At 35.3% G+C, this 413918-nt stretch overlaps 4 protein-coding genes across 5 annotated transcripts; 2 read left to right on the forward strand and 2 right to left on the reverse strand.

Moving 5' to 3' along the window:
- Positions 1–41299: 41299 nt before the first annotated feature.
- On the reverse strand, positions 41300–69898 carry LOC145690615 (uncharacterized). 2 transcript variants are annotated; one of them, XM_081765677.1, is made up of 3 exons: positions 69420–69898; positions 51426–51910; positions 41300–42893 (listed from the first exon to the last, which is right to left on the reverse strand). In XM_081765677.1, exons 2-3 carry the CDS (start codon positions 51842–51844, stop codon positions 41555–41557), a joined length of 1758 nt encoding a protein of 585 aa, XP_081621803.1. In that variant the 5' UTR covers positions 51845–51910; positions 69420–69898; the 3' UTR covers positions 41300–41554. The 2 variants fall into 2 exon arrangements, with proteins under 2 accessions (XP_081621803.1, XP_081621802.1); XM_081765676.1 differs by having other exon boundaries at positions 69405–69897.
- A 250-nt stretch (positions 69899–70148) lies between these two features.
- Positions 70149–70676, forward strand: LOC145689443 (protein GVQW3-like). Its single transcript, XM_081763599.1, has one exon. It carries the CDS (start codon positions 70149–70151, stop codon positions 70674–70676), a length of 528 nt encoding a protein of 175 aa, XP_081619725.1.
- Positions 70677–80049: 9373 nt separating this feature from the next.
- Positions 80050–116985, forward strand: LOC145690616 (uncharacterized). Its single transcript, XM_081765678.1, has 3 exons — positions 80050–80135; positions 94660–94840; positions 112552–116985. Exons 2-3 carry the CDS (start codon positions 94688–94690, stop codon positions 113152–113154), a joined length of 756 nt encoding a protein of 251 aa, XP_081621804.1. The 5' UTR covers positions 80050–80135; positions 94660–94687; the 3' UTR covers positions 113155–116985.
- A 25218-nt stretch (positions 116986–142203) lies between these two features.
- LOC145690617 (uncharacterized) lies at positions 142204–396629 on the reverse strand. Its single transcript, XM_081765680.1, has 10 exons — positions 396511–396629; positions 335953–336129; positions 329978–330127; positions 293357–293490; positions 289454–289586; positions 270973–271098; positions 253516–253611; positions 188836–188982; positions 182809–182937; positions 142204–142453 (listed from the first exon to the last, which is right to left on the reverse strand). Exons 2-10 carry the CDS (start codon positions 336119–336121, stop codon positions 142326–142328), a joined length of 1212 nt encoding a protein of 403 aa, XP_081621806.1. The 5' UTR covers positions 336122–336129; positions 396511–396629; the 3' UTR covers positions 142204–142325.
- Between the last annotated feature and the right edge of the window lie 17289 nt (positions 396630–413918).

Raw genomic sequence — 413918 nt, forward strand, 5'->3', positions numbered from 1 at the left:
GCCATAACCATGAAACGTAAAACTAGAAGTGTCATGTCATCCATAAGTCTATTGCTACCCGTATACTGCCGAAACAGTATAGAATTGCAAAAAATACCGAGACCCGTATCCCATTATTTTAAAAGAAAAATTTGAGCTAAATGGATTCAACTAATTTCATCGCCAGAGAGAGAGGCAGGGTGCAACACAAATATTTTAAATAGCAAAGAAGGTTGAAGAGGTTTCAATAGCAATGAAGGAATATGTCATTTGAAAGGACTTAACGATAAAAGTAATGAGGTGCAAATTTCGGGCCACTTGATGGAGAGCTAGGGACAATAGCATATCCAAGTTTGGGTGCAAAAGACCGCTTCCATCATTATAGTTTCGAAGCGTAAGAAATCATGTGCTTATATGCCATGTGAAACTATTCAATTAGCTTTGGAGAACATTTTGAGCAAAATCAAAATGACCGCAATACGATGCTTAAGGGGGCAGAGAGCCAACAGAATTCCTGCTGATCTGGAGAAATCTATTTCCTTGACTTTCATGACAGGTGTCTGATGACGTTGACATACAAATAAGGTAAGGAATAAACAACGGTGAATATTTATAAATGAGAACATTTATTCTGTAGAGACAAATAGTAATCAGTTACTCATACTTACATTCCACTTACCTCCCATAAAAATCTGAGCACCGTCCCATACTTTGATCATTAATATCTACCCACAAACGTCTGACAATTAATTATTCTGAAGATATGATACTTCGTATACATTCATGTAATAATGACAAGGCTGTTTGAAAATATTCCTATCCAGTTTCAATAAAGATCTGTTACTTATCCAATGTTGCAATTATTAGATTACCTACCAACATCTGACAATGAACTATATTACAGACTTTCTATAAATCTGTATAAAATAAGTTTCAATGTTACTTGTTGTATATCGCAATTATTACACTACCAGTCGTCTGACAATGAAATATCCTCAATGTATGAGACGCATACATTCATTAATAAAATGACAAAGAACCCTTTACTAAAATACCCATATCCAGTTTCAATAATATATGTTACTTATCGAAAACTGCGATTATTATATTACCTAAGAACTTCTGACACTGAAACATACACTACATACGAGGCATCTTATACATTCATTAATAAAGTGACAAGGTTACACTAAAATATCCACATTTTATTTCAATTAAGATCTGTGACTTGTGCAATATTGCTTATTTCCTTTTTAATGTCATCAATTTGAGTTGTAATCTCCCTTTGCTTTACGTCTGTTTCTACTATCATACGCCTTTTCTCATTCTCTAATTTCGTTTTTGGAGAAACTACTACTTCTCTCTTTTCAGCAATGTTTAATTTTTCTGTTTAGATATTGACCGTACCTGTGATGAAAACCGCATTTCCGCATTTTTGCACTGATTCTCATTGCTTGAACACCACCAGCTTTCATGATAGCATCGTATACTTGACGTCGTCTCCTGAAGTATGTTTTCGATTAGATTGCTTTTGTTTTCGGAGAAGTTGCTTTCAACGCTGGCATTATCGTGGGAAAGTATTAAAGCAAAGCTTAGGTTACTTCCCACAGATCCTTGAACATGGCATTACCACACAAAAAACTGTTATAAAAAGAGTCAATTCTAGTTCTCCCCACCACAAATGTATCACAGCTTTTAAAAATTTCCCTGAGAACTGTCTTGCTTTGGCTACAAAGCAGAGAATATTGTTTCTTTGCATTCTCTGCAACAGTATCACTAATCTGATTTGATGGGTATAAGATCTGAAGTAAGTCAGAAAATTGCTTTTCACCTACCAATTATACGTTTAGAATGATGGATGGGTTCAGACAGACTTTTCACTAGTTTGTACCTAACGGGTGATCTTCCTTTCAACTTATTGACCATTGCAACAATTAAATGTCTATACTGTAGCTGGAATTCTAACTTCTCACGTTCACATACATTTAGTTTATTCAATTCTCTTTGTGCAACAAAACCAATATCCACTTAACTAGCAGCAACAAATTGTCAGAAATACTCAGATCAATGGATAACAACTTGCCTGAGGTTGAAAACTGTGTTGATTATAAAATCACACATTCAGTTTGTTTTTTCACATAATTTAATGATGGTATATACCTTTTATTAAATGACATGAAATTTTAATTTCTTAGTGTTATTTAAGTATATTTTACATATAATATTTTGCGCTTTAGTTGCTTTTTTATCATTAGTTGGAAGAGGTAGCAAAAGATTATATTTTAAGACTAAAGTGGTATAAGTTTTTTTGAACATATGGCTGCTTGGAGAGTTGGGAGGCAGAGCGTATAAATATGGTCTCTTCTTGACCACTGACTTCTACACAACTCCCAGAGATCCTTACCCCTCTGCGCCTCCTATAGTGAAGGGACACAGGAATAAAGTTTTTTACCTCTCATCCGGACTTACAGAATGAGTAGCCGGCTCTGAGACATGCCCTATTATTCTTTTAAATCTTACAAAATTAAGACATTTTTATATAGATTTTTTTTTTTTTTTTTTTTTTTTTGTGTGTGTGTAGATTCCTACTATAAGCGAGTCTAACTTTTATTTTGAACTAGTATTATTAAATTTTTGTGCTAAACTTTTATTCAGCAGCTCTCTTGAGTGATAGAGACTGTTTATTTTAATGTAATAATGATAACTCTTCTTTTGCGATAAGTGAGCCTGAAAGGGAGTTTGATAGAGAGAAACTTTTTTTTTTTATTATTATAGCTGATGGCGGTCGTAATAAGCTTTTATTTTTATTTATTTATTTATTTATTTATTTATTGAACCGCTTTCGAAATGAGGAGGCGCTGTTCTGTTTTGGTTTTAATACCCAGTCGCCTGAATGATGTCAACTGTAAAGATTTTTTAAAAATCTTTTGGTTGTCTCTTGAATGAGGGTATATTCGGTTTAATTTTCTTTTTACCCAGCTATCTGAGTGATGCATAGCTGCGGATATTTTATTATTTAAGAAGTTTTAGGTAGGAACAGCTAAATTAGAGCTGGAAGAGACATTTCATTATTTAACCTGTAGACGATAGATTAAGTTCTCTTCTAGGTGCAATTTCTAAAAAGGTCGTCTAGTCGAGTAAGCTGGCGACAAAGATAGAATACTAAGTTTTGCTTCGGTCGGGGATCGAATGAGTCCTCTTCCGGAATATTGACCGCTCGGCTGAATAAACTGACGGTCTAACAGAAAGTAGGTTAAGGAGTATAATTTAATATGTTCCAAGAATATTAATTTTGTGTATAAATTGTATAAAAGGAGTAAATTACTTAAGAGGACTAATTAAAGAATTAATACCAAGTACAAATATTTTTTACGTTAATTTTCACAAATACAAAAATGCTTCCCGACTACTAAATAGTCTCTATATTTTTCTGTTCCTTATGTAGCTCCGTAGGGGAGGCCGTTAGGTTTTTAGTTCTCTCCCCGGATGAGACTGAGAAGGAGCGAAGCAAGATTGGATATTTTCACTTGAAAGTATATATGTTATATATTATCAACTATAAATATTATAGAGATTAAATTGTATGTGTTTTTAAATTTAAGCGACACGAAACGTAACCAACAAATCAGGTTTAACAATGCGATGAAGCAAGTTTTTCAGAAGCTGTTCTAGTCACCATACAAAAATGTCACCATTGGTTTTGACGCTGAAAATGGCACAGGAAACTTTGATATTCTTCACACAATGTTTCAGGAAAGCAAATTTACTTTTGAAAGCCTATCTTTTGCTGCTTCTGTGAGACATCTGGCTGGTTTGCTGTTCAGGGATGCATGTCTTTCCAGGAAAAGAACAACGTTATCCCAAAGAGTTAGTCCCCTTCCCAAACAAGGGGAATTCTCCAACTACCTTACAGCACAGAACTTTAGAGATGTTCCGCTACCTGTGTGAGCAAATGCTGCGCGCCGAGCAGGAGAGTCGACAAACAAGAAATACAAATGTAGTAACACTGTGTACATATCCCATTTGACTGCATTTAACCCAGTTCTCAGGAAATCATGTATAACATGAAGCCCACATGTACCTATGTCGAGAAGCTCTCTGTCACTAGTTGTGTTTAGTGAATGGAAGTGCTCCCGTAGTTTCTGAAAAAAACTTCAAATTAACATTGGGCTCATCCATAGACACCTGTAAAACATTTTCTAGCTGCAAAGCACTGATTCCCCCCAGGAAACCTTCTAGATTTTTTTCTGCAGTACATTGCCCAAATAACTACAAACAACCTGATTTTTTTTTACTGCCCAAAGCCTAACAAGCAAATCCATTTGTGCCCGCTGAACTACCTTGTTGAGAGCTTCATCGAAGCAAATGACATACGTATTACAAACTTCGAACCAATCGAGCAACTGGATCTTAAAAATCGATGCCAAACCAAATGGCATAATAACAGTGCATTTTTTAAGAAATCGCTACTGGGTATCCAGACACAAAAGGGCTCTTGACACAGATAGCAAAATTCAAACACATAGTGGCTTTTAAAGTGCATCTTTGTATAATGTACACTCTTGAAATAATGATATACAAAATGACGTATTTGTCAGATTTCTGCTAACCGTTTCGTTTCCGATTCAACACATCGCCATCAATACAGGAGCGCACACTTTCGTTTTTACATTTTGGCTAAGACCCGCCTTCAGTCCGGTACTTAAAGATAAAACCGTGCTATCATAATTGGATATTTTCCTTTATTTATTTAATTATTTATTTATTTTTATATCTATACTTTTAAATTGGATATAGAAGGACAATGACAGAAATGCGACTGACACAGATTGAGAGGATACAAAACACACATTACAAGACACAAACTATTCAACAAGGAAATAACAATATGTGAACTTGACTAAACATTTCCCTAACGAAATCATTTTATATGTATACTTATGTATTCAATACTAAATATTACTACCAATACTTTATTTTTTTAAGAAACAATGTAATCAAAAATGTATTTTTATGCTTTAAATCTTATCAATGCTTTAAATCAAAGCATGTAAGCCTTTTTGTTAATGGTTCCATTTCTACTATTAGTTTTACACTTTAAATCTCAATCTATTTCACATTGTTTGGTTTCTCTCCTGTTTTGAAGCGTGTTATTCCATTTATAATTGGTAAATTTCTCGTATTATTTTCACACTTCAGTTGCATTGCTTGGTTTCTTACATGTTTAGAACATAATTGAGTAAGTTTCTCATCTGCTTATCATAGGTTTGACGGAGGTGTTAATATCATTAGCAGCAGTCTTATCATCTGTATTACTGCTACGGCAATTGATACATGGTCTACTATCACTGAATAAAGGTCACTGACTGATTACCAAAGAAAAAGGAAAAATTTCTGGCAATCTTTAAGAAAACTCGCGCTGAAGGAAAAACGGAAAAAAATACCAGTGACTATATTGTGAGTATTAGAGATTCTAATATCTGAGTATAAGGAAAAAGGGGGATGGGCACAAAGGTAACCAGCAACAGATTGAGAAAAATATTTTGGTAAGGGCTTCTCTTAGGAATACCTCGTGTTTAGAAATCACAAAATTTTAGAGGGAGGGGGGCTGGAAGGTTATGAGTAACACTTGATTCGTTTTCTATAGAAATCCTAAAATTTAGGAGGAGCTCAGCCCCCTTCCCAGCCAGTGTAAATCCGCCACTGAAGGTAACTGTGCAACAAAGAGGGTCAAAAATTGTTAAAAATAGCGCTTTGTATTTAATGGACAATCCCTTACTTTCTTACAAGTTTGTGCCATCTATTAATTGTCAGAAAATTTGCGTGAACAAATCTTACTTACCAATATTGCCCATAACAGACACGAAAATGATTGCTTGCCAGGAAATGTTAGGCTAGGATAAAACAGGTTATGTTAAAGGGAACAATCTTTGAGAAGATTGGAATTGGGCGATAATGAGAATTGGGAATCTCTGGAAAGCAAACCAAATAATTCTAGTAATTTTATTGTTCAAGCACTCTTCCAGTAGTTTAAAGATTTATGAAGTGCACTGGGTATCCAAATTGTTGGGTCTGGCTATACATTTGGATACAAAAAGGTAGCTTAAAAAATGCCCTGCATAATAAGGAATTTTATAACTTGACAGTGACATACTGCCTGCAATATTATTGTGTGGGAACATTAATTTAAACAATGATGAAATACTTGAACAGGAATTGTATGCCAAGCTCTTTGACACAACATGAAGACACCACAGTATCTCTGCTCGTGTCACATTTTCTTTATATCTTCCTCGTTCCTGGGACACTTGGATATAGCGATAATTCTGTGGTCTTCGCGACAGACTGATTGGTTGCAATATCAGCAGGCTGTGTAGCCACGTCAGTCAAACCATAAACAGCAAAGCTACTGTGGTGAAAATGACGCTACTTGTGCATCTGAGGGAAAAAATGGACAAAAACGAATTTCGTGTGTTGATAAAACATTGCTATTTAATTGGAAAAATACCGCGCAAACTCAGCAATGGATTGAAAAATGTTATCCAGACTCTGCTTCGTCGAAAACAACCATTTGCCGGTGGTATGCTAATTTTAAGCGCGGTCGCACGAATACAAATGATGCGGAACGCTCGGGTAGGCCAAATGAAGTAGTGACTCCGTAAAATGTGAAACAAGTTTCGAAAATCGTGATGGATGACCGCAAAGTGAAAGTTCGTGAGATTGCTAAGATGGTAAACATATCAACTGGAAGTGTGCGCGCGATTTTACACGAAAAGTTGGGCGTGAAAAAAGTCTTTTCCAAATGGGCGCCGCGTTTGCTCACAATGGAACAAAAGCAATAACGAGTCGACGATTCAAAGAGCTATTTGTCACTGTTTACTCGCAATGAACAGAATTTCTTGCGTCGGTATGTGACAATGGACGAAACATGGATCCACCATTTCACTCCGGAGTCGAAGCGGCAGTCAGCTGAGTGGCGTGCAGCCGGTGAAAGCCGTCCGAAGCGTCCAAAAACGCAACAGTCAGCTGGCAAAGTCATGGTGTCAGTTTTTTGGGATGCGCAAGGTATAATTTACATCGACTATCTTGAAAAGCGAAAATTATCAATAGCGACTATGACCAAATTAAACGAGTTGGGCTTCAATCTGCTTCCCCATCCACTACACTCTCCAGGTCTAGCTCCCAGCGACTTCTGGCTGTTTGCTGATCTCAAAAGGATGCTCCAGGAAAAAAGATTTGGCTCGAATGAGGGAGTCATCGCTGCAACTAAAGCTTATTAAGACGACAAGGACAAATCATTTTACAAGCATGGTATCGAAAAGTTAGAAAAAACGTTGTAATGATTGTATATCTCTTGAAGCTGATTATGTCAATGAATAAAAATGAATTTTGCGAAACAAATATTGTTTTGTTAGTTAGTCCCGAAACTTATTGAACAATATGTTACTAGCTGCAGCGCCACCAGGCTGTACAACTTTTGGTACCAAAAATGTCTTGATACCTGTGCTGCTAAATTTCTGGAGTGTCCTGCTCCCTTGGAATGAGATTTATGGCACGTCTTCCCATACTATTGACATTAATTGTTTTCTTACTTTGCACTAGCTTTCTGTCACGTTTCTCTTCAGAGAGACATGGAGAAGATTCAGGATGTGGGGTTTCGTCCAATCAGCGAAAATTGAAAAATGTTTTTTGTCACTCATGATGAATACTTATGCCACTAACAACATAACCTGAAACAAAAAGAAAGCATTGCATGTAGAAGATAAACAGCAATAAAAACAAACTTGCATGAAGAAGAAAAAAACAGCAGTTAAAACCAAAATATGTATTAATAGTTGGGTAAGCTGAAATTATAATAGTTGGTGTACAATTAATGTTAATATATATATATATATATTATAAAATTTCCCTGACTTTCCCTTTTCTAGTCGTTTTCATTGAGCTTCCCTGACTTGTACCATTTTCTTTGAGTTTTCTTTGATCTACACCATTTTCTTTGAGTTTTCCCTGACTTCCTTGACCAGTAGATACCCTGTAAATGCTAGTAAAAAAAATAAATCTTTCAGTTTTACGTCCCACGGTTATGCCGTGTAGGCTAAAGGAGACGGTGATGATGACAAATGAATGAAATAGTAGAATGAAGAAAGTGGGGGGAAACTGGAGATCCGCGAGAAAGCCCACGTACATGGTGTTTATCCACCATAAAGTCCACTTGGCGCGAGCTGGGATTCAATGGTAGTAGAGATCATGTGAGACCTCACTCAGGAGGTCTGCTTATACTAAGCAATATACAATAACATCGAGGACGCAATGTTACTTGTGTATATGGAACAGGATCAAATATCGAAAAAAAGTTCTTCTAACGATGCTGAAACACTGATGAGAAACCTGTACGTTGTTGCTTCAATCCTCTACCCCGTCTCAAGAACAAGAATGTGCTAAGAGGGAAATACCACAAATGTATAGTTGTGGAGACCAGTTCATTGCATATTGCGAAAGGAATCAGTCGACACTCGAAACGACATTACACTCTGTCGAACACACACACACAAAAGATGTACTCTTAGAGTATGTACTTTTACCTTATGACAACGGATAGTTGAAGTGAATACAATCAATCCTGGCAATAGAATAGGCGATTATAAAATTCTTGTCGCACGTTCTTTAAAGTGAACGCTGAAACGTTCTTTAAAGTATCCGCTGAAATAGCGCTTTTATTCGTTATCCGATATCTTCGAGATATAGTTGGTCGTATGCTCATGATATTAAAGGAAAATACCATTAGAAGATAATTGAGATCACGAAAGCCATTCAATGGAATCATGACGACGTATCCAGCTATTGGATATGTTCGCTTAGATAGTCACGCACTGTCCTGTGATAGCATGCACGCCATCCATCATGTTGGAAAATAATATCAGGATCGAATTGGGCATTCCGTTCTCATCTATTGCGTTTTCTACCAGACCAGTGAACAAGAGATCTACTGTGCCCATTAGAAATTGCAGATAACGATCACTGGTCAGATGTCCATTGGTAAACAATGGGCGAAGTATGTGGTTTGCTAAAGTATCTGCCCATACGTTTAGTTTTTTGCAGTAATTTTGTTTTCCCTTTCCTAAGAACATAGAGATTAAAATCTCTGGAAAAGGAGACATTGTCATGTTTGGCTATTCTCTTTAGCAATTTGGCTAAACTCCATACGCTCATCGTAATCATCTTTTCATAACTGTTGCTTGATGTGCATTTTGTATAGGTAAAAGTTGCGTGTTTTTAAAATTTTACTAATAGAACTCCGTGAAACACAACGGTCGTGATAAATTGTCAAAGGTCTGCAGTAATGCGTCCAATAATTTCAAGCATTGTATGTTTGGTCTGCCTCAGTGTGGTCAATCGGTAACTCGGCAGGTTTCACGAAATTTAGTTATAAGTTGGAACACATACTGCTGGTCCACAAGCTTGTTCAGGTTACATTCATTAAATCGTCTAGCGATCACACAATATGCTACATTTGCCCACATTCTCCGAAAAGGAAACTATTGTGAAGCTTTCTTTATCACAGCTTGTGTCCGTCGTTACTAACGGTGCCACAACAGTTGCGAACAGAAATACAGTCAAATAAAACTACGCTAAGGGACTAATGACTCAATACAAACACCACTCGTTCAAATGCTTCGGTTGAATGATGACGCGACCCTTACAGATAGCTGCATGCTACAACAATGATTCCACATGGCGTACGACCAAACTACTCTGTGTGTAATGAGCCAACTTTCGCAGTTATAGGACCTTTACCATATTCCCACATTATTGAGGCGGAATAAAGGATGAGACTAACTACGTACAACAAGCAAAGCTAAACACCCAAAACATTGCTATATCACCATTTCGTCAACTCGTCAGTTGCTTCTATTCTCGGTCAACAGAGATGTTCTTTTCGACGTTTGATCCTCTGCCATTTCGAATACAGGTAATGTAGTGTATAATGGTATCCTAATCCTTAAGAGGATCTAGCCGGATTTTTATAACATTTGCATAAGACTCAGAGAGATGACATTGAGTTTTATTATGTGATTCAGGTTCAATTCCCGTGTGAAATGATACCACCATTAACATTACTTTTTTTCTACCTAGAAAGAGTTATATTACAATACGATATATTCCATTTCCGACGTTGATTCCAGGTTCAGTTCATTTATTCGCTTTTCTAATAGATCTTTCAGCTTCCTACTATAAAAGTACCGCTTTCGAATCTAGGAATGATACCGTCTCCTTGGTTATTTTATACGGAACTGAAAACAACGAAATAACATACCTTCAACACAAGAAAATGATACCTGATGTGCTATAGATACAGTTGACGTAAATCTCTTGAGCACCCGTCAAACCACACATGTAGGTAATTGTGCGAAATACTTACATGTGCAACATGACATATTACTTCTTGCTGACACACACACACATTATATATATATATATATATATATATATATATATATATATATATATATATAGTAGTGGCCAGAATGGGTGATTACCCACAAATAAGTGCCATGTTTATGAATACACATGAACATTCTCATTTAAATACGGATGTACATTGATATAAATGATACATTTCAGTTTAAAATCACATACAAAGGGTAAATTTCAGTGATAGAAACACAGTGAAGTATACACGCTTGAGAGCGAGTTCAATATTTGGTGTGCAAATCTTTGTTTTTTTAACAGCTTGGATACGAGAAGCATGGAGACACAATTTTTCTAGTATTCTGGTGTAATTTATGTAACCTAGACGTGTTTTATATCTTCTCTTAGTTGAGGAACTGAACTGGGGTTACGTTCAGCCACTTTTCGCTTTAAATTGCCTAACAGTTCTCGATGGGATTCAGGTCAGGAGAATTTCCGGACTACCAATTTCCAAGTCCAAGAATTTTAAACCCGCTGGTTTCAAACCATTTTTTAACAGCTTTTGTCTGGTGGCATGGAGTTCCATCATGTTGGAAGTTGGTGCATCGGTTGATCTCCATAAACATTGGTAAGTTCTCTTTAAGTACATCGAGATAGATAGATCCATTCATTGATGTCTCTTCAGGCCTAAACCACAATCCACATCTTCCTTTAGCAAAAATGGCATCCGAGACCACGATTTTTGCAGTATTCTTTACGGTGGGAATGATTTAGCGTTGAGAGTCCCTTATATTGGGAGACCGTCGCATGTCTACAAAAGGCATAAAATTGCAATAGTTGGATGTCGTCCGAACACATCTCTTTTCCATTGTTCAGCAGTCCCCTCTGATACATTTTACAAAATGTGAATTGGTCATAATGTTCTTGGTTGACAAGTTTGACTTTTCGACAGGCTTATAGGACTTGAAATTGGCACATAATAACCTGCAGATTGTCCTTTGGCTAGGTAGGTTCCCTTCTCTTGGTAAACCAGCCTGGATTGCTTGGCTGATTGTCTGAGTGACTTTTTGCTGCCAAATTATAGCGTCATCGATACGCTTAATTGTGCACTTTTGACGTCCTTTTGGCTTCTTTATAGCCATAATTTCCAGTAGTTTTAAGATTACTTATTGATGTGGCAAGTGTCTTTTATGCCAATCGCAGTCTAGAAGCGATTTGGCTAGTACTGTAGCCTTCTTCACTCAGAATCTTTATTTGTGCGTGCATTTCCAGTGAAATTATTTTCTCAGATGTAGTCACTATTGTTACCCTTCAACGAGAGTAGAAAGAGAACTAGCACGTTCGGTACGAACAATAAAATCTCTACATACTTATGAGTAGAGACATGATTTTGTGGTAAATAAAAATTCGTAATTTCGTTATAAAAATAAGCGTAAAGCGGGATAAAATCGGTGAATAAAAATTCAAGGTAAGAACACTATTTTCCTTGGCAACTACAATTAGTTACCTTTTATTCAACCCTAATTTCAACTCATCAATCATCATGACATGAGCTCATGCATGACTATATTAATTGAGTTTTAAAAAAATAACACTAAGCAGCGTTATTGAATAAAATTATCATTTAAAGAAAAAAAACGCACACAGAGAACATTAATAGAAAAAAATAACTTTAGTGTTCACATTTTACTTATGCAAATAACACGGAAGCATTGTTCCAATGTTTTCTGGTGTTAAATTTGTTCTTTTGTCGGTAACACTAAACAACAACTTCTTTTTGTGATTTTCACTTTCATTATGCTTCACACACGAATCGCGTGGCTTCCAGGCTAGTCTAATATTACAAAATTTACACATAAATATTTTTTGACGTACATCAATAACGTAACCCTTAATCTTTAAATGCTTGTGCTCTATCGAAACGTGATTTTCGGTATTGTACCAATTGCTTTGCCGTTCAGAAGTACACTAGATAAATCTGGGACCACACTCTTTGTGTCCAAGAAAACACAAACTCAGTTAGGGCTGGCCCCAGAGAGCCGGCAATCCCATATTTCATTGTGGTAGACAAATGACGAACAAGTAACGTTTACTCACGGTCAAGTATGCAGAAGGGAGAAATAATGGTAATGAGTAAATCGTAAAAGCGTCAAAAAATTGTCACTTTCGCGTAAATTTCGCGGAATATCAAGACTTGTTGCAAATTTCGCTAATTCGACAGAATTTCGCGTTTAATCGCGAGTGTTATATGGCCTAACAAATAGTGAAACAATATATATATATATATATACTGCCGGTTAAAAGTTTCCTGACAGGTGCTTCAACTTACATTTTAATGAACTAATCAATATATATTCGATAGGGAAAACTACCAATTCGAAATATTTTGTTTGTGTAAGTTTCTATAATGTCTTATGAGCATAATAGACGTCTTTCCTTTTTGTAACATGTATACATATAGTAAAAATGAGAAAGATTATTGATCTATTGTTAGGTTGGCGATTATCTTAATTAAAAATAACGTGATCAAGATCATGAAATAAGTTTGCCTGATCGAGGTACGGTTAAACGTTAGCAGTTAATTCCTTTTTATAGTTACCTCTGGAATATAATTCCATAGTATACAGGCTTTATCAGACATAAATAATGTCAAAAGTCTACATTATTAGTGAACAATATTATTATAAGATACAGTACAGTGACATTTTGAACAGTGTTGTGTGGATATTTTGCCTCTTCTGAGTGTTTGTTGCCATTATTGTTAGAAACCATGGACAGAAGTAAGATCTTAAGTGAAGAGGCACGCGTTGGAGTTATTACGAGTCATAATGTGGCTTTTCTATTCGTCAAATACCTTTCAAACTGAAATAGACTTCTTCTATTTTTGGTGATTCCATCAAGCGTTTTCAGCGAAGACGAAAGAACATGGACAAAAATTGAACTGGAAGGTCTCACATTACGTCACGTACGAAATACCGTATTATTGTAGCGTTTAGCGAAAGAAATTTGAAACTTACTGCACCTGAACTCCAATAAGAATTTAATCGTATCACCATACAAATATTTCAGTTATTACTGTGAATCGACTTTGAGAGTAGTGGCACTCTGAGGAAGAGTTGCTGTGCAGAAACCATTGCTGGTTCAGTGGAAATTGTGATTGGAGTTCCGGTGGAAATTGGAATCCTACGTCACTCAAAAGCCCTCATTCTGGTTCTGGCCGTAAAGCATAGTTGTTAGCTTCAAAAATTGCAAAAGCCATGACTCTAAATTTGTTGCATGAACTTATTAAAAGCACTAGGCTCACTGCGGAACGAACAATTCTTTTCTGTATTGGGAATGGGGAACGGATACATGGGAAAGAGCGCACAGACATAAATATTATATGTATGTTATTTTGCAAAGAGCGACATCTGGTGACTCGCTTGCTGTGCAAAATTACTGAATGTAACAATGGCGGGTTATGAAGGGTATCTGTTATCTCATAAGCTATCTGGTATTATTCTACATTGCTTTGTGTAAGAAGAGTTTTTGAATGAGGTATTACACTATCCTTATCTCCACTTACAGTACTCCTTTGACCCCTTAAGGAGAGTTTTGGGGCCAGTTAGACTTCGCTTGAAATGTTTCAAAACTAAGTGAGGACATGTTTCATAAAATACAGTTGCAGCTGTTCCGAAACTTTAGGGATGCCAACGGCTTTTTGTGCGCGCTAGCTGATCTCCCACTGTATAAGCTCCGATCGATCCGAAATTTGTACCAGAAGTCTTTCCTTTAGTTCTTATAAATCGTATTCTTTGTCTCCCGTTTCCAATATAAAATATTTAAGTTGCCCCATCCACTCCTCTGGCTAGCCTTCTAGCGTAACTCCCTTAGTTTCAACTCGTTTGATATATTCTACAATGCCGCCAAATTAACAGTGTTGCCAACTAAAAGTTGTAATTTTTCAAATGACACTATATCAGAGGATTAGGTGCAGGTGCGGATCGTCAGTTCTGTTACCTCAGATATTATCAATAAATTATCATAAATTCCTCAAAGGAATATAAATGTGGATGAAAACTGACAACTCACACTTAGCTATTATAATGAAAGGTTATGCTTTAATGCATAAATGAAATTCAACAAATTCATTTCAAATTGATAAAATAGCGACTAGATTGGGTAGAAGGTAAAAGATGGAGAGAAGGGATTTAACTAAAAGGGATTGGAATGAACACTTGCCTTAATTATTCTTAGTTCTTAATGACATCGTAGTCGTGATGAATGAGTAAAATTTTCGAATTACTGTTCCACTTGCTCCTGGCTGGCAATTGAAGAAACCAAATGAGTTGACAACTGGATTCTTGATCCCATCAAATCTGCCAGGGACGATGAATGGATTGCGGAAGTGGTTTGATGCTAATTGTTTGATGTTGGCCTAGATTTCCCTCATGGACTGTTTCTGCTGCAATGAACTCTTAGCCCTTCAAAGTCCGGGATGACCTGGAGACAGCTTTTGCCTCCAATGGAAACTGGACTATTTTCTTGCTTCCGTCGCACACTTCGCTTCCAACCTATGACCACTCACTTGAGGAGTGTCTCCAATAGTTTTGTTAAGAAAATCCAATGACGTTGGAGATTATTCAACCAGAAGGCTCTTGCAATCTAAAGGAATGTGGTGTGATGGCAAAGGAGCACTAGTGTTTCGTTTATTGGCTAGTTTATTGACAATGATGAGGTGAATATAATGATTCTGCAAATATTTGTCTGAAAGTGTACATCTGCAGTCAAATGTTTTATGAAGCTCAATTAATGAATTAAATGACATTTGAAATGATTTGATTTAACAACCATGGTATCGAATTCCAAGTGGAAGGAACATTCGCTCTTATGGATCATCAATTCGATACCGGGTTCTCTCTATAACTTTTGGTTCGGTCAAGTATCAGGGACGTACAAAATCGTCTAAACGAAAAGCTGCTTCCAAGGATTCTTGTAACTAGAGGCATAAGATGAAGGTTTCGTTAAGGCGAAGATCTTGGTCGCTATGATGGGCCAAAATCAATAAATATTGCAGTTCACTATAATAACATTTTTGTTAACTGTGCTACTTGCATTATGCATGCTGTTTCTTAATATCACACATCTTGTTATTACTTCGTGGTAATTATTTTATAAAACAAAATAAATATTTCCACAAAACATTAAAAATCCACTCTACTAATGAGAATGTACCTCCTGTTCGTTCGTTAATCTTCGGTGAAAGTACACACACCTGTTTTCCTTCAATTCTCCTTGATGTTGTTGTGAAAAGGCTTCTGAGGGAAGGAAAAGAACAAAATTTCTGTCTGTGTGATGGAAAAATGGTGTTTAATAACACAACCACTAACATTCATCACTAAGAAATGTTCTTTTGTTTCCTGAAAGTGGGATACAATTTAAAATATACTAAAATTTGCCTTAATCACTTTTTTTTTTTTTTTTTTTAAGATGGATTAAACTGAATTCCCCAAAGAATGTAACATGGCGTCAAGAGTAGTAAGAGAGGGGAGTCCAGCTCAAAAAGCATACTAGACGGTAAAAATAACTGCTAAAAGTAGCTATTGCGTTGCTGACAGATCTTATTTGGAACAACTTTTCTTTAATATAGCAGCCAGTACTGTCCTCTGGTATGCTTGTGGTTATTTTGATTTGATTTTGGGTTTCAGCGTCCCTCTCAGCAGCAAAGCTATATGAGACGTGGACCTACAGCTTAACGTGGGATCCGAACCACATTAGCTGCCACTGGGAATGGAACCCGGGTTTTCCACGTCAAAGGCGCGTACGAGGGAGCCCGTGGTTACTTTTAAGAACAAAATTTTTTATCGTGGTTCAGTGGTGGAGCGCTTAAATAATCATGGTAAGTCCCTCTCGTCATAGATTTGTCTCGGTTGCGGAATGAGAATTGTTTTTGCTCAGAAAAGTTCTGGTCTACGTTATCAAAATTTCTGGCCAGATAGTGTAAGTACACTGTGAGGTCGCAACGAGTTAGATATACGAGTACTACAGTCTACACACACAGCAATCTTCACTAAGTTCGTAAATGTACGTTCATACCAATACTGAATATAAATCCACTGCTAAATTCACTAAAATCTCTTCAATATAAAGTGTTCATATGACGAAACCGTTATCGTGAAGGGGCACGCCGCGCTACGCGAAGGACATTAATGGAACGTACATACACGTTCACATGATGCTTTTCACTTGAAGGCTTTTAGACTATGCTCATAGTTTTTAACTCAACATATATGTTTATTCATTTGGAATAATGAAGTAAAATCATTTCCTATCGCACACCCAGTGGAAGACTGTTACAAGTCAAAAATACATATTTGAAGGAACATGACTTCCAAAGTTTGTTATTCTATCAAAATTGCTCCCTAGAATAGTGGTATTTCTGCCATTTAGGGGTAATTTGTTTAGTTACGTTTCTGCGAAAATACCACCAGGTAGAGCTCGCTTCTCTCTATATATTTTTTGAGCGATGATAACTCAAAATTTCCATTTTTTTTTTTTTTTTTGAGTTGTAACATTCTTCCACCGGATGTGCGATATGTTGATTACATATACAACAGTTGCTCTTTTCAAGTTACATAAAATAAAATTCAGGATAAAGTGTCATAATATATTTCTACATTAACCTTTTCTTTGTAAATTTGACTCAATGAATATAAATCATTGACATGATTAGTTATTTGTATATTCGCTTATTTACTTATATGCAAATTTTCTTACTTTATTATCTGTTTATTCATCTATCTAGTGCCTTATATCATTATTATACTATCAAACACGAAATTCAAAATAACACTATAAAAATTGTAACATTTTGAAAGTATGGAAAGTACACATTTTGAAAGTGTGTGAAAGTTCCACTTGGACACATTGAAATATCAGAAATCTCTTAGTACTAACAATACAAAAAATTCAGAACAAAAATGTTCACATAATTTTACTCTTCCAGTTTGTTTCAATACATATTCAATATACTTCAATGATACTTGTAATACTTAATTAACAGAGTAAATAAAATTCTCAAATCGATAAATTGACATATTTCTAGACACATACATGTCGTAAAGAATATTTATTTCTCGCAGTGCGAAAAGTGACTAGGCATTAACGTAAGATACCAACTTCATTAAGCAATCTTATGTATCATTTACGTTAAGTTAGAAGTCTCCCATCCCAGAATATATTACATCAGTATTTCTACCCAGCAGATCTCTAGATGATGGGTTGTAAAAAAGAATATGGAATCAGGGATACCCAGGAAAAAAAAAAAAAAAAAAAGGGGAGATTTTGTCACCCGAACTTAGCAACCGTCTTAGCTGTTTTTCAACGACGACATTAAGACAAACTCTTGACAAGTCTGAAGATAACACATATAATACAATATTAATTTTCGTTTTATTTATTTATTTATTTATTTATTTATTTGTTTGTAGTCTGGTGGCTTTCTAACAAGGATTGTCTTGGTGAGCAGACAAAGTTGTTCAGCCCGCCACATAAGAGTAGTCTAAGATATCTAGTGTAGAATTTCCTTTCTTACAAATGATAACGATAGATTAATCATCTTGATCAGTGTACCGAATCAAATTACTTTCCCATAAGCACCTGACATATCGGCCATATTTGATTACTTCATTAAAAATTCTTTCAATTCTATTAATATTGATCAAGGAAATACAAGTATCTGAAAGATTGACTGTGATGCTCGACTTCTTTAATACAACTCTTGTGTTTTTTGTTTTATTCATTGATCTTTAACATTTCATAACACTCCTCATTGCAATGTTTAATTTCTAAATCTAACCAATATTTCTAGTTTCTTTGGTAGGCTTCCAGATTTTTAATCTATCAACTGAATACAAATCAACATGTTTACCGGTGAGTTGATCTAACAATTCAAAAACTTCTTTTGGGATTTTCTTAAAACAAAATAGAAGATCTTTGTACAAGTTAAAAAATTGTGCCTTTTTAAAAATCTACTGCAAAACTTACATTTCTTTTAATAATACTAAGTCTTTCATTTTGTACATTCACCTTCTTTCTCTTAGTTATGTTCAACATTTCTTTAAATAATAGTTTCTTTCATTTTGAAATTTGTCATGACTAATATATTTTGCCATAAAGTATATTAATTCTATGAAAAAAGCTGATACCGCAAAAGATATACAACAGAGTTCTCTTCTACATGTAACAAGTAGCGCTTTCGAAAGAAACAAATTCCTTCATCATCCTGTTCAAGACTCAAAAAGGATGTAAAACCATGAAGGGTAAAAATGGTTAAAAGGTTAAGATATGTAGAAAACAAATCTTCTGTCAAACATTAAAACACATGGGAATAGACACTCATTGTCATTGTACACTGCTGTTCACTGCTTTCTTTTCTTGGTTTCAAAATGGCGAATGTAGTGAAAAGATTACTCCAAATAATATTTATTTCTCTATCTAAAGTAAGATGGGTCTCTATAGATGTAATATGATTCTTTGACTTTTCGTTCCGTTGCCGTTTTTGCGTTTTTAATTAGACATGATTCTGCGGTGTGATTGTTAAAACCTCTAAGATGCGTTGCTAGACCAGACAACTGTTGCGGGTTCCGAGACTTCGAAGTATGAACATGTTCAGTTATTCCAGTGCAAATATTCCTTAGAGGGTCAGTAAAAAATGCCTTAAAATTAGTTACGTATGGGACATTCCATGTCAAATCAACAAGTCATCAGACTTGACCATCTCAGATTTGTGTAAAAATTGGTGTACAGCTTTATTACAGTGGGAGATGAAAAAATCCCGAATATTACCTCTCCCCCTGAAAGTGTCTCCATACAGGGTGTTCAAAAATGTCAAAAAATTGCATTTGTTCAGTTACAGTGATTATTAAAAATTGTTATAAAATGGTTAATATGTGCACTAGAGACGTGAAACAAATACCATTGGAAAGCTTAAAGATTGCTCTATAAGTTGTACTATATTGAAAAAACTGCAAAATAAAAAATAACACTTCAAAAATTCAAATTAAGATTTGAATTTTGAATTTGGCATAGAAATGTCCCTCTCAATTTGTTCAAAATTGTTCAGATTGTTGTCTCACATGTGTACTGAAACACCACAAAGTTGCATTTTGGGCACTCAATGGGATCCGATTCAAAATTCAACATAAACCAAGCATTGCACGATATTGACCATGTGAATATCTGGGTTTAGATCGATAACCATTTGTGTGCAGCTATTTACCTGCAGCATCAAAGGAATTTATATTCAATTTCATTTGTTTCTTGATGTATTCATTTGAATTTACACAATTATCCACCTTTTGAGTTATTTAGAGAGGTATTACGTTTCCGAACAGTACTCAATACAAGTCATTATTCTTGTTAGTCAGTATGGATATTTCTAAATTTATATTGGCTACATTGATACATGTTATTTTCATTCCTTTGTTTCAGGATTGTTGTCACAGATATGTGGAAGTGGATAATTGAAATATGAAAAAGAATTTATTGACTAATTGTTTGTGCTGAAAGTGTGTGAAGTGATTGTGAGCAGTGTCACTGTGTTTCATAACACATTTGATACAAATATTGTGAAAGGGAGGAAAATATATCCCTCCCTTTCATAATACGTTCTGTAATAGCAATCCTGAAACAAAGGAATGAAAATAACATGTAGCAATGTAGCTAATATAAATTTAGAAACATCCATACTGACTAACAAGAATAATGACCTGTATTAAGTACTGTTTGGAAACGTAATACCTCTCTAAATAACTCAAAAGGTGGATAATTGTGTAAATTCAAATGAATACATCAAGAAATAAATGAAATTGAATATAAATTCCTTTGATGCTGCAGGTAAATAACTCTAGGCAAATGGTTATCGATCTAAACCCAGATATTCACTTGGTCAATATCGTGCAATGCTTGGTTTATGTTGAATTTTGAATCGGGTCCCATTGAGTCCCAAAATGCTACTTTGTGATGTTTTAGTACGCATATGAGACTACAATCTGGACAAGTTTGGAAAAAATCAGAGGGACATTTCTATGCCAAATTCAAAATTCAAATCTTAATTTGAATTTTTGAAGTGTTATTTTTTATTTTACAGGTTTTTAAAATATAGTACAACTTGTAGAGCAATCTTTAGGCTTTCCAATGGTGTTTGTTCCGCGTCTCTAGTGCACATATTAACCATTTTATGACAATTTTTAATAATCACTGTAACTAAAAAAAAAATTTTTTTTTTTTTGTTTTTTGCATTTTTGAACACCCTGTATGGGGACACTTTCAGAAGGAGAGAGGTAATATTTGGTATTTTTTCATCTCCCACTGTAATAAAACTGTGCACCAATTTTTACAAAAATCTAAGATCGTCAGGTCAGATTTGGCCATTTCATTGGTTGATTTCACATGGAATGTCCCGTATATTTTTTGCGGTGAGTATAAGCTTTTTTGCTTTTTTCATTGAATATCATCACCGCTTGCAATATTGTGATATGTTTATTCTCTTCGTTTTCATTTTTTACAATGATTCCAAAATATTTAAACATAGGTTCACTTGCTTTTATATATAAATGCAAACTTGCAGGACTCACACCTAAAATGCTAGGAATAGAATAGTTTAATAAAATAATAATTGGAAGACGGACGTATGGTCGTCACTACACAATAGTTTGAATAAACGATTCGTCTCTCTGTGTATACGTTCAACTACCGATGAAGAGGAATGGTATGGAGTTACATAGTGTATTTGAATACCATATTCAACGATCTTACCTTTGAACAACTACCATTATCTGCAAGAAATGCTTGATTCTAGACATCTTTAAACACTCCTTACTAGTTGCATTCCTCATAGGATACAAGGCATATCTACTAAAGACATCCATGATTGAAAAAAAAAGTACATAAAATCCTAAAATATCAATTGATACAAGAACGAGGGGCGTGTGCGGAAATGGTTTCTATTGATTTAGTTGGAAGAGAAGTTTCTACAGAATCAATAATAAAATTACTAATACATTTTATGATTTCCAGCAACCAGCGAATTTCGTTTAAAAACCCAAATATATTTTCTATGCCTAAATGAACTCGTTAACAATGCTTATGTTCTACTACTAAAGATGGAGAAGTATAAATTTATCATTATTGGAAAATGGAAACCTTTTAAGAAAATATTACATTATTTAATTTATAAAACCTTTTCAGCGTTTCTGTTTTTTACTTTACTATAAAAATTATTAGGATCTAAGAACTTCAGGATAGAGCGGGTTAAGTTCTTGGAGAAGGGTGGTAACGCAGCTCTGGACAAGGCATCACTGGTCTTGTTATTTAAACCTCAGATGTGTATAATTTCCAGATCGAAACTCTTACCTCCAAGTCCCACCTTGCCAAACATGAATTTCGTTGTCTGACTTCATGTAAATATAAAGGTTAGTCGCAAGTATTGCAATATTTTTACAAGCCAAGCACCAGGCAAGTCTGTACGCCGTGATTGACAGTAAGTGTAAGGTCAAGCTGGCCCAAAAGGTAGTGTGGCAAGCAGACTGTTTAACGTAGAGATCGCCACTTCATCAGTTTTTAGTGATACTGACGATGAGTGCTCAACATCTGATACAAGAAATATTACTGTATGAGTTGGAACTTGGGCAGAACGTTGCGGAATCAACCTGAAACACTTGTCATGCGAAATGGGAAGCTGCAACTCGTTGGCTCCAGAAATTTTTTGCGTACTGTAAAAATGTCGAAAATATGCTAAGGTCTGGACGCCTCAGGATAATAGATGCTGAGATCATACGATACGCCATTGGAGAAAATCCACCCATCAGCACACGACGATTGACAATCTCGGTATATCTCACCCAGTCCACTGTAGTGCATCACCTTCACCTCAGGAAAACCATCAGAAGCTACCGCACTGCCACATGAGTTGACGCCAGCTTATGCCCAAAGGAGAGTGGATGTGTGCCAATAACTGCTGCAAAATTTGCGTGATATGCGTTTCCTAAAACAGATAGCCGCATGCGACGAGAAGTTGGTGCTTTCCCTAAATCCGAATATGTAAATACAATGGTTGAGCAACCGCTAATTTCCAGAACATGGCCGTTTCGAGTCCTATGTGTGGTGAAACTACAAGGAGTCATTCACTTCCGAGTTCGTTTCTAACGGTCGTATCATGTATGTTGACTTTTCCGAACGGTTGAAACCGATGTATCCGGCACTACGCGAAAAATATTCTGCATTGGTGGACCGAAAGTGCACCCTGCTTTACAGGATAACGAAAACACACTAACCAAACATTGAGGAACTTTATGACATTGAACTGCTGCCAGATCCGGCATATGGTCCTGACCTTCCCTCTTCGGATTAGTATCAGTTTCGGTCCATGGCGAACTAATTGAAATCAGGGTGCTTCAGCAACCAGCAGGAACTGGAAACAGCAATGACTCACTTCTCTGTCTTTAAGAATAATACGTTGTATTGACGTTGGGAATCGAGAAACTGGCAGGAGGGTGGCTGCAGACAGTCCAAAATGAGGAACTATACTTGAAATATTAATCTGCTTTCACAGGTATGTTGTGTATCAGAATATTGTAAAGTTTATGACTGCCTCTTGTAAATTAAAGAGTTGTGATCGGTGTACACTTTCACATGTTTATCATAAAGTAAATGTTCCCATTTATCGATTACTATCACTATTTGAAATTCAGTCACTGCGTAAGACTGTAAGAACGTTGAGCACTGTTTAATGTCCTACTATAAAAATGATGTTTCTTTTACCATATTCCCTTAAAATTGAAAGCAGCTACCACCATGGAAGTATCCGTTATTAAGTAAAAATCGTAATCAGACCTGGGATGTTTTAGCAAAACATCTTGAACTAAACTGTCTTTTAATGATACGATATTCTTTTTACAGTCCAGTGTCCAGATCCACTTTTCCCTTTAACAGTTTGAACAAATGACTAGTCAATTCGGCAAATTTATGTACAAATTTCGAGCACCATTGCGTAAAGACCTGTAAAGACTGAAGTTCATTTCAATCGTTTAGTTGTAGTTGGACTTTGCCAGCTACGAATAGTTTCTACATATGAAATTTTTTTACAGATACCCTCTGACTATTTTGTTAACATTTGGTCTAAGATATTAAGGCGATCTCAAAAGGAAGACTGGGTAGACTTATATCATCTACATAACATACTAATTTGTCACACAAACTATATTTTAAGATTTTGTAAGGCTGCCATGAAACTGCTTGACCCGTTAATGTAACTAAAAGGTATAATAGTGTAGTGATTTATTTTACCACTCCAAGAGAATGCTGTGAAGTTTCTAGACTATTCAGACTGACCGATTTGATATGAGGCTATACGATCTGTGTTGCTTACAAATTTTGAACCTTGAAATTTCAAAAGAAGGTCGCTAATTTTATTTAACTTAAGTTGTTTGAAATTCATATACTTATTGCGACCCGATAAGTTCACTACGACACTCATTTCAAGCGTATCCTTGCTTGGTACACTGAAATGGGATAACTATGGATTAAAACAGTTTTCGATCATGCCACATTTATACTATTCCATTAATAAATCAGGTAACCTTTGTTTTTGTTCACCAGCCTCAAACCTGGCGATTCAAAAACATTTTCTCTAAATTCTTTTATAGTGGCAACATTGTGTGCTTTCCCATTTGCTACTTCTATGCTCATACAACTATTTTCCTGTTTATTACCATGAGATTAATTTCTTTGTCTGTTTCCGAGACTTGTGTGTCATAGTTGTCTAATATATTTTTCCTGTTAACTTGAATCATACTCAAATCTACATGTAGGAAACTAAATTTTCAGCCCGTTTTCTTAATTCAGCATAAATACTTTATCTTTCAACGCATTGATCCACTCACTTTCTAGTTGTTTTCTTGTTTCAACTTATTTATTATGGGGCGTAACAGAGTGAACATCTAACAGCTGGTGATATCCTACTCACCATTATCATTGCTACTCCTACTACCGCAATTTTCAACTGTCTCACAAGAAATATTTTCATTACATACTTTCCCATCAGCGCGTGGAACTCTTCATGACTAAGGGGCTAGCGTACACACCTTTCGCGTGGAAGATCCGAGTTCGATTCCCGGCAGGAGCTCATGTGGTTCGGATTTCACGTTAAGCTGTAGGCCCACGTCTCATATAGCCTCGCTGCTGAAAGAGACGCTAAACTGAAAATCAAATCAAATTTTCCATCAGCGCGTGACAAGATTTTTGCAGGCTTTACTTGATCATTAATTAAGTCATTATCTGCCTGAAGTAATTTTACAACTTCATTGCTAAAGTTTACTACACTGTAACAAATAGCTATTGTCACATTCGACAAAGATTTTTTTTTTTTAAAAAAAGAAAAAAAAACGACCAAACAGATGTTTAAGTTGGAAACTACCAACATTCGGACCTCAGATTCTAATTGTTGTACCTCGACAACTATATTTACTTCGCCTTAAACTTGGTTTTTATATTTTTCCGAGTAATCAATCAAGAAAATATGAGGAACAAGCCTTAACTGGGGATGCGATATAATGGATGAAATTCTTTCCCATAGCTCGAAGCTAATGAAAGACCCAGACGCAACGGAATCACATAATGCCTCAACGTTTTCCTTTACAATAATTTTCATTACGTTTGCTTACCTTATAGCATTAGTGTTATTACTAGTTACCTTTTCTTGCTCTGACTCTTCGGTTGAAACATCAACGCCCACTTACATTGGCATTTCTGTTTAATGGCATTGAAGAGGAAACATTTAAGTACAAATCTGTTGGGTATACAGGCGTCCACTGCTTTGCACTGGTTGACCGGATGTCAAGCGAAAATGTTTATTTCTTATTGTTGAAGATAAAATAGAAATGAACGTGCTGAAGTTCATTTCGAGAGTCTGGCCTTCAATTTCAGCAAAATTGGTTTTACCTGCTTCGCTTTATATTGCTTACTTTGTAGTTTAAGTGCCTAATATTTGCTATTTTTGCATTTTCTTGAATACACGGACTTTGAAGACTTTAATCGTCTCATTGGAATAAATACGTAGATCTCCTGTTCAATATAGGTTTCCTGCGCTTTCCAGAAATTTACTATATATATATATATATATGTATATGTATGTCCAGGAGTACCATGACCTATTGCTTTGCGTAAAAGCTACCCGGTTCTAGTTTGCAATATCCGTCTCAGGAGTTAGAGAAGATATCGGAAAATTTTAATTATCTTCCAGAAGTTATTGATTGAATTTGATATAAGTTGGCCTGTGTAGACATTAGACTTTAAATATACGATTTAGTGAAAATCATTCATGTATGGTATTTACTTTCTACAGGTGACGCTAGTTGTCAGTAAGGTGCAACATGGAGAAGATGGAAGTTCGTAGTGTGATTAAGTTTCTGCATTTGAAGAGTTACAGCACTCGGCAAATTCATAATGAAATGAAGCTTATGTATGATGGTGATTTCCTATCCTGTGTCACTGTTGGAGGTGAAAGAAGAATTTCCAAACAGGACTCATGTCTCTGACAGATGCCCCAAGACCTGGATATCCATCAGTCACGAACGTCACCGCCATAGTGAGGAAAATCGATGAGCTGATTCTGGAAATCCGACGAATAAGCATCCATAATATCATGCAGCAATGTGAGCAATATGTATTTAAAACATCGTGAAGAATTGCACATGTCTAAGGTGTGAACACCACGTTGGGTTCCGCGTTTGCTGACTCCTCTTCAATCACATGTAGAGTCACTAGTTAAATCTTTTGGAGCAAGATGGGGAGGACTTTTTTGCTCGTCTGATAACTATGGACAAATGTTGAATTTATCTATCTATATGGTCCTGAGACAAAAGAGACGACCAACAGTTGGAAGCACTCTTCACCTCTCTCCAAAAAGGCAAAGGTGCACAAGGTAAGGTCTTGCTCTCAGTTTTTTTGGAGTATCGTGGGGTCATCCTTCAGACAATCTCCACAAGGATGTACTATCACTGGCACATACTACTACTCACTTCTAAGGGAGTTCGAGATGCCGTGAAGTAGAAATTTCGCAGTATGCTCACCAAATTGATCCGTTTGCTTGTCGACAATGCACCCGCTCTTGTGTTTCAAGCAGCATCACTGAAAGCTGCTAAATGCCTTTGAAATGAAGAGTGCATGCACAGAATTTCAAGATTGAGTGTAATCTGAGTAGGGGAGCGCCCGCAGACCCATTCCACCGACAGGGTACGGTAGTGGGGGGGGGTTAGCTAACCGACCGCATGAGCCTCAGTTGCCTCCGAGACTCGGGAGTAGATCGCTAGTGGGGTGAGCGCGTGTAGGACTCCCGTCGAAACCTTAGTGAGTGGCAAATGCAGCGGCATTTGGAGCAGCGTTATGCTGTAAAGTTCTGTGCGAAACTGGACAAAACAGCTACAGAGAATTTTTATATGATTCAAGAGGCCTACAAAGAAGACGCCATGTCATATGCAATGGTTTTCCTGTGGCACAAGAGGCTCAAAGAGGGCCACGAGGTCCTTGAAGATGATTCCCGCTCTGGGAGACCTGCAAGAAGCCGAACTGAGGAAAATCTGGTGAAAGTGTGTGAACTCGTCTCAGTGTTAGATTAATTGCTGATGAACTGGGATTGGGTCCGACTACGGTGTTCAAGTTAGTGATAACATTTGAAGATGAGAAAAGTGTGTGCCACACTTGTTCCCAGAGTTCTGACAGATGAACAGAAGGCAAGGCGCTTGGCTGTTTGCGAAGAAATGCTGAACGGTTGCAAGACGATCCTCACTTTTTGGATAAAGTGGTTACTGGCAGTGAAACCTGGGTCTACGAGTACGATGTAGAAACGAAATAACAAAGTGCGGGGTGGCACAACCCCTCATCTCCAAAGCTCAAGAAAGCTCGCTTGAGCAAGTCACGCGTGAAAAGCATCCTCATTGTCTTCTTCGATGCCAAAGAACTGATCCACAAAGAGTTTATTCCTGCCGGACAGAGTGTCACAGGTTCGTTTTACGCTGGAGTGCTCCACAGCTTGACGGCTTGATTCAACCGAGTCCGCCCAGACATCAAAACCGATTGGGCTTTTCACTACGATAATGCACCCTCCACACGTCGCTCGCCGCTGCCGACGTTTTGGTGCAGTTCAACGTGGCAACACTGTCGCATCCACCCTAAAGCCCCGACATTGCTCCCAGCCACTTTTTTTTTTCTCCCAAATCAAGAAAGACCTGAAAGGGAAGTGATTCGACACAACTCCAGAGGTCCAGGCGGCTTTGACGAGGTCCCTTTACAGCTTTGCGCGCGATTTCTTCCAGGGAGCCTATAAACAATGGAAAACGCGCCGACAGTGGTGTGTTGATGCCCAAGAGTCATATTTCGAAGACTTTTAGTTCCCTGTATAAAAATGTGTAATACATTTGTTATTCTGAAACCATTCTTGAAACTTCGTGAACGCACCCTGTATTGCCGCACTTGCCCTATTCTCCTCTGGCACCGAAATAATCCTTCCTGTTTCCAATGACGGAAGAATCAAATTCGGAGTCGCCATTTTGAGAAATGACGTGTTAACGGAGGTGGAACACTGATTTTTCATGCAATCTTCTGAGTTTTACAACGGCAGCTCTCGACACATCAAAAACTATGGGAGAAATGTGTCAACTTTGCACGGAGACTTTGTAGAGGAGTCTTAAGAAAGACCGTAAAACTCAACACTCTGTTAGTCTTTATTAGTTCATAGTGATAATTAAAACTTTCCGATACCTCTTTGTACAACTACTGTTGCAATTTTTGTGTTGCGTTGCAATTCGCAAATTTTGGAATGGAAATAATTTAATTGCAAGAAATGTGAATAAATTATTATGGCTAATAAAGACTTGGACAAAATAAAGAGAACTGAATAAGAATCAAAGGGAAAAATGTACTCGTCGAGTCGTTCTTACTTGCTTTAAATATGCCCTGATTGCATCCTTTAAAATAAAAAGTTCATATTCGATTTGAAAAGTATATTGTAGATCTAAAGAAGAAAAAGAACTTATTCATTTTTAATGCTGTTAATGATTCCATATAATGAATTATGAAAATGTATTAAAATATATTTAATAATTTTCTACTAATTCGAGAATAACCAGTAATTCCTTTCTTCGAGCTGTTGTGTGTAAAGTGATGTAATATTTTAGACTACTGTTCGAAGTGATAAAAATGCTGGAAATAATTTCTTTATGAATTACACGCGGAAAGATTTTCATGTGTGTTTATTTGTAATAAAACGTTCCCTACAAATAAGGATCGGGCATGTTTCTAGATTATATGAACACTAAACATTTCCTAATTTCATTGGATATTACTTAGAACTAGATTTTAGTATGTATTTTACTCTTTATTTTGTAATTATAAGTGCCTATTTTCCATGTTTTAGTATCTGAATATCCGGTCTTTAGTTATAAATAACATTTACGAACAGAAATAACACTAGAAATTATTGATTCATTCCGCTTACGGTATTTAAAAAAAATAAAAAAAGCCTTTTGCTTAAATCCTTCATTTCTTCAACTTCCTTAATTTGTTTTGGTTACTTCCAAAGAACTTTTGTCTTTTTTTTTCAGGTGTTCAAGCATTACAGCATTTTTTTTTTTTCGTTTATTTTCCTCCTTCCAGACGACTTTCCTTAGCTTTAGCTCGTACGTTTTTCCTCTGGAAAGCCTTTTTCAAGGTGACATTTGCATTTCTTGCTGCATCAATTGGGCGGTGTTATGCAACAACCATTCAATCCACAACGAGTCAGTTTTGGGGAAATCGCAGTTACAGGTTTCTCGAACTCATAAGATATTACCGAATATGGGTTGACTTTTCTCTTCATAGATGGCAGACCGATTGCAAATGCGTTACCAGGATTTTTTAGTATGTTTCTTACATATGTTCGAACCCTCCAGCAGGTTAGCTCATTTTTTAAATTTTGTGGGTTGACTGGTTGTTGCATAACACCGCCCAATTTGTTGTTTCGAAATAAGTTACCGCCTTCTCTTCAATACAGCTTTTACGCCTTATAAATTACATCAACTTCAATAATTAGAAACGATGGCTCTGTAGACTATATAATTTTTGCCTGTGATCAATTTGCTGCAGACAGAACTATATATATATGTTCTATAAATTCCACAGAGCTCTGGGTTACAGACCTTTTTCAGTCACACAAATGTTAGCTACGAATTCCTTGAATATCATACAATTACTAATTGAATTTTTACAGCTACATGATACTCCCATTTAATAAAATAATTTTTTTAAAAAAAATACCAACATCACTACCAAAAAAAGAGAAAAACTAAAAGGAATTTGATGAAGTACTTAGCGAAAGCGCTCATGGACATCGATACACTGAATGTAACTGTGATCCATACACATACAATCATTACCAAAACGAGCACAAAAAAAAAAAAAAAAAAAAAAAAAAGTCAGATGAAGTGCGTAGTGAAAGAGCTCATGGACATCAATACACCGAATGTAACTGTGATCCATACACATACAATCATTAGCTATCATTATCAAACCTAGCACAAAACAAAACAAAGAAAAAAGAAAGAGAAAAAATAGACGGAATCAGATGAAGTACTTCGCGAAAGAGCTCATGGATATCGATACACCGAATTTACCTGTGATACGTATACATACAGTCATGACTTACTAACGCTAGTGATGTGAGGTGGAAAATTTTCCGCTCTATTTTTCCGGAATATTTTCCGTTCTAAAAAAATATCAGTAATCAAGTAACAATTCCTCAGCAATTATAAAATTGGTTGAATTCATGTACGGAGATGTAAAAAAGTGAAAGATCGTTTAAAGAATCTGAAAATTTTCGTGGCTCAGACAATTTTCAGTATAGTATGTAGGAACAAGTTAAACAATTTTTCATGAATCGAATTATTTTCTGTCTTATATGGAAAAATTGAAGAACTTTTTATGAGTCGGAAAATTTTCATCATTTTGAAGCAAAAAATAAAACAACTGTGAATGGGAAAGTTTTATTGCTCTGTAGAAACAAGTGAAATGAATTTTCATAGATCGGAAAATTTTCATCACGATGTAGAAACAAGTGGAAAAAACTTTTAATAACCCGGACAATTTTGGATACTATGTACAGTGATGTTAGGTAGAAAATTTTCCACTATATGTAACTGCACAATCAGCTACAAAATTGAATTTCTGTAGAGGAAAGTTAGTCAGCAACAAATCATAATTTTCCAATTAGCTTTCGGGAACCGGAAAATTTTCTCATATTTCAAGTTGGGAAGTAAACTTTTACACAGTCTCTCTCTCTCTCTTCATCTGCGAGCTCCTTCGTTGCTAAGCGGTTAGCATACGCGCCTTTGGCATGGAAGACCTGGCTTCGATTCCCAGCGGGAGCTCATGTAGTTTGGATTTCACGTTAATCAGTTGATCCCGTCTTATATAGTCTCGCTGCTAAAAGGGACGTTAAACTCAAAATCAACTCAATTCAACTCCTCTCTCTCTTTCTGTCTGTATGTGTATGCAAAGTGCAGAGAACATACATCAAGTCCATAGAGTACCAATATCCCATTCTATTATTTAAAATTTCAATTTATTAAAAGTCATGAATGTTTTCCGATTCATAAAAACATACTCCACTTATTCCTACATCGTTGTTTAGCCGTAGAATTTATTGGTAATAAATATTGTCTTAAAAAGTTTCATGAAGTGAAAATCTAACTATTCTTCATTTCAAGAATGTTTCACTATGTAAATTTTTACTTCCCAACTTGAAATATTAGAAAATTTTCTGGTTCCCGAAAGCTAATTGGAAAATTTTAATTTGTTTCTGTCTAATTTTCCTCTACAGGAATTGTGTATCTCAATGTGCAGTTAAATATAGTGGAAAATTTTCCACCTAACATCACTATACATAATATCCAAAACTCTCCGGATTATGAAAAGTGTTTTCACTTGTTTCTACATCGTGATGAAAATTTTCCGATCCATGAGAATTCCTTATATTTGTTTCTACAGAGCAATAAAACTTTCCGATTCAAAAAGTTCTTCAATTCATCAATTCGTATATATTGGCCCTCATAGCGATCTGCGTTTTAGTTTGTGATAGGCGGTATAACAGTTACAATTATTTGTATTATTGGCGTTGCGATTCTCGAATTTTACGAAGGCCGTTGCAGAAAAAGGCTGATGAGCTCAAAGAACTTAAAAGCTTCTGGTGTTACAACTTTTTGCGTAATATTTTTTATCATAGCCAATAAAGTGTTGTAAAGAAATGGAATGAGGAGGCTCAGTCTGAAATTCAGGAAAGAAGGGTTCTACTTCTGAAGCAAGATTAAAAAGTGTAAATTTAAGAATATTTTATCTTCTTCCAACATGCTTGACATGACTTGAAAACTCAAAGGGCTGGAAACTTCGTTAACCTTCTCAATTCACTGAATATATACCAGAAGATACTCATAAGTGTCAATGACTCGCTAAGCAACCCTATTATTTTCAGGCTAACGCAGAGAACAATACTTTATCCGAAAATTTTCTGAGCTACTATAGTGAGTGTTTTTGGTACAGCGTAATGGAACATCCTTAAGTAAGTTATACTGAGCTGGTAGAAATTCGGCGATTTTCCAGCTTGTTCTTTCAATTGCAGCTTTAAATGGCCCATGCTTAGTAATGTAACTCATGGTTCATGTGGCGACATCTTGATATCTGACCTGACGCTATGCAGACATTTAGGGCTAGAGTTTTACAAATGCGTGATGTTAACTTCCGTATTTAAAAACACGTTAGTGTAGTAAACAATTATTGATATCAAAAAAGGGTTGTCCACGACTTTCCCAAGCTTTGTCCAAACACATTAGGAGAAATCAAGGGGAGAGAGATTCATCTTGATTTCTCCAAATGTGATTACGATGCAATATGCACAATCTGTTATGGGGAGAAAATTGACAGTATGGCTATTGGTCGCCATTTCGCGATTCCAATCACTTCAAACATTTTTTCAGTATGTTTCGACAGAACGAATTTTAGAACAGTTTCGCACAATTTTACAAAACTAAAACTTGTTACAATTCAGGAATGATACCCCTGTCGCAGAAAGAAAAAAAAAGTTTCATATGAAAATTTCTGTAAGTGTAGTATTAAGAAGGAAAGAGAAATAGCACTTTCAAAAAACAGTGACTTCAAATTCAAACTTCTAAGTTGAACCATAATTAATACTTTCTTCGCGATTATAATAAGTAATAATCAAATTAATTATAATGTACAAAATATACTTTACATTAAACATTAGTTTCATAAATACAATGTGCAATAGTATCCTTTTCAAGTAATTAACCTGTATGAATCCCAATTTCCAAATTGTTCTCTAGTATGGACACATCTGGCATCTGGACGAACAAGTAATGACTCTGGTTCGCTGCTGAACTTGTTCTTCCAGAATAATTCTGCCGAACTATCCGAATTGAAAGTTACGTGTTAACATGGCTACAAAATTGCCAAGAAAACCCAATAGGTTTGCTGGTACCTAATATTAAAACTGCAACCAAGAGTTGAGAACAATCGACAATAGTTACGAAAGACTGTGCAACACTGGACTACAACAACTTTGGTATATACTCGTATCAACAGAAACTATATACATGTAATCAAAACAGACTGTCAATAGGGAAAAGTTTATTATGAGCAGCTTGTGTCACATACTCAAAATACTGAAACAAAGGCAACAAATGTTAACAACGTTTAGGGACAAGTTTTGCGGATAGATGACACTACAGTCTTCGTATCTCTAATGTATTGTTTACCTCTCACGAAAATTTACAATTTCTCTTACAAATTTCAATCTACATACTTCAAATTTTTAGAGAAGGAACTTCATAACCAATGGAAGGCAACAATCCGTGCCGATTTTATTTAGAATTTTCTTCATTGTTGAAATGGCTTGATTGTTGAAATGGATATCCAAATCTTTAACAATGGAATTGTTTCAACACCGAAGAAAATTCTAAATAAAAAATCGGCACGGATTGTTGCCTTCCATTGGTTATGAAGTTCCTTCTCTAAAAATTTGAAGTATGTAGATTGAAATTTGTAAGAGAAATTGTAAATTTTCGTGAGAGGTAAAAAATACTTGAGAAAGATACCAAGACTATAGTGTCATCTATCGTCAAAACTTGTCCGTTTACACCAACCTTAAAGTAAAATTATTATTTGTAAATAGAAAATAATATTGTTATTAGTTTCGAAACTAAAAGGTTGTTTAATATACTGTGTTATTGTAAAGATTGAGAGGGCCTTAAAACACTACATTTTATCATTGTTACGCATAAAATATTAAGTGATATTTAATAGAAAATGGAAACTGTCCAAGTTTCTCTCAATTATGAATGCTCGATGTGGTCATAGACACGTCTAGAAATAGTGTAGTTCGACCTACTCATGCCGTAGCATGTCCGCGTTGACGATAATCATTGCAGCGGTAATACTATTTCTGAGTTCATACAAAGGTAAAGACATGCAATTAATGTTTATAACACACCTTCAAAGGAAGAAAAATCACAAACCATAAGGTCGAATAACCTTTGGGGTTACATGGACGTTATCATCATTACTACATCGTCCAATTTCTCATTCAGGAAGCGAAGTATTTTAGCATGTCCTTGATTGCTATTATCATAAAAATCCTCTGTTGCTGTCTGGAATGCCCCGTGTATTGTAACACTGAACCAACATTTTCAACGTTCTAGAACACAAAACGACTTATACTGCAAAGTCGCTAACCTGCAAACTAAGCTCGCCTGTCATTCGGTCTCGACAAACAATATAAAAATTTGAGAGATGGACTTTCGTTACGTTGTTACAACAAACAAATGCTATCTAAAGCTTTGGAAGTAAAGCATTTTAAAACCTGATAAACCTTTATTTCTTTAGATGATGTATTTAATTATGAAGCCAAATATTACCTTTTCTTCGGGTTAAATTCCAAAGTTGGGCGTCCGTTTCCAGCAAAATTTTTAAAATTTACAGGAAAGATATGGATAATTTGATCGTTTGTGTGCTTGATAATGTATAAGAGTCTCGATAAATCTGTTTATTTGTTATATATAAGTGGTTGTAAACATGGAACTATACGGCGAGCGGAGGGAACTACTTGGCGCAAGGTAACCGAACAGCTGCATTGTGGGAAAGAAACGAGGATTTATGTTATAAACATGGCGAATGTACAAGGGCAATGAACTAACATTTTTAACATTTGTGAAGCAATACGTTGATAACGAGCAAAATCTTTTAAAAGTTTGTGAAGAGCACGGATTAATGAACCTAGTAACAAATTGGAGAAAGTGTGGAAAGGAGATAACAGCCAAAAAAACGTGGCGAAAGCGGACGCCCAACTTCGGAATAAATGCCTTTTCTTCTCCCATACTTGGAAAATGAGGACGAAAAAAAGTACGAGTCAACTCTTATCTCCCGTTAATTTCAATGTTTTCCGTTTGACACGATGACTGAACTGCACCACATTTTATAACACCACCAGACCACAGTTCGAATATTTACTTATTTAAAGATCTCTCGTAATATAACTCATATAAATCACAGCTGCTACTTACTACGATGAGTATTCAATGATTACACATTATTTGCGATCATTTAAATGCATTTTATTTCAAAATAATTCTTAATTGCTTCACAGCAATTCAATACATTTCTATATTATATGGTGGCTTGCTGCATTATATTTTGTTACTTAATTATAAACAAATACCTGGTAACGAAAACTGTATAGCAACCGGGCTACTATCCTAACGACGAATAAATAACATTTATCTAGCGACAGAAACGTAAAACATTTACAAATCTAGATTATTCATGACATTTTTATAACATTTCTTCTTTTTCTTTTAATTTGTAGCTAGTGCCAGAAAAAAAATAGCATTTTTGCCCTGAATATTAAATAAGATAAAAGACGTAAATACATGTTATCGTTGTAGTTTATGTAAATCACATATTTTTCTTGGGAAAATAAATCGTAAGTCATTTATGCAACAATAGATAATACACAAAGTTCATTCTCATTTGACCACAGAAAAAAAGATCTAAAATAACTTATGATTTACTGTTCTCATGCTAACAACTGTTAACGGGAAAGTTTCCTTACAAACATTTATAAGCAATTATCATTAGTATACTGTCATAGTGCATTTCAAATTCAAATTTCTAAATTGAATCATAGCAAATACTCTCTTCGCAAGAAGTAATAATTAAATTAATTATAATTTATAAAATATACTTTACATTGAACATTAGCTTCATAAATATAACGAACATATATAAATTTTACACATATTATGAAAACATTTCATAATGTCCTTAGAAGTGTTTACGGAATGTAAAATTTTATCATATTCCGATACTATTTAGGATTCCATTTCCACGATATTTCAGTCCACTCTGTAACTGATCATGTGCAACGTAAGGATAAACTATCACCTCTGTTCCATTATATAGACTATTCCTTACCCTGAAAATTTAAAGAGAGGCCCGGGTACGAGGGGGTCCTTAGCTTTGCCCCCTTCCGATATTTATAATGTTTGTTTTTATTTTAAAGCTACATGTGTCTATATGTTTGTGACGAAATATTAAAACATTGGTACTAAGGAAAGTTTTATATATATATATATATATATATATATATATATATATATATATATATATATATATATATATATATAGGTGAGTGAGTGAGATGGCAGGGCAGCCCAACAAGTTCAACGATGTTGAGAGTCGAGCGCTGATGAAGTTTCTCTTCCTCCAGGGGAAATCTGCAAAGACGATCCATGGTGAGATGCAACAAACATTGGGGGTCCATGCACCTTGTTATGCCACAGTGAAGAACTGGGTTGTGAAATTTAAGACAGGCCATTTTGGCACTGAAGATGACCCCCGCCCTGGGAGACCATCCATAGTGATTGTGCCAGAAATCATTGAACAGGTTCATGAAATGATTCTCACAGACAGACGAATTTCTGCTAAAAGTATAGCAGAGGACCTAGGTATATCCCGTGAACGCGTTGGTGTCATTATTCGCGATCATTTGCACATGAACAAACTTTCTGTCAAATGGGTGCCGAAATGTTTGCAAGCCGATCAAAAGCGTGCAAGAGTGCTTGCTTCCAAAGAGGTTTTGAGCCGTTTTGAGCAGGAAGGGACTAATTTTGTAGAACGTTTGGTCACGGAGGATGAAACATGGATCTATTTATATGATCCAGAGACAAAGAAACAATCAAAAGAGTGGTGTCACAGTGGTTCACCGAGGCCAAAAAAGTTTCGTGTGCAAAAATCAAGTTCAAAGGTTCTTGTCAGTGTTTTTTGGGATAAGGATGGGGTAATCTTTGTTGATTATCTAGAACAAGGTAACACCATAACCTGAGCTTACTATGCATCATTACTGGAAAGGCTTCACTCAGAGCTGAAGTAAAAACGCCGTGGAAAGTTGTCCCGAAAGGTTGTCTACCTTCAAGACAACGCATCTCCTCACAAGAGCAATGTTGCGATGCAAAAATTGGCTAGCTTAGGGTTTCAAAACTTGCACCACCCACCATATTCACATGACCTGGCCCCATCAGACTACCACCTATTCCCAAATTTAAAGAAACACTTGAGGGGGCAAAAATTTGCCACCAGTTCTGAAGCAATTACAGCAGTAAACTCATGGTTTGACACCCAACCAAGAGTTTTATTTAGAGGGCCTAAATAAATTGCAGGCCCGAAGCAAAAAATGCATCGAATTGAAGGGAGAGTATGTTGAATAAATCCATCAAAAAAATTTAATTTTGTCTTATTTTTCTTAGTAAAGCTAAGAACTTATCAGCATCCCCTCGTATTGCTGAAAGCACACCTGGTGGACTTGTACGTACAAATCCACTCACTTCCTTGAACTTTAAACACTTTTTAATGCGAGCTCATAAAAAGAAAAGTTTCAATATAATTTACTCTACTCTATCCTGAAAAACACCGTAGTTCTAGTAGCGGTTATTATCTTCTGTATAATAACCCTTCTACAACACTCGTACCACTTGTATACTTTCTACTGCGTCAAAGAATTACTATAATCTTGCTAACATTGTTCCATTTGCAGGATTTTGTTTCAAATTAAGTACCACTGTACGTTATTTACACTAACTGATACGACTTTTTGCTTTCAGTTTCAGAAACACACCTTCCCAAACAAAAGATACACTGGGACCACGGTATTTTTCAGTTTGTAGCGTAAGTGATACGAAACTTTTATATATATATATATATATATATATATATATATATATATATATATATATATATATATATATATATATAAACTCTCAGTGAAAGGAAATTAAAGTTCAAGGAAGTAATTAGATTTTGTACCTGCAAGTGTAGAATTTCTTGTTAAGTGTGGTTTTTACTTTTAATTTATTTATTCTTTTCTTTAAGACAAGGCACCGTCTATACAGTGTTTCGAAACACCAACGTTTGGGAGATGATTCCTGACATCAAGATAAGACAAAAATATAAACCAATCTGGGTGCGCAAATGCTTCCTTTCGGAGTTATAGGCTGCAGAAAATATGAAGAAATGAACTTTTAAAATGTCCACAGCTCCGAAAGTATGGGACCTACCGTAGTCAGATCAAGACTTCACTTAGGAACTAGTATGTGTCCTATCCAAATATCCAAGTTACAGAATCCTGCGGTACTTCTGCAACAATTTTTATATAGGTAATTAGTGAGTGTTCAGATTAGATGCCCATAGCCAAACTTCCTCTATAAAATTTGATACGTGAATACGTTAGGATTCTCAAATATTTATTTTTGGATAGAGCACATATTAGTTCCTAAGTAAAGTCTTGACCCGACTACGGTACAGGCACCCCCCCCCCCCTTCGAGACCAGAAATAAAAAAAAATAACGAAGGATGAAACGAAAAGAAACAAGAAATAGGAAGAATCACCGTTAAAAATAAAAGAAGCTAAAAAAAAAAAATTTTCATCATCGCTTCTCAGCAATATCAAACATGTTATTTCGGAAACAGTTTTCCACTGATCCTTTAACTTGTCATTTGGAACAGACAGTAGTTGACGGAATAATGAAAACAAACAAAAAGTTATGTAGAAAGCAAGTTCTGTTAACATGTAATTCAACAAAGAAAGAAACGCAGATATTGTTAAATATTTTACAAAACATTATTGAATATGTATAGTTTTTCTATAATAGTTGAGGTCATAATGAAAGGAAAATTGTTATATTTGGATGAACAGAAGGAACGTAGATATTGTAAAACTTTTTTAATTATTTTTTTTTTTGACGCGGTGGCTCAGTGGTAGAGAGTTCACCTCCGGTGCTTGGGTTCCCTGGTTCGATACTACCTCGCGCCGTGTGGACTTTGTGGTGGACAAACACCGTGCTGGTGGGTTTTCTCGGAGTTCTTCCGTTTCCTCCCACTTTCTTCATTCCACCTTTTCACTCATCTCTCATCATCACCGTCTCCTTTAGCCTAACCGGCATAAACGTGGGACGTAAAACTTAAAGATTTCATTTCATTTTCACTTCAAATCTTTTTTTTTCTTAAATATTTTTCTATTCGAGATTTCTTCATAGTTTGTTACTAAAATACTTACTAACATGTCCTAATTTTAAAGTCTTAACAAACTAATATATGTTGCTAGTAAAATAGTTTAAATTGATCAAGCCCCTGGTGTGATAACAATATTTCATGTAAACTCCCCCTTCATTACGAAATCCTGACTAAACGAACCAATATATGTTACCAGTAAAATAGTTTAAATAATCGAACTCTGGTGTGATAACCACAGTACTTCATGTCTCGGACCCCCCTATTACGAAACGCTACGTGCCTGTATGGTAGGTCCCATTGTTTTTGAAGCTATGGAGCTTTAAAGTTCATTTCTTCATGTTCTCGACAGCCTATAATTCCGAAAAGAAGTATTTGTGCACCCAGGTTGGTCTATACTTTTTGTCTTATCTTGGTATCAGGAATAGCCTCCCAAACGTTTTGAAACATCCTGTATAATGGAATAGGAGTGATAGTTTATCCTTACATTACACGTAGGTCGCAGAGTACAGTATCGTTGAAATGGAATCCTAAATTAAATCGGAGTACAATGTGCAAAAGTAAGATTTTGTATTTAAAATATGCACCCTGGAGCTTGTATCACTTACTTTATTTACGGAATAATTATGTTTAAGTGTGTACATTTAGTTTTTCTTGTATAAAACCAATTCATGTGGTCTTAGAGCATGAATTTAATCCAAGAACTCATTATATTGAAGAATTAAAAAGCTTTGTACTAAGTCCAAAGTCCAATCATGTAAGCACTGAAATGTCTACTTCTTATATATCACTCAAAAGAAATGCTTATTTATTGCTTATTAGATTCATATATTTTCAATCGTTACCTTTACAATAAGTTTATTTTCATTCACTGTCTAATGTTTCCTGGAGCAATGATGTAGAATGTTTTTGAATTCTTTGCGGTTTGACAAAATACAATAAAAGTCTTAAGTATTCGTAGACCGACTGCAAGCCATGAATAAATGCCTGTAGCTTCGACTTTGTTGGAGATAGAGCACTGGAACAAACGGCTCCATTAAGTTCTTTATTATATACAAAACAAACGTTCCATGAATACGAAAACATGGATAAATAATGGCAAAAATGGTTTTGATGTGTCAAAAGTATTCGTACAGTTACGAAACGTCTAGAAAGAAAATTATTGTGCACAATTTAATACTTAGTCGGGTACCCTTTGGCTTTAATTACAGCTAGAAGGCACTTCGGCATCGAGTGCACCAAATGTCGAATACCTTCGACTGTTACAGAAGTCCATTCCTCTTCAAGTGCATTTTGCAAAGAACGTTTACTTTTAATGCTACGCTTGCGGAGTTTCTTTTCGAGTACCACAAATGCTGAATCGGATTGAGGTCAGGTGATTAAGGAGGAGTGTCCAGTTGCTTTGGTACATTGTATAGTAACCAGAGCTTTGTATTTTGTGCTGTATGTTTGGGATCATTGTCCTGTTGAAATATATAGTGGTCTTTCAGGCCCATTTGATCAGCACTGAGGACGTTGATTTTTCTTCAGGATGTCAATGTGTATATACTGGTCCATAATACCGTCGTCAGCTTCCCCACTCCCGAAGCTCTCATGCAGCCAGCCCCACACTAGCATTTCCTCACCTCTGTGCTTGATGGTTGGCCGCAGTTTTTTCGAGTCCATCTCTGTGTTTGGTTTCCGCCATACCATTTGTCTACCGTCGAAACCAAACACATTAAATTTGATCTCGTCTGAAAATATCACTTTTTCCCAGAAAGCCACACTTTTGTCACGCAGTTTTTGCAAACCGGAGTCGCTTCTTCATATTCACCTCGGAAACTAAAAATTTCTTTCGAGCAACATACCCATTATAACTTTGTTTGTTGAACGCACGACGCTCAATGCTTTCCGGAACTAGTATACCTGATTTGGCTGCGTTTGCCACCATCTGCGGTGCATTGATTCTTGAGTTGTTCTTAATTTCGTTCAGCATTATACGTTCACATCATTCAAAGATCTTCCGTGGATGTCCACTTCGCGGCATGTTTTTGACTGTGTTTGTTTCGCAGTATCGATCTATGATTAAATGCACGTTCGAACGTGGTCTTCCGATATCTGATATCTCCCGTAAGGATCTGCAGTCGTTAAAACACTTTAGTTATATTCTTTCTGCTTCTGCTGCTTCCGTCCCTTTTCGACCCATTGCATCTTCGTCTTGAATCACTCTTTGAACTTGAATGATGTTTCGCTGGCCTGTGGTTGTGTTTAGCTTTGTAAACTGCCAGAGGGCGTTCTATGTTAACAACAGCTCGAACAGCTGGACGTTTGGTCTTTAATTTCAATGTACGAATACTTCTAACATCAAAACCATTTTTTTCTTTTGCAATTATTTGTCTGTTTTCATATTCACGGAACGTTTGTTTTGTAAATAATAAAGAACTTAATGGAGAATGTAGTGCTGTTTATTTCAATGCTCTATCTCCAACAAAGTCGGGGCTACAGGTATTTAATCATAGCTTGCAGTCGTATACGAATACTTCTTTCACTGTACACAATTTTTTTCATCAACCACTGATTCAGGGTGACACTTATTTTCGACAATGTCTGGAATTTCAGTAGAAATTTTATCACTCATATTATATTCACCTTTTTCCTTGGTCTCCTTCCACAAGTCTTCACCTTCTTCTTTACAGTCCGAAATCTCTTCACTATCAGATTCTTGCACCTCGTGAAGTAAGTCTCTGTCATAAACATTCTGAAAATTGTCTTCCACTATGGTGTGGTGTGAATGTTCCGGCTGATAATTTACTCCGTGTACACTTTTCAAATGTTTATTGAGATGAGCCTTTCGAGTAAAAGATTTTACGCAGACGTTACATTCATACGGTTTTTCTCCCGTGTGTACTCTAGCATGTGTAGTAAGTTTCCATTTATCTGCGAAACATTTACTACAAGTAAGACACATAAATGGTTTCTCTCCCGTATGGATTTTAGAATGTTTTGTTAGTCCACATTTATCTGAGAAACTTTTACCACAGGTTGTGCATAAGAAAGGTATCTCATTAGTTTTCGTATTGGTACAGGTATTGGTTTTGGCTACATTATATTCCCGATTATGTAGTCGGTAGTGTCTCGTCAAATGAGCCTTTTGGTTAAAAGTCTTGTTACAAATAGAGCAAACATATGGCCTTGCTCCTGTATGAATACGAGAATGTATTCTCAGTTTCGATTTCTCAGAGAAACACTTATTACAGACGGGGCACTCGTGAAGCTTCTCTCCTGTATGAACTCTAGAATGTCTTGTTAAGGCTGAATGTTCGCAAAAGCCTTTCCCACACACAGAACATAAGTATGGCTTTTCGCCAGTATGAATCCTGCTATGGCTCTTAAGAGAGCTCCGCAACGAAAATCTTTTCTTACAAACGTAACATTCGTATGGCTTTTCTCCTGAATGTATTCGCGTGTGTCGAGTAAGTTTTGACTTTTCGTAGAACCCCTTGCTACAATATGCACATACATACGGTTTCTCACCTTTATGAATTCTTAGATGAACGGTCAAATAACTACTAGTGGAGAAAGATTTCTTACAAATTGGGCAACAGTAAATCTTATTATTCATATGATTATCCAAATGTTTATTTAATTCGAGATACGTTGAAAATTCATCTCTACAGACGGCGCATCTGAAACATCCATCTTCTCCATCGTTTGCAGCCAAAAGCAACTTCCGTACTAAGTCCGTGGTAGAAAGCCATTCCTCCGCATTTTCTTCAGATGATGACTCAAGCTTAGAAGTGTCGTGAACACTCGGACTTTCATCTGAAGCTACTGTCTTACTTTCTTTTGTTGTCTTTGACTTAGATAACAAGTCTACATCAGGCCTGGAACGAAATTTCATAAATAATTTTAAGTCTGAAAATAATATTTATGTCACAAAATAAATTCAACATCTAGATACAAGTCAAAGAAACAACACCTTTAAGAATACATCGCATCTGAAATTATCAGTTACAAGTACACTGAAGTTATATCCGTGCAAAAAAAAACATATTTCCAGAAACGGAAATAAGAGAAAGTATAGGCCAGTCATAAATATAATATAAAGGGCAATTCAAGATGAAATGTACAAAAGCAAATGTTACCTATACTGAATTTATTGCAGAAATATTGACGTAACATGAAGTTAAACTTAGAAATTCATCAGTAACTGCTGTTCACAGACATTTACATACGAAATTTGGTAAAGTAGCGCGCCAACGCAAACATTTTAAGGTAGGTGAAACAGTTGATGAAAGCATATAGGCTGCTTGTGCAAGGAAAAAGGTATTTGATCCATTGATCAGTAATGGAGTTGATTATTGTTTAAACGTCTTCCGCGCCACAAAAAAATGACACACAACGAGCATCTGTGTTTGTGTGTGTTAAAAAAAGAAAACCGAGAAGAGAATACTTTACACATTGAATCCGTATTTCCATAATAAATTTATTTTAGCTGTCTCAGGCAATTTCTCTTTTTTGTACCATTCATTTTAAATTAAAGTTATCAAAACCAAGGAAATACTTTAACTAAATGCAACTTACCATATCAGTATACCTTTGAATTACTTCAAGTTTGTATTACGGCTCATATAAATAGCGGAATTGTGGCGTAACTAATTTCCAAATAGTGGACCATTCCTTGTGAAATCCAGCACTCAGTTCCGTCAGGGAGGATATCTGTGGCGGATTCACTGCTCTAAAACTTATCACAGACGGTCAATATTCAGACCGAGGGATCTGAACAGATCTGACTGTAAATATTGGTGCATTGTCTTCTGTGTCGTTCTGCGTAACAACACCTATACAATAGAATGCAATTGGTCACTGGAAATGTTCACATAATTCTTGTACTACTTCATCCTTTCGGAGCAATGATAGAAACAACGGAACACCATGAAATCCACATCAGCACAGAGTCTCCGACACGTTTGATGGTGCGTAGTAAGTAGTCCTGAGCATACGCCTCTTTGGGTGTCCACCATATATAAATGACTATAATATTTTTCACGCTATTCCGTTGGCGACCGTAATCAGAGGTTTCGAAATCTCAACCTGACAACAGAGATTAGGTTGTTCACCTTTCGCCAGAGTGCGATCATAGTCACAGGAAGTTCCAGATGCTGATTGAGTTTTGCAGTCAGTTATGCTGCATTAGCTGTACAATTCTTTGTCATAATCCTTTTCCATATTCGGCGATCCCTGTCACCTAGGCTAGATTTCCCATCCACTATTTCTTTTCTCTGATTATGTCATGCCAAGAGTTTTGTGTTTTGTATAACTCATCAATTTGGACAATGTTACTCTCGGTACACCTCACGTATTGGCAATCTAATTAAAATTACACCAACTAATCACTTACAACCTACAATCTACCGTCTTTGAAAATTGGATGTCTCCTATCTTGCACCACCAACGTCAAGTGATGGCCCCAGTATGGGCCGTTGCACATCAGTTTCCATTGCGACAGACTTCGCTGCATCTGTACCAGAAGTATGCTGTTGCACTCCTGCTTGTAATTTTTTTTTTTTTTTTTTTTTTTTTTCTGGTGCAGTTCCATATGACAAGTGTCGTCGCCATATATCATCAGTGTAAACCGGGGATTGGATAAGTTCTTGGTAATAAGAAGCATTGATTTTAACTTTTCCTTTTTATTATTTACTTGTATCTTACAAATATTGAGATTCCTCCTGTCATATAACCTTCGGAGAAACTTCCTTTGCATAGATGCACACGACTTGTTCACAAATTCTGTAGGTGATGGCCTGAACTTTTTTTCAGTCACAGGTAGATCCGTGTTCCGTGCATCGTCACAACAAATTTCCAGCGGTCAAAACCTGCTCGATGGCGTTCTCTACAGATTTCTGTCCTTTCTCTTTCGCTCCTTGATATGCCATGATATTACGCACGTACGCTGGTTTTGAGGAAAGTTTACAGCCTTCAGGTGTCATGAATTGCACGATTCATTGTTTATTGAGACACACAGTAAATGTCTTGCCACGTGCGGTATTGGATTCTCATAGGTTGCCATATCTTGTCTTTTCTGTAACAGAAATCTTCACGTAACGTCATCCATCTTGACTCTGGAACTATTACTTAAATAATTAATACTTTCCTGACCAAAGTTTATACTTATTTATTAAAATTAAAATAATTTATTAAAATTGTTAAGACTTCAAAATCATCGACAGAATTCGCGAAGACAAAAGATTTTGAGCTGAACAATAACACGAATTTCCTGCTTTCAATCGACATTAATTTCATCGTGGATATGGTTTTGGTCTGTTAATACTGAGATATTATGTAGTTCTGTAATAACGAAACGGTCCAAATTTTTAAGAAGTACTGAAAATGTTAACACTTAACAGTTCGAACTACGTGTGTTAATTTTAAGGTGTGAAATGTTTCCTTGGAAAAATTTGTCTTGGTGAAATATTTTCACTTCTCACTAACTTGTTCCATGGTGTGCACTACTCATTTAGAATAATCTAGTTCTGTCTGTTCACTTACGCACAGAAATTGTTTTAGTTATTTAAATTATACACAGAATTATCACGCTATAACTACAGGTGCTTGTTTAGTGCGGAACACTTGCCAGAAGATGGTGACGTGTGATTTATACAATTTAAATAAAACCCTATTTAAATATATACAAAATTAAGAATAAATTATTTTTGTTCTTTAGTAAGCTTTTTATTTAATTCTTGATTATGCAATTCCATTGGTGATCCAATTTCCGCTGTCTGCATTAAGTTTAAATTTCTTGTGCGAATGAGAAACGATTCAAATTTATTGTTTTTATTGTTGTTAGAGCACGAATGTAGTACGTCAATTCTATTGATGTTGTGTCTTGATTCTTGCAAGTCCTGACATGGGGGAGGGGGTTCCTCTCCTTTTTATTCCTGGTCTTTCCTTTTACCCTCGTCGAGATATTCCTTTTTATTATTATATAAATACTTACTGCATGTACAAGAAGCTGTATAAATTTCAGGTACTGATACTTTATATATATAATAATTTTTATATTCCGAAAGTGAATTTTCAAAATCTGTTCCAAATTTCATCGAAAATTTGATTTCAAAAGAGTAGCCAATTTTTCTAATTTTTTTTAAAAACTCCAAGCTAAAATCCATTTCTTGTCCATTTCGTTTTATTGACTGTGTTGACGTAATATTCTCACGCCGAATTTCCCCATTTTTTGAGTGTGTTGTAGTCTAGTCCGTTCTTCTTTCTTAAGAGTATATAGTTTTAGAATGTGATTCCGAAGATCTTTTTCTAGGTGTGGTGTATCTGAATGCTCTTAAAAAGAATATCTTCCAAATATGAGTCTTGATGAGATGTGAATGTGTTGAGTTTTTATGGACAAACTTTCCGAGGCATCTTCTTTCCTGTATACAGACGAGTAAATGTTATTTTTATGTTGTATATGGATGTCTTTAAAATTAAATCCGTTGATGCTCTGTTTTTCTCTAGCGAATTTTATGTTTCTGCGAATAACACTGAATTTAAAGACTAAAGCTTCTTCTTTCTAAATAATTAAAGTCATCAAAATATTTTTTGGTAAAATCTTTGTTTCATAACGATCCATAATTACATTGGCCAAGAGGGAGATAATGGGTTTCATATTGTTAGTCCTCCCTGTTTCTATACATTATCAAATTGAAAGTAACTATTGTTCATACAAGTGGGTTTCATTACCACTTTACCTGGTAGTCTCATATATATATATAATATATATATATATGAGCCTTATATATATAAAGGTTAATCTTTTGGAGTTAAATTTTCGGTGAAATCTGGAATAAGTTTTGAAAATTCACTTTCCGAATATAAAAATTATTATAGAAATAAATTATCATTACCTGGAATTAATTCAAGTTCTTGTACATATGAATAACAAAAAGAAATATTTCGAGGGTAAAAGAACATATCAGAAATGAAAAAGGAGAGGAATCGTCCGTGTCCGGACTTACAAAGCACTTGCAAGAATGAGGATACATCATTAGTACAATTGACGTAATCTTGAGGCCATGGATAAACGACGACCCCTTTTTTCCTGGGAGAGGAAAGGCCCTTCTCTACTCCCTGTGATTCAGAACCGCAAAGTTCACTGTAGTTCGCGAAAGAGTTAGTTCTGCTGAAATTTTAAACAGAATGACTTTTTTTTCTTCCCTCTTTGAAGGTTTCCATTCCAGATCGTCATATGAGAACAAGTACAGTACAAAATAATTATTCAGTTCGATAAAGTGACATTTATATTTATTCTCCATACAAGATCTATACGGAAAAATGGGCTAATGAAGAATCTCATTTTTGCTAAAAGATTCTCTTTTCTTCAGAATGACTTTTTTTTTTTTTTTTTTTTTTTTTTTTTGAGGGATATTACCTCTAAAAGGATAAGTATTTATTCTCAACTCCTGAAGAGATTTACTTTTGGTGCTTTCGTTTGAAATTTAAGGGAGGCAGTACTGTTATTTTCTTTTTTCTCCTGACTTTTTTCACGCCTTCTGAAGCAAATTCTCATATTCGATATTCTCTGAACAAGTAATCGGAAATTTCAATATTAATATAAAGCCCCTGTTTTCCCCTTTATCAATGAAATTTTCAAAAATGTTGAAACATGTTTTCGGTTAGTTTTAATGAAGGTTTATAAGCCTAAGTTCATCTTTCTAACTTCAAGGATTCGTGAGATACTCCATTCTTGGCAAAAACTATTTCAATCCTCTTTCAGTCCCCTATAGGGCATATGTTATATATACACATACTAATTCCTTGCTTTCATAACAAAGGAATTCTGTACCTTATCTTTCTTCTTAAAGTAATGTGGATAAGCTTCTATTAAAAGAGATAAAGAGAAAAAACTCATTAATGATTGGTGTTTTGAGTTTTGACATTTTCGTACTATTTGAATTATTGTAAGCACTGGATCATATAACATTCTTCTTAGTCTATTTTTGTCATCACACAATTCATATGTACAGTATGTTTCTATTATGATTTTCTCAACAGCTTTCTCTCGGATAAAAATCATTGATGTCCACACATCTTCAAGAAAAAATGTCATAACTTTGTCCCCTCAGCACTTGCAAGAAAGATTTTAATAGTTACTTGTGATTGTGCCTGTGGAAGGGGTTGTTTCTTACAAAGCGTATGAGTGAGGGACACTTATTGGTGGCCCTAACTTTATTACACTCGTGCTCCAACAACATTGAAAGGAATGAATTTGAATCGTTCCTCATTCGCACAAGAAATCCTACACTTAATGAAGACGGAGGAAATCTGGATCACCGATGGAACTGCATAATTAAGAACCAAATAAAAGCCTTATTAAGAATATAATTTATTTTTCATTTTGAACATACGTAAATAGTATTTTATTTAAACCGTAAAAAGTCACACATCACTATCTTCTGGCAACAGCATTCTGCACTCAACAAGCACCTGTAGTTACACCGTGACAATCCTTATAGGAAAGACATACATAGTTTAATAAGTAAAACAAATTTTGTACCTAGGTGAAGAGACAGATCTGGTTTATTCCAAGGGAATAGTATACACCGTGAAACAAGTTACTGAAGAGGGAAAATATCTGAAGAAAGACAAATCTCTCGAAGAATACATTTTACACCTTAAAAACAAATCGACATAGCTACAAACGGACCTGTTGCTCAAACAAAAACTGAACATCTTAAAAATATAAATGAATGCTTATTCCCAACTGTCTAAATATAAATTATCTAATAACCTGAATAATGTTTCTTCCAGTATGTATTTAAGTTTTTCTCTCCGATATTTCACATGCACTGTTCGTGCAGTTTTCATTGTGGCCACAGGGCTATTATCGTGATCTTATGTACAGTCTTTACTTTATTCTTGTATTTCACCAGTCATAACAAAAAGTATTACACAGTGTATTTATCCATAGTGGTAGTTTTATGTACCTGTCCCAATAGGCATACTAACACAATTGTCAATCTATGTTTGTAAATTGTTTTTCATTTAAAAAAAAACTATTACTGAAACTTGTTTTTTATCTTTTTAGGAATCCTTGTTTCTTAAAAAAGTGGCAACAACAATCTACTCAACCAAGGATTGTTTCAATTTACTGTACGTACCATGTGGCCACGTCAACTGAATTGAAATGAAATGAAATCTTTAAGCATTACGTTCCACGGTTATGCCGGTTAGGCTAAAAGGAGACGGTGATAATGAGAAATGAATGAAATGGTGGAATGAACAACGTGGGAGGAAACGGAAGAACCCCGAGGAAACCCACGCACACGGTGTTTGTCCACCAGAAAGTTCACTTGGCACGAGCTGGGATCGGACCAGGGATCCCATGCACAAGAGGTGAACGCTCTACAACTGAGCCACCGCAAGCCCTTGATCAATTTCTTAATCATATACTTTTTTTTTTTTAACGTTATTGTGTATCTAGCTTGAAAAACAGCAATAAAACCATTTCTAATCATTACGCTTATTTAATTGACGATAAGATCCCAGTCTCCATCCAGATTATCTTTCTCCGAAATTACGGCGAAATTGTTGCCGTGCAAAACTCACAGAATCAGCATTCTTGAAGCAGTTTTCCAACACAAACACTTGATGATCATCACTCCACTTCATATTCACAACTAGCTTGTGCTAATCACCGTCAGATAACTTGAGTGTCGTCTGCGAATATAGCGCGCATGATGGCCAATTCAACATGTTTCATATCATACTGCCGGATCCTGTAGATTCAATAGGGACGAAAGAGGATTATCATGAAGTGCGCAATATCTTGACCTCTATTTTCATTACTATAAGGTATTTGATCTATGCCACACACATGGCTTATAAAAGTATAGCATAGACAAAATAAGCAAATATAATAGCAATATTAGAATCTGCTTTCATCATGCTACGCTATATTGAAATAAACTATTGAAGGTAATATAATTATTTAGCCAAGAGAAATCAGAAAGATATCAGTAGAATAGTTTAAACTCCGCATAGTTTTGCGTCTCACTAAGCCCACTACATCCATCAACAGCACAAATTGTGGCTCTTCATAAAGCAAACAAAAACAATGACTTACAACTTACTCAACTGTTTATTTATTTATTTAACGAACTTCAAAACACAACCTGCGAGACCAATTTACGCTAGAATCATTAACTATCAGCAAATATGGGAAAGAAAGTCGGCCGGAGCCTATTTAGAGATATCTTTGCAGCATTAACTTGGAACTGAAGAAAAGTCTCCTAGAACCTCAGTCACGATGGTCAGCTACGATTTCGGAGCGGGACGTCTCCGATTGAGAAGCAAGAATGCTAATCACTAACGACGACTAGAAAAATTACTAAGCTATGACCATCTCAACGTACATGGGTAACACTGAATTAGACGCTCTAACTAATGCTCAAATGAAATAATTGGTAAGAAATCAGTGTTCACTTAACAGCTTTTGAATTACTCCATGTTATATCTCTATATTTTTAACAGTTATTTACTGCGGGTTTTATCCTTCTCTTTTTAGTATTTTCACCTCTCTGGATACCTGCTTGGATTCTGAGCTGCTACATATTCATTATGCAACATTTTGGAATGGCTTTCCAGATAGGAAACTATGACACATAACCATACAATCTCGACGTCATCCAATAGTCATTGCTTTCTTGGCTTTCTTCCAAGCTCCAACAATGAGGCATTTGTTTGTTACAACTATCATGCAAATATCTTTATTTTATTTTTTTATGCCCACTTCCGTTTCTTTGTCCCAACCATTTATATGTTATGGGAGGTAAAATTGAGCTTTGTTATTGATTGGTGTAAATAGCTAATATCTATGTGCATATTATGATATTATTTGATGTTTAAAAAGCTTTCGAACGAAAGTTATGCCTTTCTCTGAAACTATTTTGCTCTTCTCAAAAGTTACGCTTTCTATTTCGAGTACTATTGTCACCATACTCACTATCAGTTTCTCGAAACTACCCTGCGTAATAGTATCCCTCGACACACATATTTCAACTGTCTCAGTATCCATTTACTACTAGTCACTGTCCAGCACCATCATCAGCATTTCCCCCAATTACTACTCAGTACAGTCACTGTACAAGAATGAAGTGATGGAACAATTGCTTCTGGTTCTGATTGTAGAGTAAAATTTTTCATTCTTTTCATTTATTTTTCTAACTAAACAATATTCACCGTTAGAGTGATCCTAATGTAAACAAAGTGCAATTGTATTCCTCCGCCATCCCTGCAAATATACGAACCGACCACATAGGTTTGTTTTGATTCTATCACTCTAATAGTAAACACGGTTTAGGGAGTTTATATATAGCCTACTTTCAAGCCAGTTTACAATAACCGGTGGTCTTCTATCTTACCTCAGTTGATTCCTATTCTGAGACTTCTTTCCATTGGAGCTTTTACATGGACCACCACTTTCGGCATTTTCATTTAGCATGGATGAATCTTCCGACGACTCTGCATCGGTATTCCAATTTTCCTCGCCTTCCAGACAAAAATCTTCCAATAAGTCTTCTTTTTTAATATAGATAGCTTCTGTTTGTGGAGCAGCCACGTTAGAATCACAAGAATCTAAAGACTGAGAGGGTACTTTCGATAAGCTTTCGTGTTCCTGTTGCGACAATGTTTTAGAAAGAATTGTTTCTTCTTTTGCTCCTTTGTCAGAAATTGAAGACATATGTTCATTAATCGTTTCCTCGGCCCGGTCAAAATCTTCATCAAAAAACTCATCCTTTATTTTGGTATTGATAGCGATGAATTCCAATTGATTTTCCATTATAGGTGCCTTTTGCTCTTACGTCATCATTCGAAAATATATTGGTCACAGCAACACACAGACAGCCTAAAAGAGACAGAAAATTAACACATAAACTGTGCCAAAGTTATCAATACTGGCTGAAATAACGTGCAAAACAAAACTACAATATAACATATTAACTAAAATATGCGTGTATGTTTTCACTATAATATTAGATTGATTCATTTATATTGAGCTCGTAAGCGCAACTGTACTGCGCATGCGCAGCCCATCGCCTGAGACTGCCATGAGGCAAGTAACAGTATCTTGTTAGTTACGTAGTAGAGCAGTGTGGCCAAGCGTAGTCTGATGCCGCCAAAATTAAACAGATTCTGGGGAGGGTTCATCGTGGTTCTTTCCAATACTAAGTTCACAGCGTCGCGCATCGTAGAAACGTATAGGTCCTGCCACTGTGAATCGTACTATATTGAAATATGCGGCACAGAGTCTTAAACACACCACATCGACGCGAGCAGCTAGAAACAGGCTTCCCATGAATTCGACCTCGTCGCAATTCCGTGTGGTTCGGCGTATGGGGACCTCCGAAAACCCCATACATAGTGTGTGATGGCCAGCAAATGTGGCACACCGCATGCGACAACCAAGCGCGTCATTCACTAGGATTTACGCCTCAAGGTCGTTCGCAACAACAGGGTTACTCCTCGAAACCGTGTCATGTTCCGTTGAGTGAAAAAGGACCTGCAGAAGGATGTATGAACGTGATCTCGCGAGTGATCGGTGGAAGTTTGTTGTTACCCTTGATGATTCATCTTAAGATTTACCTCACAAACTGTGGTAAATTTCGTGCCATTACATACAAACATGTTGATGCCACGGGCTGAACCCACAATTCATGATTGTCGCCAGTTTTTAAGTACAGAGGCAAACAGTCTCTGAAAGACGGAGTGAAACGTCAAATCAATGCTGCGTACTACCAGACTATGTCCTGATTGAAATGCATCATCATGAAATCCCAGCACTGTACAGACAAGACGTGAATCAGGCTGAACTGCACCAAGACAAGGCATCCAGCCACACAGCAGAAACATCGCTGGAATTCTATCACAGTATGGAACAGGAAACTGGAATTATGGCAGTAACTTTTTCTGACATTCCTGTCAAGAGTCCAGATATCAGTCCAATGGACTATTGTACTTTTGGACTCCTCCAGCGGCACCTGTCCCTCGTCGCGTTCGCACAGTCTTTGGCTGTGGAAAGCCTGTAGAGAGAAGTGGAATGTAATATCCGTAATCCAGTGCAATGCAGAGTCCTGCAATTGAAACTCCGATACCGGGCAATAATCAGTAGAAGTGGCCTGCAGATCGAACATAACCGATGGTATTTGGTTGGGTTATTTTGAGTTTAGCGTCCCTTTCAGCAAGAGGCTATATGAGACGGGACCTACTGATTAACGTGGAATTCGAACCACATGAGCTCCCGCTGGGCATCGAACCAGGGTCTCCCACGCCAAAGGCGCGTACGCCGATGGTATTTGGCTCAATATAAATAAATCAACCTTTGTATTAACTAAATTAGCCTTGTGAATGATCTCTGGGAAAGGATTTGTGTCTATTTTTACAAAATCTTCGCAATTAATTTTGTCCAAGTTTGTTTGAATATTCTTTCTGATTCACAATGATGAATGGGTGGAATAACTGTGAAGAAGACATAATATAACCATTATTTCTCACTCGAATCAATTTTAAAAGAAGCTGACAAACAAAAGTGAGGTAAATATTAGGATTAAAACAGACAAAACTATGGAAGGTACGTAAAATTATTATTGTTTCTTTATTATATGTAATTTCTTTCTTACACATATAATTTGCGTATATAACATGAAAACTTTAACGTACACAGAACGGTAATTCAAACTACGAATATGAAACACATACTGAGGTTACGAAATTACAGGGAGAAATAATTATATGGAAGCCATTACTGAAAGAGAATATCGTTCTAAATTCTTCGAAGGAAGGATTTTAAGAGCAACCGAAAGAAATATTTTCCAACAAGATGTATGTGAACACGTGTTCATCAAATTACAACTGCTATAGAGATTCAATTGAATTTAATTAAATAGCTTTCATTTACACTAGCATCAGTGGTTGGTGTCGTTCCGCTCTAGGGAGTAGCACTGCTGTACAATTGCAAATGCACATAGCAACTAACAATAATGCACATAGGTAGTTCCAGAACAATTCCTTAAAAAAAAAAAAAAAAAAAAAAAAATCCGACAGTGGAATAATTCATTGAAAGGTAGAATCAAAAGACGGATTGAGTAGTTGGATTTGGTTAATGGATAGAAACAGACAAAATCAATATTTCAGATCAAGAAGAGCAAATCATCCATTGCACGTTTGGAAAATTCAAGATTGCTAATAAAACTCTAGCTGATGAAAGCAGTATATATATTTTAAGAGTATATATCTGTGTTACAGTTTCGGCTATGTAACATAGCCTTCTTTAGACACATTATGAGAGAAATATCCAATTTTGACAGCTTATATAATTGGATATTGGACAAAATTGGATATTTCTCTCATAATGTGTCAGAAGAAGCCTATGTTACATAGCCGAAATTGTATCACAGATATATATACTATTAATATACAGCGTGACCACAGAAACAGTACCTGATTTTAAAGTGCCATATAGTTAACATTTAATTGAATATTTACATGAAAATTTGTAGAGAGCTCAGTAAACTCAAAGTATTTTCCCATCTATCTTTTCAGAATCCTAGTTCTGACCAGGGTAGCTAGAGGGCAGTAACATCGAAAATGGCGTTCACCCCACAGCAACGAAGCTGGTGCGTTTTACAATTTGCAAAAACAAACAGTTTTGTGAGAGTGCAGCGTGATTTCAAACGACAATTTAATACTGATCCAATCCATTGTGAAGTGGCATAGAACGTTTATTGAGACGGGGTGCGTTTGTGATCAAAGAAAAGGACATTTAGGGCGACGTCCAGTCTCCGAGGAAACTGTGGAGCGCGTAAGAGCAGCCTTCGTACACAGCCACAGAAGTCTACACGTAAAGCTAGCAGAGAGTTACAGATGCCACAAACAACAGTAAGCAAGATCTTACGTAAGCGTTTGCGGTGTTACCCGTACCGACTGCAGTGGTTCAGAAGTTATACCCACAAGACAACGTAAAGCGCCGTGAGTTCTGTGAGACTATGACAAATTTCATGGAGGACGACGAAAACTTTCTGACGAAGATCATTTTCAGCAATGAGGCGACATTTCACTTAAGTGGAAAGGTGAATAGACACAATGTAAGGATATGGGGAACCCGGAATCCTCATGCAACTGTAAATGTGGAACGTGACTTACCGAAAATCAATGTTTTTTGTGCAGTATCAGAGCGTCAGGTGCACGGTCCGTTCTTCTTTCAGAAACAAACAATTACAGGTGAAAGTTACTTAGCATTGCTACGTAACTGGTTGATTCCGCAACTTAGTAATGCAGAGATAGACGACTTCGTTCTACAACAAGATGGAGCGCCGCCACACTGGCATCGTGCTATACGCAGGTTTCTAAACGAGAACCTCCCAAACCGATGGATAGGGCGCTCTGGAGTCAATGATCAAGTTCTTTGCAAGTGGCCTCCAAGATCACCTGACCTCACTGTTTGTGACTTCTTTCTGTGGGGATTTGTGAAGACAAAGTGTATGCACCTCCACCACCCGCAACTCTGAACGATCTCCAAGAACGCATCAGTGATGCTGTCAACTCCATCACACCGGATATGCTTCACAACGTGTGGTTGGAGCTAGATTACCGCCTCGATATTTCTCGCGTTACAGGTGGCGCGTACATCGAGTGTTTGTGATTTCAATTATTGCTACAAAAACTTTTTGAGTTTATGTATCACTGTTCAAAATTTTAGCAAAATATTCCTTCGCATATTAAATTTACACTAATTTGAAACCTGGGACTGTTTCTGTGTTCACCCTGTATATACTGCTTTCGTCAGTTGGAGTTTTATTAGCAATCAAGAGGAGATTGTACGACGAAAGAAGCACATAATGAAAGGAATAAAATGAACCTACGTACTTTGCATCCATTTTATTTATATATCAAGTTGCAATAATTTCGACATTTTTACTAAGTTTCTGGTGTCTATCTAAGCGTACGTCTCCTACAAGTCAAATATCAATTAGACCACCCACATTTTAGTTATTGGGTTCTTTCATATATGGAATCGAAACACTTACTTTCCCCAAAATCCCATCAATTTGAATACATCAGTTCGTAGCAAGAATTATTTCTAGAAGCCCTTTGACCTTTCTTATTTTATATGGTTGAATGATCAGCTTAAGTACCAGTAATTAATCCAGTGATAGTGTAGTGCTTGAATAATTTTTGTAGTGTGAAGTAGGATTCGATTCTATATGTGTAAGAACCCAGTACCTGAAATGGAGGTGATCAACTTGATATTTGACTTCTAGGAGACGTGTGAATAGATAAACTGCAACTTGACGTAAAAATAAGAATACGCATGGTATGTTGATGTTATTTTTTTTATTACTATTAAGTGCGTATTACACAAAATGAAAACCTTTATTTTTTAAACATATAATGAACTACTGTGTATGTCTAGAAGCAATCAAACCTTTTTTCCTTTATTTTCAAGCGACGAAAGAAGAGAAAAAATAGTATGGTGATCGTGAAAAAGTCGAATTTGAGATTTCAACAGATTTACACGTTTCATGGCCCATAGATACCGAAAAAGTGATTTTTCGACACCCATTCGTCCTGATGTACATTCGCCTAGAGGCCATACTGTTCGACGTATCTCAACACAGTTTTAACCTTAAGGTTTTTACGTTATTCTAGAGAGGAATTTTTAAAAATGTTTTTCCTACCCGTAAATATAATGGTTATTTACCGAAGGGTGAAAATAAATGAAAAATGTGATTATCTCAAAAGCGAACCTAACGATAGATAAGTTTTTTAACAACAAACCCATAGTGTGGTGTAAGTCACTTCTCTGGGAAAATCGAGAAGGGGTAGTTCGTTCTTGAGGGGTGAGATTTTTCGGACGATTTTCTTAAGAGCGACTCAGACTAGTTTGCTTATATTTTGTTCATATTTCACAAAATATAATAATAATAATAATAATAATATTCCACGAAATTTACTCAAAAGTGACAATTTTTCAACGCAATGTGATGAAAATTCTCATTTTTGAGAAAACAAACCACCACGAATTTTTGAAATTTTACATGCGAGCTCCAAACGGTATCTACGGGTGAAGTGAATAGTGTGGAAAGAGTGTTGCGCATATGTTAAATGAGAATTCAGAAATCGCTGGAAAGTATCTCCAACTAATGTACACTCCTGTCCAAAATTATTGTCGCATATCTATAAATATGTTGTAGGAATATAATTTGATAACGAATTTGCCCCGTATTTCTTACATTTTTAGTATGTGTATAATCGGCAAAAACATGTATGTAACACATTTCATGTCAAAAGAACGGTAAATAAGAACAATAAAACTTTCTTGTCCATTTAGCAACATTTTGTTTCACTCATACTAATTTTCGTATTTATAATTCTTTCCCTATGAAATTTACCACAGATATTCATTTCCCGATTACACACATAGTATCAGTATTAAAAGTATCCTACAAAATCATTATCCTACAAGAAGACAGTTATAGATATGCGACAATCATTTTGGACATGAGTGTACATATCAGTTTCGAATGTTGATGTGGAGGGGGGCTCTCTCTTCTTACAATGACATACTTACCGACAAAAGAACAAATTTAACACTAGAAAACATTGAAACAATGCTTAAGTGTTATTTGCATAAGTAAACTGTGAACACTAAAGTTATTTTTTTCTATTAATGTTCTCTCTGTGTGTGTTTTTTTTTTTTTTTTTTTTTTTTTTTTTTTTTGTCTTTAAATGATACTTTCATTCAGTGAGGATGCTTAGTGTTATTTTTCAAAAACTCAAATATTGTTTGACATAGTCATGCATAAGCTCATATCATGGTGATTGATGAGTGGAAATTAAGGTGAAATGAAAGGTAACTAATTGTAATTGCCAAGGAAAATACTGTTCTTACATTGAATTTTTATTTACGATTTTATCCCGCTGCACGCGTATTTTTTATAACGAAATTGCGAATTTTTATTTACCACAAAATTGTGTCTCTAATAATCTGACAATGTAGCGTAACTTATTTGCTTTGAAAGAATCTACAAGGAGTAGTTTTTTTCACTAATAACTGTAGCACATCATGATTTAGTTTAAGGAATTCGAGCGAGAAAGTTTAGTGCAATGGCCCATATCTTTTATTGTTTCTGTGTCCTTTGCATGTAATTAACAAGTTCGAAATATTACAATCTATCTTTGTACACTTCTATTTATTTTCTCCCTCCTCTACCAAAATATACTTTGCAATAGTTGATAAAAGTACTTTGACTAGTTTGGCTGAGAGAACTATACGAGTATACGAACTCAGAATTAATTAATTAATCGGAACAAGAAGAAAACACGAATTCATGTTTGGAAGAATCAAATTAGAATATCAGAGATGTCAGAATCATACAACTTACCAGACTAAAGGATTCGATGCGGAGAAACGAAATCTACTTTGATAGGGATTGAAAGGCTTCAAAACAGCCTATCACTACATTACAAGCTAGCATTGCATCTACTCTACGTCAAGGCAGGATGAAGTTGAAAGGCTCACGGAGAAGGCCGTTCGTAGGGAGCAGGTCAGCAATCACATATATGCACATTGAAGACTTTTTTATTTTATTTTCTAGATTTGTTCATTTTCCACAGTTGAAAGTGGATGGAAAATAATGTCATCTTTCGTTCCAAAATTGTAAGGATAGGTAACTTGGCAAGAGTCAGTACCATTTGATTATGAAGTTTGGAAGATGTTACGATCAAGGTGAATTCTATGATTTCGACTAGATTATATTATTGTTTGTGATCAATGAAGGGTGTAACTTACAAGGAGAAGGCACACTTTGGCAAGTGAACTTCGGAGCTATTTTTTGCGAGGTGGTAGTGCACATTTAAAGAGTTAATATTACAAACTGGGAGAGCACAATGGACAAAAATGACGGAGAAAAACCGTCTTAAAGTTTTCTACTCGACGCATATATCATACGACGCGCAAACTTATCAAGTGACGGCGTGGCAGAGTGAGAAGAATCAGCGACTCAAGTGCAAAGGGTCCCGGGTTCGATTCACGTTCGAGTCATCGGTTTTTTTTTTTTTTGCTTCAACCAATAAAGTAGGCATTTGTAGCTATAAGTAAAATATTAATTCACCAAATGTTTATAATGAATAAAACAATAGAAATTTTCAATCACTTGTACATTCTTTTGATGTTCCATGTTAACTAGGAACAAAATATTATTGTTAATGCAGTCGTTGTGTAAAAAATGTTCTTGAAGCTTCATGTTTACATCTGCTGACAGTGTGAGAATTACAAGGGGAATGAGGGGGAAATCTGCTTTGGTTATAGCAACATCCAGTATTAGCAAAGGGGATTTTCCCCCTCAACTCCTTTGTAAATCGCACACTGTCAACAGATGTAGACACGAATCGTCAAGAACATTTATTACACGACGGCCCGATGTATTTTTATGAATATGTATTTTCATATGTATTTTTTATTGTTACATGTATTGTTGTATGTATTTTTTATGAATGCCCCCCCCAAATTTACAGAGAAATCGGCGCCGTTGACTGTCGTAACCATAATACAACTCGTGATATCAGTATATTTACGGAATAGATGCTAGTTAACATGGAACATTGAAAGAATTTACAAGTGATTTTAAAATTTCTATTGTTTTATTCATTATAAACATATGGTGAATTAATATTTTATTTATAGTTACAAATGGTTACTTTATTAGTTGAAGCAAAAAACAAGGACTGACTCGAACGGGAATCGAACTCAGGACTCTTTGCATATGAGTTGCACACTTTACTCACTCTGCCACGCCATCACTTGATAAATTTGCGCGTCGAACAGTATATGTGGCGAGTAAAAATCTTTTGAAGACGGTTTTCTTCCATATTTTTGCCCATTGCGCTCTCCCAGTTTGGAATATTAACTCTCTAAATGTGCTCTACCTCCTCGCAAAAAATGGCCCCGAAGTTCACTTACCAAGTCTGCCTTCTCCTTGTTAGTGAAATAGCAGGAAATGCTTTACCAAAGGAAAAGTAATTTTATAACTATCATTTTACAGCCATAGTGTAAAGCTATGCAGCGCTAGGTGTATGATATCTTGATATCTATATGCACCAACTGCATTACTCTTAAAGTAGATAATGATTTTTTACGTTAAAAATCCTACAATTCTACCATTTTCTTTTCGATGATACCTAGTAAAAACTGCACGGTAAGGTAAGGTATAAATAATTTATTTCATTTCTACTTTATTCCTCAAATTGCAAGCAATTCTTGTGTTCTTATCACGTTACTTTGATTAAGCTGTGTATTCTAAGTAGGAGTAGAATGTTCAAAGTTTCCAGTTATCCGGAAATTTTTGACACTTCCGGTTAACATATAAGGATAAAAGTCAAAATTAACATTTTTATCTTGGGACATTTTATTGATACCGAAAGCCTGCTTCTCGATGTCTCTTTTTTTGAGATGCTAAATTGAATTAAAAAATACCTTGCCGCGTTTATTAGCTTTTGTTTCATGTCAATCAACGTTGAAATCGGAAACGATTAATTTTTACCATTTTCGGTTTGCATATGGGGTTAACAAAAGAGGTGGAACCCGTCCTTGGAATGCTGAATCAATTCCAAAAATCGCTTCTTGATATCTTACTGTTGTTGCTCTCATACCTGTCGACACACGGACGAAAACTTCCGATACTTACGCATACATAGTTTGGAAGTCCATAGTGTACGCAGCCATAGTGTAAAGCTATGCAGCGCTAGGTGTAAGATATCTATATGCACCAACTGCATTACTCTTAAAGTAGATAATGATTTTTCACGTTAAAAACTGTACAATTCTACAGTTTTCTTTTCGATGATACCTAGTAAAAACTGCACGGTAAAAACCGTGCTCAAGCCAAATGCTATGTTCACTTCAGACCGTACAACCATTTTCCTATGATGACGAGACAGAGAGTTCTAGAAACATTGAGAAAAATCGACCTTTTCTTTGAGTTTAACGTCCGACGATTATACTCTGAGGCTAAGGAAGTCAGTGATAATGACAGGATAGTAGTGGTGAAATGAAAAAAAAAAAAAAATGGAGGAAACGGAAGAACCCCGAAAAAAAACACACACACAGCATTTGTTCCCCACAAAATCGATTTGGCAAATATATTATAGACATTGCCTCCATTCCTTCATCATGAGCTGAATTTAAGACAACACTAGGATATATATATATATATGACAGCTTATTTTTTGAAAAGGAGTTTATATATCGGGTTGCGTCTTCTTTATATGAAAGGATTCCGAAATACTCACTTTTGGCATAAAAACTAAGAAACCTTTTCTCTTCCTTTGGGATACACATTTAAATGAAAGTAACATGATAAAAATTCGGCGCGAGGACAGTGTTAGTTACGCTCAAAAATTAATCTCAAATGGTTTAGCCGTTTCTTCATTATCATGTTACACAGGCCCGGACTGGCCAGGCTGGCTACATGGCAATCGCCAACAGCCCCCAGTGCTGAAAGATGAAAAAAAAAAAAAGCCGAATGCTGAACATACAAATTGAAGTGGTATAAAAAACATCAATTTTAAGTTCTTGAAACCATTTGCTGGATTTTAGATACTTAAAATTTTCTTGTAGAGGAGGTGATATTGACACCGTTATTAACGTAAATCAATTGAAAGGGAACATGAAGTAGAAACTCCATAGATTAGTTCTAAAGAGGTTGATAGATATTATTCTGTTTATTGGTAGGCAAGGATTAGCATACAGGGGTGATAAAAATGAAGGAGCTTATTCCCTTGTTTCTGAGAACCACCATGGAAATTTCCTACAGTTAGTATTATTAGTGTCAGAATATGACGCCATTTGAAAATCCCTCGTTGATAAATTCACTACGGAAAGTAAACAGAAAGTGTTGTCTTCTTCGAATAAACATGAAATACGCTGCAAATCAGGAAGACGTCGGGTTGAAAGAGGATCTCTTCTAACTTTTTTGTCCAAAAAATTTATTAATAAAATGGTGAAAATTGTAGCATCACAGGGGAGAAACCTTATTTTGAGAGATCTTAATGAGAATGTTTGGTTTAGTTTTATGGTAGACAGTACTTAAGACATTTTAGTAATACAACAGTTAGCTATTTGTGTTAGATACGTTTTTCAAGAGAAAACCTATGAAAAACTCCTGGAATTGTCTGCCATACAGGATTCGAGTGAAGAATGCATTTACAATGAAGTCGTAAGTAAACTGGAAAAACACGGAATTTCTACATCAAATCTTATTGTTTGCTCTTTCGACGGTTCAGGAAATATGAAAGGATGCTACAAGGTTCTTCAGGCCCATTTCAAAGCTAACAATGCTAATATAATTTACACTTATTGTATGAGCCATGTTTTAAATTTAGTAGTGGCTGACTCAACTATCAATTGTCCTGAAGCAGAAAATTTGTTTGGCCTTGTAGAAGAATCTGCAACTTAATGAACCACTTATACAAGATATCTGTTTCGGAAAAAGGGACAAAGAGGCGTCAAGCAAGGTCAGAAAAATTGTATAGATTACAGAAGATAGGTGCTACACGATGGTGGAGCAAACATAAGGCCCTTCAAGCCATTGTTGATTTTGATTTACAAAAAGATAAATTTCAGTCATGTAAGTTTGCAAACTTCTTTTCAGTTTTATTAGAACTGATAAATGGAAATTTTGATTGCAAAACTAATTTGGCAATGAAAAATTTGAAAATTTGTTTGTAGTATTTGTTTTGTTGGATCTTTTTTCTGTGACGTCATCTGTGTCAGTGTTACTGCACAGCGAAACACTAGATTATTCAAAAGCATGGCATTTGGTAAATAACTTGTTGAGTCATGTAAACCAAAAAAGAATAGATGACAACTTTGAAAAATTTATAAAGAAATTGGATTTTTTTTTTTTAACGAGGACGCCAAAATGGAAACAGAAACCTCTCTTCGAGAAAAAATAATCCCACAAAGGAAAAAACTGAGTAGTGAACTCTTTGAAGATGATAGTAGGCGGATTTCTCCGATTCTAAAATTGAAAACAATATATTTCAATATTTTAGATTCGATTGTAAACAGCATTTCTGACAGATTTATCCGAAACAAGGATATTTTGATTGACTGGTTTTGGTTAGACCCCAAAAAAATATGACGAGATTCTAACCAACGAAGAAATCCTTGAAAATGTGTTTCAGAAAGTCTGCGCACTTACGAAATGCAGTAGATCGAAACTTATACAAGAAGTGAAGCAGTTTGCTGTATATTACTCCACATTTCTACAAACTGAAAGCCCCTCAAAGGCAAAGGAAGATGATGAAAACAGTGAAGATGTTAACGCCGAACAATGTGATGAACTTCTATACGAATACCACAGCCAAGAGAAGAAGTGATCAAAATGTTTATCGTGTGCATTCAAAATTGTTTACGAGCTTTCTTCCCAGTCAGGTCTCTTTCCAAATTTGTATTCAACATTAAAATGTATAATGACTCTACCCAGTACGCAAGCAACTTGCGAGAAGATTTTTCCAAACTAAAAATTGTGAACAATCGCTTAATGTCCTCTATGACCAACGAGATGCTTCCTCCTCTAATACTTATTGCAGTTGAAAGAGACTTGTTTTCAAATATTAACAAAGATCTAGTGACTGATGAAATAGCCAAATCAAGCGACGAACTGAAATTGAAGTTATTAAAATAAGTAGTGTAACGTGAAAACCATTAATCTTCTATTATTGTATTGATTCTTGATCAGTTTTGTGTTCCTAGAAAATATTTCTTACCTTTTCGGAACTTGCAGTTATGGAAATATAGCCTGTGCTATGTAACTATTATCCATTAATAGGCTGAATAGAATAATATCACATTTGTATTTTACGTATGTATGATTTCTTTGGTGTGTAAGAAAACTATATTTTAAATGTAACATTTTAAACTTTGGTTGTGAGTCTGGTTTTAGTGGTAATACGGAAATGGATCATTACAGAAAGTTACTAGCACATTTACATTTTCCTAACAGTGATTTACAATTTAAATGTAAAATAATGTTACAAACAGTTTGGGGGCCCAAGCAGCTATCAGCGTCAGGGGTCCTCGACGTAGCCAGTCCGGCCCTGATATTACTTACAATACAGATGTTACTTGACTTCATATTTATCTTATAGATATAGATATGAATTAGTTTTGGTTTTCTTTAAATTGAAATTTTATTCGAACTCCCTTTCTCGATGACATCTGACTGCTTAATGAAGTAACAGAACAAATACTTTGAAATGGAATACGAAATTACAAGCTGTCTGTCATCACTAGACGAATTAGTGAAATTATTCATCTTACGGAACGAAACCCACAACTGAACAGGTGAGTTAGCCTACAATATCTTACATATTTTCATTGTTGAAGTGCGCAAAAAACAACTTCTACTATTTGATGAGACATGATTGGTACATATGTATGAATTTTCATAAGAAAACTCGTAAAAAGTATCAAACTTTGATTAAACGTTTTTCATCTTTCAGAATAACGCTTATTTCTTGGAAGTGAAATAAGGAAAACGGCATTAACTATTGTACATGATCGTAAGTATACAGGCAGACCACAATAACTCGATAATTGAGACGATGTAATCATTGGAAATTATTACTTTATCTGAAGATTCAATATTGCATTCCATTCATTAGCAACGGTTTATTTAGAATAAATAATTTCTAGCTACTCTCTTCATTTAACTATACAACGACTCTTAATAGTAATTTTTAATTTCAGTTTCATTTTCAATCGGCTATCACTTCAAAAGACATAATTCCGAGTTATTTGCAAATATTAGAGAAACTAGAATGAAGGGGATAATACTAGGAAACATTTTTGGGCCAAACTATTGATTAAAGAATTGACAGAAATAAGTATCTTTCTTTAATAATAATAATAATAATAATAATAATAATAATAATAATAATAATAATAATAATAATAATAATTAAAGCTTTATCGCAGACTACGAGACTTGAACTGATGATCATCGAAAACATGAAACAACGAGAGCTTGCACGCTGACGAAAGAACAATACAGTTAGTTCATAGACACACATGCTATGTGTGGACGTGCGTTGTCCTGTTGAAAGGTACTACCAGGATTCTGTCTTATGGCAACACACGAGAACTCAGGATGTCTGTGTCGTTACCAGAGATGACCTGAAGTCATACGCGATGCCTCCCCACATCATGATGGAAGGAGTAACATTGGTATGTCCTCTCTCTCTTTGGAGGAGCCGTTCTTGCAAACGATGGTACGAACTGAAATTCATGGTTGAAAATGCTACGCTACTGGTCTGCTATCCATGCTTTTCGGGTATGGCACCACACCAAACGGAGCTGCATCTGTTGCGGCGTTAATGGCATCTACGAATGGGATGGCGATTCAGTAATCCGGCTGTTAGTAATCTCTAACCAATGGTGAGGGATGACACGGAGTGTTGTAGTGAGTCAATTAGTTGTACCTGGATACAGGGCGCAATTGTGAAAGGGTTACAATGTGCTTGTGGCACAATGCGCCGACCCTCCCTTGGCGTGGTCAAACTTAGTCGAACTTGAAAGATGCGTGTGGTTTCCCCAAGTCAATCCAATATCAGGCCACTGTAACTTTATAATGCCCCACATGTCTGGGTACTGCACGATTCGACCAGTTGATCATATGCAGATCCACAATGAAGCCCGTTTCAAAATTTCCAAGTGTTGGTAACGTTGCTACTCACGCGTACGAGGCATTGTCCGTGCTCTCTCAGTGTTCAATAACCGCCTGACGCTGCGCACACTACTTATATACCCCTTCATGCCTGATAACACCGTGTCATGGTGACAACACTAATGCACAATTCTATTGACCATTCTAGTCATCGCAAATCACTATAACTCTAAATCATCTGTACCCGCCGAAATGCACTGTAGGAAATTAAGTTGGCCTCAGACCATTCCTTACAGGTGCTTATTTTCATTTTTTGTGAGCCAGTGTATTATTACGAGTATTAATGGAGAATTCAGAATTCAATGCTGTATCTCAAATCGCAGAGGAAAGACAGAAATAGGGTTGCCACTTGTCCCGGAATCGAGATTTGCGTCTCGAAAATATTTCTCGGGACGCTTACATGTCCCGGATTTCAGCGAAGAAGACAGGAAGATAATATTATAGTTTGCTTTTTTCACAGGATTAGGTATAAAATTATTCTCTTCAACTTCTGACGTAAGCAGACATGCGAGTTGTTAGTTTGTTAAAAATAACAAAAATAAAGTAAACATTCAACGAAAGAAGTTCTTTGAAGAGAACAAACGCCGCCCGAACATATTGCCAATGAATTAACCGTTCTTAACAAACGGATACAAGACAAACACACAAAACGTGTGAAAGAAAACATCATGCCTTGCATGAGCTAAACAGACAAAAACCAAAAAAACATTAACTAGGGGGAAAGGGGTAAGTCATGTGCTTACGTTTGCTTAACTAGAGACGAGATGGTCTACTAAAATGACTAAAAATGTGATTACGTAATATTTTAGCAACTCTATCTAATGGAAGAAAGTAAATGAGTATATATAACACTTTTCATCTTAAGCATTTCAAAGGTTCTCGTAATTTTAGTAGTGTCCTATATTTTCATTTTTGAAATATGGCAACTCTTGACAGAAAGCATGTAAAACCAACGAGCTTGACGGAGAACGGGAGAAAGTATAAAAGATTCACGAAGGAAGGCACCAGATAAACACAATTCTGAACCACTGGTTTGGAGTTGTTACATTAGACCTGCTACCCTTAAATATTCATGTCTGGAACTCAGCATAAAACTCAGACCTCTCTTCCGCCTCTTACGTGGTTATTTATCTGATTCTAAGAAAAACTAAATGTAGTATTGAATTACTGAAGTATGCATCGATCGTTTCAAGTGAAACAACATTGAAATGTATCTGTTTTATAAAGTACTACAGCATTATGTTGCACTTCTCTCCAGTATTCGAAAAAAAAAGTTATTAGCGGTATAACAATAACCACACAGATAAGTCCGTTTCCAAAGTCAAATTACTGCTTTTTTTTTTTTTTTTTTTTTTTTTTAAGTTACTAATTCCAAGTTTTAACAATATTTAACTACCATATGAACTGAATTGTATCCCATTCATATTGCCAAAATGAAATATATCACATACTGATTTAACATGCCTATTAAAAGCTAATTTCGGAAATCACTTTACGGTATGTAAACTGAGTATGGAGTGTTTACAGTAGATGAGAACCTTCATTCTATATCGGGCTTATCTAGATCTCCACAGCCAACACAATTCCAAGTTTGAGTTGAGATCTTTCGAAAGTAAATCAGTGACACAATCTGTAAAGTATAGACGATTCTCAAACTTGTGACGTCATATCGCAAAATCAGTATGTGACATCGCAAAGTAAAACGTGATCTTAATAGTATATCATTGGGGCATTTTATAATTAAATACATTGCAATCATATTGCCTCTACGGAAGAAATTACAAATTAATTTCAAAACTCATTACTGAACATCATTTCTTTTCTGGTTCTAAATTGTACAATAATTTGTGAAAAAATTAAGTAGTGTATACGCAGAGCTTGGAGTGTTTATATTAGATCTAGTGCCTTTAAATATTCATGTTAGAAATCGGCATAGAACGAGGACCTCTCAAAATTCCATCTGTTACATGACTGTATATCTCATTTAAAAAATCAGTGTAGTACCGAGTTTCTGAAATTGATTGAGTTTTACGTCCCTTTCAGCAGCGAGGCTATATCAGACGTGGACCTACTGATTAACGTGGAATCCGAACCACATGAGCTCCCGTCGGGAATCGAACCCGGGTCTCCCGTGCCAAAGGCGCGTACGCTAACCGCTTAGCCACGGAGGAGCTCCGAGTTTCTGAAATATTCGAAGAGAAAAACAGCATTGAAATTTATTTTTTTAAATAAATTATTTACAGTATTTTGCTGCACTTCCCTCAACTATTAAAAAAATTGAGTTACCGGTATACTAATGGCTCAAAATACACGGATTAGGATTAGATTTTTGGCCTTTCGGCATCGTTACGTAAAAGGGATGACGTCCCTAGAAAATTACACTACCCGAGGGATTGGGAAAAGAAGGAAGCGACCTACGATTATTGTTAGGTACTATCCTGCCATTTGCGTAGTGTGAATGAGAAAAACCTCTCAGGATGGCTGGTTTGAAAGAGCATTTACACCTTTATCGACTGGAAATCAATCCAGGACTACCCACAAGTATTGAATCACATACGTCAAACCATTATAAGTACTCTACGCACTATTTTTGCTCATACTCTCCGTCGTTAATGCGGCTACCTTAACTCATTTAAATAACATTCTTGCTTTTACTGACCACCTAGCACAAATTGATTTGTGTTTCTAGCAGAGTCGCACTTACGACGTTAAGTCTGAACCCGTATTTATACCAGTCAGCAAAAGTCACCTTTAGTTAAATCTGAACCATGAATGCATCTCGAGAAGGTTCTAGAATGCTGGCTCGTACACATATGTAAAGGTAGGTTAGTACTTCTCTTTATCAAAGCTCAATACTAATTCACACAGTAATACCGAGCGAACGATAGCAAGTACAGGCGGATTAGTAGCTAGGTTGCTTATTTTCTTTATTATAACTCAATAGATGTGGGCAAGTGCTCTAAAACCTCTGCATGAAACGCCTACCCTAAGAAACTTTCTAAACACTACGAGTGAATTTCGTAATGAAATAATTGCATAAAATAGGATAGCATTAACCATCTCTAATGCATATCAGCTTGCATGCATATTATCAATCTATACGCAATTATTTGACAATGAGCTAGAGTGGGAATAGTCCAGAGTGACTTAAAGCAGTTAGAGCAAGAAAAGTGACACAAAATATTTTCTTAATTTGACGAACTATTCTTAATCTACACCAAAATCATTGCTTGCTCTGCGATTTATTTATTGAAAACGTTCTTATGACCGTATACTGTAAACTTATGGTATTTGGGTAAAATTTACATTACACGCTCCAGCTGTGCATCGATGAGTAAGACCGCTTTAAAAGGGTATAGTAAAGCAGGGTAGAGTAGAGAAGAGTAAAATAGGAATAAGTAGGGCAGGGGTAGGAACGGATTAGCTTAAATTTAAGGAAGTTTAACCCCTTTTCATAAAATTAAAAAAGTGTAATTCCTCGTTTCTGAGTGAGTACACCAGCTGGAGCGAGCATTGTAAAGTTAACCCCGGTATTTTTCAACATTGTTAACTTCTGAAACACAGTACTTTACTTTTCATGCAAGCATTGCAATGCATACAACTTAATTTACTCACAATACAAATAATTACTTTTCTACGAGGTATATGAAATAACACTTTTCATTTAGCTTATTTCATACTGAAAAGATACAATGATAAATTGAATTCTGCAAACTGTCAGCGTTCTTCTTTCTTTCTTTCTCCTTCATTAAGTTTCAATGGATGCCCCCGTCTTCATAGGTTATGATAATCTCAAATGGTTGTTTCCACAAATTTCCAATATTCTTCAAGACAGGTGAAGGAGTATTTCGGGTAACACACTTTGTCATCATGAGAATTCCTTCCTCTGTATAGAATTATCTTCTTCAACATGATTGAATATAACAAGGTTTTTTTAAAAAATAAATTTATATTCCTTCCATGCAGTTTTACTATACGGATCTACAAATCGTAAAATGTACAGAAAAATTTGGAAAAGTTTGTAATTTGTAAGTTTGTAAGTCGAGAACAAAAAATAACAATCCCCTGCGTGGCTTCTAACCCGCTTCTCCTACTACAAGGGGATGGTGGGAAGTCTTTAGCTTTGCCCCCTTCCGATATTTATAGTTTGTTTTTTAAAGCTACACATGTGTCTATATGTTTGTGACGAAATATTAAAACATTGGTACTAAAGAAAGTTTTTTTTTTTTTTTTTTTTTTTTTTTTTTAAGGTGAGAGTGAGATGGCAGGGCAGCCCAACAAGTTCAACAACGTTGAGAGTCGAACGGTGATGAAGTTCCTCTTACTCCAGGGAAAATTGCAAAGACGATCCATGGTGAGATGCAACAAACATTGGGGGTCCATGCACCTTGTTATGCCACAGTGAAGAACTGGGTTGTGAAATTTAAGACAGGCCATTTTGGCACTGAAGATGACCCCCGCCCTGGGAGACCATCCATAGTGATTGTGCCAGAAATCATTGAACAGGTTCATGAAATAATTCTCACAGACAGACGAATTTCTGCTAAAAGTATAGCAGAGGACCTAGGTATATCCCGTAAACGCGTTGGTGTCATTGTTCGCGATCATTTGCACATGAACAAACTTTCTGCCAAATGGGTGCCGAAATGTTTGCAAGCCGATCAAAAGCGTGCAAGAGAGGTTTTGAGCTGTTTTGAGCAGGAAGGGACTAATTTTGTGGAACGTTTGGTCACGGAAGATGAAACATGGATCTATTTATATGATTCAGAGACGAAGGAACAATCAAAAGAGTGGCGTCACAGTGGTTCACCGAAGCCAAAAATTTTCGTGTGCAAAAATCAAGTTCAAAGGTTCTTGCCAGTGTTTTTTGGGATAAGGATGGGGTAATATTTGTTGATTATCTAGAACAAGGTAACACCATAACCGGAGCTTACTATGCATCATTACTGGAAAGACTTCACTCAGAGCTGAAGCAAAAACGCCGTGGAAAGTTGTCCCGAAAAGTTGTCTACCTTCGAGACAACGCATCTCCTCACAAGAGCAATGTTGCGATTTAAAAATTGGCTAGCTTAGGGTTTGAAAACTTGCACCACCCACCATATTGACCTGACCTGGTCCCATCAGAGTACCATCTATTCCCAAATTTAAAGAAACACTTGAAGGGGCAAAAATTTGCCACCATTTCTGAAGCAATTACAACGGTAAACTCATGGTTTGACACCCAACCAAAAGAGTTTTATTTAGAGGGCCTAAATAAATTGCAGGCCCGAAGCAAAAAAATGCGTCGAATTGAAGGGAGAGTATGTTGAATAAATCCATCAAATAAATTTAATTTTGTCTTATTTTTCTTACTAAAGCTAAGAACTTATCAGCACCCCCTCGTACTACTACCAGGGGCGGATCCAGGACGTACCTCTGGGGAGGGGGCGGTGGGTTGTAATACTGCCACTTAGAACTACTTTTAAATTACTCCAAACTCTGGAATGGGTTTTATTTATACATAAAATAAGAGTTACCTCTTCTGGGGGGGGGCAAGCGCCCCGATCACCACCTGGAACCGCCCCTGACTACTACTACTAGGGATGCACGCGAGACGCGAGAAGTCTGAAAATTTTATGCGAGACGCGAGACGAGACTAAACCATGCGAGACGAGACGCGAGACGAGACTCAGTTAAGTCTCGCACGAGAAGTCTCGCGAGATTTCTCGCAGTCTCGCAACATTTATGAATTACATGTAATTATATATTTAGTGATTTTACATTTATTGAATTTTCTAAGTTGAGCGTTAATGCCTCCAGGAACAAAAAAGTGATTGGGGCAATAGACATTTTATGAGATTTATTATTATTCAAGGTTGATTTTCAGAATTAAAACCTTCTTTAGTTTCTAAACAACATTAAAAAAGAAAAGCTTTGTAAATTGGAAATTTATTACAACACCGATTTAGGACTTTATTTAGCGACACAAACACATACACGCGGGCGCGCACGAATACATGAACTTGTTTTTTGGTCTGAAAAGCGAATAAGACTCCCTATTGCTGCAAAATGTGATATTTCTGTTGTTTCTATCTTTTTCACATTACTACTAGCGATTAATGTTGGGGGATGGCGGGGAAATCCCCTCTCGTCAACGTTTATACCGGGTCCGGCTCGCAGAAATAACATGATATTTTTACATGGAATAAGTATTTTCTTTCTATATATTTATCAAAAACATCCCCCTCTAGTTCGGAAGTTTAATTCAAACACTGGTTTGGTAGGATGGCCCTATAGGTTTAATGCGAGATGGTAGGAATGGCCCTATATCTGTCAGTAATTTTATTTTCTAGATATGGCAACACTATATAAGTTGAAAGCGAAAGTTGATAAAATGCGATAATGCAACATTGCTACAAGCGCGAACGAACCAAAAGAATTGGGTCTTATTGTGTTGTGAGGAGTTCTTTTGTTGTCTACAAGCGCTTTTGGTGGTATAAAAACATTTTTATAATGGAAAATCACCTTTCAAGGAAACGACCAAAACGTGTAAATGTTGATAGTGGCGACGATATTTTAGAAGAGCCAAATATTGCTGGAGACCTCTAAGCTGGAAAACAATGTTGGATCCAGCAACAATTTATGCTGGTTTTGTTGTAAATTATGCTATTAACCCTTTGAGGATCCCATGGTACAATCTGTACCATACGGGGTGTTTCATGGTACATTGCGTTATAACTCTCCTATTTAAGCTTTTTCGTCCGGTTCTTTTTTTTTTTTCTAGTCCAGAGGCATTGTAGAAGACCTTACGTATGGTTTCACACCTTCCTGCGTCGAGACATAGGAGGTGATGACGTCATAATTCTAAAATATATAAATTCTTTTAATATTGCGGGGCCGGTCTATGTTCATTATTTTTGGCGGGCTTATTTTTACACGTAGAATATTGAAATTTTGCACAAACATTCAGTCCACCGAGTAGTATTTACCAGATTTTTTCAGCTTTCTGCGTTAAAACAGGGGGGAATCCAGAGGGGCAAAAAGTTGAAAAAAGGGATATTTTTACCAAAAATTCCCTTTCTTAGCGATTTTCCAGCCTTAGATACATGATGGAGACAAGCAAATAGTACCGCCTGAAGGCAGTTCTATTCTGAAGAGAATGATGTGCGACACATGACCCTAGGGTAATTAGGGAACTGTCAGGGAGTTTTTATGAAAATGTACTTCTGTATAGGGGAATTTTGGACATTTTCGGTATTATTTTTTGCGGGCTTATTTTTGCACCTAGAAGATTGAAATTGTGTACAAACATTTAGTCCACCGAGGAGTATTTACGAGATTTTTTTCGTACTTCTGTGTTAAAAAAATGGGAGTACAAAGGGGCTAAACGTTGAAAAAGGGAAATTTTTATCAAAAAATCCCTTTCACGAGATTTTCTCGCCTTACATACACGATGGAGACAAGTGAATGGTACCGCCTGAAAGGCAGTTCTATTCTGAAGAGAATGATGTGTAAACCATGATCCTAGGGTAATTAGGGATGTCTCAGGGAATGTTTAAAAATTTCCCTCCGTATACGGGAATATGTTACATTGTCGGTATATATTTTTTTTTGGCGGGCTTACTTTTGCACCTGGAAAATTGGAATTGTGCATAAACATTCAGTCCAATTAGTAGTATTTATCAGATTTTTTCAGATCTCTGCGTTAAAACAGGGGACCCAGAGGGGCTAAAAGTTGAAAAAAGGATATTTAGACCCAAAAATCAGTCCAATTAGTAGTATTTATCAGATTTTTTCAGATCTCTGCGTTAAAACAGGGGACCCAGAGGGGCTAAAAGTTGAAAAAAGGATATTTAGACCCAAAAATCCTTTTTTTCGGGATTTTCCCGCCTTAGATACATGATGTAGACATGTGTCATACCGCCTGAAAGGCAGTTCTAAGCTGAATGGAATGATGGGCGAAACATGACCCTAGGGTAATTAGGGATGTCTCAGGAATTTTTTTACCTGAGATCATGGTGTTTTACGGTAATTTGGGGCATGGTGGGAATTCCTGATAAAATTTCTTCCGCCCTTACTATTCAAGATAGAAACTTGAAATTTGGCACACACATTTAGTATACCAAGTACTATTTATCAGATTTTTTATATGGGTACGTTCACACAGGGCCGCTCCAGAGGGGCCCAAAGTGCGAGAAAAAATTCCCTCCGTAATTTTCCCTTTGACATTATTTTTCCCGCTACTGGTATATGGTATGAGCATGCAAGTGGTACCATTTGAAAGCCAGCTTCATTCTGAAGAGAATGAGGTATAAACCATGATCCTAGGATAAATAGTGACGATGCAGTAGCTGCTTAAGTCTAAAACATAGCAAAAAAAGCCGGGTACCGGAAAGGGTTGATTTGTCGAAAATTAATGGTCCAGGAATCAAATTCCAGCACAACTTTTCTTTTAATTTGGAGGGGACATAAGTTCGGATACCATGTTGAACTTTAGGTTCCATCTCCTTAGGATGTTATGAACATTCATCCCATGGAAAGGAATGGCAAACCACCAAGGATTCAGCTTGCCAAGGGACTTTTAGATCAAATACCTGCCTTCGGACAGAATATCACATCATCATTCATTAACAGCCATAGAATAACACATTGCAAAATTTTGACCAGAATATATGCGAGACCATGCGAGAAAGTCTCGCGCGAGACGAGAGTCAAAATTTTATGCGAGACGCGAGACGAGACCAACATTTGAGGCTGCGAGACGAGACGAGACTTTTCCATTTCTCGTCTCGTCTCGTCTCGCGTGCATCCCGAACTACTACTACTATAGATTCGTACATTAAAACTGCACATGGATTCCTTTTTATGTTATTATCTATTTTTTAAAATTCAATTATTTCATTTTTAAATAAACTTATGCAATTAAGTAAAATGAATCATATAACGAATTGCCTTCTAATTGTATGATACCATGATATAGGCTAATTTTTAAGCAAAGGGTCCCATTCCAAGAATTTGATTTAATTTTTGAAGAAATAGGAAACTATTTGATTGTAAGAAGCTACATTTAAATAAAATGTGGTCAAGGGTACCTATACTCTTATCACACTAACAATGGTAAGTATCCTTTTTCTTGATTTGTAATAATTCTCTGGAGTGAAGTTCCAAAAAGTATTCTATAATATGTAATTATTTCTTTTCTTGGCAAATTATCACAGATGCCGAGAAGAACCCTAAAATAGGGGAAGCGGGAAAGGTCAACGAAGGGGAAATGTTTTTGAGGTGTGGTTTATGCTTACTCCGGGTAGTTATCTGTGTGCTGTTCCGTGGTGTAATTTGAAATCCCCGTACAAATGTAGGGCGAGCCCATACCTACGTCACATTCCTTCTGCTAGGGTTCTTCTCGTCATCTCTGAGCTGTACAGTCTCCGGGTTTATGGGAATGATTTCCAGCTGTTTCCCAATAAAAGTGTCCTGGCTTTCTTTGTTATTTTGTTGCCAGCGTGATATTGCAATTAAAGCGTGTAGACCTATAATATAGAAATAGCTTTAGTAAGGAATTTTAATGTAACTTTGTTTTTCGTCTTTACATGCACTCTTTGCAACGGTATCAATACGTTCCACGTATCTAGGTCTGTGCGAGAGTGCATAAAATAGAAAAGTATGGAGATTTTTCTTTAAGCCTTTGAAATAAATGTTTTATACTTAAAAGGGTCCATGTTACCTTTGCATTCCAATGAATATTCTTCAATGCTTGTAACACACGGTGAGAATCTGTACAAATACAAGAAACAAATTATGTTGTTGATATCAAGGATGTTATAAAATAGAGGATCTGCCGATATGTATCTTTATCCTATTAAATTAATGAAACCAAAAAACAACCGAGCATCGGCAAGTTTGATTGGCTACTCTCATTTTCGCCATCGTCTGATTGGCTACTTTTCTTTCCGCCATGATTGTTGGCTCAAAATATTGCAATCTTATTGAGCGGAGTGGGCAGAGTAGGGGTGGCGAAACTGTGACGTTTGGCTTCAAGATTTTGTTGTAAGGGCAGATCCTATATTTTATAAGATCCTTGGTTGATATATATAAAGGTAAACAAGAAAGTCCTGTTTCTTTTTCACATACCACCTCCGAACATCGATATATCACCTAAGACGTACCTGGAAGATAAAATAACAACCCCCATCATCATCGACGACCTTCTGCCAACGTTCTGGAGGGCGATAGATTCCATCGCGGTAGAACTTGATGGGCTGTGAAGCAGGCACGTAGCCAGGATTTCGTGAAAGGGGGAAGGTCCGTGACATGAAATACTGTGGTCATCACACCAGGGGCTCGATCATTCTAAACTATTTTACTGGAACATATAATGGTTCGTTATACAGGATTTCGTAACGGAAGGGGGGGGGGCGTGACATGAAATTCTGAAGGCCAATTAGCTCGATGAATCTAAACTACTTTACTAGCAAAATATATTGGTTTATTAGGACAATAAAATGAGGATATGTTGGTAAGCATTTTAATAACAAACTATGAAGAAATCTCGAGTAAAATAACGACAATAAAAAAAATTGAAGAAGATTTTGTTTACAATATTTACGTCCTTCCTCTGCTTATTCAAATATAACAATTTTCCTTTCATTATGACCTCAAATATTATAAAGAAGTACATATTCACTATTATAAAAAATACATACTCAATAATGTCTTGTAAAATATTTTACAACATTTGCGTTTCTTTGTCTGTTGAATCTAATACTAACAGAACTTTCTTTCCACATAAATTTTTGTTTTTATTATTTCGTCAACTACTGTCGGTTCCAAATGACAGTTTAAAGGATGAGTAGAAAATAGTTTTTGAAATAACATGTTTTAGCAGAAATTTTGAGAATTCCGTAACTTATGTAGAAATTCCCTGACTCTTCCAGGATATCTCGCTCACCTCGTCACCATGTATTACAAGTGATACAAATCTCCTCATAAGAAAGAGTAACCAAAAGCTGCCTGTAGTTTTTAATTTTTAATGCTGATCCTTCTTTTTCTCAATTCATTTTGTTTCATCCTTCCTTATTTTTTTCATTTCTGGTCTCGAAGGGGGTCTGCAACCCCCTTGGCTACCTGCCTGTGTGAAGCGAAGAAGGTATCAAGTGCATTTTGCACCTCTACTAGGAATTTGAACTGGCGTCCTCGAAGGTGATTGTCCAAGGAATGGAACAGTGATAAGCGGACGGTGCAATATCGGGGATTATGGTGGATGCAATGGTGTTTCCCATCCAAGGTGTAAAATAGTGTCCCGGCCCATCCTAGCCACGTGGAGCTTAGCGTTGTCCTGCAACAAGAGAATCCCTTTGCAATTCAGAAGTTCTGACTCCAGAGTTTTGAGGTTTTTTTTTGGACACTGTTCAACTGCTAACAGTATACAGTTGCATTGATGCTCTGACCAGCTGCTAGCAGTTCCGGATGCATAATGCTCCGCACAGTCTACCAAACACACAGGAGGACCTTCTTCTGGTGCAGTGCTGGTTTCGTCTATTTTGGAACTGGTTCATGGGATACTAACCGATGATGTCGACACACCAGCTGTGGAGCTTCGTACAGGATCTACTTCTCATCACATGTCAACATCCTGTCCAGAAATGGCTCCTTCCTTAGACGAGACAACAAAGAAATACGGTGTCTGCTCTCCTTGTCTTTTGGCCCAGAGTCAAATCAAATGGGACACATTAACCCAACTTATAGTGCTTTCCAAGTTGATAGAGGTGCTACCAAATGGTTTCTCCAGTCACACTGAATTGTAATCCCAGTTCCTCACGTATCTGGCGAATATTCGCTTCAATTCCTGCCTGAAGATCTTTATTTTGTATATGTGTTGATTTTCGGGCACGTCGTGCGTTTTCGAGTGTTTCGTCACAGTCATTAAACTTGTTAACCTACTGCTGCACTGTTCGCGTAGTCACGACACCCTCACCAAAGGCTTGGCATATCTTACTTCTCCCTGCAGCTTCGTTTAACCCCAGTTTGAACTAGTACAGGATACTCGCCCTTATAACGCTCTGTGGAGGTCCCATGTACATCCTGTGTTTACGCAAGTTCACGGTGTAATTGAACTGCCACAATCAGGTAATATGTAGAATATACCCACACCAACAACTTATCTTCGCCTTTTCTCAATTCGCATTCAACTCACGGTGTGAGGGGTCAATGGAACACAGACCTCTACAGAAAGCGATAGAACTTTCTTTGTTACCTTACATAATAAAGCCCGGCGGATAGCAAAAGCTTCTGCTTCAAAAATTGATAATGATAAAATTAGTTTATAAGTATATATCAAAGTTATGTTTTGTGAAGCAATGAATATTGGAGCTCCCACTGAAGAATCTGGGTATTTAGATGTATTTTCAGAGTTGCTAATTGCCATCCATAGCAATAGCAAAATCAGTATTTCTTCTTTTTCTTAACGCCACAAAAGCGACCCCAGAACAGGCAACACCCTCTTATCATGATAAGATGGTGTTGGAACAGGTCACATTAAGCCATAGTTTCAGGCTACATTAAGATACGGGAAAGATAGCCACGATTACAAAATAAAGCGCATTTTACACGGTCACAGAAAACTTCAACATGAGACTTGTTCGTTCAAGACTATTTAATGAAAGTGACATAAAATCTGACGTCACTTTTGTCTTGAATTCGTCCTATAGATTTTATTTCTACCCTTTTCTGAACAATCCAATTTAAGCCTGTTTAATAGCTAATCTTCGCCCTAATTGCAGGAAAAGACAAGACAACTATGTTCAAGGACAGAACGGTACTTGTTAAATTTATATTTTTATGGATCTTTTCCATGTTTATATGATGTTCGAAGTGGGCATTATCAAAATAAATAAAGATGAACATCCGCACTTGAAGAGGTTATGTGTGCTCTTGCCGATAGTATACATGAATTACGTATTTGTTATTTTTGTATAACCATAGTTATTATTAAAATTCTGAAGATGTGATAGATGTCAATATTAACTTGAGAATTTATTATACAGGAATATAGGCTAGGTTTGCAGAGAAAGTCAGACTCAGATATGGGCACTAATCCCAGTAGGTAGAACAAAATAATATAGTCATTGGAATCATGTTCTTTGCTTATTTTCCTCTCTTTTCGCATTCTCTTCTTTAAAGTAAGATTTTCGATACCATTGCATAAATAACATAATTAGGAATTCATTTGATGCAATAATAAAATTTTTGAAAACGGTTCGGGTAATTTTTCGTGGGTGCTATTCTATTATACGTACTTTTAATGAAAAATAATATGAAATATCGGAGTGGAAGGGACGATTTTTTTCTGAGCAGAAGAGACGTAACAAGGGGAACCTGACCAGGTTCAAGTCTCCCTCCCCCTACGGAGAACTACCTGAAATAGAGACATCAGCTAACGTCACACAATTAACTTTGCCACTCAACTTACGGTCTCAGTTTATATCTACACTCCTTTTCTCCATTAAAGAGAGTTAATCAAGCGGAAAATTAACAAAACTTATTATTCAATTATTTATCCAAATTAATTGATAAATGAACTAATTCAATTTTTATGTGTAAAAATTCATGCTCATATTAAACTCCAATTTCATGCTTTCTAATGTTCTATTTCTCGTTGACTTCACAAGAGATCAATATCAGGTATTCTTTTACTTGCACGTCAAATATCGATCTGTTCTCAGCGAACAATTGTGAAAAAAATGGAGACATCAAATAATTTCACATAACTCTTAACTTATGCTGCTTAACTTATGATCCTCAGTTCATATTTACATTTTTCTTTTAAAATATTTCTGCATATAGACTGGAAGTCTTAACAACTGAAATAAATTCAGTTTTTCTGTTTTACGGAATTATCCATCTTTCGTTTTTAAAAGATATTTTTGTTTTCCGTTTCTTGGAAATGTTTCGTTTTCAGTTGTTCGAAATATTTTTCGTTTTAGAAAAATTCATTTTTGGAAAAAGTGTTTATCAGAAAATGTTCATCCCTACTCCGTACCTGTCTTCTCAAAAATTCTGTGTATAGCAACGCAACGTAAAAGAAAGAAAAAAAAAATCAAAAATTCAATTTAACTCTTATGCTGAATATCAAGAATTTGCGTTGTGTTGATGCAAAGGTATGTGTCCTCAATCATTTACACTTGGAGAACTCACAATCCAACCGAAACTTGTAGGGATCCCTTAATTTACTCGGAACACCGAAATTTCTTTGCACCAAATTGTTACATTAGTGAAGTTTGTCTTATTTGGCTATCTTGTTTTCCGGCTTGTTTTGTTTTTGTTTCTATGGCGGTACGTTGGTGTCAGAAGTTCTAGTTTGTGTTTAGGGTAGTGTTATTATTTTCTTTTTCAATTAATATTGCTGAAACAAAGTAGAAGATTGCAGTTTAGTATAACTGACATAACAAACAACTAAATGTATTGCTTATTGTTAATATTGTAATAAATAAATCGAAAATGTGCAAGGTTTAATACAAATTAGCAGTATAATTATTATTATTATTATTATTATTATTATTATTATTATTATTATTATTATTATTATTATTAAATTTTATTCTGATAAATTTAGTGCTCGAGTAGGCATGTTCATTTTACACAAATGTGACCCGATTTATTTACGTATAATATATCAATGTCGTGTATATTCTAGTTCTGAATTGGTAGCGGAAAACCCTTGTCTAAATTACTCTTACTAGCTGTTGTGAACATCAATAAGGCGGTACTTATGAATAATAGTCTGTTATAAAAATTGTAATTTTACGGCTAAAATGAGTGAGTTCATGTGAAAGAGGATTCATATTAAATTCCATTTTCGGAGGAAGTTTTCACAGTGTTGGTAACCAGTATTTTATGTACAAGTGTAGTATTTGAAGTGTGAAACAATTATAGGGGAAGGTTCTATAACACAGGTCCTCCCATATAGGTTAATAGCGAGGTTGGTTCTTTTCTGTAGCAAAGTTTAATATTTAATTCACATAGTATTGCCGAGCGAGCGCCAGCGAGTTAAGGCGGGTTAGAACCCCGCAGGGCACGTTGTTTTCTGCCTTTATTACAGCCAAGTGTAAACGAATGACTAATGAAATTAAATTATGATAAAGTTTTTGTTCTGTCCCACTGGAAATCGAATGCGGGACCACCTACATCAAAGGCGCACGCATTAGCCACCAGACCAGTGAACAGCATATTCCTTGTTAAGTTAAAGTTGATACTCAGTACAGAAAATTACTAGGAAGTTAAAGTTGTTATTTTAGACTCATTTTACGAGGGATTTATAGTATCAATAATGCAATTTGCAATGCATAGTAGTCATCTATTCACAGTTACCACAAATTAAATATTTAGCTTCGAACACTGGCAAATATTTTTCTTTATGTAAAGATGTTGATAACTTAGGCTGGGTCCATGACTTTAATTTCTTAGGATTTTAACATTTTACGACCCTGAAATCGCTAGGTTTTAATTCACGATGCTGAGTTACCGTTAACTTTATTCCTGTTATTTTATAGGTAGAGTTTTCGATTAAGTGGTGTTTCCTTCTGTAAATGATAATCTAGTGCATACTACGGTGTTATTTTCTTGGCATGTATCAAAATGATTACGTACAAATAAATAATATGTCTGCAAACTCATGGGGCCAAAAAGCGATTATTCAAGCGAAAAATACGCACCAGTCTGCGCTAAGTAATCACCAGAAGCAAAATTTGTATCTATTCCAGTTCAGGAAGAGTGAATCTGATGAGCTTGTGCGAGAGTGCGTCCATAGGTTGTAGGTGCGATGCCACGGAGGGTATACACATAACCGAAGATTTTTCTTGGAAACTCATATTAAAACTTTCCTAGCTATTATTATTTTAGGTAGAGTTCGTTAGTTGATATCCCGCTAAAATACATAATATTTCATTTCATTTTTTAGTTTAGCGTCCCTTTCAGCAGCGAGGCTATATAAGATATGAACATACATCTTAACATGGAATCCAAACCACATGATCTCCCGCCGCGAATCGAACTCAGGTCTGCAACGTCAAAATCGCGTACGCTACCTGCTTAGCCACGAGGGAGCTGAAATAGAATTTCATCATTCTTGTTCCACTAGCACCGACTGAAATGTCTTCAAATCATTCTTCATAAGAATCGAAAGCCCCACTCAACCACAGTAACGATAACTTGGGTCATAGATGGGATGAGATCATTTCGAATTTTAAAAAAGAAAAACTAATACTTCATTTTATTTTCGAATTGTACATATATAGGGAATGGGCAAAAATGTGGAAACATTTGCTATAAAAGAGGTAGCTATTTCAAATATGATTTCCGTCTGAATGGTAAATGTCGCTATGGTCACCTGCACATCCTGTAAGGTATACAGCCTGGCCAATCGAACAGATGGGGCGATTACAGTTCAGCGATCGGACCTGCAGGGTACCGTTAATCATGTCTGAGCTGACAAGAGTTTCAAAGAGGGTAAGTTGTGGGTGCGCTTATGGCGGGAACTTCCGTGGCAAAAGTAGCGAAAATGTTTGATGTATCAAGAGGCACAGTCTCGAAGATCATTACTGCCTACGAGTGTTCCGGGAAAACTGCATCAGCGAAGCACCAGCGTGGACCCAAGTGTGTCTTGCGTGACAGAGACAGACACACATTGAGTAGGATTATAACCAAGTAGTAGATAATCACGGCGCAAAAAATACAGCTGAGCTGAATGCAGTGCTTACAAATCGTATTAGCGTCAAAACAGTCAGAATAGAACTCCACAAGCAGGGTATTCATGGCAGATCTGCAATTCCCAAACCACTCATGACTATTGACCACGCTGTATACGGAGACAGTGGTACAACACCCATAAAAGCTGGACAGTGGAGGACTGTCATCTGGTCGGATGGTCTTCCTTTACGTTGTTTCCAACTGCTGGCCGAGTTTACTTGTGGAGAACGTCAGCACAAGCGAACGATACAGACTGTCTGTTACCAAGAGTGAAGCACTCGGTAGTTCACGGATGACTTGAGCAGCCATATCCTGGTATTTTGCCGGACCCATCATCACCCTGCATGGATATGTCCTGCCAAGAACTACGTAACCATTTTGAGTGAACAGCTGCATCCCATGGTGCAAACTTTATTCCTAGATGGTAATGCCGTCTTTCAAAATGACAGAGACCTTGTTCATACAGCTAACGTCGTCCACAGGGTTTGAAAAAACCCGGGTATTTTTGAAAAAACCCAACCCACCTGGGCCCATGTGGGTTTTTTCGGGTATTTTCGGGTTTTATTGGTTTTTTTCGGGTTTAATTGGGTTTTTTCGAAATATTTCAATCTCTTTGGGGTAAAAATGTTAAAATATGATTTACATTTCATGTGTGTCATTGTCAGAACTTGCAACAACTTTCTATTCACTGTTGTTTTGAAAAAATTGCCGCCATTTTGAAATTTTATATTGGATTTCCGAAAAAATCTATACAGCAAATTTAGAATGTCTTGTGCTTCTACCCTCAAAATATCAACTTTAAAAGTCCGAAAATTGCACATTGTAGCATGGATACCCACTATTTTAAAAAATGGCCGCCATCTTGAAACTTTAGGCCGCCAAAATATGTACAGCTAATTTAGTCTCTCGTGCTTCTACTTTGAAAATTTTAACTTGAAAGACCTAAAGTTGCGCTTTGTAGCGTGGATATCAGCAGCGGCGGAAATTTGTCTTTAACATTGGGGGGACGGGTAAGACGGTATATATACATGGTGGTAGGTAACTCCACCGACAAACTTTGGGAGGTGATTCCTTATATGAAACGAAAGATAAAAGTTCTGATAAACATAGGTCGAGAAACGTCTCCTTTCAAAGTTATGAACCGCCGAAAATTCGAAAAATCATGTTTCGAAAGCTCTGCCTTAGAAACTATAGGACCTATCCCAAGCGGTTTAAGGAATTACACAGGAACTAGTATGCGATCTATCTAAATATCCATGTTCTAACATCCTCCGTTATCGGCGAAACGAACGCGCCATTAGTACTTAAAGGATTATCCCTATACCTCAACTTCCTTTTTACAGTTCGTTTTGCCGATAACGGACCACGGTGGAACATGGATATTTAGATAGAGCGCATACTAGTTCCTTTGTAATTCCTTAAACTGCTTGGGATCGGTCGTGTAGTTTCTAAGACAGAGCGTTTCGAAACGTGAATTTTCGAATTTTTTGCGACTCATAACTCTGAAAGGAGACGTTTTTCATCCCATGTTTATTACAACTTTTTTCTTTCATTTCATTTAAGGAATCGCCTCCCAAAGTTTGTCGGTGGAGTTACCTACCACCCTACCCATGTCGGTCCCGGCGTCCTCCACAGGGGACAAAAATCAGACTGGCAAAATTGAAAACTGTTTACAAGGGATGATCCAAATATGATCATTTCCTGTAAACAGTTTTCAATGTTGCCAGTCTGACTTTAAAGTTGTAAAACAATAATAATATCGTCTATTTTGTCCCCTTTGTGGGACTCCGGGACAACATGGGTAGGGGATCAGAGTTGTCTTCAACACTGGGAGACGGTCAGATTTGAGGCTTATTCTGGGAGGTATCAATTTCATCTCGCTTTCCTTTGTGACAGTTGGACATAAATCATCACATTTCTTCCTAAAAGACACATTTCCAATCGGATTATTGAGGGGGACAGTTCCAAGATTGTAGGGGGTATGTTCCCATCATCCCCCCGGGATTTTCGCCAGTGGATATCAGCTATTTTTAAAAAAAGCGCGCCATTTTATAATTTTACGTTAGTATGCTGCCAAAATCTAAACAGAAAATTTAGTGTGTCTCTGGTTTGTATCCTGAAAATTTAAAAGACCGAAAGTTGAACACTGTGTGGTAAAGGCAGACAAACTAACAAATGTAGATCGAGTCATCCTAGGATCTTCAGTGACGTTCGCCAAATATGAATACCAAATAGCTATATTAACTTAAAACAAAGACATAATTCATCAAAATGTCTTAAATATTCTATTTTTCTGTCTATTTTGTTTATTTTTCAACATAAAATAAATGGTCTTATTGTTGAAGTTCACTTTCGATCCTTTGCGTTCAATTGCGGGAATTTCCCGAACACCTCTTTCACGACGGGTTTTCCCTGAAAATGCAGCTTGCTTCACTGTACATCGAAACTTCCATTAATACTGAAGTTTGAATGCAGCACTTGAAATAGTAAACATTACGTAGTCTTCGGAGCTCCGAGCATTAAGCTTCTTAATTTTGACAAGAATTTTTACGTTATTGCTAGTGTTGATTCTACAGAATGCTTATCTGAAGGCTAGCAACAAATGACTGAACTTAACTGTTGTTGGAAAACCAAATTTTACTGAATACTTTTGTTACCATCAAAGGTAAGAAATAATATTAATAGTTTTACTAATGTATTTACATATTTACTGTTAGTACCGGCACCTAGGACCTTAAACCCGTCAACGTATGAGGGATAACGTCCCTCGGCGGCGCCGAATCAGGAAACACACTATTCACGGAAAGTATTTTCTAAAATATACAATTGCTTACTTTACTTCAAATAGGCTATAAGCATAATCCGCACATTAATTTGTTCTACAATTATCTCAAGCTAAGGTGAGGTTTTTTATTTATTTATTTATTTATTCATTCATTCATTCATTCATTCAGTGCATTTAGAGCTTTATAAATTTCTTGTGTTGAATATTGTTGTCTATCTTAACATGAAAGCGTATAATTCGCCCAAAGAAAGTTTAAAATCTGATAAAAGTAACTTTCAATGTGATCACCTTAGTTATACCAATAATACACTAACAAAAAAGTCAAAAACCCAGGTGGGTTTTAAGATGGGTTTTTTTCAGGTGGGTCCAACCCGAAAAAACCCGGTGGGTTTTTTCGGGCTGGGCCCACTTGGGCGAACCCTGGTCGTCCAGGACTGGTTTGACGAGCACGAAGATGAAGTATCACATCTACCATGGCCTCCACAATCGCCAGACCTCAATATCATTGAGCCATTGTGGTCAGTTAAAGACCAAAGTTCGAGCTCGCTACCCATCACCGTCGTGTTCACAACAACTTGCAGCTGCTTTGGTGGAAGAAAGGTACAACATTCCTTTGACAATCGTATGCGACCTCTATTTCTAAATTCTATGTCGACTGCAGGCCGTTCTGTGTGCAAAGGTAGTCTTACTCGCTATTAGTAAAGTTAATGTGCAATTTTTCAGGTGTTTCCTTATTTTTGTCCATTCCCTAGGATATTCAACTCAGTACCAAAAAATTTAAGAGACGATTCCTTATATGAAACGAAGGAAAAAGGTTCTAATAAACGTGGGTAGAAAACGCCTTTTTTCAGAGTTATAAACCTCAATATGTGCGAAACATGGCATTTTGGAACACCCTGGTATCCGTGCAATGAATACTCAATACTTAAAAGTGTATCCTCGTACTTCAACTTAGTTTATACAATTCGGTGCACTGGTATTCGGAAACATAGATATTTAGGTAGAGCCCTTGTGCCTATGTAATTCCTTGATCCGCCTCCGAAAAGTCTTATAATTTTGAAACTAGGGTGTTTCAAGACATCATGTTTCACATTATTGGCGATTTATCACTGAATGGAGGCGTTTTCTGACCTGTTTTTTAGAACTTTTTTCTTTCGTTTGATATAAGAAACCAGAGAGAGGAAAAAAGATCTTACGATTTTTAAGGGGGGGGGGAGACATGTAGATTAAGGATTTACATATAACAGACACTGTTTCACATTGTAACGTAAAATAATTTTGATTTGGAACTGAGACAGTTACATTAGAAACAATTGCAACACATAAAACACGAAAATTACAATTTCTTGTGGAAGATCATTTGGCTCGTATTTCACGTAAGCCGTAGGTCCTCGTTCATGTAACATCAGTGCTGAAAAGAGAAGCTAAAGTCAAATCCAACCAACCAGGTATATTACTCAAATCTATTTTGTCTTGTAACTGAATTTTAGTGACGATTGCATTTCTTAACAACCCCACATCATTCTTTGTACGTTCAAAAATATTTATAGGACATGTCGAAATTCACGATCACTGGAAGTTAAGCTTTTATTAGTTCACAGTAGCCTCTGTTCCTGACATCAGTATATCACGATCGATCGAGTCGATGTTCACAGACGAAGGCTAAGATGATGAAAGCAGGTTATTCATAATCATAAGGTTGGTATAGATCAGTGGCGTGCCGTGACTTTTCTCACAGGGGACTAGGTTCAAAGAGAATGTGTGCTGTAGAGTGGAGGTCCTGAGTAGTATTGTTGACACCAAATAACACAATTTATTTGTTTCTGTAAACGCTTGTTCTACGAAGCCTCTTTCTTTCAAGAAATGGATAATTTCAGTCACAGTTCTATTTGAAAAATCTAAGAGTCTGTAAACCTATATTAATTCACTCTGCAAATTGTTAAAATTAAAAAAAAAAAAACTCCCGTGAATTGATTTAAGGTTCAAAAACAAGCAATCAGGAAATCGAGATTTCATGCACTGAAAATTCTTTAAATCTAACAGCTCAAGAAATTGTAACTCACTGAGATCTTGAAATCACAATATCAATAATGTCATTGAAGAGAAGCATATATTTAATTTCTGTATCTGTTGAATCATCTACTTTACGTCTTTTATTAGAAGGTTCCCGTTGTCATCCAATTCTACTTTTCTATAAGTCTTCAAAATCGTTTCTTGCATTTCTAAGTTGAGATACCATCTTTTGTAATTTTTGGATGCAATATTTCACATCCAAGGTTTTACTTTAAAGAATGTTGAATAGTATATCCGTGCGCGAAAAAAAAATGACTGAAAACTTTTAGTAGAAATGCAAAATCGAAATCCTTCAATGATAACTCTCACATTTTTCTTTTTTCTTTTTTGTAGTCATGAAAGCTTCGGTGTCGCAATTATCTGAATCTTCTACAATGTTCTCAGCACACCGTAAGAGTTCTATTTGATTTTCATTTACTGCATTCACAATTTTGGAATTGTAATTCCATCTTATAGAGGCAACCGTTGGAAATCGCTTAGTTACTTCTGATTCAGCAAGCGCGTTACATGAATATGAAAAGAAATTTGGAATGCCACTTATTCTAAAAGATATTTTACATTCCTTGATGTGATTAACAGACTGTGGAACAACGAGATTGAGTCTGTGATGATAGCAGTGTATGGTGAGTGCACTCAAACACCTTTTCACAAAAGATTGTAAACCGTTCAAATGTCCAGAAAATGTGGCAGCTCCATCCATAGCCTAGTGCTACAAGGTTTTGCTTACAATTAAAATGAGAGAGAATTTGGAAAGCATGCTCACTTAGAGCAGTCGCAGTGCAATCACTAGTAACATCTGCAAAACAAATACATCTTTCATGAATTGCCGTCTTTCACATACCGATTGAATGTTGAGAGATCTTTGCAATGTCCCTAGTTTAGTCCAACATTATTGCTGTAAGAAGTGCATTGTTTATTTCTGACTTAATTTTATCCAGAATTACTTACCAACACATTTAATAATATCATTCTGAATTCTGTTTGATGTTCCTTTAAACACTCCCATGCTGTGAAGATGACAAGTCAACATGGGCGCCCGAACGAGAGGGCAGGGTGGGTCCCGGACTTTCCTCTGGCTCACGAAAATGTATACGTAATATAGCAAACCACGTATATTAAATACCAGACGCAACATAGCAACCATGGAGATGGGCCCCTCCCTAGAAAATTTTCTTCAGGCGCCCCTGCAAGTCCATTTAGTGTCGTACTTGAAAGTAACTGAATTACTTCAATATAATTTCCCTAATTGACAGAATCTTCCTGTTTGTAATGACTTCTAAATGATAGCTCTTGTTTAGCCATAAAACAAGAGGAACAAATCAATCTGTTCATTAGTTCTCGGTTTGAATCAACTTCTGCATTGCTTGCTCAATTGAAAATCAATTCTGGTTTTCCGAAAGTTTTCAATTTAGTTATTGTATACAGGTGTGAATAACATTTTTCTTGGCGCAACTTGGGTTTGTGAAAATTGTTCATGTTACAAAAGCCATCATTATTCCACACGTTCTTTTCTATGTGGAACAGAGTAAAAGGCCAGCAATACAGTTTGTTTCTTGTCTTACATGCAGTTAACTATTTTGAAGAAGCAAAATAATCCGTTTTGATATTATGTATATAACCTTTCATTTTTGTCTGAATGGAAATGCTTAAAGTTGTTCTACCACTGGTTATTATTTGTTGCTTTTCTTGAAAATTAAGGAATCCAAATTATACCATGAATAATTGGTCCAGAATACAACACTGAAACGGCCGATTCCCACCCCTACTGTCTCCTGTACCAATTGAAGTAATATCACTGCTTGCGCCATCGTTTTGCTGCAAGGGACTCGGTTTCTCAAACGAGTCCCCTTCCATACTTTATTCTTTGAGTCATTTTCAAAATATATTAATAATCTAAAAAGTTCACACTTCACTAGATCTCTTAAAGTGTCAAGATTAATACTGTAAATTTAATAGCGTTAAAACTATTAACTGTAAAAAGCAAACGAGCATTAAATTCGCTTACGACAGAACGCCCGTGCTTAGAGCTTAGACAACATAATATGAGGACTAGGTGGCTGGATCCTGTTCCCTTCCCCGAGAAAAGCCGATTAAAACCCGAGCGTTTCCGATCTCAACTTCGCTGTCACAACCAGCATACGGGCGCTGACTATAGTTGTGTCAGAACAATTGAAATAGTGTTATTTTACGAAAATAGAGAAATACAAACAATGTTTTCGTTTTCTTTGGTATATATTTATCACAAAATACTTTAATTAAAATGCCAGGGGACTAGCCTAGTCCCCTAGTCCCCTTGACGGCACGCCGCTGGTATAGATAGGAGGTAAAAATGCAACTTGTCTCTCTAAGTGCTAAGTTACATCGTTGTTGTGTTGTTAACAGTTTGTGAGAAATTAGTTCCTATAATTAGAAAAAAATCGCGCTGACAAAATCATATAAAAACATTTTTAAAATGTCTGGACTATGAATTCTTTTGTTTATTTGTGAAACGGAAGGAATTGTTTTACGGAGAAAATGAAAACATATAACGTAAAATGTACCAGAAAAACGTAAAGCTCACGGGAAGAACGTGGCAACCCTATTTGAGCTGTAGGTTCCATCTTTCACAGTCCCGTTGTTGCATAAAGACGATAAGGCCAAACAAACTTATTTCTATCCATATATAATCTATATAAATAAAGCGAATCTATTTACCCGCCCCTCTCCCCCCCCAAAAAATAAAACAACATGATTTTCCCCTATCCTATTTAATGCGGAAAAGTCATGAAATTTTGTTTCTCCAAAGTAGTAAACACTCTGATTTAGAGATAAGTAATTGCTAAATATTGGGATACGCTAGTTAGGTTTCCTTGGTCGAGTTCCTAAACACTGGAAAGTTATTGAAAATAAATATGGCCAAGAACATTTCTACAATCAACAAAACTTCCAAAATCAAGATCAGTAGATACCCCGATGGCAGAACTTTTCTTTGTCTTTGTGCGATGAGCTTTTGTAAGTCAAAAGTTTTCTGCAGGGATTCTGCAAAAATTTTCTGCAGAAGAAACACTTGTGATTCTTAAAAATACGCTTTACGCGACGTAAAAAACAGTTCAAACTCTATTTATGCAAGTAGTTCGTTCATTTAAGACATCTACACATAACAGGCATATTTTTATACTTTTCTGTTGGCTATTTTTTTACTCCTCTGGCAATTTTTCTGCACAGGCGAGGCAAATTTTCTGATCGCAGATCGCGGCATGTTCTGTTATGGGAATAGAAACTTTAGAATAACAAGCGGTATTTTAAATCAAGGCTAATGTGAGGTGAGCTTTTCTACGCAAACTAATTTGACAAGTGTCATTCCATGTCCCCATTTCAACCGTTTCCATATCTAATGGAATTTTGGAAATAGTTTTGTAGGAACGTGGATGATTATGTGTGAAATGTCAGTTAAGTATAGACTGACCAGACGTTCCTGGTTTACCGGGAGTCCCGATTTTTCACTAACTGCATCGAGAACATTTCTCGGTACTTCTGTGTCCCGGTCTTTAAAAATGGTCACTTCACTCGAGAAATATTTTGACGCGCGAACGAAATTTGACTTCAGTTTGGATCTGCTGGATAGCAACACAAGCGGTGATGAAAGTTATGTGTGTTAAGAATCAGTGATAGCGAGCTGAAAAAAAAAAGAAAAAGAAAAAAAAACCTTCGATTGAACGTGCGACAGAAGCACATTTCATTTCATATTTCTGCAAGTTTTTGTTTTGGAGGAAAAATTATAGTATGGCCCGCAAGGTATAATGAATATAATCACAGAACTCTGCAAATGAAAGTTTCATGAAATGTATTAACCTTAAAATCAATGTATTTAATAAGTGAAATCTCCATAAGGAAATTATTAAAGTATAGTGAAATGATATAAAAGACTTTAACTCAGATAGCAGATAAAATTTTCTTTCTTTTTGTAAAAGCGTCTTCGTCCTTGTACAAGGATGTAGAGTAAAAATTTTTATATTTTTGTTAATGTCAGAAATTAAAATTTAATTAAAAGAAAATACATTTTTAAAATGTTTCTCTGCTTCTACGAACTTGATTTTTCTTTATACTCAAACAATGCACGGATTTGCTGTTAGATGTCACTGCGCATCCACTATTACGTAATGACAAACAAATGTCCGAATCGCATCATACTTCCTGTTAGATGTTGTTTTGAAAGAGGAGGTATAGTCACAAATAAATGGACAAAACAAACCGAAAACTCTTTTCTATATTTTCTTGCACTCAGTAGGAAATTCACTTTTGCTATTATCAAATTTCTTTAGATGCAAGAAGAATCAATTGCCGGAAAAATGTAATTAGACCTACGACAAGAGTATGGGTAATTTTCATAATGTTTTTATAAGCTCTGCGAACAATCTCTCCAAGTATGCGAAAAATATTAAGGAAAGAAAAGAAGTCAAACAAAACTGCTAAAGTAAACGAGGAAAACTAAAACGCCCAGACACAGAAAATAGTTGCGGGATCCGATCAAGATGATTGTCCGATCAAGAAATCGTGGTTAGCACCACTGCTGTAAGACCCTCCGAGCAGTGTCTCAGACAACAGTAGAACCACAGCAAAGCTATTCAAAAAATCCCGCGAGGGAACGTGTTTGTAATAATCTGCTAGAGAGACTGGCCTCTCGTTTCAAATATGTGTATATAGTGTTTATCTCGAGTCTTCGACTTCGATTCGATATGTAAGACAAATAACGATCAGAAGCATATGGGGCCCCATTCCGTACCAAGTTTGCATAATTTTGCGGATCACAACGCAATGCAAAAGCTGGGACAAGCAATTGTAAAGGTGCTACACCTATTGCAAACTAATTCCCATTTTTGTGTTACGTTGACTCAAACCTGTACGAAATGAGACTCGTGTTTATTAGGACATCCCCCCCCCCCACATTTGCAGAAGTGAAGGAGAGAAAATGCTAGAGTGGTTGGAGGATATGAAGTTAATAGAATTCCCTGTGTCAGTGGTCTTTTAAAAATTAATGTGTTATGAAGGAACGAAAACCAACGCTTGTATTGAAGATACGAAAGACTGTGAGAAAGTTCTGCATGTATTGGTATGATAAATAATTTGGAGTTGTTGCCATAAAAAGAGCAGCGTATGAGAAAACATTAAATTGATTCTGTTTTTAAAGGAGAATTAAGTGATATACAAAATAACTTGATTAAATGCATGTCATGTGTTTTGAACAATATAATTAAAGACAAAATTTATGGTAAATGTTTCCCTCAATACAAGTAGCCGAAACAGCATATCGTCGGCGGCAATTCAAAACCTGCTATGTGCATTTTGCAGGAGAAGCGAAAAACAGTATCCTGGTTAGCTTTTTGGCTTTATAAAAGTGATGTTATAAGTAATATTTGATGCTGCACGTAACTTGATACCTTTTCAAGTAACTTGAGAAGGTACCAGTTACGTGCAGCATCAAATATTACTTATAACATCACTTTTATAAAGCCAAAAAGCTAACCAGGATACTGTTTTTCGCTTCTCCTGCAAAATGCACATAGCAGGTTTTGAATTGCCGCCGACGATATGTTTCTTGTGAAGCGCAGATAAGTGTGATAGCGCAATATTGTCTGAATGGTCAAGCATAAGAAAGATTCCTAAGGTTCTTCGATGTGTCACGTGACAAGTGCATAAGGTATGTTAGAAATCATTGTTGTGATGGAACTTAATGCAGACAAAAGCTTGTGTATCAAACGTACGATGCTGCGCCTTAATGGCTGCTTCAAAAGGAGGTGTGCAATATTATGCGAATGTCCGTATGCATTATTTATATATTGTTACGTCCATGGGTCGAAATTGGTAATTACGCACAAACGGTGCAAAAACATAAAACATATATTAGCGACTTTACTGCGATCCATTCGTTTTTTAAAGGTCAACAAAGAACACTGAGCTATTGAGAGAACATGGTTTCATCTTCTTCGCCCGTTCGCGCACAAATGAATAAATTAAATTTCATTACGGCAAATTGAAATCAACTATGAGTCACATACGGAATATTATAATGAAAATTGAGATCTGGAACAATAAGTTCTGCCGGTGGTCTACAATTACTTAAATTCATATGAATTTGTCTTCTTGGATTTCTGTAATAAAATATTTGTGTCTACCGAAAATCTGTTTCATATTTTGCAAAAGGAAATGTACTTCTGGTGTCACGCTGTGCCACAAAGGAGTCATGCAAATATTGTCTGCGTTTAGAAGAAACTGCATGAATTGTTAAGTTATTAGTTCGTTGCAGTTTGACCATAAGGAAAAGCAAAGCTTAAAAGTACTCCTACGGAATTTTGGATATATGTGCAGTTTAGACGGAAATGATATTTCATTGATCTGTTCTCTTCGGAATTTGTAGAACTACCTGAATGTGAACAGTTTTAGGATTACAAAAGTAATTTTCTTAGGAGGAAGCTAAAGAATCTTCTTAAACTGCATCCCATTTTTGATGGTAATCAGCTGTTGAATGAACTGATAGTCATATACTACGATGAAAATAATTATCTTAGACGTATTAATTTACTTCAGTTTAGCCTATCACATCAAACTGCCCGCAAAAAATGTACACAAAATGTCTTAGCTTGTTACATGTGCGATCAAGTATTCCAGTTACTACACATCATGTGAGACAAGTATGGTTACCCTGAGGAGAATTAGAACATCCCAAAGGAATACAATGAATAACGACAGACGTAGTGCTAGCTTCAATCGCTATAGAAATGAACTCTTAAGGATATAATATTCGCGAGTACAGCTTTCACGTATTTGATAAGAAGAAAACTGACAATTGGAATTAATTAGATGATATAAATAATCTAGATGATATTATTATTATAACATTAGACCTACCATGTTGAAACTGACCCTTCGCCACTGTTCTGCAGAAACACAACTCTATAGATCTTGATCCTGCCTGCGATCCGTAACAAGATCATACTAGAGGATCCCTAATTACTAGAGAAGAAGGGCATAACTGTGGGACATTAAACTAGAAATTTCGCTTCATTTCTTTAGTCGATGACTGTACTATATGTCATAGCGTATATTAAGATTATGGTGTCGGTACAGCTTGTTCCAATAAACCATGTTTCCAGAAATGCATTGTCAGTTCAAAAAATAAATAAAAAATAATAATAAAGGACTTTGTTGCTTGTTTTAATTATTCAGTTAGGTAGATTTGAATTACTTCTGTTATTTCTTAGGCACTTTGGCTGACTTGTCACTTTAATTGAAATACATGCTTTTACTTATTAGAAAAGATACCTTCAAAGCACCCCCAAAAATGGTAGGAGATAAGTCGGAGAAACTGGAGGATGAATCTGCAAATGACTCAGAACAAGATCAGACGTCGAAAGCATCGGAACAGAATTCATCATGTAGTGAATCGGAACAGCCATCAGCAAGTGTTTCAGAAGATAAAGGAATTAAAATAAGGGTAAGAAGACATATTCATTACTCTTTTTCTTTTTAGATTAAACAGTTGCTCATTACTTGGCTTTAAATGGAAATTGAAGGAAGAGACCAACTTTCAGAAATGAAGAGCAAATATGATCATATGCAATATGATTCCTGGAGTTACAATTTATCTATAGATTTTTCACGAGGAAATTTGTTGTAAATCATAGTGCACTTTTTTTTTTAGCATCTTTTTTGACGTCATTTCAGATGGTTAGGTAATGAGCTAATGGTCTCTAGAAATAACCGAAGCGTAGCCATTTCCTGCTTTTTTCTCTTTAGAGGGAATGGTCAAGAAAACTTCGCTTACATTTACCAAAATGTATTTTAATAAGTAATTGTATACCTATGTGCAAAATATTCTGAGCACATACTGTAAGTCTGTAACTCCATTTTTTCCTCCATATAGTAGTGATGCATCGTCTAGAACCACTTTCGCCAGTTCAAATGAAGTACATTATTTCATTAATTCGATAATTCTTTATCCAATCCCAGGTCAAGTGAGTTTGTAGTTGACAATACTTGTTTGTGGACTTTCTTGAGATTCCTCCATTCCCTCCCACATTCTCGCCAGTTCTTTCATAATCATTCATTTTCATTAATCGTCCTCATCTTTTAGCGTAAAGAGCATAATTATGGTACGTTAAGTAAAAAATAAAAAAAAATATATAAAAAAAACTATCCTGTTCTTGTATAAACATTTTTATATTGTGTTTAAATTGCAGTTTCCTTCCTACAAAATACAAAAGAACCTTGTTGATTTCTGAAAGTTTATTATTGAAATAAGTACTTCATAAATCATCTCTAATTTTCTATTATTAGGAATTATTTTAGATATCAGTAGCATTATTTTCTTTCTGTACCCCAGAAACATTAGGATTTCTAACTATCACGCTCAATTAAAAATAAATATTTGTATTGTGGGTTAGCAATGAATAGTTTAAAAGTAAATAATGTTCTATTTTATCCAGTTTGCAAGCAGTGTTCGAAATATTACATATTATTATGTAGTTTGTGATGTATTATTATGTATTATTATTAATATATACAACTAAGCGAATTGTACACTTGCACCAGTACATAGCTTCAAAAAAGTAATGTTCATAGTTAGGATAGTGAATATAGGCCTATATAGTTCCCGCTGACAATTGAACTAAAGTTGGTTCATTTATTTAGTCAGTTTTGATTTTCTTTACAGTGGTAAAGTCTTCCTTCCTTGGTCGAATTTCAAAAGGCTTAAGATTGTAAAAATTTTGCTCCAAGCTATTGTCATCCTAAAGATGGTCCTAATTCACAATGATAATTTTAAAATTTTTGATACTTAAATATGTAATTTTTATATAATTATTAATTTTGCACTTTCGGTGTTCTAGGAGTTGAATCTCGAAAAATGCTTAAACATGGGTTGCTTATTTTGAGTTAGGAATTTATACGCTGGATCTTTAACTTCATCACATTACTTCTTTAACTTTACCAACTCCAATTTAAACCTATTTCACTTCATCTTTTGGGAAATTAATTTCTCTCATAGCCTTGGGAGCTTAATTTCGAAAACCAAAGACCCTGTTCTTCTTTAACACTGCAGTGGTCGCGCGTTCTACTATTGTAGAACAAGTGTTTTATTTGTACAACCCTGATCAATTGGCAACACATTCGAGCATGAGCGGTTATGTACCTTTCTGCGCCAACCTTCTGTACATTCTTGCCTATTTTCAGCGCTTGTTCTTGCACCTGCTCCGATTTGTTAACATGATTCATTAGTGTTCTACTATTGTAGATCGCGCGACTATTGGCGTACTAGTTTGTTTCGTATTAGTAATTTATTTCGTTTTACATGTTCACGTTATTTTTGCGGAATACGTGCATGTATATATTTTAAAGGTCAGAGTATGACAGAGAACAGGCGCGTCTTTCGTTGGAAGAGGTAGGAAGTGACTGTGAAAGTGTATTTGGAATTGAAGACAGATAAGCTCGAGGAATATTTTGTTGAAGAAACAGTTAAGTGCAGTGATAGCGAAGATGTACGAGACAAAATACCGGAAGAAGAAGAAGAAAAAAAAACATTGTCATGGGTCCTCATACACAACCTTCTCTCGAGACACGTGCGTTTTGTATTGTAGAGATAAAAATGTAGAACATTCTCACTGGTACGTAGATCCCATAATGCCAAGAAACTCACGAACTCCCAACTTTTCTTAGGCTTGGTCCACAAGGCATAATTTTTATTCCTAATTGGTGATGAATTGATCATGAACGTAGCTGGTGTTAATGCTCTAAATATATTTAGATAAATAAGAACGATGAGAAATGTCAGACGCAATAATTTCCTACAGGCTCTAGCTTTTGAGTTGCCAAAACTAGCAATAAGCCAACGTTTAGCCATGGAATCCTTGCCAAAAGAGCTTCGAGGCAGAGGAAGATTTCTGCTGAGCTTCAACGAAGCTGTTTCATTACCACAAGTCAGAGCTTCCGTGGTAGGAAAATGTTTCCATTGTGGTTGTCATCCCAAGTCAACAAGAAAAAACTTATAGAAAATTATGGGTGTGTCCAGACCACGAGGAAAGCGTATGTGACTGTTGTTTGGAGTAAACAATCATTCAGAAGAAGTACATCAATATACCTGTATGATCTATTATAGAAGAAAGTTATGCTGTTATTTCAACACTTACACCTAAACACTTATTTCATCTTCTGTTCAACATTGTTATATTTTAAATAAGATGTACCAAATGTTTATTTTTGTCAGTATTATTTATTAATCAAAAATAATAATTTTAAAATAATTTAAAAATATTTTAATACATATATAATACTACAGGGTGCGGCACGTAAAACCGGCCCGTCGTAATATTCTGGTATATTGTGTTTTTGGCAATACTTAAATAATCTACCTTCCTACCAAGAGATGGCGTGTCGAGGTCGGGTCGACTTACGTGACCTGCAGCAGTCACGTGCAGCCACAGCCAGTGAAACTTGTCGAAACCAGTTGAGAAAAAGGCCTCGTTGTGTTAAGCCGGGTGAGTGTCAGTGTGTGATAATGCCGTATTCGATACCCGAGCGTGTTGTCATTGTTGAAGGGTTCATTCTCACTGGATCTTTTGTGAAAACAAAGAATTTGTTTCGGGAGAAATTTCCAGGACGTTCTGTGCCAGCAAAAAGCACCATTCAGGAATTGATTGAAAAATGGCGGCGTACAGGATCGGTTCAAAATGCTCCCAGGAACAGACGACCATCTATCTGCACACCTGAATTAAAGATGCAGGTGGAGGAGATAATGACAAGAAGTCCTCGAAAGTCAACCAGGAGATTGAGTCAACAGGTTCATGCGAGTGAGAGAAGTACATTTCATTTTATGTGTTCACTTTACGGGCCGGTTTTACGTGCCGCACCCTGTATAACTAACATACCCAAGACAAAATATTACTAAAAATCATAACAGCACAGAAAAATACTGGTGTTCTACAATAGTAGAACGCGCGGCCATTCACGTAAGTGTGGAGGGTGCGACCAACGCAGTGTTAAAGTCAGAATTTCGAAAAACGAATTTCTTATCCCTTTTTGTGTCATAGAAGAAAATATGTCTTTGTGTTTGAACAAACCACTTTCCGCTTGTTGTTGATGAATGACTGATTCAGTGAGGGTTTTCTTCAAGCCCTCAAGGCATATTTAAGTAACTGGTAACAAAGAAACAAGTAAGTACTTGATACTTTAAAATCCTAAAGATTTACTTTTTAGTTTTTTAAGTGTATTGCATACATTTGAAATTTAGCGTAATGGCTGTAACCTATGTTGATACTAGGCATCAAATGCCGATTTCCCCAAAGCAGACAGATAACGCTCGAACATGGCGGTCGTTGTTTCGAGAGCACGAATGAGAGACCGAAATTCAATGGAGAATTTCGACCATTTCTGACAATGTAAAACCACGCTCAGGAATTCTATAATTCTATTATGTGCAGAAATATGTAAGTAGAATGGCGTTCGACTCGTTAGCAAGGGAAGCGTATCTCGTAATTACCAAGCTCCCAATTATTTTTTTTTTTAATATTATACAGTCAATATAATTAGTTTGCCCGATTACAAAGCAGAACAAATCTTGCTTAACAACACTCAGAGACGTGGAAGTAGTATCAGTGAAAACGAAAGTTTTTTTTTTTATTTAACTTTTTAATATCTGGTAAAAGCTTGGTTACCGTTTCGCCGTTAGGACAATAGGAGAGAAAATGGCTGCCAGTAAAGACAAGGCGTTTCTTGAGTTGGGTTTTCACGTCTGCCAATTTGTCATCACTGTGCATGGTGTTAGGAGGAATTTGGTGAAGATGCAGTCAGTGAGCCCAATATCCAGAATTGGCATTTTGACAATATTAATAAAACAAAACTGACCAAAGCAACAAATATATATTAATTGTGTAGAAGTTTCACAAGTATTATTAATATATATTTGGTCCTTTAGTAATTTTTCTTGTATTAAGACTGTGGAATATTTCCAAAGCTATAATGAACATTGCATTTTGAATTTAAAGCAGGTGGATGCAACTGTCAATAAAATCCAACCAGTGAGGCAACTGTAGAGCGTGTGCGAGAGAGTTTCGTACGAAGTTCATAAAAATCCGCCACAAGAACGAGCAGAGAATTAGACATCCTGCAGTCAACTGTATGGAAGATTTTATGCAAACTTTGCAGTTCCATCCTTACCCTTAGAAATTGCTGCAAGCCCTAAAATCGGACGGGAAAGTCAGAAGGCAGTCTTTCTGCAAGGACATGTAAATCGAAATGGAAACTGATATTTTTATGTAATCATTGGTGTTTGTTGATGAAGCCACCTGTATGACAAAGATACAAACATAATGTCAAAATCTGGGGTAGAAAATTGTAGATGTCATATGGATCATATACGCGAAGTGAACGTTTTTTGTGCTATCAGCCATAAAAAGGTGTATGGTCCTTTCTTCTTCGACAAGCTCACAATTTCGTGGATTCGTACCTCCAGATGTTACGGACGTAACTTTTTCCGCTGGGACAGGATATTCCGGTTTCATTTATTAACATAATAGAACTATCCTGTTAGTGTGGGAAATTTACACTTTGATCTAGAAATTTTTCTTTACCAAGCTGGAAATGGTGTCATTCGATTCATTGTAAAGTACTTAATAATATAGTAAAAACCCCCGAAATCTATCTTAAGGAAACTTCTACATGGTGGTTCAAAAGTTATTCATATTAGAAAAATCACGTTGAACGAAGAAAGAATATCAAAATCTTAAATCGTCATAGTCACCAACATGGTACCCACATGGTCACCAACATGGTACCCATTGACTGTGAACTGATTATGATGCCATGGATGTTCCTCTTGTAGCTGCATCATTGTTTGTAAGTACAGTCGACAGCATTTAGCATAATTATTATTACCAGTGGCAGAGAAAAGATTTAACATTCGCGATATCGCATAAAGATGGAGGTTCCAGTCACTAGTTCGTTCAGCTCTGATAAACACTTTCATGATTTGAACATAGTCAAGATATTGGAGCCAGGGCTTAGCTGTTCTTGATGCAACTGACCAAAGCGACATAAGAGCATTCAATACTTCATTTACTTTTTATAAGAGGGACTTTGGTATGCATCCTCAATGTTGACTTCTTGGATTCGATCAAGGCACACAGTGAAGAAAGATCGTTCACATCTTCACCTGTTAGGCACAGTAAGTGGTCCAATGTGGATGTGGATGGCGAGACAGAATTGGAGAGAGCCGTGAGCTGGAAGACTGACAAGGATGCTCTTGGTGATATTGGTACAGACATGGATTCGGGAAATAATGTCTCTCTTGGAGTTGGTTCGCGTTGAAATATTTCTGTCAGGTTGCTTTGAGAATTGTGAGCTACCTGTTGAGTCACTGTATCTTGTGTCTTGATATCAGGAATCTGAGGATGTCTTACAAATCAGTATGTTCATCAGGGCGCTTTCTGTCAGAAAATGTGCTCTCAACGCTCGGAAGAAAGATTTCCCACTCAGCATATGGACCAGTGCGTTTTCTGCATAATTGACCTGAAAAGGTTTTTGTAAACCCGCACCATCCATTCCCATAAAGTTCATTAGTGTATGAAATCCACCAAGCCGACATACAATATTCATGTTATTTTCCTTTATAATTTCGAATGCTTTCAGCCATAAAGGCTGGTCGAAAGTAATGCATGGTGTGTCAATTTTGAACATACGTGCTTGCTTTTCTACATAAACAAGTGTTGAGTATATGCAGGTCTCATCAGAAGGTGCCAAATCAATTATTGGCAGAAGATGAATGTCAGCTTTTTTGGTTGCATAAAGATCTTGCATGTATCCAGACAACTAGGCCTTTGGTGTGAAGGACTACGAACTACTCCGCTGATATACCATATGATGTCAAGACTTATTGATGTAGATAGTGTTTCAACCAAATTAAGAGTAACGAGTGGAACTAACTTAAGGGACTGCAGTGAAGACACTTCACGGCCTGAATACTGTTCTATTGGAGTTCCCAAGGTTTTGCGTAATTCTTGAACTGGAAAGCGCCCTGAGAATCTTTTTACTGTTGTCTCAAGCTTGCTGAAGCAAGTGGCAGACGGAATTGAGGCTGCAATTATACCCATCCAATGAAAGGTGTTTTCCCATCAAGTGTTTGGATATTGTGGTCTATGTTATCCGCTGACCACTGCACAAAATTTGAAGGAAAGAACTCATTTACAGTGCTCTCCTCACTAATAGATGCCAACACACACTGCTTGTATTTCACATCTTCAGAATAAGGAACGGGGAATCCCAACTTATTCAATTCATTGATAAGCCATTTTGACCCCAAAACATGGTCCATCTCCACACCCAAGCCAAACATTATTAGCGATATTACAGAACGTGGTCTGCTTGCGTACACTATGGCTTGGCCAATCGACTCTTCTTTTACTTTTGATGATGTGAAGCACTTCAGAAAAGTATGCAATGCTTGGGGTACGTACTGAGTTCCTTTTTCCGTTTTTCTAATATCTTCATTAGTTGGGTACATGGATAGAAGGCGGTTGGTACCTCTTCGCTGAGTCGAGTTTTCCCCTATCTAATAACATTGGAACTTTTTTCGTGTTTTTCTCAGCAAGCAATGAACAAATCCTTACAAAAATTTGCATGGAGTCAGGTCGATAATAAAGGATTCATTGTATGAACTTATAATTTTACTAAAAGCCTCCAATTAAGTTATTCATTCCCCCCTTTTTTTCATGTGAAGATTTGCAACAACGCATCAACGCATTGACGACACTGCGTTCTCTCTTCTAGCAGGTTGCGGCGAATATCTCAGGGTTACTAAGTTTAAACTTTGTCCACAGCTGTTAGGGACCCCTTTCAACAATGACATATTTATGGCATTTTAGTGAGGAGGCGTTGGAGTACATTTTCTTTGCTGAAAGCAGAAAAAAGTAAAAACAGCGAGAACAAATCCATTCTTCTTTTACGTTAGCTTTTCCCCCCGTCAAATATAGACAGTTGTAAGCAATTAGAAGCGAACTGTCTCAATTGAATAAAGATACTTTTAATGTATACGAAAGTGAATGTCACTTTATTATTATTATTACTTTTTTTCGAAACATGAATAGACATACCTTTCTTGACTCCAAGTAATAGCATGCTAATAACCTTGTAACTTGCCCATTCTATCTATATATGAGGTATTTATTAGTACATTTCTAATCTGGTAAAAGAAAAACTACTTTTATAGTAACGTATCTTGCTAAGAGAACTATTTGTATTTTATTTGTCTATTATATTTCAATTTAAAATAAATTGTAAGTTTTGTAACAAAAAATAGTGCTCAATATAGTACAAAATAAAACCTATTACCAGTCAACTTTAGATTTAGATCAAACATAATAACGAACAACACCAATATCTATTGTGTACGTTTATTTTTATGTATTTTTATATTTATATAAAAGGTGTACAGTGAGAATTTAGGAAATCAATTGATCTGACTGAAGATTTGTTTAAATCTATTTTATAGGATCTTTTATATTTGTTTAACTTAATAATTTATTTCGAGACTATCGAGAAGAGATCGAGTCTGAGACAACAATTCTCGGATCTGTTTAAGTATATTCTTGTTAACTGCAGATTTTTTTTTTTAAAAAAAGATCTCTTTTTAATCTATATTTGTATTCTTTCTTTACTCACTCATGAAGTATACCCAGAACTTTTGTCAATTTTTCAAAGTTGATTCTTAGATAAGTTTCGAGAGTTGTCAGCAAAATTTCGTTAGCATCTTTTTTGGGCTGCTTTTTGAAATGGAATGCGTACGTTTAGAGAATTTGTGGTTTGATCTTACAATGCACATAGTATAATATATATATATATATATATATATATATATATATATATATATATATATATATATATATATATATATATATATAAGGTTTATATGCTGTAATGCTGAAATCTCACTTTAATTTGCCATAGTATATTTTTCTTTCTTTTTTGGGTGAAAATAACATTTGAAACCAAAAAAAAAAAACTATGACATACTCATTGTATAAATAAATGTGAAATGTTAGTGTTTTGTTTGATTTATTTATATTAATTGAAGTCAATACTTCGAGTGTAACTTTGGCCACCTATCAACAAAGTTAAAAAGTGAGCAGTATAATTTATAAGCAAGTTACTTATTTGATTTGAAACAATTTTGGAGGGGAGGGATAGAAATTTTACTAATATATATATATATATATATATATTTTAAATTTAACTTTTCCTGTATTTATGTTTAGCGTGGCCTTGTGAATTTTGTTTACCTTTTTTTTTTTTTCAACGTAGAAGCATGCCTAGTAATTTTGGAGTATGCTCTTAGATATTTAAATTGTGAACAGTGCTTTGCTGATATTTAGCACTTTGATTATACTGCTTGTTTATTTAGTTTTCTAATAACTTCATTTACATAAAGTTGTGACTTGATGTAAAAGTATTCCATCACATATTTTATATTTATACGGTAATGTTTTAGTTTTAATATGTATGACGTTGACAAAGTGGTGTACTTCAACAAAACAAAGCTCTATATTTTAAAACGAAGCGTGAAAAAATAATGCATAAAATTAAAATTATTCTGTTAATAATATGTGTTGTACCTATAGATGAAATTTAGCGTTCACCATCTGGAAAATAAATATTTCATATTTAGAGTGCGTAAGTTACATAGTTATTGTTAGCAGGTAACACTAATAAGTCCGAATTCCCTGTCAAGAAATAAGTCCCTATTCATATTTCGAAAAGTAATAATAAGAAAATGACGTTTGTGTCTACATTAACAGTACATACTTCATTATGTATAGATGTTTTCTTGTGTAGTAAAAGAATCCCTGATACTACACTTTACTTTCTCCTACAAATGTGCTCTGTTAGAAGGGTAATATGTGGTCAGTTCTTCAATTTTCCAATTAGCTCACGATACTGAATTAATACCGAAAACTCTGTCATCACTAGGAATAGAATTCGACAGTATTCACGCTAAGAACATATTTGTGTAACAAAAAAGTTTATTTCTAAATTTCCTTCGTATGTGGTAAAAATGAAATGATTATTAATTAGCATAAACATTCTATACTACTATTCACAGTTTCAAATATATACAAATAAAATACATACATACATACATATATAATTATTCCAAAATTCTATCTCTACTGGTTTACCTGTTTCTGTAAGGTTACAAAAGTCAAAGAACGCTGTGTTTTCAATGTGAAAACCCCACTGATGTCCACAGCGCGGCCAGTCTCAGGTCAGGGAAACAAACTGGCAAGGAGGAACCGATGAGGTGACAACACATTTTAATTAAGTTATTAGTGTCAAAGATGCAGTGATATTCCCTGCTCATTACAATCTTTTGTGCCACAGTTTCCTATTATTATTATTATTATTATTATTATTATTATTATTATTATTATTATTATTATTATTATTATTATTATTATTATTATTATTATTTCACACAGGAAATTTGAAAATAAAATGAAATCTGTAAGTTTTACGTCCCACAGTTACGCCGGCTAGGCTAAAGGAGACGGTGATGATAAGTAATGAATGAAATGGTGGAATAAAGAAAGTGGGAGGAAACGGGAGAACCCCGAGAAAATTCACGCAGACTTTGTTTGTCCACCACAAAGTTCACTTGGCGCGATCTGGGACCCCATGCACCAGAAGTGAACGCTCGACCACTGAGCCACCGGGGCCACTGATTCCTTTATTATCGACCTGACTGCATGCAAATTTTTGTAAGGATTTGTTCATTGCTTGCTGAGAAAAACATGAAAAAAGTTCCAATGTTATTAGATAGGGGAAAACTCGACTCAGCGAAGAGGTACCAACCGCCTTAATGATCTTTGCTGCCGTGATTATTATACGTGTGGTATTGTCTTCATGACTACCTTGTTTTCTCGTATGCCACATTTCCTTTATGATAAATGTTGCCATATCTCGCAAGCATACTATGTCTGGCTTTCCCTGACTGGAACTGACTAGAATATGTTCTTAATAATGCTCTAATAGCTTTTCTTTCAGTCTTTTAGTGGGATAAACGTTTGTATCTCCCACTATTTCACACATCTTTATATGTGAAGATCACTTATAGTCATATAATGCCATTCAGTATCACTTTCCATCCAATCACACAGATTTTCAAGGTATAATCATTTCTGCATCTTTCTGACGACCTGGAAGTTTGTTTTCCTGTTTAGGGTTAGTACATGTTGACGGTGGCACTTTACGGGTCCCTGTTTGAGTTTGTGGTTGTAGCTTCCCAAGGAATCTTTCATAACAACTTTGTGATACACAGTATCAGGGGCTATGAAATATACACATTGATTCACTCTTCCTGCAACTTCGGTTCCCCATTTGTCTCCCCTTTCTGTACGAACTTCAAGTATGTTATCACGAAAATGTATGGTTTGAGCTTTGCGAAATTTTACACTATTTGGATGCTGAAGATCAACACAAGATTCACAACAAAAGAAGCAGTCAGTTTCCCAGTTGAATGGTTCACATTCTGAGCGCAACCGCTTTTAAATTGGCGACTTAGTTTCTTTAGAATAGCTTCCAGGAATACGCATTCGTCGGGAGTTAGTACATTCTCTTCTACAAGATTCATGAACTTTAACATGCAGTTCTGACTGTAACTTCCATTCCAATTCATGCAGGAGCTTGACGTCATTTCGTTCTTGTGCAAATGATTTAATAGTTCTAAGTCCTTTTTTCTCTGACAGTGACGAGACAATCCTTGATGTTATCACTGAATCTCGCAGATTATGCACATATCCTTGCTTCGATTAGAATTGTCTGAGTTGAATGTATCCATGCTGGGGAGTCTCGCACTTCATTATATAGTGGTTTTATATGAAACAAATAAGAATGGTTGCATTAGCATCAACATAGTAGCATAAAGCGCACCAGACATATCATCAACATAATAGTACGTAGTAGATTTTTTTGTATTACAAATAAAAATTCTAAAATGAAAATTTAAGCAGAATAACGTTAAAAATAAGACTATTGTACTGTCATTAGCTTATGAAGAAATACGGAATGTGCCCATTTTTTCAATTTCAGTTATTTTCGTACCACCGTATACGATCTTCACCAAGATGGATTTGGTTACTATACGTTTCAATATGTTATTCAGCATAATAGAAATGCTAAAATCATATCATCTGTAGCGTTTAACAATTTATCTCTAGATTGTTTATTCCATTTTGTCAGCGCGAGTGTAAGTAATATTTTTTCGATTTCACAAAATTTTCAATCACCCTGTATATCTTTTGCCAAGATGGATTTTGGTGAAATTTTAATAAGTTATTTAGCTAAATAATGTAAATCGAATGGCGTTATTTCCAGCATTTTAGGATTTGTTTCTGGGTTTTGGGAGTATTGTTTTTTACTCAGCGACTATGTAGTCACATTTGATAATATCAATAACTTTTGAACCACCATGTAGAAGTTTCCCCAAGGTGGATTTCGGTAGGGTTTTACTATATTATTTAGTATTATAAAATGAATCGAATGACCTTATTTCCAGCTTTCTATGGTGTGTCTACAGGCTACTTTGGTTAGAACTTATAGTTTAAGATCATTGGTGGAAACCGGGTTCGATTCCCGGCGGGAGCTCAGATGGTTTGGATTCCATGTTAATCAGTAGGTCCACGTGTTATATAGCCTCGCTGGTGAAAGGGAAGTTAAACTCAAAATCAACTCAACTCATTGGTGGAAAATTGTTCTTGCTGTAGTGTGATTTGCTGATCACTTTTAAATCTCTATTTAAAATTTTTAGTTCGAAAAATTTTTCTATCACTTAAATTTTATTTTCAATTTTTGGTTTAAAAATTTTTCAGCCTTAGGATTGTAGATACGACTCATAATTTAAAGTTATTGGTTAAGAAAGTTAGAATTTGAAACGTGATGTGTAATTATCAAAACCGATTGACATCCAAGAATAACCATTCCACACTTTTGAACTTGAGGAACTTACCATAATCTAAGGTTATTAATGGAAGGCTGTCCTTGGAATGATTTGCAGATGTTTGCCAAATGTTTGCAATGATTGCCTTTTAATAATTGCAAAAATTTAAACAAAGGTGATCAAACCAAAAAATAAAATAAAATAAAATAAAATAAAAATAAATAAATAAATAAATAAATAAATAAATAAAAAACAAAACTAATCAAAATCAATTTTAAAACTTCTAGGAACTTTTGAAGTGATCAGCCAATCAATTGTACCAGGGATAGCTTTTTACTAACAGTATTGACTGTAATTTGTTCGAAAGTTCAAGTGTCAAATTGTTAATATCAATCTGTTTTAATAATTAACCTTAAGGTGTCAAGTTCCAAATGTTTAGACAGACTGAATCTTAACTACAGTTCTGAGATTCAAAAAAATTTCAAGCAGTGATCAATAAAACTTTAAACTTCTTAAAATGTTTTTAATAAAATAAATTAAAATTTGAAAGTGATCACTCAAGCAGATTGCACTAAGGATAGTTTTCCACTAATGACCTTTGAACTTTTAGTTGTGACTCAAGTTGAAACTGAAATTGTTATTGATGGATATCAATAAGATTTAATAATTACTTACTAGGTTTCAAGTCCTATGTTTTTCCACCAGTGATTTCAGACAGTCATAACTATAACTCTAAGGTTCAAAAATTTTCAAACTAAAAGTTTTAAGCAAAAATTTTGAAACTTAAAAAAAAAAAAAAAAAAGAAAAAAAAAGAAAGAAAGAAAGAAAAAAAGAACATTGATCAGCCAACCAGATTGCACCAAGAATAGATGTTCGCAAATGACCTTAGGCTGTAAGTTGTTAATTAAGTTGAGGGTGTGAAATTATTATTGTTGTATATCAATTGATTTTAATAATAACCCATCAGGTTCAAGTCCTAAATTTTCACACCATTGATCTTAGACTATGAGACGTACCTCCAATTCTGGGGTTCAGAGTGTGCAATTGTTGATGTATATCAATAGATTACAATAATTACATATCAGGTCTCACGTTGAAAATTTGAGTTTGAGGCAGGGATCAACTAATTAGATTGCGTTAAAGGTAACTCTTCACTAATGATCTGTAAACTCTTAAGTTTTAAAGTGTAAAAAAAAATTATTTACAGTATAGCAATCGGTTTTAATAATTGCTTATCACGTTTTAAATCGTAAATCTCCATTTCAAGTTCAAAATTTGAAGATAATCAGAGGAAGTGATCAACCAAACAAATTGCACCAAATATGAATTTCCACGAATGACCTTAGACTACAATCCTTAATGTTTAAGTATGACAGAGGCAGGGATCAACCAATCAGATTATATCAGTGACCTTAAACTATGAGTTGTTCCTTAGTTTAAAAGAAGATCAGGTCAAACTTGACAAATTTAAATTTAGACCATTTTTGTGCCATAAAAGGACACAAGTAGACCATCCAAATTTACAAAAAGTATCTACCGGAATCCTAAAAATCAATTTTTATTTTTTGATATTTTTTAAAATTTAAGGGTGGCCCAAATGTACTTCCCCTAAAATTTAAGAAGAATGTTTCAAAGTACTCATGTCCAATGAAAGACAATGGGACCCTGTATTCAATCTATATTAGTAAACATCCAAGATTCCCTCTTCATGCTCAATTCAATTTTTTCCCCAGATATAAAGTATTTCTTTTGACCATATATTTTTAACAATTTTGTATCCATAGAAGGGGACAAGGAGCAACAACCAAATTTACAAAAGTATATATTCAAGTTGTAGAGGGCATTTACCAGTATAGTTTTAAAACAATTTCCAAATTTAAAAGATGGGCCAATGTTCCCCTCCTAAATGTTGAGAGGAGAGCATTTATTAATGTACCTGCCCTATAAAACAATTAACCCCAGTACTATCTATATAAGCATATAATACAACAAAGTCTTATCAAAGAGGATATAATAGGTCAGAAACCTTCAGATTTTGAATTTTTGACAATATTTTATCCGTAAATGATAAAATAAGAATCATTCGCAAAACTGTTAGTACGTGCGCAGGATTCGTGAATGTTTCAATATGATTCTAAATCTTGTTACCACCTGATTTTCGTGTCCTTGCAAATTTGTATTTTGAAGCGCTTATAACAAAATAACACTTTTTAGCATATTTCACATACGTAGTTTGCAAAACAGTACAGAACCTTTCGGCGGTACTTTGCAGCTACCTCGTATCTCAAAAACAAACACTACTTTAGGGAAGAAAGAAAAGTAAAAGTTTGAAAAAGTTGGAGATTAGTGGAAAGTCAGCGACTTTTCTAATGGAGAAGCCAATTACAATAACAAACTGACCTCTCCATCAAAAAAAGTCGCTGACTTTTAACTAATCTCCAACTTTTTCAAACGTTTTATTTCTTTTGTCACGTTGTTTTTTTGAGATACAAGGCAGCTGCAAAGTACTGTCAAATGTTGAAAATATACCACACCCAAATTCAGTCACAAATTTTCCATCTTCTCTTTCCTGGAAATATTACTTTCGTCATCTTGAAACTCTGAAATGCATACCAACAGAAGCTCTGTTTTACGCATGCCAGGGACTCACAATAACTTCCCATACCTAGCTATTTATTTCAAGTAAGCATCTTTGTTTATCTTTCTCACTTAAAATTCCAAGAACTGAAGACACACTAGCGTTTCCTCTTCACTTGGCACATTCTAATGGCAATAGACTGCAGTTGTTATCAGACACTGCAATCGCTTAGCCATTTAAGTGTGAGCCAAGTCTTTGGTACTGTCATTTATGCATGTGTCAAGAGCAGTGGAAGAGAAAATGAAAAATGGCGCAACAATTTGCTTCTAAACTTTGAAATTACACTCTTCCTGAAAATATGAAAAATGCAGTGTATGGGATTTATGGCATTTTGCCATTAGTTCCGCGCTTTAGTCATGATAAGAATCCAGCTTGAGATAGGTACTAACTATATTCTCAGTTCATTTTATATATGAGTCAGCGGTTCTCCCGTGATGCAATCAAAAACAACAAATAACATTAATTGTGGATACTTTATTTTTCATCTCTTCTTATCCCCTGGCCGATGGGATCTGAACTTGGAATTGAAACCATCGGGAGTGACTATTCATCTCAGCCACCTCGAAAACTATGGATTCGATACTAATATTAGTCTTTCAGTCTTTTTCGAATATGTTTATGTGTCATCTTTCCTCCCACTTCCCAGGAGTAACGTAATCCCATAATATTATAAGTTATATGTGTACCAAGTTATATGTGCAGCAAGTATACGAGTGCTCCTAGCATTCCACTATTATGCTGGAACACACACAGGTACACAGATACATCTATTTTTATATATACTGTACATATAGAAGATATAAAGAATTACGTACCTGTTTGTTATTTAACACAAAATTGTGCACTTCCTTCTTTCTAGAAATCAAAACATAAGCGAGTGACAATGGTGCAAAGTGTGTCCAACAAAACGCTGATGGAACCTCACGGATTCCCTTCGTGCGACAACGGAATTTCGTAGTTTGTGTGCAGTAGAACATGAATGCATAAACTGTATTTTAATTAGGAATACAAGATTTAATAAAACCCAACTTTGCCCAATAAAACCCAATTTTACCTAATAAAAACCATTGGACTGGGTTTTTTTATTTAAAAATTCTGGGTTTTCACAACCCTGTTTAGAATATTTTATGGTGTTTCTAAGATCGTATGTATACAATACACATAAAATAGAACGAATACAATATGACCACAATTAATATATTTCTCCAATTGCTCATTCGAAGTAACAACGGGTAAGACTGAATCATAGTCTACTGCATTGAGGGTAAAGTTAAAGCAGAACGTTATTTTTGTGCGTAAATTATCAAAATATCAAAATCTTTTTCTTGAAATGCTTGAAAAAAATCAAGCAGTACGAAATAATGACTTGTTTTTGCTCTTTTGCAAATCTAAAGTCATCTGTGATTTGTGATTTGTTGTAAGACTATTGATGTGCTATGGTATGATTTAAATACTGGTTCTAAAGCTTCTGCTCGTATGAAAATTCGCCAAGTTGATCGTGAAGCACGTACTTAAAAACCTTAGATATTGCAGTAAAAACAGTGATTGACCGAAAATTAGTCACTGACGTTGGAATAGAATTGCTGGCTTACGGAAGTGAAAGACATTTTCCAGACTCTGGTAAAGATCCCATAAGCGTTACAGTTAAAATATCTATATATTAAAATGCTAGGTTTGTATGTTTGTCTCCAATCCTTTCGACAATAAAATCTCGTAAACCATAAGTGCTAGAAAGTGCCGTTTTCACTGGTCGATTCCAAATTTTGTGTAGATTGTCCAGTTCTAATTGAATATTTAAAAAACATGGGCGTTATTTCTTTATTGCCTTTTTGAGGGGTACACTGGAAGTGTTGAAATTTTGAAAAAAAGCACCATATCCTATGAGTTATACATTCCAACACAACATAGTTTTATACAGGGGTTGTATATCTCTCAGGCCTTTGTTCCATGGCCAAATGATAATGAAAAACGAAGGACATCCATTTCTCTAGTCTAAAATGAATGTTTATCGTTTGTAGTGTTTTGCCCAATGAACACCATATATCACTGCCATTATAATTAATTGTGTATGTAATGTATTTGCTTATTACATACTGCATGAAAGAAGAAAGAAAACACTGATCATACATGAATTAGAAACTCCAACTGGAAGTAGGCTCAATCTTGCAAACGGTACGAGACATTGAAAACATAATGGAAAAAAATTCTTCCCTTTATGGTACTCCTTGCCGATTTTATCAAGACATCTTTCACTTGTGTTTGTAAAGGTACATGTACAGGTGTGAGGAATGACATGGAGATTCATGCTTATATGTAAATGATGCGCTGTGTATAGAGCGCAGGTTCAGCTAGTATAATTTAAAATGTGAAAAGTGGGTAGAGTTTTCTCAGTGAGTAATGAAACCCTGTCACAATACTGTTACATTTAGTTATATATTTACAGATCTTCAATATGTTTAAATAAGTTTTCTTTAAAAGTATATAACAGAATATTTTTCTTAGCCTTTAGTACTTATTGAGTAGTATTTAGTTTGTAATGGTAACTTCTGTTGTCAAAGATAATTCTCCATTTGTTATTTTTTATTACAGCTGAAAGTGAAAGCAAAAGAGAAGGCGATAGATTGCAGGTGTACCATATGTGGCAAAATATTTGCGAAGGCAACGTATTTGGCGCAGCATGAGCGGATTCACACTTCCGACAGGCCATACGAATGTATTACTTGCAATCGACGATTCAAACAATTGAGCCATCTTCAACAACATAGTCGAATCCATACAGGCGAGCGTCCGTACGAGTGTGTAAGTCCTCTATGTGGAAAGCGATTCACTCAATTAAGCCACCTCCAGCAACACATGAGATTACATTCCGGTGAGAGACCTTACGTCTGTTCGTATTTGTCCTGTGGGGAGTCGTTTGCTCAGCTCAGCCACCTGCAGTCACATGCTCGTTCTCATGACACCGATAAAGCGTATAAGTGCACGGATTGTCACATGGCTTACTCCACGAGAGAAGAACTTGCAGAACACAGTGTTAAACACGATAAAAAATACATTTGTGTATATTGTGGCAAGGGATACGCTAATGAAATATATCTTATTAAGCATTCAGCAGTCCACCTGGAGAAACATTCAAAGAAAAAGAAAAAGAAACTTGCCAAGAAAAAGAAAGAATCCGAGAAAGCGTCCAATTGAGTATGTTTGAAGAGTTTCCAATTGACTGAATTGTTATTCTTCTGTACAAGGAAGTAAATGTACGAAGGACATGTTTAAAAATGGCATGTAGGTCATGCATTGGAGATTAGAATCAACTCCAACATAGCTACAATTGAAATATGTTAAAATCCAACATATGAAATCCTCTTTTTACACGTAGCGCATTCCATAAACTTCTCATAATTGTGTACTGTTGTGTCTAAAGCGGTTTATCTTTCGATTTGGAAAGTTTTAAAGGAAAGGAATCTTCATTTTATGCAATTGACTAGAAACATGAGCATTGTCTAAATTGAGAATGGAACCGTTAGTTCGTGTGAGTTGTTTATCTTGATACTTGTGCAATGCGTTGGTAGAGAAATTCAAAATCACTAAATTTCAAATTTGAAGTCGCGTATACGTTTCTTTGTGTGATAAACGTAGACGCGATATGTTCCAGAAACCATTTTGAGTTTAGAGAGTACGATAGCATTAACATGTATCATACCTGTTAACTATACTATCTGATGATCCTTTGCAGGATATTTGCATTCATGGGAATTGAGAATATATTGCCAGGTGATATTGATGAGAATTTCCTGTTAGATTTGTGTGCTTACTTGCATAGTAAGAATTATTGGTCAAACAAAATTATGGAAAGCTTAAGGAATCATAAACGGAAAATAAATTCATCGTTACGTATTATAAAATTAAAGAAGTCGACTCCTTTCCTTAATGTATGTAACATGTTAGATAATGGTTTCTCTAAAGTAAGTTCAGATCCGATTTTTTAAAGTTACATTAAATGGTTTAAAATTTGAGAAAATTTGCTTCTTCAAATGCAGTATTTCGTCAGTCAATGAGTGAGAAATATACATCGTGAATATTTGTTCCACAGATTTTTTTGTTTACTTTCACCATGGTGCTATGTCATGTCACTTTTAGTTCTTGTATAATTGTTTCAATTTCAGAATCATCGTCTTTCTTCTATAAGCGAAAAGAACAATAGAAATATTAAGGGATAAAAAAAAGAGTAGAAAAGCAATGAAAACTAACTTCAAGCTCCATACAGTAAACTGTGTTGGTGCGCTGTTCTTCTTCAGTGAGCCCTTTTTATCTTTTCTGTATTGATAATTTCATTGCTTTTTCTCCTCGTCTGTGACCAAGGCCATCAAAGCTTGCAAAGATTAAACATGCAAGATTGATACAAGAATGAAAATTAAAACTGAAAGAGAGAGTTCAGACAAAGAATATATCCTGAGTGTGTATCTTATGTAAAACTAGACAACAGCCTTATCTTTGTAAGTTTTTAAGATTTGACCATTTACAGTGGAATAGCAGATCTTTTTGTTAGTGCAGCTTATGTATTTATGTAGATCAGCACAGATAAATGTCTTATAATTCAGCACAATTCCTGTGAAGGGAAGAGGAGGCACTACTGATATGTACATACATATATTTAACTTAACTAGTTTATTTTTGGGATGTAAGAGATGCTATTGAAATAAAGCACTGCATGCATAATATTATTTATAAATAGTTGATAAAATATTTAGTCACAATATGTACTGTCTTGTTCATATCATAAATACTTGAAAATACTTGAATCTTAGTTTGAAATAACAAGGAATTTTCAAAACTAAATGTATAAACTAGGGGGAAAAAAGGACAAAAGTGACAGACCGTCTTTTTTCTTACAAGGTAATTCACACAGCCTCATAGTTTGAAACATGCAATATAAGAAGCGACTTGAACTTTAATAAAAGAAAGGAATTACGAACCTTTAAACACAGAAGAGAGTTCTCTATGAAGTTATACATAATCTCGCCATTTAAAACTAGATTAACGTACATAAGCTAAATATAAAGAAATTCAATAAATTGAATAATCGGCTAATATTATGAATACATTATTACTTTAAAATTCGCAGATGACTTCATCCATGGTTCTATTTTTAATTTATTGAAATGGTTTTAGAAACAGATTAATACATTATTGCACACGTTTCTGGTCATTTCATTATGTCAGTGCTGCCTTCAATGCATTTTCACAGCATATTTTAAGCGGCACATTAAGTAGTTGTACAGCAAATAAACTACTCTTTGAATATCATCATGACTAATGGAAAAACACTTGAATTTCTGATAACATTTTATCTTGAATTGTGAATTTGCCAGCAAGCACTGTTCATTTGGAGATGATCAAAAACTTGAAATAGTCTATCTGTGAGAGAATAATACCTGTTTCTTCAACTTGAGAGTTGTATACTGCTTCTTATCTCCTTAAGAACCTGCAGAATTACAACTTGACATGTACAAAATAGTTGAACTTAGCCAGTTTTAACTAAATAACTAAATTCATTACAAAAGTATATTAATGTACGTTAAATTATTGGTTTATTGAGACTTTCCTGTGGTTCAGTTAGTCATTTTGCGTCTAATAAATTATACTTTATACTAGGTTACTACCAATTTTGTGGATGGTAACACTAGTGCATAAACTTTAGAAGTTTTCAAAATTCGTCTCCACATATGTTAAAATATGCATGTTAAATAAAATTGACACAATTGTCGTAAATAATGCATGTTAAGATTGTCAATGTTGACATATCAAAATCTCGACAGTAATGAAAAACAAAGAGACGAAATTTATAAAAACAAAGGCATCTAACTCTTTGACTAGTACATTGATACCCAGTTTATATAGTTCATTGCAAAGTAACTACTATTAATAATCTGATTTCACCTAAGAAGTTTAATGAATTAGTATAGATGATTTCTCTATATAAGTACATTATATTTTAATTTTTAAACACTTAGTTTAGTCAATTGAAATTAGTGCTATTTTTGTCCCAGTTATATAGATATTATCTAACAAAATAAATAGAAATATTTGAACATGAATTGCTTATACAGAGTACTGCAAATGTACATTGTCTTTATTAGATAGTAGAATAGAGAGGTAATTTTTATATATTTGTGAATGATAGATATATATGTGTATGTGATTATCTTAATATAGTAGTCTATTAGTGTAATAAGAGTCATTATTTGAAAGGGTGACATTAAAGATATATGAAGTCTTATCTACTAAAAAAAAGTACTGTTATTCGTGATTTTATCACAATTTACTTGAATAATGGAATAAATTATTATTGGGACCAGGGTGGCATAGTGGTCACTTCTGTAGCGCAGGGTCGTGAGTTTGATTTCTAATCGCATTACGTAGACTGTGTATTGGATAACCATTGTATACGTCAATATTCTCATTTCCTTCCAATGTATCAGTCGACCTGTTCATTGACACTTACCATTGTAACTATTATACAAAAAACTGATAGATGTTATGCTAAATTTTCGTTATTGATTCAGTTATCAATCAATAACGAAAGTAAGTGTATATGTGCTCCCCGATATCACAGTTTATATTGAGCAAACGTGATAATGCTTTGATATGTAAATATATGTTAAGAAAATTTAAGTAATAAAAGAATTTCTGTATGATTTCTCAAAAGCTTTGACTACTCAGTTTTCAAAATGTAATAGAACTCTTGCGAAATTATTTGTAAATTCAAACATAATAACTGATAAAAATAAGCGTTGAAAAGTGTATATATACGTTCATAAATTTTCATTACGTATAGGCAAAATGTGCAATTTTGTTTTCTATTATTAAAATGGCTAAAATGAACTGTACATATCTGTAGCTAAAGGAAATGAAAGAAACTGTCCGTACATCTGTTTGTGATGCGATTACCTGTATTATTATGTTCGCCTTTTACTATGTGTTTAAAATTATTTTGTATATTTTAATAGAAAATCCTGTATATATTAATATAGTGTTTTATTGCGAACTTATTATTAGCACTTAAAAATGGATTTTAATTAACGTCCCAGTGATCATCTTATTTTTCTTTGTAACTTTTAACACGATAAAATAAACCAAATTTTGTGTTCCTTCCCTGTATTCACGTAAAATTATATTCAATATCTTGTTATTCCATATCTTGGGATATGTTCTACCTAGAAACTATTAATTACTAACTTCAAATAACAACTTGACTAATCTTTGCGTTACCAAATACCGTTTCCCTTATTCGCAGTCGTAATCTATTTTACATAGATACACTTATCTAAACTTTCCAACTTAAAATAGAATTTGTTCATTTTTTGTGTTTCTTCTAGTAAGAACGAGTCGTATCTAATCTCGTACGTTCTTGTTAGAATTAATGTTGAGCACATTATCTGTACGTTGTGTAGCCAAAAATGATGTTTTATTCAGTTATACATATTTGTAAATGGCACTTTCTTTCCGAAATCATTTTATTTAGAAGTATGATCTTTAATTTTATAATTTTCATTATCTTCTGTGTACATATCTTTGAGATAAATTATTTTCATAATAAAAAAAAAAAATAAAAATAACTCGCGTATTTTACAGTACGCTCTTTTCACTGTTTTCTTCAGTTTGTTATAATTTACTTATTGTTTGCGTTTAAGTATATTTTATTGTCCAATTATATATAATGCTTTGTACCTTAATAAAATAATTGGGAAAACTGTAGGAAGAAAATGCCAGATACTATTATGCTCAATTTTCAATAATCTTAGAGACTTCTGTTTATTTGTTTTTATACGTATATTAATTGGTAAACTGAACGCAGATCAGAACTCTTTTCCCAGACAATTCACCAATCAAAATGACTGCACATAAAATGTACATGTAAACAGATTTATTAGATATGCACTCAATATTTTGTGTTCTTCCTTCTGTACCTTCCATTTAGATTTCGTCTGAACTCGAAGTCTCACACAAAATTTGAACATCTCGTATGGGCAATTTAGGGAAGCATTCCCACCCCTTTTTCTTCCATTCTAGGCCAAACATCGTAAAACGTTAAGCACATGTTAATTACTTTTAGATGAAGAGTCCAAACAGTAACTCTAACCTTAAAGAATTCTGAGATATGGATATCACGCAACCTCCCTTCCCTTTTTTCATCTTATCTCTTATTGTGAAACGCGTATTTATTATTTTAAGTAAAACATCCAAACTCCAAATTTCTCATGTCTAACCTTAAGGGGTTACGATTTATCGATATTTTCTTATAATAATTTGCAACTTCCACCCATTTTTCCTTCCTACTCAATTTTCTGCCCTCCTAGGTCAAATATCAAAGAAGCACGTATCTTATTATTTTAAATAGAAGGTCCAAATACCAAATTTTATTCCTCTAATCTTCAGAGATTCCGAGATATGGACTGTTACTATAATAAGTGTAATCCCACCTCTTTTTCATTGTCATCCTGTTTCTTCCTTCTAGTTCAAATATCAAAAAGCACTTAACGCATATTTTATTATTTTAAATAAGAAGTTCAGATAACAATTTCATGCTTCTAACCTTAGCAGATTTCGAGATATGAGCATTTTAATGTAATAATTTTCACTCTTTATTTCCCGCCCGCTCTTCACGAATTTTCAAAAATTCTTCCTTAGTGGTATCTTACGTCACAAACGCTAGGTACTGTCCAAATTTGAAGTCTATCTTGAGCGGTGTGTCCTGGACTTCGGTCAGTCAGTCACTCAGGACTTCCTTTGTATAAAGAGACTAATATAAAGGGTGTTCAAATGAATATGTTTGATGAACATATTATCACCACATGTGGATACATTGAAGTGATTTTTCAATACTAAGTACTACCAAGCGTTCATATTAATGTGCAGTATTAATCCATTGTCTATGTTTTGTATCTTTTCTGTAGTAAACAAAGATATTCACTGCTGTCTGAAAAAATCCCTCCAAATGGGACCTACATGCTGTTATCCAATCTATCAGTGCAGGAAGTTGTGTACCTTCAGAGGTGTTGTAGACGAGTGAAGATTACAGATTGTGAAATATCCGTCCCCAAAAGAACTGCGTGGAGTGAACAATAATGTTTTGTGAAGGAGCCCCGTCTACACAAAACATAAATGGGTGCAGCAAAGGCTAGCCGTGCAGCGGTGAATAATAATAATAATAATAATAATAAAAATCGCGTCAATAGATGGGTGATCATTTGCGATATGCGCGTTGGTACTTCATATGCGATTGTGAAGCAACTTAGTTATCACAAGGTGTGCGCTTAATAGGCTCCATGGATGCTTACTGAAGAACAAAAGTTGAAGTACATGCTATGCTTCATTGAGAACTTGTTATATTTGGAGGGAGTGACTTTCTCCGCTTGTATTTACTATAAATAAATCATAGTGTCATTGCTGTTCCTTTCAGCGCCGAGGCTATATAAGACAGTGTGCCTAAATACCTGGAAAACCTTGAAATACGAGGATTGAGAGGTAAGTTACGGCAACATTTCGACAATCGAAAGATGTATTGAAAATGTGTTTTTATATACAACTGAAAGAGTATCTATATTGATATTTTGTTGGTAGGAATGATGAAAGGAAACCCAAGCAACCCTGTGACATACACATGCATTAATGCACATGTTACGAAAACTCGTTTCATTATGATAAACCCTCAAAATAATACTTTATATTGTCCACAGCAAGCTACCATCGATGTGGAAGACGTCGAATACCATCGGGAACACCATTCTTTGCACCATGCCTGAAGCGATTGATCTGTTTTAATGTCCGGGCGGGTCGCATTTCGTCTACTCTCAGTGATTTCTTCACCTTGGGAATGAGATCAAAACCACACGGTGACAAATCGGGTGAATACGTTGGGTCTCAGCTTTTCCCATCCTCCATCACCGCAGTAGGTCCCGTACACAAGCTGCCTTATTACTATTATTATTATTATTATTATTATTATTATTATTATTATTATTTGCTTATTATGTAGTATGATTGCAATATGCGTTTACTTAACGGTAAGTCGCAATTGTCGCTGCAGGAAGCCTTTGTAATACACTGATGTGATTAGGGTGTCATGAGGAACGAAGTGAGAAGCAGGTACTCCCCTTGTGTCATATGCCACAATTACCATCAGTCGTATGTTCGAGGGATTCTGCCTACACGGTGATCCTGGATACCTCCACTCTGTGGACTGCGATTTTAACTCAGGTTCATATGCACTGGCCCAGAATTCATCCGTAGCGATGATCTTAGAAAGAAATTGGTTGCCTTCATTCTCATAACGCTGTAAGTGATCGGAACAAACTTCATATAGTGTCTACTTTTGAACCTCCATGAAGGCATGTGTAACTCATTTCCATGCAACTTTACGTAAGTTCAGATCTTGCATCAAAATTTCATGAATAGTTGCTTCTCAATCCATCTCCTCTAATTCACACGGCGTCCGTCGTTTCGCGTTCTCCAATGTTCGAACACGACGCGTGGCACATCGGTCCACAGACTCACAAGCCAACCTCACTGTTCCATGTCGATGGCTGCTTGTGGTCCTCGCTGAAAAGCTGCTATCCATCTTGCGACAGTTAGATATGGTAGAGCATTATTCCCTAACGCTTCTACCAATTCTTTGTGACACTCAGTCGCATTTCTCTGAGTGCGGATGCTGTTTCACTCTGGTGACTTCCATTTTATAACGCAACTGACACAACTCTTATCCCAGCGCCCCCTGCTCATCCAATATAACACATAGAACCATCTATTGACCAGAAGGTATAGTACTGGTGTTAGGCTTCCTTCGGCAGTCTGCATTTTCTGACAATATTTGTATGTAATTAAAAATTACTGGAAGGTATGACATATATGGAAGGTTTATTCTAATGAGACGAGTATTTGTAACATGCGTGTTACAGGGCTGCTGGGTTTTCTTTTATGATTCTTACCAACAAAATATTCATTATGGATGCTTTTTCAGCTATATATAATAGATTTTTAATACAGCCTTCGATTGTCAACATATTACTCCCCAACCCTTGTATCAAGGAATTTGAGAAATCAGGGAATTGTGCCAAGAGTCAGGGAGTTTCGATTGGGTAAGAATGAGATTTTAAAAACATTTACAAATGAAATTTTTAAGATGATTACAGAAGTGATTGAGCGCTATTTTTTCTTAGAAACTTATCTGTGCTTTCCACTAACGATGTATAACAAACTTATGTTCTGTAATTGTGTACATTATCTTTCGCTTTTCACTCCTGCAGTGAAATATTATATTGATGAATCATCCACAAAATGCTGTGGGATTCATTATCGCTGCACATATTTCCAATCCAATCTATTTACCTTTTCGTTCCCAGTAGTTTCGATTGTGTGTGAGTTTACTGACCTACAATAAGCTAAGGCCGCTCATCACTAAAGTTCGGATTTTTAGTATATTTGCATCATCTTCTTCTTCTTTTTTTTTTCTAGTGAGATATCAATTTCTGCTGTAATAGATAATCTGTGCAAGTAGTTTGGAACTAAAATACCAAGTTTTATAATGCATATATGGGAGATTAATGCATATTTCTACCGTCACTGCATATAAATGCGTAATGTATAGAATTATTGCATTTATCCTTTTTAATCACCAAAGTGATAAAGTGCACAAGAGCAGGACAGCAAGGGACAAAGATTTGGCTAGAGGGAGAGAAAATCGAAGACGTTCCTCTAAATCTAATATCCTCGAACGGAAGAAATGAAAAAGACGTAAGTTCAAGAATAGCACAGGCTAAGCAAAGCATTCGATAGGAAAAGAACGCAGCTAACATCAAGAAATGTGTCGTTCGACATTCGAAAACGATTTTTTAAGACACTGGTATGAAGCGTGGTGCTTACGGATCAGAGACGTGGACATTGAGAAAAGCTGAAGTATCCAAACTGAAAGTATTTGAAATGTGGTGGTCGGACCATGCTGCGCATTTCATGGACCGAAAGGAAAAGGAATGAAGACGTACTAAAGGAAGCTAATGAAGGACGACAGATCATGAAGATAATAGGAAAAAGCAGAAACAACATGTTTGACCATCTTATTCGGCACTCCGATTGGATCACCGTGCTGATAGAAAGAAAGACAGAAGGAAAACCAGGAAGAGGAAGACCAAGGATAGAATATATAGATGCAGTTACGAAGAAGAGGCCTTAGCAAAGTATAAAACAGCTCTCCCAAGAAAGAGAAAAGTTTTAAAATTTCCATGTTGACCACTACCTTTTGGTTGAGATGAGAAGTTCCTTTTTTAAAGCTTCGTTCACTAAATCCATTTTCTGGGAGGAAGAACTTCGAATTATAGGCATTTTGTCCAAAGCTAATACTTATAACTTGTATTGGCCATGATTAGAGTTGTAAATGGTGGTGGTTAAAAAAAAAAAGTATGAAATAAATACACGGGTTGCCGTGTTATTTCTAAAATAAGCTTTTTCAAGGAAATGTGAAATAATGTACATAAAAACAAACAAAGCAAAACGTTATTAGGTTTTTTTTCATGTAGATTTGCACAATAAAGAGAAAATAGAAATGAAGTTTGAATCTACGCCACCTATATTTTGTATAACCAATTAAATGGATAAGTAATCGTGTCACGTGTACAAGGAGTTTGGTTTATATGACGTGATTTTTCAAATTAATATTAAAACCAGAAGAGGTAGTTTGTTTTTAACCCATTTAATCCCTCTGTTCCCAAATGGGAACATTTGATATTTATGTTTACTTTTGTACGAAAATTGTACTTACGGTACTTTTTTTTGTATTCGTAGTAACGACTTTGTATCACTGCACGCAATCATTTTTAGTAGAGAGTTAAGGATGAAAATGAAATGTATTCTTGAGACGTTTAATAAATATTATGATTACCCCTTTTTCTCTATAATGATCAACGCAATAACCAAAAGCGGTTGATTTTTTTTACCATTTTCGGTTTGAATATCACCTTCATTAAGAAATCAATTTCTTACTTCTGACCCTCTATATTCCGGCCAAAATTGATGTAGACTTAAGTAGTTGTTCGAGGTTTTTATTATTCTTTTATTTTTATTTATTTATTTATTTATTTTTTGTCTCCCGGACGGAGACTGCCGCTGGATAATGATGCCCTAAAACAGTTGTTTCTGTAATAAATCCGCATCACACTTTTCGAAATTGGCCAAGGAACTCCATACTATGTCGGTATGTAATTTAAACTACTATAAAGAATATAGTTAGGACACAGTACATTTCTACTTGTCCAACTGTCCTTCAAATAGTGTTTTGCTAAGCGTTAATCAGAAATGACCAATCTAATTATTGTATTAAAAAAAAAGAATTATCAACTATTTTATCAGGCCGTGTTCCCATTTTATACTAAAACACAACACACTGAGCAAGGCTATGTGATAATATGTAACAAAACACACAATCACATTACAGTTTTGATACAATAACTGTATCTTCATCAGACTTCCACTCCTGGCTGTTTGGGAGTTGGTCACCTCTTATATGCTCTCCGGAGATCAACTTTTAATTAGGATTCGCTCCTTCATTAAAAGGTAACACTTGTGTGGTTTTCACTTTCACTTTTTAGCTGCACACGTGTCCAATTAAAATTCACTTTTTTCACTGGATACATTCTGCCTTTAATTATCCTTATTTTTTATTAGTTTGTTCTCGTTTTTTCTTCTTCCTTTTCATTTCTTCTTTAAGGAGAATCTTCTCCCACTCTTCATTTATCGAGAACCCTGCATTTCAATTCATGAAGGCAGGAGACAAGGTGATGAACATTAAATTGCTGAAGTGATACGATCACAGTTTCCAGATGTAAATAAATAGATTTCTAAAATGAAAAAGGATCTTACTGTGTGAAATTTGCTCCAAAATATGTTGCATAGAATACCACCGCGTTCGGTGTCAATATTAACGTGATGAGAAACATCAATAGAATCTACCTTGTACTACAGCAAACATTTGGATGATCCGGGAAAAAATTAGGTTGCCAATTTTTATAATAATGTTATTTAGCTTAGTTTCTCCGTCTGTTTACCTGTCGGTATGTCTGTTCAAAACTTGCAGTCACTTCATGATTCTAACGTCATTTACTGTTTCCTCCTGTCTGTTCAAATCTTGTAATTCTTTTTCGCCCATTGTTACTGGTAAATTTTCTCATAAATATTAATGGAAGCTCTCCAACTTTTCTTTTTGCAGTCCTAAGAATCACTCTTAAGAATGAAATTTTATTTCAATGGAGTTTTATCATTGGTTGGTTAGAGTCGAGCGTTTCTTCAGCACCGTGGTTTATGAGATGTGGATATAACGTTCAAAATGGAATTCGAACTTCCGCAATGCGTTTAAATTTCAACTCGCCCACCGGAAATCGAACACGGAACACAGTGCACCAAAATATGCGCGCGCTAGCAACTAGATCAGGGGCAGTCTAAAAAATTCGAGTCTAAAGTTTGAGCCTAACAGGCGAGAAATATTTCGCCTCCCTAATTTAGTGATACTACCCTTTTTTTTTGTTCAGTTAAAGGGCTTTTGTCTAAACCTGACATGAACAAAAGTTAGTCTGATTTCGATTTCGATGAAACTTCCTTTGTACTATATATGGTAGCTTTAATGCTTATACAGGGCTACTTGTAATAACTGTTTGCCCTGTTAATGTTAAACTCCGCAAAGCAAAAAGTAAATAAATAAATAAAACAAAAGTCTCGTACCACCGCTTATAAAGTGAAGGCGAGTGTAGATAGCCGTGATTGGTAATCATAGAGTCATGTTAGGCCGGGTGAGTGTAGATAGCCGTAATTAGTAATCATAGTGTTTTATCTCTTAAAAAATATAATAGTGTATTTCTTGTGATAATTATTATGTTGTGAAATGAAATGGATATTATCTGTTAACAGATTTATTGTGATTAACAATTAACAAAATTTACAATCTGCATTTCGAGCATGGGCAGATATATTCAAACAGAGTACATAATGATTTATGGGAGCCAAAAACATGTAAATGAAACCGGTACATATATATGTGAATTAAGATGAATTAATCATTACCTCGATAGTTAGGTCCTGTCAAAAGGAGACCTACCCACAATCTGTATCGCATTTGTCATCGTAACTTAAATCAGGTAGGAAAGGAAAATACAACTTACAAGCCTGGAGAGTGTGCTGCCATGATGAATCGAAGCCTCTTCAGACGTAACGTAGAATCTTAAGGTGTTCCAAAGGTAAGGAATGGAAGAGAGAATATTTTGTCAACTGAAGTGAGGCTTTTTATATCATTCTGGCAAGACACTTTCACTTTCACTTGTAAGTTGTTTACAGTGTTTGTTCAAGGTTGTTTTAATCTTTGTTTAAGCCAATGGAATATTGCTATTATAATTTTTTTTAAAATCATACTCAATTCTATTTTGTATTAAACAATACACAGCCCTTCTTACTTGAAGCTTGTTCTTAGTCATAGTCGTAAGGACATGACTCAAAAAAGAACAGCTTTACATTTTAATCATACTCATTTTTTTTTTTTTTTTTAAATTAAAACAAGCAAGAAGTTAAATTGAAATGGCTGTGAAAATACAAAACTAAAACTGTTGCTAATTTGCAATTTGCGTATAGGACTTACAAAGTTAAATGGTTGCAAAGTAAATTATAATATATATATATATATATATATATATATAAGCAATGGCAACCAATATTTGAGTATGTATGTAAAATACGTATAAGTAAAAGAAATATAAAATAATAACATAAATTGAATAATGAAATAATTGAGAAGCTAGCAGTACGTAATTTGTTAATGATACCAGTAAAATGTTGTTGTTTGTATTTTAAGGAAGAAGCTAAGAATGCGTTATTTAAATACTAAAATTGAATACTGTAATGCAATTATGAATGTCGAATTTGTAGTATATTAATTTTCTGGCTTCTAAAGCTATGAATGCTGTACAAACTTCCTAATGATGTGAAGAGAGTCTTATCCGTGTGGCTGATGCTCTCCGGATGGACGTCGATGAGCGATGGCGTGAAATGAAGCATCTGAGACGAAACCATTGGACAGGAGCGTGCTGATTCTCATGGTCGCGACTCCATAGAATCACGCTGACTGCGTATCAGGCAGGGGCGACGTAAAGTGAAGCATCCTTGGTGAGAGTCCAGCTCTTCGTGGGATGTCTGCACTGAACATCATGTCTGACGACGGAAACCCTGGCTGCGAACTGATGTCTTAAGATGTCAACACTGCCGCTGGTCATCTGTAAGTCTGTTATGGGCACTAGTAACCAAAACAGTGATGCTGGAGAGCGAGGATGAGGATGTAAACGAAAATGAATATTGTAAGTTTGCAGGATCCAACATGGTGACGGTATTAATCTGGAAGCCATCATCTGGATGTTGCGGCTGATGAGAAATGCTGGAGTGCTGAAGACTGGATGCTGGATGGAACAGCAGTTGATCCTTTATGTGCAGAGACAGGCTGGGCAACACCATGTATCGACTGGGTGTAGCATTCCCAAAGGCCAAAAACGGTAGAGGGGAATGGTCGAACCACCACGGCGAATATGTAGAATTGCTACGACAGCTGCTCTGGACGACAGATGGTGAAGCTGGAGCCAAATCCAAGCTGTACGACGGCTGCTCTTATAGAAAACCTCTGGGGTGGCACCTTTTTGTACTGCTGGGTGGGCGTCTCCAGGGATGTGAAACTTGTCAGGCTGCTGCAAACTGCATCCGGGATATCAGCTACTCTGAAAGACTGTAGCTTGGTGCTGGAAATGGGTGTCTGTTCTGGAAGTGAACAGATCCTGTTGAAAACATCTGCTTCATGACAGCAAAGTCAATCCTGGGATCGGATTGAAAGAACGTCTGGGATGGTCATTTGGGTCGGGCTGGCTGCATTAAAATCATCTTCGTTCTCGGCCTACGGCTGGATGGATAGCATGTGCTTGTAAGGGACATCTTCTTCTAAGAAAGCTTCTTCTTCTCTGGAAGGCATCTTCTTACTGGCTTCTTCTTCTTAATGGTAAATGATAAACTGGTACTTGACAGATGCTGGACTGGCTGGCATCTCCTGGAAGCTGGATGGCATCTTTGGAAACTGGATGGCATCTTCTTACTGGCTTCTTCTTAATGGTAAATGATGAACTGGTACTTGACAGATGCTGGACTGGCTGGCATCTCCTGGAAGCTGGATGGCATCTTCTTACTGGCTTCTTCTTCTTAATGGTGAATAATGGTTGTTGTCTCTCTCTCTCTGGCCAATGGTTGATGGCTTAGGACAGGGTGGGGTGATGGGTGATAAAACAAAATATTAGTCTTAGGTAACGGGTAAATTTAGGTTCAACATAAAATTAATTATGTTGGGTGGGAATGACTATTTAATTTCACACCAAATTGCTTGTTAAAAATTTTGAATTTTAAAATTTTTGAAATTATGCTTATTACTCATATTTGGAAACTAATTAAATGTTATTTCTAAAAGAAATGCTGAGATTAGTGTTATTGAGAAAGCACTAATATGAACTAACATATTTTACTATTTTAGAAAAATGTAACATCATTATCCTGAGTAATCGTGGGTGTAGAAGGAACCTGAGGTGAAGAGAAAGAATGCATAGGAAGAAAGTGTATGGTAGTTGGTGGGGTAATAGAAAAGGAATTTATACGTTGCAATTTTCTATAATTTATATATGTTATATATCTTTGAAATATATATATACCAATGATAATTAATATAAGAAAAGCAAGAGGAAGAATAGTCAATAAGGTGAAATCATGGTATGTTAGTGCAAGCCATCAATATTAAACTAAAAATATAAAATTAATTTCATAAGTGGGATTAAAAATTAATGGTGTGCGTGTTAATGATTAGCTACTATATTCATGCCTGAATGGCTTCTAAATAATAAGTATTTTATAAGAACACGCGTCTGTTATATCATAGCTAATAAATATGAAAGAGAAAAACCTGTCCTTAGTTGTGGCCATATGAGATTAATGATAAATGAGACTGACTTCATAATTTGCGAAACGATAGTTAAAAAAAAAAAAAAAAAAACGCTAGTTAAAGCAAATGTGAAGTTAAAATAAGATGTTCAAAATACTGAAAGTATGTTGATAATATAAACCAAGTTTGTAATTTTTCAAAGCAAATTTTAAAGTGATAAAGAGCAAATGAACTTGAAAGATTTTAAAATCTTACCTACGAAATAGAGACATGTTGAGCTCCTATGGATGTCAGTGAAAGACTTGATACAAAAGCTGGGTTATTGAAGATTTTATACAAAGTGAAAGGAAATGTTGTGCATTAGAGTTTCCTTGAATTTTGTTATTTAAAGAATAGAAATGAAGTAATTTGTAACAAATATGAAATGTTATTGAAAATAAATTTCCTTATTTTGAAGTTATTTGCAAGCCGGAAAGAAAGTTTGAATTTTGACACTTGTAAGAAAATATTTTGAAGTGAGAAATTAAATAACATGTTTTGTAAGAAGGAAATGTCCAAAATATGTTGTGAATAGAAAGATGTTTTTTGAAAGTGAAAGTTATAAAAATAGTCTTGTTTGCAAATGAAAATAGAGTATGAAAACTGAGAGTGACGTCAACATGCCGTTATGAAAGTATTGTAGACTTCCTTGTTTTGCAGCGAGGAGTTTACAAATATTTATCTGGTAACAATTTTGAAAGTGAAAGTACCGTAACCATGTTTACGGAAAGGGAATGAAAATATCAACAAATGACTATTATTGAAGGGCAAGAATTTAGAAAATAGATTGTTATGAAAACTGTGTTTAAATAATATGTTTACGGAAAGTGCTGTAATAGCGAAAGTGAAGGTCCTTATCTCTTAAAAAATATAATAGTGTATTTCTTGTGATAATTATTATGTTGTGAAATGAAATGGATATTATCTGTTAACAGATTTATTGTGATTAACAATTAACAAAATTTACAATCTGCATTTCGAGCATGGGCAGATATATTCAAACAGAGTACATAATGATTTATGGGAGCCAAAAAACATGTAAATGAAACAAGTACATGTGAATTATATGTGAATTATATATGTGAATTAAGATGAATTAATCATTACCTCGATAGTTAGGTCCTGTCAAAAGGAGACCTACCCACAATCTGTATAGCATTTGTCATCGTAACTTAAATCAGGTAGGAAAGGAAAAGACAACTTACAAGCCTGGAGAGTGTGCTGCCATGATGAATCGAAGCCTCTTCAAACGTAAAGTAGAATCTTAAGGTGTTCCAAAGATAAGGAATGGAAGAGAGAATATTTTGTCAACTGAAGTGAGGCTTTTTATATCATTCTGGCAAGACACTTTCACTTTCACTTGTAAGTTGTTTACAGTGTTTGTTCAAGGTTGTTTTAATCCTTGTTTAAGCCAATGGAATATTGCTATTATATATATATATATATATATATATATATATATATATATATATATATATATATATATATATATATATATATATATATATTTTAATCATACTCAATTCTATTTTGTATTAAACAATACAATAGAGTCATGTTAGGGCGAGCGAGAACCTTTATGGCGCGTGTCAGGTGAACGCCCGCCATCTTGCCATATCCACCATTTTGAGTCTCGTTCAAAAAGTTTAAATGGCGGACAGCAAGATGCCGTTCAGGTGCCGAGTGAGCAAGGACAAATAGGTGTTACTCGTTGTTCTTTGTTGGCTGCCTAGAACGTGTGATGTACCCACTTACTTAACTTTCATGACTTGTCTATCGTATACAGGTGCAGTCTGACAGTTTCAGAGGGAACATGGAAAATTTCTGCAAGTTAATCATACGTTAAACCACTGTTCTCGATGGCTGCTTTCAGGGTCTCGTCATCCAACGAATGTGGTCGTTCACTTTTAGAACCAATGCTTGGAGGTGCGTTCGTTCACAGCATTCTCTCCAAATCGCTCCAACTCTCGATCGCTTGGCAGACACGTGTGTCATTTCGTTTCCTCTCTGTGAGCCCATGATAAATGGGATGTCAAAAACAAAAAAAGAACGTTTTTGGTTACCTTGTATCAGTCCCATATTGCATGCAGCAAGAATTTTGCTTCGAATACTGAACAAGGTTGTATGGAAGAACACATTAAAAAGTTGAGAAGGAACAGTTCGGGTTCAGGAGAAGTAAGGGCACAAGGTATATTTTAGGGTATATATATATAAGGTGTTGCAAAATAAGTGTTACAACTCATGCGAGGTGACTGCTGCCACTGAGACAAAGAAAAAAAGTTCTCTTGAACTTTCGGCTATCGGACATAGTTTCGGATCTACAAGGTGCCGAAAGCGTGGGAAAATAACATTCGGACTCCAATAGTTCGGAAACTATCCAACGTAAAGAGGGCGGGTAAACATTCACTGAAGAAGTCATACCTGCTGCATTGAATTTTGCATGTTTCACAATCCCCCATGTACGCGCAAGGGATTCCCCAAAGGAACGTAGGGAGTCCCGGATAACCTGCCAAATGAAAATTGGTCTAAATGGATATGAATTGATAGGGTTTCTACCAGGTAACAATAATTCGTTTGTATTAAGTCGATATCTGGAACAAATACAAAATGGCGGACATCTTCATGCCCGTTGAGTGTGGTTGCATAACCGCCAGGTACGGATGCTGGCCAACAGTTACGTTCTGAGTATTAAGTGTAGCGAATTGGTTCTCCAATGCTCTAGAAAGACATCTGGAGTGTCAGTAGAGCACAACAGATGAAGCAGGGTGATTCACATGTGTGGAAACACATTACGAAAAATGCCCAGAAATGCACTCATACTAATTTAACGTGAGTTCAAAGCGTGGGAAATGTAAGGATTAACATCAAGAACATGAAAACCATTACCAATTCACCAATAATATTCCATCAAACCGTTGCAATGTGATGTGCACGGTTGCATACCAATAAGGATGCAACAACTGAGGAAAAGTTCAAATTGTGCAAGGGGACTCACAAAGAAACTGGGTAAACTAAATGAATGTAACTAGTGGGATAGCATGATCGATATTGAAATGTGGCCAATGTGTGTGTTGATATTAACAAGTAGCTAATGGACAAATGTCAACATGTTCCACTACTGCTGGAACACCGTCCCACGTACGAAAAATAGGAAAATAACTACTCGGGTCTTGAATCTGAGGCCGTGGGCTCCCAGTAGGATTGGAAACTGCGACCACGTGAGCGAAAGCGTGCGCTCTAGCCCTGAGGCTTCGAGGGAGCCTCACTTTCTCTGTATTCATTTCTTTGAGGAGTACCCACTTTGTTTGGCAAGCGCTCTTGTACAGCCTCCCGACATTCTTGTATTTCATTTTGTTACTCCTGCTGCACAGTTGTAAACAATCAGAGCTTTAAGACGTTTCTTAATATTTCTCATGTCGTTTTATTTTCCATATGTATGGTGTTCCAGTAGTAGTGTTACATGTGCCAAATTGGTTCATTTTTTTCTTTGTCTTGGCATGTGTACTGTGTGTAAGATACGAATTTCTGGAGGTATTTTCCTACATTTCAAGTACGTCGTATGTCCCAAAAGACGTGTGACATGATACAAATTTGTTGTTTTCACGCTCTATCTGAATTTCAACCATGGATTAAGAGATTTCTTTTCATATGTGTCGACTGTGGGACAATGTCTCAAACAAAGAGGGACATTGATACAATCGTGTTCTAGTTACGTTCTACCAAAAAGTGCACCAAATGTAATAGCAGAATGTACAACATTATTTCCCTAGTTTTCGCAGTTTTGACGGTGTCCCAGCAGTAATGGGGCATGTTGACATTTGTCCATTAGCTACATGTTGATATCAAAACACATATTGCCCACATTTCAATATCGATCATGCTATCCCACTAGTGACATTCATTTAGTTTACCCAGTTTCTTTTTGAGTCCCCTTGCACAATTTGAATTTGACCTCAGTTGTTGCATCGTTATTGGTATGAAACCGTGTACATCACATTGCAACGCTTTGAGGGAATATTATTGGTGAATTGGTAATGGCTTTCATGTTCTTGATGCTATTTCTTACATTTCCCACTCTTTGAACTCACGTTAAATTAGTATGAGTGCATTTCTGGGCATTTTTCGTAATGTGTTTCCACACATGTGAATCACCCTGCTTCATCTGTTGTGCTCTACTGACACTCCAGATGTCTTTCTAGAGAATTGGAGAACCAATTCGCTACACTTAATACTCAGAACGTAACTGTTGGCCAGCATCCGTACCTGGCGATTATGCAACCACACACAACGGGCATGAAAGTGTTCGCCATTTTGTATTTGTTCCAGATATCGACTTAATACAAACGAATTATTGTTACCTGGTAGAAACCCTATCAATTCATATCCATTTAGACCAATTTTCATTTGGCAGGTTATCCGGGACTCTCTACGTTCCTTTGGGGAATCCCTTGCGCGTGCATGGTAGGATTGTGAAACATGCAAAATTCAATGCAGCAGGTATGACTTCTTCAGTGAATTGTTTACTCGCCCTCTTTACGTTGGATAGTTTCCGAACTATTGGAGTCCGAATGTCATTTTCCCACGTTTTCGGCACCTTGTAGATCCGAAACTATGTCCGATAGCCGAAAGTTCAAGAGAACTTTTTTTCTTTGTCTCAGTGGGAGCAGTCACCTCTCAAGAGTTGTAACACTTATTTTGCAACACCCGATATATATATATATATATATATATATATATATATATATATATATATATATATATATATATATATATATATATATATTGTAAAACAAAATTTTGAGTTGATGAATCTTAGCCTCATACTATGTATATAATATATTGCATACAGTTCCCCTTTACAACCCATTTCCCATCGTACACACCCGGAACAAAGCCGATGTCCATGGATTAGTAAATGCCGATTCCTCACCAAAGAAGAAATTCAAGATAACTATAGGCACGAGTTTTTCGTATTGCGCGATAAAACGAAATGCGTCAGAATTAAGTAATTTCCAGTTTCTTGACGTTTTATGATATTCTGTGTGTATTTTCATTGATTTCCGTCGCGCGATAAAACGCGAAATTGGCAGTTTTGCGCGAAATTTCTAACAATACGCGATATAACCCGAAATTTTAAAAATACGTTTTCATTACTTTAAAAACGCTAGTTTTCCGCTGGCGGAACGGTAGAACGTAGCATGAACTGTGCATTTTAGGTGATTAGGACACGACTATAGGGAACATGTTGCCCGTTAGCTATCATCATCGAAGCTCTGGATAGGGAGTTCCGAAGTGATGATTGTTTGAAGTTTGTTGTAAATACACTTACGTATGTGTGGCTTCCAAGAAGCAATGCTAATTGTGATAGTTTTTTTCAAGTATGGACTGATGATAAGTGACGAATGTACAACAATGGAGGAGGAAAATGTGGAAACGTGTAACATGCTTGTATTTATTGCTTAAATGTAACTTTTGTCTATGTGTTTTCAGAAGACAGTAAAACTTTCCTACTCATAGTAAGTTTAGTTACTGATTTTCCTTAGTTTGATTTTAAAAAATATATAATTTTCTATATATGAAATTGACATTGTCAACTGAAATATTAAGTGTATTTTGTTTTTAGGTAATTAGTGGTTTATTTTTATAGTGATCTATGAATAAAAGAAACAATTGTAAAAACATGGGCGGCGATTAGGGGGGGAAAGAGGGGGCAGTTGCCCCCCACTTTTTTCAAGTGACGCCCTAATTTATATAATTTCATTTGGAAACGTAAACAGGGTGTCCACTCAATTTGGAGAAAAGATCTCTGACTCTTTCCTGACTTTCCATGACTGAAGTTCCAGATTTCCCTGACCCCTGAATAACTTAAAAATATAGAAAAAAGGAAGAAACTCCAGCCTCCACACTCCCCATAGTTGGCCTTGTTCTCTTCCGCTTCTGTTTCTTTCTTTTTTCAATTTTCTTTCCAAAGGAATATAAATTTACACACATATACATTAGGCCGATGTTGATTAGGTCTACATATTACACAAAATGTAAAGTTACAAATGAAAGTGTGCAGTATACAGAGTACTTAAAATATGAAAAAAAAAAAAAAATACACATCATATGCTTACACATTATAATACCAATTACACAGCATTATAATATTGCCTATAGTAATAAACAGTTCATACATGATTTAACTGATTATTAAAAAAAAAAAAAAACACACACACACACATACATACTTTTGCTGGTGCAATTGTTAAATGCAACCCGTTTAGAAATTTGTTTTCATCCTTTCTCGCATAGTTTTCTTCTCATTGATCTGAATATCCTCCTTGTTGTCTCCGCAGTTTAATTTTCTTCTCTTCCTGCAGCTCCTTTAGTTGTTGCTGAATGTTCCGTTTCTCTCGTCTCCAGCATTTATTTCTCTTTTCTTTTCCAGATACACCTGATATTGCCTCATTGAACTTCTCACTGAATTTATCATACCTCTTGTAATTATTAATCCTGATGATCCATATATTCTCATCACAGAGAATCATATATGATCCGTTGAACCACCAGAGATTCTTCTTGTAAGTTGTCACAATGAGAATTTTATTGATTGTGAAACCACTTTCAAAAAATGTGTTTCCGTGAAAGAAGATAAAACGCAATTTCATAACTGACCCTAAGTCAACGAAGTTCTTCCCATTTCCGAAGACTAAGTAAAAAACTCATCAAGTTCAATACCATCTCTATCATTGGCTATGAATTCATTCGAGTGTTCTTTAAATTCTTCAGTCTGAGCTTTCATTGTGAGCTGGAGATACTATTTCTTTGCGTTCTCAGCCACTTGTCCAGATATCCTCTTGGCATCATGCAATTCTTCTAGAACAGCGTCTACTCTTTTGAGCAAATATGCCAGGATGCAGTTAGATATGTGTTTTTCCCAGAAAATTAGTTTCAACGACTATATCAGAGAACACTGCCTCCCTCACTATTATCATTGAGAAAACTACATTTTGCATCCAGTAACAGTAAAGAAGTCAACCCTATTTCATAAATTCAGTAATTGAACAATGGACCTAAATAGATTTTTCCGACTTTCCCTGACCAATTTGTCATTTCCCTGGCTTCACCTGATACATTTTTACTTCCCTGACCTTTCCCTGAGTTTTACTTATTTTCCAGAATGTGGACACCCTGGTAAAGGTTTTGTATGTATTACTGTTTCATAGGGAAAAATGCTGCCATATGATATTTGCCGTTGCGTGAGTACGTATTCGATATTGTCTTCCCGTGGAGTTAAGAAAGCTACAAGAATTGCGTTTTAATTGCAATTCAAAGCAAGCATATTTCTTTAAATATCATAGCATATGCTTGCAGTACGTACTGTATTTCATTTTCTAAGAGTAAAAACATTCATTTAATGGAATGTGTGGAATTAAAAGTATAAGTTGTTCATTAATTCCCAGTTTCAATATAACTTCTGCAAAACAAGTGTCATTATTCATTAGTATGATTAATATTATCCCTTCTATTTATTTGTTTTGCAAATTTATTAAATAATCTGATCACACAATTTTCCAGACAGAATTTTAAGATATTCATGAGCAAGAACTCAAATCTTTTCTTACACTTTCGTTGTTTAAGAGTATAAAGGGCTAGGTACCTACCTGTATTGCTCTTACGAATTTACTTAATAAAATAGAAATATGATATACGGCATTTTAAGTGAAAAAAGATAGGATCCTATTAGTTATGCAACCTTTCATCAAACATTGTTAGAAACAACCAGGAAATCTAACATTGATATACAGTTGTTAAGATCATGTCTTGTCCCCCCACTTTTAACGTCCAACCGCCGCCACTGTGTAAAAATGTCAGGGAATCTTTTCCACAAGAGCTACAAAATGCGAAACTTCCATTTGGAAATGCGGCAAAACGCGAAATTTTCAAATTCTTAGTGCGAAAAACTCGTGCCCCTAATAGATAACTCCTCTCTTGTCCGTTGCATACCTTGTAGTGCTTTTAAATATCGTGCAACATTTATTTATGGTTTCTAGTTGTGTCGTCATTTTTCTTCAGATCAATGATTTAAATCCATTCACTAACACGTGCACTCTACTTTTCATTCCTAACCTATTGTTTTTAGTCATTCTTCTCTAGAAGCTGTTGTTGAATCTTCTTATATCTTGTACATTTTCTCATTATCTTGGAATATATATAAATTCCTACCCCCTCCCCGAAAAGGAAATTTTCTTATTTTATATATAAATAAAAACCCATCCCAGTTTGAAGCTCTTAAAAGTAGCTCTAACAAGTAAGTAGCAGTATTACAACCCACCGCTCCCCTAGAAGTCGTCCTGGATCCGCTCCTGGAAGGTTGGAAACTGATTTGAGACCCCGTTCTGTACTTATTTTGAGATGTTTGATTAAAATGAGTCCCTGCACCTCTCACTATACTTGATGCTTATTTAAAGTGTGTCCCCGCGGTGACTCAGTGGTAGAGCGTTCACCTCTGGTGCTTGGGGTCCAGGGTTCAAACCCTGCTCCCGCCACGTGAACTTTGTGGTGGACAAACACCGTGTGCGTGGGTTTTCTCGGGGTTCTCCCGTTTCCTCCCACTTTCTTCATTCCACCATTTCATTCATTTCTCATAATCACCGTCTCCTTTAGCCTAACCGGCATAAGCGTGGGATGTAAAACTTAAAGATTTCATTTCATTTAAAGTGTGTCCCTCGCCTCTCACTATTCGGGATACTTATTTATAGTGAGTCTCCTCGGCTCTCACTGTCAGAACTTCATATATCCTCAATTGTTATAATTATGAATTTACTGAGAACCAGGGGTGGACTGGCCATAGTAGAGTTGTGGAGGTTTCCACAGGGACCGGTCCATTACATTTTCAAGGGGCCGGTGCCGGTAGATCTAAAAGACTTTCAATCAGTACAGTATGACCAAATCAAAAGATGTAGACTATATCTGTAAAACATTTTTAAAATGTAGGCCTATTGAACAGGCAAAATAATTAATTTCTTAATTTCCAATTCAAAAATTGATTCCTTTCCTCAGGTAATAGGCCTCCACTTACGAAATACAACAATGTTCTTTATTTTGCATAACGCTCAGGCAAGGGCTGTAATGTAAAAATTAAAAAAAGAGCAAAAATCATGTGTCTATACCGATATTTTATCTTGAGTCAGTGGAAAGAAGGTAAACGTGGGATGCAAACGATGAAACCCTTAGAACATCACACTCCAAAAAATGTGTAGGTACTTTAATTGATGGTTCTGCAAACATGCAAAGCACTTATAATGGATTTACATCATGGTTAAGGAAGGAGTCTCCAGAACAAGCACATGTGCTGTTATGCACACATCCTGAGTCTTGAGATGACAGAAACTACCAGTGCCACTCTACAATGTGCTACTCTATTTAGGTTCTTAAATGATGTTGCAGTTTTTATTATTATTATTATTATTATTATTATTATTATTATTATTATTATTATTTATTATGAGATTCTTACTCATGAATCAATGTATGGTAAAACGCAAATGAAGGGGCTGACATCGAAAATGACTGAATCTCATTGGAGAGACAAGATGGTGGGCAAAGGATAGCGCTCTGAAGACAGTTTTCGGATCAAAGGGCAACAAGGAATTATCTCCTTTTGTTACTCTGTTTGTAACATTTGACACAATCGGAAATAATCTGATGCAACCAGAAAAGCAGCATCACATAAAGAGTTCCTACTCAAATTTGAAAATATTTTGACGGCTTTTTTTTTGGTACATTTTTGACCACACATAAACTCTTTCTAAATATTTACAAACAAATGGTTTGGATATAAGGGGACTCATTGTCAATAAGGACCCCGAATAGTGAGAGGCGACAAATTCACTTTCAACAAGCACCCTGAATACTGAGAGGCTAGGGGACAAGCTTCAACTAAGCGTCCCGAACAGTGAGAGGTGCAGGGACTCATTTTAATCTATTATCCCATTAAAATAAGTGCAGACAGGGGTCTCAAATCAGTTGGCAACCTCCTCAGAAACTCCTCAGAAACCTCTGCCAACTATGATTGTTCCTGGCTAACTGCAAAGCATTTCAAACCAGAAGACTTTTTGTAATTGTAATCACCATATTGGATCCACTTTTTTGAATTTTGTAAGTTTCACGTCAGATTCTGAATCAGCTGTCCTAACCCCCTGGCAGTATGGTTTCCTCTACATTAAATGATCGTTTTCTGTTTATGTTTGGAGACCACCCCTAACGTCCAAAGGGTGGTTTCTACTCTTAACCCTTTAAAATTTTTTAAGGTAATTTTTAGGCTTTCAGTCAAGCAGCTACAGTACCAACATTATTGACGATAGGATCATGGTTCGTACCTCGTTTTTTTTGTAATGAAGCAGAGTTTCCAACTGCATCAGTAAAATTTCCCTATTACGTACAAAATGCGAGAAATTTCCGCTTAAAGTGGGAAAAGGGATTTTTTTTGGGGGGAAAACCTCTTTTATCGCGAATTTCTCCGGTCAGGTATATGACACGCACATGCGAATGGTACCAAAAAAACTTTGCTTCATTGTGAAAATAATGAGGAGCTAAGAATGTATGGGGAAAAATAGTCTCAACGCTATAGCCGATTTACCAATTTTCCCTCGATAATATATTTTCAGTCAATTTCTATCCAATCCACTTCAGCATAAAGACTAATCATTGTAGGAACATGAATCGCACCTCGTCTTGTTTGGCATGAATCGACCTTTCGAACGGTATAACTTGCATATCCCTATCGTGCACCTGAGGAGAGAAGATTCCCCAAAAGGGATTTTTTGTAAAAATCCCTTTTTTCTAATTTTGGGTTCCTCTGTGCGCCCCGGGTGGTGACGCTCAGCGCCCAAAATATTTCGAAATATACTACATTGTGATTGTAATAACTGTACGAAATGCAAATCTCATATCTTGAAAACTAAGGGCGAGAAAAAATATTGACCCATGTCTCAACAATACGCATGTTCCCCTATAGCATGAAAAAAACGCCGAATTCTAGATAAAAATTTCCTGACACATCCCTAATTGTCGTACGAACACGAATTATACCTTGTTTTCTTTGGCATGAATCGGCCTTTCGAACGGTATAACTTGCATATCCGTATCGTGCACCTGAGGGGAGAAAATGCCCCCAAAGGGAATTTTTTGTAAAAGGAATTCGAAAGGCCAATTCATACCGAAGAGAACGAGGTACGATTCATGATTTTAGGATAAATAGTGATGATATTGTAGATACTTTACTAAACTAATTGACTAAAAATGTGTCAATAAAGCAAGAATTCAAACATTGGAAAATTTCCTGGCACAAAGAGTAGGTTTCCAAATAAGAGTAGGTTTCCAACAGTACCACTTCTAATATGTCTATATGTCCCTGAGGGGAGAAATTTAGAAAAAAGGGAAACTTTATCCTAAAAAATAAGTTTTTTCGATTTGGGCAGGATTTTCCCGGTTCTGGTACATAATAGGAAAATTTGAGTGCTGCATTTATAAACTCTGCTTTATAACGAAACCAACGAGGTACAAACTATGTTTCTAAGATTAATAGGGATGCGACACTAATTTTTTAAATAAAGCTCTAAAATTTACCCTTTTTTAAAAGCCGCCTTCGTTGTTTTTGACGTCACTGCCCCCAGGTATCACACACATGACTGCAAAATGCCCATAAAACATGTTCTTTGATGCTTCCATACTTGAATAAACGCAAAAAAAAAAAAAAAAAAAAAAACCGGTGTAAAATCTTTACTAGAGATTTATAAAGCAAATTCCGAAGGTCGACCCTATGGCCTGTATACAGGCCAAAAAATTTAGAAGGGTTAAACTCTCACCATTGCCGAAATAAATAAACAAAACGTGTCGATTATTTTTTGATGTTCTAAAAGTATGCAAAGTCATTGAAATCAGTGAGTTACACTTTAGTAAATATCCTTGTAAGATAAAATTATTTTGAAATGAATAAAAGGTACAGTCCGCAGCATAAAACCTGCAACATGAGCATGTAAGTTTATTGTGAAACTACAAAGTCTTGTGCTCCAATATAAATGTGCAGGGGAGGACGCCGAGGTTTCTCCTGACGTGATTCGTGCCACTTAGACGTTGTGTTGATTCCATGCGCTGTTAGGTGTAGTTTCACAATAAACTTACATTGTCATGTTGCAGGTTTTTTGCTGCGGACTGTACGTCATATTCTGCGGTGACCAGATACAGAAAATAATAATAATGATAAAAAGAAGGGTATAATTTGATTGTCCACCTATGTCGTTACGTCATTCACACCAGTGAAAAAGTTTCTATCCGTTCAAAAGAATAACTTTTTATTTATTTAAGCTTATGCTAATTTTTAATTTTTACGTTAGCTTTTAACATTTAACAGAAACTAGAATTGGGGCATCGATTGTCTCTTGAATTCAATTTCTTTTGATGACCGAATTTCTTGCAGAAGAGTTGATCTTTCCTTCAAAATACTGTTGAGGTTTATATAAGAAATTGCTAATATATTATGTAACTTACAGCAGGAAACAAACCATTTCTTTTAAAGGACATTTTCCTTCCCGTTTGCATTTTGGTCGGGACACGGGGCGATTTTCTGAAAAAGGAACAACCCATTAAAAACGGAACGTCTGGTCTTCTATAGAAAGGGATCGAAACACTGTCCAAGATTTCAGTTGCAGTACTGATGTAAAGACAAAAATCATTATATGCATCAATAGGAAGTTTTAATATCTGGAACAATAAATTAAGTAACTGTTTTGATGTTATACGAAGGGCAACCCAAAATATTAGAGAATTATTTTTTACCGGGCAAACCAATAGCAGTACGACATTCCGCTGCTAGATGTCTCGAGGCCATGTATTAGCTACTGCACCACAAGTTCCGTCTCTGTGGCGCATTCAGTTGTGAGTTGTAGTTGTGTATGCCCAGGACTGTTTCAGTGCTTCTGCGATTTTTCAAATGGCTGAGGTTAAGGAGTAACGGATTTGCATGAAGTTTTGTGTCAAGTTGAAGAAAACTGCAGCTGAAACCCACCCATACTGAAAGAGGCATTTGGTGAGAGTGCATTGAGTCAAACAAGAACATTTGAGTGGTTCAAGCGTTTCAAAGAAGGCCGTGAATTTGTGGAAGATAACAAGCATTCTTGTCGACCGTCAACATGCACAACACCGGAAGTGATCATGAAAGTGCGTGATGTGATTCACGAAGACAGAAGGCAGACAATTCGTAACAGATTAAGATGTGCACTGAACTGCAACAAAGAGTTCGAGAGTGTCCAAACTTCTTATCCAGAGTCATTACAGGTAATGAATCTTGAGTCTATTGTTATGATTTGGAAACGAAGCAGCAATCATCACAATGGAAGACGCCATCATCTCGAAGGCCGGAAAAAGCTCGACAGGTTCGCAGCATCAAGTCGATGTTAATAATTTTTTTACCCTCGACACTCGAGGAATTGTTCATAAGGGAGTTTGTTCCACCTGGTCAGAAGGTCAACGGGAAGTTTTACTACGAGCTTATGCAGAGACTGAGGAAAGATATTCGGCGCAAACGGCCAGAGCTGTGGCAAACGAAACACTAGTTGCTGCACAATGACAACGCGCCCGCGCCACCTCACTCGTTGTAAGGGAATTCCTGGCCAAAATAACATGGCAACGGTCCCTAGTCCCCTGACCTAGCCCCGTGCGATTTCTATCTGTTCCCGAAGATGAAACTCACGTTGAAAGGACGACGTTTTGATTTCATTGATGATTTGTTTGTTTTGAGTTTAACGTCCCATTCCAAGTGGAATCGGAACGGATGCTGAATACCCTTGACCCTGTGGACTTCCAGGAGTGTTTCCAAAAGTGGAAACAACGCTGGAATCGTCGCATACATGCCGGAGGGGACTACATTGAAGGTGATGGAGGACATTATAACGTAAGGGTAGTTTTCTGATTTTTACAATGATTTTCTCGGATATTTTGGGTAGCACCTCGTATAAACTGAATTTTAAGTTTTTATTTATTTCTAAAGAACACTTGTTGAAGCTTCGTCTTCTAAGTTGGTTAGCCCTTTTAATGATTTATTTTACGCGGAGTATATCTACGCCAACTTACTTAAAACAACAACATAACAAGAAAAATATAAAATTCAAATAGCTACATAATAATATAAAATAAAATGTGCGTGCATTTTAATAGTAATATACAACAAAATTCCTTTTATTTCAATTATTACATTTTTTGTAATAATGAACATTCATAATTGTGATCGATTCTTTAAATACACAATTTGTAGGTATGTCATAGTATTTGGTATTATCTTGCTGGCTTAAAGCTACCACATCGGACAAGGTAGTTGTCTGTATGAAAGGCAGAACCCACGATTTGCATTGTCTGGTGGAGTGTTTGTATTATTTTCATTTGCATTTGTAACAACTGTTAAAACAAATGGCTTCGAAGATGCTGTAATAGAACAGAAAAAACACGTGATATTATTTGAAGAATACTTAAAATAGTTATAATTCAAAATTGTAATTTATGTTTTACACTGTTTGCTTTCTTTCATATTAATGGGTACAAACATTCTGCAATTAAAATTTAACCGTAGTGTACTAACATATTTTAATACTCTATAGACACTAACACGGGTGAATTTTCACCCATTTCGATGCATATCTTTGAAAAAAAGCTAAAATTTTCAATATGTGACGAATCTGTAAGATAATATAGTTCTTACGACATATTTTTATCGTAGAAAGTAAATTTTGCATTAAATGTTTCATTGACAAAAGAAGATTTTTTCTTTTGATGCATTCCAATGTCATTCTTTTGAAAAAAAAGTTCCAAATAAAAACTTTAATCCAAAATTGCATACAATACTATTGAAAACATAATAAAGATACTATATAGAAGTTTTTAACTTAATAAGTGTGCAATAATATATAAAAATCACATGTGAGATGTGAGAGATCGTGAAAAGTAAATTTTGCATGTTTTCCTTGCAAAATGAGATTTTTTGATGTGGTCCAATGTCTTTTTTTATTTTTTAAAAACTTCTAAATAAATATTTAAATACAAAATTGCATACCATACCGCTATAGAAAAAATAATAAAGACACTATATAAATTTTTAAAAAGTTTTAATACTGTATCACGGGTGAATTTTCACCCATGTTGGTACTCTACAGTTAAAACTACAGGACCGTAATTAGTGAAGGACATACCAAACAACGTGTTCAATAGCTGAGGCGAAAGAACGTTGTAATAAATTAATAGGCAAAACGTACGGGATCATAATTTCTTGTTATAAACTTCAAAGTGTTACAAAAATTTCTCCATTCATATCTTACAACTAGGTGAATATGTTATTATTATTATTACTGTTGATGCTAAATGCAGTCAGACGGTAGACTGTCTGCTGCATATATACTGTTGTGTGAGTGGATCACAGCATATGATAAAATTACTCTTGATTGGAGTGCTTTATAATGTCTGATGTATACATTACTTAAAACAAGAAGCTAATAGAATAAAATTTGAACTTATTGTAAACTGCTAATCTTAGCCTGCTGAAAATTTTAACGCTGGAGGCTTTGTTAAGAGAGAGAAGTTCATCTCCGAGGAAAAATACTACGTTCATATTAATAAGTGGCAAGTGCTCTTTTTCATGTAGAAACAGAAAAAAAAAACATTCTAGCCACCATACTTACACACGTAGTCTAATAACGTGTACTTTTTTCCAACATCAACCCCGCATACGGTGGGTGGTATAGGGTTTATCTACATATGCATAAAGAATTAATTATAACTTATAATTATCAATACTCAATTATAAGTTAAATGAAACTCAATGGGCACAACCAAGCTTACCCATTCGTTTAGGAGGTTTAGGGGTACGAAAGTTTCAGATTTGAGTCTCCCTGCATTCTTGTCTTCTTCTTATGGGGTGTTGTCGCTCGTCTCCAAAGTTCTTAATATTCCAGTTGACGAAGTGAAGATTCCTCATCTGACAGAGGCATTAGAGATATAGAGAGGCATTTACAACACAATTCCGGTTGTAAAGGAGTCGCAAAGAAAATGGGATAAAATTGTAATCAACGAGATAGCTGAAAACGAGGTAGTTTTGCAAAATGATATTGATTCAGCTCGCCTCAAAGCACTACGTCAAAAAAAGAGTCCGGAGCATGGTTGCAAGCCACACCCTCAAAAAACATCGGAACATTTTTAGAAACAAATATTTTTCAAATATGTGTAGCTTTACGCCTAGGACTTGGTATTTGCCATGAATTCATATGTGCGTGTCAAAGTCGGATGGATGAGAAAGGCTTACACGCATTAAGTTGCATCAAAAGTGGAGGGAGAATTTCACGTCACAGTGAATTAAATCAAATAATAAAATGAACCCTCATCAGTATAGACTGTCCTAACATTTTGGAGCCACCAGGAATGTATCGGAATGATAATAAGCGGCCAGATGAAATTACTTTGACACCTTGGAAAAGGGGCCAATGTCTAGATGTAACATGTGTAGATACTTTTGCCCCATCTTACTTAACGTCAACTAGTGAAGAAGCGGGAAGTGCAGCAGAGACAGCGTGTATGCGGAAACATTCTAAATATTCAAAACTTAAGGAAGATCACATTTTCATTGCGTTTGCCAGGGAAACAATGGGTGTTTTTTTTTTTTTTTTAGCAAAGAAGCCAGAATGTTTTTAAAGGAATTAGGATCAAATTTAATTAACAAATCAGCAGATCCTAGAAGTGGTTATTTTGTGACACAAAGAATAAGCCTAGCCATACAAAGAGGCAATGCCATTAGCATATTAAACTCCTTCCCATCTTCACCCAAGCTGGATGAAATTTTTTATCTAAAATAAATATAAACATTTTTCGAATGTTAACAATTACTACTTGAAAGACAGATACAGTTCAAAATGATATTTTTGTTCATTAGTGTGCGATTGGGATTATGGCAAAATCTAAGTATAGAATACACTACAAGTAATAAAATGAGAACACATGAAAAATATATATATATAACTTTCATCATAGCACAACCTATTTTAGAACAATTTATTACATTAATCTGTATTAGTGAGATACAAAATTATCTTACAGTATAATTGTAAATTCATAATTATGCATATGTCATTTACAGTATTTGGTAATTGGAGTTGTGAGATAATGTTGGGATGGCAAACGATGAAAAGTTGAGACTTAACAGGATATTTTCTGAATCGATACCGTAATGTCCTCTTATTATGCAATCCAAAAACAAATACGATATACATGATAGTATCAACACCCCAATATGATAGTGTCTGAACTTAAAATAATTAAAGAAAGAAAGAAAAATGTATGTATTTCATGTGACAATCTAATAAACCGACATTTCATATGAAACTTTTTTTTTAACTGCAAAATTGCAAAACTGAAAGGAATAATGTATATTTGCTTTGCTAAGGTCTCAATATAAAATACAGTTTTCTTATATATAGAATACAGTTTTCCTCTATGAAAATCAGTATTAAAACCAGAAACACTAGTAAATTCAACCTCTTCTGGTTTCGATAGAGTTTGGCGTATTGTAATGATATATACACTCTTGACACGCTGTATCGAATGTAAAAGAACAAAAAAGTTTTTATGGTGAAAATGTTGAAACCGTCAATAGCTAACTTAAAGTACTTCTGGTTTGAAAGAAGGTTAAAGGAAAATATTGAACTTATACTTGAAAAACTAAATCGATTGAAAAAAAAAAAAGACCTCTCGATATCTTTTATAGTTTTTGCCATATGGAAAGTAGTACTGAAATCGGACGTATTAGTAAATTTCAACCATTTCCAGTTTTGGTAAAGTACTGCGGGTTGTGATGATACCTTGAGACCTTGAATCGATTACAAAAACTGTTTGACGCTATCTACTACCATTTTCTTCTATGGCTATAAATGTTAAAACCGCAAAATAGCTAACTTAAATACTTCTAGTTTGAATAGACGGTAGTGGAGGAGATAGAACCTATTCCTGGGAAGCTAAATCGATTGCGAGAAACCGCATCTGGATATCTCTTACCGTTTTTGGATTATGCAAATTGTTAACATGGAGATCCAATAGACCCTCTTATGTTATTCAGTTTTGCGAAGCGCTTAGAATGAACTAAAACCTATTTATTTAATATAAAAGGTACACAGAAAAATTCGTATTACGTTGAAGAATACTGTGTAGAAGAAATAAAATAATCGAAATTCTTTTAGTTGAGACGTTTCGCGCACATCGGAGTTGTAACATAAGAACACTAGAGATGTTATAATGGCAACATACATGTTCGGTAACAACATAATAGAGTCAATGACACTAAAACATAATACTTTTATGGCACGTGCACCGTTTACCATTTGTATCCAGAAAGAATGAACATAAATCAAGAAATTAACATTCCTCAAAACGACGTTGAATTTCCGTTGATTATATGGAAAATATTCAGAAACCTTACCCTTTTTCTCATGATTCATGGCTATTCAGACATTGCTCACACATTGTAGAAAATGCTTCAAACATATATTTTTTCCATAGAGATGACAGTGGATCGAACTTTGACATATTTGTTTCTAGAACATGTGATACATAATCTCTTAGCAGGTGGCTCTACTCTTGTTCCTGCTAATCAGTAATATGCTTGAGATCCAGGTTAGAAATTGTTCAAATTTCCATCAGTTTTTGCGTCTAAAACATCATCTACGAACTCCCTTAGAACTTCTTCATGCATATCTCGAACTTTACGATCCCAGCCAACAAGATGTACACACCACAATGTTTGGAATGAAGAACGACTAATTATTTTATTTGCATATGTGGTTCAATTTTATAACAAATACATTATCGTAGGGATTTGTGTGCACTACAACCACTAAATAACTGTGAAACAATAAGCGATCTGTAAAAACTAACAAAGGTGCATTTAATTATAAAAAACGGAAGAGAGGATAACTATCCAGGATCAGTGTTACGAACTTTTTTTAAATACAAAAATATCTAAAAATATAAAAACTTGGAATCTGCTGGACCCCACATTAATATTTAAAGATTAAGAAGAAAAATTGTCTGTTCTAAATGTATGTGTGTGCTTCCTAATTCTAGGTTAAATTACTATTTCACTCATATCCGCACCACCAATCTAAATAATAACACTCAAAATAAAGTAATTATTTCTCCAGATTCTAGCAATATAAGTACTCCAAATTCTGAAATATTGCCTTTAGAAATTATACCTGAATTTTATAATTCTTATCAGTATATTCTGATCCAGAAATGTTCATGGATACTATGGAAAACAATATACATAGTATTAGGTGAATTTATGGAAAATAGTGTAACTGGCATTTATTTAATCTGTTAAAAATTACAGCATGCCTAGAAGAAGGTAAATAATCGATCAATTCAAGTCATAATTGCTTATGAATTATTGTCAGCATTATACATTGCCTTCAATCCGAGATAAAAGAGTGTAGAGAATTTGGTAAAATTAAAAGAGAAAGTCAAAAGTAAAACTGATTAATTAACATTTTAAAATTATTGAAATTAGAGTTCATATTTATCGATTACAGATTTTATGGAAATGATGTTGTTTGACCTTGATATAACTGCAATTAATAGTGAATTTATGAAGTAAAACTCTTTTGTTAATAATTTAGATCATAATACTTAAATTTGCCTCATTATTCCAAAAACACGAAGGTAATGACAAACATGTAGTTGAGTTTATTTTGAGTTTAACGTCCCTTTCAGCAGCGAGGCTATATGAGATGGAACCTACTGATTAACGTGGATGGAATCCGAACCACATGAGCTCACGCCGGAAATCGAACCCAGGTCTCCCACGCCAAAGGCGCGTACACTAACCGTGACAAACATGTGATTAGTAATGTTATTTATTGGTAAGAGTAAAAAGAACAACAACTCATTAGTGCATCATGTATACACTAATGGTATACACTATAGGTAATATTGTAGAAATTATATTTGTAGAGTAAGAACAAAAGATGAAGTTTTCTTAATAGTATGAAGAAAATAGAAATCTTTAATATACTTTCGGAGTGTTATTGTGAATTGTGAATGTGTGTAATTTGAATTCTAAAGCTGACTTAAACCCTAGAGGATTAACCTTTTAGTGACGCGGGGGTTTAAATCGCCGCGTGACAGTATGGACGGAAAGGTATTTAAATTTTGTACCCTTACGTCACATTCCCAAAACATCATTGTAAAGATGAAGGAACTTCGACGTGAATATGTTAAATAAGTTAGAAATTATGCCATTTCAAACATTGCACTGCAAAAGTCATTACTAAGTAGGGTGCGAAAACATGGGGGGATGGGAAGCATCCCCCTATTTAATATTTTTGAAAAAAAATCTCTCCCACTAAAAACTTACTGGGTGAATTACGCGACACCATCGTCAGAAATTGGCAAATTAAGTGCAATCATTTATATATAATACACATACTTCACATGTAAGTTATGGGTGAACCAATAGTGAACGGTATCCGCAATCTTACATAGTGTAATACTTATGGATGTTCAAATACTCGAACACTCTAACTCTCGTCGAAACATTCCAGTGCGAAAATTCTTTTTTATTATTTCTGTCTCCCCTATGGCGACTATTATGATAAGAACTCTGATGTCGGAATCATATGAAGAAGGGAGGTCACTACCATGTAGTGAATTTGGCACTGAAGTGTTAAGTTCTCTTTACAATGAACATAACACTATAATTTAGAAATTGAGGAGTTTGATGTAATGTTGTTTGTTTGTTTGAGGAGTTTACTCCCTTTTTGCATCAAACTCATTTGTGGCTTTTGCCATGCTTGTTTAGCCTCCTGGTAACATTTCAATTCAATATCGGAATAAAATTCTGCATATTACATTGTTTTATGAGAAAAAAAAACTACTTAAATTTTCAACATCGTTTTTGCCCAACTGCATGTTTCAAACGTACGCCCTTATTGCATCAAACTCCTTAATTGTTATTATCGTCTGGCATGATCAAACAATTTAAGGCATTAGGTTGGTGATTATGTCGTGGGCTAGAATCCCACTTAGAGCATGGATTTTATATATTGTCCTTTTATCATTAATTTCATTGTTAGAGTCGGGGGCGAAGCAGATAGTAAGACGAAGTTACGAATGCTAAGGAAAGTTAGAACTGACAACACATTGTTTGCGTTTTTTAATCGACTCACTGATTAAAGCTAGCTATTAATTCATGAGAGTAATCGAGTTGTTCCTGGATTTCAGTAAATATAGCGGGCAGAAGACGTCCATCTTTGTGGCTAGATAAGTGGACACATATCACTGTCAATGGCTCTTATAACTTCGGAGTCGTCGTATACGCGGAGCGGTCACCACGTAACGGAGATCCCCACAAAGAGATGGGGAACCCAAAATGAAAAAATGGTACGAGAGACGAAAAAGGGCAACACAACGCATGGTGAGACCCACAAATAGTGATGTGCAAATAGGAGTCCCAACAGAGAGGCAATGTTGCTCTCTAGAATTTGTGTACCGGATGCAGTGCAAAATCATTCTGACAGAGAAAGATTAATTCGTCATATACCTAGAAACGAGGTTCACGAATTATACAAACTGCACATCCGTGAAGACATGATGCTGAATCCATCGACATAAATCTTCGCGTGCCACATAATAATTTGTCAGAAGATCTTTCATACTTCGATGTGGTATGGGTACGTTTTGCTTTTATGAAGGACACATGACAAACTTTACAAGACCGGCCTACAAGCATGAAGCTCAGAATAGAATGCCTTTAAACATCTCGTTGGAGCTTCCTGGACTGCAGGTGTTATTACACATGGTCGTTCTCGATTCAGAGAGGCGCCACCTCCAATGCTTCCATCTATTTAGGCAACGACACATAGCTTTGTTGTATTGCTTGTTAAGCTATTTAAATATGTGTCTCCGGAGGTACGTGTTTTCCGTGTGTGGTTGGCAGCATTGGCTACACGTTCGTTGTGCCTTGAGAGTTTCGAATTACTCCTGTGGCGTTTACTGGTGTTCAGCGTTGTCCCGGTAACATGATTGATCCTTCTTTCTGTATTAGAATGATTGCGGATTTGATGGGGGGTAACTCTTTGCACAGCTCTTACCAAACTTGTGTCACTTTTTCTCTCTTTTTTTGTACTTGTAGTCCAGGAACTTTAGTCAAAAAATGGGTGTTTCTTCGGAAAAATTAGAAGCCAAGGTTTTTCTTCACAAAAACGTTCATTAGGTCATTCTAAATGACATATCAAAAGTCCCCGACTTTCTGCTGTACGCTTCCCCTTTTTTCGGGGGGTGGAATTGGGGGAGGAAAACGCAATTTAAGATACAATCAAATTCAGCTTATTTACATGTTGACCTAAATATTCCGAATAAAAAACCAAAATTTACCGGGAACGCTTAGCACATTCGCTCGTAAATGTTTCACAGGAAATCTTAAAGAATATCTGGTCGGGTTTCGGAAATATGACGTCATCAAAATGGCCGACACCAGAATTTGTAGTGATTTGTGGGAATGGTTATAACTTTCCGCAGAATAGTGCTAAAACCGTCGTTTTTGTTTCAGATTGAAGATAATTAATTACCAAATGTACGGAATGAAACGTGCTGTCTGTATCGTTAATTTCTTTCGAGATACAATAACAATAAAACTAGTTTTTGAGTATCTGGTTTTAAGTGTAAATGCAAATAACTCAGTAATCATAAAATATTTCAAAATATGTCTTCAAACAATAGTTGTAGAGCATTATCAAGCCTTTCCAACGGTACCTGTACCTGCATTTTTTTGTAACTAAAACCAACTAAAAGAGAGAGGTCCAACTGCACAATTATGGGACCAATATTTAGACATTGTGTTAATCCTCAAAGAGTTTATTAGGGCAGAGAGGATGGGTGACTGGAAGGCATATTTGTCTGCAGTGAAGAGGACTATTCCGTATTTCCACGACGCAGGGCATTTTTTGTACACTAAAAGTGTCAACAACTTGTTTGACAAAGATATGGTAAAGTTGGAGAACTTCATGGATGGAGACATCTATAGAAAATTTACTGCAGACCTTATCACCGTTAAGCGATCAGAGAAATTTTTTAGTGGAATTCCAACAGATATGGCAATAGAACAGTCACTCACGAAGTCTTCAAAGATACGAAGAGGCTTTGTGCATGGAAGAAGTACAAAAGAGAATGTTTTAACTAAGTTTGTTGTTGGTTTGTTAAGTGGAGCAACATTTCTGAAGGACTAGAAAACTTTTGTGGGATTTCGTTTGCAAGTGAAGAACAGCATGTACATGCACGAGAATCTCGAATCAAACGGGACCAAGATGATGTTAGGAAAGTATCAGAGTGGTTCAGTGCCCACAACTCTTTCCCAAATCTACAAGTGATCATGTCTATAGCAACAGGGGTTACAGGTAATGTGGAGAAGGAACTGCTACGATGCACTGAACATTGGAGCAACCATGATGGAAAGAAAAGTTGGTGACAATTTTCATGACAAAGTATTCTCGTACTGATAGGGTTCTTTCTCTTTAAACAGTGAACAGTCACCTTACGGTACATGATGTTACTGTGCCTGTTGATCCACTGCTGCTGTTTCAACGATTCAGCGTAATCAAAAGATCAGATGATGACCTTCGAGCATGTTTAAATTTCGAACTGGCTCCTTACCCAATGGCTCTTTTTGATGCAACTGGAATGAGAAAAACGAAGAAATCATCCTTATTCAACATCTTCAACCCGACTAATGTTCATTCTGATCTCGGAAACGCAAACTACGTCGTTGATGGAGGGTTCCTTTTTCATCGAGTGGTGTGGCGTCAAAACGAATCTTTCATGGATATTTGTGGCATATGTGGAAAAATACTTTGGTAAAAACACTGTCATCGTATTCGATGGATATGGCAATCCTCAGAAAAATGTAAAAGGCATGGAGCAACTTCGACGGTGCTCGAAAGCAGCATCAACAACAATTAAATTTGATGGAAACATGGTTGCGACTACGAGCCAAGAAAACCTTCTCGCCAATGCAAACAACAAAAGTAGATTGATTGGTTTGCTCACTGATAAATTCATGGCTGCCAATATTGATGTCAAACAAGCAGAGAATGAAGTTGATGTCCTCATTCTAGAAGCCGCACTCACGATGTCAAAAATTAATTCTAATTCTACAGTTATTGTTGGTGAGGATATTGATTTGTTAGTAAACATGACAGCTCGAACTCCGCCGAATTTAGATTTTTTTTTTCTTGAAGCCTGGAAAAGGAAAGACAGAGCCGAAGATTTACTCATCAAGGAGTTTAGAAGGTGTATGCAAAAATCACATTTTATTTCTACATGCTTTTTCAGGCTGTGATGGAACATCTGCCATTTTTCAGAAGGGGAAATCAGCTTGTTTGAAATTATTACAAAAACGTCAAGATTTAAAACATGTAGAAATTTTTAACCGAAGTAATGTTTCCCATGCAGAAATAACTGAAAATGGCATACAGTTTTTTTTTTTGGGGGGGGGGTTATACGGTGCATCTGCAAATTACACTTCACTAAATGATTACCGTTATCATTATTTCACCAAATCAGTCAAGAGAAATGAGTCTGTCGATTTAAAAACCCTACCACCGACTTCAGCTGCAGCACAACATTTGTTTCGGGTTTATTACCACGTACAAACATGGCTCGGAAATCAACTAAATCCTGAGGAGTGGGGTTGGGTTATGAAAGACAATTTGTTAGTACCAATTCGATCAAGGCAGCCACCTGCTCCACCGTCCCTTTTAAAAATGATTTTCTGTTCATGTTTTAAAGAATGCGGCAATGTGTGTGGATGTCGAAAGCTGGGTCTGTTCTGCTCTCTTGCTTATGCAAATTGTCACGGACACTCCACTCCAACGGAAGGAATCTCTGAACGTGAAATATTTATGGACGCCGAAGAAATAGAGGTAACAAACCAGGAGGACCTGCTATAATTACAATTATTATTTATCAATCAGCAAAGGAACTCAAAAAGTAAACTATTTCAGGTAAGTTGAATAGTTTACATTTCTTATTCATTATTACTCTGAATTCTACATTTCTCATTCTACAAACGATAAGAATCTATCGCCGAACGTTGTAAATCCTCATTTTTGTATCTGTGTCTGGGGTGTGTGTGACTTACGGATGCTAATGCGATATTGAGTCTTATATCAAATTATTTTCAAAATTAAAAAAAAAAGTTTTCTTATATTGACTTTACAAGAGTCGGTCTATTAAATAGAAAAACACCTTCCTTACATTTCAATAATAATAATAATAATAATAATAATAATAATAATAATAATAATAATAATAATAATAATAATAATAATAATAATAATAATAATAATAATAATGCAGGTACAGGTACCGTTGAAAAGGCTTGATAATGCTCTACAACTATTGTTTGAAGATATATTTTGAAATATTTTATGATTACTGAGTTATTTGCATTTACACTTAAAACCAGGTACTCAAAAACTAGTTTTTTTGTTATTGTATCTCGAAAGAAATTAACGATACAGACAGCACGTTTCATTCCGTACATTTGGTTATTAATTATCTTCAAACGACGGTTTTACCACTGTTCTGCGGAAAGTTATAACCATTCCCACAAAACACTACAAATTCTGGTGTCGGCCATTTTGATGACGTCATATTTCCGAAACCCGACCAGATATTCTTTTGGATTTCCTGTGAAACATTTACGAGCGAATGTGCTAAGCGTTCCCGGTAAATTTTGTTTTTTTATTCGGAGTGTTTAGGTTAACATGCAAATAGTAGTAGGCCCCCCCGTATATCTAGTCGAGTCAGCAAAAATTTTCGTGACGTCATAGGTCAAAGGTCAATGACCTTGGCCCGGGATCAATGACCTAGGGGTACCTAGGACCACCCCCTCTAAATTTTAGCAGGGGTACCTTGGCCCACCCCCTAAATTTTGGCAGGGGTACCTAGGACCACCCCCCTTAAATTTTGGAAATTGCCAAATCTAAAAATTTGGTATGGTAGCCTAGGACCACAGTATGTACCTCTATCAGTATTGGGTGTCTATGTCGTTCCCTTTCATGGGTAAAAAATTGCCAAAAATTCAAATTTCGGAGGTTTTTGACCTAATTTATCCTCTTTGATGAGGTGTTTTCACCCTATATGGTTATATGGGCGTATACAGGGGTCCATTACCTTTCATAAGACATGTGTATATTAATGCACCCTTTGAAAAATTTGGGAGGGGTACCTTGGCCCACCCCTTAAATTTTGGAAATTGACCAATTTAAACATTGGGTATTATAGTACAGGACCCTAATATGTATCATGATAAATTTGGGTGGTCCACCTCGTCCCCTTTTAGGGGTACAAAATTGCCAAAAATATAAACGTAAGCAATACGTTATACCACGTGTTTGGTTTTCGGCCTAATTTATCTCCTTGGATGAGGTCCTATTACCTTATATAGTTATATGGGCGTATACAGGGGTCCATTCCCTTTCATAAGACATGGGTATATTAATGCACCCCTTGAAAAATTTGGGAGGGGTACCTTGGCCCACCCTTAAATTTTGGAAATTGCCCAATTTAAACATTGGGTATTATAGTACAGGACCCTAATATGTATCATGATAAATTTGGATGGTCCACCTCGTTCCCTTTTAGGGGTACAAAATTGCCAAATATAAACGTAAGCAATACGATGTACCACGTGTTTGGTTTTTGGTCGATTTTATCCCCTTTGATGAGGTGTTATTATCCTATATAGTTATATGGTCATGTATAGGGGTCCATTACCTTTCATAAGATATGGGTATATTTGTGCACCCCTTTAAAAATTTGGGAGGGGTACTTTGGCCCACCCCTTAAAATTTGGAAATTGCTCATTTTATATATTTGGTATTATAGTACTGGACCCTAACATGTATTGTAATAAATTTGGGTGGTCCACCTCGTTCCCTTCTAGGGTACAAAATTGCCAAAATATAAACGTAAGCAATACGTTGTACCACGTGTTTGTTCTTTTGGCCCATTTTATTTCTTTGGATGAGGTCCTATTACCTTATATGGTTATATGGTTATGTATAGGGGTCTATTTCCTATCATAAGACATAGGTACATTTGTGCACCCCCTTTAAAATTTGGGAGTTGTACCTTGGTCCACCCCTTAAATTTTAGAAATTGCCTATTTTACACATTTGGTATAATAGTATAGGACCCTAATATATATTACTATAATTTTTTTGATCCACCTCGTTCCCTTTCATGGGTACAAAATTGCCAAATTTTTAGTACAACCACATGTTTCGTTTTTGACCTAATTTATTCCCTTGGATGAGGTCCTATTACCTTATATGGTTATATCGTCATATATAGGGGTCAATTTCCTATCATAAGACATAGGTACATTTGTGCACCCCCGGGAGGGGTACCTTGGCCCACCCCTTTAATTTTGGAAATTGCTCAATTTAAACATTTGGTATTATAGTATAGGACCCTAACATGTATTATGATAAATTTGGTTGGTTCACCTCGTTCCCTTTCATGGGTAAAAAATTGCCAAAAATTCAAATTTCGGAGGTTTTTGACCTAATTTATCCCCTTTGATGAGGTGTTATTACCCTATATAGTTATATGGGCGTATACAGGGGTCCATTACCTTTCATAAGATATGGGTATATTTGTGCACTCATTTAAAAATTTGGGAGGGGTACTTTGGCCCACCCCTTAAATTTTGGAAATTGCCCAATTTAAACGTTGGGTATTATAGTACAAGACCCTAATATGTATTATGATAAATTTGGGTGGTCCACCTCGTTCCCTTTTAGAGGTACAAAATTGACAAAATATAAACGTAAGCATTACGTTGTACCACATGTTTGGTTTTTGACCTAATTTATTCCTTTGGATGAGGTCCTATTACCTTATATGGTAATGTATAGGTGTTCATTCCCTATCATAAGACATAGGTACATTGATGCACCCCGGGAGGGGATTCGGTATCATAGTACATGACTCAACATGTATCATGATAAATTTGGGTGGTCCACATCGTTCTCTTTTAGGGGTACAAAATTGCTAAAATATAAACATAAGCAATATGTTGTACCATGTGTTTGGTTTTTGGCCCAATTTCTCCCCTTTGATGAGGTTTTATTACCTTATATGGTTATATGGTCATGTATATAGGTTCATTTCCTATCATAAGATATGGGTACATTGATGCATCCTTTAAAAATTTGGAGGGGTATCTTGGCTCATCCACTCGGTTTTAGAAATTGTTTAATATAAGCATTTGGTATCATAGTACAGGTCTCCAATATGTACCACTATAAATTTGGATGGTCCACATCGTTCCCTTTTCATAGGTAAAGAACTACCAAAAATCAAATTTCGGAGGTTATTGACCCCTATTTAGCATGTTATATGGATATGTACAGAGGTTTATTACCTTTATATGTTTATGTTTCCTTTTAAATTTGGGAATTATCAAATAACAAAATTCGGTAAACGTTTTCTAGGACCCATTGGTATTCCTCTTATGGCCAAATATTCAAAATTTAAAGGTTATTGACCGGCTTTATTATTGAATAAGTACAGGATTTATTACTTTTTTCATAAGACACAGGTGTATTTGTGTACCAATCTTAAATTTTGGAAGGGGTACATTTCTTATTGTCATATCAATAATTGGTAATTGTTCTTAAAATTGGATAGTATCTCATTCATTGGGTAAATCATTATGATCACGTGATCGGTTATTGACCTATGATGGGATTAGGAGTCCAGGACATTGGTACATTGAAACTTTGTAGGATAATTTGATAATGCGTCATTGGTTTTGATTATTCCCGCCAAATATAAACGTAAGCAAGACGTTGTACCACGTGATTGTCCTTGATGAGGTAGTGTACAGGGATTCATTTCCTTTGTTGTGGTACTTCTTAAGTTTGAGTACACACACACTTCTAGAAAACAGTTGGTTCTACTCAGGTAAACAATTGACGGACATTATTGACCTTATTGAACATATAATGATATGATTAACTCTAAGACTTAGGTATATCAAGAGAAGTATTCTTTAAATTTGGGAATGGTGATAAACAGAATTTTAACATAAGGTGCGAAATTTGAAACAATACATTGAACTTTAGTCACAGCTCATAGTCTAAGATCATTGGTGGTGATTGATTTGAAATCTGATAGCTAACCTTATGGAATCTTATGACTCATAGACGAAAGGCAATACATGCTACAACAGTTTAAAATTTAATCATAAGGTGATGTAATCTGACACTAGCAAAGTTATTGTTAATGCAATTTGATTGGATGATCACTATCTTTCCTGCAATCTGATTGGTTGATCACTATCTTTCGTGCAATCTGATTGGTTGATGATTTTCAAATCTTTGCTGTATTCAGTTTTAAGTTTTGTTTAACATTTAAAAATCTTGGTTTCGTTCAACATTTTGCACTCACTGATAAATATGATCAAAACCGTTTATTTGTTAATCGAATAGTTAAAAACCGGATAAAGTTTGACGGTTAACCGTGAAACGTAAAATTTTTTTTAGTTTGAAATTTTTTTGCTTGAAACTTTTTGTTTGAAAATTTTTTCGTTTCCAATTTTTTTTGTTTCAGAATTTTGTTTGAGATTTTTTCGTTTGAAATTTTTTGTTTGAAAATTTTTTTGTTTGAAATTTTTTGTTTGAAAATTTTTGTTCGAAAATTTTGTTTAAAATTTTTTGTTTGAAATTTTTCGTTTCCAAATTTTTTTTGTTTAAAATTTTTTGTTCGAAATTTTTGTTTCAAAGTTTGGTTTTGACATTTTTAAAAGTTTGTGCACTCATTAGTAAAGAACCGAAACTGTTTAGAACAAAAACCTCTGGCAACATTGTGGTGCAATAGTACACGCCAGAACATGATAATGCAACGTCATCAGTTTTGCATCATATATAAGTATCGTTCGAGTTAGTATTCATGATAACGTCATCATGGCTACTTGTCTGCAGTTTCTAAACACACGTGATGTGATGAAATCATTTACCAAGATTACTGATTTACAACAGAATGTACCTTATAGAATCTTAGCTAGCCAAATTATCCCTACAAAGTTTGGATTAAGAATCGTAGTGAAGCTTGAAAATGATAAGAATATAATTTTACCAGCAAGATATTTTCCCATGGAAACATCAAAACAAGAAGAACTGCTGCGTTTCTTAAATACTGGATCTGTATCTTTATGTTACAAAGGATTCTTGGGTCGAAGTCATCAATTTGAATTTAGTACACAGCCAGATTCGTCAGCAATTGTGATGAAATCATGAATTCAAACGTTAGCACATCAGACATAGTTGTATGAATTTGGTTGGCCAACATGACGTCAGCAACTGTGATGAAATCATGAATTCAAACGTCAGCACAATCCTTTCCAATGACGTCAGCAATAACTATAAACCAGCAAATACAGTGTCAGCCCATGAAATCATTTGAGCAAGTGCTTTTCAGGAGGAAAGATGTGTACTTCTAACGATAAAGAGTTCATCTTCGCAAGCTATTATCCAATAAACAAAACATGTGATAATTGGTATCAGTGCTAGAACATTTGAACCTGTGATTCGATTGGGCAAAGCAGAACAATTTGGTGTACAACTGACCTGTGAAGAATGGCAAATATTATGTTCACGAATCGACCAAATGAACGATTATTTTCATGATAAGCTAAATGTGACCATAGTCAAATCATTAGGCTCAAATCATGAAGTGGTGCTACGTACAGTCCTCGAAGAGAAGATGGTGCTGTTACGTAAAAAGAGTACATTCCATGTCCCTCGCAATATGGTGTATCTAACGCAAACGGAATGGAACAAATTTATAAACGTATTTCAGTGTGCGAAACATGCTGTGGAAGTGTGCAACAAAACTAGTATATTCCTGAAAAAGTACTATTTTGAAAAATGTTTTATGCATATTGTACAACATGTATCTAGATATTGTGATGGTTGTCAACATCGTTCGTGGGTGCATACCTGTATTGATAAACAGTTTATTTGTGATCAAATGGACATTGAGTTTCCACCAATTGATATTGCATTAGACCTTAAAAGACTTCAATTGGAATTAAAATTATATGCTAAAGACAAACTAGTGCAAGAAGTTCAAAATACATTGTATCGACAATATCCAGAACCACTATCTGGTATGGATGTATGTGGAGTGTAATAAAATGATCCATTTCAATGAATTGTGTTTTTTCATTTCAAGTACAACCCCAGGTTCTGACGTGTACTATTGCACCACAATGTTGTCAAAGGTTTTTGTTCTAAACAGTTCCAGTTCTTTACTAATAAGTGCACAAACTTTTAAAAATGTCAAACCAAACTTTGAAACAAAAATTTAGAACAAAAATCTTTGAAACAAAATTTTGAAACGAAAAAAATTCAAACAAAAAATTTCAAACGAAAAAAAATTCAAACAAAATTTTGAAGCGAAAAAAAATTTCAAACAAAATTTTGAAACAAAAAATTTCAAACAAAAAATTTGGAAACGAAAAATTTCAAACAAAAAATTTTAAACAAAATTTTCGAACAAAAATTTTCAAACAAAAAATTTCAAACGAAAAATTTTCAAACAAAAATTTCAAACGAAAAAATCTCAAACAAAATTCTGAAACATAAAAATTTGGAAACGAAAAAATTTTCAAACAAAAAGTTTCAAGCAAAAAAATTTCAAACTAAAAAAAATTTTACGTTTCACGGTTAACCGTCAAACTTTATCCGGTTTTTAACTATTCGATTAACAAATAAACGGTTTTGATCATATTTATCAGTGAGTGCAAAATGTTGAACGAAACCAAGATTTTTAAATGTTAAACAAAACTTAAAACTGAATACAGCAAAGATTTGAAAATCATCAACCAATCAGATTGCACGAAAGATAGTGATCAACCAATCAGATTGCAGGAAAGATAGTGATCATCCAATCAAATTGCATTAACAATAACTTTGCTAGTGTCAGATTACATCACCTTATGATTAAATTTTAAACTGTTGTAGCATGTATTGCCTTTCGTCTATGAGTCATAAGATTCCATAAGGTTAGCTATCAGATTTCAAATCAATCACCACCAATGATCTTAGACTATGAGCTGTGACTAAAGTTCAATGTATTGTTTCAAATTTCGCACCTTATGTTAAAATTCTGTTTATCACCATTCCCAAATTTAAAGAATACTTCTCTTGATATACCTAAGTCTTAGAGTTAATCATATCATTATATGTTCAATAAGGTCAATAATGTCCGTCAATTGTTTACCTGAGTAGAACCAACTGTTTTCTAGAAGTGTGTGTGTACTCAAACTTAAGAAGTACCACAACAAAGGAAATGAATCCCTGTACACTACCTCATCAAGGACAATCACGTGGTACAACGTCTTGCTTACGTTTATATTTGGCGGGAATAATCAAAACCAATGACGCATTATCAAATTATCCTACAAAGTTTCAATGTACCAATGTCCTGGACTCCTAATCCCATCATAGGTCAATAACCGATCACGTGATCATAATGATTTACCCAATGAATGAGATACTATCCAATTTTAAGAACAATTACCAATTATTGATATGACAATAAGAAATGTACCCCTTCCAAAATTTAAGATTGGTACACAAATACACCTGTGTCTTATGAAAAAAGTAATAAATCCTGTACTTATTCAATAATAAAGCCGGTCAATAACCTTTAAATTTTGAATATTTGGCCATAAGAGGAATACCAATGGGTCCTAGAAAACGTTTACCGAATTTTGTTATTTGATAATTCCCAAATTTAAAAGGAAACATAAACATATAAAGGTAATAAACCTCTGTACATATCCATATAACATGCTAAATAGGGGTCAATAACCTCCGAAATTTGATTTTTGGTAGTTCTTTACCTATGAAAAGGGAACGATGTGGACCATCCAAATTTATAGTGGTACATATTGGAGACCTGTACTATGATACCAAATGCTTATATTAAACAATTTCTAAAACCGAGTGGATGAGCCAAGATACCCCTCCAAATTTTTAAAGGATGCATCAATGTACCCATATCTTATGATAGGAAATGAACCTATATACATGACCATATAACCATATAAGGTAATAAAACCTCATCAAAGGGGAGAAATTGGGCCAAAAACCAAACACATGGTACAACATATTGCTTATGTTTATATTTTAGCAATTTTGTACCCCTAAAAGAGAACGATGTGGACCACCCAAATTTATCATGATACATGTTGAGTCATGTACTATGATACCGAATCCCCTCCCGGGGTGCATCAATGTACCTATGTCTTATGATAGGGAATGAACACCTATACATTACCATATAAGGTAATAGGACCTCATCCAAAGGAATAAATTAGGTCAAAAACCAAACATGTGGTACAACGTAATGCTTACGTTTATATTTTGTCAATTTTGTACCCCTAAAAGGGAACGAGGTGGACCACCCAAATTTATCATAATACATATTAGGGTCTTGTACTATAATACCCAACGTTTAAATTGGGCAATTTCCAAAATTTAAGGGGTGGGGCAAAGTACCCCTCCCAAATTTTTAAATGAGTGCACAAATATACCCATATCTTATGAAAGGTAATGGACCCCTGTATACGCCCATATAACTATATAGGGTAATAACACCTCATCAAAGGGGATAAATTAGGTCAAAAACCTCCGAAATTTGAATTTTTGGCAATTTTTTACCCATGAAAGGGAACGAGGTGAACCAACCAAATTTATCATAATACATGTTAGGGTCCTATACTATAATACCAAATGTTTAAATTGAGCAATTTCCAAAATTAAAGGGGTGGGCCAAGGTACCCCTCCCGGGGGTGCACAAATGTACCTATGTCTTATGATAGGAAATTGACCCCTATATATGACGATATAACCATATAAGGTAATAGGACCTCATCCAAGGGAATAAATTAGGTCAAAAACGAAACATGTGGTTGTACTAAAAATTTGGCAATTTTGTACCCATGAAAGGGAACGAGGTGGACCAAAAAAATTATAGTAATATATATTAGGGTCCTATACTATTATACCAAATGTGTAAAATAGGCAATTTCTAAAATTTAAGGGGTGGACCAAGGTACAACTCCCAAATTTTAAAGGGGGTGCACAAATGTACCTATGTCTTATGATAGGAAATAGACCCCTATACATAACCATATAACCATATAAGGTAATAGGACCTCATCCAAAGAAATAAAATGGGCCAAAAGAACAAACACGTGGTACAACGTATTGCTTACGTTTATATTTTGGCAATTTTGTACCCTAGAAGGGAACGAGGTGGACCACCCAAATTTATTACAATACATGTTAGGGTCCAGTACTATAATACCAAATATATAAAATGAGCAATTTCCAAATTTTAAGGGGTGGGCCAAAGTACCCCTCCCAAATTTTTAAAGGGGTGCACAAATATACCCATATCTTATGAAAGGTAATGGACCCCTATACATGACCATATAACTATATAGGATAATAACACCTCATCAAAGGGGATAAAATCGACCAAAAACCAAACACGTGGTACATCGTATTGCTTACGTTTATATTTGGCAATTTTGTACCCCTAAAAGGGAACGAGGTGGACCATCCAAATTTATCATGATACATATTAGGGTCCTGTACTATAATACCCAATGTTTAAATTGGGCAATTTCCAAAATTTAAGGGTGGGCCAAGGTACCCCTCCCAAATTTTTCAAGGGGTGCATTAATATACCCATGTCTTATGAAAGGGAATGGACCCCTGTATACGCCCATATAACTATATAAGGTAATAGGACCTCATCCAAGGAGATAAATTAGGCCGAAAACCAAACACGTGGTATAACGTATTGCTTACGTTTATATTTTTGGCAATTTTGTACCCCTAAAAGGGGACGAGGTGGACCACCCAAATTTATCATGATACATATTAGGGTCCTGTACTATAATACCCAATGTTTAAATTGGTCAATTTCCAAAATTTAAGGGGTGGGCCAAGGTACCCCTCCCAAATTTTTCAAAGGGTGCATTAATATACACATGTCTTATGAAAGGTAATGGACCCCTGTATACGCCCATATAACCATATAGGGTGAAAACACCTCATCAAAGAGGATAAATTAGGTCAAAAACCTCCGAAATTTGAATTTTTGGCAATTTTTTACCCATGAAAGGGAACGACATAGACACCCAATACTGATAGAGGTACATACTGTGGTCCTAGGCTACCATACCAAATTTTTAGATTTGGCAATTTCCAAAATTTAAGGGGGGTGGTCCTATGTACCCCTGCCAAAATTTAGGGGGTGGGCCATGGTACCCCTGCCAAAATTTAGAGGGGGTGGTCCTAGGTACCCCTAGGTCATTGATCCCGGGCCAAGGTCATTGACCTTTGACCTATGACGTCACGAAAATTTTTGCTGACTCGACTAGATATACGGGGGGGCCTACTACTCAAATAAGCTGAATTTGATTGTATTTTAAATTGCGTTTTCTTCCCCCACTTCCACCCCCCGAAAAAAGGGGAAGGGTACAGCAGAAAGTCGGGGACTTTTGATATGTCATTTAGAATGACCTAATGAACGTTTTTGTGAGGAAAAACCTTGGCTTCTAATTTTTCCGAAGAAAAATGCTAAAATTCCTGGACTATTGGGGTTTACCACCTTCATATAGGAATCCTCGCTGCGCGGCGACCACTCGGCTTCTGTCTGTTTGTCACTTAATTAGCCAAGTATAATTTTATATGTAATCTTTTGACCCGACGTCAATATCTTTCCGCGTTTGCAAGATATTTGACATCATATCAATTGTTCGCCAAATTTTACACTCAATTTTCTCGAACACGTACCGATAAAACGTTTTGCTATTTTGATATAATAACCAAGTATCATGGAAGCTTTCTAACGAGCCAATTGGCTCTTCGGTACTCCATTGTCATCTCGGAAGGTTCTCATGTAAGATGAAATTCGAAGGAATCAAACGAAGAGAATACAAAGATGAATAAATTATATACGAACTTAGAAGCGATCTTAATAAAATGGTGACAAAAGAAAACAATTTCAAAATACTTGCTTAACTTAGGTCACATTTATAGGTAAATATTTGCCTTTCATAGTCAACATTCTAATATATCTCGTCTTTATTATTAAACATGTGAAAAGGATGACAGTAGAAAACATAGAAAACGTTTTATCCCTAAAAGTAGAATAATTATACTGAACTGTTCACATATTTATTTACAATAATGTTGGTCATTCATCTGTTTTTTTTAATCGGAAGACGACTTTCCTCTGAGTTTATTTTTTTTTACTTGTTTCTTCTTGTTAGTGCTGTGGAGTGTGGGGGTGTCAGTTCTCGTAAATCAGGTTAATACGTTAACTCTTTCGCTGCCACCTCGATTTCAGTACCCCAACCCAATGTGCCACCTACATTTTTGCAACATTTAGCCCTTTGCAAAAAAAAAAAAAGTTACATCTAGCGGAAACCAAGCGTACTGCAGAAAATGACCAGGCTAACACTGTGTGCCACCAGAGTATAAAAACTCTATACCTGCGTGGCACTTTACGGAGAATATCTACAATCAGAATTACCTCATGACGTCAAATGGCGTCAATGGCACACATTAATAGGTATGAATGACGCCATTTAGCGTCAAGTGGCAGCGAACGAGTTAAGAATCGGGGATTTACAGCTGACAAGCCCATTCCAAGATTTTGTAAGATAAACATTCGAAGCAAAGATGTTGAAATCGAGATCTCGGTTGCTTTGAGAAATAAGATTTAACACTTTTATAGAACGGACGTTGTGGTGTTAGGAATCTAAATAAAGGGCGAGAGTGAAAGGAATGTTATGAGGAAATGGATAAGATCTGCACAGTACCTGCCACAGTTGATTACCATCTTCCATGAATGATCCTCTCAGCGTTTTGACATCCATTCTCTGAACTATGGAGGCCTGACAGCTCCGAACAACTATTTGGCGCGGAGGCAACACAATCAAAATATACTTAGAGTGTGAAATATCTTTGAATACGAATACTTTCAAATAGCCAAATTATTGTTGCCATTAATAAAAGAGCACGTGACGTAAAACAAGCACGTAACTACCCTTTTAACTTGGGCAAAGTTTATGCGTTGAATATCGTGTATCACGGAGTGTCGTAGTTGTCGTCAAAATACCTCCCACTTGTCAGACGACGGGTACTGTGATTTTGTTCAACAAGATATGTCATTGAAATCCTGGTTCATTGAATCGACGGCGGAATGATAAATTGGTGTAGTTCGACGTAAAAAAATGTGATGTTAGGAAAGTGGGTAGAAAGAATCAATCTGTAACTTTATTCATTAAGAAATACAAGGAAAAGAAACGGTTAAGAAATTTTTATCTATCTGATAATGCGAATAAGCTGTGAGTCGTATTGGATAAAACGAAACTTTAAAATATAAGTTAATATCAATCAAGTTTAAAATAATACAATGTCTGTCACACTAAATTGATAATATTCATTTGTTTTAAATTAATTCAGTCCAATATATGGCATATCTAAAACATTATTATTATTAATATATCACAAATCATATCATTTATCGTGTCCAAGACGATATATTCAGAGTGCTTCTTATGTTTGTAGCTGTATCCATCAAAATTTCTGTCATTTCCTTGTTACTTCAAGCTCTCTTTTGAAATAAGGTTTTATCTTAACTATGTTCAATTGACGAATTTCCAGTAATAAGTATATTACAAATTTAGGTGTTTTCCAGAATGTTTAAATATTATGATATGAACCTTGCATATGATATAAGAAATTACGTTTCGCGCTCAAACAGGATATAATCATTTAATCACATTTTTAGATAACATTTTTTATAACTGAGATCAAACAAAAATTTACATTTAGGAACTTTCAATGTCACATGTTACCTATTTTAGGGAAGTTAAAATGTAATTATAATTATTGGATCACAATCATCATCACAATATTAGCATTGTTTAATATGGTGATAACCGAACTTAGAGAAACAAACTCTCTTCACTGCATCTATTTTCTGCGTTATTTGACTTATGTTTATCTTTGATTCCGCTGTTATCAAACGAAATTAAATTATATTTAAGTGAAGATTTCATGACATATGTAATAACTGAGATGGTTTCAAGGATTCATTTCTGGTGTATTTTAAATCAATTCTATCTTTATTTCGGGAAGCTATTCCTGATTATGAAACATGAGTAGAATGAGCTTAAATGATTTATAATCAATAAAGCATGAGAGAAACACGAAAATTGCCTGTTATTGAGTGAAATTATTTACACTTTATGTATTGAATGACAGAAAATAGTTTTCTTTCTCTCTCCGCGGTAGCGCTTCATATTCCATTATTAAGTTTCTCCCGCTGTCTGAAAGTTAAACAATACTGACAAGGAAATTCCTTATTAATGTTCTTTCCTATTATGAAGTTCATTGCAGAATCCCTCTCAGGCACGTAGCCAGGATTTCGTGAAAGGGGGAAGGTCCGTGACATGAAATACTGTGGTCATCACACCAGGGGCTCGATCATTCTAAACAATTTTACTGGAACATATATTGGTTCGTTTAGCCAGAATTTCATAATGGGGGGAGGGGGGCGTGACATGAAATTCTGAGGGCCCAGGAGCTCGATCAATCTAAACTATTTTACTATCAACATATATTGGTTTGTGAGGATATATTAGTAAGTATTTTAATAAACTATGAAGAAATCTCGAGTAAAAAAAAGTATTGAAAAAGATTATACAATATTTACATCCTTCCTCTGTTTATTCAAATATAACAATTTTCCTTTCACTATGACCTCAACTATTATAAAAAGTACATATTCACTATTATAACAAGTACATACTCAATAATGTCTTGTAAAATATTTTGGAATATCTGCGTTCCTTTTTCTGTTGAATCAAATGGTAACAGAACATTTTTCCACATATATTTTTGTTTTTACTATTCCGCAAACTACTGTCTGTTTCAAATGACAGGTTAAAGGGGCAGTAGAAAATTATTTTTTGAAATAACATATTTGATTCTGCAAGGTCGCGATGACGAAAAATTATGATAGAAAATGTCCAAGCTGTTACTCAACGGCACTATGCTTTCGGAAACCTGAAATCTGCCTGACTAGTAGCAGAAATTCTGAGAATTCCGCAACTTTTCTAGAAATTTCAAATTCCATGACTCTTCCAGGTTATCTCGCTCACCTCGCAACCATGTATTGCAAGTAATACAAATTTCCTCATAAGAAAGAGTAACCAAAAGCTTCCTGTAGTTCATTTTTAACGCTGATCCTTCTTTTTCTCATTTCATTTTGTTTCATACTTCCCTAATTTTTTTCATTTCTGGTCTCGAAGAGGGGGGCTCCGGACCCCCCGGACCCCCCCTTGGCTACGTGCCTGTCCCTCTGTAAACATTTTGCAGGTGCACTAGGAAACATACCTTGTTTCTTCCGACATGGCTCTCTATGGAATTGGCCAGAAGTCCATCTCCTGCACAAATGAATTGCACCTTTGGAAAAATTAGATAAGATTCTGTAATCAGGATGTTGTCATTTCAGTTGGTTTAAAAGGATCTCAAAGGAAGGAAAGGAAAAGAAACGGAGTGAGGAAGGTTTAAAGGGATCTGAAACTTTATATCCTCTATAGTGTAAGTGGAAATGTAATTTTGATTATGATGAACCATATATTTTGTAATATGTATTGTTTTTTATATTCATATGGGTTTATGCCAATTAATTTAAAATTCTTTAGTACAGAAGTTAAGTTAGAATACTTTATAAGTAATAAAGTGATAGAGGTTAAATGTGTTTTTATTTAATTTTATAAGCATTTAATATTTAGTTACAATTAGCAGTCATCTTCAGGCAAGCAGACGTTAAGAGAAAGGTAAAGTAAAACCAAACAAAATTTAGAAAATCCAAACCGAAATTATCTGTTCACAAAGAACTGACGTACGGCAAAATAAATAAATAAATAAATAAATAAATAAATAAATAAATAAATAAATAAATAAATAAAATAAATAAATAAATAAATAAATAATAAATAAATAAATAATAATAATAATAATAATAATAATAATAATAATAATAATAATAATAATAATAATAATTTTCAGTTGAGCTGCAAAAAATAAATATTACTAATAATAAAGACAAATTACTAAGTGAACATCAGATATAGAACAACACGTCACTAAGTTTCAAAAACAGATTTTCCAATGCAGAAAAAGAGGCGAAAATGAGAGATTAATAAGAGTTTTATTTCTTGCCATTCGTTGTGTAAATTGAATGATTAGATTATTAAAATTATTGTTATGTAGATTATTGTTCTACATACAAGATACAATGCTCATTGTGTCAATTTGACGTCAAGCCTGCTTCTTAACTTTAATTTGGTTCTTCGCTATTTAGCTAAACTAAATTAACAATGGTTAGCATCTTATCTGATGTTCATAAAATGCTTTTCTGTTCTCGTTAAGGGATGTCAGAAGTTCAAATCTCGTTTCAATACTCCTTTAACTAGAAAGAACTTCCTGTGGTCAGATATGGTTAATACTTGTAGCAGAATCAGAGAAGAAGCATGTAATGAAACTCCTCGTCACAATGCAATTTTGAATTACTTTGCCCTAATTTAAACATTATATAGATTTTTAATCCTTGTAATATTAAAGTAGATGAGTTTTCTCGGCGATGGTATTGTTTTATTTAAAGTAACTATACTACACTACTCATTTCATTCTATGTCCTATTATTTTTTTAAAAAATGTTAAAAGTTACGGGTTTTATTTCCTATTTTCAGTTGGGGTCCGCGGTGCTCAGTGGTAAAGCGCTCACCTTTGGTGCGTGAGGTACTTGGTTCTATCCCAGCTTGCGCCAAGTGAGCTTTGTGGTGGACAAACACAGTGTGCGTGTGTTTCCTCGTGCTTCTCCTGTTTCCTTCCACTTTCTTTATTCTATCATTTCATTCATTTCTCATCATCATCATTGTCTCCTTTAGCTTAGCCGGCATAACTATGGGTCGTAAAACTTAAAGGTTTCATTTCTATTTTCAATTGCTAGCAAATTAATATTTACAGTGATTTTACATAAATAGATTTATGGTACTGTTGATTTTGAAGGAGAAATACAGGATATTTGAAAAAGAACTCTAGTTTTAAGTATAAATTTAATTGGGAAATGAATGAAAACTTACATCAATGAGTACATATCATGAAAGAGAATTCCTTAAAGTTTTGTTTAATGTTGGTAGACTTCAACGTGGGATCCATTTGGCCCTGCACACGTCGAGACGATATTCCACTTCTCGCCACGTATTCACCAACATTTCAGGTGTAACTGTCCAACCACCTCGACGATTCTTTCTCGTAAATGATCGATGTCTCTGATCTTTTCACTGTACACAACATTTTATATGTGGTCCCAACAGAAAAAGTCCAGTGGGGTTAAGTCTGGGCTTCGTGCTGGCCAAGGTATTGGGCCAGCCCTGCCTATCCACCTTCCTGGAAAGCGAGTGTCAAAAGCCGCACGCACATGGTTACTGTAATGAGGTGAGGCGCCATGTTGTTGGGAAAACACATGCCCCTTTTCCGCCTCAATATAATCCATTTGGAGAAAGATGTACTCTGTCAGCATGTCATAGTAAACGTCCCTGTTTATTGTTTTTTTTCTACCAAAATGAAAGGACCAATCACACGATCTTCCATCAAACCTCACCGGACATTAAGTTTGGCAGAATCACGTTGATGCTGAATAACTTCATGTGGATGCTCTGCCCCCCCCCCCAAAGTCTGCAGTTATGACGATTAACTGATCCACTGACATGAAATATAGCCTCATCAGAAAAGACAATCTTTTTTTAAAAAAATACATAATCATCAATTCTGTGTAGAAAGTCAGCAGCAAACTCATACCTTTCGATTTTATCAGTAGGTTTAATTTTATGTAACAGTTGCAATTTGTAGGCGCACAACTGAAGTCTTTTACGCACGACATCATACACAGTACCTTTAGGCACTCCTAATTGTAGACTATGTCTGGCCAATGACTTCTTCGGGCTCCGAACACAAGAAACACGGGATCTGTTCAACAACAGTTTCAGTTCTCGGTCTACCTGATGATTTTGTTTTTAAACCACTACCGGTTTCCTTGAAAGACTTTAGCCAATGACGGATAGTTTTTGCTGTAGATGGTTCACTACCATACTGACGTCTAAAATTACGTTGTACTATTATAACTGACTTAGTTTTCACAAGCCAAATAGCACACTGCGCTTTCTGTTGCGGATACATTGTTGCTGAGTTGCTCTGTACTGCACGCCTGCCTAGACTGACCTGAGGAAACAGGATAAAAACAGCATTGGTGCCGTCACAAAGTCAATCAGACCTGTCAACTGCAGGGGAGTCAAACATGGAGAGTTGATGAATCAAACACTACAAACTAGAATAGTCTGTCATTTTGTACAGATTCTAGGACGTAAAATTAGGGAGTTCTTTTTCAAACACACTGTATTGATATTTGGTGACAAATCTTTTTAACATTAATCATTTTTATTTAGTTTTGCAATACATTTAAGTGTCTTTGATTTTGTCGAGAAAAATGTATATTTACCATTTTGTTAGATTTACATTATTGCTTATTATTAATGTCAACAAAATGCTTTGTTTCAAGTTTTAGAATAAATATGAGTATTACTATAATCTAGACCTCTTAGATTGAAAGATCATCATTCTCTTGTAGAAGGATTATATGTGCTTCAGACACGACAAGAACTAGTCGAATAAAAGATCACAAGGCTTGAAGTTGTTAAGACAGAGGCCAAAGTAAGTAGATATAATTCTAATTTTGTACACTTCTTTAAGGACGTATCATCACTTAAAATATGATATTCATGTCAAAATACAATATGTGTACCTGTATGAAAGAATGAGGTTGAACATAAGTTGTTTTGGTATATGGAGGCTAGTTGTGGGGAAACAAAGCTTTTGCTATTTATCTACTTCAAATACAAATTTATACAATACATATTGTAATGGTAAATGGTAAATGAAGAAATATTACTCAGATATTGTCAGAATTCCTATTATTAGTGACGCAAATCATTGTTTGGATTTTGTTGCTAAGAATTAAATCATCAATTTATTTTTTCTCAATTTCCGTATGAACTTATTTCTCGTTATTCTGAATATTAACAACTACTCTGACGCATACTCTAATGAATAATAATAAACTTTTCGAAAACTCATATATCGACTACAAACCTGTTGCACAAGAATTACTGACAAGGAGACCAATTTATCTCCAAAGTCTGGAAATACTTTTATGATCATTGTGAAATTTCTCAACGAATTATTTCCCCATATTTTCCCCAAGCTAATGAGCTTGTAGAAGGAAGACACTAATAATTAAATCGGATCCAGTGCCTAAGATGTAGTGGAGACTACACTACGTGTAGTAAATCGTTGCAAAGTACCAGGACATTTTAAACAACTCTACGTATGTTACTACAGGAAAATATCACATCAAAGGTTTCTTGTCCCTTTAAAGGTGGATGACTGTTAGTGGTTAATACAGAAGAGGAGCAAAATGAAACAATCAGCACTGGGACACCAACGAATACAAAAGGAGGATCCCATCGCAGTACGAACTCATCCATTGTCCGCTGTGGTGAAACGACAAAACCATAAATTTATGCATTGCTATACCGGCCCATATACTATCATAAAATTAATGAGAAATTGTGCGCTAGTGTTGACACTGACCGGGTGATCCTGCGGAAACTCAAATCTTTTAAACTTTAAAGTAACAGCAGTAAACACAGTAATTGCTCACAAAACAAATGGTGTGAATTACTGTAGAGATGTGTAAAATGACAATCAAGTAAATGTATTTATATCCAACGCAGCTTGTTATTGTAACAGCCTGTTACAAACTGTTTAAAGTCATCTACTGAATACATCGTGAAGATCTGTTGTAAAATATATTGATGTTCTGTTATTAATGTATTTGTTGATTTCTCGTTCTATTTTCTAATTTCATGAATTATTTCTTTGTTAAGGCTTTTGGTATTATCATTAAAGCGTTAATTGTACTTTTAAATTATATTTCGTTATTACAATGTAACGAGTTAATTGTGTTGATAAATGAACTTACAAATGTTTAAAATAGTTATAGTTCTATTTATTCTTGTTGAAAAATATCTTGAAAAAATTAGATAAAAAGAATCCTGGGTAGATGGCGAACTGTTAAGTAACAGAGTTTTATACTTAGTTTTAATACAATTTTAAAACTTTTGAACAAATTCACTTTAAACTTTATGAGGCTTATGCAGAATCATTCTTGGCCTTGTATTAAAAGCTTAATTAATGCGTGATGCTAACTTCCGTATTTAGAAACATGTTCATGAGGTTAACAACGATTTATATATAAGAAGGCCTGCCACGACCTCTCCCCATGGTTACTCAAACACAATTGGAGAAATCAATATAGAGAAAATATGTCTTTCTTTCCCACATTTCTCGAATGTGTTTGGACAACTCTTCGAAGAAGTGGCTGCCCTACTTCGATATAAGTTAAACCAATTATGATAAGGAGGTGGAAATAGAGCTATTTTATATTGTCAATTTAGTAGATTTTGGAGGACATTCAAGCAAAGGATGGAGATTAACTTTTAACAGTTAAGTAAAGTGCTTAAATGCACAAAATCGTCTTCAGAGACTTTTGGAATTAAGGAATGAAATTCCTGATTTTTGTCACCAGTTTGTTTCATAAGACATCACATTCCATACCTAGAAGCAGACACTCGAAGTGTTGATTTTCTTTGATATTTGACATTTTTAACAAATAGTATATGAGATCTAACTGAGCTGGAGATAAAACTATATGGAAGAGGTCCGGTACTTCTTGAATTTATAGATTACATCAATAAATTCCGAAACAAATTGAAGCTTTCCCATTCCGCTTTAGGGAAAATAAATTAGCACACTTTCCAAGTTGCAGTCATATGATATTGTATTAACAATCCAAGGACAACGGGCATTGGAAAACAATTTACCAGCTTACAACTCGAAATCTATGACCTTCAGTATAAGCCATTCTCTGAGACATGGACAGAGAAAGGCACAGATTTCTTCAGTCTACCTTCTACAAACGTTTCCCTAACTTGTATAATTTTGGTAGGAAAGTAATGTCAAATTTGATAGTATTTATCTGCGTGAAACTACATTTCCACCATGAAGGTTCATAGGAGTCATTTTAGAAGCTGAATGAAAATTGTCTTATACTCCGGGATAGAGTGGCTTAATTCAATGCAATGGCACATGCCAAACAATCTATCCATGCCATCTGAAGGTACGTTTACCAATTTAAACTAGTTAATACTATTCTGTGGTTCGATGCCAAACCATTCCATCTAAGAACTCAATTTCACCAGAAGTGACACTTACTGTCTGCCCGAGTCATTTATGTTACATATTGCTGTGGCCCTTCGCATTACTTGTAAACATGGTTACGGCCCTCGGGTTCATTGAAATCGGACATTACTGGTGTAAACCAATACTATTTTCAATTATTAAATATTCTAAAGAATAAAAGATATAAGATTTACTGTACTGACTGGGCCAGAAGTAGCCTTACAGTCGTTTCACTATTGGTTTCACGTATTGGGTCTAATTTTTCCTAAGAATAATTCCAAACCAGTATTGTGTATCCTTTATCTTGTTTTAGAAGTGTTATTAATCTATTCTCTCATATGTTGATAATGATTTTTATTGCTGTTTTATTTTTTACAGGTAATTAATTATCAGCCATGGCAAAGAATTTAAATCAAGAGCGAGTAAAGTGGATACGAAGCAATATTGGAAGTGAAAATGCAGATCTGGTGTGTTCTCACGGCAGGGAACTTTTAACACTCCCCTACTTTAAGGCCAAGCAATTCATCACATATAGGGATGCGCACGAGTCGAGACATGTCTCGAATCTCGACTCGACTCGACTCGAATTCGAGTCGAGACACACTTTGTAAAATTCGAGACGAGTCGAGACACGAGTCGAGTCGAGACAGCTCATAAAAATCTCGACTCGACTCGAATGTCTCGAAAATTTTTCTAAAACTTTTAATATTATTATGAAGAAATTATTCACTCAGGAACAGCCTTGAAACTAATTCCAGCATTTATTACTTTAGAAAGGTACAGAACGTATAAATTTAATAGTTAATCTTCCGAGATCAAGATCTAATTTTCAGCTCAATTAGTTAATTAAAACTAGTAATTAATGTCGTGATATTTGATTGTACTTCAAATATAATAATAATAATAATAATAATAATAATAATAATAATAATAATAATAATAATAATAATAATAATAATTGATTATCTAGTTTGTATAAAACTATTATCCGTAGCCTATATCTAGTCAGTATAAGAACATTGCAATAAAGTGAACATCATAAATTGTCTGAATGAGCAATTGGCAGTCTATAGTAACTTAGCATAGTTATAACTATTGTGTTTTTATTTCCATTAACGATATGGGGCTACATAACTTCTGGACAGGGCCAGATTTAAGGGGTGCAAAGGTGCACGCTACCCCCTTTGTTGTAAATATACCTGTCTAAAATGAGAAGCTAGCAGTGAAAATACCGCGACATTGGTGTGTCGTGAATGGGCCACAGATGTACCGCGAGGATATCAAAACAAAATTATTAATTCTATAGCAATCAAATTGCAAAACGTAGGGGAAAATGTATATTTGTATTGCACATTACTATGAACCTCTACTATGAATCTACAATTTTAAGTTTCATGACGTGTTACTTTTCTGTACATTTCTAATGTTGAAAAAAGTATTTGTTATTGTTATGACCATTATTGCTTCTTTATCGTTACAGACTATTTCGTAACTTGAAAATTTAAAATATCATTCAATCCTTTCGATAAATTATTTACATTTGTGTTTTAAAAGTAAAATAGATTTATTTGTTCGTTCGTTATTTAATGATCTTCATTCTTAGTAAAAGGTTGGATACAGTTTTCGAAAGAGTAAGCGTATTTTTAATAACCTGAGTCCAAAATTTCATTGCAGTTGTTTTCTCCTTTTAAATTAGAATGAAAAATAAGCATAGTGATTTACCACGAGGAAAACCCAGTGATCGAGCTTTCTTCTCTGTGCGAAGGAGATCAGTAATCAAAGAAAAAATACAAGCGTGTTTTATATTTACAAATAATAATATCTATAAGTGTGCCGCGAGAATCCATGTTACACCCATAGTGTGCTGCAAGTTGAAAAAGGTTGGGAAACGCTGGTTTAGAGGAAAGAATAATTGGTACACTCTCTCCTCCCTGCTCTCTCTCTGCCTAGTATATTTTCTTTATTTTATTGTCTCCGAAACACCATTCCAGACAAATGCTTTTCGGTAGAAAAGTTAGAAACAAACCATCCCGCTCTTGGACAAAGTGGGCAACATGCGGTAGTCAGGTCAATGAACCTGCTTTGGAAATTTTCGTGCAATTTAGGTTACTGAGAGGGTGTAGTTTTTTCAACTAAGCCGACTTCTACTATGGCTCGTGCCATAAATAAGTCATCGTCTGATCATATGGGAAACATCGCTAGTTGTCCTTGCCTGACATCTGTTTCATATTCATATAGCAAATGTTTTTTTTAATAGACGGTGTTGTATCTATCCAGAGAAATATCATCCGCCCCTGTTCCCATTTGAAATGTAGCGGTTGACCCCCTTGAGCCTTATGATGGGAGCCCTGGGGGACTTGCTTCTTACAAAGTTCTCTTGGCCCTCGACATGAGTACATTCCTGTGCAATTGGATTTGCAACATCTCTTTTCGCTTCGCAGCAATTTGAGAGCACATTGTTCGATGCCATGTTAAGACAGCACATATTTGTGGCGTCCATTTTGAAAAACATGCTTCATATAGCAACTGTTTCCTATATATGTTGTTGCACATTCCATGATCAATCGAGAGAGGTAACACTCGGTCCCTGTTTCCTTTTGAAAATTTGAAGTTGGCTCCTGGGGCCCTATGTCGGGGATCCTGGGGGCACTTGCTTCTCACAGACTTTTATCACCCCCTGACATTGGTACATACCTGGACAACTGGATCCGTCACATTTTTGTTCGTTTCGCAAATCTTTCAGGTCACAAAGTTTGATGGGACACCCTGCATATTCCCACATACGACCCAACCATGACATAATGTTCACTGCTTCTATTATCGGTTGTTGGCTCAACCCAACCATTTCATGTTCCCTGACTTGACATTGCCTCAATCACTCTAACATTGATGCATTCCGAGTGATGCCTGTTGCCGGAATTTTCTTTTTCTGAAGCGAGTGGCCTAACTATATTAGACTTGTCTGGATGTCCATGGCCAGTCTTGCCAACTTTGGAACTCGTTTTTCTTTTCGACTCTAGGTACGTCGGTTTCCTGCATATTCGGTGCTTCTTGTTTTGTTCATTCTAATATGTACAGCCCCTGATCAAATGTGGCGCATTATGGCCAACTCCGTTTTTTTCCGTATTTTTCGTACTTCTGTTTTTTTCTATTTTCTTTTGTTAGATTGTACCACTGATTAGACACGCCATATCTTATGTTCTACATGTCAGGTTGACACTGAATATTACACTCACTTCATATAGTGCTCTTTGCAAAACATGTACTTTCCATTGCAGTTGGCAACACTGTTAACCCCACTGGTGGCCTTCATTTGTTCCCTATTGTGGCAAGTCTCTTTCTATACATCACTTGTCAGCATTGTATTTTGCCGTGCCCCCCTTTTTTGTGGAATTTGCACTTTTCCCCCTTGTCCAGCCTTGCTGTTCCCGAACTTCCACCCCTTATATTTCCTGAGCCTATTGCTATGGGCAGCTAATTTTTTGGGAATGCTCATCTCTGTTACAGCTCTTTCAATTGGCATAGGCCACACCTTTCACTGCAGCTATCATTTTCGGAAGGTTCCCTTGTGAGATCCGAACGAGACAATTGTGTTCGCATTGGATATGTTATAACTAGACGAATCCCGAAGTTATACGTGTCACCGGGCGGGATATCGTGAGTTACAACATATTCAACGAACTTAAAAAGTTCGTTACTGAATTCTCTATGTCTGTGTGTCTATCTGTCCGTCTGTCTGTTATTTGCATTTTTTTCAATTTTGTACACTGCATTAGATAGAGCATCAAAAACTATTAGACAAAATGATTAAATTTTTGGCGTCAATCTAACCGTTCGCAAGATAGTGGCCAAAAATGACCGATTTACAGAAATTTAAGCAGCCATATCTCGGGAACCGTAAGTCATAGAGAGATCATATTGGTGTTGATCAATATCTAAAAGGATGGTAAACATTTTGGTACCAAATAGTAACCGGTAGTCACTGTCCAACTGGCCAGTGGTTTGGCCAATGGCCAGTTGGCCAGTGACCACCAATTAATATCAGGACAAAAATGTTTAGCATTCTATTAGGGATTGATTACCACCAATATCATATCTCTATGGCTTACGTTCCCGTGATATTGGCCAAAAACATGACCAATTTCTAGATATTTAAAAAGACATAGCTAGGAAATTACCTGCTAGAATAGTTTGAACCGAGTCATTTGTTCGGAAACGATTGGGTAAGTGGAAAACTCGGTGAACATGTATCCCATCATTTTCAAGGCCACACTTTTTTGGGGTAAAAAGTTTGCCTCAGGGTTCCCCGCAGGGCCCCAGACGGAATCCAACTAAAAAGTTTCAAATGGCAAGGGGGGTTAAGTAGCACATCGTTTGAAATCTGTTGTAAAATGAAGGAAAATGGAGCAAGTCTCGACTCTCTACGACAACCCTGTGCAAAATGGCGGCGGGTCAAAATGAAAACAAAAACTTAATTGAAAAGTCCACGGCCACCCGTATAAATCGAAAATGGTGAGACAAATGTAAAAACAAGAAAGGACGTGTGGCATTACGAGATCGAGCTGAAGAGAATTTCACAGTAAATATCAAGCTCAAGCTCGAATTAGTGAGAAACTTGACTAGTGTGATCCTCATTGAGATTAGCGAACGCGAGCTCCATTGAGGATAGAGAGCATGAGCCCGAGTGAGTCACGGTTGCAAAATTACCAATTTTACTTCTTTCTTTCTTTCTGTCTTTCTTTCTTTTCTTTTCTTTTTTTTTCCTACTCCAATGCGTAAGGTTTATGAACAGCAGAAGTCCTTGCTAGAAAGACCTTAATTAGCATTGCTTGAATTATCCATAGACTAGGAACTGCTTAGATATCTAATGCAACTTACGTTGGCATTTTAACAATTCAGGTTGTAATTAAAACCTTGAATACTGAGCAGATGAGCACGCAGAATGTTTTGTTGGGGTGTATTTCTAATACGCAATTAATTCTTCGTAAACAAATACAACTCTATAGTATCTGAAGCGGCTTGAGTTGGATTGAATGAAAACGTGAACATGTATTCGAACTGCGCAATGTATTGTTAATTATCATGAACTGGAACAATTAGAAAAAAAATGGAAGCGCGACTGATGAGCACCAAACATCAAAATTTCACAAGGCATGGTCAAAGCTCACACCTCAAAGACCAGAAAAAAAGATTGCCCCATCAACTAACCGTTGTCTTGTCCAAGTCAGTTGCTTCTTTTCATTGTGAAATTTCCTGCAAGTTAATCAGAATGTTGAAAATTTCCTACATTTTAAATTTATTTAGTATGTACTGATCAGTCAGAACATTATGACTACCAACCTACTATCGATATAATTTCCGTCCAGGCGATATCTGTGTCACCTGCCGACGAATGGCTGCTAGTCAGTCACGCGTACGGTGCATGTAGTATCAGTGAGAGTGCTGGCCGTGTGTAAAATGGGGAAGGCGTGCGATCTGAGTTTGACCGAGGGCAGGTTGTAATGACCCGCATACTCGGCAGGAGAATTTCGGAAACTGCAGGACTTGTCGGATGTTCGAGGAGTGCTGTGGTGAGTGTCTTCAACAAGTCGCGAAACCAAGGGAAAACGACGTCCAAACGTCGAGGGGTTGGGCGCCCCCACCTCATTACAGATGTCGGCCGTCATAGGCTGGGCAGACTGGTAAAACAAAACAGGCAGCGAACTGTGGCAGAACTAACATCATACTTTATTACTGGGCAAAGTACAAGTGCGTTTGAACACACAGTGCACCGAACACCCCTAACGATGGTCCTCCGAAGCCCATGTCCCATCTATGTGCGAATGTTAACACCACGACATCGGCAACTGCGACTGAAATGAACACATGACCATCGTCATTAAACCTTGGCACAGTGGCAGAGCGTTGCATTGTCTGATGAATCCCGATACCTTCTTCATCATGACGATGGGAGGGTGCGAATTCGTCGTGTTTCAAGAGAACAGTTCTTTAACACCTGTACTGCGGGACGGAGACAAGCTGGTGGTGGCTTAATTATGCTCCGGAAAACATTCACGTGAGCATCTATGTGTCCAGTGAAGCTCGAGCAAGGCACCATGACGGCCAAGGCGTATCACACACTGCTTGCAGACGACGACCATGTTTCCCAACGGTAGTGGCATTTTTCGAAAAGATAATGCACCATATCACAAGGCCAGGATTGTGATGGAGTGGTTCGAGGAACACAGGAACAAGTTCCAAGTGATGTACTGGCCGCCCAACTCGCCTGATCTGAACCTAATCGAACACAAATGGGATGTGATTGAACATGACTTCAGAGCGCATCGCCCCTCTTCCCGGAATTTACGGGAATTAGATGACCTGTGTGCAAGGGCGCCGATCCTGGGGGGACGAGAGGGCCCGGGCACCCCCAAAGCTCATGTGAGCCCCCGCATTGTATTTATGAATATACAATATTTGGCATAATTTGAATACAATTTGTCTTAAAATCCTCATATATATGCCTTCTGCATCTGAATGCCCCTCACATTTACTGAAAAATCGGCGCCCTTGCCTATGTGTACCAATCAACTCTCTCCAGTGACCTTTCAAGGATCATTGCGTCCATGCCAAGACGCGTCGCCATTGTTATCCGTGCCAAAGTTGGACACACTGACAATAAGGTAGGTAGTCATAATATTCTGGCTGATGTGTGCGTATATTTTAACTCGTATATTTTGTCTCGACTCGAATTTCGAGACATCTCGACTCGAATTCGAGTCGAGTCGAGACAGAGACTGTCGAGTCGAGACACGAGTCGAGACAGAAACATATTTTCGAGTCGAGACAACATTTTCTCGAGACGAGTCGAGACAGGCTTAAATCTCGACTCGACTCGACTCGAATGCATCCCTAATCACATAAGAAATAAAATTTAAATAAGAAATAATTAATAATAAATAATTTAAGAAATAAAAAATTGATTATCACAAGATAATCAGATAAAAGTGGCCCTAAAATTTGTGAACATCCAAAGAAGTGTATACGGTGTGTTCGTATCGAATTATCCATCCCAATAACTTGCGAAGCCTAATGTGTACGCTTAAATAGAAGCCATGTAGCCCACGACTGGTGCAGGTGTTTTGGAAGACGGCCTCAATCACCGATTGCAGTGCTGCGAACTGATGTGAGACTAGATCTGTTTGGAGTCAGATTTTCTGGATAAGAACATCTGATCAAATGGTGCTTGCTTTAAATTGCCAGGTCACGTGAACAGGCAAAACTGCATGTACTGGGCTGATGACAATTCTCATGTTACCATCACTTCTCAACTGAACTAATCTTGCATCATAGTATATGATGCATTGTTCAGCAAAGGTGTTGTCCGACCAATTTCCTTTTATGCAACTGTAGTTGGGGCGAATTACCTTGGAATGCTTCATGACGTGGTAGTTCCGCAACTTAGCACCAAAGTTAACTTTACCTAACTGTTCTTGCTGCAAGATGAATGACCTCTGCATTATGCTTTGGAACTAAGGGACTACCTTAAGTAAACCTTTCGACAGCGTTGGTTCGGAAGAGGGGACATCATCTAAAGATCACCACGTTCACGTGACCTAATACCACTGGATTTCTATTTGGGGCGTAGTAAAGAACAAGGTTTACGAGGAATTCACAAAGGATGAAGAGTTAATTTTGCAAGCTTTATTAAAACTATTGCAGATTGATTTCGTGTCGTGTTGTAGTGTTACGGAAAAGGTCGAAGTGTGTTGCAATGTTGAAGAAGGTGAATTGAAGTACTTACAAGATTAAGTTGTGTTACAAAAAAGTAAGTGGAGTATTAAATGAACTTAGATAAACAGTGTTGAGCAAATATGATGTAACAAATACATATAAATATAGTGTACAGTGCATATCTTGTAAGTACATGGCTACTTTTGGCCGAGAGATCTTGGTTGAGGTCTACGAACTAAATATAGTGTTTCAATATCTCTTGGAGAATCAAATCTCTTTTACATATTGCAAGACTTGATCATGAAATAGTATCAAATACAACTTTGAATAGTTGATTGTCTTTAAACAGCTGTGGAGAAGGTGCACTTTGTCAGAACATCTTCAAAAAGCTTTCATAAAGTCTGGCGTTCTTTTCCATGATAAATGTTTCATAGAGTTGCCCCATGGCTAAAATATTTTTCAGGGCCGCTGGCGTTACTCTGTAATCCAACTGTTGGAAGCGAGAAGTGTGATGGGAAACGGCCTATACTGTGAAGGACGATCTTTCACAATGGCCTATGGCCCCACCAACTACATCGAGTTCAAGGTCTGGTGTGGTTACAAACTGACATTAATAGATCTCACCTTCCATCCTTTATAACCGCAGTGTTGTATAAGGACACAAAACATAAACTCTGTTCTTTATACTGCAAAATAAATTACAAGATATGGGATATCGAAGGAGAATTCTATTTTAGGTACATAACTTTTTTATTTAGATTCTAATAGGTTAAAGAATTCATAATTCTAAAGAAAACTTTGACAGTTTTCCTCTATGAAACTATCCTTTATACATCATCTTTAATATTGTATATCTCCCTAGTTAGTAATATATCTTCACTGTACAATGAAAACATTTAAAAATAGTTTTGATGTGTAAAATTAAATAAAAAAAATATTTCTCTTAACGCTTATATAAAACTTGTTGCCCAGCTTGTTTGGACTCAAGACGTTAATTTACAAGTAAGGAGAAATTCAGAAAAATTAAGTAATACTGCTTTGTAGACTAATGGATAAAAAACAAGCTGTCGTTAAAGAAAATGCAAAATAGTAAAAAAGATAAGGGCGACGTTAAAACCTTAAAGAACCTCATTCAGAGGGAACTTCACATTAACAATTTAAATATTGTTTTGCATATATTCAATTGTTCGTCGTTAACTTTCCAAAAAGGGCTCTGTCCTTAAACTAAAACATTTTTAGTATGTCAGTGAACCTCTTGCTATTATTGCTAATGTAAAAATGTGTTAGGAATTTTGTAATAAATCTTATTAAGAAGTGGTCGGAAAGTAATGCAATATTAGACATTAAAAGGTACGTAGTATAGTATTATTGATATTATTCCTAGTTGTAATAGCAAAAAAACTCCAATTCATTGCAATGTAATACAATCGCGTTAAGATAATAACATGTTGCGCAGATTAATTGTCACAGTTTCAATATGATAGGTTTCAAATATTATATCTCGCTTACAAAACAAACTAGCTTACAAAACAAAAATGTTAACTTTGGATCATAAATACCTACTTGTTGTGGTTGGCAAAGCATTACCACAAAACCTATCAGTGTTCAATATTGTATCTCCTTGACTTGGATTAGGAATAACTATGAAATCACCAGTGCAAGCTTCACCATTCACTGCTGCTATTGGATTACCTAAAATGGAAAAAAGTTACAAGTCAGTTATACTTAAATAACGATTAAAAATGGTTTTCATGAAAATCTTTCTACTTGAATTAGCTTAAGATAAATTTAATATTATGACGTAAGGAACTCCTGGCTTTAACTTGATTTACAAGTTTACCTCATGAGACAGGTTCTCCAACATTCAATGTTTACTCGTTCAACATGGTAAAATGTTCACTAGGATACATTTTATTGAATTCTTGTTGGATTCATCCTAAAACATCCGATAACAATGGACGTAAAATCCCACAAATTTGGATGATATGAGCTTCACAGCAGCCCACCTGTCAGTGGACAAATTATATTTCCGAGACCCCTGTGAAGTTCGAAATCTACTAGTAAACGTGGATTAAATCTGCAAAGTCGGCACCAGAAAGATTAAATGCACGATTTAAAGAGAGAGGGCTGTAGATGACACTTTAGCTAGTGAGTACTCCCGAAGCTCGTGACTGTTGGAAGAACGCTGTAGCTTAAGGCCCATCTGTTACCTAAGTATGCGAATATTCCTCACGCCCTGGCCGATAGCCTCAACTCAACTACGTACCCGTTCTACCTTTCGCTGGATGGATGGCGAGTAAAAAGCATCTCAGAAAATCTCTGGAATTTACTGAACCGTGTCAGTTGTAGTATAGGAATAGTAGCCTCAAAGAAGGAATATCAAGTTCACCCTCCATTATCGTTGCATGGAAAAACCCTTGGGCATATCATAAGGATCACGAAATCAAGGGCGCACCGCAGCACGAACTTCACGAAGGCGACCGGCTGGCGTCTGACCCAGAGTGAGTGCGTGGTAAGCCGTGGCAGTAAGAAATAGACCAGCAACGAGAAACATTGCTGTCTCCGGGGCTATCTAACACTTCCCAAAGGCGTTCTAGATGAAGTACCAAAAACCCTTGGTAGTCTGATGTCTCATATATATCAACTCTACTCATCCAGTTCGCAATAACGCTGGTTTGAGGAAGAGTTTTGGATCCCACATGAAAGTGTTGTTCTATAAAAAGCTTTATCTTCTACTCCTTACCATCAGGCAAAAATGAGAGTACGAAGAGTTTCTTAAAGTTGAGCTCAAGGCCCTTCTTCGTAACATGTCTACTTTTGTGCCTAACAAGAACTGCATGTCCGGCAGTGCACTTCTGCACAAGTTCCTGAAACTCCTGGCGTACTCATCTTTAGGAATAGCCTTAAGTTGAGTCGTAACTTTACGGTGGATGTTCGAAATATCCGAAAGTCTCTGGCTCTTCAGGGCTGATTCCAATTTGGGGAACAAGAAAAAATCCGGGGGAGACAAGTCAGAGGAGCAGGGTGAGTGATTGAGTCACACAATTACCCTGTTGACCAGGAACTCCTGCATCAGAAAGGCAGTGTGTGGCAGAGCATTCTCGTAAAGCAGTCTTAGGGTAGAGACATACCGAAGATACCTCGCGATTGAGGTCGAGATTTAAGTCGCGGTCGCTACCTCGATGTCTAAGTCTAGATGGATGAAGGGCACAGATAGCGAGGAAGTCGCACCCTCGTGTAAGTTCTCAGTTTGAGGAGAAACATTACTGTGACGCGTGTGAAATTATTGCATAAAAATCACAGCGAAACCACATTTTGAATTGAAAGGACCAAACAGTTTATAAATAGGGATGAACGCGAGGCGACACATGAGAAATGCTAAAGTCTCGTCTCTTGTTTCGCAAAAATATTTGAGTCTCATCTCTTGTCCATCTCTATCAATAAATCAAAGACTTTTACATTTTTCAATTTTCTGTGAAAAAATGCCCTCTTTCAGCACTCAGGCGAGAAATCATTTCCCAGTATTATTTTAAAAGGCATGTCTTTAGGTATCGAGGTGGAGGAGGTATTAACTTTAGCAAATGAAGTTTTGTCACTGCAATGCAATTATTCGTCGTTTCCTCCTTATGTATACATGCCTGTCTTTACAGGTATTTCATTACCTTATGTCAGTAACGAATTTAGAAGAATCCTTTCTTTTTTATTAATCTCGGAATTGGGAAGGGGGGGGGGCGTGGAGTTTTTAAACATAGATATGGTTAACAGTAGCTTCCTTTTTCTTTAGAAATTCCACAATTTACGGATTTCAGCACGAAAGCCCCCTCCCTGTAACCGGCATTGCCTTATATAATAATAAGCTACAGTATAATTCTCAAATAAATATGAATAACTTACCTGACATTCCCATTTCAGTTGCTATTTTCTTCTATTCTCTATTTAAAAAGTGCTTATTATGATGTTTGTATTTCTAATTCTATTAACATGTCTTTCATAATCAAATTTAATAGTGCAGCAAAATCTCTCGAGCATAGATACACACAATCCTCTGCAGACGAAATTCTAAACAAATGAAGACTATTCCGTGCAGCGCTTCAGGGAGACCCAATGAGCATACGAGCCACAGCGATGCTTCCGCTGAACATCGATGTAAAAACAAACTCGATTGTTTAGCATCGCGACTACTAATTCACCTTCGCGGTCGACCTCTAGGTCGCGAGTAGCGTACATCTTCGGCATGTACTTACCCATTTGAATCCATGTGTTTGTGCCAGTATCGAGATAGTAACCGCTACTTAAACCTCGACCTCGATCGCGAGGTATCTTCGGTATGTTTCTACCCTTATTGCCTTGCTTAGCTTACTGGGAGTGTACCGCTGAATCCATTGCAGCAGACGTTCCACGTTTAAGTAGCGGCATTTAACGTGGTCCCCTCAGGGAGGAATTCTTTATAAATGAGGCTCTCAGAGTCGACAAACATCACGAGCATTGTCTGGAGGCGCGATGTCTCACTTAGCGCTTTCTTGCTTTTCGATGATCCTGGACCCCGCTACTCCATAGTTTGACGCTTACCTTCGGCATCATACTTCAGGCACTAGATCTTATAGAACGTGACGATGGTTTTCATGAAATTTGGATCTCTTATCAGTCATGTCAATGAGATCTCCACAGGTGTCAAGTTATTACGTAGTCAAAGTGTGAGACACGAGTCGGGTAAGAAGCTTTCGTTTGCCCAAATCGTGGGTCACTATGAGGTGGGCCGTCTCACGACCAATTCTCACTTCTTCCGTTATTATTCACATTGTCACACGACGCTTCTGGACCAAAAGAGACGTTCCTTCACTTTCTGTATGTTATCCGGAATGCGTGTAGTTGCTGGCCGACCAGTTCAGGGGTGTCTTCCACGGAATCGTGTAAACGACTCATAAACACACTTCAAGGTGATAGGACGTTCTTCGTAAACTGTTGTCAGCATTTCAGGAATCTCTTTCTCTGATTTTTCTTGTTTGAAGCAGGACAGCATATTCGTTCGCTGCTTCGTTTTGTTATTCGATTTTGGTTTCGACAGCGCCCACTACACCTTCACTCTACAGTGTGCTGTTTACACATGATAAACACACTCTCAACGTCGCTGCTCACGAACATATTGTGATCGGTCCGGCACAGGATGCGACGGGGCGAACTCTTACGACTATGAGCAGTATGAGGTCATTCACCAAACTAAGTTATACCTGTAATCCCGGAGTTCATTAGAAAAATGCGAACATAATATCTCGTCCCTAAATCGTATTATTTATCTTATGAACATATAGCTGCATTAGATCATTATTTTCCACGGCTACTCTAAACCACTATAATAGCACATGGAAGACGGTCCATCCTGAAACATTATAACATCAAGACACAGAACGAGGGTGCATTTTGAAGTGTGTTGAAGGGCTATGACCTTAATTGCATTGTTAAAATATTAGTTTACAAAAATAGCACATAATGATCCTCGAAGTTATTAAAATGGTATATAATATAATTATTTTTGCGCAGCGTAACCTATTATGTTAATAGTTTTACCTCTACGCAACACTAGCTAACTATTCCGATGAGGAATAGTGAGAAAGTAATGTAAGATCCCCATCTTCCCCACTACTGTCATATAAGGTATAAATACAATTAATTACTCTATCTAAAAGCTGTCTATAATAGGTTTTATTCGAAAATATACTTAACCCATGTGTAAACGTCGTCAACATCTAGTGACCTACTTGCCGGTAAATGTCGATCGTCGATATAGCAAAGCGTCAAAGGATTGCCAATAGTGTACCACTGGTGACACGATTTCGTCTAGTCGAAACAGATATCTAGAGTCGGGATGTTGAAGTTACCATCGCGTAGCAGCGAGGACTTCATTTTGGTCCTCGCTCTTTCGATTCGTCGCGGAGAATCGTGAAGGGACCAACACGAAGTATCTCCAGTCATGTATATGCGGTTATTATAAAATATTATTTTATCCTGACGAATTGTTCCTAAAGTGAGCTCCAGAGGTCAAGAGTAACTCCTGTCTCCATATCATGAAATGAAAAATCTTGATATGAGTGCGTATAATTGTATGAATTTAGATGACAATCATTAGAAACTGACGATCATTAGATAGTGACCGTGGGAGAACTATGAAATAAAGTAAATAAACACGCATCGTTTTGTTATAAAATTACATGGCAAACGCATTTTATCTGATCCCAAACGGTTTTCGTCAATATACACGGTTAAAGGAGCACTCTGATTGGCCAAATTGAAAAGACCTCAACGATTTATTCCTCTACAAGCAAGGTTTCCTATGCCTTTCCCGCTGATCTAGTGGCTAGCACGTCCGCCTTTGATGTACGGGATCCCGGGTTCGATTCCCGGTAGGAGAGCCTTTGCAATTTTACCTATGTGTGTACATACATATATATTTTATGTATGTGTTCATGTCCCTATGAAATTTAGTAAAGGTTAAAGAAGCCTTGTGTACGAGGAAACTCGGGTGCTCAGGAAACTGATCGGTTGATCTTTCCTTTTTAAAAAAAAAAATAAGTAGGAAGAGCACATGCCTGCCACGTTGGTGGTTCGCGAGCACCACGTAGTATTTTTTTTTTTTACTCTTTTTTAAGACTCATTTTAATTTAAACAAATCTATATATATAAAAGAGAACGTACAAAATCCTTTGTCCGCTCATCACGCTAATACGGCTGAACCAATTTCTTTCATTTTTGGGGGGTTATTAGGATTTGGACCCTAGATGGTTTTTATCATATCACTTTAATTTTCAATTACCAGTGTCTTGAGATAATTGACCATTCAGGTGTCCACAAATCCTTTGTTAGTTCATCATAGGTAAAAATAAACGTATTTATATGCAACCCGCATGACCGTGTCACTCGGCGGGTTAACAAAATGACAGGCGATATACAGCGGAAAATAGCTTGAATCTTCTGTTTAAAATTTTTTAATTGATTTGCTTATTTTTACAGACACTTTTACAATATGCCAGCACCGGGATGACCGCAGCGAAGCGGGGCGGGTTAACATAAATGACAGGCGATATAATGTTAAGATTTACTGCAATCTTCTATGGTTTTTATCATATCACTTGAAAGCGAAAAAGTAAAAATTATCTAAGTAACAAAGTTTATTGCGTTCCGGGGTGACCGCAGCGAAGCGGGGTGAACGCTGCTAGTCACAAATATAGGCGATTTAACATATATTGTGGGAGTAATTTTGTTTCTCATTGGCGTTTTGTTGCGTCTCTGCCGCTCGTGGTCCACCGCAGATCGTAGCTGCGAGACCGCCAATTTTTGGCGAGATGTTGCTAGTTGCACATCGGTGGTCCACTGACGCTTACGGCATGACTTAGTTCCTATATGCTAACCAGCAGTGTATGTTAGACACGTTTTAAAGAAATCAATGCTGACCAGCAAAAGGAGATTTATTTTAAAATTAATTTCAACAACAACTGCCTCAATTATATGAAACGTTCAAACACATAGAACAAGTAATGTTACGAATAAAATGCATTTACTATTCCTAAATGCTGTTGAGTAAATATAAATGCTTACCTAAAAGAGGTTCCAGTGCATCGGAGTCGCCTGAAAGTGTGAAAGACTCCTCACTGCATTGTGACCATTCAATGCTGCAGTGATCACTTTCCATACGAACACATATTCCATAGTTCAGATTAGCAAGTTCACGTGTACCAACAAGAACTGCAAGAACAAAAATGAGGAAATATACTTGTTTTCTCTCTCTTCTAATCTTTTTATTATTTTTTTTTTCAAATTTCGGGGCAGGATTATTCACTGATGTTAGTAGAGTTTCACATTTCTCTAATATATTACTATACCATTGATTAAAAAGTACATATTTCTAATCCTACTGAGAGGATCAACTGCTCCTTCCCTTTTTTGAATGACACCCCTCTTTGTATGGCAATTACTTATTACATCTGGGGCTGAGAGGTAAACTATGCAAAGTCGCTTTTTGGCCGAAATTGAGCTATCACATTTTTCTTTACTTACATTAGTACGAGGGACACTAGGAACGTTTTGAAATGTGGACAACTGGAACGCAGGAAGTGAACAATTTTTCCGTTAATAAACAATCGACGTACACTTTTTCGCTTCTCCTCTGAAATTAATATTTTATGACTTACACTACTTTACTTCTCAACCCCAGATATGGGCGCCTCGGGGGAAGACAATGGTAAGCGTCACTTCCGGTGAAAATGAGTTATTAGGTGAAATGTGTTCGGATCACATCACTGAACAGTATGTAGGTAATTTAATTCTGGAAGTGTACTTGCAGATGGCAAGGAAAGCTTGTTCGGTATGTGTCATGGCATTGGATTGCATGGGACTAGTGAACCTTCTTTTCCAGTTTGGCCGAACGTTAGAAAATGTAACTTACCATTGTCTTCCTAAAACCATTCATATACAGGGTTTGTCCAAAAAGTAATGATACTGAGTCTATAAACAGGAAGTTAGTTATTCTTCCAATTTTAACAACTCCTCAAAAATTCTTCAAAATAGTCAGTCCTCTTGGGCGTCGATGCACCGCTGCCAGCGTGATTTCTATGATTCATACGCTCTTCGGTTACAATGTTGTGTACCGTTGACTTGTATGTACATGTTAAATTTTTTCCGCTGTTAATCGCAGACTCAACCGACGGTGAGAGTCGAAGAGTTTTTTCACCTTTGACACGTTTTCATTCGAAGAACTCGTCGAAGGGCTTTCAGATCGATCTTTGTCCTGAATTGTCTCCCGCCTGTCTTTGAAGTCATTATGCCAGGGAAAAAACTGGGTTTTCGGCATGGCATTGTCTCCGTAGGCCTGCTCAATCAAGGCAAGAGTCTCTAAAGCAGTTTTGCCCAAGAGAACGCAGAATTTGATGGTGTGTCGCTGCTATATCGTCCGCTCCACTTTTCGTGTTTCATCTCGTGACCGGGAGACCCGGGTTCGATTCCCGGCGGGAGCTCATGTGGTTCGGATTCCACGTTAATCAGTAGGTCCACGTCTCATATAGCCTCGCTGCTGAACGGGACGTAAAACTCAAAATCAATCAATCAATCATCTCGTGACCAAAATAAAAAAAAACAAACTTTGCGCAACGATCAGTCCTCATTCTCTCACTGCTCAGAAACGACTGCCGCGCAGCAGAGATGGAGTGGGTCAGTGGGTCGTGGGTCATCAGATGTGACCCACTGCGAACCACCACCCACCATGACCCACTGTGACCCACCACCCATCATGACCCACTGCGAACCACCACCCACCATGACCCACTGCTACTCACCGACTCAGTATGATCTACCGACCCACTCTGCTCTGCATTGTAGACAGTATCTTCTGAAGACTGGTAAATTTTCTTCGTTTTACTATCAAGACCTTCGTCTTCCTTCCCTTTCCATTTGTTTCTGTCTACTTACCTGAGGTGAGTATATCTAACCAAGTGAAAAAAGAACTTCAGGCACATTTGGATATTGATAATTTTAATTGTAATAATAATAGCAATAGGACTTATACTACTATTTGGCTTTCGAGACCTGTGAGTTTTTAGAGGAGCTAACTACTGGAAAAAATACATTTTTAAATCACTGTAATATATAAATTATTATATAAAAAATGAGTATAACTATGTGTGCCTGATCATCACGGTCAAATTGCAAAGTCAAATGAAATTACTTTTGATATATAGTTAGGCCTTAATCCAAACTGTGATGTTATATGCTTTCATTATAATGCATAATATCCTAAGGAGGTAGTGAGGATCCGAATTTTTGCGAAAAGAAAATGAGTATCTCGCAAGCCGTTAAACTTACGGAGCTGAAATTCAGTGTATTAACTCTTTATTGAAAATAAACAGAATGTGTCCTAGCATTTTTAAAAACTCTCCTTTATGGGGGAAAGGGGGCACTTTCTATATATGGAAAATTGGTACTGAGTTGGTTTGTAAAAATGATCGAAAACGATCGATATTAGTTAAGAAAAAATCAGAAACAAAAGATACAGTGCTTGGCTTCATATATCCATTGCTTCCTACTATAACTGCTGAAGCTTTTGTTTATTATATGGAGCGCTTACAGCCCAGGGTAATCAACCCATAAAGTTGTGAGAAAAATAGACAAAATTTGTACTGTAAGCTTAATTACACGGAAATTTTAAGTTTGGATTGTACGCATAATTATATGGTAAATTTTACTCTCTTTTTTTTCCCCTTTACGTTGGTCTACTTACCGTGATTTGGGACTTTCAAATTTCATCTTTTTTTTTTTTTTTTTTTTTTTTTTTTTTACGGAAAACTATGGATAATTTATTAAGGAAATAGTTATACAATGATAATTTAATTGAAATTCATCGTAATTTGGCACATGGCAAACATCAGTGTGCTAATTGAAGGGGAAGGAGGGAAATTCCCATTCACCTCTGAACACTTTTCAGGAACCTCGTTCCCTTTCGCTTTCTAGACGGGGGAGGAAACTTGAAAAAATGAAATGAAAATAAATCTTTAAGTTTTACGTCCCACGGTTATGCCGGTTAGGCCAGTGAAAATTGTGGAATGAAGAAAGTGGGAGGAAACGGGAGAACCCCGAGAAAACCCACGAGCACGGTGTTGGGAGGGAACTTGGTAATGGCATCAAACCTTCATGTGTAATTACAAAAATTAAATTTATAAACAAATCAGAAATCATCAGTTTATCAGGCTTTAATTGATTATTTATTCACGAGATTCCCTATCGAAGGCGTGGTAGATGAAGTTTCTGTTCTCCATGAGTCGACATTGCCAACTGATATGACGATATGGAAAATATTTTGTATGGTGATAGAGAGATGATACTTCTTGTTGGGTATTTCAAAACTGACCGAGAAAAATCGTTATCAGACGTAAGTCTAACAAGCAGATTGTCGATGAAGAATTGCAGAAATCGGGTAGAAGTATTATCAATTTCCACGGCAAAGTGCGAACGGGGATTTCCCGTTATGAATTTACAGATGACTGATAATAGAAATAGACTAAGTGCTCAAACATTGTCTAACTTGTTGTTCATCAATGTTACTGGCCCACCCGTAGACAAGCTCAAAGTAGACGAACTAGTTATTTCTTGGCTCAAGGATGGACATCATTCCACTGCGTATGATTTAGTACGGAAAAGTTACCAACAGCAAATAAACCCGATTCCAGATTTTTTTAAGGTGGCAAATTACGAGCTATGGAAAATGTATATTTGTATTACTAATGGCTTATTTGTGTTATTCAACTTTGTACCTAATTTTTAATAAATGTCTCCTTTGCTTTAGGTAAACTACTTTAAATAAATATTCATAATAATTCCAATTATGTATATTTGTAACTTAAATTTAACGTGGTGTTTTAGTGATTACACAAATTACAATTATGAGCATACTTTATGGAGATGCTCTCACATAGGGTACCCGAGCACCTTTATAAACTATGAAAAACTGATTTTTCAAGTTTTTTGTGAGAAAAATACTGTGAACTGAGAAACCATAACCTTTTCCATATTGTACAGGGGTATTTTCCTGCGAATAGAAGTTCCTTTTGGAATGCGTTCAGAAATTAACACTTGCAAGAATACTCTCTTAGTACAAGTATATTTTAGGCACACACTAATTTCCCCTCACCTCGAACTGTTTCAATTTCCTCACTGACAAACACTTTACCATTTTATATCGTAAAGGTCAGATCTACTGTTATTGTAACAGAGTGGTGTTTGAGCGATTGACTAGAAATTCAAACTCCGATTAGTGACAATTTCACAGTCTTGCTTTATTACAAGTGTAAACTCTTTAGTCAGTACAGAAGAGGCCGTGGATCGTGTTCAGAGTTGGCGATGGATTTTGGTGAGTCAGAGTTGCTCATAGTGGATGAGAGTGGTTCATGGTGGGTGGTGGGTCACGGTGGGTGGTGAGTCACCGTGGGTCAGTGGGTGCTGAATCACAGTGGGTAGTGGGTCGTGGGTCAAGTTTTCATTGACCTACGCCAACTCTGCCGCGCAGCGCGATGCTTAGGTAAGACCCCCACCACCGATACCACCCACTGAGAGCGCTCTGGTAGCGAATGGAGCACTGCACGCTGGCCAGTCTCATTACTTTTTTGGACAAATCCTTATATATATATATATATATATATATATATATATATATATATATATGTGTGTGTGTGTGTGTGTGTGTGTGTGTGTGCAGGATAAACCATAAACCATTTATATTTATTTTGATATGTCCCAACGCCCTTGTAACGTTTAAAGTAATAGTACGAAACACTGTAATTCCGTGCCATACTAATATCGACAAAGGGACATCGTGTAACATATTCAATATCACCGGATTAACAGTGCTGCTAACCCAACATAGAGTTGTAATTTTTAAAATGGCACTATGTCAGGTTATTTCATATTTCAAATTTACATCTGGAACGAAAACTTAAAATTTTAAATTTATTAAGTAGTGTTGCAAGGTAAGCAGTGTTGCAATACAGTATCATAACCATCGAAAAGGAACAGACGGTCATCATATAATATATTTCGAACCAGCAGAAACAAAGTTACAAAGCATTCAAAATTAGACTTTTTTAAAAATAACTTTATTTCAAAAAAGTGTTTAGATAAGTATCACCTCCAATTACGTATATGCTTTACAATAGACATAAAGATCACAATGCTGTTTATAGCAATTTGATTTCTCAAACCATTCCGCAGATATGAAAATAACTGATTTCTCTATATTGGTTAAAATAGTGTATTTGTGGGAACTTTAAAACTCTTGTTGATTTATTTAGCTTCTACATTACAACAATCGATTTGGTAGGTATAATAAACAACTTCTCGCAATTATGATTTTAAGCAATGTTGCAATCTTTACCAGTTTTTACTATATCTACAGAACGGTAGGAAATATTAAGTTACTCTAAACGGTATTATGGTCTTCATATCCACTGAAAACCGTTTATGTAATTCGATTAGGGGCGCGTTGGCTCAGTGGTAGAGCGTTCACCGCTTGTACAAGAAGTTCCTGGTTCGGTCATAGCGCGCGCCAAGTGAAGTTTGTGGTAGACAAACACCGTGTGTGTGGGTTTCCTTGGGTTTCTACAGTTTCTTCCCACTTTCTTCATTCCACCATTTCATTAATTTCTCATCATCATCGTCTTCTTTAGCCTAGCCGGCATAATCATAGGACGTAAAAATCAGAGATTTCATTCAATTTTGTATTTGGATGAGGTGCTAATTTAAGTAGTTTTTAAATATAAATCTTTCGAAAAAAAATGATGTTTTTAAAATTCTATGTATTTTTATTCCTAATAATTTCAAATTCATGATGATTATGATCATAATATTTGTTGAGTATTTTGAATGTCCGCTGTCCCGTTTGCCTCACGCGTTATTATTGTTAATCATCATCATCATCATTCTGCCCTTATTCCTAGGTCACTTGCAGCAGCTGAGAAGTTTCCATGCTCCACGGTCCTCCGCTAACCTCTTCGTCTTCACGTATGATCTTTCTGTTTTTACATTATCCAATTATTGTAGTCTACTTCGCCCCTCCCTCTCTTTCCCGCCACCATACCCTCTAGGACGTCCCTCATGATACAATTTTTTCTTAGGCAATGTCTGAACCAGTTTCTCTTCCTCTTCTTAACAATATCTAAAAGTGTTCTTTTCTCCCCCACCATTTCTAACACCCTCTCGTTCGTTTTCCGCTCCACCCAACTAATTCTTTCCATTCTTCTCCACATCCACGTTTCAAAGGTTTCAAGTTGCTTTTCATCACTTTTACGTAATGTCCACGTTTCCGCCCCATACAGTACAACACTCCACACGAAACATTTTATGAGTCTTTTTATGAACTATTTCAATGCAGTTGTGGGAGAAAAACAGGAAGGCAGTATTGTAGGCAAATATGGTTTAGGCGAAAGAAATGAAAGGGGAGAGGAACTGGTGAATTTCTGTAGACAGAATTCACTAGTAATTGGGAACACTTGGTTCAATCAGCACAAGAGAAGAAGATATACATGGATATCACCAATAGATGGCGGAAGATATCAGATAGACTATGTTATGATTCAGGACAGGTATCGAAATAGCTTAAAGAACGCGAAGACCCTTCCGGGGCTGATATTTTCTCTGATCATAATCTTGTGCTGGCCGAAGTAGATATTCAACTGAAAACTGTAGCCAGAAGAAAAGTAGGTAATAAAGTGTTGAATACTGAAAAGTTGAAAAACGGGGAAATAAGAAATCTTTTCGCTAAAAAATTCGAAGAAAAATGTTCAAACGAGGAAAGGATAGGCGCAGGTAGTAACGCACGGTGGGAACATATTAAACGTTGCTTACAGCAGGCTGCAGAAGAAGCAGTAGGTTACCGCGAACACAAAACTGCTAAGAAACCATGGGTTACAGAGCAGATGTTGCAGAAAATGAGGGAGAGGAAGATACGGAAATAGGTTGATACAGAAGAGGGCAGAAAGATGTACAGAAAGTTAAATAATGAATTAAGAAGAGAAACAGACAGAGCGAGGGAAGAGTTTTACAAAAGAAAATGCGAGGACATAGAAGAATTAGAAAGAGTTGGGAAATATGAGGAAATGTACAAGGAGGTGAAATCTATGGAATTTCGGAGGAAACAAGGGAGTATTATGATGGCAGTAGAAAATAAGAATGGGAAAGTAGTCAGCGAGAGAAATGAGGTCATAGGAGGGTGGAAAGAATACGTTGAAGACTTATATGAGAGTAGGGATAGACCGTGTAGCCTAAATGTTGAAGTGGAAAATGAAGTAGGCGAGGATGATAAAGGATTTTGTATTCTTCGGGATGAGTTTGAAAAGGCTATATCCGAGATTAGGAATGGAAAGGCAACCGGAATAGCTAACATACCAATCGAATTCATTAAAAATATAGGAGAGAAGGGAAAGAAAGAATTGTGGCGACTATGCAATGAAATATATGAAACAGGAGAATGGCCAAGAGACTTTCTGAAAACGATCATGATACCGATGGGTAAGAAATCGAACCCAAGGAGACGTGAGGATATTAGTCTCATATCTCATGCAGCTAAAATTCTGCTTCGAATACTGAACAGAAGGTTATATGGAAGAACAAATAAAGATGTTGAGGAAGAGCAGTTCGGGTTCAGAAGAGGCAAGGGCACAAGAGATGCTATTGGATTATTAAGGGTGATCGGTGAAAAAATTATAGAAAAAAGGAAAGAGGTGTATGTTGTATTTATTGATCTAGAAAAGGCTTTTGACCGCGTGAATTGGGAATTGTTGTTGGGAGTTCTAACAAAGATAGGGTTGGAATGGAAAGATAGAAGACTCATAAGAAACTTATACATGAACCAACAAGTAAGTGTTAGGATAGGGGAGGAACTGACGGAAGAGAGTGCAATTGGAAGGGGAGTTCGACAAGAATGCTGCCTCTCGCCAACACTATTTAATGTCTATCTAGAAGAGATAGTAAAAAAGAGCCTACATGATGATAATGGCATTTCGGTAGGAGGTAGAATGATTAGATGCATAAGATTTGCAGACAATATGGCGTTTTTGGAAGGCGAAGACAGCCTCAGGGAAATCACGTGTACTGATGAAAGATTTGGTAATAGATTTCGACAGCTCCAAATCAATACATTCAGTGAGTGAACTACGAGTGCAATGGTGCCGGTAGTCTATTTTACTTTGATTAGTGTTGTTTTTATAAAGATGGAGAATGAAAATATTTTACAGTTCAAACATTTGAAAGAATACTTTTTCTTAAAAGCTTAGGATGATGGTGGACAGAATTTAATAGTAAAGTGTCTGAAGTGCCCCGGTGGGAAATATTTATCAACAACTAGAGTGCCAATAATTAACGATAAGGGGTTAATATGAATAAACTGTTGAGTTGAGTGTGAATTTAACGTCTCTTTCAGCAGCGAGGGTATGTAAGACGGAACCTACTGATTAACGTGGAATCCGAACCAAATGAGTTCCTGCCGGGAATTGCACGTGGGACTCTCACACCAAAGGCGCCTACGCTAACCGCTTAGCCACGAAAGAGCTCATGAATAAACTGTGAATGAGCTGTGACCCGAGCTGCTCGAGTCATTGAAAATTCTAAACCCGGGCGGAGCAGTTTTGAACATATTTGGCCAGCGCCCTATAACTTTTAACAGCTCAAAGATGTATGTTTCGAGTCGAGTTGAGTTTCAAAGAAAACTCGCTCAAACTCGCTTGTGCCCATCCCTACGCGTAACGCAGTATGGCTTTTTGTCAGTGTTCATTATATAAAAATGTTCATATAGCTGTCAAGTAAGAATTTGTTCTTGTATCTTCATAAAGCGATTCAGAACGTGTAATAATAATAATAATAATAATAATAATAATAATAATAATAATAATAATAATAATAATAATAATAATAATAATAGTGGTAATAATAGGAGTACGGAGAATATTGAAGTAATAAGAACTTTTTCCCTTTAGATACGAAAAGGGAGAGAAAGGAAAGAAAATTAGAACTGATGGACAATGTTCGAACATACAAAATAATAATAATAAAAGAAAGAAATCAATTTTTACAAATTTACATTGATTGTAGTACAATAAGACAACAATGAGTTTTATTAATTGTTTCTATAGTGATCCCGTAATATTTCTTTAAGTATGTGCAACCGTTCTGCTGACTGGTTTTGAATTGTATCTATGAGGTAAGTTAGATAATATACATTAAATTTATAATCGTACTACTATAGGGACTACTTATTAAAATAATAGTCAATCGATATATGCCGAATAGTCTGGTTTCTTTGATGGTGTGAATCAATTACATTAATATTTAACAGGAATTATAAAAGTTAGATTTGAAATTTAAGCATTATAATTTAATACTAGTTTATTTTTGTTTCATGTATATAATCTTATTATTAATTAGTGTAGAATTTCCGTGAAAAGTGTAAAATAATAATAATAATAATAATAATAATAATAATAATAATAAAATGGATTTATACAAAACTCCCACTCACACGATGTGTTCGAATTTTCCTAAGCTTCTTTTCATTGATCAAGCAGGACAACAACACAAAGAAAAATATCATTACAATTTTAAGTGTGATTCGACATTCTGCAATCTTTAATTTTTAAAGTCAACTAAAGAGTATGAACAGGATTTTATAGGCATCAAGACCGTTCTAAATGTTTCTATTAAGAAAAGCTATGAATAGGGTTGCAGCTGAAAACTAAATTGAGTTCCCTTCAATTATAGTCCATAAATAGCTATGGTCAGCAAGATAGGTTTCAGTTGTTTTGTGTGTGTGGTCAGCACATTGGCTTCAATCATCTTTATTTCTGAAACTATATATATATATATATATATATATATATATATATATATATATATATATATATATATATATATTCTTTAGAAATGAAATACTCATTCTAGGTTCTAAAGAAAACAGAGAGTATTGTAGCATAGTTCAAAATGTCACTATTGAAAATGTCGAAGATAATGTGACAAATATTATGAACAATTCTGTAATAAATTAACCAATGGTTTATACTAAAATAAATTGCAATGAAGTGCAATGTATTAGACGTTAGCAAGAATATTTTGTCTTTATATGCTGAAACAGAAGTTGTTTGAATATATAGGGGGACTTTACTTTAAAATATACATTTTGAATTCGATTCTCAACAGAATCCGAAATATGTTAAGAATTGTAAACCTTGTGGAACTCAATATAAGTTTGATGTCCTATGGCTGTAATATTGTCGTTACAAACTGAATAAAGTAGTGATAAATCCATGAAGTGGCTCACTGAGCCAGCTCCTGCTTCACAATCTGCTTATAAATGAATATAACTAATTACATTACTACTACACCGGACTTAGGTCAAAAGTTGTTTTTCTTTTCATATATTTCAGGAAGAACAAGTAACGTCAACGTTTCTTTAATTAGTAGTCGTTGATTTGAGTTTAGCGTCCCATTCAGCAGCAAGGCTATATGAGACATGGCCTTACGTCTTAACGTGGGATCCGAACTACATGAGCTCCTGCCGGAAATTGAACTCCATTTTTCGAAAAAAAAGTACCTGACCACAGTCAGTTTTTACCCGCTGAAGTTGGAACAAACCTTGTATTATTATACTTGGTATTTGGAAGCAGTGATGAATTTCGTGACCTGGAAGCAGTCAGGTCCGTTTCCCGGTATGACCTGAGCACAGCTGGAGACGATGAAATATCGTCATACACATGGAGTATTGTATGATACTATTAACACTTTTACACTTTGTGGTTTATATATCGACTGTGGCGTCGATCTTCGTAATTTGCTTTATAAATCTCTAGTAAAGCTTTTCACACCGTTTTTTTTTTATTCATTCAAACGAGGAAGCATCAAACAATATGTTTCATGGGCATTTTGCAGTCACGCGTGCGATGCCTGGGGGCAATGATATCACAAACATGGACCAAGGAAAAAAACAAAAGGGTACATTTTAGAGCTTTTTAAAGAAAAATCCTGACACATCACTATTAATCCTACGATCATGGTCCGTACCTTGTTGTTTGTAATGAAGGAATATTTCCAAATGTACCACTCAAATTTCACTATTATGTACCAGAAGCGGGGAAATCTCACCCAAAATGAAAAAGGGGATTTTTCAGAAATTTTTTCCTTTTTAGGGAATTATTCTCCTTCGATACATGATAGGGACATGTGAGTTGTACCGTTTAAAACCTAGCGTTATTACGAACATAACGAAGTACAAACCATGATTATAGAGTATATGGAGATTTCTAAAAAAAAATTCAGAATTTTTCTCCTATTACACATGTTTAATCAATGTGTTTAGTGAAGAGCTACAGTGTGATCTCTATTTGTCGAAGGATCATGGTTTGTATCTCATTTTGTTCGTAATGATGCAACGTTCCCAACGCTGCCACTACTGTTGCGCTGTCATGTATCAGAGGGGATAAATTCTCGGAAAAGATAATTTATGAAAATTTGAATTTCCCGCTACTTCTTATACACTTTAACCGGAAATTCCTCCCTTCAAATACATGATATGGACAAGCAAGTGGTACGGTTGGAAACGCTGCTTCATTGCGAACAAAATTAGATACAAACCACAATTCTAGAATAAATAGTCTTGGTGCTGGAGCTGATTTACTAAATTTCCCTTCCCATTTTTGGGTATTAATTAGAAATGTATTGTTACTCAATAAGCTCTAGCGTCTAGACTGTTCATTGAAGATCATGGTTTGTAGCTAATTTTGTTCGTAATGAAGCAATGTTTCAAGCTGTACCACTCGCGTAGCGCTAGCATGTACCCGGGGGAACGAATTCCCGAAAAAGGAATTTTTCCTGACAAAAATCTCTTTCTCCTAATTTGAGCGGGATTTGTCCACTTCTGGTACATAGTAGGGAAATGAAAATCTACAAAATGACACAAAAACACCAAAATTTGAAAGGGTTAATATATTTCAGCCTCTCCCTTCTGGTCTAGTAGCTGGTGCGTATTATGTGCATTAACATTTGTGTGATTACAAAAACTGACTACTGTCTTCGGGACAATCAGGGTGTTACTCATGTTAAATTTTTGGTAAAGGGTACGAACATTACTCCGGGCCACTATGAGAGAGGGTGTTATTACTCTGGTTCGATTCCCATTAGAAGATCTCTAAAACTTTAGTTCAGCATTTACTTCCATTACTCATCTGCCTCCTTTGGTCTAAAGGATTTAATCGTAGGACATAAAATTAATTTTTCATTAAGGCTTATTTCATTTTTAAATATAATTCGAAGGACACGATTTTGTCCTCTCTTCACACTAAATGTATAATTATCTTTCTTTATGTGTACGTCTGTCTATGTGTGTGTGTGTGTGTGTCTGTAAAAACAATGCACTGAAAGATAACTACAAGACCCCTAAGAGTATAAACGCGTGAGAATTACAGAAAAGATACCTTATATGACTTTCTTATAAGAAGTCATGAAAATTTAATCAAGCGAAATCGAGCCCGTGAAACTTGTCATGTAGAATATAAGAGGTGATGCTGAGCCCAAACACGGTTTTGTTAAATCTTTTCACGTTCTGTCTGTTCAAAACTACTGCATTGCCGTAGTATAACAAGAAGAATAAACGTTTAATTATATTTGAAATATTGAAAACTTGGTAGAATAAAACATGCCACACGGGAAATCAAACACGTAACTGTTCGAGCTAGAATAGTGTACATCATTAATCTATAAAATATTGCAGAGCTGACATTTCGATTACTTCCGGTCCATCGGGTCTGTCCGAATAGCTAGGTTTATTTGGATTATCGGATAGCAGATAACAAACCTAACTACGATCACACTTTTCTTCTTCACACATTTTTGGATAAAAAATCCTACATAATTACAACTCCTAAAGTTTAGTAATTAAGTTAGAGACCTTTTTTTTTTTGATTAAGTGGAGAACTCTGCACATAGGCTTATTATGATATATAATCATAAAAACTTATATCTAAAACTACAACTAAACTATATCTAAAACTACATCTACTTCTCTTCTAACTTATAATGGCCTCATGGTAGGGTATTTATTCCATGTTTTAAAACACATCGTTTATCATCTACACTACATAATGCTAACTTAATTACTTCTATAGTATATACATCATGCTTATAATTTCTAATTAAATTCATCTTATAATACTCCCTTCGGTTGAATAAACAGTCTTTATATCCGTTAAACATAAGTTCCTTATATATATTTTTCTTAATATCCTTCGATTTTTTTTTTTTTTTTTTTTTTTTTTTTACAAAAAATCTTTATTGAACTTGCCTTTGAAGTATTTGTCTGTTAGATCCATTTGAGGTGCTTTTATAGAGTACATCTTACTTCTTAAACCTACAAATTCTTCTATAATTGTGCCTTTAACGTCATCCTTCATCTTACCAAATATTTTCTTATTTATCTGTGGTATCTTGTATTTATTATCTTGAGGGTAATCACTTGTGTCGAAGTAATCAGTATAATTTTTCATTTCCTCGTATACATATTTTGTTTGAATATGGTAAATATAACTATCCGTGTCTGTCTAACATATTTCGATTTTGTCTTGATATTTTGGCTTCATCACATTATAATGGAGATCATACATCAACTATTTTGAAAGATCAAATATACTCATTCCAACATATATCGATTTATTGAAAGTTAATTTGATTTTATTCAATATTATTAAACATAAGTTCTCTGCATAAATAGTTCTATTTCTAAAAGTTGATTTAGCAATTAATTTTCCACTCTTGTTGGATCACATTTCTATTTTTATAAGCTTACATCTCTTTCTAATATTTTCCATCGTCTTTCCAAATACAATGTTATTCATCAGCTTATAGATTTTTCTCAAAATCATTTGTTGATTTTGTTCTCATATGTGTTTAAATCTATATAATTCTTTAACCAGTCTGATTGCCGAAACTCTATTACCCGATGTATTTTCTTCAGTTTTAATCCAAGTGATAGACATTAAGTTTCGATAGTTATTCACATAGTTTTCATTTCATAGAGAGTTGTTAATAGCTTTTATTGTTTTGAACAAGGTGATGAAATCATCGGATAATGTTGATATTTGTGACTTATCAACAACTCTTGTTCGGAAGTTATTGATTGCATTGTAAGTCCACTTACACACTGCATGCAGTAGATGTATAAATGAAGGAACTTTCCCCGGCGTACTAAAGCCGTCTAGGGTTGTTTCAATTTATTAAAAGGCAGACAAACATTGTACAGCTAGCTATCCGCCCTGTTACTTTGGTCCCCATCTTTTCGAAAATTATCGAACACATTATAAAAATACAGTTACGTGATCATTTGGAACAATTTAATATAATTAGTGATTCACAGTGTAATTAGTGGTTATAATTGGTAATTTGATTTAGGGCCGGAAAGTCTACCGTTGATGCTTATAGACTCATTAGTAAGCAAGGTTTTACGTTTCAGAGTCCAGAGGTTTTGCAAGGGTCATATTCTGTGATCTGAGCAAGGGTTTTGACTGTGTTGACCATAATTTATTATTAAATAAACTGGTATATTATGACGTAAGAAATGCTGGACTAAATTTATTCAGGACTTACCTTAAGGACCGTAGATAAGTGGTATGTGTGGGAAGGGAAAAGTCACAAGTTTCATAGGTTGTATAAGGTATACCGCAAGGCTCAGTACTTGAGCTTTTGCTTTTTACTATAATAGTTAACGATTTACCAAATTGTGGAACTAGTTACTCAATTTTATATGCAGATGACACAACATTTCTCAGTGTTAGTCATGACTTGGAAAAATTAGAAGAAATCACAGAAAGTACATTACCTCAAGCAGGATCATGGTTCAATACGAACGGTTTTTTTCCTTAATGAAGTTAAAACGAAACATTTAAACTTCAGTTCAAGAAATATGGCAAACGAGAACAATTTAGACAACGTAAAATTTTTGGACATTATAATTGATAAGAAATTATCATGGGACTCTCATATTCAATATACAGGAAAACTTTCTAGAGTAATATATTTCATTTAAAAATCTGAGAAATCAGGTACCACAGAATTATGTAACAACCATATATTTTGCGTTTTTTCAAAGTATTTTGTTATATGGTACATTGTTATGGGGAAATGGCAGATATGTGAATGACGTTCTGTTGTTACAAAAAAAGTTGTCAGAATAATGATGAATGCAGAGAAAAGATGCCATTGTAAACCATTATTCATAAGATTAAAAATAATGACAGCAATCAATTTCTATATATACACAATGGTGTTGGTGTACATAAAGGGCAAAACGTCAGAAATAGGCAAGACATACACTCATATAACACTAGAAATAACAGGCGTGTCAATGTACCATATTTGAAATTGACAAAATCACAAAATAGCTATGAAGCCATAAGTGTAAAGTTGTATAATAAATTGTTTATAGTACTGACACAACTAACTATGGGTAGTTTTAAAAATAAACTAGCGTTTGGCTAGCTGAGGGCTCCGCCCCCAGACCCTCGTGTTTACTCCGCCTAGGGTCTCGCATCTCTTACATATTAGCCTTTGTATCAACAGTGAATTTCGTGCATTTGCTCTTCATATTTCCTGTATTTATCCATCTGGGGGCTTCGCCTCACACCCCTGCCTTTACGCACATCTTAAGCCCAAAATTCTACGGAATTTCAAGTTTCTTTTTCTATTTGAACTATCTAAAAGATAAGATTTTGCATCCAAAGAAAACGCCTATTTAAATAACAAGTGGATTACTTCATCTCCCTTTAGACCCCTTAAAAATTAAAAATATTCACTTTTGGCAATTTTCCTGTAGATTAGTCCCGGAGGGGTACAATCATGCCAAATTTCATCATTCTAATCTGGCCGGAAGTGCCTAAACATTTTTGACTGTAGAAGACATCCCATATAAATAACATGAGAAATATTTTTCAGTTCCCCATAAAACCACTCTAAAGATGGAAATTTTTATTTTTACTGATTTTCTTAGGTAACAATAATGAAAACATACAAGCATACCGAATTTCGCGTTTGTATTCCAATTTCAGGTACCTAAAATATGAGATAATAAGTTCAAAAAAAGGCCCATTTAAATAATTTCTTCATTTTCCCTTTAGATTCCCTAAAAATTTAAAATATTCACTTTTGGCAATTTTTCTGTCGGTTAGTCCCGAAAAGCTACAATCATGCCAAACTCAATCATTGTAACCCCACAGGAATATTGTTACCAGACGTACTCTTTTAAGAGTACATGTACTCTTTTTCAAGGCATGTACTTTTGTGCTCTCTCTTTTTTCAGTGAAGTGCTCTTTTGTGTTCTTTTTACGTGGGCTAATAATTGATGTGAATTTCAACATGCTAACAAACAAATAGTCCTACTATATGTACAAATTATGTGTTCAGGGATTTTGTTATATTGCAGTTCATTATTAGATATAACTTTAAACTCAAGAAACGATTCGTAGTGACAAAAATAATAATTCTAGCATAGCATAAATGAACGTAAAATCACTCATATGATAAAATCACTGTTACGTCAAGCAGTGACCCATTCTTAAAAAAGTGCTTGATAAGAAAGATAATGCACCTGCAGTCACATTAGCAGCGTTAACAATCCTAGCATAGGTATGCGAAACCTAGCATAACTTGAACTGTCTTTGCATCTGGCATAGCGTAGTCCTGCATAATACTTTACCTTAGCTGGACCAAAATGTTATTTCTCTCCTTCTCTCCCTCTCTCTTTCTCTCTCTCTCTCTCTCTCTCACCCACACGGAGAGTAAGAAATGCAGTTTTTGTTGCGGAGGGTAAGAAATCAAAAGCGGCGTTCAGTAAGTACAAAAACAACTGCCGGGTTCTTGGCCTTCCTTAAGGACGCATATATCTGTGAATGAGCATATATCGTTCGATTTCATATCATCTACACCAGCGTTTCCCAACCGGTGTGCCGCGAGGAAATCGAAACAAAAATATTAGTTCTATAGCAACCAAATTGCAAGACAGGAAAAAATGTATATTTTTATATTTCACATTACTATGAATTTCTACCATGAAAAAAATTGCTGTAATTGTGATATATTATTCTACATCTATTACTGTGTAGCAGACAGTATTTCGGCTCGTACACATTTCCACGGTTATAGTGCGTCCAGTAAGAGAACGTCTCTGACAGCTTGCAGTGACATTGCCACTACTCGCGTGTCAAAGTTTTTTCGGTGCAACTGTAGTGGCAATTTAATTAATGGTATAAGACAGAGTGATCGTGGTTGGTAACAAGTAGGGGCTGCAATGTCCCACCGCATGTGGTAAGAAACGTCAGAGACTATCTCTTGTTGGCCGTGCTATAGCTGCTATGTTACGCTTCAATTGAGAGTCGTACTAACACCGAGAAATGGAAGCCTTTGTACGGTACGCGTCAAGTGAACGTTCGTAGAACACTCATTCGCACGTGAATGACAGAACAACACTTTGTTCAACAGCTGTGTTTTGACTTCGGCGCATCGCAAGTTGTGTGATTGCAGTAATATGCACCGGTTTTGGTTAAAACAGCAAAGTTAAAAGTACAAGACATTTATTTGTTTGTTCGTTCGTTATTTAGTGATCTTCGTTCATAGTGAAAGGTTGAATACAGTTTTCGAAAAAGGAAACGTATTTTTAAAAATCTGAGTCCTATATTTCATTGCAATTGTTTTCTATTTTAGAATTAGAATTTTAAAAAAGCACAATGAATTAGCATGGGCAGTAGCGAACTCAGGACGTCCCTGAGCATAGGGGAAAACCAGTGATCGAGCTATCATCTCTGTGAGATGATCAGTAATCACAGAAAAAAATTACCATGGTATTTTACATTTGCAAATACTACTACTACTACTACTACTACTACTACTACTACTACTACTACTAATAATAATAATAATAATAATAATATCTATGAGCGTGCAGCGAGAATTCAAGTTACACCCGTAATGTGCCGCAAATTGAAAAAAAGGTTGGGAAACGCTGATCTGCACAAATAACATCTTTAAGCTTCCTCGATTATTGAATCTGATTTCGGATTTTATAACCTTATTTCAATGTCAGAAACGTACATTATCGCTGAAGAGGAAATCTGAAATCATGTAAATACATATTTATTTAGTTAAAGCGGTATAAGCAACGAGTTAGAGTGCAAACAAATTCATTTTGGTAGACGGCGTGATTTTGAGCCGCATCGCGTCCTCAAAAAAAAAAAAAAAAAAAATCATTTATAATTTTGTTAGCGTAGTGATGTAATGATCTTTGATCTGCTGTTTGGGTGGCAACGCTGGACAGCAGTTGAACAATCGTTTTTAATTCGCCAATTAGTTCCTGACTGTGTGTTGACGACTTGGTGTTGTCTTGTGATAAACTAAACAGCAAGAGCATTATTATTTGAATTTTTTCGTGTCAATTGCTTTGAATCAAAGTGGTAGATAAAACGTCACGACGAAAGTGCAAATTTAATGACGATTTACAGAAGGAGTTTCCCGTGTTTAAAAAGACAAAAAGTGACTATGAAGTGTTTTGTGAAGTGTGTAATTCCGTCGTATCGATAGCGAATAAAGGTCGCGCAGACTTGAATCAACATTTATCTTCAGAAAAACACACAAAAATGTATACGTAGTGCTCATTCATCTAAAACAGTGCACAAATTCTTCTTAAAACAATACACTACAAAAGAAAATAAAGTATTGGCAGCAGAGGCTGCATTGACGTTTCACACTGTGGCTCATCACCAAAGCTACAAATCATGTGATTGTTCAACGAAATTATTTAAGCAGATTTTCAGTGACTCCTCAGTTGCTACCCACATTTCCTTAGCAAGAACGAAAGCAGAAGCTATAGTAAATAATGTTTTGGCTCCTCATTCCTTGAACATAATAGCAAATGAGTCCAACATTCAGAATATAAAATATATTGGTGTTTCAAGTGACACTTCTAATCACGGAGCAATCAAGATGTGTCCTATTTTGATTCAGTCCTTTGATGCGAGTACAGGTATGTCACATAAATTGTTAGATGTTACATCAATTCCAGATGAAAAGTCTGACACAGTTTCGAAAGTTGTGGTTAATGCATTAAAAAAACAAAAAAAAATCTGATAAATGCATAGCTTTCAGTGGGGACAATTGCAATAGCAATTTTGGTGGTCTAAATAGGAAGGGGGCTAATAATCTTTTTTATCATCTTCAAACTTCTCTTGATAAAACTATTTTAGGAATAGGTTGCCCTGCTCATATCTTAAATAAGTAACTGTGTACACCATGGTGTGGATGGTTGGGCAATTGACATTGAAAGCCTTGTGTCGAAGATATTTAACTATTTTTCAACTTATACCGTCCGAACTGAAGGATTAAAGGAATTTTCATCTTCTGTCGATATTGAATACAAACAACTTCTTTATCACTCCAAAACTAGATGGTTTTCCTTGTTCCCTGCTATCAAGAGAATACTCGAGATGTTCCCAGCTCTGAAATCATATTTCCTCTACCTAAAACAACCTCCTGTTGTCCTAAAACAGTTTTTTGAAAACCCTTTAAATGAATGTTATCTCTGGTTTCTTCATTCATTGATGTTTGTGTTTCATAATAAAATTCAGGCAATGGAAAATGAGAATAGCTCACTTGTGGAAATCATATCCATTCTCACTTCCGTGGAAAGGACAATAACAGAAAGAAAAGAAGCAGAATTCTTGCCACTAAAAGTTAAGGAAATGATTAAAAAGAGCCAGGAAAGTGAGCATCAGTGTTTAGTTTTAAGAAAGACATTATGTACAATACCAAATGTATCTTGGTTTCAAATGGAGTAAATAAATACAAATACAGTATATGACAGCTGTTTGTAGTATCTGAAGAAATGGACTGAAAATTTTGATCAGTTTCACATTTTTCAATGGATGGAGCTCCATAAAACCCCACAGTGGACAGATATCGAGAAAAGTGTAGAATTTATTATGAATAAAGGCATTAGTATCGAGAAGTCCCTTTTGTTTGATCAACTTTCGAATTTGAAATTTTTTTTTTTTTGGCGGAAAAGGAAAATGATAAAGAGTTTAATGAAGCGTTGTCTCATAAGAAGTGGATGAACTATTTCAGTGTTAATAAAGTATCGGTTTATTCTGAACTTTTGAAGATATGCCAGTTTATCTATGCAATACTTGCTCACAATGCCAACGTGGAAAGGATTTTCAGTTTAATGAAATCACAGTGGACACAAGAAAGAAATAGACTGTCAGTGGATTCAGTTAAAAACCTATTGTTGACTCAGTACAACTTCAAAGACTTTAGTTGCGTCCAATTCTATGAACTTTGCTTGAAGGACAGAGACCTACTTCAGAAAGTCAGAAATTCATCGAAGTACAACTAATTTGTAAGGTAAATCTTTCTTTTAAACATGTGGTTAAAATATTGTAGACAATCGTAGTTATTTTAATTAGGATTTCATTTCCTTCCTTTTAAATTGATATAGTAATTATCACAGTCAATTCAAAGTTACAATGTTTAAAATACGTTACAGTAAAGCCACGATTATCCGCGAGTGCTGCGAAAAGGTGTTTCGAAAGCAGGAAGCAAAGATAACTGACTGATTTGTTTTAAAAAGGCGTAACTGAAAACTTTTTTTTTTTTTTTTTTTTTTTTACAGAATAGTATTTCCTTTGTTTATTGTTCTTTATTTTAGTGATTTAGACGTAGAGCAAAAGTTTCTGTTGTAGTGTACAGTGTATTAAAAGTTTTATTATGTTTTTTTTTGTACAATAGAAAATAAATTTTATGCTGAAATATTTTTTTTTTCGTGTTTGCATCTTATTTTTAGTCTCTCTTTTCGGGTAATCTTTGCCACCCAATTCTGTGGATAATCGGGGCTTTACTGTATTGTAGTGGAAAGAATGATGAACATTTGTTGGTTATCAAACTCATTATTACAATTATTTTTACTAATAAATTATGGGAAACGTATAATATTTACCTATTATTATTATTATTATTATTATTATTATTATTATTATTATTATTATTATTATTATTATTATTACAGCGAAATTTCAGTTACACTTTATTAGGATTTTATATTGTTTTTTTCAAGAGTCATTGTAAAGCGTACTCTTTTTCACTTTCACGATCTGGTAACCCTATACAGGAAGTGCCCAATAATTTTTAGGTGTAAAAGGTATCCCATGTTAATAACATGGGAAAGACTTTTCAGTTTCCCATAAAACCATTCTAAATTTGAAAATTCTTATTTTTACTGATTTATTTAGGTAATACTAAGGAAAACGTACAAGCGTACCGAATTTCAAGTTTTTATTCTAATCCCAAGTACCTAAAACATTAGATTATAGGTCCATTTAAACAACATGGGGAAACTCCCCCCTTTAGTCCCCCTAAAAATTAAAAATATTCACTTTTGGCAATTTCCCTGTCGGTTAGTCCCGGAAAGTTATAATCATACCAAATTTCAACTTTCCACGTCAACCGGAAGTACCCCTTTAATTTATGTCAGTTCATGTAGTTGTAGTTAGGATAGGATTAAACTCTTGGTTAGTTGAAACACCATTTTACTCAATAGATGAGTTTTTTGAATGCGATAATACTTAATTTTTGTAAGGTGATAATATGTAAGTTATGTTATTGTGGTAAACATTAGTACTATAGCACTTATTGTAGACAATGAACAATCATTGTTGCAGTGCCTTTATTGTAGTAAGATATAATTTGACGTCTATGGCTATGTAACTGATTTGGCAATAAAATTTGTTATTATTATAATAGTAGTATAGTGTATACCGGTTCTAGCGCACCCCCTAACCAACGAATTATCCCAAATCTTTTTAAAAAAATCCAGTTCACGCACACTTTTTGACTATCGTTTTCCCTCCTGGTGTTAGTTTAAGTATACATTCCCTCTCCCAGTACTTTTGACAAATATTATTTAACACAGAAGGATAGTACAAAGCTAAAGGGAGATTGAGTACGTTTTTATAGTATTTAAAATCAAACAAAAATAAACTAACTATTTTGGATATTTTATATTTAATAAATCATGAAAAAGTGTGTAATTTGTGGAGAATTAAAACAATTCCAAGAGTTCACTAGAAATGGAAACAAGAGGTCAGATAACTGTAAAAGATATTAGAGAGTAGAGAATATGAATAAACAAATTGAACATGGTTTAAAATATTCTGGACCGTTGATAGATTATTAACTCTCATCAAAAGAACGAGTGGTTGAAATACATAATAAAATGTTAAAGCATGACCTTATAAAAATAATGTATCTTTTCTTTAAGGATATAGACACACGATTTATGATTTTAAGACCAGCTACATTATCAGAATGTAAGTTTGTAGATTCAACATATAGCTCCGTAGGTTTTACATTACCAGCACCACAAGTTATTTTATTTAAAGATATAATACGTGTTGGTTTCCCACCATATTTTACTAGAAGGAACTATACTACATCTTGTTATGACTTAATTAATGAAAGAAATATTAATAATAAATGTGTTGTATGTGGAATTCCTGCATATTATAATGAAACCTTTTGTTCCATATCCCATATAAAACTTCATGATTGGATACAAAGTAAAATGCCAGAATTTAAAGAAAATGGGTATAATATCACTAACTACAAATCACCACTAGATGACTAACGTAATTACTAAGCATTTTTAACATTAGTTGACTAGCACACTTTTGACTATATTTTTGAGACTAGACTTTTGGTATATGAAAATTGGCCAAAGAGTTGTGTGCGTATAGAACTTATAGCACTTAACTATAAAGAGCTTAAATCTAATTTAGCTCTTCTATTCGTTGCGTTTCTCTTTCTCGCCTACTCTTAGTACATTGATCATATAACTATTTTAACTTGGGAATCAAATCTTCTTTCTTTAATTCTATCTTATAATGACCCAAAGCTAGAGTATGTATAACATCATTCAATATATATCTCTTATCGTCATAAGCACTTAAAGCTAACTTGTTTTCTTCTGAGTATACATTGTGCTTTTTACTACGAATATGATTTTGTATTTTATATATCTCTTTCTTTTCTAAAACAGTTCTCATAATCTTCAAATGATATATCTTTTATAACTACACTTTTCTTTATACCCTTTGCTTTTCTAATCGGTTCATTCTGATCTACCCCTTTCTTTTTAATAGCATACATTTTTGATTTTAGACCTACAAACTTCTCTATTACAACACCTTTCAATTCATCTTTAAATTTTCCTAATACCTTTTTATTAACTAATTTCAATCCATATTCATTGTTTTCTTTATAATCAGAGGTATCTAAATATTCACACATATCTCTCATATCTTTGTAAAAGTCTTCTGTTTCTATATGTACTATAACAGAATCAGTATCAGTCATTAATAGACTTCGGATAGATATGCACTAAAAAACGGCAAAATATGCATGCAAATATGCGCTAAAAATCACGAAAATATATACTGAAAATATGCAAATATGCACTAAAAATTGTAAATATGCAACAATCGAAAGCTAAAGTTAAATGAGGAATTTTATTATCTTTAGAGAAAAATGTTGTATTTTACTTGAACCACATATTTAGTCTATAACTATGATGTATTCACGCTACAATGCACAACTACAGTATGTAGTTTTCGGTGTTTTCTGGCAACAACCAGTATTTATCGATTAAAACATTACTGAACATGGAAAATGTTCCTTCCGTGTCACGGGTCGTTAAGGGACAGTATTTCAAAGAAGCAATGTTACTTGACGATAGATCTTGAAATTCGTGTATCGTTGTTCCCAGGAACACTGTATTTACATTAGACAAGAATTTTATGCCAGGATTTTTCTTCGCGTTTATTGACTGTGCTTTTCGAAGAAATGTTTGTCCGATGGTCTTAGTGACGTCTGTTTCGTTATTGAATCAAACAGCTCAAATCCACTTCAAGGTCCTAATCATCGCTCTTCTAATCTCGTTCTGATCTTGGAAATTGAACTGAAATGAGTATTGATAAACGCAAGGTCGCTTTTAATGTTTTCAACTCCTCAAGTGTCCAAGGCTTCTTAAATAAATTTGGTTTCTTCGGGTTTGCACATCTCACAGTCAGTATGTGAAATCAAAATATGCATCTACTTATGTTATCTATAAATATAAATTTATAAATTTACAAATAAAAAAGAATGTGCCAAGTATCTGTCAATAAAGAATAAATATACTCAGAGAAGTAAATAAACATATCTGGCATAAGCATATAGTAAAACCTGCCTAGCGAAATTGAACAGGACTCGAAAAAATTTCCGTTAAGTGTTTTAAAGTTAACGAAGATAGATGTTTGAAAAAAAGAAAGAAATAATGTACATACATATAATGGGCATAGTGAGATAAAATATGTACATAGGCCTATTGTATTTAGTTACAGTATTTATTTATGCTACGAATTAATGCACATAAAACTTAAAGTGAAAAAAAAAGCTTACATACAGTTTCAAAGGCCAAGACAAAAAGTGGTTGCTATACTCTTTTCAGCGCTCCTCCCTCTACTTTAGTCTCTCTTTTGATCTATTGTGTATATTATGCTCCTTGTTCCATGTCTTTAAACCAGCTAGAGAACGAGTTATTAGTATTTGGAAATTACTATGTAATGTGCACTTCGCACGGTATCTAGGGCCTTATATGGTGGTGGACTAAAGATTAAATGTGTAGGGTAACAAGTAAACGAAGACCTTTACAGACAACGTAGTTCCTATACCTAACCTCTCACAGAATGTCTAAAATTTTTCTAAACGCTGCAATCCGGAACTTGAAATTTTTATATTTTAAAAGAGTATATTTTAACATCCGTTGTTCGCAACACGGTTCCGACTAATCAAGAGAATTTAGCACTTTTTTTTACCTTTAAATTCATGGTACAGTGAAATATTTCCGTTTAAAATAAATTTCTGTTTAATAAAGGGCCTGGTTGAAGGCACTTTCTGCTGTATTAAAAAGCCTGTATTCAAAAACCTTATGTTCTTGTTTAAAAGAAAATAAATCCAATTGAAATTACTTTTTGTGTCCAATTATGTGTAAATCTTAGAGTATTTTCTTCTAGAGTAACATTGTCCGTTTAAAAGAGTAAGAATTTACAATGTATAATACTGATACTTTAAATGGAATGAAGTGATTTGAGCGAGACATGAAGCATGAATGGGAAGAAGGTAAAGTTATCGAAAACATAACAGAAGACTTAGTACGAAAGTGACGTTTCGAGAGACCGAGGTGCGTATCAAAGGAACAAAGCTTAAACTTAAATACTCTCATAAACTCCTTAAAGGAAAACTTGGGAACCTATCCTGATGTTAGAAAGTAACTGCTGTGACAAAGTTTTAGATTTTGTAAAGCAAATATTTTAATTAATTTAGAGCTCATTTTCAAAAGGGTTGTTCATTTCTTCCCAAAATTTATTCTTCAACGGTTTCTTTGGGATGAACTCTGTCGAGTATGCAAGAAGAACAAAAAGTTCACCGATATCTGGGTTGTTTCATAGTCGTATAAACTCCTAATTAGACTTGAAACTGCTATGAAAATATAAGAAGGCCAAAAAATTGAGCTCGCCTGAAGATTGAGCTTTTGCTGTTGAACAAAAAAATAGAAAGGTCCTCTTCTGGAAACAAGCTTACTTTGAAAATATCACTTGTTTAGCATATACTTTGCAAAAAAACATTTTCTTCTTGAATTGTTAATGTCTCTCAACTTCAATCCATTTTTTCAGAAGATAACTTCTAGATTTTTCGGGCTCGTTTAGTTGTAGTGCGACATCTTTGTCCAAGTTTTATCCATTTTTGTCCACCCAAGAGGAAATTTTGTACCATTCAAATTAACAAAGGAGGGCCATTTCAAAATTTGGTCACTTCGATCACCTGTAGTTCGACATCTTCAAATTTGAATTTTAACTAGCTCAGAATTTTGTCCAATTCTTGTCCATTTTTCTCTACATAAGAAACACTTTTATGCCATTCAAATAAACGACGGAGGGCCATTTCAAAATTTGGCCACATCCATCATCTGTAGTGTAACATCTTTAAATTCGAATTTTAACAAGCTTAAAATTTTGTTCAATTTTTGTGCATTCATGTACCACCAACAAAATATTTTGTACCATTAAAATAAACAAGGGAGGGTCATTTCAAAAATCGGCCACTTCGATTACCTGCAGTGCGACATCTTCAAATTCAAATTTTAATTATCTCAGAATTTTGTAAAATTTCCGTACATGTTTATATTATCAAAAAATTTGTACCATTAAAATTAACAAAGGAGGGTCATTTCAAAATTTTGGCCACTTCGATCACCAGTAGTGTAATACCCTTAAATTCGAATTCTAATTAGCTTTGAATTTTCCCTATTTTTGTAGACTTTGTATCACCAAGATAGTTCAAATTCGAATTTGAAAATGTCTTACTACAGGTGATCCAAGTGGCCAAACTCTGTACCATTGAAATAAATCAATAACCGTCCCTGGTTTATTTCAAAGGTACAGAATTTATTCTTGGTGGTACAAAAATGTTCAAAAAATCGACACAATTCTGAGTGAATTAAAATTTGAATCTGAAGATGCCGCACTATAGGTGATCGAGGTGGCTTAACGTTTGAAATGGCCCTCTCTCGTTTATTTGAATGGTACAAATTTTTTTGTTGGATGGACAAAAATGAACAAAAAATTGGACAAGATTCAGAGCTAGTTAAAATTCAAGTTTGAAGATGTCATACTACAGGTGATCGATGTGGACAAATTTTGAAATGGCCCTCCTTTGTTTATTTAAATTGTACAAATTTCTTTATTGGGTGGACAAAAATGGACGAAATTCTGAGATAGTTGAAATCTTGAAATGTCCTTCCCTCGTTTATTTGAATGGTGCAAATTTTCTCCTGGGTGGACAAAAATGAACAAAAATAGAACAAAATTCTGAGCTAGTTAAAATTCAAATTTGAAGATGTCACACTACAACTAAATGGACCCAGATTTTTCTTTTGGTATTCTTATACTGCCACAGTACCACACAATTTCAAATCCACACACACACACACACAACAGTAGCAACTTTAACTTCCGAGATGGGTGACGTCGAAATTTTGTTGTAGGTGATCTGACACCGTTATTTATGTTTTCTTCCAAAAAGGTGACGGTCATGCATCATTGTCGAGCGGGACAGGACGTTTGGGCGCCACCATTTGGGCCCGGACGTTTCGGCGCCACCGTTTGGGCGCGAGGTACATAGTAAAAATCACAATTTGCGACATATAAAGTAAGCTAGGCACTGAAAACTAAGCGCGAATCAAGATATATATACATTTCCTACACTTCCATCTTTATCTCACCTCATTTATCTATCAATTTTCTATTTCAATCTTATTTATTCATCTAAATTAAATAGTTTAATGCGTTTGTGGCATTTATTGCTTAATCTCCTCATGGATTGATTTTTCGCTTGTTCACGATTCTTGTACTTCAACATGTTGATCTAATTTATGTATTATAGGGCCTATAAGAAAGCTAGGAAACGAAGGAATCAGACGAACTGTTAATAATTTTCTTAATGTTAATTAAAACATATTGACTTAACTTTTGTATTTTTTTTAAAAAAGTTAATAATTACATACTTATGAATATTAAATTTGTTTTGTTTCGTATTACGTTTGCCACTCTTTTCTTTCTTAAGTCCAATAAAGAACTACCAATAAAAGATTTCCGCGCACTCAAGTTGAGGGAAGTGGCCCCGCATAGCGTAGACGCTAACGCTCTCGCCTTCGGTGCGAGCGGTCCCGGGTTCGATTCCCGATGGGGGCACTCGCTCGAAAAAGTGTAACACGCTTTTTCTGGCCAGCTACCCCAATGAGGTTTTCATGGGTTTTCCTCATTCACACCAGGCAAATCCCGGGGTGGTACCTAATTTATAGGTCCCAGGCCGCTTTCTTCTTTCCCTTTCCCCAGATTGTGTGGTCCCTCAAACGTGACGGGCTAAATGGCCTTAGATCCCGAGAGAACAGAAATCTAAAAATCTTAAATTATAATCGAATTGAGAGAAAAATGTTAAAATAGGGCGTCTAAAACATTGAGTTTAGGGACTGCAGTATGTAAAAATCAAAACTTAACACACTTTTTTTTTCGTCTGCATGAATCTGCATTAAAGAAAGTGGCGAAAGAAAAAAAAAGAACGATTTCAAAGTGAAAAGTAATAGTTAAGTGTACATATATTGATTGTTTAGCCACTAAAAATGTGTTTGACATTCACACTTATTGCATAACTACAATAGTAGGCCTGCTTTTTTTAATGGAATATTCTCACTATGTATGTAATGCAATCAATCATATCTAGTCTGGTCTACTTACCTTTGGCTTGAAAAGTTATCAAATAAAAAGCACACTTAACTTTGGTAGAAACTTGAATTTACAAAATTTAATTGTTAATTAAGTTTTTAGAATTTTGAAATTCCAGTATTTCTAGTACGTAAAATAAAATCCAGTATAATTCAAGGACTTCCATTACAGTAGACACCTTGTAATATCTTGATTTGAACTTAGTATTCAGCGCCTAACATAATGACTTTTTAATTTAACTCTTCCATTTATTCTTTTTCTTATATTTTCCATAGTTTTACCAAAAACAGCATTATTAGCTAACTTATAAAAATCCTTCTCAAATTCATTTTTTGCTTGTGATCGTATATTAGTATTTAGATCTATATATTTCTTTAACCAGGCTGATTGTTTAAATGTTATTACCTTATGTATTATTTTAAGCTTCATTCCTTGTGACAAATAGAATTTAAGGTTTTGATAGTGTAGTATATAATGTTCTTTATCATATAAAGTTGTCAATAACTTTGGGAGCTTTTTATTATTAATGTAGTTTTCTGGAGTTAAGGGAAAATCTGAATGCTTATTATGGAGTTTCTTTGGATATTTTAAGTCGACTTCTAAAATATAACCATCTTCAGAATCATCTTTTGTTTGTAGTATTGTTTTTGCTAAGCGTTTCTCATATATCCATTATTAACATATATCCATTGAAAATCTCCATACGGCATGTGATGATTCATCGCTCAAACATACTCGTTATTTGCATCCATGTAAGTTATATAAGAGCTTTTTTCTTCTTGTCAAAGTTATCTAAGTATTTATTATTAGCAACTGCATATCGGTTTGAACATTGAGAGATTCTACCTCTTATACCTTTCTCTATAAATAGTAATTTGTCATAGTCAGTCAATAATTCTAATTTTTGTTTTGTCATCTTTAACATCGCATCCCAGAAAAACCCAGGACCAGTAAGATACCATGCTGGTCCTCACATGTTTTAAGAGCAAAGCTGGTCCTTGCCTACCATGCCTTGCCATACCTTGCCTACCATGCCTGTCCTTGCCAAGTAGCCATGGTCCATGCTGGTCTAATTTATATGTTTTAAGAGCTGTATCTCTGAAATTTTCAATAATATCTGTTAGTTGAAGAACATCTGTCTTATAAAAATGAGTATATTCATTTATTGTTTTTAAATCAAACTCTTCACAAACTCGTACATGATGCTTATGGCGTTCAGGACTCATTTTTCTCCTGTTAATCTGTTTGTAAATTTGTCTGGAGATAATGGAACAGGTTCTTCTAACTTTTCCTTAGAGAATGTAATGTAGTTTTCTTCAGTGTTAGCTATTACATTTATTTTTTCTTTCTCATTTCCACCTCCTAAACTTTTTATAAATAAATGCGCATCATACCTAGAGAGATTGTGGAAATATACAGGAATAAATCTTGGATTTGTATATTTTATATTGCAATAAGAATGAGCAGCACCTCTAAATTTACCTGTTAAATGATCATGATCATGCACTTTTGTTTTACATGACTCTCTACTATTTTTAAGCTTTTTATATTCTTTCTTACATTCTACTAGGACTTCTTTTATCTCTTTTCTCTGCTCTTTTATCTCTGTTATGCTATCATCCTCTTCATCCTCTATTTTAAAATGGTGTTCTTCTTCCAAGTGTATAGCTCCTTCTTTTATCTTTTTCTTTAAATACTCAATTTTAATCTTTAAGCTTTCTATTTTCTTCACTAATAAACGTGGCAGAGCTTCAAGATTTCCTTCACAAATATGGCATATTGTAGCTGATTCATATATCTCTTCTTCTTCCTCAGATAATGGTGCCATAGGTGTATAAGTATCATATATTTTTGCTATTTTGATTGCTTCTTCTGTTAACCTTTTTATAAGCTCATCTGCTACATTATCTCCTATGTATTCTACTGGTTCACTTTTGTAGGATTCCAAAGTGCTTTTTACATAGTAAGTAAAACTACTAGGTTCATGTCGTTGATAAGCATTTGAGTAGGATCTTTCAGGATCAGGCTGACATGAACTTATTCTTCTTAGTATTTATTCTAAGTCTGCTATTATTGTGAATGGTATTCTTAAAGAACGCTTATCATTTACAAATTCCAATATCTTATTCCATTCTCTAGGTAAAATGATTTTAGCAGCAGAATGTAAACCAGAGTATTTTTCATGTTGTTTTAATAATTCTTCTGATTTAAAATGCTTAGCTAAACATCCCTCACATAAAAATCTCGTATGTTCATTTTTGTTATTTGACTTCCAACAAGCTTCCATAAATCTTTAATCAAACAGTAATGTGTTTTATCTCTTTTCTTTAAATATAAAAGACGAAAATGATTCTGCCTTCTTTCTTTGGGTATTCTAAGTGGATAGATCTTTTCATTATCATCTATGGTAAAGACACTGATAGATATATTAGCTCTATTTTCAAATTTTGGTATATCAGTAATTTGTACAGGAAAGGAAATATCTTTAAAATATTTATCTAATTCTTGCTCATATTGTCTAGGAACTCTTTGTGGTTCTTTATTAACAGGATGTAATGCTCTTAGAACAGACCATAAGAAGCATTTTTGATCTTTGTTTTTAATATTAATGCATGCTTTTCTTCTTTTAATTGTTTCTGGAAGTTCTATATATGATGATCCATTCATTGCTACGTATTTGTTAATTCTTAGCTCAAGATAGTCGACAGAATGCAAAGTCCAACCTAAACCCTTTCCTTGAAACTCTTCCATCTCTGCTCTAATTTTTCTAGTTGCATTTTTATAATACTCATTTAGATCGGCGAATTGAAGTATAATTTCATTTGATGTTTTAAAATTATGTTCTCGAATCTGTTTATCTTTTTTTTGAAGCTGCATGTGAATGACATATTTACCTCAAGTGCATTAAAATATTTAAATCCATTTTTTATCATACTTTTAACCGGTTTGCTAATTGAACGTAGGAATTTGGAAGGATCTTTATATCCACCTGTGTTTTTTATTTTGAAAGTATGTAATCTATATTTAAATGAAGTTTTTTTAGTTCAACATTTATATTCACTCTTTTAGGTTTTACTTCTCCAAAAATCTCTTTTTTTTAAATGGGAACAGTTTAAAGCTTTCTTCCTACTTAATCTCTTAGATTTTGGTTTTTCAAAAATGTCTTCTTGAAAAGGAAATGTTTGGTTAAAGTTTAATCTGTTATGTTCATCTTTATGCTGTTTAATACGGTCTATCAGTTCTGCTTTTCTTAATCGGGAATAACCTTTTATTCCCTTTTCTTTACACAAGTTTTTTAATTCAATTAGTGTATGTTTAATTAAATTACTCATAATTACTTTATTGTTTTTTATTCTATAAAAATAATTTTAATCATTTTCGTTATCTAATACAACAGCTAATATTCATGTGACCTAGGAAATCTCGATGTTTATTAGCAGATTGTATTAGAACATGGCTTTCATGGTGATAACCCATCAAAGCTATTATTGAGCTAATGAAAACTAATTCATTTTCGGTTTAATAATATAAATTTCTTGGTATTTCTATATATTCTTGGTATTTCTTGGCATATTCCCTCATAATAGCCACTGATAACTCATGATGATATGATAAAGCATAAAAGTCAAATCTATCATCATAATCTTTTATAATATCATCTGAAAGGTATTGATACTCTGCTATTAGATCAAAGTTAATTTTATCATCATAATCTCTTATAAAATCACCTGAAAGATGTTGATTCTCTGCTATTAGATCAAAGTCAAATTTATCATCATAATCTCTTATAAAATCATCTGAAAGACATTGATGCTCTGCTATTAGATCAAAGTTAATTTTATCATCGTATCTTCTCATCCAATCTTCAGACAAATTACCTGTACAAATTGTATTCCACTGTTCTTCAGTTAACGTTTCTAGTATATTAGAAGGAAGATCCATAGCATTAGATTTTAATATAAAGCGCTCTAGTTCTTTATTGTTTTCTGTTGTTGATCTTTTAAATAAATGATCTAGCATGTCTAATGATTTACTAAAATTAATTTTGTCTTCGATATTTAAATAATTGCACACATTGTCGAATATAGGCTTAGCAGCAAGTATCGATGTCATCCCCTTGTATTATAGAAAATAGGAAAAAAATTAATCATTTTCGTTATCTAATACAACAGCTAATACTGAAAATTATGATGTTTATTAGCATATTCTATGTTCTATGCACACGTATTCTATGTTCTATGTATTATTATATTCCCTAACTTGTGTTGGTAATATCTCTATCCATTTATAATTTCCTTGTGTTGTAAACTTCTTCCACATGCTTTGTTTAAGTGTTCTATTGAATCTTTCAACAGAAGCTTTATCACCGCTATAGGTTGAGTAATGATTAATCTTATTTACCTCCATCAACTTCTTAAATTCCTTATTGTAAAACTCTTTGCCTTGATCTGTTTGTAAGTTATTAGGTTTTCTAATTTTTAATATTGGTTCAAACGCTTCTGTAACATTTTTACCACTCTTATCTTTAACGGGAACAGCAAAAACATATTTCGAAAAGACGTCAATAATCGTTATCAAATACTTACAGCCTTTATTTAACTTGGAGACACCTTTTAACACACCGCTATCCATTTCCACAAGATCAGCTTGCCACAAATCATCTATACCTTTAGTAATAACACTTAGCCTAGGATAGTTCTTTCTAGAAGGTTTGTGAATTTCTTCTATAATGTCTTCTCTAATACCTTTACCTTCTTCTAGTCAATCTTTCTTTTTAACGAATTGAGATTTAGTAACACCACATACAGAACAAATACCTTTCTTTAGATATCTTCCATTCTTTGTTTGTTCTATTCTAATGGTATTTTTCTTCGTATCTGTTAATTTCTTACACTTAACACTATACATCCTGTTTATTATATAGAAAATCATTTAAGTTCTCTTTCTACGTACATAATAACAGATAGTAATTGTCCTTCTTCGAAAGCTGAATTTTTATCTGCTAGAAACGTAATTATATTACCATTTTTAACGTCTAAAGGAAAAGTTTCAACTAAAGTATCGTTCAAAAATATATGTAGATAGTATTTATCCAAACTTAATTCCATATGCATTATTTTCCCATTATAGATAAACTTAAAACCATTCGATAGATTAAATATTCTAAAGATTGGATCTTTAACATTCTTAGTTCTCAATCGACATAAAAGATTTATAGTTTCTTTCTTCATAATGAACATATTTGCTTCTTTGTTTGATTTTTGGAAATCTTTTGTAACAAATTTACCTATATCATTCTTTCTAACGACATTCTCTAACCGCGATGTGTTTTGCAATGATTTTAATACATCCTCAAATTTGTTTCTATCACTTTCTAATTGACTATTTATTGACTCAAGCCGATGAAAAGTTACTACATCTTTTTGGTCAATAGCATCAGCTACATTAACAAGTCTTTTCTTTTTAAAATCAACCCATCTTATATTATTTGATGTAAAAACTTTATCTAGATCACTAATGACACCATTCTTCCTACTTTTAACATTACCAAAGATAACTAACTAACTAACTCTATGGCCTATGGAACCCGCAGGTTCAGTGCCGCGTTCACAAAAGCTCTCCACTGACTTCTATCCTTAGCTAATTGCATCGAGTTTCTACTTTGTATATCTATCTCTGCGAGATCCATCTTAATATTATCCTCCCATCTGCGCCTAGGTCTTCCTAATGGTCGTTTTCCTATGGGTCTTCCAGTCAAGACTTTGAAAGCGTTTCTACTTTCTTCCATTCTAGCTACATGACCTGCCCACCTAAGCCTCCTAGACTTGACGACCCTAACTATGTTGGGTAAACCGTATAAACTATGTAGTTCCTCGTTATGAAGTTTCCGCCATTCCCCATTCTCGTTCCTTTTGGGTCCGAATATTCTTCTCAGGATCCTGTTTGCAAATACTTTCAGTCTATGTTCTTCCCTCAGAGTAAGTGACCATGTTTCGCAACCATACAGAACAACAGACATGATTATCGTTTTATATATTTTAAGCTTCAAATTATTCGACAGAATTCGTGACGACAAGAGATTTTGAACCGAATAGTAACACGAATTCCCTGCTTTTAGTCGACATTTAATTTCTTCGTGAATATGATTTTCATCTGTTAATATTGATCCTAAATATTTGAAAGTACCCAATTTATCAAAAGTATTATTTAATATTTTAACGCCCCCACAATTTGCCGTATTACGGTCCCGACGCACTTCCATGTATTTAGTTTTCTCTGCATTTACTTCTAAACCCATGTCCCTGCAAGCATTTAATAAGATCTGTGCATTTATTTCTACTGTTCTCCTATCATCCCCTATTAAATTTACATCATCAGCATATGCCATCACCTGGTGAATACCGTTCAACTGTAGGCCCTGGTTGCTATCTTTGATTTTCCTTATAGAGTATTCCAGAACAAAGTTAAATAATAATGGCGACAACGCATCTCCTTGTTTCAGGCCATTTTGGACGTGAAAGCTCGTGGACAAAAATTTTCCTACCCGGACTTTACTTTGGGATTCACTTAAGCATATCTTAATTAATCCAATTAGCTTTCTCGGTATTCCAAGTTCTGTAAGAACGTTGTACAATCTTTCTCTCCTAACCGAGTCGTAAGCCTTTCTAAAATCAATAAATAGTTGATGTACCGGGATATTGTATTCCCACTTTTTTTCGAGTATTTGGCGAATGGTAAATATTTGGTCGATAGTTGATCGATTTCGTCTAAATCCGCACTGATAATCTCCAATAATTTCATCTGCGTATGGAATCAGTGTTGCTAATAGAATATTTGAAAGGAATTTATAGGATGTTGACATAAGAGAAATGCCTCGATAATTATTAGTCAGTTTTGTCGCCTTTCTTGTGAATTGGAACAATGATTGATTCTTTCCAATCTTGTGGCAATTCTTCCTTGTTCCAGATAAGGAGAATGAGTTTGTGTATCTTGTTCTACAATTTTTCGCCTCCAGCTAAAATTAACTCAGACGGAATTTCATCCACACCCGGAGATTTGTGTTTCTTTAATTTCTTTAGAGCGGCTTCTACTTCTATTCGATTGGGTTCTGGAATATACGGTTCTGCGGTGTGTATCTCCTTTTGTCCACGCGCATTAGTTTTTGGCTGCATGTTCAGCAAATTGTCAAAGAAATCTTTCCATCTATTTAAGATGCTATTCGTATCAGTGAGAACTGTCCCGTCAGATTTCTTTAATATATAAGCACGAGGTTGATAGCCTTTCTTAAATTCGCATATCCACTTATACGTGTCCCGAATATTTTTATTTTTACTATTATCTTCAAGTTCCTTAATTTTAGCTTTCAAAAAATCCAGTTTCTTTGTTCTAAAAGTTTTGGAAGTTTCCCGCCTGATATCTGCGAAATTTTGTGTAGTTATTTCACTCGGATTTTGTAGCCAGCGTAATTTTGCCTGTTTTCTCTTCTCTGCTAGTTTAATGCATTCTTGGTCGAACCATGGTTTGTTCCTACGTATTTCCGCGTGTCCCAATTTTTTTATTGCTGAACTTTTAATGCTATCTCTAATTTCGATCCAAGTATCCTCAACACTAGTGCATTCCGAGCCTTCTAAAACCGAGAATCTATTCGAAACTTCAATCTGGTATTCCTTTCTTACACGGCTCTCTTCTAATTTCTTTAAATTAAATCTCTCCGTTTTCGGACATTGAATATTACCTTTATTGAACGATAATCTCTCCCGTATTATCGCTACTACCAGGTAGTGATCAGTGTCACAATCAGCCCCTCTAAACGACCGGACGTCAATTATGCTAGATTGTCTTCTTCTATCTACTAAAACGTGATCAATTTGATTATGCGTTTTTCCGTCTGGTGATGTCCAAGTGTATTTATGAACGTCGCGATGTGGGAATTTTGTACTCTTCACGATTAGGTTTTTGGATGTTGCAAAGTTCACGAGTCTAACACCGTTGTCATTACTTTCCTTATGCAAACTTTCGTTCCCTATAATCGGTTTGAAAATATCCTCTCGTCCTGTCTTCGCATTGAAATCCCCTAATAGAATCTTCATATGGTATCGCGGGAGTTGGTCAAATATCCGTTCCACTTCTTCGTAAAGACTATCCTTTATATCGTCACCCTTATCTTCAGTTGGAGCATGTACATTTAAAACAATAATATCACACCACCGTCCCTTGAGAGTAATAAAAGAAAGTCTGTCAGTAACAAATTCAACCCGTTTAATTGCTGGTAATATTCGTTTGTGAACGAAAAACCCTGTTCCTAACTGGTGATTTTTATTTCCTTCCCCGTAAAAGAACGTAAAATTTCCAAAATTCTCAGATTCATTTCCTTCCCACCTAACTTCCTGAACTTCTACTAGGTCCATCCTGTATTTCTCTAACTCACTCGTAACAGATTTTAACGCGCCTGCCCTATAAAGACTTCTAATATTCCATGTTCCAAATCTCATGTCCATTTTCTTTTGCTGATGTCGTGCCAAGTTATCAGTCCTTGTCCGAGGCTTTTGTGAATGTTTCTGAACAAGAACCTTTTTTTACAGGATGAGGGTGTTAGCCTTACCCAAACCCCCAAGCTGGAGGACCACTCCTAGTCGGCTGTCCGTGACTGCTTATTCAGTATATTCGCAGCTAACCTCTATATCTAGAGGCCTTCTCCTCGATCCGCAACCTGAGGACGCGCCATGCCGTGGTGACAGGAACCCACGTTACACGGACATATCCATATTTACCAAAGATATCCATATTTATTATATACAAAATTTATATCCATATTTATTATATCCACATTAACAAAGATATCCATATTTATTATATACAAAATTTATACCTATTTAACAGCGAGAAGAACAGTTATACGAGCTCCATCAAAATCAATCAAATCACCATTCTCATCTCGAATTGAAACTTTGAAATTATTAAATTTGTCGTGATGTATTGGGAAAAGTATTTTTTCTTTAGGCTCATAAATAATTGGTTCTCCAAATCCTGCGTTTGTTCTAAACGTTCCTATTAAATCTGTTTCGTTGTGTGTTGTATCTTTATCTTTTAAAATCACACCTTCTGCTAAATCACAGTGAATATTTATAGTATCAAATGAATGGAACCTAGGCGGCTTATCTCCAACATGTACTGATTTTCTGGATAAGTTCTCGCTAAAACCTAATACAATGTTAATGGTATCTAAGATTATATCACATTGCGTACTAAATATTTTAACTCTATTTTTCTTTCTGTCTTCGGTGAATTTAATATCTAAAGGAGCTTTAAAAATTCGGTGAATGGGGTAATTGATTTAATATGTTCTTCTAATTCTTTTAAATTATATTGGCCAGGTTGAACTGAGTTGCTCAGAAAGTTGTTTATCGCTACAAATTGTCAACTTATTATTTTTCTCTGTGATGTTTGGTGTTAAGTATGTTGTATAAAATCCTGTAACAGCTACTTCTAAATCGTTTTCAAATGGATAATGCAAGCACATTTTTAGTACAGATGAATAACCGTTTAAATTAAATACTTTCATTTATTATATAATAAAAGTTGAAATGAATAAATAGGATATCCGAGTAAGGAGATTGGCTTAAATATACAAATGTTTATATCTATTCTAAAAGTTTACATCAATCTAAATACCAACAGCTAATACAACTTTTCCAAGACATAGAACGAGATATTAATAAGGCAATTGCAATGGTAAAAGGAAACAACGAAGAGATTATTCCATTAGATGAGTGTGAGAACGATTCTGTGGTAGTGTTTGATGATTTCATTTTAGATCAACAAAACCATGTTAGAGAATATTTTACTCGAGGTAGACATAAAGGTTTAAACTGTTTCTATCTTGGACAAACATATTCTAAAATACCAAAACAGCTAATAAGAGACAATTTAAATTTTCTTTGCATCTTTAGACAGGATAACACAAATTTAAAGCACATATATGATGAATTTGTTGGATCAGATATGTCGTTTGAAAAATTACAATCTTTATGCAATAAGTGTTGGGAAAAAGAGCATGTTTTCTTAACAGTAAATATGACAAGGAAAACGAATAATGGCAAATACAGAAACAAAATTAAAGACTTTTTAAAACTTAAGTTAAACATAGATAAACGTGCTTAAACGTGTATGTTGTATTACGTTAGGTTACGTTTTTTATTTTTTCTTTATATAATAAATGAGTCAGTTAGATGCTGCTGAAGCTAAGAAATATATAAAGTTAAAAGAAGAACTTGTGAAAAGATTTAAGAAAATTAAACAAGCTAATCGAAGTAAATATGAAAAATATAAAGAGCAAGATCAACCTGTTATAGATGCAATTGAAAGTTTAGGACAAAATATATCAAAAGTAGCAGAAGAAAATAAAAAATTAATTCAAGAGTTAGTTTCAGTTGTTAATAAAAGCGCGAAAGTAGATTCAAGCTTATTAGTAACTCCTCCTATGTATGAGATCTCAATAAGTGAAAGTGATACGCCTATAACAGAATAAATAAAACATATGAGAAAGCAAATTAAGTATAAAGTAGAAGGAATAGAAATTTGACCAACCACCCATTTTGGTAAGATTGCTTCGAGATATTATGCAACTAGAGATGATAAAAGTTTTGGAATTCAACCATATGAAGAAGATTGAAAAATCGTACATATGATTGGGGATACGGAAGTTAAAATTCATGGTGATGATTTAGTTATTAATAATCGAAATTACACAGGAACAGAAGGTTTATGGGAATTACTAACAAAACATAATCCAAAAAACAATAATGAAGATGATCTAGAAAAATATACACAAATAGTTATTGATTCTAATGTAGTATTTCATAACAATGATCCAAATACAAGAAAACAACGATCTAGTAGAAGTGTAAAATACAAAGAAATTATCAAACAATTTGGGAAAGTTATATAAAAACCAACACTAGAACCAACACTACCAAGAAAGAAAACACCAAAGTCTGGAGAAGGAATAAAAATATACAACGAATTACCTAAAGAATATATATGGATGGATGATGTGAGAAAATTAATAGATAGGTTAATAGTTATAGATGTAGAAAAAAAACTGGAAATTATAACTTATAATGAGAAAGTACGTATAGTGAGTATGATTAATAATATGCTTTCACAATTTATTCCTAATGATTCGAAAGGTATAGGTTATTTGATAAGAATATTGAATACGTTACCACCAAAATTTTGGAACAGTGAGAAGTATGGAAAAGGACTATTGAATAAGATTTTAAACATGAAGGGAATACCAGAGTTGCATATTCCAGGCTACGAATTTTCGGGCCTTTAACGAAGCTACAAGAAAGGTTAGAAAGAGGTGATAAAGGTATTAGCTCGCTAGATGAAACTTGTAGAGAACATGATATTTACTACAGAGATAATAAAGATACAACTTCTAGACATATTGCAGACAAAGAATTAGAAAATAAAGCATGGGAAAGAGCTTTTGCTAAAGATGCTAATCTAATAAGTGAGAAACTACCTGCTCTTGAAATTGCTTTAGCTATGAATGCAAAAGTAAGGTTTGGTTTAGGTTTATAAGTATTTGTGTTTAATTTTTATGGTTTTTCCATAAAAGTTTTATAATAAATATACGTATGAAGTTAAGTAGTTTTACATTTACAATTCCTAACGAGGAACTTAAACAATTAAATATTGATCACATTCTGAAACAGTTAAATGATAAAGCCAAAAAGATGAAAGGTACAAAAATGCATTTAACTCTTTCTATACCTCAAATTAAGAAAATAAGCAAAGAAATAAAGGCAAATGATAATAAAGTTCACTATGGAGGTTTTATATTTACTATTCCAACCATTTTAGCTTTAATAGGTGCTCTTGGTTCTGCTGCTGCTGGAGTTGCAACTGTAGTCAAAACGGTAGATGTGAAAAGAATAAACAGGAATTAGAAGAACAAAAGAGACATAAGTTAGCAATGGAAGAGAAACAAGGCGGTAAACTTACAAAAAACGAAAAGCCCAAAAAAATAAAGAAAAAGAAGAAATTAAACCTTTAAGTAACATGGATCTAATTCATCTTGTTAAACAGCTTAAGATAAGATACTTTAGAGGTTTATTTATGAGTGATGAATTACTTAAACAACCAAAAGAGTGTGGTATTGTTAACTTTGAGACGTCTTAAAATATAGGAACTCATTGGATTTGTTATTGGAAAGAAGTAAATAGAAAGTATGTGTTTGATTCATTCGGAGGTAATCCACCAAAAACACTTGCAAAATATCTTGGCTATAATATACAGTACAGTAGCAATCGTATACATTTTAACGAGGTAATCTGTGGGCAGTTATGTATTGTAGTATTAAAAATGTTTACAGATGGATATAGTTTTTCGGAAATCATTAGTCAGGTGAATAGAAATAAGGACATTTGGAGAAGTTATATATAAGTTTGTTTTATTGGTTGAATTCATAAAACGATAACAATATTTTTTCTTTATAATAAATATGGATAAAATAGTCATATGAATTACAATCCTTTAAACCTAATCGAAAGGCAATCGAAAATTTAAATAAACCAAACAGATCTATTGAGTTTGATATAGATGTTGGGGCTGGGTTCGTTTATCCTTACTATGCTGATATTTATGTAACTTTCGAAATTAGAGGTAGAGATGGTAATGGAGATTATACTACTGGTCAAAATATTAGACTTGTTAATAACTTCTTCCCACATGTTTTCTCAAATACACGTTAGTAAACATGGACAAATATTGGACATTATAGATTATCCTGGTTTAACTTCGACAGCTGTAAACACGTACAATTTCAAAACCAGAAGCAAATCATTATGATGAATGTGGATGGGAAAGAATTACATGGCGAAGAACAGATGGAGAATTAGTATTTTTACTAGAACTTACTAGGATTTTGTTCTGATTATAAAGATATTATGTGGAAAAGAGGATTTAAATATACATTTAAAAGAAGTGGTTCTGATGATAATGCATTTGCTATTTGGAAAACTAAAAAGCAGGATGGAACGTATGAGAATGATCAACCATATCCAGGTAGAGTTAAGATTACAAATATGGAGTTGAGAATGCCTATTGTTAATTATGAACCTAACTATGCTACCTTGCTAAGAACTAACATGTAAAAAGAGGGTAAGATTCCTATTTCCTTCAACACATATCAATGTTTACAAAAATCAGTTACAGGCAAATATTTAGAATTCGATCTAACCACACAATTTAACTCAAGTGAATTTGATATGCCCAATTTTGTGATTGCATTTTTCCAAACTGATAGGAATGATAACCAAGAAAGAGATTCAAGCTATTTTGATCATTGTAAAGTACAGAATATCCATTTTCGTAATTCTAGAAATGAGTCTTTTCCTTTAGAATCTTTGAACTTAGATTTTGAAAAGCATAAATATCTCAAAGCTTACGAAATGTATATAATATACAAGAGAGTTACGATTGGAAACACTGAGATGTTTTATTATCCTAAAGAGTTTATAGAAAATAGGCCCATGTTCGTAATTAACACAAGCAAGCTTAAATCAGTAACTGTAAATGATAGAACCAATTTGAAATTAACTGTTAATTTTGAGAGCGATGTACCAGATAAAACAATTTGTTATGTTGTAATGATTGGCAAGGAAAACCTTGAATATGATGTTCAAAAAGAAAAGATGATTGAGAAAATTTAAATTCGATTAGATGTTTTTTAGTTTGTAGTGTTTTTATGGTAATTATCATAAAAACTTATATATAGACCAAGAAGATAAACAGGTACAAAACGGAACGAAAAATTCCATTTGTGTTTAAGCTAAGATGAATGATGAATTGTGTTTAATAGGAACGAAAAGTTCCACTTGTGTTTAAGCTAAGATGAATGATGAATTGTGTTTAATAGGAACGAAAATTTCCACTTTGTTTATTTAATGAAACCGATAATTTAAAAAATAATCATAAAAACTTATTCAATAAAATGAATATTCCAGATAACATTCCACGAGAGAATCTAATTGCATTAATTGAGGATACAATATTAACACTCCAAAACTTACTAGCAAAAACTAAGAGGAAATTTAAGAGGTTAAAATGTATTTATGTTACTCTTATTGCATTTTCGATACTACTTTCTGCTTCAACGGGGTTTATCAATATATTTATTCCTGTTACAGTCTATTCAATTATTACAACAGCATTTGCATCTGCTTCTGCCGTTATCACTGGTTTATCAACACGATTTAATATAGCTTCGAAGAAAGAGTATTATAAAATATGGTTTCTCAAATTGCTATGTTCAAAGATGAGCTTAATGTTATTAAAGTAATGAATGGAGAATTAACAGACGAACATATAAAAGACATTTTTGATAGAATTAAGTATATATATATAACGAGATAAGATCATTACAAAAATGAACAAATTTTTAAAAGTTTTCTACAATAAATGAGAAATGGCCTCACAATTAAACAAGAAAAACAATATTAACATTTTAAAGCTTGTTAAATTGCAAGACCTGGAAGAAAGAAAATCATACGAAATAACCTCATGGAAATTGATACAAACAAAATACACTGGGGAAAGTATATTAGTACATCTAAATGAGAAATACAAAACCTTATTACCACAGAGATATAATGAAGATAATGATCAAGTTTTAAAAGAGATGAAAACTAAGAAACTGTTTAGGAGATATGATGGAATGAAGGATCTTCCTAATGGTTACAAAATACATCAACTATTTTTTAAAAATGATTCTAAGAAGTAACAAAACTGATTTAAAAAATTCTAAAGTAAAAAATGGAGTGGTTAGTATGGATCCCCAAAAGAAGTTTATACTTACTAATAATTACAATGTAATTGTGAAAAATGTGCAAACCGAAGTCCAAGTAGTTTTTGATATTAACTGTTGTCTATTCAGCTTGAATTGGACAGAGTTTAAGAAATCATTGTTTCCTATGGAGAACGAGGTTAACAGAAGATTCCATTATCAGTATCCAAACTTGTAATTTTAAGTATGTTCAAAGTGTATAAATGTTTTTATGGTTACAAAAGTATAAAAACTGAGATCTTTAGACATACAAAACGCAATGCCATTTGAATTTTAAAGATACATATATAAATAAGAGAGCTATTTGAGTTTTTCTTAATAATATTCTTAGAGTTGTGCAACCTACATGACATTCACAAGATAGTAAATTTATTTCTCTATTGATTGTCGTTTAAATTTTGAAAATCGGTTAATATTTGACGAAGTTAGAGCAAATTCAAAATAGTATCTGAGAGTTATGCAACCTACAAGGCATTTAGAAAATAGAGGATTTACTTCTCTATTGATTGCCGTTTGAATTTTGAAAGTCGGTTAATAAACAACGGAGATATAAAGATTTTTAAAATAACACCCCTGCAATACGCCACTGATGACAGGGTTGGTTATCGTGTTCAAAAAATTATCATGTTTACCTTATTTGGTGGTAATTCATTGGTAATAGTTTCAAAGCTTAATTCGTAATTTTAAAAATTCTGGAAAAACATGTTAAAAATAATTAGTTTCCAACCCTGTTTTTAGATTACATGAACACTCGAAAGGATTGTATACCAAGGAAGAGAACCAAGATATATTTTGCTATGGATTCAATGTGTCATATATGATGTAGTCTAACGAGCATTAGACAACGTCATCAATGTAGCGCCCTCTGGTAAAGACAAAAAGAGTGCTTGAATATGTATGCGTGACGTTGTCTAACAGGCATTATACGACGTCATCGGTATACAGCGCCATCTCACGATTGCTAGCTAGAAGCTATATTGAAGAAAGAGGCTAATATATATATATATATATATATATATATATATATATATATATATATATATATATATATATTTATATATGTATGTATGTATGTATGTAGGGTATGTATGTATGTTGGCGTGAGGAGAAGGAAAAAGAAAGTGGATTGTTAATCACGCTTCAAAAAAGAAACGAAGAGAATGATCATAAATCTCATGTACATGTATGTTATTGTTTTTTTTCTCTCAACTGAAACTTGTTTGTAAACCGAATGTATGTGTGTGCGTGTGTGCAATGAGAGCTAAAGTGAATATACAGGGTGTCGGAGAAGTCCTTCCCTGATTACAGAAATTGATAACTCAGGCTAGAAATAAGATAGAAATATGAAACTGGTGTTGAATTGTTTACAAACTATAAAAGTTTTGGTCACATCAGTACACTTCCACATGAGCACCCTTGGTAGCACGTAGCACATCTAGGCGATATTCAATTTCCATCCACACATTAGCCAACATCACTGGAGGTATCGATGCAACGACTGTGGTTATTCGTTGCTGCAGGGTTTTAAGATCTGGTACACGTGTTCGGTAGACCTCATCCTTGACATAACCCCATAAAAAGAAGTCTAATGGGGTTATGTCAGGAGAGCGTGGAGGCCAAGCTGTTGGTCCATCACGACCAATCCATCGCCCAGGAAATGTCCTATCGAGATAGGCACGGACGTCCAAACCCCAATGAGGTGGTGCACCGTCTTGCTGAAAAACGACATCGGGGCGATACTGAAGCAGCTGAGGAACAGCATACAGCTGCAACATATCCAGGTACACTACAGACGTGATGGTATCCTCAGTGAAGAAGAATGGCCCGATAATTCGATCGTGCTATAACGCGCACCAAACATTCACCTTTGGACTGCCTCTGGTGAACTCCCTGACCTCCCTGGGGGGTTCTGAACCCCGAATGCGTACATTATGGCGATTCACTACTCCACTGACAAAGAATGTCGCTTCGTCGGAAAAGGCAATTCGTCTGAGATAACCATTATCGTCCTCAATACGTGATAGCATTTCGACCGCAAAGTCATATCGACGTGTACCGTCGTCGGGCAACAAGGCCTGAACGAGTTGCACTTTGTAAGCACGAAACAATAAAAGTTTGTGTAAAATGTCATGGATAGAGCTTTTTGGCATCTGTAATTCACGTGAGGCCCTGCGCACCGATTTCTTAGGACTTCTCAGAAAAGACTGCCGCACAGCCTCCACCGTGTCTGCTGAGGTTCTTGGTCGACCAGACCTGGGAAGGTCAGCAACCGACCCTGTGTTCTTGATGCTCTTGACATCAGGTGGAGTCCTCCCAAATGTTGTCTGGAACTGTCTCTGCACCGTGGTTGGTGATCGTGTCTCATGGTACCACAGGACACACTGTGCCTTTTCCTGGTTGGTTGGCATGGCTTCTTGGGCTTCTTACGTACTACAAACCTAAAACAAAAAAATTGAGACTTGGTAAAACAGAACAAACCTAACACAGACAAAAACTTTTATAGTTTGTAAACAATTCAACACCAGTTTCATATTTCTATCTTATTTCTAGCCTGAGTTATCAATTTCTGTAATCAGGGAAGGACTTCTCGGACACCCTGTACATATATACCTGTAACAGCTGTATGCAATATACTAAATTTAAGCTTTTATAATTCAGTTATTTCTGAAGCGATTTGCACCAAACAAAAACTATTTTTTCAACCAAAGACAGCACTATAAGTTATAAGTTTTAGATGTAAGTTTTTATGATTTTACATGTCATAAATACCTATTCAATCTCACTTTAAAATTGTTGTTATCTAAATACTTTGCGCTATGTATAGTTAGTTGGACACTTCTCTAAATGCTTTGTGCTTTCCTACTGTGCTGGTCAAAAAATATTGGGAGGGAGAATGTATACTTAAACTAACACCTGGAGGGAAAACGATAGTCAAAAAGTGTGCGTAGATTTTTTAAAAGATTTGGCCTAATTTGTTGGTTAGGGGGTGCGCTAGAACCGGTATATACTATACTACTTATAATCATAATAAGTTCTATCCAAATTAGTGTTAACATTATTACAAACATGATTAATGTTCATAAAACTAGGCTATGTCAACGAAAGAATACTGTAATGGTTTTACAGAGTAGTCCTAATAAAGTCACCGGACATGAAAAATTCTGTCACAAGAAAATCAAAGTAAACAAAGATTACAATGAAGTTACAATGTAGTTAACATCAATGCTGCTTGCTTCTGGTCGTGGAAAGTTTAACTATAACAAGTGCTGGAAATGGCCACCTAAACACTCAATACACCTTTCTGGCCTGGTAATGAGAGTGACAAAGATTGTATGCAGTTAGTCTGTGTGAATTTTGGAATAGCGTATTGTTGTTATCTCGCATTCTTCTTATACACTTCCTTCTCAATGAAACCCAACAAGAAAAAGTTACCTGAGTTGAAATCGGGTGATCTCGGAGGCCACAAATTACCATCCACATTTCGATCTTCATCGAAAGATTCGGTGATTTCTTGCATTGAGTTTCGGTCATTGTGAGCAATTGCCTCGTCTAATTGCAAGTGTGCATACCGTAACTCCCCGACATTCAATTGACAAATGAGATGAAGAGTTGTGAATTTATGGTTTCGTGACAGAAAAATGGGATGATGCTTCTGGTTGAAATAACAAACCATATGTACATGTTTTGGTTAGGCAAAGGTATCTCGTGAAGGTGACGAGATTTATCCATGGATTAATACTGGGAGTACAGTGAACCACAAAAGTACCTCCCCATAAGTGCTCTAATTCAATTATTTGGGGTCCATGTAATTTGCAGTTGTGAGAACGCCTGGACAGATGCAACCCAACTTACAACTAACTTTTCTCGGCACTAACAGCAGTTGGTAGCCCTGATCCAGGTGTTTATGCAAGTAAAATTGTAAAGTAGGTGGTCTAACGAAACAGTTCTCCATTCTAAGATGAATCTCTATGGTTCGGATAGTGTTTTTCAATGAACACCATATATTAATCTCAATATTGCTGTGTATGTAATGTATTATTTCTTTATATACTGTATGTTGTAGAGAAATAAAAGTACTGACTACGCATGAATCAGGAAATGCTTGAAAGTAGCTGAAAATATCAAATCTAGAACAGCTAATGAAAATAAGTTTGTAAATGATTGCCTCCATTGAGAAACCTTCAGCAATTCTCCTCGTTTCAACATCTTTTTCTTTCTGGAGGAGAGATCTTGCTTGTCACACTGAGTATGTATTGAAATTGAAATTGAAACATTTGAAAAAGTTTCTACCTGGCCGGAATTTGAACCCAGGTCTACTGATTACAAGTTCAATGCGCTAACCACTCACCAATTGCGCTACTTCATCTTTCACTCAAACTAATACCTAGTTAAAATTGTTTCATGGAAGAATATACACAATATACTCATGCTTATATGTACCGTGTTATGCAAAAGTGAACTAAGCGCCAAATTTTGAAAATCCACGTAAATGCAACGATTGGTTCCTGATAAGCATTAGAACGTTTTGCACAATCGAAAAGAGAGAGAAACCAACACCTTTCCAAAAAAAGAAACATAATTTCACTTTTCATTACGGCTACACTAATGCTGGACATCAACCTTTAAACGTAATTTTCTCAAAAGTATGAAAGTGGCGCTTAGTTCGTTTTCGCATGACACGATGTCTTAATGACTTACTCGAGATTTCCTCCTTTAACTCAAAATCAACTAGTATAGATATTCCTCAGTGAGGAAAATATCATCAAACGTTCTTCAAGTTGAGGCTACGTAATCGGTTTCAGGGATTGTACCGATTTACATTCCATTTCTTCTTTACCATAACTTCGAATTTTCAAAGAAGAAAAGGCGGCATCAATTATTTTCACATTCTTTGAATTGAATCAAGACGTGTAGAAATAGACAGTTCTGTTTATTATTATTATTATTATTATTATTATTATTATTATTATTATTATTATTATTATTATTATTACCACAGAAGGAAACAAAAAGTCACATAGTCGAAGATATTCATAGGAACAGAAAAGATATACAGCATGTCAAATGTTTCTTACGTTTATATTAACGCAATAATATTATTAAGTTTATAGATTTACAGATTATAGATTATAGATTAAGTTTATAGATAGAATTATCATTTTATGACAACAAGAAATGGAATATAAATATTTGTTAGCTGATAATAGCAATACATTTCGTTTCACCCTTCTTCTAGGTAGAAAGGCGAGGTGACATCTTAAAAAGAATCATTCTCTTGACTAGAGTTGTAAGTCTACTATTTGCAATTTGTGGACAGCTAGGAACAATTCCTAGGAATTCATTTTTGGCCCATACTACCCACGACGTGTTTACCCTTTATGTATACACTCATTCCTGTTCAAACAATTACGTTCCAAGACAGTACAAATCAAGGTTGATACGGATGACATAATTTTCTGTTGTTGTCATTTCGCCTGTGAAGGAAGTCGTCTCAACTCTGAGACCCAGAGAAATTGAATATTTTTAATGTTAGTATACATCAGAAGTATTAATATTGCAGATTATAAAAATTTCCTTTAATTGCCTCAGCGGGAATCGAACCCGCGACCCCAAAATTATGAAACTAACGCTTAAGCTAGTACTCAAAGACATCACTGTTCTGGGAGAAAGAAGAAACTGGATGTGCATTGAATTCAGTAATTACACGCTTTTACTATTCCAATGTAATAATGGTGAAACGTTCTGATTTCAGTCATGATAAAATAGTAAAGTATTATGCAGAAAGAATAGTCCAGACAATTCAACTTTAAACTGACATCTAAAAAGACATACAAGCACGCAAGGCCATGTGGGAAAAATTAGCCTTTAGAGTTTTTAAACCCTTGAGAGGCACAGTGCCGTGCCGTGAGGGGAGCAAGCGGGGTTACGGCCCCGGACACCCAAGTAAGAGACGCAAAATTTGGAAGGAACAGAAAAGAAAAGGAAAAAGTATAGAAAGTGCTCAAAATCAAGGAAAACCAGGGTTTATTGTTGACAACTTTCTTAGGCCAATCATGGTGGCGCTTCGCGGCTGTTCTATGTCATACGTACGGAGGCGCTGACGGATGCTCTCGCCTCGGGCCCTGATTTTTCACGACATGACACTGGACAGATACTCATATTGATTGGAATCTGGTGTTTGAGGGCACTGAATTATTTTTTTAAAAAGTTAACTAATTTAACGAATCTTTCTCAGTACCTTATGTTTCCTATTTTTACGCGTTTCACTAACTTTTAGTTTTTCCATTAACTCTTTAAGAACAGAAACATTTAGAACAGTAAAAATCACAAACACTATTCGCGCGTTCTTCCCTTGAATGAAGTAAAACAATAAAATATGGTGAACATGCAATTTTTGGTCTTCCATCTTCTATGTATTGTGAAATCTGTAAGACCAAATTAAACAAAGAGCAATATTAATACACAAAGCTCTCAACATCTTAGCTATTTATGGCATAACTATTGCATGATTGGAATAACTCTAGTATATCCACAAAACATCATTTGTCATATTTTACTGAAATATGTAATGACTTTTACGACAACCTGATACTTTACATGTTGTTAATACGCAAAGTTCATTGATGTCATCACTTATTCACTTTCTTATGATCATCAAAACCCTTAGGGTACTTCCGTAGATATAGAAAAGTGAAATGTAGTATCCAGGCTTGGTATAGCTAGTGATAGGCAGTGGGAATATTCCAGGTGGGAAGGAAAATAAAGAATGGGAATATTCCCCGTCTTTTTCCTAGCGGAGCCGCGGTGGCTCAGTGGTAGAGCGTTCACCTCTGGTGCTTGGGTTCCCAGGTTCGATCCCATCCCCCGTCAAGTGAACTTTGTGGTGGACAAACACCGTGTGCGTGGGTTTTCTCGGGGTTCTCCCGTTCACTCCCACTTTCTTCATTCCATCATTTTATTCATTACTCATCATCACCGTCTCCTTTAGCCTAACCGGCATAACCGTGGGACGTAAAACTCAAAGATTTCATTTCATTCATTTCATTTTTCCTAGCATATAAATTTCCGGGAAGGAATTTATTTCCATTTCTTTACTTTTATCTTCCAAACTAATTACTATACGACTAATTACTTTATTTTCATTTATTATGATTTACTTCTAGGTTTTAAATAATTTGGAGGTTAAAAATTTAAAATTCGTTGACTACTTTATATAACTAATAATATGATTTTTTAAGTTCCATTTCGATTTGCACTAAAAAAGTAGCAAAGTACTAATTTACAAATGATGAAAGGAACCATTTTTTAAAGTGATGTAGAAATTATGTAGAAATAGATATGAAGTAATATTAACAAACCCTGAACCACTGTTAGTAATAGACGTCGGTCAGTCTCTTCTCTCTGACTCGAATTTCTGAAGAGGTACTCGGACTTCTCTTACATGTGAATTAACACACGGAAATTTCGAAAAATGGGTAGGAAGAAAGGTCCTGTGTGGCAATGTTACTTGCAAAATTTTAAAGATAAGTCAGTATCTTGCAAATACTGTGAACATAAATATTTATGCGCGAATTTTGATTAAATGGTGGGACATGTATCTTCTGGCAGTTACCCAACCTAATTTGTTTATAACATTTAAAAATTTAATATGGTTATAATGTTAATAGTAGTCAAGTTTAGAAAATCCACTTACACATAAATTTAAACTGTTTAGCGGTTTAAAAGTATGTCGATTTACTATAATAGTAATATTGTTTCACGGGGCCTAGGCGGGAATACCCGCCTTCCTGCCCGGGCCAGTCTGCCCCTGGCAGGAAGGACTTCAGTTTGGCCGCGCTCCTTTGATTCGTCGTCAAGATTGCCGAAGGGACCAATACAAATTATCGCCAGTCATGTGCATGCGGTTATTATTATATATTAATTTTTCCAGACGAATTGTTTCTAAAGTGAGTTCCGAGGGCAAGGATAACCCCTGCCTCTACATCATGAAGTGAAAAATATTGAAATGAATGTGTATAATTACATGAATTTTGATGACAACTGTCGCCATCCATTAAAAAGTGAATATGGGAGAACTATGAAATAAATAAATAGATGGGGGTAATTTTATTAAAAATTATAAGGCGAACGCATTTTCTCTTATCCCAAATGGTTATTGTCGAATATACACGGTTATAGGAGCACTCTGATTGGCGAAATTAAAAAGACCTCAATGATCCCTTTACATGCGACGCCTCCTTTATCACCTGCGTGGCAAAGTCGAAAGAACACGCGTCTTCGGATCGTAAGGTTGTTGGTTAGCTCCCGCGTCGGGGTACTTTTTAAAGTGTTTTAGACTCTCTGTAATATAAACAAATCGCGCATATAGGCGATAACTTATTTTGAGGGAGTAATTTTGTGATTCATTGGCATTTTGTCGCGTCTCTGCATTGATGGAACGCTCGTGATATAATTTTCAAAACAGAGTGGGATCAGCGAATCGTCACTGCGGGGCATCTAAATTTTGCCGAGAGATGTCTAGTTGCCCATCGCTGGTCCACCAACGCTTTCAGCATGGGATAGCTTGAGTTTCAGGTTGTTTACATTATCAGGTGTCTTTTTCTATCTTTAACAAAAAACTTCCATACGAAATAACGTAATAAACAGAAAAATATATAAAAAGTACGTTTGAGTGTTCAAGCCACACATCACGTCTTCGAGTGCCAACGGTTAGAGAGTTTTATTCCCCAATATCGAGTAACCTGGATAAAACGTTGAACTCGACTATCTGCAATGTATATTACTGGCTCGTGAAAGAATATAATTATAAAGAAATACTCGAAGAGATATATTTAAATTGTAGTTTAACATAACATTAGCCTCGATGCTCAAACAGGGCGTTGAACTTCCTCATATCTAAATGCTGCAACAACATCCACTAATACTACTTCAATCATTCATTTTCAAGAATTTAATTTGACAATTTAGATTTGAACTCTCTTGAATATTGTATCTACATAACACTGTTTATTTTGTTATGACCGAAACAAAGAGTTTTACAACATTGAAACGGTAAAATTGTGCAATTTTCTTAAGACACTTCACACCAAGTTTTCCCCCTCTTAATTGACAGCGATATTTTAGAGTAGGGGAGTAAGCGTTAGTTTCACATTCCGGTGGTCCTCGGTTCGATTTCCGTCGAGTAATTTAAGGATTTTTTTTTATCATTTGTAATGTTAATACTTCCAATGTAAGATAACATAGAAAATATTCAATTTCTCTCGGTCTTAGTGTTGATACGACTTTCTTCAGTGCACTCGCAATAGAACAGTGGCCTACAAGAAGACGACGTCAGCCGTATTAACCTTGATTCGTACTGTCTGGGAATGTAACATGTTTTGCTAACAATTGATGAATACACAAGGAATATCGTTAGTATAGGTCAAAAATACGACTGATCAGAAATAAAGGTTACTATTTCACAGTAATTCCTTATGTTTCTACTTCTTTTTTCTTCTTCTTCTACTACTGCTAGAAATATATTAATTTATTAAGCAATTCACCATTTCAGATACGTTCCATATCAACAAAAAGACTTCAAATTGAATAGTCACAAACTTCATATATTATAAAATATGTAGCGAAGCTATATATTATGAAATATGTAGCTTTCCAATAATAATAATAATAATAATAATAATAATAATAATAATAAAAAAGGAATAACAGAATTAGAATAGCAATTACGTAAACAATACCTTCCAATTAAGGAAAAGATGATTCCCCGACGGGATTCGAACCTGTGTCCCTGCCCTACGAGTTTCAAGATTTGCCAATCAACCACAACTTCCTCATAGAAAGATAAAAATAAACTAGCAGTTACGGAAGATAAAAATAGAACTTTCTTTTTCTACACGTGTTGATGCAATTCAAAGAATGAGAAAATAATGTTTGCGGGCTTTTCTTCTTTGCAAATTAGAAGTTACGATGAGGAAGAATAGTAGTAATGTAAATCGGGAGTAATTAAAAACGATGAGGTAACCTCAACTTGAAGAACGTTTCGTGATACTTTCCTCGTTGACAAAGGTCTATATAACTTGTTTTTGAGTTAAAGAAGGATATCTCGAGTAAGTCATTGTGACACTCATAAGGAACGTATTCTTATACGAACATTGGTATTTTGTATATTCTTACATGCAACGACTTTAACTAGCTACTAGTTTGAATGATGAAGTGACGTGGTAGGTAAGTGGTTAGCCGTATTGAACTTCTATTGAGAAAATAATGTTTGCGGGCTTTTCTTCTTTGCAAATTAGAAGTTACGATGAGGAAGAATAGTAGTAAGGTAAATCGGGAGTAATTAAACTTCTATTCAGCGGACCCGGGTTCAAATTCCAGCAAGGTTGAAACTTTTTCAAATGTTTCAATTTCAATTTCAATACATACTTAGTATGACAAGCAAGATCTTCTTTCCTTCATAAAGAAAAAAATGTTGGAATGAGGAGAATTGGAGAAGTTCTCTCAATGGAGGCAATCATTTACAAACTTATTTTCATTAGCTGTTCTAGATTTGATATTTTCAGCTACTTTCAAGCATTTCCTGATTCGTGCGTGGTCAGTACTCTTATTTCTCTACAACATACAGTATATAAAGAAATAATACATTACATACACAGCAATATTGAGGTAATATATGGTGTTCATTGGAAAACACTATCCGAACCATAGAGATTCATCTTAGAATGGAGAACTGTTTCGTTAGACCATCTACTTTACAATTTTACTTGCATAAACACCTGGATCAGGGCTACCAACTGCTGTCAGTGCCGAGAAAAGTTACGTGTGAGTTGGGTTGCATCTGTCGAGCCGTTGTCACAACTGCAGATGACCTGGACCCCAAGTAATGCAATTAGAGCACTAATGGGGGGAAATACTTTCGTGGTTCGCTGTACTAGGAACTTACGTACCAACTATGCTAGAAATAGGATTCTCTAGCCGTAAAGGATTTTAACATCCAAAAAACTCCCTGTAACCTCAGACAGAATTCACTGAAAATACTATAACAGATTTCAGATGATAAGCGGCATGGCCTTGAGTTGGCTTCACGCGGCGTCCAATTGGCTTTGAGCGGTGTTGACAATTCGCGACAAGCAGTCCGCACGCTGACTTCTCGCGCTACTGCGAATCTTGACAATACCAGAGGCGCTTATTAGAAATATTGTATTAGCACATCAACTGCTCACTTTACGAAGTAGAGAAAAGAATTACGAACACATACGTGAAAACTACATCTTTTTATGTCAACTGCTTGTTATGATACACGCTTTTAAAGGTTTCCATATAAAACAATTAGTAAAACGAGCGATGAGTCCCGCGTCTAATTTCCAGTGGATTTTTCTTCAATTTGGAAATAGAACTCAACTTTTATTACAGAATAATCATGGGTATAACCAGCAGGTTGTTCTAGGGGAACATTACTTTCAGGGGGAGGAAAGCTTTTTACACATTTAAAAGAGAACAAATGATCTCTTTCAGAATATGAAAGCATTTTAACTCACCATACATACTATACACATGTTATATTTTCACGATGCTACCTTATCAAAAGACGGATGTTGACAGTACTGAGTTGAAAACCGGATTGTAGATGAATCAATAACCTATTCATAAGAAAACAAATGCTGTTTATAGCAGTCTGTTTATCTGACTTTGTATTTATATGGGTTAAAACAGTAAAGAAAAAAAAAACTCGAAAAAATATCAACTCAGATATTATTATGCAATAATCTAATAGAGAGTTCATACGGTGTGCTCTCAGTTAGGGAAATGAGAATATAAAGCATATGGTTAATTTTAGTTGTTTTAATTAGGTACAGAAACCGCATTGATGAGGTTTGTTTTTTTAAAAAAATTCATATTTTATTATAAACGTCCCTCATTTGCATTAACTATTAAATAAGTTTATTAAACACATACCACGAACCTCATTTTGGAGTTGGAAATAGTTTGGAAAGACAGGGCCCCCTTTTCCCCCGTGGCTACACGCCTTTGGAATCTGATTCATTATATATATATATATATATATATATATATATATATATATATATATATATAATATGCCTAACATCGTAAGAACAAAGTATGGGAAGTTCGTAATATTGTTTTGAAATTTACTTCGGGATAAATTTTTCCTTACTCGACAGTAAAAACGCAGTATGTTTTTTTTTCTTCACGTTTCACTACCTTACATATATGCGACCACTTATTCCCTCTTTCCTCCTCCAGCAGAGATTCAAAAGCACCAGGCGTCTGAATGGTCTCGTAAATTATCGTAACCCAAAACAAACTCGATCATTAAGGAATCAGACGGATTGTTTTTGTGTGACTTAGACCAAGCCCAAGAAAGTTATTTGTTATGAAAACTGAGAAGGAAACAAAAGTGTTAGTTGTGTTGGAACGTAAGTTCTCTTCTAGCATAAACAGAATTCATCAGTGTCTGGGTTACTTTCTTTCGTTGTAGTTCGTTTCTTCTCCAAAATTATAGTTGACAATGTCTTTAAGCAAACCCAGTACAAGTGCTGAGCCTTCTTAAAAAATAAATAAATAAATAAATAAATAAAAATAAAAAATAAAGTGCTACGAAATCAGTCTCGAAGAATTATTTTTTGTGTTTACATTTTTTTTAGCCCATGATAATAAATTTACAAGACTCAGATTCAGACAATGACGAAATATTAACTGACATAGTGAAAGTAGTGTTGAAGACGAGTGTTTAGCATATCCACTGGAAAAGTTAATAGGTAAGTAATTTAATTGCTATATATACTTCTAGGATGCATAGTCAAAATTCTTGAGTTTGCTGGAATAGTATATTTACATTGCGAATAATGTTGCAAATGTGTGTGTCATAACCTCAACTGGAGGAAGAGCGAGAAGGGAAAGGGGAGTCCATGATCCGGCAACACCGCGCGGAATATCGCGCACCATTGGCTATTGCCCGTGATGCTTTACATCTGAAATACACAGTACACACATCTGTGTATATCTTGTAGACGCAATTGCTGTACGCCAGATATCTGGTAAGGATTACTTCACCTAAAAGTGAAGTGTGTAAAGACCTTATCACCGTGTAAAGACCTTACTTCAGAATGTGTAGACATGATCTTGACACTTGCCTGCTACGCAAACATCCTAGTTGATTTATTCGGTCCTTGTATATTATGTCGCCCCGCGTCAGCAATTTTATCCGGTGTTTGCAATTGTTTCGGATATAGTTACACTAGTCGTCGGTGAGCAGTACTTGCTTATTACCGGCTATACGGTAGACTTCACGGATGGATTTTATTAACTTTTTTTGTGAACAGTTTTATACAGGATTTGTAAGAGTTGTCACGTATATCTCTACCACAAAAACCCTCTCGGCTACTACGAGGACAACAACGAAAAAAATAATAAAATAATAAAATAAATAACCACGTATACAACCATTTAAGGATCGTATGAACGTGGTAAATATCAGAATTACAAACATGGAGTTACTAAACAATAAACACATTACAGAACCACGAAAGTTTGAATATTAGAGTGGTCTGGGTTTCTTTCATTTCGAGATGCAATACTCCATTGTGCACAGACACCAACAAAAAGTAAAAGGTACGGTCCACTGGGCTAAATTTTTCCTTTCCAATTTCTTAAATAAAATCGGTCCTTGGTCCAATTTGGGTCTTGACCCAAAATGTTAGTTATACCCCCTACCCAACACCTTACCGATTTATCGTATCATAGTATGTATCGTATCGTATCGCATCATGCTCAAAATTTAATATTTTTAAAATTCTGGTGGGGTGGTCCAGATAATTTGTAAGTTTCACAGATTGTAGACACTATGAAGGTGTAAATGTGAACATTAAAAAAAATCGATGCATATTTTCTTCTTCTTTGCATGCTGATCTTTTTCAAAAAGTAGAAAAAATGTTGGTGGGATATCGCTTATTTTTTGTTCAAAATGTTGTAATATCCTTAGTTACAACATTTTTTTCAGGGTCTGAAAATAATGAGAACATTGTCAAAAATTTCACGTTTTTGACCATTTTAGGACTCTCAAGGTCGGAACTTGGAACATTTCTTTGCCAGAGTTGACGACTTTCCTTTCTCTTTCGTCACTGAATTATTTCAAACAGGCTCTAAAGTTCAAAGTATTCCGATCAACGAAGACAGGGACGAAGATTGAATGAATTATCGCAAATTATAAAGGTAACCAAGAAAGTTTTGTCGCCTTTTCACCAACCACCTTCGAACATCGATATGTCACCTAGCTGAAAGATCAGAAATTGTCCCCATCACCATCGACGAAAGTCTGCCAACGTTCTGGAAGACCATGGATTCCATCGTGGTAGAACTTGCTGGGCCGTGAATTGAAGAAGATATCAAGTGCATTTTGCACCTCTACTAGGGATTTGAACTGGCGTCCTCTAAGGTGATTGCCCAAGGAATGGAACAGATGATAATCGAACGGTGCAATGTCCGGGGACAATGGCAAATGCAATAGTGTTTCCATCCAAGGCGTAGAATGGTGTCCCAGGTCATCATCTTAGCAACGTGGGGCTTAGCGTTGTCCTGTAACATGAGACCTCACTGCAATTCAGAAGTGCTGGCTAAAGAGTTTTGAGTTGACTCTGACCAGCTGGTAGTAGTTCCCGATGCACGATGCCGCGAACAGTCCTCAAACACACAGGAGAATAATCTTCTGGCGCAGTACTGGTTCATGAGATGCTAATCAATGATGACGGCGCGGCGCCGTGAAGCTTCGTATAAGACCCACTTCTCATCACATATCAACACCCTGTCCAGAAATGGCTCCTTCCTTAGATGAGACAGCAAAGAAACAGGTGTCTGCTCGCGTTGCCTTCTGGCCCGGAGTCAAATCATGTAGGACCCATCGATCCAACTTATAGTGCTTCCCAAGTTCATGGAGGTGCTGCTAAATGGTCCACTCACACTGAATTGTAGTCTCAGTTCCTTACATGTCTGGCCACTGTTCGCATCAATTGCTGCTGAAGATCTTCATTTTGTACATGTGTTGATCTTCCGGCACTTGGTGCGTCTTCGAATGTTTCGTCATAGTCCTTTCGTCACCGTCCGCTTAGTCACGACACTCTCAGCAAATTCTTGGCATATGTTTCCCTCGCTGCAGCGGCGTTTGACCGCAGTTTGAAGTTTGAACTAGTACAGCATACACGCCCTTGTGATGTTCTGTAGTGGTTCCATGTTCACTCTGTCCTTATGCACGTTCACTGTGTAACTGAACTGCCACAACCATCGTATATTATGAGAGTATTAATAGAGGTCAGTTGAGGTAGTATATTGGATATACCCACACCAACAACTGACCTTTGCCTTATCTCCATTCGCATTCAACTCACGGTGTGAGAGCCAATTGAACACTGACCTCCACAAAAAACGACAGAACTTTCTTGGTCACCTTTGAATATGGTGTTTGTCTATAAAGAATATTTATGTGTACCTTACTACCATGCATGTTAAAGTAAATGAATCTTTATAGTAAATAAATTTACTCAAACATATATGTAAAATGAAAACAACTGATATAGCAATAATCCAAATATCGTTTTCTCTTAAATCAAGTGAGTTTTCATTTCTCAAGTCTTAAACTTTATTTTTGTACATTAAATGTTTAATTTCGTGATTCTTGAAGTTATAAGATTCAATTGTATCCAAAATTGCGAGTTGAAAAAACACTTGTAATTGTGTATAAAATACATTTCAAATTGATCTTTTGTAAAAGAAACATTATAATATATAACAGACAAACTTGAAAATAAATGCACAACGAGGTTTGGTAACCAAAAATATGCTACAAGAAGCGTTTCAAAATACTGTTTTTACATATTAAGTTGGATTCAAAGTTTTGACATGAATGGTCAAAACAATGGATACTAAAATGGTCATAAAACTAAAAAAACAAGTTTTTCAGTTATAAGTTTTTTGACAAAAAAGTGACGTCCTCCTCAAAAAATCGTAAAAATATTTTTGAGAGAGGGACTTGGCTGATTTGTTTGTTCAAAATGATATAATATCCTTAGGTGGAACATATATTTTTCAGGAAATATTTGAAAATGATGGCAACATTGCCAAAAAAAAAAAAACAAAAAAAAACAATAAAACTGAAAAACCTTTTCTTACACTTTTTTGACCATTATAGAACCCTCAATTTCAAAACTTTGAATCCAGCTTAATATTTAAAAGCAATAGTTTGAAACGCTCCTCGTATTATATATTTGAGTACCGAGCCTCGTTTTGCCATGTTTTCCCAAGGTTGCCTGTTATTTATTATAATGCTTCTTTTACAAGTATTCAATTTGAAATCTACTTTGTACGCAATTTCAGATGCAGTTGAATCAGCGCCGTAACTTAGAACTTTTTTCTGAGGGGGCAAGTATTAATACGCGTATTTGGACCCACTAGAAAAGTTGTTTTTCTAATTCTTAGGCCCCCTCTTTCCATCTTTCTCTTACTCTTTGTGGACCCCCAAAGCCTGTGAGCTCTCGCACGTCAAGGTCTGTGGGGCCGTTAGTTACGCCCATGGGTCCGCTTCATACATGACAAATGAATTAAGGGGACAATATTGACAAACCTCAAAGCCATACGAATAAATATTATTTCTAGGGCTTCTAATAGTAGACTTTCTTTCTACTGAAATGGACCCACGATTCATTCTTGTTTTATTTACTTTTTGTGTGCTGTTTTGTTTATGTAATGTAGTGAACCTGTTTGATGCTTCCTTTATAATTCCATGTTCGTATTGTATATGGAGTAAGAAAATTTTGTCTTAAAATGGGATCCCCTAGAACGGCAGGGAGCTTAACTGGAAGGGGAAGTTGCTCCCCCTTCCCCCACACAAGTTACGGCCCTGAGTTGAATCTTTAAGAGTAAGTTCAAGAGTTGAACATTAAAAACACATTTAATTTAAGAGAAAAACAAGAGAAAACGATTTTTGGATTATAGCTATATCAATGTGTTTTCATTTTACATATAAATTATAGGTAAACTTATTTACTATTTACATTCATCTATTTTAACATACAAAACAATAAGGTACACATAAATATTCTCTGATAATGAGAACAAATCAAAAACCAAATGCCACGTAATTTACAATAATTCATTCAATCTTCTTCTCTGTTTTCGTTGATTGGAATATTTTCAAATTTAGAGCCTCTTTTAAATAATCAGTGACGAAAGAGAAAGAAAAATCGTGAACTCTGGCAAAGTAAACTCTGGAAAACTGTGAAAAAACTTTTTACAGTTTAATTTTTTGACAATTTTGTTACCACTTTCAGACCCTGAAAAAATGTACCTAAGGGTATTACAACATTTTGAATAAAAAATCAGCGATGTGTTCTCTCAAATTTTTAACGAGTTTCTGAAATTTTCAACACCCAAAAAATCAAGAAAATATGCATCGATTTTTTTTGAAAAAATGTTTCCATTTACACCTACATAGTATATATAATCTGTGAAACTTTCAAATGTTTTGGACCACCTCCACCAGAATTTTAAAAATATTAAATTTTGATCATGCATTACATGATAATTCGGAAAGGGGTGGGTGTAGGGGTTCGAAACTCTTTGGGTGGTTTCAGGTCAAGACTAACATTTGGGGTCAATAACAACCCAATTTGGATCAAGGGCCGATTTCGCCATCTTACTAGGAAGGACCCTTTGAACATAATTGACTGAGACGTTTTTGAGAAAATCACACGAAAATGGAAGAGTAAACTAACCCTTGTGATTTTTTTCAAGGGAAATGAATAATGCTTCATTATCAGATTATAATGAAATATTTGTTTACAGCTGCCTGAGTTGTTTTTGAGAAAATAATCCAGAAAACATTTATCCCTAAGAGTAAACTAAAACTACCCCTTGTCGACTTTTAAAGGAGAAATGTGTTATGCTACATTGTAAGATTATTTATGAAATATAAACAAAATCGTCTGAGTCACTTCTGAGAAAATCGACCGAGAAAAAACTCATTCCCCAAAATAAAATGTCTCTTGTGTATATTTCCAAGATAAATGATTCATGCCATATTATTGAGTTAACAATTAAATATTTATTTATGAAACACGAACAAAATCGCCTCAGTCATATTTGAGAAAATTTCCCGGAAAAACATCCCCAAGATTAAACTACTCCTTTTGTATTTTGTCTGCGTAAATGATTTATGCCATATTATCAGGTTAGTAAAGAGATATTTATTTATATATGAATAAAATCGCAAAAGTATTTTTTGAGAAAATGGACCAGAAAAAACTTACCTCCAAAAGTAAAACTACTCAATGTGTGATTTTTCACAATAAAAACTCATGCCATATTATTTGGTTAGTAATGAAATATTTACTTATGAAATACGAACAAAAGTACTCGAGTCGTTTGAGAAAATCGATCTAAAGGAATTCCCTAAGAGTAAACTTCCTCTTTATGTTTTTTTTTGTATATATACAGAGAGAAATGGCTTATACCACAGTATAGGATTATCAGTGAAATATTGATGTATGGAACTTAAACAAAATCGTTAAAGACGTTTCCGAGAATATTGTAATTTTCAATTTTTGTTTTTCAGTAAACTATCCTTAAATTCAGAGGTAGGAAGAAAATTTGAAAATGCTACTAGGGGATCTTATTGAAACCTTAAGTTTAAAATTTGGTGTGAATGCGTCGAAGAATATGGCCCCTAGACGAGTGAAAACATTTTCATTGGGACGAACAGATAAACGGACATCGAAAATTCACTTTTTCGGTACGTATGGGCCGAAACACGTAAATCTGTTGAAATTTCAATTCTATTTTTTTTTTTACGGTCACCCAGGCTCGTATTTAGGTAAGTGCTATTCAGTGCTCAAGCACAGGGCAGCAACATTTATGGGGTGGCAAAATTTTGTAATTTATTTTTAAGATTCACAATAAAGTAATATCTAAAACTAAGAAACCGCAGAGTTCTGCGCTAGCGCGAGAAAATGCGTTAATGTGTTTAATTAGCTCTAATTTCAGTAGTTACTAATTAACTAGCTTATCAGATTATTTTTAGAAAGTCATCCTCTCCTGCCCCGACTCCAAGAGATGAACATGAACTTGAACCTAATGTAAACTGATACTGTTAAACTCAGAGACCTCGAAAACTATGAATTCAACACTAATATTTGTCGCTTTCGATTACTTTTTATGTCTCGCTCCCTCCCTGTGGACTGGAGTATCACCTTCAAGTTGAATTGGATTAAAACTGTCATTATTCATCTCAGCGACCCCCAAAACTATGAATTCTACTCTGATATTGGTCATTTTCGATTATTTTAAAAATCCCTCCATGTTATTCTTATGGAGACTTTGCACCCTCATATCTTAGATGAAGTATGAACTAGGGACCTGGAACTGGTCATTTGGATTATTTCTCTGAAAGCTTTAAAACATTAAAATTTGATTTTTCTATCTATTAAGGTTCTTGAGTTGGAAAATGCTATAGATAGATAGGTTTATTGTATTATTAATATAGACGCTTTTAAACCATACTTTGGGAAGAGATTTTCTTATTCGAGTAACCAAAAACATGAGAAACTGCATACAGGAAAAGAAGTTTATTTGCAAATGCTTTGGGAAGAGTTTTTTTTATTCAAGAAACATAAAAAGCATGAGAAAACGCATGCAGAAGAAAAATAATTTATTTGCAAATGCTTTGGGAAGAACATTTTAAAATGGGTAATCTAACAACGTGAGAAAACGCCTACAGGAGAAAAAAAAATCGTCAATACTTTGAGAGGTTGTTTTTTTTATTATTCAAGTAATCTAAAACATGAGAAAAGAAAATCATACAGGAGGAGAAAATTATTTGCAAATATTTTGGAAAGAGTTTATCTTATTCATTCGAGTAGGTTAAAACATGAAAGAATCCACACCCATTATGTAAACTAATATAATTTTTTTAGATATAAAGTTTTATAAAATGCTTTTTACTAAACTCACTATAATCTTTAATTATGTGATAAGTTCAAATAAACAATGTCAAAAATACTGCCTAGTTTTTTAAATTCCATATGTTTCTATTACAATGATAAGAATGAATATTTAAGAAATTCAATCATAATTCAAGTGAAGTCATGAAATATAAATGTGGCATAACGGTTAATTAAGAATTAATAGAATGCATTTTCTCCAGACAGTAAATTAAAACCTACATGAATAAATTACATACCAGTACTGAGAGAATATATCTCCAATGGATAAGTGGTTGAACTCGTTGCCTTGTAATTAAGGGGTTCGGGTTCGATTCCCGATGGGGACACAAGTGGTTTGGATCCCACGTTAAGCTGTAGGTTTCGTCCTTAATACGTCATCATCATCCAATGGAAGACAATCGCAAACTATCATGGGTTCACCTTACCCAGGGGCCTTCGGGTTAAATACCCACCATGGTAGAACACCACATCATAATCATCATTGAGAGAATTAGGCCAAATAAATTACGTTGTAACTTTTGTAGCTTGTAATACCTAAATTTCTACTCAACTATGTTTGTAAAATCACGACTTGTTTTCTTTTTATTTGAGACATAAGTTTGCGCGATGGGGGAGGGGCGGTAAATTATTTAGAGCACAGGGGCGCATAATATATAAATACGAACTATTTAAATACAACTTTGAGAACTGTATAGCAAACCGTCTCACTACTTCCAAAATGATTATATTAAAATCAGTAGACTCGTACCAAAGTTACTGAAAAAAGAAAAAAAAAACATATAAGGTCTATATACTCATACTTTCCTTGTAACTGTAACTTACATGGGATGGTCTTTTCTCGTAAATATAAGTTAGCATGACAATACTAATAGTTCATATGTTCAGCCTCGTGAAATCACTTTCGTGTTTATATTTGTAATTACTTTCTAGCCACTATGAAACTTTGAGATCTATATTGTTCGAGTTTTTTTTTTTTTAATAGTAAGTTCTAAATACCACACAAGGGAATTATGTGTTGAACCTCAAGTCATTTCAAAAATAGTTACAAACCAAATTTTTCAACTAAACCACTAAAAGTAAAATGAGCATGACGATAATATTTTGGATTTCGCAATCATAAATAAATATTAATGTTTTCAGGTTGCAAATTTTTCTTTCTTTTTGTACGCTGTTAGTTACGACTTCCGTTACGACGAAAGAGTTGTTTATATCTCTAATCCTATACTGTTGAATTTTGCAACTACATGGAAATCCTAATTCGATCAAACTTATCATACTTCCTTATCTACTATTAATACTTTTACATTTAACGCACATTGCTTAATTTATGATAAGCTTTACTCTGTCTACAACTTCCAGAATAGTGTTTTCTTACCTAGAGCATTAAAAGACGAAGAAAACGAAACTTTTTGTAGATGTTTTTTATTTAATATTTTGAGCCCACTTAATATTAAGGTATCACAATATTACATTTATAACTTACCAATCCCTCCTTCAGCTGTTGAAGGTGTATCAGCATAGTTGAAACTCTGCACAGTTCCTCTCAGTCCTTCGTAGTACATGAGACATCCTGATGGAGCTGCAATGTATATGTACGATCATGTAACTTATGATCTCGTAATTTTATGTACAATCAACGAATAACTTTCATTATATTGTCTAAAGTAGTGGCTTCCTACCTTGTTTACCTGGTTTACTTCTTAAATCCTGCATACCTCATGCCTCCTTCCCATTCATTGGTCATTACATGCTTCTTCTCTAGCCCCTTCTGCGATTTCAGATACAACATTCAGTTCTCAAATCTTCAATACTACTACTACTAATAATAATATGTAGCTCCAGTGTAACGGTTTCGACAAGTTAACGTTATCTTCATCAGGAGTTAGTGTCTGATAGAGATAACGTTAAATTGCCGAAATCGTTACATTGTATTTTAGTTTTTAAAAAATAAGTTTATATACTCTGGTCAGAAGTGTTAATTATTCCTCCTCCTCCTCCTCCTACTACTAATAATAATACAATAAAGCATGTTAACTTGGCCATCTGTCTATCTTAGACTTGGTCCAATTGAAGCAAGTTTATCGCATGGTTTTAATGATAAATTTACCTGTGTACCTTGAGCACGCATAATATATTTTTATTTTTTCGAACTCTTTCACATTCTGAACTCTTCCATAAGTGAGGCAGATGTGATGTATTTGTGAATGGAAACTGAGAAGCATGCATTCCCATGACTTGCCCTAGGAGTTCAATGATCAGAACATCACCAAAAGGATGACGAAAGGGGTAAAGATGAAAGAAGTCATTAAGAAAAACTACGTACAGGAATTCAACAAGCGACTATATTTGTTCACCCGTTTTGTTTGGGGGAAACTAATGGACATATCGGCGCTTTCTTTTATAGATCGTTTCAGCAATTCCGAAAATTCTCAAGGACAAATCTAATTATTTCAACTAGTAGCTTGTCAACAGGTAACAATGCTTTTGAGCTATGGATTCCCTTAAGATTTTCTCAAGGCATCTTATTCTCTGGGATAGACATTTATAACTCATTAGCAACAGGTGGCTAAGTTAACAGAATTAGAATAAGTGACAAAAAGAATAAAGTAAATATATACGTTGAACCATCAGGAATAAAATTATTAGCAACCGATTTCAACGAAGCAAAGTGATTGTCATCCAAAATGAAGAAAAAAAAAGCAAGTAAAATTTGATAAGTCTTATTTTGCGATAGAAAAGAGTATTTACAAATAAACAAACCTAACAATTTATTTCTATAAACTGCATATACATTTCCCTGTTTATGATATGCTTTATTGCTTTCAATCCGAATAATTCAGTAAGATATAATATCAATATCTATAAACTTCATACATGAATTTCTATTTTATGATTGTTCGTGTGTTTTCGTTCTTGTGCTAGATAGGTATTCAGCAAGAAGTAAGGTATGTTTTTGTACTCAATATACTATAGTAATTTTCTTAGTAATGTAAATTATTCATTTACTCTATACATATTATTGAAAAGTTGGCTATCTACTAATTTTAGACATTGCGGGCTAAAACATGTCGATCATACTTATTTTCTATAAGTTAGCCCTTGTCTACGTTGATCACTTTTCAATGAAACCGTTGGAGGTCAACATAGATAGGTTTCACTGTATTAATCATAATTTGCTATTTGGTAAGATCAAGTTTTGAACCCCGTGTTGAACACGAAAATAGTACTTTGTATTCAATTTTATAATTTTGTAAAGAATGTTAATATGAGTAGTAGTAGAGGCCTGACTTGACCGCACTCTTGGTTATCCAATTTGGGGCCACCATGGACCATAGTGAATGAATCAGGGATGCTTTGGCCCGGGTTTGCGTCACCTATTAAAATTTTGCTTATGCTTATTCAGGGGCCATGCACGCTGGTGCGAATGAGTCACAGGTACCTTGGCCCTGCTATGACGTCATTGAATTGGGAGTTTTGGATCAGAGGATATGATGATTCTTTCAAATTACTAAAAATATGGTCTTGATGATTCATTACGTTATGAAAAAGTACAGGTTTACGAATGCTTTTTTTATTTTTCGATCCCTTTTATGGCATAAAATTTGGAGATTGTTATCCCTTTGATGAGATGGACTAACACTGGTGCAAATGAAATCTTTAGTTTTACGTCCCAGGATTATGCCGGTTAGGCTAAAGGAGACGGTCACGATGAGAAAAAAATGAAAGTGTGGGAGAAAATTGGAGTATCCTGAGCATAATGTTGCCCACCACAAAACTATTTTCGCGGGATTTGAACCAGGGACCATATACAGCAAAGGTGAACACGCTACCACTGAGCCACCGCACCTCTACTGGTATGAATCAATTAGAGGTATTTTGTTCGAGCTAATATGTTCGTTTGACGTCACTGAACTGGGATTTTTAGCTTGGAGCTTATGATGGCTTTTCGTTCCCTTTTATGGGTATAAAATTACCAAAACAAGGTTTGATCTCTTTCTTGATGACCTATTACATTATGAATTAGTAGACCCAGTAATAGTATAAACTAGTATTAGTATTAATATGAAACTCGAAAACTTTGGAGTTCCTTCGTGACTAACCGGTTAGCGTATGCGTCTTTGACGTGGGAGACCAGGGTTCGATTCCCGGAAGGAGCTCATGCGGTTCGGATTTCACGTTAATTAGTAGGTTCTATTTTTGCTGCTGAACGGGACGTTAAACTCAAAATCAACTTAACTCGAAAACTTTGGGAGGAATACTTGATTTTTGGTTGTTATCCCTTTGATGAGATGGACTAACACTGGTGCAAATGAAATCTTTAGTTTTACGTCCCACGATTATGCCGTTTAGGCTAAAGGAGACGGTGACGATAAAAAGTGAATAAATTGATGGGAGAAAATTGGAGTATCCCGAGCATAATGTTGCCCACCGCAAAACTACTTTCGCGGGGTTTGAACCAGGGACCCCCAAACAGCAGAGGTGAACGCTCTACCACTGAGCCACCGCACCCCTACTGATATGAATGAATTAGAGGTATTTGGTGCGAACTAATATGTTCGTTTGACGTCACTGAACTGGGATTTTTAGCTTGGGGGTTATGATGGCTTTTTCGTTCCCTTTTATGGGTATAAAATTACTAAAACAAGGTTTGATCTCTTTCTTGACGATCTATTACATTATGAATTAGTAGACCCAGTAATAGTATAAATTAGTATTAGTATTAATATGAAACTCGAAAACTTTGGATTTTCTCCGTGGCTAACCGGTTAGCGTATGTGCCTTTAACGTGGGAGACCAGGGTTCGATTCCCGGAAGGAGCTCATGCGGTTTGGATTTCACGTTAATTAGTAGGTTTTATCCTCGCTGCTGAACGGGACGTTAAACTCAAAATCAACTTAACTCGAAAACTTTGGGAGGAATACTTGATTTTGATTAAGGTATACTTTTCATTCACGGGACTTATGGGACTCGAACCACGATATTCAATTGTCAAAAAATGTGTCCAGGAAAGCATACATTTATTGAGACGCATAAAAGAGGAGGAGGGGCGATCCCGGACCTGGTTAACAACAATAATTTATATCGTATTCGTTTGTGGGTTAAATAAAACTGTTGGAAAGAATAAAAAAGTTTCTTCGTGTATTGACTTATAATCATATGTTGAAAAGGAAACGTCAGCTGTATCGTGTTACCTATGCTTACGTATTCGTTGTCACAGTATCGTTGGTATTGTTTGTTCGAACAAATAGGGTGTTTAATTGTCAAATAGTGTGTAATGGTTTACTTTGAAAAACTATATTCATTCTTTGAGAAGGAGAAAAGGGATGAGATGAAGTTATTTTGGACCTAGTTAGTACCTATCGTTTTCGTCTGTGACGTCACATTTACCTTTCGCTTAAATCTGATTGGTTCATTGTAATAACGATTAATCTACTTATATAACGAAATAACATTGAGGAGTTATTTCTTATGACAAAACAACAACATATATATGTAATGGTTTACTTTGAAAGAATATATTCATTCCTAGAGAAGGTAAAAGAGGGAAGTGATGAGCTGACTTCGAACCTAGTTACTACCTTTCGTTTCCGTTCGTGGATAAATAATAATGACGTTACATTTACTCTTTGCTTAAATCTGATTAGTTCATTGTAATAACTCTTACAAAACATTGTTATTGGTTTGAACGATTTAAACGTTCAGCGTTTGTGTTTGGTTTAATTAGTAAGGGCTTAGCTGATGGAAAACTGTTCCGACAGTACTTGTTATATGCTTGTTATATGTTGTTTAGGTTCATGATTAAAATGTTCTCAATATTATGTAATATTTCTAAGCTTGATTGGTTCTTTATTACAGTATATGGATGCGTATAGGCTTTTATAGAGCAAGGGTACATGGACGAACGTGATTGGTACCAACTTTTTGTGGGTTAATTTGGCAGAACCAAAGTCATGGTCCCCAGAACTAATGTTAGTATTTGATCACCTAAAATTGCTAAAGATATAATTTGGGAAGGTTTCTAGCCTCATGTATTCTCTTTATTACGTTATAGCCATGCACGGTCTATATTTAGTCTCCGAAGTTCATGAGTTTGATTCTCGATGAAAGTTTATATGACTTTGATATTAACTTAAATTCTTGTGCTGTTTAGGATTTATACTCTACATAGACGTTGTCTGAGCTCTTCAAAGTAGAGTTTGCTGTTACTTAATTTACATATAATGAGGATATGCGTTCCTAAATGCACTCCTCTTAAGCTTTTTGATAAGAGAGAACCACGATACTTTAAGGTTACCTTCTTGGTCTTGGTGTTAGTTCGTGTAATTTATATCTTAAATAACATTGACGGTTTAGTTAAAATCATCTCAAAATATTTTAGCCAAAATTTTTCAGTGAGTGCAAGGAGGGAATTGTTTCACGGTTAACCGCCAAACGTTATCCCGTTTTTAACTATTCGATTAAAAATTATCGGTTTTTAACTATTCGGTTAACAAATAAACGGTTTTTAACTATTCGATTAAATTTTGAGTCCACTAATTTCCAGTTATTACAAAAGTTCAAGTAAAAATTCGAAACAAAATTTTTTCGAACTCAAATTTTTCAAATCAAAAATATTCAAACTGAAATTTTCAAATTCAATTTTTCAAACAAAAGAAATCAAACTGAAAATTTTCGAATTATAAACATCGAACCAAAATTTTCGAACAAAAATTTGAAATAAAACTTTTCGAATTCAACTTTTCAAACCAAACAATTTCACACTGAAATATTTTGAACTAGAAATTCTAAACTAAAAGTTTCGAATCAAAACATTTCAAACCAATTTTAGAACTAGAAAGTTGAAACTAAAATTTTCGAACAAAAAAATTGAAATAAAACTTTTCGAATTCAAATTTTTTTCAAAAAACACAATTTCACACTGAAATTTTTGAACTAGAAATTTTAAATTAAAATTTTCGAAAAATGAAATCAAAATTTTCGAACCAAAACATTTCAGTTCAAATTTTTGAACTAGAAATTTTAAGCTAACATTTTTCGAAAAATGGAATCAAAAATTTCGAACCAAAACATTTCAATCCAAATTTTAAAACTAGAAAGTGGAAACTACAATTTTCGAATTTAAATGTTTCAACCTGTTTTCGAACTAAAAATTTTTATAACGAAATTTTCAAATGAATTTTTGGACTTAAAATTTCAAACCAAAATTGTCGAACTGAAAGTTAAATTTCGAACAAGAGAAATAATTCGAAATTTTCAAACAAACTTCTTGAAAATAGTTAACCATAGCCCTTTACTGATTTTAAAATTTTAGTTGTCTTGAAGAAATATTTGGGACTAAGTTTTGAGAGATGAACCGTTTGGTAAGCCATAGCCAGACCGAGACATTGATATTGCTTGAAATGAAGTTTAATCAAGCTTTATTTCATCTGACAGTACTAACTTACGATCCGTTTTAGTGCATTTTTGTTTCAGATCAACGGCCAGCCATAATCGGACTTTTTTCGTATCATCATGAAAGCACGCAAAGCTTCTTAGAACGGTTACAGGCGTTACGCTACGTAAAAACCCGAATCCCTACCACAGAACAAACATAAACGCATATTTTTCAAGACCTTGAATCGAACCTGGGACCATTTTAATTGAAGGTTACTTACCACCTCTCCTGTAATAACAAAGTACAACTCAAGATAGGTTGAATGGTTGGATTTCGTAATGAAAACAAATGCGATTTCCTGTGGCAAGGTCGGTTAAGATGATTTCTGCAAGTGTCAGTATCAGCTGTACTTCCTTGAGAACGATAACGTTTCATGGAAAGACTGACGAATGAAGTTTACGCACTGTTATGAAACAGCGATTCTTAATAGTAAACACTTATCGCGAACGGCACAACACTGGTATCGTATCTGAGGGAAGAAATCAAACTAACATCACAAACACGTTTTCAAGAAATCCTATTGCAGAACACGAAGCAAACTGAGCTTTGAATGATGTCGCAAAACAAAACTGTAAATGCTGCATTCTTTACCTGTGACGCAACTGACTGATTTCAAGTGCAAAATCAAGATTTCTTTAAATTGAAAGTCGATCAGTTTACAGTATAATATTTATTCAAGAGATTGGCTGGGTCGATTGATCTTATCAGATGGGAATCTCTGTGGCAAGTAGCCTTCTCTTAAAATGGTCCCAGGTTCGATTCAAGGTCTTGAAAAATGTGTGTTTATGTTTGTTCTGTGGAAGGGATTCGGGTTTTTACGTAGCGTAACGCCTGTAACCGTTCTAAGAAGCTTTGCGTGCTTTCATGATGATACGAAAAAAAGTCCGATTATGGCTGGCCGTTGATCTGAAACAAAAATGCACTAAAACGGATCGTAAGTTAGTACTGTCAGATGAAATAAAGCTTGATTAAACTTCATTTCAAGCAATATCAATGTTTCGGTCTGGCTATGACTTACCAAACGGTTCATCTCTCAAAACTTAGTCCCAAATATTTCTTCAAGACAACTAAAATTTTAAAATCAGTAAAGGGCTATGGTTAACTATTTTCAAGAAGTTTGTTTGAAAATTTCGAATTATTTCTCTTGTTCGAAATTTAACTTTCAGTTCGACAATTTTGGTTTGAAATTTTAAGTCCAAAAATTCATTTGAAAATTTCGTTATAAAAATTTTTAGTTCGAAAACAGGTTGAAACATTTAAATTCGAAAATTGTAGTTTCCACTTTCTAGTTCTAAAATTTGGATTGAAATGTTTTGGTTCGAAATTTTTGATTCCATTTTTCGAAAAATGTTAGCTTAAAATTTCTAGTTCAAAAATTTCAGTGCGAAACTGTTTGGTTTCAAAAATTTGAATTCGAAAATTTTAGTTTCAACTTTCTAGTTCAAAAATTTGAACTGAAATGTTTTGGTTCGAAATTTTTGATTTCATTTTTCGAAAATTTTAATTTAAAATTTCTAGTTCAAAAATTTCAGTGTGAAATTGTGTTGTTTGAAAAAAATTTGAATTCGAAAAATTTTATTTCAATTTTTTTTGTTCGAAAATTTTAGTTTCAACTTTCTAGTTGTAAAATTGGTTTGAAATGTTTTGATTCGAAACTTTTAGTTTAGAATTTCTAGTTCAAAATATTTCAGTGTGAAATTGTTTGGTTTGAAAAGTTGAATTCGGAAAGTTTTATTTCAAATTTTTGTTCGAAAATTTTGGTTCGATGTTTATAATTCGAAAATTTTCAGTTTGATTTCTTTTGTTTGAAAAATTGAATTTGAAAATTTCAGTTTGAATATTTTTGATTTGAAAAATTTGAGTTCGAAAAAATTTTGTTTCGAATTTTTACTTGAACTTTTGTAATAACTGGAAATTAGTGGACTCAAAATTTAATCGAATAGTTAAAAACCGTTTATTTGTTAATCGAATAGTTAAAAACCGATAATTTTTAATCGAATAGTTAAAACGGGATAACGTTTGGCGGTTAACCGTGAAACAATTCCCTCCTTGCACTCACTGAAAAATTTTGGCTAAAATATTTTGAGATGATTTTAACTAAACCGTCAATGTTATTTAAGATATAAATTACACGAACTAACACCAAGACCAAGAAGGTAACCTTAAAGTATCGTGGTTCTCTCTTATCGAAAAGCTTAAGAGGAGTGCATTTAGGTACGCATATCCTCATTATATGTAAATTAAGTAACAGCAAACTCTACTTTGAAGAGCTCAGACAACGTCTATGTAGAGTATAAATCCTAAACAGCACAAGAATTTAAGTTAATATCAAAGTCATATAAACTTTCATCGAGAATCAAACTCATGAACTTCGGAGACTAAATATAGACCGTGCATGGCTATAACGTAATAAAGAGAATACATGAGGCTAGAAACCTTCCCAAATTATATCTTTAGCAATTTTAGGTGATCAAATACTAACATTAGTTCTGGGGACCATGACTTTGGTTCTGCCAAATTAACCCACAAAAAGTTGGTACCAATCACGTTCGTCCATGTACCCTTGCTCTATAAAAGCCTATACGCATCCATATACTGTAATAAAGAACCAATCAAGCTTAGAAATATTACATAATATTGAGAACATTTTAATCATGAACCTAAACAACATATAACAAGCATATAACAAGTACTGTCGGAACAGTTTTCCATCAGCTAAGCCCTTACTAATTAAACTAAACACAAACGCTGAACGTTTAAATCGTTCAAACCAATAACAATGTTTTGTAAGAGTTATTACAATGAACTAATCAGATTTAAGCAAAGAGTAAATGTAACGTCATTATTATTTATCCACGAACGGAAACGAAAGGTAGTAACTAGGTTCGAAGTCAGCTCATCACTTCCCTCTTTTACCTTCTCTAGGAATGAATATATTCTTTCAAAGTAAACCATTACATATATATGTTGTTGTTTTGTCATAAGAAATAACTCCTCAATGTTATTTCGTTATATAAGTAGATTAATCGTTATTACAATGAACCAATCAGATTTAAGCGAAAGGTAAATGTGACGTCACAGACGAAAACGATAGGTACTAACTAGGTCCAAAATAACTTCATCTCATCCCTTTTCTCCTTCTCAAAGAATGAATATAGTTTTTCAAAGTAAACCATTACACACTATTTGACAATTAAACACCCTATTTGTTCGAACAAACAATACCAACGATACTGTGACAACGAATACGTAAGCATAGGTAACACGAAACAGCTGACGTTTCCTTTTCAACATATGATTATAAGTCAATACACGAAGAAACTTTTTTATTCTTTCCAACAGTTTTATTTAACCCACAAACGAATACGATATAAATTATTGTTGTTAACCAGGTCCGGGATCGCCCCTCCTCCTCTTTTATGCGTCTCAATAAATGTATGCTTTCCTGGACACATTTTTTGACAATTGAATATCGTGGTTCGAGTCCCATAAGTCCCGTGAATGAAAAGTATACCTTAATCAAAATCAAGTATTCCTCCCAAAGTTTTCGAGTTAAGTTGATTTTGAGTTTAACGTCCCGTTCAGCAGCGAGGATAAAACCTATTAATTAACGTGAAATCCAAACCGCATGAGCTCCTTCCGGGAATCGAACCCTGGTCTCCCACGTTAAAGGCACATACGCTAACCGGTTAGCCACGGAGAAAATCCAAAGTTTTCGAGTTTCATATTAATACTAATACTAATTTATACTATTACTGGGTCTACTAATTCATAATGTAATAGATCGTCAAGAAAGAGATCAAACCTTGTTTTAGTAATTTTATACCCATAAAAGGGAACGAAAAAGCCATCATAACCCCCAAGCTAAAAATCCCAGTTCAGTGACGTCAAACGAACATATTAGTTCGCACCAAATACCTTTAATTCATTCATATCAGTAGGGGTGCGGTGGCTCAGTGGTAGAGCGTTCACCTCTGCTGTTTGGGGGTCCCTGGTTCAAACCCCGCGAAAGTAGTTTTGCGGTGGGCAACATTATGCTCGGGATACTCCAATTTTCTCCCATCAATTTATTCACTTTTTATCGTCACCGTCTCCTTTAGCCTAAACGGCATAATCGTGGGACGTAAAACTAAAGATTTCATTTGCACCAGTGTTAGTCCATCTCATCAAAGGGATAACAACCAAAAATCAAGTATTCCTCCCAAAGTTTTCGAGTTAAGTTGATTTTGAGTTTAACGTCCCGTTCAGCAGCAAAAATAGAACCTACTAATTAACGTGAAATCCGAACCGCATGAGCTCCTTCCGGGAATCGAACCCTGGTCTCCCACGTTAAAGACGCATACGCTAACCGGTTAGTCACGAAGGAACTCCAAAGTTTTCGAGTTTCATATTAATACTAATACTAGTTTATACTATTACTGGGTCTACTAATTCATAATGTAATAGGTCATCAAGAAAGAGATCAAACCTTGTTTTGGTAATTTTACACCCATAAAAGGGAACGAAAAACCATCATAAGCTCCAAGCTAAAAATCCCAGTTCAGTGACGTCAAACGAACATATTAGCTCGAACAAAATACCTCTAATTGATTCATACTAGTAGAGGTGCGGTGGCTCAGTGGTAGAGCGTTCACCTTTGCTGTATATGGTCTCTGGTTCAAATCCCGCGAAAATAGTTTTGTGGTGGGCAACATTATGCTCAGGATACTCCAATTTTCTCCCACACTGTCATTCATTTCTCATCGTGACCGTCTCCTTTGGCCTAACTTGCATAAACGTGGGACGTAAAACTAAAGATTTCATTTGCACCAGTGTTAGTCCATCTCATCAAAGGGATAACAATCTCGAAATTTTATGCCATAAAAGAGACCGAAAAATAAAAAAGCATTCGTAAACCTGTACTTTTTCGTAACGTAATGAATCATCAAGACCATATTTTTAGTAATTTGAAAGAATCATCATATCCTCTGATCCAAAACTCCCAATTCAATGACGTCATAGCAGGGCCAAGGTACCTGTGACTCATTCGCACCAGCGTGCATGGCCCCTGAATAAGCATAAGCAAAATTTTAATAGGTGACGCAAACCCGGGCCAAAGCATCCCTGATTCATTCACTATGGTCCATTGTGGCCCCAAATTGGATAACCAAGAGTGCGGTCAAGTCAGGCCCTTACTACTATATGTGTAATTATTTAGTTTGCAATAGCTTAGAAATATTGAGTAGGAATTGGAAAAATAAATTATTGAACTCGTAGCCTCTGTGAAGTTTCTCCTGAAGCTAAATTGTAAATGATCATTACAATTACATGGTGTTTTGTTCATAATTTGACAGTTTGTTTCCATCAGTAACTTGCACTCCTTTTCATGAGTTAAATTATTTGAATTCAAATGGTAAGTTATTAATGGTAAGTTATCATTTATATGCATACGCAAATTATGTACTTCAGGATTTGTTTCAAAAGAAATGATTTTCCCACAATTCAAAAACACAAATGCAAACACAGATAGGTTTTCGTATATATTTAATTCTTAACAGATCAACTAAAGTATAACTTGATTTTTAACCTTTCTGTTTTCAAACTCTGAAACAGGAACTTTTGTGTAAAATAGAAAGACTATATTACTATTAATCTTTCTAATTCCCTCTATATATTCGTTCCTAATCTTGGTTTCTTCTGTATAGTAATTCCTTAAGAATTTTAATCCGACAGTTAAAATATCAAATACATATTTTCTATATACGTGTCATGTAATGATATCAATACATCTTCTAATCATTTCCTATCACTTTTTAATTATTTACAAATAATACTTTTTATTGATTCGAACTGTTGTAATGTTACAACATCTTGTTGATCGACACTATTACATATATTAAGAATTCTTTTGTTTAGAGAATGTTTCCATCATAAATAATTTACCGTGAAAACTTTATTTCAGATTTAAAGGCTTGAGGACTTATAAAAGTTTAATGTGTGATAGGTTTCTTTTCTATTTTTATCATGTTCTTCGTTCTTTACAACAGCATTTAAACTATTTAATATTTTAATTTGTTCTGCACTAATGTTAATATTTAGAACACTATCTTTCTAATCCATTGCACTACCAAATATATCCATAATTATTAAATAGCAAATGCTAATTTCAAACCTAAATTTTCTCATAATGTTTTGTACTATCATACCATGACACTTTTATCTTACAAGCTGTTATTTTTTCATGTACGTAAATAGGATTTAATACAAACAATCATAAGAATGACTTCCTTCATTACGCTAAGATTTTCTCTTCAACAATGAAAAATTTTAGTTTTTCATATTTAATTAAATTTCTTAATCTCATTTTGGGTATAACTTAGCTAACTTCTATATAAAAACAAAGAAATATACTGATCTATAAATGAATCATTTCTTCTGTATTATCTTTATCGTTTAAATCTATGTCATGAACATAAATATATGTCGTAGTTATACTTATCTGTCGGTTAAACTGCATGTTCCTTGAAGTAATTATTAATCTTATTCTGTAGAGATTCCACGTTTAAGTTAAAACTTTTATAATAATATAAATAAAAAGCTATTAAACGTATAAGTTTTATTGTTAATTTTTAATTCATATATCACATTCATAATATCATTATAAAGAACTGTTTTCGATTCCAAGATATTGTATTAATGGCTTATGTGATACACCACTATAAGAATCAAATACATACTTAACATTTTTATCTTTCTAATAATATATCCAATGTGTTCCAATGTTTTAAGATCTATCCAGATTTACAATGCCACTCTCGATCTTTAGTTTTTTTTTTTGTAATTTATCACTCATAAACACTTCTCTAAAATATTTTATGCTTAACTTTTTCATCAATTTCTCTATGTCGAGGTTGATCAGCGGTTTCAGTTTTCTTTCTTTCTAGATCTACCTCTAACTTTTCCAACATTCGTTTCTTCTATTGCCAAATCATGTATTTTTCCTTCAATTCTTCTCTATTCTTTATTGGTTCATTATGGTTTTAGAAATAGCTGGTAGTCCTGCCGTTAAAGAACGAACAGCTCCAAACGCTGCGAGCATAGTCGATACTGTAAAAATATAACTATCAGTATGTTCTTTTGAAAAATCTTTGATATTTCTCATTTTCAGTGTATCTGAAGTTAAATTTGTTTCTTTACCCTTTTTAATTTTCTTAATTTTATCGTTAAGATGCCCTTTTGTTAACATATGATATATTTTTAAAGTAATTAACTTATTATGAGAAATAACAAACATAGCTTCTTCAATTAAACACATTCATTTTTTTTATAAACCCCATTGAGATTTTAATGCTAAAACAAAACTTTTCTTGGCCTTCATCGCTATAACAGTTCCTAAAGCTGGTAATTTTTCATTAGTTAATGACTCATCTATAGCAAAACTCTTTTCCATATTTTCTTTTCTATTTTTTTCTCCACAATATGTCTTGAGGTTATATTTTTATTATCTCTCTAGTGCATATCATGTACTTCACAAGCTGCGTCTAATCGATTAATACCTTTGCTTTATCTTTCTAGTCGTTCTTGTAATTTAGTTCCTGTACCGTAATAGTTACGTCCAAGAATACGCAATTCGAATGGAAGTTTATTAATTCCATTTGCTTATCATTTATCATATTTTTCATTGTTTCAAAATCTCGGAGGTAAAATCTTCAATATCCTAATTAAATTACCAATCATTTTTGATATTTTGGAGATTTTAGAATTGACATAATACCCACTTTCTCATTGTAAAATAAATTAATATAAGCTTTTACTTTTCGGTCAATAATATTCACCTATCTATTAATTTTCGAACACCATCTATCCAAATATAACTTTTCGGCGTTTCTATGTATTGTTTTATAGCTATAACTGTCTTGTTTTCTTGATAATTGAGTTTCTTTTTATTTTTATATCATTCTAAATAATTTTTGTATGTCTCACATTTATATCAATAACTCGATTTACTCGTTTAGTTGCTGGTTCATTGTTTTGATACACGGAATTTGTAAGTAATATTATTTGCTTATACATTTGATAATCGTCATCTGCGACAGCATTTTTAAAGTAATCTTTATCATCCTTAATTTTTGTTGCTAATAACATCATTAGACCGTTCGTTGTTGTAAATGTTTCATCATCAATGAATTTATTATCTATTTATATCTCTTTATCCCCAATTATATAATATTCAATTTCAATTTTACCTTGAATTCCTAAACCAAACATAATCACGTTTGGTTAGTATAAGTACTTGGCTACCCTTTTAGAAACACTAAGTGTTTATTTCTTTTATTTCTTCAGAGATTGGAGAGTTTATGGATATACTCTCAACCTCTGCAAACTTTTTTTGAGGTGGAGTTTTTTATCTTTAAGTAACTGTTGATTCTGATAGCATTTTAGGGTAATATAAATTCTATTTTAGAAGAGGAACAAGTTCTGTTATTACATTTTTATCTTGTTCTGCTACTTCTTTAATTTCATTTTCAAAACCATGAACACCATCTATTAGTGGTTCTTCATTTTCTTAATTTTTTATACATTGCTTGTTTTTCTTTCTTTTTAACTTTTGAAAGCTTTAAATTTTAATGAATACACCTAAAATTCTTCTCAATATTTTTCTCATCAATTTATTAAATATATAATATTTGAAAGTTGATATTTTAATGTTTGGACGCTGATGTTTGAACGTTTGTATGTTGTTATATTCTAGTTTGAATATTGACGTTGAATGTTGATATTTCGTTAATAAATTTTTCTTGTTATGAGCCAGACTTGCGAATTTAGTAGGTATACATTTTTCTTGTTAAATATTTGTAAAGTTCTTAACCTTGTTTCTGTACATGTCATTTCCTTTGTTATACAAATTTCCGTAAAACTATGAAAGTAGAGCATATACCTTTAAGTTTATCATAGGACATGTGTCCTCTAACAAATTTATCATACACATGTTTCAGATTACTATAATCTTGACCAAATATACATAAGAAATTAACGGTATGTCTTACTAATTGTTTAAGCAATTTTTATATGTTTGTGCAAGATAGAAACAATCTAAATGTTTGTGTCCTCCTTTTGTTAAATAAGATTTTGTATTTTGATTTTGTAAGATAATATCAAGAAACATAGTTGAGTATTTTTCACATTCAACAGGAGAAACGCATTAAAGAATACTGGTTAAAATTGTTTTTATTTCTATTAAACTTCAATTCTACTTCTTCAAATCCTTGTTGTAGTTGTTGATATTTCGGTTGATTCATGCTTTAGGAATATACATAAATGTAATTGCTGGATAACCACCGTGATTGTAATTAAAAAATCAATAAATGAAAGTTTTATCGTATTCAGAAATGCTTATAGTAAGACATTCTATATCATCAAGTTATAATTCTACATTCTTCACCTTTTTGATTATTTTTCTGTAATTATCTCCACGCTTAATTAGCAGTTTTTGAAAATTTGTTCATTATAGAAAAATGTTTAAGTGCTTGTTCAATTTTATTTTTAATGTACTCTTTATCTATATCTTCATTTAATGTTATTACGATTTCCAATTATTCTTTAAAGGATTAATATAATTAACAATAGTTTTACATTTAACATTCATCTTGTCAATGGTAAATTTGGATGATAAATATGTTATTACCATGCTTTCTGTGGCTAGAGGCGTTGTTACAATTTAACACAGAGATACAGGAAATGAGTGTATTACTAAAACCAGTTATTGCAGATAGTACAAATGTAGTAATTAAGTTACAATAAGCATATTTAGGAAGTCGTAATTTTTCTCTTTCTGATCTGGAAGTTATATTCTAATTTTCAAATTATGCCTTCTATTAATTTCGTTACTTGCTCTCTTGGAAAAATTTCAGACAAATCAATCTCTTTCAATTGTGATATTATAAATAATGGGTAAGGTCCTTATATCGACGGGTGATAATTCTGTGTTAAAGAAAAACTTCACTATGAACTTGATAATAGTAACAACGAATTAAATATAAAATTGGTTGTTTTTTAGTATATAATTAACCCATCATCAAAGAAGAAAGAAAGAAATTAAGTATATGGTGATTTTTTTTTACAGAGAAGATAATATAATTTTAAGAACCTAAACAAATATTTAGAATCTCAATAAATAGATATAACTTGGGGCAGACGTTTCGAAAAGTTATATTTTTTCTGATGTTGCGAACACAATGCCCATTAAACACACACAATATTACACTTTGTTCTGAAACAAAAAAACTGTAATTTTAAAGTGCATTTTCCTCCTCTTTCTCCCTAGTGCAGTTCCACAATCTACTAGAAAACAATGGATACAAGAGAAAGAAGATAAAGAGAAACAGAATAGAAGAGGGAAGAAGGAAGGAAAGGAGAAAAAGAAAAAGGAAGAGGGGGAGAGAAAATTTTACGGAATAGTGAGTATTAGAGAAAAGACAGATACTATGAAGACCTTATTAAGACATTATTAAGAAAAGGAAGTATGAACACATACAGAAAGGGAGGACGTAGAATTCTGGAAGTGATTAAGATGAGAAACAGGAAGAAAAACATAAATGAAGAAGATGAAGGAGTAGTGTATAAAATGAAGTAAAAATTGTAATATACTATCCAATGGAGAAACAGGGAAAACCTAAAAGAAAGAGTAAAACAACATAGGAACGATGTGAGACTTAAAAGAGAGAATAATGCTATATACAAACACGTTAAAGGAACGGGACATGATGTAGATTGGGAAGGGGTCCACGGTCTAGAAAAAAGAATAGAACAATGATAAGAAAATGGAAAGAAGCGCAAAGATTAAGAGAGAAAGAAGTGAAAGATTACTGAAGTGGACAAATGGACTTCAAATACATGAATTATGGGATAGATTGTTAGAAAGAATAGGAGGAAAATAATCAAGGATAAAAAATATTAAGAAAAGCAATAAAAATAAAATTAGTATGATAGAACGTTGAATTGAGAGGAAACTTCAAGATTAACTGATACTTGGAATAATTTGTTTAATATCATAATAGTCATAAAAGAGAAAAGTGAAAATAATGACTGTAAAAAAGCAGTTATACTAAAAATTTAAAATGAAACAGTAAATTATAACTGTACCTGATTGTTACATATTAAAAATTTAAAATTATAAAATGAAACAATTGAAATTACACAATATTAATTTAATGTTATGAAGATATTTCTGTTTGTTAACGCCTGATGAAGACAGCATTAAGTTATTGAAGCTGTTACGACTTACTTTAATTTTAATAACTAAGTATATTCTCTGGTCAAAAAGTATTAATTACTTAAGTAAGAGCACGAGAGTGAAGATGGATGAAATTTCCGTATATCTTCAAAACACAGTAAAATATTTAAAAAAAACTAAAAGTGGTATATGGTGCATCCTTGTTTATGAAGACAATTGGATTTTCTTGTCATGCTTTCCAATATACTTTTGAAATCAAAAACATCATTAAAAAATCAGTAACAGACACTTACCAATACCTGGACAATTGCATTCTAGCTGTGTTATCCTGATTTTCCATCTTCGATTAAATGATACTTCCGGACTAGCGTCTATCTGAATTTGCATACTATCTGTACCAGGTTCAAAATCTATGTACACTGCAATATAATTGTAAATGATTATATTAGTTAACGTAAGTCAATTTTTCTTCACTTTATCTGTATGAACATTCATTGTAGATGTATTTCCATAGAAACGTTGATACAAATGATTGGTTGAACCAAACAGTGAATCAATAAAATTTTTATAAATTATTAAAAGTGATGACAAATAATTATCACTCAATGATTTTAAATCATACCGTGTAATATGTAATGATTGTTGGGACTAGTCTGTCAGTTTTATAAGTTGCAAAATACGATTGAGAATACCTGTCATGTCTTTTATGTTCCTTTCTTTTTCGTTTTATTCGTTAAGAGTGATATATAATCTGAACATGTGATGCATCTGATAGAAATTAATTTTATCTCATGTAGCTATATTTTTGGTCGGTACAAAATATTCTTCAAAAGAGTGGATTGTATACTCACCAAAATATTTTGCATTATAGCACTGCTTTACTTCCCTGTCGATATTCACTTATCTAAATGTTTGCTAGTTAGTAGGGGTGGGGTGGGGATTCTGCGCCACTTCATCATTTCCAATAACAATCTAGCACACCATCAATAATAATAGCGCACCCCTAATAACAATAGCGCATCCCCCTACCTCCAAATAACTTCTAAACTACCCCTAATAATTTCTACCGCACTCCCTACTTCCCAAATAACTTCTATCACATCTCAAATAACTTCTATCTTACTCATAATAACTTCTAACATATTCTATCATTAAATTTAGTTACAAAAAATCAAGAAATCTGGTTCAAAAAAATTACTAAATCTAGTTACAAAAACAAAAAAATCACTAAATTTAGTTACAAAAAATCAAAAAATCTGGTTATAACCGGTTTTAAATTCAAAAAAATCAAAAAATCTGGTTATAACCGGTTTTGAATTTGAAAAATCAATAAATCTGGTTAGAAAAACAAAAAAATCACTAAATTTAGTTACAAGAAATCACTAAATTTAGTAAAATAAAATTATAAAACACTTTTATGATTTAAAAATACCATAAAAATTAGCTAAATCTACATAATTACATAATAGTTACAAATTAATATATTGATAGTTACAAATTAGGATATTGATAGTGAAATCTTCTATTAATTTCATTCTCTATTGTAAATAATGATTTCTTAAACTCAGTCCACTGATCATAATTTATACTGAATAAACATCCATTAATTTCAAATACTACTTGTGTTTGATCTTGCACATTTTTTACAATCACATTGAATGAATTAGTAAGAATAAATTTCTTTTGAGGTTCCATTACTAACAACTCACTTTTTATAAGATTAGTTTTATTTAGATCATTTTTATTATTCGAATAGATAGTCATAGCTTACTTGTTATAAGGAAAATTTCATAAAACCACTTATCACTTAAATTTACATACAGAACTCAACAGTTGGATAATTATCTTTTAAACCAGTATATTTGATGCGCACACCATCTTTAACAATATCATCAATCATTTTGTCTGTCATATGTTTTGTAAATCTAGGTGGAAGAAATACCTTAAAGTCATCACATTCAACTAAAATACTCTTACCATATTTAGTTTTTATTTTTTCCATTTTCACAATCATATATTCTGTATCTAATTCTAATTCTCTTAATCCAATTACTTGTTTTTGTTCAAGACTTCCAAGTTTGTTTAAAAAATCAATGTGTTTTGCCATATTTATTATATAGAATTTTTTTAATAATCTCGAATTTCATTAAGTATGTCATTGATTCTGTTAACAATATCTCTTACATTTTCATCTGTTAATTCACCATTCATGAGCTTAATTACATTAAGCTCATCTTTAAATAGTCCAATTCGATTCACCATATTTTTATAATATTCTTTCTTTGAAGCTATATTAAACCGTGTTGATAGGCCAGTGATAACAGCAGAAGCCGAAGCAAATGCAGTTGTAATAATTGAATACACTGTAACAGGAATAAATACATTGATGAACCCTGTAGAAGCTGATAATAGAATTGATAGCGTAATAAGAGTAATATAAACACATTTTATTCTCTTAAACTTCCTTTTGTTTTTCATTAATAACTTCTCAAGATTTAATATAGTATCTTCAATTAACACAATTAAATTCTCACGTGGAATGTTATCTGGAATAGTCATTTTATTAAATAAGTTTTTATGATAATATCATAAAAACACTTACAAACTAAACAAATCTAATAAACATATAATTGATTTATATCTTCTCAATTATTTTTTCTTTCTCAACATCATACTCTAAATTTTTCTTACCAATCATAACAACATAGCAAATTGTTTTATCTGGTACATCACTTTCAAAATTAACAGTCAGTTTCAAATTAGTTCTATCACTTACAGTTACTGATTTATGTTTGCTAGTATTAATTACGAACATCGGCCTATTTTCTAAAAATTCCTTAGGATAATAAAACATCTCAGTATTTCCAATTGTAGCTCGCTTATATACCGTATACATTTCATAAACTTTCAAATACTTATGTTTTGCAAAATCTAAGTTTAAAGATTCTAATGGGAAAGATTCATTTCTAGAATTACGAAAATGGATATTCTGAACTTTACAATGATCAAAATAGCTTGAATCTCTTTCTTGATTATCATTTCTATCAGTTTGGAAAAAGGCAATCACAAAATTAGGCATATCAAATTCACTTGAGTTAAATTGTGTGGTTAAATCGAATTCTAAATATTTACCACTAACTGATTTCTGTAAACATTGATACGTGTTAAATGAAATAGGAATCTTACCTTCTTTTAACATATTAGATCTTAACAAGGTGGCATAGTTAGGTTCATAATTAACAATAGGCATTCTTAACTCCATATTTGTAATCTTAATTTTACCTGGATGTGGTTGATCATTCTCATATGTTCCATCCTGCTTTTTTGTTTTCCAAATAGCAAATGCATTATCATCAGAACCACTTCTTTTAAATGTATATTTCAAACCTCCCTTCCACATAATATCTTTAAAATCTGAACAAAATCCTGGCAAAAGTCTTAGCAAAAACACTATTTCTTCATCTGTTCTTGCCCACGTAATTCCTTCCCATCCACATTCATCATAGTGATTTGCCTCTGGTTTTGAAATCGTACATGTGTTTACAGCTGTTGAAGTTAAACCAGGATAATGAATAATATCCAATATCTGTCCATGCTTACTAATTTGAATTTGAGAAAACAAATGTGGGAAGAAATTATTAATAAGTCTAATATTTTGACCAGTAGTATATTCTCCATCACCATCTCTACCTCTAATTTCAAAATTTACATAAATATCGGCATAATAAGGATGTATAAAGCCATCACCCACGTCAATATCAAATTCAATAGACCTGTTTGGCTTATTTAAATTCTCGATTGTTTTTTGATTAGGTTTAAAGGATTGTAATTCATATGATTCTATCTTATCCATATTTATTATTAAAAAAATATTTGTAATCGTTATATGAATTAAACCCATAAAAACTTCAATATAACTTCTCCAAATATCCTTATTCCTATTCACCTGACTAATAATTTCTGAAAAACTATACCCATCTGTAAACATTTTTAACACTGTAATGCATAAATGTCCACAAATTACCTCGTTAAAATGTTGTATACGGCTGCTATTGTACTCTATATTATGACCAAGATATTTTACGAGTGTTTTTGGCGGATTACCTCCAAATGAATCAAACACATACTTTCTATTTCCTTTTTTCCAATAACAAATCCAATGCGTTCCTATATTTTTAGACGTATCAAAATTAACAATACCACACTCATTCTTCCTTGGTTGTTTAGGCAATTCATCACTCATAAATACACCTCTAAAGTTTCTTATCTCAAGTTTTTTAACAAGTTGTATTAGATCTAAATTACTTAAAGGTTTAATTTCTTCTTTTTCTTTACTGTTTTGGAGTTTACGTTTTTTGAAAGCTTACCACCTTGTTTTTCTTCCATTGCTAAATTATGTCGCTTTTGTTCCTCTAATTCCATTTTATTCTTTTTTGCATCATCTACAGTCTTAGCAATAGCAGCCGCACCTCCAGCAACAGAACCTAAAGCACCTATTAAAGCTAAAATCGTTGGAATAGTAAATATAAAACCACCATAATGAACTTTATTATCATTTGCCTTCATTTCTTTGTTTATTTTCTTAAGTTGTGGTATAGAAAGAGATAGAGACATACATTGTCCTTTACTTAGTTTTGCCTCCTTTTGTTTGAGTTGTTTGTTAGTTAAAATGTGATCTATATTTAACTGTTTAAGCTCCTGATTAGGAATCGTAAATGTAAAACCTTTTAACTGCATATTTATTATATAAATTAAAAGCTTTTTATGAAAAAATTCCATAAAAAGTACATATATAAACCTAAATCTAAAAAATACTTATAAACCAAATCTTACTTTTGTTACTTATAAACCTAAACCAAATCTTACTTTTGTATTCATCATTAAAGCAGTTCCAAGAGCAGGTAGTTTTTCAGTTATTAAATTAGCATCTTTATCAAAAACTCTTTCCCAAGCTTTATTTTCTAATTCCTTATCTGCAATATGTCTTGATTCTGTATCTTTATTATCCCTATAGTATATATCATGTTCTTTACAAGCCTCATCTAATTTGTTAATACCTTCATCACCTCTTTCTAATCTTTCTTCTAACTTAGTCCCAGGCCCGCAAAATCTAAATCCTGGAATATGCAACTCAAATGGAAGTTTATTAATCAAATCATTTACTAATCCTTTTCCATACTTTTCACTATTCCAAAATTTGGTGGCAGCGTATTCAATATCTTTATCAAATAACCTATACCTTTTGGATCATTAGGTATAAATTGTGCAAGTTTAGAATTAATCATATCCATAATACCTACTTTTTCATTATAAAAGTTATCATTTCCAGATTTTTCTTCCCCATCAATAACAATCAAACGATCAATCAGTTTTCTCACATCATCCATCCATATGTATTCTTTTGATAATTCGTTATATACCTTTATTCCTTCTCCAGATTTTGGTGTCTTTTTTGAAGCTGTTGTTGGTTTTATATATTCATCCCAAATAGGTTTGATAATTTCTTTATATTTTTTAACTTTACTAGATTTTTGTTTTTTGTACTTGGATCATTATTATGAAATGCAACACTAGAATCAATTACTATTTGTTTATATTTTTCTAGATCATCATCATTATAATTTGTTGGATTATGTTTTGTCAATAATTCCCATAAACCTTCTGTTCCTGTATAATGTCGATTATTAATAACTAAATCATCACCATGAATTTTAACTTCCGCATTTCCTATCATATGTATAATTTTCCCATCTTCATCATATGGTTGTATTCCAAAACTTTTATCATCTCTAGTTGCATAATATCTTGAGGCAATATTACCAAAATGAGTTGTTGCTAAAGATTCTATTCCTTCTACTTTATATTTAATTTGTTTTTTCATGTGTTTTATTTCTTCTGTTATAGGCGTATCACTTTCATTTATAGGACTATCATACATAGGTGGTGTTTCTAATAAGCTTGAATCCACTTTCGCACTTTTATATACAACTGGAACTAACTCTTGAATTAGATTTTTATTTTCTTCTGCTACTTTTGATATATCTTGCCCTAAATCTTTAATTGCATCAATAACAGGCTGATCTTGTTCTTTAAATTTTTCATACTTACTTCGATTACTTTGTTTAATATCCTTAAATCTTTTAATAAGTTCTTCTTTTAACTTAATATACTTCTTAGCTTTATTAACATCCATTTATTATATAAAGAAAAAATAAAAACATAACATAACATAACATAACATATACGTTCACCTGCATTCAAATATGTTTAGTTTACACTTTTAGAAATTCTTTAATTTTATTTCTATATTTACCATTATTCACCTTCCTAGTCATATCTATTGTTAAGAAACCATGTTCTTCACTCCAACACTTGCTACATAATAATTGTAATTTTTCAAACGACATATCAGATGCAACAAATTCATCATATATATGTTTTAAATTTACATTGTCCTGTCTAAATATACAAAGAAAGTTTAAGTTGTCCCTAATTAATTGTTTTGGCACTTTAGAATATGTTTGTCCAAGATAGAAACAGTTCAAACCCTTATGACGACCTCGAGTAAAATATTCTCTAACGTGATTTTGTTCTTCTAATATGAAATCATCAAATACTACCACAGAATAGTCCTCACATTCATTTAATGGAATAATCTCTTCATTGTTTCCTTTTATTATTGCTATTGTGTCTTTAATATTACGTTCTATATCTCGAAAAAGTTGTATTAAGTGTTGGTATTTAGGTTGATTTAAACTTTTAGAATATATATAAACATTTGCATATTTTAACCATTTAGGTGCCAACAAAAAATTATCAATCATTAACGTTGTTTTACCACATCCACTAGGCCCAACTATTAAACATCTTATATCATCAGGTAACAACTCTCCATTCCTCTTACTCTTCGCCGTTTCTTCTGTTAACCTTACTTTAATATCCCAATTATCCATATTAGTTATTTATTATATAATAAATGAAGGTATTTAATTTAAATGGTTATTCATCAGTATTAAACATGTCATTGCATTACCCATTTGAAAACGATTTAGAAGTAGCTGTTGCAGGATTTTACACAACATACTTAACTCCAAACATTACAGAAAAAAATAATAAATTAACGTTTTGCACTGAAGAACCTGAAGTTACAAGACAAGCCATAGTTCAACCTGGTCAATATAGTTTAAAAGAATTAGAAGAATATATTAAATCAAACCTTCCATTCTACACTGATGAATTGAAAGATACTTTTGAAATTACAGAAGACAGGAAAAGAAATAGAGTTAAAATATTTAGTGAGGTTTGTGATATAACCTTAGATACCATTAACACTGTATTAGGTTTTAGTGATAAAAACTTGGCTAATAACATAGAACATATTGGAGATAAACCACCAAGGTTTCATCCATTTGATACTATAAATATTCATTGTGATTTAGCAGAAGGTATGATTTTAAAACACAATGATACAACACACAACGAAACAGACTTAATTGCAACATTTAGAACAAATGCAGAGTTTAGAGAACCAATTATATATGAACCTAATGAAAAGATATTTTTCCCAATACATCACAATAAATTTAATCATTTGAAAGTTTCAATTAAAGATGAAAATGGTGATTTGATTGATTTTGGTGGAGCTCGTATAACTGTTTTACTTGCTGTTAAATAATTTGAATTGTTATATAATAAATATGGATATATTTGGTAATACTAAAACGAGGACTACAAACCTCAATCATGTAAGTGAAGTTTTTACATCAAATATAACATGGGTTGATTTCAAAAACAAAAGACTTGTTAATGTAAGTGATGCAATTGACCAACAAGATGTAGTAACTTTACAACAGCTAGATTCAATAAATAGTAATGTTAATAGTCAATTGGAAGGTGATAGAAACAAATTTGAAGATGTATTAAAAACATTACAAGACACATATATAAAGAAAGATGATTTTCAAAAGATTAGGATGGATACTACTAAATTGATTATGCAGAAAGAAACTATACCCCTAATATGTCGATTGAGAGTTAAAAATGTTAAGGAACCAATCTTTAGAATATTTAATCTCTCTAATGGTTACAAATTTCTATATAATGGGAAAATAATGCATATGGAATTAAGTTTGGATAAATACTTTCTAGAGATATATTTAGGTGATACTTTGATTGAAAATTTACCTGTAAACATTAAAAAGGGTGATATAATTATGTTTCAAGCAAATAAGAATTCAGCTATGGAAGAAGGGCAACCATTGCAAGTTATTATGTATATAGAAAGAGAACTTTCATAAAACCATTTGCTATATTCAATCTATATAACAACATTCTAATTCAATCCATATATATATATAACATTTTAATTCAATCTATATAACAACATTCTAAATAGAATTATACAGATGAATTATAAATTGTTATATAGATTGAATTATTGTGTGAATTATAGACTAAGTTATAGAATGTTATATTGATTAAATTATATAGATGAACAGTGTTTGAATTGTAGAAGTTATTATATAGATTGATTATAGATTGAATTATAGATTGAAGTTCATGATCAATTATAGTATTAATCAACAAATACCAACAACAGCATTAATTATAGTATTAATCAACAACAGCATTAATTATTGTATTAAACATCAAATATCGACACCCGTTAATTATAGTATCAAATATCGGCAACAGCATCAAACAAACATATGCTTGAATTATAGTTTGAATTATAGTTTGAATTAGGCCGATCTTTAGAATTATGTTGTTAGTTGATATAGTGTTTGAATTATAGATTGAGGTTAATAATTTTCCATATAATAAATAGTATGATGTATTGTGTTAAGTGTAAGAAATCAACAGATACAAAAATAGATAACATTAGAATAGAACAAACAAATAATGGAAGATATATTAAGAAAGGTATATGTGTTGTATGTGGTACTAATAAATCCCAATTCATTAAAAAGCCCGATTGACTATATGAAGGTGAAGGTATTAGAGAAGACATTATAGAAGAAATTCATAAACCATCTAGAAAGAATTATGCTAGGTTAAGTGTTATTGTTAAAGGTATAGATGATTTATGGCAAGCTGATCTTGTGGAAATGGATAGTGGTGTGTTAAAAGGTGTTTCAAAATTAAATAAAGGTTATAAGTATTTACTAACAATTATAGATGTGTTTTCAAAATATGCGTTTACTGTTCCTGTTAAAGATAAGAGTGGGAAAAATGTTACAGAAGCATTTGAATCAGTGTTAAAAGTAAGAAAACCCAACAATTTACAAACTGATCAAGGTAAAGACTTTTATAATAAAGAATTTGAAGATTTGATGGGAAAAAACAATATCAATCATTACTCAACATATAGTGGTAAAAAAGCTTCTGTTGTTGAAAGATTTAACAAAACACTTAAACAAAATATGTGGAAAAAATTTACTGTTCAAGGTAATTATAAGTGGTTAAAAATATTGCAAGGTTTGGTTGATGAATATAATAACAAAGTACATAGAACAATTGGTGTGAAACCTGTAGAAGTGAATAAGAAAAATGAGCATGCGATATTGAAAAAAGTGTATAAGAAAGAATATAAGTCTGTTAAGTTAAAGTATAAGATTGGTGATTATGTTCGTATAAGTAAAATTAAAGGTTTGTTTGAAAAAGGTTATACACCAAATTGGTCAGCAGAAGTGTTTGTTATTAATGAGGTTATACCATCTAATCCACCAACATATAAAATTAAAGATTTAAACAATGAAGAAGTTAAAGGAAGATTTTATGAACCAGAATTATTGAAAACTAAATATAAGGATGAGTATTTGGTTGAAAAAATATTGAGAAAGAAAGGTAATAAAGTGTTTGTTAAATGGTTAGGGTTTGATAATTTACATAATAGTTGGATAGATAAAGAAAATGTTGTAGTGTAAATTTAAAGTGTTTAACTTTTATGAATATTTTCATACAAGGTAATAAAGTGTTTGTTAAATAATTAGGGTTTATTAAATGGTTAGGGTTTAATAATTTACATAATAATTAAATAATTAGGGTTTATTAAATGGTTAGGGTTTGATAATTCACATAATATAATATTATAAATGTTGTAGTGTAATATAATGTGTTTAACTTTTATAAATATTTTCATAAAAGGTAATAAAGTGTTTATTAAATGGTTAGGGTTTAATAATTTGCATAATAATTAAATAAATAATTTGCATTAATAATTAAATAAATAATTTGCATAATAATTAAATAATTAGAGTTTATTAAATGGTTAGGGTTTAATAATTTGCATAATATAATATTATAAATGTTGTAGTGTAATTTAATGTGTTTAACTTTTATAAATATTTTCATAAAAGGTAATAAAGTGTTTATTAAATGGTTAGGGTTTAATAATTTGCATAATAATTAAATAAATAATTTGCATTAATAATTAAATAAATAATTTGCATAATAATTAAATAATTAGAGTTTATTAAATGGTTAGGGTTTAATAATTTGCATAATAATTAAATAAATAAAAATAATATAATATTATAAATGTTATAATTAATTTAATTTGTTTAAACATGAAAAATATTATGAAAATGAATTAAAAATCTGGTGAATATAAAAAATGATACAGTGTTTTTTCATATAAGGTGTGTTATTATATGGAAAAACACTGTATCATTTTTTATGTCGACATTAACAGCTGTATTAGAAAATAAGTATGCTAATGTTGGTATAAAAATATTATGAAAATGAATTAAAAAATTTAGTGAATATAAAATTACGATACAGTGTTTTTCCATATAAAATGAGTATGAATAATGTTAATTTTACTGGTGAGGAGATGAAGGAGATGTCAATTACAAAACTAAAACAAATATGTAAAGTCAAGAAAATCCGCGGCTATAGTTATTTAAATAAGAGTGAATTAATCAAAAAAATCGAACAATACCAAAATGAACCAGATGAATTGAAAGTTATATACACAATGAAAGTTGATGAACTAAAAAACCATTGTAAAAGGAAGGGGATAAAAGGTTATTCTAAATTAAGAAAGGCTGAACTTATTGATCGTATTATAAAATATGAAGATGAACAAAACAGATCACAAATTAGAAACATATTTCCATTTAAACAAGATGTTTTTGAAGAATCCAAACCACAACGAATACCAATTAAAGTACAAACAAAGGAAACAGCAATACAGAAACGATTACAAACTATCACAATTGAAAACATAGGAGGATATAAGGATCCGGTGAAGTTTTTAAATATAAGTGGGAAAGTAGTTATTAATAAAATCAAGGAAGAATTAAAGCATCACCCATTAAAAGTCAACCTTGTATTCATTTGTGATTATATTAAAGATAAAGAAGTACAAGAACGCAATTTTAAAACTATGAATGAAAGAATATTACAATCAACTGACTTAGATGAATATATAACCAATGCTAAACAAAACTATGTAGAGAGATGGAGGAATTTCAAGGAAGAGGTTCAGGTTGGTCGTTACATCAAATTAAATATTTAGAAATCAGATTAAATAAATATGTACCATTACGAGCTTCTTCCTATATTGACCTTCCTAAACCAATTAAAGATAAAAAAGCAGTGATTAATGTTCAAAATAAAGATAATAAATGTTTCTTATATTCTATTGCATGTTATTTAAAACCTATAGATCATCAATCACATCCTCAACGGCCTTCAAACTATACAGAAATTGTGGATGAATTACAAGAGAAATATTGTAAGGGTATTGAATTTCCTGTACAATTAAAAGATATACTAAAGTTTGAAAAAAGAAGTAACATATCCATTAACGTGTATACCTATGATGATGAATATAATATATACCCACTTCAAATCACAAAAAATAAGCAGGATAAACACATCAATTTATTATATGTAAAAGATGAAAATAATGATCACTTTTGTTGGATAAAGGATTTATCAAGATTAATAAGAAGTCAAGTAACAAAGCATAAGGAAAAATTATACTTTTGTGATAGGTGTTTAACAAGACATTTTAGAAATGAGATACAATTACAAGAACATGAACTATATTGTAAGGAGCATGAATCTGTTAGAATAGAACTTCCAAAACCATATAACAATCAAATATAATTTCAAAATTATAATAGATCATTCAGGGTACCATTTGCGATATATGCCGATTTTGAATGCTTGTTATGTAAAATGGATGTAGACCATAATTGTTCTAAAACTGTGAAGTATCAAAAGCATTTACCAATGAGTTTCTGTTATTACATCAAATACTCAAATGGTGTGTATAAAAGGCCTGTTAGTTATATTGGTTTAGATGCTGCAAAGGTGTTTGTGGAGAATTTAAAACAAGAAGCAATAGAAATAAAGAAAATATATAACAAAACAGTTGAAATGATTGACCTAACTAAAGATGAGGAAAATAGATATAATAATTCCAATAGTTGTCATATATGTGAGAGAAACTTGAATGATTTACCACCAGCAATTGAAAAACAAATAAATATATTAAATAAGAAAATAAAATTCGCTAAAAATAATGATAGCATGGTTGAAAAATTAGAAGAATGGAAACATGAATTAGGTAAATGTTTGAAAAATATAAATATAAATAAAGCAAAAGTAAGAGATCATGATCATTTAACTGGAAAGTTTAGAGGTGCAGCTCACAGTTATTGTAACTTAAGCTATCGAAATCCTAATTTTATTCCAGTATTTATTCACAATTTAAGTGGTTATGATACTCACCTGTTTGTTAAAGAACTTGCTTATGATAAGAATGAAATAAAACTAATTGCAAATAATGAGGAAAAATATATAACATACTCAAAATATGTGAAGGTTGATAAAAATAATGGAATTAATTTACGATTTCTAGATTCATTTAGGTTTATGTCAAGGGGTTTAGCAGAACTAGCAAATAACCTTACAAAAGAACAATATAGAGAAACGTCAAAGTATTTCACTAATGATTTATTAGATTTAGTAATTAAAAAAGGTCTGTACCCATATGATTATATTGACTCAATTGAAAGATTAGACGAAACAAAACTACCTTCAAAAGAAATGTTCTTTAATAAACTTACTAACACCCACATCAGTGATGAAGATTATGAGCATGCGAAAAATGTTTGGAAGTCATTCAATATTAAAAATCTAGGTGAATATACAGAACTTTATAACAGGACAGATGTATTAATATTAGCCGATGTATTTGAAAATTTTAGAGATGTGTGTTTAAAGGCATATGGTTTAGATCCTGCTTGGTATTTCACTGCTCCTGGTTTATCGTGGGATTCAATGTTAAAGGTGACTAAAATCGAACTAGAAATGTTAACTGACTATGACAAAATATTAATGATTGAAAAAGGTATAAGAGGTGGAATTTCACAATGTAGTAAGAGGTATGTAAAAGCAAATAATAAGTATATGAAAAGTTATAATAAAGATGAACTTTCAAAGTATTTAACTTATCTAGATGCAAATAATTTATATGGATGGGCAATGAGTCAATACATGCCTTACAAAGACTTTAAATGGGTTCAACCTTACATAAACATAATGAATATTCCAGATGATTCAGAAACTGGCTACATATTAGAAGTTGATTTAGAATATCCAGAATACTTACATGATAAACATACAGATCTACCATTAGCTCCAGAAAATATGTGCCCACCAGGATCGAAACAATCAAAATTAATAACAACGCTTTACAATAAAGAAAGATATGTTATTCACTATTCAAATTTAAAATTATATATGTCACTTGGAATGATATTAAAGAAAATTCACCGAGTATTAGAGTTCAAGCAATCAAACTGGTTAAAGGAATATATTGATCTAAATACAAATATGAGAACGCAAGCTAAGAATAATTTTGAGAAAGATTTTTACAAGTTAATGAATAATAGTGTATTTGGTAAAACAATGGAAAACATTAGAAAGAGGCCATCAATTACTTTAGAATGTGATCCAATGAGGGTGGAAAAGTTAATAGCAAAACCGAACTTTGATTATAGAACAATATTTACTGAAGGTTTGTGTGCGATACATATGAAAAAAGAAAAATTGATCTTCAACAAACCTATATATGTTGGTATGAGTGTGTTAGATTTATCAAAACTATTAATGTATGACTTCCATTACAACATTATGAAACCTAAATATGATATTGATATAAACTTATGTTATACGGATACTGATAGTTTTATATATGAAATTGGGACAGATGACTTCTACAAAGACTTAAATGAAATGATTGATTTATTTGATACAAGTGATTATGGAAAGGATAATCAATATGGAATACCATTAGTAAACAAAAAAGTATTAGGAAAGATGAAGGATGAAAACAATGGTAAAATAATGACAGAATTTATTGGGTTAAGGTCGAAAATGTATGCCTTTAAAGTTGAAAATAAAGAGGAGAAAAAAGCAAAAGGAATAACAAAATGTGTAGTAGCAAAAGAGTTACAATTTGATGATTATAAGCAAACCCTATTCAATGATGTGAAAACAAAAATATAAATCTAATTCGAAGTTGTAAGCATAATGTGTATACCATAGCTGTAAATAAATTAGCTTTAGATTCGAATGATGATAAAAGATATATATTAGAGGGTGGTGTAAGTACATTAGCTTGGGGGCATTATAAGATATAGTTAAAATGTATTTATGTGTAGTTTAGTTTTAAGTCATATTTAATTAACCTTTATGTATAGTTTAGTTTTAAGTCATATTTAATTAACCTTTATGTATAGTTTAGTTTTAGGTCATATTTAATTAACCTTTATGTATAGTTTAGTTTTAGGTCATATTTAATTAACTTTTATGTGAGGTGTAGTTTATTTTTAGGTCATATTTAATTAACTTTTATGTGTGGTGTAATTTACTTTTAAGTCATATTTAATTAACTTTTATGTATAGTTTAGTTTTAGGTCATATTTAATTAACTTTTATGTATAGTTTAGTTTTAGGTAAAATTTAATTAACTTTTATGTGTGGTGTAGTTGATAGGTGTTAGTGAGTAATAATGTATAGTTTAGTTTTAGGTAAAATTTATATTTTTAAGTCATAAAAGTTGTTTTTGTAATTTTATCCTTAGACATAGACAACCAGTAAATACATGAAAATAATTATTTTGTAGTTTAGTATTTATGTCCTGTTTAAATTTCCTTAATTTATTCTTACATAGTGAAGATTTTTGATTTTTTTATAATTTTATCCTTAGACATAGACAACCAGTAACGCGTTAGAAAAAAATTATAAGAAAATAGAAACCATTTACCGTTTGAATTTTGAAAATCGGTTATTTGACGATTTTATAGCAAGTTCAAAATTTCGGGAATTTTTTACGGGTTTATTTTTGAGTTTTCGGGAAAATGTTATTCTTTAAAAAAGTCTTAAAATTTTATTTGGCTTATGGTAGTATTTTTATTTTTTCGATTTGTTGAAATTTTGTGGAGATATTGAAAAAGGGAAAAGTATCCTTTGGGTTATGCAACCATCTATGCATTTTAAAAAATTGGTTATGTCATTAGTATTCATTTGCCGTTTGAATTTTTGAAATCGGTTAATTAGGGACCGAGGTATAAAATAATAACGTTATTTGGGGGTGTGACTTCCAGTATTGCCAACTCATTTTTAACAATTATCATATTTATTAGTAATGGGGTGAATTCATCCCTATATGTTTTAAAGCGATATCTTGAAAAATTAAAATCCTGGAACGTTCCGAAAAAATATATGGAGTTGGAGACACTGCATGGTAAAACATTAGTTTCGTTGGCGGGTTTATTTAAACAGTTTCTCGTTCATGCTAGCTAAGTAACACGGAAAGTTTTTTAATTTGCATAGTTGAAGTTGTCCGTTCAAAAATTTTCATGAGAAATAACCTTGAATCAAGAAATCGAAGACAGACACTCCGCCAAAGGTTTCATCTGGGTTAATGCTGGCGGAGTTAATGCTGGCGGAGTTGCTTATAAAAAGGAAGAAAACATGTTGCTGGTGCTCCGGTTGACTGAAGAGAATGTGAGTGTGGATGAGTGTATGATGATGTAAGCAAGTGTGTGTGTGTGTGTGTGTGTGCACAAACCTTCTGTTCTGTGTTGGGTTGTATAAATACAGGCGGCAAAATGCTAAATTCGTTATTTTTTATCCGATTTTGATAATTCAAACGGCATTTAAAAGAGTATGTATCAGAGTTTAAAATGCAATTGTTTATTCTTGTTAAATGTTGTTAGATTTAGTAATTTTTTTGTTTTTGTAACTAGATTTAGTGATTTTTTGTAACCAGATTTAGTGATTTTTGAAATCTAAACCGGTTATAACCAGATTTTGTAACCAAATTTAGTGATTTTTTTAAAGTCAAAACCGGTTATAACCAGATTTTGTAACTAGATTTAGTGATTTTGTAACTAGATTTAGTGATTTTTGTAACTAGATTTAGTGATTTTTTATAACCAGATTTAATGATTTTTGTAACTAAATTTAATGATAGAATGCATTAGAAATTATTATGAGTAAGATAGAAGTTATTTGAGATGTGATAGAAGTTATTTGGGAAATAGGGAGTGCGGTAGAAATTATTAGGGGTAGTTTAGAAGTTATTTGGAGGTAGGGGGATGCGCTATTGTTATTATGAGTGCGCTATTATTATTGATGGTGTGCTAGATTGTTATTGGAAATGATGAGGTGGCGCAGAATCCCCACCCCACCCCTACTCTAGTTTTAATTACAATTTTTAAAAAAAGGATCTTTCAAATTTTGCAATAAATATTTACCAAATATTTAGTATGGAATATTGCGCGGTATGGAGCGAAAATGTGGTCATTACAAGAGATGGATGGAAGATATTTCGAACCATTTGGCAAGTCGAGTAGCGAACGTGAGTAAAGTTTGCGATATGGAAAGTATAACCAATAAGATTTAGTCTAAAACAATAATATTGAAGATTGTTTTAAATATAATAATCAACTAACACTTATTTTATCTTACTATCTTAACATTTCTCTATCTGAATATGGTCAAGCCTATTAATTCACTCCTAAACCCAGTTTCTCGGCTTGGTTCGGTCACACCGTCGAATTGTTTTTCACACTTGTCTGTCGATATCTTCGTAAGTACTACGTGTATTGCAACGAACAACAAAATATATACATAATTTCGTTAAACTTCTTTCTGTCATTTTATCTAGCATGGCATTTGTACACCGCCTGGAAATTCTTATTGTTTTTTTAAATAAGTTTTCCTTAATATTGTGACAACTTTTGATAATTATGTATCTGTACTTTTTTCAGCAATGATGTATTTGTGTTTCTTCATCACCTACTGTGTCTCAGTGCGAATTTTTTCTTGAATGTAACTTACAATAGAGCTCCTAAATCTTCTGCAATACTTCTTTGCAGGTTTGATAGTTGTGTGATCCTCTCTTTTCAGCGTTATGATATGGTTCCGACCAATACTGAGGATCTCCATTACCTTGTTAAGACTCGTGTTGTTTTCAATGTCTCATGAGGTGGCTGCTGAATTTCCTCACTTACTGTACTTTAGCTTTCTCTTCAAACCGTTGTATTTTACATATCATATTATCATTATTAGTTTTCATATATCTTCCTTTCCTCATCAGACACCATGTTTCTTCTACGATTCTCTTCTTACTCTTAGTACTCCATACTTTTACAGCTGTATTCAACAAATTGCCTGACTTCCTTGCTAGTTTCTGAAGTATCTATATTCTGGTCTACTGCACCGAAACAATCGTTTTCAAGTTAACGTTTCATACATTTGTTGCTCTTATCTTCGTTTCTACTCGAGCTATCTCCTTTAGTTTGATCTCCAATTTACCATTCGATGCCCAATGCCTTTTAAGACAAGTTTGATCGCAAGTCCTGTAACTCGACTAGACGTATACTGTTTAACTTCACGACATATTTTCACTTTTAGGTTGACGAAGAATCCAACACCGCCAATCTTGCCACTGTAATAAAATGTGTCATTTCATGAATTTGATTATTTATTCTCATTGTCAAGCCGCATTTGCTCCGTAGTCGAGTTCAGACTTGTTTCCTACTGTTATATCTACCCTTTTACATTTTAATAGTCAAAAGCATAACTTTCTCTCTACGAATAAAATATACATCCCTCAACCACATTTTTAATAATTTATTTTATAAATGGGAAACTGGGGATATCATATCTTGTTCTGTTAAAAAAATCTTCAATTTGTATTTAATAAAATGCTTTCTATTGAATTTAATTTTATAATTTTGTTAGGTTACGTTAACCCCACTGGCAGGCACGTACACAGAAATTTCTTTCAGGAAGTTCAAACCTTCAGGAGGTTCGAGATGGCCAAAATTTAATATCAGGAAAAATTCTGTTATTAGACTAAATTTACAGAAAAGTCGGGATTTTGATGGGTTCGGACCCCCAGAAGCCATCTCCTGCGTACGCCCCTGCCCACTACATACTAAATTATAAGTAAATGAGGTCAACAAAATTAATCGAAATCAATTATAATGAAAACATATGTGAGGTAAAGGGGTACGATATAACAATTACTGACCTCCCAATGTTTATTGATGAAGTAAAATCTGTTCTGTTTTCCGGAAATTAATTCCAATTAGTATCAGAATCTGTTGCTTGTTTCAGTAATGTAAATATTTAAATATGTAGAAATATGTAAAACCTGTTTCGTAATAAATTGTGTTCTCACTCGTTTAAATGAATAAGTATATTTTTCGCGTTCAAACGAAACAGATTCATAATACTTACTATGTTCTCCTCCATTTTCTCCACAAAGTTTCGGCACAACAGATCCAGCTCCTGTCACCCAAAATATGTCATTTTGACATATACCATTTGCGTCAGGTTCTGAGAGACTGAATTCCAAGAAATCTAGTCGAATCTAAAAAAATAAGAGGGAAAGAACATTTACAAAGAAGAAACATAAGCTGTTAAATTGGGGAAAACTTATTTAAGAAAATCAATCTAAAATGTCCGGATCTGGTGCTAAATTGGTACAGAAGAGAGAATGTGATGTTAGGTGCTAATCTCAACACGAACTCGTCCGAAAGATGTTATGCAAGTGGTTCAAATTCATACAGTACTCACCTTAATTAGATTACTAATACCACGAGTGAACATACAAACACCTGCTCGAACAGGAACCGATCATATAACTGTTGATGTCTATTTAGGATGTGGTATCCCGCGTTTGCTAAAGATCTTGGGTTATCTTCATAATGATCGTTGCTGAAGCCTAACTGGTAATCAGATGGCATTGCACCATGTTCTACGTGTGTCATTCGAAGTCCTAGGAGGCCAGAGTAAAAGGCGTATACCCTTCCCTAATGGTATATACACACGCATAATTTTGCTGGAAGATAAGGTCACACTAAGTGATCAAATGTCAGAGTATAAAAATGGCAACCAGAAATTTACGATGCACTTGTCATACTTCCAGATCAAATGCGAGAGTAATGTGTAGCTTATCGCATATCCATATCAGAATGCCACATCCACATCCGTATCAGGTGTGCGTCCTGTATGGCGTGTTCTAGGAAACATTTTATTTAACTACTCACCTCAACAACTATGAACTTGAACCTGATACCAAGGTGCACAACACACAAATGATTTTCATGGTTGCATACAGGCTCCTCGTATATGTCTCACGTTTCTCTTCTGGCAGCACAGAAGACATTCTCGATAATGATTCGGTATTATGCTAATCCTCTGAGAGAAAAGGAGTGTAGGCCAGCATCTAACAATCGATTATTTAGTGTTCGTGTGCTCCTATGGGAATTAGGGTAGCTAATCTCTCTAGCAATCGCCGCCTTGTATGTTAGTAATCAGAAGAACCCTTCTGCCCATGGTTGTTGCACTTATTTAGATTATCAATATCTAACATTACTGAACTCGCATAGTCAATATGATGTTCATTACAAACACTAGTGCTACAAAAGTGGTTGATAAGCTGAAAATGCAGATAGGGGAGAAAGGGGTAATGACACGCAGTTTTTTTAATTGCTCAGAACATTGAGAGAGCACCATGGGATCTAACATCCTACGTATGTTTCTATGAAATAACTCGGAAGTATTGCGTAATTACTCTTCTTTATAAGATAGCAGACGGAAATTTCAAAGCTTACACTGCGTGCAGTTACCCTGTAGTTGAGGGTAATAGCACGCAACAGTTGAGTTCTTAGTTGAATTTTTTATGAACTTCCATATGATGATATTCCCTAAACGCAATTGCTTTCTTCGCTTTTTTTATTGCAGAAGAGCTTTACGACTCATTGCTGTTAGAATTTCTGAGCTTTGGTGCATTCCCTTCTGCTTCACTGACGATGGTTTTTGCCTAGGAATTGGAAAAATCGCTGTTAATGGGACTATTGCGGAGAATTTTTCGGAATTTGTGACTTCCCTTGATGGTCCACCAACTGACAGTTCAGAAACGTCACTAAATTTTTGTTTCGTCGAGTCCATTGTATCATCAGGAAGGTCTGCTTCCATATTCGCCTCAGTCTGACTACAGCACTGATCACTTGTAGCAAAATCAGCATCTATAAAAGCTTCTGGATTCATGGGGAACGTACCATACTTTTCAAAGCCTGATGAGGCATTTTTAATCATACGCGCTCCTGTGTTCATGCGTACTATTACCCCAAATCAGGCCATCTTGATTTTTTTTGTTCTTGACTGGCATTCGTAAATATTATAACAAAATACTAACCCTATATTTATTCCAAATGACTATTCATACATACTGACTGCAAAAATACGGTACCCCAGAAGTAAGTTTGAACTTAACCACTAAAGGAAACTGGTGAAAGTTTTCAAGAAAAAACAAAGATTTTTCAATCTATGGTCATGCTCCGCAGTACGTTCTCTGCAGCGCTCTCCCACTCAATTGAGGTTCGTTGGGCACGTTGTTGGTATGTTTGAGCACCATGCAGGCCTTCTGCTTCTTCTGCTTCTATGTAAACAATTATACACAGGTGCCATTACCCCGTTTTCCTCTACGTGTCTCATTTTATTTTTTAGAAATTGCATAGATAATTCAAATATTGCAGATTTGCTATTATTGAACTTACAATTCAAATAATCCGAAGAGAGAGAATAATAGTGCCAGAAATACACATTTTGAACTGAATTTTCAAGCGAGATAGCCTAGTCTGATGCTCTGCTGTTACGTGTGGAAGTACTGTATAACGGAAGAGGAATTATAGTATTCAATGGTACAGCGTTGTGTCGAGGTATTCACGGTCGTGTAAAATGAAATCTTTGAGTTTTACGTCCCACGATTATGCCGGTTAGGCTAAAGGAGACGGTGATGATGAGTAATGAATGAGTTGGTGGAATGAAGAAAGTGGGAGGAAACGGGAGAACCCCGAGAAAACCCACGCACACGGTGTTTGTCCACCACATAGTTCACTTGGCGGGGGCCGGGATCGAACCCGGGAGCCCAAGCACCAGAGGTGAACGCTCTACCACTGAGCCACCGCGGCCCCGGTCGTGTAAAAGTTTAGACGTTTGTGTTGAAGTAAAATTGTGTTTATCTGTACGTGCATGCGGAATGGCAGATTACCATCGAAAAATAATAATTACGTTCTAGGTTGAGTGGCCTCATGCTTCCCACAGATGAAAAAATCCTGTATGTAAAGTATAAGAGCAAAACAGATCGTAACTAAGCTTGAAAAAAATGAAATATTTGTTAGACTAAAATTCAACGTAAAATATTCAGTTCTCAAAGGATATCGTGAAGGAAACGGTAATTGGCACAGTTGAAGCAAATAAAAGGATTTTTTTTTTTAAATATTTACCATCGATGGGGTCAAGCAAAGGTGATTTTCCGCCCCGTGAAACATTATCATTTGCCACCTCTTGTTCCCTAGAAAGAACATATCTTAAAAGCCAGAATTGTAAGTAGTTAGCTCATCTTAGTAATGTTAATGAAAATATATTAAGTTATTCACTGAACAACAGAGTTCGCGTGCATAAAGATTTAGCGAAAATTTTCTAACGATTTTCTGCCAAAAAAGAAAAAAAAAAAGATTTGAAAACATCAGTTACTTGTCTCTATAATGGAACATTATATACTGTTTTCACCATTTCGGCATCAGTTAACGAGGTTAAAATATTGTGGATTATAATTTGTCAGTTCGTCACAAAAAAGTGTATTAATTAGCCTAGCGATTTTTGCACTACTGTAATGTGTGTAAGGCACAACATGAAAAGACGTAATACCAAAATACCCGAAAACTTAAATACAAGTAAGAAGTCCACAGCAAAATCAATGTAATACCATTCTCTCGAACTAAAATATGACTGAAGCAGGCTCCAGTTTGCAAAGACAAAAAAAAAAAAAAAAAAAAAAATCATTGTGATATCATCTGAAAATTAAAGTTAAAATTCAATCGTTATCTGGATCCGCCACTGCTGTAACCGCGGCTTTGGCAAATTTATCAAATAATACGCTTTGAAACTTGAGTAAAGGTCATGTCAACGATGAAATTCTAAAAAGAAATATATATATTTCAATTTTGTATAGTTTATGTCAAATTTTCGACACCTTGTTCAAATGCACATGTTTCACATTCGGTAGAGAACTGCCCATTGGACATAAGTTAATACATGTTATTTAACACATAAAATGGTACGTTATTTTCTTACCTGGCAAACATCATCGTTACATTTAGTTATGGTAAATATGCATCTTTCATCTGATCCAGTGAAAGCATTCGGATAGTCGGGACTCACAAAATAAGAATTATTCAGGCTGCTCTCTCCTCCGCAAGTTCTTTGGACTGCAAAATCAAGTTTATTGTAAATGAAATTGAAGTAGTGGCAAATTATTATCTTACACAAATTCTTGAGCATTACTTGTTTTTTAAAAAAAAGAAGAAATTACTATAAATTATCATCTTTATAAATTACAGGTATTGTATTTTGAAACCTTTAAATGAAATTTATTTCTCTTATTTGAAGTATAAGAAAATTAGAATATCAAAATTGTTAATATTTTAAACAGATTTCATCAAATAAATTTCATGGAATGGGATATGTCCACCAACAAGAAATAAATTTCGTAAGTACGATGAAAAAAATGTTATAAAGAGGAAAATACTGAGAGGGAGTCAAAAGTCTTTGCACATTCTTTTATTTTGAAACCTGGAAGGAAAATGTGAACTTCGTTAATGGAAGATGGTAGTATAGGGGACGGCAATTTGTAGTGTATATAACTTTCATGGCCATCATTTTGAAACCCTCCATCTTGAGTGCAAGTTCGTATTTTTTATTTTTATTTTTATTTATTTATTTATTTATTTTTTTAATAGGAAGGGGTGCACGTAGTAATGCCGAAAGGCATTTAAGTAAGGATTAGGTGGCATTTAATTAACACCAAAATGAGGTCAGAAATCCAAACCTGTAATACTTTCTTCCATATCCTGTATTATTTTGAGGTTATGATCACCAAAAATTGCAGATGTTTCATTGTTACTGAGACAATATCTTATTATTTCAGGTTATCTAAGATGCCTCTCAAAAAGAAGAAGTAGATAAAATCATCCTAATATCTGGAGAATGCTGCTCCAAAGATATTGCAGACAACTACAACAGACGTCACCCAGATAGACATTCAGTATTTGGAAGCACAGTCGCGTATGCGATTATCAAATTCCGAGAGAGTGGCACTGTGAAAATAGGGTAACTGGACGATAAAAAAAAAAAAAAAAAGCCACTAACGAAGAGACGGCAACAACGGTTCTACCATCATTTGTGAAAAGTTCGTCAACTCTTACTGAAAAGTAGTGTCAGTGAGTCCTCTATTGTCCAAATATTACATTCTAATCGCAAGCATTCTAACAACTGCAACACAAACTAAATGGGGATGACCCAGATCAACGAGTAAAGTTCTGCACGTGGGCTACAAACCAATGCAAACTGGATCATTGGCACACTGTTCAATGACAATGCCTATTTCTGTTCATATGCGGAAGGGAATAGGCATAATTGTAAGTTGTTGTAAGACGGTTATTCGAACTGAGTTTATCCAAGTAAGGACAGATATCATTTTAAATAGAAGACACGTGGTCGAAGACTGAAATATTCTGAACAAATTCAATGTAGGAATTAAAAATCGAAAAGTTTGGTGTAAACTCCACTCTAAAAATTAGAAAGCTTCTAGAGCGACAGGAACGTATGTAGAAAAGAAAATTCTTCAAGAGCAGGCAATGTATTTCAACTGGTACTGAAAAACGTTTCACACTAGAGAAGCTGAGAGAGAGAGAGATCACAAACATTCTAATTAATACAGCTACGAACATAGGAAGTGTTACGAGAAAGAAAAATGATAGCATAATCTCAACATCTGATGAAGAAAAGAATAATAATAGCGACAATACTGCATCTATAATAGAACATGTGGAACTCTGCAAAGCAATATGAACATACAAGATACAAGAATGTTTAACAGTTATCTCCTAAGAAAAATTTATTTTGACTAGGATTAGAAATGAGATTTCTGGCCTTGTGACATCCATGACCATATTAGCCCGTTACGTATGAGGGATGACGTCCCTCAGCGAACATACTATTAAAGGAAAGGGAAAGAAGAAAAGATTGGAGTAGACAGCAAGCATTCTGAGACTTGTATTCTAACCATCCAGGCATTTGCCTGGTGGGAATGAGGAAAACCCAGGAAATCTCATTCCGGATGCCTGACCTGAAAATGCTTTTACACTCTTTCGATCGAGTGTCCTTACTGGAAATCGAACGCGAGACGCCTCGCACCAAAAACGAGAGCGTTAGCGACTAAGGAAGAAAAAATTGAATACTGCATGGCCTTAAAGGAGGCGAAGCAGAGCCTAAGTAATGAATTGAAGTAGATCGAAGCGCTGAAAATAGAATATGGTACACTCCGCATCAAAAAATTGCGACACCTAACGCCCTGCAGTTAGGCCACCCAATGTAACCTTCTTATTCCATAATCGTGTCAGGTAAAGAGACACCCCTCTTTCTCCTCCTCTCTTCTCTCCTATACTAAATTAGCTAACAAAATGAGCGCAATTCTTATTTCAAACTACACATGTATTATTTTCGATAAAATGAAATAACAAAACCGAGACGAAACAAGATTCATAAGTTGATGTAGAGAAAAACTGAAACACGCACAATGAAAAAAGAAACCAATGAATGTCTATTACACAGAGATTTATAAATGAGGCGGAGAGAGAGAAGAGGAGAGAAGAAGAAAAAGAAAAGGGAGAACAGATAAAACTGTGGAATTCAAACGTAGTAAGAAAAGAACATAACATTATAAAGTTCCGTTTCTAACAGTAATATAGAAATAACGTTTGTTTTTACATATATTTCAGAACTATTCGAATATATAGAGGATGCTTTAACATTCATTATATCACTTTCATAATGAATAGCATACTAAATTTCAAGTAGAACTGTAGATCTCAGAGACAGATATGGGATTATGTCAAAAGTTTAACACACATGCTTTGTTTCCACGTGGTTCGATTGCAAATTCGGTAGTGTTCAACGGACATACTGTTCCAAAATACATTCTACTATACCCAGTAGATAGCGTTGGTCATATCCTCCATTTCAGACTACTAATGCAAACTGAACAAAAAGGAAAAAAGAAAGAAACGAAACAAAAAGAAAAGAAAAGAGAAAGAAAGAAAGAGAAACTGATGAGTAATATTTTACTGCTAAATTTCTATCAGAAATACCCTATATTAAAAGTTCAAACTATATTGTAATGAAAAGTCACAAATGTTGGAAAAGAAAATTTATATTCCTCACAGATTAGCATGTTTAAAATTTCAACGTAAAAAAAAAAAACATTGAATTATAGGATGGGAACAAATTTTGTGTCGAAATAGTATAAATAACATTTTGTTTTCAAATAACCAAAGAGATTCAAGTTACCATTTCCTAGTTTTTTCCGAAGATTTATCTGTTCCGAACATCCAGCATTGATTTCATCTCTTCCGGATATAACGTAATTTGCACAGATAGAATAAATACGCTAAGAGCTCAAACGGATCATCGTGTCAGTCGGATGATGTTATTTAGGTTATAGACCACTACGGGGTCGAGGATTCAAATCCGTAGTGACCCGGTAATTCGACTGATACTCGGTAACCCAGAGGATATAAAAGAGATTTTACTTATTCCCTTGCGTTTAAACAGTATTTCTGTCAGAGATGATCAGGACTGGAGATATTATCCCCAGAGCACGAAAAACACGATGCCGAAGTTCCCAGTTAATTAGATTCTCCAGACCAGCTATATCGGGCTCTCGCTCCGTTTTAACTTTGGAACATGAAGTGCGTGTGTGTGAGAGAGAGGGAGAAGTGAAAGATGCAAAGACAGGATAGGGGAACGTCAAGACAGACAGACAGAGAGAGAGAGAGAGAGAGAGAGAGAGAGAGAGAGGGACGAATATAAATATGAAACATACTTATCATTACAGTGTATGATATAGACCGCACACACTCTTTATTTGAATTATCGCCAGTGATGCCTTGTAACTTCTCCATCAGAAGATAAATCTCTGCAGCCATTATTTATGCGAACAAAATCATACTACCTGATGGGGAATCAAACCTAGACCTGCCATTTGGAAGTCTGGTACGTTACCACTACACCACCAATTTCCTTAGTCAAACTTTGTTTAACAAATGGCGTAATGTTTCTTTGTGAGAAGGATAACACGAAAAGTGTATACTGCAGATCAATGATGACTTTGGAATGTCCTGGTAATCCCCTTTCCCAACCAGCATTCGTAAATTGTCTCAACCATGATACAGTGTTTGCTTCCACATTCTTATGTATTGCTTGTCCAGTATGATAAGTCGATTCTTCACAATTACTTTGTAAAAAGTTTAACTTTGGCCTGATCAGGATTTGAACTTTCGTTCACTAGCTGTACTATTTATGAAGCCATTACGTTACCCCTACACTATCACACCATCTGAAATTACAAGCGAAATATTACTTACTTTATCTCTGATCTTTGGAACGAACCGGCTTCTTTCTGTAACGTTATTTGCACCAAAGTGCACAACGAAATTGATTTATTCGACAGCCTAGAGAGAAATTAGTGTCCACTGATAAAGCAAAAACATTTCAATCGTGGAAAATATAAATAATAATAATAATAATAATAATAATAATAATAATAATAATAATAATAATAATAATAATAATAATAATAATAATATTCAAAGTTACTATGTTTGTGACTCCTAATCTCTTTCACCACCCGACCAATCTCGATCAAATTTTCAACATTGATAAGGTTCGGGCTTCGGAAGCTTTATCATCATTTCATTTTAACGGTAAAACATTGGGTTAGGAGGGGAGGAGGGTAGATATAAAAAATGAATAAAACGTAATAACTCTTGAAGCATCAGACTGATCTCTACCAAACTTTCAACATAGATAAGGTTCGGTACTGGGACGACTTTTATCATTTCAGTTTACCGGTGCAACGTAGGGGCCGGAGAGAGGGAGATGTATATGTAAAAAAATGAAAATAAAAGTGACTGTTTTTCTGACTTCATCACTCTTGAACAACCCGACCGGTCTCGATTAAATATTCAACATAGATGAAGTTTGGGCATAAGATGGTATTTATTAATTTACTTTGACGATATCTTGAGGGGAGGGAGGAGTTAAAAATGAATAGAACGTGATAACTCGTGAAACAAAGGATCTATCACGATCAAATTTTAAACATAGGTGAGGTTCGGGCCTGAGATGATTTTTGTCGTTTCACTTTCACGGGAGAACTTGGGGAGGGGAATGGGTGAGGGAGATATATATGAAAATAAATAAAACTTACTGAACTCTTGAACCACCAAACCAATCTCGATCAAATTTTCAACCTAGATAAAGTTTGAGCCTGAGATGGTTTCTGTCATATCACTTTGACGGTGTAACTTATGAGAAGGGGAGAGGGAGCGACAATTAAAAGGAACGAAAAATTACCGATATAAGTGGCGAATCTATAATTTTCCGAGTCGCTGAGATTAACAGTGAGACATCTGATGTTTAAATCCAAATTCAGCGCCTCAACTTGAAGGAGGGGGATACATATAAAATGATCGAAATAACCAATATCAGTGACAAATTCATAGTTTTCCGGATCGCTGAGATGAACAATGACACTGCAGATGGCGTGTCCCACAACATAGGGCGGGGAGGGGATATATGAAACACATCGAAAATGACCGATATCAAAGAGCGCTTTAGTAATCCTAAACAGTGTCTGAGTAACAGAACATACTACTATTTTGTCTTGGTGCTTGGGGTCCCGGGTTCGATCCCAATCCCCGCCAAGTGAACTTTGTGGTGGACAAACACCGTGTGCGTGGGTTTTCTCGGGGTTCCCCCGTTTCCTCCCACTTTTTCATTCCACCATTTCATTCATTACTTATCATCACCGTCTCCTTTAGTGTAACCGGCATAACTGTGGGACGTAAAACTCAAAGATTTCATTTCATTTTTTTACAATTTTGTCTCAATTTTTCTAACGAAGCGGATAATTGATAATAATAATAATAATAATAATAATAATGAACATTTATTATTATTATTATTATTATTATTATTATTATTATTATTATTATTATTATTATTATGCTCGTACTTTTGAACTTGCACGACGAAATTACTGCAAAATATGTTTTATTTCTGTAATTTTCCCTGGATTGTATGTTTTTCCTTCATTATTGGGCACTAATTTCTCTCTAGGCTGTCGAATAAGTCAATTTCGTTGTGTACTTTGGTTCCTTCCAAAGATCAGACCTAAAGTAAGTAATATTTCGGTTGTAATTTCTGATGGTGTGAAAGTGTAGGGGTAACGTAATGACTTCATAAATAGTACAGTTACTGAATGAAAGTTCAAATCCTGATCAGGCCAAAGTTAAACTTTTTACAAAGTAATTGTAAAGAATCGACTTATCATACTGGACAAGCAGTACATAAGAATGTGGAAGCAAACACTGTATCATGGTTGAGACAATTTACGAATGCAGGTTGGGAAAGGGGATTACCAGGACATTCCAAAGTCATCATTGATCTGCAGTATACACTTTTCGTGTTATCCTTCTCACAAAGAAACACTACACCATTTGTTAAACAAAGTTCGACTAAGGAAATTGGTGGTGTAGTGGTAACGTACCAGACTTCCAAATGGCAGGTCTAGGTTTGATTCCCCATCAGGTAGTATGATTTTTTTCGCATAAAATAATGGCTGCAGAGATTTATCTTCTGATGGAGAAGTTACAAGGCATCACTGGCGATAATTCAAATAAAGAGAGTGTGCGGTCTATATCATACACTGTAATGATAAGTATGTTTCATATTTATATTCGTCTCTCTCTCTCTCTCTCTCTCTCTCTCTCTGTCTTGACGTTCCCCTATCCTGTCTTTGCATCTTTCACTTCTCCCTCTCTCTCACACACACGCACTTCATGTTCCAAAGTTAAAACGGAGCGAGAGCCCGATATAGCTGGTCTGGAGAATCTAATTAACTGGGAACTTCGGCGTCGTGTTTTTCGTGCTCTGGGGATAATATCTCCAGTCCTGATCATCTCTGACAGAAATACTGTTTAAACGCAAGGGAATAAGTAAAATCTCTTTTATATCCTCTGGGTTACCGAGTATCAGTCGAATTACCGGGTCACTACGGATTTGAATCCTCGACCCCGTAGTGGTCTATAACCTAAATAACATCATCCGACTGACACGATGATCCGTTTGAGCTCTTAGCGTATTTATTCTATCTGTGCAAATTACGTTATATCCGGAAGAGATGAAATCAATGCTGGATGTTCGGAACAGATAAATCTTCGGAAAAGACTAGGAAATGGTAACTTGAATCTCTTTGGTTATTTGAAAACAAAATGTTATTTATACTAATTCGACACTAAATTTGTTCCCATCCTATAATTCAATGTGTTTTTTTTCACATTAAAATTTGAAACATGTTACATCTATGATGAATATAAAGTTTTCCTTTCTAACATTTGTAACTTTTCATTACGATACAGTTTGGACATTTAACATAGGGTATTTCTGATAGGAATTTAATAGTAAAATAGAACTGTCTTCTATTTTCTATTTATTTCTTTCTCTTTTCTTTTCGTTTTGGTTTTTTTGTGTTTTGTTCAGTTTGCGTTAGTAGTCTGAAATGGAGGTTATGACCAATGCTATCTACTGGGTTTATTAGAATGTATTTTGGAACAGTACGTCCAATGAATACTACCGAATTTGCAATCGAACCACGTGGAAACAAAGCATGTGTGTTAAACTTTTCACATTATTCTGGATTTGTCTTTGAGATCTACAGTTCTACTTGAAATTGAATATGCTATCCATTATAAAAGTGACATAATGAATGTTTAAAGCATCCTCTATATATTCGAATAGTTCTGAAAAAATATGTAAAAGCAACCGTTATTTCTATAATACTGTTGGATTTCTGGATACGGAACTTTATAATGTTAGGTTCTTTTCTTACTATGTTTAAAATTCCACTTTTTTATCTGTTCTCCCTTTTCTTTTTCTTCTTCTCTCTCCCTCATTTCTGAACGTCTGTGTAATATAGATCCATTGGTTTCAATTTTTCATTGTATGTCTCAGTTTCTCCCTAAATCAACTTATGAATCTTGTTTCGTCTCGGTTTTGTTATTTCATTTTATCGAAAGTAATACATGTGTAGTTTGAAATAAGAATTGCGCTCATTTTGTTAGCTAATTTAGTATAGGAGAGATAAAAGGAGGAGAGAGAGGGGGTCTCTTTACCTGACACGATTATGGGATAAGAATGTGTACATTGGGTGGCCTAACTGCAGGGCGTTAGGTGTCGCAATTTTTTTGATGCGGAGTGTACAACGACTAAAATCATAAAGAAATAACTACTGTAGACGATTTAACCATTTAACAACAAATTATATGCAAGCAATGAACCGGAAGTGAAAGAAAGTAAAGATAAAGGAACAGAGATACTCCAGTGCTGCGGGAAAAAATTGAATTCGACATATAGAACATGAAACAAGGAAGGTTATTGCATATAGTATGGTAAAGTGACGAAGAACAGATAAAGCCCTAGGAAAACTTTATACGGAATGACTTTTATCTGAACTTGCATCCGAAAACCACATGAGGCCAAAAAGCAAGAAGGATCATGGATGGGGTCGTCAAATATCCTAGGTTTATGAAGGGTTGCCAAGCAAATAACGAAGGGAATCACTCTCCTAGTCTTATAGTAGATTTATCAATTTATACTTTTTGAATATTCCCAAATTTAAGGAGTAGCCAATATACACTTGTTGAAAGTTCATGGGGTTGTATAGTGCCGACAAAAGTCTTTGAACAGGTAATGGCGACTGCTTTGAAACAAATGCAGAGTATGAGAATTAAATCTGTCATATCTGTAGTTTGGTGTGGAGAAGAAACAAACTTGTAAACCAAAGGTTTAAAAACAATTCACCTTATTAATATAAACTATACCGAAGATCATTGACTTATATCATGATAAAAGAAATACGAAAGAAATTTCGAAACGAAGAAATAGAATATAAAACCTTGTAAGCGGAGGCAAAGAAACCTACCGTAAACACAGTAAATACGAATCACTTACTTCGTAGTGATCGTGGTTTAGTGGTCATTCGTTGTGAGACACGGTATTGTGCACTTCGTGTGTGAGCTCCACTGCAATTGGTTACACGTTCGCCTTGACGAACTTTGTGTTTGATACATATTCAGTTGTGTGTTTCTCAGTGTACCTAATCAGGACTTCTTCCTAGTTTTGTTTACTGATATCTCGTTGTTGTCTCACTCTACACTAGTTTTGTACCAACTACAATGAATGTTTTGCGTAAAAATACAGTTCGAGTCTCATTTAATAAGATGACGCGTAATATGAGGCTAAGTGTAGCCAGGATACAGGCTTGGTTAACTAACGAATTGCAGTTACAAATTAAAGATATTGCGGCGATTTAACTTCATAATGAGCATTATAGTTTGTACATCAAGTTTAAATGGCAAGATCATGTGGACATCTTTCTTCATCGGCACCCGGAAACCATGAATTTTGAGCATGAAATGTCACAATAAGTCAAGTGCAGTTGTCCAGTGCAAGTACACAATATACCCAGTATTCATATATACTGATCTCCCCATGGAAATCAGTAATGCTGAACTTAGTGCAGTGTTTCGCCCCTATGGACAAGTGATACATATCACGGAGGAAATGTTGTCCAGTACGTTACCATTTCCAGTTTATAATACAATAGACTCGTTCAAATGATTTTAGGGAAACATATTCCCTCTAAAATTGTGGTTCGTGGGTGTCGTGCTAGTGTCGTGTATCAAGGTCAACCTCCTACATGTTTTATTTGTGTGGCCTCTAACCACGTCGCAAGCGCATGTCCACCGGAAGTTAAGCCCAAGGTGATATCTACTTCAACCACCACGGAATTTAAGATGACTGGACTTTTCAGTGGTAAGATGCCGACAAATTCCTAGTAACTGCCGATTTACAGTTGCCAACGGATTTTACTGCCCAATCATTGGTATTAGAGAGCACCCCTCACCATCGGCTCTTAATTTACAGGATGACATGAATGTTCCCCAGTTGCCTGTCAAAACTGGATCTCTTCAGTCAGCTGTATCCGAGAAGCACAGTAAAGAGGGCAGTGCCCCTCATGCCACCTCCAAGACGATTCCCACTAGTGCAACGGCACTGACACCTGACCTCTCTCCCGACTGCAAGCAGCCTGAAGCGTCTAGTACCCAAGAAGCACATGTGCCTCCCCCTATTGTATTAGAGCCTCCGTTACAGCTAGTACAACGTGAAAACGTGTCCAAGAAGAGAAAAACAACATTATATACTGAACAGAACGACATAACAAGTTCTTTATCCGTGTGGCCTTCTAGTGCAGTATCTTCCCTCATTCCAGCAAATGTTGATAACAATGTTAGCCAGTGAATTCGCAAAAACAAAAATGTTCTACGTGTTTATATCGTTCTGCGATCTTACACGTTTCAGACACGAGACCAATAACACACCGAACAGCCCTTCTCTCTCTTTTTCTTCAAGATTGTGATAGTTTCACGGCCTGGTAGTAATTTTGACTAAGGTAAGATTTACGTAATAGTGGCTGCAATAGCACAGCTTTATTTACATTGTCTTTCTATTATATGCTGTTATATAGGTTGTTTACAAATGTGCCGTCTGTTAAGAAACGTACCACAGAAGTCATTTCCCTCCTTTTTGTTTCTGTTGTTACTGTGTGCTATATCTGTAAAATGAAATGAAATGAAATTTTTGAGTTTTACGTCCCACGGTTATGCCGGTTAGGCTAAAGGAGACGGTGATGATGAGAGATGAATGAAATGGTGGAATGAAGGAAGTGGGAGGAAACGGGGGAACCCCGAGAAAACCCACGCACACGGTGTTTGTCCACCACAAAGTTCACTTGACGAGAGCAGGGTTTGAACCGGGACCCCAAACGCCAGAGGTGAATGCTGTACCACTGAGCCACCGCGGCCCTGTGCTATAAACGTGTCCATGCAAAAAGTTCGTAAGTCTAATGTTCGATCTATGTTACATTAAATCTGAATGGAATTCAAAGTGATGCCAATCGCAGTCTATTACGAAGTTTTATCAACTAGAGCTGTCGAAATCGTTTTTTGTAAAAACCGAAAACCGGTTTTTGAAAAAAGTGAAATTTCATAAAACCGAAATGTCGGTTTTGAAAACCGCATTTGTGGTTTCGGTTTCCAAAACCGCATTTGCGGTTTCAGTTTTCAAAACCGTATTTGCGATTTTCGGTTTCCAGTAAACCGGTTTTCTCAAAAACCGAAAACCGCAAATGTCACAAAAATTCGACAGCATTAATATCAAGTAACGACGAGAAAACAGCAAAGAATCTTTCCCCACTTCGGCTCACAATTGCCAGATGGAGGGAATATCCCTCGGTGTAGGGAAAAAAATGCTCAAAATTTGCAGAGGGAAAAGAAGGTATTTTTTTCTTAAAATGTCTTAAAGTGTAAGGAAATTCTTGTTGAGTATACTTTTACAATTGGCAGAATAATAAAAATAAGTTGCAATTTCTCACAAAGAGGCACGGCTATGGTTATTGGGAAGTAAAAAGATACAGAATAAAACATGATCGGTCATCGGTGTTTCCTTCACGTATAAACTATTGCAGGTGTCTGGGACTTGCGATAAGTCACCAGTTAGCACATGTAAAAGCACAACATTCACATTTATCGGAGTGGAAAAAAATCAACAATAAAATTGTGTATTGCGATCTATATTTTTTTCTTTCTTTTTTTAAAAAAGAAAGGGAGTTGGTGCTTTTTTGTTAAAAGAAAGAGTAGCAGTACTATTTTTAAAAACAAGGGGAAAGAGTAATAATAGTATAAAAGATCTCAGTCTAAGTGGATGAGATTTCAAATTGAATTTTATGAGTTGCATGTGTAGTGATCTTAAATAGGGATATACCTTATTTTTTTATTTAGCTTAGGGTTGCCATATAACCCGATTTTAGCTGGTACCACCCGATTTTCAGGTTCTATATTCGTCCTTCGCTTAAACATATCTTAATCACGAAAAACCATCCGCTTCTTGGGATTGGAGAAGACGACTTAGTTGATAAAGTGTTGGTATATTCAACGTAAACCGCTACACCTCTGACAATCTCAATCGCGATTGAGTTAAATCTGGACTCGCGCTCAGGCCAGCGTTGCCAGACTCACAGCTCGAAATTACTCCAAAACCTGATCAAAATTATGCTAGATTTATTCAAATTATGCTAGATCCTTATAATTACTAATTCAGGAGTTTCAAAAGAAAAAAAACGAAGCTGAGGTACGATAACGTAACTTAAAAACGCAGAGCGTAAGAATGCGTGGATAGAACTCAATACTTCACACACCAAAGCTTTAACTCAACTAAACTAATGCAGTCGTTGGCAGACTCAATGGCGTATATATCGTATAAATGAATGCAAAGTGTTTGTTTACATATTTTGAAAGAAAATTACCTCGCAGCATAAGCGGAACTGGGAATTGTCTGCTGGGGGCAGATTTTTGGTCGGTCTCGGACCTTTCATTTCAGGAATAAAGATGGTCATGAAGTCAAAAATAAAGATGGTGAAGTTGTCAAAAAGTTGGGGCAGAATGGCCCCCATAGCTCCGCCCATGCCTCGCAGTTAAAGGATTAGAAAACCCTGGGTGCAGCCACAAAAAGAAAGAAAGAAAGAAAGAAAGAAAGCCCAAAGCCGTTTCTAACTTACTTCGGAAAATGAGACTGCCTGTATGGTTTACCGACTGTATGAATCAATGGGAGAGGATACATTTCTGCCGTTGTTTTTCTTCCCATGACCAACTTCTTTCTCGTCTCCAGGTTTTGCGGCTTTTTGATAAATTTGCTGAAATTATGCTAGATTTGGGCAGGATGCTAAAAGCAAGATGCTAGATGCTAAAGACATGCAAATTATGCTAGATCTGGCAACACTGGCTCAGGCTCAGGCTGTGGGCTATCTGAGCAGTGCGCATGTGCAGGACCATTTGCTAATAAAAGATCTGCTCTAATGCACAATGGTTTTCTTTGTGTGGTTCGTGTGTTTTTAATGTAATGTATTGGACGTTCTATACGAATGAATATTCGTTTGTAGATGTTGTGACAAATATACTTGAATTGTTCATGTCCTCATAAGCTACAAGAATGCCGAACGACAATTTCAAGTGTAACTTTAAAGATTCTTATAGAAGCAAATTTACGTTTCTTAGCCAGGAGAGAACTCAGTTTGAATCAAAATGTACACACTTGAAAGCTCAGTTTCATTTGAAAAGTAGGCTGCAGGGAAGCAAACTGGACCCCACCTGATTTTTATATTTTTTGTAAATTAGACCACGAGGAACACGATTCTGAATAAATTTTGACATTCCGAATTTCGGAACTCGAAATATTAGAACATAAATTGACCAAGGAAGCAAACTGGACCCCGCTTTATTTTTATATATTTTGTAAAGTAGACCACGAGGAACACGAATCGGAAGGAATTTTGATATGTCGAATTTCGGGACTCGAGATATTCGAATATAAAGTGACCACGTAAGTAACTGGACCCAGTTGATTTTTATATATTTTGTAAACTAGATCACGAGGAACACGAATCTGAAGAAGTTTTGACATTCCGACTTCCGGAACTCGAGATATTAAAACTTCGACGCTATGTATCTCTATGAAAAAACACAATATTCTCTATACGAAACATATAATAACCTGTGAGATATATAAGGGTAACTAAGAAAGTTCTGTCGCTTTTTGTGGAGGTCTGTGTTCAATTGGTCCTCACACCATGAGTTGAATGCAAATGGAGATAAGGCGAAGATCATTTGTTGGTGTGGGTATATACAACATTCTACCTTGTTGTGGCAGTTCAGTTACAACGTGAACTTGCGTAAGGACAGAATGAATATGGAACCTCTACAAAGCATCATAAGGGCGTGTATGCTGTACGAGTTCAAACTTGGGTCAAACGCCACTGCAACGGGGCGGAAGATATCTCAGGCCTTTGCGAGGGTGTCGTGATTACGCAGACGCTACAAGGATGGTTTAGCAAGTTTAAGGGCGGTCACGAAACACTCACGGAAAACGCATCACGTGCCGGAAGAACAACACATCTACAAAATGAAGATCTTCAGGTAGCAATTGAGCCGAACAGTGGCCAGACATGTGAGGAACTGGGGCTACAATTCAATGTGAGTGGAAAAATCATTCGGCATCACCTCCATCAACTTGGATAACACTACAAGTTGGGTCTATGAGTCTCACATGATTTGGTTCCGGGCCAGAAGGCTAAGCGAGCAGACACCTGTGTTTCTTTGCCGTCTCGTCTGAGGAAGGATCCATTTCTGGACAGGATGTTGATATGTGATGAGAATTGGGTCCTGTACGAAGCTCCACGGCGCCGTCACCATTGGTTAAAATCCCGTGAACCAGTTCAAAAACAACTGAAACCAGCAATGCAGCAGAAGGTCGTCCTGTGTGTTTTGTGGACTGCTCGCGACATCGTGCATCGGGAACTGTTACCGACTGGTCAGAGCAGAACATCTATGCAACTGTCTACTGTCAGCTGTTGAGCCGTGTTCAAGAAAAACTCAAAACCCTGGAACCAGCACTTCTCAATTGTTAAGGGGTGGACAACGCTAAGCTCCACATGGGTAGAATGACCCGGGACACCATCCTACGCCTTTTTGTGTTCCTCGTGGTTTTGTTTACAAAATATGTGAAAATCAGGTGGGCTTCAGTTTGCTTCCATGGTCAGTTTATGTTCGAATATCTCGAGTTCCGACATTCGAAATGTCAAAATTCATTCAGATTCGTGTTCCTCATGGTCTACTTTACAAAATATATAAAAATCAGGTGGGGTCCAGTTTGCTTCCATGGTCACTTTATGTTTGAATATCTCGAGTTCCGGCATTCGAAATGTCAAAATTCCTTCAGATTCGTGTTTCTCGTGGTCTACTTTACAAAATATATAAAAGTCAGGTGAAATCCAGTTTGCTTCAATGGTCACTTTATGTTCGAATACCTCGAGTTCTGAAATTCGAAATGTCAAAATTCCTTCAAGTTTGTGTTCCTCGTGGTCTAGTTTACAAAATATATGAAAATCCGATGGGGTCCAGTTTGCTTCCCTGCAGCCGAAAAGTACATTGGAAGTGTCATCAAAGAAATAAAAAATAGTCTTGGAGCAAATAAAAAAAGTTAAAGCACACATATAAATTAATACTATTGTCTCGATTGAGAGATTCTTTCACAATTGTTAAAAGTTGTAATTAGAAACAGCAAACATTGTTTCTGCTTTGAAAATGACAAACATGGTTTCCCTTATAAAACCGCAAACACGGTTTCGGGCGGCTTTCGCTTTCGAAAAGAGCTTTTGCAGTTTCCGTTTGGAAATCCTGTTTAGCGGTATCGGTTTTGAAAACTGCTTTTGCGGTTTCGGTTTCGAAAACCGCCTTTGCGGTTTCGGCTTTAAAAACCGCTTTTGCGGTTTCGGTTTTGAAAACTGCATCTGTGGTTTCGGTTTTGAAAACCGCGGGAAACCGAAAACAGCAAATTTCACAAAAATTCGACAACACTGTTATCAACCAAACATCGACTGACTATTTTATTACAAGAAGTCGCGTAAAGTATTTGACATTTTACCCCAATATATTGCATATATAAATATAGGACCAGCGCACCGGGGTGCAGCTATATTAAGTAAAACAGGTATAGAGGTCTCAAACGATGTTTATTTGCCGTCTGGTCGGAGTATTAGCATCACTTGTGACGATATTACTTTCATTAACATTTATGCGTATTCTGGCACCAATAATCAAATAGAACGGGAACAATTTTACTCTACTGAAATCTTGCCATTGTTTACGAATATTCCGACTAACATAGTACTTGCAGGCGATTTTAATGCTGTCTATAGAGCAATAGATACCACTGGAAAGTTTATTCCCTCCCCCGCCCTACAGCAGATAGTTTCGTACATACCTATCAAGGACGTCTGAGTACATCACCGGCGAGATCTCCAATTCACTTTTGAAAATTCTACTATGAGTGGTCGGTTGGACCGAGTTTTGGCATCCACTAATTTAGTATCCTCTATCACTGATATTCATTTGAAATTAGTCCCGTTTAGTGATCATGCCGCAGTTATTTGGACATATAAACTTGCGCTCGGTGTTTCTCAACCTATGGAAGAACAGTTTGGAAACCGAATACTCAATTACTTACTGACGCCGACACGAAATGTTTATTTAGAATTAAATGGACGTACTGGCTCCAACAACGTCACTACTACCCGACACTAAATTGGTTGGTCAAATATGCGAAGCCTAAAATAAGAAGTTTTTTCAAATGGCAAAGAACTGAAAAGAAATGAGAACAGCGTGAAACCCTAGCGTATCTTTACATAGCACTTCATGAACTTTGGATCCTTCCCAGCTCCCCGCAAAATATGATTGCCATTCAGAAAACGAAGGCATGGATAACACAAACTTGATGCTAATGATGTATGCAAATATGCTCATACCCTGCCAGTCGGGGACTGTCTGCCGATGAACACATTACATGTTATCACTATATAGCACAACATAAACATCGTGTTGGGAAGGTGATTGACACCTTGAATCATAATCATACCAAAGTTACGGCACTCCCAGACATTCAAAAAGTCCTTTTTGATCATTATAAAACATTATATGCTGCCACAACGGACCCTCCCAACTGGTATCAAGATTACTTAAATATGTTCCTCCCAAAATTATCGGCATCTGATAACCAGACCTTAACTGCACCACTAACGAAAGCAGAAATACTTCACACGCTTAAGCAATGTAATCCTACCTCGTCCTGGGAGTGACGGTTTGCCGCACGCATTCTATCAACAGTATGTGGATATCATAGGTGTGGACATGATATCTTTATATAATGAACTCTATGCCACTCCGCACTTCCCTGAAAATGATGATCAGGTTATCTTTATTTATTAAGTCTGCGGGGCCTGAACCTAATATCAGTCGGGGCTAAATGTACTTTATTATTTCTAGCTAATAATTATAAACAATTTCAAGTTACTGACCAAATCACCCACCAATGGATTTCTTGTTGGATCTCTTTCCTCCCTGCATCTAATCCTCCTAATATGCCACTCAAACAGGCGCCGGTGTATATTCAACACTGCATGCAAGGTTGGTCCTATGTTCTTTATCTGATTCTACCAACTATTTTCATATACGCCATCTGTCCACACACGTCCATGCCCCTCTTTGCAATAGCATAGTTACGCATATCCAACAGAAAGGGCCTGTAACACATCATAAGGTGTCTGGACCACAACAACCGATTTTGATGAAACTTGGTAGACTAATAGGACACCTTGCAAAACTAATGTAACTAGCAGAAATTTGTCGAAAAAGCTGTAGTTTCTGAGATACAGTCGATTCATTGAAGATGACATTTGTCGTGATATCTCGAGAACGGATCCATCGAGATCAAGCAAACTTTGCAAGCCATAGTAGATACATGATAGCTTTAAAACGAAATTAAAACGAATTCTCTGCACCTGCGCAGAACTGCGCAGAATGCGCAAATAATTGTGCGCATGCGCATATCTCGAAAACGTGAAGACTGCAATATATTTTTCTCTTGCTTAGTTTGAACTACATGACGAATATAACATAATGCAAGAAAAAAACTAGACTCGGAGGTGAGCGTTTTCAAGCAATTGAGGTGAGATGTTGGGGTGGTCTGCCCCCGGACACCCGCCTCTAGTTACGCACTCTGTCTGGCTTCTCAGTCATACATTTCCATTGCACCTGTGTAGAAGCCATATAGTTAACGTTAATAGTCGCCATATTCGGGTCGTAGTGATATCAAGTACTGTTAAGTCATCAATGTTGCACAACAGTAACACAGTATTAAGAGAGCGTAAGGATCGTCCCTTGCCCCCCACAAGAGGAACCTTACCAATAATAATGTTCCAGACGACCATACTAACATTGCGGATGAGTGTTATTGTATTTTGTAGTAATAATACTTATGTGCCGGAAATCCTCCAATAATCATTGCAGAAAATTGCTTCAAAAATTTAATATTGAATCTCCCATAAGAAAAAGGAACTTTTGTGCTTACGTCCCAAAAGAGGAGTTAAAGAATGACTTTCTTTCATTTACTGTTAAAATTCGAAAAATTCAGGCATTTTTCAATAATGCCAAATTTCCCATTAACAGTGTGAAAATTTCAACTTCTTCCAGTGCAGTAGAAAATTACATGAATTATGGAACAGGCTATATAGATATATATCACGGACGGAAAAACGAGACTATAGGGGTTTTACCTCCAAATTTGAACTACAGTAGTAGTGTTCCAAAACCCCGGTTAACTGGTTTGGGTTCGGTTTTAGATTGAAACAGAATGTGTTCGCTTATTTCAGAAACCGAAGCGTAATTAGGTTCAGTTTTGTTTGAAAACAGACACTATGTTGCCACTTTTCAGAATATCCATACATATATTGGAAAAATTCCGAAAAATGTGTAAATGGTTTCGTTTTAAGATATTATGAAATGAAATGAAATCTCTGAGTTTTACGTCCCACGGTTATGCCGGTTACACTAAAGGAGACGGTGATGATGAGTAATGAATGAAATGGTAGAATAAAGAAAGTGGGAGGAAACGGGAGAACCCCGAGAAAACCCACGCACACGGTGTTTGTCCACCACAAAGTTCACTTGGAGGGGGCTGGGATCGAACCCGGGACCCCAAGCACCAGAGGTGAACGCTCTACCACTGAGCCACCGCGGCCCCTTAAGATATTATGAATCTGCTGTTTTACTTTAGAATGGAAATATGATTTCACATATTTATTTCTCTATATATTTTTGTGAGAACACGTTAATGAGCAATGGAACATACAACTGTTTTTCGGTTCAGATTGGTTTCCGTTAACCTCTTGAAAATGAAATGAAATAAAATCTTTGCGTTTAATGTCCCACGATTATACCTATCAGGTTGAGTTAGACCATGATTAAAGTAAGTGAATTATGATGGACTAATTGATAGAATAGAAAGTGGAAGGAAACGAGAGTGTCCCGAGAAAACCCACGTGCACGATGCTATACATCTCAAGCTTACTTGCCATGGGTAACAACCAGGTACTCCACCCATCAGTTAGTTCAGTGGTCGTTCTTCCGAGTTCGATTCCCGGTGGAAGAACCTTTGAAATTTTAAATGTCCTTGATGTATCTGTGTTCCTGTCCCTGTCGTTCAGGGTTACTGGAAACAACTGTAAAATGAGTATAACCGAGTATACTAGAGACAAGTTACGGAGATACATTCGGTGAATCAGAAAAAAGTGATCTGAGCCAAAAGGTTCGAATTACTTTTTACACCACTTTCTCCTTCATATTCTTGCGTGCTTGTGTGTGTTCTTTTAAATTTATATTTGATTTCTCTTGGCTATAGTATTTTGTCGACCGAAATCAGAGTGTTTCATCGTTAATAAAATATTGGAATCATAGACGGATGCAATTTTCTACATGCACGAGTGTTTTTTTTTAACTCTTACTAAACAGGACAGTCTTAAGGAAGTGCCTTAAGCATTCATTTCGTGATTTAGGGATGTTGGGTTCCATTCCCACAGACATAATTAAGGGAATTTTTATCATTTACAATGTTGATACTTCTTATGTATAACAACCTGAAAAACATTCGATTTCTCTCGGTCTTACAAGTTACAGTTAAAAAGACGTTGTTCGCAGGGGAAATACTAACAACATGATGTTGCATGTCAACTATCTTGATTTGTACTGTCTGAGAATGTAACGTGACTAGCAAAAAATTAATGAATACATAAGTGTCATCCTTAGACCTAGTATGAGTCACAAGTGTGTCTGAAACGTTATTGTTTCATTGTGGAATTGTTTCTAACTTCTTCCACTGTTACTAGAAATAATAATAATATTTTCCTTCGTCACTTCCAACATGTTTCATATGTCTTTTAACCAAAATCTGTAAATAGGATCTATTCTTTTTATATTTGTATATATATTGTTAAAATATAAATATAATGCATACATATTCCAAAGTCTCTTACCTGAAGAAAAGGCGTTACTATGTATCGTGATGGACAAAGCATACTTAGTTTCTATTAAGGCATCCAATGTCTCGATTTTCATATTGTCCAGGAGCTGACACCTTTTTCCCGCTCTTATCCTTCCGGACACTAATTCTTCCAAAGTATGTCTTCTAAGGCAATTAAACCAAGACAGGGTCCAAATCAATTTACTCTTATTTTTCCTATCAAGTTCATTATACTTATTTGCATTGGAATAGGACGTAATATTGAGGTCTCAATTTTTCAGTAATAATAATAATAATATAGAAGACAAATTACGTATGAGGACAGATTATATTAAAATCTAGAAAACCGCCTCTAACATTAGGCAAAATTTACAAAAGAGTCGGGAGGATACTGTACTTACAAGAGCCCTAAGAAAATTTGCTTTTAATCAACGCTTATGCAGGCTAAGCTAAAGAAGACTTGATGAGAATGAATGAAATATTGGAATAGAGAAAGTGAGAGGGAGCAGAACCCCGAGAAAATCTACATACACAGCGTTTGTCCAGCACAACGCAAACTGGACGGGAGCTGGGTGGAATCATTAAATTCACAACACTTCAGTAATAATAATAATAATAATAACATTAACATTTTTAAAGTTGCCGTTAAATTAGGCAAAACCTATAGAAAAGTTAGGATTTCGGGTTAGGGGGTCCGTACCTGGAAGACACACCTCTGCAACTACCCAAATTTTAAACGAAAATGTCCCACTAAAGTTTCATGTAGAAAGTATTCTAATGTACGCTTTAAGGAAAATAACTGTAATAAAAATAACTGAATATCACTGACAGTAAGGCATATAATAAAGTAAGTTTTAGGATATGCAGAGGTAATTATAAAAGGTTTGCTGCAAAAATACCTACACAGATCATAATTAAATGAGCTCTGAAATACAAAGTAACAAAATAGCGTATACAATTCAGTGTACAGAGCCAGAGCCGTAGCTAAGAGGAATCGAGCGGGGTGGTGGCCGCGGGCGCTGATAGAAGGGGGCGCCGAACGAGCAAGAAGAAAGGAAAAGTGTTGGAAATAAGTAAACGACGCGTCGCCCCCAAAAGTATTGGCGGCCTATTAAATCTATATTTGCTGGTTTGCAAAGAAATACCGGTTTGATAAAAATATTCTTGCTTGCTCCGCTCGCAACCCTAAAGTTTCAATAAGAGTCACAAGTTTAAAGTTTCACTTAAAGAAAATTATTATATATGATTTGTTAATGACCATGTAAGATACAAGGTGCTAAGCAATGATTTATAGTGTACGCAGGAGCGTTTCCAATGTCACAAATAGTCAAAGTCTGAACTACGCGTTCGGCGTTTTGATGGTGATGAATTTGCTTAATTAATGACGCTTTCCTACACAATCGGATTAATCATGAGGGTGCGAAAATGAGAGAAGACACACGCAAGCTGCTGTTTGCGCGGGAATATTAAAATGAAGATTAACAAGGGAAATAATAACATTTTAGAACTTCGAGGAGTTTAGAATAGGGGCTTAAAGGGTCAGAACTCAACACAACGAATGTCGTCTTTTTAAAAGAATGATCACTACCAATTTTTTTTCGTTCCATTCCCTTATGAGAAAGGCTTTCAATTTAAATGAATTTATTGGGATCATATCTCCATCGACCACATGTATCTCCAGGAAACTCCAAGATATAATATTGTGCGTACATATCTAGTTGTGTGATATTTTTAGATGCAAAACATATATAAATATGCAAGCGTAGAACTTTCATTTATTTGAAAGTATATCAAATTGTATTGAAATAACTTAGAGAATGGATATAGGTGTCAATTTTGACTCGTGTTGTGCCGTAGTACCACACTCCGTCACCGCGAGCGCCACCGTAGTGCATTCTTGAAATGGCGACTTCCACTGGTGCGGAGCTGGCTCGGTGTGTATTGTTATTTCATGAAATGAACTTCATAATAGCTATTCAGCGTAGATTCCATAAGGAACAAGTTAAGGAACCTCCAGAAAGCCCTATAATTGACAGTTGGCATAAGAACTCGTTGAGACTGGCTGTTCTGTCCGTCATGTGAAATCACTAGGTCTTCTACCCGTTGTTGCTGCTGATGTCGAACAGGTTAGGGAAAACTTTGCCCGTAGTCCCAAAAAATCAACGCTGGGTGCATCTCGAGAGACAGGCATTCCGCAAAAGACAGTTTGGCGAGTGCTACGTAAACGCTTATAGTTGAAACAATACATATTTACAATGGTAGACCAAATTACTAACGTAGATCAGGTTGCTCATAGAGAATTCTGCGGAGAAATGTTGGATCGGATAGAAGAAGACGAGACCTGTCTTAAAACAATTATTTTCAGCGATGAGAGTAATTTCATATCAGTAACACGGTGAACAACCGTAACTGCAGAATATGGGACAAACGTTTCACCATTGAATACATCCGTGACAGTCCAAGGTAAATGTGTTTTGTGCAATAAGCGAATTGAAGTGTAAGGTTCTTATCTTTTTAATGGAGAACACTGTCACTGGTATCGTGTGTCTTGATATATTCGAAAACTTTTAAATTCATCAGATAGATGAAAACGAACAACAACAAGATATGAGCTATTACTACCAGCAAAACGGCGCACCGCCTCATTTCTTCAAGGAAGTTCAAAATTTTCTTGATATTCGCTTCCTACGTCGGTGGATTGCCTGTGCAGGTCCAATTGTAAGGGAACCTTGCTCCCCAGACTTATGGAATTTTTCCCATGGAGTTTTCCTAAAGATGAAGTGTATGCTCCACCTCTACTAGACTATCTTGCAGACCTGAGAAATCACATCTACGCTGCCGTTACAGAAGTTACGTCCAATCAGCTTAGAACGGGTATCGGAAGAAATTGAATTCCTGTAGGATGCTTGCCGCATTACCAGCGGCAGTTACGTCGAACCAAAATGAGACTTTGATATTAAACTTCAAGTGTTTTGCTACAAATTGATATTTCTCTCGTTTTTGTAAGTAATCTCAAAAAATTCTATACGCTTTCAAAGTTGTAAGGTCAATTTTGAGTCACCCTGTACAAATATTAAATTATTCTTCACGTCCACCAATCAATATTGAGAAATTCGCAAAGAAGGCTACTTCTGAATTTCCGTTACATTTTACAAAATAATTTTTACCGCAAAAGAATCGAAATTAAAACTGCTATTTGTGTGGTTACATACAGAATAAATTACAAAAGTTTACAGTTATTACTGGAAATTTATGCTGTCACTCATTTCAAACATTTTAAATGTAAATAGTTCTAAATTTCCATAACTGTTCTCTAGATAAATTTGTATTCAACCAAAGGTAGTTTTGTCAAGTTTAACAAAAAGTCCAAAGTAAGTCTCTTGAAAACAGCTTTTATTTGTAAAGGAATACATAATGATCGCTTCTGGCTGTTGCAATAGTTTATCCAAGGAGTTTTATAAAAATTCAGCATAGCGAAACAACAAAAGTTTCTTCTCTTACATGTACAAAATGGGAAAAAGGAAAAGCTCCTTTTCTACTTGTAAAGCTAAATTCTACTTCGCCCCAGAAGCTAAAATCTCTATCTATGGCTCTGTACAGAGCAATTGTTACTTAAAGAATGGACATACACTATTTCGAGAATCGAGATAAAACGAGAAGTGTTTACGATACTTTTCGTCTCGTCTCGATTCTCATCTCCAAAACGAGACGATAATTTGAGTTAGCCTTGTACCGTCTCGAATGTAAAATGTTAATTCTCGTCCCGATTTTGTTTGTTTTGTTTTAGAAAGGAGATGAAAAATTCCTCTTCTCGTAGGCAACATTGAAGAAAACCTAAATATTCTTGCCAAATGTCACGTTTCTGCTTGTAAATGGTGTGACCTGAGCGATAGTAAGCTCCTAACTTTTAATCTTCTACGAGGCTATTATTATTATTATTATTATTATTATTATTATTATTATTATTATTATTATTATTGAAAATTAGATAGTTCAAGTATTGAAACATCCGTGTATTCTAAATCTGAAAATAATAAAACGTATGCCATCGCCGATCAACCGCCACCAGAAATCCTAAAGTAAGAAAAAAAATACTTGTCCGACATGGATTCGATTTGAGTACCTCTATACTACTGGTCGAGTGCCTTAACTACTAAACCATGATCACTATGCGTTAAGTGATTTCTCTTTTAGTCTGATTATGTTAGGTTTCTTTGTCTCTGGCAAAGTTTTACATTCTATTTCTTCGTTTCAAAACTTTTTTCATATTTCTTTTATCATGATATAAATCAATGATCTTTGGCATAGTTTATATTAATAACGTGAGTTGTTCTTAAAGCTTTGATTCACAAGTTTGTTTCTTCTCCACACCCGACTGCAGATATGAAAGATTTAATTCTTATCCTCTAGATTTGTTTCAAAGCAGTCGCCATTACCTGATCAAAGAATTCTCTCCGGCACTATACCATTATCCAATTAACCCCTAAAGGAAAACATCTTTTTTACACACGCCAAAGGAAACATGGGTTAATTTTCACCCATGATTTATAAATGTTGCATTATAGCTGTATATTTTGAAGTATTTGCTTGAGAATTTATGAAGTAATTAAAAATAATAGAATCAAGAAATATAGTGAAAAATTAAATACAGAAATCTAAAAGATATTTGTATAATACTTATACGACAGTAATACATATACTTTTGTATAATATATTTATACTGAATAATACTAATAGTTATATTTTTGAGGTATTAAATTTTACAGCTGTATAAAAGTTTTAAAAAAATGGTTTGTAGAAAAATGCTCATGTTTATCAACAGAAAATTTTGTTTACTGTTCACCTTGAAGCTGGTAAGAAAACATCTACAAGTCCTGATTGAGGCGTGCATTTTTTGCAAATAACATCCCGATGTTTTGCACAAATGAAATTCTTGCATAAGGTGCATTTCACAGCATATTTCTTGTCACTCTTTGTGCTCAATTTGCAGCGTCCCTGTCTTGGACTTTTCACATCTGATTCCTTTCGTGTTTCCTCCTCTGATTCTTTAGATGTTCCTGGTGATACACTGTCCGTCTCATTCAGGATGTCTTGAATCTTCATTCGAAGAGTACTTCCAAGATTCTTGATTTGCAGTCTGTGTTTCATGAATCTGGTTGCTAGCTGTAGACCCAAATCATGAAGAAATTGAAGTCTGCTTACGTTTGTCCTTCCTCGAGCTGCTAAGACATATGACCAGATAATGAAAGAATTTATACCTGCTGCGTTTAGCAATCCGTAAAATACGGCCATTGGTCAACGCCGTGTACGTCTGCTACACGAGTAGTACTTGCACAATTGATCAAACGTACCGACACCACCTTTAGTTTCATTGTAAAATTCGATAACTTCTGGCTTCCCTGTTACTTCAGAAACATCTGTTGTGTAGTGCATAGTTGAAGCTAGTAACACTATCTTGCCTTTCTTGGGTGAGAAAGACACTAATTGTTCTTTCTTATGTGAGTCGTACAGAAACATTGTGGTGTTAGGTGGTCTCCCTTTAGTTTGAACTGCTTCTGCAGGAATATCATGTTTGTTCCGTCGCAGTGTTCCCACCATTGTTATTCCCCGGTCCAACATTTCTTCTTGAAGCGGGAAGGAAGTAAACCAATTGTCGACAGTGATGTTGGCATTAGTTTCATACAATGTGCTTGCCAGTTCTCTTACTAGATATTAAGCCAGAGGGTCTGGCCCTGTGTATGTTTGTTTTCCTACATATGGTATTCCTGATACCAGATATTTTGAATGTGCATCGCACATGAATACAAGCTTTAGTCCATACTTCTCTGGTTTATTGGGAATATACATTCTGAACTTGCAGCGGCCTCTAAAACCTAGAAGCTGTTCATCAATCGTGCATTCTAGGGAAGGCTTGTAATATTCCTTACAATGTTTAAAAAAAAATATTCCACAAAGCTCGAATGTTTGTGAAAGGATCATCAGATTTCCTAGTTTGTCTAGTTTCCTTATCATCGAAGCGTAGACAGTTTGTAATGAACTTAAATCGTTTTACATTCATTATTGCTGGATACATTGCACTGCCTAATGAACCCCACAAAAACTCTGTGGACATGTGATTGTCTTTTCGGGCTCCACTAATGTACAGTAAACATGTCAGCTGTATATCTCTGTTCGGAGGAGTAGTTTGATCTTTGAACAGACATTTCTTTGTTGGTGTACGAACAATGTCTTTTAGGTCTGCATCGAAAAATAAACGCCAGCATTGCTCAACACTTTCCACTTTTCTTGCTTCACCCTGTGGTCCCGTAAGTCCTGTCCTACTCACATTTCTAGACCCCCGTGAAGTTAGCGACCAAAAGTTTAATAAATCGATATTTTTTTAGAGTTCTGAGTAGCACTCAAAGAGTTCTAGAGTTCTTGCTAGGTTAGACCAATAGTTCTGGGTAAATAACGATTTTATAGCGATTTTAAAATTTTGGTGCTAACTTCACGCAACACCAAAAATGTTAAAATGTCTTAATTTTTTTAGAGTTCTGAGTAGTACTCAAAGAGTTCTAGAGTTCTTACTAGGTTAGACCAATAGTTCTGGGTAAATAAAGATTTTATAGCGATTTCAAAATTTTGATGCTAACTTCATGCAACACCAAAAATCTTAAAATGTCTTAATTTTTTTAGAGTTCTGAGTAGTACTCAAAGAGTTCTAGAGTTCTTACTAGGTTAGACCAATAGTTCTGGGTAAATAAAGATTTTATAGCGATTTCAAAATTTTGGTGCTAACTTCACGCAACACCAAAAATGTTAAAATGTCTTAATTTTTTTAGAGTTCTGAGTAGTACTCAAAGAGTTCTAGGCTTCTTGCTAGGTTAGACCAATAGTTCTGGGTAAATAAAGATTTTATAGCGATTTTAAAATTTTGGTGCTAACTTCACGCAACACCAAAAATGTTAAAATGTCTTAATTTTTTTAGAGTTCTGAGTAGTACTCAAAGAGTTCTAGAGTTCTTGCTAGGTTAGACCAATAGTTCTGGGTAAATAAAGATTTTATAGCGATTTTAAAATTTTGGTGCTAACTTCACGCAACACCAAAAATGTTAAAATGTCTTAATTTTTTTAGAGTTCTGAGTAGTACTCAAAGAGTTCTAGAGTTCTTGCTAGGTTAGACCAATAGTTCTGGGTAAATAAAGATTTTATAGCGATTTTAAAGTTTCGGTGCTAACTTCACGCAACACCAAAAATGTTAAAATGTCTTAATTTTTTTAGAGTTCTGAGTAGTACTCAAAGAGTTCTAGAGTTCTTGCTAGGTTAGACCAATAGTTCTGGGTAAATAAAGATTTTATAGCGATTTTAAAATTTCGGTGCTAACTTCACGCAACACCAAATATCTAAAAATCTCTATATTTTTTTAGAGTTCTGACTAGCACTCAAAGAGTTCTAGAGTTCTTGCTAGGTTAGACCAACAGTTCTGGGTAAATAGAGATTTTATACCGATTTTAAAGTTTCGGTGCTAACTTCACGTAAAACCAAAAATCTTAAAATGTCTATATTTTTTAGAGTTCTGAGTAGCACTCAAAGAGTTCTAGAGTTCTTGCAAGGCTAGAGCAATACTTCTGGGTAAATAAAAATTTTATAGCGATTTTAAAGTTTAGATGGTAAGTTCACGCAACACCAAAAATCTTAAAATCTCAAAATTTTTTAGAGTTCTGAGTAGCACTCAAAGAGTTCTAGAGTTTTTGCTAGGTTAGACCAATAGTTCTGGGTAAAAAAGATTTGATAACGATTTAAATATTTCGATGCTACCTTCACGCAAAACAAGAAATCATGAAATGTGTATTTATTATAGTTCTGAGTAGCACTTAAAGAGTTCTAGAGTTCCTGCTAGATTAGACCTATAGTTCTGGGTAAATAAAGATCTTATAGCGATTTTAAAGTTTCGCTGCTAACTTCATTCAAAACCAAAATTCTTAAAATCTCTATATTTTTCTAGAGTTCTGAGTAGCACTTGAAGATTTCTAAAGTTTCTCTTGAAAAGTTAGAACAATTCTCGGAAAATAAGGGAATAAATGGGAAATAAATGTTTCGTCATAATCTACTGATCACACATGCAATCGTTGGAAATCATTAACAAGTATATAACACGTGCGTAATAAAACTCAAACAATGTTACCCAAAAGATAGAAATCGACAGTTGCAGGTGCGAGAAGTTGGCAGGACCACTAACAGCTCAAGTTCTGAAACTCGGTGCAGAATTTGAGTAGAATTTGAGCTCTCAGAAAAACCAACTCCCAAAATTTGAGCTTTCAATTTAAAGGCTGTAGGTCCATTTGAATGGTGGTCCTGCCAACTTCACGTTGTAAGATCACCGAAAGCTCAAATTTTCAAACTCCGTCCAGATATTCAGTAGAATTCGAGCTTTCAAGAAAAACCAACTCCCGGAATTCGAGCTTTCAATTTAAAGGGTATAAGTCCACTTAAAAGCTGCAATTTTGAACACATCGTACCTGGACATCAACAGCTCAAATTCTAAAACTCGGTGGAGATATTGAGTAGAATTTGAGCTCTCAGAAAAACCAACTCCCAGAATTTCAGCTTTCAATTTAAAGGCTCTAAGTCCATGTGAAACGTGGTCCTACCAACTTCACGCTGCAGGACCACCGAAAGCTCAAATTCTCAAACTTCGTCCAGATTTTAATAGAATTTGAGCTTTCAAAAAACCAACTCCCGGAATTTGAGCTTTTAATTTAAAGGGTCTTAGTCCACTTAAAAGCTGCAATTTTGAACACATCGTACCAGGACACCAACAGCTCAAATTCTGAAACTCCGTGAAGATATTGAGTAGAATTTGAGCTCTCAGAAAAAACAACTCCCAGAATTTGAGCTTTCAATTTAAACGCTCTAAGTCCATGTGAAACGTGGTCCTACCAACTTCACGCTGCAGGACCACCGAAAGCTCAAATTCTCAAACTCCGTCCAGATTTTAATAGAATTTGAGCTTTCAAAAAACCAACTCCCGGAATTTGAGCTTTTAATTTAAAGGGTCTTAGTCCACTTAAAAGCTGCAATTTTGAACACATCGTACCAGGACACCAACAGCTCAAATTCTGAAACTCCGTGAAGATATTGAGTAGAATTTGAGCTCTCAGAAAAAACAACTCCCAGAATTTGAGCTCTCAATTTAAAGGCTCTAAGTTCATTTGAAATGTGGTCCTGCCAACTTCACACTGCAGGACCACGAAAAGCTCAAATTCTCAAACTCCGTCCAGATACTCAGTAGAATTTGGGCTTTCAAAAAAACCAACTCCCGGAATTTGAGCTTTCAATTTAAAGAGTCTAAGTCCACTTAAAAGCTGCAATTTTGAACACATCGTATCAGGACATCAACAGCTCAAATTCTAAAACTCGGTGGAGATATTGAGTAGAATTTGAGCTCTCAGAAAAACCGACTCCCAGAATTTGATCTTTCAATTTAAAGGCTCTAAGTCCATTTGAAACATGGTCCTGCCAACTTCACGCTGCAGAACCACCGAAAGCTCAAACTCGGTCCAGATATTCAGTAGATTTTGAGCCTTCAAAGAAACCAACTCCCGGAATTTAAGCTTTCGATTTAAAGGGTCTAAGTCCACTTAAAAGCTGCAATTTTGAACACATCGTACCAGGACACCAACAGTTCATATTTTGAAACTCCGTGCAGATATTGAATAGAATTTGAGCTCTCAGAAAAAAACAACTTCCAGAATTTGAGCTTTCAATTTAAAAGCCCTAAGTCCATGTGAAAGGTGGTCCTGCCAACTTCACGCTGCAGGACGACCAAAAGCTCAACTTCTCAAACTACTTCCAGATATTTAGTAGAATTTTAGCTTTCAAAAAAAAACAACTCCCGGAGTTTGAGCTTTCAATTTAAAAGGTCTAAGTCCACTTAAAACTTTAACCACTAAGAGCTCAAATTCTGAAACTCGGTGCAGAATTTGAGTAGAATTTCATTTTACTCATTTTACATTTTAAAAATGGAAACATTTTAAAATCACTATAAAATGTTTATTTACCCAGAACTATTGGTCTAACCTAGCAAGAACTCTAGAACTCTTTGAGTGCTAGTCAGAACTCTAAAAAATATAGAGATTTTAAGATTTTTGGTGTTGCGTGAAGTTAGCACCGAAACTTTAAAATCCCTATAAAATCTTTATTTACTCAGAACTATTGGTTTAACCTAGCAAGAACTCTAGAACTCTTTTAGTGCTACTCAGAACTCTAAAAAAAAAATATAGAGATTTTAAGATTTTTGGTGTTGCGTGAAGTTTGCACGGAATTTTTACAATCGCTATAAAATCTTTATTTACCCAGAACTATTGGTCTAACCTAGCAAAACTCTAGAACTCTTTGAGTGCTAGTCAGAACTCTAAAAAATATAGACATTTTTAGATTTTTGGTGTTGCGTGAAGTTAGCAGCGAAACTTTAAAATCGCTATAAAATCTTTATTTACCCAGAACTATTGGTCTAACCTAGCAAGAACTCTAGAACTTTTTGAGTGCTACTCAGAACTCTGAAAAATATAGATTTTTGGTGTTGCGTGAAGTTAGCCCCGAAACTTTAAAATCGCTATAAAATCTTTATTTACCCAGAACTATTGGTCTAACCTAGCAAGAACTCTAGAACTCCTTGAGTGATACTCAGAACTCTAAAAAATATATAGAGATTTTAAGATTTTTGGTGTTGCGTGAAGCTAGCACCGAAACTTTAAAATCGCTATAAAATCTTTATTTACCCAGAACTATTGGTCTAACCTAGCAAGAACTCTAGAACTCTTTGAGTGCTACTCAGAACTCTAAAAAATAGAGATTTTAAAATTTTTGGTGTTTCGTGAAGTTAGCGCGGAAACTTTAAAATCGCTATAAAATCTTTATTTACCCAGAACTATTGTTCTAACCTAGCAAAACTCTAGAACTCTTTGAGTGCTAGTCAGAACTGTAAAAAATATAGACATTTTAAGATTTTTGGTGTTGCGTGAAGTTTGCACCGAAACATTAAAATCGCTATAAAATCTTTATTTACCCAAAACTATTGGTCTAACCTAGCATGAACTCTAGAACTCTTTGAGTGCTAGTCAGAACTCTCAGAATTTGAGCTATCAGAAAAACCGTCTCCCAGAATTTGATTTTTCAATTTAAAGGCTCTTATTCCATTTGAAACATGGTCCTGCCAACTTCACGCTGCAGGACCACCGAAAGCTAAAACTCGGTCCAGATATTCAGTAGATTTTGAGCCTTCAAAAAAACCAACTCCCGGAATTTAAGCTTTCGATTTAAAGGGTCTAAGTCCACTTAAAACCTACAATTTTGAACACATCGTACCAGGACACCAACAGTTCATATTTTGAAACTCCGTGCAGATATTGATTAGAGTTTGAGCTCTCAGAAAAAAAACAACACCCAGAATTTGAGCTTTCAATTTAAAGGCCCTAAGTCCATGTGAAAGGTGGTCCCCGCCAACTTCACGCTGCAGGACGACCGAAAGCTCAACTTCTCAAACTCCGTCCAGATATCTATTAGAATTTGAGCTTTCAAAAAAATCGAACTCCCGGAATTTGAGCTTTCAATTTAGAGGGTCTAAGTCCACTTCAAAACTGCGCCACTAACAGCTCAAATTCTGAAACTCGGTGCACAATTCGAGTAGAATTTCATTTTACTCATTTTACATTTTAAAAATGTAAACATTTTAAAATCGCTATAAAATCTTTATTTACGCAGAACTATTGGTCTATCCTAGCTGGAACTCTAGAACTTTCTTGAGTGCTACTCAGAACTCTAAAAAAAAATATAGTGATTTTATGATTTTTGGTGTTACGTGAAGTTTCCACCGAAACATTAAAATCGACATAAAATCTTTATTTACCCAGAACTATTGGTCTAACCTAATAAGAACTCTAGAACTCTTTGGGTGCTAGTCAGAACTCTAAAAAATATAGACATTTTATGATTTTTGGTGTTGCGTGAAGTTAGCAGCGAAACTTTAAAATCGCTATAAAATCTTTATTTACCCAGAACTATTGGTCTAACCTAGCAAGAACTCTGGAACTCTTTGAGTGCTACTCAGAACTCTAAAAAAAAATTAAGACATTTTAAGATTTTTGGTGTTGCGTGAAGTTAGCATCGAAACTTTAAAATCGCTATAAAATCTTTATTTATCCAGAACTATTGGTCTAACCTAGGGAGAACTCTAGAACTCTTTGAGTACTACTCAGAACTCTAAAAAAATTAAGACATTTTAACATTTTTGGTGTTGCGTGTAGTTAGCACCAAAATTTGAAAATCGCTATAAAATCTTTATTTACCCAGAACTATTGGTCTAACCTAGCAAGAACTCTAGAACTCTTCGAGTACTACTCAGAACTCTAAAAAAATTAAGACATTTTAAGATTTTTGGTGTTGCGTGAAGTTAGCACCAAAATTTTAAAATCGGTATAAAATCTTTATTTACCCAGAACTATTGGTCTAACCTAGCAAGAACTCTAGAACTCTTTGAGTACTACTCAAAACTCTAAAAAAATAAGACATTTTAAGATTTTTGGTGTTGCGTGAAGTTAGCACCAAAATTTTAAAATCGCTATAAAATCTTTATTTACCCAGAACTATTGGTCTAACCTAGCAAGAACTCTAGAACTCTTTGAGTACTACTCAGAACTCTAAAAAATTAGGACATTTTAAGATTTTTGGTGTTGCGTGAAGTTAGCACCAAAATTTTAAAATCGCTATAAAATCTTTATTTACCCAGAACTATTGGTCTAACCTAAGAAGAACTCTAGAACTCTTTGAGTACTACTCAGAACTCTAAAAAAATTAGGACATTTTAAGATTTTTGGTGTTGTATGAAGTTAGCACCAAAATTTTAAAATCGCTATAAAATCTTTATTTACCCAGAACTATTGGTCTAACCTAGCAAGAACTCTAGAACTCTTTGAGTACTACTCAGAAATCTAAAAAAATTAAGACATTTTAACATTTTTGGTGTTGCGTGAAGTTAGCACCAAAATTTTAAAATCGCTATAAAATCTTTATTTACCCAGAACTATTGGTCTAACCTAGCAAGAACTCTAGAACTCTTTGAGTACTACTCAGAACTCTAAAAAATTAGGACATTTTAAGATTTTTGGTGTTGCGTGAAGTTAGCACCAAAATTTTAAAATCGCTATAAAATCTTTATTTACCCAGAACTATTGGTCTAACCTAAGAAGAACTCTAGAACTCTTTGAGTACTACTCAGAACTCTAAAAAAATTAGGACATTTTAAGATTTTTGGTGTTGCATGAAGTTAGCACCAAAATTTTAAAATCGCTATAAAATCTTTATTTACCCAGAACTATTGGTCTAACCTAGCAAGAACTCTAGAACTCTTTGAGTACTACTCAGAAATCTAAAAAAATTAAGACATTTTAACATTTTTGGTGTTGCGTGAAGTTAGCACCAAAATTTTAAAATCGCTATAAAATCTTTATTTACCCAGAACTATTGGTCTAACCTAGCAAGAACTCTAGAACTCTTTGAGTGCTACTCAGAACTCTAAAAAAATATCGATGTATTAAACTTTTGGTCGCTAACTTCACGGGGGTCATTTCTAGCCGGAGTTTTTTTTTTCGGATGGTTTGTTGACCAAACATGTCCGTTTATTCCTTTGAGTATAGATCTTTCGGAATTAAAATATTTCCGTCTTTGCACTCAAACCAAGATTGTACATTTATGGAAGAACTTCTTCGTTTCGCACGTTTGCTGTGAACTGGCTCCTTTGAGATTACACTTCTTGCTTCAGCACTATGTTCTCCCTCAGAATCACTATCTGGCACAAAGTCACTTTCGGTATCATCTATTGAATCAGTAATGTCATTTTCCACATCATCAATTTCATAATTGTCTCCTTCATCACTTTCTTCGGCATCAGACGCATTCATAATATATTGTTCCACCTCCATAGCAGTCACATGTTTACCATCAACAAGCACACGTTCCATTTTCAAGGATAGATTTGTCTGAACGAGTCGAAATAAAATGTCTGTGAACAAATAATTCACAGAAAAAAGTCACGTTAATGGAAACATGGGTAAAAATTAACCCAACAGTTACGTACACAGCGTAAACAGGAAGCAGTATCAACAGGTTTGCACCACGTTCATAAAGCTACTACCAAGGGAGAAACATAGCGTGGAGAACAAAGGTCAACGCAGTGTTGCCACTCTGCAGCAAAATAAATAATTTTCATCTGGGTGAATTTTCATCCATGTTTCCTTTTAGGGGTTAAAGAGAATAGACTCATGTAGCTATCCATAGAACTACTTTCATCCATGTTTCCTTTTAGGGGTTAAAGAGAATAGACTCATGTAGCTATCCATAGAACTACATGATGTAATAGTGTCATCATAATGGATAAATTTAGACAAAAATCTCCCAAATATGAAATTTCTTTCAATTTTTATCCATCCAATGAAACGATATGGATCACCTATACTTTGAAAGGCACATACAGTCATCCTATACAGTATACCAAATTTTTATTTGTCGCAATTACTAAAATTTAGGAAATGATCTTACGCACCTGTCCCGGAAAATGAGGAGGTGGACTAGAAGTAACGTATCGATTCAAAAATGAAGGATGTGGACAAGGTACTTATTTGTATTTTGGCAATAAAGCACCCTGATTCGGGCCAATAAACCTCTAATTATTTTCTGATTCTGTCGGGCTAACGCTGTCAGGTACTATTATTTTCTACAACCTGTGACTCTAAATTCATCTACTATCAAGATTCATGTTTCAATATGATAGTATACTGAAAATGTACTATATCCAGAAACTAAAGGATTTGCTTTCTTTTTGAAATTCCAAGACATCATGACATAAAATGTTATTTTGGGGATGCCAGAAAGTCGACGTCATGCTTTACTCAAATTATGTAAAGCCTAACTACATGATCAGCACAGATGTCCTCTAGAAGAGTGACTAATCATCGATGGGTGGCAAATGCAAAACCAACTTCGTAGTAAAATATTACGTATGGTGTGCTTCGTGGCCTATGTACACGACGCATATTAAATGTACAAGATACAAGGGTGACACCAAGAAGGCATCTAGATGACATTAACATGCCTATATCATCGGCGTAGTTGAATATGATTTCACCACAATGGACAAAATTTCAAGGGTAAAAAATATTAAAGACAATATGAAACAGGTCATCCACGTACCACAACCCAATGCGAGGACCTTTTGCAGCATTAGGTTTTCGACGCCGTCTAACCAGTACTGCATCTACATTAGCCCGAAACGCTGCAGCAGCGCCTATGGAACGCATATCTGCCAACAAACTGGATGTTAACGGCTACATGACTTATCTCTTTATACAAGGTGACCAATTACTTGCCGTTCACTCACATGGTGTCTGTGGTCACGGCTTACTATGGATTTTAGCTCATTGTGAGTGAACTTAAGAACAGTATGGTAAGGTACTCTTCACTGATGAGTCCCAGTCCAGTCTGAACAGTAATTCTCGACTCAGTACATCTGGTGGACACGTTATGACCCTGCCAATTTTGCGGAACTAAATTGCTGTGGTAGTACCGGGGCTACCATCTATGATGGCATCATGTTATAGTCACTGGCACCTCTGCATTTGCTTTTACAGGGTACTTTGACAAGTATGATCGATTGAGACGCTCTCGTGTAATGAATGTGAGACTCTTTCGTGGTGTGTATAGGCCTAGTTTTCGTCTAATGGACAAATATCTACAAAGGCATAAGTGGTGGTGGGAATTATTGGATCACGAGGATAATGAGTGGCCACAATTCTCCCCGGATCTCAATCTGAATACAACCTGAATGTCCTTGGATGTCGGGTTGCAACCTAAACTCTGGATGAGTTTTGACGGTTGTTTGTCCAAGAGTAAGATGCATTACGATAGTAGCTGCTGGATGGCCTCATCCACAATATGTGAGAATGCTGTATAATCTGTATGCCGTTTGGAGGGATCACACCACGAACAGAATATTTCTGGTGATAGTAAAATGGGCCGATGTACAATTAACAAGATGAACCCGTATGAGGTGGGTCCATTACAGCCGCCATTTGCTGTGTTTGTATGGTAAGCTAATAATCTCTAAAAGTCTAAGCTAGTAGTCTAAGAAGACTTTTGGTTTGCTTTTAGTACGTTAAAAGTCCTATGAAAAATGTATTATTCTCTTAAATAACATGCTGATTAGCACTGAAAGTACTTATTTTAAATCTCAGTTTCAACACTCACAAAATTAAGGACTCCTTTCTGGAGAAGTATTTTATCTGGTAATTGATTCTACACCTGTACATACAGAGTGACGTCAAGCGTCCCCTACCCTTTCATACCCACTTTTACCCCTGAATGTATACAGATGTTATATATTATCTATTCAATTTTCTCTCATTATACCTTGAAAATGTTGAAAAACACATTTTAATAGATTTGAAGAAATTAAATTGTTAGTAGCTACTTCGTTAAAAAGTTGCTATGTGAATGAAGTTTAGATTGTGTATTTATTTCGTGGTCATGCAAGATACCAGTTCTTATTCTTGAAAATGCTAATCAAAACTTCAAAACTTACCAATACAGCAGACTCCGTAACCATTCGCACATCTACCAGAAGGTGTTCCATCTGCTTTCCAACATTGGTTTCTCGTGAAGCATGTTCCCATCTCGCTTGTATCGGCAGGACATACAGTGTTAGGAAATCTTACAATATGGACCGGAAACCCTTCCAAAGGAAAGAACATGGTATGTGAGAAGTAAGTTAAAAATAATATATACACATGTAAAATTATTAAATCATTTCTACGTTTCTTGGTATAATTTTATTTTTAATTTCTAATTGTTTTAGTTCATTGTTGTGAATATTTCATTTTGCAGTCCTGCAATATAATTTATTTCCAATAATTAATCTTTCAGAAGTGCATATATAATTCTGCAATGTTGGTTCACTTTGCCTTTGGGCAAAGTTACAACGTCCATTCTTTTCACTGTACTGAATTATTAATATTGCTGCTCAATGCAATATATTTTTTAGAATGAAAGAGGATACAATGCAATTTATTGGCGACTTGCATGGCTTAATCTAATCTTAACGCAATACTGTACATATAACCGTTAAGATGAATGCAATGCCATGCGAATCGCTAATAAATTGCAGCATTTATTCTTTCTTTCTAATAACTACAGAATTGAACCACAATATTAATAATAAATCGGTGCAATTCAAGGGATAGGTGTTGAATTTTCGTTTTCGGATATGTTTCTCTACTTGGAAAAGGAGGAAAGGGAGCAGTGAAAACTTGTGCTAATAGAACCATATTTAGAACCTTAGATTTCAACAATCATCAAGCGCTGGTGCGTTCAAGAGCCTCTATTTTAAGTACGGAAGTTTATTAAAAGAAAGCAAATCGTATCCGTGCAGTGTATATCAAGACGAGAGTTTCTACTGGAATTAAACCTCGCTCTCTCTTGGGGTTATATGATTAGCGTACGCGTTATCTGCACATCAGACCCGGGTTTTATTTCTGGTATTAACCCTATGTTAAGTAGCTCAGATCCCATGTTAAGTTGTAGTCCCACGTTTCGTACAGCCTGAATTCTGAACAGAACCCTAAACTCCAAATCAGCCAATCAAGGAAATGAGGAACCAGATCCTTCGCAACAGACAAAAAATACTATACCACATTATCTAAAGCCAAACAAATGAACAAAGGTAACGGTGAGAACTTGAGAAAACATGCAGCGAGGATGAATTGGCATGCTCAGTGGTAGAGCGTTCACCTCTGGTGCTTGGGGTCACGGGTTCGATCCCAGCCTCCGCCAAGTGAACTTTGTGGTGGACAAACACTGTGCGCGTGGGTTTTCTCGGGGTTCTCCCGTTTCCTTCCACTGTCTTCATTCCACATTTCATTCATTTCTCATAATCACCGTCTCCTTTAGCCTAACCGGCATAACCGTGGGACGTAAAACTCAAAGATTTCATTTCATTTCATTTTTGAATGGAATATTCTTGATTGATAGGTTGAATTTAATGGGAATGTCAACATTGATGCTATTTGTCCCCGTTACGATCAACACGACTGCTGAAACATACGGACTGTTCTATTTAAAAACGAATATATTAAAATATATAAAAACTGCTGCAAAATAGATATAAAAATAGAAAGAGAAAGTAATAAGTATATGGAAATAACAATAACAAGAAATAGTAACAATAGAGAAAATATATTACTAATAATAATAGTAACAAGAGAGAAAATATTTAACCCCTTTGTAAATTTAAAAAAAAAAATAGCAACAAGATGTCCTCCGTTGAGAAAGACGTCATGAATCTCCCACTCGAAGTGAACGAGATTGCTTCGGAAAGCTCGAAATCCACTCTGAAAGTTGTTCAAGAGCGAATTAAATTCCAAATACCACACCAGGCAGTATTTATCATGTTTACAAACAGCTTAGAGACGCAGCTTCTAAGAGCGATAGCTGTAGCTTCTGAGACTAGTTGCGACTTTTCCTGTTTCAACATGGGAAGAATTAGAACTTCATGCCTAGATGGTGGGAAAAATTCGTCTAAGCAAATGCGATTATACAATTGTAATAATGGAAGCTGTGTATCGTGGGAGAGGTTGTGCAACATTTCATATTAGATGCACTCAGGTCCTGGTGCAGAATTAGACGATTCACGAACAGAAGAATCAAACTCAACAAACTTTGAAGAGAAATTTTACTGCTTGTTGTTTGCGGGGCGAAAGTTTAACGGTTTCAGCTCTAATCTTGCCCGAAAACGAGCAAACGCTGCTGGGAAGTGTACAGACTCAGAGATAGACGTGAAGTGGTGGCCCAAAGTGTTAGCTACCTCTGAAGGGATAGTTTCTAACACACCAGTCACAGATAAATCAAGTAGACACGGACGTTCGGAAGCTAAGGGAAGAGACATTTTTTTCAAGCTTGGTGCTTCTAGAGTTTTACAGAACGTTGAGCCCGAGCACGCAGAACACGAAATCGCTGAAGATTTTCTCAGTTGGATGACGATTAAAAGTATCAAGAGCCCGCCGGTGAACTAGGATAGACTCACGGATTTCCATAGACCACCAAGGAACTGGCCGGCGAGGACCGTCGCAACCTTATTCTGAAATGAAACCACGAGCAGCGTTGAGAAGAGTCTGCTCGAAAGCCTGTGCTACAGAAGCTACAGGAAGATTGTGTCAGCAATAGAACTCACTGAGCGCAAGAAATTTAGCTCAGGAAGCACGCTTCAGATTGAAGCGTCCGAGAGGAAACAGAAAAAACAGGGAGACCTTCAACGAATAACAGAAAATGGTAGCTGCCACAAAGATGAGGATACATGCTCCACGTCAATGAGGTCAACAGACCATCGGTTCACATGGAGATATCGATACATACCATAGGCAATGAAGAAATGAGTAGGACTGCCATCATTAAGGATGAACAACATGATCCTCATTTCGCTTGACCAACACTTACACTTGCGATACTCATACATAAGCTCAGTAACACACATCCAATACATTCATTATATTGAAAGAGTCATTAAGATTGCTGTTTACTAGGCGAGAAAAAAATTGGCTAACTTGAGTAAACAGAGAAATATATGTACAATACGAATATTCACATTGTGATACAGAAATATATATGTGATCAAAGAACACTACATATGATTCACCTAGTTCATTGTTTTGCGTTTGACCTTCTTCCTGTGGGTGTCTTCGGTGTCCCTAACTAATCCTCAACAATAGTCCGCAAGCATATTCGGTTTCCATCCACTTTGGTAACGTCTTTCTATTGCTACTATTTTTGGTGAAACTTTTCGCCATGCTCATCAATTACGTCGCCGATTCGGTGGAAAGAAGTCTAGATGACTATGTAGAAAGGGAATTTTCAGCGACATGTTGTATGCATGCTTTCCGTAATTATCCAACAAGTTGTCCACGAGTGTTTTTGTAGTTCTCATCCTTTGTCTTGCCTAAGAAACCGGAACACAAACTCTTGAATGATACCCAACACTGCAGCTCAAGAGGGCTAAGCACTGCATCAAAGTTGTGATCCCGCATTAGATCTCTTATCTGGGTGTCGACAAACACACCAGCTTTCACTTTGTTAGCGCTGAGATTCGGATTTTGTGTCAAATACTAAAATCCAGCTCCACTCTTGTCAATTCCAACCACAAAAGATTTCATAAGGCCAAGTTTTATATTGAGTGGAGGGAGATATATATCTTCAGATTTAACTAGAGAGGGGTTGCAACATTCTTAACACCTACTTGCATTGCACTGCGTCGTGGTCATTCTTTCCTCTGGTAGTGACTATCTCAGGCTCGAGAGTCCCATTCGCATAAGAAACAGCAATGTTTCGTGTATCCATTCTGTAGTCCTGTAAGTATGCTATAACTTTGAAATCGGCAACAATGTGCCACTTAAGAACGTACTGAACTTTTTCTAATATAAGTTTCATTATGTCATATGTTTCTTTCACCTGTGTGTCATAAGCAATAGGTTCAGTTGGGAGGATATTGTCATTATGTGTTAAAACTGCCTTAAGACTGCTATTTGAGGAGTCTATAAAAAGTCTCCACTCCCGTGCCACATGTGTTGCACCAAGAGCAGCAAACAAAGCATTGCCATCAGAACAAAAACAAAATGTGTCTTCCTGTTGAAAGAAAAAGTTCTGAATGGTGCATGTTGTTTCCTGTATGAACAAACGGTGGCACTTACGTCAAGTAAATTCCATTATTTAAGTCTGGATCCAAGAATTTCAGCCTGCCACTGGGTTAGTTTCAAATCTCGAACAAGGTCATTTAAATCACTTTGTGTTACAAAATGTGGGTTGTTTCTTTCTTCAAATTCAAAATCTGGCTCTGAGCTCTCCGATTCTGAAGGAGCTACGTTTGTTTTCTCCTCTTCCAGAGACCATGTTGCTGGAGGTACAGGAATTGGAACATTATCACCGTGTCTGACACTTCTTATTGCAATCGAAATATTGTCAGTTTATTTATTTTTTGTCCTTCCCTTTCATGCCTTGAATGTATACAGCACAGAAGTAGCAGTCACTTACGTGGTCGACTGGCTCACGCCATATCTTCGGAACACCAAATGGCATTTTACCTTGACGTTTCTTATTCAACCACGACCACACTTATTAAATATTGTACTAAGTACCCACTGCCTATCTTCATCAATTTTGCTGTCGAAGTATATAGTTCGTAAGCCTTCTTCGCCAAAAGTATTATTTTTTCCCTCTTAGCCTTAACTACGTATTCTCCACATACATAACAAAAATTATCTGAATGGGTAACACAATCTCGAGGCATTGTGACAGTCACAAAAACACTTACACGATAGAAAGACGTGTACAAACTCCCTGCCCCAGGCTCAAACCTTCAGACAACTGAGCAACAGTAGAGTGGTGACTGGGGAAGAGGAAAAATACAATGTTTCCAGGCTTCAATAGGTCACTTTTTCCCACACATTGGCATATTGGATGTAATTCAAGAAATTCTGACCATGTTTCTTTTTGCCATAAAAAAGCTGAATTTTTTAAAAACAATCGTTGACAATTTACATACATTGTAACTTCATTCAGCAAAATTTTCTAAACTTCTGTTCAGGTAACATTTGTGAGTATTTTACCTGAATGTATTACGTGTTCATTACTGAGCTTATGTGTGAGTATCGCAAGTGTTGCAAACTTTTCTCACTTTCTTCAAATATTAAAATTTTCCGGTTTTTAAAAATTACTTCCACACTATTTTACTCCCCTTGTGTTTGAGCTCTGATTTTTTAATATAGCATACCTGAATGTATAGGGTATGGGTTACTGAGCTTATGTTTGCGTAGCGTGACTATCAATGTTGCAAACCTTTCTAAATTTGTTTTTTTTTAAACCGTTTTCCCCAGTTTTTCAATATTTTTTCTTCTTCTTCTACAAATTGAGCGCGATGAGCCCTAAATGTTTACCGTTGGAATTTGTGTTCCATACTCTTTCCAAAGAGGTATCATTTGTTATTCTGGGATAGTTAGGAAAGGAGTAGAGAGGCTTCAAACCTGCAGTTCTGTGATTTCCTTAAAATTTTAACCAAAATCTACTATAACTGACATTATTTCAAAATCTGAGGGTGCAGAGCCAAAATTAAGATCAGATTCGTTTTCAGCAGCTCGAAAACTATAAGGAACACTTTGTTTCATGAAAGAAAATTTTTCACTGTCGACCAGTGTAATCGTATGCAGTAATGATTCCAGGGGTGGCGCAGAAGGGTGGGAAATTCTACTCCCCAGAACCACTAAGTTTCTCCAGGCACCATATATATATTTCTTTATATTATCGAGCTCAATGTATATTTCCAATATTTTCGTAATACTACTTTTCACCCCAATGTATTGCAACCACCCCCCGCAGAAAATCTTAAATCATCGCTGCCCGTGTTAATCAAAAGTTGTTTCAAAAAACTGTATAAACCATTAAATTCAGCAACACTAATTTCTTCGTAGATTAAAATAATGTAATAACTATTAACTTAAATATAATGTTGATACTTACACCTGTCACTTCTACTTTCGTTTGCTCCATTAGCTATTGGCATGAAATCAATGATGCTCTCGTTGTATGTCGCTTCATCAACGGCTTCGTATGTAGTGGCTTCAATTTTTGCTTTCAATATCACTATAAGTACCACGACAGCTGATGTGAAGAAAAGGTTACACCACATCTTCCAGACTGTAAAGTAAGTTATATGATCACAAAAATTATATATTTAGCTAATAACACTGGTAAACAAAATTTTGCTTATTATTATTTCTTGATGCATTTTTATGTATTTTGACTCCCTGAACACGAATCCGGCACTTATTTTTATGTAGTGTCAATATTTTCAGTGATATAAGCATGTTTTTTTTCTACCTATACTGCTTTATGCAGAGCAATTATCGTGCATTTATTTCGATGCTCGCTAGGTGGTAGTGCATTTGTTATTAAAGATAAATTGTTCGGAGTAGCAAACAGAGAATATAGATTCTAAAGATTCATAACAGAATTGTAAATTGATTAAATAGCGTCTATGCAATAATTAAGCTGTAGTAATAAAATGGTCGCGAAGTGCTGCTTGAATATTTTTTACAATTATTTTATATTATCGTATAAGTCTATCTGAGTGTATGTGTGTGTTGTGTAGTTAAATGTCAGTGTGTAGTTAATGTGTTTGAGCAACATGTCGTCAGGTCGGAAGTGCAAGTTACGTGCGGATTCCTTTTGTTATATGTGTGGATACTATATTGGTCCGAAGCAGGTGAAGCATAGGATAGTGCCTGGTACAAACTTTTGTGCAGAATATAAAGCTTATTTCGGAATGGTGGTTTGGGATCTTGATCAGCCATGGATCCCACATGTGTCTTGTGGTAATTGCAGGTCGACGTTGGAACATTGGTTGCGTGGGAATAGGAAAAGCATGCCGTTTGTCATGCCATTCCGCGAGTGTGGAGAGAACCTACCAACCATCGTGATGATTGTTATTTTTGCATGATCGACTTGACGCACTATAACATTGTACTGAACTTTCATTGTACAAGAACAGACGTCAGCTACAATACCCAATCCCGAGCACCTGTTCCGCATAGTGAACTCCCTATTCCCTCACCTCCACCCCAAACGGTTTTCAGTGAAGAAGCAGCTCATTCCGACAGTTCAGAGAGTTCGTTCGTTTTGGAAGATAGTGAGAAACCTCATTTACTGAACCAAAAAGAAACAAGATGATCTGATTAGAGATCTACAATTACCGAAAAATAAGTCCGAATTGCTAGCATCACGACTCAAAGAGTGGAACTTTCTACTTCCTTCCTGCAAAATATCTAAGTACAGAAACAGGCACCAACGTTTTTCCGTTTATCTTGCTGTTGAGGATTCATTGTGCTACTGTACAGATATCGTTTTTTATTTATTTTTTTTAGGGCAATTGGCTTTCAATATGAACCAAAGGAATGGCGACTGTTCGTGGACAGTTCGAATACTAGTCTGAAGGCTGTTATTTTGCACAACGGAAACCAGTATCCTTCAATCCCTGTTGCATATTCCATTCACATAAAGGAAAGTTATTGAAGTGTGAAGCTGATGTTGGAGAAAATTAAATATGAGGAACATCAATGGGACGTGTGTGTGGATTTCAAAATTATTGGTTTTCTTCTTGGGTTCCAAAGTGGTTATACTAAATATTCGTGCTTTCTATGTCTGTGGGACAGTCGGGGAACTAACCAGCATTATGATCAAACCGCATGGTCTGAAAGAACGGAGCTTATTCCAGGAACACATAATGTGATAAATGAAGCATTAGTGCCCAGGGAGAAGATTCTCATACCAACATTACATATTAAGCTGGAATTAGCAAAACAATTTATGAAACATCTGGATCGCAATTCACCTGCTCTATCACGTATCAAACAAATGTTTCCAGCTTTATCAGAGGCAAAAGTTCTGGCTGGCATTTTCACAGAGCCTCAAATTCGTATCACGCTTAATGGTGCTCCACTTAAACAAAAAATGACGGAGTTGGAAAGAAAGGCTTGGGAGGCCTTTCATAATTTGGTGACGGGATTTCTTGTGCATAACCCAAGTGAAGCGTTTGATCACAACGTTAAGACACTCATTGATCAATATCGAGCATTGGGATGTAGAATGTCTTTAAAATTGCATATGCTTCATTCACACTTGGATTTCTTTAAGTAGAATTTAGGAGATGTTAGCGAATAATACGGAGTACGTTTCCATAAAGACATTGAGGTAATGGAAAGCAGATACCAAGGAAGGTGGGATTCTGCAATTATGGGTGATTATATTTGGGGGTTAGTCCGTGACAAAGTGAACGTTTTCCACAAAAGAAAAAGAACCACTAACCTTCAATTTTGATCACGGAATTCCAGTACTTGATGAACGCTTTCCTCCAATCTCAAATACTTTCGTATATTTTTATAAGAAATGTAATACTCACATATTTTGGTATTTGTGTATTGTTATGTAAGTTTTTGTTACTCAGAACGTTGTCCAAAATGTGTGTCTTATTTTGTAGTTCAATGTTCCTATAAGATACAATTGTATATGTTACTATTTCAGTAAAATCTAACATGGTTATATCATTAAAATTTTGACATTACGAGAAAATAACTGCCATATTCTTGTTCAGCGGGTGCAAATCATTAAGAAACCAATGAAAAATCAACAGAAGCACGACTACAATGTTTGTGTTATGCTTGTATTTCAATGTTCTCATAAGATACAATTGTATAATATGTTACTGTTTCAATAAAATCTGATATGCTTTTATCCTCACAAATTTTAAGCTTACGGAAAAATAACTGCCATACTCGTATTCAGCGGGTGCAAATCATTAAGAAACCGACGAAAAACCAACAAAAGCACGACCTTGATCAAAATTTGTATACCAGTGTAATTATTTTGAGTTTAACATTTATATAAAGTTGCATTTTGTTAAGTATTATCCTACATGTACTCCCTGTCAAACAAGTAAATATAGTTATGTTGTAATGATTTTGGAAGAGTCAATAATGGTCCGAGATTTATCCCTTCACCAATTTTATTTTAAAATTTGATAAATACAAAACGTCTTTGATTACAAAGAGAATAATGCTGTTTCCTCGTTAATGTCCAAGTACAGGAGTATAGGTGTTTTGCACGGTGCCCCTTCTCTCAAGGCAGTCTCCAAGGCACCTGCCGGTTCGGTGATTTTGGAAGGATAGCCCCCTCAGCTCAAGGCAGCTTAGCAAGGCTTTGTTGTTGAGAGGATCTCTACTCCAGTGCGATCTCGGGAAGGATGGGTGTACCCCTAGTCCAGTGCGACCTCAGGGTGGTGTAGGTGATTTGAACAGTTGGGCGACTGATGCTGGGTCCCTCGGTGTTCCTCCTTTCATTTGTCCTCTTCGGGTCCTTCCGTGAGGTCCGTCATCTTTCGGCGTTCCTCGGTGTTCCTCTGCGTTGGCTTGCTGTCTGCTATGTTGTTTATAAATAATAGCACGTGTTGAGTTGACACGTGCGTCTGTTGTGATGTGGGGATCCTTGCACCCCCCACACTGGAAAAAATAATCTGGAAGATTATTTTAAGAAGGTTTATAATTGTAATTAGTAAAAGGTAACTGCACCAACGCTGACACACTTGAGATACTGTTTAGACACAAGAAAACACTATAAACTCTATAATACACCACTATCACTATGAAAAACTTGTGAAATATACACATAATGGTAATAACACTGTAGTTCCTTCCCAGCTAAGCAGGATCAAAAGCAGTTTATCATTTCCCTCAAAGTGGGTAGAAGTGTCATCACTGTGGTGAATAAATATATCAGTTTATTAAGGATCGGTCACATCCGGTATGGGTAGTCCATATCGGTGGAGTCTCTTTTGTTGTGGTAGTAGGCGCCAGTGAATTGAGTTTTCCAATGGTGTAGATATGTTTAGCTAATTGGTTAAATTTAGTTGTGTAAAGGGAATTATGAAAGGCGAGGCACAATTTAATTATTACTAGGACGAATGAAAAGAGAAGAATCAGTTTTGGAATTTAATAGCTTCTTTTTTTTAAAAAAAAAAAAGGAAAAATAGAGAATGTGAATTTCTGGTCACTCTATATAATGTTGTAGAGTCTGATTTATGAACATCCTGTATAAGGAGAAGTGACGTAATAAGCATTCATGTACGTTTGTATTGAAGAAGAGATGTTGAAGACAAGAAAGTATTGTATTTCGACCTTGCAAGGATTAATGACTTTTGAAACTAAAAAAGAAAGAGAAAAAATGTTGATCTTGCATTTTGCGAAGAGAACGGAAACACAAATTGTAATGAAGTTAAGTAACAAAATGAGATATAGTTTATAGTTGAAATAAAGAAGTGCGAATTTATGTCAGTGTATCACTTTTTTTTCGTTTCTTCTGGTGTTAGTTCCTCTTCTTTTCCTGGTAAGTATTAGGAATTTTGTTAAATTCTTCTTCTTGGATTTGTGCCTTTTTCTTCTTAATCTTGTGTTCCCTCAGTTTGGTCTTCGTAAAATGGTTTTAAACGGTCCACCGCAATTTCTTGAATTCTGTCCTTAAATTTGGATGGTAATTCTACTCGATATAAATTTGAATTAACCTTCTCCAGGACGCGTGCCGGGCCGTCGTAGTGAACTCTGAAATGTTCGGGTAAGCCTATTTTCCTTGTGGGATAACATACCAAAACAAGGTCCCCTGGATTATAAGTTGTTTGTTTATGGCACTTATCGTAAAACTGCTTTTGTCTGTTATGTGCCTGTTCCAGGTTATTTCGTACTTTCTTCCTGATGGCCGCTAGTTTATCTCTGTCAATTTGTATATGTTGTCTTGATTCTAGCGTACATTCTGGCAGGGTCCTGGGTTCATAACCAAACAACAAGAAACTTGCAGAATATTTGGTCACTCCTTGTACGTACGTATTGATGCCAAAAATAACGTGCGGTAACCATCTTTTCCAATCCGTATGGTGTTCTTGCACGAAAAACTTTAGACAATTCTGTATGATTTTATTAGTTTGCTCTACTAACCCTATGGAAGCATGATTATATGCGGGTGAGTACTTATAGACGAAATCGTACTTCAGCGCCAAATTTTGTAAACGAGTTGCTCCATGTACTGGGTGTCGGTCCCAATATAATGTTGTAAAAGCTCCAAATTTGAGGATAATATCGTGTTCCAGAAATTTCTCTATGTTTTCCGCGTTTATGGCGTCTACTGTCTTTGCAATGACATATCGTGTGGCTAGTTCCGTGGCTACTAGTATGTACTTATTTCTTCCTTCTCTGCTTGGTAGGGGCCCTAACTCGTTATATATCCATGTTGTTGCTATCTCTCCCACCGGGTGGTGTAAGAGTTCTGCTTGTTTCTTTTGTGCTAGTTTCTTCAGATGTTGGCAATCAGTACACGTGCGTATCTTATGAGCAAGATAGTTTTTCAGATATGGCATATAAAATTTCTTGATAGCGGTCTTGTATAATTTTGAAAATCCAAAATGCGGATTGGTCGCCTGGCGGTGGAAGGTTGTGAACCACAAATTAGCTAGGGACTTCGGAATGCATAAAAGATGTAGTACTCCATAATCGGGATGGTTTTGTTTTCGATATAAGATGCCGTTTTTAAGACAAAAAAATCTTGCTGATCTGACTGTGGAGATCTTTTCCGGCTCCCTTCCCTCTAAAACGGAAATGATGTCTTTGTAATTTTCATCCTTGCGCTGCTCTCTTGCGATATTCGGTAAAAGCTCGTTATCTCCTGCTTCTACAGTATTAACTTGAAGGCTATTTGATTTAAAAGCATAGTAGTCTTCCCCCTTTTCTTCGTCATTTTCTTCTTTTTCACCTTCTTTCTTAATATCATGGGTCTGTTCTAGCCTACTGATTATATCTGCTGGGTGTTTGGATCCAGGCAAATATTGTATATCAAAATCATAATCAGCTAGAAATAGTTTATATCTTGTGTACTTCCCGACTTTGTCCGCCTGGGTGTTCATCGTCGCGATACACTTCGCGTCTACGTAGAGGTTAAATTTTCTATTTAGTAGAAAGTAGCTAAATTTGCGCAATGTGTATATGAGAGCGTACAACTCTTTTTGCCAAATGCTAGCTTTCTCTTCACTTTTTGTTAGCCTCCGGAAACAACAAGCAACCACCTTCTCAGTGTCAGTTTTTGGGTCATAGCAGGCGAGTAGTCTTCCTGCTTGAGTTTGACTGCAATCGCTATAGACGCGAATTTCTAGCGAATAGTCAAAGTGAGCAAGTGATGGAGCGTCTAGTATGTTTTCTTTTAATTGTTCAAAGAGAACATCGTGATTCTCTGTCCATTTAAGTTTAGATTTGGATGTTACTAACTGTTGGAAAGGCTCAATTTTTAACGTAAAGTCTTTAATGTGGGCCCTTAGATATGAACATAAGCCGATAAAGCTTTTGAGAATCCGGTTTGTAGTCGGTCTCTTAAAATTTCGTATCTTTTTAGCTATCTTTGGGGATATTTTAATGGATTCCCCACTAACAAGGTGTCCTAATACATTAAGTTCCTGATAACCAATGTGGGTCTTCTTGGGTGATGCTCGAAAATCGTGTTTCCTAAGCTTCTGGAATAATAATTCTAAATCCTGCAAGTGCTGTGGAAAATTATACGAACTAGTAACAAGATCGTCAGCAAAATTTGTAATTCTATCTGGTAGTCCCTCCAAAATCATTCTCGTGGCGACACTAAGACTTTGGGAACTTGTTTTGGCCCCCATTGTGCATCTCAAAAATTCGTATGATTTTCTATTATGATTGAGCTCAAAAGTCATATATTTACGGCTCTTAGGATGCAACAAGATTTGGAAGTAGGAATTGGAAAGATCGGCAGTGGTTATGAAAGTTTTCCCCTTTATAGAGTTTAGAACGTCCTCTGTTGCTTGAAATGGCACCGACAAATACTTGGTGTAACTGTTACATTTCTGCAGGTTGAGAACTATTCGAAATTCCTTCGTATTAGGCTTTTTGAGCACAAGAAGTGGAGAAGAGAATTCAATATTGTCAGTTGGCCTGATTATGTTTGCCTTGATAAGGTCTTGAATTTGCTTATCTACTTGACTTCTAATATTTAATGGAATAGGTCGGGAGCGGTCGTGGAATACGGCAGACTTAGAAATTCTGATTTTATGAACGTATCCCCTAAAATATCCGATATCATCAGGTGCATATGTAAAAACGTCTCTATATTTAAATAACAATTCATAAACCGCTTGCTTTTGCTTTCTGTCTAGGTCGGGATTGACGTCAAAAAGTTCTTTATTGAAAAGTGTTTTTGTGTACTTTAAACGTTCTTCCGTTTCCTCTTTCGTCTTAAATTGATATGCCTTTTCAAAGCAATCGGGTTCTTCTAGGGCGTTAAAAGAAATTTCGTGCTCTTCCCCAAGAGCCGCCACTGGCGTGTTCCTCTTTATAGTTACGCTCTTGCCATTTGGATTTGAAATTAACATTATCATTTTGCTTGTTTCTATCTTTTGATCGAGGGCATTTAAATTGTGCTTGTCGTGTAGTCCAGGAAGCAATGATACATATAGGAATTATCTGTCAGCTATTTTTTCTTTCCTGCTACTTGTACATATGTATGCGATCTTGGAGGCAAAGTTATTTGCTTAGTTAGGTATAAACAATTGTGATCCGTCTGTGATACTATCTGAGTCGTTAAAGCTGACAATGTATTCTCTGTACTTTGAACTGGTAACTGCGGTTTCCTCGGTCGTTTAAAAAACGAGATTGTGTTCTTGTTTAAATCAATTGTGGAATGCGAACGTTGGAGAAAATCGATTCCTATTATTATTGGCATTGTCTTGTCAATTACTCTAAAGTAATGAGTGAATGTTGTCTGACCTATTTTAAATTTTATTAATGTTATTTGGTTCAAATGAATATTATTGCCTGAAATTCCTTTTATTATTGTCTGAAATGGAATTATATTTGTCCCAGGGGAACGATTTGGGCTGGCCATAGAGAAACAGTACTCCCTGTATCAATTATCGCTTTCTGAAGGTCAGCGACAATTCTGCCATTTTATTGGCCTAGGTAGAGAGGTCACTTTGTGAAGGATTTTGCTCTTGGTGGGGAACGGTCTTAGGTTCCTGGCTTGAGGTTTGAGTTTCTAGAGGGTTGGGTTGAAGAATTGCCATAGAAGAATATTTTGTTGTTGATATCCTGGTATATAGCTGTTCATTGGTGTTGTAACAGGTTGCATCTGCACAGGATAGGTATGATGGTATAACTGTTGTGCAGGATATATTGACTTTGGCTCGGTTGATAGGCCATAGAATGTATTATGCAGGTTAGGTATATTATTCTGGCCGTATAACATATGTAATTTTTGTGATAGCTCTGCGTGTTCTCTTTTCCTTGAAAGGTCATTAGCTGCTTCCATTAAGGTCATTACTGTTTAATTTATTCTGTAGCGCTTCTACCGTTGCAAACCTTTCTAATGCTATCTTATTAAGGAAATCCCTCTGGAAACCCAAAGATAAATGGTGGATCTTTTGTTCTTCAGTCGCTTCCGGTAATAACTGCCTTATTACTCGAAGTTTACGTAAAAAGTACGAGTCTGTTGGCTCGTCCAATCCTTGTTGTACCTCGAATAATTCCTGCTCTGCTTTATGCGATGGGACCTTTGGTCTACATAAAGCTACTAACTTAGATTTTAGATTGTCATAAGTCATTGTATCAAATTGATTTTGATTTTTAAGCTGTAATACGAGATCTAATGCCGTGTGTTGTAAATATATTGGTAAAATTTCCTTTTTCTTAGCCGGTGACCATGCCTGCATTGCTGCCATATGGTCGAATATCATGAAAAACCTGTCCAGATCCTCGTGCATGTGTCCCGCATACTTCGTTAAGTGTGGCATATTAAAGGATAAATTGGATGCACCCTCAGTCATATTTGTGTTATTCTCTTCTGATCTATGTGTCTGTTTACCCGATCTAGTTTCCGGCATAAATCGCACTTAAGGAAAAAAAAGAGAGAAAAATTTGATAATTAAATTTAGAATTTTGATAGTAAAACTTAGATAAAATAGATTCTAATACTGACCTTGTGCCTTTTAAAAAAGTTAATAAAAAGAGCGTCCCGTACAAAACTCCGGTGCCTATCACCATGTAATGATTTTGGTAGAGTCAATAATGGTCCGACATTTTATCCCTTCACCAATTTTATTATAAAATTTGATAAATACAAAACGTCTTTGATTACATAGAGAATAATGCTGTTTCCTCGTTAATGTCCAAGTAGAGGAGTATAGGTGTTTTGCACGGTGTCCCTTCTCTCAAAGCAGTCTCCAAGGCACCTGCCGGTTCGGTGAGTTTGGAAGGATAGCCCCCTCAGCTCAAGGCAGCTTAGCAAGGCTTTGTTGTTGAGAGGATCTCTACTCCAGTGCGACCTCGGGAAGGATGGGTGTACCCCTAGTCCAGTGCGACCTCAGGGTGGTGTAGGTGATTTGATCACTTGGACGACTGATGCTGGGTCCCTCGGTGTTCCTCGTTTCATTTGTCCTCTTCGGGTTCTTCCGTGAGGTCCGTCATCTTTCGGCGTTCCTCGGTGTTCCTCTGCGTTGGCTTGCTGTCTGCTATGTTGTTTATAAATAATAGAACGTGTTGAGTTGACACGTGCGTCTGTTGTGATGTGGGGATCCTTGCAATATATTTCCGATACCGACTGGTATAGAGAATGTGAGAATACCGACTAGTATAGAGAATGTGAGAATTAAGTTAGACAAATTTGTAGTTTAGTGCAAAGAGCTAATGAAAGTCTAGAATGCATCACGCAATAGTGGCACAAGCTGTAAATGCAATAATACTGTACAAACTGACAACAACATAAGAGGAAGAGACAAAATTAGATTCAGTAATACCATCAATGACAACATATTCAGGGCGAAATGGCAGCGGTCTAATGGTTAGGATAGCTTACTACAAATCTGAATATTCGCAGTTAGGGTAAATGAACAAATGGGGAATCACGGGAGATAAAATGGGAACCCGGCTTCCTAACGGTTTCCTGGCCTTCCCAAATGGAGTTCGACAGTTAAAGCTTTTTTAAACATGTTTGCTAAAGCAAATGACGAGTAAATATAATACAACAAATAGAAGCGCCCATTCGTCATGCAGAAAGAATAAGTTTTAATGAATATGAAACCTAAAACTTAAATATTGTAAAAGTTTTCCCTTTCTTTTTAAGTGGAAGTGTCGAAAACTCTGCAACACGAGTTGACTATTTTTTTTATTATTTGTTTATATATATCGAATTTCACCGCTCCCAACTTAAGTGAATACTCGCATTAAGTGTTTGCTAAATACATAAGCGAAAATTTTAATACTGGAAATTGTCTCCTTTAGGAGCAGAAATTTTGGAAAAACTGAAACATATTTTTGATTAATTTCAGTTAGGAGTTAATGCGCAGACTTCTTACTCCCAGCTTTAATGAATACTCACATAAAGTTTTTGCGTATAAAGAAGCGGACATTTGAATCTAATGGAAATTGTGCAATTTCCCCATCTGAAGCTGAATTAGCGAAACGTGTGTTCCGTTATATTTAATTAAGAGTTTAAAGGCCGAATTAGATTCCTCTAAGTAGAGTGAATCCTCACATTTGTCAATTTCAGAATAAAGGTCAAAATTACTTTACCCTAAGATAAGATAGAAATAGAAATTACTCTTTTATAAGATAGAAATTACTCTTTTATCCCTATATACGAGTGGAATTTTCGAAAAACGGTTAAATATAAGTTCATTTATTTTTAATGAGAAGCTTATAAATGAGTCGTCCGATTCCAAAATGACTCTTATTCATTTTATCAAATCCCAGAAAAAAGATTTTAAAAAATTGTAGGATTGATGCTTTTTGTAGAATGGAAATATTTGAGGATGTTCAAGTTTTTCACATGAACACACTAAAGTATTCCGAGTTCTACAAAACATGCAGATGCTACATTTTCTTTAAGTTTTCTGGGATTTGCTGTAAATGGACAAGAGCCGTTTTGAACTGGACGACTCATATCAGCTTTTATCTTCCTAATGTGTGATACTTCATTCTTTAAAAAAAAGAAAAGAAAAAAGATTTGAGGCACACTAACCTTCTTTAGGATGTGTATTTAAAAAGTTCAATCTTATTACTTTCTTCATGCCAAGGGAGTTTCCTGTCCAAATTTAATGTTTCTAGCTACAGTATGGCTTTTATGTTGATAAGTGATTCACTTTTATATAATAGTGTAGATATAAAAGGAAGAAAATTTAAATCGCGTTAATACATTGTTGTAATTACAAACTTACCAAATTCAATAATTAGTGCAATACCGATCAGTGGAAAAGCAAGAAATATATCATGAAGAGCAATTACTGTGACGAAGAAATGCGATTACCAACACCAAGCATTATTTGGCGACACCGGCTAAAATGTGGGTCGCATGGTCGGCCAGAGTTCTTCATGAGATCTAGTGACTCCAAGTTTAGTGTTTTATTTCAGTGAACAGTGGTGAGGTAAATTACAGGTGAGACAGATAAAAAAGAATTTATGTTCTTTTAGCTACACAACATTAAAATAATGATGGAATTTAGTAATAAGTTGGCCTAATAAATTAAACTTCCTGGTGATACTACATACATGAAAGATTATATGACTAGCTAGCGGTTTACATTCAACTGGGTGATGAGTGCCAAGCGCATCGGTTCCGAAGCGCTATTATTTCTGGTTTTCTGGATCGGAGTTTGAAACCTCTTAGGTGGGCTAGTTCCCCAATTGCCACATGATGCTGATTCAGTATTAGAATTATTTTAGTACTTCCAGGGAGAATAGGACCAAGGACCATGCACACCGAGGTTGCGCACGCTCTCAATGCGGCTAAACCGGAGCTAAATAATAAAAATAATAAAATCTATACATCCAGTTTCTTTTTTAATACTTTCTATTTTGTAGACACAGATGGTAAATGTTGAAGCCTATGGTAACGAAAAAGAGTTGAAAAAGAGTAAGAATATAATATGTAACTAATCTGCTGAAATCTTGTGTAGTGTTAAAAAATAAAGCTTATGGAAAGCAAGTTTTTCTTTACAGATTTCCGTGTAAAGCTTGTTTTTCGTGAAAAATTATCTAGAAAAATAGTAGTAATATGTCTATAGAAAGAGTCACAAACGGAACATACTACATAAGAGCAGAATCCATTTTAGTATCACTGTACTACAAGAGTGAACGCTTCAGCTGTCAGGGCGCTGGGTATACCATTGATATTAATTAATCTCAACTCGATTAATCTTATTTACTTAACTGGATGCACACAGTTGTTTTTTATTAGATAACTATACTATTGCATAACTGTCTGAGAGTGTTTTTATTTTTTATCATTTTTACTTCAAGAGAAGATAGAAGAGATAGGAGAGAAGAGAATATTGCGATTGGGAAAAAATCGAATTCGAGATTTCAGTTTATTTACATATTTCATGGCCTCTGCATGTAGGGAAAAAATGGATTTTTGGATGTCTGTTCGTCTGTCCATTCTTTCCGGTATAAAGAATGAGTTGATTTTGAGTTTAACGTCCCGTTCAGCAGCGAGGCTATATGAGACGTGGACCTACTGATTAACGTGGAATCCGAACCACATGAGCTCCAGCCGGGAATCGAACCCGGGTCTCCCGTGCCAAAGGCGCGTGCGCTAACCGCTTAGCCACGAAGGAGCTCCCGGTATAAAGAAGTTCACTCGCCAAGAAGCCATACCATTCAACATATAGAAACCAAATTTAAAATTTAGTTTTTATAAGATTTTCTATAAGCAATTTTTGAATTTCCTTCCTACCCCTAAAAATGACGGTTTACTGAAGGGTGAAAATTAAAATTTGCGATTTTCTCGGAAACGGCTCAAATGATTTCGTTTATATTTCATGAAAAAATGTTCCACTAACAACTCTGTATGGCATAAACCGTTTTTCTAAGAAAAATCCAGAAAGGGTAATTCATTCTCGACGATGAGTTTTCTGTACTATTTTCTCTTTTAAGCTTTCTGTTCCTATTTCGTAAATAAATATTTCATTAATAACCTGATAGATGTTTTATTAATAACCTAACAATATGGCAGCTCCCTCATGGCTAAACGGTTAGCGTATGTGCCTTTGGCGTGAGAGACCCAGGTTCGATTCCCGGCAGGATTTCATGTGGTTCGGAACCCACGTTAAGCACTAGGTCCACGTCTTATATAGCCTCGCTGCTGAAAGGAATGCTAAACTAAAAATTAACACAAAACTAACAATATATGGCATATCTCATTTGCTCTGAAGAAATTCACAAGGAATAGGTTGTTTCTGAAGGTGAATTTTTCTTAAAAAGAACGACTCAGACGATTTGGTTCATATGTCATTAACAACTCTATAATATTGCGCCAATTATTCTCACGAAAAATGTTTATAGGTGTAGCTTTATTATTATTATTATTATTATTATTATTATTATTATTATTATTATTATTATTATTATTATTATTATTTCCTCAAATACGCCTCATCCGACTTAGTTGATATTTCATTAAATGTTTCATAAATAACCCTAATGCATGATAGTCATTTTTCATTAAAAAACCCACAAACGATATTTTTCTTTTGATCATGATTTTTCTTCGAAGTTTTCCTAAATTAGTTTTGTTTGTATTTCATGAATATTTTACTAACAACTGCAGTATTCTGCGATTTAGTTTAAGAAATTAGAGCCAGAAAGTTTAATGCGGTGGTTCGTACCTTTTATTTACAAACAAAGGCGAAGTCAAAGAAATTTATTTTTTAAAATATTTTCTCTTTTCCTATGAATAGTTTATTGGCATTTCCCGCAAAATGTGATTCTAATGTTGCAGTGTCAAACAAAACCCATGTTTAAGTACAAATAATAATAATAATTGTAATATGTAGTCTATGCTTGGTAAATTATTCATATTTTCTTATTCTGAAACACGATTTTCAGTTCACTTTTACTCTGGCCCGTTTTAGAAAGTCATGGACCCCTCAAAGAAAAACATGCTGGCTACATTCCTGACCACAATTCGATTCCACTCACAAGGGAAAGTAACGAACTGGCTCCGCTGAGATCCGAACGACACAATTGTGTTTGCATTTGATGTTGTAACTAGACGAATCCCAAAATTGCATGTGCCACCGGGCGGGATATCGTGAGTTAGAACACATCCTAGTCACATGGGACTTACCGTTGTCCTGTAACAGGAGGACCCCTTTGCGATTCAGAAGTGTTGGCTAAAGAGTTTTGAGTTTTCTTGTACACGGCTCAACTGCTGACAACACACAGTTGCATTGATGATCTGACCAGCTCGTAGCAGTTCCTGATGCACGATGCCGCGAGCAGTCCACCAAACACACAGGAGGACCTTCTTTTCTGGTGCAGTGCTGGTTTCGACTGTTTTAGAACCGGTTCATGGGATGCTAACCAATGATGATGGCGCCGTGGAGCTTCATACAGGACCCACTTCTCATCACATGTTAAGGCTGTTGCTACCTCTTTGTCAAGTCGAGTTTTTCCCTATCTAATAACATTGGAACTTTTTTCGAATTTTTCTCAGTAAGCAATGAACAAATCCCTACAAAAATTTGCATGGAGTCAGGTTAATAATAAAGGATTCCTTATATGAGCTTATAATTTTACTTAAAGCCTCCAATTAAGTTATTCATTCCCCCCTTTTTTTATCATGTGAAGATTCGCAACAACGCATTGACGACACTCGGTTCTCTCTTCTAGCAGGTTGCGGAGGGTTACTTTGAGGTTGAACATTGTCCACAGCTGCGAGGGGACCCTTTTCAAGAATGACATATTTATGGCATTTCAGTGAGGAGGCGTTGGAGTACGTTTTCTTTGCTGAAAGCAGAAAAAAGAAATAAAAACAATGAGAACAAATCCATTCTTCTTTTACATTAGCTTTTGCCCCGTTCATGGATAAACAGTTGTAAGCAATTAGAAGCGAACTATCTCTATTGAAAAAAGATACTTTTAGTGTATACGAAAGCGAAAATCACTTTATTATTATTATTATAACTTTTTTGAATAAAGTGGCATACAAAACATATAAAAATAATACAAAGACCATAATATGCGTGGCTTTGAAAAATGTGCAGAATTTGTGAAGTTCCCACATGAAAGTCGGAAAAATACATAAACCTTCCATTATTTCCATTTCCTCCTTTTTCTCTGTAACATCAAAACAAGAAACCCCTTTGCCATGTTCGTCTTCAGCACCCTTATCCAATAATGTCTGCTTATGTCTCTGTTACACAATACCTACTAAAGTTTGGAGAATAGTGTAATTTTTGATTCACCCTTTTCTCCGCGACAATTCAAAACAAAAACTAATCTCGCTTTTTCAGTGCTATTTTCGTGTTTAGCACTCTAAAATTGTCCAAAAATGGTTATTCATAACTCCATTAGAAAATCTATATTGAACAACGTTATTTATTAAAGCGTTTCTAGGAGCAGATTTTTATGTATAATCACTATATCTGTATCCGGTAACTGTTCTTTGTCCTTTCTTTCCACCTGAAACAAATTTCAAATGCATTATTATCATATTTCATGCATAATATAAATTACTGCATATGTATAAATAACTGCCTTTGCAGTTATAGTCACAACTTCGTATACTATTTTAAAAGCAAAAAAAAAAAAAAAAAAAATGTTCCGCACTTTTATACTAATTAAACTCCAAGAAACTTAATGGAAACTACCACATATTTCATATTACAGAAATAAAACTGTTAATTTGCCCACATCTTAAAGTACGTTGGGTAAGGTTACCATACATTAGCATTTTTACACACATGTCCGCATTTTGAGAGTTAAAATTTCCATCCACATACATTTCCTGACCAAATTGTTTCGTTGTCTTGAACATGGCTAAATCTAGTCACACCGGGACTCTACTTCTTACTATTGTGTTTAGTATAAGCTTTCCGCATATTACCCAGGTAAGAATGGGAGTACACGTAGAAGTATGCTCACATTTTGACATTTCAGAATATTTTAACCCTAAAATTGGCCATTTGCCCAACTTGACCTCAATTTTGTAGAAGTTTCATTTTCTCATTGATCAAGACATGCATTACATGTTACGGTGTAAATTGATTTTATCTATCTATCTTGACATGTCTCGAATCTCGACTCGAATTCGAGTCGAGACACACTTTGTAAAATTCGAGACGAGTCGAGAAAAACTTATTTCTCGACTCGAATTTTCGGTTCGAGACACTAGTCGAGTCGAGACTGCTCGTAAAAATCTCAACTCGACTCTAATGTCTCGAAAATCTTTCTATAATTTGTAATATTATTTTGAAGAAAGTATTCACTCAGAAACAGTTTTGAAACCAATTTCTGGGAGCATCTATGTGTCTAGTGGAGCTCGAGCAAGGCACCACAACGACCCAGGCGTCACACTGTTTGCAGACTACGTACACCCCTTCATGACGACCATGTTTCCCAACGGTAGTGGTATTTTTCGACAAGATAATGCACCATGCCACAAGGTCGGGAGTGGGATAGAGTGGTTCGAAGATCACAGGAGCGAGTTCCAAGTAACGTGCTAGCCGCCCAACTCGCCGGATCTGGACCCAATCGAACACATCTGGGATGTGATTGAACGTGACGTCAGAGCGCATCGGAATTTACGGGAATCAGGTGACCTGTGTGCATATGTGGTACCAACTCTCTCCAGCGATCTACCAAGGATCATTGCGTCCATACCAAGACGTGTTGCCATTGTTATCCGTGCCAAAGGTGGACATACTGACAATTAGGTAAATAGTCATAATGTTCTCGCTGATGTGTGTGTATATTTTAAGTTGTATATTTTTTGTCTCGACTCGAATTTCATTAATGTGGTAGCTTGATGAAACAGTATTCCATCACATATTTTTATACTCATGCGAAAATGTTTTAGTTGAATAAGTATGACATTGACAAACGGGTGTACTTCAATAAAAAGTAAGGCCTGTATTTTAAAATAAAGCATCAAAAGATAATGTATAAAATTAAAATTATTCTGTTAATAATATATGTTGTACTATTTGTATAATACTGTATGTGTTGTAGCCATATATGAAAATTCACTTCCACCGTTTGGAAATAAATATTCCATGTGTAGAATGCGTAAGTTTCAAGGTTACTATTATCAGGTTACACTATATCCTGTAACCAAGAAATAAATTCCTATTCATATTTCGAAAAGTTATAATACTGTAATAGCAAATGATATTTGTATCTACATTAAAAGTACCTATTTCATTATGTATAGATGTCTTTCTTGTGTAATAAAAGAATCCCTGATATTACAGTTCACTTTCTCCTACAAATGCGCTCTGTAAGAAGGGTAATGTGTGGTCAGTTCCTCAATTTCCCAATTGATTCGCGATACTGAATCAATACCGAAAAAATTGTCATCGCTAGGAATAGAATTCGACAGCATTCAAGCTAAGAACAAATTTGTGTAACAAAAGGTTTATTTCTAAATTTTCTTCGCATGTGGTAAAAAAAAAAAAAAAGATTACTATTTAGCATAAAAATTCTATAATAGTATTCAAAGTTGTTAAAGCGATACATATTATAATTATAATTATAATTATAAGTCCAAAATGCTACCTTAACTGGTTTACCTGTTTCCGTGAGGTTACAAAAGTGAAAGAGCGCTAGTGTATTCAATGTGAAAACCCAGCTGGTATCGGCACGGAAATAATGAATTGATTTTAACGCCCCTTTTAGCAGCGAGGCTATATGAAACGAGACTACTGATTAACGTGGATTCCGAACCACATGAGCTCCCGCCGGGAATCGAATAAAAATCTCCCACGCTAAAGGCGGCAGGAAAACGAGCATTATCGGCAAGGGAGAACCGATGTGATGACCTCACATTTTAACTAGTGACATTTAGGTTACTAATGTCAAAGCCGCACCGAGATTCCCTGCTCCTTACAGGCTCTTGTTCCACGGATTCCCTATAATAATAATAATAATAATAATAATAATAATAATAATAATAATAATAATAATAATAATAATAATAATAATAATATATTATTATTATTATTATTATTATTATTATTATTATTATTATTATTATTATTATTATTATTATTATTATTATTATTATTATTTCACACAGGAGATTGATCTGGTATCACAGCCGTCTGTTAATTTATATTTGTATAACCAATCACTAAATCTAAGACTTTGAAATACATGAGATGCAAGAGGCACCTTGCTAGGGCTGAAACTAACCACAAAAACTTCCAATAAGACTGGACGAATATACTAAAAGCAATAGGTTCAGCAAAGAAAATAAAGAGCGCCCACCCTTCCTGAGTGCCATAAATCTGTCTTCGAAAAACGCGACAGGGCTAGAAACATTCATTCCGCAGATGCGTTATGTACGGAGTTTTAAAACCTGTTTTAAATGGCTAGCCCGAATTTCTCGCACGCTGCTAACACAAACAGGAAGAAAGAGAGATTGCACTGTTGCAAATCTTCACATGAAAAAAAAAGGGGGGAATGAATAACTTAATTGGAGGCTTTTATTAAAATTATAAGCTCATATAAGGAATCCTTTATTATTGACCTGACTCCATGCAAATTTTTGTAGGGATTTGTTCATTGCTTATTGAGAAAAATTCGAAAAAAGTTCCAATGTTATTAGATAGGGGAAAACTCGACTTGACAAAGAGGTAGCAACAGCCTTAACACTGTCCAGAAATGGCTTCTTCTTAAGGCGAGACAGCAAAGAAATACATGTGTCTGCTTGCGTTGCCTTCTGGCCCGGAGTCAAATCATGTGGGAACCATGGACCCAACTTGTAGTGTTTCCCAAGCTGATGGAGATGCTGCCGCATGGTTTCTCCATTCACACTAAATTGGAGTCCCAGTTCCTTACATGTCTGGCCACTGTTCGCCTCAATTTCTGCCTGAAGATCTTCATTTTGTACATGTGTTGGTCTTCCGGTACGTGGTGCGTCTTCGAGTGTATCGCCACCGTCCTTAAACTTGTTAAACCACTGCTACACTGTCTGCGTAGTCATGACATCCTCACCAACGGCCTGGCATATCTTCCGCGGCTTTGACCCTAGTTTGAACTCGTACAGCATACACGCTTTTATGACGCTGAGTGGAAATCCCATGTTCACTCTGTCTTTACCCAAGGTCGCGGTGTAACTGAACTGCCATAACCAGGTAGTATGTTGAATATATCCACACCGACAACTGACCTTCGCCTTATCTCCATTCGCATTAAATTCGCGGTGTGAGTGCCAATTGAACACAGACCTCCGCAAAAATCGGCAGAACCTTACTTGGTTGCCTTTATATAAACCCCGGACGTTCGAATGAGAGAACGATCGGATGAACAGAAATAAAACTTCTTTGGTATGTAGGGGCCATCGAACTTGTAAATTTGATGAAATCTCGAATTTGATTATTTTTTTTCACGAACACCATACTTTCTTCTTTCCTATTGATGCTTGAAAGTAGAAATTGAATTTGACATTTTTATTAAATAAACAAAATCTCTTTATCTTAAGTATCGTAAAATTTATTTATGGGCGTAGACACTCAATTTAGTACTTCTTGATGTAGACTCAGTGTTTCTAGAGTAGGTTTTAACGTCATTATCACTCTAATTAAAATGGTAAATAACATACCACTTTAGGAAACAATATTGAATTCACAGAGAAAAAAAAAAACAGCAAAAGGAAGAATATTTCATATGGATTTAAAGTCCTAACAAGGGACATACGTGAACCGTGATAGCTAGATATTTATGAAAATTATTACCTCGACTAATTGTTTATCACTAATTATCGTGGTGATAGTCACTCCGTGCAGAAATGCCTTGTTTACCTGCTACTTATAATATATGTACCAACCAGTGACCGGGTGAAGCTGTGCTGAATAATAAACTTACCACAAAAACGCCGGAAAAGGCAGAAAATGAAAAAATGTATGCAGGTAACCTGATACCTACGAGAGGAGGACATGTGACCAAGAACATAGTAGTAGTCATACAAGCAGTATTTCCATCCCCAAATAAAACTAAGATCTCTCTAGAGAAATCAATTTTAGAAGGCAAATCAAAGAAAAAATATAACGACTTTTGGTCTCCAAAACTAGAAAGATTAAAGAAAATAACAAAAGCAAAAAGAAAGAGTTACCAATCCACATTAATTCCCATACTTAAGGAAAGAAGATTAGAGAACTATAGGCTAGCAAAACAAAAATACACAGAAAAACTATTAATCGCCAAAAAGAACAGCTGGGAAACTTTTCTTAAAAATAATATAGAATTGGATCCATGGGGGCTTCCTTACAAACTAATTATGCAGAAAATTAACAATATAACGCTGACAACACTAAAGAATGAAGATAATTCTTTCACAAAAACAAGGGAGGAAACTATACAAAAACTGTCAAGTAAATTCTTCCCAAGAGATAATATAAATGAAGAAACAGATCAACAACAGAAATTAAGGGAAGAATATAGTCAAATTATTCCAAAAGAAAATGAAGAACATATAGACTTAGTAAAAATGAAGAGATGGAACACATAATTAAGAAACTGAAATCAGGAAAGGCCCCAGGTTTGGACGGAATAAAAAATGAAATTTACAAGAAGAAAAAAGAAATATGGATACCTTACTTAGTTAAACTATGTAATACTCTACTAAGGAAACGGAAGTTTCCGCTCTCTTGGAAGGAATCAAAGTTAATAATTCTAATGAAGGGTAAGGATAGAGACCCAACAGATGTGAGCTCCTACAGACCGATATGCCTCCTCAGGAACATTTCAAAAATTTATGAAAAAACAATAGCTTCCAGATTAAACAAATATAGAAACATTGAAGAAGATAATCTGCAATACGGCTTCAGAAGTGGGAAATCAACTGAGGACGCTCTCAACGCTTTCGTGGAGAAAATCATAGAGTGCAGGAGCGCAAAAAAATATGTATTAACATTGTTCGTAGATATAGAAGGGGCTTTCGACAATCTGTGAATTCCGTCGCTAGTAAGAAGACTAAAAGATCTAAAAATACCAGAATATTTAGTAAATACAATAAAAGATTATTTTCAAAATAGAAACATAATAATAAAAGAAGAGAACGGAGATATAATTATTAATACCCAAAAAGGATGCCCACAGGGATCTATTTTAGGCCCATTAATGTGGGATATTGAATTTCAGCCATGTCTGGAAGCATTAAATAAAAACAAATGCATAGATCGGGTAATAGCCTTCGCAGATGATCTTGCAGTAATAACCTCGGCAAACACAAGAAGAGAAATAGAAGAGAACTCGAAAGAAATAATAAGGATATTGCAAGACTGGAGTTTACAGTGTAAACTAAAATTATCAAAGAAAAAAACTAAATTTATGATGTTCGGAACAAAATTGGTAAGGGATCCAATTATCAAAATTGGAGAAGAAAAAATAGAAAAAGTTAATGAATTTAAATACCTTGGCATTCAAATTGATGATAAATTAAATTTTGGACAACACATAAACTATATTATTGATAAAGGTCATAAGGTTACTAACAAACTTATAAATATTGCAAGTAACAAATACAAGCTCCCACGTAAAGTAATAAAATTTTATCATGACTCAATTCTAGGGGCAACCATGAACTATGCTGCTAGCGTGTGGGCCCACAGATTGTTAGAAAATAACACGTTAAAACAGAAAGTAGAAAGACCTCAAAGAAATATAATGATCAGATTAAGCGGGGCTTTTGGTACCACTCCCCACAATGCGTTAGCTGTACTGATGGGGTTAAAGCCGATGCATTTATTAATAATTCAACGGGCGGCAACATACTGGCTCAAAAAAGGGGATAAAAATAGAGTAAACGACTTAATTGGGATAGAGGTGGATAACATACAAGATGTAGAAAAAGCAATATTAGACAAGTGGCAAAGAGATTGGAATAATTCAGAAAAGGCAAGAAGAACATATAGCTTAATCCCAAACATAAGAGAAAGACTTAAATGGCACCACTTTGATCCATCTGCTGGTCTTGTCCACTTTCTCATGGGACATGGCCCCTATGGCCTAAAACAAGACGGAAACTGTGATTGTGGCGAATTTGGCACACCGGAACATTACATATTGTGGTGCCCTCTACTTGAGGATCGAATAAACGACAGAAATATCATAAGAACAAGAAGAATGGAAGATGTTATCTCCGATGAAAGAGACTTCAAAGTAGTAAATAAAATAACCACTGATTTTTCCCAACGGAGTAAAAAACAATATGAGGAAAGGAATTTAGCAAATAGGAACCAATAAGGAATCAACAGATTTGAAAGAGAAAGAAACGGAGTGTGTGAATTGGGTGTTTGTGTCTTTCTTTTCGGACCGGAGGTCATCTCCTGGAACGCTGGTATTCCGCGTGCCCCGGAAGGAGACGCGTGAGTGAATGTGGGCTCGACACATCCCCGGCACAAACCGGAATGGAACTCCGGATGCGTCGGGCCGGAGTGAATTTTGAGTTTCGGTGGCGGGACGTCGTGTTCTTCAATAAACAAATATATAAGATATCATGGAACTATATAACGTTACGAATCAATACGAAAGATAACGTGACTCTCCGTGACTAAGCTGCGTAGGCGCCATTTCCGTTTCCGGTGCGACGGCGGTGGGACACCACTGACCAGGGCCCACACTAAGTGCTCTGAGTGGGTCCTGGGCCCCAAGACGTTGCTTGAGGGATCGAGGACGTACAAAACAACCGAGGAACATAAATTAGAAACATAAGAGAAGAATACACGACAGGGGAATGTAGTGAGTGAAATGAGTGTAGTGAAATAGTGTTAAGTTGTGTTTCTCACACAGGAGTGAGATAGTGTGCTAGTGTCCAAACTACAAAAATTCAGTGTGGATAGGGCTAAATAGTGCTAAGCGATGTGTGTGATTAGTGATATAATTGGAGAATGTGGTGAATTCTCGCACAGGAGAGAGTCAAATTACACATACAGGTGAAACCAAAAAAAAATCATACAGGGAAAAACTTGAACAGAACGGGAAAAAAAGAAGAGGAAATAGTACGGGAAAGGCTAAGTATAGATCAGAAGCAACGAATGATGAAAATGATAGGCCTGACGTCAAGTTCAACTCGAGTCAGAATCAAAGTAGATTAGTTAGATTATATAAAGGAATATTACTCATTATCAGATAATAATTAGTAGTTAGGATCCTGTTTTTTTTATTTTTTTTCTCAAATTTTATTGTTTGTTTTGTTTTGTTTGTTTTCTTGTTTTCTTGTTCAACGTTGTGATTTGTTAAATCCAACCTTGTCCTCGTCCTTGTCCTTGTCCCCGTTCCTCAAATAAATATGAATGATGAAATAAAGGTTGAAGAATGATATTGCAATGATGATAGCCCGTTTCGGTTCAAATCTTCAGGTGCCGAAACCGAAGAGGCGCGTCTGAGCAATAATGAAAAAAAAAGTATTTCCATCCCAACACAAATTTATAGTTTTTTAAAAATAGAACGTATACCATTTTATAGCATTGAAACAATGCTAAAGAAGGGTGATATAAGGCTTTTAAAGTTGGGAAATTATGGGGTCCATACAATGAAACGAACAAATTTACGAAAACAACAAGACTGTAGAAGGAACAAATGTAGAGTTAGAAGTAAACCACAGCATGCACAGCATCCAGTGTCCAACGGGCTTGATACGTCATATCGAGTGCGCGACTAAGGCGAGAAATGTCCGTATTTCGCCATACTATCTATGGCTTTTCTGTTGAATGTATTGGTGTATTATGTTAAAATATTTTGCTTCTGTATATTACTGGTAACCAGAATGCAGTGTGTTTCATCTTCATCATTGTCTCATATGATAAAGTTTGCTATACTCTTGGCTAACACCAATCAGAGGTCATTAATCTTTGTGAATCGATACTGATACTTTCTTGCCACAGATTTGTTACCTTTCGAGCCACATCTTTTCTTTATTCTTTTCAGGCTCTACACCGTCGTTTCTTCGGTTTGGAAGGCATGCAATATTTTATGCAGTGTTGCAATCCAAAGACAGTTCGTTTTATTGCTCTCGGAAACGGTTCGAGATGTCGATTCCACCCAAACGCCATTGGAATTGCAGCGCTACAGGAAAACTTCCTGCTCACATTTCCGCACTGTGTCTCATGAGACTTCTTCTTTCTACGGCTACTCTATCATTTGCTCATTTTTGGTGAACCCTGTATGAAGCCCGTTAGTCACTGGATGCTATCCATATCATAGTTTACTCCCTACTGTACATTTGTTCCTTCTGCAGTCTTGTTGTTGTTGTACGTTGGTTCGTTTCTCTGTAAGGACCCCATAATTTCTCAATTTTAGAGCCTCATATCTCTCTTATTTGGCAACACAGATAACCACCTTTTGCTTATTTTTTCACGTTTTATGCCAATTGTTTTAATGCCATAAAACGATATAAGTTCTATTTGATAAAACTATAAGTTAGCGTTGAGATGGCAACACTGCTTGTGCGAAAGTACTGCTGTGTTCTTAGTCGCGTGTTTCCTCCCGTATGTATCAGGTTACCTGCATACGTTTTTCATTTTCTGCCTTTTTCCAGCGTTTTTGGGGTATAACTCGGCACAGCCTTACCCGGTCAGTGCTTGGTATATATATTATACGTATCATGTAAACAAGGCATTTGTGTACCGAGTGACTATCACCACGATAATTAGCGTTCCACAATTAGTCGGGGTACCAATTTTCATAAATATTTAGATGTCGCAGTTCGCATACATCCCTTGTAAGTTAGATTCTATGTAAACATACATCCCTCCATTAGGACCTGAATCTGTAGATATCTACTATATGCCACTTAAATATTGGATTTCCATAGGCAAAGCCTGTAACAAATAACGATATATGGTTTTCGATATGGATTTCATGTCAGAAGATTTCATCCCTTCAATTATCTCTATATTGACAGATTTAAAACTTAGATTCGCATGAAGGTAAAATGATAAAACTGTAAGTACTAGTAATTTATCAATTTTACTTTCAACAGTGACTTCCAAAAAATAAAAAATGGTAATAGAGAGAAATGTTGATACGTATTTATAATCCCAATAATAGGTTAAATCTCCGCCCTTATTTCTCTAGTGCAATGGGTTATACGAATCTACTATTCTGATTTCAATATTCATCGGAAGTTGGTAGTGGATAAAGAGCAAAATATTTGACATACTAAGAGTATATTTCATGTTCACTTTTATCCCTTTATTAAAAATGGAAACAACAGATTTAAGTACTTCTATTTCCTATATCCGATTCTCATGGAGCAACTGCAAGTGAAGGCGAGAAAAATTATTTCTGATATAGACTCTACTAGACCAAAATAGGTTTTATTTCTGCCCTTATTATTCTCCTAAAAGCAGAAATAGTAAAGTGCCCGAATATCGGATACCTAAGCATATGTTCATACTTCGAGACGAAAATGAAGAGAAATCTTTGTCAAAGTTCTGGGATTTATAGATGGATATGTCTTCTTTAATAATTGTTGTCGTCCGGTTCATAGTAATTAATTGTTTATGACTAACATCAGGATACACAAAAATACTCAAAAACTGAGAGCTGAAAAATGGTGCCCTAATATCGGATAATAGTGTTCCAAATATCGGATGACAATATATAATGGGAATGGGTATTTGTAAGTCAAGTCTGAAGATAGATCTAAAAACATATTTAATCATATTCAGGTTACATTATATTTTACTAGGTTTACTAGAAAAATGTAGACCACAAGTTACAAATATTGCAGAAAGTGACAGATAGCTCGAAAGTAGTTACACAATAAACAAACGTGAGTCTATGGGTTGAAGGTCAGCGTTTGACGTGAGTAGTACAAAGATCACATACGTACGATTTCCATTGGTTATCATCCACCCCTGCACAGAGTTCGTTGTACCTGCAGGACCTTGTACAGCGGATCCATTAATCACCATTTCATCAAACCGGTAAGGTTGATTGCAGTACAAACATTCCTCGTTCGCACTGTCTTCGTTGTCCGTCGAAATTAAGTGGAAAGATTCACACGATTCAGTTGATTCATCCGACTGTAGGCCACGTTCAATGTCGTTTGGGTTTGATATGAGTCTATCCTTTCCAAGGACGTGGATCCGCTTCGAACGACTTTATTCGGTGAGCCTTTTGGATTGGATCATCTTCTTCTTAACAGACTTCGTATCCAAATTTGTTTCGACTGTGGGCTGTTGTAATTGCTTCTTACTTTTGAGAGTTTTCTTGTATGGCGACGAAGTAATAACGGCAGCGTTTTTAGAGGATGTTGGTGACAGATTTAACAGTGGGGGAGAAGAAAGTTGGAATAGGGAGAGAGGTCTTGCAATCGAGGAAGCAGAGGGTCTACTTTCATCATTGTTGGGCGTTACATTTAGGTCCAAGGCAGGTGACTGGCTACCATCAGCGAGTGGCAAGAAATCTGCGTCGGTAAATATGTTTGGATTTTAGGGCACTATTCCACGTCTTTGAACACCATTTATAGCAACTTCCTTCCATTGACGCAGCTTTGACGTAAGCCTTTCCCATCAAAGTCGCAGTTTGATATGATGTAACAGGACGAAGGGGATGAGATAGCAAGGAGTTTTCCACTTCTACTGCGTAATAATGTTTGAATGGGGCCATAAATGCAATGTCCAATGGTTGTAATTTATAAGTTGAATGAGGGGGCAGGTAAACAATATTAACACCATGCTCTCACCCTAAGTCTATCACATCTCGATTGCGTGAAATGTCCATCTAGAAGTAACACGACAAGTTTTGCAGGAGTGGGTTGAACAAAATAAATAAAATGTTTGAACCACTGTGTGAATATATGGGACTGGATCCAACCTGATGAGTGGCATGCACCTACAGTCCCAGCAGGAGCACCATCTAATAATTCTGGTTTCATTCGTTTTCGTGGGAACACTATCATTGGAAATACGAATACGCCCGCTGCACTCATGTATGTGACAATTGTATGTACTGATCCTCGTTCTGCCGATCAATTTTCGCTACGTCCTTCTTCCCTTTTACAGCAATAACCTTTATACTTTTTGTTGGACAATTGCTTCTTCGGTTTCATCTACGTTAAATATTCTCGATGCTTCAAACTGTACTTTCTCTAACTCAGATTTCAAGAGTATCCACCTTTTCCTCTGCAAAACCTTTCGCCCTAGCAAGGGATACAGTATGTTTTGCGGTTTTCGGAAACGCAATTGTCGATGACTTTTAAGGAAATTTCTTAACCACTTTCTTCCCGTCATTCCCTTATTTAGAGTGAAATGATGCTTCATATTATCTTTTATTGCCAGTTGAAATGCCATTCTTCTTATATCTGCTGAGCGGAGACCAAAGGAACGTTCATCCATTACCTACGGTACAATAACGCGATAGTTCCTCTTCTAAATTCACTCCCAAAGTTGGCTTCCCTTCTAGTGACGTGCGGATTAATTACTCAACAGTTTTGGTTTTGTGGTTTACGTAGTTTTCTAACGTAGACCGTGGTACTTTGTATGCTTTTGCTGCCTTTAGAAATCCCATCTTTTTTTGCCGAACAGCATCTACTGCATTTTGCATCACTTGGGGATCCCAGGCTTTCCTCTTTCTACTTGATGACATCTGAAAATATACCAAAACAGCCTTTTATAACTGGTGCCCCAAATATCGGATATCCAATATTCGGCAACCCCTCCTATCCGATATTAGGGAGCACAGCAATTAGAATAAATAATCCAGCGCCATGCTTTACAGGTAAACCAACGACAACACACAAGTGTATGGATAAAAGCTAGAGGCTCTAACTATACATTCAACAATGGATATCCAAGGAAAGAACATACTTGCGGTCTACAAGCTTTCGCACACTAATATTCCCTATAAACTCCTGTTTTCACAATGCACAGAAAGCACTCCGCCAACCACACGTGTCGTCACAGTGCACCACAACTCAAGTGGGACGCCAGACTTTGTGTTATGATATAGTTACTGCGTCTGCCATATGAGGTCAGCACTTACTTTCCGAGCTAAGCGAGTATCCGATATTCCGCACGTATCCGACAATTGGACACTTGACTCTAGAAACCTAGCAGCGGCGTAGCGTAAGGGAACACAGGTATGCCCGGCATCCCCTGTTAATAACAAAAAATACTTATTTCATTGTATATAAATTATTTACTTGTAATTATCACAATTATTTCCACTGCAATCTTCTGGATATGCTCTCTCGCCTTACTTTGACAAGCGGAACCTACGCATGCGCGTCACTCAGATACACATTTTCTATCTTTCCTCTTGTCGTATGCTATGTTCCTCGGGCATCCAGGCCTACTGCAAGCAACGGGGTTTTCGTCTGTTTCTGTCGAATGCGCATGCGCAACTACTTGCTTTCCACTCCTCTACACCCCTTACAACTCAGATATACGCTGGCGTATTCAAGTATTTCCAACTCTATATATCTTGAACTAAGTTGTAGTTTCTGTACAGAACGTACGAGCGCTAACATCAAGGAGATAGAATAAAACAGAAATGGTTACTTCAATGCCTTTTTGAAGCATGCCGGTTATGTAAATAATAGTATAAAAATAGTTATGCTTTATCGTAATTAAATGCATCGTAATTTAATTGTAATTAAAGGCAAACTGTTAATCTTCATCATAAATACATAGTATGTCCAGTGGCGTGGCCAGGAACTCTTTGAGGGAGCTCACACACACAAGCATCACGGTCACCGATCTGGTAGACCAAGAGAGCCAGCATTCCCCGCCCCTCGCAAAGATTACTTGGGCCCTTCAGTCATTGGCACATATCCCGCGGAGATGAGGGGAACATGTCCTCTCCATCCGATTTGAAATTGTGATGATTTGTATCCGAATGCCACAAAGGAAAGTGAGATGAAATTGAGGTCCCTTGACTTGTTTGATTTTTTAAAAAAAGAATCGTATTCTTTAATATTTCATTGTCATTAATTATTGTTAGTCTATTTTCAAGTATTTGTTTAATTCCTGTAACGATTCCTATAATGCTACTGAGATCATCATCATTTTGCTCAAATAAGAGTATTGTTGCACCATACATAGTTGATTTTTTTCATAATTTTGGGGAAGTCGTTATTTATATTATTACATAACAAGTGTCCTAAAATTTTAATGTATATCATTGTGGATGCATAAATAGAAACATATCAATTATAAATATGCATGTATTCAGATTTCAGAATGGGTTCACGGTACTGATTTGTAATACTCATACGTATCACAATTTCATCTACATCGCCTAGTATATAATATACAACAGGTTCACCTCAGAAATTAGAATCATCTACCGTAATATGAGTCTCATCTCCCCTCCCCCAGAATAAGTCTCAAATATGCTCTCCTCCCTCAAATCTGCCCTCCTCCAATTTTGAAGATAACTCTGTTCTGATCCTCCACAGCATTGTTTTTCAACTTCATGAATATTTTGAACATCGCTTAAAAAAAATGGAAACGGTCTTACCCGTTCCCCGAATGTTGAAAACAGATTTGCGCCCCTGCCTTCAGTATATGGATATCTGACAACAAAATACATACACAGAAACAGGCCCCCAGAATTGGTTTAAGTGCTTTCTATTTGCATCTTCAAATGATATACGTATACACTCAGGACTATATTCACGAATGGGGGACTGAGTTCCGGAGCCAAGATGACAAATTTGTAGGGGCAACGTTTTCAAGAACGAGATTGAAGTATGGTATGAGGAGAAAGAAGCTGCCCATGGGAACTATGCTGGAAACAATGTTTATACAACAGTGGGGCCGAGTTTTCTCGTCACAACGGTAGTGGCAAGAAGAAGCTGAGACAATTGCTTATTGGCTTGTAACGTAATCCACGCACTTACTTCTGTATGCCCCACTAGGCCACCAATTAGGGGGCCTACCTCCTAATTTTTTATAACCCTATGTTTCCCATCGGTATAGCTATGTATTGCTAATTTTCGTAGGGGGCCGCGGTGGCTCAGTGGCAGTTGCTCGGCAAACGCCGTGCTGTTCACACCGCTGTCTCTGTAGGTGTGCGAGTGGCAGTGTTGAGTGTTTTTTTTCTTCAACACACGCCGCATTGTCAAGTGGAGTATTTTCTACTATCAAGTACTTAGTGTTTGCTATTTGCTAATTTCATCATATAGTCTAGTGCGAAGTACTGTTTTCCAGTGAACCATGTCAGTTATTCGAGTGAATACTTTACGTTTATCATTTCAAGATGTAGTGAACAAGCCTAATACATTAGTGTTACATGAATGGATTCGTAATACTTTTCATTTGCTTCCAGATCAAGTTGTCAGTATTGAGTTCGATTACAGTCGCAAACAGTTATATCTAAAGTTAATATCGCAAGTGATTTGTGAACAAATTCTCTTTCGAGTGAATGGAAAGGTCACTTATTCAGATGAGCTTGGTACATACAATATTTTAATAGATTCCGCAAGTTCCAATGTAGTGACAGTTCGTTTACATTTGGTACCCACCGAATTAGAAGATCAACATATTTCCCGTGTCCTATCTCAGTATGGTGATATCAAATCCATTACAGATGAAATGTATTCTACTGGCCATATCTACGAAGTCCGAACTGGTAGAAAGATAATACGTATGTGTATTAAGCGCCCTATACCTTCTTATGTGACTATATGTGGTTTACGATTGTGGTTAACATATGGAGGCCAAGTTAAAACCTGCGCTATCTGTGACTCCCCGAATCATTTTTTGATGGAATGTGCGAAGCGCCGTCTCCCTCCAGCCGTATCGGCTTCCCTCACCAGTGCTCCAACATCCAGGTCACCGCCCATGCCCGGTTCTTTGAACAAAGTGGATACTTTACCGGATGTTCATTCATTTACCAGCTTTCCCGTATTAAGTGAGAAACGTCCTCCGACTTTACAGGAAAACCTTCCATCGCCAACTATGACTTGTGATCCTACCCTTCCAAGTGCAATCACTATAAATGAACCTACCTGTCAACTCGATGTCCCCAAGAGTTTTACCATTGCACCTATCAGTAGTACTCCCGCTACTGTCTCCCAGAGAAACCTTGCATCCAATACAACATCTCAGAGTGACTCATCAACCTCCAGTACCATTGTGACGACTTCTCCGGATCTTCCACAACAAAGTCCTCCTGCTCCAGCATTTCCAAAATCGGAAGAGGATCAGTTACCTGAAACCGCCGTAAATACTCCGTTGTCAGCGATCCCGGATGACTCCCGCCAGGAAATGAGTCTTTCATCTGAGATGGATTCTCCAACTATAGAAGCATCCCAGTTTCCCGCTCTACCCGAAAAGAGGCGTAGAAAAGGCCGATCTCAGTCCTCACCTCGTGATAAACCCAATCGAGCCAATAAACATCAGAAAACTAAAAGTGTTCTTCCTGAGAACCATAATTGTGTGTCTGGTTTCACAAGGTCACGAGCAGATCCCCATCAAAGTGAACCGAGTACTAAGGTAAACGATGTTGCTGCCCCTCCAGACAAGTGATCATTTCACCTCCCAATTTAGGTTGGGAATATGCGCGAGAGTTATTACCCGTCTTTGTTGTGACAAGTGCATTATGCCATTTCTTGGTGCAGTGTTTATTTGGTGTATTTTTCTTCTTTTGTGGCCATTACCTATGTTTGCAACGCGTATAGCCACAATTAATATCAACGGTATTTCAAGTCTTACTAAGCAAAAAGCATTAGCCGATTACATCAACAAATCAGATCTGGACATAATTTTCCTTCAAGAGTGCAATATTGATCATTTCTCCTATCTCTTTAATCACATGTGGGAAATCAATCCTTCCGAAACTGGTTCTGGCACTGCTATTTTATATCGTAAGGATATTTCTTTAACCGACTTTTCTAAATTTCCGTCAGGTCGCATTATTACAGCCAATTATGAAAATATACATTTTTGTAACTTATATTCACCTTCAGGCAATAACAATCGTTCCGAGCGCAACTCTTTCTATCTCACCGACGTTCCCACGGAGTTACATTCTGGTACACGAGATTTGATCTGTGTAGGAGACTACAACGCAGTGTTAGATCCTATAGACTCAAGTTTTGGTTACAATACTTCTCTTACACTGCGTAAATTGGTTCAAGACTTTAAGTTAGTTGACGTATGGCGTCATTATAAAGGTAACACCCCAGGGCACACTTTCTTTAGACAAAATGGATCCTCACGTTTGGATAGGATCTATGTCAGTACCACCTTAATTAATTTTGTGCGCTCCATAAACGTTCAACCAGTATGCTTTTCTGATCACTGTGCTGTGGTTTGCACCATTGATTTACCCATCCGTAAGTACTTAAAGTCATCCTTTGTTTGGTCGCTCAATAACAGCATTTTAACTGACGAGGATCTTCAGTTGCTCATTACCAATAGATGGAATTATTTAATGCATTTTAAACCTCACAAGAAAAGTTTGTTTTCATGGTGGTTATATCAACTTAAGCCTTCTTTTCAGTCTATCTGTAAACAACACAGTAAAGACAGATCCTCTCTTTTTAAAGAGCAATATAATTACTACTATAACTTATTATGTGAATACTATAAAGAACTAGCTCAAGGAGTAGACGTACTTCCTCGTATTAAGGAAATTAAGGCACTCTTACTCACTTTACATCGTAAAAAAAATCAAGGTTTTTTCACGAGAGGCAAAACGACGATGCTTCAACATGAAGTTGCCTCTTTACATACAGTTAGCCGTGAAAGGCGAAGAGGTAAACAAAACCTTATTTCCAAGGTCACCTTTCCTAACGGTGACGTTCACGAGCATGATCGCGTACTCTCAGCTCTGTATGATGCATACCAGAACCTATATTCCCCCGCTCCAACCCAATCCTCTGAATCCTGCTTCGAACATCCGATCGGTTCTATCACCCCGGAGGCTCGTAACACCCTCAATGAGCCCTTTACAGAACGTGAAGTTCGCCAAGCTATTTTTGCGGGGAAGTTAAACAAATCTCCGGGACCTGATGGTCTTACACTAGAATTTTACCGCCAATTTCACGGCATTCTCACGCCTTTTCTCACAGAAATGTATAACGAACTCCGAGTCACACCCACGTGGAGCTCTTCTTTTACGGCTGGCATCATGGTCCTTGTACCTAAAAATGCAGGTGTGCATGATTTTGATAATTTTAGACCGATTACCCTCCTTAATGTTGATCAGAAAATTTTTTCACGTTGTCTTGCCTCTCGTTTAGAACCGTTTTTAAATCAGGTCTTACATAATGATCAGTATGGCTTAAAGCATACCAAACCTATGTATTTAGCATTAAGTAATATACGAGAAGGTATTCATTGGTGTCAGAAAACTAGTTCTCCGCAGGCAGCTATATTAGCTCTTGATATCCATAAGGCATTTGATAGGTTGTCACATGATTATATGTTTACAGTACTTGCAAAATATGGTTTCGGAGACAGTTTTCTTAATTTGATTAAATTTCTTTATACTCAACGATACGTAAAATTAAAAATTAATGGTGCACTTACAAAACCCATCAATGTACGTCGAGGTATTGCACAAGGCTGCCCCCTGTCTTCCATCCTGTATAGCTTGGTTCTCGTGCCCTTTCTTTTAAAACTGGAACAACACATTCAAGGTATACAGATTGGTGCAACAACCTTAAAATTACAAGCATTCGTCGATGATATACATTGTTTTCTTAACAGTCCACACGAACTGTCACGTGTTGAAAACCTCATATCGCACTATGAGCGCATTTCAGGTGCTGTTCTGAATAAACAAAAGTCACGCCTGATGTGTATAAATCCGGCTGACCAACAAGTGTATTTTTCTACGATTTCTTGTACTGATCGCATCAAAATCTTAGGTGTAACTTGGCAACGTCGCATAGCAGACACTATAGACTACAATTTTCATACCACAACATGTACTTTGGTTGCACTCATTCACCAAAGTAAAGCCCGGCATGTAAGTCTTGCAGGCCGAGTTTACCTTTTAAATGTTTTTATTTTTAGTCGTCTTTGGTTTTTGACGCAATTATTTTCCTTGCCGAAGAAATACCTCAGTGTGATACGAAAACACACAGGGCAACTGCTGTGGCAAAATCACTGCCTAAGAGTAAGTCACGAGACCTTGTGTTTATCAAAAGGTGCTGGCGGCCTCGGTCTTAAAAATATACAACTTCAGAGCTACTCGCTGTTACTGCATCGCGTATGTCAAACATTATGTTCATATTCCGACTCCCTTTCCAGCAAGGCTTTGTGTGTAACATTACGTCATATTGAGCTACAAGCTCCCCTGCATACACAGCCATGGGCTAGCATTGTGCCATACCTCAAGGACGTATTTATTGATATTAGTTACTCGCTTATTGCACGGAGTCACCTTGAAGACCTTTCCGTAAAGCAATTATATAATCAATTTCACTCTATCACAGTTTCTGTTCCCCGTATAGCAGAACATTATCCACTGAAAAACTGGACGCAAATCTGGGCGAACATTCATGCACCTATATTGTCCCCTGCACTGCAATCTCTGTGGTACAGTGTTGTTCATAACATATACCCTACAAACGGGAGACTCTATGAATTGGGTATCCGCAGCCTCTCTTTCTGCGGTACCTGTCATGCTCTCGATACTTTACAACACCGGCTCGATAGTTGTTCAAAGAACGTTACAATTTGGTCTTACTATCAAAAAATTATTGCCCGTATATCCCGAACAACTCCTTCTACTATCACTTGTCCGTCACTAATGTTATTTCCTGATTATAAATTTTATCCCTGTACTAAACATAATGCAATTCTGTGGATCACGTCCCATACTATAGATATTCTTTTATGTAATGATTTTAATGGTAATGTGACTTTGTACATCCACCAACTTTTGTTACGCATGCACACTATTGCATTTCCAATTCGTAAACAAAAGTTTGCTAATTTTCTTGCAGCAATTTATTGATGTGTCCATTGTATGTTTGTTTGTTTATGCTTTCTGATGTAATTGGCTGCTAAGAGTACAACTTTTGTTTGTTTATTGATTCTGATGTAATCGACCGATAACAGTACAATAAAGTATTTAAAAATAAAAAAATAAAAAAAAGTGGTAGAGCGTTCACCTCTGGTGCTAGGGGTCTCGGGTTCAAACCCTGCTCCCGCCAAGTGAACCTTGTGGTGGACAAACACCGTGTGCGTGGGTTTTCTCGGGGTTCTCCCGTTTCCTCCCACTTTCTTCATTCCACCATTTCATTCATTACTCATTATCACCGTCTCCTTTAGCCTAACCGGCATAACCGTGGGACGTAAAACTCAAAATTTCATTTTTTTTCTAATTTTAGTAGTATTGTATCGCGCAAGTGATTGACTTTGGCATCCGCATTTCGGAATACCACGCTACGCTACTGAAACCTAGCACTTCAGGTTTCAGTATAGGATATTTATAGATAAAATGGTGACTCCTCAAGGAATGATATTTTGACTGAACTCAATGTCCTAAGAAAAAAACCCATATATGGAATCTACCACTTACGACGCTGCGTTTCTGATGAAAATGGAAATTATTCATTTTTGAATACGGGGAAGCGACTATAATTTATTTAGCCGACGATTCTAATGATTTTTGTGAAATTCGTAAGTTTATATGTTTCTTGATATGAGAAAGCGTTTTGCTTAGAGCCGACGTTTCGAAGACTGACTTAGTGGCGTCTGCGGAAGAAATATGTTCGGAGTGCACATAAATTTTATCTTGCATTCTGATCTAACGATTTCCATGAAATGTTGTGTGTCAATTTCCCTGTACACTGGACGAAGTTTTTTTTTTCTATCGCAAAATACGTGCGGCAAAATTGGACTCGCTTATAGGTGAGATCATTCAGAAGATACTACAAAATAGGTGGCATGTTGATTATGGTTTTAAGTAATTGACCTCTAGTTAGGCTATACAACGACCCGTGCCTTCTGTATCCCTTGCTCTTTGACCCTGCTACGTTTGCGAAAACATCGCCCTTTCTTTTTTTTTTACGTTTAGCATCGGGAATGCCATATTATATCATGAAAGATCCACAAGGTATGTTAACACAAGAAAATATTCTTGTTAACAAATAATTTATAGCAATAAAGCTGTTATTTTCTTATGTGATTAAAATGGTAAATACCTTCGAGTTTGTAATACTTGATGCGACCCTAGTTCTTAATTTTGACTTGGTTTCGTCTGGATTTTCTTTCTTTCTTTTCCACATAGCCGAATAATAAGATTAACCAAAGTTAGTTATTTAAGAATGTTAATCAATTAGAGCGCATATCACCCTGAGAAAATTGACGCTTAGGAGTTTTGCATTCACCACAAAACAATATTTATCACGTCCGTGAACTTGGCCACCCCCTGCACTTGCACTAACGATAAAATTAGTGTCATTCGTTAGTGCATCATTATTAGTCTAGATATAGCCAATTATGTGTCACGAAACTCCCATAAGAAATGCATGGGGACTTGTACGTTACGTCTAATAACCCCCAAATTCAAAAGCACTAATGATCTCTGCTAGTGTAATCGTTAGTGCATCATTAGTGTTTTTAGTGCACCAACCCCTAACCTTAGTGCTTTATTAGTGTAGGTACTACAAGTAAAAAACATTCGAGGGCTAGCGTGAACAGTCCCCACTTTTAGTACTAACGAGAAAATAGTGCCATTCCTTAGTGCATCGTTAGTGTTTCTAGAAAATCCTAATAGTTTCGTTAGTGCTTCACTATTAGTGTAGTTATGGTCAATTACATGTCAGGAAAGTCCCATAAGAAATACATGAGGACTTCGTTGCGTCTAATTCATGCCAAATTCAAAAGCACTAATGATATCTTCTAGTGCAATCGTTAGTGCATCATTAGTGCTTCTTAGTGCACATCTCAACGTCTATTATCGGTACTTTCTTCATACTATTTTCACCCCACCCAATATAAAGTGGTGTTGTAGTCTTAGAGTTTGTACTACTGCTGACAGGGGTGTGTGTAGTGGCACAAGCGTAGTGCGCTTGTCAAAATTACAGTTCTCAAGAACTCTTAACTTCTGTACGTGTTAGATAAGCTTGTTATAAATTGGTCTCTATTGCTTATGTTCACATGATATAGTTGGAGGAAACTCGGGGGCGGGACATATATCACTGGTGTTTTGGAATTAAAAAAATAACGGTGTTTTAATTCTTTTCATAGGACAGATGTGTGCCGTTGGTAGTCAAAGGGTTAAGTTCAATTCCCATTGCACTGTGGGTGAAAATAGTGTGGGTGATGGATGGTGGTAGATAAGGATCGCAAAGGGGTCATCCTGTTACAGGACAACGGTAAGCCCCATGTGGCTAGGATGACCCGGGACGCCATTCTACGCATTGAACGGGAAACACTATTGCATCTGCCATACTTCCCGGACATTGCACCATCCGATTATCACCTGTTCCATTCCTTGGACAATCACCTTAGAGAACATCAGTTCAAATCCCTAGTAGAAGTGCAAAATGCACTTGATACCTTCTTTGTTTCACGTCCCACCAAGCTCTACTGCGGTGGAATCCATGGCCTTCCAGAACGTTGGCCGTTCGTCGATGCTGATGGGGATTATTTTTGACCTTCCAGGTACGTTTTAGGTGACATATCGATGTTCGAAGCTGGTGAGTGAAAAGCAACATAACTTTCTTAGTTACTTTATATTTGCCTAAAGGTCATATCACTTCCACATATCTGACCAAGTGTAGCTTGCTGACAATGAACATTTTAAAAAAGTGTGATTTTCTCGGAAACGGCTAAAGCAATTTTGTTTATTTTCCACAAATCAATATTTCATTAACAAACAAATAATAAAATATTAGTAATTTGTATGGAAAAAAAATCAGAAGGGGTAGTTTACTCTGGGGATATCTTAGGGCGATTTTCTCAAAAACGAGTCAGGCAATTTTGATCGTAATTCATGAATAGATTTTCGTTAATAAACTTAAATATAATATCGTATAAGTCATTTTGCATTTAAAGAGTCCACAAGGAGTAGTTTAATCTTCGGGTTGATTTTTCCGGGGTTCGATAGTCGGTTGAGTAAGTTTCTGGTGAACAACACCGTGTCTGTGGTTTTTCTCGGGGTACTCCCGTTCGCACCCACTGTCTCATTCCACCAATTCTTCCATCATCATTCAGTTGCCTTAGTCATCCGTCTCCGTTTGCCTAAAGAGTATAACGTATGACTTCAAACTAATATATTTCACTTCATTTTATTTCTCGGATAATTTTGTTTATATTTTATAAATAAATGTTCCATTAACAAACCTGCAATATGGCATCATTTTTCATTAAGAAATAGTTCACAAGGTACATTTATTCTTAGAATGAGTTTCTTTCCGAATAATTTTCTGAAAAGCTGTTCAGTTAAGTTTGTTCCTATCTCATAAATATACGTATATATTTAGTCACAATCTTATAACACTGCATAAATTATGTTGCATGAAAATAATTTAGTATGTAAGCATTAATTGCACATTTGGAACGAAGCAATTGACCTTTATTGATAATTCATGGAATTTTTTAGTAGATCGATTACTTTCGTGAACAAACACGACATTCAAATATTTGAATTTGGCATGTCAGCTAAAAGCATAATGGCTTTGAAAAAATGTGTTTGTAGAGCAAAACGAAACGCGCTTCACCATATTTCTAATGCTGAAAATTATATTTTTCATTGTTTACAATGAGAATTCGCATGCCAAATGCTTTTCCAAGATTAAAAGATTATGGGATCCCGTTTTTAGTTGATTATTCCTCAATAATATTTCCAATCGGGACTTGCTACCCCGTACAACACTTAGGGCGTGCTCTTGAATCACCATGTTAAATTTGGTTTAAAATGCTTGATGCATCTCGGAGTATCCGGAAAAACGAACGTCCAAGTCGAGTAAAGAGAAGCTGTGTTTTGAAAAAATTATTTGCAGAACGAAACAAAAAGATTTCGCCCTATTTCTAATGCTAAAAATTATATTTTCCATTGTTTACAATGAGAATTCGCATGCCAAATGCTTTTCCAAGATTAAAAGACTATGGGATCCCGTTTTTAGTTGATTATTCCTCAATACCTCCCCGATAAACACCACCTTTACGAAGACACTTATGTGTCGGGTGGGGAGGATTGCGTGCTACAGTCAAATTTAGAGCTGTGTCGGTGGTAGTTCACTACCAGAAGGGCCACCCCTACCGAATTCGTCTAAATGGAGTAGCCAGACGAAGAGTGTTCTGGGAGAAGGCAGCAGTTCTCCAGTAGCCAAGTTGGCGGAAATCATAGTGGTTGGTACGGCAACTTGGACATTAGTCCCAGGCGTGGTCAGAGTGACTTTAACGGCTGGGATACTGCGGGGTGGAAGGCAACGGGAAACCACCACTCTATTTTCCCTAGTTTGCTGGCAGCAAAAAGAGAACATATGAACAATGGTCTTTCGCAGGTCAAAATGTAGTTCCGGAGGTAAAATATCCCCCCATTCGGATCTCCGGGAGGGGGATGGCTTGGGAAGGACTATTGGACGAGAAAGTAATAATGGGGGGAAGACAAACAGAGAAAGAAAGGCAAGGAAGAGCAAAAGGTTTAGGATAGGAACATGGAAACGTACGTACTATGTTACAGGGAGGAAAATTAGAAAATCTTAAAGAAGAAATGAAACAAAATAATTTAGATTTGGTAGGCGTTTGTGAACTTAGATGGGAAGGTAATGGGGTATTGAACAGCGAAGGGTATAGAATGTTTTACTCAGGTAATGAAAAGGGCGGTCATAATGGCGTAGGAATAATTCTTGGAAAGCGCTTAAAGGAGAAGGTAGTGAAAGTAGAATTTATTGATGATAGAGTTATGATGTTAAGACTTAAAGGGAAAACGAAGGATCTAGTGGTGATACACTGAGAAAAAAAATGTAGGTGGCATACTTAAAAACGTAGGTTACATTCGTAATTCCTGTAGTTTCTGGACTTAACGTACAACCGTATATAACATCCTGCAGCAAACGTATAGCTGAAAAAGTATGTATTATACGTACTGTCTGCACAAGTGCAATGACGTCATTCGTGTGACGTTATCTGCAGTAACAAGTATATACGGAGGTAATATCTAGCTTTGTGACGTCAGGGTCGTATGTAGCATGTGGGTTAATAATGACGACATACACTGACTATCAGGACGGAGCATGATTTCAAGAAGTATGCAATATACGTTCTGTACGTATGTTTCTTGCGTTCAACCCCGAGACAGCATCTATATTGTACTTGTGCCCCATACGTACGACTAGATACAGTATACGTCTTGTACGTATGTATTATACAGATTTTCCTTATGTCGCACACAGCTTGTCCAGATACAGCATACAGAATATCCGTATGCACCATACAGAGTGCATATATGTAGCTTACAGACTGTCTGCATGCAGCATATAGATTATACGTATGTCGCGTACAGGTTGGCCATATGTAATGTATAGATTGGATGTATATAGCTAATAGGTTGTCCATATGAAATATACAGATTTTACCTGTATCGAATACGTATTGCCTTCTTGTAATGTATGGATCGGACATATGCAGGATCTAGAGTGTACGTATAGTGCACCATTATTAAAGTGCTGCAACATACTGCAAAGTGCATGATACATTCTTACTGTAATGTTGTCAAATATTGTTTTACTCTGTATGAAAACAAAAATAGCTTAAAATATGGTTGATCTCCTTTGTGCCAATAATAATAAAATTAACAATACTACACTTTTCAAATCTTAGTTTGGAGCAGTGAAACTGTCCAAAGAAATGTATTTACCTGCAGGGTGTCCTATAAGTTTGGGCTTCCTGCTAATTCGTTGGAAAGCTACTGCAAAGTCAAGTGTTGAAAAGTGACACAAGCGTTAATTTTAAAATTATGGGCACCACAAAGGAGGTTAACCATATATTAAACTATTTTCGTTTCCATACAGTGTAAATCAATATGTGATATATTACTGTAAGAATTTATCATATAGTTTGCAGTTAGTTAGTTGCAGCACCTCAATAATAATGCAAAATGCACAGCCTTATACAATCCTATATTCAAACTCAAACAAGATTTACGTACAATCATTTATTAAGCTGTTATCATCTATTGCTTGTACGATATAAAGATTATTTTACCTCATTCTTTTCCTTAATAGTATCTTCTACTAAAGTGCAGTTGTTACCACAAGAGGCCTGAATAGAATTTTCCAGAAATAACTTCTCTGTACATTTTAATTAACAGGTATGTCTTTTTTTTTTTTTTTTTTTTTAATGTCGCAATAATTAAAAGTGTGGTGTCAGCCGGAAACGTATTCGCTTACAATATGATTCCTACTCAGTACTCGCCATTAAAAATGAAACACCAAGAAGGAGACTGGGTAGATGCGCCAAAGTTCCCAGGCCGATACCTAATAGTAAGTGCAGAATACTCTTAAACGTTCGCTGTATTCGCTGTGTGACAACGTGGTGACAGCGGAGGCGTTGTGCAGCCATCGACTAAACATATTTATTCTTCCCTGCTATAGACATTCTGCAAATTTGGACTTTCCTGGATGCATCCTTCTTAGTGCAACATTTTAAGGAAAGAGCAATTTAACAGTCTCATACATTGCTTAAAGAAAGAGCAATGATTCTCAGAATTACTCGGAAGATATATATATACAATAATTTAAAACGGTTATTTCAAACTTTGCAATTCAAAGCACGAAAAGAACTATAGATAAAGGAACACTGATTTTAGCCAAATAGTAATTAGTAAACTCAATCACACTCAGTACCATTAGTTGCTTGGTGTTATCCGTAAGTCCGAGATCACGGTATCTCATTTCGTGTAGATTTTTGCATTTGTTTAACGCTAAAAATGTATTTTATCGCTAATTGAACCCAGTACCATATATATACCGACAGGACGTACCTTAGTCACAAGGTGACATGAGTGAAACACTAAACTATTCGATTGACACCTGCGGCCTTGTCAACACTAGAGAAAGTTACAAAGTGATTAAGTAAATACGGAACATAGTTCATACAAAGTATAGCGATGTATGAAGTCTCCGTTTCATACGACTTGGATAAAGGATACATCTGAAATAGCAACAAAGAAATATATAATGATTTCTCTGGATAATTTGGATTAGTCCAGAATTCGAACACACACACGCTGGTAAGTCCAACATTTTTTTTTTAACTTCTTTCTTCGGATTCCCAATAAAGTTGACTACTGAAAAGCTGAGTTATAGATTCTGTATTAAAACAACACCTTCGCTAGACATGTTCAGTATACACATTGTCTTACATACAGAACAATACATTAGTTATTAATGCATGTCTGAAATAATAGTGCTTCGTATAGAATTTTACTTCATCCAATCGCAATAAAAAATATTGCTAGGGATAATGTTCTTATTACAGAGAAAAAGAATTAAAATGACTTAACATTAACAATCATTTTCTTTAAACAGAGATAATATTTTATTATAATTTATGGAAGAAAGAAATAATTTGTAGTACAGTATCTTTATTAGGGTTATATATTCGTACAAAATTATGTAAGTACAACTGAGTCTGTCTTCAGAAAGGGCGTACTTTTAGCCACAACCTACACTGCTTCTTTTGACTGTCTTTCAAGCAGAATCCTGGTTTGATGCACGAAATACCTGCAACAAAAATCAGAAAATATTTAAAATGTTATATTCAGTGTGCTTAATTTGGTTGTACTTAAAAATACAAAGTATCTTAACATTTTTGAGGTTAAATGGACAAAATCTGTTCGCTCAGGTATGGACTTTTGGGTTGCACGTAGAAAAACTATGAAGTGTTTATTGATGCTGAACAACAACTCAAAATGTATTACCATTCAGAAGTAAGTGGGTACCTCAATGGTGTTCGGGCTACCATGGGGTACCTAATGTCTGTATTTTTTAGATATATGAAAATATATGTCTCTAAAATGTAAGGAACTGACATCTGTTTACCGAAAACCTCAACTCGGTAAGCCTTATGGATATCGAGATATGGGAAAATAAAGAGCGACACTACAGAACTGTGGAGTTTGCGTACTAGATGGTGCAGTTTCGGAAACGTAATTACGAGGGCTTACAACAACCTCAAAAGTAGTTTCAATTAAATACACTACACACACGCCCTGATGGGGGTTTTCGGGTACCATGATATTCCCAGAACTCTCATTTCTAAATATTCTAAAATATGTCTTAATAACGTTTTAAAGAACGTTAGAGGTGTGTGTTTACCGAAACCGCAAGTCGGTACGCCTAACAGTTACCGAAATATGGTGAAATAAAAAGCGACACCATAGGTACGTGGAGCTTGCATATTAGACAGTACAATTTAGAAAATTAATTAAAATATGACTATCAAGATATTGTCAAATAAAGGGAGGATCCATATAGTTATGGGGTTTTCGTGTTAGGTGGTAAAATTTCCGAAACCGGTCATGTAAAGTTAATAAGCATCAGTAGCAATTTCATCTTAAAATAATTAGGTATTTCCATGGAGTTTAAGAACATCATGGGGTCTACCAAGATTAAATTTTAAAAGTTTTGTAAAATATATTTTGACATTTGTAAAGAGTATTAGAAATATGTATTTACCTAAAAGTTCCAGCTAGTACATCTAGCAGCTAGAGAGACACCATACAATAAAAGCGTATTAGATCTTGAAATTTCAGAAAACAATTATTGATCCTAACAAAAGTTAAATAAGATGGTACTTATATGGATTAAGTGAGTACCTCAGACTCGTCAGTACAATTTCGATCGAAAGATTAATTCAGCTCTAAATTTTCTTTGGACAATTCCAAGCGTTCATCGGGCTCTGAAATAAAGTGAACATTTTTTGTCAATATCTAATATAGCAAGCGAGATATAAGGAAGTATGCATTTTATGACGTCGTAAAAAAAGAGACCCACATGGATTTGTACTTTTGAGTATTTGCTGTAAGAAGAAGAAATTTCAGAAAACAACCGTATATACCTTAATAGCCAATTAAATGGGCGAGGGCACGATGGCTTAGGGGTAGAGTGCTTACCTCTAGTGTATTGGGTTCTTGGTTCGATCCACGGTCAAGTCAGTTTGTAGTGCACATCGTATTCGTGGGTTTTCTCGGGGTAGTCTCTTTCCTCCCACCTTTGCATTCCATCAATTCTGTCAACAACATTCACTTGCTTTAATCATAATCTCCCTGAGACTAAAATGCATAATCGTGGGTCGCTACACTGAAATATTTCCTTTCATTTAATTTTAAAATTAAATAGGGAGTTAAGTATGATCGTATCTCTACAGGTTAAGTGAATACTCCAATAGTTTCTGCAAAAAAAGATTAGTTAAATACCCTACCACTAACCTACTGTGTCCCCGCCCACTGAATTGTCTATTAAGGTATATACAGTAGTTTTCTGAATTTTTTTTCTTATAGGAAAGAGCCAAAAGTACAAATCCGTAAAGATCTCTATTTTTACGTCATAAAATATATAATTCCTTATATCTTGGTTACTATCTTAGATATTGACAGCGAATTTTCATTCTTTTGCACAGCTCGATGAACCCTTGGAATTGCCTGAAGAAAACCTAGGACTGAACTAATCTTTCGATCGAAATTGTACTGAGGTACTCATTTAACCCATAGAAGTACCATCTTATTTAATTTTGTTGCCACCAATAATTGTTTCCGAAATTTCAAGATCTCGTACGCTTTTATTTCACAGTGTTTCTCCAGATGTTAGATGTACTAGCTGGAAGTTTTGGGTAAACACATATTTCAAATACTGTTTACAAATGTCAGATTATATTTTCAAAAGCTTTTAAAATTTAATTTTGGTAGACTCCATGATGTTCTAACACTCCATGAAGATATCTAATTACTTTAAGATGAAATTGCTACTGGTGTTTATTAACTTTCCATGACCGATTTCGGAAATTTTAGCATCTAACACGAAAAGCCCTTAACTGTGTTGGTCCTCCCTTTATTTGACAACATCTTGATAGCCGTTAGTCATATTTTAATTCAATTTCCGAATTGTAGCGTCAAGTATGCAAGCCCCACATACCTATAGTTTATTTTCCCATACCTCGGTATCCATAAGGCTTACCGAGTTGCAGTTTTCAGTAAAAAAAAAAAAAATCAGTTCTTTACATTTTAGAGACATGTATTTCCATATATCTAAAACGCAGAAATTAAGTACCGCATTGGAACTCCATTGGAGTACTCACTTACTTTTGCATAGCAGGGTAAAAACGCCAGTGGTTCTCACTTTAAGGTTGAAAACATACTATTTTGTCTCTTCTCTGAGCATCGTGAATCTGTCGGAGCTGTACCATAGTTGGAAAGACTCACTGATCCTTCCTATAATGACCATGTAGTTAGAATTAAAAAAGGAGTAGCCGTTGGAGGAAAAACAATATTTTAAAATCCTTGCACCAGTAGTCGTCACCTTAAAATCAAAATGTTCCAGTAGTAGTCAGGATTTTCTACCAGTGTTCGTCACTCAAATAACTTGACATAATTTATTCAAAAACGCACTGTGTATCAGTTTAGGGTTAAGAATACAATATAAAGTAGTAAGCTTAATAACTTTGCATCACTTTTAGCACTCAAGAAATAAAATGAAAACGTTTTTACATACTTTTTAAAGCAATTTCAGAGAGAAAAATGTTAACTGAATTCAAAAGTTAACTGTATATCACTTCCACGTTAAGAGTACAATATTAAATACTATGTTTAATAACTATACGTCACTTTAAACTCTCAAGAATGAAAATAAACGTTTGTACATACATTTTAAAAACAATCTGAGAAACAAAATAAGTTAACTGAATTCAAAATTTAATTATACATCACCTTAAGCTTGAGAATACACTATAAAATACAGATTAATAAAAAATGAAATCTTTAAGTTTAACGTCCCACGATTATGCCGGTTAGGCTACAGGAGACGGAGATAATGAGAAATGAGTGAAATGGTGGAATGAAGAAAGTGGGAGGAAACGGGAGAACCCCGAGAAAACCCACGAGCACGGTGTTTGTCCACTACAAAGTCCACACGGCGCGAGTTGGGATCGAACCAGGGACCCCAAACACCGGAGGTTAACACTCTACCACTGAGCCACCGCGCCCCCCTGAGATTAATAATAATGCATTACTGAAGAATGAAAACAAAAATGTTTTAGCTACCTATATTGTATTTACATGTTACCGGTATTTCTCATTAACTTTTTTTTTTTTGATACCTCATGATCAAGTGTAGGGATGCGCAAGAGAAAAGATTTGAGATTGTCTCCTCTCGAAAAGGTGCCGCGAAAGTTATGTCTCGTCTCGAAAACTGGATCCGTTTCTATTGGAAGAGCTCTATCTCGTCTCGAATTTCGTAACAAAATTTCTGTCTCGTCTTGTCTCGTGCGCATCCCTAATCAGGTCCATAGCCAAAAAACTTCATTTCGGAGGGGGTTCGATAGGGCTTTGGGATATCCGAATTTAGATATAGATAATCGATATTGACAAACTATCGAAACTTGTTCGAAATATCGAAAAATACAGCAATATCGAAATATAAACAATATCAAAAATCGAAAATATAGAAATATGAAAGAGATCAAAAATATGGATATATCGATCAAAAGTGGATATATGATCTTGGAATACGATTTTGTGGAATAATGAGGGAGAAAAATAATCATTGATTAAATATTAAATTGAAAAGAAATAAGAGCCTGACGCTCAAATACTTATCTATCCGGCACCCATCTTGATCCCCATAAAATATCATGAAGTGCTTGATTGATTCTAAACCCAATAATAGTAATAGTAATTTAACAACAAACACAGAATATATAATTTACGCACCTTGAAATGTAGAAATTAATGATTGTAATCCCCAGCTTTCCAATAGACGTTTGATTTCTCCAAATGAAGATTCGGATATCTTGTTTCTTCTCAAGCAATAATGGGTTACAATAATCAGTTGCAGTCCAAAGCCAAGTCACTAAGTTAAGCATGAAAATAAAGAATTCATTAGTTAGATGCATACAAAATCCTACGCATATAAATCCGAATCTACTTGTATTAAATTGTAAATTTAAACAAACTAAATTATACTACTTTGGAAAGCGTCTCCAAATATAATGTTTTCATTCTAAAGTGAAGGAATTTTTAAAATCGGATGACCCGTTTGCGCTGTACACTCGCTATGCGTCCAATGTGAAATGAAAATGAAACATTGCCATTTACCTGGACCCACAACGTAAGTGAGTGAAGTTACTGTCTTTTACGCTAACATGTCGATGGCCAGCCCCCGTTTCAAACAGTAACTTCATTCACTTATGTTGTGGGTACAGGTAAATGACAACGTTGCATTTTCATTTAAAATTGGGTGCATAAAGAGTATACAGCACAAACATCTCGTCCGATTTTTTTTAAAAAGTGTTCACTTTAGATTGAAAACGTCATATTTCGAGATGTTTTTCCTCTTACATTTTGTTGTAACTCTGATAATAACAGAGTTATCCTATGTCAGGGAACGTTTGAGACATCCTGTATACATCATAAGAAGTTCCTTTCTAAATTCTACACGGATGTGGTTTCATTGAATGTGAGGTGGGTGATACACATTAGGCCTTTTGGGAGTACGTCACACGGACGACCGTAATTTTGTGTTCAAAATTTTTATGAATTGATGGGATATGTGATACATATGGCCACGGACTAGAATTTTCTCAGTATGTCAAATATGCAATCAGATTTCATGCAACTTAATTTGGTGAAAAGCTATTGCCAATTGAACGTTACATTTACCTCTTTCTTGCAGATGTTGAACCATGCCGTTAGCACGTGAGGAATGGATCGAAATAATCAAACTGTGGGGCGGGAGGAGTATATGTGCAGTGGTTGCCGATTGCAGTCATCCACAATGTGACTCTGTGTCAGATGTTTCAGTGTCACAGTAATTAACTAAATTTGAGAAGACGGGGACATTCGTGAACATACATCGTAGCGGTTCAAACTCGCGGAACCTTTTTCCTTCCCCATTTTGAACCGGTACATGAAAATGCCATTTTCTCCATGTTTGCCTGTGCCGATTTTGAAAATTCCTTCACTAATCGATTTCTCTCGTCGAGTACTACAAGAATCAGTTAAAATCTCGCGGAACCTTTTTCCTTCCCCATTTTGAACCGGTACATGAAAATGCCATTTTCTCCATGTTTGCCTGCGCCTATTTTGAAAATTCCTTCACTAATCGATTTCTCTCGTCGAGTACTACAAGAAACAGTTAAAATCTCGCGGGCCCTTTTTTCTTCCCCATTTTGAACTGATACATGAAAATGCCATTTTCTTCATGCTTGCCTGCGCCCATTTTGACAATTCTTCACTAGTCAATTTCTCTCGTCGAGTACTACAAGAATCAGTTAAAATCTCGCGGTTCTTTTTCATTCCCCATTTTGAACCGGAACATGAAAATGAGATTTTCTTCATGCTTCCCTGCGCCGATTTTGACAATTCCTTCACTAGTCGATTTCTCTCGTCGAGTATTACAAGAATCAGTTAAAATCTTGCGGCCCTTTTTTCTTCCCCACTTTGAACCGGAACACGAAAATGAGATTTTCTCTGTTTGCCTGCGCCGATTTTGAAAATTCCTTCACTAATCGATTTCTCTCGACGAGTACTACAAGAATCAGTTAAAATCTCGCGGAACCTTTTTCCTTCCCCATTTTGAACCGGAACATGAAAATGAGATTTTCTCCATGTTTGCCTGCGCCGATTTTGAAAATTCCTTCACTAATCGATTTCTCTCGTCGTGTACAAGAATCAATTAAAATCTCGCGGTCGTCTTTTCTTCCCCATTTTGAACCGGTACATGAAAATGCGATTTTCTGCATGTTTACCTGCGCCGATTTTGAAAATTCTTTCAGTAATTTATTTCTGTTGTCGAGTACTATAAGAATCAGTTAAAATCTCGCGGGCCCTTTTTTCTTCCCCAAGCCAATATTTTTGTATATTTTGAATGTATTCAAGTATGGAACAAAAGTATTATATAATTCCCTTAGTAGGTTTCTCAACTTCATATTTTTCAACTTAAATTTTATTTATTTTAATTATTTATTTTCTTGTGACTCAATATTTAATTGCAATCGTTCATTGGGGAGAAGGGTGGCCATTCTCAAATATATAAATATAGTATTCTTAAAATTTATGTGTTCTCGTACTATTAGTTTCTTCCACTAGACCTGGAAATTGAAAAATTAATACCTGGAAAACCTGGAAAATTCAGGGAAATTGAGTTCCATATTTATGTATGAACACTGCTATTTACAATTTTTTTTTCGAATAGGGAGAACTGTACAAAAGGGTGTTTTGGGAATGGTATAACAATAGGTTTCTGGGAGTGTTGTTCGAAATGAAATCTTTAAGTTTTACGTCCCACTATTATGCTGGCTAGGCTAAAGATAACGGGGTGTTGTTCGCAGTGTTGAATTCAGACATTTACACCCGGGGGGGGGGAATGTCAACTGCTCGGGGGAGGGTTATTTTTCTGTATTTTTTTCAAGAAAGCAGCATATTTAACAATTCCATTCACATACACATCTTACCTAATATTGAGACTAATTGCTGATAAATATTCAATGAAATTATAATTTTAAGAAAACAATCGTTTGATTTCATCTAAAACATTAAATAAAGACTGGCAAAAATAGTTTACACTAAACTTTAACTGCTATTTACAGTAACTATTTTTATTATTTCCTATATTCAGTAATTACTGTTTGTTACTAATGTAAAAATTTTTAAAAAGATTTAAATTAACTGAAATATTTTTTCTCCTAAAACAAACATACTTAGGAATATCTTAATAAAAAGTTATCATTCTTTCTCACACTTCTGATTCTAAATCAAACATATTAGCCTTGGTTTCTTCACTGCATATACATCAATAGTTTAGTTGACGAAATCTTCAGTAGGATTAGTGCCGTGTCGTGGAAAATCAGCGCTTGGCGCGAGAGTATACGACGGCATCCCCGTATATATGAGTGAGGTCGACAGACCAGCCGCCAAAGGTGGGAAAATTTTAAAAAGTAAACCCTGCTTTTCCTTGATTTTGAGCACTTTTCATTACTTTTTTCCTTCATTTTATATATGTCCACATGTATTTCATTCCTCTGTTTTTCTTTCCTTCTTTTCTTTTCTTTTTCCCTCCCGAATTTTTCACCCCTTACTTCGGCGCCCGGGGCCGTCGCCCCGCTTGCCCCTCCCCCATGGAACGGCACTGAGCAGGATCTTGGCCACCTTCAATAGCAATCTTTCACTTATATACTATTATCATATTGATAACTTCTATATAAGTCTCTAATCAAGGAGGGATAACTGTTCCTCCCTGATCCCTCTAAATGACGCCCACTGAATCTCACCCTTTAACTGAATTATTTTTAATTAAAGAAAGATGTGTTTACTTTAACAATCGTAAAACACATTTACGTCTGTTACTTCCGATGTGACAAATGGGATTTAGGCGCCCTATTTCAAATAATGTAGGAACTGTATATTTTCAAGAACTGAAGTCTGCTGACATGAGAGATTATATGGAATGATCGAAAGATCTTCCCTATCTTTCCTTTCGTATCTCAACCTGTGCTAGTGCTACCTACTAATATATAATATAGGGCGAGAGTATAGTACCTACTAAAATACAAACCTTTCTTCAACAGTTAACAATTTCATGTTCTGCCAAACTCAGTCATAGCGTTAAGAAATACAAGTTTTATTCACTATTTGGTATTCTATCTTAGATGTTACATGTTAACATTTATATAGAATGGGTCTGCGTCATTTATATGTATATTGAGAGATCGGATTTCGTCTGCACGTACACGGACAGAAAAGCAAATAATTGGGTGAAGTAATTTCTACATTTTGTGACTGAAATTTTGGGAGTTTCTCCGGGGGGGAATGAATTTTCTTCGGGGGGGAGATTCCCCCCCGGGCTACCCCCTGAATTCAACCCTGGTTGTTCGGTGGGGGGTCAATGTTGCCAATTTTGGGTAAAGTCGCTAAATAAGGGGAATTCGACCTCAACGATAGCGTAGGTTGACCATAAAATTTTCAGTTAAAAACGGGACAGGTTCTTGCAACCCTAGACTTTTAGATCTACCTTTGTTCTTATCAGTGCCTTGATATCAAATTTCCTCCTCTCTCTCTTTGTTACAGAGCGGGTACTTATGAAAAAGGAAAGACACGTTGAAATTTGTTCAACACACAACCAACTGCTAAAACCTCTGCTGCCTTTCGAGCAGTACTGCGAACTACAGAGTATGTTTAATATAGGGAATTTCAGTTCAATTTTTGCCTCTTTGTTATTATTAATTATTAATACTTTTAAAAGGAGTAAAGATACTGGGTTTGTTATTTACTTCTTTCATTTACATAGAACGGGACGAATACTACTTTTTCCATCTACTGACGGGACGGCCGGGACACGCCACTAAAACGGGACTGTCCCGGTCAAAACGGGACGTATGGTCGCCCTACGATAGCGACAAAAAATATTTTTTTCCGATTGGAGACTTTTTTGGGTGATTTTTAAATGACGATTTACCTACTTACACATTTAGCTACTTTTTGCTCCAAACAAAATGTTCATCTGTAGAGAAGCATTATTAGTTCAAAACAGTTTTTACGTTCTTTTTTTCTGTTTGTTTGTTTGTTTTAATCAGCGCAACTGATGAAGAGTTTGGAAATACAGCATACTCACTGCCCCACAATCCTGCATTGTTATGTTACCCTTGCCCTCTAACGAAGAACAACTACAAACTTGATGTCCTTTAGTTCGCAGAGTTTCCGTTGAGAAACACACGTAATACATCATTACCGATAGCAACAAGATTAGCTACAGATTGCGTGAATAAAGGCGAAGAAGATGTTTGTTATATTTGTCCTTTGGGGTCTTTTAATTATTCTGCACTTTTTCTTTTACAAAAAAATTGCTTAACGTAAGTACTGTAGTGTTAATTATTTCGGAACTATTTTGACCACAATATGAACAAAAGTACCCGAAACAACCTGAAATGATCCCTGAATTAAAGGATTGGTTGCGCCCTATTTACAAAGATGTGAGTAGAACCAGCGGCGCAAATCTGTCTTCAACATTGGGGGGGGGGGGTAAGACCGTTACCATACTTTTTTTGGCGATGTCCAAAATACTTATGAAGTTGAAAAACAATGTTGTGGAGGATCAGAGTTGTCTTCAGCGTTGGGAGGCTGCAGATTTGAGGCTTATTCTGGGGGACATCTATTTTATCTCACGTTCCTTTGTAGCAATCGGACAAAAATAATCAAATTTCTCCCAAAAAACACATTTCAAATCGGATTATTGGGGAGAAGTCCCCCTCAGTTCCAAGATTGGAGGGGACATGTATCCGTCATCCCCCCCCCCCACGGATTTGCGCCAGTGAGTAGAACATATTGTTTAGTTTACATCTACAACTTTAAAACAATGCTTATAGACAATGAATTTCTCTATTATTTTTTATAGCGACTTTTCACCCAAAATTGGAGTCGTCATATCCCGTTTCACAAACTTATTGCCAACATTTTGGAAACTGGTTGCGAAGAGAGCTACAATGGATGAGTCGAGTTATTTCGTCGCTTCCGCTGTGAACCTAAGTACAAGATTCCAAAGAGATTAAGAAAAAATGAAATGAAACCTTTGAGTTTTACGTCCCACAGTTATGCCGGTTAGGCTAAAGGAGACGCTGATGATAAGCAATGAATGAAATGGTGGAATGAAGAAAGTGGAAGGAAACGGGAGAACCCCGAGGAAACCCACGCACAAGGTGTTTGTCCATCACAAAGTTCATTTGACGGGGGCTGGGATCGAACCCGGGACCCCAAGTACCGGAGGTGAACGCTCTACCACTGTGCCACCGCAGCTCTTAAGAGATTAAGATTCACAAACATAGTCACTTTCAATTTTGTAATATATATAGGTCTATATATTGCATCACTGACTAATAACTAAAATCCTTGGGTTGTATATATAAAAGTCGCCCCCTGCCCGTAAAAATCTTCATTCGAACTCGGAATCGAACAATTGCATCTGTAAAACAGTGCTGATTTGATTTTAACGTTCCTTTCAGCAGCAAGGCTGTATGAGACGTGGACCTACAGATTAACGTGGAATCCGAACCACATAAGCTCCGGCCGGGAATCGAAAAAATGAAATGAAATCTTTGAGTTTTATGTCCTACGGTTATGCCGGTTAGGCTAATGGAGACGGTGATGAGTAATGAATTAAATAGTGGAATGAAGAAAGTGGGAGGAAACGGGAGAACCCCGAGAAAACCCACGCACACGGTGTTTGTCCACCACAAGGTTCACTTGGCGGGGCTGGGATCGAACCCGGGACCCCAAGCACCAGAGGTGAACCTTCTACCACTGAGCCACCGCGGCCCCCGGCCGGGAATCGAACCCGGGTGTCCCACGCCAAAGGCGTGTTCACTAACCACTTAGCCACGAGGGAGCTCATCTATAAGGCAGTGTAAGCAAACAAAAAAACGCACACTGGATGTTTGCGCAACTGAGGATCAAAACATTCTCAATGGAGTATGAGAAATAGTTAACGCCAATCAAAGTGTGCTTTTGCTTATTTATTACTTCGTTAATACTTAATTCCTTCTAGAAATAGTGAAACTATACTATGAAGAAACACTAATAAACTAATAACAATTACGTTGTATTTCTTACCACACCACGACCATTTTTACCACCCATAGAATTTGAACCTAGTACTATACTGAATTAGTCACGCCGTAACGAAAGATGAAATTCAAACACCTGGCACTCGTACCTGTTGAAGCTGTGTTGTAGCTACCTGTATATCACGCGGCCTGCGTTGGTACTCCTCAACATAAATACCTCACAGCCCAAAGCCAGGAAACATCACAGACAGAAGACAGGGGCACAAGCAGTGCCTGACACTTCACGAACTCTAAACCCGCCAAGACTCAACTCAACATGACCTTCAATTACGTTCTAGAAACCAAACCAATGCTAAGGCACAAACTTACCAACTTCCTATATGATAACACAAGAAAAAAATCTAACTTTTTTGGTTCCAAAGTGATGACATAACAATAATACTAAAAAGGTTTTAATTTTTAGTAACCCAAACATTAATTAACTAGGGAACATAACAAAGCAAAAATAAATAAAAATAAAAATAAATTAAATTAAAAAATAAAAATCTGACAAGTAAACTCTCCCAGACTACTTTTTTTTTTTTTAATTTCAGTGAGGCTGTAAAATATGTCAGTATCTTCGTAAAATATATATATTTCAATGTAAACAAGTTCTTTAAACAAAAGAAAGCTTTGTAGTAGAGCGCTTACCTCTGACGCGTTAGGTCCCTGGTTCGATTCCTGCTCCCGACAAATAGCCTTTTGGTGAACACTGTAGGTGTGGTTATTCTTAAGACTTTCCAGTTTCCTTACATTTTCTTGATTCCACCATTATCATGTATCTCATTGTCACCTTCTCTCTTACATTGATGTACAATCATGGGGCGTTAAACTAAAAGCAAACAAAAAAAAAATAATTTTGCAAATATCCTAGTAAAAATGAATTTTCTAAACTACACAAGTGGCCCCGCGTAGGGTAGTCGCTAGCGCTCTCGCCTTCGGTGCGAACGGTTCCGGGTTCGATCCCGTGGGAGAACTCGGTCGAAAAAGTATCAAAAGATTTTAAGTCCAGCCATCCTGAATGAGGTTTCCTTGGGTTTTCCTCATTCACAGCAGGCAAATGCCGGAGTGGTACCTAACATATAGATCCAAGGCCGTTTTCTTCCTTTCCCAATCCTTTCTTCCCTTCCTTTCCCCGGATAGTGTACTCGCCGAGGAAAGTCATCCCTCATATGGGGTAACAAGGCCATTGATGCCGAAAGCCCAGAAATCTAAATCCTAAATCTTCACTACACAAGGAAATTTCCGCGCTGAAAACGGTTTATTAGCAATTATGTTAAGCAGTCCTGTAGTAAATCTGCACCAAGTAATAAATCGTCACATATAAAATGGAATGAATAAACACATAACATTCATTTTGCTACCTTGAAACATAATATGTTTCAAAACATTAATATTCAAAGTTTTTTCAAAATTCAGATTCAGCAATTCCATTCTCCTCAATCATTTACGAGTTACAATAGTAAGAATTGTAGTCATAAACTACATTACTTACTTAGTACTATATTAAAGCAAGTTACACTAAAAGAATATATAATTAATGGAATATTTAACTAAAGTAATAGTTAACTATCGTACTTACCCAGGCTTTTGTTTCCTTCCTGTCTTCTGTTCCGTTTGTACACAACCTCGTTTCGCAAGCAAAAGACGGTAGTTCAATGACGTCAGCCATGGCGAAAGAAAGAGTGTCTATAGGCGGTCTGGATCTTACACACAGATGGACGTATATAACGTATAGCTGAAGTATTTAACATACGTATACGTATGTAAAATACGGAAAATTGTTAGATGTCAGACATCCTGCAGCGACATGATGTAACATCTAAGCGGGTAAAAGGCAGTACCTCTGTAGTATATGGATAAAGTACGCTCCGTACAGATTTCCTTAGTAAACATAACGAATCCTTGTATTTGTACAATATACCGCTGTCCGGATAATGGATTTTTCTCAGTGTACAGACATATGCACCGACGACTTTGCATGCAAATGAAGAAGTAGAGGAAAATTATGAGAAAATAGAAGAAATTATAGATAGGGAGAAGAAGGGTGCATGCATAATTCTAATGGAAGATTTCAATGCAGTTGTGGGAGAAAAACAGGAAGGTAGTATCGTAGGCAAATATGGTTTAGGCGAAAGAAATGAAAGGGGAGAGGGACTGGTGAATTTCTGTAGATAGAATTCACTAGTAATTGGAAACACTTGGTTCAATCAGCACAAGAGAAGAAGATATACATGGAAATCACCAATAGACGGCGGAAGATATCAGATAGACTATGTTATGATTCAGGACAGGTATCGGAATAGCTTAAAGAACGCGAAGACCCTTTCCGGGACTGATATTTTCTCTGATCATAATCTTGTGCTGGCCGAAGTAGATATTCAACTGAAAAATGTAGGCAGAAGAAAAGTAGGTAACAAAGTGTTGAATACTGAAAAGTTGAAAAACGAGGAAATAAGAAATCTTTTCGCTGAAAAATTCAAAGAAAAATGTTCAAACGAGGAAAGGATAGGCGCAGGTAGTAACGAACGGTGGGAACATATTAAACGTTGCTTACAGCAGGCTGCAGAAGAAGCAGTAGGTTACCGTGAACACAAAACTGCTAAGAAACCATGGGTTACAGAGCAGATGTTGCAGAAAATGAGGGAGAGGAAGATGTGGAAACAGGTTGATACAGAAGAGGGCAGAAAGATGTACAGAAAGTTAAATAATGAATTACGAAGAGAAACAGACAGAGCGAGGGAAGAGTTTTACAAAAGAAAATGCGAGGACATAGAAGAATTAGAAAGAGTTGGGAAATATGAGGAAATGTACAAGGAGGTGAAATCTATGGAATTTCGGAGGAAACAAGGGAGTATTATGATGGCAGTAGAAAATAAGAATGGGAAGGTAGTCAGCGAGAGAAATGAGGTCATAGGAAGGTGGAAAGAATACGTTGAAGACTTATATGAGAGTAGGGATAGACCGTGTAGCCTAAATGTTGAAGTGGAAAATGAAGTAGGCGAGGATGATAAAGGATTTAGTATTCTTCGGGATGAGTTTGAAAAGGCTATATCCGAGATTAGGAATGGAAAGGCAACAGGAATAGATAACATACCAATAGAATTCATTAAAAATATAGGAGAAAAGGGAAAGAAAGAATTGTGGCGACTATGCAATGAAATATATGAAACAGGAGAATGGCCAAGAGACTTTCTGAAAACGATCATGATACCGATGGCTAAGAAATCGAACCCAAAGAGATGTGAGGATAATAGAACTATTAGTCTCACATCTCATGCAGCTAAAATTCTGCTCCGAATACTGAACAGAAGGTTTTATGGAAGAACAAATAAAGATGTGGAGGAAGAGCAGTTCGGGTTCAGAAGAGGCAAGGGCACAAGAGATGCTATTGGATTATTAAGGATGATCGGTGAAAGATTTATAGAAAAAGGGAAAGAGGTGTATGTTGTATTTATTGATCTAGAAAAGGCTTTTGACCGCGTGAATTGGGAATTGTTGTTGGGAGTTCTAACAAAGATAGGGTTGGAATGGAAAGATAGAAGACTAATAAGAAACTTATACATGAACCAACAAGTAAGTGTTAGGATAGGGGAAGAACTGACGGAAGAGAGTGCAATTGGAAGGGGAGTTCGACAAGAATGCTGCCTCTCGCCAACACTATTTAAAGTCTATCTAGAAGAGATAGTGAAAAAGAGCCTACATGATGATGATGGCATTTCGGTAGGAGGTAGAATGATTAGATGTATAAGATTTGCAGACGATATGGCGCTTGTTGCAGAATCTGAAAAGAAAATCAATAAAATGTTAGAAAAAATGAGAAAGGGCTTTGAAGAATATGGGATGAAAATAAATGTTAGAAAGACAAAAGCCATGGTGATTGGAACGAAGGAGTCTGTGTCAAATATAAAAGTAGGAGAGGAGAAAATAGAACAAGTGAATAGTTTTCGATACCTGGGTAGTATTCTTAGTAATGATATGAAATGCGAACGTGAAATAAAAGCAAGGATAGGAATGGCGAAAGAAGCCTTTAAAAGAAAGAAAAGTCTGTTTTGTGGGACCTTGAACAAAGAGTTGAGAAAAAGGCTCATAAAATGCTTCGTGTGGAGTGTTGTACTGTATGGGGCGGAAACGTGGACATTACGTAAAGGTGACGAAAATCGACTGGAAGCCTTCGAAATGTGGGTGTGGAGAAGAATGGAAAGAATTAGTTGGGTCGAGCGGAAAACGAATGAGAGAGTGTTAGAAATGGTGGGTGAGAAAAGAACACTTCTAGATATTATTAGGAAGAGGAAGAGAAACTGGTTGGGACATTGACTAAGAAGAGCTTGTATCATGAGGGACATCCTAGAGGGTATGGTGGCGGGAAAGAGAGGGAGGGGGCGAAGGAGACTACAATTAATGGGTGATATTAAAACAGAAAGATCATACGCGAAGACGAAAAGGTTAGCGGAAGACCGTGGAGCATGGAAGCTTCTCAGCTGCGGCAAGTGACCTGCCAATAAAGGCAGAATACCTATGATGATGATTCCTCAATAATATTTCCAATCGGGACTTGCTACCCCGTACAACACTTAGGGCGTGCTCTTGAATCACCATGTTAAATTTGGTTTAAAATGCTTGATGCATCTCGGAGTATCCGGAAAAACGAACGTCCAAGTCGAGTAAAGAGAAGCTGTGTTTTGAAAAAATTGTTTGCAGAACAAAACAAAAAGATTTCGCCCTATTTCTAATGCTAAAAATTATATTTTCCATTGTTTACAATGAGAATTCGAGTGCCGAATTCTTTTCCAATGTTAAGTGCATGGGCATCCAGTTTTATCGGTGATTATTCCTCAGTGCTATGTCCAATCTGGAAATAAGACCCTTTATGACAGTTAGCGCTCTCGAATCACTACGCCAAATTTGGTTAAGAATGGTTCAGGTATTTTCCAGATCCAGTTTCTCGGTGATTATTCCAAAATAGTATGTCTGATCGGGACATACGACCCCTTACGACACTCAGCATGCACTCTCGAATCACCATCTGAAATTTGTTTAAGAACGGGTCAGGCATCTCGGAGGAGTATCGGGATAAATGTACACCTTAATCGAGTACAGAGGAGCTTCACTCTGTTTTGTTGTTTTTTTAGAGGGAGGAGGTAAGCTTATTTCGGGTTTATTTTCTCAAAAAAACTCAGGCAACTTTGTTCATGTTTCATAAATAAATGCTTCATTAATAAACTTACAATACGTTATAAGTTATTTTTCATTAAGATATTCATAAGACGTAGTTTACTCTTGTGGATGAGCTTTATTTTGGACGATTGTCTCAAAGATAACTCACGCGATATTGTTCATATTCCATAGATAAAAGTTTCATTAACAACCCTATGATATGTCAAAATTCATTATTCATTAAAATGTCCACAAGGGATAGTTTACTCTAGTCTTGGGAGAGAATTCTTTAAAGGATAATTTTCTCTAAAACTGTTCAGTTCAATTTGGTCGTACGCATATTTTACGAATGAATATTTCTTTAACAACCTTATATTAGAATAAGGCATGAAACATTTTCATAACTAAAATCTACAAAGGGTAGTTTGCTCTTGGAGATGATCTTTGTTACAACTTCTTTACTCCTACAATAACTGCCGAGCAAACAGCTTAGTAGAATGTGTTCATTTCGTGTTCGAATACTCCCTGGTTCGATCCCAGACCAGGGCCGGCACTAGGCAATTTGCCACTCCCTTTCTCCAGAAAGAACAAATCTTAAAATCTACGCTTCTAAGTATACTACCCCATCAAGAAAAACGAAGTGGAGGTAAAGTGCACTCGCACACAGAACGTCCTAAATACTACCAATACAATCGCGTTGTGGCTGTTTTTCTTTCTTTAAATAATAATCTATTATGTTAATGAAGGATAAAGTAAACAGATCTGTAGAAGAAAGACGGTAATCCTTTCTATAGAATTCAATCTCGAGCTTCAATCTCAATATATCAGTTTTCAATTCCAGTGCAACTAGCTGTTTCCTTCTACGGCTGTTAAAAATTAAAAAAAAAAAAAAAAAAAAACTTCCTTCCACCTTCAATGATAAGGAACTTGTTTGTGACAAAGACAAGACCAGTTTTCATATCAAACCTGTTATAACTAACTAAATGTAACAGGTGTTCGCTACTGTTCAAGAATTGAGTTCTTATATTTGACAACAATCAAGCAGTTCATGCTGGGATTTGTTTGACCATTTGCTTTATCACTGTCCATGTGACCTTAAATTAATGTGACTTAAACATGATTTATGAATGCAGTATTCAAATAGCAGGTCATCTTAGTAAACTTCACTACCCTGTTTCCAACAAGAAATATTATTTTAATAATATAATCATGACAAATTTTGCCGCCCCTCAAAACTTGTCGCCCTGTACAAATGTGGTTCCAGACTATCTTATTTGTCGTAGGGAACATTCTTTTAATGTTTTTCTGGGTTTCCCCTGTTTCCTTTAACTCTTTTCATAGCGTCAATTATTTTATGATTATTCGAATACATGTACAGTCCTTTAGTTTACAGATATGATCGGAATGTTAAAGATTTTATGTTATTTCTTATATTTGCCACAGTACATCTTCTTAGAAATAATTTTTAACTATACGTGCGTCAAGTTAAAAAGAAAGCTGAACTTTTAAAGCGAAAGAAAAATAAAAAAAAAAGTTTTGCTCTTAACAGGTAAACAATTTGCCACAAAGCGTGAAAAACGTCCACTTACCGAGGCAGAGCGTCTTGGCCAAAATTCGAAAACAAAATAACTACCGGCGCAGTAGTGCTCACTACTCAAGAGAAATAGAAAAAGTGGCTTCCAAGAAAGAATTAGACCTCTCGAAGAACATGTAACCAATAAAGAAGGTAACGGAACTTTCATTCTCGAGGTCAGTGTTTTTGTAAGTAAACATGTCATGTACTTTGCTTTTCGTGTTTCCGTCTTCCATTCAATTTCTTTGTTGACTAAACTTTCTGTGATTTGGTCATTAAAATGTAAATAATGAATTATTTTTTTAAACACCTGTATACGTAACTATGTCCTCAATTTACTAGAAAGAAACAATATAATTGTGTACTAGATATTTTGAATGAAGTAAAATAATGAAAAAAAAAAGTATACAATATCAATGGGTTCGAGTCCCGTCTAAAGTATGGATGATTAATTCATCGTTCATTTATGATCATAATTAATTTCTAATCATCTGTTTAAGAGCTATATAATTGTTATCTATGCGAAAACAACGTTATTACTTTTGATAGAAGGAGATTGAACACCCGTATGTTATTATCAAAATGTGCAGATCTTTACAGAACCATTAGACAGATATCAAGTTATTGTCAGTGCGGAAACATTAAATCGTTCGTATCGAAATCAAAATTATTTTATGTTTCGTTTTAAAGATCAAAGCCAGCGTTGTTTGAACTAGTAGCTAATATACGAATCTTACGCAACCTGAAATCTTAACTATCTATAGTAATCGTTTAAGAAATACGACTTGTACACTGCTTCATAATTGGTAGAAGACGGACGTATTGACCCGTAACTTTTGGAAACATGATCCTGGTACATCAAATGGCCAATATGTGAAAACAGATATTAGTCGAGCATTGTTGTCAAAAGATGATTGGGATTCTCCTGCTATGGAAAAAAAAACGGGACGTAGTGAACCAAAATTAAAAATTAAAGAATATGGAGAGAGAACATAAAATGCAAGTTACGATGAGTTTAGAGTTCTAATCAAATCAGTAAGTCGTATGACCAATACAAATAGCATAGCATCTTACACATATGTTTGGTGTGCTGTCGATGACAGTATTCAGGAGAGCTTAGGACAAACTTTTTCCATTCTTTCTTAACAGCAGTTCTAGAGCCTGCAGAGTCCGAGTAGATGAATTCCTCTGTGCGTCTAGTCTTAAGAAAACTTCCCGAAAACTTCCTACGTATATTCGATGAAATTAAAATCTGGGAGATAAAATGACCAATGCATACAGTTGATCCCCTTACTTTCTTTTTTCTTTTTCACTTGCGTAGTTTTTTTATAGGCTTGTGTTGTCATCCAGTAAACAAAGTCAGGACCCTCTGCACAAAAATAAAAACAAATGAACATATCCTTTCGGAAACTAGGTAGAATATCGTTCTTCAATAATGGATCCTGCGTCAAAGTTGTGCAATAGTGTCCTTACATACTTCATTATGCTTACCCATACAATACCCGTAGATCTGCTACACTCATAGATGTTATGTGGATTATGTTTTATCTTTTTCTCCATATCATGCATGTCCAGAATCATTTTTAGCATAGAACCGTGATTCATTTGGGAACATCACATCATATCATATCCTTCGGTTGCACTCACGATGTTCCCTACACCCCTGTAATCGGGCACGGTGCTGCATGGAAATACTGCAACACATTTCACAGGTTTATGGCTATATAGTCCATAATATTGAGTTGACTGAAATGATTCTGCAGAAAATATGCACCAGCAAAAGTGCAAGCAATTTAGGCTGGGGTAGTAGATCGATTTCTTTTTGCCAATCTACCAAGATCGAACTGTTTTACGCCTTCTAAAATCTCCATCATGCACACGCATATTGTTCCTCTTGTAACAGTGGGACACTCTTTGATAAACCCATCATACGTGGAAATTGTGTGACACTTTGGCCTCCTCCAAGCTGACCAACAGCTTTCCAACGATCCTCAGACTGTGAAAATATTTGATAATCACAACCCTTTGACAATCTAACTATGTGCAATTGTCATTGCATTACCTCTATGTGCTACTGCATTTTCATTTCCCTTGATTAATTTTTAGGAGGGAAACCAAAGTTATGCAAGGTGGGGTAATGCCTTTCCAAATTGCCTTTCTTTGTCGTAACAGCAGAAGCGCTGCACAACAAATACAGGCATTTATCCTTTGACACAACAAAAAAAGAAATGATCAGGGCCGGATTTAGAGGGGTGCAAAGGTGCAAAGGTGTACTTCCCCTTCGTTGTAAATATACACTACCTAAAATGAGAAGCTAACAGTGAGTTTTGCAAAATCAGTAGTTTAGGTCAATTTTCTGAAGGTTGAAGAAGAAGAATTCATCGAGAGCAGACACTTAGCATTTCCAAAAGAATTCCTCATTCACATCACAAATGCCTGAAGGCATTTAAAAAAAAACTCATTTAATTCAAATGTATTGATAGTTGTTGGTGCACTCTCCCCCTCAGAGAATCCTGAATCCGGTGTCACAGGGATTTTTTACCCCTGGAAACTTTTACCCCCTGGAAAGTTTTACCCCCTGGAAATCTTTACCCCCTTGTCGGTTTCTGGTAATTTCAAAGGAAAAGTCAGAAATTACATTAAAAATTCATATTATTGAATGTGATCTCCCAGTGTATGCACTCACTTTGGGCAAGATGGCTTTAAATCCGAAGATTTGGTAGGGGGGTAATAATTTCCTAGGAAATTATTACGTCCATGTCGGTTATTGGTTACTTCAAAGACAAACTCAAATGTTACATTATCAATTGATATCACTCCATAGTATCTCTTAACAGACACAGTCACTTTGGGCAAGATGGCTTTAAATCCGAAGATTTGGTAGGGGGGTAAAAATTTCCTAGAAAATTCTTACCCCCTGTCGGTTTTTGTTTACTTCAAGGACCAACTCAAATGTTACATTATCAATTGATATCACTGCATAGTATCTCTTATCAGATACAGTCACTTTGGGCAAGATCGCTTTAAATCCGAAGATTTGGTAGGGGAGTAAAAATTTCCTAGGAAATTATTACCCCCTTGTCGGTTTCTAGTTACTTCAAAGACAAACTGAAATGTTACATTAGAAATTGATACCACTCTGTAGTATCTCTTAAGAGACATAGTCACTTTGGGCAAGATGGCTTTAAATCCGAAGATTTGGTAGGGGGGGGGATAAAATTTTCCTAGGAAATTTTTACCCCTCTGTCGGTTATTGATTACTTCAAAGACCAACTCAAATGTTACATTATCAATTGATATCACTCCATAGTATCTCTTAACAGACATAGTCACTTTGGGCAAGATGGCTTTAAATCCGAAGATTTGGTAGGGGGTAAAAATTTCCTAGGAAATTATTACTCCCCTCTCGGTTATTGATTACTTCAAAGACAAACTCAAATGTTACATTATCAATAGATATCACCCCATAGTATCTGTTAACAGACACAGTCACTTTGGGCAAGATGGCTTTAAATCCGAAGATTTGGTAGGGGGTTAAAAATTTCCTAGGAAATTATTACATCTCTGTCGGTTATTGGTTACTTCAAAGACAGACTCAAATGTTACATTATCAATTGATATCACTCCATAGTATCTCTTAAGAGAGACAGTCACTTTTGACAAGATGGCTTAAAATTTGAAGATTTGTTAAGCAGGTAATAATTTCCTAGGAAAATTTTACCTCCCTGTCGGTTATTGGTTACTTCAAAGACATGCTCAAATGTTAGATTATAAATTGCTATCATTCCATGTTATCTTTTAACGAAGGGACTCACTTTGGTCAAGATGACTTAATATCTGAAGATTTGATAGGAGGGTAATAATTTCCTGAGAATTTATACCCTCATTCGGTTTTTGATTACATCAAGACCAATTGAAATGTTACATTATAAATTTGTATTATTTCGTGTTATGTCTTTGACCAAGATTGCTTTGTATCCGAAAATTTGAGAGGGGGTAATGTTTTCATAGGGAATTTATACCCCCTTATCCGTTCTTGGTTATATCAAAGACAAAATCAAATGTTATTTTATAAATTGGTTTTATACACTGGTGGCTCTTAACAGGCGCACTGACTGTCGGTAAGATGTTTTTATATCAGAAATTTTAAAGGGGTGATTTTTCCCTAGGGAATTTATACTCTTGTATTGGTTCTGTGCTATTTCAAGAATAAGGTGAAATTTGTACATTATAAATTGATGTTATATCGTTTTATGTCTCAACATACGCACTCACTTTGGGGACGATAAAGGATGGTTTTATTTTCGGAAAGTTCATAGGGAGATAATATATAAAGAAAGCTAAACTTATTTTTATTTTTAATGAGATGTTGAAATACCAAATTAGATGACTGGAGTTTAATAGAGTCCGAAAATTTACACGTTTTTATAAGATAATTTTCACCCGTATCCTTCGCTTCCACTTCGAAATTCCAAAAATCGTTTCTTTTTGGTATCTTACGTCTCAGATCCTATGTACTGACTAAGCTTTAAGTTTCCAACTGGTAGGACTTGAGAATCTCCTTTTTACAAGCCTTGTACGTTGTTCTGGTGGCTAGCTCGCGCTAGCTAGCTACGCCCTTTTGAACAGTGTTGACAACTTTATCAATGTTTATTATATCTCCGGTACGGTTTGAGATATCGAAGTGCTGTGAACGGTAAAATAATTTGTACGTTCATTGCAAACCATACATGTAACTAGATATAATATTTACCTAAGATTTTTTTAAATAAAGACTTTCAAAAAATTCAAAATTTTCAACCCCTGTAACTTCATTTCTATTCATTCGAAAAAGGTCATACCATGACCATGGTATTCAGCGCTAAAGTTCTTTCGATGTACACTATCCTGTGCATCTCTGTTGTGCTGTGTTTGCGTTAGAGGCTTCCAAACTTCGGATGTTTGTGATACCATAATATCTTTAGCTTGGAACATTGATTAATAAAAGTGGTATTTTAAGTTTACATTTGACATGTTGGTTTGAAATTTGTAATAAACTGACGTAGTGTCATTTGAAAAAAATATAAACTTGTATTTGGTTGGCAACACTGTTTGAATTTTTTTCTAAACCCGTTATACGGGGAATGATCATGATAATTTGTCTACCATGTGTATATAAGGAGAGAGAGAGGAATAAATTGCAATAACGTTGTTTTTAGTTGAAAGATGTGTTTTATGTTTTTTATCATTTATGTTATAAACTGTGTAATAACAGTTATCAAGATTATAAGACAACTAATATCTAATATTTTACACTACAAACTACGTAATATTTTGGAATCAAATTCTGCTTTCTCAGTTGCAAATAACATACTTTAAAATTAGATTTACATACTTTTGTTTCAAAAGATGGTTTATTCTCAATATATTTTTCTTCCCACGTATTCCACACTGTCAAAAGAGTCAAATCGAGTTTCAAAATCAATACATTCCTTTCGACGCTACTGAATCCTTAAATCTCGACTACTAGTGAAACAAGTCAAGAGCTGCTTTCAGGAACGAAACTATGAAATTTTTTTTAACAGTGCAGTGTTTCGGAGGAAAGTTTCTTCCTCCTTTTATACTAAGACGCTAAAATAAAAGATTTGAATTGTTCCTCTTGAAGAGCACCTTATACAAATTTCATTGAAATAATCAGAAAACAATTAATAGAAATTAACACTTTGACACTGCAACCATCTTAAGACACCTGGGGGGCGCGGTGGCTCAGTGGTAGAGCGTTCACCTCCGGTGCTTAGGGTCACTGGTTTGATCCCAGCTCGCGTCGTGTGGAATTTCTGGTAGACAAACACCGTGCTCGTGGGTTTTCTCGGGATTCTCTCGTTTCCTCCCATTTTCTTCATCCCACCATTTCATTCATTTCTCATAATCACCGTCTAATTTAACCTAACTGGCATAAACGTGCGACGTAAAACAAAATATTTCATATTTTTCTTAAGACGCCCTCGTCAGACAGCAAATCACGTGCAAAACTGGAAAAGCAATTATTTCCTAGGAAAACATTACCAACTACATTCCTAGGAAAAGCAATTACCATCCGAAAACCCGGTTCCAGACCTGCATCCGAAAATCCGGTTCCAGAACCGGATCTTGGGAACCGGTTCCAGACCTGGATCCGAAGAACCGGTTCCAAATTTGGATCCGGAAAACCGGTTCCGGAACCGGATCCGTTCAGACCCGAAAACCGTTTCCACCAGGAACTGGTTCTGGCCATCCCTAATTTTTAAATGCCACCTTCTTCCTATCCCAACCGCTATCCTCTAAGGATGTATCTCACTTAGCTACTCAAAGTGACATGACGAAAACCTAAGTTAAGCCATGATCCAATTGTGTGCCAAAAATCAAGAAAATCGAGAATGCGATCTAAAGGAGATCGCGGACAAACATCGTTACATTAATTTTTGCATACGCACGCAGAAGATGTCCCCTCGCCATCCACTAAAACAGGAACTTTTAAGAATGCTGACACACGGGTTCTATTATTTTGAATGAAGAATTTATGTAGCAAGTTTCATTTCCCTAAGTCGAGAGGATTGTGAGATACTCAATTTTTTGCTTAAATTTTTACTCCCCCCCCCCCCAGCTTAGGATCCGCATTCTAACCAAAGCATCATGACAAAAGTAAGTTAGGTTGTAGTCTATCATGTACCAAAAATCATGAAAATCGATCCAACGGTTTAGGAGGAGTGCCCGGACATACATTGTTACACTCATTCATATATATTTGCCCCACCTTAAAAAGAGAATTTATCGATACAAAAATGTTGGGACATACATCCTATTATTTTAAATGAAGAAAAATACATCTGTAACTTCACACACCTTGAACAGTTATTAGCAACAGAGAATCACAAGAGCGTGATTTTTTAAATATTATTCCAGAAAAATAAAATATAAGTATTTTAGGAAAAAAATAAATATACATTTTCCTTATTAAATAGATTATTTGAAGGGTGCACCGAGCATTTACATGGTTGACTGACAGGCCAGTCCACCCCTAGGATCAGCGTACGCTTCATCGGTACGGATACACCCGGGTCTGATGTCCAGTGGAAGGTCATATGATCCTGATCCATATGTTAAGCTGTTAGGCCCACGTCTCATATAGCCTTGGTGCTGAACTTCAACCCAATCAATCAAGTAACTTGCTACTCAACTTCAAATAAAAGCGGAAAATATTTTACATCTTAAATCCGTACGCTATGAAAACAGAGACGTAACTTTCTTAAAATTCCTTAACGAATATTCTCTATAGTTTCCGAGCGAGTGAATGTAACGCTTGCTTTCGGTGCGTATAATCGTCATTAGATGCACACTAATGTTCCAGTCTTAATTTATGGTGTATAGATAGAAATATATTTGATTGTATGTTGTTTATACGGTAATGAAGCTGAGAGCTCCCTCGTGGCCAAGCGGTTAGCGTACGCGTCTTTGGCGTGGGAGACTCGGTTCTATTCCCCGCTGGAGCTCATGTGATTCGAATTCCACGTTAATCAGTAGGTCCACGTCTCATATAGCCTCGCTGCTGAACGGGACGCCAAACTAAAATCAATTCAACAGTAATGAAGCTGAATTTAAACTGGGCACGTGAATTTGAATTATTTTCACCAAGGATCGAATTTATTTCTTTGCATCAAAGACAAGGATACTAATCAATAAGGCATGAAGGACTTCTACACACATCTGTGCGTGATAGTTCAAATTACTTTGTGAACCAAGAACTAGAATGTGCGCAAATTCTGGCTAAGAATGCTTTATGCATAGTTTGTGAAGCAAGTAATTGATTAGAAAGAATGATTTCATTTTAATTTAACGTTGGCGTTCTCCAGGTCCAATTTAGGTATTTAATGCCTCTGTGCTCAAGAAAATTTTGTGCTTTTGTTAGTTCTTCGTATTCAGTTTTGTGTAGGAAAAACAACACCGAAATTGACAAAAGACAAAATATTATATGTGTCTCTAAGATACAAAATAAAAGCTAAAACTACTAAATCTAGTCTACAGAAAACTCAACTCAGTATTGTCAGTAAATTTCCGAGTATAGTTAATCAGTTGAACAGTATCTGTAATACTACTATCAAAACGAACTCCTTCTTGCTCTAGTACTAAACAAATACATTATGATACTAACCATATTTTAATACACCGCCCTGTGGCCAGTGCATAAATGCGGGCCTGGCGTTCTTCCTTTGCAGTCAGTATGCTTCTAATTAAGTTTCTTCCAATTTTCCTTACGTATCATTGCAGTCGATTTCGCGTAAATGAATGGTTGATTCTCTAATCGTGAAATCCTAGATTCGAATTCTGCGGTCGGTTATCTTACCGAAGGTTTTCCACTTTTCTCGTTTTTCTTACTACACGGAAGATATGTCTTTTGACACTTTAGGTTCATCTTTCAAGTGGTAAAGCAGGGCAATATGGACTCCAGGTTGATCTATTTTAGGAAGTTATAAGGAATGTGGGAACCTTTCCCAGCTCTATCATCATCTGTACTATGGAGTCCCAATTGGTTGGCAGTTTTCATCATTATACTGGTCACTAAAATAAAAGCACGAAAGAAACTTCAGTCGCAGAATAGGGGAATGCTGGAACAACACTTCTAATATGCAAACAACACTTCTAATATGCATATTAAGTTGTTTTTAAACTTAATCCAAAAATGTCTTCCCACGTTTCGTTTTTCACTGTTTGCACTGTAAAGTTGCTTCACGGCTACATTTACATCTATCCTATTTATAATGCAGAAACATATCAGTGTGTGAATAACGCTAATATGTAAACCTTAAGGTACATAAAAGTTATAAGTGGCATAAATATATAGCAATATGGATTTTCTTCATTCGTATATTAAAGGCAAAACGCCTCAGTCTGTTAGTCACGCTAATCCCGCTTACTCAGATTAATAGTTGTCGCTAGCTGCTCTGCCTCCTACATGTCGCCAAGAGATGTCCCTAGCGTACAGGCAATTTGCAGACGATAAGGCAGGTGATGTTCTTTAGACATGACTATACAATTGCAGATGATATGGCGCTTGTTGCGGAATCTGAAGAGAAAATCAATAAGATGTTAGAAAACTTGAGGAAGGACTCTGTAGAGTATGGAATGAAAATATATGTTAGAAAGACAAAAACCATTCCTTCACAAGTATATTAACAAGGTGATCCTGCTAGTCCAATGCTTTTCAGTTTGGCCATCCACCCCATAGTTCGCACTTTATCGTCTGAACTAAATATCTTCTACTTGGATGACGGTAGCTTAGGTGGTTCTGCACAGTCAGTTTACCAAGACATGAAATGAAGGATAATTTTTAAAAACTTGGTCTTGGAGTTAACCCGTCTAAATGTGAACTTTATATATATATGGGAACCCAAACAAAGAAGTCGAATCCCAGTTTCAAGAATTGTTACGTGGGATACGGATGGTACTTAAAAATGAATTATCTCTCTTGGAATCACCTCTCCTTGAGGATGGATATGAGGAAAATTTTTATGCGCATTTAAATAGATTAAAAATAACTCAACGTCTGAAGACTTTACCAGCGCATATTGCCTTTTTTCTACTTAAGAATTGACTGGGAATACCGAAATTTATCTATTTTTTACGCACCACTCTCACTTGGTCCATGCCTTCCAAGGTACTTCAGCTTGATAATTGCCTGAAATATGCACTACTCGAATTCGCTTAGGAGGTTTAAGCGTAAGAAAAGTCTCAGATTTAAGCCTTCCAGCTTTCCTGTCCCCATGTTTTGGAGTGAAGCTACTTGTCTCCAACATACTAAACATTCCAGTTGACAAAGTGGAAATTCATCACCTGACGGAGGGATTGGAGATATGGAATGGTTTATACAACAATGAGACTCCCGCTGTGTTGGACTCACAACAGAATTGGGATAAAATTATATTAACAACAATAATTGATAAAGAATTGGTCCCTGAAAATACATCTGATATAGCCCTTTTAAATCCTTTCGAAGAAAATAATCTGTTGCATACAGGCTACACGGTCAAAAAATATTGGAACTTTCTTGGACAACAACATGTTTCAAATTTGTGTCGCTCTATGTCTCGGTTTAAATATCTGTCATAGTTTCAAATGCACATGTCAGGAACAGGTTGATGAAAAAGGCTTACATGCACTAAGCTGTTCGAGGAGTGGAGGTCGAATTTCTCGTCATGGAGAGTTAAATAATATAAGACGAACTCTTGCCAGCATTGACGTCCCAAGTATTTTAGAACCATCTGGAATGTCCCAAGACAGGCCCGTATCCAGGAGGGTCTAGGGGACCGCCCCCTAAAATTTTCACGGTAGGCTTACAAATGAACTATAATATGGTGATGAACTATGATATGGTTGGATCGCCCCCCCCCCCCCCTACATTTTTGGGCTGGCTACCGGCCTGTCCGAGATGATGGGAAACGACCAGATGGAGTGACATTAACCCCTTGGGAAATAGTACAACGACCGGTATGGGACGTCACATGTGTAGACACATTTGCACCTTCCCATTTAGCTTCATCATGTAAGAGGCAGGAAATGCTGATGAGACAGCCTGTAAGCGTAAGCACACGAAATATTCAAAATTAAAAGATCATATGTTCATCGCCTTTGCTACAGTAATAATGGGAGTTTTTAGACGGGAAGCTACGGAGTTCCTAAAGGAAACTGAGTCGAAATTAAATCTCAAGACGGGAGATACGAGAAGTGCACAATTTTTATTTCAGCGTATTAGTTTAGCAATACAACAAGGCAATGCGGTCAGCATTTTAAGTTCCTTTCCTTCTTTAAAAATGCCGTAAACTGGGTACCGTATATCTTGGTCCATTTTTTTTTTAAATTTTTAAAATGCCCATTCCAATATCTCCTAAGATTAGGGAGGTAATTTAATGACATTTCTCCTTGTTAAAATGTAATCCTTTGACTTTGTTTTGAGAGCAGTAAACACTCAGTGTGACCAAGTATGATGATTATAGTTCCAATTTTTTGACGCTATGCAAGATTTTTCATGATTGGGATAACTTTAGCCCATTTGTCAAAATGACTAATTAATACACGAAAGTATTATTGTAGCACTGTATTTAAGAAGCAGAAGAGAAGAACAGGGTATTATAAACACATTGATGAAATTATCAATGCTTTTACTCAATTTCAATCGAGCGAGAAATGTCGTCTGATGAAAATATTTGTATTCTACTTGGGTGAATACGAAACATCCATAAAAGAACGCTACAAATTTTTGAATACTTAACTTAAAACGCCGATATTACCAGCCGAATAGGGGTGAAATCACTTTGTTCAATTTAGAGGCAAACAAAAATATCGTTCAATGAAAATCTCTCTAAGTGGATGAATACTTCACATCAATAATAAGAGCACCATATTCTCCATTGCGGTAGAGTACTTTACCGGTACCATACTGCTCAGTTTTGGGAAGAAAATTCTTGCAATTCAGGCATTGTATAATATCCTCTTTTAGAAGTTAGTGGAGGGTTAATCTTACTTATTACATCGCACCATTTGTACACCATTTCATCTTTAATATTTGTCCATTGCCAACACAGAAAATATGGGCCAATGTTGCCCCAAAAATTGGGCCAATGTTACCCCACGCAATTATCATCATCATCATAGGTATTCTGACCTTATTGGCAGGTCACTTGCCGCAGCTGAGAAGCTTCCATGCTCCATGGTTCTCCGCTAACCTCTTCGTCTTCACGTACATGATCTTTCTGTTTTATATCATCCATTAATTGTAGTCTCCTTCGCCATCTCCCTCTCTTTCCCGCCACCATACCTTCTAGGACGTCCCTCATGATACAATTTCTTCTCAGGCAATGTCCTAACCAGTTTCTCTTCCTCTTCTTAATAATATCTAAAAGTTTTCTTTTCTCCACGCAATTAAACGCTTAATAATTTGTGTGTAATTGAACAAACATTTAAGGTGTTAGCTTATTAATACTACTAATGAACATGTTTTTACATTATGTTGCATTATGTATGCATTACTTGTGCATACAGGATATGTCACTTCAATGCGATGAACAAAAGTTGTGGAGCTTGAAATGTGATAAACGTTTACTTACTAGCATTTTGCTTCCCACATTCTGGAAACAAATCACTAGCGCCAACTCAATATTGTAATACTTCGATCCACAACTTTTCTTACTAATAGAAATCATAATAACAATGTAGAAAGAAATCAAATCTTTCTCTTAACTTGGGCCAAAGTTGCCCTTAAAGGGCCAAAGTATATCCAGTTTACGGCGGAAGAAGCTTTTTTTATTTTATTATTATTTTTTTTAATGAGCCGGAATTTATGAACACTTTCGACTGAAAAGTTTGTAACCTAAGCTTTGTAACTCCGTCATATTTCTCATGCTACTTCCAAACATGTGGAAGATGGACTTATTCGCTATTCTTAGTTATGAAGTTAATTTATTCTACACCATTTTGTTTATTTATTAACTCAAAATCAGATTTGAAACGAATATGTAACGCTTTTTTAAAACTTTTTTATTATTGAAACTGTCAACAATATCAATATATACGTATAGCAGTTACGTTACTTTCCTTAATCAATGTTTAAATTTCGTGTAATCAACATTTCTGCTATTTAATAAATAATAATGCTTGTATTTGAAAGTAAAACCATGGTGACTGGAACGAAGGGGTCGGTGTCAAATATAGAAGTAGGAGGGGAGATAATAGAACAGGCGACTTATTTTCGATACATGGGTAGTATTATTAGTGATGATATGAAGTGTAAACGTTAAATAAAAGCAAGGATAGGAATGGTAAAGAAGCCTTTAGGAGGAAGAAAATACTGTTTTATGGGACCTTGAATAAAGAGTTGAAAGAAAGACTCATAAAGTGCTTTATTGGAATATTGTACTATATGGGTCAAAAATATGGACATTACGCAAAAATAATGAAAAACAATGGAAGCTTTCGAAATATGGATGTGGGGAAGAATGGAAAGAATTTACTGGGTCGATCGGAAACCGAATGAGGGGATTGTAGAAATGGTAGGGAGAAGACAACAATGTTAGACATTATTAAGAAGAGGAAGATAAACTGGTTGGGACATTGGCTAAGAAGGAACTATGCCATGAGGGAGGTTTTAGAGGGTATGTTGGCAGGAAAGAGAGAAAGGGGGCGAAGGAGACTACAATTAATGGACAATATCAGAACAAATAAATCATACGTGAAGACGAAAAGGTTAGCGGAAGACCGCAGAGCATGGAAGCTTCTCAGTTGCAGCAAATTTCTTGCCAATAATGGCAGAATACCTATGATGATGATGATGATGATGATGATGATGATGATGATGATGATACATGACACAAACCGACATATCTACATTCAAAGTGACCGCTTATATTTCTCAAGAATTTGTAAACATGTCTGTTGTATCTAACTGATGCTGCATGATGTTTTGTAGATATTTCATGATATAACGGTTACACAGTCGTTATTTTCTTATCCTTCCAGATAATAACAGTACTTCGATGGCTGTAACTAACACACAGTTGAAAGGAAAAAGAAACCTTTTGAAAGTGCTAATTGTCTCTGCACGTGTTAGGTAAGCATATAAACACGACTACGCAACGTGTCATAAAAGCTCAATCACATATTAAGACGGAACGTACTTCTAACGGATCACATCAGTTGTTTTCTCATAATACATATTTCCCATTCAAAAACCAAAAATAGTCTGGAAAACTCCTTCATAAGAACACAATATAAGTTAATATTATGCTTTCAAGGAATGCCATAACTGAAGACCAGAAGAACTGAAATCAAATATTTACCCTTCCGAGATCATGTAGTTACTTTAGAAATGTATGAGGAAGGAAGCTGCTGACAAACTATGCAGAGATAAAATACTTTAGTATATAATGTTTCAAATTACGCTTCAATTTGAACGAACTGAATCTTCTTTACACCTTTCTGATTATCTGCTTGTTCAATACAGCTATAGCTATTGTTGAAATGAAATTAAATGCAATTTATTTATATTCCACCGCTATGTTCTTAGGCTAAAACAGATTGCTATTAATGAATGAGAATAATGATCGGGAACCGTGAGAAAACCGACGAACACAGTGTTGTTAATCCCAAAAAGACACCTGGATCGAATCAGGGACCCTAGCATCAGAGGTGAGCGCTCTACTACTGAGCTCCACCTTCCAGCTATATTGTTATTATCAATATTAGTTTACTATAGTTCCGGACTAAAAGTGAACATCAGCAATATAACACTTTTTCTACCTGTTATAATTCAGCAACTAAAATACAAGTACTCCATTGTTCCACGCTCCAAGTCCAGATCTCGACTGTCTGTTATATAGTAGTAGTATAGACCAGTGGTTCTCAACCGATGTGTCGTGACACACTGGTGTGTCATGCAGTCCCCTAAGGTGTGTCGCGAAATTTTAGAATTTAAAAATCATGAAGAATTTAAAATCAATTAGTTAAAATCGAGACAGATTGTACCAGTCAACACCTTCAACGGTAGCAATAATACTCAGTGCATTAGAATAATAACAAAGACTAAAAATTTTCACTCTTATAATAGATATAATAATAAGAATTATTATTATTTATAATAAAAATATCAAACAAGTGTGTCTCGGTGTCCGTGATATTCAGTAAAGTTTGTTGCCAGTCCAAAACATTGACAACCAATGGTATGGACCCATGGTATTCAACCTTCTCTTTACGCGTACTACTAATAATACTTTTCCATTGAAGCGTGTAATGGAAGTTGCTTAATAAGGACAACTTTTATACTTTGCTTCACAAAGAATTTTCATATTTTAACAATTACGTACTGTGCTCCTCAATAGAAAGTTCGTATATACTGTAACTTCCACATTTTTTTTTTTTTATTAATAACTCAGTTTTCTTAATATATTATCGCTTCTGTGCTTTCCTTAACAAAGCAGTGTAGTAATGAATAATTATATTTTTTGAGAAAAAATAAAGCAAAATAAGAAAATTATAAGCAAAAAACATTTATTCTTATAAAACCTTAGTCTGTCAAATAATTACGCGAAGAATACCCCGGGGGAAATTACAGGGAAAATGACTCGACACAGTGCACAGGTATTAAAAACATTCACTAACATGTCAAATTGTTGAACAGAAACATGAACTGAACAGTCAACTACGTATTTGGACACTGAATTCTGCCATTTACACTTCATACACAGTTTCAATATGCAAAATCAATCAATGTCTTCAGTTGAAATTACTGAAATAGGGACAAAACGACTATTTAAAACTTCAAGTGTGAACTTGGGCTTGGAGCTATATATTAGCAATATTACAACGCATTCTTTCATAAGTCGTCTCGGTGGTCAAGCGTGTTCAGTAGTGCTCTTGAAATTCTAGCATCGAAGGGCGGTAGTTCGAATCTAGATTGTTTTCTTTCAATATATGGAAACATTTCTTTAAAAATAAAGTCCTGTTTCGAAATGCTTGAAAAAACTAAATCAGATGAACTGTCACATTTCAAGGTGCAGTCACATTTATTCACCTTTTCATCATTTATATAAGAAGACGTTAGAAGAATGAGGAACGTTAACATTGTTATAATGGGAACGGATTTCTGATTTCAATACCAACCTTAAACCACAAGTCAAAAATGAAAATTATTCATGTTCCTGATATCTATTGCAATATACAGGTGTATATGGAGAGAGAGAGAGAGAGAGAGAGAGAGAGAGAGTATGTAACAGAGATAAAAAGCAATATGTATTTGCATTTTTAATTACAATGTAAAAAGTTATTGTAATTCATAATCTGGATTGTTATAAAGCGATTTGAACGCTTGAAGCGTCTTAATGCTCATAAAGCTTTGTTTTCTTGAAACTTTTGTAATTAACGTCGCAAACAGTCCGATGCTTTGTAGTGTGTGCCAGAGAAATAAATACATGTTTTAGCAGGATAGTATCGTCACCCTTGCTTCTATTGATGGTATAAAAATAATGTTGAGTTGATTTTGAATTTAACGTCCCTTTCGGCAGCAAGGCTATATCAGACGTTTACCTACTGATTAGCGTGGAATCCGACTGACATAAGCTCACAACGGGAATTGAACCGGGTCTCTTAACTCAAAGGTGCGTACGCTAACCGCTTAGCCACAAAGGAACTCGGTATGAAAATACAATGCCCATTGCTGTAGTCGAGGGTACACGGAGGTAACGCTGTATACCCTCTGCTTAATCTTAGTCATTAGAGTGTACCTTCTACTTCAAAGCGTATATTCTTTTCTACACTCGTTTCATTTATATTTATTTACTTAATCAAGCCAATATTCCAATGATAAAGTGGCTATATCGCCAGACCAAAACACAGAATTGTTAGTTTTATGCTATGGGAATAGATCGATGCAAAGTGGTGTATATTTTTTTCTGAGACGATATCCTAGCGTTTTGAAAGTCGATGGTTCTGATATTTCAATTGCTTAAAAAAAAAAAAAAAAAAAAACCTTGTTTTGTGCTGAAGGGAACCAAACTTGTTTGATATTTTGAAACTAAGGTATGAATATTTTCAATATCATGTTAATGTTAATACGTAACTTTGAGCAATACAGAATCTATTAATTGAAGAAAAATCATGTCTTAATGATTTTATAGAGTTAAATTTGGGGGAAATTTTCTTACTTCTGGCACTTCGGGCGCATTTTTTTTTCTTTTCGGAGTGAGTTGTTTCCTTCTTCATACCTATACCCATTTATGTTATTAATGGTGTGATTTAAGTAAAGAATGTCATCAAGGAAATAGCATGAAATGCTTTTAGATTATATAATAGTAAATATCCTTTTTAATTTAAATTCAATTAATTAATTCATGGGTTGTACATTGTTCATTAAAAATGATTCTATGTCTTTATGACAATCATAGATGATCACAAAACAGCGTATACCCTCTGAAAATTTTAGGACTACATCACTGACAATACCACACATTATCCCATATTACTTCACCGATAGATTTCTGTTTTATGACCCGTTAAAATAGTATTTCTGAACACTGTAGCGAAAAATGTAATTGCTACTTCATGCAATGTAAGAAAAATCAAAAGAATAAACACAATAAAAATGAAACAAGGAAAAGGATTCAATGTAAAGTGCTTTGTCTCTCTCGAATTAATCACTCAATATATTTCAAGAGCATATCTCGAGCATTTCTAGTAAAACTATTAAAACGGGAAGGCTTTATAACTTGCCTGTGTGGTCTAGTGGCTAGCACGTGCGTCTCTGATGGACGGAGTCCCGTGTTCGATTCCCGCTCTGAGAACTTTTGGAATTTTAAATGTTCTCAGTGTGTCTGTGTTCGTGCCCCTGTCGTTCAAGGTTACTGGAAATAACTGTAAAACTTGTAT

Source organism: Thermobia domestica, chromosome 7 (assembly GCF_964235325.1).
Source record: "Thermobia domestica chromosome 7, izTheDome1.hap1.1, whole genome shotgun sequence".
Taxonomy (NCBI): Eukaryota; Metazoa; Arthropoda; class Insecta; order Zygentoma; family Lepismatidae; genus Thermobia; species Thermobia domestica.

Bases quoted from the DNA above. Each gene is read 5' to 3' on its own strand.
- LOC145690615 (XM_081765677.1), bottom strand. From the start codon at position 51,844: ATGGAAAATCAATTGGAATTCATCGCTATCAATACCAAAATAAAGGAT. The intron at 42,894-51,425 runs GTAAGATAGAAG...ATTTCGTTCCAG, and splicing joins CAGAATAGGAATCAACTGAG to GCCTGATGTAGACTTGTTAT.
- LOC145689443 (XM_081763599.1), top strand. From the start codon at position 70,149: ATGCAACAAACATTGGGGGTCCATGCACCTTGTTATGCCACAGTGAAG.
- LOC145690617 (XM_081765680.1), bottom strand. From the start codon at position 336,121: ATGTGGTGTAACCTTTTCTTCACATCAGCTGTCGTGGTACTTATAGTG. The intron at 253,612-270,972 runs GTAAGTGTCTGT...TATACATTGCAG, and splicing joins ATGCAATTGTCCAGGTATTG to CTCCATCAGGATGTCTCATG. The intron at 142,454-182,808 runs GTAGGTATTTAT...GTTCTATTACAG, and splicing joins TGCTTTGCCAACCACAACAA to CATCTTCGAAGCCATTTGTT.
- LOC145690616 (XM_081765678.1), top strand. From the start codon at position 94,688: ATGGTAGGAGATAAGTCGGAGAAACTGGAGGATGAATCTGCAAATGAC. The intron at 94,841-112,551 runs GTAAGAAGACAT...TTTTTATTACAG, and splicing joins ATAAAGGAATTAAAATAAGG to CTGAAAGTGAAAGCAAAAGA.